Genomic DNA, 487,587 nt, shown 5'->3' with positions numbered 1-487,587 from the left:
AACCAAATAATGGATATGACGGCTGCCACTGACTCCGCCCCATTTCTAGCATCACCTCCCTACTTCCAATTTGTAGATTCTTTTGGTATTTTTCAATTTCCGCGACAGCAAGGCTAGTTAACAATAGAATCGGAATAACCTGATTTGCATAAATACGGGGGTAGGGCGGGGCCTGATACCCTCATCCTGGTGCGCAGCATCTAGACTTTGAACACTGCTGGGTGTGTCAGGGCGCCTTCCTTCAGCAACTTCCTTGTGGTGTGCGTATGTCCTTATCAACTCACACTGCTACTGTGGGTCGTTGCTTACGGTAGACGCTGTCTGGGCCGCTTGGATGAAGTACCCCATCACGATCAAGGCCACGAATCGCATGTGGACTTTTAGGTATTGGAAAGCCAGGGTGTGGTAAGGAAGAACGAGGTAAGGGTCTCCGATTGCCTCGTGCCTCCAAGGCACAATCTTTCATCCCATTACAGGCAGGGCACTAATACCGGGGTGACTACTGGGCATATTTACTTCACAGTGACGTCATAGTAAGTAATGTTAAACCCTCATAAGATTGCCCAGTTTAAACTGAACCTGCCAGTTTGACAATAATGCCCATATTTTAGCATGTTTCCGCACATTAGTGAAAGGAACATTTTAGTTTTATTTTACTTTTTATAAGTCACGTAAGCTTTGCACATTTTAATGTGAAATTGAGCTCAGAAATGCCGGAGAGAGAAGCTATTTTAAAAAAGAGATAAGAAACTAAGGGCCAGATGTACAACCGTTATTTGCTAGGCGGTAACCTATTGCCGACTGGCAAAATAGGGTTTGCAAATTGCTTTTAGGGAGGAATGGGCATGCCAAGGGCGTCCCTGCCTGATAGCGAATCCCAACATTCTCAAAACACTCGCAGTTTACCACCTACTTCGAATAGGTGGTAAGCCACTTGCGAATCCCCTTTGTGACTGGCATTCAAAATATTTTTTTAAGAGCAGGCAGTGATACTCTTAAAAAAGAAACAGTAATGTTTCATTTTTCTTTTTAAATGCATCCCGTTTTCCTTTAAGAAAAATGGTCTGCACTTAAAAAAAACCTGCTTTATTTGAAAAGCAGTCACAGACATGGTGGTCTGCTGACCCCAGTAGGCCACCATCCCTGGTAGTGCTAGCCATTCCTAATGGGGTTGCAAATTGCACCTGCCTCATGAATATTAATGAGGTTGGCAATTTGCGACCCTATTAGGAATCGCAAACAGTGTCTGAGACACTGTTGTTCATTCCTATTTGTGAATCGCAAATTGGGAGTCGCAAAACAATGCAATTTACATTGGTAGGGTCGTACATCTGGCCCTAAGGGGCATATTTACAGCAGAATGGAGATGCAGGGATGTGCCATATTCACAAGAATGTGGCACAACCCTGTGTTTCCCTTAACACTGCTGCTGAGTTCAGCTGCCTAGTGCCAACGCAGGTACCTTCTGCATTGGGGGGAAGATAGTTTTTGTGCAGGAAGGTCCCCCTTCTTTGCACATAAATAATCTTTAAATTCCGTTTTGTAACTTCTATGTGTGCTGCTTAATGCAGCACACATAGAAGTTGCAAAACGGCATTTAAAAAAAATGATTATTTATGTGCAGGGAGGGGGAACTTCCTGCACATAGACAAGGCACAAGGCAGCACACATGGAAAGAGCAAAAACGAGGAGAAATAAAGCATTTCTCCTCGTTTCGCCTGTTTAAGAACCGGTTTTTGGTTGTAGTGTAGTTCCTATATTCCCAATAGACTCTGCGCATTGGAATAACATAAACGATAGTTTAGACGTAGGACTGAAGTCGACTAGGTCTCTATTGAGTATGTTAGACTTAATTGTGAGTGCCAGCTAGCTCAGAGGTCACTAGAAACTTTCTCGAATAAACAAGAAGGGATTTGTTTCTGACAACCATATAACATGACAAACTTTGTTCCCCAAGAATAAGAAATATATCTTCAGAGTCGCTGAAACAATAGATAGCTATTTTACTCAGTCAATCGTGCATGCTTCGTTTCACCAGGGTTTTTGCAGAGAAATAGAGAGACGGGTGTTTTCAATAAAAAGGTTATTTATTGAGCAGTCTTCTTTCTCATGCAAGAGAAGTTAATTGCAACAATCGTAATACTTGCTATGAAGTAAAGTGCATACAGTAAAAGGAGTATTATGAAATAATACTGTAAAAGCATTTATATGGTTTTTATGCCATAAGATACTTAAAATAGATAAAATACATACAATGATAAATAATGACTAAAATACTCAACTGGTGCATCTAAAATACGCCTACCCTTGTGTACCTAACCTAAGTCTAGTACAAGGGAAGAAGTAAGTGAGGTGTAGCTTGAGTTAAATAGTTTCTGCCAAGAATCTCTCCTAGAATTCTCTAAGGGTCTAATCAGCTCCGTACCTTGGTTATAGAATGAAGGAGGTCTTGTATCTCTCTCTCAGGACTCGATCTCCCAGTAACCCGAAAGGGTAGCAGGGAAACACTGGAGCTGGATTTCCCAGCAGGAGAAAAGACAGCGTCTCTCTCAGTGCGTCAGCTGGAGGGTCGGCTTCCTTCGGCACTCGCTACAGCAGGGCGTCGGGCAAGTAGTTAGTCGATCTGCTCCACACCACCGTGTGTTTGTTAGGGCAGATGTGGGTATATTTATACCTGGAAGGTGCCGAGTTTGACGTAAGGGTGGACATAATAACGTCACTAAGTACTCGAAGTTCTTTACACGCTCCAGGAGTTCTGGGACAAATCAATACTGAAGCAGGGGGAAATCCCGTACTGCTGAAGGCTGGTTGTCTTCAAGAACTTGTTGTACTCTAGGAGCTTAGTGGAAGTAGCCATGCCGTATTTGGACTGCATTGGCTGTGCCTAAATATGGTTATGAGTCTTATGCCTATATAAGGATATGATAAGTTATACCTATATAAGGGCATGAATCGGGAAAATAACACTGGAGCCCTAGATACGTTACAACACGGTGATCGTAATTTTGGCACTGCCTCCTATTTACTCTGCCCTTGTAATTAGGGGTTTGTATCAAAATCAATGGGTGTTGCGGTGGAGCTCCCACTACAAAAGCCATTGCCCTCCCCTTTCACTTGAAATACAGCATGAAAGGTTGCCTTATTTACAAGGCAATGTTAAGCCTCGTTTAGTGGCTTAACACTGCCTTGTAAATAAGGTGAGGCCCCTACCGCCATCACAACATCACTGAAAGTGATGTTGGGGTGGTGACAGGGTTTGTAAATATGCCCCTAAGGGGCTTATTCACAAGCCTTACCTCCACCTGTGTGTCACTTTTATTTTGGGAAAAAGTGACGTAGCGGTGGCACAAGGGGCTTGTAAATAAGCCCCTTAGTATTACATCTTTAAACAGCATTTGGAGAATAAGCAATATATGTTGTGTGCAGTTTTTAACAGTCAAACTTGCTGTTAATTCATGTTTGTTTTCTGCTGTTGTTCCCTGTCCAGCTGCAAACACTACACATTTGCAGTTTATTTTGTTTCGGGTAAGGAGAGCCAAGTCTATAGCGGGTGTGAGGGGACTTCGTGCAGCTGCGTCCAAGATCATTTTGTCAAGATTATTTAGTCCAATGGAACAAAATAAGACTGCAAGTCTGAGGATACACCGTAGCGCGTTGAATTCATAGGACTGGGTGCCCTTGTGAAATAAAGTCCTCAACATGAACGAGAACTGCCGGCAAGCTCTGAGGGTAGAACCGTCAGTTACCCTGGCGAGAGACTGTCCAACAGGTGGGAAAGAAAAGCACCCAACCCATTCCTGTCAAAAGGAAGAAAGCCCATCTAGAAACCAGTTATAGCTTTTTGGCCAAGCACCTCCGCTTGGTCACGTGACTTGCTATCAGGTCCTCCAAACACCAGTGGGAGGGCAGGACATCGACAGGATGGAAGCATTCTGCATGGTCACTGCTGTACTGTAGCTTTATTAGATGCTATACCAGGCAATGCTTGCCTCGGAGCACTGGTGAGCTGGGCATTGCTACACTGGAGCCTGCTAGGCTGGGGACACTGTACTGCCTCTGTAGGTCTAGGGGCACTTTCAATCCAGGAACCATTATTGAGAAAGGCAATATGTGCACTAACTGCATTTTCACACAATTATGGATGTGCCGTATTTGCCGCATAATCCATCATAAGATGTGTAATCTGCTGATTTTAACCCCCAAAAAACCTTTCCGGTCAAACGGTTATGTTACTGAAAACGCAGTGACGTGCAACATAAGAAAAGCTTGTTGTGGCTGGTGCCGACGTCCTGAAGTGTTTCCAGACCCCTTTATGGACGTCAGCAGTTCAAAGTCTCAGAAAAAAGGTGGAAATCTACAGTTTACAGTGGTATTTAGATTGTTTTCCCTGCCACTGTGTGATATCGGCTCCTCACCCGGAGACCGTGTGATGGGAGCCTATATCATGAGTCACACTCTGGCATCGTGTACGTTGGCAGGTATGGCTGGCCGTCAGATGGAGTCAGCGATGGACATGTGCTTACCTACCACCTGTGCTGCTGATGTAAGGAGGGCGCCAAGTGGTCCATCATGGGATAGCATGGACACTTATTTTAAAGCTCCCTGCAGTGACCTCGCTCGGTCGCTCATATGACTGTGGAGCCAGAAGTTGACAGTATTATAGCTTATTCAGGGGCTGAGTTTACCAGGCACATACTTTACACATCAGGATACCCCTACGCTTAAACATTTAAGGTAGCAGTTTAGTCTCATAGCATCGAAGCACCGAATAATCCACAGCTTTCAAGCACTAATTGTTCCTGTCGTAAACCAAGCTACTGCTTAAGCTTTATATGTTCTACGTCATGTGGAGCGCAGCTTTCTTTGGCATCAGTATTGTATTGTAATTGTGTTTACATATCACTTACTATCCCTGACAAGGCTTCAAAGCGATTTTTCGGCGAGCAGCAGGCTACTCTGGAACCCAAAAGGAATTAGTGGTGAATTCGTAGGGAGATTTGAAATTGGATATTAAATTAATTTGATCGGTGGACCTGTGAGTTTGTTATTTGGATTGAAAAGGAGAGTGGAGGGATAGAAGAGGGAAGGTTTTACATTTATATAGCGCTTGCTGCCCCTGATGAGTTGTTAAGGTGCTTTTTAGCAGTTAGCACGCCAGTTCGGAACGCAAACAGGATTAGAGAGCAATTAGTGTAGGGAAATATAAACATTAATTTGATAGGTGGTATGTTAGTCTGTTAGTTGGATTGAAAGGATAGTGGAGGGATAGAAGAGGGAAGGTTTTGCATTTATATAGTGCTTGCTACTCCTGACTAGGCATTGAGGCACCCCTCGGTGGGCAGCATGCCACATGGGTACCCAAACAGGACCAGTGGTAAACTAGTATAGGAAAATATGAAATCAACTTGATGGTGGATATGTTAGTCTGCTGTTTGAATTTAAAGGACAGTGAAGGGACAGAAGGGGGAAGGACTAGAAAGAGTTATTTCTTTATTTTTTTGGAGCTCATAGCAGTAGGAGAAGGTTTGGGATGAGTAATGGGGAGGTAGAGTGAGGGAAGAGTCAGAGGGAAGGGTTTAGAAAGGCTTGTTTGGGAGCTCTGAACAGCAAAAGAGGTATGCAATGATGCAGGGAGGGGTAGAGGAGGGAAGAGTCTAAAAAGGGCTATCACAGGGATCACAGCAGCATAATGAGGCCTGAGATGAGTCAGAGAGTGGGGGCAGAGGACACATCAAGATAGGTACAGGGTGAGACATGGTAGTGCATTGAAGATGCTGAATTAGAAGTAAATTAATAAATACAAAGAAACATAAGTACAAGGATGGTATATATGTATAAGGGACAAATATAGATCTAAGTTGTATCTAATAAACTCAGACTTTCAAGTTGTGCTGTACATTAGGTAAATGTATTATTTTATTATTTTATATATATTTATATATATATATATATATATTACCTACTGGCGGTCGCCAGTAGGTATAGTTAGGATTTTTTCTCTATGGGATTTTTGAAAATTCTATGTCTAATAACTTTGGCGTTTGTGGACGGAATTGGCTGAAATGTTCAGGAAAATGGAACATTTTGTTTCTGAGCAGCCCCTGACAATTTGGGGGGGTCCTTCTTGATTTGTCCGCCGCCTTTGACACGGTGGATCATTCCATCTTGCTTTCCCGTGTCAAGGCGGCGGGCATAGGAGGATCAGCCCTCATCTGGCTCTCATCCTTTCTGAGGGACCGGACCCAGGCGGTTCATCTAGGGGAGTTTTCAGCTACCCCCTGCCAGGTCCAGTGCGGTGTTCCTCAGGGCTCTTCTCTCTCTCCTTTACTCTTCAATCTTTACATCGCTCCGCTCATCTTTTCTCTGCAGAACCTGGAGGTCTCGGTATTTAATTATGCCGATGACCTCCAGCTCATCTTTAATCTTTCTTCTACTCCCGACTCTATCTCTAATTTCCAATCTACTTTATCTTTCATCAGGGACTGGATGAACCTCAACCACCTGAAACTCAATCCCGATAAAACGGAACTTGTGGTAACGGGTGGTTGTTCCAGTCCCTGGAATTCTCTTTTCTGGCCCCCCTCTTTTGGTTCTCCTCCCACTCCGGTCTCCTCTGTTAAGACTCTCGGTATTAAGCTCAACAATCAACTCACTATGCACTCCCAGATTGGTTCTGTGGTTTCTTCTTGCTTTCTTACTCTTCGCACTATTCGCTCTATTTCCCGTTTCTTTTCCTTCCCTGCACTCAAGCTAATTATGTCCGCACTGGTCCTGTCCCGCCTGGACTACGGGAACATTCTGTATAATGGCATCCCTCAGTACAGCCTCCGTAAATTGCAATTAGTGCAAAACCAGGCTGCTCGTCTTGCCTTTGGTCTCCCTAAATTCCACCACTCTTCCCCCCTCCTGAAAACTCTTCACTGGCTCCCGGTGCGGGAGCGTGCCCTATTTAAGCTAGGCTGCATGGTGTTCCAGGCCAGGACTGGCCTGGCCCCCTCATTTATATCATCGGCCATCAAGGCTTATGTCCCTGGCAGAGACCTTCGTTCCTCGGCCCAACTTCTCCTAGAGGTGCCCCGTTACCGGAAAAAAAAACAGGGTGGCTCAAAATTTTCCATCCTTGCCCCCATGTTTTGGAATTCTCTCCCCTTTTATCTTAGGTCTCTCACTGACTACTCCGCTTTCCGTAAAGCTTTGAAGACCTTTCTATTCCCTCAGGCTCTTCCCTAGTCCATAGTTTATTCTCCAGCCCTGTCTCAGTGACTGTCCCCGCTCAGTGGGCTGTCTTCCACTTTAGCGCCAAGAAACCGTCCAGGTGTATGTTGCGCTCAATAAATACTTTAAACTTAAACTTAAACTTAAACTTAAACTTCATCAAGGGGGGGCTGAGAAAAAAGGGGGGTCCCAAAACGCGTTTTTCCCATGTTAATTTCCATAGGGCGGTTGGCCTCACTTTTAGCTCGAACGGCTGAATGGATTTGCACGAAACTTGGCAAAATTGCAGGGACTGTTAGCCCGATGTGCCTTTGCTAGGTCTCAATATATGTGCTCCAGTGGATTTTGAGTAATTTAGGTTCAAAAAAAGATATATATCTGGGCGGAGCCTAACCACACATCTGATCTGATTGGCTGTCAGCACTTCATCCAAGAAGTGTTGGCAGCCATCTTGGGACCAATATACATGATAGCACCTCATTAAAAAGCATTGTAGTTAATAGAGGGGTTTAGGACTTTAGTTACATTATAAATCATTTGTTGATGGTACCATACTCGTTTTAGGAATTGTGGTGGGTTCTAAGGTGATTTTACCATGTGAAAAAACCTTCTGCTGTGATATCATGAATATTGTTTGAAAGAAAACTAATATCTCATGATTTTCCCACAGTGGTTTGGAAGGGGATCTATAAGCTAAACTGAAAGCATATTTTCTGTAAATTCACATTATCTTTCTCATTCATGTGAAAATGAAGTCTGACATTCTCAGTAAAACATGTACATCCAACAAGGACAGAGACTGTCAGTTGATTCCTTTGTGTTCTACTGCAGCCTCCTAGAGTGTTCTAAAGAACAACTAGAGCGCTAACAGTCCTACTTATTACAAAGGTATGGCACACCTGAAGCCATCTTGATTGGAATAAAGTGGTAACTCTTAAAACATTTAATTTAAAAAGAAACAACATGAGTGGGTATATTTTGCCATAGAAAGTATGATTAGTGCCCTAGAGGCAAGATGGCGGCTGTGTAGACGGCCGGAGCAGCTCGATCGAGGAGGTGTGCCATGAGCAGTTGATAGACCCCGTAATCGCTCTACCGATCGGTTTGTAAAGGCATGATACCGATAAAATTGGTGTGAATACGAGAATATGACCCTCTGAGTACGCGGAGGAAAAGACGTGAGCTGAGGCTGAGACGAGGAAAGAAACGCTGCATGAAATTGACTTGCTGTCAGCCGCTGAAGCGGCTTCTGCTAGATGCACTGCAGGTAACGCGGAGATTGAGAGGCGGGCCGGCAGCTGGACTGCTGACGGAGGCGGAGGCAGCTGAGTTCGTGGAATCCGCCTTCAGCAGACGGGCGGTGCGGAGCATTCGGTTCAAACGGAGCCGGCAGCGGAGCAGGAAATCCCGCGCAGCAGAGCAACGTCAAGTCGATACGCAAGTGTGTTGTCAGGCGAGCCCGGCACAAAGTGAAGTGGAGGTGAAACAATACACCCTGGAGGATCCCCTGGGCTTGAGAGTGGAGGAAGATACTAACAGCGGTGGTATCTCAGGCGGTAAGGAGCAGTTTGGGTTGAAAGAAAGGAGGAGGGAAATTATGGCCCCAAAAATGAACGCCAGCGCCAAAGCGGCAGCCAGAAGGAAGGCTGCAGCCGAATTAGCAGAATCATTAATAGACCTTGAGGGCAACAAAAAGAAGAAACAAGGCTCCCCAGCTCTAAAAAAACCAATACTTCAGCAAGGGGCATGTAAATCAAACTCAGATTCCCAGGGTACAACCCCAATCTCAGATATATTTCAGAGAGTGAGTAAAAATAAAGACTCCAAGGATGTAAAGGGTGACTCAACTCAGACCCAGACGCAGACTGTACAAAGGCTTGATGTAGGGTCCCCTAGCGACACAGAAGGGGGTCTTATTGAACAACCTAACACGGCTGGAATTAAAGAGGGGGAAGAGCAGCAGGGGGAGGCCCCTGGAAACGATCGTTTGGACAATGTCTCAGTAATACCCCATGTACCAGAAGAGATCCTGGAGGATGATACCGGGAGGAGTCATGGAGGTAAAAAAGAAGCCCCGAGTGAAGCATTCTTCTCTGTATCAGAGGGCGGAGAATGGTCAGATGATGAAGAGGACAGTCTGGAACAAGAAGGTAGTGAATTAGACTCTGGCAGTGATTTGGAACAAGATGAAGGCAGCCCTCCGAATACAGCGGTAAAAACTTTACTGAGATCAAGAAAGCATAGCCAGAAGAAGGAGCAACCGCTGTTTAATACTGCCACAGATGGTTCGGGTGGGGAATCTGCTCAAATGTCCCTTCTGGAGGTTATTCATCAGGAGATTTTAGCCCATCGAGAGGAAGCAAGACAGGAGAGCCGCAAGTCTCAGGCAGCAGTCAGAAAAATACAAGGGGCAGTAAGGAAACTGACAAAGGCTTGTGTGAACTTGGGAGAACGGGTTACCAATTTGGAAGATAGAATTGTCTCTACCGAAGCTGATTCAGCGGCCGCTTCTGATAAGGTTGACATGCATGCAAAGCAGCTAACTGATATGCAATGGAAGCTTGAGTCGTTGGAAAACAGATCGCGGCAAAACAACCTACGTATTCTGGGAATCCCTGAAGGGTCTGAGGGGTCAGATATGAAAGCATTTGTCGTAAAACTTTTTGAACATGCCTTTTTGGATTTAAAAGACTGGGATTTTGACAGGGAGGTTCAGAGAGCTCATCGTACCCCTGCTAATATCCATAAAAACATGAAACAGAATGACAAGCCCAGAGCGAGCTTAAGTTTTTTGGGTAACTTCAATCTGAGGCAAGCGATTTCCGAGCGGGCGAGACCGGATAAACAAAAGGCAGTTGATGGTTACACGTTTTTTGTCCGCCCTGACTTTTGCCATATTACGGTTGAGAGACGGTGGAGATTGCGGCAGATGATTAAACCGTTTCAGGACAAGGGCATGCAGGCGTATTTGATTAACCCCGCTCAGTTGAAAATAATCAAAGATGGAAAAACATTCTATTTTTCTTCTGAGATCAAGGCAAAAGAATTTCTCATGTCATAGTAGTTTAGGAACTTTGCAAAAGGGTCAAATGGCCGAAAGTATGCTTAAAACATTGGTTTCATACATTTGTGAGTTTGTTATTGGTTATTATGGCAATTGGTGTTTGAAGTGAAACTTATAAGGTAGGGGGTCACAAAAAAAAAAAAAAAAAGAAAAATCTAAATCTAAATAAAAATAAATGTAATTAAAAAAACAAAAAGGTGGGGAAAATGGTCACAGGTTTTCCTCCTCGATCCGAGCTGTAAACCATCACGTGCACAGACCATCGGTCTGAGCGCCTCTGGGCAAGGGGGGCTGAAGTCTAGCTCCAGGTTGGAGCTGGGTAAGGGGAGGGTGAGAGTGCAGAGGGAGGGAGGGGTGGGGGAGGAGGGGGAAGGGAAGAAAACTTTGGAAAAGCACGAGATGGAAAGGATATGGTTTATGATGGATATCAGACACGTGGTGAAATGTCAATTTAGGAATTGCAAATATTGTAACAATGTCAGATATTAGGATATGTACTATTAATGCAGGGGGGTTAAATGATTGGAGGAAACGGCAGAGATTGAGTTATCTGGTAAGATCTAATAATATAGATATAGTTTGCATCCAGGAAACCCATATTCCCTGGAATAAAAGAAAGTTGTTGGAGATATCTGGGTATACCTTGATTGGATGTTCATCGCAATCATCAATGATTAGAGGGGTGGCTATTTTAGCTAAAAATAACTTGTGCGGAGTGAAGCGTAGTAAAACTGATAGCTCTGGCCGATGGGTATTAGTTGAAATGAATCTGGGCTTTACGCTTTGTACAATATACGGCCCGAATGAGGATGACCCAATGGTATATGACAAGTTAGAGGAAGAGTTGGCGAACTGGGATAACCCGATGATAGTATGCGGCGATATGAATATATCCGCAGATTGGCAACGGGGGAGTAACTATACAGGTCGGAAATGAAAAGTCAATAGGGCTGTAAACGCCTTGATCCAGTCTCATGGTTTGGTGGAGGTATGGGGGGAAAAAGTTCCTGGTGACCATGGCTATACATATTTTTCCCATCCGGCACAGAAATATTCGAAGTTAGATTACTTCTTTGTTAGTGCGGGGGAAATTGGTAAGGTTAATATCGCTAAATTACCAAGAATAATATCTGACCATAACCCCCTAATTTTGATGTATAAAGCCCCTAAGGTACAGAGGAAAACATCTAGATGGACCTTTGAAAGGAAATTATTAAATGATGAAAGGTTCGTAACACACATTAAAAATTGGGCAAAAGAGTTTTTCGACTGTAACAGATATAGTGCTTCCAGAAATGGAGTTTGGGAATCCTTTAAAGCTGCATTAAGGGGGGAGACGATCAGTTATGCAGCAAAATTAAGAAAAGAGGATAAAAGCAAGACAGAGAAACTCATCTCAGATCTAGCAGAAACAGAGAGGTGTCATATTGAGGAAATAGCCTTAGGTAAGGATAGTGGGGAGACGGTAAGCAATATGGCTCGGGTTAAGGGTGAAATCTTAAAAATAATTACACAGAAGGAGATAGCTGAATATCAAACACAAAGAGCAAGGAGATATGAGACTGGAGAACAAGCTGGTAGAGCTCTAGCGCTCCGCATCAGGCAAGAATCAAACCGTAATAGAATTAGAAAGATTAAATACAATGGGAGTGAATATACAGACCCAAAATCTATAATGGATGTTTTCCAAGACTTTTATCAAAAACTATATGATCAAGAGCCAGGGGTAGCACCATATATACAAGATCAGTCTCCGTCAACCCCAATGCTGAAAGAGGATGATAGGGCTAGTCTAGAATTGGATATAACTGCAGAGGAGATAAAAGCCGCTCTAAAAGAACTGGCAGCGGGTAAAGCGGAGGGTCCAGACGGTCTACCATTAGAGGTATACAGGGTGTTGGAAGATGAAATCCTCCCCATGTTTGAAGATCTTTTTAACGGTATAATATGGTCAGGTATTATCCCAGATACATGGAAACAGACCAATATCGTTATATTTCATAAAAAGGGCAAACCAGAAGAGAACCCAGGATCGTACCGTCCGATATCATTAATAAACACTGATGCTAAACTGTACTCTAAAGTCTGGGCAAACAGATTAGGACGGATCATTAGCCAACTCGTCTCACCATGGCAGCATGGATTTGTCCCAGGGAGAGGCACCACGGAACATACAGCAAGGGCAATTTCACTAATCGATGCAGTTAATGCTACGGGTGGAGATATGGCTATGATACTTTTAGATGCCGAGAAGGCTTTTGACCGTGTGGTCTGGGACTATATGTGGGAGGTATTGGTTAGAAGAGGCTTTGGAGAAAAATGCAGGAAAGCCATCAAAGCAATGTACATGGATCCAGTTGCTAGAATCACTACAATGGGTTTTCAATCAGATGAGGTAGTGATTAGAAGAGACACCCGTCAGGGGTGTCCATGCTCACCCATACTTTTTTCATTGTACATTGATCCGCTAATCAGGAAGATTCTTGCCTCTGAAAAAATACCCCCGGTTGTATCTCATGGTCACACCACCAAGTTATTGGCCTATGTGGACGACTTGGCAATTGTTACTACTAACCCGCAAGTGGCAATGCAGGAATTAAGCAGATTGGCTCAGGAGTTTGGGAAATGTTCCGGGTACAAATTCAATACTGAAAAAACTATAATAATCTGTTCTACCAATATCCAGAAAAGAGATCAAAGGTATGTGGACTCCGCGGTCTATTTAGGAATTAAAATTAATGCAAATGTAGGAAAAAGCTATCAAGAAAATGATGGGCCTTTATTAGCTACAATTGATAAAGAATTAAGAAGGATTGATGTACTACATTTGTCTCTGATTGGGAGGGTCAATGTGTTGAAAATGTCAATGTTCCCCAAGCTATTGTATCTATTCCCTGCCATACCGCTTCTAATTGATGAAGGTTTGATGAAAAAGATGGAGGCAGTGTTTTCACAATTTTTATGGCAATATGGCAAAGTTAGAAGATCGTTAGCCCGACTTTCTGCACCGTTAGAGGGAGGTGGGTTATCTGCTCCTAATTTACGGTTATACCATTGGGTCTGCTTAATATTACGTATGAACCATCTATTGGATTATGATGTTCCTGAAGCATTGCATGATACCCATAGAATCCCCACAATTTATGAGCTGGTAATGGGTGAAAAGGCCAGGGGGATGCTAACACGTGAAATTAATGTCTTGCATTTTAAGAGGAGTAAAAGTAAAGCGTTGCTATCTGCATGGGGGACATGGAAGGCGGTGTTGATATTTCTTAAGATTCCTAAGATTAATGGCACAATCGATCTTTGGAATTCAAGCCCATTTCTACATCTTGGACAAAATAGGAATAGTAGCTTTTGGAAGAGGTTGGGCATTAGATGTCTAGGGGACGTCATGGATAAAGATGATCTCTTAGGGTTTGAGGCCCTGCAACAAAAATTTGGTATCCCCTCGAATCACTGGCTGTTATACAAACAGATAGAACAATCAGTGAAGGCATTAAGACCTAGGGTGTCTATTCAGGAGCTAAACCCACTGGTGCATTATATAATGAATGGGGGCAAAAAGATTAAAATAGGTTATAATCATCTGTTACATGGATTGGAAGAGGATATCGGACAAGTAGAAAATGCCTGGGCTGTAAGATTAGGAGATCCCGACATTGATGTGGATTATGCTCTGGCATTAAATAGGAAAATATTAAGAGCGACCAATCTGAAGGCACAACACTATAAGATGATTTTTAATCTTTACTACACCCCATCTAAGTTGTTTCAATGGGGTAAAAGGGATACAGATAGCTGTCCAAGGTGTAACCAAGGTCCTGCAGATCTAATTCATATGTTCTACTCATGCCAGAATCTCAACCCCGTTTTGAAAGAAATGGAGAAGTTTTTATCGGGGTTGCTAGAGTGTCAAATTTCTTTATCCCCAACATCTGTTCTGAGTGGCAGGTATGAAAATCTTAAGGTTGAACAGGAAGCCGAAGCCTTTATTTTTCTATGTGTTGCTGTTTTTAGAATTCTAATCGCGGTGGCCTGGAAAGATCCGATACCTCCCACATTTCAGATGTGGCTTACAAGGTTGCTAGGGACCCATAATATTGAAGAATGTTTATATAAATTTAAGGGTAAGAAAAGGAAAGAATTTGGTAAAAAGATATGGGCTCCGCTAAGCAACTGGAGGAAAATAAGATGATTGATGAGTGTCACTATACTACTTATTATGATTTCTAATGCAAGGTCATGCAATGCTGCCAATATATATTTAAGCCTTCTGGACTCTGTTTTGCAAAGGGGCTGTGAAAGAATTACTCCTTCTATCTGTGAATATTGTTTTAATCCTTTTTGCTTAAAAATTTTGATATGTCAGTGGCACCAGCTGATATCTGTAATATGTAAATTTGTATCTGTTTTTCTTATTCTGATCCATCTCAATAAAAAAAAAGAGAAAAAAAAAAAGTATGATTAGTGCTGCAGAATGAAAAATTAGGGCACATTTTGAGTGACTTCTCAAATCCTTTTCTATTTCATTAAAACATTCTGACATGCAGTCTCCCAAAATGGCCACCAGAGACAAAAGAGCCCAAATGTAGCCCAAATATCACCCAGATGTAGCCCAAGTATAGCCCAATGACAGAATGTCCCAGAGTGTTCTAAAGAACAACTAGAGCGCTAACAGTCCTACTTATTACAAAGGTATGGCACACCTGAAGCTATCTTGATTGGAATAAAGTGGTAACTCTTAAAACATTTAATTTAAAAAGAAACAACATGAGGGGGTATATTTTGCCATAGAAAGTATGATTAGTGCTGCAGAATGAAAAATTAGGGCACATTTTGAGTGACTTCTCAAATCCTTTTCTATTTCATTAAAACATTCTGACATGCAGTCTCCCAAAATGGCCACCAGAGACAAAAGAGCCCAAATGTAGCCCAAATATCACCCAGATGTAGCCCAAGTATAGCCCAATGACAGAATGTCCCAGAGTGTTCTAAAGAACAACTAGAGCGCTAACAGTCCTACTTATTACAAAGGTATAGCACACCTGGAGCCATCGTGATGGGAATAAAGTGGTAACTCTTAAAACATTTAATTTAAAAAGGAACAAAATGAGGGGGTATATTATGCAATAGAAGGTATTATTAGTGCTGCAGAAAGAAAAATTAGGGCACATTTTGAGTGACTTTTCAAATCCTCTTCTATTTCATTAAAAAATTCTGACATGCAGTCTCCTAAAATGGCCACCAGAAACAAAAGAGCCCAAATGTAGCTCAAATATCACCCAGATGTAGCCCAAGTATAGCCCAATGACAGAATGTCCCAGAGTGTTCTAAAGAACAACTAGAGCGCTAACAGTCCTACTTATTACAAAGGTATGGCACACCTGAAGCCATCTTGATTGGAATAAAGTGGTAACTCTTAAAACATTTAATTTAAAAAGGAACACAATGAGGGGGTATATTTTGCCATATGAATTATGATTAGTGCTGCAGAAAGAAAAATTAGGGCACATTTTGAGTGACTTCTCAAACCCTCTTCAATTTCATTAAAAAATTCTGACATACAGTCTCCCAAGATGGCCACCAGAGACAAAAGAGCCTAAATGTAGCCCAAATATCACCCAGATGTACCCCAAGTATAGCCCAATGACAGAATGTCCCAGAGTGTTCTAAAGAACAACTAGAGCGCTAACAGTCTTACTTATGACAAAAGTATGGCACACCAGAAGCCATCTTGATTGGAATGAAGTGGTAAGTCTGAAAACACTAAATTTAAAAAGGAACTACATGAGGGGGTTAATTTTGCCATAGAAAGTATGATTAGTGCTTCAGAAAGAAAAATTAGGGATCATTTTGAGTGACTTCTCAAATCCTCTTCTATTTCATTAAAAAAATTCTGACATGCAGACTGAAACATGCACTTTGAATACCAGCAGCAGACGTCCCTGGTGAGCAGTAGCTTTTCTACAGTGATCTAATGTGCAACTAGAGTGCTAACATTCAGAATTTATGGCAAATGTGTGACACATCTGAATGCCTTCTTGATGGAACCAAAGTAAACAAGCATTGAAAATGCAATAGATCTCGCCCTCGTTTAAGTTAAAGCCATTCTGTTTGTAATGAGGTGGCTTTTTAGCTTTGCTTTTATTAGTGTTTTTTCAACTTTCATGTAAATAACATGCATCTGTATGCATATAAGTATATGTATGCATGCATTTATGTTTGTATTTATATAGATATACAGATGATATATGTTTATATATGTATGTATATATATATATTCACTGAAAAAAACATAGGCTATAGACCATATATAGTTAGGAATTAGCATTTACCAAACCTTGAAAATTCACTGAAAAAACCATAGGTTATAGACCATATATAGTTAGGAATTAGCATTTACAAAACCTTGAAAATTCACTGAAAAAACCATAGGATATAGACCATATATAGTTAGGAATTCGCATTTACAAAACCTTATTTTACTCACACAAAACCATTGAAATTCCATATATAGTTAGTTGCACTAACTATATATCGCGCACCCGCAATCCACTGCTGATGATGTCACATATTACATCATTCATGACATGGTCAGTGACATCACTGATGACATCACTGATGACATCTCAAATGACATCACTGATGACATCACTGATGACAACATCCAGTGACTGTATGTTTCTGTAAAGTTAAAATATGTCTTACATATTGAAGAATGAGTGGATGTATAAGTGTCTGGATGAAGGATTTAGTAGGTGCATGACTGACTGTATGAGTGAGTGATTAAATGTGTCTCACTGAGTGCATGGGTTAGTGACTAAACTGTCTTAATTTGTGCATCATTATGTCTGTTGTTCTGTAAACTGTTGCATGTGTTGATAAGTAGCTATATGAGTAACTATATGGGTTATTGATTGGTTGCCCAAGTATTTGTATGGGAGACTGAGTGTGTGTGTGGTTGGCTGGGAGGTGTATGACTCTGTGCATAGATGTGTAAGCAGTTGATTCACTAGATGTATGGTTTCAAAAGTGCATGTGGAAACAGCTGTATGGGCGGTTGACTGTGTGCATGAGTGTATTGGTGAGTGAATGGATATCTCAGTGCTACATGTCAAAGTAAGTACATATGTAAAACACAGTACATGTGAGAGTTGACATATATAAATAACTGTGCATAAGAGCCAGTGAATGTGTGAGTGGCTGTATGGATCATTGTGAACTTGTATCAGGGATTGTATAAGAGAGTAAATATGTGTTAGTATATGTTTGAATAAGTAAAGTTTGTATAACTGTATAGTTGAGGAAATGGAGGTGTGATTGATTCTTTGCATGACTGACTAGGTGTGTGAGTAACTCCATGGATGAGTGACAGTCTGTGAGTGTCTGTTTACACTGATTGTATCTAAGGTTATATTAGAGTCTGAAGAGGTTCATCGTATTATCACATGAATGATATCATCAGTGATGTGATCAGTAATGTCAAATGAGATGTCATCAGTGATGTCATCAGTGATGTCATTTGAGATGTCATCAGTGATGTCATTTGAGATGTCATCAGTGATGTCATCAGTGATGTCACTGACCATGTCATGAATGATGTAATATGTGACATCATCAGCAGTGGATTGCGGGTGCGCGATATATAGTTAGTGCAACTAACTATATATGGTATTTCAATGGTTTTGTGTGAGTAAAATAAGGTTTTGTAAATGCGAATTCCTAACTATATATGGTCTATATCCTATGGTTTTTTCAGTGAATATATATATATATATATTACCCACTGGCGGTCGCCAGTAGGTAGTTATAGTTAGGATTGTTTTCTATAGGAAATTCGCAACAATCTATTGGGGATAACTTTGGCGCCGGTTGAGGAATCTGCCTGTAAGTTTCCTCAAATTTGCCTCGCTGTGCCCCGCTCCTTCCCTGAAAGTTTGGGGGGGATTTGTAAAGCGAGGGCCGAGATAAAAGGGGGGTCCCAAAACGTGTTTTCCCCATGTTCATTTCCATAGGGCAGTTTGACTCACTTTTAGCCCGAACGGCTGAATGGATTTCCACCAAACTTGGCAAAATTGTAGGGACTGGTAGCCCGATGTCCCTTTGCTATGTCTCAAGATATGTGCTCCAGTAGATTTTGAGTAATTTAGGTTCAAAAAAATATAAATCTATAAGCAGGTCCCGGTACGCGCACCGGGGCGCGCTCCAGCGCGCTACGCGAGTTCGCGAGCGGAAAGCTGATTGGCTCTCGGGTGTCTGTCAATATTCCAAACAGTCTGGAGTGGCCGCCATCTTGTGTCTCGGTAGGATCGAGACACAAGAGGTGGCAAAAACAAAGGGGAAAATCTCAAAAAGGGGGCAGGGTAGACCCCCCTGACCCCCTAGGTTAGATGTGGGGGCCATACATTTTTTTTATTTTGTTTCGATTTGCGCGTGGTGAGCGCCCGGTACTCGCACCGGGGAGCGTACCGGGAAGCGTACCATCTGGAAAAAAGAATGACAGAGTTTTTTAAAAATGTAGCATTTTTTATAAATTGGAGGTAGTTCTAAAAAGAACTGTTTTTTTATTCTTTTTGTTGTTTTATATTTTTTTATTGTTTTTTGGAACATTTTTTACTTTTTTTGGCATTTATGAACAATTTTATATTTTTTTGTAATTTTTATGGGGACAAACAAAAAACAGGGAATTGAAAACGGCTCAACTGGAGCAAAAAAAACAGGAAAAAATTAAGGTTTGTTTTTGCACTTGTGGTTGTCTCCAGCACGGTTAATCAGTTTAATACTTTGCTCTCCATAGCAAATTGTCCTTCCGCAAAACTTGCAAACTATTTTGAAATCTCCAAACTGGGTTTGGAAGTTTGGGACCATCTCACTTGTCTCTGGACCAGATGGAGTGGGTTGCTTACTTTGGGAGGTGCTGGGAGAAGATTGGGGAGGGTTTCTGGTCAGTACTCTGAACTCTGCCGCAGCATAGTTGTTTGGGTGCCGACGTTGCATGTGGCGAATCATGGTGTTGTTGCCAAAAGAATACTTTTTGGCAGGGTTCCCCCTGGAAAGTACAGTGCCACAGATCAGACAAGTAACCTTTGGCGCATTAACTTTCTAGAGGCCCCTTGGGATTTAAAAAAAATCCCAGACAATGTGCTCCTTTGGCTTATAGGTGGTAGTATCTTCAGGCAGGTACCGCCTCTCCCCCTCCTCCTCCTCCTCCTCCCCCTCCTCTTCTTCTTCTCCACCACTGTGGTATTGTGGTGGTCCTTGTGGTGGTGGTGGTGGTTGAGATGCTCCTGCTGCTGCTGCTACTGTAGCCATTTCTCAGTACAAATAGGTACAAATAGGTCTGCAAACAGGTCTTCCTCAGTCAAAGTAAAAAGTGAGAATAAGGAAAAAAGGTGGGGGCTTTCATCATTTGGAAAACAAAACTGTCCTGAACCAATGAAAAGTGTTATTTTCAGGTCACATGACCCGGGCTTTCATCATTTGGAAACCAAAACTGTCTGGAACCAATGAAAAGTGTTATTTTCAGGTCACATGACCCGACGCGCTTATGCTACGTGCCCCGGGGCGCTTACGTAGTGCGATCGTATGCGCTCGAGTACTTCCGGGTGCGCTTACGCCGTGCGTATCACGCGCACGCGGGTACGCGATACGTCACGATGATGTTTTCGTTCGCGGCAATAGCGCTAACGGGACGCTCACCGGTACGCGCACCGGCGCGCCACAAGACTGCGCTTACCGGTGCGCTCACCGGTACGCGCACCGGGAGCGCTCCAGGGCAAAAAAATTAAAGAAAAATAAAAAACCATGAACAATATACATAAAAAAAATAGTGTGACATAAATATACAATATAGGATTCATTATAAAAAATATCACATTTCATAGCTATAGAAATTTGCTATTAAAAAACCTTTGAAATTCACTGAAAAAAACATAGGTTTGAGGCCCTATATATAGTTAGGATTTAGCATTTAAAAAACCTATGAAATTCACTGAAAAAACCATAGGTTTCACACCAGTTATAGTTAGGAATTAGCATTTAAAAAACCTATTAAATTCACTGAAAAAACCATAGGTTTCACACCAGTTATAGTTAGCTGGAAATTTTACTGACATAAAACCATTGAAATTCCCACGTTATAGTTAGTTGGACTCACTATAACTTGTGCGCCTGCGATGCACTGCTGATGACGTTACATATTACATCACTCATGACATGGTCAGTGACATCACTCATGACACACATAAAAGTTACAACAACCAATTCAATAATTCCACCATCTACATACACATCCACTCATTCACCAACAGTTCTATATAGTCACTCATACATATACTCACTCATCATATGCAGTGATACACCTATACATCCTGTTATACACCAACAGTCATCCAAAAGTTACTCTCACACATACTCACCCATGCAAGTAAACTATTGAACATCCATTTATTTGCATATACATCTAAACACACACTACCACCTTACTTCTAAGGAAACTTACACATACTTACTCTCTTAAACAATCACTTATAGAAACACATACTTATTTAAACAGGAACTCTTACAATCTCTTACTCTCACATATACTCACTTATATACATCAATATTCACATATACTAGATTAAAACATATGTAGTTACTGATAAAGACACTAGTGAGACAGTCATTCACGCAGTAACACACACATATACACACTCATCCACCCATACAGTCCTGCACATATGCTGTCTTCAAAACACATACAAAGAGAGAGTCAGTCATTCATGCATCTATGTGATAAGTAATACCCCCACCAAACCATACAAACACTCATACTGATACTAAAAAAACATCTAATAACCAATATACCTACACATGTAGCTACTCACCAACCCATGCAGCCACTTATAAACAAAGTGAAACACTAATACATATATTTAAATATTTAAAAATTACTCACTAATATATGTATTCACTAACATACACTTAATAAGCCAGTTAACCAATCAATTTTTTTTTAAAAACCATCCATTTAGACACTTATTTAAACATTTATTCTTCCATCAACTTTTACATAAACATATATAAAATATATTTATTTGTCAGAAAGACACACATTCACTGGATGGTGTCATCAGTGATGTCATGAGTGATGTCACTGACCATGTCATAAGTGATGTAATATGTGACGTCATCAGCAGTGCATTGCACGCGCAAGTTATAGTGAGTCCATCTAACTATAACGTGGGAATTTCAATGGTTTTATATCAGTAAAATTTCCAGCTAACTATAACTGGTGTGAAACCTATGTTTTTTTCAGTGAATTTCATAGGTTTTTTAAATGCTAATTCCTTTGTATATCGAGTTTCTAACCTTTTTTTTTTTTTTTACAATTTGCTGTTTTTTTTAAAGTATTCATTTTTTTTATATAATTTTTTTCTTTTGCGCTCTGGGTGCGCGCTCCGGGAAGCTTTCAGCTAAGCTCTCCGGTAAGCTTTTCCGTGAGCTCATCTGAAAGCGCACCCTGAGCGCTATTGTCGTTCGTGAAAAAAAATATGAATGAAAAGTTAATAATAATGCAAAACATTTCGTACCATACAAATAAAATTATAAAATGATTATGCATTTCTGAAAAAGTTTGATGACGTCACTTCGGCGCGCAACGTAAGTGCCCTCGGAAGCGCCTACGTTCGCGGCGCGGAAATGCACGCAAAAGCGCCTACGATCCCGCCACGTTTGCGCCCCGGAAGCGCCTACGATCGCGCTGCGTAAACGCACCGGAAGCGCCTACGATCGCGCTGCGTAAACGCACCGGAAGTGCTCCGGAGCGCGCAGCGTAAACGCGTCGGGTCATGTGACCCTAAAATAACACTTTTCATTGGTTGCTAACAGTTTTTTTTTACAATGAATGAAATCCCCACCCATTTCCTTCACTTCTTCTTTCACTTTTGTGACTGAAAGACCTGCCTTTTTGCTCTTGCATATTTCTTGGATAATCATGGCTGCCAGACCATCCAGCAGTGAAGATGAGCCTGAATTCATTGATGAAGAGCCTCCTCAGCCGAAGGTCAAAGAGCATTTCATCTGGAAATTTTTTAAGTTTCCAGCAGACCAGAAAAAGGTGAATGCACCAAAAGTGGAGTGCAGGATCTGCAAACAGGTCCTGTCACGGGGTAACCCCCCAAAAAAGTACTCTTTTGGGAACTTTACCATGATTCGCCATGTGGAGAGGAGGCACCCCCAGAATTTTGCCCGGGAAAGTGTCAGGGCTCTGGCACAAGAGGTTCCCAGAGATGGGGCCTCTACATCAACCGGAGGAGCAACTTCTTCAGGGAGAGAGCAATCGCAGGAGCAGGTGGCAAACATACAACCTGCATTTAACCATGGGGTCGTCAGATGCAGATACTGCAATCAACTCTTCACCTATGGGGAGCAAAGTGTCCTGCTCATGGTTCGAGCATTGGAGAACCATCGCTGCCCTTCCCACCCCTAATTTTTTTGTTTTCTTTTTGCTCCTGTTGAGCAGTTTCCATTCCCTGTTTATGTTCCTGTTCAGTTAAAAGAAGAAAACCAAAAGTTCTTTTCAGAACTACCTCCAATTCTCATCAAAGAGCTATATTCTTAAAAAAATGAAGAGTAAGTGAAATATAGTGCATTGATAATTGAAAGGAGAATGAGTAAGAAAGAACCGAAACGTATGAGAGGTGAAAGGAAGTGAAGTTGGAGGAATGAAAGAAGGTGAGTGTTAGAAAAGAAAGTTATGACACAGTGAATAAACTGGAGGCCTCATTTCTGAAAAGTGACGCATCGCTACGTGAAAACAGCGATGCGTCACTTTTGTGGACGCACTCCTTATGACATTCCAGATATGTCATATTTAATATATGACTAATCAATTCGCAAGGAGTTACAGATATGTCAGTATTTCTGACGTATCTGTAAACACAAAAGTAACGCATTGCTGGAGTGCGTCACAGAAGTGACGCAACTCCAGTAATGTGTCCTTTCACATGGAAAAAGCACCATGTGAAAGGTTTGCTGTGAAGCAGGCGCAAGATTTTGACGCAACAGCATCCTAAAAGTGACGCACTGCGTCATTATTACCAAGCTTTTTGCAGGGGAACACCCCCTCTGCATGCATTATACCTGACGCTACTTTTAAAAAGTGACGCATCTAGGTACATGGGTCACTTTTTAAAACTCTGCGCCACATTATATCTGCATCAGGTATAATGTATGCAGAGGGGGCAATCCCTCGCAAAAAGCTTGGTAATAACGACGTACTGAAATCTATGAGATTTCTCTGCGTCACTTTTAGGATGCTGTTGCGTCAAAATCTTGCGCCTGCCTCGCGTCACTTTCATGTTTACAGATATGTCAGAAATACTGACGTATCTGTAACTCCTTGCAACATGATTCGTCATACATTAAATATGACACATCTGGAATGTCATAAGGAGTGCGCACAGAAAAGTGACGCATCGCACCAACAGTGTTAAAAAAATGTGCCTCGTTGCACTATATTTAAAGGACGCAACAGCATCCTAAAAGTGACGCAGTGAAATCTCAAACATTTCACTGCGTCGCTATTACAAAGCTTTTTGCGGGGGAACACCCCCTCTGCATGCATTATACCTCACGCAGATATAATGTGGCGCTTGATTTTAAAAAGTGACCCATCTACCTAGATACGTCACTTTTTAAATATAACGCAACGAGGCACATTTTTTTACACCACTGGTGCGATGAGTCACTTTTCTGTGCGCACTCCTTATGACATTCCAAGTAACGCATTGCTGTAGTGCGTCACAAAAGTGACGCAACTCCAGTAATGTGTCCTTTCACATGGAAAAAGCACCATGTGAAAGGTCTTGCGTCAGTCTAACACCTGCTGTAAAGCAGGCGCAAGATTTTGACGCAACAGCATCCTAAAAGTGACGCAGTGAAATCTCAAAGATTTCACTGCGTCGCTATTACAAAGCTTTTTGCGGGAGAACACCCCCTCTGCATGCATTATACCTGACGCTATTTTTAAAAAGTGATGCATCTAGGTACATGGGTCACTTTTTAAAACTCTGCGCCACATTATATCTGCGTCAGGTATAATGTATGCAGAGGGGGCATTCCCCCGCAAAAAGCTTGGTAATAACGACGTACTGAAATCTATGAGATTTCTCTGCGTCACTTTTAGGATGCTGTTGCGTCAAAATCTTGCGCCTGCCTCGCGTCACTTTTATGTTTACAGATATGTCAGAAATACTGATGTATCTGTAACTCCTTGCAACATGATTCGTCATACATTAAATATGACACATCTGGAATGTCATAAGGAGTGCGCACAGAAAAGTGACGCATCGCACCAGCAGTGTAAAAAAATGTGCCTCGTTGCACTATATTTAAAAAGTGACGCATCTAGATAGATGCGTCACTTTTTAAATATTGCGTAACAATGCGCATTTTTTTACACCGCTGGTGCGTCACAAAAATTGACGCACAGGAGGCGCAAAACTGGCAGCGCAAGGCCTTCATAAATATGGTCCTGGATTTTCCCCGTGCTTCGCCGGTGCGCGTACCATGCGCTTCCCCCGCGCAAAACGAAAAAAAAAATTAAAAATTTAATGCCCCGCAGGACCCTATTTTAGCCCCTACATCAAACCTAGGGGGTCAGAGGGGGTCTACTCTTCCCCCTTATGGTCATTTGCCCCTTTTTTTTTCAAACCCCTTGTGTCTCGATTTTACCGAGACACAAGATGGCGGCCGCTCCAGACTGTTTAGAATGTTTACAGACACCCAACAGCCAATCAGCTTCCTGCGCGCAAGTCGCGTGTCGCGCCTGGAGCGCACTCCGGTGCGCGCACCGGAGAGCGCCTATAGATATATATATTTTTTTGAACCTAAATTACTCAAAATCCACTGCAGCACATATCTTGAGACATAGCAAAGGCACATCGGGCTACCAGTCCCTTCAATTTTGCCAAGTTTGCTGGAAATCCATTCAGCCGTTCGGGCTAAAAGTGAAATCGACCGCCCTATGGAAATTTACATGGGGAAAACGCGTTTTGGGACCCCCCTTTTATCTCGGCCCCCGCTTGACGTATCCCCCCCAAACTTTCAAGGAAAGACCGGAGCTCGACGAGGCCATTTTCAGGAAATTTTCAGGCAGATTCGTCAACCGGTGCCAAAGTTATTCCAAATAGAATTTTGAGATTTAACATTAAAAAAAATCCTAACTATAACTACCTACTGGCGACCGCCAGTAGGTAATATATATATATATATATATATATATTAAAACAGCATTTGCTCTCCTTTGGCAACAAACCAGAGCACAAAGCAGGCATCATAAAGTTCCTTTTATTCTTTAAAAACAAGTATATATATATATATATTCACAGAAAAAACCATAGGTTATAGACCATATATAGTTAGGAATTTGCATTTACAAAACCTTGAAAATTCACTGAAAAAACCATAGGTTATAGACCATATATAGTTAGGGATTTGCATTTACAAAACCTTATTTTACTCGCATAAAACCATTGAAATTCCATATATAGTTAGTTGCGCTAACTATATATCGCGCACCCGCAATCCACTGCTGATGATGTCACATATTACATCATTCATGACATGGTCAGTGACATCACTGATGACATCACTGATGACATCTCAAATGACATCACTGATGACATCACTGATGACATCTCATTTGACATTACTGATCACATCACTGATGATATCATTCATGTGATAATACGATGAACCTCTTCAGACTCTAATATAACCTTAGATACAATCAGTGTAAACAGACACTCACAGACTGTCACTCATCCATGGAGTTACTCACACACCTAGTCAGTCATGCAAAGAATCAATCACACCTCCATTTCCTCAACTATACAGTTATACAAACTTTACTTATTCAAACATATACTAACACATATTTACTCTCTTATACAATCCCTGATACAAGTTCACAATGATCCATACAGCCACTCACACATTCACTGGCTCTTATGCACAGTTATTTATATATGTCAACTCTCACATGTACTGTGTTTTACATATGTACTTACTTTGACATGTAGCACTGAGATATCCATTAACTCACCAATACACTCATGCACACAGTCAACCGCCCATACAGCTGTTTCCACATGCACTTTTGAACCCATACATCTAGTGAATCCACTGCTCACACATCTATGCACAGAGTCATACACCTCCCAGCCACCCACACACACACTCAGTCTCCCATACAAATACCTGGGCAACCAATCAATAACCCATATAGTTACTCATATAGCTACTTATCAACACATGCAGCAGTTTACAGAACAACATACATAATGATGCACAAATTAAGACAGTTTAGTCACTAACCCATGCACTCAGTGAGACACATTTAATCACTCACTCATACAGTCAGTCATGCACCTACTAAATCCTTCATCCAGAAACTTATACATCCACTCATTCTTCAATATGTAAGACATATTTTAACTTTACAGAAACATACAGTCAGTGGATGTTGTCATTAGTGATGTCATCAGTGATGTCACTGACCATGTCATGAATGATGTAATATGTGACATCATCAGCAGTGGATTGCGGGTGCGCGATATATAGTTAGCGCAACTAACTATATATGGAATTTCAATGGTTTTATGCGAGTAAAATAAGGTTTTGTAAATGCAAATCCCTAACTATATATGGTCTATAACCTATGGTTTTTTCAGTGAATTTTCAAGGTTTTGTAAATGCAAATTCCTAACTATATATGGTCTATAACCTATGGTTTTTTCTGTGAATTTCATTGGTTTTTTAAAAGCTAACATCTGTAGCTGTAAAATGTATTCTTCTTTAAATCTTAAAATATATTTTAGATGTTTATTAATAATTTTTTTTTAAATATTTTTTTTCTTCGCTTCTAGTTCGCGAACCGGGAAGCTTTCCGTTAGCTCATCTTGATGCCGCGACTTAGTCCGCGAACCGGTCAACGTTACGTTAGCGGAACTGTGACGCGTCGCGGAAGCGCGACGTATCACGTTGTCGCGTAATGCGTCTAATGACGCGCTGCGTTAGCGCTCCCGGAAGTGCTCCGGACCGCGAACCGGAAGCGATCCGGGACGCGGCGCGCACCGCGTAACGTAAGCGGAACAGGTCATGTGACTTGTTTATCAAACTTTTCATTGGTTCATTTCACTTTTGGTTTCCAAATGATGTATGACTAGGTCATGTGACCTAAAAATAACACTTTTCATTGGTTTAGAACTTTTGCTTTTCCCAAATCATGTAAACCCCTCCTTCTTTCCTCACTCTGACTTTCATCTTGGTGAGAGAAAGACCATTTACCTATAATTGAGCAATGGCTTCTGTACTTGCTGCAGCTGGTGGACCCCCACCACCACCTCAACCTCCTCATAAGAAGAGAGGACCACCAAGTCAATTTATCTCCAACAGAGAGGAGGAAGAGGAGGAAGAAGAAGAAGAGGATACAGATCAACCACAATTTATCCCGGAGTTGCCCCGTGTTTCTAAGAGAAAAACAAGTTTCATCTGGCAGTTTTTTTCCATCCCTCCAGGGGAGAAGAAGGTGAATGCGAAATATGCCACCTGCCTCATCTGTGATTACAGATTGTCTAGAGGCACAGAGAAGAAATATAGTATGGGCAACTATACTATGCATCGACATATGACCAGGTGGCATCCCTTAAACTACAGCCGGGCTGAGTTAAGGGACCTACAAGACAATCCCCCGACAACTCCTGTGGCCAGATCTACCTCAACAATGTCTTTGACAGGAAGAGAGGCACAGGAAACTGTGCCAAACATTCAACCAAATTTTAAACATATGAGGTTAACTTGTATATATTGTGGTGCAATGCTGTCGTATGGGAACATGAGCATCAACTTGATTAATATGGTGTTCGAAAACCATAAGTGCCCTAATGCACCCAAGCAGTAATTTTTTTTTTGCTCCTGTTGAGCCGTTTTCAATGCCTGTTTTTTTGTTGTTTCCCCTCCATAAAAAACACAAAAAAAACATAAAACTGTTCTAAAAATACAAAAAAATCAAAAAATGTTCAGAAAAAAAAAAATATATAAAACAACAAAAACAAAAAAAAAAAGTTCTTTTCAGAACTACCTCCCCTTTCAAATAAAATTGCTAGAATGTTTATCACTCTGGCAAGCTCTATTTCTTTTGGTTCGCTTCAAGTTCGCTGACCGGTTCGCGAACTGTAAGCGAACTAAAAAAATATTTTTTTAAAAAAAAGAAGAGTTAGTATAAGGGAAGTAAACAGAGAATAATGTAAAAAGAAAGACAGCTATAGAGAGTAAATGAGAGATAGTGTCAGTGACATCATCAGCAGTGCATTGCGGGTAAAAAGAGTAGAAAACATTTACCTTATAATTCTTGTTACCTTTTTAAAATATTTTTTCATACTTTCAATCTGTAAAACAGAGAACAAACATTTCCAAAAATATTAAAACATGTATTTAAAAATTAGAAAAGACAAGGGAAAAGGTTCAAGAACAAACAGTTTTTCAACAACTTTGACATTTACAGAAGTCTCTGCTTCTCTACGTCCCCTACACAATCCTAAATATATATATTTTAAAAAAACTGTATCTTGATGTTGATGAACTGAGGCCTATTTTGGAACATGGTGCTTTTTTTGCACTGCTAATGTCTCACAATAGTGATGCAATTGCAGCGCAAAAAAGATGTAAAGCCATCATAAAATTGTGTCTAACATTTTAAATGATTGTTTCAGGATGCAAATAAGATGTGTGCTTTCAACAGCTTTCTTTGAGGTGAGGCCTATTCATTTTTTTTTTTTTAAAACAGTACCCAGAAGTACAGCACTGTAAGGATTAAAATTGACACTTACAGAAGACTCAGTTTCTCCATATCTACTTCACATTTCTAAATGTATATCATAAGTACAAAAAGCAAAACATTAATTATACATGTTAAATGGTTTATTTTTGCTGTTCTCAGAATGTATCAAATTTCACTTAAATCAGTGACTTGAAGGTATTCATCATGTAACAGCGGGGAAAAAAAAAACACAATCAAAATGATTGTGTTTAAAAAACCCATTCAACATAAGAAATCTGAATTCAAAACTCCTTAAAATTAACTTACTTTCAATGACGTCGAAGGATGTCCTATGAACAGCGTCCACTGTGTTGTGCTATAAATATTGTCAGCCCGCCACTTTCTGAAAGAAAACCTCCAACGATTCGAAAAATATGCTACATACAAGAAAAGACTTCTCACATTCTACCACATGTTTCCACTTGGCCAAATCATGTTGCAGCTATTCACAAGTCTTGTAATTCTTCCAATCAAATCCCGTCATTTTCTATATTCGCAACTTTCAAAAAGAAAACATTTAAGATAATTTTCACAATCCTGGACTACTAATATCTTACCCTTCTTTGTCACTCATGTTCTCCTTTTCCTATGACACTGATACTGCTTACTAAGAAGCAGACTTACTTGCATCAGGTTTATATAGTCGGATTTTACAAAATAACATTACAATTAAAAGTTTTGGACCAATAATCTAGACAGCATTGCAGACTTACATTCCCTCAACTTGATGAACCTTTTCCAATTCTTCATAGGAAATCTTGAGATTCTTTCTTTAAAATTTTGGTTTTAAAAACACCAGGTAAGAATTTTTAAGGTCAAACTGCAATTTTTTTTTTAAACTTACAACGGAATCATTGCAGAATGACCAGCCGTTTCGAGACTTTAAATAAGCTGTATAATGTCCTGAAGTAGTTGAAGGACCATCGTGATAGATAATTGCTACAGTTACAAAAGTCCTTCCTGATATTGAAAGCTGAGAAGCCACAATTTTTTTTATTAAAGTTGACAATTTTGATCCATCAGGCCTACATCGTTGCATCATTAAAATGACATACTGGCCATATCTACGTATAAGTAATGTTGACATCATTTCAGATTTACATTGGCTACACTCCATGTTGTGATCAGCTGCATTTACTAGCTTATTAAAGGAGACTGATTTACTGTCTGGCAAAGTTAAATATATAAATCTTTCTGAGTCTACACTAGTAGTACTTGATACCCTACAATTCTCGCAGTCATGCTGCCATTGATAAGAAAGCCCAAACAGTTGATCTACATCTACACCCTCATCTTGCAATATATCAAGCATATACATTAAAAACTCCTGACAATCTTGCTGACTATTTTCAGAGAAGTCTGTTTGACCTGAACATTCATCTAACAGATAACGAACTTCAGACACACTTTCTACTTTTGTTCGATCAGTGCTACATTTCTCGAAAACAGAATTCAACAAACTGCATAAAATTTGTTCTGAATTCAACAGAATCTGTTCTTTTAAACTCTCTAGTGAAAAGAGAACATTAACCACTACATTTGCATAGCAGTTGACACCAGAACTGTTTTCAAATTGAAAACCAACAACATCTTCAACAGAATCCACTTTCTTTCTGCTAACAATTTTCGGTTCATTGACTTTTAGTCTTTTTGCAACAACCTCCCTACTATTACTGCTATTTCTACGTTTCCGGCCTACCACACGTTTCTCAAACAAAGGATATTGAGGTAAATGTGGCGCATACTCTCTTCTTAACCTATTGTATTCCTTAACACAATCTAGATCCGCACAAATGTTTCTGACATCACAGTCAATTAAGTACAATCCCGATAAAGTTCTAACTCGTGACAATGCCACATATGCCATACCCTCCTTGAACACAGAACTGCCAATATTCACCAATGCACAGTCTACACTTAAACCTTGCGATTTATGGATTGTCACCGCATATGCCAAGCAAACAGGAAACTGTTTACGGCGAACATATAAGTCTTTAACAAGCAAAAACCTAGCAGAACAACGACCAATTTGCTGTACTTCCTCAATGCCATCAAATTTAATTCTTAAAAATTCTATTCCATCTCTATTTCTGTATTTCTCAAAATCAACAACATTACCCATTGATCCATTTACCAGACCTCTTTCTACATGTAAATTCCTTCTCAAAATGATTCGGCAATTTAAACACACATTCAAAGTCTTTTCAAAACCCGCTGTTTTAGATATAGTCTTCTCTAATGAATCCAATTTTGATTTCAAATTGTCTGACAAAATAATTGTTGATCCCATATGCTCTAATTTGTCGATAGCTTCAAGTTTCACAATCTCTTGCTTTTCTAAATTCAACATTTTGTTGTTGAAGATGGCACATTCTGCAAGAGTTGGCATGAGACATATCCCGGATTTCTTCTCAGTAATTTTCTGAAAAATATTCTCAGGCACAATCTCTTGTTTGGGATATAAATTTGACAGTAATCGTGCATTTAAAGCTTCTTTCCCATGCTCAGTCACTTTTCCAATTCTAATATCTTGTAGAATATTCTTGTAATCTTCATCCTTTGCCTGACGCATATTTTGATGCAGTTCTGCATAATTGAAGTTTAACCATATATTGACGTTGCCAATGCTCCCTAGGCACTTCCTGGTATCTTCATGCGTGAGTATTTTGAACACAGGTTGACCTTTTACTGGTGTCAGCTGCAGAAGATCTCCGAAAACAATGATGTGTTTCCCACCAAATAACACATCATATTCAGTTTTAAGTACTTCTTGCATTCTCAAATGCACAAAGGCAAGCATGACATTGGAAACCATGCTTACTTCGTCAATGATAAGTAGTTTCATTTTCCTCAAGACTCTTGAAACTTCACAGCAAGCATCTCCAGATAACTTGTTGTATTGTAATTTGTTGTCATGCTCCACCGGCAGCATCAGTAGACGATGCAAAGTAATACCTTTAATGTTATGTGCCGCCAGTCCAGTAGGAGCGGTGACAACACAAGACAGCGATGACTCAGTCCTTTCCTGCAAATAACAAGAGATTGCTTTAATGAGGAAACTTTTTCCAGTTCCCGCTTCTCCACTCACGTACAGTCGGACAGGCTTCAACGATGTACATGAGCACTTGTTCTTCTCATGACTTAATCCGTGCTCAATTTCCTTGGTAACTTCATCATATATTTTCCTCTGCTCAACGTTGAGTTGTTTTTCCAAGTCTTCTAAGTTAACTGAATCCTCCTGAGCATGTGCCATGGCTCTTTCTACTTCATTCATAGCAGTGGCAGCTTCATTTTCGATAATAGGTCCTCCAAGTGGATCTTGACTCAATGAAACAGAACTCTGACTGTCCTGAGAACTGTCTCTGGCAATCTCGGCGGCAATCGTTGCTTCCTGCTCAATTTCCAAAGTTAGCATTTCTTGATATTTAGAAAAAGCAGGACATTCTATGGACTCCTTGGCTGCATTGAAAGAGTCTTCGTAACAGAGAAAATCTCCAAGCAGTTCCTCTTCTGCACGCCAAGGCTTGAAAAGTTGCAAAAGTGCTAAATAAAAAAACTCCTTTTTTTCTGGAGATTCACCACTCAATTTTCGATGGTTTACTAATTGGCATTTTCTTTGCTTGACCAGGCATCCCTCACTTCCAATTACAGCATACACTCCTTTCTCAATATCTTCTTTGATGTTCCTCTTGAATATATAATTTTGGAGAACCTCATATAGACAAACATTCTCAAGGTGACTGCTTCGATTTGGATAATATGTATCCAACATGTTGGTCTTCAAAATGTAGGTACTGTTTGGTTCCTTTTCTGCCAAATACTCAATTTCCCGGACAGGTTTTAGAACTCGATTTCGCGTTGCAGCAAGACCAAGACTCGCCCAAACGAGACTCCTGGATTTGGCATAGAGACTTGCTGAAGACAATCGGTCAGAACATTCGTAAGCTCCGATTTCTCGATGCGACAACATCTTCAGACTGAAACTGTACAACTTCTTACTGAGGCTCTTTTCATGGGAAATGTCCTCCCACATATCCTTCAGTTCGGTCTTTTCTTTTTTGGTGATGTAAGATGTCACATACCGAGCCACAGCCATACAGTTGTCAGCCACAAACTGTATATCCATGTTAGCATTCCACATGGACAAAATCACTGGGTTGTAGTCATTGATGTACTTGGACTCTTCGTTCCTTTTCAAATTGTATGTATTCTTGGGTGATTTTCTCGTCACATTATGTCGCAGCGAAGACATCAAACTGTTCACTCTTCCTTTAGAAATCACCGGTCGTGGAAAGTTGAAACGACATTTGGTGTAGAACTTGTCCTTGTTTCTGAATTTACGACGACAGTACTTTCCACAACGATGGCTTTGGAAACGTAGAACTTATTCTCTTAGACTTTTCTTCTCCGTTGCGTTTGGAACAGCACACGTAGAATACTGTTCGATGAAATTCATCACTAAGTCATCCGGATCTGTTCCAAATTTAGGTGCATCCTTGATCCACAACAACATATGTATATGAGGGGCACCTCTTGCTTGGTACTCCTTTCTCCAGAAGAAATCCAACACCTCTCCAAGAGGTGGATTCTTTTTATTTGTGATGAAAGACATCATAGCTTCAAATCTATGATTGAAGTACCTGCATACATTCACTGGATCCAAAGAACACAGTTCTCCAGGTGTCTTGAATTCAATGTTTTCAATATTTCCATTTGCCTCTCGTAGAAATTCAAGTAAGTCTTCCCAGCCATACTCGGCACAGCTCAGAGTGAGGAACCATGTTGGAGTTCCTAAGTTCCTCAGCATACATTTTAAATCACCATGACGACGGTACCAGTACTCATTAGTACCACGCTGACACGCCATGAGATTAATTAAGTGAGAATCCAAAATACTGTCTTGGACATTGACTTTATGCATAAAGTCACTTGCCGAGATGTTTCGCATCTGTATACCACTTTTTAAGATGTGGTTCACTGCATATGACAGTCCAGACAGATCGCTTTCAAACAGGAGATGAAACAAATAGGGAATGCATTGCCGAAACCTAGGATCTTCTGCATACAATCGTAAAGTCCGGTATTCAGACGCAGGAATTTGATGAGGTCGCTCATCATATCTTCCTCCTTGACCTGTGGGAAATAGCTGTGGGAAACACCGAGCTTCCAAACTTTCCTCCCAAACACTAATGGGACTCCCTTTGGCTTGTTTCATTTGAAACAACTCAATAGCATTCCCCATGACTTCCTTGGAATGCAAAGGATGAACACTATAATGTTCATATATTTCTTCACTTTTAGAGGTCTCTACTTTCTCAATTTGGCCAGCACACAAATCGCTATCCTCTTCATCACTTACTTCCTCTTCTGCAACATATACATTCTTATAGTACTTATTATTTTTCTTCAAATACACTGTTGCCTTTTTGACTTTCCTAACATCCACTAAATCTTGCCATATTTTCTTATTCTTTGTCGGAACCCCATTAACCAAGATAACCAGAGGTTCCTCTTCCACTTTTTCTATTCCAATTGTGTTAATGTTTTTGTTCAAATCTAGAGGCAAATAAACAACTCTTCCCTTTAATCCTCTCTGTAAATCTGCTGGAGGCAACTTCCCTGTCTTTGGCTCCATTCTTACAATAGCCTGAAAGGGATGGATACTTTGAATCAAAATAGATTCATAAGTATTTAAATCCTTCAATTCAGAAGGAATCTCAACCAATTCCAGATTATTATGAACTGCCCTAGCAGGCATCTGGTTTTGGTTTAATTTATTACAACAATAAGTACACACACGTTGATCCGATCCCAAATCAAAATAATTTTCTACTATCAAGTATGTGGCAAAATCCTTCCATTCACTATTATTTTCCCTTTCACTTTTTGCATATAAATCCACTACCTTAGTCTGATTCTTATAATAAGTGCGTCGACAACATACACAAGTGAAATTAGGCCTCTCACTTGATTTCATCTGAAACGTGGCAATTTCCTTCTGAAAATTATCTGTACTGGAAACCTGTACATTATCTTCCACATTACCCTCTACTTCAGGGTCAATTTGAACATTCTCATCTTTACTACCAAAGTAACAAAACTCAATTTCTTCACAAATATTCTTCACATCTATTTCAGAACCATGCAAAAGAGCAGCACATAATTGTTTAAGCATAATTGCTGGACTCTTAGCATAATACAACATTCTCACTAATTTTCTCACTTTATTATGATGCACTGCTAGCATCCTGAAATGATGAAAAACACTCTGGCATACTCTCCTGGAAAGACAAGCCAGTGAATGACCACGCAAACCTGTCATTTGTCTCACTCTGCAAGGATCTAAATCTTGCAACAACTTCATTTTCTGCTTCAAACTTTTCTTATTAAATGTCCGTATAAAATCAGAAAGCAAATTGATGGAAACCTGTCGCACACTGCAAATAGAACTACACTTCCAAATGTACACAGGACCCTTAGGACGTCTTCCTAAAACCTCATCACTTAGCGCCTCTTCTGTCTCTGTTGTCACAAGTTGTTCTTTTTCAACTGGACAACCATCCTTCACTTCATAAGCTCGACCACTGATGTCAACTGCATGCACCAAATCATTATCCTGAAAATAAGTCTCCTCATTAAAAAATGCCTCAGAACTTGAACTATGCATCCATTCTCCGGAAAAAAATTCACAAAAGTTAGTACGATTTACTACTCTCTTCCATCTACTTTTTGTTTTGAAATCAGAAATTACCTTGCTTAGTTTCCTAATTCTATTGATTACCAAAATAAACAACTTTCGCTTAATTTCAAAAGCATGATCAATAATTTTCTCTACATTTTTCTTCTTCTTATAAAATGCCGCTTTCTGTTGGCCTTTCTTTTTAATATTTTTCAATAAATTAACTAATATCCTATTACGGAACATTCGATTTCGAATGTCCCTAAACTGTTGTTTCCTTCTACTATCATGCACAGAGTTATCTCTTCCTCTACCAGTAACATTTGTGATGGGTCTCTCCTTTCCATTTAAATTACTTTTCTTTTTGTGAACTGAAACATTTTTTTGAGCAAAACTTTTTTTACTACAAATATTTCTTAAGAATGATTTCGTGCTCTTACCCGGACCTTTCTTGGTGTTTTGACAAGTATTTGGGGAAGAGGACTGCTGCAATAAAACATCATCCTGCTGTCTTTGACGTTTTCTAGCCTTTCTTATTCTACTTTTGGAAGGCATTTTACAAACTATGAAAGAATCTGCAGTTGAATCTGTGGAAAAATATAATATAAAATGTTATTAACCACTATTACCAAACAGTAAATAAATAACAGTCATCTAAAACTTAATGCCGTACTAATTATTTAACATAGCAAATATTTTCCACCAGCACTGCATCACAAAAATGACACTCAATGGTACAAAACAGGCATACAACACTCATAAATCACTCCCTAATATTTTAAATCATTAATTCAGGATGACGATAAGATGTAGCCTATCTAAAGATTTGTTTAGACCCAGATCTTTAGACTGGGGTGAATGTGTGTCATTGATCCACATTCAGTCCATCACCTGTTTTGTTTATTTGAGGTGAGGCCAACACATGGTTGCAGATAAGATTATCACTGAAAAAAACCAAGGTAAAAAAACATGTGAAGGCCTACCAATGAAGTAAATCATTAAATGAAAACCAATACATTTCTGGAAATATGCACTACTAGTGCTTCATAAGATGTTTTGGGTCATATTTATAAGGCATTTGAGTGTCTAGTATGCTATTTTACGTTCTTCATGGTGCAAATTTATTGTAAATACGCTCCCACCTGCGGTTGGCAAATTTAGATTTTGATTATGGGAGTTAGATAGGCATGTTAATAATTTCCCAAAAATGGTGTATAACCCCAAACAACCTTTGAAGCAAATGCTCTTAGCCATGTTATCCACCTCCCATTGGATAACATGGCTAAGAAGTGCTTGCAAATGTGAAAAAAAACGGCCGCAATGCATGAATATCGCAGAAAAATCAGCGATATTCATGCATTTTCCAGCAAATGCTCTTAGCCATGTTATCCACTTCCTATTAAATAACATGGCTAAGAACTGCTCAGGGCCCCATGAGGAACGCTTTCCATTTAAAAAGGGAAAAATAACATCAAAAACACTAAAATGCCTTCTAAATATGACCCCAAACAACCTATGAAGCTCTAACAGTACATATCCTGAAATTTAATTGATTTCAAAATTCGTTTTTAAACACAGCATATAAATCAATTGTATACCTGCATTCATGAAGAAATGACTAAAAATGTCCTTGAGACACATGATTGTGTTTTCTGGAATGCCCTAGCACCATTTTTGAGACACTATTAACATGGCTAGGTAACTCCCATAATCAAAATCTAAATTTGCCAAGCGCAAGTGGGAGCGTATTTACAAGACACTTGCCCCAAGAGGAACGCTTTCCATTTAAAAAGGTAAACATAACATCAAAGACACTAAAATGCCTTCTAAATATGGCCCCAAACAACCTATGAAGCTCTAAAAGTACATATCAAGAAATGTAATTGTTTATCACAAATGCGATTAAAAACAGCCGCAATGCATGAATATCGCTGAAAAGTCAACGATATTCATGCATTATCCAGCAAATGCTCTTAGCCATGTTATCCACCTCCCATTGGATAACATGGCTAAGAACTGCTCGCAAATGCGAAAAAAAACGGCCGCAATACATGAATATCGCAGAAAAGTCAGCGATATTCATGCATTTTCCAGCAAATGCTCTTAGCCATGTTATCCACTTCCTATTAAATAACATGGCTAAGAACTGCTCAGGGCCCCATGAGGAACGCTTTCCATTTAAAAAGCGAAAAATAACATCAAAGACACTAAAATGCCTTCTAAATATGACCCCAAACAACCTATGAAGCTCTAACAGTACATATCCTGAAATTTAATTGATTTCAAAATTCGTTTTTAAACACAGCATATAAATCAATTGTATACCTGCATTCATGAAGAAATGACTAAAAATGTCCTTGAGACACATGAAAGTGTTTTCTGGAATGCCCTAGCACCATTTTTGAGACACTATTAACATGGCTAGGTAACTCCCATAATCAAAATCTAAATTTGCCAAGCGCAAGTGGGAGCGTATTTACAAGACACTTGCCCCAAGAGGAACGCTTTCCATTTAAAAAGGTAAACATAACATCGCAGAAAAGTCAGCGATATTCATGCATTTTCCAGCAAATGCTCTTAGCCATGTTATCCACTTCCTATTAAATAACATGGCTAAGAACTGCTCAGGGCCCCATGAGGAACGCTTTCCATTTAAAAAGGGAAAAATAACATCAAAGACACTAAAATGCCTTCTAAATATGACCCCAAACAACCTATGAAGCTCTAACAGTACATATCCTGAAATTTAATTGATTTCAAAATTCGTTTTTAAACACAGCATATAAATCAATTGTATACCTGCATTCATGAAGAAATGACTAAAAATGTCCTTGAGACACATGAAAGTGTTTTCTGCAATTCCCTAGCACCATTTTTGGGACACTATTAACATGGCTAGGTAACTCCCATAATCAAAATCTAAATTTGCCAAGCACAAGTGGGAGCGTATTTACAAGACACTTGCCCCATGAGGAACACTTTACATTTTAAAAGGAAAACATAACATCTTAGACACTCAAATACCTTATAAATATGGCTCAAAACAACCTATGAAGCTCTAGCAGTACATATCCAGAAATGTAATTGATTTCTTAAATCGTTTTTAAAAGCAACATATCTGTTTCAGCTTACATAACAGACCATGGAATGGGCTCCATGTACCACAATAACTTGTGTTACTGCATGCCAGAATGTTACACCAAATATGCAGTTACAATTTCTCTATGAAACTAATTCTATTACTATATCACTAGAGACAAAACCACATTTTAAAAACACAGCTTTTTTCATCATTTTCTCCTTAAATCATACTATTCTCTATCTAAATTAAATAAATTTTTTCTCACCTTAGCAAATATTTTTTGAGTTTTGAAAACAGTCTAAGAAATACACCAAATTGTCTTCAGCAGAAGAAAAAGGATGCACTCCAAAGGCTGCAGCTATTGAAAGCACAGAAATACAGATATTCATTTCACATATCTCTCATATTAGCCAATCATACCTCTTCCCTCACTTTTTTCAAATCAAAACCCTTCCCCCCTCTGCCCTGTCTGCCTTGTTTCCATAGCAACCACCTCCTGGAAGACCTCTCATGTTTGCAAATTCACACAACAATGTTTCAATTGAACTCTGAACTGTCAGTGCACCTGCGTATCCAGTGCAATCTTTCATTAAAATGTTTCTTCCTTGACCATTCAAATTACATGTTTCAAAGAACACATCCATGCACCCTAACTTTCTGTTTTCAGAAATGGAAATGCACCAATCACTGCTAATGAATCATTAGCATTGTATATCCACAGTTTTTTTTCTTTAGAAACTCCTACTGTTTCAACTGCCCTTTCATTACCACACTTCATCTGACTGCAGAACAACCTTCTCCCACCATGTTTAAGGTCTGGATTGTTGGACATAGTTACATCCACTGGGCTCAAAGGTATGCTGAGAACAGAAATTTACCTAACCTCAATTTACAAGATGTGGAAATTAAGTGGTTGGGCCAAAGAGGATTAAAATGTCACCAATTGATACCATTGGTGAAAACCTTTATGCATTTGCCAAAACCTGACCTGTTAATTGTGCACTGTGGAGGTAATGATTTGGGCACTTTGACAGGGGTAGGTCTGGAAATGCTTTTAAAGGACACCTTTGAGCAATTAATGGCACTTTTTCCTCAAACTGCCTTGGTATATTCCAATATATGCCAAAGACAGAAATGGAGGTGGTCCAACCAATTTTGTCCACAAATTGAGAAAGCGAGGAAGCATGTAAACAAATCTGTTTCAGCTTTCATGAAAGACCATGGAATGGGCTCTCTGTACAACAATAACTTGCGTTACTACATGCAAGATATCTACAGAGGAGATGGAGTTCACTTCTCAGATGAGGGCAACAGAATTTTCATTCTGAATTTAAGACTGTGCATTGGTACCTACTTATAAGTACCTAAATGTACCATAAACCCAAAAGCTCTTCTCAGAGCTACCCTTCATCTGATCACTCACAATTATTATTTTTTTCTAACTTTTTTAATTAATTTTCCACAAAATTCGCTCCCCGGGGCGCTACCCGGTTCGCGAACCGAAAGCTAACCTCGCGGAATTTTTTAAAAAAATGTTTTTTTCCGCACATATAAACCTCCTCAGCCACCCTCAGAAAACCTAGAGGGTCAAGATAAGTCTACCATGACCCCTTCTACCCATTCTAAACATTATTTGCCCTCCATCTTGTATCTTAATGCGACCGAAACACAAAATGGTGGACTCCCGTGACGCTTAAGGTTCGCGAACCGGGCCGCTTCCCGGAAAGCGGTCCAAAAAAAAGGTGGGAAAGTAATTTACAGAAAAACGACTAGAGTCACTCTCACCAAATATAGATTAGCTCATACTACATAACAATCCCTTTCATTTTCACAAATTTGATTGAAATTCCATTTAGCCATGAAGCCTGTAGACCTCTCTAAGTACCGTGAGGTAAATTACTTCACAAAACACATCTGAAGTGTTGGAATTGACAACCAATGAAAATGTTACTTTCATTTTCTACTTTTATTACCTGACATTTGATTGGTTATATACCTGAATATATATAAAGGAAGAGAAGGAAACACAGCCATTTTGACTACTACTTGTTGTTGTATATATCATTTAGAATATCACTAATAACATCAACTTGTTTCTAAAGGTAAGTTGTTATTTTTAAAACTGAAGTATATTGTGCACTATAAGTAAATATGGTAAACTTTTTCAGATAGTTATATACTATCCCTCTGTAAGAGTTAGACATTGAGAAAGGCTTCTTTATTATAATTATGGACTGATTTAGGTTTCTGTGGTATAATTATGAATTTACTTAGGCTTCTTCACAGGCACTTTTTAATAGTACTACTTCACGCCTGAAACCATACAGTGCCCATAGATTACTTCTCTGTTATAAACTCACAAGTGCCTGTCTGAACTTAAACCCAACAGTGCCCTATCTCTACTGATATATTTATTTTTTATGCAAATTACAGCAATAAAATGGAAGGTGAGCAAAATGTTTCCTTCGAAATTGTTCTGGAGAACAACACAGAAAAAGTTATTGAGGACAATGATGACTCAGATTTCATGGATGAATCACGGGACCATGAATTAGTTCAATGTGTAGAATCTGTGGATCATTTACTTCATTATGATGACGGTCAAATGTTGGAACTTATGTTCACTGAACAAGAACACATATCAGACAGTGAAATGCTAGACGTTGTATTAAATTTTGAAAAACAATCCGAAAAATAAAATTGTATGTAATATTAAAAAATTGTTTGAGTCTTTAATCATTTTTATATGTAATTCATAAATTAGTTAAATGTTAGAAATGTTATTAAATTTTGAAACACAATCACAATAATAAATAATTGCTTAAAAAATAAAAAAATTAAAAAATAATCAACAAAACCAACAAATAATTAACATACAGTATTAGAAAAGTCTTTCATTCTTTTATCCATAAAGTTCGCTGCCCAGAACGCTTTCCGGTTTGCGAACTTGGCGCTTACCACGCAAAAAATAAAAAATATATATTTTTTTTTTTGGACCCTCCTAGGCCCTTTTAAAACCTCCACATAAAACCTAGGGGGTCAACGAGGATCTACTATGCCCCCTTATGGTAATTTCCCCCTTTGTTTTGGCCTCCTCTTGTCTCTCGATCCTACCGAGAGACAAGATGGCGGCCGCTCCGGACTGTTTAGAATGTTGACAGACACCGGAGGGCCAATCAGCTTCGCATCGCAAAGTTCCGATACGCGAAAGGTTCGCGAACCGGATCGCTGCCCGGAGCGCTGTTACAGATATATATCTTGATTTAAACGTTAATTTCTCAAAATCCACTGAAGCACATATATTGAGACCTAGCAAAGGCACATCGGGCTAACAGTCCCTACAATTTTGCCAAGTTTCGTGAAAATCCATTCAGCCGTTCGGGCTAAAAGTGAGTCCAACCGCCCTATGGAAATTAACATGGGAAAAACGCGTTTTGGGACCCCCCTTTTTTCTCGGCCCCCCTTAACGAACCCCCCCCAAATTTCCAGGAGCTGCTCAGAAACAAAATGTGCCATTTTCCTGAAAATTTCAGCCGATTCTGTCCACAAACGCCAAAGTTATTAGACATAGAATTTTCAGAAATCCCATAGGGAAAAAATCCTAACTATATATACCTACTGGCGACCGCCAGTAGGTATATATATATATATATATATATATATATATATATATATATATATATATATATATATATATATATTACCTACTGGCGATAGCCAGTAGGTATATATAGTTAGGATTTTTTTCCTATGGGATTTTTGAAAATTCTATGTCGAATAACTTTGGCGTTTGAGGACAGAATTTGCTGAAATTTTCAGGAAAATGGAACATTTTGTTTCTGAGCAGCCCCTGAAAATTTGGGGGGGTTTCGTCAAGGGGGGGCCGAGAAAAAAGGGGGGTCCCAAAACGTGTTTTTCCCATGCAATTTTCCATAGGGCGGTTGGCCTCACTTTTAGCCTGAACGCCTGAATGGATTTACACCAAACTTGGCAAAATTGTAGGGACTGGTAGCCCGATGTGCCTTTGCTATGTCTCAAGATATAGGCTCCAGTGGTTTTTACAAAAATTTACTTTGAAAAATATATATTGGGCTACTTTGGGCTATATATATGTTGGAGCCCAAATGTAGCCCAATGTAGCCCAATGTAGCCCAATGTAGCCCAAAGATGGCCACCAGAGACAAAAAAAACAAATGTAGCCCAAATATCAGCCAGATGTAGCCCAACTATAGCCCAATGACAGAATGTCCCAGAGTGTTCTAAAGAACAACTAGAGTGCTAACAGTCCTACTTATTACAAAGGTATGGCACACCTGAAGCCATCTTGATTGGAATAAAGTGGTAACTCTTAAAACATTTAATTTAAAAAGGAACAAAATGAGGGGGTTCATTTTGCCATAGAAAGTATGATTAGCGAATATATGACGAAATCCCGCATACCATCAGTCCGCAAAAAAAATCCCGCATGTACTATTAGGCCGCAAATTAAAATAACGAAAACTTTTAGAACGAATATGCCTTTAGCATACACTAAACAACTAAACTACCCTAAACCCTAAAACACTACCCCCAGCATGACCCTACACTACACAAACAGTACAACACTACCCTAAACCCTAAAACACTACCCCCAGCATGACCCTACACTACGCAAACACTACAACACTACCCAAAACCCTAAAACACTACACCCCAGCATGACCCTACACTACGCAAACACTACAACACTACCCTAAACCCTAAAACACTACCCCCAGCATGACCCTACACTACGCAAACACTTCAACACAACCCTAAACCCTAAAACACTACCCCCAGCATGACCCTACACTACGCAAACACTACAACACAACCCTAAACCCTAAAACACTACCCCCAGCATGACCCTACACTACGCAAACACTACAACACTACCCTAAACCCTAAAACACTACCCCCAGCATGACCCTACACTACGCAAACACTACAACACTACCCAAAACCCTAAAACACTACACCCCAGCATGACCCTACACTACGCAAACACTACAACACTACCCTAAACCCTAAAACACTACCCCCAGCATGACCCTACACTACGCAAACACTACAACACTACCCAAAACCCTAAAACACTACACCCCAGCATGACCCTACACTACGCAAACACTGCAACACTACCCTAAACCCTAAAACACTACCCCCAGCATGACCCTACACTACGCAAACACTACAACACTACCCTAAACCCTAAAACACTACCCCCAGCATGACCCTACACTACGCAAACACTACAACACTACCCTAAAGCCTAAAACACTACCCCCAGCATTACCCTACACTACGCAAACACTACAACACTACCCTAAACCCTAAAACACTACCCCCAGCATGACCCTACACTACGCAAACACTACAACACTACCCTAAACCCTAAAACACTACCCCCAGCATGACCCTACACTACGCAAACACTACAACACTTTCAGTTTCAAAAAAAAAAAACACTACAACACTACCCAAAACCCTAAAACACTACCCCCAGCATGACCCTACACTACGCAAACACTACAACACTACCCAAAACCCTAAAACACTACCCCCCAGCATGACCCTATACTACGCAAACACTACAACACTACCCAAAACCCTAAAACACTACCCCCAGCATGACCCTACACTACGCAAACACTACAACACTACCCAAAACCCTAAAACACTACCCCCAGCATGACCCTTCACTACGCAAACACTACAACACTACCCAAAACCCTAAAACACTACACCCCAGCATGACCCTACACTACGCAAACACTACAACACTACCCAAAACCCTAAAACACTACACCCCAGCATGACCCTACACTAGGCAAACACTACAACACTACCCAAAACCCTAAAACACTACCCCCAGCATGACCCTACACTACGCAAACACTACAACACTACCCAAAACCCTAAAATACTACACCCCAGCATGACCCTACACTACGCAAACACTACAACACTACCCAAAACCCTAAAACACTACCCCCAGCATGACCCTACACTACGCAAACACTACAACACTATCCTAAACCCTAAAGCACTAGGCCCAGCATGACCCTACACTACGCAAACACTACAACACTACCCTAAACCCTAAAACACTAGCCCCAGCATGACCCTATACTACGCAAACACTACAACACAACCCTAAACCCTAAAACACTACCCCCAGCATGACCCTACACTACGCAAACACTACAACACTACCCTAAACCCTAAAACACTACCCCCAGCATGACCCTACACTACGCAAACACTACAACACAACCCTAAACCCTAAAACACTACCCCCAGCATGACCCTACACTAAACAACATCCACAACTCTACACTACACTAACACAACACTACACTACACAACACTACACTACACTACACAATCACTAACCCACGAAAAAATTAACACAAACCCACTTACCTCTCTCGTCATTGTGGTTTTCACAACGCAAATGCATTTACCATACATGCCTTTAAAACGTAATTCTTTGTAAAGGCATGCGCGATAAATGCACATGCGTTTTGAAAAAATGCGGGATAATGGTATGCGAGGTCAATGACCTTGCGGGATAATGGTATGCAGACTGAAAGTCTGCGGGATAAAAAATGCGGGAAAATGGCTGCAAACCATGATTAGCAGCAGACTTCCCTGGTGAGCACTAGCTTTACTACAGTGATCTAATGAGCAACTAGAGTGCTAACATTCAGAATTTATGGCAAATGTGTGAAACATCTGAATGCCTTCTTGATAGAACCAAAGTAAACAAGCATTGAAAATGCAATAGATCTCACCCTCGTTTAAGTTAAAGCCATTCTGTTTGTAATGAGGTGGCTTTTTAGCTTTGCTTTTATTAGTGTTTTTAAAACTTTCATGTAAATAACATGCATATGTATGCATATATGTATATGTATGCATGCATTTATATTTATATAGATATGCAGATTATATATGTTTATATATGTATATTATCTACTGGCGATAGCCAGTGGGTATATATAGTTAGGATTTTTTCTCTATGGGATTTCCGAAAATTCTATGTCTAATAACTTTGGCGTTTGTGGACGGAATTGGCTGAAATTTTCAGGAAAATGGCACATTTCGTTTCTGAGCAGCCCCTGAAAATTTGGTGGGGTTTCGTCAAGGGGGGGGCCGAGAAACAAGGGGGGTCCCAAAACACGTTTTTCCCATTCATTTTTACATAGGGCGGTTGGACTCACTTTTAGCTCGAACGGCTGAATAGATTTACATGAAACTTGGCAAAATTGTAGATATGGTTTGCCCGACGTGCCTTTGCTATGTCTCAATATATGTGCTCCAGTGGATTTTGAGAAATTAACGTTTAAAAAAATATATATATCTGTGACAGCGCTCCGGTTAGCGCCCCGGTTTGCGTACCTGACGCATAACGGAACTTCGCGAAGCGAAGCTGATTGGCTCTCCGGTGTCTGTCAACATTCTAAACAGTCCGGAGCGGCCGCCATCTTGTCTCTCGGTACAATCGAGAGACAAGATGTGGTGAAAAACGAAGGGGGAAATGAAGTAAAGGGGGCAAGGTAGACCACTCCTGACCCCCTAGGATTGATGAGGGGGATATTAAAGTGCCCCGTGGGGCAAAAAAAAAAAAAAAATTTTTTTGCGATTTTACGCCGTAGAGGCGCGTCCCAGTACGCGAACCGGGCAGCTCACCAGGCAGCTAACCGGGCAGCTAACCGGCAGCGTAGCTGTCAACATTGTACACAGTCCGGAGCGGCCGCCATCTTGTCTCTCTGTAGGTTCGAGAGACAAGATGTGGTGAAAAAAGAAGGGGGAAATGAAGGAAAGGGGGCAAGGTAAACCCCTCCTGACCCCCTAGGATTGATGAGGGGGATATTAAAGTCCCCCGCGATTTTTCGCGGTAGAGGCGCTTCCCGGTACGCGAACCGGGCAGCTAACCGGCAGCGTAACGGGAGTCCGCCATCTTGTGTTTTTGGAGCGTCCGGTTCGCGTACCGGGTAGCGTCCCGGTAAGCGTAACAAGGGGAAAACCAAGAGAAACAGTAAAAAAAAAATTAAGGGAATAGATTTCCAGCAAACTTGACAAAATTGTAGGGACTGTTTGTTTGATGTGCCTTTGCAAGGCCTCAAGATATGTGCACGTGTGGATTTTGTCTAATTAAGGTTAAAAAAAATATATATATCTGTAAGCGTGCTCCGGCACGCTTACGTTACGGGTTTTGTTTGCGCTGCAGAGCCGATACGTCACGGTTATGCGACGCGTCATGAGGCGTCTCACGTGGCTACGTGATACGTCATGTAATAAAGAATATATTTTACAGCTATAGATATTAGCTTTTAAAAAACCAATGAAATTCACTGAAAAAACCATAGGTTATAGACCATATATAGTTAGGAATTTGCATTTACAAAACCTTGAAAATTCACTGAAAAAACCATAGGTTAGAGACCATATATAGTTAGCTGGACATTTTATTGACATAAATCCAATGAAATTCCATATATAGTTAGTTGCACTAACTATATATCGCGCACCCGCAATCCACTGCTGATGATGTCACATATTACATCATTCATGACATGGTCAGTGACATCACTGATGACATCACTGATGACTTCACTGATGACATCACTGATGACATCTCAAATGACATCACTGATGACATCATGACACACCAATACCAGTTACTACATACGCACTCACTGATTCCTACGTCTACACACACATTCACTCATTCACCCATACAATCACTCATACATACAGTCACTCATTATTACAACACTATCATATGCACTCATACACCTATGCAGAAACTCACACACTGCCACTCATCCATGGAGTTACTCACACATCTAGTCAGTCCTGTAAAGAATCAATCACACTTCCATTTCCTCATCTATACAGTTAAACACAGAACACCATACTTCAGTGACATCACTGATGACATCACTGATGACATCTCAAATAACATCACTGATGACATCTCAAATGACATCACTGATGACATCATGACACACCAATACCAGTTACTACATACGCACTCACTGATTCCTACGTCTACACACACATTCACTCATTCACCCATACAATCACTCATACATACAGTCACTCATTATTACAAGACTATCATATGCACTCATACACCTAGTCAGTCCTGTGAAGAATCAATCACACTTCGATTTCCTCATCTATACAGTTAAACACAGAACACCATACTTTTCACACATATACTAACACATACTTACTCTCTTATACAATCACTGATACAAGTACACATTGATATGCAAAGAGTCACACACCTCACAGCCAGCCACACACACACTCAGTCTTCCATACATCCACTCATTCTTCAATATGTAAAACATATTTAAACTTTACAAAAACACACATACACTAGATGATGTCATCAGTGATGTCATTTGAGATGTCATCAGTGATGTCATCAGTGATGTCATTTGAGATGTCAACAGTGATGTCATCAGTGATGTCACTGACCATGTCATGAATGATGTAATATGTGACATCATCAGCAGTGGATTGCGGGTGCGCGATATATAGTTAGTGCAACTAACTATATATGGAATTTCATTGGTTTTATGTCAATAAAATGTCCAGCTAACTATATATGGTCTCTAACCTATGGTTTTTTCAGTGAATTTTCAAGGTTTTGTAAATGCAAATTCCTAACTATATATGGTCTATAACCTATGGTTTTTTCAGTGAATTTCATACATATATATATATATATATGTATATATATATGTATATATATATATATTCACTGAAAAAACCATAGGTTTCACACCGGTTATAGTTAGGAATTAGCATTTAAAAAACCTATTAAATTCACTGAAAAAACCATAGGTTTCACACCAGTTATAGTTAGCTGGAAATTTTACTGATATAAAACCATTGAAATTCCCACGTTATAGTTAGTCGGACTCACTATAACTTGCACGTGCAATGCACTGCTGATGACATCACATATTACATCACTCATGACATGGTCAGTGACATCACTCATGACATCACTGATGACACCATCCTTGTGACACAGTGACAGACCTCCTCTCAGTGTAAAGTAACCCTTGAGACACATATTCAAAAATAGAAACTGAAATTTTTAAAAAATGGACATACCTATATCAGTTACAACAAGCAATTCTGTACTTCCACTATCTATATACACATCCACTCATTCACCAACAGTTCTATATAGTCACTCATACATATACTCACTCATCATATGAAGAGATACACCTATACATCCTGTTACACACCGACATTCATCCAAAAGTTACTCACACACATATTCACACGTGCAAATAAACTATTGAACAACCATTTATTTGAATATAGAGTTATACATACACTTCCACCTTACTTCTATTGAAAATTACACATATTTATTCTCTTAAACAATCACTTATAGAAACACATACTTATTTAAACAGGAAATCTTACAATCTCTTACTCTCACATATACTCACTTATATACATCAATATTCATATATACTAGATTAAAACATATGTAGTTACTGATAAAGACACTAGTGAGACAGTCATTCACTCACTAACAAACACATATAGACACTCATCCACCCATACAGTCCTGTACATATGCTGTCTTCAAAACACATACAAACAAAGAGTCAGTCACTCATGCATCTATGTGCTAAGTAATACCCCCACCAAACCATATAGACACTCATACTGATACTAATAAAAATATCAAATAACCCATATACATACGCATGTAGCTACTTATCAACACATGTAGCCACTTATACACAAAGTGAAACACTAATATATGTATTTAAATATTTAAACATAACTCACTAATATTTATTTTTCAGAAAGACACATATTCACTGGATGGTGTCATCAGTGATGTCATGAGTGATGTCACTGACCATGTCATGAGTGATGTAATATGTGATGTCATCAGCAGTGCATTGCACGCGCAAGTTATAGTGAGTCCGACTAACTATAACGTGGGAATTTCAATGGTTTATATCAGTAAAATTTCCAGCTAACTATAACTGGTGTGAAACCTATGGTTTTTTCAGTGAATTTAATAGGTTTTTTAAATGCTAATTCCTAACTATAACCGGTGTGAAACCTATGGTTTTTTCAGTGAATTTCATAGGTTTTTTAAATGCTAATTCCTAACTATAACTGGTGTGAAACCTATGGTTTTTTCAGTGAATTTCATAGGTTTTGTTAATGCTAATTCCTAACTATAAGTTTCACTTTATAAATAAGACTGTTAGCACTCTAGTTGTTCTTTTTAACACGCTGGTACATTCTGTCATTGGGCTACAGTTGGGCTACATCTAGTTGAAATTTGGGCTACATTTACAATTTTTGGTCTCTGGTGGCCATCTTTGGGCTACATTGGGCTACTTTGGGCTACATTTGGGCTACATTTTGGCTCTAACATATATTAAGCCCAATGTAGCACAATACATATTTTTCTAAAGTTAATTTTTTTACAAACCACTTCAGAATAGGGCTACCTGTCCCTACAATTATCCCATTTTTATTTTTTTTATTTTTCGGGGGGGGAGCTCCCGGAGCGCGCCCCGGGGAGTGCCCCGAAAAGCGTATTTCTGAAAAGCGCCCTGGGGCGCGCTCCGGGGAGCGTCCCGTGAGCGCCAATATCGCAAACGAAAACATGATCGTGACGTATCGCGTAGCCGCGACCGCGTGATACGCACGGCGTAAGCGCACCCGGAAGTACTCGAGCGAATACGATCGCACAACGTAAACTTCCGACGCGCTTACGCTGCGCGACCCGGGGCGCGCCCCCGGCCGCGCCCCGGGCGCGTAGCGTAAGCGCGTCGGGTCATGTGAGCAGAAAATAACACTTTTCATTGGTTCATAACAGTTTTAGTTTCATAATGATGAAGCCCCTGGTCTTGTGACCTGAAAATAACACTTCTCATTGGTTCAGGACAGTTTTTTTTTCTAAATGATGAAAGACCCCACCTTTTTTCCTTATTCTGACTTTGTCCTTTGACTGAGGAAGACCTGTTTGTTGCTCTCTCTACTTTTTTGCTCCAAATAATGGCTTCAGTAGTAGCATCAGCTGGTGCATCTGCCCCACCACCACCACCACAACCACCAAGAGGACCAGCTCCAAATTATATTGGTGGTCAAGAACAGGAGGAGGAGGAAGAGGAAGAGGAGGAGGGGAGAAGAAGATGGCTGCCAGAAGAAAATACACCTTACAAACCCAAACCACACATTGTATGGCAGTTTTTTTCAATCCCAGAGGGGAAAAAAAAGGTGAATGCGCCCAAGGTGACTTGCCTCATCTGCAATGATGAACTTTCACGGGGCAACCCAAACAAAAAATATTCTTTTGGTAACTATACCATGATTCGGCACATGACCAGAAAGCACCCAAACAACTACTCTCGTGCAGAGTTCAGGGAACTGGCCAGTAACCTCCCCCAGTCATCAAGGACCCCCTCCCAAAGAAACCAACCCACTTCATCAGAACCAGAAACATCCGAGGTGATGCCTTGCATTCAGCCGAGATTTGCTGATTTTAAAATCACTTGTTCTGCATGTGGCAAGCTTATCGCCTATGGCGAAAAAAGCGTTAAGCTCATCGTCCTTGCAGGTGATAATCACAAGTGCCCCAAAAAGAAGTAATTTTTTGGGTTTTTTGTTTTTTTGCTCCAGTTGAGCCAGTTTCAATTCCCTTTTTTTGTTTCTCCCCCTAAAAAAATACAAAAAAAATATAAAACTGTTTTGAAAAGCCAAAAAAAGTTCAAAAAGTTCAAAAAACACAAAAAAAATATAAAACAACAAAAAGAAGAAAAAAAAAGTTCTTTTTAGAACTACCTCCAATTTCTAAATCAAAACTTCATTTTTTAAAAACTCTGTCACCTTTTTTCCTCATAGTACGCTCCCAGGGCCGCTCCCCGGTGCGCGCACCGGGCGCTTCCCCCGCGCAAAACGAAAAAAAAAAATATTTTAAATGCCCCGCGGGGCCCTTTTATAGCCCCCATATCAAACCTAGGGGGTCAGGGGGGGTCTACCCTACCCCCTTATGGTCAATTCCCCCCTTTGTTTTTGCCACCTCTTATGACTAGATTTTACCGATAGACAAGATGGCGGCCGCTCCGGACTGTTTAGAATGTTTACAGACTACTGAGAGCCAATCAGCTTTCTGCGCACAAGTCGCATGTCGCGCCCGGTGCGCTCCCCGGTGCGCGTACCGGAGCGCGGCTACAGATATATATATTTTTTTGATCCTAAATTTCTCAAAATCCACTGAAGCACATATCTTGAGACATAGCAAAGGCACATCGGGCTACCAGTCCCTACAATTTTGCCAAGTTTGGTGGAAATCCATTCAGCCGTTCGGGCTAAAAGTGAAATCGACCGCCCTATGGAAATTAACATGGGGAAAACGCATTTTGGGACCCCCCTTTTATCTTGCCCCCCGCTTGACGTATCCCCCCCAAACTTTCAGGGAAGGACCGGAACGCCGCGAGGCCATTTTCAGGAAATTTTCAGGCAGATTCGTCAACCGGCGCCAAAGTTATTCCAAATAGAATTTTGAGATTTAACATTGAAAAAAATCCTAACTATAACTACCTACTGGCGACCGCCAGTAGGTAATATATATATATATATATCAAAAGCAATACTCCAACCACTTCCACCAAAGCCTCGGCGGCGAAGAAGGAGAAGCGAACCACTTCTTTGTAGGCAAGATGTTATTTATTCAACCTTATCAACAGCAGCAATCGACAGATGACGCGTTTCGGGCTCGGAAGCCCTTGATCACACATATATGAACAACCACCGTCTCCTCTGCGCAATCGTCCTCCCACGACAACGCCTTGTGGAAACAGACACGGAGGACCAGGTAATCAGGATGCTGCTTTTTTTATTCAGCTGTCTCCATAACGTTTCGGCACAAAGCCTTGATCACATGACAGTGCAACAACATTTGCAGTGGATATTTAAAGTGCACAGTGCTACCTCATGATTGGGCCATCGTTATCATGAATACAGAAGAAAGACTTCACATTGGTTCCTAAACTTGTTAGTTACCGGAATTCATGCAAGATATATTTATATGTATTTGAACTTTACATTCATATAAAATCATGCTTAAAACACTATTTATAATTTAAGAACATATAACAGGTTAAATCCTGATATAGTTTTTAACATTTAGAATATACTCAATAGTGGGTTAAATCCCATTACAAATTAATTTTGATATACGATGACCTTTATCCCTTCAACTAATATGAAACAAAATGTGTAAATGTGCTATAAAGTGCATTACCGTGTTGTTAAAATTTGTGTAACTTAATGCGATTGGTTAGGACTGAGCCTAGTTCCTTCAATCATTTGCTACATTGCCTTTTCTAGCGGCCTCTCTCTCTGCATTTGTATACTACTTACATCCTTATAGTTTACACTTGATCCTAAAACCAGTTATGCTTGATTATGTTCATTATTCAACAGAGGTGGACTATTTATTATCATCATGTATTTTATATATATTACCTACTGGCAGTTGCCAGTATGTAGATATAGTTAGGACCTATTATCCATAGGAAATCTGCAACATTTTATTGATAATAACTAACTTTGGCGCTGATTGATGAATCTGTGCGAAATGTTCCAAACTTTTAGCCAGCTCAATTCCGCTCCTTTCCTGAAAATTGGGGTGATTGGTCAAGCAGGGGCCGAGAAAAAAGGTGGGTCCCAAAACGTGTTTTCCCCATGCAGTTTTCCATAGGACCTTTAGCCACGGCTACAGCCCGAACGGCTGAACGGAATAACACCAAATTTGGCAGAGAGGTAGTCCTCAGTTCTGACTTGTGCTTTTCACTTATCTGGTGTCAATCTGTTCAGTAGTTTTTGAGAAAAGTACGGTTAAAGTCATTTATATATCTATGGGCGGGGTGGATCCGCGGATCTATCCGTGTACCCTACGCACAGCCTACAAGCACCCTACCGTGCACAAGCTGAATGCTCATTGGCTGACAACTGTCAAAATCAGGCAGTGTTGGCAGCCATCTTGTGCCTCAGTAGAACCGAGGCACAAGAAAACAAAAACAAACGCCGCAAAACACAAAAAGAGGGCAGGGTAGAAACACCCTGACCCTCTAGGCCTGCTCAGGGGGTCCAACAAGGACCCCGAGGGCCCAAACATTTTTAAAAAAATTTAAAATCACGGGATTCGCATAGGATCCCCAAATCCTAGCGATATTAAAAAAAAGGAAACGGGGTCTTCCGCAGAAAATATGTAAATTTGCCCCGGGAGGCCAACTCTCGGGGCATTATTGAAAAAAAAGTGTGGGGGGGTTCCCAATCCTCCCACACTGCCTCAGAGACCACCACCCGGGGCTCTAATTTAACATATGTGGGGGGCTCAGGGCTTTAAAATGTTAACTGGGGGGGCTCTGAGGCTCCTCCAGCCCCGGGGACCACCACCCCCTGGGGCAAGAATTAAATGTATGCAGGGGGCTCACTGGGTCCCCTCGCAGCACCTGGAACCCCTACCCCTGGGGCTTTAAACAAATGGGTGGGGGGCTCTCAGGCCCCCCCAGCCACGGGGACCACCATCCCCCAGGGCAAGAATTAAATGTATGTGCGTGCCTCACTGGGCCCCCTCGCAGCCCCGGAGACCCCCCGGGCTTTAAACAAATGGGTTGGGGGCTCTCAGGCCCCCCCAGCCCCAGGGACCACTATCCCCCGGGGCAAGAATTAAATGTATGCGGGCCCCAATGGGCCCCCTCTCTGCCCGGGGGCCCCCCGGGCTTTAAAGAAATGGGTGGGGGGCTCTCAGACCCCCAGCCGCGGGGACCACCATCCCCAAGGGCAGGAATTAAATGTATGCGGGGGCCTCTCTGGGCCCCCTTGCAGCCCCGGGGACCCCCGAATTTAAACAAATGGGTTGGGGGGCTCTCAGGCCCCCCCATCCCCGGGGACCACCACCCCCTGGGGCACGAATTAAATGTAGGCGGGGGGCTCACTGGGCCCCCTCGCAGCTCCAGGGACCCCCACCCCCTGGGCTTTAAACAAATGGGTGGGGGGGCTCTCAGGCCCCCCAGCCCCAGGGACCACCATGGCCCGGGACAAGAATTAAATGTATGGGGGGTCTCACTGGGCCCCCTCCCAGCTCCAGGGACCCCCACCCCGGGGCTTTAAACAAATGGGTTGGGGGCTCTATGGCCCCCCTCACAGCCCCGGGGACCCCCACCCCAGGGCTTTAAACAAATGAGTGGGGGGCTCTCAGGCCCCACAGCCCCGGGGACCACCAGCCCCTGGGGCTTAAGAAAATTGGGTGGGGAGGTTCTGAGGCCCCCCAGCCCCGGGGACCGCCACCCCCCAGGGCTTCTGAAAAATGTGGGAGGGGGGCCGCACGGCCCCCCTCCTGGAGCCTTGTTCAGGCCCTGGGGACAGCCACCCTCAGAGCCGGTTCCTGCAGTGTCTCGGGGTGCCCACACCCTGGATACTGCTGTTTGCAATGGCATGGCGGGAACCTTGCATCTCCCACCCTGCCATTGAAACTGCTTTGCTTCATTAGAGCAAGAGCAGGGACACCTGCTCTCGCTTCAATGAAGCAAAGCAAATTGCTTTTCCATATGGGGAGCAGCATGTTAGCTGCTCCCCATATGGAAAAGCAATACCGGCTCCCGCAGGAGGCGGGTAGCCGGCGAGACCGTGGGGGGATTAGAGACCCCCATGGTCCCCAATGAAGAGGGCCAGCCCCCGGGGATTGGGTCCCCGGGGCTAGTAGTGGCCCAGGAGGGGGGCCTCGTAGTCCCCCTCCAAAAAAATAAAATAAATACATTTTTTTTTAAAAGAAACAGCCCGTGGGATGGGATCTCTGGGCCAGAACTGGCTATAGGAGGGGGTCAAGTCAGCCCCCCTCAAAAATATATATATTTTTTAAAAAGGGCAATGATCCTGGGGATAGGGTCCCCAGGGCAAATTATGGCCTCGGGAGGGGGGCCACGCGGCCCCCTTCCTGATTTTTTTTTTTATTAAAAATTGGGGGCAGGCCCTGGGGGATGGGGTCCCCAGGGCCAATAAATTAGAAAAAGAAGGGGGGCTACAAAGCACCCCTTCTTTAAAAAATACAGGATCGGGCCAGAGGTCACACCCCCTACAAGCATCACTCAGCAAATGCACCCCTGGCGCGTTTGCAGAGGGACAACAAATCCCCTTTGAATACTGGGGGTCCCTGGGGGTCAACTAGCCCCAGTTATAGTTAGCTGGACATTTCACTCATACAAAATCATTGAAATTCCTCCGATATTGTTAGTTGCACTCACTATATATCGCTCGCCCGCAATCCACTGCTGATGATGTCACATATTACATCATTCATGACATGGTCTGTGACATCACTGATGACATCTCAAATGACATCACTGATGACATCATCCACGTGACAATCAAATACACCTCATCATACACTAGTATAACCTTTATCACTCAATGTAAAATACGTCATGAATGATGTAATATGTGACATCATCAGCAGTGGACTGCGGGCGTGTGAGTTATAGTTAGAACAACATGGAGGAATTTCAATGGTTTTGTACGAGTGAAATGCCCAACTAACTAAAACACCCCTAAAACCTATGTTTTTTTCAGTGAATTATTAAGGTTTTTTAAATGCTAATTCCTAACTATAACATGTCTGAAACCTATGGTTTTTTCAGTGAATTTCGAAGGTTTTTTAAATGCTAATTCCTAACTATAACATGTCTGAAACCTATGTTGTTTTCAGTGAATTTCAAAGCTTTTGTAAATGACAATTTTTAAATGTACTAATTCTTATATTTATTATTTTTATACTGATTTACTACATTTTTTAAAACTATTTATTTTAAGATATTTTATTTTTTAAATTACATTATAATTACATTATACATTACATTACAAAATATACTTTCTCAGAATAAATTACTTTTGTTTAAATACTTTGCAAATAGGCAACAGAGTTTTAAGTACAGTTGTTACAGTTGTTGCAATGGGCAACACAATTTCAAACACAATGCAACTTTGAGCTGAATGGGAATTTCTAGTTAAATGCAATTAGTTACTTTATGGATTACTTTTCTAACTACAGGACTGGATCCTAGATTCAGTCCTGAGACATCTCCTGTAAACAGTTGAGTAAAAGTGTTTTGGTTACAGTAGTGATTTTTAAGGAATATTATTGTATTTTAAAAGTTGACACTTAGAAACGTTTTCACATAGAATCACCAATGTTATCCTATGGGAGGAAATTCACTTAGCAAGTAAGTAGTGTTATCCTTATTTTTTCTTACTCAGTCATGGACCCTGGATCCAGCTCTGGTGCATCTCCTGTAAACAGTTGAAAGAATGCGTTTATGTCATACAGGCGATTTTTTTAGGAATATTTGTAGTTTGTGAAAATAGAAAATTAGAAACTTTTCTGATGAAAACCAGACAATGGATTCCTATCGAAGGAAATACCAGTTACTGGTAAGTATGGTTAGAATTACTTTTCAGGTTCAGTGCTGGGCTAAAAGATGCAGCACTGGGTTCTCTCCTGATAATAGATGAGTAAATTGTAATTTGTTGTTCGGATGATTCTAGGTGAATATTTAAAAGTTGCAAAACTCCACACTTAGAAGAATTTCCAAGTGAATCCAGTCAATGTTAGCCTAGGGAAGAAAATTCAAGTTTCTGGTAAGTTTGGTTAGAATTACTTTTCAGGATCAGTACTGGGCTCAAAGATGCTGCATTGAGGCCTCTCCTGATAACATGTGTGTAAATCGGAATTCATAGTACATCCAGTAAGCGCCACAGAGTTGTGTAGCAGAAAGATGTAAAAAGAGCACAGCCTGCACCACCTCTCTGCAACGTAATGCAGTGGCACTTCCTGGAAGCACCTGGTGGGCTACTTAGCCCCCATGGTCCCTCAGGTTTGAAGTGAAATTATTTCCCCAACTTAAAACGTGCAACACACGGCGTGTTTGCACACATCATGTCAGGCCCTCCCTTCTCTTCACCACTGTGTAAACACACCCTGCCACCATTCTAAGTTGAGAGATTAAGTCCCTCTCAATCCTAAGGGTCCCTAGGGTCAAACTAGCCCACTAGGTACCTCCAGTAAGCGCCACAGAGCTGTGTTGCAGCGAGTTGTACAAAGGGGCGTGGCCTCTGAACACCTGTCTGCAACGCAGCTCCCGGGTGCATAATGGAGATACCTGTTGGGCTATTTGGCCCTCAGGGACCCTCAGTATTGAAAGAGAAATAATTTCCCAATTTAAAACGCGCCACAGGGTGCGTTTGCAGAGTGTGTTTGTGAAGGGGCGGGGCCTAGGGACGATCGGTTGTGTGGACCCCCTTGCTTTTACTTTTTTTGGGCCCTGGGGACCCCATTTCCCAGGGCCTGACCCTCAAATATACATTTTAACAAATTTTTTAAGGGAAGGGGGCTGCGTGGCCCCCCTCCCGTGGCCAATTTTGGGCCCCAGGGGCCCCATCCCCCGGGGCATGGCCAATTAATTTAATATTTTGATGGAGGGGGCTGCGTAGCCCAGCTCCTCAGGCCGCTTCAAGGCTCGGGGACCCCATCCCCCAGGCTCGGCATTGCTTTTTTTTAAATAAAACATTTTTGTGAATGGGGTAGGGGGGCCATGTGGCCCCCCTCCCGGGCCACTGGTAGCCCTGGGGAGCCCATCCCCCTGGGCTGGCCCTCACCGTTGGGGACCGTGGGGCGGGGTCCTCAATCTCCCCACCGTCCCGCCGGCTCCCCGCCTCCTGTGGGAGCCGACATTGCTTTTCCACATGGGGGTCAGCTAAAATGCTGCTCCCCATATGGAAAAGCAATCTGCTTTGCTTCATTGAAGCGAGAGCAGGTTTTCCTACTCTCTCTTCAATGATGCAAAGCAGTTTGCAATGGCAGGGTGGGAGCCGTGAGGCTCCCGCCCTGCTATTGCAAACAGCAGTGTCCCGGGGGTGGGCACCCTGAGAAACTGCAGGAGCAGACCCTGGGGTGGCGGGCCCAGCGCGCATCCTCCAATGTTTTTAAAATTTCTTGGGGCCTTGGGGGTCCTTGTGGGCCCCCCTGAGCAGGCCTAGGGGTCAGGGTGTTTCTACCCTGCCCCCTTTTTGCGTTCTGCGATGTTAATAGGTTTCTTGTGCCTCGGTTCTAGCGAGACACAAGATGGCTGCCAACACTTCCTGATTTGGAGTGTTGACAGCCAATTAAAAAACAGCTCGTGCACGGCAGGGTGTGCTTAGGCTCTGCTTAGGGTACGCAGACCCTCCGAGACCATAGATATATATATGCTTTTATCTGTTATTTTCGCAGGAACTACTGAACAGATTTAAACCATTTAAGCAAAAGGCATGAGTCTGAACTAAGAACTACCTCTTTGCCAAATTTGGTGTAATTCCGATCAGCAGATCGGACTGTAGCTGCGGCTAAACGTCCTAAGTGAAATTGCATGGGGAAAATGCATTTTGGGACCCCCTTTTTTCTTGGCCCCCGCTTGACGAATCACCATGAAGCTTCTAGAATAGGAGCGGACCAGAGCTGGCCAAAAGTTCTGAAAATTTTGCGAAGATTGGTCAACAGGCACCAAAAATATTCTAAATAGAATGTTGCGGCTTTCCTATGGATAGGTCCTAACTATAACTACCTACTGGCGACTGCAGTAGGTAATATATATAGATATATAAATCATCCATGAGCAAGCCTGCTGGGTCAGGCGAAACACGTTGGAAAGCGGCAATAAAGGATTTATATTGCACCACATTGCGTCGTCTCCTCTTCAGATTGAGTGTGGAGGTGGAGTTTTATATATATACATTATAATCTGGTGAACAAGGCGACAGGGTCGCCGAAACGCGTCCGGATCGTGGCACTCCTGCTGCACATGAAAAAATAAAATAAAAAAGACACTGCTGCACTCGTTACCTGATTTTCGTGTCCGTTCTTCTGGCACTCTTTGGAGCGTTGCTGTATATATATATATATATATGCATTCACGTCGGTTCGATTGAATCCGGGAATTGCAGCGCTCACCATGGGTGCAGCTCCCTGTGGCGGAACCAAGCCGCTTTCGACATTAAACCACAATCCTTCTCACGAAAGAAAACGGGGCGCACACCAATAGATTTCACAACATGCGTGATTTAATCTTGAACCATGTCAAATACACAGAATGAAAAGCGAATGATCTACGTTTTTCGGTGTCCCTGACACGATCGTAACCAAGGTGTCAGGGACGCCGAAACACGTAGATCACTCGCTTTTCATCTTGTGTATTTGAAATGGTCCAAGATTAAATCACGCATGCTGTTGAATCTATTGGTGTGCACCCTGTTTTCTTTTGTGAGAAGGATTGTCGTTTAATATATATATATATATATATATATATATATATATATATATATATATATATATATATATATATATATATATATATATATATATATACGAACAAATCCCTTTCCAGCGGGAAGGGGAATGAGGAAGCACTCACGGATACAAAGTTTCCCAAAGTTATTTTATTCTTCTTTCCGTTGTCAAAACACTCCAACCTATACACAAACCAACGCGTTTCGCAACAGCAGTTGCTTGATCACGGTATATATATATATTTATACAACCAGGTATGCCATTAAGTGACCAAGGAAAGCACACACGAAAGATGTCCAAGCAAAGTGCTTTATTGGTGCAGACCCACTGCACTGACAGATGCGTTTCGCCTACTGGCTTTTTCAATGTCACTTGTTTTGTGCTAACACGGAAGCATTTAAAGTTTCAATACATCATATGTTGTTTGTGGACATAAAAGACGGAATTATGCTACATTGCTAGTAAATCCATGGTGGCCATCTTTAAATGTCCTATATACAGTTTGTGCTATCCCTGTGTGATAAGAAAGTGCAATCGTGCAAAGTTTAAAAACACATTTTACAATTCATTCATTGTATGGACAATTAAAGAGGGGAAACACTATTTAAGAATTTCATATATAGGAATGTATAAAATGAATACAAAATATACACCATATATACCCACAAGCCCATGTTATCAACTGATATGGTTGCTCTGGAACCTTGATAAGTTCATATTTATTATACAAAACTATTTACATAACTTATGTATAAACCCCAATTTGTTTTGTTTGTTAAGCCCTGAATGGGCATAGAGCAGCTTGTTAGAGGGAATGCAGCGTAGTGTGACACACAGGTATTATAGTGCTTATTACTACCTCTATCTACCTATGTTACTAGATGAGTCACTATAGGTGTACCAAAACTCCTCGTCATTGTTTAACCCTATTGGGGCATTGGTTTGGAGGTCAATAATGTATGTTGATTCCAAGATCCGTAGCCTCCGCACCCTATCTCCCTCTCTTTCTGTTTTACCAACTTGATCTATACAATGGTATCTTAGTAAATCACGGTTGCTCTGATGAAATTTTTTAAAGTGACGAGCAACCGGGTAAATGGGGCCCTTATTAGTAATAGCACGCATGTGCTCGAGGATGCGTTTTCTTGTAGGGTGTATTGTGCTCCCAATATAACGTTTGGAGCAAGGGCAGATTAAGCAATAGACTGTGAATTCCGAGTTACAGTTAAGGAACTGCCTGATCTTACAAGTAGGTCTCAGATCACCTGGTCTGCCTTGAAAAGTTGTATCTTTCTCATTGAATTTACAGGCCTTACAATGTTTAGAGGGGAAAAAACCTGCAATGCCTATACAGTTTTTAACCCTGGGGGCAGAGTCATAATGACTATGAATTAGGTGATCCCCCACTGATGGACTATGTTTGTAAGTGACTTGTGGGCAAGTTGTTAGACTATTTTTGAGGATATTGTCAGTTTGTAAGATGTGCCAGTTTATTTTAAAGATCTGCACAATCGGGCTTGATTTCTTATTAAAACTGGTAATCACCCTCACTAGGCCACTGTGTGTTGGTTTAGTTTGATCTTTAGCCACTAAAAGATCTTTTCTATTGATCTTTTTCACTTTGGTTACTGCCTGCATAAGGATAGTGTTGGTATATCATCTCTCTTTAAATCTTTGTAAAGCCTGATCCTTAGCCTGCTTGAAGTCTTGAGTATTTGAGCAATTGCGTTTAAGGCGCAAGAGCTCTCCAAAGGGTATGTTTTTAATAAGACATCTGGGATGATGGCTTCCAGCGTGCAGGACAGTATTGCCCGAAGTTAGCTTTCTGAACAGTCTACTCGATAGTATATCATTATCGATATATACCTCCAGATCCAAATAGGTCACAGAGGTATCACTGATTTGTTGTTGTTTAGCGAGGCAACAAAGTCCTCAGCCGAAGAGTGGCTGCCACGCCAGATCACAAAGAGGTTGTCTATGTATCTTGTCCACAAAATTATTTTGTCAGTCCAACATTTGTTAGGCTCCCCCCAGGCCACGTGCTTCTCCCACCAACCCACAAAAAGATTTGCATAAATGGGGGCTAAGTAGGTGCCTATGGCGGTGCCATGCAGTTTCCGATACTGTTGACCTGCAAATGTGAAGATGTTATTATTAAGGCAGCAAGTGATCGTGTGCAAAAGCATTTCATTGTGATTCAAGAATTTCAGCGGTCTTTTGTTTAAAAACCATTTGGCAGCTATTATACCATCTTTGTGGTTTATATAGGTATATAGGCTGGTAATATCCAGGGTGATAAGCATATCTTGTTCCCAAATAACACCCTCGATTATTCTCAGAAAATCCTGGGTGTCCCTGATGTATGAGGCCAGATCCCTGACCAGTGGTGCCAAGAAGGAGTCGATGTATGTGGATGTGTTCTCAAGGAGACTATCAATCGATGCCACAATTGGTCTACCTGGGGGGTTGATCAAGTCTTTGTGTAGTTTAGGAAGATGATAAAACGTCGGTAATGTTGGTGTTTTGCAATACAAAAATAGATATTCATCTTGGCCTATTAGGCCATCGTTTTTCCAATGCTGTAATAGATCATGGTACACATTGATACATTCAAGGTAGTCCTTTCTTTGTATGGGCACATATCACTCCCCTTCATTCAGCTGTCTCATTGCTTCTTTATAATACTGTTCTTTATTGAAGATGACCATATTACCCCCTTTGTCTGAGGCTTTGATCTCAATGGTCTGATCGTCTTCCAAGGATTTCATCGTCTCCCATTGCTTTCTAGAGATGTTAAACTGACGATTTCTGAAATCCTTTTGGTTAGCCAATTTTTTGAGATCAAGAATGACTGAACACATCTATAGCATTGAACGGTGTATTTGGGACTACTCATGATTTTTTTTTTTAAATTACTTAGCCCTCTTGCTTGATTAACACCCACAACTTCCAGAAATTCATCCAGGTTACTTACTTCGCTCAGAATGGATGTGGAATTTAAAGTATGTAAAGTCATTAGCGCCTCAAGGTCATCTCCTGTCAGGAATTCTGATTCTCCTTCAAACGCACCATATTCATTCGGAGACCTCTCAGTTTGTGGATGGAGTAACAAAATGTTCTGTAGTTTTAATTTTCTGATATATCTAAAGAGGTCAATCCGAGTCCGTGCATAATTATAACCTGATGTTGGGCAAAAGGTAGGACCAAGTTGTAATATTTTGATTTGGTCATGTGTGAGTGTCTTATTTGATAGATTAACCACTGTGATCTCTTTTACTTAATCTATCATTTGCCTTTCTTCCCCCTGCTGCGTGTCACTCTCGGCGTTGGTGTGTCGTCTCCTTCTTTTCTTACCCCTCCTGGTTTTGCATTTCTTGTATTTCTTATTTGCGTTTGTTGAGGGGGATGAGTTCTTGGTGTGGGTCTTTGACGTGTTTCCCTTATCAGTTAATATTCCTGAAAATAGGGAGATTCCATGTTGACATTTGCTTCTTACGGATTGGTGATTTGTTCACCCTCAGCGGTTTCCACCTCTGATTCTGAGGTGTCTTTGTTGCCACTCATGGTCGCCCCTTGTTGCTTCATCTTTCTCCTTGGTGCATCTAATTTCCGGGCAAAGGTTAAAATGCAGCCTGTGTCATAATCTTGTTCGTCCCTGAGAATTTCATTTGTTTGTGCTTTCGTTTGATGGCTTCATTATCTCTAAAACGCTTCATCATCCCATTTTTTAGTTCCTTACTCTGTTTCGTTTTCTTTATTGATCAGATCTTCCAGCTTTTTAATTTCTGTTAGCAGTTTATCACGGACACTCCAGGCGTATTTTATTAAAATCCTCACTATTTCTTTTGCTGACTCGTTAGTGTATTCTGTCCAGTCCTTGAGGAGTTCGGGGTCTGGGTTTTCTTAGGACAGGACGGTAAATATTCGCAAGCCTCTGGGAATTCTGTTGCAGTCAATGTATCTCTGTAAGGAGGTGGCTTCCCACTACTTATGTAACTCTCTCTCATGGGCTTTCTCTAATGTTTGGAACAAAATTGCAAGATTGCTAGCAGAGGGGCCCATGACTGCATCATTTTTCGACTGGAGTTTTTTTCTCTGGATCCCGATTTGAAAATATAAACTGCCGCTTCTTCCCTCTCACTTAGACTTGAAATTCTCGAGCCTCAATGCACAGTTCTGTTAGCTATCACGGGGGTCATTACTCGTTTCTCAGGACTGAGGTTCGAAAAGTTATTAATGGTATACGGAAGGATCAACACCGGCAGCGACTGCATCGGTTCCTGAGTTGTGAGCTCTGGTCCACGTTGCGTTGTCGTCATTGGTGTGGAACCTCTGGTCCTCCCCAACAACTCCGGTTACTTCTTTGTCTTTGTTGCATGCCCAAAACTGTTAAACTGTTAAAAAAAAAAAATATATATATATATATATATATATATATATTCACTGAAAAAAAACATAGGTTTCAGGCACGTTATAGTTAGAAATTAGCATTTAAAAAACCTTATAAAATGACTGAATAAACCATAGGTTTTAGGGAAAGTTATAGTTAGTTTGACATTTCACTCGTACAAAACCATAGAAATTCCTCCGCTATAGTTAGTTCTGCTAACTATAACTTGCGTGCCCGCAATACACTGCTGATGATGTCACATATTACATCATTCATGACATGGTCAGTGAAATCACAGATGACATCTCAAATTACATCACTGATGACATCATCCAGTAAATGTGGTTTTGTTTGAAATTTAAATATGTATTATATTTATACCAATCTGTATTTAACGATTGAGTGGATATATAACTGTCTGGATTGAGGATTTAGTAGCTGTGTGACTGTCAGTTTAAGTGAGTAATTACAAGTGTCTCACTAAATACATGGGTTAGTAACTAAACTATGTGAATGTGTGCATCACTGTCTCTGTTGTTGTATAACCTACTGCAATAGTTTGTCACTAACTACATGAGTTTGTATATTAGTTATTGATTAGTTGGCTGAGTATTTGTATGGGAGACTGAGTGTGTGTGTGGTTTGGTGGGGGGTGTAACTATGCATAGATGTGTGAGTGGTTGATTGACTAGGTGTATGGGTTTAAGAGTGCATGTGGAAACAGGTGTTTGAGTGACTGAGTGTGTTAACTTCTGTGTTGGTGAGCGAACATATGTCTCAGTGGTACATCTCCAACAAAGTACAAAAATAAAAGGCATTGTATGTGAGAGTTGGTGAACATAAATAAGTATACGTAAGAGTCAGTGATTGTGAAAGATAATGTATGGATGAGTGTATAATTGTAATAGCGATTTTTTAACATAGTAACTATGAGTTACTATTTGTATGAATAAATGAGGTGTTGTGTGTATAACTGTGTAGGTGTGTAAATGTAAGTGTGATTGATTCTTTTCATGAGTGAGTAGGATGACTGCATAACCAACAAGGATGACTGCTGATGTGTCAATGTCTATGTAGGTGTATGAGTGCATTTGATAGTGTTCTATTGATCAGTGACTGCATGTAGAGGTGATTCTGTGGGTGAATGGGTAGTTGTGTGTGTAAACTTGGGAATCAGTGAGTGGGTATGTAGTAACTGGTATTGGTGTGTCAATGGTTTCAAATATGGTAGTCTGTATTTTACAGTGAGTGATCAAAGGTTATACTAGTGTGTGATGAGGTGTATCAGATTGTCACGTGGATAATGTCATCAGTGATGTCATTTGAGATGTCATCAGTGATGTCACTGACCATGCCATGAAGGATGTAATATGTGACATCATCAGCAGTGCATTGCAGACGTGCGAGTTATAGTTAGCAGAGCTAACTATAACGGAGGAATTTCTAGGGTTTTGTACAAGTGAAATGTTCAACTAGCTATAACTTTCCCTAAAACCTATAGTTTTTTCAGTGAATTGTTAAGGTTTTTTATATGCTAATTTCTAACTATAACGTGCCTGAAACCTATGGTTATTTCAGTGAGTTTCAAAGGTTTTTTAAATGCTAATTTCTAACTATCCCTACAGAGGTTGGACAGGTGAAGAAAGAAGAATAAATGCTCAGAAAGAAGCAAAAGAAATGCAGAAAGAAGCAACAGAAGTGCCAAGAATCTGAATCAAGAATTCTCTTTAAGGTTTGAATCAGCTCCGTACCTTGGTTATAGAATGAAGAAGGTCTTGTATCTCGATCTCAGGACTCGATCTCCCAGTAGCCTGCAAGGGTGACTGGAAACACCGGAGCTGGATTTCTCGGCATGAGAAAAGGCAGCTTCTTTCCCGGTGTGTCAAAGGGAGGGACGTCTTCCTTCGGCTCTCGCATCAGCTGGGCTTCGGATAAGTAGATAGCTACTCTGCTCCACACCACCGTGTGTTGCTTAAGGCAAGTGTTGGTAAATTAATACCTGGAAGGTGCCGTGTTTGACGTAAGGTTGGACATAAGACGTCAATAAAAGATGTCCAAAAGAACGGGCCATTCTTTTAGTGCTCGCAGGAGTTCTATGACAAATCAAAACAAAGGCATGGGGAATTCCCAGGTTGCTGGAGGTTTGGTATGTTGAAAGAACTCGTTGTGCTCTCTAGGAGTCAAAGGAAGTAGCCTTGCCGTATTTGGGCTGCATGGGCTATGACTAAATATGGGTATGACTCTTATGCCTTTATAAGGGCATGGGTTATTATAACCACATAAGGGCATAAATCTGGAACATTTAATTAGGGTCCTAGATAAATTCACAACAGCAGCACACACAGCTCAAGTGCACAAGGGCAATCCACACTGATGGACAGCACAAGAACATCACACATAAACCAATGTGGCCGTGTCCAGAGTGGAACAGCACTCTTGGCCCAAAAACTGCACTACAAGCCACAGCCTCACAAATGAAGGGATGGGGAGGCACATACAAATGTAAACAAAGGGGACAGCTGACATCAAAATCAACGGACTTGCATGTCAGTAGTAGTCATGTGAGGTGTGTACCATACACAAATAGAGGGAATGCAAACCCACAATGGCTAGGCACAAGTGGCACACATAGGAGATGGCATCACAATACACATCATGCCATACAGGAGGAGAAAAGGTACCATGTGCCTGCAGTGCAAGAGAAAGTCACACACAATGTCAGTGAGGAGCAGCAGGGCCACACAGTCCACACAAACACATACAACACACATTGATGATCAAACACAACACTGATGTGCAAGTCACACACTTTGCACACTCATAAGTGACCAACACAAAAAGGAGGAGTCACACAGAACTGCATGGACACACCAACACACTGTATAGTGCATAAGAGACAACTCACACAAGTGCATACGTTATGTTATGTTAAATGTATTTTTTAAGCGCACAGCTGCCCCAGCGAAGGGGCGTCCTGGCGCTATATCAGAAAAAGAACATAACAAGCAAGCAAAGTAGGAAGCTAATAGGGCAGTGGGAAAAGATAAGTTTTCATAGCTTTCCTAAAAGCAAAAAGGTTTTCTAGAGAGCGAATGTGGACTGGAAGTGCATTCCACAGTTTGGCGGCTAGCACCATAAACGATCGACCACCCAATCTGCATTTACGAAATCGGGGAACAGATGCCAGACTTTGGCCAGCATACAATCATTTACACAGGGCAGGACAATCCAAAAAACAGGCACACAACTCCTGGCTGACACACATATGGCTATCACAATCCAGGGGCACACACACACATCCACACCCACTACAAAGTCACACCCTTCACACTGCATACCTCCTTACCACCCAAGAGCACACATCTCATGTAGACCAGGGGACCAGGACTAAGGGCCAACACAGGATGACAATACACATACACAGCTGGGCACATACACAGGAATAACACACATACATCATGACAGTGCCCAGCCTGCATGCAAACCTGTGCACAGCCTCACACCTTTGCTGGCAGTGTACCCCATCCTGACATGGCAACAACGTAGGCAACAATAGGAAACCACTACAAATAGAGATGCATGACAGGTATAAGAGCTAACACAGAAAACACAAGTATCAGTGTCTGAATGGACTGAAGACCTCGGTTTAAAAATGTGATGCGGCCAAAGAGCTTGGCAATGTTGAAATGACACATAGAGCATGGGGCACAGACATCCAAATGCACACACAAAAAGAACTTTAATCAGCAGGGACACTGACAAAAACACAACAGGAGTAACTGTCTTTATTCACACATTGCACAGATGTGACATTAGAACAACTGTACACAAGAACAATGTACAAAATGCTTATCAAATGCAAGATATCCTGCACAAGAAAACTACAAGCAGGAAGGCCAGTGTCCATGGCACAGGGGAGACTCCAACACAGCAGAGGAACAGGGCCAGCGTCCAGGGCAGGTGGCACAGCAAGTACATGAGAGGCTGCACAGGTGAGACTAAAAACTCAGCAGGGCAACAGGGGAGACTCCAACACAGCAGAGCAACAGGGCCAGTGTCCATGGCACACTTGAGAGTACAACACAGCAGAGCAACAGGGCCAGTGTCCATGGCACAGGTGAGACTCCAACACAGCAGAGCAACAGGGCCACTATCCATGGCACAGGGGTGACTCTAACACAGCAGAGCAACAGGGCCAGTGTCCAGGGCAGGTGGCACAGCAAGTGCATGAGAGGCTGCACAGGTGAGACTAAAACACAGCAGAGCAACAGGGCCAGTGTCCATGGCACAATTGAGAGTACAACACAGCAGAGCATCAGGGACAGTGTCCATGGCACAGGTGAGACTCCAACACAGCAGAACAACTGGGCCAGTGTCCATGGCACAGGGGAGACTCCAACACAGCAGATCAACTGGGCCAGTGTCCATGGCACAGTTGAGAATACAACACAGCAGAGCAACAGGGCCAGTGTCCAAGGCACCGTTGAGAGTACAACACAGCAGAGAAACAGGGTCAGTGTCCATGGCACAGGGGAGACTCCAACACAGCAGAGCAACATGGCCAGTGTCCATGGCACAGGGGAGACTCTAATACAGCAGAGAAACAGGGCCAGTGTCCAGGGCAGGTGGCACAGCAAGTACATGAGAGGCTGCACAGGTGAGACTAAAAACACAGCAGAGCAACAGGGCCAGTGGGCATGGCACAGGGGAGACTCAAACACAGCAGATCAACAGGGCGAGTGTCCATGGCACAGTTGAGAGTACAACACAGCAGAGTAACAGGGCCAGTGTCCATGGCACAGGTGAGAGTACAACGCAGCAGAGCAACAGGGCCAGTGTCCATGGCACAGGGGAGACTCCAACACAGCAGAGCAACAGGGCCAGTGTCCATGGCACAGGAGAGACTCTAACATAGCAGAGCAACAGGGCCAGTGTCCATGGCACTGGGGAGACTCCAACACAGCACAGCAAAAGGGGCAGTGTCTAAGGCACAGTTGAGAGTACAACACAGCAGAGAAACAGGGTCAGTGTCCATGGCACAGGGGAGACTCCAACACAGCTGAGCAACAGGGCCAGTGGGCATGGCAAAGTGCAGAGTTAGGACATGAGAAGCTGCACAGGCAAGGGGAGAGCAGCAGTGAATGACAAGGCCAGTGGCCAGGGAGAAGTGCAGAGTCAGGAAATGAGAATCTGCACAGTGAGTGTGTTTGACTGTAACCTTCCATGGCCAGCAACACACCCGGGTGGCAGACAATGGTCAGGACTAGCACACCTGTATGAGAGACAGGTGTATGAGGGGGACTGCTACTCACATTTGGCTGTCAGGTTGATTCGGAGCTTGCTGTGTGCCGGGGTCAGCATGAACACTTGACTGGGGAGACAGAGAAGTCGGTGATGTACGGCTATCAGTTATTTAGAAAGCTGGAGGGCTGTTTGGACCAGGTGGTATAGTGGCACGTGGAGGTGAAGTCATGCAGACCTCTGACACAGTGGGAGAGGTTGGAGGGGTGCCTTTCCACTTTTTGGGAATATGAAATGGCTTCCCTGTCTTGGGGGTTAATGAGAACTGGTGATGACACAAGAGGTACACGCACCAGCTTTCCCGCATCAGGTTCAGACACTGGCACTCCCTCTGGTGATGTGCTGGATCCTGCGGAACGCTTTGTCTGGCTACGCCTCTGGATCACCTTCCCTTGATTGCCAGGTGTCCCACCTACAGTGTCCTCCTTTGCCTCTTTGCCAGGGGTGGCCCCTACAGTGCCCTCCTTTGCCTGTTTGCCAGCGGTGGCCACTACAGTGCCCTTCTTTGCCAGTTTGCGAGGGGTCCAACCTACAGTGCATTCCTTTGCCAATTTCCCTGGGGTGCCCCTACAGTGCCCTCCTCCACCTGCTTCACTGGGCTTGGAATTGGAGTTGATGTGGTGGGTGGATGTAGGCCTGTGCCCTTCCTAGGTTTACCCTTGCTATAAAACACCTCAGTGGGCACAGACACTGCACGCCTAGCTCTGCGTGAAGTTTTAGGGACAGGAGAGTCCTTTACTGGTGAGGCCTCAGAGATTTGTGAGGCTGATGTCAGCCTCATTGCTTTTTCGGCCTTGGTCTTCCCTGAAGGGCTCTTGTCTTTACATTCTGGGCTGGCTCTGCTCTTCTCTGGGGATGGTATCTGTGGGTGGGACCGCTTGGGTTGTGTCTGCTTTGTGCTCCTTGTGCTGTATCGTGTCTGTGACGCATGCGAACCGTGGTCACTGTCCTCTGATATGGCCACTGACTGGGGGTGGGGGAGCAGGAATGGGAGCATGTGCTTGTTGAAGGGCAGACATTACTGCGGATGACAATGCTTGGACTGTATGGTGGAGCCCACCCACGTCAGAGTGTATGCCCTCCTCGTAGGCAACCACCTACCCTAATTTCTTGTCATGGTCGCTGAAGGCATTGAGCAGGGCGGTCTGGCCCACACACAGACTCAGCACTGAGTGCTGCAGAGGGGACAGGTGCAGGGTCAGCGGTGCAAGGTGTGAATGTGACTCGTCTCCTCTTACTGACACGGACATGGCCAGCACTAGAGGAAGTGGATCAGAGGCTGAGCACTGGCCGTTGAGTGGTAGATGATGTAGCAGACTTCCCATCCCCTGTGCCTGACAACATGTATGCATCACGACTCGCATCAGATGATGTAGTACTCTGTGTCTCAGCCACGGATTCCTCCTGCATACTCCTGTCCCCTTTAGATGCGCTGGTGAGCTCTGTGTCACTGGCCTCCGGTGCAGCTGTAGTGCTACTCTCGCCACTACTGGTTTCCGGCTCCCATTCCTCCGTGCCCACTGGCAATTCTGCATATGAGAGATATGCAGGGTTGTATAAATTATATCATCAGGACAAAGCAAAACAAACAATTCATACAGGGATGCCCAAATCAACATGCTGACCACCACACCCTGCATAAACATTGCAGCAACACACTACATATACCACAACAGTGTCTGCAACACTGAATAGCTGCCATGACAGAGCCATGTTGAGGCCACACAGCACTACACCTTGCCTGTGGATGAAGTGTGCCACACACAACTTGCCATGCCCACACCTATCATGTTCCAACACTCATTGCCACTGACAGGCCTTCAGGGAACCTGATGGGAGAACACACACACCTATTAGGAAATGACAGTCCACATTGTCAAGTAGGCCATACCAAGTACCATGTGGTACTCTGGGGCACCTTGTTGTCAGACGTTTGACCCTCAACAATCATGGTGCATGCAAAGTAGTAATACATGAACTCACACTCAGATGGTGGACCCTTCTGTTCACCCCCTAATAGGTTTCCCACACCATCCCAATAAAGAATGACCATGTGGATCCAAACACACCTGGCTATGATAAATCACAGCAGGGATGATCAGCCTTGTAAGGGCTGTTTGGCACAATGCCTGACACTAGCACACATCCCTGCAGCCACTCACATGACACATCACAGCACCACCCCATGAACTTCACAAGGCTCACCGCTGCCACAGGCTCTGTACACATGCATCCGCTCCCAGGCAAAGTCACCCTCCCCAAATACTCACCCCTGCCTTGCTGGCGATGCTCCTTCAGACGTTCATCCAACTCTGGATTAGTCACTGACAATATGCGGACCATCAGTGGTGTTAAGTTTCGCCGTGCCAGACGCCCAGTGCGCGGTTGCAGCCCCAAGGTCATCTCGGCCACATTCTTTGCCAGCTGGCTGATGTCGTCCCACCTCTTGTGGCAATGGGTGCGTCATCTGTTGGATACCCCCAGGGCTCGTACCTTTGCCGCAATGGCCCTCCACATGGCCTTATGCTGGTATACCTTGAGCTGCAGGTATGGGAGAAAAGTAGAGTAAATGACCAGTTACTCAGTGTCATGTACCAACATCTATCACACCTGTAGTAATACACAGACTCAGGACCAATTGTAATCCCCCTAATTCCCAAACTGGGGGACACCTCACAAGGGCACTCTGCATGGCCAAAATTGATATCATAGCATGCATACATAAGGGCATAGAGGCTACATGCTAATCACACACGCATGCAGGATGACTGCACTGAACCTCCTCAGTGGGTCGCACACATCACCAGTCCCATGCATGTCTGACACCCCCCCTGCCCAACAACACCCTCAATGTTAACTTACCACTACATTGGGGCCACCATACAGTTTCGGGTACTGTGCCAGCACCTTGTCCACTAGCACCTCCAGCTCCTCACTTGTGAATGGACTGGCACAGATCTTCTCAGTTCTTGCCATCCCTGTGGACATGTAACACTTGTGGTTGAAGTGAGTGGTGAGGAGTCCCAGGCAGCAGGCACTTCAGGCAGCAGCATAAGAAGGTCCCAGGCAGCAGCAGGAGAGGGTCCCAGTCAGCAGGCACTTCAGGCAGCAGCAGGAGAGGGTCCCAGGCAGCAGGCACTTCAGGCAGCAGCAGGAGAGGGTGCCAGGCAGCAGCAGGAGAGGGTACCAGGCAGCAGGCACTTTAGGCAGCAGCATGAGAGGGTCCCAGGCAGCAGGCACTTCAGACAGCAGCAGGAGAGGGTCCCAGGCAGCAGGCACTTCAGGCAGCAGCAGGAGAGGGTCCCAGGCAGCAGCAGGAGAGAGTCCCAGGCAGCAGGCACTTCAGGCAGCAGCATGAGGGGGTCCCAGGCAGCAGGCACTTCAGGCAGCAGCAGGAGAGGGTCCCAGGCAGCAGGCGCTTCAGGCAGCAGCAGGAGAGGGTCCCAGACAGCAGACTCTGTGAGTAGTGGAAATGTGGGGCTCACTCCTACAGATTTATAGCCCCCTGGGCTCGTTTTGTGAGGTGCAAAGCTGCAGTAATTGGTTGGGCAGGACTGCCTCATTCAAAAGCATCCAAGACCGGCTCCGTGGTGGGGAGCACGCCTTCCGGGATTTTCAAACCTGCATCATGCCACCGCAAACATCGCTCCCATTGGCTGTAGGCAATACTCCATGGCTGTGATGCACCTCAAGGGCCCGGGGTGCGCTACCGTGATGGAGCATCGTTCAAAAGCATCCAATGACCGGCTCTGCGGTGGCGGAACACGCCTTCTGCGATTTTCAAGCCTGCATCATGCCACCGCAAACATCGCTCCCATTGGCTGTAGGCAATGCTCTATGGCAGTGATGTACCGCAGTGGCCCGGGGTGCGCTACCGCGATGGTGAATCGTTCAAAAGCATCCAACGACTGGCTCCGCGGTGGCGGAGCACGCCTTCCGTGATTTTCAAACCTGCATTAAGCATGGGCGAATTTTGCGAATCTGGCGTTCGCAAATTTGCATATTTGCGAACTCGCAATCCGCGAAATCCACGAATTCTCGCGAATTTGCGGATTTTTTTGTGTTCGCAAAGGTTTCTGCCAGTTTGCGAGGGTTTTGTACCAGTTCGCAATTGCGAACTTACTTGTCGGCTCGCAACGGTCGCGACTATGTTGTTTCTACTTCTGGTTCATCATCACAGGTTCACAGCACCCTCTGTTTCACCACTGCCACCCTCTGTTTCACTTTCACCCATGCCACCCTCTGGTACATCAATGCCACCCTCTGGTTCATCACTGTAGATTATGGGGGGGAAAAGCAAGCACACCTGCCCTGCTTCAACTGACATGAATTAATTTGGGGTTGATTTATTAATGTGTCACTGTTTTAAAATTCCAGTCTGGCACCTGCTTCCTTATCTGTAATTTGCTTTCTGTTGCAGTGCAATTTTTTTTCCCAGGACCTTTGTGGCCTACTTGTAGCTATTCTATGAGCCTGCTGTGAGGGTCAGAGCAGGGTCATTGAATAGTTGGAAGTAGGCAACTGAACTCTGGAGGGGCCCGTCAGGAAGCACTACAGGGAATGGTTACTAATGATGAGTTTGAAGTTTTGCACCTGCTGAGCGCTTTCAGTTTTGCAAAACTCGTTTTTCTGCAGTTTCGCGGGATTCGCGGGGCGCGAACTTGCACGAGATCAAATTCGGAAGCCGCAAATTTGTGCTAATATGCGATTTGTTTTTTGCGGCATGTTAGTTCGCAAGGATTTGTGCGTTTTAGCGAGCCGCTTGTAGCGCAATGGCGCAAAGTTACCCTGACAGTCGTTCACGGGCGCGGCCATCTTGTTTGCATGACGTATTTCCGTTTCCGGGCGCGATGTGTAATCTCGCAAAGTGTGCGGCTCGCCAGTACAATTTTGCGTGTGATCGTGAGGAAAATCTTGCGTGAACTTACCCACGCGGTCGTGAACGGGCGCGGCCATCTTGTTTCTCATTCATTGCTATGGTTCTGGGCATGCTTTCTGTATCCTCTCTAAATCTCTGCCATCCTTTGCTTGTTTGAAGTTTTTGTTGATCTATTTTACTTATTATCTATCCCTCTATTTTTCTAGCTCTATATTTTGTGTTTACTGCTACTTTTGGTTAATTTTAAACTACTTTTTTAAACTCTTTTCTTTTCTTCTTCCCTATTCTATTTCTTCTTTATTATTTAGCTTCCTTTCTGCCCAGACCATGGTAAAGGGAGCCGGGAAGCATCCTGAGAAGGGGAAGGGTCCCGCACCCCGTGCCCGGTTCCCGTGCGGGCGTTTGAGGGGGGAGACAGTCACAGCCCGGGAGATCTTTAGCGCGGAGGAGGTGGCCGCACTAGTCTTTTATGTTCAGCACCGCCTCCCCAGGACCATCATGGCAGGCGGCAGGATCGCTAGCGGGTACGGGATCCGGGAGCACCGGAAGCAGTGGGATAAGGTGTGCCGGGCCATGTACCAACACTCTCGGGTCCGGCGCACCTACAACCAGGCCACCCACCGTTGGTCGGATCTCCTGGACCGGGAACGCGATCTGCTCAACCTGCTCGGCCTTGAGATCCCCGGGCTTGGTGAGTAGTAGTAGCTATTTCTTTACTACTCTGTTTTCTCCTGCTCTGTGTGTTATTATCTTGCAAATTTTTGTTTTTTACCAAGAGTAATAATGCTGCTGATTACATTGTAGGTAAATTATATTTCAAAATCTTCTGTGCATTCCAGGTGCACTGCTCTCCTTCTCAGTAGCGCTGCTACTATTCTTATTTGTTTTCGATTTTGTGTTCATTTCATTGGCCTGTGAAATTATGCATGAGTGTAGTTTAAAGAACTGCGTAAGGCTAGACAGTAAGGGTCAGATTTTTAATTACCGGCGCATCCCTGCAAAGTAGCAGGGATACGCCAGTAATTGTGCGCCACGCCACCACCACCCATGGTGCGCCGTATTTACAATGCGGCGCACCATGGCCCCAAAACGTCACCGAAGCGTTACGCTTCTGTGCCGTAAAGGCGGCGCATTGCTGGAGTTGCGTCGCAACGATGGCGCAGCTCCAGCAATGCTCTGGGGTGCCCTATCTCCCCAATGCTGCATCAAGCCGTACGTCTGCTTCAAGCAGGCGCAGGGTTTGAGTCACGCATCATTGTCCTCAAAGTGACTGATTGAAATCTTGTAGATTTCCCTCAGCCACTTTTAGGATGTGTTCCTGCGCAGGAACGCCCTCCCTTGCGCCGGAACGCCCCCTGATGGCGCAGGGCTTTACAACGTGATGCACCTAACATATGCGTCACGTTGTTAATATACGCCGCACCATGGCGCCTCTTTTGTTCATCCGCTGCGTCACAAAAGTCACGCAACAATGGAGCAAAAGAGCTGCAAGGGTCTTCTAAATCAGCCCCTACAGACTCAAGTCCAGTCCTTCCTTTGTACACCTGGCAATAAGAAGAAATAGTGGTGGTGGATTGATAGTTTGAGTATTTTAATGACTGGTTAATGTAGTAGGAAACTTTTTAGTGTTGTCGCTGATCTGCAATCACGATGGACTTTGTCTGTCACTTCGCGTGCTGCGGACTGCTGCCTGCCAGTCCTAGGCGAAACTTTTTAGTAGTTTGTTTAGTGAGTTACATAAGAACTTTCCAAGTCGACGGTCCGCAAATCAAGCAATACTAATAACGTAGTAGACCACATGAGATAGGTCAATATATCCAGTGGAATAATTGTCTATTTGCTATTTCGCCAAAATATTTTGTTATTGTTCTTTTGAAATGTTTGATTTGGTTGACAAATATCATCCATGTTTTTTGGTCTTTCTTTCTTTCATGTTGTACATCAGCTCCCCGCAGGGGCAAGAGGGCATTGGAGGAGGCTGCTGCTGCTGCTGAACAGGATCGGTCAGTCGAGGGCTCCTTTGCTGGCCCAGGTAAGATTTAATTTTAATATAGAGTACCTATTTTTTCCTAGCGTTCCTCATTCGATTTTTTCTAAATCGTCTTTGATCTTCTTGTAGACTGTATCTAAATTCTTATCCTGCCTGGACTATAACTCCCTGTGGTATTACTAGATTATTCTTATTAGTCTGTCTGTGTAGCTAACTACAATTGCACATTTGGCAATTCCATTGGACTCCCATTCTAGTCAGCAATAGCTCTATGCACTGAGTGCAGTCCTCTGGGATTGTCCATAATGTCTTTTCAAGTCTTCTAAATGTTTATGCTTTGACAATTGCCAACAATAAAAAGGTGAATGACCACCAAGAAAGAATAAGATACTACTTTACTCTTGGTTTGTATAGGAGGACAATCCATTCTACTACTGTTGCAGGGACAAATCTGCACAAACAGAACTATGGACACTAAATAGTGCATTGTTTATCAATTATAATAGGCGCAGGTAGACTTTCCACATACCTCAATGATATCAGACTTTGAAGAACCCCCAGTCTCCTTACTGACTAGATAGTGTGGCAGAGTCATTTAGCTCCCAAATTCATCAATGATTGATCCCCAATGATGATTATCCAACGCAGGGCAAGAGTACGGAGTCAGAATCCAGAATTGTCAGAGGCACGGACTCATGCTTGCAAATTGAAAAACCTTTTGCTCATTCACTCATGACCAAAAACCACAGAGTCTATTTAAGTTTTAAAGCTTTATTAAAAGTAAAAATATTTTTTAAAATCAAGCTTGCCATAAAACAGAAACGGTTGATTAAAAATGGAAAAGTGCTAATAGTGATTTATTTCACACATTTATTGTGGGCGAGCCGAGCCCTCACCTGGTTTGAACTTTAATTTTTCTTTTTGGTGCTGAATCGTTGGTCCCTTTGTCCTAGTGGTGATGATGACGATTTCTTCTTAGAAGTGAAGCTTCTGTCTGTTATGAGAAAAATGATGCGTGTTAAAAAGCAAGCATTCATCAGTTGTGCCAAAAAGTGCAGCAAGACAAGACCCTTCACTGGAAAATTTTACTTTAGAGTAGACAGTCACAAATTATTAGATTGGTTTCTGTATTCACATTTCTTCATTCCTAGGCAAAATTCTAGTGAGTGGTGTATGTCTATGAAATCTAACATTCTTAAATGTACTTTGTAGGTGGAACATCTGGTGCTGGGCCCAACGCGGAGGTGGAGGAGGAATGCTCTGGGGAGGAGGCGGTGCAAGTGCCGGACCAAACTGCTGTGCGGGTTGCCACGGTAGTGGCTGGCAGTGGTAAGCTCTTATATTCCTTACTTATTGAGATGCAGACTGCATAGTGTGCTCCCCACGAGAAAACATAAGGTTTGTCCAGATGAGAGACATGAAGAAGAATGATTGACATTTAGGGGCCTATTAAGATGGCGGACGGACCTGAGTCTGTCTGCCACCATAGAGTAGGAGGGACCGTCCGCAGGGGCAGCGGCGGTCCCTCCGTGGTAATTAGGATGTGACTGCCACCCTGGCGGTCATATCCTGTATTTTTATCATTGGGGCAGGTGCTGCTTGACGCAGCACCTGCCGCAATGATAAAAATGTAAGTTGTGCATTTGCATGCACAAAGGGGCAGGCACCGCACGGTGCCTGCCGCTTTGTGCAGGCAAATGCAGGGGGGTACCATAGGTACCCCCCATGTGCACCCCCTACCCCTCCTTCACCTCTGGGGGCCCGCAACAGGCCCCCAAACAAAAATCTGTATGCCTTTGCACGTCGTAAATGCCGCCGTGTAAAGGCATGTTCCTCCAGACATCCTAATATGGCTGGCGGTGTCTGACAGACACCGCCAGCCATGTTAGTGCTTTTCTGCCGCGGACGGAAGGCGACCGCGGTAGAAAAGCTGCGGAGTGAAAAACGATCCCCCAGCCATCCTAATCTGGCGGGGGGGTCTTTTTCAGTCCGCTGCGGATTTCCCGCATCCTCTGGGCCGGCGGTGGATTCCGCCGGCCCGGAGGATGCGGGAAATCCGCAATCCTAATCTGCCACATAGTTTGAATGGATGGATGCCTGGATCATGGTACTATCTGACTCTTAGATAGCATATGTGTATCTAGAGAGAGTAGACGGTCTCTGGATGAACTAAGTGTTACTTTGAAGAGCATGTAACACCGCACCCGCACGTCCGTCCCAGTGTAGGAAAGGCAAGGAAAAGAAGTTGTAATTTTGTCAGAATACTACCATTAATAGTAGCAGTAGTTTGTATTGCAAGCACAGCATATATCCGGCTATTACGATGGCCACTCACTACCTCTGTTAATAGGTTTAGTAGAACTCGGTCATTCATGTGTGGATGTATCACTGTTCACTCAATAAAAAGCAAAGCACCTAAAGTCATCCCATTTGTAAGTAAATACATACCATGTGCAGTGATAGATAATCAGATTATTTATCTTCTTCATTGTCCTTTTCTAGTATTCATTGGCACTGTAGGGTGAAAGTTAAATTAATTAAGCAGTAGCCCTTGTAACAGAGTATTCTCAGTGCCACCCGTAATAGAAAAGTAAGAGCATCACCACCTGCATGTACTGGACTGATACAGTAACGCAAGTCTGTCTCACTTATCATGGCGGGCGTCTGTTTTCCTCAGGTGCAAGTTGACTGCGCTAGCATTATGCCGGCTTGCAGAAGTTAATGTACCAATTTTGCTAAACAAGAGAGAAGAAGAAGAATAAGACTGGTGTACTGTCATAGTCGACTCTAATGGAGTGAGTCCATAGTGCTCGTAGAATTGATTCCTTAATCTCCCACTAATGTTAAAGCAAGGGTGAAGAAGTGGGAGGTTAGATAGATACTGGCCACACTTGTTATATACTGCACTTGCAAGTTGCTAGTTCTACTGTGACACAACTTTCTGCTGAATCATTTTTTGTTAATCTTAAAGAGCATTGGTTACAGACTATGTCTTTCTTTCTTCATATAGATGCTCCTTCCAAACCAACCCGGAAGGAGCTGGCTAGACGGGCCCGGCAACGGAGGCTGGAGGCCACTGTCGCTGAATATCGGCGGCTGGTGGCCCAGGAGGAGGGGGACACGCAGTCTACCACAACATCTACCGGGACAGCTGCATCCTCCTCCGCGCTCCCTGGGTCACCCAGATGGCGCAGGTCTCCAGCAGTATGGAGCCGGGGTACCGCAGCCACCCGCCACCGTCGAGCAAAGCAATCAGCTGCCCCCCACAGCAGTTGCAAGAAACGTATGCACCGCCTTTCCCTGAGGGTTTCCTACCTCGAGCAGGAGCTGCTGAACACCAAAACCCTGCTCGAGACCCTCCGCAAGGAGCATTCCGACCTGGCCCAGAAATTCAACAGCAGCAGCCAGCAGTAGGAGGAGACTGTCCCTTGCCCCTTTTTTAAAGACTTCTGGGGGGTGGGAATTGGGAGTTTGGTTTTTTCACTTTTTTGGACTTTTCACGGACATTCGTTGGGGTTAGGGAGTGGGGGTGGGTTGGGTCTTGTGGGAGAATATTTTTGTCAGGGATATAAATATACTTTAAACTTTATCTTAGCATACCTGTTTTTATTACTGCTTTTGAGGCTGGTGCGTGGGGGTTTAACAGTAACTTTGTTTTGGTGACACTTAAGTGGCATCTTGATTCAAGTTGTGTAATTAATTGCCCAAATGTTTTCAAAACTAAGTGCCTCTCACAGAGTAAGTGAATTCAATAGTCCTAGGACTTTACTAGTACTAGCGTCAGTCTCTCGTCTCTCCTAATACTCCATTATACTTCCTCCCCCCAAACGCTTATCTTACCTGTAATTTGTGTTTGGAAATAGGGCTAGGCACAGGACTGGCTGCACGTCAAATGGTGATATGCCAATCCTGGGCGGACGAAATGTCATCATTGCGTTGGTACTAGTGGTGTTACACAGTGGCAGTTGCAGCATCTGAAAAAAAAGAAAATGAAACCTTGTTTGTCCTTACCGTAGCATTAGAACGGTACAATAGAGAATATAGCAGGTGACAGTACACTAGAACAGTGCCACAATGTAGCCTAACAAATGGTAAAGTATTGAAAGTATAACTAGTACTTGCGTTGAATTTCTTTGACATTGGCTACTACTACAAGAAATAGTACTGAAGCTGAGTAAGTCTAGAATATATCCTCGGATTCCTTCACCAGCCTGTTGCTATGACCTTATACTCCCCAGCAAGTGTGTGGAATTATTGCTGTCATTTAGTCACACATCAATCAAAACCACGCAGCCCGGGGGAAGAGGGTTAGGGTTTGTAAATTGGATGGGAATGGGGGATTTTGGGAACGTTTTTTTGAGAGAAGAAAAAAAGCACAGCATGGACAAACAATAATTGAAGATAAAGAAATCTTTGGGTACAAAGCTAACTATAAATCTTTTAAGTGACATAAAGGAAGTGCATGCAGTATTGCATGCATTGTTACTGAAAAGTAAGTAGTACTTTCGACAACCGTGAATGACAGAATGCGACAGTACAGGGCTGCAGCGTTTTCACTTGCCTATCTCTGCACTCAGAGAAACACTTCTTACATTAAATTAGGTTTAAAAAATAGCCGAAGTAAAACCTATAGTATGGCTGTAGGGATCAATTTAGAAGCAGAGAGAGATCCAAGAAATGCAGAGTCACACTCATAGAAGTTCACAGCAATACCATTACTTAAAAAATAATTTGAAAAGAATGGATACTGTATCTGTATGTTGTTGTAGTTGTCCTGTTGAATTTGGTAAGTAAGTTGCACGCATCAAACCATTCCTCTTATTAGCGGCACTCCTCCATTCCAGCTGACGCTTCGTCCATCAATGTTGGTGACCAGAAGACACCCTGTCCACTGCCTGCCTGGCGGATGCTGAATTGCGGCTCGCTAATGTGAAGCCTGACTTCATCCTTTTTTTCCCATTGCACAGACTGAAACCCGGCTTGTAATTATTGATGGAATAACAGGAAGCGATTTTAGAACACCACTGACAAATAAATATAAGGTATGTATGCTGTGTAGTGCAAAAAGTCACACTTTGAGTTTCCTAATAGACAGTACAATATTTTTGAAAGTGCGTACTCTGTCTGAGTCTCCTTTTGAAGGATAAATAAGTATGGGCAAATTAATTTAGCGGATCTTTCCCCTCAAGCTAGGTGTACTGTAAACTGTGTTTTAGAACAAAATTAGACCTTCCCAGCAGTGCTCCCACCCAGACCCTTATTAAAGCCAGTCGCAAAAATGTAGAAGACCCCCAATCAGATCTCAAAAAACGAGGCCTCGTAGAAAACTGGTGACAAAACGTACTTTGAAAGTAAAAGTAGGCCCAAATCCCCCCTTACCCACCGTGGATTGTATTCAAACCACTTGCAAGCAAGCATAAGTATCCATACCCAGCATCGCTCCAAGACTCGCAAACCCCCCCACAAACAGCCCCCCAAAGAAACACATGCAATACAAATACTGCTAACCCTAACGAGCCCTAAGTTAAGAATAGTGGCAAACGGTTTCTTTAACTATGCCAAATCCCCCCTTTCCCACCATGGATTTTCTTCAAATCACTTGCAACCAAAATTACACATTCCCACGAGTGCTCTAAGACCCCAGAACTCAGTTGCAAAAATCTAGAACACCTCGAAACACATGCAATCCTGCTGCTAGGGCTAACCCTAACGAACCCTAAGTTACAAAAAGTGCCAAAAGGCTTTTCCGCATGGATTTTCTCCAAGCCAGTTTTATCCGGTATTAGACATTCCCAGCAATGCCCCAAGACCTCCAACCCACCCGCAAAAAAGCACAACTCCCCCAAACAGCCAAAAAGGAAAATCTCATACATATAATATTTATCGGCCTTCGGTCCAAACGCGCTGTGCAGCTAGGTCATAACTCCCGTTTTCCACCACGGATTTCCTGAACAGCAAATGCAATCAAAATTAGACTGTCCCAGCAGTGCTCCCAGACCCCAAAACCCACCCACAAACACCCGGAATCCCCCAAAGAGCACCTCAAAGACAAGCAAGTTAGCAAAAACGCAAAAATATTTTTGCCTCCGATTTGGTCCAAACCACTTTTATCCGGTATAAGAGCTTCCCACCAATGCTCCAGAGCCGTCAACCCAGGGGAAAACAAGTAGAAGACCCCCAAACAGCCAAAAAGCAAAAGTACAAAAATGGGGTCTTAGTCATTTTCATGGCAATTTCCAAAATCACTCCGCGCCCGCTCTGCAGCTAGGCCCTAACTCCCCTCTGCCACCATGGATTTGCTTCAAACCTCTTGCAATCAAAAGTATCAATAGCCAGCAGTGCTCCCAGACCCCGAAACCCACCCACAGACACCAGGAAGCCCCCCAAACAGGCCCACAAAAACGCTACATTGAGCGAAATGTCAGAAATAGCAAAAACTTTTTCCTCATGGATTTTGTCCAAACCACTTCTATCCGGTATAAGCCCTTCCCAGCAATGCCCCAAGACCCGCTAACCCACCTGCAAAAAAGCACAACACCCCGAATCAGCCAAAAAGGAAAATCTCATACTTACAATATTTATCGGCCTTCGGTCCAAACGCACTGTGCAGCTAGGTCATAACTCCCGTTTTCCACCATGGATTTCCTGAAAAGCAAATGCAATCAAAATTAGACTGTCCCAGCAGTGCTCCCAGACCCCGAAACCCACCCACAAACACCAGGATGCCCCCCAAACAGGCCCCTGAAAACATGATAGTCAGCAAAAAGTCAAAAACGTTTTCAGGTCTGATTTGGTCAAAACCAGTTTTATCCGGTATTAGACCTTCCCAGCAATGCCCCAAGACCCGCCAACTCACCCGCAAAGAAGTAGAACACCCCCACAAGTGCAGAGTCTTTCTTCATTGGGTGTAATCCAGCCCTCTGCTTTGAGGGAAATAGAAGTCTGGAGGAGGAGGATAGAGGAGCATGTTCTTGTGAACTTGTGAACCTGAGGGATGCAGACTGCAGCACCTTCAAATCAATAAGCAAATAAGTGAAGACAGTTCTGCTGATGGGCTTGTTTTTGTGATTAGGTGATTACAGTTTTAATTATATTAACTGTGCAAAACAAAGAAAGACAGACACACAGGAATAAAAGTGAATAAGGACAAAAAAGAAAGCTATTGAATCATTGGCTCATTTTCAGGGCTCTGTGTCAGGGAATAAGAGTTCGTCCTCAAACTCTGCGAATTCAGGCAGGAGTAGGTCAGTGTCACCTAACAGAGAAGAAATTCCCTCATCTAAGTTGCTGTCCTCCTCGTCTTCTTCCGGCGTGTATTCTCGTACTTTGTAATCTGGTGGCATGAGGTGCTAATTCATCTTGATCATTGTTAACCTCTCCACATTTTTGGGCGAGAGGCGGGTCCGTTTGCAAGTTACAATGCCACCAGCAGCACTGAAAACACATTCAGAAGACACGCTTGCAAGTGGTCAAGACAAGTAGTTTATAGCCAGGTTGGAGATCTGTGCCCACAATTCTTTTTTCCCATGCCAATACGCCAATGGGTCAGCAATAACATAGACCTCTGTTGAGTCATTCAGATAGTCCTGCACCATCGACTAAAGGTTCTCCAAGGTTCCTCCACTTTGCTTACTTTTTGCTGGGACCTTTTGAGAACCAAACCCAAGCAGAGTTAGCCAATCCTCTTCTTCACCCAAAGTTACTGTTGTGTCTGGTGCAGATGATCCAGTTGCCGGTGTCTTTAACGGCTGAGAGGTCACTTGTGCCACAGCCACAGGTGCAGAAGTGGATTCTTTTGACTGGGGATGGCCTGCTGATGCTGATGTACTGCCTTTTCCTTCAATTTGCTGCCGTTCTCTTTCAAACCTCATGGCTGACAAGGCTAGCCAACGTTTGTACTTTGTAACATCTTCATCACCAAAAGGAAAGAATGCTCTGCCTGCCAGCGCCTTTTTGTAGTGTGGATCCAGAATAGTAGCACAAATGTAATGCTGTTCTGAGTGGATCATTTTAAGACGTTCATCGCCAAGTAGGCGCTGTAAGAATTTCTCCGCCAAAACAAAAGCGGCTTGCTTTTCTTTATCTTTTTGAAACATAGAACACACCGCCTTCAGTTGGTGCTCCAGCATGCGCAACAATGGGATAGCTTTTCCCAAATTACAGTCCTCCCTGCTGACTGCACGCGTGAAGACCTCAAAAGGACAAAGCATGTCTGTCAGGCTTTTAACTAGCTTCCATTGCCTCGCATCTAGCCTCAGGTCCTTCTGAGCTGTACCCAGTGTTAAGAAATACTGATTGAGTACAGTATACTGCTCATACAGACGCTCAAGCATGTAGAAGGTTGAGTTCCAACGTGTTGGCACCGCCTGGATGAGTGCTTTCACTGGCATTCGACGTTCATGTAGCAGGCCCCTCAGATGCTTCCGGGCCTTAAAAGAATGGCTGAAATGATTGCACATTCTTCGGCAGGAAGCCATTAACTCGCATGCTGGACTGTCTTCTTCACTCAAGAATTTTTTAACAACCAGGTTTATACAGTGCGCCAAACACGGCACTCTGAAATAGTTACCCAGCTCCATGGCCTTAACTACATTGGCGCCATTATCCATGGAAACATAACCAATCTGGCGTTTTTTGAGGACAGCCAGTGAAAGACCTTTGTGTTAAACTCATTCAAAAGTTTTCTGCTGTATGGCGTTTCTCCAAGCCAAACATGGCTAGTGTTGCATGTTTCCGAGCAGCTTTAAAAACTTGGTTCGGGTCAACACCTGCGTTTAGCTTTGCTTTAACCCCTGAAAAAGAGACCCAGTGTGCAGTGATGCACATGTAATCAGCGCCTGCGGCACTGGTCCACATGTCTGTTGTCAGATGTATAGTGTGAACAGCACTCTTCTGCAAAGCTGCCCCAATCACCTCCAGCACATCTTTATGTAGTGCTGGAACCGCAACTCTGGCAAAGTAGAACCGGCTAGGAACCTTCCATTTAGGGCAGACCGCTGCCACTAATTCTAGAAAACCAACCCCTTCTACAAAAGAAAAAGGGAGAAGGTCCAGAGCTAGCATTTTAGCCAGCTTTGTGTTATACAGACGCGTGAGTGGGTGGTTGCGTTCATATGGCGCGTATGAAAACAACATGGTTCTAATGTTGGCCTGGACCATGATTTTACGGAATGATGATGATGACTTCTTCCACCCAGTTACGCTCGCTGATGAAATTTTTCGCATTGGTGTCTCACTCTCTCCCACACTCCTAGTGTGGCTCACAGGGGGTGTGCTGACAGGGGTACTGGGTGTAAGTGAAGTGTTTGACACTTCTTCCTCCTCGTCATCATCAGATGAAACATCAACGTTTTCTTGACTTGCAATTCGGGCTTCCTTGATCTCCTTTAGGTGCGCAAACCATTGGACAGCGTGCTGTCTCTTAAGATGACCTCTCTGGCCTCCGGTCCCATAGTTGGTACCAAACTTACCACGACTAACTGCAAACTTACAAATGCTACAAATGGCTATGTTTTCCTTTTTTGGGCAAACACTAAAGAAGTCCCAAACTGCGGACTTGAAATGTCTGTGGGGGCCAGAGGAGGAGATACTGGTGGTGGTCATACTGCTAATGCCAGATGAAGTGGAGGATGTGTATTGCCGAACTTTACTACGTTGTGCACTTTCACCACCACTAATTGAGGTCGAGGTGGATGGAGGTCCCTTCTGGTGAGGAAGAAATATGGAAGCGGTAGGTGGTGGTGTACTAGTTAACTCCAATGATTATGCTGTTGCCATTGCCTCCTCGTCAACAACATCATCACGCTCAGCAGCTTTTCAGGCTAGGGTCAAAATGTCTGTTTACTGCCTGCCCGCTGAGCCTGGAGTGACGTGTATGATGACTGCGTCGTCGTCATGAGAGTCTTCATCAGTAGGAGTATACGCCACTTCTTGTTGAGCGTCATCATCACACTCCATAAGTACGAGACTTTCGGGGACCTTCCTTTTACGCTTAGCTAACTTTGTCAGATCATGGTGTGCCTCACTCTCAGACGGCAGTGCTGGTGGTTCCCAATTTTGATCCATATCATCAGAAGGAGGTGGGCTTGAAGAAGATGTAAACACCACTCTTGATCTTTCCTTGCTAGGGATGTGGAAGACAATGAATGATCATCAGGAGGAGTGGCTTCCTCAAATGATACCTCGGCTTGATTGTCGATTTCCTGATGTGCCCCTACTTAGGGAAGAACAACTATTGTGGGCACTTGTGACCCTCCATGCACCTCTGCTTGCGCATCTCCTTGCGCTGCCTCTCCTTCCACATGTACTTGGGCTTGTACTTGCACATGTGGTTGTTGTTGCGGCTGTGGTTGTTCAACACTCGTCAGATGAGTTACAACAACCTGTGTTGACATTGCTGCTACTTTCTTGCGATGAGCCTACATCACTGGTCGATGGTGAGTGAACAACTAGACTAAGTGCCTCTGCAGCACTCAAGGGCTTGGACTTGAGTTGGCGTGGTGGTGGTTGCACTGAGCCCAATGGTGCGGGGGTGCTGCTCCCAGCTTGGTCCCCAGCAGATCCCGCTGCTGCTGCAGGCGTACTTTTTTTTTACTCCCAAAAAATGTGGCGGGCGGCACACCAGTCTCCTTGGTAACTTGCTTCTTCTGCTCCTTACTGGCAACTTTCTTGCTAGAGGAGCTACAGGGAACTTTTTTTGGGGCCATCTTCTTCAGAGGTCAGAACAGCAGGCCGCAGTTGCACGAGTTGCAGAGTTGTCTGTGGCCATATGCGACGTCGCGTGACGTTATGCTGCACACACACCGCTGCAGGACTTCTTCCTGGCACTGGTGGTTCTCTTGAGTCTTGTGCACCTAAAAGCAATGGAAGACAGAGAAACATCAGTTCAGTTATACACCCAAAAACTCGAAAACCACATAAAAATCAGCACAATCCCATGCCATCCAAGCCCTCCATGATGTTTAAATTCAAGACACCCGACAGAAAGACTAGGCCCATGCACCACTCACTACCCCTGGGCCTAATGTATGAAAGCTAGGCACAATGGGTGCAGTTCTGAGAACACTGCCTGCAATCAAAATGGCCCCTTGCCTCCCAGCACATGCCCAGGGCCTGCCTGTACCAGCACTCAAAATGGCCCCCACCCACATGGCCTGTCCCCATGAACACCCCAAAAAATCGAAAAACACAGAAAAATCAGCACAATCCCATGCCATCCATGCCCTACAAGATGTTTAAATTCAAGACACCCCACAGAAAGACCAGGCCCATGCACCACTCACTACCCCTGGCCAAAAGGCCCCAACAACAGCCCAAAAAATAGAAAAACACAGAAAAATCAGCACAATCCCATGCCATCCATGCCCTTCATGATGTTTAAATTCAAGACACCCCACAGAAAGACTAGGCCCATGCACCACTCACTACCCCTGGTCAAAAGGCCCCAACAACAGCCCAAAAATCGAAAAACACTGAAAAATCAGCACAATCCCATGCCATCCATGCCCTCCATGATGTTTAAATTCAAGACACCCCACAGAAAGACTAGGCCCATGCACCACTCACTACCCCTGGGCCTAATGTATGAAAGCTAGGCAAAATGGGTGCAGGCCTGAGAACACTGCCTGCATTCAAAATGGCCCCTTGCCTCCCAGCAAATGCCCAGGGCCTGCCTGTACCAGCACTCAAAAGGGCCCCCACCCACATGGCCTGTCCCCATGAACACCCCCAAAAATCGAAAAACACAGAAAAATCAGCACAATCCCATGCCATCCATGCCCTCCATGATGTTTAAATTAAAGACACCCTACAGAAAGACTAGGCCCATGCACCACTCACTACCCCTGGTCAAAAGGGCCCAACAACAGCCCAAAAAAATCGAAAAACACTGAAAAATCAGCACAATCCCATGCCATCCACGCCCTCCATGATGTTTAAATTCAAGACACCCCACAGAAAGACTAGGCCCATGCACCACTCACTACCCCTGGTCAAAAGGCCCCAACAACAGCCCAAAAAATCAAAAAACATAGAAAAATCAGCACAATCCCATGCCATCCATGCCCTCCATGATGTTTAAATTCAAGACACCCCACAGAAAGACTAGGCCCATGCACCACTCACTACCCCTGGTCAAAATGCCCCAACAACAGCCCAAAAATCGAAAATTCCAAAATTGTAGTTGCAGCAACTATAATGCCCCAAACAAACTAACTTGTGAAATTTCTAATCCAAAAGTGATCCAGAGAAAGTCAAAAAGGCCTCAAATCCAAATATCCAGCAGCATCCATGAAAAGTAATCCTTCCAGGTCAAGATCCGAATGAAAGTGACCAGCACATGAAGAAAGCACTGAGAGGAGCCTGCTGGACAGGAACAGGAAGTTGGAGACTGTGGGGCACTTCCTTCCTCCCCCCCCCCCCAAAATGGACGCCTTGCAAAAAAAAGTGCAGGCAAATGTCAACCTGAGGAGTTATTCTGATAAAAATCATCATTTCCAGAAGGTTTATGCTGCTTGCTGGTGGATTTCTTGTGCAGAATTGCAAATTCTGCATTTCACGAGTGCGAGATTGTTGCTGCCCGCCGCATCTACGTGTACGCAATTGCGAACTCTCGCGGTGCGTGCTGTGCAAGGTGGCAAGCCGCGATTACATAATCGTGGTCGCCAAACTCCTGCGGGATCCCGCAGCAAGATCCAAAATGGCGCAGCACTCACAAAATATCAAGAAAAACAACTCGGCAAACGCTGAATGACGGTAAGTGAACGCCGCACGCCGCAATATTGTATCACCAAGAAAAAAAATCCGCTGCGTGCGAATTTGCGGATTATCGGTAAATTCGCAATCTGCGAACTCTTGCGAATTTACCGAAAATCCGCAAATTCGCACACAGCGTGCAAATTTGCGGATTTTCGGTAAATTCGCAAGAGTTCGCGGATTGCGAATTTACCGAAAATCCGCAAAATCTGCGAGCGGAACGGATTTTCCGCCCATGCTTAACCTGCATCATACCACCGCAAACATCGCTCCCATTGGCTGTAGGCAATGCTACATGGCGGTGTCGCACCGCAGGGGCCAGGTGGTAGCAACCGCTATTTCTGTGGCGCAGCATGCCCCCCGCATTTGTGTAGGGGGTGTTGGTTGTGTCACACTGCCGTGGACAGGCGGTAATAACAGCCATTTGTGAGGTGCAGCATGCCCACCGCCAGCAACCCATGCCAATGTCTACCGCACTTGTGTAGGGGGTGATGCTTGTGTCACCGCGCCGTCGACAGGCGGTAGTTACTGCAAATTTGGTCACATTCAATGCCAAATTCCATTGTGAACTCTGCATCAGTACACAGCAGTAACATGTTTAATGGCACATCATTGTGCACACAATGCCATTAATTGATTTAAGTGCAAAAACAACAGTTGATGGACAGAATGCAGAACAATGTCATACATTCAACCCAGTACAGAGATCTGGGCCTAAATCCAACGATGGATTTAGGCCCAGATCTCTGTACTGGGGTGAATGTATGACATTGTTCTGCATTTTGTACATCAACTGTGGTTTTGCATTTGTCACCCAGAGTGGAATGGGTATGCTCAGACGTGAGTCCTATGCTCTCCACACCATTGGAGTCAAGCTATCCTGGCTGAAAACAGCTGATTGCCAGAAACCGGTCCTAGGATGCTTGATTCTGGTCCAGGAAAGACATGGATTGGCCGTTCGGGCTGGACTGTTCCCATGAGGCACAGGGTCAAGGCTGATTTGCATATGGCCATGTCTGAACTGGGGTGGTTTGGAGTGCAAAAAACGATGGATTTAGGCCAAGATCTCTGTACTGGGGTGAATGTATGACATTGTTCTGCATTCTGTACATCAACTGTGGTTTTGCATTTGTCACCCCGAGTGGGATGGGTATGCTCAGACGTGAGTCCCATGCTCTCCACACCACTGGAGTCAAGCTATCCTGGCTGAAGACGGCTGATAGCCAGAAACCGGTCCTAGGATGCTTGATTCCGGTCCAGGAAAGACATGGCTTGGCAGTTCGGGATGGACTGTTCCCATGAGGCACAGGGTCAAGGCTGATTTGCATATGGCCATGTCTGAATTGGGGTGGTGTGGAGTGCAAAAAAACGATGGATTTAGGCCCAGATCTCTGTACTGGGGTGAATGTATGACATTGTTCTACATTCTGTGGTTTTGCATTAATTGATTTAATGCACAGGTGGCCGCACGGTATGTGTGACGCACATTGGTCTGTTGTCCCTGCAATGTCACTGATGTATTTGATGGTTGATGATGCCTGACAGTGTTAGGCTGTTGTCAATGATGTGTGACAAATCGATGTGTCGTGGGTCAGTGCTGACCTTGGCAAGGCTTGTCTCACTGTATGGTGTTCTTTCATACTTGTGCTACCATATCAGCCCATGCACACAAGTTTACTATCTACTGTGATCATTGGGCTCTTGATGTGTGCCAGCTTCACATGATGCATTTAGGTGTGACAGGTACGGCAGATGTGTGTGAGGCATTCATGGTCATCTTACACACTTTTGTTGACGGTATGGTATGAGGCGTGCACATGTAGAATGTGGTGTTCAGAAACTGTGCATTTCCATTTACATTCAGTTTTTTTTTGCAGGACCTGTGTATTGTAAATGAATTGGTGTGTCCTCTGTGTGTCTCAAATTTAAACACATGTGACCTTGTGTGCCACGCATCTCTCATGGAATTTTAAGGTTTTGCGTGACATGCTTAACGGTATGTGCTGGGTTCACCTCATGATGGTTGTCATTGACATGTGTCCATGTACATCTCAACTAGGAGGAGGCCAAATCTCATACGTCACCTGACAGTGCTGGAGGATATGGAGGATATAGCACTTACTGATTAGCCAGTAGAAAGTACTCCTGTAACGCATTCATCAGCCCAAAAATATTTGTGAGCTTTGTCGAGGCTGGGCAGGTATGCTTTCTCCCCATATCTACCGTCGAAAATTAGCTGTGATGCTGGATGGAGGCCTTTGCATCCTTGACTTTCACGAGCGCAATCCCCGTGCAGTTCCTGTGACTAGGAGATTATTTCTCCTCATCTGCTGCTCTGATCGGGCTCTGACCTTTTATACACACAAGAGGCATGTGAACTCACATAGAAGTCCCGCCCGTTTGGCCCCGCCCACACACTAGCGGTGTGCACCGTCTTCCCGCTTTTTACCCACTATGATGGACAGCTCATTCAAGGGACCCGTGCGCCCTTCGGCGCGATGGAATAGTAACACACACATGGTCACTGGTGACAACTCTTCTGGCCCTTTCGCAGCTGCAGTGTTGGAAAAGCACTATACATTTACCCAACGAGCTAGCACTTACTGTTAACCAGTAGAAACAGTAATTTGTGCAAATCCGCGTGTTTGTGGATTTTTCGCGAACTCGCAGATTTTTTGGGCAATTTCGTGCGAATTTGCAGACCGCAAATACGCATAATTCGCCTATACTTAATAGCGATCATCCAAAAGTTCCGCCTCCACAGAGCGACCATGAAGACCCTTTGTGATCTGTTGGAGCCTCACCTGCAGCCTCGTCGTCACTACCCAACAGCCTTCACACCCACATACAAAGTGATGGCAGCCCTCCACTTTTTTGTAACTGGTTCCTTCTAGGAGACCGTGGCTGGCACTGCAGGGATGTCGCAACCCATGTTCAGCATGGTGCTGAGGGATGTTCGTGCAGCCATGATGAGATATAAGGACCAATACATACATTTCCCCAGGGGAGCAGAATTGCCCGGTGTGAAGGATGACTTATATACCCTTGGGCACATCCCCCATGTTGTTGGTGCCATCGATTGCACCCATGTCGGTCTGGTGCCACCACAGGCCACTGAGCACATTTTTAGGAATCGCAAACATTATCATTCAATAAATGTGCAGGTGGTGTGCCTTGCTGACATGACCATTTCACATGTGTGTGCAAGATTCCCCAGCTCAGCCCATTGTACGACTTGTACATTGTATGTTGTGGTTGTTGTTGTTGTGAAAGGCTATGGGCGGATGGTACAGACAGACACATGTTGAGTCACCTGTGTGTAGGAAAGGTGGCATTGACATTGCATATGTGGACGTATGCAGGACTCTATTGGTTGACACCTGCTGCACATTGTCTTGTATGCCTGTAGACTCATGTGTATGTTTTGTGTAGTGTTATGTCTGTGATGCCACAATGTCACCAGTGACTGTTGTTCTGTTGTGTCTCCCTAGGTGCTTCAAAATAATCCAGCCCTACATACTGTAAATCATTTGGACACATCATGGACATTTTCTAAACTGTAAATATTACAGCACAAAATCTGGTGCCTCAGGTATTTTATTTGCAAAGTGGACATGTGAGGGGTGCGAGAATATTTACATGAAGGTGGTGAAGGAACAGTAGGTTGACAGTCATGATAGATGAGATGCAAGAGTAGACACGACAGATGAGATGCAAGAGTAGACACGACATGGATGTGGTGACCCAGTCCAACAGACATGTGCCATTGCCAAGGCAGTGTGGGGAAGGACAGTCCAAACAGTCAATGCAGTGAGGAAGAGGGTTGCCATCAGGTCTGGTTCTGTGACTGGCGTGTGGCTGGTGCTTTGCCTCCGGAGACTCCCAGGCTCTTCTTTGGACACCCCCATGATCTTTTTTGGCGGCGGGGGCCTGCTGAATGGCCAGAGGTGTCTGAGGACTCACCCCTCTCTGTTGGCGCAGGGGAGGATGGTGCACTGTCATCCTACAGCACAACAGAAGAGGGCGGAGGTATTGGTTGTGATTCAGGCCTGTCCCTCAGCAACGCCACTTGCTGGGCCATGAGGTCCACCATTTGACCAATGCGTGTGTCGATGGACCTCATCAGCAGGATGAGCTCATGTAATAGATCGTCCGACTGGCCACTTTGTCCCTGGACCTGTTCATATGCACTGATGAATCTGGTGAAGTGGTCCAGTGATGGTGTGCCAACCTCCTGAGGTCTGGTGGGGACCCTGGCCCTCCCACCTGCTCTGCTGCCACGGACATGTTGCCTCACCACAGTGGGTCCTCGCACACTCTCCCTGCCCTCCACAGTTGGTGGTGTGTCCTGGTCGTCCCCTGGGACTGGGAGGGTGCTGGTGGTGGCCGAGGTGGCAGCTGTGGAGGCACAGGCCGTGACTGCAGGGGTCTGTGTAGCAGACGTGGTGGTGGGGAGAATGGGGTCCTGGGACCGGTTGGGCCTTGCCACACCAGATGGACCGGCCCGGAGCTCATCGTCCAAACTGTCCTGGGAGTCAACATCCGAGAGTCCATGTACCGGGGTGGAGACTGGCTCTGCTGGTGGTTGTTGTCCTCAGCAGCAAGATCTTCATCACCTGTGGATTAGATGGGGAATGGTCAGGGTTGTGCAATGTGCAAGTATTCTGTTAGCTGCATCTCATCTGCTGTCTGTACACTACACAATTGAGACAACTTTAGTAGTATTGTTAAATGCAATACTGGCTGTTATTACATCAAATAATCATACATGTCCTGTATCGATGCATTGCATGCAATTGATGCCGTGTGTAGTTTTGCAGGTCCCACAACCACAAACAGTCAGACCTGTGACAATGGCTACCTACCTGTTAGGTGAGGGTGAACAGTGCAATGGCTGACACATGCTCCTGGGTGGGGGAGGCATCCATGCTGCTGGAATGTGGAACAGGGGGCATGGTGGGAGTTGTAGTGCAGGCCTCCCACCCCCAAACAATCCTCCAATACAAGATGGCTACCTACCTGATAGGTGAGGGTGAACAATGCAATGGCTGGCACATGCTCCTGGGTGGGGGAGGCCTCCATGATGCCTAGGTGTGGGACAGGGGGCATGGTAGGCGTGATAGTGCAGGCCTCCCTCCCCCAAACAGGCCTCCTAGTGAAGATGGCTACCTACCTGTTAGGTGAGGGTGAACAGTGCAATGGCTGACACATGCTCCTGGGTGGGGAAGGCCTCCATGCTGCTGGAGTGTGGAACAGTGGACATGGTGGGATCGTGATACAGGCCTCCCACCCCAAACAGTCCTCCAATACAAGATGGCTGCCTGCCTGTTAGGTGAGGGCGAACAGTGCAATGGCTGACACATGCTCCTGGGTGGCGGAGGCCTCCATGCTGTTCAGCTGTGTTACAGGGGACATGGTGGGAGTGATAGTGCAGGCCTTCCTCCCCCGACAAGGCCTCCCAGTGAACATGGCTACCTACCTGCTAGGTGAGGCCGAACAGTACAATGGCTGACACATGCTCCTGGGTGGGGGAGGCATCCATGCTGCTGGAGTGTGGAACAGGGGGCATGGTGGGAGTCCTAGTGCAGGCCTCCCACCCCTAAACAAGCCTCCCAGTGAAGATGGCTGCCTACCTGTTAGGTGAGAGTGAACAGTGCAATGGTGTTTAGGTTGCGCAAGGAAGTACTTATTAGTGTGTTGGTTGCCATTTGTTTGTACTTACCAGCCTCCGTTCCCCCGGCTACTCCTGTGAGACTCTCAGGATGCAGTATGGCAAGCACCTTCTCCTTCCATGGTGTGAATGTTTTCTGTGGGATGGGAGGGCCACTGCCAGTCCGGTTCGCCAGCTCCCAGTTCTTGCTCCTCTTCTCCTTTACAACCCTCTTGAGATCATGCCACCGCTTCATGATTTCCTTCTTGGATCGCGGGATGGTCCCTACTGCATTGACCCTTTGGACTATCCTTTCCCACATTTGTGTCCTTGTGGCTAATGGTGTCTGTTGGACCAGGCTACCAAACACTCTCACTATCTCATTGACCATTGTCATGTGCTTATCTAGGTTCCTGATCGATACTGTGACCTTATGCCCCTATTCGGCTATAAAGCCCTTTATTCCCTATATTGGCATAACCGTTCAAGTACGATTTTCTGTAAAGTCATCTCTGGCCTCACACGAGCAGAGCCACAGAGCCACATTCCAGCATGACTCTCTGCTACTTCCTTTGCGACCAATTAGTGCAATGACAGAGCAGCAGTCACTATCTGATATTCCTAGATAACACTCCGAGTTCTTCAACAAGATAAAAACTTAGCAAACCTGGAAATCCCCGCTTGCTATGTTTTGATTAGTAATAGAACTCTAATGAGCAACTGATAGCTGCCACTTCCTAGTGACATCTTTTATTGACGTCTTATGTCCAGCAAACTTGCGTCAAACCCGGCACCTGTCAGGTATAAATATTACCAACGTTGCCTTAAGCAAGGAGCGAAGCTAGCTGCTGTTGAGCGAGAGCTACTGTTGCTGATGCCAGCTGCCTGCATGACCAGTGTTGGTAAAAACTAGCACTCTGTCGCTGCAGCCTGCTATCCTGTGGTGGTGAAGCTACTGATTACCATTATCGCCGCTACAGCGCGAACTGTGGTTCAGTACGCTTGAGGAGCCGTACAGCCGTCCTCTGCGAAGACATCCAGCCCAGCTGCCCGCGGACGCTGTCACCCCTCCTTCCTCCCGACGCGCTGAGAGAAGCCGCTGCCTTTCTCGTGCAGAGAAATCCAGTCCCGGCGCTTCCAGTTTACCCTCGCAGGTGACTGGGATATCGAGAGAGACCCCTGAAGGAGATACCAATCCTCCATCATTCTATTCAGAGGTATGGTGTTGACTAAACCCTTAGAAGAGAATTCTTGAAACAAACCTTGGCAAAACCAACTTAACTTAAGCTACTTACTTACTCCCCCTTCTCACGTGTTAGGCCTAGGTCAGGCACACTGGGGTAGGCTTAGTTAGAAGCACCAGTTGAGTATGTTAGCCTAATGTATATATGACTGTATATATGTTTTATTACTTTTAAACCATTGTATGGCTAAGAAACCATATCAATGCTTTTACAGTTCTATTTCGCAATTCTTATCTTACTGTACGTACTTTTTATAATAACAGTTATTGCAATTGTGGCAATACATTTCTCTTGTACGAGAAGAAAGACTGTTCAATAAATGTTACCCTTTATTGATACACGCCCGTCTCTCTATTCTCTACATACTGTGAAAGTAAACTGCACCAGACTGACTGAGTGAAATCTATGTCTATTGTTTCACACGACCCTAGAGATCGACTCTTGATCTGAGGAGCAAAGTTGTCATGTTGCACGGTTGTTGGAAAACTGAATCCCTTCTTGTCTGTGCCAGGGAAGCTGATCACTTCCTATGCAGAGAAGAAAGTTTCCAGTGACCTCTGAGCTAGTTGGTAACACAACCCAATTAAGTTTAGCATAGTCAGTGGAGGCCTGGAATATAGCCAGTTCCACGTCGATACTACTGTTTATGTTATTCCAATGCGCAGGGCCTAGTGGGAAACTAGGAACTACACTACATGGCGCCCAACGTTTGGTAAGGCGATAAACTAACGTAAGACTTGTAGAGTAACTCAGTCGTGCATATTTCACACCCCTTTCACCCGTAAATACTCCAATAGACGTCTGGAGTGGGTGAAAGGTTAAAATCCGCCCGACCTTAGTAGGAAGAGATTCCTATGTAAAGCTCCGGTTTATTCAACGTTGAAGGATACAGTGTTCCAAAATATTGTGCATCTAATCTTTGTCTCCTTGGAGACCTACTCTGCAAAAACTGCATTTATAAAATGTCAGTACAAAACAACGGCACCACTGGGGCCGCAGTAGATGCGACTCAGCAAGGTCCCGAAGACACAGACCCGGATGCTATTATCATCCCGGTCCAGTTAAGAAGATCTATAACTTTAAAACTTATAGAAAACGGACTACCACCTCAAGGTGGTACAGTAATTTTTGTGATAGAGGCTCACGAGTATCGGCAGACAGAGGTATTCTATTCATGGATAAACTTTCCAGCGGTAAACGCTATAACACAAGAGTTTCACTATTACAAAATAGAGGAACCTCCGGGAGAGTACGCTCCTTTCGAGGAGATTGAAATCCCACTTAAATTTCAAGAGCACCTGCTCTGGTTTAATGGCGCCCTAAAACACAATGATCACATTACCAGGCTCGGTCCACTAGGTAGACCAGGAGCCACGTGGCCGGTTCTAGCCAGCTACACACCACATCCTGACATTGCAAAAATGTCTAAGGAAGAGCTGTTAGGACAGCTAAACACATTAATAAAAATACATAGGCAATTAGTCCAATATGTAATACGGACTGCAACAGTCCAGCCAGCTGTTAATTCACACCAGCTGACCCCTCATCAGGGGAACACAAATAAAATTACACCACAGAACATACAGTCATGTCTTGGTAAAACACCCATAAAACGGGAACAAATTCCTTTCTGGTTAGCCCAGAAAATCACTCAAATAGAGGCAGTATTTCCTGATACTACCCCTATTGAGAAACACAGAATCTTGACCATCTGCCTTCCTATGGGAATCGCACCACACATAGAGGACTGCGACACTTGGGGTACAGTCTTTGCTTCCATTTACACAAAAACACACGGTGTTCCGTCTATGGCGGTAATACCAGACGTGCTAAAACAGATTCAAAATGAATTCGGTCCAGAGCCAGCTTTAAATCTAGGTATGAAATTACTGAAAGACTTCAAGCAGGTCACGGCTATATTATTAGCCAATGTAAAGGGAGAAGCAGCATCTGTGGCGATTCGCCAGAAGTTGAGGGAAACAGATATAAAAGATCCTGTTGAGCTTGCAAAAATCATAGAAAAATGCTATGAAGAATTAGGTAGAGACAGCTTGGGTGGAAAACCAGTTAAGCCCCAACTGCTCGAAAATCCAGAAAAATTATTTATTAAAAATAATTTAAACACTCCTAAAAAGAGCTGGGATGGAAATAAACAATCCACTCCCAAGGAAAAAGTTTTCCAGTCCAGAGGAAAGACTCCTCGACGGAGGGAAAGAACTCCGACTCGAGAACGCCAGTCTCCCCAACGGGAGCCCTCTGAGAAAAGATATAACCTTAGAAATAGGGATAATATAAAAAAACCTGATAGATATCAAAGTATTGATACACGTCCCTCTCGATCTCTTCCACAGAATTCGGAAAGAAGAGGACGGTCAGACCCAGGAGAGCACACCAAGTCCAAAGACAAGGAACCTGCTCAAAATAAGAAATCTCAATTTCCTAAAAAGAAGGTAGCCAGTATTAGAGTAATCAACCATGCCGAGAATACTGAGGACACAGTTGAAAAACGGGGAGTGGGCATTGACAATGTTGGACAGTGCAGCAGAAATCAGTATAGCGCGCAAGAACTTGATGAGTCATCTGGAGACAGTGGACACGAATGAATACATTCAGGTTGAAACTGCCGACGCCAGACTTAGCGAGCCCCATAAAATATACAAAATAACATTGCGTATGGAGGGTGATAAGACTAGGAAAATTAAGGGTCTATTTTGGGATAAGCTCTCAAAAGGCTATGATATTCTGTTAGCTGAAAAAGATTGGCCCCCGGAGTTTGTCAGGGAGTGCCCTCGTGGCGAAGAGGTGATTATGCCTGCCTTCTCGAATCACATTCCGATTCATAAAAAATATACATATGCAAGGAAATGGGCAGTAGCCCAGGCACCTGCATTATACAAAAATCATGTAGGATGGGATGAGGATTCTCCGCCTCACAAAATCCAATTAAAAAGTGAACCAACTGCCCAACGGCAGTATCCCATAAAGCAAGAAGCTAAAAAACAGGTCAGGGAGATCTTAGATCAACTTGAGTACCAGGGGGTGATTGAAACATGCACCTCTCAAATGAACAATCCTTTGTTTCCTGTCTCCAAGCCAGACAATTCATATCGTCTAGTTTTGGACTACAGACATCTTAATACATGTTGCAAAACTTTTGCAGTACAAAACTCGCATAGTGCAGCCCTAATGAATAATATAGTTAGGAAAAAATATAAAACGACATTAGACATTTCTAATGGTTTCTTTTGTCAAAACATTGCACCAGAAAGCAGATACTTGACCGCTTTCTCCGCATTTGGGTCTTAGAAAAAATTCTGTCGACTCCCACAGGGGTTCAAGAACAGCCCAGGACTATTCTCAGCTAGGGTAACAGAGTTACTACAAATCTATGATGATGAAGCATTATCTTACGTAGATGATATTTATCTCACAGACGACGACTTGGATACTCACTTGAAAAGAGTGAACACCATCATACTTGGGTTCGCAGCAGAGGGTTACAAATTCAACTTTAAAAAGTCCCGAATTGCCCATCTGACAGTACTGTTTTTAGGGTACGAATTATCAAGTGAAGGGAAAAGCCTAGCGGACAACTTCTTAGAGAAGTGCGCTGTACTCCAAGCTCCAAAAACTCTGAAGAATTTACAATCAATACTAGGTTTTCTGAATTTCGGAAGAACTTACATCCTAAATTACGCAGAGAGGGTTAAACCTCTCTACGAACTAATTAAACCTGATTTAAAACAAATCAATTGGACTCAAAAACACACAGAAATTTTGAGATCACTGCAAACAGACATGTTAGCAAAAACAAAATTAGATACACGTGACAACACACGTGATCTTGTAATCCGAGTCATCCCAGGAAGATGCGGATTCACATACCTAACCTCTAATGAGGGAGAAAAGGTACCAATAGCTTACAAATCACATTTGTACACAAAGGCTGAAATAAAATTCAGTTCAACGGAGAAAATTCTAACTGCGGTTCAGACTGCTGTAGCGAAAGAAAGGCCCCTAGCACAAGGTAAACGAATAATTATCGTAACTCCTATACCGGCTTTAGAAGCGGTAACTAAAGCAAGCATTCCTAATGCTAAAGCTTTGCATCCGAGATGGATTCAGTGGGTTAATTCTCTTGCTGCAACAGACGTAGTTTACGAATTTGATCCTAACTTAAAAACACAGGAATTTTTACAATATGAATATGAATGTCCTCTGCCAATTGAAATCCTGCCTCTCGAAGAGTACGGAAGTATTATATATACTGACGGATCAGCACAACCCGCAGTTGGGGGTAAGCAAGCTTACAGTGCTGCGTGCGCGATTGTTAAAGGTCGCTGGCACAAAGGAAAATTTAGACCATTGGTCACTAAAACACAATCTCTAGGAGATTGCTCGGCTCAACGAGCTGAATTAGTAGCATTTAAGATGGCGCTAGAAAATACTGATCGCGAATTCCCCACACTAATAGTGTGCGATTCTTTTTATTGCGTACAATCTTATAATGAATACTTGCAGAATTGGGTGGAAAATGGTTTCAAAGATGCAAAAGGTGGCACAATAAAGCATAAAATGCTTTGGGAACAGGTAGTTCTTTTACAAAAAGAACTACAAAAGACTCACGTGATACATACACTGAGTCATCAACGTGATGGCGTTCACGTTGCAGGGAATTCATTGGCTGATGAAGCCGCGAAGGCAGCTGTGCAAACGGCTTCCGTAGCCGCGATAACTCGGTCACAAACAAAAATAGACAGCGATGTTCTACAAGCTGTCAGTGCGTCAGTAAAAAATGATAAGAAAACACTCCCAAAAGGCTTTCCGATAAAGTACTTGTACTTAACGGATACAAATAATGTTCCTTTTGCTCGAATCCCTGGAGTGGGGGATAGAGTAATTCCAAACAGGGAACACAGACTAGGACTGATCAAAGCGGCACACGAAGGGCTTGCTTCTGCACACGCTGGCATTTCCGCAACAATATCACTATTAAAACAGAGATATTGGTGGCCTCGCTTGAGAATACAAACTAAAAAGTATGTATTAGAATGCGACATATGCCAAAGGATAAAAGTATCAACAGTGAAACGACCAGCGCAGACACCCCTTCTCATCTCGGATAAACCATTTGCATGCGTTTACCTGGACCACTGTGGTCCCCTACAAAGGGACGGTAACTATAGATATATCATGGTAGCAGTGGATTCCTGTACGAGGTTCATATGGATGTGGCCCCAGCGCTCGGCTGACGCTAGAACGGTTATAAAAGATTTGCGAGTCTTTATCGGCACATACGCAATTACCACGTTCCATTCTGACCAGGGTCCTGCTTTCAGCTCTCGAGCCTATAGGGAGGCCATGGCCAGCATGGGAATTGGGTTGCGGTATTCTTGTCCGTCGCACCCCGAAGGGAATAGTGTGGTAGAAAGAAAAAACCGGGATATAAAGCAATCTATAACAGCGAAGGTATTAGGTTCAGGCGCTGGGTGGGTCAAACATTTAATAAGTGTCCAGACTAGTCTTAACAACATGCCAAGAAATTCTCTAAAAGGTTTCAGCCCATACGAACTATTGTTCGGAATAAGAATGAACGTTCAGGACCTCGATAGTCAGATGTCAGTGGTACAAAAAGAAACAAAGCAGTTTGAAGTAAAAGACCGTTTGGCTGTTTTACAGGAACTGAATGAAACAAGAAAATCATTAAGCAACATAAAGTTAAAGCAACAGCCAAATACCACTGACGAGGCACCACCCGCAACAGCCCCAGCAAGGCCTGCCTGGATTCCAAAGATTGGGGATCTAGTCAGAGAAAAGATCGCGGTGAAGAAGGAATTTGGGCCTTCTTACAGAAAAGCAGTACCTGTCTTGGCAGTCACCGGAACAAGATCAGTTGTGCTACCGCCCCTTGCTGGTAAAAAGGAGAACAGAGTCGTGTCTATCGATCTGGTAAAACCACAAGCATGTGGCCTATAATCAACAGTAGGCCCAGTGGACTCCCAAGAAACAACAGAATACCCAAACTTGCAACAATCCAAGAGGTTCAAACTGAAAGACTCATCACATTTGATCAGCCTGCAGTGCACAATGAAGGACTATGCAATAATGCCATGGAACTCGTGCCTCTTGAAACACAAATTGAAACAGTTCGTCAAGAAACAACACCAGTCTACAATAATGTGGCATCAGAAAGTGCTACCGAGAGACAGATTGAAAAAACAATCCCCTCAATTGACAGAACTGCCTCTGGTTATTTCATCAACTTCGACAACTTCTCTGAAGATTTAAACGACCCCGAAGTGATGCCAGAAACAAAAAAGTATTCTAAAGAAAATACAACAGGACTCCTTCAACAAATCAAAGAACTATATCTGGATTCACCGTTGATTGAGCATTGGATTATCTCAGGGGTATTCATACTCCTACTATGCCTAATTTTAGTTTTAATTTTAGGGAAGTTCATTACAATTGAATGGACACAGCAAGTCAGAACATCAACCTAGTCCTGAAACCACACAGATCATCCCACGTGAAGAAAAGAGAACTGTCAACAGTAAATGTCACAGCAATTCCAATACCTGGTGGGGTAGTATGGGAGAAAACAGACTATGAGATCTATGGTCCGGTCGAAATCCTGAAGTATCCTCATCAACTAAAGGTTTCCTTAAGTGACTTTGTTACACCAAGTACATTCTCTGATGATTGGGACTTTAACAGTATTAATGACATGATGTCTGATTTAGTAATGTCAGCTAGATTCACAGATCATGATTATTTACAAGGTTCATCTAGTTATGAGCAGTTATTCTGTTATACCCACTATGGTGATCATTACTTGCATAAATCTGCACAGCCTAGAAATGTTTTTATGTATAATCAATGGGAACATTGTTCTACACCACCTAAAAGCAGTTCTAAAGCATTTTTTGAGAAATTCAAATACTTCTCAGGGTTTAACACAAGTGATGCAGAAACGAATGAAAACAATGCTGACAAATTCTAAATTGATATATTCAGAAGCATTTTATGACAAAATGATGACATTTGGTTTTGATTATTGGAAAAATAATATTGAAACGAAAACAATTTGGGGTACAAAAGATTGGCAGGTGCAAGGCTTAGAAGCACTGTTTAGAACCTGCATGATACCAGAACAAATGTTATTTTTAAATGACACTGTACACCAAACATCTTGTCTTGGCCTAGCTAAGATCAAAGACCTTAAAACACCGTCTATACCAAAGCCAATAGCTGAGAATGCAACTGCAGATAATGAGTTAGACGTGTCACACATTTTACATTTCAACAGAACACATCCTGATTGGAAAAAATGGTTAATCTGGCCTACAGACACAAATAGCTGTCAAGATAGGTTCCTGAATAAAACACAGGGGTTAAAAATGACCAGATTAGACCCTAGATATTCCCAGAGACAACATCCAGGAATAATAACGACATACAGTGTAGGGAAACTCTGCCTAGAATGGCTAACTACATCCACACTGGCTGAAATTAAGCAACACTTGTCTTTATAAAAAGATGGTGCTGATTTGCGCGATTTCATTCTTGGACCACGCAAACAGCGTCAAAAGCGTTTCATAGCGACCAGCATCTATGCTTCATACAATGAGGCTTGGAAAGTAAAGCAAATTGAAACTGCTGAAAAGATACGAGAAATTGATCGTATTAATTTGGAGAAAACACTTTCTGTGGTAGACAATGGGTTAATGACTCTGTCTTCCAGAATATATTCTTTGGACAATATTGTATCATCTGCCTTTGATGTGATAGACAGAGATTTGCTAATGTTACAACATGGCCAATCTCAATTACGCTCTATTATAGAACTAGGCTGGACGCTGCAAAATCTTCGTTCAGGCTATGTGCCTTGGCGTTTGATAAACACAACGTCATTATTTTCCATTTTTAACCTTACTGATAAACAGATCAGTTTGGCACAGAAAGGAGCAGACTATACAATCTTGAGCATCGAGAAACTCGAGCGATTACCATTGACAATGTCAGAGAGTCCTGTCATTGAATGGATAATACACGGGATTATCACAATTCCGATAACAACTTTCCGATTTCATAAATGCCTTGAATACATACCTGCTGGCCAGTATGAACAATTGGGTAAGGGATATATAAAATCCGAATGGAAATTACCATACACTCATTCTTGCTATAGTGACAGCGACAAAAATGTATTTCTTAGTGGTGACAACTGTAAACACTCACTAAGCGGTATACTTTTGTGTCAGGGTATTAATTTACACGGAGCATGTGATGGAAATTCAAACAACCTTTCATGCCACCAGCTAGTCACACCTGCAACTCAGATAGAGCCCTTCTTTATGCAACTCGCAAACGGGAGTTACATTCTAAGAACGGATCACAGGTGCTGTGGCCTCGCGCCCGGACTAAGTTATCTAGTAGAAGTTACGTCCATGGTCAAATGCTGTATGCAAGCATTGTTCCCGAGCGGGCCTCCAGACATAGTGACTCCCATCTGGCCTCGTCTGAATCTCTATTCTATACGAATTGATACATTAAGCAAAATGAAATCTGTGCTTTTACAGACAACAGTGCCTATAACGTCATCCAAAGAGACGTATGATCTTCTAGTCGCAAGGACGGCTACTGAAGTCCATGACCTTTTATCAACAAATTGCCCCGTGCATTTCGTACAAATGCTCGACCAACTCCTTAACATGTCTAGTGCTACAAGCATCCCAGGCATATTTAAGACAGTCTTTACGGGACTGCTAACACCCTTCCAGGCAATTTTGGGAATCTTTCCTAATTTTGTGCACTCCATCTTTGGTGGTATTCCACTATTTTTGGGACTCATCGCAGGGATTCTATTTTTGATCCTCCTGCTTCGTTATGGCAAGCCTCGGCTCAGACATAGCTCCCATGGGAATGAAAGAGACAATCCTAGCAATGCGCTACAGGGACAGGATAACTAACGTCCTCGGATTGGCCAGGCTGAGAGATCTAAACATGACCTGGTTCCTTTCATTCAGACCGATATGGCAAAATTGCATTTTACCTGTGCTACGGTGTATGCTTTGCGGCGATGAATGCGTGTTGGACATCTGTCTTTCACTTCCATCAGCAGTACCAATGGACGTCGATACTTTGCTAAGTCCAATAACGGCTCACGCATTGTGTTGTCCCCAGCGGCTACCAATCCTGATGACGGCATTTGTGGAGACTCCTGTACTACAGCCAAGTGGTAACAGTGGAACGAGTGACAAAAGCAACATCATCCAGGTACAACGTTCTGTGAGCAGGGCTGGTCCTGTCTTCGATGACAGCAATCATTCTCACACCTGCCAAGTTACAGCGCTATCTAATTTGGTTGAACTATCACCTGATTTTGTAGACCAATTCTTTGCGAGCCTGTCTGATACGATGTTCTCACCCATAGAGAAACAATAACTTTTGAAAAGCTTTCCGACACACAGCGTTCCTATGAACTCTGGATTCGGCCTTCAGTTTTGATCAACAAAAACTGCCAGGAGCTTTGGTGAACTGATTTTTCTTTGAATTGGACAATTTTTAAAATATTGACCTTTTTTCTTTTTGGCACGAACAATTCTTTGCTTAACGTAAAAACTATTCTTAGAGAACAGAAGCTTCACACTTCTATTTCTAAACACTTCTAGAGACATAACAACATAACACCAGCCTCTAGCACACATGTTATTACAATGCATTTTTATGTGATGATTTATCTCGCATTTCTTCTGTCAGAGATACTTCATGTGTAATTCTTTTTGCATAATCGTTCATTGATTTCATATGCAATACCTTTTGAATGATTACTATGCTTTAAAACTACGTACAGTACCTAAATTCCATGTATTACAAGTACGCCTATTTCGAATGCATTTATGTATTTTGGGGTGGGCTATGTTACACAATGTTACACATGCATCTAATTGCTTAGTTTAGTAATTTTGATGGACATGAATTCGTGGAGTGGGTGTCATGTGCTTATCTAGGTTCCTGATCGAAACTGTGACCTTATGCCCCTATTCGGCTATAAAGCCCTTTATTCCCTATATTGGCATAACCGTTCAAGTACGATTTTCTGTAAAGTCATCTCTGGCCTCACACGAGCAGAGCCACAGAGCCACATTCCAGCATGACTCTCTGCTACTTCCTTTGCGACCAATTAGTGCAATGACAGAGCAGCAGTCACTATCTGATATTCCTAGATAACACTCCGAGTTCTTCAACAAGATAAAAACTTAGCAAACCTGGAAATCCCCGCTTGCTATGTTTTGATTAGTAATAGAACTCTAATGAGCAACTGATAGCTGCCACTTCCTAGTGACATCTTTTATTGACGTCTTATGTCCAGCAAACTTGCGTCAAACCCGGCACCTGTCAGGTATAAATATTACCAACGTTGCCTTAAGCAAGGAGCGAAGCTAGCTGCTGTTGAGCGAGAGCTACTGTTGCTGATGCCAGCTGCCTGCATGACCAGTGTTGGTAAAAACTAGCACTCTGTCGCTGCAGCCTGCTATCCTGTGGTGGTGAAGCTACTGATTACCATTATCGCCGCTACAGCGCGAACTGTGGTTCAGTATGCTTGAGGAGCCGTACAGCCGTCCTCTGCGAAGACATCCAGCCCAGCTGCCCGCGGACGCTGTCACCCCTCCTTCCTCCCGACGCGCTGAGAGAAGCCGCTGCCTTTCTCGTGCAGAGAAATCCAGTCCCGGCGCTTCCAGTTTACCCTCGCAGGTGACTGGGATATCGAGAGAGACCCCTGAAGGAGATACCAATCCTCCATCATTCTATTCAGAGGTATGGTGTTGACTAAACCCTTAGAAGAGAATTCTTGAAACAAACCTTGGCAAAACCAACTTAACTTAAGCTACTTACTTACTCCCCCTTCTCACGTGTTAGGCCTAGGTCAGGCACACTGGGGTAGGCTTAGTTAGAAGCACCAGTTGAGTATGTTAGCCTAATGTATATATGACTGTATATATGTTTTATTACTTTTAAACCATTGTATGGCTAAGAAACCATATCAATGCTTTTACAGTTCTATTTCGCAATTCTTATCTTACTGTACGTACTTTTTATAATAACAGTTATTGCAATTGTGGCAATACATTTCTCTTGTACGAGAAGAAAGACTGTTCAATAAATGTTACCCTTTATTGATACACGCCCGTCTCTCTATTCTCTACATACTGTGAAAGTAAACTGCACCAGACTGACTGAGTGAAATCTATGTCTATTGTTTCACACGACCCTAGAGATCGACTCTTGATCTGAGGAGCAAAGTTGTCATGTTGCACGGTTGTTGGAAAACTGAATCCCTTCTTGTCTGTGCCAGGGAAGCTGATCACTTCCTATGCAGAGAAGAAAGTTTCCAGTGACCTCTGAGCTAGTTGGTAACACAACCCAATTAAGTTTAGCATAGTCAGTGGAGGCCTGGAATATAGCCAGTTCCACGTCGATACTACTGTTTATGTTATTCCAATGCGCAGGGCCTAGTGGGAAACTAGGAACTACACTACACCATGACTGTCAACTCACCCTCTGTGAATTTTGGCATTTTCTGTGCTGCCATGGTGGTTGGTGTTTTCAGTGTTTGTGGGTGCAGGGGTCTGTGTGTGGTATGAGGTGTGTTGTGTGCTTGAGGATTGTTGGTGCTGGTGAGATGGTGGTAGTGATGGTGGTGGTGTTGGTGTTGGTGGTGTGTGTGTTGTGTTGTGTTATTTTGCCTCTCCTGTCAGATGTGGTGTTTGCCCTTCTCTTCTGGAGTGTTGCAAAGGATTGTGGTCAGTAAAGGGGCTGTTTTTATACTCAGCTGTGTGGGTGTGTCCAAATGGGCTTTTGCTGTGAGGTGTATTTTGGGTGTTGTCCTGGGAATTCTATTTTATGTTTTTGCATTTTGCTTTATCATTGGTATGTGTTTTGTGTATTTGTGGGGCATGGCTACTTTGATTTGTGCTCAGTTAGGCATTGTTGTGGCTTTTTGGCTTCGTCTGCCATGTTTTTCATGTACCGTCCGCTGTGGTGGCTGTGCTGCAGCTCTACCGCTGGCTCTCCCATTCACTGTAGTGTGCGCCCGCTGCGGTCAGAAACAGCGGTACGTACCGCGGGACCAACGGGTAAATCTTAATTTCCCGTGCGGTGTCTCCACTTGGCTTGCGGCGGGGTGTAGCTTTTCCGCTACGTTTCCGACCGCGATACATAAGGGGGTGGTGATGGAGGGAGCATCTGAACCAATCAAACACTCACACCCAGTCATCAGATCTGGGTTTAATCGATCAGCGTTCTTTAGCCCACTCTGCCACCCCAGTTCAGACATGGCCGTATGCAAATCAGTCTGACCCTGTGCCTCATGGGAACAGTCCAGTCCAAACTGCCAAGCCATGCCTTCCCTGGACCGGAAACAAGCTTCCTAGGACCGGTTTCTAGCATTCCAGCCGTCTTCAGCCAGGTTTGCTTGAATCCAGTGGTAAAGTGAGCAAGGGACTCATGTCTGAGCATACCCTGCCAACTTATGGCAAACAAAGCGGTACAAAAGGGGGTGGTGATGGACGGAGCATCTGAACCAATCAAACACTCACACCCAGTCATCAGTTCTGGGTTTAATCCATCACCGTTCTATAGCCCACTCTGCCATCCCAGTTCAGACATGGCCATATGCAAATCAGTCTGACCCTGTGCCTCATGGGAACAGTACAGCCCAAACTGCCAAGCCATGCCTTCCCTGGACCGGAAACAAGCTTCCTAGGACCGGTTTCTGGCATTCCAGCCGTCTTCAGCCATGCTTGCTTGAATCCAGTGGCAAAGTGAGAAAGGAACTCACGTCTGATCATTACCTGCCAACTTATGGGGAACAAAGCGGTACAAAAGGATGTGGTGATGGACGGAGCATCTGAACCAATCAAAAACTCACACCCAGTCATCAGATCTGGGTTTAATCTATCACCGTTCTTTAGCCCACTGTGCCATCCCAGTTCAGACATGGCCATATGCAAATCAGTCTGACCCTGTGCCTCATGGGAACAGTCCAGCCCGAACTGCCAAGCCATGCCTTCCCAGGACCGGAAACAAGCTTCCTTGGACTGGTTTCTGGCATTCCAGCCGTCTTCAGCCAGGCTTGCTTGAATCCAGTGGCAAAGTGAGCAAGGGACTCAGTCTGAGCATACCCTGCCAACGTTTGGTGAACAAATCGGTCGGTTTTAGGACATCACTGCTCGTGTCGGGTGGTTTTTGTTAGCCGGCTACTGCCGTGGTCGGTCGTTTTTGGTGGTTGATCCTAATTTGACCGCCGGGTTATCCGGGGTCCCGGCGGATGGTTGTTTTCCGCCTCCATGGAGGTCAGGGTGATCTTCCGCCCGCTATCCTAATTGGGCCCTAAGCGTTGGAGTACCCCTGTGATTACCATGACCTCCTCTGTAAGGCCCTAGTACATAATAAGGCAGGAGGATTAAAACTACCTCTTAAAATGTGCGACGTTTACTGGAGGTAAGTGGTGGGCTAGTTGGCCCCCAGGGACCCTCAGGACTGAAGAGGAATTGATTCCCCATCCTAAATCACTCCACAGGGTGTGTTTGCACACATGTCACCTCAGGCCCAGCCCCCTCCCTTCACCACTGTGCAATCGCACCCCATGGCACATTTTACTGTTGGGGGATAAAGTCCCCTTGAATCCTGAGGGTCTCTGGGGTTCAACTAGCTCACCAGGTACCTCCAGTAAGCACCAGAGAGCTGCGTTGCAGGAAGGTGTAAAAAGAGGCGTGGCCTCTGCACACCACTCTGCAACTCAGTGACCTGGCGCATACTGAAGGTACCTGGTGGGCTAATTGGCCCCCCGGGACCCTCAGTATTCAAGGGAAATTAATTCCCCAACTTACAACTCACCAGGGGGTGCGTTTGCACAGTGGTGAAGGAAGGGGGTGGGGCCTGAAGTGACATGTCTGCAAACACGCTGTGTGGCGCGTTATAAGTTGAGGAATTAATTCCTCTTCAATCCTGAGGGTCCCTGGGGGCCAACTAGCCCACCAGGTACCTCCAGTATGTGCCAGGGAGCTGCGATACAGAGAGGTGTTCAGAGGCCATGGCCCTTTTTTCACCTCTCTGCAACGCAGTTCTGTGGCGCTAACTGGAGGTACCTGGTGGGCTAGTTGGTCCCCAGGGACCCTCAGGATGTCACCTCAGGCCCGCCCCCTCCCTTCACCACTGTGCAAACGTGCCCGTGGCACGTTTTAAGTTGGGAATTAAGTCCCCTTGAATCCTGTGGGTCCCTGGGGTCCAACTAGCCCACCAGGTACCTCCAGTAAGCGTCACAGATCTGCATTGCGGAGAGGTGTAAAAGAGGGCGTGGCCTGGACCACCTCTCTGCAACGCAGCCCTGTGTTGCTTACTGGAGGTACCTGGTGGGCTAGTTGGCCCCCTGGGACCCCAGTATTGAAGGGGAATTAATTCCCCAATTTAAAATGAGCCACAGGGCGCGTTTGCAGAGTGTTTCTGGGAAGGGTGCGGGCCTCTGGCACAATCGCGATCTTTTTTTGTTAGAAGGGGGCTGTGTGGCCCCCTTTCTTTCCCCTTTTTTTGGGCCCTGGGGACCACATCCCCCAGGGCCTGATCCCTTTTCAAAAAATAAAAAATAAATGAACGAGAAGGGGGCCGCGTGGGCCCCCCTCCCATGACCAATTCCGGCCCCAGGGAACCCCTCCCCCAGGGCATGGCCAAACATTGTTTTTGTGTAGGAAGGAGGGCTGCATGGCTCCCCTCTTAAGGCCTTTATTGGCCCCGGGAACCCCATCCCCCAGGGCCCACCTTTAATTTTTATTTATTTAAGGGGAAGGGGGGGCTGCATGGAATCCCCTCCTGGGCCAATTCTGGCCCCGGGACCCCATCCCACGGGACCTGGCCATCCTTTTTCTTTTTTTTGGAGAGGGGGATACATGGCGACCCTCCTCAGGCTCTCTCTTCCAATATCCAAACCAGTGTTTGCTATGACAGGGTGGGAGCCGCGAGGCTCCCGCCTTGTCATAGCAAACAGCAGTGTACCGAGGTGGGCACCCCGGGACACTGCAGGAACCAGCTCAGGGGTGGCAGTCCCCAGGGCCATCACAGGCTCTAGGAGGGGGGCTGCGTGGCCACTCTCCCAAAGTGTACACAGCCCTGGGGAGGTGGTGGTCCCCGGAACTCGGGGGTCCTTAACAGACCCCAAATTTACATATTAGTGACCCGGTCGTGTGGGGGGGCTCTAGCCCCCCCACATAGGTATTTTTATTTTAAAGAAACCCCAGGGTGGCGGTCTCCAGGGCAGTGGGGCAGCCATGTGACCCCGCACAATAATTAATTAAAGCCCCAGGAGGTTGCGGTCCCCAGGGCTTGGGGGGGTTTCAAAAGCCCACATACATTAAAAAAAGATGCCCCACCGGGAGGCAGTCCCCGGGGCTGTGCGGGGGCTGTGAGCCCCCACAAATATTTTTTACATGCCCCCAGGACTTGCCCCACCCGGGAGTTAATTAATAATGAAGCGCTTCACTTTTTTATTTTTGTGGCTGTATCGGCGGATCCTACGCGCATATCGCAATGTATTTATTTTTTTAATGCTTTTTTTGGCCCTTGGGGTCCTAGTGGGAGCCTTAAGCAGGTCTAGGGGGTCAGGGTGTTTCTACCCTGCCCCCTTATCTTGTTTTACGCATTTGTTTCCCTGGTTTCTTGTGCCTTGGTTCTACAGAGGCACAAGATGGCTGGCAACACTTCCTGGTTTGAAGTGTTGACAGCCAATTAGCATGCAGCTCGGGATCGGCAGGGTGCGTGGATCCTCTGTGCCTCTATATATCGATATTTTGATTTTTTGATTTTTTCAGCAACTACTGAATGGATTTACACCATTTAAGAAAAGGAGTTCTTTCTGAGGCAAGGGCTACCTATATGCCAAATTTGGTGTAACTCCGTTCAGCAGTTCGAGCTGTAGCCGTGTTTAAAGTTTGCTATGGGAAATGCATTTTTTTACCTCTTTTTTTTTTAATTTCTCAAGAACTATTAAACCGGTTTACACCATTTAACAAAAATAGTTCTTTCTGAAGCAAGGGCTATCTTTTTGCCAAATTTGGTGTAATTCCGTTCAGCAGTTTAGGCTGTAGAAGTGTCAAAAGTTTCAGATGGGAATTAATATGGAGAAAATACATTTTGGGACCCCCCTTTTTTCTTGGCCCCCCCTTTTGAATCACCCCGAAAGATTCGTCAACTGGCGCCAAAGTTGTTGGGAAAAGAAAAAACGCTTTTTTGAATAGAAACAAGGTCCTAACTATATATATATATATATAACTTCATAGCCATACGCGTTTCAGACATCTTGTGTCCTTGATCACTGGCTGCAGACTAAGAAACGGCAGCCATGTGGAACAGCTGTGGATATGCACCAAATCCAGCCCCAGTAGTCGTGTGCCATATAGCCTTCTGGTACTTGCGGTTCCCACAATTACAACACAGTGGGTGCTGCCATGTCTCGCTGCTCAAAACAGTCTCAAAACCCCAGTGGGTGGAATACAAAAGGGAAAGGCGGCTCATTTTTCCATTTACGTCCCGCAAAATTGGCCTCTCCGTCCTCATCGGCGTCCTGCTCTTTACGTCGCAGCAGGGCCGCTTATTTGATGCTGCGGGGTGTCCTCGTAACCAGGCAGGCCGCTAATATAAATCAAAATATGCCCTGCATAGAAGACACCCACACAGGAGAGTTATTCGCCTTCATTTAATGGGATGACAAAGTTCTCTGTTCCCATCTTCATTCCATAGCCATACGCGTGTCAGACATCTTGTGTCCTTGATCACTTGCTGCAGACTAAGAAACGGCAGCCATGTGGAACAGCTGTGGATATGCACCAAGTCCCGCCCCAGTGGGCGTGTACCAGATAGCCTTCTGGTACTTGCGGTTCCCACAATTACAACACAGTGGGTGCTGCCGTGTCTCGCTGCTCAAAACAATCTCAAAACCCCAGTGGGTGGATTAAAAAAGGGAAAGGCTGCTGACTTTACCGTTCATGTCCCGCAAAATTGGCCTCTCCGTCCTTCTCTGCGTGCTGCTCTTTACGTCGCAGCAGGGCCAATTATTTGATGCAGCGGGGTGTCCTCGGGACCAGCAGGCTGCTAATATAAATCCAAACATACCCTGCATAGAAGACACCCACACAGGAGAGTTATTCACCTTCATTTAATGGGATGACAAAGTTCACAGTTCCCATCTTCACTCCATAGCCATACGCCTTTCAGACATCTTGTATCCTTGATCACCGGCTGCAGACTAAGAATCGGCAGCCATGTGGAACAGCTGCAGATAATGCACCAAATCCCGCCCCAGTGGGCGTGTGCCAGATAGCCTTCTGGTATTTGCGGTTCCCACAATTACAACACAGTGGGTAGTGCCGTGTCTTGCTGCTCAAAACAGTCTCAAAACCTCTGTGAGTGGATTAAAAAAGGGAAAGGCTGCTCACTTTGCCGTTCACATCCCGAAAAATTGGCCTCTCCATCCTTCTCGGCGTCCTGCTCTTTATGTCGCCGCAGGGCCGCTTATTTGATGCAGCGGGGTGTCCTTGTGACCAGGCAGGCGGCTAATATAAATCCAAATATGCCCTTTAAAGAAGACACCCACACAGGAGAGTTATTCGCCTTCATTTAATGGGATGAAAAAGTTCACAGTTCCCATCTTCACTCCATAGCCATATGCGTTTCAGACATCTTGGCTCCATTATGATGTCGGGCGGATCGCCACCGCCATGGTGGCGGTGGCGATCCGCCCGACAGAAATGCCCGCCACCCTTTTCCCCCCGCCACATTACAATGGCGGGGGGGACCGCAGCGGAGGCAAACACAGCCCGCCACTTTTCCGCCCTGGTCGCCTTGCGGCCGGGGCGGAAAAGGGTTCATATGGTGGCGGTGTCTATCAGACACCGCCAGCCATATTAGCATGCGTGTGTATAGGTGCCTTTCCGCGGCGGCGATCCCGCCATGGAAAGGCATGCGGTCATTGCTATTGGGGGCCCCTGCGGGCCCCTATGGTGAAGGCCGAGGTGGGGGTGCACAGGGGGGGTACCTATGGTACCCCCCTTCATTTGCATATACAAAGCGGCAGGCACCGTGCGGTGCCTGTCGCTTTGTATATGCAAATGCAAAAATGCATTTTTAGCATTGTGGCGGGCGGTGCAGAGTGCACCGCCCGCCACAATGCTAAAAATGAAGGATGTGCCTGCCACTGTGGCGGGCACATCCTAATTCCCCCAACGGGACCCCCGCCCTTATGGCGGGTGGTCCAGAATACCGATAGGGTGGCGGGCGGACAAAGTCCGCCCGTCATCCTAATGGGGCCCCTTGTGTCCTTGATCACTGGCTGCAGACTAAGAAATGGCAGTCATGTGGATCAGCTGTGAATATGCACCAAATCCCGCCCCTGTGGGCGTGTGCCAGATAGCCTTCTGGTACTTGCGGTTCCCACAATTACAACACAGTGGGTGCTGCCGTGTCTCGCTGCACAAAACAGTCTCAAAACCCCAGTGGGTGGATTAAAAAAGGCAAAGGCTGCTCACTTTGCCATTCACGTCCCGCAAAATTGGCCTCACCGTCCTTCTCGGCTTCCCCCTTCTTTTCCTAATATTTTGGCCCTGGGGACCCCATCCCCCAGTGCCTGACCCCTTTTTCATTTTTTCTTGATTAAAAATTTGGAAGGGGGCCTTGTGACCCCCTCCCAAAGCCATAATTGCCCATTTAAAAAAAAAATCTTATTAGAGGGGGGCTGCGTGCCCCCCTCCTCAGGCCATTTATGGCCCCGGGGACCTCATCCCACCGGGCAGGCCTATTTTATTTTTTATTGTAATTGGAGAGGAGGGCCTCGTGGCCCCCCTCCTGGGCCCCTAATAACCCTGGGGACCCCATTCCCCGGGGCTGGCCCTCTCCGTTGGGGACTGTGGGGGTCCCCAATCCCCCCATGGTCTCGCCGGCTGCAGCTGCCCCGCTCTATCTCCTGGCGGTATCGTTGTGTGAACTAGCATTTTCAGCTGTATTTGCATATTTGTCTGACCCTCGCAGCCTAGAAGCGCTTTGCTCGCGCAGCGCCGCATTTCTCTATTTAATTAATTAATTGCTAGCGCGACCTTGCTGAGGCTGGCTGAATTGACTGATTTTGCTACATTGAGGCTTGTGTATTTACTAGCAATTGTCCTGCACACTCGGCGCTGTAGTGTATTTGCTGCCCCTGGCTCCATTAGCCTTTGACCCTCCATTTTGTTGCTTGTTTTCCCCTGGTCCGCCCTCCTCCCGCCACCGCCTCCCAGCTGCTGCCCCTCCCACGCTCCGCCCCCTCCAACATCCATTTATGGCCAATGTCCCCACGCGCTACGTACACCCCGAAGGTGCGCCAAAGGTAAGCCTGTCTACGCCCGTCCGCGCCTGGACCGCGCCCAGTGCCAGACCCCCTGCCCCTCGCGCCGCCCAGCCCTCCCGCATTACCTACGATGCCGCCACCCTCCTAGCCCTTAACCCCGGTCGCGCCCCCAACTGCGTCCAAGCTGCCCCTGGACACACCCATGGACCTTTCTCCTGCTACTCCTGCAAATTCATCGGCACCGACAACATCTCCGCTACGACCACAACACAGATTCCCGACCCCAACCACCTACAGTGCATCCTTCTCAACACTCGATCGGTCCACAGACACGCCATTGACCTATGGAATCTACTAGACACCATCTCTCCAGACGTCGCCTTCCTAACAGAAACTTGGATGAACGCTTCCTCCGCCCCAGACATCACCATTGCCATCCCTGAAGACTATAAGATCACTCGCAAGGACCGTACCAGCCACACAGGAGGAGGGATCGCTATCGTCCATAAGAAATCAATCCGCATCTCAACCAGCTCTGACGCCAACCTCGCTAACTCTGAACACCTTCACTTCCAGATCCACATCGACCCCAAGACCACACTCAGAGGCACCCTCCTCTACAGACCACCAGGACCCCGCGCAAAATTCAGTGAAGACATCACAGACTTCATCACCCCACACGCGCTCCCCTCCAAAGACTACATCCTTCTGGGAGACCTCAACTTTCACCTTGAAAAGAACAACGACCGCAACACCGCCACCCTCTTAGACAACCTCGCCAACCTCGGACTTAAACAACTGGTCACTTCCCCCACCCACATCGCAGGTCACACACTCGACCCCATCTTCACCTCCAGCAATCATGTCTCCTTCAGCCACACTACGGATCTCCTCTGGACTGACCACAGCTGCGTTCACTTCACCTACAACAAACCAAAACCCACCAACCACCTCCAACCTACTCTCCAAAGAAACTGGAACAAAATCACCACGGACCAGATCTCCGCATCGCTCCTTCTAAACACCCCAGCCCACTCTTCTAACGCAAACGAAGCCGCCGCCAACCTCACCCTATGGTTATCCAAGTTTTCTCACAGGGGAAACCCAATAAACCCTTGTAGGCTTGGGCAATTAATATTTCAAAACATGAAGTGCTACAAGGGACTTGTTTTAAATATGTTGACTCTTAGTTGGTAAGTGGTTTATCGAAATCCACCTATTTGTATCCTCAGGATATCCAATTCATTTTAAAAAACAACATTAAATGCAAGGAAGGGCAAATTAAGAAAAAGAGCTAGAGAAGGTGGATTTGTTCAAAAAACTTAACTTAGAAAAAATGAAAAGGGATGCAGACATAAATCAATTTAAGCAAAACGGTTATGAACTAAGAAAGACAATTAATTTCTCTATAATTCAAAACCAAAATATCAACTCCAAATGATCCAGACAAACAACCCAGATTAACTTAAATTAATTATTATTGCTACAAACCGAAGCTGACCGTACGATGCTACCGGAGTTGTTAAGAATATAAAACCAGTACATTAGCTGACCTGGACTATTCCATTAACGTCTGCCCAGTGATAAGATTTTTTCGACAGACCGCCTGAGCAATTTTAACGCGGCCCCTATCAATAATAATTTCTCTGGGAGTTGCTCAAAGCATTGAAACAAAACATCGTCCTGATGATGGTCTTTCTGATGAATACAATCGAGACCGAAACGTCGACATTTAATTATCATCTCCTTTAAGGCTGTCATCTGACACCACCTCACAACCACATTTGATTGTTAATCTGGGTTGTTTGTCTGGATCATTTGGAGTTGATATTTTGGTTTTGAATTATAGAGAAATTAATTGTCTTTCTTAGTTCATAACCGTTTTGCTTAAATTGATTTATGTCTGCATCCCTTTTCATTTTTTCTAAGTAAAGTTTTTTGAACAAATCCACCTTCTCTAGCTCTTTTTCTTAATTTGCCCTTCCTTGCATTTAATGTTGTTTTTTAAAATGAATTGGATATCCTGAGGATACAAATAGGTGGATTTCGATAAACCACTTACCAACTAAGAGTCAACATATTTAAAACAAGTCCTATGGTTATCCAACACCGCCGACACCTTAGCACCACTGAAAAAACGTCAAAGCAAACCTTGCAGCAAAAAGGCCTCATGGTTCAACGATGATCTTAAGAAGTCCAAGAAACTCTGCCGCTCCCTTGAAAAGGCCTGGAAAAAAGACCCAACCACTAGCACCAAGGACGCCTTCAAAAACGCCACCCGCACTCACCACCAACTAATCCGTAAGGCCAAGAAAACAGCATTCAAGGATCGACTTGACAACAACGCCCACAACAGCAAGGAACTTTTCAACATCGTTAAGGAATTTTCCAATCCCTCGGCCAACTCCAACGACATCACCCCCTCTCAAGCCCTCTGCGACTCCCTAGCCTCATTCTTCCACAACAAGATTGCAGACATCCACAACAGCTTCGACAACCAACCCGGAAAACAACCCACCCTACCATTTGCTGAACATTCTCCCCCCGTGAACACCCTTAACGACTGGAACCCAATCTCCACTGAGGACACAATCCGCCTGATGAATTCCATCCACTCAGGAGCCCCCACAGACCCATGTCCTCACCACATCTTCAACAAAGCAGACTCCGTCATAGCACCGCACCTCCGAGACGTCATCAACTGCTCCTTCAACTCCGCCACCTTCCCGGAAGACTGGAAACACGCTGAACTCACCGCCCTTCTGAAAAAACTCACAGCGGACCCCACCGAACTCAAAAATTACCGCCCCATCTCGCTCCTTCCATTCCCGGTCAAAGTCATCGAGAAAGCTGTCAACAACCAGCTCGCCGCCTTCCTCGAAGCCAACAAATCCCTCGACTCCTCACAATCTGGCTTCCGAGCAAAACACAGCACTGAGACCACCCTCATCGCAGCAACAGACGACATTCGAACTCTACTGGACAATGGAGACACAGTCGCCCTCATCCTCCTCGACCTCTCTGCAGCATTCGACACAGTCTGCCACAGCACCCTTTTACAACGCCTCAATAACATCGGAATCCAAGGAAAAGCACTTGAATGAATCACCTCGTTCCTCACCGGAAGAACCCAGAGAGTCCGCCTCCCACCATTCAAGTCAGAGGCCACTGAAGTCATCTGCGGCGTACCACAAGGATCTTCACTCAGCCCCACCCTTTTCAACGTATACATGAGCCCCCTCGCGGCCATCGCCCGCCAACACAACCTCAACATCATCTCTTACGCGGATGACACTCAACTAATCCTTTCTCTCACCAATGACCCCAGCACCGCCAAAACTAACCTACACGAAGGAATGAAAGAAGTTGCCGAATGGATGAAACAAAGCCGTCTGAAACTGAACTCAGACAAAACAGAAGTCCTCATCTTAGGTACATCCCCCTCTGCATGGGACGACTCCTGGTGGCCGGAAGCCCTCGGAAAAGCACCCATCCCGACAGACCACGCACGGAACCTAGGCATCATCCTGGATTCTTCACTCTCAATGAACAGACAAGTCAGCGCCGTATCCTCTTCCTGCTTCAACATTCTTCGCATGCTCAGAAAAACATTTCGCTGGATCCCCACCGAAACAAGGAAAACAGTCACCCATGCTCTGGTCACGAGCCGACTGGACTACGGAAACACCCTCTACGCAGGCACTACCGCCAAACTCCAGAAAAAACTCCAACGAATCCAAAACGCCTCAGCCAGGATCATATTAGACATCCCACGCAACGAACACATCTCTGGTCACCTTAAAGACCTCCACTGGCTACCCGTCAATAAGAGGATCACTTTCCGACTGCTAACCCACGCACACAAATCACTCTACGACATCGGACCAGAATGCCTCAACTCACGACTGTCCTTCTACACCCCCTCCCGCCAACTACGCTCTTCCAGCCAAGCCCTCGCCACTGTACCTCGCATCAACAAGACCACCATGGGAGGCAGATCCTTCTCATACCTGGCTGCTAAAACATGGAACTCACTCCCCGCTTACCTTCGCCTTACCCAGAACCACCTAGCATTCAGAAAGCAACTTAAAACGTGGATATTTGACAAGTAATCCTCCTCCCCTTTCTAAGCGCCTTGAGACCCTCTGGGTATGTAGTGCGCTATATAAATTCTCTGACTTCTCTGACTTCTCTGACTTCCACATGGGGAGAAGCTAAGATGCAGCTCCCCGTGTGGAAAAGCAATCAGCTCCTGCCCTGTCATAGCAAACAGCAGTGTCCCGGGGTGGGCACCCCTGGACACTGCAGGAGCCGGCCCTGGAGGGTGGCAGTCCCCACTGCCATAACAGGGCTCCAGGAGGGGGGCCGCGCCGCCCCCTCCCAACATTCCTAAAGCCCTGGGGAGGTGGGGGTCCCTGGGGCATTTTAATATTTAGAGCCCTGGGGAGGTGGCGGTCCCCGGGGCGTGTGGGATGGCTGGAGCCCCCCACACAGGTTTAGAAAAAAAAATACAACACAAGCCCTGGGGGGGGCTATCCCTAGGGCTTTGGGGGGCCTTTGAGCCCACCCACACATATATTTTTGAAGCCTTGGGGGGGTGGCAGTCCCTGGGGCTCTGAGCCCACCGCAATTAATTTCAGGAGCAGGACATTTCAGTTCTACCTCCTCTTCATCTCTAAGCGGTCCCCAGGGCTCTGGGGGGCATTTGAGCCCCCCCACCCATGTATTTTTGTAGCCCCGGGGGTGGTGGTCCCCGGGGCAGGGGGGCCCCACTGGGCTCCACATTACAGTTAACATATTGCCCCTGGGACTTGGCCTACCCGTGGGCTAAATAGCAACGAATCGCAGGAGCCCGCATTTCGTTTTTTTTTCCGTGGCCAGATTTGCGGATCCATTGTGCATTTTGCCGATTTAAAAAAAAAATGTGGGGACCCCCTAAGCAGGCCTAGGGGGTCAGGGTGTTTCTACCCTGCCCTCTTTTTGCATTTTGCGCACTTGTTTCACTGATTTCTTGTGCCTCGGTTTTACTCGTCAATCGGCACCAAAGTTATTGGGAATAGAATGTTGCGAATTTCCTATGGAAAATAGGTCCTAACTATAACTACATACTGGCAACTGCCAGTAGGTAATATATAGATATATATATACACATAGACATACACACATACATACAAACACATATACTTATTCTATAACCCGATAGTGAAGCAGATGCCAATAGTTCTGACAATAGGGAGATTGTATTACACACACAAAAACTTTGTCCATAATGGCTGGCTGTATGGAGCACCTCTCAGGGAGGTCACTTGAAGCAGACCCCAAATTGCCTGCGCACACACAGGAAGGTGCCACTTATGAACCCCTTCAACGTTACTCCGTGAGAAAAGGGGGCAGTGGAAATGGGAAATTAAAGAACAGAAGCTTCAGGGAAGGGAGAGCAGGCAGGAACTCCAGGCGTTACCAAAAGGTGGACAACTCCTTTTTCCACAGTGGCTGAACCGTGCTGTTTGCAATTGAATGAAGGAATGAAAATCTTATAAAGCGGACGAATACCAGATTGCGTCTTGGCGCTGAGTAAATCAGAAGAGAGCATACGCGGGCTAAGTCCTAAGGGTTTCTTGGTTAAACAACAAAGTTTTAAGATTCTTCCTGAACTATTGTCCTGGGGCAGCTCCAGTTTGCATTTTATGAATGGTCACAGGAGGGTGCTTAATGCAATAGAAGCCATGAAAGGCAAATGGGGCCTGTGGCGCTGTGTCAGTGTTTTGACATGTAAGTTAGGAAATGTTCGAGGCGACTCACCCTGACGTGCTAGTAACTTCCCACCTCTTCCCACTTGGCCAACTACCTCATCATCTCGCTGGCAACCTACTACTGACCGGAAATATTTCACAAGTAAAAGTGAATAAAGCTGTGTGACATCCCAGGGAACACAGTGAGGAGACTGATATATTACATTAGTCATCAGATTAAACATCAAATGTGAGGACAGCACACTGTATTCATAAACAGAGAGAAGCAGCAACACTCACACTCTACCTTTTAACTGTTAATTACAAGTTGTCTGCCTGTCTCTATCACAACTATCTCTATCGCAACTAACCCTCAACAAATGGCACTTAGCGAGCACCCTGAAGTGGCCTTAATTCATCATATCGGATCTACAGAAATTGCAATATGTAGATGTGAAGTGGTGGGACGCTACATTGCTGCCGTCCATTATTGACCTCAAGATGTAATTTGTGCTTAGTTATAGGTAATGAATCACTGACAAAATATCAATTGACAAAATATCCAGTTCCCAAAATATCGGGACATAAATATCGATGTAAAAAATATCGACATCCTATCTTCATAATGGTAAGTTAAAATATCGAAAAAATATATAGTTGTTAAAAATATGGAAATAAAAAATATCGTTTTTTTAAATGTATAAAAAATAATGTAAAAACATGTAATAATACATATAACTTAAAAATATATTTTGTATTATTAGAAAATGTTAACAGTTATAAATAATAAATGTAATGTAAAATAAATTAAACACACATATAAAATGCATTATATATATTACTTAATAATGATTAATAAATAGTTATTTTAATAAATTATAAAATGTTAGAAATATATATAAAAAAATAAGAAATATATATATAAATATACATACACCTGTAACATAAAAATATATAAATATATACATATATTATATATTAAATTATTAAAATATTTATTATTTTGAAAACTACATTTTACACTACATTAACTGCAACAGTAGGGAAAGTGTTGGATAGAGGAGGTGAATAAATTACCATTCCCACTATAGCGAGTGCAACAGTAGCAAAAGTGTTGGATAGCGAAGGGGAATAATTTACTATTCCCACTCCAGCGAGTGTAACATTAGGGAAAGTTTTGGGTAACAGAGGGGTAAAAATGACTATTCCCAGTCCAGCGAGTGCAACAGTAAGGAAAGTGTTGGATAGCGTAGTGGAATCATTTACTATTCCCACTCCAATGAGTGCAACTGAAGGGAAAGTGTTGGATAGCGAAGGGGAAAAAAATACTATTCCTACTCCAGCGGGTGCAACACTGGGGAAAGGGTTGGATAGCGGAGACATAAAAATTACTCTTCTCACTCCAGCGAGAGCAACAGTAGGGAAAGTTTTGGGTACCGTAGGGATAAAAATTACCATTCCCACTCCAGGGATTGCAACAGTAGGGAAAGTGTTGGATATCGGAGGGGAATAATGTACTATTCCCACTCCATCAAGTGCAACAGTATAGAAAATGTTGGATAGAGGAGTGATAAAAATTACTATTCCCACTCCAGCGAGTGCAACAGGAGGGAAAGTGTTGGATAGTGTAGGGGTAAAAATTACTATTCCCACTCCAGTGAGTGCAAGAGTAGGGAAAGTGTTGGATAGCGGAGGGGAATAAATTACTATTCCCACGCCAATTAATGCAACAGTAGAGAAAGTGTTGGATAGCGGAGGGGAATAATTTACTTTTCCTACGCCAATGAGTGCAGCAGTTGTGAAAGTGTTGGATAGCGGAGGCACATAAATGACTATTCCCACTCCAGGGAGTGCAACAGTAGGGAAAGTGTTGGATAACAGAGGGGAATACTTTACTATACCCACTCCAAGAAGTGCCACAGTAGGGAAAGTGTTGGATAGCGTAGGGGAATAAATTACTATTCCTACTCCAGGGTGTGCAACAGTAGGACACATTTTGGGTAGCGGAGGGGTAAAAATTACTATTCCAACTCCAACTAAAGCAACATTAGAGAAAGTGTTGGATAGCGTAGGGGTAAAAATTACTATTCCCACTCCAGCAAGTGCAACAGTAGGGAAAGTGTTGGATAGCGAAGAGAAATAATTTACTATTCCCACTCCAGGGAATGCAACAGTAGGGAAATTGTTGGACAGCGGAGGGGATAACATTATTATTCCCACTCCAGGGAGTGCAACAGTAGGGAAAATATTGGATAGCAGAGGGGTAAAAATTACTATTCCCACTCCAGCAAGTGCAACAGTAGGGAAAGTGTTGGATAGTGGAGGGAAATAATTTACTATTCCCACATCAGCAAGTACAACAGTAGGGAAAGTGTTGGATAGAGGAGGGATACAAATTACTATTCCCACTCCAGCGAGTGCAAAAGTAGGGAAAGTGTTGGATAGCGGAGGGGAATAAATTACTATCGCCGTTTTTCCTCTGGTCGACAATTGTCACGATTGCCTTGCTGGGTGGCAATAGACAACAATATGGTGGTGGTGCCTTGCAGGCACTGCCATCCATATTACAATGGCAGTGGGGGATATGCCTTTCCATGGAGGAGACTACGCCATGGAAAGGCATGCCGAGAATCACTTTGGGTGCCTGTTGCGGGCCCCCGGGGGTTGGGGTGGTGGGGTGCTGCACTTGGGGAGTACCTATAATACCCCTCCCATTGTAATGCCCAAGCTGGCAGGCACCACGCGGTGCCTGCCACGTTGTGAATCGCAATGCAAAACATGGGTGTTTAACATTGCATACGGTGCTGCAGCCAGCCGCACCGTCCACAATGTTAAACTACCGGGATACACCCGCCAGTGTGGCAGGCACATCCTAATACAGCGGGCGGACTGGCGCACCTATGGCGGACAGTCACAGCTCCGCAGGGATTGCGGGCCGACGAAAGTCTGCCCGCCATCCTAATAGGCCCCTAAATTACTTTCCACCCTCTACCCCAATAAACACCAAAACACATACCTAAAAATATTTACACAATTTCCGTAACTAATTTTACTTTAATAAACTAATAACAACTAACAACAAATCATTCATTAATTTTTACAAACATTCTCCCCAACATTTATAACTATAAACCCCACAACTCACACATCAAAATTATTCCACAATTAGCATATTTAATATTTAAATATTTAATTAGCATTACTTAAGAAATAATCACATAATTATAAATAATTTATCTCCCACCATATTCCCCTATGAATGACACAACCAATGTTGTAAAACATGCATTAAATAACATAATTAATTAACAATTAATAAATTCATTGATAAGAATTAACAAGTGAAATAAAAACTATTAATAATGAATTAATTCACACAATAAACACTATAAAATAACATCAAATAAATATATTATTAAATGTATTTAAAAATGTATTAAAATTAAATTACTTCCCACCCTACTCTCCTGTCAACCCACAACCCAATCTTAAAAAAGTGACACAATTAACAATAATTAATCACATTATAAATAATTAATAATAAATCAATTACCACAATTAACAATACAAAATATTAAATATATACATATTAATTAACACAAAATATTAATTAATTAGTCATAATTAAATTACTTCCCACCCTACTCCCCTATCAAACCTTAACCCACTCAGGGCCGGACTGAGAACCAAAACCGGCCCTGGCAAAGTGCTCGGCCGCATCCCCCCGTCCACCCACCCACGGGGTGTTGGGGGTACTGCCAAGCTCTTTGCAAGGGCCGGTTTTCGGACGATTTTGCTGCAAAAACGCCCCCCCCCCGGGACCTAAAACCGGCCCCCACCCGTGCGGTGCACCGTGGGATTGCCCGATGCCCGCTATGGCCAGTTCGGGCCTGAACCCGCTCCTAAAAATTTACACAATTAACATAATTGCCAATTAAATAATAATAATTAACAACCAATTAATAAATAATAATAATAAGATAATTACCACAAATAACAATATAAAATAATAAATACATGAATATTAATTAATAACAAATATTGATTAATTTATTAAAATGAAATTACTTCCAACCCTATAAACCCACAACCAGCTAAGGAACTAAAATGTAATTAAAATTAAATTAATAACTTCTAAACGTTATTAATAAATGTATTATAATTAAATTACTTCCCACGCTATTCCCCTATAAACCCACAACCTGCTACAGAACTAAAATGCAAAATTTACTTAAAATTCAATTAATAACTTCTAAAAATGGTATATATATATGAAAAAATAAATGCAATACTTAGACAGAAAAATAGAACACATACATTTAAAATACATACTAAAATACATAACACTAACTACAAAAACGATTTTTTTTAACAACTATATTTTTGCTAACAATATTAATGACTTCGATTTTTTTGAATCGATATTAATGACTTTGATATTGTTAAAAACAATATTACTTAGAGTAGACTCAATATTCTGCACCACGATATTCTGACAGTCGATACTTTTGTATCCCGATATTTTGCACTCGATATTAGTGCATGTTGACAAAAAAAATTGATAATCTGATTGTTTACCATAGTTAATTTTAAAGATATTTTAAACTGCCTGTTAATGCGTTTTAAAGAGTACTTATTCTCACACTCGCTCGTATCACTCAGACTCTCGAGAAACTAATGTCTTTTAATGCTTGGGACTCACGCTCAATGAGTGAGTCTTAAGGGTAGGGGCACACCTGGACGTATCTTTTAACTACTTTAAATTGCTCATCCTGTGGCCAAGTGTGACCTATGAGATAACGGCTGAATATTGAACTGTAGAAATAGAAGTAAAATTCATGTGGTTAAATAAAAATACCAATTGGATCCAATAAATACAATTGTCAAGTTTCAAATGATCGACTGCAATCAAACTGAGTTCCCTATTTTGCAGTTAATTAACCTATGTGTCCCTTATAAGATCAGCAGAAACAGACTGTGATTGGTCAACTGGAATTTCCACTAATGCCTCTAGTTCCGTGCCAACAGAAGTCATTTTATATACAGAGCTAAGAAGAAGGGTATGCAAAGTGTGGGTCAGGGCGTGAAGTCTCCATCAATGAAGATGCCAGCCTGTGTTCAGCTGGGAGAAGGACAGGGAGGCACCAGACCCAGACAGCTGGGGGGCGGAACTCACAGCGGGTGGCGGGATCCGGAGAGGTGAAACGTGTGTGCCTAGAAGCAGACGTCTTCAAACTGGGAGGGGCCTCAAGGGATGGAAGAGGAATGCCATTCTCTGTCCCAAAAAAGCATTATGCTGATAAGAGTTCTTTATTTTAAGCAAATAGAAATGAGCAGCAGTCAGCCGCACTGTCATGGGCCATCATTGAGGTTGCCCATCCTTTAAGCAGGAAAGAGGATTCCGCCGGTATTGCGTCCGCTGCTTCTGCACAATGTTTCACTTCTCTCTCATTTTCTTTCCTATTTCAGACCTACCTTTGTGCAATTATATAACAAGCAAAAGGGGATCCGCGCAAATGTACTTTTGATTTTTCTTTTTTTTATATACTCTGCATTTACCTGCTGTCGAAAACCTGTATAACAATGATGTACTATGTATATAAAACCTATATAAATAAAATTTAAAAAAATGAAAATAAACCACTCCTCTTAAAATACCAAATTCCCATCAAATACCCCTCTCCTAATACCCCAATTCAGAAATCCCTACCCTGAGTGGCGCTGTTTTGTGCCCATGATTGTCTGTACGTTTGGAGCAGAGCTTTCACATTTCCTATTCCTATGGTTTAATGAAGGGCTACCGACATCGAGGCGCGGTCGCCGCCCGCATTCACAATGCTATTTGGATGCATCACAGTGAATGGCTTATTTAGAGTGTCATCGGCAGGAGCTTGCAGCCTGATTCATGAAGTGAAATTGCGCCCGCAATCGCTGCGAAAACGCAAATGCGGGCGCAATTTCCGTAATCGGCATTCAACAACAAAATAGCGAATTCGCTAACACATATTTGCGAAGTCGCTAAAATAATCGCAGAATCCCTGCTGCAGAGCATTAGCGATTCGGAATTAGCGACACACCACGGAATCTGCGAAAAAATAGCGAATTCGCAATAGAAAATCGCCATCGGCATTCAAGAACAATCGCAATGTGCGAAAAAGCCAAAAATCGCTATTTGCACGGCGCAAAATAAGGACAACTCAAAGCAGGTGGTAACCATGAAAGGCATAGAAAAAATTTTCAAAAAACCGTTGACCTATCACCAACAGGGCCAGGCCTGACCAATCACACATAAGGACATTCAGCAGCAGCATTAGGCTTTCCACAATGCCAGGGATGTACATGGTGGTGAGGCGGCGAAGGCTACAGCGAGCAGCACGGAGGAGACGCATGAGGCAGGCAAGGATTTACCGGCTGCGGGTCACCTTGCTGGGCCAAACCAGAGAACAGATTTATGCTAAATACAGGCTGAATGGGGAAATGATCACCTGGCTGATACAAGAACTCGACCCCATCATGCAGCACCCAACAAGGCGAAACAATTCTGTGCCCACACATGTGCAGGTATTGTGCAGCCTGCACCTCCTGGCCTCCGGCAGTTTCCAGGGCATAGTAGCCGCTGCTGGGGGGATATCCCAGCCCACCATGTCACGCTGCCTCCACACTTTTGTTGACGCCATGCTCAGCCAGCTCCACCGGTACATCACATTTCCCACGAGCCAACAGGAATTGGACCTCACTAAACTACAATTTTATAATGTTGCCCATTTTCCCCATGTCCTCGGCTGCATAGACTGTACCCACGTCGCCATCTGCCCACCAGCTGGCACGGAGTATATGTACCGCAACAGAAAGTGCTACCACTCCCTCAACATACAGATGGTCTGCAATGCCAAGAGCATCATCACTGACATTGTGGCCCAGTACCCAGGGAGTACCCATGACTCCTTCATCTTCAGGCACAGCGGACTCCACACACGACTGATCAGGGGAGAGTTTGGGGAAGGACACCTACTTGGTAAGTACACTTTGTCGACAATGTCACATTGCTATGAAGTAACTGCGCTGCACAGGCAATCAACATCTGCTCCTCTCATTCAGGTGACAGTGGCTACGCCCTACGGGAATACCTCCTGACCCCTTACCTCAACCCTGCCACACCTCAGCAACGGCGCTACAATGTTGCGCACATCCGGACAAGGAACTGTATTGAAAGGACATTTGGCCTGCTCAAGAGCAGGTTCCGTATACTGCACAAGACAGGTGGGGCCATGTATTACAGTCCTGCAGCGTGCTGCCGCATTGTGGCTGTCTGTGCTATGCTTCATAACATTGCTACCAAGCGGCGGATACCAGTTGACATCTCAGGCAGTGAATCCGAGGGGGACGACCGGCCACCAGCAAATGCGCACCATGCATGCGGGGAGAACCCAGCTGAAGGCCACAGACGTCGCAACCAAATCACAGACAACTATTTCTAGCCCACCCCCTTCCCCCACCCCACATATCACAAATGCATGCTAAATATAATGATAACACAAGGCAAATGTATGCTTCAAAATAAATGTATTTCTTTGATTCACAACAGAAAAGGGACATGGAATGAACTATTTACAAAAAAAATACAGTATTCCAGCATACTGCTTGTTATTTTGCTTGGCAGGCTTATCCTCAGCCTGTGGCTGTGTCCCTGACTCAATGTCAATGCTGCTTCCTGCGCACATTTCCCAGCCGCCTTTGCGGCTCCTCATCCTCATCCAGGCCAGATGGACCAGGCGTTGCCCTGGTGCTGCGCCTAGGTGGGGGGGCCTGCGTGGCAGAATTGCTGCTCACACTGGAGGCAGCCTCACTCCCATCGTCTCCCCCAACGACGGCCGGTACCACAGGTTGGAGCAGTGGGACCACGGCGGTGGTGAGGTGCTCCAGCACTCGGGTGACCTCTTCGCAGCACTGGACCAGCTGGTGCTGCTGGGTCATTGAGCGTCGGGAGAGCTGGGAGGTGGCATTTGCTGCCACATAATTGGAGCGACTGTAGGTTGCCATCTGGCTCACCAGATGGTGTTGGCGCCTGCGAGCAGCACTGCGCTGCTTCCCCAGCGCAGCTGTGTTGGCCTCCATAGCCACTGCCATGCGCTCAATGGCCGCCGTCATGCGGTCCACACGCTGGCCCACTCCTGCCACATTGCGGCCAATCTTCTGCAGCTGGAGCTGGATGGCTCCTTGCTGCTGCGACTGCCTCTGGTGGAGACGGAGCATTCGCCGCTCCACGGACATGCAGGCATGGAGATGCCCTTTGCCCCTCCTGCTCTTTTGCTGCTGTGCTACGGATGTGGCTGGGCCAGATCTTGGAGGACGCGCTGCAGGTGTTGTGGCAGCTGGCGTCGCAGGTGCGGCAGGCACTGTAGGCACATTGGTGGGGGGCCTGACCTTGGCTGGCGGTGGTCCTGCGGATTTAGCTGCAGGTAAGGTGGTGGGCCTGGCTGCTGGTGTTGCCGCAGCGGCAGGGGATGGTGGCAGGGTGGCGGGTAGGGATACATCCTCCTGGGCCTCCTCGACGATCACCAGCCTCTCACTGTCGCTGCTATCGTCTGCACCTGTGAGGGTAAGTGGATACTCATTAGGTGCATGTGACTGTCAGACGTGCAGATGTTACATGCATGCTGGGTGACATTCCCTGGATGGCTGTGGATATGTGCGCTTAGGCACCTTACAGGCCGCATAGTGGTACAACTACATTGTGGACATACTACGTCTCCCACTATGCCTCAGGGCATTTCCTGATGCACAACATAGGCATGATTAAGGGCCAATGAGTGAGCCTATTTGGGCAGGGACGGTCATAAGGGACAGGGTCGCAGTCGCATGCCACTTACCTTGGGTGTTGTGGGTTGGGCGGGAGGAGTCCAGGGAGATCACACCAACACACGCCTCCCTCTCCAGAGTGTCCTCAACCTGGTCCTCCAGGGGGGTGTTGGGTGGGACAGTCGGTCCACCACCTCCGGTGCCTGATGCCTCTCCGAGACGCGCCGCCACCCTCTCCTTTGCACGCCCTCGGAGATCGTACCAGCGCTTCTTGATCTCTTCGACCGACCTTGCCGCTACGCCAACTGCGTTCACGCTGGAGGCAATCCCCACCCAGATCCTCCTCTTCTCCTGCTCGGGGACCCTCCTTGAGTTTGCACCAAACAGCTGGGCGTGGTGGGCCACCACCCCTTCAATGAGGCTCTCCAACTCCGACTCGGAGAATTTCAGCTTGCGCTTTCGGCTAGCGCTGTTGCTGGGGCCGGGCAGTGGTTCTTCAGCCATGGCGGGCGCAATTTCTGCCGGGTCGGGAGTCGCTATCGGTGGTTAGGCGGCTGCTTTCCGTCGTCTCGAGTCGGATGACTGCGTCACTGTGGTGTTTGGAGGTGCGATTTGGCAGCTTCCTGGTTGTGATGTCATCACGGTGCTCGGAATGCGTAATCCCGTATTTCCGGATCCCGCGATAATGCGACACGCAATCCCGATCGCACGGGATTGCGAGTCGCTATCCCGTGCGATCGGGATTGCGTGTCGCAATCCCGATCGCTGGTGGGCGGAAATTGCGATTTTTCTGCGTTTTTTGTAGGTCGCTAACGGCATTTGCGCCCGCGTGCGAGTCGCTATTTTTTCCCATGAAAATACATGAATGCCGTTTTGCGTGTCCTCTATAGCGATTCGCTATGAATCGCTATTAGGGACACGCAAAACGGCCCGTACATGAATCAGGCTGTTGGTCTTTTTGTGCAATAACGAGAGTGAGGTGCCAGCCGGACCCTTTAAATGAGGCTGCCATGGAGGGTTTGATGCAGGGCTACAGGATGAAGGCACCAGACCCGATATAGGGTGGAGGCACTGGTGCAGCCAAACAAAGGGTGGATTTTGTCTTCATCATTGTGTATGAATGTCAGCTATTGGGGTTTCTGTGTCCCCTCCTCTTGTTTTGCAGGGATTCCTCATTGTGCATGTGAAGCGAAGCGTAGGGGGTCATGCATTCCTGTAATCAATTTGTCAGGAAGTAAAAGACAGGCAGATTGTGAATCCTCTGGGCCCCTAACACTCCAAGGCCCTGGCACCAATACATCAGCTCCACCATGAAAAGCTTGGCTGTTACCTCCCTCCTCCTCATATGGCCTGAAATAAACTGCTGCATTCGGGGTCAACACCAATGCAAATACCAACACACACCCTCTGTCCTTGTTCTTCTCTTAAGAACATCACCCCTAAACATCTGAAAGCAGGCTTTGTCTTTACACAAGAAACCACAGCTACTTCACTCTGCCAGCACATACCCTTCTCCTCTAAGCTCGACTCTGAATAATGCTAACATACTTCCTCCCCATTTATATTTGTTAACAGAGATTTATAACGCGCTGCGTTAGCAAAGCGGTGGCCTCGCAGCGCTGTCTGTTTGTTCAGTACTTTCCTGGATCATTCTTGTGCGTTTCATACCCAGATCTAACTCCGCCAACGTCTTACCCTTTACAACTTTTTTTTAAAATGAACCATAAATGACAATTAGCATGCAGCAAAAAATGGTTCTAGCTCCTCCATATCAGTAGAGGCGGACCACCCATTCATATCTTCACAGACAACACATTTGCAATTCTTAATAGCTGTGGCTCTTTGGTCGGAAACTTGTGTTCTTTTTTAATCAATCTAGTGAGACTTGTAGCGAATACTTTCATGGACATCCTGCCACACTTTTTACTACACACATTGTGACACCTGCATAATGCACCAAGAGGATGTGAATGCAAACACGTGTGTGCGCAGGCCCTGGTATGGTGTCTCAGTTTTGGTAGAGAGCTGCTGTTGGACCATTCCCCCTCACAGTATGCCCCCCTTCATCACTTCAGCCTTACCTCTTGCCAATACGCTCCTCGTCCATTCTGCACCATCCCGGTACACCAATCTCATCTGCTCCCCCTGACCCTACCTGCTACCTCCCTTTTTAGTCCACCTCTCCTCCAACCTTCTGCCCTAGTTAACTTTCCTTATGTTCCTCTTATTCCCTCCTCTCCTCTTCTCTACCCCTCCTCCCCTCGCTATGTTCCCTGATTTCTCCGCAAACCCATTTCATCTCTCTCCTTCAACACTCCTCCAGCAATGCTGTGCTTCCCCCTTTCCCCCATTGGCAACCCTTTCCCTTTCCCTCTCTCGGGCCTAGAAGAACCACTTCCTTTCTTCAACTTCCCTATCTCCTAACCCCCCTCACTCTGCCAGATGTCCATTCCCTCACTCTAAGGGCTCACCTAGCTGTCAGGACCTCTCCAACCCCTACCCTCTTTTCCCCCCAAACCTCCTTCATTCCTATGACTCCACACATTCCTCCCCTCTCCTTCTGCCCCACCGCCTCGCTCCTCCCCTTCCCCCTAATTATGTCCTTAAATCCTATCCTTCTTGCAACGCCAACAAAGACAACTCTCCTTTCACCTCTGATGCACCAACGCCCGCTCTCAACCACCACTGAATCTTATACCCCAACTCCCCTCCCATCCCCCACCACTCGCTGCCTTCCACCGCCAATTGCACCCCATCCTGTTTCCATCGAGCCACCCAACATGCCGTGCTCTGCCCTACTCTCTCTGGAAAATAAGCAAGGCCCTCTTATCACCACCATCTCCCAAATTGAAGCTACCATTTCACTTTTGAGCTCCAAGATTTCCCCTTTTTCCATACACCTCAATTCCTTTGGAAAACACCCACCTTCCCACGAGATGCACCTCGCCCCCACACCACAAAACAGCCAAGCATAATCTGTTGTCTGCAAACATCGCAAACTCACAGACGCCCTCAAACACCACCCTTCTTCCACTTTCATCTCCAAGTAACCCTACTATCAACACAATTACGACCATCTCCTCTGTCAGAACCACAAATCCACCTAAACCCTCCCGAGCCCTCTTGTATAAGTACAATATCCCTATCACCCTTCACAGCCCAAGTGCCCCATTACCAAAACAGTCTCGAAAGAGCTGTGCTGTCTACTCCACAACTGCAGATCTGCACTAAAACACAAACTTGAAATCTCCGATACCATCATCCTTCACAATATTGACATGCTCTTCCTCACGGAGACCTGGTTCAACGATACCTCTCACTCTATGTTTGATCTCCTATTAACCACAGGCTATTCTATATTTAGAAATGACAGAATTGACAACGTTGGGGGAGGTGTTGCAGTCATCTTTAGAAACTCCCTTCAACTTAAGGCTTTTCCTAACAGCTCCTTCTGCACTTTTGAATGCCTATCTCTTGAGCTTCAATTGCACCACCGCTCACCCCTCAGATTCCATGCCATTTACTGCCCGCCTTGTAGTGGCTCTTCGTTTATGGAGGAACTCACTGACTTCATCAGCGAACAATACTCGCAAAGTGACAATCAGATCTTCATGGGTGACTTCAATCTCCACTGGGGCTCGTCTCATGACTCTTCTGTGAATTTGCTGGCCACCTTCCTCTCTGCAAACGATCTTATCCAACACTGCACGGAAACAACGCACTCTAAGGGCTCAATCTTGGACCTTGTAATTTCTAAAGCAGGCATGCTTACTATCGCTACCCCTATTCATGTAGACTGGTTTGACCACCTCCTTATCCCATTCTCTCTTTACCTGTCACACTCTATAACTCTCGGCCAACCATAAGAAGGCTACCTCCTGGTTCCGTGACACTAAAAATATTGACCTCGGTACCCTCTGTGAATCAGCTTTGCTATCACTTCCAAGGCTAAACCCGAACCTAGATGGTAACGAACTCACCTCCCGATGCCTCACAGTCCTTGCAGTTGAAAGCAATAATGTCGCTCCTCTCCAAAGCAAAAAGAAAAGGCCTACTCCCTCGGATCGTGAGGTTTCCCACGACCAACAAGGACCCCCATTGAGGACCTGGGCCCCTACTTTACACGAATTGCCCGCTAATTTGATACAGCAGCAGCGGCTACCGGGAGTGTTTTATTGCGATATTGCATTAGCGTAACTATTGAGCCGATTCCGGCGTCCCCGGTGTGGGCATTCTGTATATATGTATTTGTTAGGCAATTTATTGTTGTCCTGAGGATGAACCTTGTATTATAATTGGGTTTGAAACGTCGTCGACCTTAATACACTAAATGTATAACTATCTTATGATTTACCGTTTGCATATGTGTATAGTTTGGATTGTCTGTGTATGATTTATGATATTCAGACTGCCACAATTTGCCTAAAAATTCCCCTGTTTGTTTTCCCCTGAGTGTGTTAGTTGGGCACCGGCTGGTGTCCCACTTGTATCACACCTAATTTTTCATGTATTCTATTTATTGGAAACTAAACTGTCCGGCTGGACATTTGTTATAGAACTATTTAGTCTATATTTATTTTAATTTATTGTTTTATGTCCAGGGACCATTGTCTCTGTTGATACATAACTACCCAAGGTCCCTAGCTTATTGCACCTTTGGGTTCCCTTATGTTATATATATAATAAGTTGAAATCAATAATGTCGCTCCTCTCCAAAGCAAAAAGAAAAGGCCTACTCCCTCAGCACCTTGGTTCAATAAATCCCTCTATGAAGAAAGGAAGTACCAAACATTCCTGGAGAAACAATGGAGACAAGCGCCCTCCACTGATAATTTGGCGACGCTTCGTTCAGCAAGATCCAAGTACCACAAGCACATCTTCCTTGGAAAAGCATCGCACTCCGGACCCTCCTCGACTCAGCCAAAAATAGCCCCAAAAAACTTTTCGATCTCATCAAGAATCCAAACTGCTCTCCCCCAACCTCCAAGTTGGAGGATTCTTCAAAGAAAGCAGCGGAATTCGCTATATTCTTTGATGAAAAAGTGACATCACTTGTGGATCAAGTCATTCATCCTACCCCTCCAGAGGAGCGCAAATCCTTAGCCATTTGACAGAACTTTGACCCCATCTCTGAAGATGCCCTCCTCAAATGCATCCTCGAAACAAAGCCCTCCAACCATTCTCTTGACCCCATCCCCTGTGCCATTGCCATTGACTTATAAACCCATTCTCTTTCCTATTGGACCACTCTAGTTAACTTCTCCCTCTGTCAAGGCTCCTTTCCTGTTTCCTTCAAAACTGGGCAGGTCACCCCTCTGCTTAAACACCCACTGCTGATGCGAATGACCTCAACAACTTCTGCCCCATCACTAACCTACCTTTTCCTGCGAAAATCACAGAAAGATGTGTAGTGAAACAACGCTCTCGTCATATTAAGGACAATGATCTTCTTGACAATTTCCAGTCTGGCTTCATTCAAAACTGCAGCACTGAAAAAGCGCTGCTGCAAATGATTGATGACGCGCTCTGTATACTTGATTCGAGGGAGTCTTGTCTTCTAATTCTCCTTGACCTTTCTGCAGCCTTTGACACTGTCAATCGCAACACTCTCCTTAAAGCTCTTCAACAGAGAAAGGGCATGGAGGGCACTGTGCTTAAATGGTTTGCTTCCTTCCTCTCTGATAGATCCCAAATGATCAAAATAGCGAACAGTCTTTCATCTCCTTTGGCGGTAGGTCAAGGTGTTCCTCAAGGCTCTATACTTGCATCCACATTGTTCAATCTCTATTTAGAACCATTGGGAAATCTCCTAAGTAAATCCAGGATCCACTATCATCTCTATGCGGACGACACTCAAATCTACCTTAAGGTGGCCTCCACTCATGATCTCTCCATCCTAAGCTCTACTCTCAACTCCATTCAAAACTGGATGTTAACTCTTCAACTAATTCTGAATCCCTCCAAAACTGAATTCCTCCTCCTCTCCTCCTCACTTTCTCCTCCCCCGGTTCAATCATGGATGGATCAGATGAAGCTACTTAACAATAAACCCATCATTGTCGATAGCGCAAAAACCCTTGGTGTCATACTCGACAAAAAACGTAATCTACTCTCCCACATTAATTCCATTGCAAAGTCTGCTCGATATTAACTACGCCTCCTTTGGGGGATTCGTCGATTCTTCCCGGAGCAAGACCTTAAAACCCTGGTCCAATCGCTGGTTCTCTCCACACTGGACTACTGCAATTCTCTTCTTAATGGCCTCCCCAAATCCCACCTGTCCCCCCTTAACACTGTTCTCCATCCAGCAGCTCGTTTCATATATGGGAACAAAAGAAGCGACCACATCACACCCATTTTATCCACCCTCCATTGGCTTCCTATTGAGGCAAGATCTATCTACCAGACTGCCTGTATCACCCACAAATCCTTGCACTCCTCCTCTCCTCGCTACCTGGCGAATAAACTGAAACTCTCTGGAGGCTCTGGACCTTCATGTAATGCAGAAAATGTATTACTTGAATCTCCCACTTTCAAGAAGGAAAGATCGATGGCCCAATCCTTTTCAGGCAACGCGAAGAGAATCTGGAACTCACTTCCGCCTCAGCTCCGGACCACCACCTCTTCCCAAGCCTTCAAAACTGACCTCAGTTTTCCTCCTTCAAAGACACTTCCAAATAGAATCCACGCCCTCTCATTATCTGAAGGAAGTCCTTTCATTATAGGAAATTGTGTTCTCCATGACTATAGAAGTGCCTTCCCAGTGTGTTCTTGCAATTTGAGTGTCTGCCATTTATTGCAGTATTATACTTCTACTTGTATTTTGTACTCTTTTGTAACATGCACACGTCACTTTTCCTCTTGTAATGTATCGTTTGCTACCTTTTGTATTTTGTTTGCTTTTGATACATGCACAATTGCCACCATTGCCTCATGTTACGTAACGTTTGTTCTTGTGTTTTGAGTGTCTGCCATTTATTGCAGTATTATACCTCTACTTGTACTTTGCACGCTTTTGTAACATGCACACATGTCACTTTTTCCTCTTGTAACGTATCGTTTGCTATCTCTTGTATTTGTTTGCTCTTGATAAATGCACAATTGTCACTATTGCCTCATGTAACATAACGTTTGCTTTTGTAACATGCTCACTTGTAATTTTCTCCTCATGTATCATTACTGTTCCTATTGTAAAGCACTCTGACACCTTCGGGTAAAGTCTGCCCTATATAAAAAAACGCATAAAATAAAATAAATAAAAAATAAATAAAAAGGGAACTCTCATAAACCCACCCACACCCTCAGCAGTTTGCTGCTCTGTCAACGCTCCTCCTCCAAGGACTCTCCTTCCCCCTGTGTTATCAGTTTATGGCTTAAACTGCCTGGAACTGCTGTTCATGCGTGCAGCCATTTGCCCATGCGAGACAGCTGTTCACACAGAACCGAACCCTCCAAGGTACAACCCAGCATGATTTAGAAAATACTAGGACCTCCTTCATAAAGCACGTGCACATCTGCACAGTGGAAGGACAGGCAAACCTAGTACACAAACTGAAAACAAGCATTGGCATGGCCAATAGGTCTCGCTTTTAGGACCTTATAAGTATTTGGTTATGCAGCACAATATCCTTGGTGCAACAACATCAACTGTTGCATGGTTAAACACTTATAAGGTCACAAAGGCGAGACCTATTGACTATGCCAATGCTTGTTTAAACTCTTCTAAGTGTTTAAAGAGATAATTGTTCAACGGAGAAGGCAGATTAAGTCATTTGCCCAAAATCACAAGATGTTGAGCTGACCCCGAAATGCGGACCTGGTTCCCCAGCACTAAAGTCATCGGCTTTGGCTATTATGCCACATCCTCTACTTCAATTTCGATAACAGCAAATTGTAAACATATTTTTAAAACAAATAAATACATTTAATAAATGCATGAAAGCAAGCAAAAAAAACATAAAGCAACTCCATTTTGTCTAAAGATGTTTTAGATTATCACAAAGGGTAAAATTGCCTTAAAGCTAATTGTAATGTATTCACGTTTTTTTAATCAGAAAAAGAAGGGACTATGAGCCAAGCAGTCTGGGCGAGTATGAGAAGTTTGAATAGTTACTGGAAGTGTTGGGAAAGGAGACAGCGACGGGATAATAAAGTGCAAATTAGGCTCATAGCAAAGATTGTTATCTTTACTGCAGTGGCATATGTGGAACACACAGTAAAACAGTTGCCATAAACACCAGGATCTCAAACTTCCAACAAAGACTATAACTTGCTTCGTAAACTGGCAAGCTGTGTAAAGAGCACAGTGAACGTAATGAAGCCAAGTGGAAAAAATTGTAGTTTGTCTATTCAAGTCCACAGAAGTAGGGATGAAGAAGGCCAGTAAGCGAAAAGTGCATGAAGCCACTAATCAGCAGAGGCACAGGGTGGTGTGTGACGCACATCTGGTGCTTCTTCCGTCTCCATGACCTGTTGTGATTTCACAAGTTGCAAAAGTGAGACACAATTAGAGAACTGAAAAAAAGGATAGACTCGGTAGAAGCATGTTGCGCACGCTGCACTAAAGAAAAAAATATTCAAAACATGTTTATGTGGTGGCGTTACTTGGACACCGTGGCGGTCAGGCAACGTTGCAATGGGTTTGGAATTCCAGAGCATTTGTGTGAACTGTGCATGATGTCACGTACAGGCAGAGATGTGCAGGACAGGTGAAAGCACCTCAGGTGCGGTTTTCTTCTTTATGTGCTGCATTGTGATCGGCTACTGCGAGAAGTCCAAAAGAAGACACCATTTGACTTTTTTTAGACACACACTATGAAGTTTTTTACAGAACAAATGTAGGCTGCAGGAGCATCTGTGTGCCTACCACAAGTGTTACGGTAATTAATAAATTAATCTACTGGCCACCTCTGCTTTGGAAAGAATGCGTTGGGAAATGTGATAGAAGGCTTTTTGAAGTAAAGAATGTTTTCCTGATCAGTTTCTTGTTTCCCAATCAGCTCAGTGAGCGACGACCCAATAACAAGCTTTTAGCCCGCATTGCCAGCCCTACGACCACAACGGAAACAAGCATTGGAAATGCAATAGGTCTCGCATTAGGAAAATTTGAGCGATTGGTATTGTAAATGACACTTTTTTTTATTTGTGTTGGTTTTAAAAATAGCAAAATTAATAGCTTTGTCAGTTACAATGTCAATAGTTTTAACTTTCGCAAATGTGACACCTATAGCATTTCTAATGCAATGTGTGTTGTATTTACGTGACTTAGATGTATTGATATTACAAATAACAATGGCTTATAATTTTGTAAATAATTAATACTTAAATAAAAGTTATTGTAATTTATAATGGCAATAGCTTAAACGTTTGTAAATAACTTTTGTGAAGATTATGTTCAGTGTATTTTATTGTGACGAAAATCCAAGAACATTGCATTTGCACCTACACACACACAGAGCCACACACACACATATAGATGTGGTGATGGTGGATCTGGGGGATGTGGTGGTGGTGGATGTGGTGGTGGTGATTGTAGATGTGGTGGTGATGGTGGTGGATGTGGTGGTGGTGGATGTGTTGGTGGCGGTGGTGGTGATTGTGGATGTGGAGGTGGTGGATATGGAGGTGGTGGATGTGGAAATGGTGGTGGATGTGGAGGTGGTGGATGTGGAGGTGGTGGTGGTGGATGTGGTGGTGGTGGTGAATGTGGTGGTGGTGGTGGATGTGGTGGTGGTGGTGGATGTGGTGGTGGTGGATGTGGTGGTGGTGGATGTGGTGGTGGTGGATGTGGTGGTGGATGTGGTGGTGGTGGTGGATGTGGTGGTGGATGTGGTGGTGGTGGATGTGGTGGTGGTGGATGTGGAGGTGGTGGAGGTGGTGGATGTGGATGTGGTGGTGGATGTGGTGGATGTGGTGGTGGATGTGGTGGTGGATGTGGAGGTGGTGGTGGATGTGGTGGTGGTGGATGTGGTGGTGGTGATTGTGGATGTGGTGGTGATGGTGGTGGATGTGGTGGTGGTGGATGTGTTGGTGGCGGTGGTGGTGATTGTGGATATGGAGGTGGTGGATGAAATGGTGGTGGATGTGGAGGTGGTGGATGTGGAGGTGGTGGTGGTGGATGTGGTGGTGGTGGTGGATGTGGTGGTGGTGGTGGATGTGGTGGTGGTGGATGTGGTGGTGGTGGATGTGGTGGTGGTGGATGTGGTGGTGGATGTGGTGGTGTTGGTGGATGTGGTGGTGTATGTGGTGGTGGTGGATGTGGTGGTGGATGTGGTGGTGGTGGATGTGGTGGTGGTGGATGTGGTGGTGGTGGATGTGGAGGTGGTGGAGGTGGTGGGTGTGGATGTGGTGGTGGATGCGGTGGATGTGGTGGTGGATGTGGTGGTGGATGTGGAGGTGGTGGTGGATGTGAAGGTGGTGGATGTGGAGGTGGTGGTGGATGTGGAGGTGGTGGATGTGGAGGTGGTGGTGGATGTGGAGGTGGTGGTGGATGTGGTGGATGTGGTGGTGGTGGAGGTGGTGGATGTGGTGGTGGATGTGGAGGTGGTGGATGTGTTGGTGGTGGATGTGGTGGTGGTGGATGTGGAGGTGGTGGATGTGGAGGTGGTGGATGTGGAGGTGGTGGATGTGGAGGTGGTGGATGTGGTGGTGGATGTGGTGGTGGTGGTGGATGTGGTGGTGGTGGTGGATGCGGTGGTGGTGGTGGATGTGGTGGTGGTGGTGGATGTGGTGGTGGTGGTGGATGTGGTGGTGGTGGATGTGGTGGATGTGGAGGTGGTGGATGTGGAGGATGTGGTGGTGGTGGTGGATGTGGAGGTGGTGGAGGTGGTGGATGTGGTGGTGGTGGATGTGGTGGTGGATGTGGTGGTGGTGGTGGATGTAGTGGTGGTGGTGGATGTGGTGGTGGTGGTGGTGGTGGATGTGGTGGTGGTGGTGGATGTGGTGGTTGTGGAGGTTGTGGATGTGGAGGATGTGGTGGTGGTGGTGGATGTGGAGGATGTGGTGGTGGTAGTGATGTGGAGGTGGTGGATGTGGAGGTGGTGGATGTGGATGTGGTGGTGGTGGATGTGGTGGTGGATGTGGTGGATGTGGTGGTGGTGGATGTGGTGGTGGATGTGGAGGTGGTGGATGTGGTGGTGGTGGATGTGGTGGTGGATGTGGTGGTGGTGGTGGATGTGGTGGTGGTGGATGTGGATGTGGTGGTGGTGGATGTGGTGGTGGTGGATGTAGAGGTGGTGGTGGTGGGTGTGGTGGTGGTGGATGTAAATGTGGTGGTGGATGTGGTGGTGGTGGATGTGGTGGTGGTGGATGTGGTGGTGGATGTGGGGGTGGTGGATATAGTGGTGGTGGATGTGGTGGTGGTGGTGGATGTGGTGGTGGTGGATGTGGTGGTGGATGTGGAGGTGGTGGTGGTGGATCTGGTGGTGGATGTGGTGGTGGTGGATGTGGTGGTGGTGGATGTGGTGGTGGATGTGGTGGTGGTGGTGGTGGATGTGGTGGTGGTGGATGTGGTGGTGGTGGATGTGGTGGTGGTGGTGGATGTGGAGGTGGTGGTGGATGTGGAGGTGGTGGAGGTGGTGGATGTGGATGTGGTGGTGGATGTGGTGGTGGTGGTGGTGGATGTGGTGGTGGTGGATGTGGTGGTGGATGTGGTGGTGGTGGTGGATGTGGAGGTGGTGGTGGATGTGGAGGTGGTGGAGGTGGTGGATGTGGATGTGGTGGTGGATGTGGTGGATGTGGTGGTGGATGTGGTGGTGGATGTGGAGGTGGTGGTGGATGTGGAGGTGGTGGTGGATGTGGTGGATGTGGTGGTGGAGGATGTGGAGGTGGTGGATGTGGAGGTGGTGTATATGGTGGTGGTGGATGTGGTGGTGGTGGATGTGGAGGTGGTGGATGTGGAGGTGGTGGATGTGGAGGTGGTGGATGTGGAGGTGTTGGATGTGGAGGTGGTGGATGTGGAGGTGGTGGATGTGGTGGTGGTGGATGTGGTGGTGGATGTGGTGGTGGTGGTGGATGTGGTGGTGGTGGTGGATGTGGTGGTGGTGGTGGATGTGGTGGTGGTGGTGGATGTGGTGGTGGTGGATGTGGTGGAAGTGGTGGTGGTGGATGTGGTGGTGGTGGAGGTGGTGGATGTGGAGGTGGTGGATGTGGTGGTGGTGGATGTGGAGGTGGTGGATGTGGAGGTGGTGGATGTGGATCTGGTGGTGGTGGATGTGGATGTGGTGGTGGATGTGGTGGTGGATGTGGAGGTGGTGGATGTGAAGGTGGTGGATGTGGAGGTGGTGGATGTAGAGGTGGTGGATGTAGAGGTGGTGGATGTGGAGGTGGTGGTGGATGTGGAGGTGGTGGATGTGGAGGTGGTGGTGGATGTGAAGGTGGTGGATGTGGAGGTGGTGGATATGGAGGTGGTGGTGGTGGTGGATGCGGTGGATGTGGTGGTGGTGGATGCGGTGGATGTGGTGGTGGTGGATGCGGTGGTGGTGAATGTGGTGGTGGTGTGTGTGGTGGTGGTGGATGTGGTGGTGGTGTGTGTGGTGGTGGTGGATGTGGTGGTGGTGTGAGTGGTGGTGGATGCGGTGGTGGATGAGGTGGTGGATGAGGTGGTGGTGGTGGTGGATGTGGTGGTGGTGGTGGGTGCGGTGGTGGTGGATGCGGTGGTGGATGTGGTGGATGCGGTGGTGGTGGTGGATGTGGTGGTGGATCCGGTGGTGGTGGATGTGTTGGATGTGGTGGTGGATGTGGTGGTGGTGGATGTGTTGGATGTGGTAGTGGATGTGGTGTTGGTGGGTGTGGATGGATGTGGTGGTGGATGTATGTGGTGGTGGATGTATGTGGTGGTGGATGTATGTGGTGGTGGATGTATGTGGTGGTGGATGTGGTGGTGGTGGTGGATGCGGTGGTGGTGGATGTCCCACATAGGATCAAAAGCAAGACAACCTCCATCCACCCAGTGCTTGCTCCTACTAATGTAGCTAGGCGCTTCAGAGCCCCAGAAAGGGATGGTAAGCGCTATATAAGCGTTACTTTACCGTCTGAAACGCACACAAGGATGAATAGACTATGCAAATGAAGAAACAGACCCTTTTCTTGCAAGTTTCTCAAAAGGACGTTTTCCAGATTTATGGCGCTTGAGTTAAACTGGGAGAAAGTGAAAGAGTGAGGGAGGGGGTAAAGACGGAGACGGGGGGCGAGAGGGGTCGCCCAAGAGTGAGGGAACATTGAGTGAGTGGAAAGAAGAAAGGGGGGTGAGAGCGAGCAGCCAAGTGGGGAGACCCGGAGGGCAGAGCGCGTGCAAGAATGCGGCCCCACTGGGGGGCTGCTGGGAGAGGAAGAATGGACAGGGCGGCCTGACAATAGCGCGGGGAGGGGGCAGGATGCGGGCGTGAGGGGCAGAGCGAGGGGCGTGGCGTGGCGGAGGAGACAGATGATGGTAAATCACAAACTCAGATCCATGCTGATCATAACCTCATGAGGAGACCAACGGGCTGGAGCGGAAAGACAGTCCCTCTTTATCCAAGTGGACGACACCTCTACTTTCGAAACTCCACCAAGTGACAAGAGAAACCAGGGAGTTTACATGTTGTTTGTGCTCTCTAGGACGCCGAGTAAGATTAGTCTCTTGCTTTCGAATTATGAAGACTTAGTTCAGTCTTGGTATTCAGCTCTTCTTTTACTGGATATTCTGAGTTGACGCATCCAAAACAAAGTGTAAGATCACAACTCACCCACGTGAGGCTGTAAAACACTGCTCGGGAAACTCTGACGGCTTGAGCCTCTCTTACTCAACTTTAGAAAGAACCCTGAGAGCGTCTTCCTCATAACACCAGTCTGGTTTCTAGTCACCAAAAAACCAACAAGTACCCACCAGACACAAGTTCCTATGCTCCGTCACCAACGAACAATCCACCACATATCGCATGCGATCTAACAGTGCTATTTACAGCAAGGAGGCCAAAGCAGATTAAAATACCATGAAAGGAATATCACCCACAAAAACCTTATTTAAATGATCTCAAATACCCCAGAGTCCAAGATACACACTTTACAAAAAGTATGAACAAAGTCTGACAAAAACTTGAGATAGAATCAGTCTACCCTGATATAAATCAACACCGAAATCACGGAAACCATACACGGGGGACTTTGAAATGTATGTGTGTGGCTCCAGATTGTCACAACACACATGATTGAAGTGAGAGACACCTTGGAGGAATGCTTGTAGGTGTGTGTGTAGGCGATGGGGGTGTGAAGCAGCAGGAAAAGACAGCACCAACCCTAACGAAAATGAGTCAAAAGAAACACGAGAGACGGCCTCGGCCGTTAAAGTGAAAGTACGGCCGGCGGAGGGCATTGCTGTGGGGAGGGGGGGGAGGAGAAATGCGACACGGCGGGCAGGGGAGGGGGCGGAGCGGGGAGAGCGGCATGAGGGTGTGAAGCAGCAGGGGAGGAGTGCTGCTGGCGATTGACTGGCGTTTTGATGATGTGCACGCGCATTTTAGGTCAATGCGCTTGCGCATTGACCTAAAAGCGCATGGGCACAGCATCAAATCGCCAGTCAATCGCCAGTCTAGGTAAAGCTTATTTAAGCCGCTATATATCGAGCTCCCACTCAATGCGCATGCGCATTGAGATAGGTCGCTCGACCTAAAAAAGGGGCACCGTCACGAGCGCAGCGTTGCACTCACTTCCGAGCTCGTGGTGCAGATGGGAGGTGGCTTTGCCTGCATTGGCTTGCCAGCCGTCGTTGCCAGTGGCTGGGCGCCACTTTGAGAGGGCTTGAGTTGTCGAGGGGCAGGCGCTGGAATACAACCCACAGCTGAACATGAGCCAAGGCAGGAAACAATAACGAGTGGTGCACACGTTCTCAGGAATGCAGCTGCCATCGTGCCCGCCGCTGCCCGCAAAAGTGAAATAACAAGTAGCGCGGCCGTAAAGGTAACGTTTTGGCTGCGTGCACTGAAATGCTGGTTAATTTACAAGAACACGGATAAAGCAGTGGGAGAGCAAAAAATAAGAAGCATTGCAGCCGTAAAAGTAACGTTTTGGCTACGTGCAGTGAAATAATAATACTAATAATACAGCAGCTTATAAAGCGCGACAGCTACCCCCAATGGGGCTGTCCCGGCGCTAAGGCAACAGGTAGAAAAGAGCGACGCCCAAGAAAGAAATGACAGTGTAACAGCCCAGTTATTCACCCCCAAAGGGCTAAGTCTTTAGGGCCTTTCTAAAACCGGTTTCTGACCTAGCTTGTCTCAAAGACCCTGGTAGAGCATTCCACAGTGAGGCTGTTCTAACTGTGAACGATCTCCCACCTAGGCGAGCTTTCGTGTAGCGGGAGTTGCATATCAGATTGTAGGAGTAAGATCGCAGCACACGATTTTGCTTGTAAGGGCATAGTCTATCCTTCAAATAGCCGGGACATTTTCCGTTAAGGGCCCGGTTCACCCGATTCAAGGCCTTAAATTTGATTCTTTTCTTCACCAGGACCCAGTGAAGCTTTTGGAAATGCGGAGAGACATGGTGTCAGAAAGGAATACGGCAAACCAGTCTCATAGCCGCATTTTGAATCAGCTGAAGGCGATAGATAGCATATTTGGGAAGACCCAAGTAGAGGCCATTTGCATAATCTAGCCTTGAAGTAACTGTGGCATGTACAACTGATTTTCGGCAGTCTTCTGGCAGGAAGTGTAAACATTACCTGAGGTTTTTCAATTTACTGAAACACACTGCCAAAACCTGCTGTATTTGAGCTAAGAGAGAGGGATCAGCCTCCCATCTAACCCCTAAATTTCGGATACACACAGCCGGGGTTGGTGATTGCCCCAATTCTGGAGGCCACCATAAATCTGAGTCTGGCACTGGGCCTTTGCCGAAGAACAGAACCTCTGACTTCCCAGCATTGAGCTTTAACTTATTCGAGTTCATCCATTGTGCTATATCACCCATACAGCCTTTGAAATTTTTAAAAGCATCCACCGTCTGCTCCTTGAAAGGGAAGACCAACTGGGTGTCATCAGCGTAGGAAATTGCTTTCACACCCCAGTTGGCTATCAAGGTAAACAGTGGAGCAAGGTAAAGATTAAAAAGTAGTGGACTCAATGCTGAACCCTGGGGGACCCCACACCATAGCTGTTTAGGCTTAGAAACATACAGATGAAGAGCCTCTCTCTGTGTGCGGCCACTTAGGTAAAATGTCAGCCAGGACAGCACTTTCTCTCCGCAGCCCGCCTCTTGCAATCTTAGTCCTAGAATGGAGTGGTCGACAGTATCGAAAGCCGCAGACAGATCCAGGAGCACCACTAGTGCTGATGCTCCTGAATCCAGTGACCATCTAACTGATTCAGCTACTTCAAGGAGAGCCATCTCCGTACTGAATCCCGCCCGGAAACCAGACTGTGAAGCACCCCTTTGCTCGATAAAGGTGGTCAGTTGGCGCTGGACCAGCTTCTCCAGCATTTTACCCGGGGCGGGAAGCAAGGAGATGGGCCTAAGATTATTAAGGTCTCCTGGATCACCATTTGGTTTCTTTCTCAGAGGGAGAAGAGTTGCATGTTTCAATTTATCCGGCAAAATCCCTGTATCTAGAGAGGTGTTCCATAAATGAAGTAGCCCATCTAACAGGGAATCAGATAGCATTGTTCAAAGTTTAGGGCTACAAGGATCATCAGGGGCACCTGGACGGCATTTTTGAATTCCGCCTAAAGCATCCTTGGATGAGATCGGTGCAAAGTTCATCAGTCGAGGAGCCTCACTCACAATCAAGGACTTATCCTCCTTCTTTGTCACCACAGGCGCCGAGAAGGAGTCATAGACCTTTAAAATTTTATTATCAAAATAGCTGGCGATTTTATCACACGTAGCTAGGGACGGTAACACTTCGGTTTCTATCGCCTTAGGTTTAAAAAACGATTGAACCACTTTAAAAATCTCTTTACTGGAATGATCGGCCTTCTGGATGTGTGACACAATATAATTTCGTCTGGCTATTTTTAAGGCCTTATATGTAGGTCTTTTAAGGCTTTTTTGTAGAGTTCCTTAGGTATAGTACAATAGTTCAGCCTCCCTTTGCGTTCCAGCTTTTTTGCCCCTGCTTTTTTTTCTTTGAGGAAGTTCGAAAACCAGGGTGCAGAAGGGGAGGATCTAATGGATTTCACTACTTTAGCCGGCGCGGCTGGATCCACAGCCGTAGCAATTCATTGGTGTACAGCTTCAGCATCAATATTAGGATCAGAGGATAGAAGGGGGTAATTTTTTTGGAGAATAGGGCTTAGCACTTCTACGGTCAAATTATTCCAGTTCCTTTTTAAAATAGGTTGGCCTACATTGGCCAGAGTAATTAAAAAAAGGTATCAAAAAGCGATCCGACCAAACCACCGGTCGCGGAGTCTCTATATAGATGGTGGAAAAGTTGGAGAAGACTAAGTCCAATGTGTGCCCTGCTGAGTGGGTCGGTGAGGACACCCATTGTCTGAGATTAGCACCTGCTAATGTTGAGACCATTTGAACTGCTTGAGCACACTGCAAATCATCCACGTGCAAATTAAAATCACCCAAGGCCAAAAAATTGGTATAGCCAAGGAATTTTTGAACAATAATATTTTACAGGGTTTGCACTGCAATAGCTGCGCAATCAGGAGGTTTATAAATAAGAATGCCCGCATGGGCGTTCGTGGGGTTAAGTTGTAAACAAAAATTGAGACCCTCAACACCTTGAGCATTGAAAGGGGCAGAGGACACAAGTTTCCAAGAATCTTTAAATATAATAGCCAGTCCCCCCCCCTTTTGTCACCTTCGCGATTGGCATAACACATTTTAAAACCTGGGGGGATCGCTAATTCAATTGAAGTCACTGCATCTGCATTTTATCCAAGTTTCCGTTAAAAACAGGGCATCCCAGGTAGTCTCAATTAACATTGACCAAACATCTACTTCTTGCTTGGGCAGTGATCTACAATTTATGAGGCCTGCCCTAACCTTAAGCTTACCCTCATTTGCTAGATGTGGGAATGCGGGTTAATTTACAAGAACATGGATAAGGCAGTAGGAGAGCAAAAAATAACAAGCATCACAGCCGTAAAAGGAACGCGGCCGTGCAGCCGTGAAATACTGTCTTACTGAGAACAGCAAAGCGGCCGCGCAGCCGCGAAAGTGAAGGTGATCACGATCGTGTGCTGCAAGAGCTGCGCTTAATGAGCATGACGAGGAAAGCCATATGGCGCCTCTGCTCCTAAGCATGTGCCCGCGCACATGCACGCAAGCTGTAGGCCACGTGGCAGCACTTTTAAAAGCCCTTACTAAAAGTCTTGCCAGACCAGCACATGCGCTGGGTCAGGCGAGACCTAAACACACGCAGGCAATACACTGCAAGCACTCCTCCACTACAGCAACACATAGACCTTACATCGGATCCACCTATCCCGTCCCACAATCACCTAGAAGCCTGCATTCGCCTCCCAATCATTTACCTGTGGGAAGCGCTGACTTCCCCGAAAGCTCATATGGCTACCAGTGCACAATATGGCACAGTAAAAAAAACTACCAACACCAAAGATCAAGCATTTGCAATTCAAATTGGTCTTGCATTTGTGAGACTTAGAGATATTGGAGATGTAAACGACAATGTCTTTCATCCATGTGTTTCAGATTGGAATGGCTGTGGGTGGAGTGGAGTGGAATAATGTGGGTGGATTAGAATTGTTAGTTGTGAAATTGTGTGTGGTTGAATTGTGTGGTGTGTAGTTGATTAATGTGGCATGGTGTGCAGTGGAAATATATAGATAGTAATTATGTGGTGTTGTTGAGTGTACTGGAATTATGTGGAGTTTAATTATGTGTCAAGAGTATAATTATGTGTAATGGCATTTTGTGTTGTGGAGTGGTATGTTGTGGAGTTTAATTATGTAGTGTGCTGTTGAATTTTGTGGCATGATGTGGAATGCTGTGCTGTGGTTTGGATGTATGTGGGGTGTTGCCTACTTGTGTTGTTGAGTTGAAATATGTGGTTTGTTGAATTATGTGGTGTGAAATGGAAATGTATAGAGTTGAATTGTGTGGCATTGAAGTGTGCGGCCGTGAGTGAAATTATGCTGATTGGAATTATGTGGCATGGTGTGGAGTGTATTTGTGTGGATTGTGTTACTAAGTTCAAAACTGTATGATAATATGTAAAGACTTGTCTGAATATCAAAATTAAAACATGCAGAGTCAACCCGCAGGGACATTTGTGTCAATGAATTATACGGGGCCTTGAACAATGTTGGGTCTTGCTTTGGTTGCTAATGGTCCTAGGGCTCTGCACATCTCGGCTTCTAAATGCAGTTTTGCAACGGGAATTCCACAAACCACAGCGGATGTGCAGTACTTGCTGACAAAGCCAATAGGTTTTAGCAATGTGAGATCTATTAGCTTTGTGAGTTTTAATGTGTTTCTGAAGGAAGTGGCCCATTTAGGGTCACCCGGGTCACTCACAACCACCTCTCAGGCTTCCATGTAAAATGAAGAGTCTGTCAGACAGCAGAGAATACAAACCAAGTATATGTTTTTTCAGATACACTCGAGTGGAGCCCCCTCTGCCCAGTCGCTTAGGGGTGCTGTGGAGAGGACTGACTTCAGCCATCATAGCAATGCATTATGTACATTTCAGAACCAAGGAAGACACGACCATAACAGAATTTTCCAAGCAGGTGCAGCTAACACAAAGAAGTACAGTAGGATGGGTTTAAATTCTGAGGCCAGGCACACGGTATATTTCACCCAAGGTCATTCTGGTGGGAGAAGACCTCTATCTAGTGGTAAAGGTATGCGCTAATAAGAACAGTTCATTCATTAGCAGAGTAAGGCCTAACCTTGGTGAAACTAAACTTTCCACATTCTGCTTTACCAGGAGACAATCAGAAGTCAATAACATGATTCAAAATAGCAACTAAACACAAAATAGTGCAGCAAATGCTAACTTAAGTGAAAGAACGCACAGACAAAATGGCAAAAAGATTTTAGTTTCATCAGACCCTCCTTTAGGCATTCGCTAACAAATTTATGTGGTGGGCAGAGAAAACAAAACATGCTTATAGGCAAAGAAACATCAGTGCTCGGAACAATCCATTATTTTCAGTATCAGGAAAAGAAGCTGCAAGAGATGATGTAGAACCAAAGATGTCCTCATCTATTTGCATAATTTCGTCAATCTGTTTTTGTAACAAAAAGGCTGCATTAGTATCATGAACTGGCATTTTCGGTTTGGGAGTGAGGATGGTGACACAATAGGAGCAACAAGCTGGGAGACATTGTATGCAAAGGCAACACGTGAAGAAGATACCAGCAACCACAGCTAGAATAATCTTCAAACAGGATTTTGGGGACAATGTACCGGAGGTCCCTTGCCATAGGAGTAAACCCTTGATGAAAACGTATATACTCTACCACAGTGCGAATATCAGCAGGGGTCATACCTATAGTAGAGAATTGTAAATGATAGTGCACCATACTAAACAATTGAAACCAACCTTCACAGCTATCAATATATGACAATGGCATGGACAACAAATTGTCGCTCTTACGAGTAACTGAGGGGAGCAATCCACAAACCTAACAAATAGTTGTATTGATCACATCATGGGCCTGATGCAACATTTGTATAAATACATTGTCTGTGTAAGACTTTCTATGCTCTTCTTTGTGAGGTCCAAAGTAACAAAAATGTGCTATGGGGAAGTGGTAGTAGCACCTACCAAGGAGTGCACAGTGCATTTCTCGTTCAAAAACCAAGATACTCCAGGTATTGTTGCTAGTACCATCACAGCTAATAACATGCAAATAATTTTACTCTTTTACGACCAACCATTCATTGAACACAGTGGTGCAAATGGCTGTTCCTCCTCAGCGACAGGCGGACCAAAAGGATGCATGATTAGGCAAGGACAGAAATGTAACAAAAATCATGATAAAGACAAGTGTTCCCAGTGTCCATCTGAGTATCAATGCCACAGGCTCCTATTGTTCATCAAACGTTGGCGCCCTTGAGCACCGGCGGTGGAGCTTGCTCTGTCCTGTCTGTGCTCAAGATGAATTCCCCGAAGATCAGGATAATGTACCCCCCTCCAGGTGAGCATGTGCAACTTATCCATTGTCATGAACAGTGAACCAATGGCACTTCACCCTAAACTGACTCCGTTTGTAGTACAGCAAAGTACACCCTAACTTTATCTGACTTCTCCTTTTGTGAGTTATTCCCAGGTTGGGCCGCAAATTATACCTGGCAGACCCAGGCACCGTTTGATCAAGAAACAGTGGCTCCCTTATAACTCTTATCTCCGGGGGAACCACTGCATTCAGCATGCCTTCAGTTTCCTTTTCTGTTTGGGTCCACGTCAGTTTTGCATTGCTGAAGGGAATGAACTGAGGACCCTTTTCACATTCAGCATCCCCGTCACCATCCCTCACCCATTGATCATAGGGTAAGGACAGTGGAATCCTGCGGCCGTGGGTGGTGTGCACCCAGTTCTTCTGACCAGCGACCTTTACTGCTTTGTGGGTAGCCAGGAGGACCTGCTCAGGTCCTTTTCAGCTTGGCTCCAAACTATTTTTCTGCTGAAAATCATGCACAAGGATCGAATCAGCAGGCTGGACGTCGTATCCGGGCCCCTATGGTATGTCTGGCAGAGTGTCCCGGACCTGTTGGTGAATAGAACGTAAATTGTCAGTTAACTCGCAAAGGTAATCTGTTAACAATGAATATTCAATGGCTTCTTGTCCTGATTCCATGCTTTGATTTGATCCCAGGTACCCCCCAATCTTGCAACATGATCCTGTGTGTGCACTTGTCTCCAAATATCAACCAGAACTGGCAAACCATAAAAACATTTCAATATCCGCAAGCATCCTTACTGTTGAAGAGGCTGCACCAGTCAATTCTTTATAATATTTTCCTAGTGTCAGGTACCTGAGTCTTAAGGAAAAAAACGTCACTTCTTTTCCATGAGTATAAACCCGAGTTCCTGGGAACGGGCTGCTTCAACTGGTCAGATAACAACATTGTGCTGGTCCCTAAACTCTGGTATCTCGGGTGATGTATAGGATGAACCTCCCGCATCAGAAACGGAGACACTGAGGTCGGGCTCCTCTGATGTATCCTACCCTGATAAGCAATCAGACACTACTAAAAACTTGACCAGGTCCCATGTTAGTAACATATGCATGATCTTTAATATCATATAAAATCTGTGGTGCCAGATCTCTGAAACACTGCTCCCAAAGTTAAATCATGGTAGCAGATGTGTGCCTAAGGGCATGCTGCTGTACATAAGGCTCATAATCTTTCATCACATCCCACACATCCTCCCCACTGTAAATGGGATTTCGAGCCCACTGGGCAGCCTGTTTAGCTACTACCCTCTTTTCATCATCACCATCATCAGACCACATTAACATCCATCCCCTTCATTCCTTAAACTTCATCCAGTCAGGCTTCTCAAGGCCACATACTGGTGTTCCACTACTCAGTAATGTCGGGGGATGAAAGAAAAAAGTGGGAGCAGCAACAGAAGTAACAGGCACCAACGTTGCGGCTGGCTGCATCGTAGCTGTAAGAGCTGGCGAAAGGGATGCTGAAACAATTCGTGATGCAGGGGTACGGACAGTCATTGTTGCCGCAGACGGCGAGGATAAAGAAATAACAGGAGAAGTTGTGGCCAAATCATTCTGCTCAACAGTAGCAAAAGCAGAAGTAGTGGGGGCAGAAGGAGCAGGTGGCTGACACTGTGAAGGAGTAGCTGGATAAATCCTCTGTGGGCATATGGAGGTGGGGGTCGAGTATTTAATAATTCCTTCACAAAAATATCATTTTCTCCATGGGCCACATACGATTTATCAATTTGTAATCTAAATCACCTATCTTCATGTTCAATCCCTGTCTCTTGCTTCTCTCTGTGTAACAAAAGAGTTGTACAAAGTTCCCCTGGGAAGCATCTTATAAAAGGGTCTCTCTCTCTAGGTTGACTGATGTAGCCGGTATTCAGGGAACCAGTCAGGTCCCTTGTCGGAACCAAGAAACCTCACACAACTAATAGGCTGGATGACTTGTTTCATTTAGCCCTTGTGGTGTTGTATCATCATCGGCTTCCTGCTCCTGCGTCAAGCTGGCGCTGCAATGCCTGACGGGTAACAACAAGTGTTACACTTTTGTGGAGATCTTTTGTTCCTTGCCGTGGCTTGATGATGTGTGAGGGACTTAGAAAAGAAGTGGTAGTGAGCGTAGAGTGAGTTTAAAAAGGGTTGGTTAATCCACTAAGTAACCTTTATTCATGTGGTAAGCCACCCTATTAAAAAGTGCAATGAGGGGTATGGAGAACCAAAAATAAATTAGGTTGGTCTCGGTTCAACCCTCAGGTGTGGTCAACATGTTTCATGCCCTAAGGGCAATTCTTCAGGACCTAGTAGTGCTCATAAACTAATCAGGGGCCCAGGAAAGGGCTTTAGTGTATATAGTATACAACCTGGTAGGTCTATTACTGGGGCAAGCTGGTAGTCCTGCGGTCCCGTCAGACCATTGTAAACCCTCAGTAGGACCACGCGGCTCGTTCCTGTGGGGCCTGCGCTTTGCGGTAGTTAACTTAGAGGCGCGAGGCCACTGCCGGTCAGAACCTACCCCCACATTTCGGCGTGTACTTGACACGCGGAACAGCCGGTCTTGCTTCTCTCTATCATGTGTTACAGCTTTCAGAGTCAATGTTTGCATTGTCATCTTTCACGCCTCTTTCTTTGCTTTCATTCGCCTCTGCTTAGCTTCCTTTTACCACATTCAAAGAGAATCAAACATAGACTGCCTACTTCATTTTACAAACAATTTATCCTGTAAGAAACCAATCTTTTGTTCAACAAAAGTACCCGTCAATGGCAACTGTAACTCGGCATTGCCCCTCGTATATTTGTGCCATAACGTACTAAACATAATAGGGCCAAGGCTATGCTTCACATACATATCAAAAATGTCTTCTGGAAGCGCTGGCTGACTTTTTTCCAATTGAGCATCAGTAGAACAACAATGACAGCCCAAACAAAACAATTTACTAAGGCCAGGGATTCTCAAAAGAAAACAAGTTCACTGCTTATGCCTGGAAAAGTGTTGCAAACACTCTTCACCCAAAAATTGGCCATCAGACCATACCAAATACAAACCAAATGGTACCATATTCACAGAGACCCAAAATAAACTGACCTGATATATACAGGTCAAACAAATGTATTCTCCACTGCCGACTTTTGGGACCAAACGGTCATATCCAAGGGTTTGGCCATTCAAGACTCCCGTCGGGATGACCACTGGGCGAGGCACCATCTGGCGGGACAGAAGGGGCAACCTTGATTTCAGGAACTCTCTCGTGCAGGAATTTCTGATCCGTCCGTCTGACCCGACGATAGCCTCGACCTCCCCACCCATCCGCAAGAGGGGACCGGTCACTCACCCGCAGGAGTCCCTGTTCGGCGCCAACTGAAGGAAGTGGATCATTTAGGGTCACTCGGGTCACTCACGCCCACCTCTCTGCCTTTCATACCAAATGAAGAGTTGGTCAGACAGTAGAAAGTAGAGAATACAAACCAAGTATGTTTATTCAGATACACTCAATTGGAGCCCCGTATGCCCAGTCGCTTAGGGGTGCTACAGAAAGGACTAACTTCAGCAACCATAGCAATACATTATGTACATTTCAGCCCAAGTTAGCCCCGCCCATCATTGAATTTTCCAAGCAGGTGCAGCTAACACAAAGAAGTACAGTAGGATGGGTTTCAATTCTGAGGCCAGGCACACAGTATCTTTTACCCATGGTCGTTCTGTCTATGCCTGCTGCTAGACTGGTGAGAGAATACCTCTATCTAGTGGGACATGTATGCGCTAATAAGAACAGTGCATTCATTAGCAGAGTAAGGCCTAACCTTGGAGAAATAAATCTTCCCACAGTCTGCTTTACCTGGAGACAATCAGCAGTCAATAACATGAGTTATAATGGCGACTAATCATAAAATGGTGCCGCGAATGCTAACTTACGTGAAATAATGCACAGACAAAATAGCAAAAAATATTTTTGTTTCATCATTTCAGCATTATATGGCAATAGTAAGGGATCCCCAGGCAGATGCAGCACCCACAGCTAACACACAGTTACTCCTTTGTGTAATGACGGGCATAAACACTGGTATTAGTACCACCCAATGAGGCACTTCCCTTGTGAGTGGAGGTGGGAGACAGTGCACATGCATCTAGAATAGAGGTGCATGATGGGTGGCACTGCAGGGAAGAAGTGCAGGGCTGCTATAGAGAAGAGAGTCCTGGTGCAAACTGCCAGAAAGAAGAAATGGCACAGGAAGAGGACTGCCATAGAGAAGAGTCAAAAAAACAACATGTTAGGCTAATGTTATATTTGTTGTTCTGGTAATCAAAGTACTATAAATAATCTTACTTCATTTAATTTGACATTACCATCAAGTGATCACAATATCTAAGAATGGTTTGGAAAAGCAGTGCAAGTTTTTTATGTTTGGTGTTAGTCAAGACTTCTACAGCATACATCATAGGGCAATGTGTCTGCCCATTTCAGTTGTAGCCAAGGCCTTTTTGATGTTACTAACATTTTATGTTTAATATACTTAGTAAAGGGCTTTCAGACAGACTTATTCATCCATTGGTCTGCCATTCACACTTTCTTCCAGTCTCTATAGCATACAGCAACAGGTCAACTTCAGACGTGGCCAACTTCACTCTGAGTAGGAACGTTCAGCTCTTTCCGAAAATGCACGCTCACAAAAGCTAGTTCCCCTCAGCGCTATGGATTATGTAATGGGTGCTTTGTGAGACCCAAAAATATTTTTGGTTTCAGACATTTTTTTGTACATTAGAGTTTTAAAAAAAGTACCATTGACAAATTCAAAAGGCTAGTGGCCAGCACCAAACATGCTGTGTTTACCAATGGTTATTTGATTAGCGTTGAACTATTTCTTCAGTGAACTCGACAAACAACAGTGCCCTGAGAAGGATTAATCTTTTTACCCTGCTATACGTCAGAGCTATGAAATGGTCAACGCTCTGCAACTCTGTCTATGCAAACACACACAATTAAAAATGGCTCACCAAAATTGCTGATAAGTGGAAGTAGGATTAATAGTCTAGTTGTTGGTTGTGCTTACCACTTGATTAGCACAAGAGCACTTTAAATGTACGATCTAGACAAAGGCACTCTATGATCCAGCAGAAGGCAGTGTGCCAAAACAAATAGACCATCCATTTTTCACTTGCAAAAATTGCACCTTAAAATTTGGAAATCCTAAGAATGATGAACCTGAGTAAATAAAATAATTGTAGCGTACCTGAGCCTACGTGTGCAGTGTATCCCGTCAGAGGTGGCGAGATCATGAAAGCACATATAAATATATGTGCACGATGTTGAAAGTCAAAAGCAGTTGTTTATGATACATTACAGAAAGCATGACAGTAATTTAGAATGCAGGGTGCGTGAGGACCTGGCTTGGCAGTTCGGGCTGGACTGTTCCCACAAGGACAGGGTCAAGACTGATTTGTATAAGGCTGGGTCCAAACTGGGGTGGTGTGGTGAGCAAAAGAATGATGGATTAAACCCAGATCATTGTGCCTGGGGGTGAATGTTTGCATTGTCCAGTGATCCTTCCATCAATTGTTTCTTTTGCATTTATTCAATGTAGCTTAGCTGCCAAGGTTTTAGATGGCCCGCGTGACATTTTCATAATTTCCGTGTAATTATGAGTGACATTTCAACGACTATGAGTGACACTTTCTTGTGAGCAAAATCAAGCAATGGAGATAAGCGAAACCTATAAATATCAGAAATTACACCAGCCCTGCCCAGTACCATGCATTAGAGGTTTCATAGCTACCAAGTTTTCAAATTGCTTATGTGTGACATTTCCATGGTTTCAGTGTACTTATGAGTAATACAAGAGTACCAAATAATTGACTCTTAGGGGCATATGTACAAGAACTGCAGCTAACTAACGCTAATGCTAGTTAGCAGCAGTTTTCTTAACGTGGCCTATCACCAAAAACTATTGCCCTGTTAGCAAAGTATTTACAATACGTCGCTACATGGCGATAGTTTCAGGTAGCTGCAGTGAAAACTGCCAGTAACACCAGCATGAAGACGATACAAAAAGTGACGTTAGCAGGCGAAAACGGATGAAAGGCTCATTAGCTGCAAAAAAGCTCATGTTAGTGAGTCCAACATGACTTTTTTTGCGTCCAGAGGCAAAAATATTCTATAACTCCACCTACAATGACAGATAGGAAATTAAACCAATGGCATGCAGAATGGAGTAGCCAGGGACAAATGCAGCACAGATCAGCACCTCCCCCCAAGCCCCCCAAAAGCCAGGATGACAAGCCAGAGTTCCACTGGAAAAGTAAATTCAGGGCTGCATCTATGAAAAGAGGCGCACAGTTGTGCCAAACCAGTGATGCATCACTTTTCATTGCACACTCTTTTCAACACCAACATCTTGAAAGCACGGACAGTCCCCGGGGCCCGTAGACCTCGCTGTGCCTGGGACCCGGAGTGAGATTTGGAGGTGCTCTTGAGTCGCTGGGCCGTGGCGGTAGACATTGAGGTACGGCGATCACCCTTACCTGGTGGTGACATCTGTCAGGTCACATGGAAACACGTTTCTGACCTGTGTGAGAAGAGTGTCTTCTGCCGCTTGGAGCTGTGAACGGTAGAGGCGTTTTTGCACACCATTGTAGGGAGGTCTGCATCACATACTACGATCCACCACTACCACGGGGTGCACGGAGGGGATTATCAATGGTGTGCCAAGCCTCTCTGCATCACAGGATGTAGGATGCTGTGCTGGCCGGACACTGTGGAGGGTGAGGCCCCCGAGCTGAACTAAACTTGTGTGGCGGGAGAACTGCACCTTTGCACATGAGGGGGTTCTGTTGCCACACCTGCATCAGGAGGTCCCCCAGTGGACTTTGAGGCGACTGCTGCCCCCAGGCTTGTGAAATCCCACCTGGCTGAGGCTCCTGCTGGCTGAGTAACAGATTTGGAGAGAGGGCAGCACATTGAGCCAGTGTCAATGTCCAAGTGAGGAGAAGGTGAGACGCATAGCGGAGGTGGCACGGGGCGAGTTAGACCCAGGCCTAGCACCTGTGGGTGATGCACACCATGCCTTGTGCAATCCCTGCTCTGCGGCTGACCTACATCACCAAGGGCACTGCACAAGATTGGTGGGAGACTCCACTAACTTGCTCAATTCGCTGAGAACGGACATTGGTGGCAGTGGATGCCAGGGGCACGGGTGGTTCTTGCCCAGGCCCTTGGGTATGCAGCTTGATCCGCCGTTACCCACTGTGGAACTGGGGAACACGGCATCTGGTCGCCACTGTCAGATCGGGAGAGGCAACCGGGTGGTGCTGCCTTTCCTTGCCCCCTGTTAGTTTGCTTTTGAGTGTATGGGGGACTAACCCTTAGTGGACTTCCTCTTTCCACAGCGCTGCACTGTCTGGTTACTGCTGCTGCAGTCCCTATCTGCTGCTGCTAGTTCCTCTGACACCTAGGTCAGGTGTTCGAGTAACTCCTCCACCGGCAGGCTCCTGCCTGCGCCTCATCCCTGGTGGTCCAGTAGTAGAGTGTCACTGTTTTGCATCTTGACTACCCTCCGGTCCCTCTCGTCTGCTGTTCTTGTTCATCTTTCTGCTCTTCTCTGTTGCTTTCCTACCTTTTTCTTTATTATTTATCTTTGCTGTGTTTAGCTTTGTTTTTCTTGTGCTTTTTTGCAGTTCGTTTTTCCCTATCCTCTCCCTCATTGCCTCTGCGATCACCCATGTCACCGCACCCTACAGTATCTTTTCCTGCCTCACAGCTGTCCAGCCCCTGCAGCACTAATTAATGGCAGAAGCTGTGAGGCCATGCGCAGCGGGCGTGCCACAGGTGCGCTGGATGAAACCCAAAGGCAAGCCTGTCTGTGTCCATCCGGCCCTGTACTGTGCCCAGCACCAGGGACCTACGTCTCAGACACTCCACCGCGATGACGCCAGCACCCAGCTCGCACTCAACCATTAACGCCATGCCGCTTGCCATCTAACATCACCGAAGAATACCCTTGCATCCTGCGCCTGTTAAAACTGCAAACGCACCATCTGCCACATCAGCACACCAGCGCCTCTTGCCACCCAGCCAGCCAACAGCACACCCAATTGGCTCAACTCCATCCTCCTCAATGTGTGGTCCCTCCACAAATACACCTCAGACATCTAGGACCTCCTAAACGCCACCTCTTCATTGAAACCTGGATCAACCTCTGCTCTGGAATGGACATCATCATTGCCATCCCTGATGGCTACTAAATCACTCGCAAGGACCACCCCGACCGTCCAATAGGGGGTATTGCCATCGTCTACAAAAGCACACTTCAACTGACCATGCACTCTAATGATCCAACGGTGACCATGGAACACCCCCACTTCCAGATCCGGATAAACCCCAACACCATCCTCTGCAGCACTCTCATCTACATGCCCCCGGGCTATGGACCACCATTCACCGATGCCATTTTTGGCCTCATTTCACCCCAGGCTCTCCCATTCACCGACTACATCCTACTGGGAGACCTCAAATTTTACCTGGACAACCCCAGTGACCAGACCACCACCGCCATCCTGGGGAACCTCACCAACATCAGATTCAGCCAGCTAGTCACCGCACAAACCCACATAGCCGGACACACGCTTGAGCACATCTTCTGCGCCAGCGAGAACTTCAACTACAGCCACACCACCGGATTCTCCTGGACCGACCATCATTGTATACATCACGTCTTCACCATACCCACCCTACACTATCACCATCACCATCATCGCCCCCCCACAGCTGGATCAAGACCACAAAGAACTTCAACTCCCTGAGCACCACCACTCCTTCAACGCTTACAGACGCCAACACAGCAGCGCGCATCCTCCATCGATGGATCTCCAACTGCGCCGACACCCTGGCACCCCTCAATAAAAGACCAGACAAACAATTCTCCAAGAAGGACAACTTGTTCACTCCCATCCTCCACTAGTCCAGACGCACCTGCAGACATCTTGAGAAGTGATGGAGCCACAACATCAATCAACTCCGCAATACAGTCACCCTTGATTCATGGAGCAAGGGTGCCTGCGTTGGCGCATGGCAGCCATTGTGAACCAGAGTAGGGAAAAAAGACATGGGGGCTTATTCATGAGCACCTTCGGACAGTTTCACCCCACCTGTGTGTCATTTCCTTGATGTACTTGCAGCGTGATTCTTGCACCATGTTGTGCTGTGTTTGAAAAGTGACTATCTAGGCATATGCATAACCTTGTGATGCCCTGTGCCACATTATACCTGCATCAGGTATGATGTATGTAGGGTGGGCATTCCCATGCAACAAAGCATCATAAGAGTGGCACAGTGAAATCCATCAGATTTCACTGCAACAATTGTAGGATGCCACCGAGTCAGTACCTGACCCTTGCAGGTGGTTCAGAATACTGCAGCACGTCTGGTTCTCAATGTCCATCCAAAAACCTCTTCCCTTCGTCTCCTTCACCAATTGCATTGGCTCCCAGTCCGGAAGAGGGTAAAATTTAAAATCTTCTGCACAGTGCATAAGGCCTTATTTAACATCGGCCCTTTGTACCTTGCAGAGAAAGTCACTCCTTATGTGCCCTCCAGATCCCTCTGCTCAGGAACTAAATCCCTGCTCATAATTCCCAGAGTCAGAAGAGCCAGGCTAGGTGGTAAAGCCTTCTCCCACCTGGCCCCTCTCTACTGAAATCAGCTTCCTATTGATCTGAGACTGTGTTCAGATCATCTTCAGTTCAGGAAGCACCTTAAGACTATTCTGTCCTGGTCATTCTTTTTAGCTAACCCTCCAGCCATGTCGGCAGCGCAGAGATACTCCTTCGCGGGTCGATTCAGGCGCTTTATAAATAAATCAATAAAACAGTGCCACAGGGATAGGCTGGCCCCAAGCATTGCTGGAGTTGTGTCATGCTTGTGACACAACTTCAGCAATGCGTGACTTTAGCGCTGACAGATACATCAGAATTCCAGACCTGTCTCTCCTTAATTGCTACAAACCCCCTGAAACGGAAGGTTAAGATACCAATATGATGTGTGTGCCCAGAAGATATAAAAGTAAATAAGCCATCCTAAAACATCTCAGAAACCCATTTCATTGCACTTTATTGCGCCTGCTGCTTTAAGCACATGCTGCTGAAATCAAATGAACACAGTACAGACATTTTTTATTTTTTTATTTCTTTATTATTCAGTTCATAGCAAATAACATTTGTAAATCAGACAATTAAATCATAAGTGTAGGAATATTACGCAGTTATATGTAATAGCACCAAACATAAATCACATTGAGGCATAAAAAAAAAAAGAAAAGACAGAGATAATCAAAGCAGCTACATTTCAAATCGACATCTCCATATATTGTAACAGGCTGCCAGATTTTAATCCCTAGTTGTTTCTTCCGCAAAGATTTTATGCAATACAAGCTAAATGCAAGATTAAACACATTAATGAACTTGGCACACCACATTTCATATGATGGTGCCTCTGATTGCAACCACATAGAAGCGACACATAATCGGGCCACAGCCATAGCTATAAATATAAAATATCGAAAAGGATAGCAAATCTGCCTGGGTTCAATATCCTCACCCAAACCTAATAACATAATCTCTCTAGAAATACGGACATGGACCCCGTGGTTTGCGATAGAAATTCTGAGATGCCAGCTAGGAATTGTTTTAAAACTGTACAATCACAGAATATATTTACAATATCCGCTTTCTCTGCCTGACATCTAAAACATTTCCCATTGTGTACCCCACCCCACTTAATCATCTTGACCGGAGTATGGTATAGATTAAACAAAGTTTTATAGTGTTGGGTGTCTAGAGTTTTCCCGTCAGTATCATTTACTAGCCATATCTATAGGTGATTGCACATATGAGCCGTTATTACCAAATCTATCCCTCTACTTTGCATCATGCATCTCAATGTCATCCTGCTGTGTTGCCCGTATTATGTCGTACAGTGCCCCAATATTAGCTCTTTTAGACAATGCCTTTATTAAATCATTGGTTGTTATAGACGTATATCTGCAATGTTTGTGAATAAAATCATGAATTTGCAAATATTTGAAAAAATCATACTTAGAAATTTTGTATCGTTCCACTAAATCTGAAAATGGAATGATTATCCCAGCCCTATACATATGCCCTAGACGTCGTATCCCCTTGCCCTTCCAAGTAGCCGTCTTTGTATCCCAAAACACCAGTGGAAATATTTCCATGGAGTTTAAAGGCGTATAGTAGCCAATCCGATTTATAGATACGATTTTGTGTAATTAACTTCCACGCCTTATATGCAGCAGGGGCGATTTTAAATTGAGTTCTTTTGAAATAGCTTGGTTCATAGAACTTAAGCAAGGCCTCGCTCGCCTGAGTCCCCAACAACATCTGATATATGTTAGGAGCTTCAAATGGCCTTGCTTCATCCCCAACCACCAGATACTGCACATTCTGCAGAAGACAAACTAGATAATAAAAAACAAAATTTGGCACCCCCCATCCACCACGTGCCAATGGAAGCATCATATATTTTGAAGCACGCCGATTTTTCTTCCATCCCCATATAAACCTATCTGCAATAGACTGAAGGGGGAGTACACACATTTTTAAAATATTACATTGTCTAACCATTGATAAATGGAGACATTCTACCTTTTCCAACTGACTTTTTGCTGAAGCTAGTATGTCTGCCCAGTTCACTTCAACTATCTCCTGGAGTAACATCCTTACCTTTATTCCCAAATATCTTGCTTCTGGTGTGACACGGACTTCGCCAGGACAAAGTCCCTCAGTACAAACAACCTGGGTTTTAGAGACATTTAACTTGTACCCGGCAACTTCCCCATACTGCTGAGTCTGATTCTCAATTTTCCTTAGTGCTTGCTCTGGGTCAGATGTTACTACTGCTATATCATCCACGTAAGCAAGAACGCGTACTTGATGTTGCCCCACTACCGTCGACTGCATACCATTGGTGGTCTCCAATATTTGCAACAGTGGGTTGGTGTAAATAGCAAAGAGTAAAGGCGAACAGGGGCATCCCTGCCGGGTGCCCCTAGTTATGTATACAAATGATGACCCCTTCCCTATTGTACAAATTTTAGCCCGCGGTCGTTTGTACATAGTCTGTAATGCTAGCAAAAATTGGGGACCAAACCCCATCTTTCGCATTACAGCCCACAAAAACGTCCACGATACATGGTCAAATGCTTTTTCAGCATCTAAAAAAACTAATACCTATGTGTTTTTGACATGTATTAGCATAGTCTAGGGGCGCAATTACCCTGTGCTCCTGCCAGGCAAAAAGCCATGCTGATGCCGAGATACCAACGGTGATATAACTTGTGCTAACCGAGTTGCCAGGATTTTAGAATACACCTTGCTATCAGTATTTATTAATGATATCGATCTATACGACCCCGAGAGCCTGGGAGACTTGTCCTTCTTTTTAAAAATCACTATATTGGCATTGTCCCAAGATTGTGGGGAATTCCCACACTGAGCTTCTAAAAACGTTGCCAGTATATCATCCTTAATGATTGAAAAGATTATCCAATGGACCTCCAAGGGAAGTTTATCCGGCCCTGCCGCTTTCCCTAATGCTAGTCCATCTAATGCTGTCTGTAGTTCTAGCATAGTAATAGGAGCCTCTAGCTCTTCCCGTTCGCCTAATCCTATCTCAGTTAAATCGAAATTGCGGAGGTAACGGTCTATAGTACCCTGCTCCACAAACTCTTCATTATATAATTCTTTATAATATGATTGAATTACCTACATCATGCCTTCCATAGTCTCAACTGTGCCCCCTTTACCATCCTCCAAAATTTCCATTCGCTGGGGGGCTTGTCTGCCCCGCAGTCTTTGAGCTAAACATCTGCCAGTTGCCTCCCCATATTCATATCTTTCTGCCTTATGTATTTTGAACTGGGCAGCTATTTCTTGACTCCATACCCCATTGATCCTAGCCTTACAACCAGCCATCTTAGCTTGCGCTTCTTTACTATCCATATTCGCTCTAACCACTTGTATAAGTTCACATTCAGCCTTCTTTAGCCCCTCAAGTAAACCCAGCATTTGTTCTTTCTGTTGTTTCTGCTTATCCCAAACATAACTAAGTGTTTCACTCCTTAGCCCCACTTTCAAAGAATCCCAGATCATTGGTTGGGTAGCCAATCCTCTATTACTCTCCAGAAACAATGTAGCCCAGGTTCGAATATGATTAATATATTCCTCATCACTTAGAAGTTTTTTATTAAATGTAAAGGATCGCTGCTCCCTTGACAAGCTAAAGCTGGCAAGATCCATAACCACAGGTCCATGATCCGATGAAATGAGGGGCCACACCTGTATCTTGGTAGTTCGGGCTGGACTGTTCCCATGAGGCACAGGGTCAGACTGATTTGCATATAGCCATGTCTGAACTGGGGTGGCAGAGTGGGCTAAAGAACGGTGATGGATTAAACCCAGATCTTTTGACTGGGTGTGAGTGTTTGATTGATTCAGATGCTCCGTCCATCACCACCCCCTTTTGTACCGCTTTTGGCCGCCATAAGGGTGGCAGGGTATGCTCAGACGTGAGTCCCTTGCTCACTTTGCCACTGGATTCAAGCAAGCCGGGCTGAAGACGGCTGGAATGCCAGAAACCGGTCTTCAGAAGCTTGTTTCCGGTCCAGGGAAGACATGGCTTGGCAGTTTGGGCTGGACTGTTCCCATGAGGCACAGGGTCAGCCTGATTTGCATATAGCCATGTCTGAACTGGGGTGGCAGAGTGGGCTAAAGAACGGTGATGGATTAAACCCAGATCTTTTGACTGGGTGTGAGTGTTTGATTGATTAAGATGCTCCGTCCATCACCACCCCCTTTTGTACCGCTTTTGGGTGCCCTAAGTGTGGCAGGGTATGCTCAGACGTGCGTCCCTTGCTCACTTTGCCACTGGATTCAAGCAAGCCGAGATGAAGACGGCTGGAATGCCAGAAACCGGTCCTAGGAAGCTAGTTTCCGGTCCAGGGAAGACATGGCTTGGCAGTTCGGGCTGGACTGTTCCCATGATGCACAGGGTCAGACTGATTTGCATAAAGCCATGTCTGAACTGGGGTGGCAGAGTGGGCTAAAGAACGGTGATGGATTAAACCCAGATCTTTTGACTGGGTGTGAGTTTTTGATTGATTCAGATGCTCCGTCCATCACCACCCCCCTTTGTACCACACCTGTATCTTAGCACCCACAGTCAACAAACGAGGTAAAAAATATAGTCTAGCCGAACAAACTTATTGTGTGGGGACGAAAAAAATGTATACCCAGGATCAACTTCTCCATGGTTCACTGCCATCCACCCATCGACTAATCCATGATTCTGTAACAACTGCTGCACAGCTTTAAATACTTTAGGCTTATGCCCTTTATAATTAACGAAATGAGAATCCCATGTCTGTGCTTCCCCGTGTATAATAAAATCCCCAACTAGTATCAATGGTGTCCCGCGAAGTGCCAGCTCAACATTGAAAAACTCCAGAGTCTCAGCCTCATCCAAATTTGAGACTATACTGTGCAAAGCGCAGTCTTAATGCCCCCTAGAATACACTCAGTGATAGCCCACCTCCCCAGATTATCCACCCTCTCTTTACCTGTACCAATTATATCATGACGCACCAATATCGCCAACCCCCCTATTCATTATAGATTGTCTGGAGGTTAATAGCAATTTAAAACCCAACTCAGATAATATCTTACGATTAGCCCATGGGACATGCGTCTCTTGCAGGCAGAGAATATCAGGGTTAATTAACTGCAGCTCAGCAGTAACACGTTTCCGCTTGAGGACATTGTTCAACCCACAAACATTAAATGAACATATGCGCAGCCTCCTATCTGCCATTACTATACGAATATCTCATAACCAACAATATACCCAAAAGACAGAGTCTAAAATTCCTACAACACATGCTATGAACTGAATTTTTACCCTTTAACACCTTCCCATCCAACCCTTTACCCCCCAAGTGCCCCGTCTACGCTCTCCCCCACCAATCAGCAAAACCTGCCTACCCTCCCTGACCGTGACCCTCCCCCATCAATGAGGCTTTAGTGCCAATCGCCCATGTGATGTTTGGTGAATAGCACACTTGGTACTCAACTTTACTGCATCCATTTATGTATACAGCTTAAGGACAGACAAAGAGCAAACAAGCACAAGATGACAGGAAATAATCCAAAAAGCAATCATATCGTTGCATACAAAATCCTTTGCCTATATAATTATCCTCAACCCAAAGATTGAAGATATTCTTTGGCTGCAATATCAGAGGTGAAAAAACGTATCTGTCCTTTGTTTACAATCTTTACGGAAGCTTAATGTAATAGAAACACTAGTACGCCTTTTGCTTGGAAAGGAGTGATCAGCTGCGCAGCTGCCATCTCCTTTCCACTGTAAAGTGACAGTAATCAAGTCTCACAAAGAATTGCGTCCCTTTGCCAGTTCTCTTCTTATCTGGTCTAGCCAAATCATACAGTGCCTGTCTAGCCAGGAAGTTATTCAGGGAAATCAAAATGGCCCTCGGCTGTTGCTCCACTTGCCCACTCCTTGCAGGACGTTGTCGAAACTTAAATCTGCGCGCCCGTTGTATTTCCTGCGAACAGTTCCATTCTTCCAGCTCAGAGAGCGCTTCCTTAAACAGCTCATTTACAAATTTTTGGGCATCTTGCTCCTCGAGTCCTTCTGGCACCCCTAAGATGTGCAAGTTGCTACGATGCAGGCGATTTTGTAAATCAACTAGCTTATCCTGCATATCATCTTTATTGGCTTTTATATCCGCAACAGCGTCCTTTTGAGCCACCATTTGATCCTCTAGTGATGAAATGTGGGTCTCTGCTTCCATCATCCTGTCTGTAAAATCGTTGCATGTTTCTGCCGGCTGTCTAACTGTATTTTGCAGCTTTCTACATGCGGTATGTGTTTTTAAATTCTCTGCCTGCGTTTCAAACCTATGCTCTGAGATTGATCTATAAATTGCTTCCAACTATGCGTGGCCTTGTATCTCCTCTACCGGGCCCCCGCTAACTTGATCCGACAAGTCCAAACCTTCAAACAGTTGCTCACCACTGGAGATCTCCCTGTCAGGCATTTCTTTCATTGTTAATCCGGCCATTCCTTCCTTAGTTTTCTTCCGTACAGTTTGTGCTGCTGTAGATGCACCCCCAAAAGAAAAATTCTTAGTGTGATTTTCTTCCATGTTTGTAGGGGTAGTGTCTCCAAACCCCTTCTCGTGTAATTAAAAATTTCCTTCCAAATCGGACTCTTCTGAGTGCTCTGAGAGTAAATAAAACTCACTATCCATACTGCTTGTTGGTTCGTTCCAATCATCACTGATAATGCCAATGTCATCCATCAATGCAGGTTCATTAACAGTGTCAATAATAACCTGGGGTGGTGCAGCATGTTCCAAAGATAAACAGCTCTCCTCAAGAGATAAACCAGACGGTTCACCCCCCAGCCCCTTGTCAAGAAAATCAGGTTTTGGAGAAGCTGTCAAAGAAGTCACAGCTTTTTTACCAGCAGCCGCTTGAAAAATCTGCGATATCTCGGGTGTCCCGTGTACAAAACTCGTGGCCTGTGAGCCGCTATCCAGATGCTCACTGCCAAGCATTTCTTTGGAGCTTTTTGCTGCAAGTGCTGCATGTGTGCCTACCGCAGCCTCCCCAGTAGCTCTTGTTTCCCCACATCGAGCAACATTAGGTGCCATATCAGACCTCCAATAGTGTCCCAAAGTACCCAAAAACAGTGTATTTAAGAGTCTCCAAATGTTATTTTTTAAAGTATAGTCAATCCAAACAGCAGAGAGTTCGTCAGGAAGTTCAGCCCCTCCAAATGAGCAAAATCCACAGAAAGTCCACATTGGTTGTATAATCAAACACACAGGGATGACAGAAAGCAGTCTTCCTTTACCTTCATACCAAAAAAAAGAAAAACAAAGTTCTTCCAGAGTCACACACACCGTGGTCTGCCTACTCGCAGCCGAGACCGACTACATTATTTGCAGGGAACTTGTCTGTAAGTAACATTGTATAGCGGACTGTACCTAAATGTTCAACCCCTCCCAGACATGCCAACCCTCCCGATTCAGGCATGAGACTACCGATTTGAAGGCTAGTCTCCCGCCTCCCGATTCCTACAAGCAACAAGCACTGGCGTTGCCAATAGGTCTCACAGTAGGAAAGTTGGAGCTATTGGTTTTGTAAATGACATTTTATATTTATATATCGTTATTGGCATTGTCAATAACAATATATAAATATAAAATGTCATTTACAAAACCAATAGCTCCAACTTTCCAAATGCGAAACCTATTGGCAACGTCAGTGCTTGTTTTCTTTGCTTAACGACCTAAAATAGCCATAAAAATAAAGTATAGCTGAAAAAGAGGAAGAAAAATGCACGTTAAAAGTGTATATGCAAGCAAGCAAAAGAAACATGGGCAGAAGTGTTAGTGAACGAGAACCCTGTACAAATTAACACCAATGTAACGTTTAAAAAGGTCTAAAACTGTATTTGCACCTTCTTATTTTCATAATGCTTGCCAGACCACTTATGTTTTTTCGTGGGTGGGAGGCAGCACGGAGGGTATTTACCATGTAAATGTTTACCGAGTGCACCAGCACTTTTTTTTTTAGTTGTTCTCGTGGTGGGGGATAAAGCATCATGAACAATGGGCTGTGGTGATAAAGCGACACAGACAACAAGGGGCTGGAGAAGACAAAGCATTGTGGACAACGAGGACTGGGAGGAGATAAAGCAACACAAACAACCAGCAAGTGTGGGTGGGGATAAATCAAAATGAACAACAAGGGAGCTGGAGGGGGGATAGAGCAACACAAACAATGGGAGTTGGGAGAGGGATAAAGCCACACAAAAAAGGAAATAGTACCCGATTCCCATCGCTTGCAGCGGAAGGACAGACACTAATCAAACTAAATCATCTAGTACTTGGCCCGTGCTCCAAACGAAAGAACAGTAAGTTTTGGTCGATTAGGAAGCTACAAATACGACTGACAAAGCCAACGATTGGTAAGCAATGGATGGGCCTTTTATTGTAAACAATACTTCTCGCAGCAAGTGAGACCTAACCTGTGTCGGAGCAGCTCTGGGAACAAGGAAACTGTGACAGGCGGCATTTACAGCGATGGTGCTCTTCCAATGCATAATGAGCAATTGTCAGACAGATGCCCCAAAGACAGGTGGCAGAGGTGATCCATCGGGCACCATGTATTTAATATGCTTGAGAGTGGCCACATTGGCATAGCTTCCCCTATTTCAGGTTGTCCAGAAATGCAGAACAAAAAGCATATATGTTAATTCAATCCTCCTTATTTTGCTCTAACCTGAGAGCAAACACCACAAGGATAAACAGAAAACCTGACACTAGACATAAGATCAAGTTCTGTGACTATACAAAAAATTCAGCAAAACATACAAAAAAAATAAATGAATGGGGTCGCTTTGAAAAAACGTTGAAAGATTTTATGAAGCAGTGTATGGCATAGTTACTAGGTGATATCAGTTCCCGAACAGTTACGAAGCATTGGCATTGCAAACAGGGATCGGTTTAATGTGCTAATGCAGACAGAGTTACCACATTCGAGCAAAATACACGCAGGAACAGAGGCGTAGACAGAGAGGGCTTTAGTTATAAAGTAGTTCATCATGCACTTCCATGCAAGCGCTTGCTACATACATCCAAACAGCCCAAAACATTAGATGCGAGACAAATACTCCACTGGGCCGAGCCAAGATGTGATTGACAACGATTTAAGCCACTAGCTGTATAAAAAGTGATCAAATAAATTGTTTTTAATAGGTTTGTTTGTCTGCTGCCTCGTCTTAACCCAGACCTAGAAAGGAAGAAGCTCGAACAGGAGAAACAAAATCTGACATCAAGAGCGGCAGGGAAACTGAAAGTACGGCCGGCCACCGGCCAGCCATGAATAATTAGGGGAGGAGAAGCCGCAGAGCACACGCTGGGAGAAGCCCTTTGATGTGCTTGCGGCCGTGAAAAAATGCAATTAGGAGGGAGGCTGATGCGCATGCTTGTTTGGTCACGTGATTCACGTGAACTTAAAGAAAACCGCACCAAAAAGCCCTTGGTTTGACGAGCATTTTGAGCACTTGAATTCTCGCTCCGCTCAATGCGCATGCGCGCATTGAAAGGTCGCGAGACCTAAAAAAACCCGATTCCTCTGGGGTTTCAGCTGACGCGGCTTGGTATTGTGTAAAGTGCCAATTCTTCCAACAAAGAGTGGCGATGCAGGGGCTCTCGAAGGGGTGAAAAACCAACAAAGCGTCATTAACATGGGAATCGTCTTTTACAGACCTGTGAAGTACTGAGGGGGGGGAAGCTGTTTCAGCCCGGGCTGCCACAGGGTGGTGGGGGGTGCATGCACTGCCAAGGCCAGTGCCCAACACTTGCATCACCCTCTCTGCCTGCCATTATGCTCCATGCTTCTGAAAGGTAAGAAATAAATCGTGCATTTACGTTTCAAATGTCCGATCCTGCAGCAGCACACTTCCAAAGCCCATACATGCCAGTAACCCGATTCAAGGCCCCAGTCTTCCAATTTTTTTTTTTAATCTCCCACTTTGCTCTCCTGAAATGTTGGCATGTATGCCCTCCAAACCAGCAAGAATTGCTCTCGCTGAGCTCCAGACCCAGTTGTGAGTCCGGCCACGAATCTGGTCGCGTACCATGGGCTCCACAGAGAGTCGCCCTGGCTGCCATTAGCAACTCCGCACAGGTTACTGCAATCCGCTGCCGCTCCTCCTCAGGCGTTGCAGCGCCTTTCTGTGTGGTCAAGCGCGCAGCAATTCCTCGCATAGACAACTTCTCGGAGAGCTGCGAGCAGTGAAAATTACCACAGATAAGAGCCCCAACACCACCGACTGAAAAAACCACTGCTCCCATCGATATTGCCGCGCGTATGACGGGAAAAACGAGGTAACCGAGAGCTCCTCACACTCACGTCCATTGTGCGGACGCCATCTTGCCTCACCACCCGTTTACTCTTCCAGTGCAGACATTTTGATGTAGCGTACAGTACAAAAATAAGTGAAATCACTAAAAGCTGGTATTTTTATGCTTTATCTGTGCATACTTCAAAGAACAAATATTAATAGAAAGCACATATAAAAGTGTTCTAGGGGTGATCCATGACTAAAACTTAAAGTAAACATATACAGAAATGGCACGTTACAAATCAATAAATTCTGTTTTGTTTTCAGTCCTGTTTAGGTAGTGGCCAGTAATACTTCTCTTGAAAAGGTATCAGCTCTAAAGTGACTTTCTGAGAGCTGCATTCCACCAGTGCCTGGGAGTGTGTCTCCAAGCTGAGAGCTTCGCCAGCTCGCTTTGTTTAGTCTAGAGCCATAATTTGTCTTGGTGCTTCAGCTAGTGAGGAAGGTAAAGGTCTATGGGTGCAATTTAACCCCTTCACTGCGGCGGCTATTCCGCCGCAGTGCTAAGGGGGCGGGGCGGACGCGCGGCGGCCGCATGCTGGTGACGGAACCGCTCCGTCACCAGCGTCGGTGGTGCTGTGCTTATGACGGAGCGGTTCTGTCATGGCCCGCCCCGCTCAATGGAAACCTCAGCGCAGGCGCGGAATTCGCGCCGCGCAGGAGCGCCGAGCGGGCCATGACGGAACCACTCCGTCATCAGCACAGCGCCACCGCAGCTGATGACAGAGCGGTTCCGTCATCAGCAGGCAAAGGGTTAAAGGTGTGTCAGAGCGCATGGAGAGCCACAGGCAGTTCTCAGGAGTTTCTCGCTTAGTCTCACAGCAGTTTTTCCTTCTTACATGGCCCCATGCAAGATATTTTGAGGGTGGGGCCAGCCTAAGCAGCCGCAGCAATGCCTTTTTAAGGGCGGCCGTCAAGCAAAAGTGGTAAAATTAAAAACATGCTGCATGGTGCCACTGACCCAAGTGATAGCACTGTGAAGACTGATGAGCACACACAGAGTGCACTATCGCTGAGGCCCCACCTAGACTAAAGGGTGTTATAAATGCGTGACCTATGCATTTTAGTGTGGTGATGCGGACCACCACACTTGTTTGCACTAGTCTAATGCCTCGTGCGTGGTACTTGGCAGGGCTGAATGTATTACATTAAAATGCACATTTATAGGGAACATTCTTCCAGGAGAAGGAAACATTTTGGCCTCTGTCTTAAACCAACAAGGGGAGACTTCGGACTCCTCAGCCAGCAATCAAGCACAGTACCAGGTGGTACTGCCTGCTATGTAAAGTAAACAGATGAAATGAGTCTAATCTGCAATTATTGCATTGCACACTCACCAAAAATAGCAGCAGGATTCCGAGCAGCGCTTTCACTCCAACCAAAGAGTGAGAATAAGCACCCATCAAATGGGAGTTAAGAGACAGACGGTGCCATGCCAGAAGAATTTTTCCTTTGATATAGGTTTATAGTTAGCCTAGTGTATTAAAGTATGACCTACATTTTAATAGCATTTTGTCTTATATTTTTATGCTGTTGTAAAAGACATCGATATTGTGAAACACTATTCAAACATAAAGTGTACAAAGCATATATTGCATCTTGACAAAAATGAAAAAAGCATGCTCCATTCTGTTTAGTGCATATTATAGGCAACTGTATATCATTAGTAATATGAACCATTCTTGGGCCAACTGCAGACATCTACACACAACCTGCATAAATGTTGAATTCCAGTAGGGGTGTCTCAAACTTTCATCTTTCTGAGATTGGTAACATGGATATCACTTAGTTAAGGACAACCCTCGTCATTTGCAGTGATTCAAAACTGGACAAGTACCAAGGCTGATTTGCATATCGCTGGTTCCTGTCTGAGGGCACCGGGTGGGCAAAAACCAATGGACTAGACTGCAGCTCTGAGTAGTTACCGGTGGCTGTGATTAACTCATGGAATCCACCCACCTCTTTTTTCTTTTCTTTGATGTGACACACAAGTGGTGCATTGGCCTTGACCTGGGTCCTATGCTGAATGTGCCATAGGACTCAAGCTGCGAACAACTGCTGAGACATTTAAAGTTCAAAACTGGTTTAGGTTTACTTGTGCTCCCAATAATAGAGTTATTGGCCTGGACTATTCCTATTTAAGCAGGACTAAGGCTGATGTACATCTTTCTCATTCCTGTCTGGGATGCCATGGTGGGCAACAAAAAACAAATAAAACAATGGACTGGAACTTGGTCCCATGTAATTACAAGTGACTTATATATTTCAAGCATTTTACCCATCACTTTTTTTCTTTCTGCAAAATCTGCAGTAGAAAAGATATGTGAAATGATGAAAAAGTTCTATGAATATTAGTGGAGTTTGCAATTGGCCTTGTTGGTAGTTTTGGAAATGCTGTGACATCCCTGCTGTTTACATGTTTGGAGGGTGGAGTGGGGTAATGTATCAAAACATATAATGTTTGTTCTCCTATATTTGATTGTAGTCCAATTATGTACCCTAAAATTCTAATGTGAAACATCTACAGTAATCAATGTTCACTGTTAAATATATTAGCGAGCTACATCATGGGGGAGGATGGAGGGGAGCGCGGGGGGGGGGGGGGGGGGTAATATTTTTACTCAAATTTGACCTGGCATAAAAAGTTTGAAAACTACTGCAATAAAATGTGTGCCCCTGTCCACATTAAAAAAAATATTCACAATCTCATGCTTTTGGAGCGGCACTGCCAAAGAGATAGCCAGGGCATTGACAAATTCTAGACCTGTGAGTCCCAGCAGCCAAAAAGCCATGCAGCCATGCAAGGACTGGTGGCACGAAATATGGTGACCATCTAGTGGCAAGCATTCCCTCCAGTAGGATGGTCAAGTTTCTGACGTGCTATCTGCTTTTGATGTAAATATCACTTGCAGCTCACCAATGATATCCCCTTTACCAGGATGAGGATGGAGACTGAATGAAGCCTAGAAATAGAGACACAGAGGGAGTGACAAAAACCAAGGGAAATTTTAATTTCAAAGTAAAGAAACTGTTAACTGCACCAGTTGCGTTAAATGAGGACACATTATTTTTGTTAGGCACGGGGTGATTAAGTGATTTGCCCAGAATCACAGGATGTTGAGCGTCGTTGCCAAGACACAAACTCAGCTCCCCAATTTTTTTTTTTTAGGTCGACCGCCCCAGCTGTTAGGCTATATCCTCTCCCCAAATATTACCTTATAATTTTAGAACGTATGGACTTCAGTTGTTGTCTCTGTCTTAAGATGTGTTGTTGCTTATTTGTATAGATGTTTTAAGCTGTCATAAGATCACCGAACAGCACAAAGGGAATGGAAAAGAGAAAACATGGACAAGGCAGAGGGAATGAGAAAGGGAGATTGAGTATGAAGCAGTTATTGACCATGATATTGGTATCCCACAGGCTAGGCAGCAGTGATTTATAATTAGAGGTAACCAGCCTTATGCATCTTAGAATAGGTAGAGAGTGAAGAAAGGGAGCTACAGTGAGATGAGGGGGAGGGAATGAGTGTCTGGGTTGACAGAGAGAAGAAACATATAGTGACAATGCTTTGTAAATCATGGTATACTATTAGATCAATTCTAAGGTAGGACCGAGTGTGCCTCTAAGGCGAGCAACTGCTCCACTGCACTGCAATATCTAAATGCTGACCTCTCATGTGCCTCCTCCTAATAGTAACATTTTACTGTGTACCCATCTCAGAATATGGGGTTTTGTAGGAATAAATGTGGCCCTGGGAGGCCAGAAAGGGCATCAAGGTTAGGGATTAGGTCTCTACAATTGTTTAGGGAGTGGGAGCGAATGAGTTAGTTTAAGAAGAGGAGCAGTGCTCCTTGGTAATGTTTACCTAAACTGTTTTCTTACATGTTCTGACTTAGCACACATCAAAACTGTTAGAAGCCAGCCCACTATTGTTCTATAAATACATTTGTATGTTTCTACTGAACATTACCTCAACTGCAAAACGTCATATTTCATGATCCTTTTACCCCACACAAGGATTCCAATTAAACATAGGCACCACACCATCTATACAACTTGTTAATTTACACAAATGAAAGATTTTAAGTTGTAGCATTTTTTCTCCATGAACTGTTGATGCATATTTCTTTATAGTATTTTTATTCAAAACTCTCCTGATTTCAATGACTAAAATAGAAAAGTGGAAGTGACATGAAACACTATTTCACCTCAAATGGCAACTCACGGGTGACCCCTTATCCCAGCTTGAGTTCCACAACAGACTCTCACTGACTCTTCAGGGGAAACATCCTTTACAACGTAACTGGTACAACGCGGTACCATTACAACGCAGCTTTAATAACGAAAGTCGTTACAACGACTTTCGCTGGAGGGCGCTCTAGAATAGGGGATAGTTTAATTTACTATCCAACACCTTCCCTACTATCCACGGGGACTGGTGTTGGAATAGTAAATTAAACTATTCACTATCAGCGCACCCCAACGCAAGTCGTTGTAACGACTTGCGTTGTTAAAACTGCGTTGTAAAGGGACGCGTTGTAACAGTACGCGTTGTACCGTCATACATCCCTCTTCAGAGTCTAGCTGAAAGAAATGGAGTGTGAACCAAAGAACTTTTGAACTAGGGTTATTTTCTGACCCTTCCATTGTATTAATGGACCCAAAACCAGCAGCTGGCAGGACAGTGCCATGCTAGGAAATGGCCTAACAGCTTACCTGGTGATATCCTAGTTAACCCCTTCGCTGCTAGGCCTTTCCCCCCTGTGCTAAGCCTTTTTATGGCTATTTGGGGTAGTTCGCACTTAGGCCCCTGTAAAATTTTGACCACATAAGTTATCCATGCAATATTTGCTTCCTTTTCTTCCAACATCATCTTGGGGATTCTAGAGGTACTCGGGGTTTGTGGATTCCCCTGGAGGGGACCGAGAAATTAGCCAAAATACAGCTGATTTTTATTTATTTTTTAAATGGGAAAAAAGGACTACAGTTGAAAGCGTCTGGGTATTTCCCTGCAATTGGTATCAACAAAGGGGCTGTGGTGCTGAAATCACCATCTTATCAGCTTTCAGGGACAAGCAGACTTTTGTCAGAAAACCAAAATGTTTTACACAGTTTTGGCATTTTTCTAGGACATAGCCTATTTTTGCTATTTTTTGTGCTTTCAACCTCCTTCCAGTTAATGGTAGGAATTGGTATGAAAGTAATAATGGATCCTAAATTCAGGAAGGGGTCATTTGTGTAGGCCCTTCAAGGTTTCTTTATAGGAAATAACAGTTGAATATAGGAAAAATTAAATTGAAAATTAGTTGAAAAAAACAGCCATTTGTGTCAACGTTTTCACCTGTAACTTCTTCTAATTATGACAGCTGTTTGAAGCAATATACTGTTACATCCGCTGGGCCTGTCTGGTTGTGGGGAGATATAGGACTTGTAGATTCACCAAGACCCTGACAAACCCAGAGACCATAACTGAGCAGGGTCTTTCAAAGGTTTTTTTATTATGTACCGGGTATATAGCAATTCATTTGGGAAAATATATACATGGGAAATTCAGTATGAAAGACACCTACGTATTTCTAAAATTGGAACAAAATATAGAGTTTAGAAACAGTGGATATGTGCAGATTTCCAAAATCGGGAGTACCCATACTAGCTGGAGATATATAGGTCATTTTTCAAAATGACTTCTTTTTTACACATTGTCTTTCATTTAGAAGGCAGAAATGCATTGAAAGTCAATAAGTACTAACAGTTGCTCTACAATTCTGTGTAGCCTAAGTCTTCCGATAAAAATGGTACCTCACTTGTGTCTGTAGGCCTAGTGCCCACACAGGAAACGGCTCAAAACGCAACGTGGACACACTTTATTTTTACCGTGAAAACGGACTGTTATTTTGCAAAGTGCCTAGCTGTAGTTTTTTAACCCTAGCTCTGCCGGCATATAGGGAAACCTAGTAAACCTATGCATTTGATAAAACTAGACACCCAGGGGAGTCCAGGATGGGGTGACTTGGCTGGTTCTCACCAGGTTCTGTTACCCAGAATCCCTTGCAAACCTAAACATTTGTCAAAATATACACATTTTCCTCACATTTCTGTGGTGGAAAGTTCTGGAATCTGCTTGGATCCACAAAATTCCACCTACTTCATATACCCCAAAGTCTTCCAAGAAAAATTATACTTTACTTGTGTGGGTAGGCCTAGTGCCCATGACAGAAACTGGCCCAAAGCGCAACGTGGACACACCACATTTTCACTGTGAAAATGGACCCTATTTTTGCAAAGTTCCCAGCTGTAGTTTGTGAACCCTAGCTCTGATGGCACCTATGGAAACCTAGCACCCCTATACATTTTTGAAACCTAGACAACCAGGAAAATCCAGGATGGCGTGACTTGACTGGCTCTCCCCAGGTTCTGTTACCCCAAATCCCTTGCAAACGAAAAACTTGTAAGAAAAACAAATTTTCCTCACATTTCTGTGGTGGAAAGTTCTGGAATCTGCGTGGATCCACAAAAAACTACCCACATGCGTTCCCCAAAGTCTTCTGAGAAAAACAGTATTGCACTCGTGTGGGTAGGCCTAGTGCCCGTGACAGGAAACGCCCCTAAGCGCAACACGGACACACCACATTTTCACAGTGAAAACTGACCCTTTTTTTGCAAAGTGCCTAGCTGTAGATTTTGAACCCTAGCTCTGCCGGCACCTAGGGAAACCTAGCAAACCTATACATTTTTTAAAACTAGACACCCAGGGGAATCCAGGATTGGGAGACTTGACTGGCTCTCACCAGGTTCTGTTACCCAGAATCCCTTGCAAACCTAAACATTTGTCAAAAAATACACATTTTCCTCAAATTTCTGTGGTGGAAAGTTTTGGAATCTGCATGGATCCACAAAATTCCACCTACCTCTTGTTCCCCAAAATCTTCCGATACAAATGGCGCCTCACTTGTGTGGGTAGGCCTAGTGCCAGCAACAGGAAACGGCCCAAAGTGCAACGTGAACACACCACATTTTCACAGTGAAAACTGACCCTTATTTTGCAAAATGCCTAGCTGTAGTTTTTGAACTCTAGCTCTGCTGGCACCTAGGGAAACCTAGCAAATGTATACATTTTTGAAAACAAGACACCCAGGGGAATCCAGGAATGGGTGACTTGACTGCCTCTCACCAGGTTCTGTTACTCAGAATCCCTTGCTTACCTACAATTTGCCCAAAACAAACAAATTTTCCTCACATTTCTGTGATGGAAAGTTCTGGAATCTGCATGGATCCACCAAATTCCACCCACTCCGCATTCCGCAAAGTCTTTCAAGAAAATTAGTACCTCACTTGTGTGGGTAGGCATAGTGCCAGCAACAGGAAACAGCCCAAAACGCAACATGGACACACCACATTTTCACAATGAAAACTGACTCTTTTTTTGCCAAGTTCCTAGCTGTAGATTTTGAACCTTAGCTCTGCTGTCACCTAGAGAAACCTAGCAAACCTATACATTTTTTAAAACTAGACACCCAGTGGAATCCAGGATAGAGTGACTTGACTGGCTGTTGACAAGTTCTGTTACCGAGAATCCCTGGCAAACCTCAAAATGCGTAAAAAAAAAAAAATCCTCACATTTCTGTGGTGACAAGTTCTGGGATCTGCGTGGATCCACAAAATTCTACCCACCCCACGTTCCCTAAAGTCTTCAGAGAAAAATGGTACCTCATTTGCCTGAGCGGGCCAAGTACCCGCTACAGACAAGGGCTCAAAACATATAGAGGCAACATAAAAATTACCTATCGCAAACCAACCTGATTTTGCAAAGGGGGTCCCATGAGTTTTTGGCCCCGGGCTCGGTGGCCATTTAGGGAAACCTACCAAATCCATACATTTCTGAAAACTAGACACCCTGAGGAATCCATAAAGGTATGGCTTGTGTGGTTCCCCCAACATTCTCCTACCCAGAATCCCCTGCAAACCTCACATGTAGTGGAAGAAATCACTATAATCTCAGATTTCTGAGTGGGAAAGTTGTGGAATCTGCGTGGATCCACACATTTCCTCCCACCCAATGTTTCCCCAGGTCTCCTGATTAAAATGGTACCTCACTTGCTTCGGTGGGTCAAAGACCCACGACAGGCAAGGGCCGAAAACCTAGTGAGGTGACATCAAAATTACCTAACACAAACCAACCTGGTTTTGCAAGAGGGTCCCATGAGTTTTTGGCCCGGGCTCGTTGGCAATCTAGGGAAACCTATCAAACCCACACATTTCTGGAAACTAGACACCGGGGGAAGTCAAGCGAGATATGGCTTGCATGGGTCCCCCAACGATCTCCTACCCAGAATCCCCTGCAAACCTCAAATTTAGCTGAAAAAAATCACTTTTTTCTCAAATTTCTTTGTGGGAAAGTTCTGGAATCTGCGTGGATCCACACATTTTCTCCCACCTAGCGTTCCTCCTAGCCTCCCAATAAAAATTGTACCTCACTTGTATGGGAAGGCATAGTGGCTGCAACAGGAAATGGCCCAAATTGTATTGTGGAGGCTTCAAAATTACCTATCACAAACCAACCTGGTTTTAGGGGTGTCCCATGAGTTTTTGGCCCCGGGCTCGGTGGCCATCTAGGGAAACCTACCAAAACCACCCATTTCTGGAAACTAGACACCCGGGGGAGTCAAGTGAGATATGGCTTGTGTGTGTCCCCCAACATTCTCCTACCCAGAATCCCCTGCAAACCTCAAATTTAGCTGATAAAAATCACTTTTTTCTCACATTTCTCTGTGGGAAAGATCTGGAATTTGTGTGGATCCACCAATTTCCTCCCACCTAGCGTTCCCCCTGGTCTCCTGATAAAAATGGTACCTTACCTGTGTGGGTAGGCATAGTGGCTGCAACAGGAAATGGCCCAAATGGTGCTGGTAGAAACTTCAAAATTACCTATAACAAAACTACCTGGTTTTAGGAATGGCATCTGGGATTTTGGCCCCAGGCTCGGCGGCCATCTTTGGAAACTACAAAACCCAAGCATTTCTGAAAACTAATCACCCGGGGGAGTCAAATGAGGTATGGCTTGTATGGCTCCCCCAACGTTTTCCTACCCAGAATGCCCTGCAAATCTCAAATTTAGCAGAAAAAAACACAATTTCCACACATTTTTGCATTGAATCACCATGCTGGCACAAATGTCCTACCCCAAAGCGTTCCCCTGAGTCTCCTGAGTAAATTGATACCTCACTTGTGTGGGTGGGGCAAGGGCCTGTGATTGGGAAGAGCCCAAAACATAGGGATTAAGGGTATAACACCGAGAATTCTAAGCGCTACATTTAAAACAAAAATGTTTTTAGCCAATTCTGCATTGGATACCCACAAAAGTGAGGCACCCTGAAACCAGCACCAGCACAAGTCGTGCAGTCCGCAAACAAGCAGGTATTGAGCTGTCAGCCGCCAGTTGAAGCCCTAACCAGGACTCCCTAAGGTACTATCAACCACAACTTCAGAGTATTCACTCTGGCCAATACCATTCTGAATTGGACAATACCCAATTCAAATACTGTTTTTAGGTCCTGAAGTAAGCCCAACGACACTTCAGGGGCACCCAAAGGGCTGAAACATATCGACCATCGAATTGGACTGCGATATGTTCAGTGGACTCATAACCAGTCAGTCGCTGCACGAATTTCACTTTTTATAAAGTCTTCAAATACAACAAATGGAATAACATTTTTATTTTTAGGTAGTATGAGGATCACTTTTTAAACATCACACCTCACTTGAGCACCTTTCCCTCACCATCGATTTCTTTTTTTTAAGTTTGAAAAGCTTTATTGATTGGATTAAAACAATGTAAAACATGAGTACAATAGCAAAGAAGAAAACAACAAAAAATAAATAAAAAATGATCGGAAACATTGCAAATGGAAAGGTAAACCCCAATAAGGGTTAAAAAATATACCAATGAGAAATGCTTTTATACCTTTTCAATTTTAGGGGGGAGGAAGAAGAACAAAAAGAAAAGAGGGATGAAGGGGGAGGGAGAGGAGAGAAGGGGGAAGAGAAGGGAGAGAGGTGCATAAGGGAAAACAATATCACATAGCAAAATTTAGGCAAAAACAGTAGCAAAAAAAAAGTAAATAACAACCATGGATGATCATGAGGAGTGTCTAGACAAAAATTCTGTTAAAGGGGACCATAATAAATCACGTTTTATCAATAGAGGAATTGACGAAGCACATGCACGGTCCAATCTATGATGGGGACAGAGTAGATTCCACCAAGTATAAGCAACATTAGTAGTATCTTTCCAATTAGCAGTGATAACTTGAAGAGAAATAGCAATAGAAAGGTCGATGAATTTGCGTATATGCTGCGGAACATTCCAAACTGGGGCTAAGCCACCCAAGAAAATGGTAACAATATCGAAAGGAACAACAGTGGACAAAACTTTGTTAAGTGTGGACCAAACCCTGGACCATAGTAATTTAACTCTAGGGCAGAGAAAAAACATGTGAAACGAATCACTAATGGAACAAGAACAAGACCAACATTTTCTGGAGTCAATTAATTTAAATTTGTACAGGTCATTAGGGGTATAATAGAGTCGATTGTAAAAAAAGTAAAAGGTCTGTGTGGTGCTGGCAGAGCGAGATACAGAGTGGATTTTAGACCAAGTAGAATCCCAGGTGAGCGGGGAAAAGGTGTGGCCGAGGTCTGATTCCCACCTAAGTTCAAGGTTGGTTTTGGGCCTATCTGTGGGAAAGGGAGATAGTAACTTGTAGATAGCCGAGGCTTTAAAAAGGATATGGAAGTTTGGTGGAGAGGTAAGTAAAGGGGGAGAAGAGAAGGAAAGGACATCCTGAAGAATAAGAGAGGATAATGTGGGGAGAAGTGTAAGAAAGGGCGAGAGATATCTAGTGGAAATACCAAAGGAGTCCTGAAGTTCCTGAAAGGTTAGTAAAGAGCCATTAGAAAAGAGATGCCTATAAGTAAGAATTCCTTTATCGATCCATTCCTTCCAGAAAAGTGCCCGATTGCGGAGTTTAGGAGATTTATTATACCAGAGTGGAGTGTTGAAATGAAGGTCAGAAGAGAAAGAACGAAAAAGAGCAAGTGTCAAAGCTTTAGAGTGTTTAAAGATAGGAGAGACAAGCTTCTGAGGTGGCTGGGTAAGATTGGTAGCAGTAAAAAACGAGAAGGGGAGAAGTTGAGCCAATTCCAAAAAGCTCCAAGCCGTGGTAGGTGGGGGAGAAGAGTCCTGGAGAAAGGGCCAAATCTGTTTGAGGGAAAAGGCAGAATGAAAGCGGGAGATATTGGGGAAGTTAACACCCCCAAGATGTTTGGGTTGTTGGAGGCGAAGTAGAGATACCCTAGCTTTACGCTTGTTCCAGAGGAATTTAGAAAAGAGGCCATTGATAGATTTAAAGAAGAAATGGGGGAGGGAGACAGGAAGCATGGAAAGACAGAAGTTAACTATAAGAAGGAGCATCATTTTGATGGTGGAAAGACGACCCCACCAGGAAAGGAAGAGAGGGGACCAACGGTCAATGAGTGAGGAGAGTTTCTTAAGGACATCAGAATGATTAAGTTTAATGGTTTCTCTAATGGTGCTAGCGTATAAGACACCAAGACATTTAATAGAGCCGTGAGTCCACTCAAAGCCTGAGCCATGAAACATGTGAGGAAGACAGTATTTGTTAAGAGGAAGGACCTCTGACTTATCGATATTTAACTTATAACCGGAGACAGAAGAGTAATCCCGTAGTAAAGAAAAAAAAGCAGGAAGGGCAACAACAGGATTTGAGATGTAAAGCAAAATATCATCTGCGTAAGCTGTGAATTTGATTTCTACATCCTTATAAATGAAACCGGAATAAGCGGGGGATTGTCGCATTTTCTCCAAAAAAGGTTCCAATGCCAAAATAAAAAGGATAGGGGATAGCAACAACCTGGTCTAGTGCCTCTGTGGAGGGGAAAATAAGAAGATTGAGAACCGTTAACCCAAATGGAAGTAGAGGGACCAGAATAGAGTAATTCAATGTATTTAAGGATAGTGGGGCTAAAACCGTGCCAACGGAGTGCACCAAACATAAAATCCCAATTAACACGATCGAATGCTTTCTCAGCGTCAAGGGTAATAGCCGCTATTGGGGTATCCATTTTGGCAGAAAGGTGCATAATATTGAGAAGGGTCCTCGAGTTACCAGTGTGGACAGACCCTTGACAAAACCGGACTGATAAATATTGACTAAGTCAGGAACAATGGAGTTGATGCGTAGAGCTAATAGTTTGGCATATATCTTACAATCGGTGTTGATGAGGGAGATGGGCCTATAGTTTTTACACAGGGAAGGATCTTTATCTTTTTTAGGGAGAAGGACAAGCATGGCTTGCGTAAAAGAGCCTTTAGATTCACCGGTAGTAAGGAAATGATTAATCAATTTGAACAAATAAGGAACCAAAACGGTTTTGAATTGGAGAAAGAATCGTACCGTAAAGCCATCTGGGCAGGGCATCTTATCTTTAGGGAGAAGAGAAAGAGCCGTCAGAATTTCTGTTTCGAAGATCGGGGCATCAAGGGAAGAGAAATCTACAAGAGGGGCAGAAGGTTTAGGGATAGAGTGAAAGAAAGAATCAATTTGTGTAGCGGAGGGAATGGACTCAGGCGTGTAAAGGGTAGAATAATATTGGACAAAACAATCAAGAATTTTAGCGTCTGAGGAATGAAGGAAGCCTTGCGAATCCTCGATCGTAACAATTTTAGATTTTTGTTTTTTGATTTTGAGATAATTCGCTAAAGCCCTACCAGCCTTATTACGACCACCATAGATTTTAGCGTTAAATTGGAGAAGCTGATTAGAAGCAGAATCCCAAGAATGTTTGTTGAATTCAATTTTCGCTTTAATAAGGGAAGACAGAGAATCAGGAGAGTTGGTGGTGAAATAAAGATGTTCGAGTTCTTTAATGCGATTAAGATAAGAGGATGCTTAATCACGCGCCTTCTTCTTTTTGCGAGCAACAAACTCAATAATGCAACCACGAGCAGCAGCCTTGAAGGCATCCCAAATAAAGTGGAAATCAGAGGAGGTATTCAAGTTGTTAGTAAAGAAATCATCCATAAAGTGTGTGAAATGACCGGTGAAGGAAGGAGTAAGTAAAAGTGAATTGTTAAAGCGCCATCGGCGGGTCTTAGGAGTAGGGGAGGGGTAGTCCATATCCAGTATAATAGGGGCATGATCGGAGATCAGGATGGAGCCTATATCAGAGTTAGTCATGAATTGGAAAGCATGGTGGGAAAGAAAAATTTAATCAATATGTCAATGGGAGGCATGCACAGGAGAAAAAATAGAAAATTCCAGAGAGTCGGGGTGAGAGACTCTCCAGGAATCTATTAGTCCTCTAGAAGAGATGGATCTGTGAAAGGATTTTGCATCATGGTAGGAACATAATGTGCATGGGATTTACGATCCAGGAAAGGGTCCATCAATTGATTACAATCCCCCCCTACAATCAAATCTTCAGAGGCAATGGAGGAAAGAAGGGAAGAAAAAACATTCCAGAAAGACTTATCAACCCCAGTGGGACCATAAACATTACAAAGGGAAAGATGAACATCATTAACAGTGCAATCTAAGAGCAACCACCTACCATTAGAATCAGCAGTTTCTTTGTGTATTTGAACAGATAGAGATTTATGAAATAAAATAACAACACCATTTTTACAATTTACAGCCGGAGAGCAGAAGACTTCCCCAACCCATTGTCTGCGTAACTTAGACAACTCATCTGCAGTAAGATGTGTCTCCTGCAAAAAGGCAATTTGGCATTGTAAACGAGCAAGATGAGACACAATACGTTGTTTCTTAATAGGGTTGCGGAGACCCTTAACATTCCAAGAAATGAGTCTGAAACCTTTCATAGGAAGAGAGTAGAGAAGGCGGAGAGAAAAAAAATGCAGCAGCTATGAAGAAATAGAGGAGAGAATATAAAGGAAGGCATATAGTAACAAGCCCAGTGAAATGAAAAGAGAGAAGAAAACAACAGCTAGGGAAATGAATGAAAGAGAGTAGGAAGAAACAATGCAATACTGCCACTTTAAGATGCAGAGGGAGAGAGGAATTGGAAAAAGAGGGAAGAGAAGAGGAGCCAAAACCATTGTACAAAATGAGAGAAAGGAATAATGACAGGGAAAGGATGAAGGAGACGGGAAAGCATGAGAAAAACCAAAAAGGAAAAGAAAGGGAAAGGAGAGGATAGTGAGGAAAAAGGAAGTGGGAGCTAAAAGCTACCCGAAAAAAGGCAGTAGGAAGAAGGATGGCAAGGGAAACCAAAACGGTTCCAGCCATACAGAACAATTAACGGAGAAAAAAGTAAATAAAGTGAGAGCGGGAGCAACAAGAAAAGACGACCGCACAAAAGGGAAAATGTCAAAAAACCCGGTCCGAGGAACATGAAAGAAGAGAGACAAGAATAAGAATAGGGAATAAAGGAAATAGAACCCAAGACCGAGCACGACAATATAAACAAATGGAGGAGACTTACTGAATAGTTAAGCAAGGACAACAGCAAATTGGAATAATGGAGATGAAGACAGGACAGTACGAGGGAGGGGCATACAACCAAAACATGGAGTGACGAACCTAGAAAACAGCGGAGACAAAAACCAATTAGATCATATGAAATAAAACAAATAAACAGCACAAGTATGGAAATAAGCGAAGTACAGAGAGGAAGACATGAGGAAATTAAGGGTCGCTTTGTTCCATGGAGTCTTCTCTGTGGGAGTGGATGAATCTGCGGAGATCTGCCGGATCCTCGAAGCTATAAGACCTTACTTTGTATGTGACCTTGAAGAAACAGGGATGAATAAGTCTGTATATAGCGTTCATGGAGCGTAGTGTCGGCCGCATATCCAGAAATTCCTTTCGATGCGTCGCAGTCTGTTTGGAGACATCCTGAGAGAAAAAAAGTTTATATCCCGACCAAAATAGTTGCTTGTGTTGCTTGGCTGAATGCAAAACAGACATGAGGTCAGAATATAGAAGAAAATAAGCAATAATGCCTCTAGGTTTTGAAGAAGAAGAGGAATTTTTTGGTCCAAGACGATGCGCTCTTTGAATATTCAGGTCCACATGTTTAGGCAAGCCGACTATTGGTAGGACTTGTGACTTGAAAAAGAGGATGATGTCGGACCCCTCTGAATTCTCCGGAACGCCGTAAATACGCAGGTTATTGCGTCTATTCCTGTTTTCCAAGTCCTTGGTCGTTTTCTTGAGGACTTGAACTTCCTTGGTGAGGATATCCACTTTAGCGACAACATCTTGAGCGTCGCTGATTTTTTGTTCAACGTTGGTGACCCTTTGATCTAGGCTGGACCACTTGTCGTCTAACCTCTGCAGGGTAGTAGTAGTATCTGCAATAAAGGGACAAATTAGACGAAGTTCCTCCATGAGGTCCTCAAGGGTAACTGGAGACGGAGAGTTAGAAGGAGACGGAGGGTCTGTCTTGAGACGCTTGCCTGTTGTTGCAGGATCCTTGCGTGAGGAAGAAGCTGCGGTGGAGGCTTTACTGCCGTGCACCTGCTGCATGGTGACTGAGGCGAGAAAGCAGCGTGAGGTAATGAGCAAAGCAGCCTACCAGGCAGTGGGGGTGAATGAAAGCCAAAGCGAACTGCAGAAGTGGAGACAGGAACACCCCCAGTAAATAACAATGCGTCTTCGTGGCAGAGAGTAGAGCGCAGATAAGAAGTAGCGAAGCACCAAGCAGGCAAGCTCTAATGTAGATATGAGGGCAGGAAACAAACTTCAAAAATAGTACCAGAATACCTCAAGACGCCTCAGAGAAAATCAAATGCCTCCTGGAACAGTGAAGTAAGACATAAGTCCATTAAGAAGTCATAAGCAGAAGAAAAGGCAGTGGAAGGATGTTTGAGGAAAAACGAAAAAATAAAAAAAACAAAATGGCGGCCGGAACCGAGGCGCCGACATTTATGCAAAATTCGGACTCAAAAGATGCATTGTCGCATTCAGGAACATACCCATGTGCTGGGGGGCAGTTCCGACATCGAAATCCACCGTTTCCGTCCAGAAACGCTGTCGAGAAGCGGGACCTCCGTGAATGAAGCGCCGCCGAAATCGCGGAGCTCAGGGAGGGGCGGCCAACTTATCCGCCGCATCGCGCGCTCTCCCTCACCATCGATTTCTGATCACTACTGTAAAAAACAGTGGTTCCCTCCAGGTGGAGGAAGCATACAAAAAGCGACCCGATGATAATGCTGTCACGTACCTAACAAAGGAGGAGAATCAAGATAAAGTGCCACAATACCTGCCTACATGAATGAGGGTTTTTTAAGTACTTCTTTAAGTACTGATGGAAAGAATACAGTGGACCCTGATTGCAGGTACAAGTGATTTATTCTCTTTTGATTTTGACTAAATAATAGTAAGCTGAATGGATCATAGCTCCTTCTAACTCCCCCCTTCCCTGATTTGAATAGATCTTAAAATCTAGCCACATCCTCCACCAGTCCAACTCTAGGAACACTTGCCTGTTCCACTACAACAAGGCTGCCTATGACAGTCTCCTGAAACTCAGCAAAAGTCATCTTTGACTCAGGACAACAATCCTTGAATACAACAAAACCATTAAAGGTTGTCAAGTGGAAAATATGGATTGTCAACTTCTCATACTGAATGTAAGCCTTACGAAGAGCAGTGTAAGGTTCCAACCTCTAATCTACTCTATTAACACCGCCCATGTGCCAATTATAGTCAAATATGCACACAGGTTTACACGCTTCAGCAACCTGACCCCAAACAGTCACAGGTGAAGTGCTTTCAACATGGATGGTAGTCAGCATGTAGACATCTCTCCGTCTAAAAACTTCAAAGCTAGAAGTTCCTCGCAACGCACTGCACTGTCCCGGCAAAAGCTTTTGACAAACAAGTTATTTTGGGAAACCTTTACGGTTAGAGCGGATTGTGCCACAAGCAACAGTGTCCACTTTTGCCAATTCCCTGAACAATCGCACACCAGTGTAGAAGTTACCTACATATAAATGGTGACTGTTAGAAGGTGGTTCTGATACTCTGGGCCACCTGGATTTTTTGCTTTTTGAGCACCTAATTGGTGAGATTTTACTGTGGGAGAGCCTCATAAGTTATGACTCACCCACAGTGAACTCAGGATGAAAGAGACTGCATGTGGGTTTTACTGGCATCCCCCTAGCTTGACTAGGCCACTGCGCAGCAGCTGGAGTAAGGGGTACGGGGCTGGTTACATGCAGACACATGTATACATGCATGTGCACATGTATACAGGCTGCGTGGGGGGGAATCCTGGTGTGCGCAGCTCAGGAGCAGCTACAAAGTGAATGGTGTAGCCGGACTTATGCAGAATTGGGTGGTGACATATATTAGGGCTTTGTACACAGGGAAGAAACATGCCAGGGAAATTCATTGTGTTTTACTGTTTTCACTTCATTATTCTCCTATAGGGGTGTTGTGGAGCCCATGGGCTAGATTAACTTTCCTAAAGTCTACAGATTCCAGACACGCACTACAGTCCACTGTAACGGGTGTGAGAAGAAATATTCTGCAGAGTCCAAACATATATTTGTACTGCTTTTGGGTCATCCAGGAATGTCATATTTCTCTTAGTCAGCCATAACCAGGGCCTGCTGGGGGCTGACCTCAGCAGGCTGGATTGATGACCTTTCTTCCAAGAGCTAAGGCCTCCTCTCCAAGGAAAGAGAAGATGGGTGGAGCAACAGCTTCATCCATCAGTAGCTGACACCTGGTGCAAGGCCCCTCTGGTGGGAAGGCTGCCTGGGGGGAAGGGGCTCTCAGAGACTATGTGGCAGGAGACCCTGGATGACGCCATTTTGAATAATCCCAGAGGCCTGGGCAGGAAGGAGGGAGCAGGGGCAGAGAAGTGATGTGTCACTGAGTGATAGGGCAAACAGAGACTTCCTGCCAGCCCCCTCCCCATCTTCTTAAAAAAACTTGCACAGGAAGAGGAGCTCTCTCTGGGGTGTGGTCTGGTGAGGCGGAGGGTGCTGGAGCCTGGCGCAATGGGCAGTTGGAATGAGGAACCCACTGACTGCTCCAGAATCCTGAACAGCACCAGGAGAAGAGTCCAGGACCAGTGCGCTGAAACAGGGGCCTTTGCGCAGCGATAAGAGGGGCCCAGGAGGAGAGCCAATCAAAAGGCTGGCACAGGGAGCCAGTGAAGCCAGCTCCCTGCAGAATCCACTCTCTGGGAGACCCAGAGGGCAAAGGGGAGTGCTCCCAGTGGCTTGGGAGTGCCACCAGGAGCAAGAGGAGGCAAAAATGGTGTAGATCGGTACTCTGGGGGCTGAGATATGCCCCCCAGAAGGTAGGCGACCTTTGACCTTCGAAAAGAACGACGACAAAGCACTTAGGGCTCCGCCGCCGTTGTTTAATGGGCCCCCGGGGTGGGTCAGGTCCCAGGGACTGCCCCCAACAACAGAAGTCAAAGAGGGGAGTGCTGTCCTGTGAAGGTGGTGCAAAGGGGGCCCAGGATCCCAACTCCAGGACCCACTGATGGCAGGGGGGTGCCGTCGCGCCCCCGCGAACATAAGTCGGGGAGCATCATTGCGCTCCCCGTGAAGGTGCCCCCGCGAGGTGCCAGGAGCCCACCTGGGCCCTCCCTAAAAATGAAGCCGGGGAACACTATCGCGCTCCCCGTGAAGATTGGCAGGGGGAAGGGGCTCAGAATCCCATCCCTCAGCCCTGAAGACCGGGAGTGCCATCGCACTCCCCGTGAAGATTCCAGGAGGCAGGGGCGCCAGAAGCCCACCCTGCCCCCTGACAAAAAAGCGAAGACGGGAGTGCCGGCGCGCTTCCCGTGAAGAGGGGGAGGGGGCCCGGGACCCCATCTCTGGGCCCCGGTGTCAGGAGAGAGGAGGGGGAGTGCCGCCGCACTCCGCCGAGGTCCGGTCGGATCTGACAGAAGCTGCATGTCTGAGACGAGAAGAGTTGTGCTGGCTACCACGGCAGCAGCGAGGGTGCTGGCCGGATGGGGAGCCAGCGGGGGCAGCCGGGGGGACTTCCTGGGCTGTCCTCCAACGTGGAGAGCCTGCGGGAGTCCCGGGTGGGACCAGAACCCCAAAAACAGGAGGAGGAGCCATGGGCCCGGGTGGGAGCTAGCCCCGACCAATCAGCAGAGCCGCCTGGGGTGGGCTCCCCGTACCACATACACTCACCAGGGGGTCCCGGTGGGACCGGTCCCTCCATCGAGGGCAGGAGAAGAGGTGAAGCCGCCGGCAGCACGATCGCGGCTCCCTCCAAAGCAGCGGGGGAACCGCTACTATAAAGTGCAAACGTTCCCATAATGCCTTGCAGGCCAGGACCGGCCTGCAATGACAAACAGCTTTTTCTTGGCTTGTGGTGGCCCCAGAAGAACGTGGTCACCACCACACATGTGCAAATGTGCTGGGGGAGCTGCTGGAGAAGTGCAGTCTCCCCCCAGCAGTAAGAGAAGTCCCTCCCTAAGTCTCATGGGGACTTGAAAAGAATAACCCCTCAAGGGCTCAGCCAGCATTTCAACACCTCGGGGGCTGGAACTTTTGTTCTACAGCTGGGGGTGCATGGAGAAATGCATTCAGGAGTGAAGAGCTGAGTTGGGGATGTCTGGGGAAGGGCATCCCCTGGAGGTGAAGAGATGTAATTGCACCAGAAATGCATTTGCTAACGATATTTCTTTTAGAGGGACTGATGGTCACATGTGTAATGTGAAGTACCTGTGTAAGGTGATGTTATAAGCAAAGTGGAGTTATGTTGTCAGACATACCTGCTAGGGTGTCTGGCTGTATATTCGTAATCCTGTGAATTAATCTGTGATGCCTTTAAGGGCTGTAATTGCAACGCATTCTAATGTCCAACCAATGTGATGAGTACTATCATTCTAAAGTGATGCTTTAACCTATTCTTGCTGCTGCACTTAGGTGAAAAACCCAGACTGTTAGCCCTTATAATGTAGAGGTGTATCCTTCATGTTCAGTAGGAAATGCTCAGTCAGGGTTGTGTGTCACCAGGGCAGGTGTACCTATTTTAAATGCTTGTTGAGATAACAGGGTGGGTCACCGCTGGGATGTTGCCAGTGCTCAGGGCCCTCCCTCCAGATTAGGTGTAAATTAACTGCATTTGGGGGCAAGATGAAGTACATACATGGGAGTGGTGGTACTAGACCCCAGCTCCCTGCGGGAGGGGTGGAGACGTTATGCCATGTCACAACGCAATCCCAACAGCTTATGTATATTTGTAAATAGGTACATAGTATTAAGTAGTGTATGTTTTTAATAAATGTACTCTTACTTTTATAAAGCAAAGTACAGACTAGACAATCAATTATTGAGTGTTATAATGGCGATTACTAGCCCACACCACCTCCCTTGCGTAAGCCTCAGACTGCTCTGTAATGCTACCCTCTGAGAGTCAGGTGCTATAATTGGGTGTTTGGCTCCCAGCGAAGGATAAATGTAATCAGGTTATTTGGGTAGGCCTCACAGGTGCTGCTTCGTTTTCCAACAGTGACCTTTGTGAAAAAGTCCTCTACCAAGTTCCCAAACAATTTTCCCAGTCACTCCAAAAGTGGACCGACAACCAGAGGGCTTAATCCTGGATTCCTTACCAGTGTACACCCTGAAGTTAGAGACATATCCAGTCCTACTGTCACGCAGCATATACAGCTTAATTCCATAGCGTGCCCTGTTACTAGGAATGTATTACCTAAAAACCAAGCAGCCCTTGAACAAGACCAAAGACTCATCCACTGCTATTTCTTTCCCTGGAGCATAGATCTCAGAAAATCGATCTACAAAGTGATCAATGACAGGCCAAATCTTAAAAAGACGGTCACAATCAGGGAGATCTTGTGGCAACGCTAAACAATTATTAATAAAAATGCAGCATCCGAATCAGAATCAAATACCTATCACGACTCATGACTGCCGGAAATATAGCCATTGCCATCAAGCGACTAGGAGACCAATATGAAGACATTGATGGCTTCCTTAGTAAGCCCATCAAAAAAGTTAAACCCAAGATCTTCTTCATCTCTTCCATATTTGTGGGAGTCCACCGGGTAGCTCTAAAGTGGGGCCTAAGGCTGGCACTGTTGTCACTCAAAAACTGTTTGGCATACAAATGAGTCTGCTCAACAATCTCTGCCAAGAATACGTCGTCCATAAACAACTGAAAAAAATAGATTGGCAAATAAATCTCTGTATTCACTCTACTCCCTGGAACACCAGTAAAGTCTGGCAATGCCGGGTGCATCATTCCTGGGGCAACCCAGAGGTCATCACTTCCAACTGTAAGCCTTGATGCACCAGGCTGCAGCCCAGATGCCTCTTGCTGCACTATCGGCACATCAACGTCCTCCTCTAAAGCAGGCACTTCATCCGCTCTAAGAGTAACTTCATCCGCACTTAGAGTAGCTTCATCATCCGATGATTCCATGTGGAGAGAAAACTCACTGCCTGAAACTTCCACTCCCTCCTTTGCCTCAGATGCAGAGTCAGTCTCTGAACCATGGTCAGTGGAAGACTCAAAACGCATACCAACAACCTGCTGAGCAGTAATCCTGCGGCTAGCCATTATCCTTACTGAGAAAGGAGGCTGCACAAACAAGTCAACAACACTGTGCAAAATAAGTAGGTAGAAAAAAATGTGTGCGGGCGTGGCCGCAGCCTAAGTGAGCTCCTGCTTCCCCGTTTAAAAATCCTGAGCTATCCGCTGCCATCCACGCCCAAAACCAGAAGAAAAGTGCAGTGTCTAATTTCCTACGCACTTGGGACACTCGACAGGAGCTGCGATCCGTGGGGTGCCTCGGGCGACCCATTCTGGAGCATCCCCATCGGAGCAGGCATGGCAGTAATGGTGGCATTCCGGTGCGGGGAGATTGCAGCTGTGGCCTTGAGACGGTGAAGAAGCCTGGCTGCTGGGCAGTGTAGGAACAACCTTGAGGTGCTCCATCCCTGGAGGACTACTGGATTCTGTGAGTGGAGCAGCCGAGTGCACCCATGCCCAACATCGAAGTTACAAATACTGGTCCGGTGGCAGAAGACAGCCAGATGACGGAGAGGGGCTGACATCCTTATGACAATTGTGAAGAACCGGTAGCTTGTTGCAAGCGCAAGTATGGGTGGGTGGCACGATTTATGTTACCCATCGGTGCCAGACATTGGAGTGGAGAGATTGCTGATCTGAACAAGACTGATGGGTTTAATATGGTGTGATATGGAAAACAATTTGCTATTTGACATTAGTGGATGGCTAAATCTAAAACCACTGTGATGTGTATATGCGGGGATTGGAGTTGACTAACCCCGTGCATTCGCAGCATTTCAGTGGGGGAGAGAGGTGCTCTGCCATGTTTGGGAGTGGGTAGTGTTTGATCCACAGGAAGGAAGGCAGGGATGTGGAGGGAACCAGAGGGTCAAGAAATTGGGGACTATTATCTGTTGTCTGTTTTATTGGTATGCACTGTAATTTACGGATCAAAATTTGTGAAGTAGCCATACTGTATACAGGACTGACACTGTTCAGTGGGCGGATACAAACTTCTTCTCTGGTTATGTTAATCTGTAATATTTGGAAATGATGTGATGCAGGGATATGGACTTGGAGGGGTGATAGAGATAGAGTGCATTCTGTATAGACCTGGAATGTCAATGGTGTTGGTGATAAGATTAAGATAGGGATAGTTCAACAGTATCTAAAGCGACATTCACCTGATGTGGTCTTATTGCAGGAAACGCATCTTGTGGGCCGGAAATCCAAGGCCCTCACTAGGTGGGGGTACACACTCCTGGTACATGTGGACTATACCACAGGTTTGAGGGGGGTGGCCATATTGGTTAAGAAGAGTACGCCTCTCATCGTTCATAAGACATGGGCTGACCCAGGGGGACGATTCGCAGGGGTAGAGGCCCAGTGGGATGGAAGAGACATCAACATACTCTCAGTGTATTTACCGCCTGCTCTGGGTATCGCGGCATTAGAGGACCTAGGAAGTAGGCTAACAGGACTCCGGGAGGGCACACTAATTATGGGGAGTATACCATGACATTAGATGACACTATAGATCGTCACCCGCCGAAGTCTAGAGCGAAATCGAACGATCTCATGGCTGATTTTACAAAGGCAATGGGGATGACAGATGTAGGTCAAGCGCTTCAACCAACAGGCAAGCTGTTCACATATTTCTCTGATGCCTACCGCAGTCTATCACACATTGATTACTTCCTTACACATTTGTCTTCTATAGGTAACTTTGCCCAGTATTAAGTTCTACCCAGGGGCATATCGGACCACTCCTCTGTCTGGATGGAATATACACACTGGGAATGACAGGCACGCACCACCATTGTTCTTAACCCTGAATGAACGGTGGCGGTGGCTGAGGAGGGGCTTTGATATCTGGGGGTCTTTGTCACATCAGATCCTACGTGTTTCTACATCTCCAATCTGGCCCCCCTCTGGATCGGTTACGAGCAGATGTGAAGCACTGGAGGACTTTGCCTCTAACACTTTTGGGGTGGGCTGCGCTATTTAAAATGCTGGCCCTCCCTCGTTTTCTCTACATACTCCAAAATTGTCCACACAGAGTCCCAGACTCATATCTTAGGGCAATCAAAATTGAAATCCGTACGCTGTTGTTGGTCGGGAAGGCCTCCAGGATAGCACAGACAAAATTGACAAAAGGCTGGTGCGAAGGAGGCATAGCACTCCCGGACCTGCAGCTTTACTACTGGGTGGCGCAGCTAGTGACAGTTAATCACTGGATGTATCACCATCCTGACGACCCAGCATATGCTCTTGATGGTTACCAAACTGATCGTTCCGGATATCTAGGGGCCCTGTACACTAGTGATAGGAAAAATAGGGGGAAATTGTTGGGATCTATTCAGCATACATTAGAAAAATGGTGCATAGTCAATGCCCGGTTGGGGTGGGCGGGAGTCTTCTCACAGGCGACACCATTGTGGTACACCCAGAAGTTGGCATGTTATGCTATCAGCCTGGTTTCGACAAATGAGACCTCATAGGTATTTCCGCTGTGAAAGACCTGGTAAAGAAGGGAGCTATACATACATTCCGTGACCTCCAGAGACAATACCATCTGGTCCAAGGAGAATTGTACAGGTATCTACAGATTAGATATGCAATACGGGCAGCTTTCCCGCCTCTCAAAGATGTACCAGACTCGTCACCACTGGAGGACCGTTTATTAGACGGGCCTCTCAGTTCAAAGGCAATATCCCTGACCTATAAGAAGTTAAGTAATAATCTACCAGATACTTTTCCGAAGCTCAGGGAGCGGTGGCAGGATGACTTAGACCCAATAAATGATGAACACTGGCAGTTTGCTCTCATGTCCCCTCGAGAAGCGGCTATCAAACTAAGATTCCGGACGATACAACTTAGGATACATCACAGGGACAGTTTTGGCATAAATAGGAGTTAGACCTGACGATCTCTATCTGAGTGGATGCGGACAACAGGCCACATTCTACAATACGTTGCGGAGCTGCCCAAAGATACGTGCCCTATGGGAGGAAGCTTCAGATCACATTCAGGGGGCCTTAAGGAAGGACATAGTATTGAAGCCACAATTGGGTCTCTTAAACATATGGGAGGCGACTGACCACACGGAAGTTGAACAGCAATTCATAACATTAGGGTACACATTGGTGAAACGAGAGCTGGCGAAAGGTTGGGGGAGCAAACCCACTGCTCGTCAGCCTGTGGGCTAAAGAAATAGATAAATGCATGCTTACAGAAAGTGAGGTTTTTAAGACACAGGGATGCCCCAAGAAATGGGATAGGAAGTGGTTGCAATGAAATAAATACAGAGGGGATCCATGTGTGTCGCCTACAGTTGAAATGGAGTTGCATAGACATGCAGAACGGGAGAGTAATGTTTAATGTGTTATGAAGATTAATGTCTGCCCAATTAAAATACTGATTATCTTAAACATGTTGTCCAATCATGTATGTATGGCTGTAATTAAAATCAATAAACAAATAAAAAAAAAAGCTGGCAGCAGTTGCAATTAAACGTCGTCACCACAAAAAAAGTGTGCCTTTTATCACAAAGATGTTTATACTCAAAAACTGTAAGATTCACTTGCAAGAAACAGCTACACTCACCAGCAGCTACTCTGCAGAGACACAGCAAAAACCAACGATATCCCACTAGAAAGAAAAAACAAAACCAATTACTCACTAGACAACAAAATACACGTCGAGCATAAATGCAAAAAGTTTATGACACTCAAAAAACAGAAGCCAAACATACTGCTATTAATACACCATTCGCATAAAAACACATTCATGCGGAGAAATGAAACCCATTTACATTGTACAAAAAAAAGTCTATTACCAAACACATGCAACTACACAAACAGCAGAACCACCAATAACGAAAACGCAACCTGGAACAGTCTAAAGAGCAAAAGCCTTGAACTAGAACAAAAAGGGAGAAATAAAGCATTACAATTGCAATTCACAAGAAATAAAACAATTAACATTAGAACACGTTATATCAATACCCAAATGGTCAATCTTCCAGATGGGCCTTCATATAGGGCTGAGAAAAATGGGAGGTGATCTCTCCCAAGGGATCGGGTGATGTTGTTTGCCAGGCCGATCAGTCCCCAGGTGGGGCAGAAAACAGCAGACAGAAATGTGCCCCCCTTGCAAAAGAAATAAATCCCTGGTGACTATGAGGGTTTTCTGCCTCCCCCTCCCACCTAGGGCAGAAAGGCCAAAAAAAGAGGCAGGTCTGTGCCCAGGAGAGGCAGAAAAAGCATTAACCAAATGTTGCCCCCTTGAAAGCAACCATGTTGCTTCCATTACACACACAATAAAATCCCTGGTGCCTAGTGGGTTTTCTGCCCTACCCGGGGGAAGAAAAACCAAAATAACGGGGCCGATCTGCCCCCGGGGGGGGGGGCAGAATACACATATGGGTTGCTTCTATTTTCATTTTGAAGAACTACCTGGTGTCTAGTGGGATTTTCTGCCCCCCCTGGGGACAGAAAGGCCCAATAAAAGGGAAGATCTGCCCCCCAGAGAGGGGGGGGCAGAATACACACCCCAAAAAAATCGGCCCCCTGGCAGCAACCCTTGCCCAAAGGGTCACTTCCATTTATTTTTTTTAAACCCCTGGCTCTAGTGGGCTTTTCTGCTTCCTCTGGGGCCAGCAACGCCAACAAATGCAGGCGATTTGTCCCCAGGGGGGGCAGAAAGGTCTTACAATAATTTTGGCTCATAAGGAAGCGACCCTTGGCCAAGGGGTCGCTTCCATTTAAATTTTAACACACTCCCTGGTGTCTAGTGGGGATTTCTGTCCCCCTGGGGCAGAAAGGCCAAACAAATAGGCCGATTTGCCCACACTTAAAAAATATATATATCCTCTGGAAGCTACCCTTGCCCAAGGGGTTGCTTCCATTTTAATTTTTTTAAACTCCATGGCTCTAGTGGGCTTTTCTGCCCCCCCTGGGGCCCAAAAGGCCAAGAAATTCGGGCGATCTGTCCCCAGGCGGGGCAGAAAAGTCTTAAAATAATTTTGCCACCTAAGGAAGCGACCCTTGTCCAAGGGATCATTTCTTTTCATTAAAAAAACATTCCTGGTGTCTAGTGGGGGCATTCCTGCTGCACGATCGCGACGCTGTGCAGATCGTGCAGCAGGAATGCCCTGCATTGAGTCATCAGGGGAGAGCAAAAACTCTTTCCTCTCCCCTGATGCCTCAATACACAACAAAGTCCCCCCCCCGCCCCATTGGAGCACAGAAAACGTAGCTCTGTCTCCGTGGACACCTGGAAGCAAATGGCTTCCATCACGTCCGGGGCTTTCTGATGACGTCGGAGCATGCTGTGCACGCTGAAGTCATGGAATTGCCAGGGGGAGGGGGTCGAGGTGGCAGCGGAAACTGGGGGCAAAAGGGCTGACCAGGGGTGGTAGCACCAGCAACTAGAAAATGGGTGGGTGCAATGATGGAGCGGTTCCGTCATGAGCACATGCCCACTGTTGCTCATGACGGAACTGCTCCGTCATAAGCACCGAAAGGCTTAAGACTAATTTGTTTGAGAGGCGCCATTGATAATCACTTTTTATGCCCACTTTCTACACTTCAGTTGCTGTTAAAGGTAAAATCTTTCAAAAGGATAAATGCATTTCAGGCAATGGTGCCAGCCAAGGGTATCAAAACAATGTATACTTGATGGGAAATGGAACTCAGGATTACCATGAGCTACTACTGAATATAGATTCATTGTTTCCTGAGTTACAGTTTCTGGGCATAAGTCATCCTTCTAAGGGATTGCAAGAAAGTGGTTGATTCTAATTTGAGGGGTTTTGAAGCAGTTTCATGATATTTCAGGTCTTATTGATCTAGTATTGATCTATTTCCATGCACTGCATCGCCTGGTTTCACTCCTGAGAAAATGTCAAATTAAGTGTCACACAATTCGTAATCTAGTGTTACTCATAATCATAAGCACACTGAATCCATGGACATGTCACACATAAGCAATATGAAATCATAGTAGCTTTGAAACCCCTAATGCCTGGTACTTGGCAGGGCTGGTGTACTTTCTGATATTTATAGATTTCCCCCGTCTTCATTCCTTTATTTTGCTCACGAGAAAGTGTCACTCATAGTCGTTGAAATGTCATTCATAATTACATTGAAATTATAAAAATGTCACACATGGCACTCTGAAACTTTGCCAGCTATGCTGTGTCCTTTTAAGTGTGGGAAGAAAGATTGCCATTCTCAGTATAAGGGAGGCTCACACTTTTACTGCACTTTTGATGATACCTGACGTGTTTCTACTGAAGCCTAAGAGATAATTTTCACTTTACATAAAAGTTAAAGTTATAGGCTTAGGCAGGACTTGATTTATAAATTACTTTTTATTGTTGACATTACCTGACTGGTAAGTCTGCCTTTTTTTTCTTAATGTGATTACACTAACTCTATTGCCACAAGCTGCCAAATTCGAATAGTTGATTTTAAAACTTTTAAACCAATGCTGGTAACTAGCTGGATGAAATGCTTTACGGCCTTTCCAGTGTGGCCTCAGCAGGGAGAGGCACACCTGTCTTGGTGGGTTTACCTGTCAAGTGAGATTCTTTGTAGGTTAAAAAAGACCTTTTAAGTCAGGGAGGTGGGTTGCCAGAGGAGCTCAGTGCGCAGTGGGTAGGATCATTGGGGTTGCTAGGCTAGGAGGATTATGCCCAGAGGGACTGGAGGGGCTGTAGGTCAGACATGCTCTTAGTTACAGAGGCAAATCTTCTTGGGAATTATGCTAATTTATGCTTACAAGGCAACGTCACTTTTTAGACCCCCGCCTTTTTTAGCAAACTTAAAGCACCGGAAAGAAGATCTTGTTCCCCTCTAGTGCTTGTTTAACGTGGGTGTGTTACTTTTGTTCTCATGGGGGCCCTTCTCTGCCTGCGTGGATGGCTACAATTAACCAGGCATGCTGTTTTCAGGCAACAGTTCAGAAGGTGAGGCAGCGCTGCAGTAGAGCCAAGGATCACGGTCCTGCCAGGTGAGGTGTGGGGGTGGGGGACCCGCAGCCACAGGACTAACAGAGGTGATGTGGACATTGCAATGTAGATGCTTACTCTGCCAGCCGCCATCTCCTGTGTGCTGGAAGTGTTCACTTTACCTCCACTTCAGGCAACATCTAAAGCGGGGCTTGATTAGTGGGCGCTGCTGTGAACTGCCCAAAAACATTCTCTCTAAAAGCTGTCTCGACAGAATGCAAGGCTTTTCTCTTGTGCCCTGAGTGGATCGGATATCTTCCTTTTTAGGTCGAGTTATTTATAACTCGGAACCTATTACTACTGAACAAAAATCTCTGAAACCAGCCGGATTTCATGCAATGCATGTTGTGCACTCAACCATGAAGCTTCCCCGGGCGCGCGCTTGGTCTCGCAAAGGCTTTAAAGCTTGAGGGCAATCTGCTTACCCGTCCCCCTGGTGTTTATGGCTTTTCTCGCTCGCTAATGCGCTTTTTTTCCCTCCCACCCTTCCTTTGATATCCGCCGTGCATGGCCTTTGCCTGTCGCCTCTCTGTCCTTCACAGCCCCTCTCTATCGTGGAATCTCAAATTCGGGACTACATCTTCAAAACAAGCCTGTATATGTTAACACTTGCAATTGGAATCCTTTCTTTCTTTCCTTTCATTCTTTCTTTCCTTCTTTTCTTTCCTTCCTTCCTTTCCATCCTTTCTTGCCTTCCTTTTCTTTCTTCCATTCCTTCCGTCCTTTCCTCCCTCCCTGTCATTCCTTTCTTTCTCTCCTTCCTTCTTCCTTCTTTCTTTTGTTCTTTCTTTCTTTCTTCCCTTCCCTTCCACATTATCACTCAGCACCACCACAGCACCATTGAGCACCACCACAGCACCACTCAGCACCACCACAGCATCACTCAGCGCTACCGCAGCATCACTCAGCGCCAATCCAGCATCACTCAGCACCACCACATCATCACTCGGCACTACCCCAGCATCACTCAGCGCTACCCCAGCAACACTCAGCACCACTACAGCACCACTCAGCACCACCAGAGCAACACTCAGCCCCACCCCAGCATCACTCAGCACCACAACAGCACCTGTCAGCACCACCACAGCATCACTCAGCACCACCACAGCATCACTCAGCGCCACCCCAGCATCAGTCAGCACCACCACAGCATCACTTAGCGCTACCCCAGCATCACTCAGCACCACCACAGCACCACAACAGCAACACTCAGCGCCGCCCCAGCATCACTAAGCGCCACCACAGCACCACTCAGCACCACCACAGCATCACTCCGCACCACCACAGGACCACTCAGCATCACCACATCATCACTCAGCGCTACTCCAGCATCACTCAGCACCACCACAGCACCACTCAGCATCACCCCATCATCACTCAGCGCTACCCCAGCATCACTCAGCACCACCATCATCCTTTCTGTGATGGAGGAACTGCGCAGGGGGGCCGATGCTAACATCTGTCAGGCCCTGGTCCTCCTGGATTTGTTGGCCGCCTTTGACACGGTCGACCACAACATCTTGGTCGACCGTGTCAAAGAGGCTGGCATCCAGGGCACCGCCCTAGACTGGGTCCGGTCTTTTCTGACCCAACGCCATCAAGCAGTCAGGCTGTCCCAGTTCTCTGCCACTCAGGCCGAATTGACCTGCGGAGTCCCAGAAGGGTTCTTCCCCATCCCCTCTTCTTTTTAATCTGTACCTTTCCCCGCTAATCCGTTCCCTTCGTCAGTTCAATGTCACCGCGTTTAATTACGCGGATGACATTCAATTAGTTTTCACCATTGACTCCACTGATGAATCCATTTCCACTTTTCAAAACACTCTTTGCTTTATCAGTAACTGGATGAGCTCAAACCACCTGAAGCTCAACCCCGACAAGACCGAGCTGGTTCTTGTCGGGGGACCCTCTAATCCCTGGCATCCTTCCTTTTGGCCTGCTAGCCTTGGCAGCCCTCCCTGTCCCGTCAACTGTGCCAAAAGCTTAGGAGTCGTCATTAGAAGTGACCTTTCTATGACGCCCCAGATAAGCGCGGTAGTATCCTCAAGCCACTTCCAACTCAGGAAAATACGCAAAATCTCTCGCCTACTTACACCTGAGGCTCTTACCTTGACCATGCTTGCGCTAGTCATGTCTAGGCTTGACTATGCCAATGCACTATATGTAGGTATTCCTGCTTATCAACTTAGGAGGCTACAGTTGATCCAACATCAGGCCGCCCGCCTGATTTTTCACCAACCTAGAGATCAACATGTCCGCTCCCTTTTAAAAAGTCTTCACTGGCTACCGATATCTGCCCGCTGCAAATTTAAGCTTGGTTGCATTATTTCCAAATCCCTAGCAGGTCACGGTCCCCTTTTCATCTCTTCCCTTCTTCACCCGCATGTCACTTCCCGCACTCTTCGGTCATCCCAGATGGCCCTGTTATCAGTTCCTAGATTCAAGAGGAAAAAACACGGTGGCCTCAGGTTCTCATTCCTCGCCCGACTTTTTGGAATTCCCTACTTCTTCCCCTAAGGTTGCCCTCTCCTTATCCCAAGTTTAGATCCTCCCTCAAAACTTTTCTCTTCACTGAGCCCTACAATTAGCTGCTGTTTCTTGTCTCTTCATCTGCTCTCTCTGTTATAGCGCCAAGGAACCTAATGGTGTTAGTTGCGCTAAAAAGTTTATTTAACATAACATAACATAACCACCACATTATCACTCAGCACCACCACATTATCACTCAGCACCACCACAACACCACTCAGCACCACCACAGCATCACTCAGCACCACCACAGCACCACTCAGCACCAACACAGCACCACTCAGCACCACCACATTATCACTCAGCACCACCACATCATCACTCAGCACCACCACATTATCACTCAGCACCACCACATTATCACTCAGCACCACTACAGCATCACTCAGCGCGACCCGATCATCACTCAGCACCACCACAGCACTGCTCAGCGCCACCCCAGCATCACTCAGCACCACCACAGCACCACACAGCATCACCACATATTCACTCAGCGCTACCCCAGCATCACTCAGGACAACCACATTATCACTCAGCACCACCACATTATCACTCAGCACCACCACAGCACCACTCAGCACCACCAAAGCATCAATCAGCACCAACACAGTACCACTCAGCACCACCAGAGCACCACTCAGCACCACCACAGCACCACTCAGAACCACCGCAGCATCACTCAGAGCCAGCCCAGCATCACTCAGCACCACCACAGCACATCTCAGCACACCACAGCACTACTCAGCACCACCACAGCATCACTCAGCACCACCACAGCACCACTCAGCACCACCACAGCATCACTCAGCACCACCACAGCATAACTCAGCACCACCACAGCATCACTCAGTGCCACCCCAGCATTACTCAGCACTAACCCCAGCATCACTCAGTACCACCTCATTATCACTCAGCATCACCACAGCACCATTCAGCACCACCACAGCATCACTCATCACTACCACATTATCACTCAGCATCACCACAGCACCACTCAGCACCACCACAGCATCACTCAGCACCACCACAGCACATCTCAGCACACCACAGCACTACTCAGCACCACCACAGCATCACTCAGCACCACCACAGCACCACTCAGCACCACCACAGCATCACTCAGCACCACCACAGCATAACTCAGCACCACCACAGCATCACTCAGTGCCACCCCAGCATTACTCAGCACCACCCCAGCATCACTCAGTACCACCTCATTATCACTCAGCATCACCACAGCACCATTCAGCACCACCACAGCATCACTCAGCACCACCACAGCATCACTCATCACTACCACATTATCACTCAGCATCACCACAGCACCACTCAGCACCACCACAGCATCACTCAGCACCCCCACAGCATCACTCAGCCCCTCCACATTATAACTCAGCATCACCACAGCACCACTCAGCACCACAACAGCATCACTCAGAACCACCACAGCATCACTCAGCACCACCACAGCAGCACTCAGCACCACCACAGCATCACTCAGCGCCACCCCAGCATCACTCAGCACCACCACAACATCACTCAACACCACCACAGCATCACTCAGCACCACCACAGCACCACTCAGCATCACAACAGCACCACTCAGCACCACCACAGCATCACTCAGCGCCACCCCAGCATCACTCAGCACCACCACAGCACCACTCAGCACCACCACAGCACCACCACAGCATCAATCAGCACCACCACAGCATCATTCAGCACCACCACAGCACCACTCAGCACCACCACAGCATCACTCAGCACCACCCCAGCATCACTCAGCACCAGCACATTGTCACTCATTATGACCACAGCACCACTCAGCACCACCACAGCATCACTCGGCACCACCACAGCACCACTAAGCACCACCACAGCATCACTCAGCACCACCCTAGCATCACTCAGCACCACCACAGCACAACTCAGCACCACAACAGCAACACTCAGCACCACCACAACATCACTCAGCGCCAACCCAGCATCACTCAGCACCATCACTGCCTCACTCAGCGCCACCCCAGCATCACTCAGTGCCACCACAGCATCACTCAGCGCTACCAAATCATCACTCAGCACCACCACAGCACCACTCAGCACCACCACAGCACCACTCATCGCCACCCCAGCATCACTCAGCGCCACCACAGCATCACTCAGCGCCACCACAGCATCACTCAACACCACTACAACATTACTCAGCACCACCACATTATCACTCAGCACCACCACAGCACCACTCAGCACCACCACAGCACCACTCAGCACTACCACAGCATCACTCAGCACCACCACAGCATCACTCAGCACCACCACATTATCACTCAGCATCACCACAGCACCACTCAGCAGCACCACAGCATTACTCAGCACCACCACAGCATCCCTCAGCACCTCCACATTATCACTCAGCATCACCACAGCACCACTCAGCACCACCACAGCATCACTCAGCACCACCACAGCATCACTCAGCACCACCACAGCATCACTCAGCACCACCACAGAATCAATCAGCACCACCACAGCACCACTCAGCACCACCACAGCATCACTCAGCAACACCAAAGCACCACTCAGCACCACAACAGCATCACTCAGCACCACCACAGCACCACTCAGAACTACCACAGCATCACTTAGCACCACCACAGCACCACTCAGCACCACCACAGCATCACTCAGCATCACCCCAGCACCACTCAGCACCACCACAGCACCACTCAGCACCACCACAGCACCACTCAGCATCACCACAGCATCACTCAGCACCACCACAGCATCACTCAGCACCACCACAGCACCACTCAGCACCACCACAGCATCGCTCAGCACCACCCCAGCATCACTCAGCACCACCACAGCAGCCCTCAGCACCACCACAGCACCACTCAGCACCACCACAGCATCACTCAGTGCCAACCCAGCATCACTCAGTACCACCACAGCATCACTCAGCGACACCCCAGCATCACTCAGCGTGACCACAGCATCACTCAGCGCCACCACAGCACCACTCAGCACCACCACAGCACCACTCAGCACCACCCCAGCATCACTCAGCACCACCACAGAATCACTCAGCACCACCACAGCATCACTCAGCACCACCACAGCATCACTCAGCACCACAACAGCATCACTCAGCGCCATCCCAGCAGCACTCAGCACCACCACAACACCACTCAGCTCCACCACAGCACCACTCAGAGCCTCCACAGCATCACTCAGCACCACCACAGCACCACTCAGCACCACCACAGCATCACTCAGCACCACCACCACAGCACCAATAAGCACCACCACAGCATCACTCAGCACTACCACAGCATCACTCAGCACCACCACAGCACCACTCAGCACCACCACAGCATCACTCAGCACCACCCCAGCATCACTCAGCACCACCACAGCAGCCCTCAGCACCACCACAGGTTATAGGTGTCACATTTGCGAAAGTTATAACTATTGGCATTGTAAATGACAGAGCTATTAATTTAGCTATTTTCAAAACCAACACATAAATAAAAAAAATTGTCATTTACAAGACCAATAGCTCAAACGTTCCTAATGCGAGACCTATTGCACTGCAAATGCTCGTTTCTTTAATCTGCGTTTTTTTTCCCTCCCCGTATGTTGTTTCTCTCTCTACCCACTGCCTCCTCACCCCCCCTCTCCAACCCCAACACACTATAGATGGCAGTGGCGAAGGAGACACTGCATTTCTGGGGAGGGGGAACAGGGACAACCTTGTAGACTTTCTAGTGACCCTATACAAAACGCCCGTTGCATGAGATCATACGCCTGTTAAACTAATACAACTACATAATGTTGAAGTGAAATTTTGAGAAAAGCCAGTCATGTAGTCACAGTTTGCAAGTATGCTTTATTGTTATTTATATTTACAAAGTGATTAGACCAAAGGCCAGATGTACAGCCCTTTTTTGAGGCCGCAAACGGGAACGCAAAAAAAGGGTAATGGCATGTGCAAATGCAATTTTGCGAGACGTTGCCCACTAGAGGAAACTGCTGATTTAGCTTATGGGGAGAGCAGTCCTCTTTAAGATGATGTCGCTACCACGAATACTCTATGTCGCACAGAACACCCCTTTTCCAATTACCGACAAGTTCTATAAAGATGTGGACAGCGAATTATGCACAGTTCTGTGGAATGGGGGGTGCGAGAATAGTATTACAAAATTACAGAAAGGAGTGTACGAGGGGAGTGTACGAGGGAGGTCTGGCCATTCCCAATCTGCAAAAGTATTACTGGGCCGCACACTTAATGGTCATAAATGACTGGGTATTCGCAGATAGGACCGACCAGGCCTACAGCGTGGATCACTGGTCAATGGGGACCGGTGGGTATCTGCGAGCGCTAAATAGTGGGGGAAAAAGGTGAAATGCCATCCCATACACAGATAAGAGTGAACATATGGAGGAAGGCCAATCGATATTTGGGCTGGGATAGTAGATTAACAGAACAAACCCCCTTATGGGACAGTGAATCAATTCAGTAAGTGGGTAGGCTGCAGGGCTTTAATAAATGGAAACTTATAGATATAGTGCATCTGGAAGAAGTGGCGGAGACAGGCCATGCTCACATTCCCCAAATTGCAGAAAGAATATTAGTTAGAGGATACCGAACACTACAGGTACCTGCAGATAAAACATGCACTGGGTAGAAACCTTAGAAGGGGGAATAGGTACCCGAATATAGTCCTCTAGAAGACAGATTACTACTGGACCCCATCCCGGAAAAAAGCATTATCGTGCAACTATAAGAATATTATTAAAACGCTCCGGACCTCCTCGTGCAGCTGAGGGAGGCAAGGGAATCCGATGTGGTCCTGCTGAAGGACGACGATTGGCTGGAGGTGGTGCAAAGCCCTAGAAGGAGCAATCGGGGCAAGGCTCAGAATGCTTCAATTCCGAATCATACACAGATCTAACTCCACCAGGGTGCTCATTTTCAAGATGGGGTGCATACTTACAGAAAATTGCCAGAGGGGGTGCAATCAGAGGGGTACCTTCTTTCATATCATTTGGGAGTGCCCGATCATGCAGCGGAACTGGCGGGGGTGACGCAAATAATGTCGGAGGTAGTGGGTCAAGAAGTATTGATGGATACCAGGTGGCATGTTGTAACATCCTTCACTCTCTGGTTTACACTGTGTGACATCATGTATTCCATCTGGTTACCACAGTTACTAGAATGTATGCTTTCAAGCTGAGTTGGTTAATACTTTGAGCTTGGATGAGATCTGGATGTGTCTCAGGGTTCTGAATTCATTTGGAATGATACTTGTGAATCTGAATTTCAGACATTAAAAAAAGGACTTGAAAAAGCGCCTAATCTTAGAAGTTTTGACCCTCAAAAGATTTCCATCCTTACTACTGATGCCAGTCTCAAGGGTCTTGGAGCTGTCCTCCAACAAGAGAATGACGGAGTCTTAGAGACCATTATGTTTGCCTCACGTGGTCTTAAGGACCCTGAGACTCGCTATTCTGTTATTAAACGGGAGGGTCTGGCTGTGTTTTGGTCTGTCAAGAAGTTCAAGAAATTCTTGTGGGGAAGCAAGTTCATAATCAAAACTGATCACAAACCTTTGTGTGAGATTTTCGCCAAAAAGGGTATTGATCTAGTATCCAGCAGAATAACTAGATGGGTGATTGCTCTTCAAGAATTTAATTTCACAATAAAATATATCCCAGGGGTGCAGAATTGTGTTGCTGACACCTTGTCAAGACTGGTTGATGTTTCACAGGACATACCTTTAGAAGATGACTATGAAGAGGATAAATATCAGGTTTGCCCTGTATCCGTTGAGGTCATTGATGAATCTGAATGGCGCTCTAAACTATCTTCTGATCCTGTTCTCTCTGACGTGATGTCTCTCTTGGAGAAGGGTTGGCATTCTAAGAAACAGGGATCTACTGAGTGTGCGAAATTCTGGGGAGTCAAGGATGAATTGGCTGTGTGTAATGATCTTTTGGTTCGTGGGACTAGATTAGTTCCTCCGTCTGAACTACGTTAGAACATCATTGACCTGGCGCATGAGTCACACTCTGGTATGACAAAAACTAAGGCAAGGGTTCGCTCATCCTACTGGTGGCCTGGCATGGATTTGCACATTGAGCGTGTCATTAGAGATTGCGTTGTCTGTAATCTTAGTGATAAATCCAAAGTTGTTAGAGTGCAACCTATGATCATTAGGGATCTTCCTGGTGCTCCGTGGAAAGAGGTCTCGTTTGATATCCTTGGTCCTATTTACACCAATGGGCAGCAAATTTTCATTTTTGTTTTAATGGATTTATTTTCTAGATGGCCTGAGATTCATTTCACTTCCAACATTGAGACCAGCTGTGTTATAAAATTCTTAGAGTCCCTATTTGCAAGGGAAGGCTTTCCTCAATCCATCCTCACCGATAATGGGGTTCAATTGGTTTCCAGGGAAATGGAGTCTTTCCTACTTAGGTGTGGGATAAATCATAAGAAATGCGCCCTTTACCACCCAGAAACCAATGGAATGGTGGAGAGATTCAACAAAGTGCTCAAAGAAACTATCTCTTGGGCTAAAGGGGCAGGTCTCAATTGGAAAGAACAAGTTTTAAAAAAAGTGGAGAATTATAGATTCACTCCTCACACTTCCACTGGTAAATCACATATGTCCTATTTAGAGGAAGGTCACCTTGTACTTTCTTAGAACCAACTTGGGTGAGGGATTTGAGTGATGAAATTGCCCATTGCTCTAAAGATAGTGATTCAAATGATGAACTCAATTGGCGTGAGAAAGAGATTTTGAACTCTTCTAACAGGAAGCTCTACTTCGATTCCAAACATCCTGTTAAAGCAACGCCTGTAAAAGTTGGTGACATGGTAGTTGTTAAGCTTCCTGGTAAAAAAATCAAATTCTCTGAGCCTATAAAGGTAATAAAAGTCTTTAAAAATGCTGTGAGAACCCTAGATCACAGAATATGGAACTTAAATAGAATTTGTGTCTTATCTGGAAATCTTCAACCTCCTGTTCTTGATATTAGGACGGATGTTGACGGTTCCCGGCTTGACACCAATCATGAGGTTCCTAAAGTGCTTCGACACTCTTCAAGGTCAATCAAGAAACCTTCTCATTTAAAAGACTATGTGTCTTAACAAAAGTATTGTTGTTTATCTCTTGTTTCATAACTTTTGTTTTTTTTTGGTTTTTGCTCTAACCTTTTCTTTTTATGGGGGGAAGATGTGTAACATCCTTCACTCTCTGGTTTACACTGTGCGACATCATGTATTCCATCTGGTTACCACAGTTACTAGAATGTATGCTTTCAAGCTGAGTTGGTTAATACTTTGAGCTTGGATGAGATCTGGATGTGTCTGCTTTTATCTCCAATAAACCTGAACTTCATCTCAACTTAATCCTGTGTCTGCTGCTTACTTCTCAAGAAACCAGGATCTTACACATGTGTTATTTATAACAGGGGAACAGACGTTGCCAAAATACCAGCGAATTTTGCTGGTGGTGGCGGCATTGGTGACCAAAAGAAATATTGGAGGGGTGTGGGGAGCAGTACAGCCACCGACAGTGAAACGTTGGAAGAGGGATATGGACTGGTGCCTAGAGTGACCAACCGTCCGTAAATTTCACGGACCGTCCGTAAATTGGACCTCACGTCCTTTGTCCGTGAGGATCCTTTTTACGGATGCCTTTTGTCCGTAATTTTTCTCCTTGCAGGGAACAGAGCTGTTCCCTGTGAGAGGCCTCTGCTCCCTGATGGGGCGCCTCGCACTCCACCTCGGAGCACAAGAGCAGCCCCACCCCCCATTGCCATTCTGTATGAGGCTGATTGCCACATACAGAATGACAATGGGCCCGTCTGAAGTGTTACTGCATGGTGAGCCTCTTCCTGCCTTGGTCTAGGGCAGCGTACTTTGTTAGATGATAGGAATGTGCAAACACGCAAATGTGGCTACAGAATCCAGTTCATTCAAAGAAGCTGGTGAAACAAGTTGAAAAGAAGAGGCTTGGGCTAGAGTGCTTTCAGTCTCATCATTTTAGAAAAGTACAGTTTAAATATTATTTTCAACAAAGCCATGGTTGCAGCATTTTTTATTTTATGCATCTAACAGCCATTGACAAAGCCAATAGTGCTGGCTTGTTGTAGGTGTAACATTACTTGTTATTTATCTGGATACAATGACAGAACAGGCAAAATACCAGTGTGGCGGCTCACTATGCTAAACACAGATTTTTAGCTTAGGTGTTTTAAGCCCCGCTCTTAATTACATCGAACACCCCCTTTTGAGAGACCCTCTTCCTTTTTTCATCCCGCTTAAAGCCTTGGAAACAACACCATGTCACAGTCACCTCACGTCCTAGCACTGTGCATCATGCATGACTCATGACTTCCACTTTTTCAGATTGCCTATGTGCAGGGGCATAGTGAACACTCCCCCACCCCATCCCTTGCTTTAGGAACTACAGGGAGGGTGATATTCTTGATGGGCCTCTTCTGTCTGGAACTTCTCAGACAAAGGCTCAGCTCATAATTAATATGAAAATGTGGGGGAGTAAGTAAGTGAAAGGATGGTTGGATGGATTGCTGAATGGATGATTGAAAGGGTGAATAGATGGATAATTAACGAAAGGATGGATAGATGAGTGAAAGGGTGGATGATCGGTAAGTGAATGGGTGGATGGATGAGTGAAAGGATGGATGAGTGATAGGGTCAATGGATGGATTCATGAATGGATGAGTAGAAGGATGGGTGGATGGATGGAAGGATGGATGGCTAAGTGAAAGGGTCAATGGAGAGAGAAAGGGAGGATGGGTGGATAGCTGAAAAGGTGAATGGGTGGAAGGATGTGTGCCTGGATGAGCAAATGAAAGGATAGCTGGATGGGTGAAAAGTTAAATGGCTGGATGGAAGAGTGGATGGATTAGTGTACGGATGGATAGGGTGAAAAGGTGGGTGAATGGATGATGGAAAGTGTGGATGGCGGAATGGATGAGTGAAATGATGTCTGGAATGATACACAATAGATAGGTTTGCAAATGTATGAATATGTTAGGATATAAATGGGATTACTTATATACTATGCGCGACCTCCTTTGATGTATCTGTAAAACTTACCTTATGTCCCGAAATTTTGTCCTGAATTTTGACCCCCTGTCCTGAATTTTTGTCCTGAATTTTGACCCTTTGTCCTGAATTTTTACACTCACTGTCCTGAATTTGTACCCATGACAGTTGGTCACCCTACTGGTGCTGCGCAGCCGAAAAAACAGTATACGAAGGCAGGGGGTGTCCCAAGAAATGGGAAAAGGTGTGGCAGCAATGAGAAGTATACAGGGGTACCTGGGAGACACCTGGAGGCACAGAGTGGGAGGGGGAGGTGGGTAGGGATGTGTCGAGAGGAGAACCTGACTGAACAGCTGAAGGGGTTATAACGTTCAAATGCTACAGGACATGTACCACCAGATTATGATGTATTAATAAAATTGACTAGCAAGATGTTGTGTATTGAAACTGACAAATGTTCAATAAAAAGAAGTAAAAAAAATATATAAAACGTTTGGAAAACATATTTAAATATTATGCAATGAATACAAATCCTCCGAAGTAAGCAGATAGTTCGGTAAATAAGCACCATATTCGGATAATTCAATTGGCCAAAATATGACTTTTCAATGTTTTTTTATTTATTCCGAAATGATCTCTTCTGTCCATCCTTCTGGCATTGAGCGCTAGGCAGTGCATTTGACAAGACCAATGCTGCTCACGGCGAGCAGGGTGGAACGGCTTGGAGCATGAGGTGTGGCTGAGCGGCTCCATACCATCTCACCTGATTTGGCAGCAGTGGGCTTAGGGCGCCACTCTTCTCCTGCTCAGCCTCCTCCACGCCCCTCCGGACCCCACCTGAGACAAAGGACCGGGCTGTCCCACTGGCTCGCTCCCCCTGCTGGCACGGGGTAGCTCGACGTGTTGTTGGTGGCTGGGTCTGGGTGCGGGGGTTGTGCCCATTACGGGGTCCCAGGCAGAGCTGGAGAGCCCGGCTAGGAGGAGAAGAGGCCACTGCATCCTGCGAGCTGTCCAGGCACTGTGTGACCACCACAGCTACTGCAAATGTTACAGAGAGATCCCAGGCTTAGCCCTGAACCCCCCATTCCCTCCCACCCCCACCCTAGCCCCCCACACAGGGCTCAGAGAGACCACACTCCCTAACCCCTGCAGAATCCTACATACAGCACTACAGCATTCTCTGGAATAGCAGGGGCTGCTGTACTGAGCAGTATAACATTATGGGGGAAAATGTGCATGCTGGACAAGTAATTTCAAATAAAAGTATTCTTGACAAAATATAATTTCTCATCCTCACCTAGTACTTGTAAACCCTTTTTTGTATTTTTACAAGTTGTGTTATTTAATCGGGTGTTCATATAAAGTACTCTAATGGCCAATGGGTCGAATTCGAGCTATATAAAAACTGAAAAAAAAGTTGCATGCAGTCGCTGGGACCTGTAACAGTCTAGCAAACGTCTAAATAAATGCATGAATTTGTTTTAGAACCATTTGTCGTGAAAATAAAACCTGCTCACATTTGGTTGACTCCTCGTCGCAATTCTCCCAAGGTCTATTTTCATTCCACCCACAACGGACATTCATGAACTTGTTCATTACTCATTGGGTATTTTATAGCGCCTATGCCTTTCACATGCTGACCACTTCAGAGCGCTGGGCAATGGATAATGCGATAGGGTGAATATTGCTAACATAAGGCTCCTTCTGGTGAGGACTCCAAAATGGCAATGTCTCCTCGGGTCCATTGAGGGCTTCGAGCATGGAAAGCAAATTGTTCCACCCTGGTGAGGTGGTTCAGACCTGTGGAGGGGGTCCTTTCTTCTGACTTTCATGTATAAAAGCAGCTTTGAAGATCAGAGTTATCAGGTCTTCCTTTAACTTGTGTTAATTTGATGACCATCTCTACACTGAGTCCCTCCTGGCTTGTATAATTTAGATGTTGGCATTTTGAGGGTTCTTTTTCCATGCCTTTTTAAAACCCGGGCTCTCTTTGGCACAGTCGGGCAGTGTACTCAGATTATGGGCTGCCTACAGGCACCTAGCAGGTGGTCAGCTTGACCGAATCCATCGGTGACTTGGGAGAAGATCAAACAAATAAGTACTTCCCAAGGCCTCCTTCCTACTCTAGAAATGAAAGTGTTCATGTAGCCAGGAGTCACTGAACCAGTTTGAATTTGCCAACATTACTTCAACAGTAATTAGAAATTAAATATGGGGTCTCTGTATTGATGTATTCGAATCATGGCTGAACGGGACTGCAAGTCTGAAAACAGCACATTTTAAAAGAAAGATGTAGGATAAAGCCTTTTTTGTATGGTCACCCCACACACTATGTGCTTCCATAAATCCACGTGTGATTGGAACCTCCTTGTTCGCTTCTTGTACCCCTGTCGGGTCCGAGGAGGTATGGACTGGCGAGGCCAAGTCCAGGGCCGGCCCAGCTGCATGGTGGAGCCCTTTGCTAGGAGATCCTTGATGTTGGCGTCTTTTTTGGGTCGGGTTGATATCATTGTATCTGTCTCTGGTGTCACTTCTCGGATGTGGTCTGTTCTATGTGCTTCTGTCCTCACCTCCAGCAGGCCAACGAGCCTCCACACCCACACTCCGGTGGGGGCACCTCCACTCAATGTTGGTTGTGAGTCTGGAGAGCACCCAGACAGATCCTGTCCACAGGGGTGACCCCCTTCCCATCCACTAGTCTTGTAATACCCAGACCAAGGCACTTAATATTCAGGAGTGAGTAGGGGGGAACTCTGCATGTGACCTGTCCCTGACGGTTCCCAATGCTGACCTCCTTTTATATGCACCTCCGAGTCATCTGGTACTCTCCCACCTCTCAGCTGTGGCAATAGAGTGCTTGTTACTTCATGCTGTATCAGACCAGGCTTGCAAAGCCCCATGCTCTGTCCCTCCAAGCTGAACTCCTAATGTGGTGGTGCATTGACCTAGGAGTCTCCTGTTTGTTTGGTGTCTCCTCTAGCTAGGTTTTCAAGCACCGCTGGCTTTGCCAGGTGCTGTCACTGGAGCCATGGCTGTCTGCAGGGGAGTCCTCCCTGTGTTCTGTGTTCTCTGATGCGGGACTGCAGCTTGGTCATCTGCCACCCCCACCTCCAACTTGCTGTCCTGCGGTGGAGTGGTCGGTCAACCCCAACGGGATCTCGCCACACTGGTATAACATGGAGGAGAGGCAAAAGGTCTGGTCTGCACTGCTCAACTGCCCCCGCACACCCGCTCTTGCCACTATGCCACTGTCTGAACGCTCGAGATCAGAGGAGAGGGTTTTAAGTGTACGGGTTCTATAGGCGCTCTAGCAAAGTGAACGTGAGTATGTATTGCTCAATAGTACTGGTACAGGCAGGGAGGGGAGACCCTCGAAAAAAACCCTCAATTAGAGCGCGATAAATACACTCTTACAACTTAAATACACAATCCTGCGCACTCAATGAGAATCACAACATCAATGTGTCAGTAAATTCAAATTAACACAATAAGAAAGTCTTGTCCAGCGTCATTTTCATTGGAGGTTCGTGTGTCTCTCCTTTTATTTGATCAGCAGATAGGATAATTTAAATACATCCAGCCGACACGTGTTTCGTTGTAGGACTGTACATAAACAGACACTACAACTCTTCAGGGCTTAATTGCTGAGATGTAAATCCAAAGGCCCAGTTCCGGTGATAATTCTAACCCGGAAGGGTAACCTTATGTTGTATGCACACGAAATCAGTCGCCACAGGTTTTCTCAAATGCACACTGTGTACTGCCAATATTCGATCCTTAGGTTCAAAATTATAACTCGAGTCCGTGTCACTCCAATGAGTAAGAACATCCAATTTGCCATAAACGTAACCACGGGTGCGTGTGTTACGTAATCCTTCGGCAGAATTGCCCTCGCGCAACTGGCTTCTCTGACCCGGAAGTGAATCGGGTCAGAGACGCCAGTTGGCCGAGAGTTATAATTTTGAACCTAAGGATTGAATATTGATTTTTCTATTTTAGCACAATGGCGATGGAGTATCCTTACTGTCAAGATACAGTTCCACACATGATTATATGCAGGCAGACCATTAGTGTAATTTTGGCAGAGACAACCCAATTAGGATTGGCACACTTAGCCATTTTTTTACTGTACAGGTACAGTAAAAAAGAAATAATTCCTCAACTCTTGCCATGGGAAGTGACTCCCATGGCGAGGGGTGCAATATCTTTTTTATTTTAAAACAAAATCACTTGTGTGATTTTCATTTTGAATGTTACAGGAAAGTGGAATATTATGTGGTATGGCTGGGTTGCCTTACCAAGTAATAATATCACAGTACCCCAAAGGTGATCCTTGGATTCACACCAATAAATCCTTAGTTCAGTCCTGGTAGAGTGGCAAAGAGCAGTCAGGCTTTACAAACATTTCAGAGTACCACTATGAATGACACGTAATTAACAAGACTCAAGAAAAATCTGACACCAATTTATAAAAATAGAAGGTATTGTTATCTTAATTTAGACATCAAAGTTCTGGCCAAGGACGAGGGTAGTTCAGTCAGTTGCAAGTCTTTTACTTCAGGGATAAAGAGTCACTCCTTTGCTTTGTGCAGGTGGGCAAAGTCCATTGGCGACATGGATATCCTCTTGGTCCTTCTTTGAAGTAAGTTGTTCAGATCTGAGGTTCTGGTGTCAGGGGTCCCTTAAATCCTAGATGTGGGGGTGTGGGAGCTAGTAGACAATTGGCAGATAGTCTGCGCAGCTAATCTGCCCCTGAGGTGATCACATCTAGTGGTGAATGTCACCTTTTCTACCCAGAACCCACTATTTCTGCCCTCCTAAAGATGACATGATTCAATTTTAGGAGTACAGACCAGGCTGCACACCCTAGGGGTGTGGCCAGCCTTCCTGGGGGTATAACTCTCCTGCATAGCTAATTATCCTTCTAGCCTGGGTACAAGCACACCTAGGGCAAGGGGAGGGATGTTTTCTCCTCAGAGGCTAGAGGAAACTGGCTCTCTATATAGTGTGCTAAAATGAAGCACACTGTGCAGAGAGTCCATTGAGGCCTAGATTGCTATACAGGGGCAAAAGTAGATAATACTAACTCTGTATTATTGGAAGTGTGTGTGAGCAGTTAGGCCTATCAGAGGGTGGTGCTAAGCATCTGTTTTACTTATAGAGGCAATAAATGAGACACACACTAAAAAATAAACCTGATACCAAATTGCAAAAATAATGCAAATTTTTATATTATTTTTCATACGAAGAACTTTGTTCACAGGTAAGTACATTTCTAAGGGTTGATCAATATTTCACTATTGTACGCAGTTATGCACAATGATTTTCTACGGGAGAAAACTCAAAAAGGCATATAAAATCTTTCAGTTGGTTCTAGGGGCTCACCTTCACAGCTTAGGGTAGCAGCAAGACAAGGTCCAATCTTCCACCAGCGGCTCATCAGGGTGGTCCCGGATTCAGCCGGGATCAGGGTGCTCAAGGCATTGGTAGCCAGTGCTCTACGAAGAAAGGGGGCCACCCAAAAACAGGTTGCACAGGGGGATTTGCAGGTAGGTCCAGGAGATCCCAAATGAGGGACCAGGACGCAAGGGCCTCAGGACCACAGGAGCACAGATGGTCCATCGGTATCCAGGCCTGGGGGGGCTGAGTGCAGAGCAGGTAGGGGCAAGCAGGTCGCAGGGACGATTTCTGGACAGCTGGTCCGATCACTAGGTCTTTAGATTTCTGATGTCCCTCAATGGGTGCTTGCTTCCTGGGCAGCTGGAGTTTGGATTGGACTCTTCATCTCAGTGCCAGTTGCAGGGGGTCTGGTACCCCAAGTATTGGTAATGGATGGCTTTGGTATGTCCTGGTGTCTTCACACTCAGTGGGGAGACATATCTGGCCCTCTGGAGCTGGTGTACCTCTTCTGGTTCAGTTGCTGTAAACGGCATCACCAGAGAGCGGCAAGTTGGTAAGCCGGACTCTGCGGGCTCAGTGCCTGCGGACTGCAGGGGAGTATTTCCACTACTGCAAAGGAGTTCTCTGGCAATTGTCAATAGCGTGGAGGTGCTCCGGGTTCTTGGTGGCCTTACAGCAGCAGGATGAGATGGCACATCATGATGGTTTGATTTTTGAGGCAGCACACAGGGTTTTGTGCCAACATTCTGTAGCAGGTACTCTGTTCTGTGGCCAGCAGTCATTTTCTTTTTAGGTCCATCGAATCTGGAGATCAGGGGTGCCACCTAAATACTAAATGTAGCGGTGGGAAAGGGAGTGACAGGTAGTAGCCAATGGGCCACCTACCTTTAGGGTGACTACACCCTCACATGACCACTTCCATTGAGAAGTGGGTGTAAGTCTGACCCTGGTTGGCTAATTCTCTCCAAGACAAGATGGAGGGATTGGAAAAGCGGGGTCCTCATCGCCTGCCCCACCTAAGGGGAGATGCTGACTGAATGTGGACACACCTCCTAATTGAACTAATTTTCCCACCAAACGTGGAGCATGACAGGGGGTTTGGAATCCTCCATTAACTGAAGATTCTTGGGTTGCATTTCAGAATGCCATTCCGGCCTGGTAGAGGTGTGAAGCACCTCTGCCCAGAGCAGGCATTGTTTCTGGCTTCCGAGAGCAAAGGCTCTCACCCCATGAGGTCAAAAACATGTCTGGTGGTGGCAGGCTGACTAAGACTAGTCAGAGAACACACCAGTGTTTGATAGGTTTTCGTGGGGCATCTTACGGTGGCCTATGTATGCATTTATTAATAATTCCCACACCAGATTAGAGGTTTGGTTCTAAACATCCCTGGTTTCAGTGAAGCCATCATGGTGCTTGGGAACCCATAATGATGGGTGTCTAGCCCACGTACTCTATATGGCTTCCCTGTGCACTTACAATATCCAAGAATCGACTTAGATATTGTGGGGTCATATCTGCTCAGGCCGATATAACAGCACATGTGATATAGTGCACCCTACCTTAGGACACAAAGACCTGCAGTAGGGGGTGGTGACTTACCTGTACCTCTTGCAGTGTCTGTGTGCACGGCACACAGGGATGTGTGACATATCAACAATTCAGTTTTCTCTGCACTAAGACAAAAATCCTACAATGGCAGTTTGCATGGTCCTACTCAGTGGTCCATAAGGTGGCACAATTTGTGGTGCAGCCCTAGTGGACCCTTGTGAGTCCCAATGTCCTAGGTACCAGGAGTACCATTTACTAGGGACTTACAGGGGTTGCCGAAGTTGTGCCAATTATGGTCAGTTTTGGGAAAGAGCACTGACACTGGAAACTTCATTAGCAGGGACCCAGTGCAATTTCATTCGAAAACACATCATGTTCCAGGCCAACGATGGGTGCTAACTGTGTCAAAAGAGACTCTTTCCTACATAATTCACCCCCCTCAAAATGTAAGAGGATGGAACTAACCTTTCCCTAGAGAGACTTCATCTTCTAATTGGAAGAACTTGGAAAGGCCATCTGCATTGGCATGGTCAGTCCCAGTTCTGCGTTCCACTGTAAATTCCAATCCATGTAGAGATATGGACCACCTTAACAGTTTGGGGTTTTCACCTTTCATTTGCATTAGCCATCTGACAGGCCTGTGATCAATTAGAACTAGGAATTGAGAACCAAACAAGCATGGTCTCAGCTTCTTCAGGGCCCAAACCACAGGAAAGACTTCCCTCTCAATGGCACTCCAACGTTGCTCTCTGGGGAGTAACCTCCTGCTAATGAAAGCAACAGGTTGGTCATGGCCATCATCATTGGTCTAGGATAGGACCGCTCCTATCCCATGTTCAGAGGCATCTGTCTGCACTGTGAACTGTTTGGTATCACCTGGAACTTTCAGAATGAGTGCTGAGCACATTGCTTCTTTCAAATGCCTTTCGACACCTCACTGTCCAGTTTACCTTCTTAGGCATATTTTTGGAGGTCCGTTCTATGAGGGTGGCCATAATTTGATTTTGATTTGATTTGATTTTAAAATGTATAAAGCGCAACGAATGCACGGAGGCGTCTTGGCGCTGAGGACTGAGAAAGTAAAGCCAGAATAGGTGAGAAACAAGTAAAAGGTCTACTCGGAATAGCCAGGTTTTTAGTGATTTTCTGAAAGAGGTAAGATTTGGTCTGTCTTTATTTGAGAATGGTAGGAGATTCCAGAGTTTTGCAGCTCTTAGCAAAAAACTCATTCCTACCCAACGTACCTGCTTAAACCTAGGTACTTGAAGCAGTTTCAGTTGGGCAGATCTGAGATTCCTGGACGGTACATAGTATTTTATCCTAGAAGTCAAGTAGACAGGTCCCCTTCGTTGGAGTGCCTTAAACGTAATACAGAGTAACTTAAATATGATTCTTTTCCGGACAGGCAGCCAGTGGAGAGCTGCTAGCCGCTGGGACACTAATTTGTGCCTGGGGATCTTCAAGATCAGTCTGGCTTCTGCATTCTGCAGGCGTTGAAGCTCACTCAGATGCTGTGTTTGAATCCCTAGGTAAAGTGCATTACCATAGTCCAGCCTGGAGAATGCAAGGGCAGTTACCTCGGTTTTCCGGGGGAATAAAAGACCAAATCTTTCTAATCAGTTCTAGTACAGCCCAGAATCATGCTGTTAGGCATTTAATCTGGCTGTCGAAAGTTAGCCAACAGTGAAAAATCATCCCTAGATTTTTGACCTTGGATACTGGTGAAGGGCATTCGCCCAACTCGGAGGGCCACCATTTCGGAGACCAGCCTAAGGGATTAGCACCCAACAGTAGAACTTCCGTTTTACTACCGTTTAATTTTAGGCAATTAGATTGCATTCAGTTGTTAACGTGGGACATACAGATGTTAAAACCTTCTGCCACCTCGTCTTCATTGTTGGTAAGTGACACTACAATTTGAGTGTCATCTGCATAGCTGATTACTGAGAACCCAAACTGTCTGATCAATGCGGCCAGAGGGGCCACCTAAACATTGAAGAGCGTGGGGCTCAAGGACGAGCCTTGCGGTACTCCACAGTGAAGATTGAAAATTTGTGAGCTTGTTCCGTCTACTTCTACTCTGAAAGATATTTCAGAGAGATAGGATGACAGTAGAGTCGCAGCGGATTTGTGGAACCCCAGCTCAGACAGCCTCAGGATTAGTAGATTGTGGTAGACGGTATCAAAGGCCGCCGATAGGTCTAATAATATCAAGGCAGCCTTCCCGCCTCCGTCCAGGGTTTGCCTGAGCTCTTCACTTGCAGTGATTAAGGCAGATTCAGTCTTGTGGCCTTCTCTGAACCCATTTTGGGAGTAGTCTAGTAGATTGTTTGTGGTGATGAAGGTAGAGAGCTGGATATTGAGTATTTTCTCCAGAACCTTAGAGAAAAAAGGAATTCTGGAGATAGGCCGATAACTATTGGGATCATCGGAGTTCAGGTGGGGCTTTTTCAGCAAGGGTAGCACTGAAGCTGATTTCCAAGCCTCAGGAAACTTCACATGAAGTATAATCCCAGAGAACAGCTCGTTCAGTTGAGCGCTGAACATCTCCGGACAGAGATGGAATATTTTAGGGGGACATGGATCTGAGGGGGCCCCTGATTTTGTTTCTTTAACATTTTGTGTAATTTGATCCCTGCTGGGTTGAGAGAAGGAAAAACTAGGAGGATTAAGGACAAAGACTGTCTTTCCCAAAGGCAGCTCATTAAGGGTATTTAAAAAGGTATCATAGACTACTTGCACCTTGTCGGCAAAGGCTTGGCCCAGAGTATTACAGAACTCTGGGTTGTCGCCTGTGGTGGCTTTGTCAGGGAGTTTGGCCAATTTTTTAACAGTTTTGAAGAGCTCTTTGCTTGAGTTATTTTTTGCCGAGATTTTGGCTGCATAGTATCTGCATTTTTCCTCCCTGATTAGCTTTTTATAAATGGCCAAAGACTGGGCATATTTTATTTTCGATTCCATATTATAATTTAGTCCCAATTGTTTTTCTGTCCTTCTACACAGCTGTGTTTGAGTCCTTAGAATTGTCTGAGAACCAAGGTTCAGACAGTTTTTTTCTTCTTGTAGAGGAAGTTATGAGAGGAGCAGCTGTGTTGTTGGTCTGAGCGATCCATTTAGTTAGATTGTGAACTGCCAAGTTGGTGTCTAGCTCCAAGTTAGGTTAATTTTCCTGAAGTAGTGTGTGAAAGTGGTCAAGGTCGATTTTTGCCCAGTTACGATAAGAATGAGTCACAGGCGGTTCGGACCCTGCTAATAGATCTAAATCCATGCACAAACCTCCCATAGTGCTCAGTCGAGCCAAGGAAGGCCCTGACTTGGGTCTGAACTTTTGGAGCTACCCAGTCCAGAATTGTTCGGATCTTGGATTGTAAGGGCAGGACTTGGCTTCCACTTACAGGGTGGCCCAAGTACACAACCAGTCTCTGCCCTATCTGACACTTGCTTACCTTGATAGTGAGGGCTGCACTTCTCAGAGCCTCAAGGACCTTTCCAAGAAAGATCAGGTGATCCTGCCAGGTGGAGCTAAAGACAGCAGTATCTTCAAGATAAGCTCCACTAAAGGATTGAAACCCAGCAAGGACTTTATTCACCAACCTTTGGAAGGTAGCAGGGGTATTCTTAAATCCAAAGGGAAAACAAGTAATGCTAATCTGGGGTTGAGAATGCTGGCTTTTTAGTTGCTCCAGGGGTCAGATCTAGGTCCCAGTACCCTGAGGTGAGATCAAAAGTACTGAGATATTTGGCTTCCTTTAACCTGCCGATCAGTTCATCAGCCCAAGGAATTGAGTATGCATCCATTTTGGTCACTGCACTGGGGCCCCTATAATCCACACAAAACCTCATCTCTTTCTTTCTGCCCTGGGTATAAGGGTTGGGGACTAAAACAACCGGGCTAGCCCAGGGGCTCTCAGATGGCTCAATGACTCCCAATTCCAGCATTTTGCTTACTTTAGCTTTGATGCTCTCCTCAACATGATCAGACTGCCTGTAGATTTTGTTTTTGACAGGCAGGCTATCCCCTGTGTTCAAATCATGTGTATATCAGTTAGTCTGACCTTGGGTCAAGGAGAAGAGCTCAGCAAACTAATTCCGACTTTCCTGAAATCCTGCTGTTAAGCAGTGAGAGTGTCTGACAAGACCACTACATTAACTGACCCGGCTTTAGGGTTCTTTGAGAGTAGGTCAGGGAGAGGTTCACTATATGTTTCCTGATCTTCATCTGTGACCATCAGCATATCCCTTTCGTGCTATGATTTAAGGCAGTGTACATGGATGACTGTCTTGGGTTTCCTGCAAGTGCCAGGGTCAACCAGATAAGTGACCTCCCCTTTTCTCTCAAGGGTAGGGTAGGGCCCAGTCCATTTGTCCGGGAGGGCCCTAGGAGCCACAGGCTCCAAAACCTATACCTCTTCCCTGGCTAGAACTCCACTATGTCAGCCTTTTGATCATACCGGAGCTTCTGGAGCCCTTGGCTGGCCTCAGGTTTTTTTTTGCCTTTTCCATGTACTCAGCCATTCTGCAATGAAGGGCAAGCACTTAGTCCACAATATCTTGTTTAGGATCTTTGAGAGGTTTCTCCCATCCTTCCTTCCTTCACAAGAGACAATGGTCCCCTTACAGGATGACCACAGAGAATTTCAAAGGGAGAACATCCAACTCCCTTCTGTTGTACCTATTGGTAGCCAAAAGGCAGGCATGGCAGTAAGACATTCCATCTCCTTCTGAGTTTTTTAGGGAGTCCACCAATCATACCTATCAATGTTGTGTTGAACCTTTCAACAAGTCCATTGGTCTGTAGATGATAAAGAGTAGTGAACCTGTAGGTCACTCCACACTCAGCCCACATGTGTCTTAGGTAAGCAGACATACCTTTTGTATCTCTGTCTCATACCACCTCCTTAGGAATCCCCCACACTGGTGAAGATACAAAGGAGAACCATCACCTCTGCAGGGGCAGTGGTTGATCAATGGTGAATAGCCTCAGGATACCTGGTAGATGATCCTCTACTACCAGTATAAAGGTTTCCTGATGTGGTTTGAGGATCAAGGGGGGCAACAATGTCAATCTATACCCCTCCAAAGTTAACCTCAACCACTGGGAGTGGAATTATGGGGGCCTTCAGGTGGCCACTGGTCTTACCACTGCCTTGATGGGAGGCACAGGAACTACAAAACTCCTTCACCTTCAGGGACACACCTGACCAGTGGAAGTGGTTCACCAACCTACTCCATGTTTTGGTCTGGCCAAGATGCCCAGATAGGGAGATGTCATGGGCCAATTTCAGGAGAAACTCTATAAACTGCTGAGACGGACACTTTCCTAGTGGCACCACATTTGGTGCCTCTGGCCTCAGTGTAAAGTAGTCCCTCCTCTCAATAGGTCATGTGAGAGCCACTGACATCTCCCTTTTCCTGATCAGCAGCCTGCTGTCTCAGGCCTTCAAGAGTGGTACAGGTTCTCTGCCCTTAGCACAGATCTTTCAGAGAGGGACCCCCTTAACCCAAGAGCTGTGCTGTGTAAGGCCTAAACTCCTTGGGCTCAGTTTCCTCTGGGGCTGACAGGTCTTCTCCCTGAGGAAAGAGGACCTGGTTTGGGGTTTGTTGGAAGGCTGGTTTCCCAGTCTGCTTTCTTTTTCTCTTGGAAGGATGGGCAATAATTTCAGGCTCCAACTTTTCTTTTTCACCCTTGGTTCTACTCTGTGCTCTTGCTTTTTCACACACCCACTCATGTATACCCAGCATGGCTTCATGTTTCTTTTTCTACCTCAGCCGATGCTGAGGACTCCAAATCATTGCCAAGCAGACACTGTACAGGAATTACAGAAGATACCACCACACTTTTGTGACCAGTAACTCCTCCCTATTCTAAGGACACAAACGCCATAGGATGTACCATAGCCCAATTATTAGCATTGGGAACTGTATAGATCTCTCCAGGCATGTACTGATTTGAGGACACCTGGATACTGGCACCAGTATCTCTCAGAGCTTCAACTCCAACCCCATTAAAATGTGGCTGTTGTCTGTAGTTTTCCAGATTACTGGGCCAGACACCAGGGTAGCTATATTTACACCACCCTCTGTGACTAGAGTTGCCCCAGTGAGCTCCTTGACATGGTCAGGGCCCACCTGTGATCCCATCTGGAGACTTACCACTGAATGTACTGTAGGTACACTAGAGGAATTCTTTTTGTTTTTACAACTGAGGGCTCCAGTTCGATGTCCAAGAGCATGAAAGCCATGGCCCCAAGCCCTTTTTGGATCCCAGTTCTTACCCTGGTACCCAACCTTAGACTATGAAGAGGTACAGGCCCACCTTCCTGAACAGTTGTGGGACCTTTAGAAGACTCTTCGTTTTTATCTTTTTGGTCAACATCTTTCCCCTGGGGGAGGGGTCTTTTTGGCCTCTTCTTTTTTGGTCACCCCCACCTTTGGACGTTTTGGTCACACTTATTTTGACCCAGTGGTCTGCCTTCTTCCCCAACTTAAGAGGAGAAAGTGGACCTATATCTACCAGGAACTGATGTAATTTCTCTTGATAACATTTGCTCAAATGAAGCTCTCTTATGATTACATTGTAAAGCCCATCATAGTCATGCACATTGTTACCTTTCAGCCTACCAGCTACTGTCTTAACTGAAAAGTATTCAAAATCAACCGAGGACAGACTCTGGGATTTTCAAGTCTCCCTAAATTTGTTTCTATATTCTTCAGTGGTGAGACCAAAGCATTTAACCACGGTACACTTCATGAGGTCATTAGACTCAACATCCGTATCATTAAATGTCAGGAATGTTGTGTGGCGTTGTAGACTCCGAGTGAATTTTCCCGATTCATGCCTTTATATAGGTACAATTCACATTGCCCTAATATAGGCATAGAAATCAAGCCCTCATTTAGACGTAAGCCATGCAGACCAAATACAGGCATGCCTACTTCCACCCGTACCAAACGTCACAACGATTTCTTGGAAAAACACTTAAGCAGTCAGGGAACTTCCCTTGCTTGAATATTGATTTATCCAAGAACTCATGCATTTTGCAAAGAACGACTATTCCCTAGGCGTTCTTTCCTGATGTTATTATGCCTGACTTTACGTCACACTATGGCATTCTTAGACACCTTCAAGGTATAAATATACCTTCACTTGCTCTAGCAAGACATGGTGGTTCGGAGCAGTACGACTATCTACTTGCCCGACGCAGCTCGCTACAGCAAGTGCCGAAGGAAGCCGACCCTCCATCTGACGCACTGATCGAGAGACTGCTCTTCTCTTGCTGAGAATCCAGCTCCAGTGTTTCCAAGTTCCCCTTGCGGGGTGTTGGGAAATCGAGTCCCAAGCCTGAGATACCAGACCTCCTTCATTCTAAACTAAGGTATGAAACGGATTAGAACCTGGAGAAATATTGGATAGATTCTTGGCAAAGAAAACTAAAACCTATGCTACACAATACTTACTTCTTTCCGCGTACTAGACTTAGGTTAGCTACATTGGGTAGGCGTATTTTAGAAACACCATTTGAGTATTCTTAGTCATTGTTATTTATGTATGTATTTATGTAAGGTTTAGGAACCATACAATGCTCTTACAGTATTGTTTTATAATATTGTTCTCGCTGTACGCATTATACTTTGCAGTCTGCATTACCATTGTAGCAGTTCAGTTTTCTTGCATAAGAAAGAAGACTGTTCAAAAAACCTTTTATTGAAAATGCCTGTCTCTCTATTTCTCTGCAACTCTGTAGAAACTGAGCATGCGCGAGTGACTGAGTGAAATACTTATCTATTGTTTCCGCGACTCTAGAGATACATTTCTTATCCTTGGGAAACAAAGTTGTCATGCTTATGCGGTTGTCAGAAACGAATCCCTTCTTGTGAATTCGAGAAACTTTCTAGTCACCTCTGAGCTAACTGGCACTCACTATTACGTTTAAGATATTCAATAGAGACCTAGTCGACCTCAGTCCTACGTCTAATCTATAGGATATGTTATTCCTATGGGAATATAGGAACTACACTACATGAGCCTATCCCAGCATTTACCCGAGAACAGTTACCACAAGAAAGAGCCCCAATGTTTCTTGGCTACCTTTCTACTGATACAAGCGCTCTCGAAAGCAGTAAACCACTTGGTGATATCATCACCATCTGTATATTTCAGGACAATCCCTTTGGGGATTTTAGGGTTAAAGATTTCCTCCCTTTCCCTAGTTATACAATTAATGCCAGCAGAGATGGGCCCTAGGCCCAACTCTTTTCTCTATTTCTCCATGTCCAAGAGTTGAGCTACGGTAACTGCCCTCCTGACCAATCTTTCTAGAGCAAGATTCTTATCTGAGGGAGCTTCATCTTCTGAGATAGGGGTCTCTACCACCTCCTCAGCAGCATCCTGTTTGATCTTATGGGACTCATTTTCATCTACTAAAGGATCTCACTATTACTTTGACAACAGCCATCTAAGCTTTGCAATGATAGCATGAGCATCAGTTTTAATACCATTACCCTTTCCAGAGAGCCCTTAACATGGAGTAGGACATCTCCATGTAAGGTGTTAGGTCGAGCTCCTGAGCCTGCCCCAGTGGGGTATCCATTCTTGCACTAAAGTTGGGACTTTTTTGGAAAGTTAAAAAACCTTAATACTCTGTTGTCCTAACTAAAGTAAGATTTTAAGTTGTAACAACTGGTTACAGGGACTTAACCAAGGCCCTAGCAGCTAATTTTAGAATTTTGAAAAAATTAGACCAATCGAAAAATGCAACTAGCTAAAGGCAATTATTGGATTTATTTGTGTGGTCACTTATTGATGGAGTGGTATCCCCAAATGCCGAGTCATAGACCCCACAGATGATCTACCAATGTAGGAGGCTGGCACACTATACAGTGTGCTAAAATGCAGCACACTGTGCAGAGTCCAGTGAGACCCAGATTGGTAAACAGATGCAAGAGTAGATAATACTAACGCTCTATTTGTGGTTGTGTGGGCGAGCAGTTAGGCTTATCAGAGGGTAGTGCTAAGCATTTCTTGCACTCACAGAGGCAATAGATGTGACACACAGTCATGCTTAGACCCGAGACCAATTTGCAAAAATAATACTTATTTGAATATAATTTTTCAAGCCAATAACTTCGCTCACAGGTAAGTACTTATGGGAGAAAATTTTAAAAGGCATATAGAATTGTACAGTCTGCTCTAGGGTTCACCATCATAGCCTCAGAACTACAGGCAAAAAACACAGTTGATCGACAGAATGCAGAACAATGTCTTACATTCACCCTAGTACAAAGATCTGGGCCTAAATCCATCGTTTTTTTTGCACTCCACACCACCCTAGGTCAGACAATGGCTATATGCAAATCAGCCTTGACCCTGTGCCTCATGGGTACAGTCCAGCCCGAACTACCAAGCCATGTCTTTCCTAGACCGGAATCAATCATCCAAGGACCGGTTTCTGGCTATCAGCCTTCTTCAGCCTGGATAGCTTGACTCCAGTGATGTGGAGAGCCTGGGACTCACGTCTGAGCATACCCAGCCCACTGGGGGTGAAAATTGCAAAAAACACAGTTGATGGACAGAATGCAGAACAATGTCTTACATTCACCCCAGTACACAGATCTGGGCCTAAATCCATTGTTTATTTTGCACTCCACACCACCCTAGGTCAGACAATGGCTATATGCAAATCAGCCTTGACCCTGTGCCTCATGGGAACAGTCCAGCCCGAACTACCAAGCCATGTCTTTCCTAGACCGGAATCAAGCATCCAAGGACCGGTTTCTGGCTATCAGCCTTCTTCAGCCTGGATAGCTTGACTCCAGTGATGTGGAGAGCCTGGGACTCACGTCTGAGCATACCCAGCCCACTCGGGGTGAAAATTGCAAAAAACACAGTTGATGGACAGAATGCAGAACAATGTCTTACATTCACCCCAGTACAAAGATCTGGGTCTAAATCCATCGTTTCTTGCACTCCACACCACCCTAGGTCAGATAATGGCTATATGCAAATCAGCCTTGACCCTGTTCCTCATGGTAACAGTCCAGCCCGAACTACCAATCCATGTCTTTCATAGACTGGAATCAAGCATCCAAGGACCGTTTTCTGGCTATAAGCCTTCTTCAGCCTGGATAGCTTGACTCCAGTGATGTGGAGAGCCTGGGACTCACGTCTGAGCATACCCAGCCCACGGGGTGAAAATTGCAAAAAACACAGTTGATGGACAGATCTTTGTACTGGGGTGAATGTAACACATTGTTCTGTATTCTGTCCATCAACTGTGTTTTTTTCAGAACTACAGGAGCAGAGCTGGTTCAACGATGGCCAGGTAGGCAGGGTGAAGAGCAGATAGGTCAGTCGGGCTCTGTGCATCAAGATGGTCTTCAGGGTCAGGGGCAAGCAGGTTGCAGGGATGATTTCCAGGCATAAGGAGTGGGTCTCAAGGGTTCTGATGTCCCTTGATGGGTGCTTGCTTCCTGGGCATTTGGAGTCTGGATTAGACTCTTCATATTGGTGTTGGATGCGGGGGGTCCGGTACCCCAGGTATTGGTATATCACACCTCCAGTAGTTCCTGGTGTCTTCACACTCAGTGGGGAGATAGATCTGACCCTCTGGAGCTGGTGCACCTCTTCTGGTTTGGTTGCTGTGTTGTTCGTCACTAGGGAGCGGCAAGTCGGTAAGCCGTACTCTGTGGGTTTGGTGCCTGTGGATTGCATGGGAGTACTTTCTCTTCTCAGGGGGAGTTCTCTGGCAATTGTCGAAGGGCTGGTGGTGCTCTGGGTTCTTGGAGGCCTCACAGCAGCAGAGGAGACAGCATACCATGATGATTGAGTCCTTGAGCTAGCAGGCCGGGTTTCAAGCCAAACGTTTGTAGCAGGCAATCTGGTCTTGGGTCAGCAGCTCTTCTTTGTCCATTTTCTTTTTACCCCATCAATCCTAGAGTTCAGGGTCCTGGGGTGCCACCTAAATACTAACTTTAGGGGCTTTAAAGTGAGTAACAGGTAGTAGCCAATGGGCTACCTACCTCTAGGGTGACTATAACCTTGTATGACTACTTCCGTTGGGTAGTGGGCATAACCCTGACCAGGGTTAGCTAATTCTCTTCAAGACTAGATGGAGGAATTGGAAAAGTGGGATCCGCATCGCCTGCCCCACCTTAGCGATGATGCTGGCTAAATGTGCACACACCTCCTAATCTAACTATTTTTTCTGCCACCCTCTCATCAAAGGTGGAGTAGGATAGGGGGTTGCCATCCTCCCCTAACTGGAGATACCTGTATTGCATTTCAAATGAAGACTTCTGAAGCTTCCTGCCTTGGAATGCCATTCAAGCCTAGAACAGGTGTGAAGCACTTTAGCTCAGAACAGGCATTGTTCCCGGTCTCTGAGACCAAAGGCTGTCACCCCAAGAGGTCAGAAACATGTCTAGTGACAGCAGGCTGGCAAAGACGAGTTAGAGACTACATCAGTATTTGGTAGGTTTTCATTGGGCATCTATAAGGCGCCCTCTGTGTGCATGTATGAATAAATCCAACACCAGCATCAGGGGGAATTTATTAAGATGAGATGGTTCGTACCAAACGTTCGTGGGTACGGTGAAGCCATAATGGTGCTTGATAATCCGTAATGATGGGTGTCAAGCTCATGTACTTTATATGGCTTCCCCACACATTTAAAATATCCAAAAATGGACTTAGATATTGTAGGGTCATATCTACTAAGGAAGATAATGATCACACATGAAATAGTGCACCCTACGTTAGGGCAGTAAGTCCTGCAGTAGGGGTGGCATACCTATATCTCATGACACACAGGGATGTCTGCCATGTTGACTCAAGTTTTCTCTGCACCAAGACTGGCAGTTTGCATGGTTTTGGTGAGGGGTCGCTAGGGTGGTACAATTTGTGCTGTAGCCCTAGTAAATGAATGAATGAATTAATATATAATTTATAAAGTGCTAAACTTAGCCCAAGGGCGTCATGGCGCTAGTATGGAACTAGTGGCAGACAAGCCGGCATGCTTATCCTAAGATCTGCGTAAAAATCCAGGTTTTCAAGGCTTTACGGCAGAGCAAATGTGACACCTGACCCGAAAGCTCTTTCGGAAGGGAGTTCCACAGCTTGGCAGCAACAGCCAAAAAGGCTCTACCTCCCCATCTAGCCTTGTTAAATCTAGGTACCATTAACAGATTCTTATCTCCAGAGCGAAGCTGTCTAGTAGGAAGATAGCGATGAGGTATTGCCTTGATACCCTCAGCAAAAACAAAGGGATGATGGACGGAGTGTTGAACATTGCAAGCACTCACCTCCAGTCAACTGATCTGGGTTTAATCCATCATCATTCTTTAGCTCACTCCACCACCCCAGTTCAGACTTGGCCATGTGCAAATCAGTCTGACCCTGTGCCTCATGGGAACATTCCAGCCAGAACTACAGAGCCATGTCTTCCCTGGACCATAAACAAGCATCCTGGGACCAGTTTCTGGCTAATCAGCCGTCATCAGCCAGGCTAGCTTAAATCCAGTGGAAAAGTGAGCAAGGGACCCACGTCTGGGCATACCCTGACAACTTAGGGCGAAGCTGTCAAGTAGGAAGATAGCGATGAGGTATTGCCTCAGCAAAAACAAAGGGGATGATGGACAGAGTGTTGAACATTGCAAGCACTCACCCCCAGTCAACTGATCTGGGTTTAATCCATCATCATTCTGTAGCTCCGCCACCCCAGTTCAGACATGGTCATATGCAAATCAGACTGACCCTGTGCCTCATGGGAACAGTCCAGCCTAAACTGCCAACCATGTCTTTCCTGGAGCGGAAACAAGCATCAAGGGACCGGTTTCTGGCTAATCAGCCATCATTAACCAGGCTAGCTTGAATCCAGTACTAAAGTGAGCAACGGACCAACGTCTGGGCATACCCTGACAACTTAGAGCGAACAAAGCAAACCAAAGGGGATGATGGACGGAGTGTTGAACATTGCAAGCACTCACCCCAGGTCAACTGATCTGGGTTTAATCCATCATCATTCTTTAGCTCACTCCACCACCCCAGTTCAGACATGGCCATATGCAAATCAGTCTGACCCTGTGCCTCATGGGAACAGTCCAGCCTGAACTGCCAAGCCATGACTTCCCTGGACCGGAAACAAGCATCATAAGACCGGTTTCTGGCAAATCAGTAGTCATCAGCCAGGCAAGCTTAAATCCAGTGGCAAAGTGAGCAAGAGACCAACGTCTGGGCATACCCTGCCAACTTAGGGCGAACAAAGCAAAACCAAAGGGGATGATGGACCAGTGCTTTCCATGCCACTGGAGACAAGCTATCCTGGCTGATGAAGGTTGAAAGCATGAAACCGGTCCTAGATTCTTGGTTCCAGTCCAGGGAGGACATGGCCTGGCAGTTCGGGCTGGACTGTTTCCTTTGGGCGCAGGGTCAAGACTGATTTGCATATGGCTGGGTCCAAACTGGAATGGCATGGTGAGCAAAAAAACAATGGATTTAGGCCCAGATCTCTGTACTGGGGTGAATGTATGACATTGTTCTTCATTCTGTCCATCAATTGTTCTTTTTGGATTTGTCACCCTGAGTGGGACGGATATGCCTAGACGCGGGTCCTGTGCTCTCCATGCTACTGGAGTCAAGCTATCCTGTTGTGTTTCGATTTAGATTCCGTATGCAGTTCCTGATTCATGCCCTTATATAGGTATAATTCACATATCCCATATTTAGGCATAGAAATCCAGTCCTTATTTAGGCATAGCCCATGCTACCCAAATACAGGCATGGATACTTAGATCCGTTCATCTACGTCACAACTAGTTCTTGGAAAACCAGACTCTTAAGCTTTAGGGACTTCCCCTTGTCTGGATATTGATTTCTTCAAGAACTCATTTATTATGCATGAGCAACTATTCCTTAGGGGTTCATTCATGATGTTCACATGCCCAACTTTTATCTCAATACTGGCATTCCTAAATTGTGGTAAATTTAAATTACCTATACTTAATTTATGCGGTAAAATTCAATAAGAATAACTCAGTCAAAAATAAGAGGCAGAATCCGTGGTATTTGAGGTTTTAAAAGGGGTTTTATTCCTTAAAAAGGAATTGGTTCGAACCTGGCAATCGGATTCCATCACCACGAAGGTTCGGGAATGGATAGACAATACTTTATTGACAGGACATCATATATATAGTCAATGCATTACAATAAAGACATATGCAGGAGGCGTAACAGCTGAGAGGAGAGATAAGAATACACATACGTAATGAAAAAGGCGTTACAATAGGCGTGCATGAGGGCATGTACCAGAAACGTCATTATGAGGTGTCACAGGTGGGTGGATCCATAGGAGAATCCTGCAGTGTCAGCAGAAATACATGGCAGAGATGCGCGTGCAGCAGCATGACGTATGATTGACGTGGAACTGGAGAGTGAAGGGGACTTGACATTTAGCCCTACATGAGGAGACAGAAGTCTGGGGTGTCAGAACAACCTAATCCCAAATCATATCTGATATCTTGTGTTTTAGGAACTGTATTATCTAGAAGGAAAGGTCTCTCGGGCAGAGGCTATTCTATACTGACTGCTAGTGCGTGCATATGCGACTACGTGTCTACATGAGAAGTGAGGGGCCATGGGCCTACCATGGTAACGGAAGCTATGAATTACTTGCATGGAGACAGTGAGGCCGGGCCCTTTGCTCTGCAGCTGGGAAGGATGTTGTTGTATACTACTAGACAGGAATGTATTTTCGAGGAGCGGAGCAGATAACTTGAAGGTTGAATACAGTCTTGGCAGGCAAGGCAGGCCGAGCCAGGCACAGCTCGCCGCGCAGGGAGTAAGTCAAGGGTCAGGAAGCGGCAGATTGCAGCCTCCAGAGACGGAAGGCAGAAAAAGTTCGATGGCAGAAATCAGGGCCTAACTCGCCAGAGCTAGAAATACATAAGAGTGCACCATGTAAAGACGTTGGCAAGGCACACTTAGGAACGGAATATCAGACCCATTCATGGTGGATCTGAAAGAGGACATGTTAACGTTGGACGCAAATGTATTTGCGTCTTCATAGCTGGAAGTGGAGGGAACATACATGTACTTGAAGCACGTACATGGAGCCGGTGGGGTCTACGATAGGGGACACAACTGACCATAAAAATTCATATTACCTCATTCCCTCCTTGTCCCCTACGGACCCTTCATGATATATCAATCCTCATTAATCTATCAATCTGTTCATGTAACATCATTTGCTCTTCTTTCTTCTTATGGCGTTTTGAATGAGAACTTGAATGGGGAATACATGATGTGGCGCACAATCCGCAAATCGCTGGCCCACATTGCAGACATAGGCAGCAACTGAATACTATGAGAAGGCCAATACCTAGGAAGGATAGGATTTTCCATCCCCAGGCTGACAACGTGGTCCAGAACCAACCGGACCAAGTCCAGGTACCAGGATTCTGGTATATCAGACTTGCAATCTTGTGAAGACGAGTAATGGCTCTATATACTGATGGCGCGTTTTCTGGAATGAAAACACAGCAGCTCGACCAGATGACCTTACAGGCTCCGCCCCTGTCGGCCAGGATGACGTCAAGGACGAGACGATTTTGAAGAACAACAATCCGCATAGCAGACTGCTCCTCTGTTAAGTTACCTAGGGCAGAAGTAGTTTCATTCACTACTGCTTCGAGGGTTCTGGTTAATTTTTGTATCAGTTTGCTATTAAAGACAGCACCTAAGTAGGGAAAGAAACCTTTATTGAAGTCTGTATATTGTTCCCATGCCGTTTCAGTGTAGTCGACAATCGGGAGATCTCTCTGTGGTCTATTGTGTACTAGATGGATGTTCCTATGATAATCAGGAGGGGCTAGGAAAACAGGTGGCAGAAGGAATGCAATGTAACAGGTGCCATCCCAATCTAGAGGTAGACGTATATATGCGGTATGACCACAAACGAAGTAGGAATGACGTGAAGCTTTAAACGCAGACTTGCCCTTATCACTGAATTCGATCACAGTAGTACATTTACTATGACCCAGATGTACTGAACCATTCTTTCTTACACATAATTCACCTTTGACTGGTAATACTGACATGGCTGGCAAGACTGGTTCGGATTCGGATTCAACATTCAGAATCATGAGGTTAAGTGTGAAGTTACCTAATCCATATACTTCATTTTCTAGATCAGTTCCTGTTCTTTTTGGTAAACCCTCCTTGTCAGGATAACATACTTTATGTAGAACTGTGTTCAGGTTTCCCCATACCCAGTTGCCCTGGTAAACTACGGAATTGGAATCTAGTGAGTTCATTAATCTAAACCATGCACCACACGAACCATTGTGTGTAAACGGGTACGGGAAGAGGGGCAGAACTCCCTTGTATTTCTGATAAGGAGGGAGTCGGCCACATATCCAACACTTTGTAGCGTTGCTGATCTGATGGGAATGATGTAACATACTAATGAATGTGTTGTTGCGCAGCGCAAGTCTGTAAGACAATTCATGCGGGGGTAATTCACTAAAAGAGTGCTCGGCAGTAACATTGAAGGGAGAATGTGCATGCTTGAAAATAGGGTAGTAGATGTGTAGCAATATACTTGCAGCAATAATCAAGAGACTTAGAAAAAACATAATCAATAGTGTCACTATACAGTGACTACGAAGTGATTTACAATATGCACGTTTCTTGAGCTGTTTCTGTCTATCTCTCTCTCTATTGGGGTCTAGGGGATACATGTCAGAAACTAATTTAACCGATTCACCTAGGGGAGGACTTAAACAATTAAACTGTCTGACTTGCTAGACCTCAATTTAAGTCTGTAATTCTGGGAGGAAGTTTTCTCGACAAGGGGGAGTTTTGAGTCAGTCTGTGGAGGAGGGCAGGGCTGAGAGTTCAAATCGGAAGGCAGTCCGTGAAATTTCTTGATGTGGCTCGAGTGCAGCCACCCCTTGCGGCCCTCAATCTTCACTGCTGTCCTTGTAGTCAGAAGCACTAATTTCGGTGTTTGCCAGCGGGGCTCCAGCGGGCTCCTCCTGTCGAAATTTCTTACAAACACATAATCCCCAGGAACAACTTCATGGGGCTTCACCTCGGTGTTGTCGGGAAAGGCTGCAGCTACCTGTGAACGACAAGATTGTAGTGCAGACATCAAGGAGGCAAGGTAATCTGTCAGCATATTACAGTCAACATCAGTGATTTTATGAGGTATAGGCGTCCCCCACATATTCGGTGGCCTACCAAAGACCACCTCATACGGGGATAACCCTGTTCTGGAGTGTGCGACCATTCTTAAGTAAAACAGTGCAACTGGCAAAGCTACTATCCAGTCGACTCCTTTCTCTCTACAGATCTTGGCAAGGCGGATTTTCAGAGTCTGATTATGACGCTCCACAAGGCCTGCTGCCTCAGGATGTCGGACACAATGGAACTTCCATTGGTAGCCGAGCAGGAGAGATACCTGTTTCATTAACTCGGACGAGAATGGCTGACCGTTATCGGAGTATACAACACGGGGCAGACCGTATCTGGGGAAAAATTCACGAACCAACTGCTTGGCAGTGGTCGGAGCAGTGTAAACTGAGACTGGATATGCTTCTGTCCAATGGGAGAGTGCACATACAACTACGAGGGCATATTTGAATCCTCGACAACGTTCCATCTGAATATAATCCATCTGGAGGACTTCAAAAGGGTGATCGGGAGGATGAAATCCACCTTGCTCTACGGGAATGCTTTTACCTGGGTTGAACTGACAACAGATCATGCAAGTACGCACTTTCTGTTTGGCTGCGGCTCGTAAGTGTTTATTGAACCAAATGTTTTGAATACTGTCTAACATGGCTTTTTCTCCTAAATGTGCAGGACTATGTACTGTGTTAATGATTACTTGGACCATAGAGTCAGGGAGAAACCATGTAGATTTTCCCTTCGTCAACCATCCTTGATCTGTCTGGATCCCTCCTAGTTCAGTCCATTTCTTGATTTCGTCTGGTGTAGCATGTGTCTGTATATCAATTACGTCTAGGGCGGGATCCCTAACTGTCATGCAATGTGTCGGTGTCGGAACTATTGTCTTTGTCAAGTCAGTTGCACGAGTCTGATTCTGAGCTGTTTGCTTAGCTGTTCGGTCTGCCAGGTCGTTACCCTGGGAAATGATATCGGTGACTTTTGTATGTGCCTTGCACTTCATGATCGATATAGCAGTAGGTAGATGTATTGCGTCTAACAAAGTTTGAATAAGGGGACCGTGTTGAATGTTGGCACCGTGAGAAGTCAAATAACCTCTCTCTCGCCATAATACACCGAAGTCGTGTACAACTCCGAATGCATACCGTGAATCTGTGTATATGTTAACTCTCTTATGTTTGGCTTGAATACAGGCTTGTGTCAGAGCGATGAGCTCTGCTGCTTGAGCTGACAGGGTATCGATACAATTTGTTTCTATAACTTCGGTGTCTGTCGTGACTGCGTAGGCGGCCACTAACTCTCCTGTACTTGTTCTCATGCATGAACCATCCACATAAAGTGTCAGGTCTGGATCTGGTAATGGAGTGTCTGTCAAGTCTTGTCTGGGTTTCGTCGTAATAGTAATGACTTCAATACAATCATGTGCCAATGGGTCTGTTCCACTTAATGGCAAAAGTGTAGCAGGGTTTAATGTACTACAGCGTCTGATCTCTATGTGCGGCTGAAACAGTGTCAATTCATAACCTGTCAGTCGTGCTATGGTCAAGTGCTGGGTCTGTGTACGGTTTAAAAGGACTTCCACGGAGTGTGGAACTTGCACTGTCAATTGATGTCCTAACACTATAGAATCACTTTGTCTGATTGCTAGAGCTGTCGCTGCAACTGATTTCAAGCACGCAGGCAGAGCCTGGGCTACTGGATCTAATGTGCTAGAAAAGTAAGCACACGGTTTGTGTGAACCTGCTTGTTCCTGAGTGAGTACTGACAAGGCAGTACCTTCGCGTTCTGTGACAAAAAGTGTAAAAGGCTTACTGTAACATGGTGTTGCTAAAACTGGTGCTTGGCATAAGGCTTTCTTTAAGTCTTCAAAAGCTTGTATATGTTCCTGAGTCCAAGGGAGGACAGTCGATGTCGCTGCCTCCTGTGTTGTCAACTGAATGAGTGGTTTTGCTAGAAATGCGTACTGAGGAATCCATTGTCTGCAGTAAGAAGTGAGGCCTATAAAGGCCCGCACCTCCTTTTGTGTCTTGGGTAGTGACATGTTTACAATTAACTGGATGCCGTCAGGTGTGAGCTGTCTCCCCCCTTTGGACAGCAAGTGCCCAAGGTACACAACTTGCTGAACACAGAATTGCAGCTTCGAAGGGGACACCTTGTGCCCCTTGTCGGCCAGGAAATGCAAAACCGTCAGTGATGCTCGTTCACATTCAGGTTCGCTTCGGGCGGTGATCAGTAGATCATCGACATACTGAAGCAGGGCAGTGTTTTCAGGCATGTGTATACTGTCTAGTTGTCTTTTCAGTGCTTGACTATAGATGCTGGGGCTTTCTGTGAATCCTTGAGGTGCGCATGCAAATTTGAAGCTTCGTCCATTTAAACAGAATCCGAAAAGGTATTGGCTTTCCGGGTCTATTGGGACACTAAAGAAGGCGTTCTTCAGGTCAATTACAGTAAAGAACGCTGCTTCGGAATCAATGGCAGTCAATAGAGACGAGATATCTGGAACCACGGGGTATTGTGGCACAATGCATTTATTCAATTCGCGCAGATCGATAACTAATCGATAAACAGGAGGTGCATTTGGATCAGTACGTTTAAGAATTGGAATGATGGGGGAATTACATATATTGGAGTCGGTTTCTACAACCACTCCTTGTGCAATAAGCTCGTCAATGATTTTCAGTAAAGCCGCTACAGCATCCGGAGGTAACTTGTATTGTCGGATTCGTGGCAAGACTACTCCTGGTCTGAGTGTGACTCGATATGGTGTAATGTGCATACAACCTACATCAGTGGGACCTTGTGCCCATAAATGTGCAGGGACATTCTGTAACCGGTGATCCATATCTCTCAATACATAGTGACCTTTAAAGTCACATAAAAACAACCGTACTCCTTCCGGAGAACAGCATATTACAGCTCCTAGAGCTTTCAGTGTCTTTATACCTAACAAGTTTTCTGGACATGATTTTGTTAACAATAAATCTGTAGTCCGTGTCAATGGGCCAACTGCAAGAGGAAGGGGTTGTGATACTTCGTTAATAATAGGCTTTCCTGAAAATCCAAGGGAAACATTCTGTGAGCCTGAGAGGGGTGCCCCTGGAACTTCATCATGGCTTATCGTTGTCCTGCTTGCCCCTGTATCTATCAAAAACTTTCTGTCTTTCCCTAATACTTGGCTATGTACATAAGGACCTTCTTGATCTACAGGAACCTCAATAAGAGGCAAGCCAACTTCCCTCTCTAGGCTGTTTCATGTGTATCGCTGATAATCGGGATAATCATTCTGTGCATACTGGTACATCTGTTGTGTTGTGTTTTGTGTTACGGCAATAGGCTGTGGCTGTGGTACCGCTACGGTCTGTACTGTCTGTTGTGAAGCTTGTATAGGCTGGATATTCTGAGGTACTTGTTGTTGGACCTGATCCTGTCTAGGTGGACGCGGTCTCTCTTTAGTTTTACCTGTAGCTATATTGTGTTTCGAAACTGCGCAATCGTTTATATAGTGACCTGGCTGTTTACAATAGTTACATATCCCTTTAACAGGAACTGCTGAATTATTGGACTGTGTCGTACCCTTTTTCTGACCGTCAGCTGGAACTGACTGAGCAACCAACATTCTCATTTTTGTGTCTTTCATACGTTTTTGTTCGTGATCATGTTCTTCTCTAATTCTATTCTGGTGGTACTGTAACATTTGTAACATTTGTGAAGGGGTATTAGCTTGCCAAGTGCTCTCAACTTTCAATACTCTGTTCTTAACCTGAGGCAGGGAATTCTCGACTAATTTCGTTACAAAAAGATGTGGATATGAATCGCTACTTGCTTTCAAGCCACTATTTATACCAAAACATTTTTCAAATCGGGAATAAAAATCACTAGTGTCTTCATCGGGTTTTTGTTTGCAGGCTGAGATTGCACCCCAGTCTTCCTTTTTAGTTGACAATAATCGTGGCAATACTTGCACTAACAATCCTGGTAAGGCTTTAGTTTTGTCCCCAAGCCCTAGGCCTGGAGTTCTAGTATTTTCTTCGTTTTCTAATGCAGCCCAATCAATCTTTTGCTCTCCCACCTCCCATTCTTTTTCTTTGAGTTTCTCGTAAATTCCGGCAGGCAATAATACCTTTAATATTTTCATAATGTCAGGATAGGTATAATCACCCATGAGTAACATGTCTTTTATTTCACGGTGAAAACCTGCTGGATCCTTGTCATGGCTGGGCACTAATTTTTTCATTTCCAATAGTTCTATTTTAGTTATGGGCGTGTACACAAACACGCGTCTAAAGGTGTTATCATCATTTTTAACTGGGTGTACTTCTCGTAAGGGATTCTGTCTGTCTATGTAATACATTTTTCTTTCCATGGAGGGAGCTGGATCAAGCTGTGGACACAGGAAGGCACTATATCGGTGCCGATGTTCTAGAATTATTTTAATTAGATCGGTACCTAGGCCCCTCCATTTATACATGATCAGTTCTATTAATATATCAGACAGGGGACCAGGATCGGAGTGTTGGCTTTTATACAATATAAGGAGGTGTTGTATCATATACATACCAGCTAAACGCTGTTCGTCTGGTGAAAGATTTAAAAACGTGTGTGCTAGCGCGTCATCACTATATTTATCCGAACTGCCAGCCCATTGTACTGCTGACCTGGCTAATTCTTGTTCATCCATAGAATCGAGTACATGGTACCCCATTTGTTCTCGAAGTATTTTATCAGTAGCCTGAAACAAGTGTTCAGGCGTCTTTGGATTCGACATGGCAGCTTGAAAGAGTCTCTTACTTTCTGGACGTACCGGACGCATTGAATTATTAAAGGGTCTTCCCTTACCTACATAAGCTATCGTTTCTCTAGCTGGTAATTGTAATTGTCCTGTTGTCGTTTCTTGTTGTTCCTCCTCCTCTGAGGATTCAGTCTTATCTGCATCTCTTTCTCTTTCAGGTTGTTCTCTTTCATGTATCTCTTCTACTACTTTTCGGATCCTTCGGTACATGTTTTCTATACTACTCTGTTTATCATGTTTTCCGTCTGCTATATTCTGACCCCATTTGTTAAGTGCTTTCATTTCTTCCTGGTCTGCACCAGGCCTATCTCTATTTCTTATCAAGCAGTTTATAAAGAAACGTAACAATAGTTTTTGAGTATCAACTTTCTGGTATGCCATGGCCTCGCCAATACTTTCAGGACCTTGCCCTGTTTGGACAAAGTGATATATTTTGTCTAGATGATCAGTCATTCTTGGTAATATCATTAAATAGTTCGCAACTCGTCGTAGACGTACTGATGATAGCATCATTCTGTCGTCCTTACCGGGTACTGGATCATATCTACAGTCTGTAAGAGGCTCATTAAGTATGTCGTAATTCGCTGTTTGAGGTGTACGTTGGTGCTCTAAATCCCTATAAGTCAATCGGTGTACTTGTGGTGGGGTTTGAAAACCTCCTGTTGTACCTCCTGAGGTGCCAGGTCCAAAAGGATTTGTTGGGTGTAAAGTAGGGAGAATAGGTGCAGGAAGGAGTGGGGGAACAGGCGGAATAATATGTCGTTGCGGAGGTGGGGTTAAGTTATCTCGGGGTGCAGTGCCGTCAGCAGGTGGTGTGCGTGGCGGCGGAACATTAACATATTCGGGAGCTACATCGTCCAAATAGGAAGAAAGAAAAATGTCCTTTGCGGTGTTGTTGTGTAATTTTGTCGGGAGTAATGGAGGTGGCAGATCTTTTGGTACTTCCGGGGTGGCCTTAGGTAAACCCTCGGCCAGTAGAGGATACATACCATTCATAAGAGTGTTTCGTTGTCTGTCTACTTGTTCTGTCTTTACTCGTATACCTTCCTCAACTAATACGTTTTCTCGGGCTTTGTCTGAATCCTCTCTACTTTTCTCTTCTTTTCTGAGCGCTTTCTCTGTGCGTCTATGCGATTCTTTACGCCATAATTCAATGGCATCTTTCTGTGACTGTCTGGCTTTCTTTTTCCATAGTGCTTCTTCTACTCTCATGATGCAATCAGCATCCCATGTCCCAGCAGCGGGCCATCTCTGATTCTCTGCTAAATCTTTGGTGTAATCCACCCATAAATCGAGATATAATACAGCATCTAGGCCGTGCTTATGGTACATAAAGTACCCTGGAGTGTCCCTCGGTGGAATAGGAACAGCTTCCTCGAGTATCCCTTTTCTAGTTTTTATCTGTCTTAATTTAGAAAACAGCGGCATGTTTCAGCCGTTTTATTTAATACTTGATACTTACTCGGGCTTGAACACAGAACACAATTAATACAGTAACCACAATAATGTAAATCGAACAATCACTCATACCACGACATTAAAACACATTAAAAAATTTCAAAACGGATAATAATAATCAGAATATAACTAGCTAACTGCATGATACTGGATGTACTGCTAAACAGTACATATACACAGCTAAAACAGTGCAGACCAGATATACTGCTGAACAGTACAGATACACCGCTAAAACAGTGCAGACCGGGTCTGTGTACCCAAACCCGTCTTGACCGGCACAAATTAATGTGCACGTCTAGATGCGTCCCCAGCAACGGTACTCACCGGGAAGCACGGAAACGGAAGGCCTCGGAAACTCTGGACTGGACTGGACCGGACTGGACTCGACTCGTGACGTAGATACTTCGGAACTTCGGGACCCGGTGGGCCTCCGTATACCTCGGATCTTGCTCTCTCAGCTAGGCTCTGGTCGGGATCCTCCGCACTCCTCACCGCCTCGTCTGGGTGTCGATCGCAGCCTCAGTCACCTCCGTTGGCCTGAGGGAGATACAGGAAATCCTGCGGGTACACGTTAGTGTCCGTCACGGCTGTGGCAGGGGACCGGGCCTGCAACGCACCGCCGGCGCGTAAGGTGGGGGAGGGGTCCCTATTCGGGCGCCAATTATGTGGTAAATTTAAATTACCTATACTTAATTTATGCGGTAAAATTCAATAAGAATAACTCAGTCAAAAATAAGAGGCAGAATCCGTGGTATTTGAGGTTTTAAAAGGGGTTTTATTCCTTAAAAAGGAATTGGTTCGAACCTGGCAATCGGATTCCGTCACCACGAAGGTTCGGGAATGGATAGACAATACTTTATTGACAGGACATCATATATATAGTCAATGCATTACAATAAAGACATATGCAGGAGGCGTAACAGCTGAGAGGAGAGATAAGAATACACATACGTAATGAAAAAGGCGTTACAATAGGCGTGCATGAGGGCATGTACCAGAAACGTCATTATGAGGTGTCACAGGTGGGTGGATCCATAGGAGAATCCTGCAGTGTCAGCAAAAATACATGGCAGAGATGCGCGCGCAGCAGCATGACGTATGATTGACGTGGAACTGGAGAGTGAAGGGGACTTGACATTTAGCCCTACATGAGGAGACAGAAGTCTGGGGTGTCAGAACAACCTAATCCCAAATCATATCTGATATCTTGTGTTTTAGGAACTGTATTATCTAGAAGGAAAGGTCTCTCGGGCAGAGGCTATTCTATACTGACTGCTAGTGCGTGCATATGCGACTACGTGTCTACATGAGAAGTGAGGGGCCATGGGCCTACCATGGTAACGGAAGCTATGAATTACTTGCATGGAGACAGTGAGGCCGGGCCCTTTGCTCTGCAGCTGGGAAGGATGTTGTCGTATACTACTAGACAGGAATGTATTTTCGAGGAGCGGAGCAGATAACTTGAAGGTTGAATACAGTCTTGGCAGGCAAGGCAGGCCGAGCCAGGCACAGCTCGCCGCGCAGGGAGTAAGTCAAGGGTCAGGAAGCGGCAGATTGCAGCCTCCAGAGACGGAAGGCAGAAAAAGTTCTATGGCAGAAATCAGGGCCTAACTCGCCAGAGCTAGAAATACATAAGAGTGCACCATGTAAAGACGTTGGCAAGGCACACTTAGGAACGGAATATCAGACCCATTCATGGTGGATCTGAAAGAGGACATGTTAACGTTGGACGCAAATGTATTTGCGTCTTCATAGCTGGAAGTGGAGGGAACATACATGTACTTGAAGCACGTACATGGAGCCGGTGGGGTCTACGATAGGGGACACAACTGACCATAAAAATTCATATTACCTCAAAATAACTTCAAGGTATAAATATACACTCACTTGCTATGGCAAAGCACGGTGTGGTTCGGTGCAGTTCGACTACCTACTTGCATGACACAGCTCGCCACAGCAAGTACCGAAGGAAGCCAACTCCCCAGCTGATGGACTGACCAGAAGCTGCCATCCTCCTGCCGAGAATCTAGCTCCAGTGTTTCTGACTCCCCTTGAGGGGTGTTGGGAAATCGAGTCCCGGGAAAGAGATACCAAACTCTCTCATTCTAAGGTATGGAGCTGATTAGAACCTAGAGAAACCTTAGGCAATTCTTGGAAAAACTAAACTATGGCTAAGACAGCACCTACTTCTTCTCTCATACTAGACCTAGGTTAGGTACACTGGGGTAGGCTTATTTTAGAAGCACCAGTTGAGTATTTTCGCCTGTGTTATTTATGTATGGAGAAGTGTGGCTCACGGTGTAGAGCAGGCAGACCCAGAAGCTGAGGTCAGACCCGGGACCAGGGTTCAATTCCCGACGCGGCAGGGTCTTGAGCTCAAATGTCCACGGACTCGATAATTCTCACTTCGGTGCCTGCTCTAATCATGGGTTCTCACTCTGCAACTCTGGGCATTAAGCTTGCTTAATCTCCACAACGGCCCCCCTGCGGCGGGATGCCTGGCTTTCACCTTGGGGATGCTCTATAGGGGCAATCTCACAGGGAAAAGCCAGGACGGGTTCCCAAGGCAAGCGCCGGGAAACCTCCGGGTAGCTGTGCGCTCAATAAATGCAATAATAATAATAATAATGTATGTATTTTTATATATCTCTTTTTTTTTTTTTTTTTTTTTTTTTTTTTTTAATCCTCATTTGCCTGGCCACCTCTTATTTAGCCTCCAACTGCCAACCACTCTTTCCAGGTGCAGAGTTTCCTCTGCATCTTGTATTGTGTTAGGTGGAATTTGGCAATAGATGGCCCGAAGAGTATCGTGGAAAAAGACTCCAAACTTGAAGTTCTATTCAGTTGAACTAGCCATTCTGAGCCGACTGGGGGAAGGCCTAGTTCTTGGAGTTTCAAGGCATAATCATAGGACCGGGGAAAAAAAAAAAAAAAAACCCCGGTTATTGTCTCCAACGAACCAGAACGTCCCAAAAGATACGACTACGCTCACCGCCTGATCTCTTCATGTCAGTTTTAGAGGTTGCGTAGAGAGACGACAGCCAGCTTGCATGGGATGGTGCTGAATTTTCAATCCAAACCTTACATATCTCTCTTCTTGCAAACAGTATGGCGAAGAACAGAAATGTCCTAGCGTGGCCCTTTATATTGTTGTCCCATCCAAATATAATCAAGGAAAGTGTGATGGAGATCGAAGTATTAAGGATGGAGTCTAGAGTTGCTTTAACTTCATTCCAAAATTGTAATATGTTGGGGCATTCTTTAAACATGTGGACGTCTGAGGCTGCGATATGGCCACATTTATTGCATTTCTTCCCTGGGATAAATTTAGAAAGTTTTAGCGGAGTAAAATATGCACGGTGAATTGTAAAAAAGTGATTGCGTCTTAGCCATGCAGGTTTGACACACTTATATAATAGGGTACAGGAATTCTGCCAGGTTTCGATGCTCTGGGCCCCCAGATCTGAGCCCCATAGTTGTTCCGGGAGGATGAAATCTCCATCTATCTCTTCTAGCAGGCACCAGTACCATTTCGAGACCTCTTTACCCCCTGCAAGTTGCGCTACCAATTTCTCTTCGGTGGAACTATGCTTCCCTAAAGGAGGCCCAGATCTATTTGTTGCCTTAGCCCACCTATCTAATTGTAAATACTTAAACCTCGAGAGCTCTATCCCCCGCTGCTCCCGCAAAACCTCCCAGGGCCTCAGAGAATCACCTGTCAACACATCGCCCCATGTTAGTATCCCTCCTACTCTCAACGGAATAGTAAGCCGATCATCCCAGCAGGAAGGGAGCCCTGGGGAATCCCAAATGGGCGCAAGGTTGGAGTAGTATGACAAGCCCAGGTTCCTCCTTATATGTGACCATAGCTTCGCTTGGGACATAAGAGTTTTTAATTTAACTTTCTTGAAGTATTTCTGTTCTCCAAACTTGAACATGTAGCCGTTAGTTGGTAAGCCAGCACCAATCAGCATTGCCATAAACATGAGGCCTATTGATGTATTGGATGGCACTTTTAAGAGCATTCTCGAATGGGAAAGTTGGAATGCCCACGCATAATATTGTAAATCTGGTAGGGATAGGCCCCCCTTTTCCCTCCTATCTATATCTCATAGCAACAGACAATGCTATTACAGTATTATTTTATATTACTGTTCACGCTGTACGCATTATACTTCGCATCCCGTCTAACAATTGTAGCAGTTCACCTCTCTTGCATGAGAAAGAAGACTGTTCAATAAACCCTTTTATTGAAACGCCCGTCTCTCTATTTCTGTGCAAACTCTATAGAAACGGAGCATGCACGATTGACTGAATGAAATAGTTATCTATTGATATTATTCCGACTCTAAGGAAATCAAAGTTGTCATGTTTATGCGGTTGTCAGAGACTAATCCCTTCTTGTTTATTCAAGAAAGTTTCTAGTGACCTCTGAGTTAGCTGGCACACACAATTAAGTTTAATGTACTGGATAGAGACATACTGACCTCAGTCCTATGTCAAATCTATGGTGTATATTATTCCAATGCGCAGAGCCTTTTAGGGATATAGGAACTACACTACATGGCGCCCAACGGTTTTGTAAGGCACTAGTCTAACGCTAAATACTGAAGTAACTTAGTCGTGCTTTTCCCAGAGACCCCCTACTCATAATACTCCAACAGATGTCGGGAGTAGGTAAGGTATAAATATCCGCCATAGCTGAGTAGGACGAAAAATCCTATGTATTAGCTTTTTGGTTTGTTCAACGTTGAAGGATACAGTGTTCCAAAATATTGTGCGCCTTATCTTTGTTTCCTTGAAGCTTGCTCTGCAAACTTTCATTGAAATGGCTGACGAAGATACCGCCTCGACAGCAGTTACAGGCGGAGACGCCATGCCAGTTTTTAACTTAACAGGTTTCAATGGAACCGATGAGAATGCAGTAATCATTCCTCCAAATGGAAGGAAAGCCATCATTATAAAACTTATAAAACATGGCCTATCATCCGGAGGTGGTAGAGCAGTTTTTGTGATAGAGGCACATGAATATCACCAGACAGAGGTATTCTATTAATGGATAGTATTCCCAGAATCAAATCCAGTAACACATTTGTTTCATTTCTACAAAGAAGATGAACCACCGGATGAATACATTCCTTTCGAGGATATTGAAATTCCACTCACATACCAGGACAGTGAGCTCTGGTTTAAAGGCACCCTAAAACATTTAAATCATATTACCAGGCTCGATCCACTAGGTAGACCAGGAGCAACATGGCCGGTTTTAGCTGGCTATACATCACATCCTGACATGGAAGAAATATCAGACATGGAGTTACTAGCTCAACTCAAAGAGTTAATCAGAATCTACAGACAATTGGTTCAATATGTCCTGCAGACTCTTACAGTCCAACCTCCAATAGTTATTCCACAACAAACCTCTCGCCAGGGGAATACACAAAAAATTACACCACAGACTTTACACACAGTCATGGGTAAAACTTGAACACATTTTATTCTTGGTAGCTCAAAAAATTGCTCAAATCGAAGCAGTATTTCCTAATACTAGCCCTTATCAAAAACACAGAATTTTAGCAATCTGTTTACCAATGGTGATCACACCACATCTGGAGTACTGCACCACTTGGGGTACAGTCTTCGCTGCTATCTACACTAAAACACATGGTGTTCAGTCTATGGCGGTAATACCAGACGTCCTGAAGCACATTCAAAATGAATACAGGGCAGAGCTGCTCTAAATTTAGGTATGAAATTACTGGACATTTTTAACCAGGTCTCATCAATAATATTATCTAATATTAAAGGAGAACAGTCTGGGTGGGAAACCAGTGAAGCCACAACTGTCTGAAAGTCCTGGAAAGGTCTTTACTAAAAACACTCCTACCTCTTCTAAAAAGAAGTGGGAAAATAGCAAACAAACTTCCAAAGAGAAGCGTTCTCATTCCCGAGGTAGGTCTCCTCAAAAGGAGCCCTCTGAAAGGAGGTACAACCTCAGGAACCTCAGGAATAGGGATAATTTGAGAAAATCTCAGAAAATCTGATAGATATCAAGATAGTGATACACATTCCTCTCGTACCTTTCAGACTTCATCACAGAAATCCGAAAGAAGAGGACGGTCAGAAAACAAAGAAGAATGCGTAAAGTCCAAAGACGATCAACACGTTCAGAAAAGTGAACCAAAAACTCAATTCACCAAAAAGAAGGTAGCAGGTCTAAAAATCAGACATGCCGAGGATCTTGAGGACACAACTCAAGAACGGAGAATGGACTCAGACAATGTTGGACAGCGCAGCAGAAGTAACAGTAGCTCGCCAGAACCTGAAGGGACTTCTGGAGACAGTGGACTTAAATGAGGACATTCAAGTTGAAACTGCAGATACCAGGGTTAGTTCTCCACATAGGTTATATGAAATAACACTCCAGATGGAGTGAGACATATCAAGTAAAGTGAAAGCAATCTTTTGGGAGCGACTTTCTAACGGTTACGATATACTTCTCGCTGAACAAGACTGGCCACCAGAATTTGTCAGGGAGTGCCCACATGGCAAAGACATCATTATGCCAGCCTTCTCTAACCATATTCCAGTTCATTTAAAATATGCTTATGCCAGGAAATGGGCAGTTGCCCAAGCCCCAGCATTATACAAGAATCATGTAGGATGGGATGAGGAATCACCTCACCATAAAATCCAGCTGAAAAATCAAGCAACAGCACAAAGGCAGTACCCAGTTAGGCAAGAAGCTTAAAAAAAGGTCACGGAGATCTTAGATCAACTTGAATACCAAGGGGTGATTGAAACATGCACCTCTTCAATGAACAATCCTTTGATTCCTGTCTCCAAACCAGACAATAAATATTGTCTAGTATTGGATTACAGACATCTGAACTCTTGTTGCAAAACATTTGCAGTGCAAAATGCACACAGTACAGCATTAATGAATAACATTGTGCGTAAGAAATATAAAACCAAAACCACATTAGATATTTGTAAAGGTTTCTTTTATCAAAATATTGCACCTGAAAGTAGGTATTTGACCGCTTTCTCAATAATGGGGACACAACGTCACTTCTGACGTCTCCCTAAGGATTCAAGAATAGTCCTGGGTTATTCTCAGCAAGAGAAACAGAGTTACTACAAACATATGATGATGAGGCATTGTCCTATGTCGATGATATCTACATTACAGACGGTGACCTGGATAGGCACTTGAACAGGGTGAACACCATTATACTTGGCTTCGCCTCTGAGGGGTATAAATTCAATTTTAAGAAATCGAGAATTGACCATCTCAAAGTCCTTTTTCTAGGATATGAACTTTCAAGTGAAGGCGTAAAAGCCTGGCAGCCAACTTTTTAGAAAAGTGTGCGCTACTCCAACCTCCAAAAACGCTGAAAAACTTACAGTCAATTCTAGGTTTCCTAAATTTCAGAAGAACTTACAGTCTGAAGTACGCAGGAAGGGTGAAACCTCTCTACAAATTAATCAAACCTGATTTTAACACAATAAATTGGACACAAAAACTCACAGAAATTTTGCATTCACTCCAAACAGACATGTTAGCAACAAAACATTTGCAAACATGCGTAAATGTACGCAACTTAGTGATCTGAATCATTCCGGGCCAATGCGGTTTCACCTATTTAACTTTTAATGAAGGTACAACAGTACCAATCGCATACAAATCACATTTGTATACACAAGCAGAAATGAAATTCACTTCAACAGAAAAAATTCTGACAGCTGTTCAAACCGCTAAAGCAAGAGAAAGAGCTCTAGCACAGAGGAAATGCATTATGGTTGTAACTCTCGTACCTGCCTTAGAGGCAGTGACAAAAGCAAGCATTCCAAATGCTAAAGCTTTACATCCGAGATGGATACAATGGGTTAATTCTCTTACTGCAACTGATGTTGAATTTGTTTTTGATCCATATTTAAAAACACAAGCAATCCTGCAATACGAAAAAGAATGTCCTCTGCCTACTGAAATTCTGCCTCTAGACCAGTATGAATTCATAATTTATACTGGCGAATCAGCTCAACCCGCTACGGTGGGTAAACAGGCTTATAGTGCAGCATGTGCGACTGTTAAAAGTCATATGCGCAATGGCATATTCAGACCATTGGTTACAAAAATGCAATCGCTAGGAGATTGTACAGCTCAGCGAGCTGAACTACAAGCATTCAAAATGGCACTTGAAAATACGGATCGCAAATTCCCCACACTCATAGTGGGCGATTCTTTCTATTGTGTTCGATCATATAATGAATATTTAAAGAATTGGCTTAAAAATAGTTTCAAAGATGCAAAAGGTGGCACAATTAAGCATAAAACGTTTTTGGAACAAGTAGTTCAGTTACGAGAAGGACTACAAAACACTCATGTGATACACATGCTGAGTCATCAACGTGATGACGTTCACATTGAAGGGAATTCATTGGCTGATGAAGCCACGAAGGGGGCTGTGCAATCGGCTTCTGTAGCTGCAATCACTCATTCGAAAACGAAAATAGACAGTGAAATAATGCTGGCTGTCAATGCTACAAGCAAAGGCAGTGGTAGTATGTTACCTAAAAGGTTCCCACTCAAATACTCATATATAACTGATACAAACAATGTTCCATTTGCTCGAATCCCTGGAGTTTGGGATAGGGTGATTCCAAACATGGAACATAGATTCGGACTATTCCTAGCAGCACATGAAGGGCTTGCCTCTGCACATGCAGGTGTATCCGCCACAGTATCATTATTAAAACAACAATACTGGTGGCTCGGCATGAGGAAACAGACCAGAAACTCCATCTTGGACTGTGAAATATGCCAAAAGTTTGAATGATTACTGGACGCTATTAATCTCATGCTACTAGTGCTGAAGAATTATTTTTACCGCATTCGTTCCAACTATTTGATTCTAAAGGAAGACATTCCTCATTAATAATCCTCATATACTCTAGCCCTGATGATGTCCCTGTGAGGACGAAACGCGTAGGCTGTAAGATTATACATGTGATCATCAATTGAAGTGGCTGTATTTGAAACATCTATGATTTTGAAACATCTTTGAACAATCACAAGTGAAGTGAAAAAGAACAAATAAAAATTGAGAAGAAGAAGTAAAGCCTGCTTTACAGAGTTTTCTTTATATGAACTTTGTCTACAAAGGACTTTTTTGAAAATATGTTTTTTTTAATATGTGATACTCCTTGGTTTTGTGTATATACAAAACCATTAGCTTGTGTTTACCTGGACCACTGCAGTCCCTTACAAAGAGATGGTAACTATAAATATATCATGGTCGCAGTGGACTCGTGTTCAAGGTTCCTTTGGATGTGGCCTCAGCGCTTGGCTGACGCTTGAACTGTTATAAAAGATTTGCGAGTCTTTATCAGCACATACGCAATTGGCACGCTACATTCTGACCAGGGTCCTGCGTTTAGCTCTTGAGCTTAAAAAGAAGCCATGGCCAGTTTGGGTGTTGCATTGCGGTACTCTTCTCCATTCCATCCTGAGGGAAATTCGGTTGTGGAAAAAAAAGGGACATAAAGCAGTCTATAACAGCTAGGGTATTAGGTTTGGGTGACGGGTGGGTTAAACATCTAATAAGTGTCCAACGTAGTCTTAACAACTTGCCAAGAAGTTCTCTAGGTCCACTTCACTTCATATTAGGTCCTCTTTGGGACAGAAAAGTTGGTCTCAGAACTTGATTGTCACACATCAATGGTGGAACAAAAGAAATTTGATATCATAGATCGTTTGGCTGTTTTACAGGACTTAAATGAACTAAGAACGAAACAAAGCAAAGTGTTCCTGAAGCCAACCACCAGTGGAGAAAAATCAACCATCCCAGCAAGGCCTGTCTGGATCCCAAAGCTTGGTGATCTAGTCAGAGAAAAGATCGCAGACAAGAGGGAATTTGGGCCTACTTACAGACAGCCAGTACTTGTCCTAGCAATCCACGGATCAAGAACAGTTTTGCTGCCGCCCCTTGATGGTAAAAAGGAGAACAGGTTTGCGCCTATCGACCTAATAAAACCACACTATGTGGCCAATACTAAGCAGTAGGCCAAGTGGACTCCGGCCAAGTAGCAGACACACTCCTCTTGCTACAATCCAAGAAGTTCAAACTGAGAGACTCATCACCATTGAAGAGTCTGCAGTGAGAAAAGAAGGACTAAGCAATCAATCAATCAATCAATCAATCAATCAAGACATTTATAGAGCGCACTACTTACCCGGAGGGTCTCAAGGTGCTTGGGGAAGGGGGGGGGGGGTGCTGCTACTGCTCGAACAGCCAGGTCTTGAGCTTCTTTCTGAAGGAGAGGTGGTCTTGGGTCAGGCGCAGGTCGGGAGGGAGGGAGTTCCAGGTCTTGGCGGCCAGGTAGGAGAAGGACCTTCCTCCTGTAGTCGTTCTTCGGATGCGGGAGACGGCGGCGAGGGCATGGCTGGCTGATCGGAGGTGGCGTTTGGGAGCGTAGAAGTTGATGCGTTGTTGAGGTAGCTCGGGCCTTGATCGTGTAGGGCTTTGTGTGCATGGGTGAGGAGATGGAAGGTGATTCTTTTGTTGACGGGGAGCCAATGCAGGTGTCTCAGATGTCCGGAGATGTGGCTGTGTCGTGGGATGTCGAGGATGAGTCTGGCTGAGGTGTTCTGGATCCGCTGGAGTCTCTTCTGGAGCTTGGCGGTGGTTCCGGCATAGAGGGCGTTGCCGTAGTCCAGTCGGCTGGTGACGAGGGCCTGGGTGACCGTCTTCCTGGTCTCGGTGGGGATCCACCGGAAGATCTTCCGTAGCATGCGCCACCTTCCCAGCTCTCCGGGAAGGTGGCGGTGTCGAAGGAGGTGCTGATGATGTCCCGCAGGTGGGGTGCGATGACAGCGTTGGCCTTGTTGAAGATGTGGTGAGGGCAGGGGTCGGTCGGAGATCCGGAGTGGATGGAGTTCATCATGCGGATGGTGTCTTCGGTGCTGATCGGAGTCCAGGCGCGGAGGGTGGTGGTGGGGGGCGTTGGTGCGGTCGTGGCGTGCGTCGGTTGAGTGCTGAAGCTGTTGTGTATGTCCGCAATCTTGTTGTGGAAGTAGGAGGCGAGGGAGTTGCAGAGGTCTTGCGATGGGGTGATGTTGTTGTTTCCGGCGTTGGGGTTGGAGAGCTCTTTCACGATGTTGAAGAGTTCCTTGCAGTTGTGTGCGTTATTGTCCAGCCGGTCCTTGAATGCAGTTTTCTTGGTGGCGCGGATCAGTTGGTGGGGCTTCCGGGTGGCAAGCTTGAAGGTGGTCATGTTGTCCGGTGTTGGTTCCCTTCTCCAGACTTTCTCGAGGGCTCGGCAGTTCTTCTTGGAGCTCTTGAGTTCGTAGGTGAACCATGGGGCTTTCTTACTGCCGCGTCTGCTGGGCGGGGTCCTCAGTGGGGCGAGTTCGTCCGCGCAGTTGCTGATCCACTTTGTGAGGTTGTCGGCGGCCTGGCTGGGGTTCGCTGAGCTGGCGGGAGGGTGCTGGCTCAGGGAAGCGGCGAGCTGGTCGGCTGTGATCTTGTTCCAGCTTCTTCGAGCAACCTGTTGCTGGTGGTGGTGGGTCGTCGTTCTTCTGAAGGTGAAGTGGACGCAGCTGTGGTCCGTCCAGTGGAGTCCTGTGGCGTGGCTGAAGGCGATGTCTTTGCTCGATGAGAAGACTATGGAACTCGTTCCTCTTGAAAGCCAAATAACAGTTTGTCATGAAACACCTGTCTACAATGAAGTAACAAGTGATGAAGTGGTTCCAGCGATTTCAACGAATTCAGATGCTATTCCAACCATTGACAGAACTGCCTCTGGCTATTTCATTAACTTTGATACGTCTTCTGAGGATCCCAGCATACCTGAAATGACGCCAGCAGAAAGAACTTTCAAAGAACAAGCACCTAACTTTGTTCATCACTTGGAAAAGACTTATCTGGTTTCACCATTGATTGAACTTTGGATTGTGTTGGGAATTTTTTTTCTTCTACATTGGTTAGCTCTAGTAATAACTCTGGGTATGCTGATGAATGGAAGATATGTCAAAATGGACACAGCAAGTATGAACACCAACTCACTCCTCAAACCACACAAATAATCTCATTGTGAACAAAAAGACTTGTCAGCAGTGAACATCATAGCCATTCCTATACCTGATGGTATGGCATGGGACAAAACAGAATATGACCCACCAGTTCAAGATTTCATTCAGTGACTTTGTTGCATCTAGTACCTTTTCTGATGATTAGGACTTCGAGACTGTTAATACTATGATGTCAGATCTAGAAATGTCTGCAGTATTCACAAATAATAAATATTTAGAAGGTTCTTCAGACTATGAACAAATGTATTGTTATAACCATTATAGTCATAATTTCTTGCAAAAATCTGCAAGTCCTTGAAATGTATTTATGTATAACCAATGGGAACATTGTCCTACGCCACCAAAGGGTAGCTCAACATTTTTTACAAATAAGTTTTCATACTTTTCACGGTTCAATGTATCCAATCCAGAAACATTTTTTTTTAAGAATGTAAACAAAACAGGACTGAAGAGTATGTTAACAAACACCAAACAGATTTATCGGCAGCCTGTTTTGCCCAACTGTCTAGACTAGGTTTCGACTTTTGGAAAGACAACATTGAGACAAAAACTGTCTGGGGTACAAAAGATCGGCAAGTGCAGGGGGTAGAAGCTATGTTTAGAGCCTGTATCATCCCTGAGCAAATTATGTTTTTGAATGACACTGTTCAACAGACGTCTTGCCTTGGGTTAGCCAAGAACAAAGACATGAACAACCCGTCCATACCTACACCTACACCTGAGGGTGATAACACTTCAGAGGAGGAGGTCGATGTACATACTATTTTGCTTCACAACAGAACAGATCCAGATTAGAAAAAAAATGTTAATCTGGCTAACAGACACAAACAACTGTCAAGATAGATTCCTGAACAAAACACACAGATTTAAAATCAATAGGCCAGACCCAAGATATGTTCAAAGACAGCATCCTGGAATAGTAACAACATACAGTGTAGGGATGCGCTGCCTTGATTGGCTACAAAGATGTACATTTAAGGATGTAAAGCAACACTTATCTTTACTTAAAGATGGCGCACATCTTAGGGAATTCTTGCTAGGACCAAGAAAACTGCGTCAAAAACGTTTTATATATGCTGCATATAAAGAAATATGGAAGATTACACAAGCAGAGACTGCAGAACTAATACGAGAAATTGATCGTATTAATTTAGAGAAATCTCTCTCTGTAGTTGACAATGGGTTAACTACTCTGTCGTCCAGGATATATTCATTGGACAGCATAGTATCTTCTGCCATAGACTTCATGGAACAGGACTTAGTCATGTTGCAACATGGTCAATCACAACTACCCTCTATCATGCTATTAGGCTGGATGTTACAAAACCTTTGTTCAGGCTATGTGCCTTGGCATTTAATCAATACCACGTCACTGTTTTCAGAATTCAATCTCACTGATAAACAGATCGAATTGGCACAAAGGGGAGCAGACTATACGGTGCTGAGCATTGAAAAACTGGAAAGATTGCCATTTATGGTAGCAGAAAAAAACAGCTACTGAATGGATAATACATGGAACAATCACTCTGCCTGTAACAATGTTTCAATTTCAGTATTGGCTAAAACACATACCAGCAGGCACATTTTAAAGGTTGGATAAATACATCAAGACATCCTGGGATTTACCATACACACACAGATGTTGGAGTTGGGGACGTGAAGTGTTTCTTAGCGGTACAAACTGTAAAAACGCACTAAGTGGTTCTCTCCTTTGTCAGGATAATCATTTACACGGGGCCTGTGATGGTTCCTCTAACAACTTATCCTGTAACCTGCAAGGTTCGCCAGCTGCAGTGATTGATCCAATTTTTGGACAACTTTCGAATGGGAGTTACCTTATGTTGAATGATCATAGCTGCTATGGCATGTTGCCAGAGATACCATATCTAGTAACTGGGTCATCCAGTGTCACTTGCTGTATGCAAGTATTGTTTCCACAAACCAAGACAGTCAGGGAGTCGCCTCTATGGCCTTCACTGAACATCTCTTCTATATGAATTGATACTCTAAGCAAAATGAAAACCATTCTTTTGCAAAAGACTGTGCCACTGACCTCGCCAAAGAGACCTATGATCTACAAGTCGCAAGGACTTCTGCCAAGATATATTGCCCTTTTGAATACAAACTGCCCTATACATTTCTCAGAAATGTTAAGTCGTATCTTAAACATGCCTGATACGAGCAGTATTGTACATCAATTTAAGAACGTGCGTTCTGGACTGTTAGCACCTTTTCAAGCAGTCCAAACTTCGTGGACTCTGTGTTTGGCGGACTGCCCCTCATTTTAGGACTCGTTGGTAGTTTGGTTTGCCCTGTTCCCATCATGCACTGGGACAGGAACAGACTAATTTGCATGTAGTCAGGTTCTGAGCTGGGATGGTGCAGTGAGCTAAAAAACGGTGATGGATCAAGCCCTGATCTTTGGACTGGGTAAGAGTGGTCTGCTTAATTCAGACACTCTGTTCATCACCACCCCTTTTTCTGAATCATTAATGTGTACAGCAGCAATGCAATTTTATGCTTACAACTAGTTTTGATACATTATTTACAATGTGTTTGAAACATGCTTTTAGCACTTTGTGTTTAGATACATTTTAGAGATGTTATCATGTTTAGAAATTTAGTAATGTCGTTCATACGAAAGTGGAGTGCGTGTTGTTTTTCGATTTAGATTCCGTATGTATTTCCTGATTCATGCCCTTATATAGGTATAATTCACATTGCCCTTATATAGGCATAGATATACAGTCCTTATTTAGGCATAGCCCATGCTACCCAAATACGGGCATGGCTACTTACATCCGTTCATCTACGTCACTACGACTTCTTGGAAAACCAGACTCTTAAGCTTTAGGGACTTCCCCTTGCTTGGATATTGATTTCTCCAAGAACTCATTTATTATGCATGAACATCTATTCCTTAGGGGTTCATTCATTACGTTCATATGCCCTACTTTTACGTCAATACTGGCATTCCTAAACCCCTTCAAGGTAAAAATATACACTCACTTTCTATGGCAAAGCACGGTGTGGTTCAGTGCAGTTCGACTACCTACTTGCACGACGCAGCTCGCCACAGCAAGTACCAAAGGAAGCCAACTCCCCAGCAGATGCACTGACCAGAAGCTGTCATCCTCCTGCCGAGAATACAGCTCCAGTGTTTCTGACTCCCCTTGCGAGGTGTTAGGAAATTGAATCCCGGGAAAGAGATACCAACTTCTCTCATTCTAAGGTATGGAGCTGATTAGAACCCAGAGAAACCTTTGGCAATTCTTAGCAAAACTAAACTATAGCTAAGACAGCACCTACTTCTTTCCTCGTACTAGACCTAGGTTAGGTATACTGGGGTAAGTGTATTTTAGAAGCACCAGTTGAGTATTTTAGCCTGTGTTATTTATGTATGTATTTTTATATATGTCATAGCAACAGACAATGCTATTACAGTTTTATTTTATATTACTGTTCACGCTGTACACATTATATTTCACATTCTGTCTAACGATTGCAGCAGTTCACCTCTCTTGTATGAGAAAGAAGACTGTTCAATAAACCCTTTTATTGAAATGCCCGTCTCTTTATTTCTGTGCAAACTCTGTAGAAGCAAAGCATGCATGATTGACTGAGTGAAATAGTTATCTATTGTTTCCACAACTCTGAAGATATTGTTCCGACTCTATGGGAAACAAAGTTGTCATGTTTATGCGGTTGCAAGAGACTTATCCCTTCTTGTTTATTCGAGAAAGTTTCTAGTGACCTCTGAGTTAGCTGGCACACACAATTAAGTTTAATATACTCGAAAGAGACATACATACCTTAGTCCTATGTCAAATCTATAGTGTATATTATTCCAATGCGCAGTGCCTATTAGGGATATTGGAACTACACTACAATCCTGGCTGATGAAGGCTGAAAGCCCGAAACCGGTCCAAGAATGCTTGTTTCCAGTCCAGGGAGGACCTGGCAGTTCAGGCTGGACTGTTTCCTTTGGGCGCAGGGTCAAGACTGATTTGCATATGGTTGGGTCCAAATGGAATGGCATGGTGATCAAAAAAATGATGGATTGAGGCCCAGATCTCTGTACTGGGGTAAATGTATGACATTGTTCTGCATTCTGTCCCTCAATTGTTCTTTTTGCATTTTTCACCCGAGTGGGAAAGGTATGCCCAGACGTGGGTCCCTTGCTCTCCATGCCACTGGAGTCAAGCTATCCTGGCTGATGAAGGCTGAAAGCCCAAACCGATCCTAGGATACTTGTTTCCAGTCCAGGGAGGACCTGGTCTGGCAGTTCGGGCAGGACTGTTTCCTTTCAGGTCAGGGTCAAGACTGATTTGCATATTGCTGGGCCCAAACTGGAGTGGCATGGTGAGCAAAAAAACAATGGATTGTTCTTTTTGCATTTGATACCCTTAGGGCCTGCGTCATAAAAGGCATTAGGAGTTAAGCAGGGCGTCTTGAAGAGGATCCTATGGTCCAAAGGAAGCCAGTGTAACATACTGAGAGAGGCCAAAACTGAGTGAAATTTTGGAAGATTCATCACCAGTCTGGCCGCAGCATTTTGCACCAGCTACAAACATTGCACCTGACCTTTATTGGTGCCCAAATACAGGGCATTACAATAGTCCAGCCTGGACAAAATCAGGGCAATGACAGCCTGTTTGTGTGAGTCAAATGAAAGAAAATGGGAGATTTTTTGGAGGATTCTAATAATCCCAGGTGGACACTGTCATATTGAACTGCTTGCTCAAGGAAAGTGAAGTGCCCACTAAAATCCCTAGGTTTTTCCCATGGGATACCGGGCAGATGCCAAGTGAGTCCGGCCACCAGTCGCTGGACCAAATGTCCAGCTGGCTGCCGAAAATCAAGACCTCGGTCTTCTCCCCATTCAGTTTCAAGAATTGGCCGTCATCCAAGAGGATACTGCCTGCATACAATCCCTGAAGTTATGGGCAGAGTCTTTGATATTCTGAGTGAAGGACACCATGATTTGGGTGTCGTCTGCATAGGAAAACACCTCCAACCCAAAGGATCTCACAACTTTAACAAGCAGGGCCACATAAATATTAAAAAAGTGTAGGGCTCAGAGAAGAGCCCTGAGGAACCCCACAATTTGCCAAATTTCACAGTCTGAACCCAGTTACTGAGGAAGGAGGCAAGAAGACCAAGAGCAGAGCCCTCGATCCCTATCAACCAGTCTCCAAGGAGAAAAGGTATCAAAAGCTGTGGTTAGGTCAAGTAGGACTAGCAATGTTGTGTGCCTTAAGTCCACTTGAGTACGGATGTTGTTAAATACAACAGTTAAGGCAGTTTCCTTACTGTGATGGCTTCTAAAGCCATGTTGTGCACTATCAAGAAGTTGGTGCTCCTTCAGATAGGCACTAAGATCGGAATTTAGATGGGTTTCCAAGATTTTAGCTGGAACAAGAAGCAATGAGATTGGGCAGTAGTTTTTCAGTTCTGAGGGGGCCAAGGAAGGCTTTTTTAAAGGTGGCTGTACCACTGCAGTCTTCCACAAGGTGGGGTACTGTCCCTCTTTGATAGCTACATTTAATGCCACAGTCTGGTGAGGAACAATGGCTTCACAAACAATTTTAAGCACCTTAAGGGTGCAGGGATCCAGTGGAGAACCAGATTAAATCCTTCTAGAAACCGATCAGTAGCATTAGGCGATAAACGATAAAAAGTGAGTAGCCTGGAGGAATCGTCAAAAACCACCACTTAAGGGAGATAGACTGAGCAGTTAGCCCTGCATTGGAGGCTTCAAGCAAGGAGTAAATGTCCATAATTTTGGTAAGAAAGAAGTCGGATATTTTATCACAGAGCTCCTGAGAGAACTGTGAAGGGTGACTGGGGGAGAAGTAAGAGAGTTAATGATATTAAAAAGATCCCTAGAGGATTTTATTGACTCTGTGATCTGATTGAGTAATATAGCCCCTTTCCTTCCATAATGGCCGCTTTATAATTGTTCAGACACTGTGCAATTCTCTACCTGACGGCGCTAAATCGATACGCCACTATCTTTCCTGTCTGCGGCATGCCTGTCTCATCTTTCTGATTCTCTCAGAAAACCAGGGAGCAGAGGTCTTTCTTCTAGCTGAATAATGCTTACACACTGGCGCCAGGGTGTTTATTGCTACTAACAGTTGTTACGATAGTTCGGCTGCTGCCAGATTCGCATCCTGGTGCCCAGAGGGCTGAAAGCTATGCAAGAAGTTGGCGAGTGCCTCCTTGCTAATGAGACTACGGTTTCTCCTTTCCCCCAATTACTATTTTCAGAAATACCACTTCATGGTGTCAAACTGCGTAAGTCAAAAGGGATGGCAAAATGATCAGACCAGGCGAGGGGAATGGGTACTCCCACCATGATTCGTCATTGGAAAAAATACCATCTAGGATATGCCCCGCCAAATGGGTCTTTACATTGTGTGCGTTTCTAGAAGGCTGCTAAAGTTCTGGCTGAAAGCAGCCCTGGAGCCCGGTTATCAATAGCATAGGACATCAGAAAAACATTCTGTTGGATGTAAGTTAATAGAGAAGTAAAGGACTTGGTAAAGATCCGAGGGAGCGGTCAAGGGCTGAGTGCGGCAAACCAAAGTCTTTCTAAGGAGAATGCCCAACTCCCCCACCCCACCTGCCTACCCTATCCAGCCTGACAAGGCTGTAGCTGGACGGAATTGCATCCACAAGGTCAGGACCTGAAGAGTCTGTGGCCCATGTCTCAGTAATGAAGGCCCAGTCAGGCTTTCTTAACGAGACAAAGTCTCTGATGGCCAATTTTTTCTTGCAATGATGAGAAAACCATGTGCTAACTGCTCTTTAGAGAGAGACACGAATGAGTCATTGCTAAAGGGAATATTCCCAAAACTAGTCTGTGGACCCTCTTTAGTCCCAATGCCCTAGGTACCCGGGCTACCATTTACTCGGGATTTACAGGGGCTGCAGTAAGTTGTGGCAATCATGGTACCTTTTTTTAAAGTTGTCTGTATTTGCATTTCTCAAACACAACAGAAAAGAGAACATTTGCCACAAGAAGATAGCACATATCATGTCCATTCAGCAGATAGCATGCAATATATCAATGGTAAATTTGAAAATACTCTCTAAAAACAACAACAATGGAGGGTTACATGAGTATAAATCCCGGTGTTATGTGTTACCATATATGCCAGCTGGTGCATTTCGTAAGAATAGTGCTAAAGCATTTCAATCTGTGAGTTCAGGGTGTAACAGAAGATAGGAACGGAGTGGTTGCCAAATATTTTTTTGTCGGGAGGCGAGGGGTATTAATGGTATTAATGTTGCATAAACATCACTAGTGGTATAACAATACATCAGGTCTCTCAGCCATGCCTTTACAGTCGGTGTTGTTGGCCCCCCCAGTGTAAGGAAACCTGTCTTTTGGCCAGCAATAAGGCGATAGCAGTAAAGCTCAGTATTCCAGTCCCCACTAGGTGGACATATCTCAATAACGCCAACAATGAGGAGGGCGATAATTCATCAACGTCAGATGACCAAAGATCGCTTCCCAAAATGCTAGGACTGGGGGGCAGTTCCACGCCAGGTGGATGAAGTCAGCACGTGGCGCCGCACATTTCCTGCAGGTGTCAGGCCTAGTGGTATCCATTTTAACAAAAAGTGTGGGGGTGACATAAACCCTGTGTATATATATTCAAAGTGAAGGAGTTTGTGCTTGTAGTTGTTGGAGATATAGCGAGTGTGCTCACAGCAGAATATCCACATCTTGTCCGTCAATGGATATCCCAGATCCACTTCCAAAGCCACCCGCACCCTCCCCTGCCCGCACCCCGGCAAAAAGGCCCGTGTGAGTGTCTGCCATCTCACCTGGGCCCATCCCCCAGCCCAAACCAGCCGAGTCAACAAGCCCCTAAGTTTTGCAAAAAATGTAGTGGTAACCAGAATGGGAATATTTAAACATAGATAAAGCAGGCGCGGCAAAACAACCATTTTGATAATAGTTATCCTGCCAGCAATTGACAACGAAAACGTTATCCAGCGGTCGATTTGTATGGATAAGAGGTCCACGGCAGGGCTGTAATTAATACGAATAACTTCAGATGCCTTGCAATGCCGTAGGATACTGAGATATCTAGAGGGCTCATCACACCAGCGTAGCAGGAAGTCAAGTGTGAAAGGCAATTTAGCATCAGTCAATAGGATATCCTCTGATTTATCCCAGTTAATGACAAGCCCGGAGAAAGGTCCAAAGCGGACCACCTCTCTTATTATTGGGGAGAGGTCAACAAGCGGGTCACGGACGAATAGCAGAATGCCGTCTGCATAAAACAAGACCAGAACGGGACCCTGGTGAAATCTAATTCTCCGCTGGAGATGGCGTTCCTGCAAGTGCCTCACCAGCGGGTCCATGGCAATTATAAATATAAGAGGCGTGAGGGAGCATCCCTGCCTGGTACCCCGCAACAGGGGAAACTGTTGTGTGAGCTCTCCATTGAGGTGGAGGCGCCACAGGATGGGTGTACAGATGGCGGAGTAGGGCACTAATGTTGCTAGGAAAGCCCAGTTTTTTGAGTTTTGCATACAAAAAAGGCCACTCCAAGGAGTCAAAAGCCTTTTCGTCTTCCAATAATATCGACGCAGCCGGAGGTTCTGGGTTAATCTGGTAAAGGACTGCAAATATTGTGCGCAAATTAACTGTGGTCAACCTTGGGGACAAATCCCGTCTGAAGTGGGGAGATAATATGAGTGATTAGGAGCAATATACATGTCGCAAGCACCTTTGCCAAGATTTTGTAATCTTTGTTTAGTAGAAATAGGGGCCTATAGTAGGAGGCACACCTATCAGGCGGCCTGCCTGATTTGAGCAGCAAAGAAACAATCGCTTCACGTATAGTGGGATGGAGTGTACCCACCTCTAGATCTTCAGCATAAACTTTCAGGAGATGGGGAACCTGCACGGTTTTGTAAGTCTTATAGAATACACCTGCAAGTCTGTCTGTACCAGGGTGCTGGTTCCATCAAGGTCATCTATGGTCATCTATGGCCTGGGATATTTCATTGATGCCAATAGGTGAGGCTAGGAATTGCTGGTTACCACCCTCAATCCATACCATAAAGACCTCCTCCAAGTAGTCGGAGAGGGTATGGTCGACAGGTGGGGAGCTTGTTGCGTAGAGCCGGGCGTAGTAAGAGAGAAAAGTAGTGTGTGTGTCATCACCTTGAGTGACCTGGGTGCCATCATCTAATTGCAATTGAGTGATGTATGCAGCATGTGGCCGGTGACTAAGCAAGCTAGCCAGTGTCCGCCCCATCTCTCTCCCTCTCCATAAACCCGGGCACGCATTTACTTCCCCATATAGGCTGTCTCACGAGTGGTATGCTCCTGGATCTCTTCCAGGAGTTTCACACGCTGATGCAGTAGAGGCGGAAAGCCCTCCACCGAGGGGGCCTGTGCATCAAGTTCCCGCAGTGACCTCTCAGTGACATTTAGGTGTCGACGTGTAGTGCGTAGAACTCCCGCCTGTTTGGTTATACAGATGACTCGAATGTACAATTTGAAAGCTTCCCATAGAGTAGCATACTGTGACACTGAGCCCATATTAATCTTGAAGTATTCCATAATCGTCTCCCGCACTTCGCTCTCAAACACCTAATAGAGCAGCGCATCTGCTGGGAACTGCCATAATCTGTGTGGACACACAATACTGGGCAGAACAGGTGTTAATGTAGCTGGTCAGTGGTCAGACAGTGTACGGGGTAAATAATCTGTCTCCTGGAAGTTTATCAAAAGGTCCGGAGTTAAATACCAGTGGTCTATAAGAAATCATTTACCGTGCGGCGCAGAATAAAAGGAGAACGCCGTATAGGTCGGTGCTGGTGCCGTCTGGCATCAGTCAGCAGGTGCTGATGCAGTAGATGCTGAAGTTCGTCCATATAGTGCTGTTTAGTAATGCGGCCCTTTGCCAGTGGTGTTGGTGGAAGGCTGTACGGTCAGATTGAAGTCACCCCCAATATGATAGAGTCAATGGGAATGCCAGAGATATAGAAAGAGAGACCTGTTAAAAACCCGGTTGCATCAATATTAGGGGCGTATATATTGAATATGAGTATTTGCTTCGCATCTGGAGTAGTGTGGCTCACTGGTTAGAGGCGGCAGACCCAGAAGCAGAGGTCGGCCCGGGACCAGGGTTCAATTCCCGACGCGGCAGGGTGTTGGGCCAATGTCAGCGGGCTCGATAAATCTCGCCTTCGGTGCCACTCTAACCATGGGTTACACTCAGCAACTCTGGGCAATAGCTTGCTTAATCTCCACAAACAGCCCCATCAACGCCGGGGATGCCTGGTTTCACCTTGGGGGTGCCCAAAAGGGACCATCTCACAGGGAAAGCCAGGACGGGTTCCCCAGCGTTATACAGCGCCAGGAAACCTGTGGGTAGCAGTGCGATTTACAAGCTCAAAAATTAATTAATTAATTAATTAATCTAGGCATCCCGCCACTAGTAAATATCTTCCCTCAGGATCTTTAATTACCATGTTGGCCTGGAAAGACAGTGTTTTGTGGATCAGAATGCACACACCACTGGAGTCGGTGCTGTAACTGGCGAAGAATCTGTTGGTGCCCCAGTGCTGCATAGCGATTGTTGGAGAGCGGTGCAGAGTGAGTCTGCTGCAATAGAGCTATATATGTCGTGTGCTGGGGTAGATAGACCAAGACTAACTTCCCCTTCCGAAGGATTCCATAAACCCCTAGCATTCTATGTCATGCAGGGCACTTCCATTACCCCGCCCCTCCTCTTAACCCTGTCCCAGGAGCTGTGTTATCAAACCTGCAAACATGTCAATACATATAGAATAAAGCAGCTTGCAATTGCGTAACATGATATCCTGCATTTTCAAGTCAAACTTTAAACCATAGTATAACATTCTGTCAACAAAATCTCCTGAGCACGGATGTATGACGTTACAACGCATAATTTTACATCGCATTCCATTACAACGCAATTTTTACAACGCAGGATCCATTACAATGCATGCCTTTACAACGCATGTCATTACATAGCAGATGCTATTACAACGCATGCCATTACAACGTAAGTATAGGTAAGTATATCTTTTAAAAAAAAATGTAATTAAGTTAATTTAATTAATTTATTTTAATTAATTTTAATTAAATAATTTTAAAATTGTAATTAATTTAATTTAATAAATTTAATTCTAATAATTTAATTTAATTAAATTAAAAATTGTAATAATTTAATATAATGAATCTAATTTAATTAATTTAATTTAATTAATTTTAAAATTGTAATGAATTTATTTTAATTAATTAAATTTAATTAATTTAATTTAATTAAATTTAAAATTGTAATTAATATAATTTAATTAATTTAATTTAATTTAATGAATTTAATTTAATTAATTTTAAAATTGTAATTACTTTATTTTAATTAATTAAATTAATTTAAAAATTGTAAATAATATAATTTAATTAATTTAATTTAATTTAATTAATTAAATTAATTTAATTTATTTAAAGTCGTTTTTTTTAAAAAAACTGAACCCTAAAAATACCCCTGTACCCCAAAACCCAAACCCAGCCCTGAAACCTAAAAATACCCCTGTACCCCAAAACTCAAACCCAGCCCTAAAACCTAAAAATACCCCTGTACCCCAAAACCCAAACCCAGCCCTAACACCTAAAAATACACCTGTACCCCAAAACCCAAACCCAGCCCTGAAACCTAAAAATACCCCTGTACCCCAAAACCCAAACACAGCCCTAAAACCTAAAAATACCCCTGTACCCCAAAACCCAAACCCAGCCCTGAAACCTAAAAATACCCCTGTAACCCAAACCCCAAACCTAGCCCTAAAACCTAAAAATACCCCTGTACCCCAAAACCCAAACCCAGCCCTAAAACCTAAAAATACCCCTGTACCCCAAAACCCAAACCCAGCCCTAAAACCTAAAAATACCCCTGTACCCCAAAACCCAAACCCAGCCCTGAAACCTAAAAATACCCCTGTACCCCAAAACCCAAACCCAGCCCTAAAACCTAAAAATGCCCCTGTACCCCAAAACCCAAACCCAGCCCTAAACCCAAAAATACCCCTGTACCCCGAAACCCAAACCCAAACCCAGCCCTAAAACCTAAAAATACCCCTGTACCCCAAAACCCAAACCCAGCCCTGAAACCTAAAAATACCCAAACACCCCAAAACATATACCTCAGTACCCCAAATATATACTCCTAAACTCATACTTATTTTTAAAATTACTTAAATTAAAATATTTAATTTAAAATTAAATAAAACATAAATTAATATATTTATTTATAATTAATATTAATTACATTAAATAAATAATATTTAAAAAAAATAAAAAAAATATATATACTTACGTTGTAATGGCATGCGTTGTAATAGCATCTGCTATGTAATGTCATGCGTTGTAAAGGCATGCGATGTAATGGATCCAGCGTTGTAAAAGTTGCGTTGTAATAGAAGTGCGTTGTAAATGTTGCGATGTAACGGTTGTTTCCCCCTGAGCACGATAGGGTACGCAAATGAAGTATGCCCAATTCCTCTTGGTTCCAGTTCAGTTTCTTTTATCAAGATTTCTTCAACATCACAGTTTCTCATCGTCACATTCAGATGTCACAACATTCTTCATATAGCCAACACGTGTTTTGTCAGAAATGATGTTCTTGCATCACTGATTTCTTAAGGGCTCTCAGATAAAATATCACCCGGAACTGAGCATGGAGTACTCTCCGATCGACAGGTTGAATAGTACATAATCTGGCGCTTACATTTTTGTGGAAGAAGGCGGAAAGGATTTGAAAAAATATCATTCCAACGTTTGAACATTAATATTTTATCTGAGAGCCCTGATGAAGTCAGTTTAGGACTGGATGTTTTCAGTCCGCATGTGTTGGCAATAGTGGCAGCCTTCTTCCTTGAAGCACCGAAATAGAGACCTTTTTCATTTACAGTGAAGGAATAATTAATGAGTTTGTGCAAGTGGCCCTGCTACTTTCTGATTCAATTCAATTCTTTTATAGTTAACATTCCCCCACATCGGATAACTCCACACCATGTATCCTGTGAATTCCCATACCCCACAGTTAACAACGTAGGAGATCTCCTAGGGGGAGCGGGCCACTTAATATAACACAAATATTGCAATTATTATACTGCAATTTGAGAATAGTAGGGAGAAAAATGACATTAATAAAGGATATTCCACCCTATCGACTTGTCTTAAACCAGAGAAACGCAGACATGCTAGGGACTCAACATCGGGGTGTACATACTTGGTCGGTAACACCAAACAGCCAGCACAAGCGGGAAGAGACAAATAAAAGTTATTTCCCAGAGGGAAGAGTTGTGTTCAATTTGCACTGCTTCCAGAAATGAGTAGCGTCCGCAGGAGTGTCACAAATATGGGAATGTTCCCTCTTTCCCCCTGCCTCCATGTCTGAGGAGGCCTACCTTAGGAGTGCTTATAGATATTATAGGCTATGTAGGTGACTGTGCCACACATGGGGAGGGCACAGTCGAGGTTGAGCAGTTTACACTGTTCCTGAAGTCTGCAATGGCAAGCCTGCTGTCAGTAGTTTGCATGGGTCACCCAGGGTGGCAAAAAATCATTCTGCAGTCCTGGGGACCCCATTACCACCAACGCCCTGGATACCCCTGGTACCATATACTAGGGACTTAGGAAGGGGGTAAAGCTTTTGCCAATTTGGACTACCAAATTGAACATAATAGTTTTAGGAGAGAGCACAGGCACTGGGGTATTGCCAGCAGAATTCAGTGCTCTATCAGAGTCATAACCATCAGCATTTGGAGCAAAAAGTGGTTGAGGTGACAATGCAAAAAAGGGGACTTTCCTACAAAAATCAAAAAAGAAAACTGTTTTCTACAAGGGTACCTCATACGGACAGAGCCCTGCATCAAAGAGTGAAATGCATTGACAGGAACTGCCTATTCTTCATAAATTACCACCAGATTGGCATTAAATTATTATTATGGTGGTTGTGACCTTCTCCAGGGCGATGGAGGAATTTGCTACATCAACCTGGCAGAACAAAGACCAGACTGCCAATTGGTAAATCGGCCCTTAGAACTAAGAAAAAGCACAGTGAGGGAAAGTCTTCTTTGCCAGTTAATTTTACAGGACTTTTGTTCAATGGTCTTGACATTATGCTTAGAACATGCTTGATTAAACCACCATCTTTGTGCAACCCACAAGTTTTGGAAACCCAGGGTAATATTTGAAGCATTTTCAGCACTCTACACCGAATCATCATGCTCAAAGTTTGTTTATTGAACACTGTCTCTCCTCCCTCAGAAAAAAACCTTTTTTTTACACAGTTTCCTGCAACACACGCATTTTTGTTGCGCCGCTTCGCCTTTATCATGAAGCAGCGCCTGCTTTGTCTTATTTACCAAGCCACAATAACACATTGCCTTCAAGCCCATGTGGGCATAATGCCTTACTTCAATAAGGGCTATATTGGAGGAGATACTGTCTAACTGGTCATTGAATTAAGGCATTATGCCCACATGGACTTGAAGGCAATGTGTTATTGTGGCTTGGTAAATAAGACAAAGCGGGCGAACTAATAATAAAAAAAACTGGTAAAGTGCATAGGAATCCGCATCACAGCAGTATGTAAACATTATACAAGGAGAAATAAGACTTAAATATGATAGGATAACTTAGTACATGACCATCTTACTTGGCATGCTATCGTTCAGTAAATGAGCTTTTACAACCAGTTAATGTCTTATTAGTACGCATCCTGATGATAGTATTACATTTTTAGGTCATATCCTTTCCTGACTATTGCCACAGCAAGAAGGAAACGGCTCAGACTAAATACTATAGTCTGTGACGTGTCCCCCTTAAACACTCTTTCCCCTTGTTTGATTTTTCGGAACCCAAGAAGGAGGCAAATAGGTTTGATCCACTTTTTTTCTAGCTAGCAGGTATGCAGGACAAAGAAATAAAACATGGGCCTCATCCTCCCTAACACCCATATCACACAGTTCGCACATATCAGTTTTAGTGTTGGCTATAGACCCCTTGTTACACACCCACTTTGATGTTCGAGATTTAATTTGTAGAATGCCATAGCGATATTTTAAATAGAATGATTTAGCCCTTGCGGGCAAAATTTCGTCCATGAAACATTAAAATTTACTTTTGATTTTTACATCAAAAAATGTAAGGGTCAATTTACCAATTTTAGGATTTTGTAAAGTGCAACTATGGATACATTCCCAATACCTTTTCTTCAAAAGTTTCTTTGAAAGGTGGGTGAGGGAATCAGGATCTGTCCAGAAGCTATATAGGCCCAGTTTTAAAAACCAACTTTTAATGTGAACTAACCAGGCCAACTGAGTGGCATTCTTTATTTGTATTATTTCCTTTAATGCTTCTCTGTAGTCCACTAGCTCGTCAGTAGCCCATAGGCGAACCCAGTATAGCAGGGGACGTAGGGAGGCATATTCATCAGAACGGCGTATATTCAAATCCCAAAATAAGGGAATTAAAGGGGTACAACCTGGAACAGCTAGGAGTTGTCTAAAAAAACTATTTTCATGTACAGAAAAGGCATCACTTCCTACATGGCCCCACAGTTCTGCACCGTATAGAGTGGCCGATTGAGCTTTATACTTAAATAGCTCAATTGCTGGCGAGACTGCTCTAACAGAGCTATTCTTGTATTTCCTAAGTATGGTAGCTTGGTTTTGTATTAGTAATAGCCTAGATTTATCTAGCTGTGGTTTCCAGTTCATTTTAGTGTCGAGGGTAATACCCAGATATTTAAAATTTTGAACTTTTTCAATCTTTTCATTATTTACATTAAAATCTTTGTTAAAACCTTTGTGAGGACTAATCGCCATAACCTTTGTTTTTGAAGAGTTGAAATCAAGGCTTTTATCCGAACAATAAGACCAAAATTTATTCAGCCAGTTCTGCGAACCTTTAGGGGTCGGTGAGATTAAAATCGTGTCATCCGCAAATAACAGTGCCGGAACGGCTTGACCACACAACTTGGGAGAGTCATGCTCGCAGCCCAAGAGGGTGTCTGGGATGTCATTTACAAAAAGAGAGAAGAGTGTTGGTGCCATAACACAACCTTGCCTAACACCTCTCCTTATATCTATTCTCTCTGTTAAATCTCCATTGATCCCCACCTCACTCTTGCATAGTTTCCCTCATGCAGCCTAATCAATTGGTAAAGGATGTCCGCGGGGACACCCATGTCCCTTAGGGCTCCCCATAGTTTCCCCCTCGGGACCAGATCAAAGGCCGCCCTGAGATCCACAAAAGCAACATATAAGTGAGAATTTCTTATATTAATGCATTTCCAAATTAAACATAAGAATCTAAAAACCTGATCCACCGTGCTTATTCTAACTCTAAAACCTGCCTGGTATTTTGTAAAAAAAAGAATTTTCCTCGATCCACACATTCAATTTGCTTAAAAGTTGACGGGCAAAAATTTTTGGGAGCACATCTATCAGACTAATAGGTCTGTAGTGTGATGGATTGCATCTGTCTCCCTTCTTAAAAATAGTTACAATTTCTGCGCCCCGCCATGTCTCCGGAATAGTAGCTCCTCTTAGGATCTCGTTACTGAGTAAATTATTGTACGGGGCCCACAGGAGGTTCTCATGTTTCCAGAGATTGCCAGGTATTCTGTCTGGACCCGGGGCTTTACCCTGTTTGACTGCGTTGATAGCAAATATAGTGTCAGCCAAACTAAATTTTAGGGATGCGTCACGGGTGTCTAATTCTATGCTTCCTCGTATCCACTCTTCCTCACTTCCACCACATGAATACAATGTTGAGAAGTGTTTTATCAGACACTTTCCTCAAGGAACCTATCCCTCGATTTGGTTCCTTCTTTAGTGCCCCCTGCAATAAACTTCCAGAACAATGATTGGTCTCGCGATTTGCATGCTAAAAGCAAATCCGACCCTACTTTCTCGTCCCAGCCCTTTTTTGCTAGTTGAATGTTTTTTTTGTAAAGCTTTCTTTTATCCCTGGTAATGTTTATTTGTTTCCCTTTAACAGCTTTTATTTACTCTTATTTAGCCTGGCGACAGGCTCTGTTGTACCATGGTCCTTGCTTCGGGCAGTTATTTCGCCCGGGTTGTGCTTTTTTTATTCCTTTGGAGAGGATCTCACTAAGCTGCAGCGTCAGATTCCCATGCACTTCTATTACGGAAGGGGCCTCAATATTGGTAGCAACTAGGGGTGACATTAGTGTTACATAGAGATTGTACATTTTCTTGATGGTGCCCACATTGCCCATAACGGCAGGCCATTTTAAGGATCTGCGGTTATTGGACACTAGGGGGTCATCAGATAGGTTGTGATCACGCGAGGTCTGCTCCGTAGGGGACAGAAGTAATGAGCCATGCACAATCAGGACGAGGGGAAGGTGGTCACTTTCAATACGATTATCCACCTTCAAGTCCAGAAGCATTGGCCATAGGCGCTTAGAGACCAATATATAGTCTAGGTGGCTGACATAGCAGCCTCTCTTAAAGGTGGGTTTGCTTGGGCAATCTGTTGGTAAGCGCCCATTACAGGCGCGTAAACCGTGTTCAATTGTCATTTTTAGCAGTTGGAGGGCACCTTTTGTGCAAGCTATAGTATTGCTTGCATCGATAGAGGGGATATTATTAACATTTTCTTCTTCCCCGTAAATATCTTCCAGACCCATGACTGGTTCGAACTTCCTATTGAAGTCTCCACCTATGATAAACACAGTTTTATGGTCTAAACTAGAAATAACACTATCCAACTGGGTTATTGCTTCTGATTCTTTATGTGACGTTTGTGGTCTGTTATAGATGTTAATAATACAGACTACTCGTCCTTTATAGTTTTGGGATTTTATTACCAGGATATCAAGGCTGCTGAAATCTATTTGTTTAAAAACAATGTCCAATGTGATTTTTACCCAAATTATCAAACCACCAGATGGTCTGCCTTTATTTGTGTTTAAAGCCGGTATGTAAAATGACCTGTATCCTACTTTGAAATAATGATCTACTCCCATGTTTCCTGGAATAGAAAAAGGTCCCCATTATTGATGTAGTCATTCCATACTGGGTCAGGCAATTTTTTTCTTATTCCAGCAATATTCCAGGAAATTATTTTAGCTTCTGTTATATCCTTACTACACGATTGTTTATGGTTCGTATCTGTGTCCCCTTCCGTTATCGGTGGTAACGGGTTAGTAAATCCCGGCTTATTCATCGAAACTGGGTGACCACCCTGATTGATTACGTTCCTTGTAATAGGACTAATCTCATTTCCCAGAATAAGGTTATCTGTTGAGGCTCTTGTTTCCTTTCCATTAGTTATTCCCAGTCAGTCAACCTCTTCTAACTCATATAGTTCTGTAAAGCGATTGTTTATAGCTATCGGAGGATAGGTGCAAGGACCTCCTAGTATCTCTACATGAGCCATAGTTTGTTGGTATCCAAATGGTCGCATGGCCTTTGAACTATAAAAATATGTGAGGTTTTTTATCTGGATAGAGCCCCTGTCCATGAAATGGTGACCATTGCAGATTAGTCTTACTACATTGCTATCCCTAAAGTTAACAATGATTGTGTTGCCCTGTATATCTTTAGGTCTTCTTCCTATCCAGTTAACCCTCCTTGTAAACAGTACTTTTCCATTCAGGTGTCTAGGAATCGGCCTGTACTTATTTAACCAGAATATCACTTTGTTTTTTAATTCTTGGTACGGTTCTGGTTTCCCACTTTTTAATTCTGGCACACCAGTGAGCACAATTACATAAGGTAGTGACTCTGGCGGTAGGTCAACCGTAATCAAAGGAGCTATTGGATTGCTGTCATAATTTTCATTATGTTTTTGTGTTCTAAAGGAGCAACATTCTCCTGTGTGCTTTTGCCTATGCTAATTGTTGGGCATTGTGTAGTCTTACCAGGGGCTTTTTTATTCTGTTTATTGATATTGGGAACCTTCTGGGATTCTACTTCTACCTGTTTAGTGGTAACTGCACCTGCCTGTTTAGTGGTGACTGCACCAGTTATAATGTCTTTGGTAGTAACAGGATCCTTAGGAGGGGGGGGCATATTTACCATTTTCCCTCTAATTTCATGTTTTATCAGTTTTATTAATGAGGTAAAATTGTCTAGGGTTAGTTGTTCGAATCTCTCCAGTTTATCATTTACCAGTTTTATCCTTTCAAGGAGGGGGAGGATCAGAGACTTTACAATATGCTCAATTTGTGCCACTGACCCTCCTACCTCCTCTACACTGGCAAGTGGAAAAGATCCTGGACAGTCACCCCAAGTAATAGGGATAGGTCCCCCTTCAGCACAATTTGGCCCCGCCGGAAACCCACCTGTGCATGACCTTGATTCGAATTTTGCAGGATCCGCCGTTTTCAATACTCTCAGTTTCCGCCCTTTCTCTACAATTTCTGTCTTTTTCCTTTTTATATTCCCTCCTGTATTTGCTCGAGGTTGGGGACGTCTATTAGTCACTTCAAATAATGGAGCGACACCATTAGAAGGTGTCTCCTGTCCTAGAGCTAAGTCAATGTTGCTTAGGAGGCTAGCTTCCTCATTAGTTAGCCTACAAGGTGGCCTAAATGGCGCATCAGAGGAATTTTCCTGCATTAAAGGTCCCAAGAGAGAATTATCTAATAGAGAGGAAGAATCTGCAACTAAAAATTCAGGCTGCAGAATTGGTGTTTGTGAAAGCCTATTGGCCCTGGAGAGCAATACAGGGGGTGAGTCTTGTTGTGGCGAAGTAGTATTATTGCTCTCCACCCTTGGTAAATCAACATAAGAGTCCAAAAGTACGGAGTCAATAGAGTTTGCCTGTGTTACAGTAGTATTAGTATGTAATAGGGGCAGACAATATTTGGGGGGAGCGAGAGACGTCTCTCAGTACTTTCGATAGCAGTAACAACTACACCAATAGTTTCCTGTCAATAGCAGGCAGACTTGGTAATGGTGTAGTGGTACACTTTTTCTGTCTGGTATTGAACCGTGCAGCCACAGGGGTATTTTTACCCATTATTCAGAAGCCAGGATCAATATAAGTGAAAAGTACCTTGAATTTAGACTAAGTATCCGAATTGAGCAGTTCGGCAGAACCAAGAGGGATAGCCCGGCCCAGCCTGGACAGCCCCGGACGGCCACAGACGGCCCGCCCTTTGCCCGGGCTTCACCCAGCGCCGCCCGCACACGTCCCGCGACGCGGACGAAGTCAGGACTTTTCAAGCGCCTCCCGGCGCAGGCTCAAGGTAGGCGGCGTCAGCCACAAAGGCTCTTGGGGGCTGTAGTCCCCGCCTCCCTGCGGCCGCGACGCAGGATGGAGTAGCGTCACTGGCGGCGGGGGGGACCTGGGCTGATGGCAGGAGCCCGCAGCAAGCAAGCAGAGGGGCCACAAAGAACCTGGGCGTGTGGCAGGAGCCCGTGACAGCAGGTAAGCAAAGGCGTCGCAATGAGCTGGGCGTGTGTCAGGAGCCCGAGGCACACCAAGAGTGAGCAGTCGTGTAGTGCAGAGAGTTCCATCAATATTTCTTCAACATCACAGTTTCTCATCTTCAGTTGTCACATTCAGATGTCACCACATTCTTCAAATAGCCAACACGCGTTTCGTCAGAAATTATGTTCTTGCATCACTGATTTCATCAGGGCTCTCAGATAAAATATCACCCAGAACTGAGCATGGAGTACTCTCTGATCGACAGGTTGAATAGTACATAATCTGGCGCTTACGTTTTTGTGGAAGAAGGCGGAAAGGATTTGAAAAAATTTCATTCCAAAGTTTAAACGTTGATATTTTATCTAAGAGCCCTGATGAAGTCAGTTTAGGACTAGATGTTTTCAGTCCGCATGTGTTGGCAATAGTGGCAGCCTTCTTCCTTGAAGCACCGAAATAGAGACCTTTTTCATTTACAGTGAAGGAATAATTAATGAGTTTGTACAAGTGGCCCTGCTACTTTCTGATTCAATGCAATTCTTTTATAGTTAACATTCCCCCCACATCGGATAACCCCCCAACATGTATCCAGTGAATCCCCATACCCCACAATTAACAACATAGGAGATCTCCTAGGGGGAGCAGGCCACTTAATATAACACTAATTTTGCAATTATCATACTGCAATTTGAGAATAGCTGAAAAATGACATTCATAAAGGATATTCCACTCCATCAACTTGTCTTAAACCAGAGAAACGCAGACATGCTAGGGACTCAACACAGGGGTGTACATAATTGGTCGGTAACACCAAACAGCCAGCACAAGCGGGAAGAGGTAAATAAAAGTTATTTCCCAGAGGGAAGAGTTGTGTTCAATTTGCACTGCTTCCAGAAATGAGTAGTGTCCGCAGGAGTGTCACAAATATGGGCATGTTCCCTCTTTCCCCCTGCCTCCATGTCTGAGAAGGCCTACCTTAGGAGTGCTTATAGATATTATTGGCTGTGTAGGTGACTGTGCCACACATGGTGAGGGCACAGTCGAGGTTGAGCAGTTTACACTGTTCCTGCAGTCTGCAATAGCAAGCCTGCTGTCAGTAGTTTGCATGGGTCATCTAGGGTGGCAACAATCATGCTGCAGTCCTGGGGACCCCATTACCACCAATGCCCTGGATACCCCTGGTACCATATACTAGGGACTTAGGAAGGGGGTAAAGCTTTTGTCAATTTGGACTACCAAATTGAACATAATAGTTTTAGGAGAGCACAGGCACTGGGGTATTGCCAGCAGAATTCAATGCTCTATCAGAGTCATAACCATCAGCGTTTGGAGCAAAAAGTGGTTGAGGTGACAATGCAAAAAGGGGCACTTTCATACAAAAATAAAAAAAGAAAACTGTTTTGCACAAGGGTACCTCATACGGACAGAGCCCTGCATCAAAGTGTGAAATGCATGGACAGGAACTGCCTATTCTTCATGAATTACCACCAGATTGGCATTAAATTATTATTATGGTGATTGTGACCTTCTCCAGGGCGATGGAGGAATTTGCTACATCAACCTGGCAGAACAAAGACCAGACTGCCCACATGGGCTTGAAGGCAATGTGCTATTGTGACTTGGTAAATAAGACAAAACGGGCGCTGCTTCATGATAAAGTCGAAGCAGCGCAACAAAAATGCATGCGTTGCAGGAAACTGCAAAAAACAGGTTCCATGCTGCTTAATAATTCAATGGAATTATGATTACAAAAAAGTGATTTCAAGGTTTTCAATATAACTTTAATGAACGAATTTATTGCACTGTGAGGTGATACCCCAAAAAACTACGAGTCTGTCTACACTGTTAATGTGTTTGTAGTTTTCACGTGGCACGCACTGTGATGTGTTTAAAATGGCTGCTCTTGACTTTTGTAAACTATCGGTGAGCAAGGCTGCAAAGACAGCTGAAACGCTTTCGAGTCAGGCCGGTGGGAGGAGCAAGTACTCATGAAGAACTACACCGCAGAAATGTCCGAAAATATGGCACATTATAGTTTCTATGTCGACGACATTTTTGCCATATGGAGAGGCAGTGAGGAGAGCGCAATAGAATTTGCTGAACATCTGAATGAAAACAGCTTGAATTTAAAATTCACATGCTCCACCAGTAGAAGCAGGATCAATTTCTTAGATTTAGAACTATTTGTGTTGGATGGCAAGATTCAATCTAAGACATACCGCAAACCAACATCAGGTAACACGATCCTCCATGCCTCCAGTTTTCACCCTGTAAGCTTGATTAACAGTATCCCATATGCAGAGTGCTTGAGAATGCGACGCAACTGCAGCACCGGAGAAACATATGAAGAGTCTAAGGCTAACCTATTTAGCAGATTGACCAGCAGAGGGTATACCAAGCAAACGCTAGAAACAGCAGCGGGCAAGAGTGACACTAAAAATAGGAAAGATCTACTGTTCAAACATGCACCCAATGCACCAATGTCCAAACAAAGTACGAACACCCCACGCTTGATCACAGGGTACAATGCCTATCATAAACAAGTAAGAAAGATTATCTATAGGCACTGGCCAATAGTACGAAATGACCCAGTGATAGGCAGTAAGTGTAACAAAGTCCCTCAAATTGCTTTCAGAAAGGCAAAAAGCGTGAAAGAGGAAATTTTTGTAAATACTCCTTGAAGAAGAAAAAACTACCATGGCTAAAAAGTAGCAATGGTTTTTTTAAGTGCATAAAGTGCAAAGCGTGCCAATATGGCCTCAACATGACCAAACTAGATGTGCCTCACAGGAAACAGCCACTGGAAATTCGTGAAAATTACTCATGTAAGACGGACTATGCAGTCTACGTCTTGCAATGTAGCTGTAAAAAACAATACGTGGGCAGTACCATCCACCCTGCCCATGTGCGGGTGCTACAACATCTTAGAGCAATTAGTAACGATGACCCCACGTATCTGGTGGCTAGACACATAAACAAAGTCCATGGAGGGGATGCCGACAATATAAGATACTTTGTCGTGGATCATGTGAAGAGGAGCATAAGAGGGGGGAATAGATTACTTGCCCTACGGAGACTGGAATCCCGCTACATCATCCTCTTAAACACAAAGGCCCCCCATGGCCTTAACGCGGATGAAGCACTTAATGTACATTTGTAAGAAGAAAAAAAATATATATCATTGTCAGTCAGTTGCCCATACGGACCCGAGCCCACATCCTTCGAAACAGTTGGATACATTAGCCTAAACACTGAGTTGCAAACATAGGCTTTTAAATCAATTTACACATATAATACACACAATGAGCAATTAGGTGGTAGTCGCACTTATAATTTAGTTTATGAAGTATATATGGTGGACTCTGTTATCTATGTTAATAGCAATGATGTATGACAACCATGTCATGAGTGATGTAATATGTGATGTCATCAGCAGTGCATTACACGCGCAAGTTATAGTGAGTCCAACTAACTATAACGTGGAATTTCAATGGTTTTATGTCAGTAAAATTTCCAGCTAACTATAACTGGTGTGAAACCTATGTTTTTTTCAGTGAATTTAATAGGTTTTTTAAATGCTAATTCCTAACTATAACTGGTGTGAAACCTATGGTTTTTTCAGTGAATATATATATATATTCAATGAAAAAACCATTGGTTAAAGAACATATATAGTTAGAAATTTGCATTTACAAAACCTTATTTTACTCGCATAAAACCATTGAAATTCCATATATAGTTAGATGCGCTAACTATATATCGCGCACCCGCAATCCACTGCTGATGATGTCACATATTACATCATTCATGACATGGTTAGTGACATCACTGATGACATCACTGATGACATCTCAAATGACATCACTGATGACATCACTGAAGACAACATCCAGTGACTGTATGTTTCTGTAAAGTTAAAATATGTCTTACATATTGAAGAATGAGTGGATGTGTAAGTGTCTGGATGAAGGATTTAGTAGGTGCATGACTGACTGTATGAGTGAGTGATTAAATGTGTCTCACTGAGTGCATGGGTTAGTGACTAAACTGTCTTAATTTGTGCATCATTATATCTGTTGTTCTGTAAACTGTTGCATGTGTTGATAAGTAGCTATATGAATAACTATATGGGTTATTGATTGGTTGCCCAAGTATTTGTATGGGAAACTGAGTGTGTGTGTATGGGTGGCTGGGAGGTGTATGACTCTCTGCATAGATGTGTGAGCAGTTGATTCACTAGATGTATGGTTTCAAAAGTACATGTGGAAACAGCTGTATGGGCGGTTGACTGTGTGCATGAGTGTATTGGTGAGTGAATGGATATCTCAGTGCTACATGTCAAAGTAAGTACATATGTAAAACACAGTACATGTGAGAGTTGACATATATAAATAACTGTGCATAAGAGCCAGTGAATGTGTGAGTGGTTGTATGGATCATTGTGAACATGTATCAGGGATTGTATAAGAGAGTAAAGTAAATATGTGTTAGTATATGTTTGAATAAGTAAGGTGTGTATAACTGTGTAGTTGAGAAAATAGAGGTGTGATTGATTTTTTGCATAACTGACTAGGTGTGTGAGTAACTCCATGGATGAGTGTCAGTCTGTGACTGTCTGTTTACACTGATTGTATCTAAGGTTATATTAGAGTCTGAAGAGGTTCATGGTATTATCCCATGAATGATATCATCAGTGATGTGATCAGTCATGTGAAATGAGATGTTATCAGTGATTTTATCAGTGATGTCATTTGAGATGTCATCAGTGATGTCATCAGTGATGTCACTAACCATGTCATGAATGATGTAATATGTGACATCATCAGCAGTGGATTGCGGGTGCGCGATATATAGGTAGCGCATCTAACTATATATGGAATTTCAATGGTTTTATGCGAGTAAAATAAGGTTTTGTAAATGCAAATTTCTAACTATATATGTTCTTTAACCAATGGTTTTTTCATTGAATTTTAAAGGTTTTGTAAATGCAAATTCCTAACTATATATGGTCTATAACCTATGGTTTTTTCATTGAATTTCAATGGTTTTTTAAAAGCTAATATCTGTAGCTGTAAAATGTATTCTCCTTTAAATCTTGAAATATATTTTTCATGTACTTTAGACAATTTTTTTAAAACAATTTTTTTTGTTTCGCTCCCAGTCCGCGAACCGGTCTGCTTCCCGTTAGCTCAATTTAAAGCCGCGGCTTAGTACGCGAACCGGTAAACGTTCCTTTAGCGTAACTGTTACGTTCGCATGACGTTTTGCGTTATCGCGTAATACGTCATTGTACGCGCCAAGTTAGCGGACCCGGAAGTGGACCGGAAAGCGGAGCAAAGCGCGAAACGTAAATACAACAGGTCATGTGACTCGATAATAACACTTTTCATTGGTTCATTTCACTTTTGGTTTCCTAATGATGTAATACTTGGTCATGTGATGTAAAATTAACACTTTTCATTGGTTTAGAATTTTTCCTTCTCCCAAATGATGAAAACCCCTCCTTCTTTCCTCACTCTGACTTTCATCTTGGTGAGAGAAAGACCCCTTTTGATTCTTCAGCAATGGCTTCAATGGTTGCTTCAGCCAGTGTGCCCCCACCACCTCCTCCACCTCCTCATGGGAAGAAAAGACCACATACTTCACTAATTATAGAAGAGGAAGAAAATCAAGAAGAGGAGGAAGAAGAAGAAATTCCTGAGTTTTTGCCAGAAGAGCCCAGGAGATATAACAGGAAAGAAAATTACATCTGGCAATTTTTTAAATTTCCAGCTGACCAAAAAAAAGTCAATGCCAGATACGTCTTTTGCCGCATTTGCGGCGATCGTCTTTCCAGGGGTACTGACAAAAAGTACAGCTATGGGAATTATACAATGCACAGGCACATGGGTCGGTGGCACCCTAACAATTACAGCAATGCCCAGCTTCGCGACCAACAACAAAATCCCCCAGAAATGTCGAGAAGATCCGTTGTTCAGGAGGTATCGGGACCGGAGGCGAGGGAGGTGATCCCGAACATCCAAATCAACATGGGGGAAGTGAAGCAAGTCTGTGTGTGGTGCAACCAGACACTTTGCTACCGCGAAAGTAGCATTACCCTTATAATGAGAGCCATCAACAATCATGTGTGCCCAAAACGACCCAAGAAATAAATTCTTCTTTTTTTCGTTGCTCCTGTTGAGCCCTTTTCACTGAATCATTTTTGTTTCCCCCCTACCCCCCAAAAAATAAAAAAAATACAAAATGTTCAGAAAAAAACAAAAAAATATAAAAAATGTTCAAAAAATAAAAAAAATAAAATAAAACAACAAAAACAAAAAAAAAGTTCTTTTCAGAACTACCTCCCCATTATTAAAAAAAATTGGTAGAATTCTTTGAACTCTGCCAAGCTCTATTTCTATTAGTTCGCTCCCAGTTCGCACTCCGGTACGCGAACCAGGAGCGAACCAAAAAAAAATTTTTTAAAAAAAGAACAGTAAGTATAAGGAAAGGAAACAGACAGTTATGTTACAAAAAAGACAGCTATAGGGAGTAAAGAAAAGATACTGTTACCCGCAATTCACTTCTGATCATGTCATATATTACATAATTTTTGACATGGTCAGTGACATCATCAGCAGTGGATTGCGAGTAACAGTTTTTTTTGTTCACTTCCTATAGCTGTCTTTCTTGTAACATAAATGTCTTTTCCTATCCTTATACTTACTGTTCTTGTTTTAAACATTTTTGGAGATCATTCAGAAACAGTAACATTAATAGAGACAGAATTAGTGAATAATAATGACGAAGTATGAGAAGAGAGGGAGTGAGAAAAATACTGGAAGGAGTAGAAAAATTAAGTAATAGAGAAAGGAATGAGAGAAGTAGCAAACACAGGAAAGTAAAGATTAAAGAAATGAAGCAGTAGAACTAATAGATGTTAAATGTGATAGATTAAATGATTGATTGAGGGTGACGATAAGGTGTGTCCTCTCTAAAAGTTTGTTTAAGGTGAACCGTACTCTGGGTTGCATATCAAATTTATGCTTGTTGAAGAATACAGAGGAGATAATAGAGGTGAAGACCTACCATTGTAGTAAAACATGCCCACTTATTACATCATTCATAACATAGTCAGTGACATCATCAGCAGTGGAATGCGGGTTATAAAAGTAGAAAACATTTACCTTATAATTCTTGATAACTTTTAAAGAAAATTTTTCATATATTCAATCTGTAAATGAGAGAACAAACATTTCCAAAAATATTAAATCATGTATTTAAAAATTAGAAAAAAGAAGGGAAAAGGTTCAAGAAGAAACAGTTTTTAAACAACTTTGACACTTACAGAAACCTCTACTTCTCTACGACCCGTACACAATCCTAAAGATATTTATTTTAAACAAACAGTATCTTCATGCTGATGAAATGAGGCCTATTTTGAAACATGATGCTTCTTTTGCATTGCTTATGTCTCACAATAGTGATGCAATAACAGCGCAAAAGAGATGTAAAACCATCATAAAATTGTGTCTAACATTTTAAATGATTGTTTCAGGATGCAAATAAGATGTGTGCTTTCAAGAGCTTTCTTAGAGGTGAGGCCTATTTCTTTTTTTTCAAAAAAAAACAGTACCCAGAAGTACAGCACTGTAAGCATTAGAATTGACACTTACAGAAGACTCACTTTTTCCATATCTACCTCACATTTCTAAATGTATATCATAAGTACAAAAAGCAGAACATTAATTATACATGTTAAATGGTTTATTTTTGCTGTTCTCAGAATGTATCAAATTTCACTTAAATCAGTGATTTGAAGGTATTCATCATGTAACAGCGGGGAAAAAAAACACAATCAAAATGATTGTGTTTAAAAAACCCATACAACATAAGAATTCTGAATTCAAAACTCCTTAAAATTAACTTACTTTCAATAACGTCAAAGGATCTCCTATGAACAGCATCCACTCTGTTGTGCTATAAATATTTTCAGCCCGGCACTTTCTGAAAGAAAACCTCCATCATTTCGAAAAATATGTTACATACAAAAAAAGACTTCTCACATTCTATCACATGTTTCCACTAGGCCAAATCATGTTGCAGCGATTCGCAAATCTTGTAATTCTTCAAATCAAATCCCGTCATTTTCTATTTTCGCATCTTTCAAAAAGAAAACATTTGAGAATATTTTCACAATCCTGGACTACTAATATCTTACTCTTCTTTGTCACTCATGTTCTCCTTTTCCTATGACACTGATACTGCTTACTATGAAGCAGACTTACTTGCATCAGGTTTATATAGTTGGATTTTAAAATTGACATTATAATTAAAAGTTTTGGACCAATAATCTAGACAGCATTGCAGACTTACATTCCCTCTACTTGATGAACAATTTCCAATTCCTCACAGGAAATCCCAAAAAACTTTCTTTAAAATTTTGGTTTTAAAAACACCAGGTAAGAATTTTTAAGGTCAAACGGCAATTTTTTTTGGAAAGTTACAACAGAATCATTGCAGAATGACCAGCCGTTTCGAGACTTTAAGTAAGCTGTATAATGTCCTGATGTTGTTGAAGGACCATCGTGATAGATAATTGCTACAGTTACAAAAGTCCTCCCTGATATTGACAGCTGAGAAGCCACAACATTTTTTATTAAAGTTGACAATTTTGTTCCATCAGGCTTACATCGTTGGATCATTAAAATGACATACTGGCCATATCTACGTATAAATAATGTTGACATCATATCACATTTACATTGGCTACACTCCATGTTGTGATCCGCTGCATTTACTAGCTTATTAAAGGACACTGATTTACTGTCTGGCAAAGTTAAACATATAAATCTTTCTGAGTCTACACTAGTAGTACTTGATACCATACAGTTCTCGCAGTCATGCTGCCATTGATAAGAAAGCCCAAACAGGTGATCTACATCTACACCCTCATCTTGCAATATATCAAGCATATACATTAAAAACTCCTGACAATCTTGCTGATTATTTTCAGAGAAGTCTGTTTGACCTGAACATTCATCTAACAGATAACGAACTTCAGACACACTTTCTACTTTTGTTCGATCAGTGCTACATTTCTCGAAAACAGAATTCAACAAACAGCATAAAATTTGTTCTGAATTCAACAGAATCTGTTCTTTTAAACTCTCTAGTGAAAAGAGAACATTAACCACTACATTTGCATAGCAGTTGACACCAGAACTGTTTTCAAATTGAAAACCGACAACATCTTCAACAGAATCCACTTTCTTTCTGCTAACAATTTTCGGTTCATTGACTTTTGGTCTTTTTGCTACAACCTCCCTACTATTACTGATATTTCTACGTTTCCGGCCTACCACACGTTTCTCAAACAAAGGATATTGAGGCAAATGTGGCGCATACTCTCTTCTTAACCTATTGTATTCCTTAACACAATCTAGATCCGCACAAATGTTTGTGACATCACAGTCAATCAAGTACAATTCCGATAAAGTTCTAACTCGTGACAATGCCACATATGCCATACCCTCCTTGAACACAGAACTGCCAATATTCACCAATGCACTGTCTACACTTAAACCTTGCGATTTATGGATTGTCACCGCATATGCCAAGCAAACAGGAAACTGTTTACGGCGAACATATAAGTCTTTAACAAGCAAAAACCTAGCAGAACAACGACCAATTTGCTGTACTTCGTCAATGCCATCAAATTTAATTCTTAAAAATTCTATTCCATCTCTATTTCTGTATTTCTCAAAATCAACAACATTACCCATTGATCCATTTACCAGACCTCTTTCTACATGTAAATTCCTTCTCAAAATGATTCGGCAATTTAAACACACATTCAAAGTCTTTTCAAAACCCGCTGTTTTAGATATAGTCTTCTCTAATGAATCCAATTTTGATTTCAAATTCTCTGACAAAATAATTGTTGATCCCATATGCTCTAATTTGTCGATAGCTTCAAGTTTCACAATCTCTTGCTTTTCTAAATTCAACATTTTGTTGTTGAAGATGGCACATTCTGCAAGAGTTGGCATCAAACATATCCCGGATTTCTTCTCAGTAATTTTCTTAAAAATATTCTCAGGCACAATCTCTTGTTTGGGATATAAATTGGACAGTAATCGTGCATTTAAAGCTTCTTTCCCATGCTCGGTCACTTTTCCAATTCTAATATCTTGTAGAATATTCTTGTAATCTTCATCCTTTGCTTGACGCATATTTTCATGCAGTTCAGCATAATTGAAGTTTAACCATATATTGACGTTGCCAATGCTCCCTAGGCACTTCCTGGTATCTTCATGCGTGAGTATTTTGAACACAGGTTGACCTTTTACTGGTGTCAGCTGCAGAAGATCTCCGAAAACAATGATGTGTTTGCCACCAAATAACACATCATATTCAGTTTTAAGTACTTCTTGCATTCTCAAATGCACAAAGGCAAGCATGACATTGGAAACCATGCTTACTTCGTCAATGATAAGTAGTTTCATTTTCCTCAAGACTCTTGAAACTTCACAGCAAGCATCCCCAGATAACTTGTTGTATTGTAATTTGTTGTCATGCTCCACCGGCAGCATCAGTAGACGATGCAAAGTAATACCTTTAATGTTATGTGCTGCCAGTCCAGTAGGAGCGGTGACAACACAAGACAGCGATGACTCAGTCCTTTCCTGCAAATAACAAGAGATTGCTTTAATGAGGAAACTTTTTCCAGTTCCCGCTTCTCCACTCACGTACAGTCGGACAGGCTTCAACGATGTACATGAGCACTCGTTCTTCTCATGACTTAATCCGTGCTCAATTTCCTTGGTAACTTCATCATATATTTTCCTCTGCTCAACGTTGAGTTGTTTTTCCAAGTCTTCTAAGTTAACTGAATCCTCCTGAGCATGTGCCATGGCTCTTTCTACTTCATTCATAGCAGTGGCAGCTTCATTTTCGATAATAGGTCCTCCAAGTGGATCTTGACTCAATGAAACAGAACTCTGACTGTCCTGAGAACTGTCTCTGGCAATCTCGGCTGCAATCGTTGCTTCCTGCTCAATTTCCAAAGTTAGCATTTCTTGATATTTAGAAAAAGCAGGACATTCTATGGACTCCTTGGCTGCATTGAAAGAGTCTTCGTAACAGAGGAAATCTCCAAGCAGTTCCTCTTCTGCACGCCAAGGCTTGAAAAGTTGCAAAAGTGCTAAATAGAAAAACTCCTTTTTTTCTGGAGATTCACCACTCAATTTTCGATGGTTTACTAATTGGCATTTTCTTTGCTTGACCAGGCATCCCTCACTTCCAATTACAGCATACACTCCTTTCTCAATATCTTCTTTGATGTTCCTCTTGAATATATAATTTTGGAGAACCTCATATAGACAAACATTCTCAAGGTGACTGCTTCGATTTGGATAATATGTATCCAACATGTTGGTCTTCAAAATGTCGGTACTGTTTGGTTCCTTTTCTGCCAAATACTCAATTTCCCGGACAGGTTTTAGAACTCGATTTCGCGTTGCAGCAAGACCAAGACTCGCCCAAACGAGACTCCTGGATTTGGCATAGAGACTTGCTGAAGACAATCGATCAGAACATTCGTAAGCTCCGATTTCTCAATGCGACAACATCTTCAGACTGAAACTGTACAACTTCTTGCTGAGGCTCTTTTCATGGGAAATGTCCTCCCACATATCCTTCAGTTCGGTCTTTTCTTTTTTGGTGATGTAAGATGTCACATACCGAGCCACAGCCATACAGTTGTCAGCCACAAACTGTATATCCATGTTAGCATTCCACATGGACAAAATCACTGGGTTGTAGTCATTGATGTACTTGGACTCTTCGTTCCTTTTCAAATTGTATGTATTCTTGGGTGATTTCCTCGTCACATTATGTCGCAGCGAAGACATCAAACTGTTCACTCTTCCTTTAGAAATCACCGGTCGTGGAAAGTTGAAACGACATTTGGTGTAGAACTTGTCCTTGTTTCTGAATTTACGACGACAGTACTTTCCACAACGATGGCTTTGGAAACCTAGAACTTGTTCTCTTAGGCTTTTCTTCTCCGTTGCGTTTGGAACAGCACACGTAGAATACTGTTCTATGAAATTCATCACTAAGTCATCCGGATCTGTTCCAAATTTAGGTGCATCCTTGATCCACAACAACATATGTATATGAGGGGCACCTCTTGCTTGGTACTCCTTTCTCCAGAAGAAATCCAACACCTCTCCAAGAGGTGGATTCTTTTTATTTGTGATGAAAGACATCATAGCTTCAAATCTATGATTGAAGTACCTGCATACATTCACTGGATCCAAAGAACACAGTTCTCCAGGTGTCTTGAATTCAATGTTTTCAATATTTCCATTTGCCTCTCGTAGAAATTCAAGTAAGTCTTCCCAGCCATACTCGGCACAGCTCAGAGTGAGGAACCATGTTGGAGTTCCTAAGTTCCTCAGCATACATTTTAAATCACCATGACGACGGTACCAGTACTCATTAGTACCACGCTGACACGCCATGAGATTAATTAAGTGAGAATCCAAAATACTGTCTTGGACATTGACTTTATGCATAAAGTCACTTGCCGAGATGTTTCGCATCTGTATACCACTTTTTAAAATGTGGTTCACTGCATATGACAGTCCTGACAGATCGCTTTCAAACAAGAGATGAAACAAATAGGGAATGCATTGACGAAACCTAGGATCTTCTGCATACAATCGTAAAGTCCGGTATTCAGACGCAGGAATTTGATGAGGTCGCTCATCATATCTTCCTCCTTGACCTGTGGGAAATAGCTGTGGGAAACACCGAGCTTCCAAACTTTCCTCCCAAACACTAATGGGACTCCCTTTGGCTTGTTTCATTTGAAACAACTCAATTGCATTCGCCATGACTTCCTTGGAATGCAAAGGATGAACACTATAATGTTCATATATTTCTTCACTATTAGACACCTCTACTTTCTCAATTTGGCCAGCACACAAAACGCTATCCTCTTCATCACTTACTTCCTCTTCTGCAACATATACATTCTTATAGTACTTATTATTTTTCTTCAAATACAAAGTTGCATTTTTCACTTTCCTAACATCCACTAAATCTTGCCATATTTTCTTATTCTTTGTCGGAACCCCATTAACCAAGATAACCAGAGGTTCCTCTTCCACTTTCTCAACTCCAATTGTGTTAATGTTTTTGTTCAAATCTAGAGGCAAATAAACAACTCTTCCCTTTAATCCTCTCTGTAAATCTGCTGGAGGCAACTTCCCTGTCTTTGGCTCCATTCTTACAATAGCCTGAAAGGGATGGATACTTTGAATCAAAATAGATTCATAAGTATTTAAATCCTTCAATTCTGAAGGAATATCAACCAATTCCAGATTATTATGAACCGCTCTAGCAGGCATCTGGTTTTGATTTAATTTATTACAACAATAAGTACACACACGTTGGTCCACTCCCAAATCAAAACAATTTTCTACCATCAAGTATGTGGCAAAATCCTTCCATTCACTATTATTTTCCCTTTCACTTTTTGCATATAAATCCACTAACTTAGTCTGATTCTTATAATAAGTGCGTCGACAACATACACAAGTGAAATTAGGCCTCTCACTTGATTTCATCTGAAACGTGGCAATTTCCTTCTGAAAATAATCTGTACTGGAAACCTGTACATTATCTTCAACATTACCCTCTACTTCAGGGTCAATTTGAACATTCTCATCTTTACTACCAAAGTAACAAAACTCAATTTCTTCACAAATATTCTTCACATCTATTTCAGAACCATGCAAAAGAGCAGCACATAATTGTTTAAGCATAATTGCTGGACTCTTAGCATAATACAACATTCTCACTAATTTTCTCACTTTATTATGATGCACTGCTAGCATCCTGAAATGATGAAAAACACTCTGGCATACTCTCCTGGAAAGACAAGCCAGTGAATGACCACGCAAACCTGTCATTTGTCTCACTCTGCAAGGATCTAAATCTTGCAACAACTTCATTTTCTGCTTCAAACTTTTCTTATTAAATGTCCGTATAAAATCACAAAGCAAATTGATGGAAACCTGTCGCACACTGCAAATAGAACTACACTTCCAAATGTACACAGGACCCTTAGGACGTCTTCCTAAAACCTCATCACTTAGCGCCTCTTCTGTCTCTGTTGTTACAAGTTGTTCTTTTTCAACTGGACAACCATCCTTCACTTCATAAGCTCGACCACTGGTGTCAACCGCAAACACCAAATCATTATCCTGAAAATAACTCTCCTCATTAAAAAATGCCTCACAACTTGAACTATGCATCCATTCTCCGGAACAAACTTCACAAAAGTTAGTACGATTTACTACTCTCTTCCATCTACTTTTTGTTTTGAAATCAGAAATTACCTTGCTTAGTTTCCTAATTCTATTGATTACCAAAATAAACAACTTTCGCTTAATTTCAAAAGCATGATCAATAATTTTCTCTACATTTTTCTTCTTCTTATAAAATGGCGCTTTCTGTTGGCCTTTTTTTTAAATATTTTTCAATAAATTAACTATTATCCTGTTACGGAACATTCGATTTCGAATATCCCTAAACTGTTGTTTCCTTCTACTATCATGCACAGAGTTATCTCTTCCTCTACCAGTAACATTTGTGATGGGTCTCTCCTTTCCATTTAAATTGCTTTTCTTTTTGTGGACTGAAACATTTTTAGAATAAATACTTTTTTTACTAAACAAATTTCTTAAGAATGATTTCGTGCTCTTACCCGGACCTTTCTTGGTGTTTTGACAAGTATTTGGGGAAGAGGACTGCTGCAATAAAACATCATCCTGCTGTCTTTGACGTTTTCTAGCCTTTCTAATTCTATTTTTTGTAGGCATTTTCCAAACTATGAAAGAATCTGCAGTTGAATCTGTGGAAAAATATAATAAAAAATGTTATTAACCACTATTACCAAACAGTAAATGAATAACAGTCATCTAAAACTTAATGCCCTACTAATTATTTAACATAGCAAATGTTTTCCACCAGCACTGCATCACAAAAATGACACTCAATGGTACAAAACAGGCATAGAACAATCATAAATCACTCCCTAATATTTTAAATGATTAATTCAGGATGTCGATAAAATGTAGCCTATCTAAAGGTTTGTTTAGGCCCAGATCTTTAGACTGGGGTGAATGTGTGTCATTGATCCACATTCAGTCCATCACCTGTTTTGTTTATTTGAGGTGAGGCCAACACATGGTTGCAGATAAGATTTTCACTGAAAAAAACCAAGGTAAAAAAACATGTGAAGGCCTACCAATGAAGTAAATCATTAAATGAAAACCAATACATTTCTGGAAATATGCACTGCTAGTGCTTCATAAGTTGTTTTGGGTCATATTTATAAGGCATTTCAGTGTCTATTATGCTATTTTACGTTCTTCATGGTGCAAATTTCTTGTAAATACGCTCCCACCTGCGGTTGGCAAATTTAGATTTTGATTATAGGAGTTACATAGGCATGTTAATAATTTCCCAAAAATGGTGTATGACCCCAAACAACCTTTGAAGCAAATGCTCTTAGCCATGTTATCCACCTCCCATTGGATAACATGGCTAAGAACTGCTCGCAAATGCGAAAAAAAACGGCCGCAATGCATGAATATCGCTGAAAAGTCAGCGATATTCATGCATTTTCCAGCAAATGCTCTTAGCCATGTTATCCACTTCCTATTAAATAACATGGCTAAGAACTGCTCAAGGCCCCATGAGGAACGCTTTCCATTTAAAAAGGTAAACATAACATCAAAGACACTAAAATGCCTTCTAAATATGACCCCAAACAACCTATGAAGCTCTAACAGTACATATCAAGAAATGTAATTGTTTATCGCAAATGCGATTAAAAACGGCCGCAATGCATGAATATCGCTGAAAAGTCCGCGATATTCATGCATTTTCCAGCAAATGCTCTTAGCCATGTTATCCACTTCCTATTAAATAACATGGCTAAGAACTGCTCAGGGCCCCATGAGGAACGCTTTCCATTTAAAAAGGTAAACATAACATCAAAGACACTAAAATGCCTTCTAAATATGACCCCAAACAACCTATGAAGCTCTAACAGTACATATCCAGAAATTTAATTGATTTCAAAATTCGTTTTTAAACACAGCATATAAATCAATTGTATACCTGCATTCATGAAGAAATGACTAACAATGTCCTTGAGACACATGAAAGTGTTTTCTGGAATACCCTAGCACCATTTTTGGGACACTATTAACATGGCTAGGTAACTCCCATAATCAAAATCTAAATTTGCCAAGCGCAAGTGGGAGCGTATTTACAAGACACTTGCCCCATGAGGAACGCTTTCCATTTAAAAAGGTAAACATAACATCAAAGACACTAAAATGCCTTCTAAATATGACCCCAAACAACCTATGAAGCTCTAACAGTACATATCAAGAAATGTAATTGTTTATCGCAAATGCGATTAAAAACGGCCGCAATGCATGAATATCGCTGAAAAGTCAACGATATTCATGCATTATCCAGCAAATGCTCTTAGCCATGTTATCCACCTCCCATTGGATAACATGGCTAAGAACTGCTCGCAAATGCGAAAAAAAACGGCCGCAATGCATGAATATCGCTGAAAAGTCAGCGATATTCATGAATTTTCCAGCAAATGCTCTTAGCCATGTTATCCACTTCCCATTAAATAACATGGCTAAGAACTGCTCAGGGCCCCATGAGGAACGCTTTCCATTTAAAAAGGTAAACATAACATCAAAGACACTAAAATGCCTTCTAAATATGACCCCAAACAACCTATGAAGCTCTAACAGTACATATCCAGAAATTTAATTGATTTCAAAATTCGTTTTTAAACACAGCATATAAATCAATTGTATACCTGCATTCATGAAGAAATGACTAAAAATGTCCTTGAGACACATGAAAGTGTTTTCTGGAATACCATAGCACCATTTTTGGGACACTATTAACATGGCTAGGTAACTCCCATAATCAAAATCTAAATTTGCCAAGCACAAGTGGGAGCGTATTTACAAGACACTTGCCCCATGAGGAACGCTTTCCATTTAAAAAGGTAAACATAACATCAAAGACACTAAAATGCCTTCTAAATATGACCCCAAACAACCTATGAAGCTCTAACAGTACATATCAAGAAATGTAATTGTTTATCGCAAATGCAATTAAAAACGGCCGCAATGCATGAATATCGCTGAAAAGTCAACGATATTCATGCATTATCCAGCAAATGCTCTTAGCCATGTTATCCACCTCCCATTGGATAACATGGCTAAGAACTGCTCGCAAATGCGAAAAAAAACGGCCGCAATGCATGAATATCGCTGAAAAGTCAGCGATATTCATGCATTTTCCAGCAAATGCTCTTAGCCATGTTATCCACTTCCCATTAAATAACATGGCTAAGAACTGCTCAGGGCCCCATGAGGAACGCTTTCCATTTAAAAAGGTAAACATAACATCAAAGACACTAAAATGCCTTCTAAATATGACCCCAAACAAACTATGAAGCTCTAACAGTACATATCCAGAAATGTAATTGATTTCAAAATTCGTTTTTAAACACAGCATATAAATCAATTGTATACCTGCATTCATGAAGAAATGACTAAAAATGTCCTTGAGACACATGAAAGTGTTTTCTGGAATGCCCTAGCACCATTTTTGGGACACTATTAACATGACTAGGTAACTCCCATAATCAAAATCTAAATTTGCCAAGCGCAAGTGGGAGCGTATTTACAAGACACTTGCCCCATGAGGAACGCTTTCCATTTAAAAAGGTAAACATAACATCAAAGACACTAAAATGCCTTCTAAATATGACCCCAAACAACCTATGAAGCTCTAACAGTACATATCAAGAAATGTAATTGATTTGAAAATTCGTTTTTAAACACAGCATATAAATCAATTGTATACCTGCATTCAAGAGGAAAGGACTGAAAATGTCCTAGAGACACAGAAAAGCGTTTTCTTGAATGCCCTACCACCATTGTTTGGACATTATTAACATGGCTATGTAACTCCCATAATCAAAATCTAAATTTGCAAAGCACAAGTGGGAGCGTATTTACAAGACACTTGCCCCATGAGGAACACTTTCCATTTTAAAAGGAAAAGATAACATCAAAGACACTCAAATGCCTTATAAATATGGCCCAAAACAACCTATAAAGCTCTAGCAGTACATATCCAGAAATGTAATTGATTTCTAAAATCGTTTTTAAAAACAACATATCTGTTTCAGCTTACATAACAGACCATGGAATGGGCTCCATGTACCACAATAACTTGTGTTACTGCATGCCAGAATGCTACACCGAATATGCAATTACAATTTCTCAAAGACACTAATTCTATTAGTATATCACTAGAGACAAAACAACATTTTAAAAACACAGCTTTCTTCATCATTTTCGCCTTAAATCATACTATTCTCTATCTAAATTAAATAAATCTTTTCTCACCTTAGCAAATATTTTTTGAGTTTTGAAAACAGTCTCAGAAATACACCGAATTGTCTTCAGCAGAAGAAAAAGGATGCACTCCAAAGGCTGCAGCTATTGAAAGCACAGAAATACAGATATTCATTTCACATATCTCTCATATTAGCCAATCATAACTCTTCCCTCACTTTTTTCAAATCAAAACCCTTCCCCCCTCTGCCCTCTCTGCCTTTTTTCCATAGCAACCACCTCCTGGAAGACCTCTCATGTTTACAAATTCACACAACAATGTTTCAATTGAACTCTGAACTCTCAGTGCACCTGCGTATCCAGTGCAATCTTTCATTAAATGTTTCTTCCTTGACCATTCAAATTACATGTTTCAAAGAACACATCCATGCACCCTAACTTTCTGTTTTCAGAAATGGAAATGCACCAATCACTGCTAATGATTCATTAGCATTGCAAATCCACACTTTTTTTTCTTTAGAAACTCCTACTGTTTCAACTGCCCTTTCATTACCACACTTCATCTGACTGCAGAACAACCTTCTCCCACCATGTTTAAGGTCTGGATTGTTGGACATAGTTACATCCACTGGGCTCAAAGGTATGCTGAGAACAGAAATTTACCTAACCTCAATTTACAAGATGTGGAAATTAAGTGGTTGGGCCAAAGAGGATTAAAATGTCACCAATTGATACCATTGGTGAAAACCTTTATGCATTTGCCAAAACCTGACCTGTTAATAGTGCACTGTGGAGGTAATGATTTGGGCACTTTGACAGGGGTAGGTCTGGAAATGCTTTTAAAGGACACCTTTGAGCAATTAATGGCACTTTTTCCTCAAACTGCCTTGGTATATTCCAATATATGCCAAAGACAGAAATGGAGGTGGTCCAACCAATTTTCTCCACAAATTGAGAAAGCGAGGAAGCATGTAAACAAATCTGTTTCAGCTTTCATGAGAGACCATGGAATGGGCTCTCTGTACAACAATAACTTGCGTTACTACATGCAAGATATCTACAGAGGAGATGGAGTTCACTTCTCAGATGAGGGCAACAGAATTTTCATTCTGAATTTAAGACTGTGCATTGGTACCTACTTATAAGTACCTAAATGTACCATAAACCCAAAAGCTCTTCTCAGAGCTACCCTTCATCTGATCACACACTTTTATTATTTTTTTTCTAACTTTTTTTCTGTAATTTTCAACAAACTACGCTCAAAGAGCGCTATCCGGTACGCGAACTGGAAGCTAACCGCGCAAAATTTTAAAAAAAAGTTTTTTCTTCGCACATATAGTCCTCCTCAGCCACCCTCAGAAAACGTAGGGGGGCAAAATACTTGTACCATGCCCCCTTCTACCCATTCAGAACATTATTTACCCTCCATTTTATACCTTGATTCGACCGAAACACAAAATGGTGGACTCCCGTTACGCTCCTAGTTCGCGGACCGGACCGCTTCCCGGGAAGCGGTCCAAAAAAAAGGTGGGAAAGTAATTTACAGAAAAACGACTAGAGACACTCTCACCAAATATAAATTAGCTCATACTACATAACAATCCCTTTCATTCTCACAAATTTGATTGAAATTTCATTTAGCCATTTAGCCTGTAGACCTCTCCAAGTACCATGAGGTAAATTACTTCACAAAACACATCTGAACTGTTGGAATTGACAACCAATGAAAATGTTACTTTCATTTTCTACTTTTATTACCTGACATTTGATTGGTTATATACCTGTATATATATAAAGGAAGAGAAGGAAACACAGCCATTTTGACTACTACTTCTTGTTGTACCTCACATTTCAATAGCTTCAAAAAACTTCAACTTCTTTGTGAAGGTAAGTTATAATTTTTAAAAATGAAATATATTGTGCACTATAACTTAATATAGTAGACTTTTTCTGCTAGATATACACTATCCCTCTGTAGTAGTAATGTATTTAGATAGACTTCTCTGTTATAGTTATGAATGGAGTAAGGCTTGTCTTGGTTAAATCACATACACTTTTTTATAGTCCTATTTCCACTCTGATACTATACACTGCCAAAAGATAAATTCACTGATAAAAACTGCCTATCTAAAATTAATCCCAACAGTGCCCTATCTCTACTAATATATATTTTTTTAATCCAAATTTCAGGCAAAATGGAAGGCGAGCAGCAAGTTTCTTTTGAGATGGACCTGCAAGAGAGCAGCCAGGAATTGATTGAACAAATTGACATGGAATTTATGGATGAAAGCTTGGATAATGAACTGCTGCAATGTGTCCAAGCAGTAGATGCCCTCCTTGCAAATGAGGACATTTTACAACCTCACAGATTGCAAAGAATATTTCAAGAAAATAATGACATTTCAGACACTGAAATGTTAGAAAGTTTAATAAATTATGAAAAACAATCAAAATAAAAAAAAACTTTAAAAAAAAGAAAACAAAAAAAAACAACAAAAACAACAAACAATTAACATACAGTATTTGAAAAGTGTATCATTCTATTATCCTTATAGTACGCTGCCTAGAACGCTTTCCGGTTCGCGTACTAGGCGCTAACCACGCAAAAAAAAAAGAAAAAAAAAATTTTTGACCCTCCTGGGCCCTTTTAAAACCTCCACATAAAACCTAGGGGGTCAATGAGGATCTACTATGCCCCCTTATGGTAATTTCCCCTTTGTTTTGGCCTCCTCTTGTCTCTCGATCCTACCGAGAGACAAGATGGCGGCTGCACCGGACTGTTTAGAATGTTGACAGACACCGAAGAGCCAATCAGCTTTCCGTGCGCAAAGTTCCGTAACGCGAAAAGTACGCGAACCGGATCGCTGCCCGGAGCGCTGTTACAGATATATATCTTGATTTAAACGTTAATTTCTCAAAATCCACTGAAGCACATATATTGAGACCTAGCAAAGGCACATCGGGCTAACAGTCCCTACAATTTTGCCAAGTTTCGTGGAAATCCATTCAGCCGTTTGGGCTAAAAGTGAGTCCAACCGCCCTATGGAAATTAACATGGGAAAAACACGTTTTGGGATCCCCCTTTTTTCTCGGCCCCCCCTTGACGACCCCCCCCCAAATTTTCAGGGGCTGCTCAGAAACAAAATGTGCCATTTTCCTGAAAATTTCAGCCAATTCCGTCCACAAACACCAAAGTTATTAGACATAGAATTTTCAGAAATCCCATAGGGAAAAAATCCTAACTATATATACCTACTGGCGACCGCCAGTAGGTAATAGGTAATATATATATATATATATATATATATATATATATATATATATATATATATATATATATATTACCTACTGGCGGTCGCCAGTAGGTATATATAGTTAGGATTTTTTCCCTATGGGATTTCTGAAAATTCTATGCCTAATAACTTTTGCGTTTGTGGACGGAATTGGCTGAAATTTTCAGGAAAATGGCACATTTTGTTTCTGAGCAGCCCTTGAAAATTTGGGGGGGTTTTGTGGAGGGGGGGCCGAGAAAAAAGGGGGGTCCCAAAACGCGTTTTTCCCATGTTAATTTCCATAGGGCGGTTGGACTCACTTTTAGCCCGAACGGCTGAATGGATTTTCACGAAACTTGGCAAAATTGTAGGGACTGTTAGCCCGATGTGCCTTTGCTAGGTCTCAATATATGTGCTTCAGTGGATTTTGAGAAATTAACGTTTAAATCAAGATATATATCTGTAACAGCGCTCCGGGCAGCGATCCGGTTAGCGAACCTTTCGCGTATCGGAACTTTGCGATGCGAAGCTGATTGGCCCTCCGGTGTCTGTCAACATTCTAAACAGTCCGGAGCGGCCGCCATCTTGTCTCTCGGTAGGATCGAGAGACAAGAGGAGGCCAAAACAAAGGGGGAAATTACCATAAGGGGGCATAGTAGATCCTCGTTGACCCCCTAGGTTTTATGTGGAGGTTTTAAAAGGGCCTAGGAGGGTCCAAAAAAAAAAATTTTTTTTTGCGTGGTAAGCGCCAAGTTCGCGAACCGGATAGCTTTCTGGGCAGCGAACTTTATGGATAAAAGAATGAAAGACTTTTCTAATTCTGTATGTTAATTGTTTGTTGTTTTTCTTGTTTTTTTTTGTTTTCTTTTTTTTTAAAGTGTTTTTTTTATTTTGATTCTTTTTCATAATTTATTAAACTTTCTAACATTTCAGTGTCTGAAATGTCATTATTTTCTTGAAATATTGTTTGCAATCTGTGAGGTTGCAAAATGTCCTCATTTGCAAGGAGGAGATCTACTGCTTGGACACATTGCAGCAGTTCATTATCCAAGCTTTCATCCATAAATTCGATGTCAATTGGTTCTATTAATTCCTGGCTGCTCTCTTCCAGGTCCATCTCAAATGAAACTTGCTGCTCGCCTTCCATTTTGCCTGAAATTTGGATTAAAAAAATATATATTAGTAGAGATAGGGCACTGTTGGGATTAATTTTAGATAGGCAGTTTTTATCAGTGAATTTATCTTTTGGCAGTGTATAGTATGAGAGTGGAAATAGGACTATAAAAAAGTGTATGTGATTTAACCAACACAAGCCTTACTCCATTGATAACTATAACAGAGAAGTCTATCTAAATACATTACTACTACAGAGGGATAGTGTATATCTAGCAGAAAAAGTCTACTATATTAAGTCATAGTGCACAATATATTAAATTATAACTTACCTTCACAAAGAAGTTGAAGTTTTTTGAAGCTATTGAAATTGGAGGTACAACAAGAAGTAGTAGTCAAAATGGCTGTGTTTCCTTCTCTCCCTTTATATATATACAGGTATATAACCAATTAAATGTCAGGTAATAAAAGTAGAAAATGAAAGTAACATTTTCATTGGTTGTCAATTCCAACAATTCAGATGTGTTTTGTGAAGTAATTTACCTCACGGTACTTGGAGAGGTCTACAGGCTAAATGGCTAAATGGAATTTCAATGAAATTTGTGAGAATGGAAGGGAATGTTATGTAGTATGAGCTAATCTATATTTGGTGAGAGTGTCTCTAGTCGTTTTTCTGTAAATTACTTTCCCGCCTTTTTTTAGGACCGCTTTCCGGGAAGCTGCCCGGTTAGCGAACCTTAAGCGTCACGGGAGTCCACCATTTTGTGTTTCGTTCGCATTAAGATACAAGATGGAGGGCAAATAATGTTTAGAATGGGTAGAAGGGGTCATGGTAGACTTATCTTGACCCTCTAGGTTTTCTGAGGGTGGCTGAGGAGGCTTATATGTGCGGAAAAAAAAACTTTTTTTTAAAAAATTCCGCGAGGTTAGCTTTCGGTTAGCGAACCGGGTAGCGCTCCGGGGAGCGAATTTTGTGGAAAATTAGTGAAAAAAGTTAGAGAAAAATAATAATTGTGAGTGATCAGATGTAGGGTAGCTCTGAGAAGAGCTTTTGGGTTTATGGTACATTTAGGTACTTATAAGTAGGTACCAATGCACAGTCTTAAATTCAGAATGAAAATTCTGTTGCCCTCATCTGAGAAGTGAACTCCATCTCCTCTGTAGATATCTTGCATGTAGTAACGCAAGTTATTGTTGTAAAGAGAGCCCATTCCATGGTCTCTCATGTAAGCTGAAACAGATTTGTTTACATGCTTCCTCGCTTTCTCAATTTGTGGACAAAATTGGTTGGACCACCTCCATTTCTGTCTTTGGCATATATTGGAATATACCAAGGCAGTTTGAGGAAAAAGTGCCATTAATTGCTCCAAGGTGTCCTTTAAAAGCATTTCCAGACCTACCCCTGTCAAAGTGCCCAAATCATTACCTCCACAGTGCACTATTAACAGGTCAGGTTTTGGCAAATGCATAAAGGTTTTCACCAATGGTATCAATTGGTGACATTTTAATCCTCTTTGGCCCAACCAGTTAATTTCCACATCTTGTAAATTGAGGTTGTGTAAATTTCTGCTCTCAGCATACCTTTGAGCCCAGTGGATGTAACTATGTCCAACAATCCAGACGTTAAACATGGTGGAAGAAGGTTGTTCTGCAGTCAGATGAAGTGTGGTAATGAAAGGGCAGTTGAAACAGTAGGAGTTTCTAAAGAAAAAAAACTGTGGATTTACAATGCTAATGATTCATTAGCAGTGATTGGTGCATTTCCATTTCTGAAAACAGAAAGTTAGGGTGCATGGATGTGTTCTTTGAAAGATGTAATTTGAATGGTCAAGGAAGAAACAATTAATGAAAGATTGCACTGGATACGCAGGTGCACTGAGAGTTCAGAGTTCAATTGAAACATTGTTGTGTGAATTTGCAAACATCAGAGGTCTTCCAGGAGGTGGTTGCTATGGAAACAAGGCAGACAGGGCAGAGGGGGGAAGGGTTTTGATTTGAAAAAAGTGAGGGAAGAGGTATGATTGGCTAATATGAGAGATATGTGAAAAGAATATCTGTATTTCTGTGCTTTCAATAGCTGCAGCCTTTGGAGTGCATCCTTTTTCTTCTGCTGAAGACAATTTGGTGTATTTCTGAGACTGTTTTCAAAACTCAAACAATATTTGCTAAGGTGAGAAAAGATTTATTTAATTTAGATAGAGAATAGTATGATTTAAGGAGAAAATGATGAAGAAAGCTGTGTTTTTAAAATGTGGTTTTGTCTCTAGTGATATAGTAATAGAATTAGTTTCATAGAGAAATTATAATTGCATATTTGGTGTAACATTCTGGCATGCTGTAACACAAGATATTGTAATACATGGAGGCCATTTCATGGTCTGTTATGTAAGCTGAAACAGATATGTTGCTTTTAAAAACGATTTCAGAAATCAATTACATTTCTGGATATTTACTGCTAGAGCTTCATAGGTTGTTTTGGGCCATATTTATAAGGTATTTGAGTGTCTAAGATGTTATGTTCGCCTTTTAAAATGTAAAGTGTTCCTCATGGGGCAAGTGTCTTGTAAATACGCTCCCACTTGTGCTTGGCAAATTTAGATTTTGATTATGGGAGTTACCTAGCCATGTTAATAGTGTCCCAAAAATGGTGCTAGGGCATTCCAGAAAACACTTTCATGTGTCTCAAGGACATTTTTAGTTATTTCTTCATGAATGCAGATATACAATTGATTTATATGCTGTGTTTAAAAACGAATTTTGAAATAAATTAAATTTCAGGATATGTACTGTTAGAGCTTCATAGGTTGTTTGGGGTCATATTTAGAAGGCATTTTAGTGTCTTTGATGTTATTTTTCCCTTTTTAAATGGAAAGCGTTCCTCATGGGGCCCTGAGCAGTTCTTAGCCATGTTATTTCATAGGAAGTGGATAACATGGCTAAGAGCATTTGCTGGAAAATGCATGAATATCGCTGATTTTTCTGCTATATTCATGGATTGTGGCCGTTTTTTTTCACATTGCTTCATAGGTTGTTTGGGTTCATATTTAGAAGGCATTTTAGTGTCTTTGATGTTATTTTTCCCTTTTTAAATGGAAAGCGTTCCTCATGGGGCCCTGAGCAGTTCTTAGCCATGTTATTTAATAGGAAGTGGATAACATGGCTAAGAGCATTTGCTGGAAAATGCATGAATATCGCTGACTTTTCTGCGATGTTATTTTTCCCTTTTTAAATGGAAAGTGTTCCTCATGGGGCAAGTGTTTTGTAAATACGCTCCCACTTGTGCTTGGCAAATTTAGATTTTGATTATGGGAGTTACGTAGCCATGTTAATAGTGTCCCAAAAATGGTGCTAGGGCATTCCAGAAAACACTTTCATGTGTCTCAAGGACATTTTTAGTTATTTCTTCATGAATGCAGATATACAATTGATTTATATGCTGTGTTTAAAAACGAATTTTGAAATGAATTAAATTTCAGGATATGTACTGTTAGAGCTTCATAGGTTGTTTGGGGTCATATTTAGAAGGCATTTTAGTGTCTTTGATGTTATTTTTCCCTTTTTAAATGGAAAGCGTTCCTCATGGGGCCCTGAGCAGTTCTTAGCCATGTTATTTCATAGGAAGTGGATAACATGGCTAAGAGCATTTGCTGGAAAATGCATGAATATCGCTGATTTTTCTGCTATATTCATGGATTGTGGCCGTTTTTTTTCACATTGCTTCATAGGTTGTTTGGGTTCATATTTAGAAGGCATTTTAGTGTCTTTGATGTTATTTTTCCCTTGTTAAATGGAAAGCGTTCCTCATGGGGCCCTGAGCAGTTCTTAGCCATGTTATTTAATAGGAAGTGGATAACATGGCTAAGAGCATTTGCTGGAAAATGCATGAATATCGCTGACTTTTCTGCGATGTTATTTTTCCCTTTTTAAATGGAAAGTGTTCCTCATGGGGCAAGTGTCTTGTAAATACGCTCCCACTTGTGCTTGGCAAATTTAGATTTTGATTATGGGAGTTACGTAGCCATGTTAATAGTGTCCCAAAAATGGTGCTAGGGCATTCCAGAAAACACAATCATGTGTCTCAAGGACATTTTTAGTCATTTCTTCATGAATGCAGGTATACAATTGATTTATATGCTGTGTTTAAAAACGAATTTTGAAATCAATTAAATTTCAGGATATGTACTGTTAGAGCTTCATAGGTTGTTTGGGGTCATATTTAGAAGGCATTTTAGTGTCTTTGATGTTATTTTTCCCTTTTTAAATGGAAAGCGTTCCTCATGGTGCCCTGAGCAGTTCTTAGCCATGTTATTTAATAGGAAGTGGATAACATGGCTAAGAGCATTTGCTGGAAAATGCATGAATATCGCTGATTTTTCTGCGATATTCATGCATTGCAGGCCTTTTTTTATCACATTTGCAAGCACTTCTTAGCCATGTTATCCAATGGGAGGTGGATAACATGGCTAAGAGCATTTGCTACAAAGGTTGTTTGGGGTTATATACCATTTTTGGGAAATTATTAACATGCCTATCTAACTCCCATAATCAAAATCTAAATTTGCCAACCGCAGGTGGGAGCGTATTTACAATAAATTTGCACCATGAAGAATGTAAAATAGCATACTAGATACTCAAATAACTTATAAATATGACCCAAAACATCTTATGAAGCACTAGTAGTGCATATTTCCAGAAATGTATTGGTTTTCATTTGATGATTTACTTCATTGGTAGGCCTTCACATGTTTTTTTACCTTGGTTTTTTTTCAGTGAAAATCTTATCTGCAACCATGTGTTGGCCTCACCTCAAATAAACAAAACAGGTGATGGACTGAATGTGGATCAATGACACACATTCACCCCAGTCAAAAGATCTGGGCCTAAACAAACCTTTAGATAGGCTACATCTTATCGTCATCCTGAATTAATGATTTTAAATATTAGGGAGTGATTTATGAGTGTTGTATTCCTGTTTTGTACCATTGAGTGTCATTTTTGTGATGCAGTGCTGGTGGAAAATATTTGCTATGTTAAATAATTAGTACGGCATTAAGTTTTAGATGACTGTTATTTATTTACTGTTTGGTAATAGTGGTTAATAACATTTTATATTATATTTTTTCACAGATTCAACTGCAGATTCTTTCATAGTTTGGAAAATGCCTTCCAGAAGTCGAATACGAAAGGCTAGAAAACGTCAAAGACAGCAGGATGATGTTTTATTGCAGCAGTCCTCTTCCCCAAATACTTATCAAAACACCAAGAAAGGTCCGGGTAAGAGCACGAAATCATTCTTAAGAAATATTTGTAGTAAAAAAAATTTTGCTCAAAAAAATGTGTCTGTTTCCAACAAGAAAAGTAATTTAAATGGAAAGGAGAGACCCATCACAAATGTTACTGGTAGAGGAAGAGATAACTCTGTGCATGATAGTAGAAGGAAACAACAGTTTAGGGACATTCGACAACGAATGTTCCGTAATAGGATATTAGTTAATTTATTGAAAAATATTAAAAAGAAAGGCCAACAGAAAGCGGCATTTTATAGGAAGAAGAAAAATGTAGAGAAAATTATTGATCATGCTTTTGAAATCAAGCGAAAGTTGTTTATTTTGGTAATCAATAGAATTAGGAAACTAAGCAAGGTAATTTCTGATTTCAAAACAAAAAGTAGATGGAAGAGAGTAGTAAATCGTACTAACTTTTGTGAAGTTTTTTCTGGAGAATGGATGCATAGTTCAAGTTCTGAGGCATTTTTTAATGAGGAGACTTATTTTCAGGATAATGATTTGGTGCATGCAGTTGACATCAGTGGTCGAGCTTATGAAGTGAAGGATGGTTGTCCAGTTGAAAAAGAACAACTTGTGACAACAGAGACAGAAGAGGCGCTAAGTGATGAGGTTTTAGGAAGACGTCCTAAGGGTCCTGTGTACATTTGGAAGTGTAGTTCTATTTGCAGTGTGCGACAGGTTTCCATCAATTTGCTTTGTGATTTTATACGGACATTTAATAAGAAAAGTTTGAAGCAGAAAATGAAGTTGTTGCAAGATTTAGATCCTTGCAGAGTGAGACAAATGACAGGTTTGCGTGGTCATTCACTGGCTTGTCTTTCCAGGAGAGTATGCCAGAGTGTTTTTCATCATTTCAGGATGCTAGCAGTGCATCATAATAAAGTGAGAAAATTAGTGAGAATGTTGTATTATGCTAAGAGTCCAGCAATTATGCTTAAACAGTTATGTGCTGCTCTTTTGCATGGTTCTGAAATAGATGTGAAGAATATTTGTGAAGAAATTGAGTTTTGTTACTTTGGTAGTAAAGATGAGAATGTTCAAATTGACCCTGAAGTAGAGGGTAATGTGGAAGATAATGTACAGGTTTCCAGTACAGATAATTTTCAGAAGGAAATTGCCACGTTTCAGATGAAATCAAGTGAGAGGCCTAATTTCACTTGTGTATGTTGTCGACGCACTTATTATAAGAATCAGACTAAGGTAGTGGATTTATATGCAAAAAGTGAAAGGGAAAATAATAGTGAATGGAAGGATTTAGCCACATACTTGATGGTAGAAAATTATTTTGATTTGGGATCGGATCAACGTGTGTGTACTTATTGTTGTAATAAATTAAACCAAAACCAGATGCCTGCTAGGGCAGTTCATAATAATCTGGAATTGGTTGAGATTCCTTCTGAATTGAAGGATTTAAATACTTATGAATCTATTTTGATTCAAAGTATCCATCCCTTTCAGGCTATTGTAAGAATGGAGCCAAAGACAGGGAAGTTGCCTCCAGCAGATTTACAGAGAGGATTAAAGGGAAGAGTTGTTTATTTGCCTCTAGATTTGAACAAAAACATTAACACAATTGGAATAGAAAAAGTGGAAGAGGAACCTCTGGTTATCTTGGTTAATGGGGTTCCGACAAAGAATAAGAAAATATGGCAAGATTTAGTGGATGTTAGGAAAGTCAAAAAGGCAACAGTGTATTTGAAGAAAAATAATAAGTACTATAAGAATGTATATGTTGCAGAAGAGGAAGTAAGTGATGAAGAGGATAGCGATTTGTGTGCTGGCCAAATTGAGAAAGTAGAGGCCTCTAAAAGTGAAGAAATATATGAACATTATAGTGTTCATCCTTTGCATTCCAAGGAAGTCATGGGGAATGCTATTGAGTTGTTTCAAATGAAACAAGCCAAAGGGAGTCCCATTAGTGTTTGGGAGGAAAGTTTGGAAGCTCAGTGTTTCCCACAGCTATTTCCCACAGGTCAAGGAGGAAGATATGATGAGCGACCTCGTGAAATTCCTGCGTCTGAATACCGGACTTTACGATTGTATGCAGAAGATCCTAGGTTTCGGCAATGTATTCCCTATTTGTTTCATCTCCTGTTTGAAAGCGATCTGTCTGGACTTTCATATGCAGTGAACCACATCTTAAAAAGTGGTATACAGATGCGAAACATCTCGGCAAGTGACTTTATGCATAAAGTCAATGTCCAAGACAGTATTTTGGATTCTCACTTAATTAATCTCATGGCGTGTCAGCGTGGTACTAATGAGTACTGGTACCGTCGTCATGGTGATTTAAAATGTATGCTGAGGAACTTAGGAACTCCGACATGGTTCCTCACTCTGAGCTGTGCTGAGTATGGCTGGGATGACTTACTTGAATTTCTACGAGAGGCAAATGGAAATATTGAAAACATTGAATTCAAGACACCTGGAGAACTGTGTTCTTTGGATCCTGTGAATGTATGCAGGTACTTCAATCATAGATTTGAAGCTATGATGTCTTTCATCACAAATAAAAAGAATCCACCTCTTGGAGAGGTGTTGGATTTCTTCTGGAGAAAGGAGTATCAAGCAAGAGGTGCCCCTCATATACATATGTTGCTGTGGATCAAGGATGCACCTAAATTTGGAACAGATCCGGATGACTTAGTGATGAATTTCATCGAACAGTATTCTACGTGTGCTGTTCCAAACGCAACGGAGAAGAAAAGTCTAAGAGAACAAGTTCTACGTTTCCAAAGCCATCGTTGTGGAAAGTACTGTCGTCGTAAATTCAGAAACAAGGACAAGTTCTACACCAAATGTCGTTTCAACTTTCCACGACCGGTGATTTCTAAAGGAAGAGTGAACAGTTTGATGTCTTCGCTGCGACATAATGTGACGAGGAAATCACCCAAGAATACATACAATTTGAAAAGGAATGAAGAGTCCAAGTACATCAATGACTACAACCCAGTGATTTTGTCCATGTGGAATGCCAACATGGATATACAGTTTGTGGCTGACAACTGTATGGCTGTGGCTCGGTATGTGACATCTTACATCACCAAAAAAGAAAAGACCGAACTGAAGGATATGTGGGAGGACATTTCCCATGAAAAGAGCCTCAGCAAGAAGTTGTACAGTTTCAGTCTGAAGATGTTGTCGCATCGAGAAATCGGAGCTTACGAATGTTCTGATCGATTGTCTTCAGCAAGTCTCTATGCCAAATCCAGGAGTCTCGTTTGGGCGAGTCTTGGTCTTGCTGCAACGCGAAATCGAGTTCTAAAACCTGTTCGGGAAATTGAGTATTTGGCAGAAAAGGAACCAAACAGTACCGACATTTTGAAGACCAACATGTTGGATACATATTATCCAAATCGAAGCAGTCACCTTGAGAATGTTTGTCTATATGAGGTTCTCCAAAATTATATATTCAAGAGGAACATCAAAGAAGATATTGAGAAAGGAGTGTATGCTGTAATTGGAAGTGAAGGATGCCTGGTCAAGCAAAGAAAATGCCAATTAGTAAACCATCGAAAATTAAGTGGCGAATCTCCAGAAAAAAAGGAGTTTTTCTATTTAGCACTTTTGCAACTTTTCAAGCCTTGGCGTGCAGAAGAGGAACTGCTTGGAGATTTCCTCTGTTACGAAGACTCTTTCAATGCAGCCAAGGAGTCCATAGAATGTCCTGCTTTTTCTAAATATCAAGAAATGCTAACTTTGGAAATTGAGCAGGAAGCAACGATTGCAGCCGAGATTGCCAGAGACAGTTCTCAGGACAGTCAGAGTTCTGTTTCATTGAGTCAAGATCCACTTGGAGGACCTATTATCGAAAATGAAGCTGCCACTGCTATGAATGAAGTAGAAAGAGCCATGGCACATGCTCAGGAGGATTCAGTTAACTTACAAGACTTGGAAAAACAACTCAACGTTGAGCAGAGGAAAATATATGATGAAGTTACCAAGGAAATTGAGCACGGATTAAGTCATGAGAAGAAAGAGTGCTCGTGTACGTCGTTGAAGCCTGTCCGTCTGTACGTGAGTGGAGAAGCGGGAACTGGAAAAAGTTTCCTCATTAAAGCAATCTCTTGTTATTTGCAGGAAAGGACTGAGTCATCGCTGTCTTGTGTTGTGACCGCTCCTACTGGACTGGCAGCACATAATATTAAAGGTATTACTTTGCATCGTCTATTGATGCTGCCGGTGGAGCATGACAACAAATTACAATACAACAAGTTATCTGGAGATGCTTGCTGTGAAGTTTCAAGAGTCTTGAGGAAAATGAAACTACTTATCATTGACGAAGTAAGCATGGTTTCCAATGTCATGCTTGCCTTTGTGCATTTGAGAATGCAAGAAGTACTTAAAACTGAATATGATGTCTTATTTGGTGGGAAACACATTATTGTTTTCGGAGATCTTCTACAGCTGACACCAGTAAAAGGTCAACCTGTGTTCAAAATACTCACGCATGAAGATACCAGGAAGTGCCTAGGGAGCATTGGCAACGTCAATATATGGTTAAACTTCAATTATGCAGAACTGCATCAAAATATGCGTCAGGCAAAGGATGAAGATTACAAGAATATTCTACAAGATATTAGAATTGGAAAAGTGACCGAGCATGGGAAAGAAGCTTTAAATGCACGGTTACTGTCAAATTTGTATCCCAAACAAGAGATTGTGCCTGAGAATATTTTTCAGAAAATTACTGAGAAGAAATCCGGGATATGTCTCATGCCAACTCTTGCAGAATGTGCCATCTTCAACAACAAAATGTTGAATTTAGAAAAGCAAGACATTGTGAAACTGGAAGCTATCGACAAATTAGAGCATATGGGATCAACAATTATTTTGTCAGATAATTTGAAATCAAAATTGGATTCATTAGAGAAGACTATATCTAAGACAGCGGGTTTTGAAAAGACTCTGAATGTGTGTTTAAATTGCCGAATCATTTTGAGACGGAATTTACATGTAGAAAGAGGTCTGGTAAATGGATCAATGGGTAATGTTGTTGATTTTGAGAAATACAGAAATAGAGATGGAATGGAATTTTTAAGAATTAAATTTGATGGCATTGAGGAAGTACAGCAAATTGGTCGTTGTTCTGCTAGGTTTTTGCTTGTTAAAGACTTATATGTTCGCCGTAAACAGTTTCCTGTTTGCTTAGCATATGCGGTGACAATCCATAAATCGCAAGGTTTAAGTGTAGACTGTGCATTGGTGAATATTGGCAGTTCAGTGTTCAAGGAGGGTATGGCATATGTGGCATTGTCACGAGTTAGAACTTTATCGGGATTGTACTTGATTGACTGTGATGTCACAAACATTTGTGCGGATCTAGATTGTGTTAAGGAATACAATAGGTTAAGAAGAGAGTATGCGCCACATTTGCCTCAATATCCTTTGTTTGAGAAACGTGTGGTAGGCCGGAAACGTAGAAATAGCAGTAATAGTAGGGAGGTTGTTGCAAAAAGACTAAAAGTGAATGAACCGAAAGTTGTTAGCAGAAAGAAAGTGGATACTGTTGAAGAGATTGTTGGTTTTCAATTTGAAAACAGTTCTGGTGTCAACTGCTATGCAAATGTCGTTGTTAATGTTCTCTTTTCACTAGAGAGTTTAAAAGAACAGATTGTGTTCAATTCAGAACAAAGTTTATGCTGCTTGTTGAATTCTGTGTTAGAGAAATGTAGCACTGATCGTACAAAAGTAGAAAGTGTGTCTGAAGTTCGTTATCTGTTCGATGAATGTTCAGGTCAAACAGACTTCTCTGAAAATAATCAGCAAGATTGTCAGGAGTTTTTAATGTATATGCTTGATATATTGCAAGAAGAGGGTGTAGATGTAGATCACCTGTTTGGGCTTTCTTATCAATGGCAGCATGACTGCGAGAACTGTATGGTATCAAGTACTACTAGTGTAGACTCAGAAAGATTTATATATTTAACTTTGCCAGACAGTAAATCAGTGTCCTTTAATAAGCTAGTAAAAGCAGCGGATCACAACATGGAGTGTAGCCAATGTAAATGTGATATGATGTCAACATTATTTATACGTAGATATGGCCAGTATGTCATTTTAATGATGCAACGATGTAGGCCTGATGGATCAAAATTGTCAACTTTAATAAAACATTTTGTGGCTTCTCAGCTGTCAATATCAGGGAGGACTTTTGTTACTGTAGCAATTATCTATCACGATGGTCCATCAACAACATCAGGACATTATACAGCTTACTTAAAGTCTGGAAACGGCTGGTCATTCTGTAATGATTCTGTTGTAACTTTCAAAAAAAAATTGCCGTTTGACCTTAAAAATTCTTACCTGGTGTTTTTAAAACCAAAATTTTAAGTAGAGGGAATGTAAGTCTGCAATGCTGTCTCGATTAAAAATCCAACTATATAAACCTGATGGAAGTAAGTCTGCTTCATAGTAAGCAGTATCAGTGTCATAGGAAAAGGAGAACATGAGTGACAAAGAAGAGTAAGATATTAGTAGTCCAGGATTGTGAAAATAATCTCAAATATTTTATTTTTGAAAGTTGCGAAAATAGAAAATGTCGGGATTTGATTGGAAGAATTACAAGACTTGCGAATCGCGGCAACATGATTTGGCCTAGTGGAAACATGTGATATAATGAGAGAAGTTTTTTTTCTATGTAACATATTTCACGTATCGATGGAGGTTTTCTTTCAGAAAGTGGCGGGCTGAAAATATTTAAAGCACAACAGAGTGGATGCTGTTTATAGGAGATCGTTTGACGTCATTGAAAGTAAGTTAATTTTAAGAAGTTTTGAAAACAGATTTCTTAGGTTGTATGGGTTTTTTAAACACAGTCATTTTGATTGTGTTTTTTTTTCCCTGCTGTTACATGATGAATACCTTCAAGTCACTGATTTAAGTGAAATTTGATACATTCTGAGAACAGCAAAAATAAACCATTTAACATGTATAATTAATGTTATGCTTTTTGTCCTTATGATATACATTTAGAAATGTGTGGTACATATGGGTAAGCTGAGTTCTGTAAATATCAATTTTAATGCTTAGAGTGCTGTACTTCTGGGTAGTGTTTTTTTTTTTATAAAAAAAAGAGGCCTCACCTCAAAGAAAGCTCTTGAAAGCACACATCTTATTTGCATCCTAAAACAATCATTTACAATGTTAGACACAATTTTATTATGGCTTTACATCTTTTTTGCGCTGCTATTGCATCACTATTGTGAGACATTAGCAGTGCAAGAAAAACATCATGTTCCAAAATAGGCCTCAGTTCAGCAACATCAAGATACAGTTTCTTTTGAATATATATGTTTAGGATTGTGTAGGTGACGTAGAGAAGCAGAGACTTCTGTAAATGTGAAAGTTGTTGAAAAACTGTTTGTTTTTGAACCTTTTCCCTTGTCTTTTCTAATTTTTAAATACATGTTTTAATATTTTTTTAAATGTTTGTTCTTTGTTTTACAGATTGAAAGTATGAAAAAATATTTAAAAAAGGTAACAAGAATTATAAGGTAAATGTTTTCCACTCTTTTTACCCGCAATGCACTGCTGATGATGTCATTGACACTATCTCTCATTTACTCTCTCTAGCTGTCTTTCTTTTTACATTATTCTCTGATTACTTCCCTTATACTAACTCTTCTTTTTTTTAAAAAAATATTTTTTTAGTTCGCTTAAAGTTCGCGAACCGGTCAGCGAACTTGAAGCGAACCAAAAGAAATAGAGCTTGCCAGAGTGATAAACATTCTAGCAATTTTGTTTGAAAGGGGAGGTAGTTCTGAAAAGAACTGTTTTTTTTTGTTTTTGTTGTTTTATATTTTTTTTTTATTTTTTGAACATTTTTTGATTTTTTTGTATTTTTAGAACTGTTTTATGTTTTTTTTGTTTTTTTTATGGTGGGGAGACAACAAAAAACAGGCTTTCAAAACGGCTCAACTGGAGCAAAAAAAAGAAAATTACTTTTTGGGTGCATTAGGGCATTTATGATTTTCATATGCAATGTTCATGAGGTTGACACTCATGTTGCCATATGATAGCATTTCACCACAGTAAACACAAGATAACTTTATGTGCTGGAAGTTAGGTTGGATGTTGGGCACAGTCTCTTGTGCCTCTCTTCCCGACAAAGACAATGTGGATGTAGATCTTGCCACAGGAGTTGCCGTCGGATTGTCTACAAGATCCCTTAATTCAGCCCGGCTGTAGTTATTGGGATGCCACCTGCTCATGTGACGGTGCATTGTATAGTTCCCCATACTGTACTTCTTTTCTGTGCCTCTCGACAATCTGTAGTCACAGATGAGGCAGGTGGCATATTTTGCATTGACTTTCTTTGTTCCAGGAGGGATGGTGAAAAACTGCCAGATAAAACTGGATTTTCGTTTAGAAACCCGGGGCAACTCATCAAGAAATTGTTGTTCCTCTCTCTCCTCTTCTTCTTCTTCCTCATCTTCCTCCTCTCTGTTAGTCAGAATTTGACTAGGTGGTCCTCTCTTCTTATGAGGAGGTGGAGGTGGTGGTGGGGGTGCACCAGCTGCAGCAAGAATGGAAGCCATTGTGGATCTTCAAATAAATGGTCTTTCTCTCACCAAGATGAAAGTCAGAGTGAGGAAATAAGGAGGGGTTTACATGATTTGGGGAAAACAAAAGTTCTGAGCCAATGAAAAGTGTTATTTTTAGGTCACATGACCTAGTCATACATCATTTGGAAACCAAAAGTGAAATGAACCAATGAGAAGTTTGATAAACAAGTCACATGACCTGTTCCGCTTACGTTACGCGGCGCGCGCCGCGTCCCAGATCGCTTCCGGTTCGCGGTCCGGAGCACTTCCGGGAGCGCTAACGCGACGCGTCATTAGACGCATTACGCGATAACGTGATATGTCGCGCTTCCGCGACGCGTCACTGTTCCGCTAACGTAACGTTGACCGGTTCGCGAACTAGATCGCGGCATCAAGATGAGCTAACGGAAAGCTTCCCGGTTCGCGAACTAGAAGCGAAGAAAAAAATATTTTAAAAAAATTATCAATAAATATCTATATATATTTTGGGATTTAAAGAATAATACATTTTACAGCTACAGATGTTAGCTTTTAAAAAACCAATGAAATTCACTGAAAAAACCATAGGTTATAGACCATATATAGTTAGAAATTTGCATTTAAAAAACCATTGAAATTCAATGAAAAAACCATAGGTTATAGACCATATATAGTTAGGGATTTGCATTTACAAAACCTTATTTTACTCGCACAAAACCATTGAAATTCCATATATAGTTAGTTGCACTAACTATATATCGCGCACCCGCAATCCACTGCTGATGATGTCACATATTACATCATTCATGACATGGTCAGTGACATCACTGATGACATCACTGATGACATCTCAAATGACATCACTGATGACATCTCAAATGACATCACTGATGACATCACTGATGACATCTCATTTGACATTACTGATCACATCACTGATGATATCATTCATGTGATAATACGATGAACCTCTTCAGACTCTAATATAACCTTAGATACAATCAGTGTAAACAGACACTCACAGACTGTCACTCATCCATGGAGTTACTCACACACCTAGTCAGTCATGCAAAGAATCAATCACACCTCCATTTCCTCAACTATACAGTTATACAAACTTTACTTATTCAAACATATACTAACACATATTTACTCTCTTATACAATCCCTGATACAAGTTCACAATGATCCATACAGCCACTCACACATTCACTGGCTCTTATGCACAGTTATTTATATATGTCAACTCACCCATGTACTGTGTTTTACATATGTACTTACTTTGACATGTAGCACTGAGATATCCATTCACTCACCAATACACTCATGCACACAGTCAACCGCCCATACAGCTGTTTCCACATGCACTTTTGAAACCATACATCTAGTGAATCAACTGCTCACACATCTATGCACAGAGTCATACACCTCCCAGCCACCCACACACACACTCAGTCTCCCATACAAATACTTGGGCAATCAATCAATAACCCATATAGTTACTCATATATCTACTTATCAACACATGCAACAGTTTACAGAACAACAGACATAATGATGCACAAATTAAGACAGTTTAGTCACTAACCCATGCACTCAGTGAGACACATTTAATCACTCACTCATACAGTCAGTCATGCACCTACTAAATCCTTCATCCAGACACTTATACATCCACTCATTCTTCAATATGAAAGACATATTTTAACTTTACAGAAACATACAGTCACTGGATGTTGTCATCAGTGATGTCATCAGTGATGTCATTTGAGATGTCATCAGTGATGTCATCAGTGATGTCACTGACCATGTCATGAATGATGTAATATGTGACATCATCAGCAGTGGATTGCGGGTGCGCGATATATAGTTAGTGCAACTAACTATATATGGAATTTCAATGGTTTTGTGCGAGTAAAATAAGGTTTTGTAAATGCAAATCCCTAACTATATATGGTCTATAACCTATGGTTTTTTCATTGATATATATATATATATATATATATATATATATATATATATATACATATATATACATATATATACATACATATATATATATATATATATATATATATATATATATATATATATATATATATATATATATATATATATATATATATATATATATATATATTCTGCAAAAGCTCGCCTCCGTCTCTACACGAGAACAGCAGCCACACACCAGCAAAGACGAGGTAGACCCAGTTTTCGTGCTTTTTTCTTTTATTTAGCTTAAGAGTGCAACCATGTCAGCCACATATATATATATATATATTTGATGGTATATATTAACTCGCCTTATGGTTGCAATTAGAAGACCAGTATGCCATAGAATCTAAAACCTGCATTTAAGCAGTTAGTATCATTGTGTTTTCTATTGTTGTAAATTAACCTGGGAAAGACGTATATCCATTTGGTAGTCTTTTCTTCATGTCTATCAATCATGTGACCTGCAGCCCATTCAGTGTAGGGGGGTGTGTACATTTGATGTTTAAAAAAACGTATAAAACTACAACGGTCGCAATATTTGCTGAATGTGATCAAGGGCTCCTGAAGCCCGAAACGCGTCGTTGCAGGCTGAAGAAGAAACGCAAATAAAATCTATATCTTGCCTGACTTGCTGTGGTGGTTTGAGTTCCTTCCTCGCCGCACGCCGGAAGTGGTGGGAATTGTTTGGTGCATATATATATATATATATATATATATATATATATATATATATATATGAGAAAAGGAATTCCTCCGCAACTTGCTCTGCGCTCGCAGACACCGCCTCCACGCCAGCAAAGAAAGAGGACCGGACCAACAAAGTCAGCAAGGTGGAATTTATTTGAACAGAACCAGCGACGCGTTTCGGGCGGAAAGCCCTTGATCACGCTACAACATGTTTCAAATCGTTATGCTTTTTTTATATCGGTGTATGCAGTGATATTGACACCGCCCCCTGGAGGCGTCCACCATAATCACGTGATATTAAATAAACAGTGAAAAGATACTCATCGCTGATACAATGTTGCTCTAGGTTGCTAGTATACAAAAGAAAGGGTTCTGACAGGTTAAATCCAGGAATTGATTCATTACTTAAAATAATTTTTCAGATGTGAATACATCGAAACACCTTTTCTCATGGTTAAATACAAATGACATGTATATCAATTTTGTGCAAATATGCAAATTGTAGTATATAGCAGCGATCATATTAAAGTGCATATATATAAAAAAGTGCATAAGTGATGAAGATATAGTAAAGTGCAAAGGTTACGGGAACATGGCATACTCCAATTGGAATAGTAATATACTCTGTATAAAAATTAGTATGATTAAATTCATTAGAATAATCCTATTCTATTGTGAGTTCTTTCAAAGGGTTCCATGTCAGGGGAGAAAAAAAGTTATCGCTCAAGAAGCTAAAAATGACAATATGTAAAAATAAGATCATATTTCATATATATACACTCTTTGCGCCAACTTACACATCTAACCAAACATGACAGAAAAAATAAGCCTAATTGAAATAAAAAGCACATACAAATGACAAGACTAAAGATCAGAGACCCAAAGGGCCCCCCCAAAAAAAGGGGAAAAGGGTTAATAATATGTATCACCCAACTAGTCACTATGTACACACCCATCCCAAAAGCCCATATATACAAATTGAACTTCCTGCGCATCTCCATATGTATATACCCTTGTTACATGTTAAATATTAAACCTCAATTCAATGTATTTACAAATGTACAAACATTCCTGTATATTGAGAAGCCTGTACACTAAATAATATACCATTGAAATGATATCATGGAACTCTAACATTACAATCAAGGAATAGGATTGTATAAATATAGTAAAATTGCAGGGTATCACATTTACAGAATAAAGTGCATGGAGTATGTCACCATGAGTGAGTATAATGTAAAACTTCACTAGTTGTAAAAACAGATCATGGGACAGGAGATGTGAGGACCACAGGGTACTTCTAATAGGGAACCTAACTAGAAGTACGTGTATAATACGGAGAAAAACAGCTGAATGCAATCAAAATAAGTCTGGTAATTCACAAGAAGTGATGCATTTCCTCAATGTTGTTAAGCCCGTTGGGCCAACGACTATCGAGTTCCAATATGAACCTAGACTCCAGTTTCCTTAATTCTGCCTCACGGTCACCCCCTCTTCTCAAGCTGGGTACAGCCCCAATTACAAAGTAACTAAGGCAGTTTAAATCTTTGTTATGTACCCGCTTGAAATGCCGGGCGACCGGGTAAGTAGGGTCACTGTGCAGGATAGCCCGTAGATGCTGTAGTATTCTGGCGTGCACCTGGAGCTTGGTACTGCCAACATACCTAAGCCCACAGGTGCACGCCAGGACATACACAGCATAGTCTGTTTTGCAATTATAGTTGCCATTGATGGTCTTGGCAACTGTGATGAACGGGGTATCATAATGTGTAGTGGTGACTCCAAATTTACAGGCCCTACAACTGGAGCATTTAAAGGAACCTCTGGAAGGGCGTAACCATGGCACTTTAGTTTTCAGCTCAGGGGCTGCTCTGTCCAAATAGTTCCCCGTAGTTTTAGCCCGTCTAAAAGTTATGGTAGGGGTAGAGGGTAACCTGGTGTTTAAAATATGGTCACTCATTATAATCGGCCAGTGTTTATTGAGAATTGACCTGATTTTTCTCTCTTCCCTACAGAAAGTTGTGATAAGACGTGGGCACTCGGGTTGGGGTTCCACCCCCAAAGAAGGTTCTATTGTAGGGGCAGAAGCAGAAAAGAGGCTCTCCCTAGACCTAGAAAGGGACTTAGTTAGTGCAGCGTTCAATATTTGCTCGGAATATCCCCTAGCTCTTAATCTGTTTAAAAGTTCTTCCAAGCAGGTATTGAAATCAGAGGGGGAGCTGCAGATCCTCTTTAACCTGAGAATTTCCCCATAGGGGATTCCAGAAATAGTGTGCCTAGGATGCATACTGGTTGCATGCAGAGTAGCATTGCCTGCAGTCTGTTTTCTATGGAGGGTAGTATTAAGAATTCCATCAGAGACATATACCTCCACATCCAAAAATTGGATGCGATTCTTGTGTATATGAGCAGTGAAATTGAGGTTAAGTGAGTTGTCATTAATGTCATCAAGAAATGACAATGCTTCCTCTCTGCTGCCCTTCCAGATGATGAAGACATCATCGATGTACCTCAAGTAGCATTTGACGTGGCCCTCCATCCAAGTTTTATGGCGAACTCTGAGGACCTGCTCCTCCCACCAGCCAACGTGCAAGCACGCATAGCTGGGAGAGAAGCAGGCCCCCATCGCCACGCCTCTCAGTTGTTTATATATTTCTTTGCCGAAGGAAAAGAAGTTATTATAAAGGCACCATTCTATAAGGCCTACAATTACCTTATTGTGCTCATAAAATTGGATGGGTCTACTAGCGAGGTAATGCTGAACAGCAAATAAGCCTTTTACATGATCTATGCTGGTGTACAGCGATTCAACATCAAGCTATATAAGCCACATGTCATTCTCCCATACAATTGTAGATATTTTAGTCAAAAAATCACTGGTGTCACGAGTGAAACTGGGGAGTTGTTTGACAAAGTCCTGAAGGAAAAAGTCTACATATTCCCCTACTTTTTCCCCTGCACTGCCAATGGCGGATACGATTGGCCTGCCCGGTATTGGTTGAACGGCCTTGTGTACCTTCGGAATGAGATAGAGAGAAGGCAAGATAGGAAAATTCACGTACATATATTTGAATTCTTCAGGAGATATTAAGCCTTCTCTCTTCCATTGGCTGAGAAATTTATGTAGCTTGGATGTTGCCTTTTCATATTCCAAGTGTGTACTTTTCGCATAACAGATAGGGTCTTCAAGTTGCCGCTTGGCTTCCATGATGTAATCTTTCTTAGGCCAGATCACCAGATTGCCCCCCTTATCTGATTTTTTGATCACTATATCTGGATTGTTGTCCAGTTTCTTCATCAGTTTGTCATAGGCAATTTTGGTATATGTCTCCTTTTTGCGACGTTTGTTATTGGTCGTGGTATATAGTGTCTTAATGTCATTTGTGACACAATCGTGAAAAATGTCTATCGCATCTTTGGGCATTAAAGGTACGAATTTCGATTTGTTGTGGAAGGGACTCAAACCTGCTCCTTTAGGAGGAATGGGAACTTGTCTTAGTCGATTTTGGGTGGAATCTATGGAGTCTAAATCCACACTGTTGTTGGAGTTGAGTAGATCATTGGCATCAAGGAAGACATGTGTATCAGATGCCAGTAAGGACAATGGTTCACCAGATTCATTTACTCTTGTGTCGTCATTCTGAGCCTCAAGGTCTTTGGCTGATTGCAAGGCAAAATGTTTTTTTAATTTTAATTTCCTGATAAAGCAAAAGAGGTCAACCCTGGTCATGGTGTAGTTAAAATGTTGTATGGGTGAATAGTTCAATCCCAATGCGAGCAATTGTTCTTCAGCTTTATTCAGAACAACATCAGAGAGAATGATGATTGTATTGTCACTTATCGTCGTTTCCCCCATGTTTTTTTCTTTTTCTTTTGTTGTGGTTGTTCCCCGGCGTTGCTTCCTTCTGCGCCGTCGCTCCTTCCTGCGTTTATTCCTCCTTTGTTTGTTTGTGGATTGTGTTGCCACGATCTCAAGGTTTGGAGTCTCTCCTCCACCACAAAATCCATTTCCTGCTGGAGATTTAATGTTTCCAGTCAAATTGAGTTTAAATCATTGCCAGTAGAGCCAGACGATAAAGATTCCATACTCGAAGCACTTGTGACTGATGAATCCGATTGTTGTGCCATTGTATTTGCATCAGTGGTGCCTGATGCTGTCGAGCCAGAGCTGGTGGTTGCCATATCATTGTTGGATTTGGATGCAGAGGCATTTTTCTTTTTCGTGTATGCCTGTCTTTTAGCTGTGTTATACTTTCTAGAAAATGTAAATATCCTGCCGAGGCGATAGTCATCTGCATCGCGGGTAAACTTTGATGCTTTACGAGTTTTAATCTTTTCTTCATGTTTTTGTAATTGCTCGTTCATATTATCCGTGAGTTTTTTAGTTTCAGTGGCATTCTGACAAGCCTTGATTTCCAATTCTAGTGCTTTAATCCGTTCCAACAATTTCGCCCGGTCACTAGCAGCGTATTTTATTAAGATGCAAACTAAATTCATGGATGCGGCCAAGTTACTCTCCCCCCATTCCTGTAACATGGCTGGGTCCGGGTTGTCAAAACTGGGGGCCAATAAAATCCTTAATCCTCGTGGTACCCGGCCCACTTCTTCGTATTTGCTGAGGGATTTGTGCTCCCACCATTTTGTGCACTCAGCCTTGCGCAATTTCACTAGCTCTTTAAACAATTGTTTGAGATCTTTTACTTGTGAATTGCCATTTTCACTTTGTGTCTGTGCTGCGTTTCGACTGGCAGATGTGTCTGTAGCATCAAAAAGTGACAAAGCAGCCTCTTCCCGCTGTTTGTCAATTTCATTTTTGTCCATGTTGTTAATGGTTCTGCTGAATGTATAGTCAATAGTAACGAGCACGCGTAAGGCTCGTCTCTCTACGGCTGCTCAATTACCTCGTCACCGGACGGCATTGCATTTGAAACGCACTCACCGTTGGTTTAGGGCAGGAACTGCTCTGCGTCCCACGTCCTCCGACGCGAATCCTCGGGGCTGCTCAAAACCGCCAAAACCAGAGCGGCCGGGTTTCAGTACGTCCGGGGACAGCTGCTGTGATTCCCATACGAGAGCCAAAAGACGTGATTTGAGACAGCTGTCAACAGTCGACGAGGGGGTCCGTTACGGAAGCAAATCAACTTCCGTCAATGTATGAGAAAAGGAATTCCTCCGCAACTTGCTCTGCGCTCGCAGACACCGCCTCCACGCCAGCAAAGAAAGAGGACCGGACCAACAAAGTCAGCAAGGTGGAATTTATTTGAACAGAACCAGCGACGCGTTTCGGGCGGAAAGCCCTTGATCACGCTACAACATGTTTCAAATCGTTATGCTTTTTTTATATCGGTGTATGCAGTGATATTGACACCGCCCCCTGGAGGCGTCCACCATAATCACGTGATATTAAATAAACAGTGAAAAGATACTCATCGCTGATACAATGTTGCTCTAGGTTGCTAGTATACAAAAGATAAATATATATATAAAACGGTATAATCTCTCCAGGAAAAGATCAGAGGCCACACAGGGGGTTCAGAGCAGGACACAGGTTTATTTCATGAGTCCCAGCGGCGGCGTGTATATATGTATATATATATATATATATATATATATATATATACTCCAACAGTGACTGACTACTTCTGCCAGTCGGGCCGGTGCGAGGATCGGGCGTTGGAACCCGTTATACGTATTTGAAAAATCTTCGTATCATGCTTAGTCAACAAAGAAAAACTGGAACTCCAAGATTGTGATCTAGTAATTATTATTTTTTAATCAACTACAACGGTTTCAACCACAAGGACTTTTTCGAAGCCAGTTTGCACATACAACAAACCACTATTTTAAAGTGTTGACAATAAGTGACATAGAAGACAGACACCACATTTCCATTTGATGCTAGGCATAAAAAACAGACTCACTGTCCAACCTGTTGTAACTTTCACAGGGTGAGCATTTTGTTTAAATTGACCATCATTTTTAGCATTCCAACATTGAGTAACATGATTAATAGGTACTCACGTCCATCATGTCTACATAAAAATTTGAAACCTTTTGAATATTACTGATATTTTACTATATCAATTTAAAATGAAACAGCAATTCATAAAGTAATTACTACGAGCCTGTATATGATACCACATTGCGGGGTATAAGCAGTACGAGACCGTCTTCACTGCTTGGTATCATAATAATTAAAGATTCCAGCCAAGTGGCCTTTTTATCAACCACCAGCTCCCCACAGCCCGGTACCAATAGAACATATGTCTAATAATATAAAAAAAAGTAATGCAAAGTACATTTAAAATAAAGGAATGATATTTACAAGAAAGATAGAATGCTATCCTTCGTGACTCGTGGATACCATGCACATAATTTAAACCACCAACACCCTTAAATCAACCCTACACTTATGAATATCACATTTACTAGCTACCAGATTCCTGGTTCACTAGGGCACCTGTGAAGGTCTTCCAAAAGTGAACATTACACCTCGGATGGGAGCCCCCACCGAGGTCCAATATATCAAAGGGGAATCAAAATCACAAAAGGAGCCGTATACCAATTAATCAAGGGAATCAACTGCTCCTCTTCCAATGTGAACAAACACTTCCTCATCCTTGTTTATCCCCACAGGAGACATGCTGCCAAGAAGGAGAATGTAACTCAACTCCAGCACTCTCAGTTGTTTCTCCTTGTCTCCCCCTCTTGGGCTGGCTTCCACTCTGTCAATTCCAAAGAAAGAAAAAACATTACGATTTTTGATTGCTCTTTTATGCTCAAGTATCCTTAAGCATCTGAGCATTTGAGATGTCATCAGTGATGTCACTGACCATATCATGAGTGATGTAATATGTGACATCATCAGCAGTGCATTGCGGAAGTGCAAGTTATAGTTAGCTAAACTAAATATAACCGTGGAATTTTTCTGATTTTGTACGAGTGAAATGTCCAACTAACTATAACATCCCTGAAACCTATGTTTTTTTCAGTGAATTTCTAAGGTTTTTTAGATGCTAATTTCTAACTATAACATAGTAGTCGCATTTGCAGGGTGGTGCAGAAAGGGGACTGGGCCTCTGACCATCATTCAGGAATTCCGCTGTGTTGGACTCACAGGAGTTACCAGGAGGTCTACTCGGCCCTCAAAGTCCCTCAGGAGTAAAGTGGACTTCATCCCCCAACCTGTAGTGTGCCAGGAGGCACTTTTGCAGGATGGTGAAGAAAGGGGGGCATGGCCTCCGAAGACTTGTTAGCAATACCACTGTGTGGGACTTACTTGAGGTAACAGGAGGGGTAGTTGGCCCCCAATGACAACATTGAGGGCCAACTACCCCTCCTATTTCCTCCATCAAGTCCCACACAACAGCTTTGCTAAGTTCTTAAAGCAGGCCACACCCCTTTTGCCCACCAGTCTGCAAATGTGCTCCCTGGAGCTCTTTTGGATGGGGATTAAAGTCCCCTTCGCTGCTGGGGGTCGTTAGAGCCAACTAGCCTACCTGACACCTCCAGTAAGCCCCAGATAGTGGGATTGCTGAAAGGTGGACACAAGCCACGCCCCCTATCCCCACCACTCTGCAAATACACCTCCTAGCATGCTCTTGGCTGGGGGATGAAATCCCCTTGCCTCCTGAGGGTCCTTGGGACGAACTAGCCCTCCTGTGATCTCTAGTATGCCCCACACTGCTGGATTGCTGAGAGTGGTCGAGGCTACACCCCTTTTTACACCACTCTGCAAACGCACCTCCTGGCACCCTGCTGCTCAGTGGATGTAGTCCACCTTAGTCTTGAGGTCCTCTGTACATCATAGGACCTCATCGCCCCACCAGCAGTGCACCACAAGGCACATTTACAGAGTGTTGTAAATAGGGACGTGGCCTCAGACCACCTCTCAACAATCACACTGTGTGGGGCGTACTGGAATACCTGTTGGGCTATTGGCCCCTAAGGACCCTTAAGGATCTAGGAGACTTAATCCCCCAACCCAAAACGTGCCAGGAGTTGCATTTGCATTGTGCTCCAGGGAGGGGGCGGGATCTGTGGTGAGATGCAGACTTTTCTTTCCGTTTTTTGGGGCTAGAAGGGGGGCTGTGTAGCCCCCTTCTCTCAATATTTTCAGGGCCCTGGGGACCCCATCCCCTAGGGCCTGCCACATTTTATTTTTTTTAAACTGGAACGTTTCAAAGGAGGGGGACCCCATCCCCCGGGTCATTACCTCGTAATTTTTTTATTTTTTTTATTACTACGGGAAAGGGTATTGCAACATTATAATTTCATCAATCCAATACACATCATTAATTTTTATGATATTATTGGCAAAATGAATTGAGTTTCCGAGCTTAGTACTCAGTATTTACTAGATATAGTATCCTGTAGTCTTTCACCGAGCAGTGGTGCCTTGGTATTTTTGAGATAATAAGTGTCTTAAAAAGTACATTATATTGTTGCAGGATACTATATCATGAGATAATAGAAGTATGCCTCTAAGGACAAATTCTCCTCCATTGAAAATAACAATAACAGTTACTTTCCTTTCTGTAAATAGTGTATTGTTAAATGTAACACATTACATGTCCCAGAATGCCACATTGAGGCCAGCTGGGTATTAATAGTGCAATAAAGAAAGGACTCACTAACCATGAGCAAAGCTGTGAGAGGGCTGAAACGTGTTGGTTGAGTTGTGCCAATAAACTCATTTGAATAATCTTACTCCAGAGTGCCTGGTCCTTTGTGTCCAAAATCAAATTAGGGGCCAGGATCCGGCCTCTATGCTGAGCACCCTCTGTGAGAGCGCACTGATCAAAGGGATCATATTGTGGATATATGCAAGTAACCAGTGGCGCCCGAGGAAACGCGCTCGGATTGACCGAGAAAGAAACTCATTTGACAAGGTTGAGCGCCGCTGGACGGGGTCAGAGGATGCCGCCCGTACGGGAATCTCCCCAGAGGTGAATTGCATTTGTCGAAGGCAGCAAGCAACTCCAAGCGGCCATTGCATGTTTGAGACGGAGGGTACCGGGCACCTACACAATGCTGCCGGTCTTTCTCAAACAAGCGGCCAGGAGTGAAGAGAAATTTGCGAACTGTGGTAAATTTGTTTGGTTAACATCACAGCAGCACTAACTCACAGTGAGAATCACTGTGTTGTTAAAATGGAGTCTCGTAAAGGGAAACGAATAACAACAGCGGCAACGTTGTTTCAGGCGAGCACAGAGACAGAGGACATTCATTTAAGGGAAACGAGCAATGGTAACGTGGCAGACTTTATGATAAAACAGCAGTTCAACCAAATGGAAAAACTGTATAAAAAGGAAATAAATAAAAGCTGGGAAATATTAGCTCTGGAAAACTACATTGAAGTCAAACGAATTCCAAGGGGACTACACATTTTCACCATGCCTACTCACCCAGACACGAAAACTGAATTATTAAAGGAATGGGCAGATAACAATGCACAATGCTCTTTGAACCTGATGCGCATATTAATAAAACATGCAAAGATTGATGTGATAGAGATAACCAAGCAATTGGAAGAAATGTAAGCAAAAGTACAAAGCCACACTGACCAGGAAGCAATAGCAAAATTACAAAAGGAGATGGATGCAAGGTTAGAGAAATATGAGATCGAAATTCAGGAACGCAAGAAAAGCAAATTCAAGAGAGACGAACAGGATACAAACATGGCAGAATATTGACCTTTGCAAAGCGCTTTGACACACTGAAAAAGAATTATCCATTGCAAATGTCTAACACAACCCAAACAGCAAGAGCGCAAGTGAATCTGATTTAAGTGAACCATAGATGGCAAGTGGGGCAGGAGGCATCCCAAAAGCCAATTTATTTTAGAAGAAATGCGCCTAATGCATATGAACCAAACCATGGCATGAGGAAGGGGCGTGGCAGAAATATAAACAAAGGCCGAGGAAGAGGGGAAATTGTCTCACAAGTACCAGAAAAACTAGAAGGGCAAAATGCAAAAAGGCACTATCCAATGCACAGTCACAAATAGATAACAATCTACATGTGAATCTTTCAAAGCATATACTATCATTGGACGAAAAGACAGCATTGAACAAAGGGTTATCTTTCTGCCCAGAGAGTCACTTCAATTACACAGAAGTAAGAATTGACTAATACAAATATGTTTGCAAACTAAAATTGGCTAAGATACATGGGAATAAAAGAAAAAAAAAACCTCTTGAATTGCAAGGACAAATTCAAAAAGCTAGCACTGACCCAATGATCAGCATTGACCAAGCACAAGATCTGAAAAACATGTGTGACCTACTGTACAATTTAAAAGAGGATGAAATGTTGGAAGAACAAGTCCTTAAACATCTTGAAATTTAAACAAACCAAAGAGTGGGGAGCAGACTAACTGCCCTGTGTTACCTCCTGGAAACAGAATTGATCAATTCAGTGAGGCAATAATAGAGGAGCAACAAAAAATAACAAATACCAGAAATGAAAATCAAAAAGAGAATCTAAGTAAAAAGGAACAGGAAGCAATTGGAAAACTAATGGGAAACAAGGAGCTCATAATTAAACCCGCCGATAAAGGGGGAAACATTGTGCTCATGGATACAAAGGATTACCTGCAAGAGGCATTTAGACAACTAGAGGACACCACAAACTATTGCAAAATGCCAAACAATCCAATCAACAAAATGATAATGGAATTAAATACTAATCCAAAAAAATGGCACAATGAGAATTTTATCAATGATGATGAGCTGAGTTTTCTGACAAAAGATTTCCCAGTTATCCCGACGTTATACTTCTTGCCGAAGATTCACAAGATGCTCCACCACCCACCAGGAAGGCCAATCGTATCCTCATGTGACTCCCTTTATGAGAACCCTCTGTGAGTATGTAGACCAATTTTTGGCACCAATTGCTCAGAGCAGGAGCTCTTACACCAGAGATACAGGTGACTTTTTAAGGCTACTCGCAGGCATCACATGGAACAGTCAACTCCTGTTGAAAACAATAGATGTGGTATCGCTATACACGTCGATCCGACATGAGATAGGCATAAATGCAAGCAGATATTTTCTACGACAAAGAAAAATATCAGAGATGAAACATACCCAAATGCTACTCACCATGATCGAACTGTGTCTCACCAACAATATCTTTTACTTCAATAAAGAACTTTTCAAACAACACTGTGGTACTGCCATGGGCATTTCTTTCTCTCCAAACTATGCCAACATTACAATGGGGTGGTAGGAGAAATTGGTGGCATGGGTTGTGGAGAATCAAGAAGACCTAGACAAAATAATACTATGGGTCTGTTTCATAGACGACTTATTTCTAATATGGAATGGGAAAGAACAAGATTTTCAAAGATATTTTCAAAAACTGAATAGCAACCAAATTGGTCTGTCTTTTACATGCAATACAAACAGACTGAAGATTACCTTTCTTGACACCCTAATATATATAAAGGATGACGAGATACACTCTACACTCTACAGAAAAGAAACAGCTACCAACAGCATATTACATGGGACAAGCTTCCACCCAAAATCATTAATTGACAAAATGCCATGTGGAGAATTCATGTGAATGAAGCGGAACTGTTCCAAACCAGAGGATGCTGAAGTAAAAATCAAAGAAACCATGGAAAGATTAAAAGTAAGAGGATACAAAGAATCAACACTGAATAAAGCAAGAGAAAATTTGAATCGTGAGAGGACACATTAATACCACAGAAAAAAACTGAAAAATGTGAAGAACAACAAGTGCCACTTTTGTAAATGTAAATGTAGGTGTACTTATATAGCGCAACCTGTCACCCAAAGGGCATCCTGGCGCTTGCTTAGGGAACCCGTCCTGGTATTCCCCTGTGAGAGGCCCCGGCAGGGTCCACAAGGTGAAAGCCTGGCATCCCGCCGCGAGGGGCCGTTGTGGAGATTAAGCAAGCTATTGCCCAGAGTTGCAGAGTGAGACCCCGTGAGTCGAGTAGGCACCGGAGCGAGAATTATCTAGGCCGTGGAATTTTGAGCCCGAGACCCACTGAGGCGGGGAATCGAACCCTGGTCCGTGGTCGATCCAAGCATCCAGGTCTGCCGCCTCTAACCACTGAGCCACACTTCTCCACTTCTCTTTTCATAACTACATATAGTAAAGAAAGTGGAAAGATCATGGGAAAGATCAAAAAATGTTGGCATTTAATTGAAAAAGATCCTGACATAGCACAACTTATTGGACCAAAACCAACTGTGACCTACAGAAAAACAAAATCTCTAAAGGACATGCTAGTAAAAAGCCATTTCAAACAGCGATTAGACACCAACTGGCTAATGGAACAATAAAATGGCTTTACAAAATGCAATTCATGCAAGGCATGTTAGATTGGCAAAAACTAAAAAAACATTGTAGAATCTAATGGAAACACGATTATCCTAAACCAAAAAAATCACGTGCACCTCACAATATGTGATATATATCGTTGAATGCAATTGTGGCAGCAAAAACGGCAGCACGATCTGCACCTTGCGGAAGCGCATTCTGGAGCACATCAGAGCAGTTAAAAACAAAGATCTTTCATATGCTACTGCCAAACATATGATATTATTCCAAAAAGGAGAGTGGAGAGCAATGTGCTAATATGGCATCAAGGCAATCATGTTGGTTGAACGTGGTGGGAATAAAAAAACTACGTCAGATCGAATAACATCATATTGTCAGACTTAATACAAAGACCCCGAGGGGGATGATCAACGACAAAGAGCTTTATACACATTTGGAATTAACATTAAATAAAATACATAGAACTTTACTGTAATTATCTCCAAAATGCTATATCCAGTCAAAAAACTCAGTATAATAAGTGTCTTAAAAAGTAAAGTTAATGCCAAGTACTAAACTCGGAAACTCAATTCATTTTGCCAATAATATCATAAAAATGAATGATGTGTATTGGGTTGATGAAATTATAATGTCGCAGGATACTATATCTTGAAGTAATAGAGGCCTGGCTGACCTGTTGGTGCGTGAGGAGAACTGCTGACCTGATTGCTGCTTTTCCGTGCAGCGCCTCGCGGAACCCGCTTCGCGGGTCCCGCTTCGAGGGGCGTGCTGACCTGGACCTTTGGACCCCCGAAGTTGTTTCTTGCCAAAGCGGAGCCTGCAGTGGGTGTTGAGCGTGTGGGCAGGGCTGCGAGCTGCGGGACCGGGACTACCTCTCCCAGGAGTCCCCGCCAGCCCTAATTACAAGCATCTGGGCCGCTCTCCCTGCCTGCCCCGCCCCCACCATCGAACTTAAAACCCTTGAGTCTCTGGTATACTTTGGGACGCCTGGCTGACCTGTTGGTGCGTGAGGAGAACTGCTGACCTGATTGCTGCTTTTCCGTGCAGCGCCTTGCGGAACCCGCTTCGCGGGTCCCGCTTCGAGGGGTGTGCTGACCTGGACCTTTGGACCCCCGAAGTTGTTTCTTGCCAAAGCGGAGCCTGCAGTGGGTGTTGAGCGTGTGGGCAGGGCTGCGAGCTGCGGGACCGGGACTACCTCTACCAGGAGTCCTCGCCATCCCTAATTACAAGCATCTGGGCCGCTCTCCCTGCCTGCCCCGCCCCCACCATCGAACTTAAAACCCTTGAGTCTCTGGTATACTTTGGGACGCCTGGCTGACCTGTTGGTGCGTGAGGAGAACTGCTGACCTGATTGCTGCTTTTCCGTGCAGCGCCTCGCGGAACCCGCTTCGCGGGTCCCGCTTCGAGGGGCGTGCTGACCTGGACCTTTGGACCCCCGAAGTTGTTTCTTGCCAAAGCAGAGCCTGCAGTGGGTGTTGAGCGTGTGGGCAGGGCTGCGATTTGGGGCACCGGGACTACCTCTCCCAGGAGTCCCCGCCAGCCCTAATTACAAGCATCTGGGCCGCTCTCCCTGCCTGCCCCGCCCCCACCATCGAACTTAAAACCCTTGAGTCTCTGGTATACTTTGGGACGCCTGGCTGACCTGTTGGTGCGTGAGGAGAACTTCTGACCTGATTGCTGCTTTTCCGTGCAGCGCCTCGCGGAACCCGCTTCGCGGGTCTCGCTTCGAGGGGCGTGCTGACCTGGACCTTTGGACCCCCGAAGTTGTTTCTTGCCAAAGCGGAGCCTGCAGTGGGTGTTGAGCGTGTGGGCAGGGCTGCGAGCTGCGGGACCGGGACTACCTCTCCCAGGAGTCCCCGCCAGCCCTAATTACAAGCATCTGGGCCGCTCTCCCTGTCTGCCCCGCCCCCACCATCGAACTTAAAACCCTTGAGTCTCTGGTATACTTTGGGACGCCTGGCTGACCTGTTGGTGCGTGAGGAGAACTGCTGACCTGATTGCTGCTTTTCCGTGCAGCGCCTCGCGGAACCCGCTTCGCGGGTCCCGCTTCGAGGGGCGTGCTGACCTGGACCTTTGGACCCCCGAAGTTGTTTCTTGCCAAAGCGGAGCTGCAGTGGGTGTTGAGCGTGTGGGCAGGGCTGCGAGCTGCGGGACCGGGACTACCTCTCCCAGGAGTCCCCGCCAGCCCTAATTACAAGCATCTGGGCCGCTCTCCCTGCCTGCCCCGCCCCCACCAACGAGAGCCTCTATTTTATCATCTGTTAATCCCGCTGCGCAGGAGCGCACGCGGGAGCGTCCCGGGAGAAGCCCGGGACAAGGGCGGGCCCTCTAAGGCCCTCGTAGGCCAGAGGAGGCCGGGCTGGGCCACCTCCCTAACATCTGCTGCCCAGTGGCCCTGACCTGCTATACGTCGGATATGATGACAGAGGAGGATACCCCTGGAAAAAAAGGTAGATTACGCAATGGGTCATTGGAGAACTATTTTCAGAAGAAGAGTGAGGGTGAAAAGGACTCTATTTTAGCAGAGCGTAGGGCAGAGCGCCGTCGCTCTGTCGAGAGCATGAAGCATAGACCCCTCACGGATAGCTCCTTGCTTGTTATGACCCGGGAAGGAGGTTCTGTAGACTTGAGTGAGGACAATGCTAGTCTAGAAGGCGTTCCACTATTGTTTCGTGATTTTGTATCCACACCTTGTCTGCCTGTAGATAATATTACAATAGTTTCTCCTACCCCTAGTCCCAGCCGCATTATGGCTACATCTAAACCTAGGAAACAGAAACTTAAGCCTCTACTCGCGGCTCAGATTCACCGCCCACCACCTAGTAAAAAAAGGAGAAAACATAGGGAGGCTCCAGGTAAAGCAAAAACCCCACACACTGAGTTTGGTAAAAGGGCAAAAACCCCCATTTCAATTGAGATTACCCCAGCAGAGGTTCGGGATTCTACACCAGCAGTAGCACCATCATTGATTTGTAGTTTACCTGAAGTAGCCATACAGGTGGTGGCTTCTGACAGTAATATTAGAGATACAGCAGCTGATACTATACCTCCCCCCACATTGATAGGAAACTTGGAGTTTTTGTTGAGATCTCTCCTTGTACCAATCAATGAGTCTATCAAAAAGGTGGAAATCAGACTCACCATATTGGAAGCAGCCATAACTAGTATGGCTACTCTGTCAAAAACCCAGGGGAGTGGGGTGGTGCATCCTACACCCCCGATAAGGCCCCCCCCTACCTCTGTCCAAAAGAACCCACCTGCCCTAGCTCAGTCGGCCAAGCAAACTATTCAGCCCCAGGGTAGAGCTGACCTTCCCTTCGAAAACCCACAGCCTCCAAAACATGTAAAGACACCAGTTGTTGAATCGGGTGGCGCCTCAAATAAATCTATTCCTAAGGTCCCGGCAAGCAACAACCAGGATGCACAAGGGGAAATTAGTAATAATAGAATACCACGCAAAAAGGTGCCACAAGTGGAGATTCCCCCTGAAGCAGTGCCCTTTGTGGTGGTCCTAACAGGGGTCCCTCAGCTAGCAGGAAATAAGAAGGAGGGATATGTTGACCTTAAGAATAAAATTATTCATTGGTTAAGGACATATAGGCCGTTAGCGCCCAATATAGATGGAGATATAGTCCATGTTAGACGGATTAACTGGCTGGGGAGTAGAACTAAAAATATGGAGGGGGATCTAGTGGTGGTCAATTTTAGAGACCCTCGGGCTGTTGATTATATCCTAAATTGGCCACCAGGAAACGGGGGAACTTGCATCATCCCTCGGGCCCAAACATACTTCTATCCTAGGCCAGAGGATACCCCATTTAAATATCCAAATAAACCTCATTCTTATAGACCACCCCTTACTTTGCCCTACAATAACAATTATACCCATTTTGGCCAACACTTTTCCTTGGTACCTGAACAGTTCTCTGCCTGGTCTACTGTCCCTTATAGACACACGATGAACCATGGCACCAGGATGAATCATTTGAGGCCTTTTACCCAACTGGACACTTACAATCGGTTTTCCCAGCTTTCTGGGCTGGAAGATTGCGATTGAAGTTCAGCGCCTGGGGGGAGGCAAGTGAACTTCTGGGTGGGGGGGCCCCAACAAGACCCTGTGGTAGCATAGGTACAGGGGAAGGTAGTTCTTTTCCAGCTCAAACTGTTAGTATTAATAACATTACAGAGGTTCCTTCCTCTGTCGGGCCTATGACTAGCATGGTTGGTTGCTCCGTAACACCTATTCCCCCGGCACAGGAGGGGGGGAGATGTAAGACCAGGGTGGATAAGGAGGGTGTGAATGGGGGGGGGTCTACCATAGTGTCTAATGGACGGCGGGTAATACATTTCCTTTCTTGGAATATTGCGGGGCTAAAAAGGAAGTTAGATATTCCAGAGTGGCATACGTTCATTGAGAGGTTCGATGTTTGCCTATTCAGGAAACTTGGAGCCTATCACCATTACACAAATCAGGGTATACAACCCATTTTGTGTCAGCAGTAAGTAAGGGAAAGGGTAGACCAGCGGGTGGTCTCATGGTCTGGATTAAAGTAGAATTGGATTGGGTGGTCACACGCCACAATTTGGAGTGTAATGATATACTCCATCTCTCCTCTAGAGGAAAGTTAGAGGGTAGTAGGTTTGACATTTTCAATGTCTATGCTAGAGGGGCACCTGGGGATTCTGCCTCTCTGACTTTAACAGCCCTGGACTCCGCCTTAGCTAATTGCCCTTCATCAGCAAAAATTATTGTGGGGGGGGTGATTTTAATTGTACGTTTGAACCCCTCCTCGGAGATGACCCCTTGGGTATTGAAGAGGAGGATTCAAAATGGTCCATCCCAAGTCTATCCTTGCCCCCTATTAGGAGGTGGTCGGCTAGGGCAATTCAAATCAATACATTGACCAGGGTTCATAAGTTAAGAGCCCTCAATGGCAGGACTATATCCGACCAGGCAGGGGCATTGACCTTTAATAGGCTTACTGGGCCGTCCCGAATTGACTATATCCTAATGGATATTAGTTTTTGGGCAGAGCTTATTGACATGGAAGTCCTCCCAAGCCAGGATAGCGATCACAATCCCTTGTGCTGCAAGTTTTATTGGGGCACCCTTAAAGATAGGAGGATGAATGTCACCTTAAAAACATCTAAAGAGATTATCCCCTATAATAACAACCGTAGATTAAAATGGGATAAGGCTAAACTCAAGGAGGAAGATCTAGGGGCGATAAAATTATTGGTTGAGGGCTTGTCTTCTGATCTGGAAGATTGGGTGGGTGAAAATCAGACCAGCAGGGTCCCATACCCCTCCCTTGACTCAGCCTATAAAGCTACAATTGATCATGTTGGCAATTTTTTTATCTCGAAAGGGAAAAGCAATAGGGATACTGTTAATCCCCCCTCTTCTAATAAACCTTGGTATACAGTCCTGTGTAAGGGCAAAAGGAAAAATCTGACAAAAGCCCTGATTTCTGGGGATCCTTTGCTGGTTAGAGCGGCCAGGAAGGAATACCTAAACGTATTATTATTGGCCAAGCGTGAGTGGGAGGAACAGCATTGGCAGGACTTATCCAATGCTGTAAGTAGTAGGAACCCGAACCTTTTTTGGGACCTGATCAATAGAACTAGCTAGGCAGAGGAAATCGCAACCATTGGCTGCACATATAACCAGCCATCAATGGTTTGATCATTTCTCATCCCTTTATGGTGGTAATGAGGAAACAACCAGCCCTGGGGCAGATAGTTTGAGGGATGGAGATTTCTCTGGGGTGGACGACTCTCCATTTACGACCATAGAAGTAGTGATGGCAATCAGGCACCTAACCCCAAAGAAAGCAGCTGGACAGGACGGGATCCCTGGAGACCTGTTGATAGCGGAGCCACAGGCTTGGGCTAAATTAATCGCCACAATAATGAATTTGATCACCAGGGGTCACCAGGTGCCAGACTCTTGGAAAGGGGCAGAGGTAGTAACCGTGTTCAAGAAGGGGGTAAGAGACGACCCTGCGAACTACAGACCTATTAGTCTGATAGACATAATTCAGAAAGTGGTCGGCAGGGTCATCATCTCAAGAGTAGGAGATTGGATGGAGGAGGCCAGTAGTCTCTCTCACCTACAGGCGGGGTTCAGAAGAAAGGTAGGCACGATGGACCAGGTCTTTCGCTTTTTTGTTATCTATTGGAAGGCAGTTGCCATCAAGAAAGGCAGTTTATATATGGCCTTCATAGATCTCAAGACGGCATTTGACCTGGTCCCCCGGGCAAAATTATGGGAGATTCTAGGAGAGATGGGTTTCCCAAGTGGTCTCCTGAACCTTATCGTAAAGCTCCACAAAGGGAATTACGCGAGGGTTAGATGGGGATCCCAGGGACAATTGACAGAGAGGATCCCTGTGCGGAGAGGAGTACGCCAGGGATGTGTTATGGCTCCGACCCTCTTCTCCCTATTCGTGAATGGAGTGGTGGACCATCTGAAGGGGGAGGAGACTGATGCCCCATCCCTTGCGGGGGAAAGAATCCCCACTTTACTCTTCGCCGACGACACCATATTAATCTCCAAATCCCCAGTGGGTCTACAAAAACTCTTGAACCGGTTTAGCTCCTTCTGTACCGCCCGAGGCTTAACCATCAATACCTCAAAAACCAAATTGATGGCACTCTCCCCCTCTAAAAGATTCAAAAATAACTTCCTGCTTAATGGTGTTCCTTTGGAGCTGGTTGAGTCTTTTGACTACCTTGGTGTCCGGATAAACAGCCGAATGACCTGGAAGGATCACCTGGCCAAAATGTTACTCAGTCATCAAAGAGTATCGGGGGTGATTCTGAGGGAAATCCGTGAATCATGTAGTAAACCTGTCTCCCCGGCCATGGCCATATACGAGGGTCAGATTCTCCCAGCTGCATTATATGGCTCTGAACTTTGGGGGTTCGAAAATGTATCAGATCTATCGACAGCGGAAAATAATTTTCTAAGGAAGGTGGTGGCTCTTCCTGCTTCCACCCCACTAATTCCCCTGAGATTAAATCTGGGCAGAAGAGCATTAAAGGACTTGGTAAGGCTACGCCCGTTGCTCTTTTGGACCCGTTTAAGAAGAACGGAAGAGCTTGCAAAATATGCTGAGGGGCTGGACGATCTTCTTCTACTGGACACGGGGAAAAAAATTGGATGGTTGAATAAATTGAAAGACCTGGTTCTTAAGTTAGGGCTAAGAGATGCTTGGGAGTCACAATCGCCGCCACCAAAGGATGTGATCAAAAAGTTATACTGGGACTGGGTTCAGAGTAATGTGTTGAGGGCCACGGAAGGGGGCTCACTCACGGACCAATTTTTGTTATTTAAATGTGTGAGGAAATTGGAGCCCTTCCTCGACCTGATAACTAAACCCTTTGATCGCGCACTATACCTAAAATTGCGATATGGGACGCTTCCAGTGCATGACTTTACGGTGAGGTGGTCAAAGTCTGGTGCCCCCCTGCGTTCATGCCCTGGCTGTGTAGCACCAACAGAGTCTGTGGCCCATCTATTTTTTGCCTGCCCAGCTTACAAAGGGGCGCGTAAATTTTGGCTGAAACCTGTCTGCAGGGAACTGGGGTTGAGGTGCCATAGTCAGGCTCTTCGTGTACTCTCTACGGACTCTTCATCTTCCTTTATGATTTGTGGGGTAGCAAAGTTCTTGGGAAGTGCATGGATGACGCGATCCCGCTTACTGAAATTGCAGTCGGGGGGCCCAACGGTCTGATGCCATATCTGCTGGTAGCATATTAGTGATTGTGTTGCACCTTATTCTTTTACTTGTATTTTAAATATTTTATTGTGTATTGGAAATTTATTTTATATGTATTCTTTTATGGTGATCAAGTTGCCGAATAAAGATATTCAAGCAAGTAATAGAAGTATGCTTCTGAGGACAAATTGTACTCCATTGAAAATAACAATAACAGTTACTTTCCTTTCTGTAAATAGTGTGTTGTTAAATGTAACGCACTACATGTCCCAGAATGCCACATTGAGGGAAGCTGGGTATAAATAGTGCAATAAAGAAAGGACTCAGTAACCGTGAGCAAAGCTGACACTAATATGCGGGTTTCACACAAATGTTACGTTCAACTCCAGTGGGTGCGGACCAATATTATCCGAGCTCTTCTCAATGCTCCAAACTCTAAAGAGTAATGCTCGAGTGTTTACAAGAGATGGACATCATAGACCATGTGTTTTGGGCAGTGAACCCATCGATACAGGTGATTATTGGTCAACACAGAAGGCACACTAGTTCTAAAACACTATCTATAACTTCAATTTCAACAAAATGGAAATGTGAGTGACGCTTACCTGAAAAAGGACTCTGCTTCTACCCTAAAAACTGAATTTTATGCCATGTGAAGAATCTTTAGTAAAAAAGTTCCAGATCGCTTCCAAGGTAAACATCAGGCTAACCATTGGCTGATTTCTGCATTGTCATTGACAGATCATGTTTCTGAAATTGACCACTAAGATTGCTCGCTTTACTTTGCAGGTAATTGAACATGGCTTCAGCGACGAGAAATACATTACACGGGTTGCTGGCGATCACTATCGTATTTATGCTGGCTTTTTTCTGGCACCGGAATGTAAAAGAGGTATGGAATCTTTATGCATTTAGGAAAGTGCCATGTTCGTGGGTACTTGAATATTGCTCTATTGTCCGCTCTGTTTCAATGGGCACTGGCAGGGTCGGACTGGCATTTAGTGCAATCAAGTGAGCTGATTTGACAGATCAGCGTGTGCCGGTTTTTACTGTTGATGTCACTGATATTACCATTTATTTTAGGTGTCTTCTTCACTAATGGGGGTCACTATTATTTTGGTGCCCAGGCCTATTTTTTGCCCCAGTCTGACTCTGGACACTAGTGCACCAGATAGGGTCTTCACAATATAATTAAATTTTTATATTATTATGATTTGGAGCTTCGATGAGTTCCACATAAAAACACATATCCAATTTATCAAATCAATCAAGACTTAAAAAATTACAAAGCAGCAAAAATTTTGTTTTCATAAAATGATACAAAATTCATAATTGCGTGTTAATTGCAGAGAGGTGCAATATGAGCATGAGATCAATATCAGAGTCTTTTCAAATACAAAGCGAGCAAGGGCTGGACAAGGCAAGTTTTACCATTAGATCAATCGACGACTTTGACTGTGTGTTTGCGAGGATGCTAAAAATAATATATTTGTAATAATACAATTGTTTCAACAAGCATTTAGGATTGTAGTACAAAGGGATTAAAAGATTCTAAGGTTCAGTGTTCATTACGCAGTAACTAGCAGCCTAAAGGGTACCAAAAAAGTGTAAGTGCTCGAACATAATAACAGATACCAAAATCTGATAGTCTTGGCTGATAGTCAATTGTACATGACAGTTATCGTAGCAGCATGCAAGGAGATAAAAGTGTAAGCGCACAACTATAGTACCAATTTAAAAAACATTTACAATGTGACCATAACGTAATACATTTGAAAAATATCATACCAATAACTCTTTAACAGTTACAACCTCCTAATAAAAACAACCCCAAAATACTACTTGTAAAAATGTATTACATTTTTCTCTGAAGGGAACCTATGCCTCCTACTGCGGCTAAGGGGGCAACCTGTTCCTTCTCTAAAATATTTTTTAAAATTGTTCATAATTTTAAAAAAACAGACTGCTACAGAGGGGAGTGGGGAGGGGGGGAAAACAATTTCGGGCCTGCTCAGCTGTGGCAATATTATACTTTAGGAAAAAAGGATCTTAGTTATCTATGTTGTGAAGGTAGTAGGAGGGGACAGACAAATAGACGTGATTTAAGTTCTGCACACATGTACCACATAGGTGAGAGTCTTTCCAGCCATAGAGTGGAAAGTAGCCCGAATTTGAGCCGAATCGCCGCTATGGGTGCTGCGCGATTCAGATTAAACATTTGGTGCAAAGTACTCCCCTCTACATTCTCAAAATTATCCCACTGCTGTTCGTCTAATGTTTTGCAGGCATAACTCAACGATGGGGGAATTTTATTTTTATAAACTGATAAAACATTTACAAAGTGTCTTTTTCCGCAATTCTTATAAAGTCTATTAATTGCGGAAGCTTGAGAGATTGCCTTACCTCCGCATTGGTCAATGTGATCACTACTGGAGCACTTACCTGTGAAAATTCTGCCAAGGTATAGGTAAAACTTCACCACGGCAAGTTTATAATTCCGAAAGAACCAGTGATTATTTTGCCTGACTCAGTATCCCCGATATCTAATGATCATCATTTTACTTTTTGTAATATTTATTTTTAAGAAGTAATCATCTGAATAACTTGCTAACTCAGTAAGTCGCCTTTCGAGTCCAACTGGAGTTAGGTCTTACAAAATGGCGTCGTCCGCATATAGCAGGCAGCAAAACTTCCTAGTTCCTAGTTTTGGAGGGTCACCTTTGCAAAGCCCTACGAGGTCTTCACAATACCTCTGTAGAGTGATGAAATTATATACTTTTGAGAAGCATGGTTGGCATAACAAAATAAACACTACATGCGAGTATCCCATAACACACCAATCATACACCACCTCTTGAACCATTGCTATTGATTGATTTTCAGTCTGGATTTGAAGCTTGCCACCGTTAATGGGTGATAAAAATTGTTCTGGTTAGATAACTGAATTGTCTCTCTCTTTCGCTCTCTCTCTCTCGGATAAAGATTATGTTCAAGACAAAACTGTGCTTTTCATTTGACAGAGAGATATTTCCTATTGAGGAATGACTATTTTTTCAGACCCAAATTTTGTTTTACATTGAGATTCTCTTCATAGAACGAACTCTTATTTGACCATTTTAATCTTTGGCACATGCAGTCAATGGCAGAATTAGGGAGACGAGCAGGGATGGAGGAGCGAGTAAAGTTGGGGAAAGTATTGAAGTGTTCATACACATTAGGATGTTTAAGGACAGAAATTTCCTTGAAGTGACAGGGGCTCTATGAATGCACTAGATATGTGTTGACACACATGTATGCAAATTAATAAAGTAAAAAAAATATTAGTCTTATATAATAAGGCTGCCAACTCAGCACTTTTTTATCCATTTCAGTTTTCCAACCTTAGTGAAAAGCTTCACTTTTGCCGAAGTCATGTTGAAGAAACCACCCATGCTGCTGGCCAAAAGCCACCCTCTGAACTTCAGTTAAAAATCAATGAAATCTTCCAGAAAATTGAGCAGTCCCTACCCAACGCCACAGTCGACAGCAATTGGAAAACTTCTACCAGTGGAAGAAACAGCAAAGGCACCATAGTTAACCGCAAAGACAAGTATTGCGTAGGCGAGGTTCTGACGGTTCAGTATGACATGTTCGACCACTTGGGAAACAGGAAGACCTATGGAGGAGACTTCCTCAGGCCAAGAATATTTTCACCTGAACTCAATGCTGGCGCCAGTGGAAGAATTGAAGATTTTCACAATGGTACCTACCATATCCATTTTACCCTATTCTGGGAGGGCAATGTAAAGGTTTCGACTCACCTGTTTCATCCCAGTGAGGGTGTTGCTGCTCTGTGGCGGTCGAGGCATTCAAGTCTAGGGGTACTTGCCTACCAGGGTCGTTTTCAAAATGTAAATACGAATACTGAAGCCATCACTGAATGTGGATTTAAGCTCAAGACTGACAGTGAGGTGTGTGAGTACATCGATGAACGAGACGAAGAGGCCTTCTACTGCATCAAACCTCCAAACCTGCCCTGTGGCTCCTTGAATGACATGAGGTCGGTTGACTTACACAGCTCTTACCTCACTGCTGAGGAGCGGCACCTTTTTGAAAGGTAACCATTCTGAGCTCTGTTAAACAATACTTCTAGTGTTAGGATAATTGTCACTTTTGTTTATTTTGACAGTTTTTTGCTCAGAGGCATCTATAACCACCACTTAAATATTAGCATAGAGGTTAGACATAGACTAGTGAAAGGACCGATTTTGTGATTGCAATTGCATTTAAATATCGCGTACTACCTCTGATGAGGCATTGTAGCTCTTTTGTGCGAGTAGCACAGTACTCCGGAACCCAAAAAGGATTAGTGGTGAAATTGTTTATTGAAATAGAAATTAATTTGAACAGTGGACATGCCAGTCTGTTAGTTGGATTGAAAAGGATAGTGAAAGGAATAGAAGGTGGGAAGGGTCTAGAAAGTGTTTATTTGGAGATCATAGCAGCAGGAGGAGTTTTGGGATGAGTAAAGAAGAGATGGAAGGAAAAGAGTCTCTAGAAGTGGATTAGGGAGAAAGATGAGGTATCGGATGATTCCAGGAGTGATACATGAGAGAAGGGTTTAGAATGGCTTATTTGGGAGATCTGAATAGTAAAAGAGCATCAAGATGATGAAAGAAGCAGTAGGGGAGGGAAGAGTCTAGAAAGGGCTATTTTTTCGGATCATAATAGTAGAAAGGGGTTTGAGACGGGTCAAAGTGGAGGTAGAGGATGTATTAAAAGAGGCATAGGGTGAGATACAGGTTAGTGCATTAAAGATGCTGAATAGGAGTAGAGTGATAAATACAAAGATACATAAGTACATGAAAGGTGCAAATGTAAAAGAAAGGTAACATATCGAGATTTAAGTTGTATTTAATATGCTTAGATTGTCAAGTGTTGCTGTACTTTAAGCTAATGTATCTGTTTTTTTCCTTTTAATAATTCAATAGTGTAGGTAAAAAAATTACTACTTTTTGCAGCGACCTATATACAAGTTAAACATAGAATAATATAACCATAGGTAATGTGTACATTTGTTAAGTAGACCTAATGAACATCTATAAATTCATAAACAAGTTTATTATACACATTTATATAAAGGAATGCACATATCTAGATACATACATATAATCCAAATAAATGTTTATATACACAGGGACATGCTCTGAATTTATGTTTGAGTATGGTAGTTATGTGGGGAAGAGCTAACTCCTGAGTAGTATTCTGAAGATTAGATAGTTATCCGTAGATCTTATGTTTGGGGGTAAAGAGTTCCATAGTTTGGCTGCTTGAACAGAGAAGGATGTGCCACTTATGTTTTTTTCTTGCAAGGTGGGATTTTGAGGCAAGGTGCCAATCTAGTACGGAGGTTCCTTCGTTGAATGTATCTGGTGATTTTATTCCTGATGCAGAGGGTTGGATTGGTAAGGCGGGCACTGGGGTAATGGCCAAGGGGCCGGTATCCATGTTCCAGCTGTGGGCTGCTTTTTTGGGCCTAGGAGGCCAATTTGGGCGGTGTCTGTGTTGTTCGGATGCCGCCAGCAGCCCAGTAGGTGCCTGAGTGGCCTTTCTGGCGGCAGATGGGCGTCCATTACCTCCCTTTTATCAATGGGCAGAGGTGTCACTCCCTTTCTCCTGCTGGTCCAGCCAATTAAGGTATGCAGATTGAGCGGGGGAAGGGGGCCTTAGCAGAAGTGACCTCACTTGTTTTCAGGTGTGTTTCATCAGTGTAAACTAATCTGTACATTTGTTTTTTATTTAAGTAAAATTAAGAAAGCATGTCTTTGTCGGAGACTCCCCCCCTTCTTTTTATAAAACTTCACAGAAGCAGTGTTTTGCGGAAAAGCAATATGCAAATATGGGCCACTTTTTCTAAGCGTGCCTGAGCCGGTTTTTAATCCCAATCCAACTCTGTGAAACATAGCTAGTCAAACAGGTTATTCATGACTTGGAGTATGATCGAAAAATCTATGAATGAGATAGATTTTTTGGTTTAAATCATATTTATTAAATTTCAGAAAATAAAACTCAGAACAAGTCGGGCAAAGTAAGTCTCGGGGAACATACCCCTCCTCTGACCCTCACCCCCTCACCCCCAGGGTCGTCAATGTGCAGCCGGTAAGGGAGAATGTGTCCATGCAGGTGGGTACGGGTTTGGTGCTGAATGACATTACCCCAAACAACCCCAACTGAACAATCCCCCACCCCAATCCTCCCCCTCCCCCCCTTGCCCTGGGTCCCCCCTCCGGTGTTGTCCCTGTTCTGATAGTCATTGTTCCAGCCTCTGAATCTGAAAGCTCTAGGTGGATGTGTCAGAGGTTCTACGGACTTCATCAGCTAGTCGAAGAACCCTGAGGTATTTTGGGCAGGTGAGCTCATTAACTTAATTGGATAGGAGATCTACTAGGGGCTGCCAAGTATCGAGGAACGTGTCCTGTTTTTGGGTGAGGGAGGCTTTTATCCATTCCATGCCCATCGTGTACCAGAGCCTGTGGAGCTACCCAGTGTGTGTGGGTTTTCACGTGGAGCCCCATAACGACAAGACATGTTGCGTCGCCGCCCCCATTGCCAGCCCCATTTGTTTTCCCCTTAGTGATTTGAGTGGGAAGGTGATTTTGTTGGGAAGTCCCAGTAGTGTGTAGACCAGGAAATGCGGAATTTCTGTATCAAAGTATTTATCTATGTCCCGAAGTACCTGCTCCCAAAATTCCTGCACCTCTACGCATTCCCATAGTATGTGGGTTAGAGTACCTATTTGTCCGCATCCCCTCCAGCACAATGGGTCGCGGCGCGGGTTACTTTGGTGAAGCCGTGCTGGTGTTAGGTGCCAATAGTATGCTATCTTGACTGCTGATTCCTTACTAGCCACATTCCTAGCAGAGTGATGGGCCCTGTAATATATGTCTTGCCACTCCTTATCAGTAAGGGATTCTCCCAGTTCTCGCTCCCATCTTTTCTGACTCGCGGAGCGCGAAGTGGGGTGCGGCGGGCATAGCATTTTGTATAGTTCCGATATCGCTTGTTTATCTGTCTTCTTGGTGTGGAGCCATTTTTCAAATGAAGTAAGGTGCCTACTGACCTGCGGTAATGTGTCTCTGTTCGTGAGCCAGTGCCGGATCTGAAAGTATTGGAAGTGCGGAATCCGTGGTAGTGCGTAGGTCTCCTGTAGGGTTTGCAGAGGCATAAAGTCTTCCAGATCGAAAAGGTGACCGGCCAACCTACAGTCCGATGACCTCCAATGAGGGAAAGATCCGGGGACCATACCTGGCTCAAAGGCAGGGTTGTCGAACAGAGGTGTCATCGGCAATGGATAAGTAGTGAGGCCCCTAGTGACTGCCACCTTGTCCCACACCTGCAAAATTGTGCGTGTGATAGGCGATTTCTTCATGTATGCGGTCAGTCCTGGCGCCTTAGGAATGGGACCCGCCATAGCGACATTTGGGCCATTGCGCGGTCTTGGAACAGCCAACTCTTTTCAGATTCGGGTCGGTGCCATTCCAAAAGATATCGGAGCTGTGATGCCTGAAAATACCTAAGGAGGTCTGGGACTCCCAAGCCGCCAACCGATGTGGCGTGTCCGGCGAGACCTCTGCGTAGCCGTGGTCGCTTACTGGCCCAGACGAACTGTCAGATGGCATCTTCCAGCTATTTGAGCAGACCTATTGGGGGTGTGACTGGCAAGGTCTGGAATAAATACAGGACTCTGGCCAATAGAGACATTTTTATCGCTGCTATTCGCCCCAGCCAAGAGAGCGAGTGTTGGCGCCATCTTGCTAGGTCACCCAGAAGTTGATTAAGGAGAGCTGAATAGTTCTGTTCCACCGTTTGCGCCGTACTTGGCGTTAGTGATATGCCCAAGTAGGGCACCGTCATGCAGGAGGAGAGCCCCCCTAGTCGCTGGGGTAGTCTGCTAGTCACACGAGCATTACGCCCGAGCGGTAGTATCAGAGACTTTCCGATGTTCATTTTAAAACCTGATACTTTCCCGAACGCTTCCATTTCTGTTAAGAACGCTGGGATCGACTTAATGGGGTCCTCCACCACTGCGAGGATATCATCAGCGTAGAGACTTATGGTCTGTGGTTCCCCACCAAATTTGACGCCGGCAATCGCTGGATTGTCTCTGACCCTTTGTGTGAACGGTTCGATGTAGAGAGCAAACAACAGTGGGGAGAGTGGGCACCCCTGTCTTGTCCCTCTTTGGATGTCAAATGGTTTGGAGCACACCCCGTTAACTCAAATAACCGCTTGTGGGGCAGCGTAACAACTGGCGACCCAGGTGCGAAAACGTTCTCCCACCCCAAAGCGCACTAGGGTGATGTCCCGATACCCCCAATCGACCCTGTCAAATGCCTTTTCCGCGTCGACCGATAAGAGGGCTGCGTCCAAATCATTAAAGTGGGCCTTTTCAATGACGTGAAGCAGGCATTTCGTGTTGTCCGCACATTGCCTATTTGGGCTAAAGCCTGCTTGATCAGGTTCAATGACGTCTGGCAGGCAAGGACCCAGCCTCGCCGCTAATATGCCTGTGAATAGCTCAAGGTCCAGATTGAGCAGTAAGATGGGTCTATAGGCTGCACATTGGATCTTGTCTTTTCCCGGTTTCGGCAGGACAATTACGTCTGCCTCCAGCATGTCACGTAGAATAGAGCCCGGGCCCTGGAAAGAATTGAACAGTCTAGCTAGTATCGGGGCTACCAGAGGGCAAAAGGTTTTATAGAAGCCCGCCGAGAAGTCGTCTGGGCCTGACGCTTTGAGCAGCGCAAGGAGTGCTATCGCCGTGATCACTTCGTCCGTTCTTATCGGTGCATCAAGAGTACGTGCGTTGGCCTCGTTGAGGGCCGTGACCGCTGTCGTTTGAAGATATGAGTCCGCTCCCCCTTTATCTAGGCCTGGCTCCGCCGCGTATAGCAAAGCGTAAAACGCCCGAAACGTTTCAGCGATCTGCTCATCCCCTTGCAACTCACGCCCGTTGCTATCCTGGATGGACGTGATCTTTGACGCAGGACCTTGGCTTTAAGTCTGCTGGCTAGCAGGCGACCCGTTCTATCACCGCCCACGTAGTAAGTGTGGCGAAGGCGTAGTGTCACATATTCTGCTCGGTCCAGGTCAAGGCTCGCTAGTTGGACCCTGGCTGCTATGAGCTTGCGCCAGATCCTGGGGGCCCCTGTTCTACTGTGGACCCACTCGAGCTCAAGCACTTGGTCGGCCAACGTCTGTCTTTTATCCCGGCGTTCCCGGGCTTCAGCTGCTGCTACCGCGATTAATTCACCGCGCACCACCGCCTTCAATGCCCCCCACAGTGCCGTCAGTGAAATGTCTGCTGTGTCGTTTACCGTTAGATAGTCAGTGATGCACTTGTTGAATTGTTGTGTGACCCCCTTATGGTGCAAAAGAGATTCTTTGAGGCGCCATCTACCTTTCTGTGTCTCGGTTCTGGGGACTTGTATGTGTAGTGTGAGTGCGTCGTGATCGGAGAGCGCTGCAGGGACAACTTCAATGTCTGTGACTAGAGACACCACTTCTGAAGACCCCAGGAAATGGTCTATGCGGGCGTATGTGTGATGTACGTGCGAGTAGAAGGTATATCCTGGGGCGTCAGGGAGGGTCATCCTCCAAAGGTCTACAAACCCTCTACTCGCCAACCATTGTTCCCTTTCCTTGGAGATCGCCCCGTAGAACCTTTCCCTGTTGGAGTCCATCACGAGATTAGTGTCATCCCCCACCAACGTGGAATTTATGTTGTGGGTTAGAGTGTCTGCCAGGGCCCCCGTAAGAAAGGATTCTTGTTCAGTGTTGGGTGCATATAGCGACCCGATCACTGTTGACCACCCTCCCAGTTGGATTTTATAAGCTAGGAGCCTCCCTTTTATGTCTGCGACTTTGTCCCCCACCAGGCCCTTGAAATGGCGCGCAAACAGAATGGCCACTCCAGCTTTTTTTTCTGTGGTGGAGGAATAGTGTTTAATTGGAAAAGCCCTGGATCGCATACGATGCCAGTCTTTGGGTAGGAGATGCGTTTCTTGTAGTAGGCATATCTCTGCCCTAGAGTTTTCCAGGAAGGATAAGACGGCCCTGCGTTTGATGGGGTTGTTAACATTGAGGGAGATGACCTGCAATGTGGAGTCAGTCGTGTGAGTACTGTGGGTAAATCTCTCTTCACTGCGGTGCATCTCTGGCCGTACAACCATTCTTTTTTTTTTTTTTTAAACCTTTATTACAATAAGGAGAATACAGTTGCAGACCTACAACCACAGGGACCGGCTGTCAGCAATGAAAACCAAAGTTGCATTGTTACACAGCTCATCAGCCGACAACCCGAGGGCCCGGCAGCAATTGCGCACAACATTTTAGAAGATCCTGTGGCAGTAGGGAGGATAAATTAAAGGTTTCACATTTTATATTTTATAAGGAAACAAGAAACACAAACAGAAAAACTAGCGAGGCAATGAAACTATACGGTAAGTGTCCGTCTCCGGGGGGCGGGGGGGCAATCCCATCTGTAAGGACATATGCGATAGAAGGATCTAAGATCTCGGGAGGGGGGGCGGGAGTGGGCAAGCACATCATAAACAGTATTATGTAGCATTCAAGGAATGTAGGGTCACGGGGACAAAGGTATGTCAGGGACTTCCACAAAAGGGGGGGGTGCAAATCTCTCCACGATATGAGTTCCATTGGTGCCATATCCTCCCCCACTTCTAGGGCCTACCCCGAGCCACATACACAGTTTTTTCCCTGAACATGCACCAGTCCATGTTTTTTTTCCAGGCTGATACCAGAGGTGCTCTCTGAGAACCCCATAGTTGGGCTATGTCCCTTTTTGCTACCATATTGCCGAGGGTAGCCCATTGAGTCTGAGCCACATTGTAGTCATTCGGCTCCCATACATTCAACAAACAGCGTCAGGCCTCCGGCAACAATGAAACACCCGTTACCTCTTCCATAACAGCATGCACACGGTTCCAAAATACCACAACATCTGGACACTCTCATATAATATGAATAAAAGTAGCAAGCATACCGCACCCATGCCTGCACAACCCGTCAACAGAATAACCCATTCGCAACAGGCATGGACCCGTGACATAGACTCGATGTAGAATCTTTAGTTGCACCAGCCGGAGACGCGCCGGAATCGCGACCTCCTTAGGGGAAGATATCGCAGCCTGCCAATCTTCATCGTCCAACTCCAGTCCATCGCCGGTCCAAGCACCCCCAAGCTGTACAAGTAGGTCTGATCGATCGTTGATAAGTTTTTTATAGATGAGGGAAATGGTGCTATCGGGGACGTGTCCGTCAAGCACTCTGTCTTCGAGAGGAGAGGACTCTGGGATAACGGTTCCGACTGGAAAGACCGACCCAAGCGCATGGTGGATCTGCATGTAATGAAAGTGCTCCATATCACTTAATGCGTATTCCAGTTTGAGTTCGTCAAAAGTCTTGATCCTGTTCTTAACCCAGAGATCCCCGACCCTGCTAATACCGATAAGATCCCACTTTTCAAATCTTTTCGTCGTCCAGAGATTGCCCAGTCTCTCTGCTGCGTAAAGCGGGGTAGCTCTAGTCAATCTGTCCGACCACCCCGTAGCAGCGGTTGCACTACCCCACACCCGTACCGCAACCCCGGTGGGCCCAGTCAAATTCTTCCTAGCTGATCTGGAGTAAAGCGCCCTATTGTAGTTACCTCCCGGCATCTGCCACTTATCCATTTCAAATGCGGGATTTGGGACGGGGCCGTAATTGCGTGGTTAATTGCACTTAATTCGGATGCCCAATAGTATCGTTTGATGTCAGGCAACGCTATGCCTCCATCATACCAGGGCAGAGTCAGCTTCGCCAATGTAATGCGAGGTCGCCCGCCCCATATGAGCTTCCTCTGGAGGCTCTCAATCTCGCGGAAGTAACTGGCAGGTACAAGATCAAGCGTGTTTTGGATGGAATACAGGAATCGGGGAAGAGACATCATCTTGAAGAGAGCTGCCCTTCCCACTGGAGATAGCGGCAGGCCACACCATGCCGTCACTTCCGATTTAAGCCGGAGGAGCGGAGGAAGCAAATTCCTCTCATCGTACAACCATTCTTGCGTTGCCTAAGGTACACCACACGGGAGCCACCCCTCCCCCCCAACCCAGATCAACCCCCCCTGGCCCCTCCTTTCCCCCAGCCCACCCTCAGAACCCCCCAACAACAACCCCCCTTTCCAAACACCCAAACAGTGAAAAGTCAATGTCCCAGTCGTGCCAGTCCATCGCAGGGCTGTGGTAACGTTACCTGGTGGAGCGGATCCAAATGACGGCCTATATAGCCCTCGCCCGACCCCGTGCGTGCAGTGTAGATAAGGTGAGCCGTCCCCCCATTTAGGAACTTATTCAGTGGGCAACGTTTCTTTGGCCACCTCACGAATGGCTGTGGCCCTCTCCTGTGAGATGACTTGGGGTTCGGGCTTCGATTGTAGCTTGGGCGTTCGCCTGCGCCCGACTTTCTGTCATCCTCCTGTAGCTTGCCCCTGCAACTGTTGCATGGATGTCTGGTCCTCCGGATGCTCTATGGCCAGTCGTGCACAAGTGTCTTGCAGTGATCGCATTTGTTGCAAGGCCCCTTTCAATTTAAAAATCAACCTGAATGGGTGACCCCAGGAGTATGGGATCTCCTCCTTTCGTAAAAAGTCTGTAGCTGCCTTGAAAGATTTCCGCTTCTGTAGTGTGATGGCCGAGAGGTCTTGGTACAGGGCTATAGGGCAGTTATGGAATTGGAGAGGTTGTTTCCATCTCGCTTCCTTAAGGATCCTTTCCTTAAGTGGGAAGTCCGGCAAAAAAGCCAAGATGTCTGGAGGAGGGGCAGGCGAACGTCTAGGGAGTCCCACTCGGTGTGCTCTGTGGATCCTAACTTCAAAGTCTGTTGGTTCCCCCAGGACGTCGCGGAAGAGAGCTTGTAAATAGCCGGTGATGTCCATCCCCTCTTCCTTCAAAGGGACCCCCGGACCCGTATATTGTTTCGGCGGGACCGATTTTCCAAGTCCTCCGCATGTGCTTGCAAGTCTAGCTGTTGGTCCTTCAGACATATGACCTCCTGTTGCAATTGTTCTATCTCCTCGCTCCTGACTTGGTCCGTCTCTTCTATGGCCACCACTCACTCTCCAAGGCCGTCCACCTCCCGTCTGATCTCCCTGACCTCTCCCGCCACTTCGGGTTACAACGTTTTTAAGTCGTCCCTGAGCGAATTGAATAGTGATTCCAGGAAGGACTTAGTGATTGTCACTTCTGCTCCTGATGGACTAGGCTGCGGTTTCATGGTCTCGGGCGAGGGCAGCCCTTTTTCGTTTCTTTCTGGCCCTTTGCTAGCATCTCCGGGAGCGTGCGGTCCCCCTTCTTTCGTTTGCCCGCCATGTTGCCCATCGTCCTGGCACTGGCCCTCCTCAGCCTCCTCAATGAGCCTGTCCTCTGCGTCTAGGACTGCTGTGTGGGTTGGTGGTGAGTCGTATTGTCTTCTCTGGCTGTAGGGCGCCTATTGGACCCGTGTCGGGCGTATGCTTGGGGTCAATGGCTCTGCCCGGTGCCGCCGCTGTTGAGGCCACCATGTGATGTGACGAGAAGTACATAAAATGTATGTTCACGGAGACTGCTTCGAATTGTATCTGTGGATCGCTCCTTTGATACAGTTTTTCGTCATAAGATAACATGGCAAACAAAAGGTTACAACCCGGTTCCCACAGTAAATTTCATAGGGGGTCGCTTTCATGTATTCAGGGCCCGGAACATAATTACAGTAGCATTTGTCGGTTCCCAACTGTAAGAGTACATCTTCCCACCATTAGTACATTCCGTTCGGCTGTAAACGAATCAAGGAAGAGTCAGAAACAGGTGCAGAGAAAGACGAGGATAGCAGACAAATCCAAAAGAGTGTAAAGGGGTGGTATCAGGAAACACAATTGCAGGGATCAAAAGGAGACGTGCCTAATGAATGCACAACTGAGACAATAGGCCGGCACGGCAAGATGAGCCTTGAGCGGGGCCATCTGCCTTACAGTGTCATCCCCCTCATCATAAAGACACCCTCAAAGGAACACGTGTCTTCCGCAAGAGTTTGGGAATCCCAGGGTCACGAAGCGGACAGTGTCCGTTCGCTGGCTACTTGAGGGCAAGAAACAAAATGGATGCCGCATCTAAAATGGAACCCGTGGGTTCAGATGAAGAAACCCACGAAACAAACGAACGGTTTAGGCTAGCACAGCGAAAACGCGTACACCCACTAAACTCGTCATTTGCGGTTCATAGATACCAGACTCGGTCATATTCGGACGAGCCGAAAACACCACTTACAATTGTCACGGAACCTCAGACCTGCGGCGCCCAGTTGGGAGATGGTGCCGCGGCCTCAGGACTAGGTACCCGCTCCATTGAGACTTGGGCGACAAACAGGCCCCACCGACAAGAAACCATATCACCCGGGCTCGTCAGGCGTGAAGAGTCTGCAGAGCGACGCCATCTTGGATTTGGATTGGATTTGTCTGCTATCCTCGTCTTTCTCTGCACCTGTTTCTGACTCTTCCTTGATTCGTTTACAGCCGAACGGAATGTACTAATGGTGGGAAGATGAACTCTTACAGTTGGGAACTGACAAATGCTACTGTAATTATGTTCCGGGCCCTGAATACATGAAAGCGACCCCCTATGAAATTTACTGTGGGAACCGGGTTGTAACCTTTTGTTTGCCATGTTATCTTATGACGAAAAACTGTATAAAAGGAGCGATCCACAGATACAATTCGAAGCAGTCTCCGTGAACATACATGTTATGTACTTCTCGTGACTTCTGTGTTCCCTGCAGTAAATAAACCTCGAATCTTTGACGCCGAAGGAAGTGTCCCGTGTCTCTGTCATTTGTACGCCGGAACAGGTAACCCACGAAGGTTTCAGGTGTTATCCCTGGCACCGCTGGGTCTTAGAAAAACCCAGTCCTTCAGTTGGCGCCCAACGTGGGGCTGCATCAGCGGTACCGGTCCAAAGCCCGACGATCGTGAGGAACTGCAAACTCGGAGGCCTTAAGACAGGGACCAGCGGTGATAGACCCCGCAGTGGCGGCTCCCCGCTGCTCTTGATCGTCTTAGACGTGGGCCCCCCTCGTCTGCACTCTTGGGCCATCCCGGCCCTGTGATTCAAGATGGCGTCGCTCTGCAGACTCTTCACGCCTGACGAGCCCGGGTGATATGGTTTCTTGTCGGTGGGGCCTGTTTGTCGCCCAAGTCTCAATGGAGCGGGTACCTAGTCCTGAGGCCCCGGCACCATCTCCCAACTGGGCGCCGCAGGTCTGAGGTTCCGTGACAATTGTAAGTGGTGTTTTCGGCTCGTCCGAATATGACCGAGTCTGGTATCTATGAACCGCAAATGACGAGTTTAGTGGGTGTACGCGTTTTCGCTGTGCTAGCCTAAACCGTTCGTTTGTTTCGTGGGTTTCTTCATCTGAACCCACGGGTTCCATTTTAGATGCGGCATCCATTTTGTTTCTTGCCCTCAAGTAGCCAGCGAACGGACACTGTCCGCTTCGTGACCCTGGGATTCCCAAACTCTTGCGGAAGACACGTGTTCCTTTGAGGGTGTCTTTATGATGAGGGGGATGACACTGTAAGGCAGATGGCCCCGCTCAAGGCTCATCTTGCCGTGCCGGCCTATTGTCTCAGTTGTGCATTCATTAGGCACGTCTCCTTTTGATCCCTGCAATCGTGTTTCCTGATACCACCCCTTTACACTCTTTTGGATTTGTCTGCTATCCTCGTCTTTCTCTGCACCTGTTTCTGACTCTTCCTTGATTCGTTTACAGCCGAACGGAATGTACTAATGGTGGGAAGATGTACTCTTACAGTTGGGAACCGACAAATGCTACTGTAATTATGTTCCGGGCCCTGAATACATGAAAGCGACCCCCTATGAAATTTACTGTGGGAACCGGGTTGTAACCTTTTGTTTGCCATGTTATCTTATGACGAAAAACTGTATAAAAGGAGCGATCCACAGATACAATTCGAAGCAGTCTCCGTGAACATACATGTTATGTACTTCTCGTGACTTCTGTGTTCCCTGCAGTAAATAAACCTCGAATCTTTGACGCCGAAGGAAGTGTCCCGTGTCTCTGTCATTTGTACGCCGGAACAGGTAACCCACGAAGGTTTCAGGTGTTATCCCTGGCACCGCTGGGTCTTAGAAAAACCCAGTCCTTCAGTTGGCGCCCAACGTGGGGCTGCATCAGCGGTACCGGTCCAAAGCCCGACGATCGTGAGGAACTTCGTATGAAATCTCCGAGGGAAGGTGCACCCCGCTTCATCGATCCTGTTGTCGAAACAAGTGGCCCGAAGACTTTTCCCGCGAAGATCCCCGCCTCCTGACGGCTGTGACGGACTGCTGCCCTGACTGTAGACCTGTTTTGGCGCCTGGCGTAGACCTTGGTATAAGCGAGACGATAGACGGGCCTTCCTGGTGACGCCACTGATCTTTCAGTTAAGTATTTGTGGGTCGCTCCCACAGTCCTTAGTTGTTGTGGGTGCTTAGTTGTTGCATGGTTCCATTGCATTTGTGGTTCTTTGTATTTTGCTCTTAGTTGTTCTATTTGACGTCTGCAGTCGCCAAAAACCGAGGGTTTTTGCACTTTTGCTGGGACATTGTAATCCAATAACCCTTGACGTTTGTGAAACTCGGTTAGTGTGCACGATGCCTGGCCGTAGTACTTTGTTCAGTTGCTTTAGAGGTTGTGGTACGGATTCCCGATTGGAGGACTCGTGTCCGATACCTCCAGTTGGAACTCCAATTTATGAATTATATAGTCGACATGGTATGGGTCCTATCACATTTAATGATTATTGGGTTCGTTACACTAAGAATGACGGTGTCCTTAGTTGGCCACCTCATGGTAGTTTTGAGACCCCGATTTTAGATAATCTGGAAGCAAAATTGTTTCAAAAGAAAGCAAGGCCGGCCATGTTTGATTCCTTTCGGTTATGGCGTAAAGAAGCCAAGCAGAAAGAAATCAAGCAGCTTAAACGTAATAAGAGAGAAGTTATCGTGACGACGATGAGAAATGCAGAGCAGTTTCAGCGAGACAAAGAAGAGAAGGAAAAGGAAGTTTTTGATAGATTACAACGTATGACAGTGGATAAGTGTTATCCCGCTCTACCATCGAGTACTGATAAGAAGGGAGAGGAAGCAGTAGAGGACCCTTTGTTGTCTTATCTACTGAAGTCGCCACCTCCATATGCACAGGATACCACAGCGCCTGTGGTTCCTCCTGTTCCTCAACCTGTTGTTCCGGCAGCTGTTAATCAGCCTGCCGCTGGTCCTGTTCTTGCGAATCCTTTTGTCCCTATCCCTTTACCTGCTCCTGTTCCTACTGCTCCACCGTCCATACCTTCTCAAACTATTGTTCCCGCTACTTCTGCTCTTGTGGCTACTCCTACTGCTCCTGCTCCTCCTGTCTTTGGTCCTCCTGTTGTTACCCCTTTACTTCTCTCTTCTTCTCCGTCTGGTCTGTTCGGCGACGTATTCCTAATATTGTTGCTAACTTTTACTCTCCTCTTGGACCGATTCTTGGGTCTGCTGATTCTGATGCTCCCCAAAGACGAAGTCAGCTTCCGGGTGGTAGGGAACGTGATACATTAATCAATATGGCGTGTAATTGGATTAGGTATCCTCTTAAGAATCCTCCGCGTGTAGTTGTTGACACTTTCTCTCAATTTAATGAGCCAACACAGAGATTTGTGTTTGAAGAAATGTGCAATTTCTTACGTGATGAAATATCAGTTGATGCGGCAGATGATGTATTGGCTGCTCTAACTGAACTTCAGCTTCAGTTTTCGAGTGGTATGATCGTGGGTAGCAACGTTATTAGTGCTGTTGAGCATCTACTATCTTTTCGTCCCGCTGTAATGCCTCGTGCATTGTTTAAAGACGAACATGAGGAATGGATGTCGACGCCTGGTCAGTATCCCATGCGTGAAGTTCCACCAGTGTGGATGCCAGGTGATGCGCAGGCCAATCCTATTATTCTACCGCATTTCCAGAGAGTGTGGATACACCTCCCATTGAAACGATCGGAGGTTTTGCAGGTTAAGCAAACCTTGCCTGACCCTCGCAAAAATCCAGCAGGGTACTATAAAGAGTTGTCTCAGTTAGTGGATGCTACGATAATGAATCTTGCCGACATCGACATGTTGTTCGGCAATGTTGTACCGCAACCGGTATGGGCGAAAATACGTCACGAAGATCATGTAGCTGAATTAGGTGGTGATTGGGCTGCGCTTACAGCGGCTGACGTACGACAAGTTGGTGGGGCTAAGCCTGAACAGCTCATTACTGATCTTCCCCAGAGAATAATTACACTTATGAAGACGCTTATGCCAGCAATGAAAGTTAATTGGGATAAACTGTCTGCTTGTAAGCAAAAGAGGGATGAGAGTGTCTCTGATTTCTTTACGAGATTTGAGGAGGCATTCATCGATCATAGTGGTCAAGATATGGTCACTGAGGGAGGCCAGAGATTGTTCGTGGATAAATTCGTATCGAATTTGTTGCCTGAGCTTAGCAATAAATTGAAAAATTCAGAGAGTGCGTGGGCTGTTTCTACTTCTGCCCAGATATTGGCCACGGCTCAATACTATGAAAATAGAGAGAAAGAGGAAACTGATCGTGCAGATAAAAAGACGAAAGAGCTCAAAACGAAAGTTTTGTTGCAACAAGCATATCCTCCGCGCTCGAATCAGAATGATTCTCAGCAGCGGAATAGATCGCAATCACAGCCCGCTAGGTCGCAATCGCGAAATGATTCCTCCACACCAAGATCTATGCTTGGATACAATCAATGCGCCTACTGTAGAGGTGAGGGTCATTTGAAATTTGATTGTCCGGTTTTGCGCGATCGAAATAGTGGCAATTCGTCTAGAGGAGGTCGTAGTGGTCCTCAACAGGCTTCACGAGGTAGAGGTCGTGGTGTTGCTCAGAATCAAAACGAGCGTTCTAATAATTCCACTGATTCCAATAATTGTTTTGATCAGCGTGGATCATCATCAGGTAGATCCGCACAGTACAATGTGGACGATTATTACGTCGATCAGGGTACTGACGACGGTAATTACTAGGATAGCCATAGACAAGGAGAGGGAGTAGTATCAGTTCGGGTTAATCAGAGAGGGCCTTACGTCGCAGTTGCCACCTCGGGCGTAGTTGAGCCTTTTCTGTTGGACACTGGTGCAGCGAAAAGTTCCATCATGCATTCGAAACTCCCTGGCGCACCTTTGTCTGGCTTAACAAATGTTTCCGTTGGATTCTCCGGCGCCCCTGTTAGCAATCCGGTTTCTTGCCCTTTGCCCCTTACAATTGGGCCTCGTGAGCTGAAAGCTCCTTTGATTTTGACAACTGGTTGTGGTGAGAATCTTTTGGGCCTGGATTTGCTGAAACGTTTGTATGCGACTTTGTATTGTTCTCCTGCGGGAGTAAAGCTTACATTGGGTGAGAGAGTAATCTCTCCTATGTACTTGTCCATCGATAAACTCCCACCGGAATTGAGTTCTCTTCCTGTTTCTTTGTGGGCAACAGGTCCCAATGACGTGGGCCTGCTTGACATCTCCCCTTACGTTGTTCAATTGAAATCGAATGTGCGATTACCCCGTATTCCCCAGTATCGTATCTCTCTTGATGGTGAGCGAGCGTTGTTAGCGATCATCTATGACTTGATCGAGAAAGATGTTATCAAGGAGACTCAGGGAAATGTGTGTAATAGCCCTGTGCTACCCATTCTGAAACGCACTGATCCATCTAAGCCTCCTGTTTATCGTTTTGTCATTGATTTACGGGAAGTGAACAAAATTGTGATTCCTCAGTTCCCTGTGGTGCCTGACATTACGGCTTTACTGACTCTGATTCCAGCATCTGCGTCCTGGTTCTCAGTGATCGATTTGAAGAATGCTTTCTTTAGCATTCCGATTGCTGAGGAGAGCAGGGACATTTTCGGTTTCTCGTTAGGTGGCCGCAGCTTTAGGTTTAAACGTGCTCCTCAGGGCTATTGTGAGAGTCCATCGATATATAGCCAAGCCCGGAAGAGTCAACTTGACGCCTTTGTGTTACCGGCTAGTGCGGCTTTGATCCAATATGTCCATGACTTATTGGTGGCTGCGGACACACGAGACATTTGTAAAACTGCTACGGTGTCTTTGTTGCAACATCTCTGTGCCTTGCATCACAAGGTGTCACCTTCTAAACTGCAATATTGTTGTCAAGAAGTAACCTATTTAGGTCACTTATTGTCAAAGGAGGGAAGAAGGTTGACCCCAGAGAGAATTGCAGCGATCGCTCGGATGACTGTGCCAACAACTCAGAGAGATGTGCGTGCCTTTCTAGGTATCACGTCATACTGCAGGCAATGGATCCCAAATTTTTCATTGCTAGCGAAACCATTGGTAGCTCTCACGTGCAAGGATGTTCCAACTCCTTTGCCATGGACGGAAGAGTGTCAGAAAAGTTTTTCTGAACTGCGTGATGCATTGTGTTCGGCCCCTATGTTAGGTACTCCTGACTACAGTAAGCCGTTTACACTATACGTTCACGAGAGGGAAGGTTGTGCGTTGAGTGTTTTGACGCAACAATTTGGCGGTAAGCAGCGTCCATGTGCATATTTTTCCTCGACCTTGGACCCGGTAGCCAGAGCATTGCCGAGTTGTCTAAGAGCAACAGCGGCAGCTGCGGTGTCCATCCGACAATCTGCAGGATTGGTCATGGATAATATGCTTACGGTGATGGTTCCGCATGCAGTTGACACTCTTTTGAATCGTACGAAAACCCAACACTTGACGAGCGCAAGGTTGTCTGGTTATGAGTTGACGCTTTTGGCAAGTCACGTTCAAATAAAGCGCTGCAATGTCCTAAACCCGGCGACTTTGTTGCCAATTAATATGGAATCAGATGAGGTACCACCACATGACTGTTATTTGCGAACTGAGGAAGAAACGAAGGGTCGTGTTGACCTAAAAAACACTCCATTGGAAGAACCCAATGGTACTTTGTATGTGGATGGTTCGTGTTTTAAGTTGCCGAATGGTGATGTGACGACTGCGTATGCTGTGGTAACGTTGAGTACGGTTGTGGGAACTGAAAGATTGAATCAGAACTCTGCACAGGCGGCAGAGCTAATTGCCTTAACTAGAGCGTGTGTTTTGTCAAAAGGAAAGAGGGCGAATGTGTTTACCGACAGCCAGTATGCTTTTGGCGTCGCCCATAGTTTTGGACGATTGTGGAGAGAAAGAGGTTTTATGACGTCGCATGGTACGAAGATCCAGCATGGACAGCTTGTGAATGATCTTTTAGATGCACTTACATTGCCCAAGCAGGTGGCGATTATTAAATGTAGTGCACACCGTAAGGTGACAGATGATGTTGGTCGTGGCAACGCGTTTGCTGATGAGATTGCTAAGGAGACTGCGCGAAACCTTACTGCTAGAATGTATGTGACGAGTTCGGTAAGGTGGCCTGCAGAAACTGGTATGTGTGAGGATACTATTGAAGGTGTGAAAGCGATTCAGAATGAAGCCACTGAGACTGAAAAGACCAAGTGGAAAGAGACCACAGGAAAGTTGGATGCGAATGGCTGTTGGATTGATTTGTCTGAGAATAAAAGGTGGATGTTGCCGGATGCATATGTGCTAGCCGTTGTGACTATGGCTCACGGCTTGTCACATATTAGTGCGAAAGGTATTTGCAAGTTGTTGTCCCCCGTATGGAAGAATGATGGTATCGCTAAGTGTGCTGAGAGATTGGTCAAGAATTGCATGACATGTATGATGTACAATCCTGGCAAGTGAACTCCAACACCCCCTGGCCACTTTGCTCCTCCTACATGTCCCTTTGAGGTAATTCTGTTGGACTTCATCCATATGGAGGGATGTAATAACCTAAAATACGTTTTAGTTGTGGTTTGCGCATTCTCCCGATGGATCGAAGCTTACCCTCTCAAAGATAATACTGCCCTGTCCACAGCGAAAGTCCTACTGAAGGAATACTTTCCTCTGTATGGAATGCCACGGATTGTATGGTCTGATATTGGAAGTGAGTTTGTGGGGAGTGTGATGAAGAGTGTGTGTAAAGGCCTTGGAATTACACAAAAATTCCATAGCGCCAACCATCCCCAGTCAGCAGGTTTGGTTGAGGGGTACAATGGTACTCTAAAACTAAAACTCGCAAAGATTCAGGCTACAACTGGTCTCTCGTGGCCCGACGCTTTGCCCCTGGCTCTTCTGTCAACTAGGGCGACTGTACACTCTCGAGTAGGGCTCAGCCCATATGAGATTGTGTTCCGCCGTCCTGCAAATATTTGGGGGGTTCCTAGACCCAGTGCATTCACCGATCTTGAATATCCAATGCTGATTGATTACCTTCATGATCTGACTGCTAAACTGAGGTTAATTCATCAACAGGTCTTTGAAGCATTGCCGGCGCAGACGGAGGGTCCAGGCCACTAGCTCCAACCCGGAGACTGGGTGGTTACGAGGAACTTTGGCCGAAAACAAAATCTTGAGCCGAGGTTCATCGGGCCCTTTCAGGTGCTCCTTGCCACGAGAACTGCTGTTCGTCTGGAGGGCCGCAAACATTGGGTGCATGCCACCCACACCAAAAAGGTACCAATACCTTTACCAGCGGACTCGTGGGTGAGGACAGGCATCGCCTCATCTGAAACAGAGGCTTTGCCGAATTTTGTGCCCTTCAGTGACGCTCAGCCTGTGGGAGATACTTCAGTGCAGCCGGACAATACTGTTGAACCTTTGTCATTGGAGAATTCAAGATCTGAACTATTGTCTGACCGACAGGACTCTGTTTCATCAATTGTTTGAAGAGTAGACTCGTCCTGGAAGAAGCAGATATTTTCTTTGTTCCAATACTAGAGACTAATAAAATGATTTTTGCCTTTTTTTCCTTTTGAAATCCACGGTAACCCCATTATCACTCTGAACATTTTTTTAATAACTGTGGTTTCTGTTTGAATTCTGAGTTCTTTTCCACACATGTGTGTTTGTTTCCACAGCTAGGAGATTTTGTATATATTGTTTAATTAAAAGAACCTTACATCCGGGTGGACCGTAGGGCCGTGCGGGTACTTCCTTCTGGTTAGTAGGTCCTGACACTAGGTCGGAGGCCGTCGATTCCTAGGAACTCCTGGGGATTGACTATTGCTACACAGAACGAAGTGCGTCAAGAACGTTGCGGACGGTTTTAGAGGATGGCTTTCTCAAAGCTGTCGGAAGTGGAGAAGACTCTAGCACAAAGATTCGAATTACATAGGATTGCACGTACTAAATGCTTTATGTTTCAGGTATTCTTACTGTTCCTAACTGTTTCCTCGTTACTGGTGGGTGGAGTGTATTATGCGATACAGTCACTATTGCCTTCTGTTTCACCTACCCTTTTTTCTGAACCTAAACCTACTTCCACTGTTTCTCCTCATTCCTTCCATATCTTACCCCAACACGAGCAGGTTAGATGTGCAGAATTTATGAACAATTCCTTCATTCAGCTGCTTCATCAGCATCAGTTGGTGATGAACACTACCAACTGTTGGGTGTGTGGGTTAATGCCACATACCACGGATAGGGGAATTCCGTACTTGGTCCTTCCTTACAGTTCCCAGGGTTCAGCTCGAGCATTCCAAACAATGTTTCGTAGTGCACTAGATTCCTACCCCCATCGAGAGCCACGCACTGCAGATCATGGTCCTGGCCCGTACCACAAGCCTTTGGCAAGAGCGATTGCCGATTTAGATAGGGATATCTTTGACGCATCGCTTATCCCAGAGGAAGAGGTGCGAGCATACAGAGATCTGAGTGAGGCTGAGTATAGCATGTCAGTGGGTGATCGGCAGCTTAAAAGCTCGTCTCCGATCTGGATCGTACCCCATCTCGGTAATTTCTGTCTGAAAGGCCTAGGCCGAAGCCCGCGAGCTCAGCTTGGGAGGAGTGCCTGTACCGAAACGTATGTTTTGCCGACGGCCTCTTCCCCTGTTCTTTTGACTGCCAAGGGTACATACTTTGTCTGTTACGACCGCACATATACATGGTTGCCTCGTGACTTCTCAGGCACATGTTATATTGCGAATTTGTTGCCGCCGACCTTTACTGTTGGGTCGGATTATCACAAGACCAGAGTTGTGAGAGGCGTGATTAGCGAAGAGAACACTGCCGGTCAAGAAGTAGGAGACTTCTTTAAGGGTTTCTTGCCGTTTTGGGGACCTATGATCAATAGTAGGAACCTGAGACAGTTAACTCGAGTGGTGGAATCGACTGCTAATATCACTGCGAGCGCCCTTGGCAACATTACAGCAGAGCTTCAGGCGGACAGGCTTATGACATTACAAAATCGTATGGTTTTAGACGTTGTCCTTGCAGATAGAGGTGGAGTATGTAAGGTGATCCATTCGAGTTGTTGCATTTTCATTCCTGACAACGCTCCAACTGTCTATCAAGCCATCTCGAAGTTGCATAAGATCTCCGAGTCCATACACGTGGACGTAGGGGATTGGACGCAACTAGGGTGGTTTTGGGGCCTGATGTCGACGTGGGGTTGGAAGATTCTGATGATCATTGGGGTTGTTGTAGCATTTCTATTCACATGCTGTCTTTGTGTACAGTGTGGTCCTGCCTTATTTGGCCTCTGTGCTACGACGTGTATAAGACGGCCACCTGTTACCAAGGAAGCACTGATGGATAGAATAATGTTGCAGCAACATCTGGATGGTCTGATGAATATCGAGATCGATATCGATGACGACTAGTGCTTGCCTACATGAGGGCAAAAGGAGCGTCTGAGGTTCCGTGACAATTGTAAGTGGTGTTTTCGGCTCGTCCGAATATGACCGAGTCTGGTATCTATGAACCGCAAATGACGAGTTTAGTGGGTGTACGCGTTTTCGCTGTGCTAGCCTAAACCGTTCGTTTGTTTCGTGGGTTTCTTCATCTGAACCCACGGGTTCCATTTTAGATGCGGCATCCATTTTGTTTCTTGCCCTCAAGTAGCCAGCGAACGGACACTGTCCGCTTCGTGACCCTGGGATTCCCAAACTCTTGCGGAAAACACGTGTTCCTTTGAGGGTGTCTTTATGATGAGGGGGATGACACTGTAAGGCAGATGGCCCCGCTCGAGGCTCATCTTGCCGTGCCGGTCTATTGTCTCAGTTGTGCATTCATTAGGCACGTCTCCTTTTGATCCCTGCAATCGTGTTTCCTGATACCACCCCTTTACACTCTTTTGGATTTGTCTGCTATCCTCGTCTTTCTCTGCACCTGTTTCTGACTCTTCCTTGATTCGTTTACAGCCGAACGGAATGTACTAATGGTGGGAAGATGTACTCTTACAGTTGGGAACCGACAAATGCTACTGTAATTATGTTCCGGGCCCTGAATACATGAAAGCGACCCCCTATGAAATTTACTGTGGGAACCGGGTTGTAACCTTTTGTTTGCCATGTTATCTTATGACGAAAAACTGTATAAAAGGAGCGATCCACAGATACAATTCGAAGCAGTCTCCGTGAACATACATGTTATGTACTTCTCGTGACTTCTGTGTTCCCTGCAGTAAATAAACCTTGAATCTTTGACGCCGAAGGAAGTGTCCCGTGTCTCTGTCATTTGTACGCCGGAACAGGTAACCCACGAAGGTTTCAGGTGTTATCCCTGGCACGGCTGGGTCTTAGAAAAACCCAGTCCTTCAGGTCTAGTGCTCAGCGCACTCCCGTCGCTGACCCAAAATGGCGCTGGTGGCTGTAAGTGGGGTCGCCTCCTTCCCGCTGCTGCACCCGCGACTCCTCACCTCCTCAATGACGGCAGGTCGGTGTCCGGTTGTTCTTGCACGCTGATGGCAAGTCCTCGTGGCGTCTATCTGGCTCCCGCTGGTGAGGTGCGGCCGTCGCTTCGAGGCCGGGGGGAGGGGAGGGCTAGAGGTTCTCAGACCGCTGCGGCTGTGTCTCTGCCGCCTCGCCTCTCACGTTCTAGGGCCCCCGACTCCCCCAGGCACCTATGGGCTGTCGGGTGAGCCCGGGTGTCCCCGATCTGCTGCGTCTGTCTCCCGGCCGGGGCCTCCCAGTGGCCGCCTCGATATCCCTGCCAGCGAGCTGGGTCGTCTCTCAGCTTTCGGAAGCTCATGAGCTGATGTCGCTGTGTCTCTGAGCCTCCGTGGATCTCCCGGTCGCCAAAAGTTACCCTTTGGGGGGGACACTGTGCTTTCTATCGGCTATAGGGGGCGACGGTACCGGGATCTCACGGGACCTGCGACCGTCTACGCCGCCATCTTGGCCACGCCCCAATGAGATTGATTTTTAAAACAAAGATTTAATTGCAGGACTTTTGAGAAATCTTGTAAAATATGAATTCCCACAGGTGATGTTTAAAGATTTCTTCTTATATTTAATTGGTAGTCATCAGTTCCTCTCAATAAAGTACTGAAAATTAGTCTTACAATTCATAATGGCACTGAAGTTGGTCATATCATGAAGGTCTTCACAGTTTTTACGATATCCAGGTGCTGTCAATGACAGAGGTTACCAAGTTTTTGATTCTTGCAATTTCACTCAATAGATGTTTTGTTTTCTCCAAATATGTATTCATAGGTCCAATATTGGCGTGGAAATACCCAAGAACTTCGAATTTGTAGTTGTTCAGGAATGTAATGGTAAGTGTAAATGGTTTCTGATCTTGATTCTTTGAATGGAAGTTTCTTGCTGGTTATTTAAAATTGTAAGAAAGAGGAGCAACCTTTTCAGCTTCTGTTAACAGCTTTTAGACATGTTTACAAAGTTAAAGTCAATAATGTATTGTTTTTTGTAAAAGATAAGCTTAACTTCATTCCAAGTTGTATCTCTTAGATAATTGAGCTATTTATCAACTAATACATTTAATATAGTGAACTTATAGTGGGAGACGACGCAAAGTTCTTCAGATTTATACTGGCTGTAATTATAAAGGATGTACAAGAAGAAGGGCTTTTCTAGAGTTTGGTGTACTGGCTGCCAAACAGCTGCGGTTGAAGCCCCAGCCCTAGCCATCACTCAAAATCTAGTACTGGCTGCTGGGTGAGCGGCTCCAGCCAACCATGGTGGCAGCCACTTTGTGGAAAGAAAACTAGTCAATAATAAAGTTAGTAGGTCTCGTTTTTGTGACCTATTGGTTTTATCAATGTTTTTGCTGATGCTGTGCAACATCCTTAAAAGCCACAGGCTTTTTATCGATGTCATATAGCATCAGGTGAAAAAAAGGTGTGATGATTCGGCCAAGTCATTCCCTAGGCGCATGCCTGCATGATGATATAGACGCAGGCTTAGTTAATAATGTGAGCACATTGTATATTTAACAAACCAAGATGGCTGATACCATGTTGATCAATAAATACAAAATAAATCATTTTAATAGTGCAAATTGGCTTTGTTGTACTAGAGAGCGGCCTAGCAGCAAATGGCAGCTATCATGCCATAAAAAATCTTTTAAAATAAAATGAATTAAAAAAATGTAAATGAACCATGAGGGATTTGGGAAGCAAGGGAGGACCATGTGGAGGAAAGCCACTGGAATTGGGTAAGGCCAAGGGAGCTATGGCGGTGCTTGAGGCTGGGCAGGAAAAGGCCCAAAATAATATTTAGAAAGCAAGGGAGGAGTCGGGAAAGTAGTGGACGAGCTTGGGAGGAGGGATGAGGGAGCAACAGGGAGCACATGGGTTGGCAAAGTAGGTCTTTGGGAGGGAAGCTGCACTTAAGAGAGAGAGAGAGAACACCCATGCACTATCATGGGGTGCTGAAAGTGAAATAAAATTATCAGCCCCCTAAGTGTAAGCAATGAAAGGATACACATGAGTAATCAAAAGGATGGTAACGAGGTTATGCTCCTGGTTAGGGACAAATGCAAGAAGACTAAAGTGATCAATCGAATAAGAAATAAGAAAATGTGAAACAATAAAGCCAATCAACAGTAAGTAATTGATGGACTTTAAGCCTATTGTAGGCTTTTGGTATGGTCAACAAGAGGCTTTTTTCTAGTGAGAGACATAAAAACAGTGCTAACTGTTCCCATTGTCATAGTGGCATGGAGGCTTGGTTAATATTTCTGTATTCTTACAGGTCAGTCCCGAAAGTGGGATCTGTTCTCACAAAACGGAAAGATAATTTCCTATATCTCCTGGAAGTTTTCTCCCACTGAGGAAAACTTTTCCAATTTTCCTGCTCAGGATTGCCAGAGAGTCAGAGAGGAATACATCTGGCAGACTTGTTGGAAAGGCCACACCCCTGATGACAGTGTTCACTACATGCCTGTGGGAAAACAGGTTTTCAATTCAAAATTTTCAGATTTTTTAAAATATTTTATTTCAAAAGGGAGCAAGCTTGTATCCTAAGAAACTTGCTGATATCTCCCACCCAATTTCACGAATGATCACATGCGTCCCTTTAAAGTTCTACTATGTAGACCTATTATGCAATACTGTGGCAAAATAATGCCTAACTCACTAAGACCATGTTTATTAAGTTCTCACGCAGCGCAGTGTTTCAGTTGTGAATGCTGTTAATGCATGAGAAGGAGCGAGCAGGAGAGCGTCAAATACATTGAAATGTGACTCTCTCCTCCCATCTCCCGAGCGCGGGGTTGAAATCAGCTGCCTTGCACTGTTGCGCCATGGTGCAAGGGTGTCTCTGTGAGTCTAGCATAGGTTTTCTACTGGAAGGGTACCCTTACAGTACAAAATACCCTGCCTTTGTATGTGTGCTGTACAGTGCAGCACATGTTTAAAGTCAGAAAAGGAAGGAGAAATGAAAGCATTACCCCTTCCTTGTGCCTACTTTAAAAGGGCGCAGTTTTCTGATGCCAATTCGTCTACAATGTTTATTAGAACATTGGAATGTTGGGAGCTCCATTGAAAACAATGGAGTGCTCTGGGCTTATAATGGCTGGTATAAGCCTGGAGCTCCAACATTCCAATGTTTCTTTGTTCCCAGCTCTGGCTGTGAACAAAGGCTTCAGGGAACCTGAGGGGATTCCAATCCCCTCACGCTCCCAAAAGGCTTTGTTTTTTATGTTTGAACATTCTGTCCTCTGGTGACAGAATGTTCTAATAGCCTTATAGCCCTTCGTAGATGGGCTATACCGCTATTAAAGTCCCTCTCCCTTATTAAAGGCCCTCGCCTTCGGCTCGGGGCCTTTAACGCTGGAGAGGACCTTTAATAGCCGGTATAGCCCTCTACGGTGGGCTATAAGGCTATATTGGTAAAGTCAACATGTATGGGTTTAATGTGTTAACACAGGGAGCATTAGCACATTGAAGCGACAGTCATAGGAGGGATTCCGCAGAAGCAAAAAACCACAGCCAATAGCTGTAAATAAGTCCCTCTAGCAGGTCGGTGCAAACACCTGAGTGGAAGGGAAATGATACAGCCAAACAGTCAATGGTATTCAGTCAGAGATAAAGTCTCCAGTGGACTGAGCCAACACATTATTGACAAAGTCTCAAGCCAAAGTCTGAACCAGGCTGATCAAAGAAAGACAGTGACTGGAGTGGCAGATCAAAAATCTACTCCCTGTATGCTGTTAGCAATAGGTCTGTTTCACAGCTGTGCTGTCAAAACCCAGACCTAAATATACTCCTGTGTTTTCTGGAACTTAGTACCTTGAGGATTCTGGAAACAAGGCTCACCTCCTAAGGAGGTCACATGGTAACAGCCTTTTATCTGTTTTTACAGTTTGGTAGACTAACAGGCCAAGTGGAATTCTTGTGACTCAAAGTAATTCTGCTGAGATTTAGGATCCAATTTACAATATCATATCTCATACATTGGCCTCTCAAAACCTGGGAAGAACCACACTTAAAAACACAAAAGGTGATGGCAGGAATGCTTGCTGATAGTCCGACCACTGGCAATCACTCAGATAGCATTTTAAACCATCATTCTTTTGCCCGAAATGCCACCTCAGATTAGACTCCATCAAATTTACATCAGACCCAGCCATTCTCCAATAGGAGCAGTCAAGCATGAACTGCCAAGCCATGTTCTCTCTGATCATGAACAAAAGTAAACAAAAACTGGTTTCGGCCTCGTTGGGAATCTTCGGTCCAGTGCAGTTTTGAATCCTGTGGCACAGTCAGCACTGGACCCATGGCTGCGCATACCATTGGCCATGCTGGGCATTACATCAAACGAGGATGAAAGGGATACTTGCAAATAGTATAACCACTGGAACTCGCCAGGGTAGCATTGCAAAACATTCCTCTTTTGTCCACCATTGCACCTCGGATTAGACCGAGTAACTGTTCGACATTATTATCACAACCATTTACAAATCTGGGTATGGTTTCAGAGAAACTTACTTTGTCTGGAATTCAAGAATTCTGATAATAATCCAACATCTTTAATACAGCTCAAGCATAATTTTGTTTAGATGTGACGAGAGCCTGTCAATTATATTGTGTTTGCATTGCAGTACTTCCAAAATCCATTATGAAAAAAACAAATGCCTTACATTCTTAGATCTAAACATGCTTTCAACAAACCTGACCACCTAAAGAAACTCCAGTCACTGGGGGATTGTTGGAACAGCAGAATGTCCATTGGATGGCTCTGAAGCACATGAACTCCAACATTGAATTCACCATAGCAAGCTACTGCTACTTCAACACCACACATGATCATCAAGAATGTAGTTTTTTTAGGTTTAAAGCCAGAGTGGGGCTCTCCGATCTAGTGCGCCTTCTATACTGAGCGTGATAACCATCAGCTTGCAGGGCTATAGACGATTGGTAGTGGTGATAGCTATAGTTTATCATGACAAAACAGGCCTGTGCTAAGAGTCTACTTTTAAAGTTGTCTACTATTCCTCTGCAACTGAGTACTTTACACATCCATGTGGGACATGTATTTTGTATGTGTTTATTGTTTTGTGCATATAGGATGCACATATGGACCATGTGCCACCCTGCCTTCTTGCTGACACTCCATGCCAAAGACATTTGCTTCGTCAGTACAGTGGAAAGAGAAAAAGAGCAGTACTGCCTAGAAGCACTCTTGAGCCTGGAACACAAAACTATTGTCTTCCACTTTCCTATAAAGATTGAGCAGAGACTTCCTACCAGGGTGTTGAGATTTCTCTACCAGAATCCACCATTTACACAGCAGAGGGAACTAAGAAACTCTAATGCTTCAAGGTAGGTGTATTCACTGCCAACTCCCCATGCTTGATTCAGGAACAGAACTTGCGAATGTTTGAAGCCTGGCAGGAGAAGAAGCTGCCTTGGATCCTGTCTTGAAGGAAGGATCTGACTAACCACTGAGGATAGGGCGTGGATGTGCACTTGCATGAAGAAGATGCTGCCTGAGGACAATGAATGTGCTGAGGAGGTGGTGAGGTGCTATGGGCAGTGTTGACTTGGTTGGACCTGCACCACTCACAATGATGGGTGAGGTCCAGGAAAGCTGAGTGTGCCTTTAGTGAGTGCTGTTCCATGGAGGTATCAGAGAGTGCGAGGTCTTCCTGAAGGTTTAGAAAGTGCTGTGAGAGTCAAACTACTACTGACACCTAGAAGTGTGAAACACTCCTTATCTTGCAATCACAGTCAGCAGTTGCACTGGACAGTGCTAAGGAGAAGGTCGTCAGACCTTGTCTAACTCACCTATGGTCTGTTCTCATGTTTGCATGTTGGGCTTGTGTCTGGGCACAAGAAATAAATCAAGGAGCAAGACTCAACTGAATAAGAGCTGCTTGACCCACACAGCCAAATGAGTGTAAGCCATCTCCTCTGCCACAGACGGCATCAATGGCCAGCCAGGCCAGGGAGAATATCAGGCATTTGACCTGGCACACTCTGCATGGCCATGCTAGATTTTTTCCTTTCTCTGCTGAACCAATTTTTGTTGGCTAATACGACTCTGTGTATTTTACTTCTGCTAACCAATGGGAAAAACTTGTGCTCTCTCCCATAATCATGGTAAAATTGGCAAACACCTAATTGGTACATTTGATTTACTTATGAGTCCTTAGTGATTGGTACTACGTGTACCCAGGGCCTATAAATTAAATACTACTAGTGGGCTGCAGCACCCGTTGGGCCGCCCACTAAAGTAGCATTGTAAAGAATGTCTCATGCATCCCATTGCAGCCTCTAATGCAGTTTAAACTGTAATTTCTACCTGGCAAAATCAACCTTTTACTAAGCATAAACATTCCTTTTTAATATTTGTTAGTCACTCCTAAGGTAGGCCCTAAAGGTTCATAGGGCAGGGAGATTGGTGTTTAAAAAGTAGGACATGTGTACTTAACGTTTATATGTCCTGGCAGGGAAAAACTCCTCAAGTAGTTTTCCACTGCTGTAAGGCTGTCTCTGCCATAAACTAACAGTGGGTTACCTTATTACACTTAATTAGTGATAACTTCAGTTTTTGAAAAATAGAGAAATGCTTCTTCCACTCAGATGAATTGTAGTTGAAATTATTCCTCATCGATTAAATCGGATTGTAAGCTACTAATCTGAAAATGCCACATTTAGAATTTTTTTTATACCGCAGGGCAACCCAATCTTCCCCAACAGACCTGGGTATGGTTAGGACGGTCCTGTACGGAGTACTGATTGAATGACCCAGTCCAAAGTTGCTGTGCCGTTATTTACCCATTTGTTAAGGAATGTTGGCACTATGTGGGCAATATATGCTTTGAAGACAAGTGTCTGCAGGATTGATTCATTTCCAACACTGAGTCCTGCTGATGGTCTCGTGGTATTTTGTGGCCACCTGGGACCGAAACGTCAACACATTATCCTCTTTAACATTATTAATCACATTTAAGCATTTTCGACCAAGTTAAAAGATCAGGATTTAAATAATGCGACTGTGGATTTATCTTTCTACTTTGTTAAGAGGATGGTGCCCTTCATAATATCCCTGAAATACATGCATACAATTCATTTTTGAGGTATTTTGTGGCTGCACCAGTGTGGATATATTAATATACTGCTGTGTATAATCTATATACAATGTTTTTTCACCACCTGTGTGTTCAAAATGTATGTTTAAAAATTGATGCAGTCATATAACAAAAGAATGGTATATTTTCTGAAAAACAATACGCTTGTGTTTGTTAATACATGAGCGACTGATTGATGGGATATAATCGGATCATTGTTATGACCAGTCTAACTATTGAAATGATGTGTAAATAATGCCTCCGGAACATTTTTCATATGTTACCTTTAGAAAGTTGGCATTTTTCTGTCTAACCAAAATGAGCCTTTCTGCCAGGGTCATGTTGCTTGGAAATGAATTTACCTTTAAAAAAGGAAAAGACAAGAGACGTTTTGCAAAACAGGAACAAGTTGGTTTAATTAAACGCAGCGGCCAGGAGAGCAGCAACAGAGCCGTGTCTGAAGGCTATTTCAATGTACAGAAGTTTTGGCTGGCATTATATACAGTTTTTACAATAAACAGATTACACATTCTTGTAGAGCACCAAAATCTGGGCCTAGTCATGAAACATAAATGTAACCATCCGATAAGGGGGTACAGGTGGCTCTCGGCTTTGTGGAGTCCTAATGTGGGCAAGTGTGTAAGTGTCCGGATGTCGGTATTGGGAGTGTGTGATCACTGCGTGTAGTGTGTATGCTGTGTTCTGATTAGCTGAGTGTTCCTAACTAAGTGTGGGATCTCACTTTGTGGTATTTTGGGAATGTGCACATTTGGCCAAACATGATTTATTGGGGCCAATCTCCTTGAACCTATTGTGGTGTAGCTGCCTATCTGTGGGATCCATTTGGGTTTTCCCTGTTCGCATGTTTGTCTTTGGGCTGAGTGTAACCCCTACCTGTGACCTATCAATGGGTAGGCTTGGGTTTGGGTCTCAGGGCCTGTCTGACCACATATCTCTGACTCAGAGTTGATGGGGGGGGTCATCTCAAGTGGATTCAACAGCAATGATACAAGTTCGTTATTATGTGTACATATAGAATGGCGGTCACTGATATTGCATTTACAGACGTTCTCATTATTATGTGTACATTTGTTGTGGCATACATCGACATCATATTTACTGGTAGTGACATTATTATGTTGTTAGACCTGACATCATTGGCTTGAGTCTCTCCTCCATTTTTTCTGTTTGCCTCCGCTGTTTACGATGTTTTTGCTGGTATATCGCTTTGGGCACTGTGCCACTGCTGATCAGTGCCACAGTGCAAGTGCTCCCTATGTAAAATTGCTGTGTTGATTGAATTCCATGTTTGGCTTATTTGGTTTACTGTCAGTCCCTAGTCTAGTGCACCAGGAGTGCCAGGGCTTGTAAATACAAATGCCGCTCGTGGGCTTGCAGCACATGTTGTGCCACCCACAAGAGCGGCCTAGTAAAAGTATGTCTGAAGGTCTGCCATTGCTAGACCTACGTGCAGTCTGGTACTGTCACGCTGACTGCGCAAGTACACCTACTTGCCAGTCCCTAAAAACCTTCCTTAACTTCATGTTAGTCACCCCTATGGTAGGCCCACGGGCAGGGTGCATTGTAAGGATAAGGTAGGACAAGCCTGACCAAGTTGGCATGTCCTAATAGTGAATTACAGCCATATTCGTTTTTCACTATTGTGAGGTAACCTGCTCTCCATTAGTTAGAATGGGCTGCCGGGGTTATTAATGTTATAATCCTAGCTGGCCCGGGGAGCATGGTGCAATGTCGAGTTTGGTATCCCTGAACTCGGGGTTTAATAACACATCTGTTTGTGTGGATGGTTTTTGGACTCTGGGTTTGAAAATAGCACTTTTAGAAAGTGGCTATTTTCTTGTCTAACTATTTCTGGTTTCTGCTGGTTTGGTGTGTGTGTGACAGGAGCTGGGTGGCTCCAGAGGTCTGAATGAATCAGTGTGGGATGAGTGGGACATTTGCATTGAGAGTAGGGGAGAGTAGTTCCTGATAGCCTGTCCTGCCTGATACAATGCTGGCTCCACCTCCTGCCAGGCGACTGATGGCTCTGTGCCTGCCATGGACGATCCTGCCCCACCTCCTACCAGAAGGCCGATAGCTCTGCTCCTGCCAGTGACAATGCCTGCTCCACCTCCTGCTGGGCGTCTGAGGACCCAGCCCTGCTCAGTGAATAGGCCAGGTGCCTCTGCCTGGCTACACCTGCAACAGACCCAGGATGTTGGGAAATTCCCCCTGCATTGACAAAGGGATCAAAGCCAAAAAGGGGTATAAGAGAAGGACCCCTGAACCAAGAATTTAGATCACTTCTGACAAGGAAACCTGAACCAAGGACAAGAAGCCTGCTGATCCAAGGACTCGCCTACCCCTTCTGCCAGTGTGCTGTTTGCTGAGGGGAATCCTGCAGTGCTTCTTTATTTTTGCCAAGGAACCAGGAGAGAGGAACTGAGTGTGTACTCTCAAGCTTTGCTAAAGAAAATCTCCAAGGGCTGGAAGAGTGCCAGCCTCCTGTTGAAGTCACAGGGCTAAAGGACTTCATCTGCTAAAAGTGCTTGTTGCTGGAACTTGAGAATCCAGCACCTCTGAAAGAAACCAGCAATCTTGACGCCGACGGACGTCGACGAATCCAGCTCGACATTGTGACTAACGGCTCCAGTGTCCCGCTTCCTCGACGCCGGCCGCCGTGCCCGATCGATGCCAGCAGCAACGCCAGTGAATAGTGAGTTCGGCTCCAGCTCCAAGTGACCTCGTGTCTGCACCGCTGCTGATCGTATCGACTTCGTGCCCTCTCGACGCCGTGAGCGCTGCTCACTCTTGCAACGCCATCAACAACATCGACGACGACGCCGTATCCTGCTTCACCTCGTGAGCGCTGCTCCTGCCTGACATCTGTCGACGCCGCTGCAGGTCGCCCAGACTCCGAGGCCGGATCGACGCCGGAGACGCGACGCCGGACATCTCGATGCCGCTGATCATCGTGTGCTTCGCTTGTCCAAGGTACTGTGTTGTGGGCGTCTGTGCGACTCGGGGCTCGACGTAGCGCTCCTCGGGGTTGACGCCGAACCCTTTGGATTAACTTTGCCTCGACGTCGTGTGACTCCCGTGTGGGTTACATTGTTGCCAAGAACTGTGTTTTAAAGAAGAAGAGTTGCTTTTGATACTAAAGACTTTGTGCTAAGAAGAAACTACCCTTGAACTATTATTTTTCCTTCCAAGAGTGTTTATTAAGATTGTGGTATATTTTTGTCGTTATTTGGTCTTGTGCTAAGCCTTATATAAAAATCCTTATTTTTATAATACTACTGTGTCGTGTCCATTTGTAGTGTATTCACTTTATTACTGTATATGGTCATAAATGCTTAACACACAGCCTCTGAGATAAGCCTGTCTGCTCTGCCAAGCTTCCAAGGGGGTGAGCAGGGGTTATCAAAGGGTGTCATCCTCTTGCCCTGAATCGAAAAGATGTGTCCCTATTTGTCAGAAGTACATACCTCTGCCAACTAGAGACAGCCGGTTCTAACATTGGACGCAGCGGTGAGGATTTGAACCTTGCATTCATGACCCATGTGCAGTGATTAGTGTGCGCTACATAGTGAAAGCAGACCATAGCGCAGCCACAATCTAATTTGGAAGGATTCTATTTTTGTTCTCCGCTTTTCTGAAGCTTGATTTTTTTTTTTTTTTAACACTGCCAGTTTTGACCATGAGTGATGCCGGAAGCACCACCCCTGTTGTTGTTGTGGGGGAATTTGATAGAGCAAAGATAAACGACTACAAATTGAAGGAGCTGAAATCCTTTTGCAAGAAGTTTAAAGTTCCTACTACAGGCATCTCAAGAAAGGAGGAATATCTGAAAGCATTGGAAGCCTGGTTAGAGGCCACAGATCCCACTGATCCGGTGGTGGTACCGCCAGTGGAAGGGGATGAGGAGGTACCAGTGAATGGGCCTGTGTCCTCTCCCAGTAGCAGTGTTTCCTCCAAAGGTCTTTCTCCTGAAGAAAGAGAATAAAGGGAGAAGGAGCGTGCATACAACATGGAGATGGCAAAACTTAAGATAAATGGGCAGTTGGAGTTAGAAAATGCAAGAGGTAGGAGAGAAGATGATTTGGAGATCAAAAGGTTGGAGTTTGAAAGAGAAAAGTTAGCTTTGGAGCGTGACACAAGGTTGAGGGAGCTAGAGCTTAAAGCTAAAGAGTTAGACTTGAATCCCTCTGGTGGCAGCATCCCATCTGTGCCTGCAGAAAGTAGATTTTATTTTCCTAAAGATGTGATAAAAGATTATCATAGGTATGAAGATATTGGCCAATGGTTTAAAGCATATGAGTTAGCATTGTTGGCCCACCGGGTCCCTGAGAAGGATTGGGGAGCGGGGTTGTGGGGTCGCTTTGTGAATGAGGGAAGAGATACCCTGTTAGACATGCCTGTGGAGGATAGGATGTCTTATGCTCATATGAAAGATGCTTTAATGTTGAGGTATGGCCTAACCCCAGAAAAGTACAGACAAGCCTTTAGAGAATGTGAGAAATTGCCTGGTACGACGTGGGTTGAATATGTGTCATTTTTTTGCAGAGCCATGGATGGTTGGGCAAAGGGCAGCAAAGTGGAAAGTTATGAAGCTCTTTATGATTTGTTTGCTTGGGAGCATTTGTCTAATAACTGTTTTCCAGAGCTGCGCCAGCACCTTATTGATAGCAAGCTATCTAACCCTAGAAAACCTGCTGAGGAGGCGGACCGCTGGGTCAGTACCAGGGTCCACAAGGGTCCAGTGGGAGACTCAGCCAAAGGTGGGCAGGGTCCCCAGCAGAAGAGTGGGGGGGACAAGGGTAAACAGAAGGAGTCCCAGAAAGGGCCCCAAAGTAATCCCCAAGGGAACCAAGGGAAAGGTTCCCAGCCTCCCCCTGTGAAGAAGCCAGGGGCCCGACAGGTAAACCTGTTCATAGGGGCCCAATGACCTGCTATGTTTGTAAGCAGGTAGGACATCGTTTTTTTGATCCCCAGTGTCCCATGAGGGACTCTAGTGCACCACCATGTGCACCCCCCCATCAGTTGGCGAGTGTAGCCCTGGGAGGGGAGGAGATGGTTGCCAGTGGTGGGAGGGGTCCCGCAGAGATGTCACTGGTCTCGCTAGGAGACATGGAAATGGTCCCTCCACCCCCTCTGCCTAGTAACACTAATAAATATAGGCAGTGGGTGACCATTAATGGCCATAGAGTGGAAGCTCTCAGAGACACCGGAGAGAGTGTGACAGCTGTCAAGTGTCACTTGGTGTCCAGAGAGCAGGTGGTTCCCCACGCATTCTACCCCGTGATAGCTGCTGACAACTCCACAGAAAGAGTGTGAGGTAGCTCAAGTTTCCTTTGAATGGGGGTGGAGTTTCAGGTACTCTTCAGGTTGCTGTGAGGCCCGCCATGCCTGTCGATTGTCTCCTGGGGAATGATTTAGAAGACTCCCCTTGGGCTAAGGTGAAGAGGGAGACACATCTGAAAATGTTGGGTGTGCCAGAGTGGGTGTGTGCCACCACTCGATCCATGACAGCAAGTAAGGGTGTTTATGGGGTCCCGGAGCCTGAAAATATGGCCCAGGACCCAGCTGTGAAGAGAAGAGGCAGGAGGCGCGGGAAACCGGCCCCCGTAGTTCCCGTGGTCCAGGAGGAGGTAGACCCTGAGGGGGATGCCCTGGAGCCCACAGGGGAACAAGTTGCTGAACTGGGAGACCTGCCCGAGCAGACCCATTGGCAGCAGGATGGTGGTCCCTCCAGGGAAGAATTTGTTGCAGAACAGAAAGTGTGCCCTTCTCTTGTGGGTATGAGGCAGCAGGCCTCAGCCCAAACCTCAGGTGATCAGTCAGGGTCACATCTTGTTTACTGGGAGAACGACCTCCTGTATAGCGAGCCTAAGGCTGCTGAGCATGGGTCAGCCCGTGTGCTGGTGGTACCCCAGCGCTTCAGAGCCTTCCTACTGGGTTTGGCTCATGACGTTCCGTTAGCTGGACATCTGGGGCAGGACAAGACCTATGACAGGCTTGTCACCCATTTCTATTGGCCTCAGATGAGAAGGGATGTAGACATCCATTGTGAAACCTGTCACACTTGCCAGGCAAGTGGGAAAAGCGGAAGGAAGCAGAAGGCTCCCCTCCAACCTTTTCCGGTTGTCAGTACCCCCTTTGACCGGGTGGAGATTGACATTGTTGGGCCCGCGGACGCCAAGACAGCCCTGGGCAACAGGTTCATCCTGGTCTTGGTGGACCATGCCACACGGTACCCGGAATCCATCCCTCTCAGGACAGTGACGGCCCCCGTGGTGACGGGCACTGATGGGTGTTTTCTCCCGCATGGGGTTCCCCAGAGAGGTGGTGTCAGACCGGGGCACCAACTTCATTTCCAATTATATGAAGTCTCTGTGGAAGGAGTGTGGGGTAACCTACAAGCTCACCACTCCTTACCACCCTCAAGGTAATGGGCTGGTTGAGAGATTCAACCGGACCCTGAAAGGCATGATCATGGGTCTTGAAGAATCAATGAGGCGTAAATGGGACGTCCTCTTACCATGCCTGCTGTTTGCATACCGAGAGGTGCCGCAGAAGTCTCTAGGGTTCGGCCCCTTTGAGCTTTTGTATGGTCACCCGGTAAGAGGACCTTTGAGTCTGGTTAAAGAAGCCTGGGAACAATCTCCCAGGACACCTCCCCAGGATGTATACAGTTACATGCTGGCCTTTAGGAACCAGACTCGGCGCTTCAGAGATCTTGCTCAGGCAAATCTGGAGGCCAGCCAGGAAGAGATGAAGCGGTGGTACGACCGGAATGCCACTCTGGTCGAACTTCAGCCTGGTCAAGAAGTTTGGGTCATGTCCCCTGTGGAACCTTGTGCGCTCAAGGACAGGTGGACTGGACCGTTTAAGGTTGTGAAGAAGAAGAGCGATGTCACCTACTTGGTGGACTTGAAATCTCCCAGGAACCCCTTGAGGGTCCTGCATGTCAACCGTTTGAAGCTCCACTTCGAAAGGTCCGAAGTGGGCATGCTCCTAGCTACAGATGCTGGAATGGAGGAGAGTGAGCCTCTTCCTGACCTCCTGTATGCAAAAGAGCAAGATGGGTCAGTGGATGGTGTTGTCCTCTCTGACACACTGACCCTTGAGCAGCAGCAAGATTGTCGCCACCTGTTGGGGCAATTTCCTGATCTGTTCTCCTTGATTCCCGGTGTCACTCACTGGTGTGTCCATGACGTGGACACCGGGGACAGCACTCCTGTCAAGCACAAGGCTCACAGGGTGACTGACAAGGTCAGAGCATACATTAAGGAGGAGGTCTCCAAAATGTTTGCCTTAGGGGTGGTTGAGTCCTCTAGCAGTCCTTGGGCCAGCCCATTGGTCTTGGTCCCAAAGGCTGCAGCGCCTGGTGCTTCACCAGAACTTCGGTTCTGTGTGGATTACCGAGGACTCAATTCAGTCACCAAGACTGACGCGCACCCCATCCCCAGAGCTGATGAGCTCATAGATCGGTTGGGGGCTGCACGGTACCTTAGCACGTTTGATCTAATGTCTGGGTACTGGCAGATCGCCTTAACTTATGGGGCAAAAGAGAGGTCAGCATTCTCCACACCAGATGGGCTCTACCAGTTCCGGGTGATGCCCTTCGGGAGAAAGGATGCCCCTGCCACCTTCCAGAGGTTGGTCAACCAGGTCTTGGCTGGACTGGAGGATTTCAGTACCGCCTACCTGGACGACATCGCAGTGTTCAGCGCCAGCTGGGAGGAACACTTGCGCCACCTCCTGGAAGTGTTGTTGGCCCTGCGCAGAGCAGGCCTCACAATCAAAGCCAGTAAGTGCCAGATTGGGCAGGGTTCTGTGGTGTACTTGGGGCACCAAGAAGGGAGCGGCAAGGTGGCCCCCCTGCAACCCAAGATTGACACCATCCTGGCTTGGGCGCCGCCCAAAACCCAAACTCAGGTGAGAGCCTTCTAAGGTCTCACGGGTTACTACAGGAGGTTTGTCAAGGATTATGGTAACATTGTGCACCCCTTGACTTCGCTGACTTCCAGGAAGCAGCCACGAAATGTGATCTGGACTGACGCCTGTCAAACGGCCTTTGACACCCTGAAAACTGCAATGTGCACAACACCTATACTCCAGGCACCCGACTTTTCTAAAGAATTTATTGTCCAGACGGACGCTTCAGAGCATGGCGTGGGGGCTGTTCTAGCTCAGGTGAATGAAGAGGGCCGAGACTTGCCTGTAGCCTTCATCAGCAGGAGGTTACTTCCCAGGGAACAGAAGTGGAGTGCGATAGAACGAGAAGCATTTGCTGTGGTCTGGGCGCTGAAGAAGCTGAGACCCTACCTGTTTGGGACTCACTTCCGGGTTCAGACAGACCACAGGCCCCTCAGATGGCTGATGCAGATGAGAGGTGAGAATCCAAAACTGTTGAGGTGGTCCATTTCCCTACAGGGGATGGACTTCACAGTGGAACACCGCCCAGGTACAGATCACGCCAATGCTGATGGTCTGTCCAGATTTTTCCGCCAAAGTGATGAGGACTCCCTAGGTCAAGGGTAGTTCTCCCCACATTTCAGCTGGAGGGGACACGTGTTAGACCTGACATCATCGGCTTGAGTCTCTCCTCCATTTTTTCTGTTTGCCTCCGCTGTTTAAGATGTTTTTGCTGGTATATCGCTTTGGGCACTGTGCCACTGCTGATCAGTGCCACAGTGCAAGTGCTCCCTATGTAAAATTGCTGTGTTGATTGAATTCCATGTTTGGCTTATTTGGTTTACTGTCAGTCCCTAGTCTAGTGCACCAGGAGTGCCAGGGCTTGTAAATACAAATGCTGCTCGTGGGCTTGCAGCACATGTTGTGCCACCCACAAGAGCGGCCTAGTAAAAGTATGTCTGAAGGTCTACCATTGCTAGACTTATGTGCAGTCTGGTACTGTCACGCTGACTGCGCAAGTACACCTACTTGCCAGTCCCTAAAAACCTTCCCTTAACTTCATGTTAGCCACCCCTATGGTAGGCCCACGGGCAGGGTGCATTGTAAGGATAAGGTAGGACAAGCCTGACCAAGTTGGCACGTCCTAATAGTGAATTACAGCCATATTCGTTTTTCACTATTGTGAGGTAACCTGCTCTCCAGTAGTTAGAATGGGCTGCCGGGGTTATTAATGTTATAATCCTAGCTGGCCCGGGGAGCATGGTGCAATGTCGAGTTTGGTATCCCTGAACTCGGGGTTTAATAACGCATCCGTTTGTGTGGATGGTTTTTGGACTCTGGGTTTGAAAATAGCACTTTTAGAAAGTGGCTATTTTCTTGTCTAACTATTTCTGGTTTCTGTTGGTTTGGTGTGTGTGTGACAGGAGCTGGGTGGCTCCAGAGGTATGAATGAATCAGTGTGGGATGAGTGGGACATTAGCATTGAGAGTAGGGGGAGAGTAGTTCCTGATAGCCTGCCCTGCCTGATACAATGCTGGCTCCACCTCCTGCCAGGCGACTGATGGCTCTGTGCCTGCCATGGACGATCCTGGCCCCACCTCCTACCCGGAGGTCGATAGCTCTGCTCCTGCCAGTGACAATGCTAGCTCCACCTCCTGCTGGGCGTCTGAGGACCCAGCCCTGCTCAGTGAATAGGCCAGGTGCCTCTGCCTGGCTACACCCACAACAGACCCAGGATGTTGGGAAATTCCCCCTGCATGGACAAAGGGATCAAAGCCAAAAAGGGGTATAAGAGAAGGACCCGTGAACCAAGAATTTAGATCACTTCTGACAAGGAAACCTGAACCAAGGACAAAAAGCCTGCTGATCCAAGGACTTGCTTACCCCTTCTGCCAGTGTGCTGTGTGCTGGGGGGAATCCTGCAGTGCTTCTTTATTTTTGCCAAGGAACCAGGAGAGAGGAACTGAGTGTGTACTCTCAAGCTTTGCTAAAGAAAATCTCCAAGGGCTGGAAGAGTGCCAGCCTCCTGTTGAAGTCACAGGGCTAAAGGACTTCATCTGCTAAAAGTGCTTGTTGCTGGAACTTGAGAATCCAGCACCTCTGAAAGAAACCAGCAATCTCGACGCTGACAGACGTCGCCGAATCCAGCTCGACATCGTGAGTAACAGCTCCAGTGTCCCGCTTCCTCGACGCCGGCCGCCGGGCCCGATCGACGCCAGCAGCAACGCCAGTGAGTAGTGAGTTTGGCTCCAGCTCCAAGTGACCGCACCGCTGCTGATCGTATTGACTTCGTGCCCTCTCGACGCCGTGAGCGCTGCTCACTCATGCAACGCCATCAACGACATCGACGACGACGCCGTATCCTGCTTCACCTCGTGAGCGTTGCTCCTGCCTGACATCTGTCGATGCCGCAGCAGGTCGCCCAGACTCCGAGGCCGGATCGACGCCGGAGACGCGACGCCGGACATCTCGACGCCGCTGATCATCGTGTGCTTCGCTTTTCCAAGGTACTGTGTTGTAGGGGTCTGTGCGACTCCGGGCTCGACGTAGCGCTCCTCGTGGTCGACGCCGAACCCTTTGGATTAACTTTGCCTAGACGTCGTGTGACTCCTGTGTGGGTTACATTGTTGCCAAGAACTGTGTTTTAAAGAAGAAGAGTTGCTTTTGATACTAAAGACTTTGTGCTAAGAAGAAACTACCCTTGAACTATTATTTTTCCTTCCGAAAGTATTTATTAAGATTGTGGTATATTTTTGTCATTATTTGGTCTTGTGCTAAGCCTTATATAAAAATCCTTATTTTTATAATACTACTGTGTCGTATCCATTTGTAGTGTATTCACTTTATTACTGTATATGGTCATAAATGCTTAACACATAGCCTCTGAGATAACCCTGTCTGTTCTGCCAAGCTACCAAGGGGGTGAGCAGGGGTTATCAAAGGGTGTGATCCTCTTGCCCTGACTAGAAAAGGTGTGTCCCTATTTGTCAGAAGTACATACCTCTGCCAACTAGAGACAGCCGGTTCTAACATATGTGTACATATATTACGGTGTACATTGACATCGTATTCACCGATTTTAACAGTCACATGACTGTGGAAGGCTTTACTGTGGGATTTTTTTTATTTTCCCTTCAGACATAGGGACAAAAGGGCCTTGTGTGTGAGGCAAGGTGTTTCTCTCCTGAGTAGTATATCCTGAAGGGTTGTACTCAGCATACACAAACCTTCAACAAAGGGTCCTAGGAAAATCTCTAAAGACCAGGTAGTGTTCAATCCCCAATCTACCACTGAAAAACAACGCAAAAACCTACCGGTCTACACACTGTGAGATATAGTATAACAGAGACACTTAAACATCTAGGCAGTAAAGAAAAGCCAGCATGCATTAAGTAGAAAAGAATACATACCATCAGCCCACATACGTGGCTCCACTTCGTCATCTGGGGTTAGTTGTTGGTTCCACCATTTGTTCCACCAACCAAAAAATGATGTCAAAACTGTGCTTGTTTCGTACCCCAGTGATCGGTACAGCCACTTGCCAGTCTTGATCAGTGGTGCTGAAGGTTTTGCAGTGCCAAAAAAGGGAAAATGATAAAGTGCAAATGTTAAAATTGGCTTTTAGGATATTTCCAGAAACTTTAATAAACAATATCCTAGTGTCAAATCTAAAAATAGAGCGCCAACAGTTTGAAAAAATAACTGTCATAAGCGGTGAAATGGCAGGTCTACATGTTTCAGCCACCAGGCTTTCGTCAGGACCAATATAAACAATGCTTCTGCAAAAATGTGAAAATATAAAGTAATCAAATCAAATGGTAGGTGCGATACAGCCTACCATATCCTTTAGCTACCATTAGGTAAGCGAACCGTACAGGAACTCTGGATTCATTCCTACAAAATAAAAACAAAAATATGAATAGTTGAGTTCATAACAGCTCTTTACTGACCCAGAACATCCAGGGACATCGTTACTCGAAATCTCTCTCATATTTATGCAATGGCAATATTGTCCAGATAATTACTCATATGTAAACTACTGCGATCATCATCATAAAGTAGACGTACTCACCCAGCTTTATGTGGGAGTACTCCTCACCTCTCCAGGCGACTGCTCAGGGAATGAGGCCCGCTCTAAAAATGAGTAAACAAAACAGATCACACAAGAAATGACTATCTCTGTGGATCAACTCCCGTGTTCATCATAAGCCTTGTTGCATTCACAAATCTCACTCCTTAACCAACAGCCCTCCGCAGGGTTGCTCTGTCCTAGATGTATTTAGCAACTCATATTTATAAAGGCTCTTGTCGTTTAAAGTCTCTCCCATCTTCACCGGCCAAACAAAGGTCCTTACTTGTATTCCTTCCCATAACTGCCGGTAATAGGCATGTAAGTAAATGTTAACAAAAACATCTATCAGAAAGACAATGTCAGAAGCCTTTAACAGAAGAGCTCCATCACAAAACCACATCACGTAATACCTCCTTTCATCTTACATAGGGATTCGATGGTCTAGGGCAGCGAAAAGGCACGACAATAATCAATTGTGTTTCAATGCCTTATACCGAGCCCAAATAAGTCCAGTGTAAACCGTTAGCAGATGCCGTCTTAAGTGCAATCGGAAGTGGCTGAAGGTGAACCGGACCCAGTATGCAGTATGGTTAGTGCCCAGCAGGTCCTCTATCTAAACAATAGAACGCAAATCTTACAAAAATAGGGGAGTACAACGACATGCTGATCCCTATCTGTCCGTCGGTACCTTGGGTATTGCTGAGCCGAGGGGGAGGTAGCCCGATGGCTCAGGATGTCATGAATAAATAGTTCCTGCCACGTGTCCCCATTGGTGCGGGGTTTGTTCTGGGATTTGAAATTGGAACCGCAAGGGCTTTTGGTTAAGGAGTGAGATTTGTGAATGCCACAAGGCTTATGATGAACACAGCAACCCTTGCTCCCTCTTGTACCTAGCACGAAGAAATGGGCCACAAGGGTTAATTGTTTGAGCTAAAAGCAATGCAACCAGCTACAAGAGGCTTTTGATGCAACTGCCCAGCGGACCAGTGGCAGGTCAACCTGATCTGGATCGTGCTGTTGCCCTCTGCCTGCTGTACAAAAGGGGGTGGTGATGGATGGAGCATCTGAATCAATCAAACACTCACACCCAGTCAAAAGATCTGGGTTTAATCCATCACCGTTCTTTAGCCCACTCTGCCACCCCAGCTCAGACATGGCTATATGCAAACCAGTCTGACCCTGTGCCTCATGGGAACAGTCTCTAATAAAAGAGAGAGGGACCCTCAACCAAAGGGATGGGGTACCAACTGTTGACTTTGTCAAAAAAGAAATTCCCTTTGGTCACACTTATCAACACAACATAAATGGACAACTGACAATGCAGACAAACTAAAGAGCAGTGCATAAAAACCCAAATTCTGAAACAACAAATAAATTACCAAATGTACACGTTTATTAAAATATCATTTAAAACAAAATAAAAATAATTTAGTGAATTCGAGGGAAAACAGACAATAAAAGGAACATACAATCTTCACAGTTTGTCATATACGTTCCTACAATCTCAAAAGGAGGGAGGAATTCATAAGGTTATATTCAGTAACAATCAGAATAGTCCTTAGCTAGTCAAATGAATTCTCTCCCCCAATCCTCAACGCGTTTCGACGGGCAGGTAGCAGTGCAGCCGTCTTCCTCAGGAGAGTTATTAGCTGTAATCCCCAGAAATACTTTAAAATCGGCGAAGGAAAACAGATAGATTCTGCTTGGTCTAAAACGGGCAAATTTTCCTTTAATTCCCGAGCCGAGTCTGTATATGGGAAGTAAAATCTCGAGCTATTATATGCACACCGTAATACGAGAGTATGGATTAGACCATCTCATACATAAAAGATTCTTAAAAACCAATGTTTTTGGCGCCGGCTAATCAAAGATGTGGGACTGCATACGTCATCCCCAGGGCTCACAATCACTTATATATTATCTCGTGTGCACGCGGTAGTTCCGATGTTAAAATAAAAACATCCATCAATGGAAACAATAAGATAGGATAATCTTTTCCTCCAAGTTTTAAAAGTTATGGGGCTGCTTACGTCTTCCCATTAAGTGGTGGCTGCTCCCCTTGTCATAGAGTCCGGTAAGCTTTCCGCGTGCTTTCACCATCCTTCTCTTTTTTGACAAAGTCCTCATGGGAACAGTCCAGCCCGAACTGCCAAGCCATGTCTTCCCTGGACCGGAAACAAGCTTCCGAGGACCGGTTTCTGGCATTCCAGCCATCTTCAGCCCGGCTTGCTTGAATCCAGTGGCAAAGTGAGCAAGGGACTCACGTCTGAGCATACCCTTCCACACTTATGGCTGCCAAAAGTGGTACAAAAGGAGGTGGTGATGGACGAAGCATCTGAATCAATCAAACAGTCACACCCAGTCAAAAGATCTGGGTTTAAACCATCACCGTTCTTTAGCCCACTCTGCCACCCCAGTTCAGACATGGCTATATGGAAACCAGTCTGACCCTGTGCCTCATGGGAACAGTCCAGCCCGAAGTGCCAAGCCATGTCTTCCCTGGACCGGAAACAAGCTTCCGAGGACCGGGTTCTGGCATTCCAGCCGTCTTCAGCCCGGCTTGCTTGAATCCAGTGGCAAAGTGAGCAAGGGACTCACGTCTGAGCATACCCTGCCACACTTATGGCGGCCAAAAGCGGTACAAAAGGGGATGGTGATGGACGGAGCATCTGAATCAATCAAACACTCACACCCAGTCAAAAGATCTGGGTTTAAACCATCACCGTTCAGTGGCAGGTCAACCTGATCTGGATCGTGCTGTTGCCCTCTGCCTGACACCCTGTTAGTCTCTAAGTAATTCCTCTAAGATCCTGGGGGCATTAGAAGTGTACTCCTGTTGTCTTGGGGACCTATAGGACTATGGGCAAGATTTATATTTCAGCAAATGGCCCATTTCTCTGCCAGGACAATGGCATAAATTACACCATCGCCCTGGAGGAGATGCTGCCCCCGAATTTAGAAATGATTGCTCAGCTGGCGGTCATTTCAAAAGCATTGGCATGAGCCACCATTACTGCAGTTCTTGTCAATGCTTTTCTCTTTAATTTTAAAAAAGAAAATCTTGAAGTGGGATTTTCTTTTGAAAATAAAAAGATAATTAATGACCCCCTGGCCATGTGTGTCATCACCCATGGCGTGGGGGGCATATTTGTTTTTTATTGTCCCTTACTGCCAGAGTTTGTCTGACAGTGGGAGGCAGTAAAAAACACAACTAAATGTCTACCCATCCTAATTTGGTGGACGGACATATAGACAATTCTCTCACAGACTTTACTTCTTCTGAGAAGTTTGACCACGGCAGAGACAGAATAATCTCCACCGTTGTTAAACTTAAGTTCAGCCCGGATTTAAATCAGGTGGTGGACCACATGTTGGCAGGGAGGGAACACTGTCACCATTGCGACGGAGTTCCCTCTCCCCAACATGTAATTTAGGCCCTAAATCAGAAGGTAAAATCTTTGATTATGATGAGCTATGGTGGTGTATACGAGCCACACCACATTGCAATCAGCCTCAAATTGCACCTAAATCTGGGTCCATCAAAACTAATGACTATCATTGGCACTTTGTACTTATTGGCACTATTACTACTTAAAACCTTATAATCTCATATCTCTGGTTCCCCCATTCGTTTTTTGTCATTTTATTTATTAGATTTTACTTTATTTTAACTAATTTGGTTTTTCAATGTTCTTGGTTTGAAATTTGAGTTTATTGTTGTTTTGGTACTGCATAAATACTTTACATTGTGCCCTAAGTTAAGTCGGTATGCTCTGTTTCACAGCTACTAGGAGGCTGAGCTCAGGTAAATTTAGTGACTTTGAAGGGGTCACCCTGACAAGAGCTGTGATTAATCCTTAAAGTGGGTAGTCACCCACCCAAAATATAATCCAATTTCATACAGCCCTAATTTACTTATTATTTTGCGATAGTTTATTGAATTCTAAGCCTCTAACATCACAACACCTCCCTAAGTAAACCTTGGACTGTTTAATTTCACTATGTGCTAATTAGAAGTACATTGTGCTCAGTGTAGGGTCCAATAGTAATGTTAAGACCCACAACACCAGTGGTAAAAGTCTCTAATTGACACACTCTCAGCCCAGTAGACCCTGATTGTCCTAAGACCGTTCCCGTAGTTATAACAACATACCTTCTTCTTGCTTGAAGTTATCCATTTGCTGTGTACCAGGACTATCCCCTGATATTGTTCCAGTTAGGAAAGGGTGTGCCAGAAGTAAATTGTATTCCTTAATGGTGTGTGTAAAGCTGTTAAAAAAATCATTACATTCTGGTATTTCCCACTTTTAAAATAGAAACTTAAACCAAAAACAAGATAAAAATGCACCAAATAATTTGAACGTTGTTTGTGTTCACTGTGAGAGGCCCATTCATAAACTGCATTTTGTAATACATTTAATATTAGGACTATGATAGTACTATTAAAGTACAACAAAATGCTATTCAAGAAACCTACAAGTGTAAATCTCCACCTCCACCACTCCTATGCTTAGTAGTTACTGTGAGAAGGGAGTAAGGGGAGTGGGTGAAAAATGCAAAATAGATGGGGTTTAAGGAAGGACGTACTCTTTTGTGGGTGGATAAATGTTCCTTCCTAGTCCCCACCTATTTAGTAGTAATTACACCCCACTTTTCAAACCTGGGATATTTGACTATGGGGTAGCTCTCCAGTAGGATTTTTCTTAACTGTTGAGACAACTGCCATCTCAATATGCTATTCCTCTCTTTTGGAAGGGTACACCTGACAGCCGGAGACCACTGACCCAACATATTGTTTTACAGATTAGAAAAACACTGCCATCCAACATCTTTATTGTGGAATGAAAGGAATGTGTCTGCATTGGTGGTTTAGACAAAGATCTCTTGCACCCTATTTATAACCTAAGAATTTTTTGTCTGTAATTTATATTTCCAGCAACCAGCATCTTGACTTCACCTCTTTGCTGGATAGAGGAGCAGCGAGATGGGCCAGTAGTTCTTTAGTTTGGCTGGGTTGGTGGAGGGTTTTTTCAGGAGGGACCTCCCTTTAGTTTGTTTCCAGTCCCCAGGCAAGAAGGCAGTGGTGATTAAGATATTCAGGTGGAGAAGTGTGGCTCAATGATTAGAGCGGCAGACCCTGATGCAGAGGTCTAGCCCGGGACCAGGGTTCAATTCCCCGCCTCGGTGGGTCTTGGGCTCAAAAAATTCCAGGGACCTGATAATTCTCGCCTTGGTGCCTATTCCAATCATGGAATCCCACTCTGCAACTCTGGGCAATAGCTTGCTTAATCTCCACAACAGCCCCCACAGCGCTAAGGATGCCTGGCCTCCACCTTGGGAGTGCCCAGGAGTGGATGCCTCACAGGGAAAGCCAGGATGGTTTCCACAGTGGTATTCATACCAGCGCCTTGAGACCCTTGCGGGTGAGTAGTGCGCTATACAAGTATCAATTTACATTTACAGGACCTTGCTGAGCTCTTCGCCAATTGTCCTGTTTCTGAGGTTTAAGACATGGTGGGGACAGGGATCCACTAGTGTTCCAAGTTCACAGAGTTCATGATGGAGATGTTTTTTGCGGTGAGGAGATCCATGTGGGTGAGCAGGTGTTCAGGGTTTGTGTTCGTGGGTGAGAGCTGATTGATGCTCTCAGTGGTGGAGGGTTGGCATTCTAAGTTTTCGTAGATGGCTGAGATCTTGTCATTGAAGAAGTCGGCAAGGTTGTTGTACAATTCCTAGGAGGGTGTGATGTCGTTCTTGGTGTCTGCAGGATTGAAAAACTCCTTTACAATGTTGAAGATTTCTTTGCTGTGGTTTATGATGACTCAATGTGATCTGCCAGGGTGTTCTTTTTTAGCTTCTTTCAGAAGGCAGTGGTACTGGCTAAGAACGGTCTTGAAGGCGATGCAGTCTTCCTTCTTTTTGCTGATGCGCCATTTCCTTTCCAGTTGCTGGCAGTAGCTGTTGGTAATGTGTAGTTCTTCAGATAACAAGCTTACTCTTTTAATTGGTCTTTTGGTCTTGGCTGTCTTGGTGTGAGTGATGTTATTGGGTCATTCTGTTATCCAGCTACAGTGACTCAACACACTCCAGAGGCCTCCCTGTAACTGACCTTACTGACCTTACTGTAACTGGCCTCTGCCTCGACTTGCAACTAGACCTGCAAATTGGCCCTGCCTGGGTCTGCAACTGGACCTGCCTGAGTGCCTTTAAGTTGAGCCTGACTGCTTTTGTACCAAGCTACCAGAGGATTAAGCAAAGGTTAATTTAGTGACATTTTGTGGTTCACCCTGGCATATAATGGGGTTGTTGCTTGACTACACATTTGTTACAGTGGACAAGAATGTTACTGGGAGATTGCAGTTAGGAATCAATATAGAATTTGATTAAACAGTAGTATGTACTTGGGAGTTGTTGGTATTATTGGAAATTGAGCTTGAGAATCAGGGAGAACAGCAGATCTAGACTGTGGACCATGAGCGGCTTCTTACACCAACTGGTTGAAGTTAAAGGAATCCATGTCTTCAGTAATATTTTAGCTATAAATATCAAATGATACACTTTCAGGTCTCCTACAGTGAGGGTTCTGTGAAAGATGGTAAGAACAAGGATGTCAGAATGGAACAAAGCAAGACGTGTGTTGGGAGGGTGGTAGATGAGGGCCAATACCAGGGAGATACTATGGATCATTAACACTTTGGAAAGGAGATGTTTGAATAAATTACAACATAGGTCCTGATGTTGCTTGGGTAATAATTCCAGTAAACAAGAGTAGCACGCCTTCTCTATTCCGCATCTATATTTTTAAACAAGATGTGATTGAAGAAATCTTGTGCTGAAGCTTTGTTGAACACTCTCTTTCTGATGGAAAGGGCTTGGAATCAATTTTCATAGATGAGGTCAAAAATGTTTTAGGCACTTTAGAGGGCAGACCACCCATTACTGAGGACATATTAATGGGCACTGGCATGGTAATGGAGAGTAGGGAAATTTCAGCCCAAAGGATGTGGTGGTGGTCAGTGGAGCAAGGAACATGGGACTTTAAGGGCGAGAACAAAGTGAGTGTGGCAATATCAAATGGGGCAGGCAGATCCAGAGGAGAGGATCGGACATCTGTAATAGCTTTAAGCTTGGGGAAGCTCCTATTCAGGAGACAGAGGTTGAGCCTATTTGCCTAGATCATTATATTCCCATTATTCTAGAAATGTATGGTTATATAGCACTCATAAGCATCATGAGAGACTGAGCTTTAGGCCACAGTGGATCACTGTTTTTGAGGAGGAATAACAGCTTTGACTGAAAGTTGGCTCATATGCTGGAAGGTCTATGGTATAAAACAAATTAGGTAAGTTTTTGTATCTACTTTTACTGGAATAAAGTTGCTATTTACAGTCAAAGTCTCTGGATAGGCGATGAGCATGTTAGTTCATTTTTTTCTTGCTTAAGCATGCTGAAGGATTAGAGAGTATTATATAACTCAATAATCCATTTATGGTGTGATGAGCACTTACTGGATTGTGCAAGGCTTTGATGAAGCTGAGAAATGTGATCATGACGTTTTTTGGTTGAACTAGCTGCTTGCTGTGGACAGTGGGTGGCAGTCAGGATTCGTATAGGTGAATCAATATAGAGTAAGGAAAATGAGAACTCAATTGTCAGCATCCCCTGTTTTGTGAGGTGGGTACTGTGATAAACACAGCCATTGGTGGGAGGGAAACTTGAGATCAGTCTCAACCTCTGGTAGTGAGATAAGCGAGGAGGCAGGTAATGGTGCTTGCTGTAATTACAGCCTTTGAAAAGCAGTATGGGTAAGTATGGTGGAGGGTGTTCTGTGTGAGGTTTTCTAAGGCCATGATATGCCACCCTATTAATGAAAATGGGAGTGAGCCTGGGGTTAAGCAGAGTTTCAACAAGTCATCTCTGTGAAAGATTTTGCTTTAATGGAATCGTGCTTAATTTGGGAAAGAATAAGTACCAGCGCCCAAAACTCTGCTCAAAAGAACGGGACCAGTACAATTACATGTCGGCGGATGGAATACCAAGGCTGGTAACCGTAAAACCACCTCATGCCTCTTTAATCTACCACCAGACACTCCCTGCCTCTTTTTCTCACTCATGCAGGTTCTTGCTTTCTCTCTTTGCAATAGTTTGTAGTCTCTCTTCATCAGTCTTTCCGATCTGTTTAACATTCATCCCTTGCTCTCAGTAAATAAATGATGTTGGAAAAGAAGTGCCTGTCCCAAAAAATAAGTGCAATTTGGCTGCTCAAATCAGAGGCATGTTGCTTGTAGTGTGGCTGGTATCTAAGGGCCCGATGTAGGTCGGTCGGTAACGGCCGAAAATCGGTACTTTCGGCCGTTACCGACCGGTATGCAAGGATTGGCATGTAGGGGCACAATTTTACAGAATCGGTAAATTTACCGATTCGGTAAATTTACCGATTCTGTAAAATACCGAATCGGTATTTTTACCGATTCGGTAAATCTCAGATGTAGGTGGGACTCTTCTGAGTCCCAAAGGCCCTACAAAATCTGTATTTTACCACACAATCCTATTGTGTGGTAAAATACCGAATTCAGGTGTGCATGCACATGTGTGCATGCACACCTAGCCATGTGACAGACAGACATGCCCTTAGGGCATGTCTGTGTGCCACATGGCGCACATGCCTATTTGTGGGGTGCCAGAGGGTGTCAAGTGACACCCCCTGCACCCTTGCAAAATTCGGTATTTACCGATTCTGTAAATATAGAATCGGTATTTCCCATTGATTCCTATGGGCTTAAAAGCCCATAGGAATCAATGGGAATTACCGATTCTGTATTTACAGAATCAGTAAATACCGATTGTTACAGAATCGGTATTTGCACATCTGGAAATACCTACATCTCCACCCTTTAGATTTACCGATTTTTAATTACCGAATCGGTAAAATTCGGTAATTAAAAATCGGTAGATCTACTTTACCTACATCTGGCCCTAAGTGATTTGGGGCATGACAACTGGGTGGGAGGGGGTTTTCTATTCTTTGATAAAGTATTCCAAGGGGAGTTCCTTGTCAGAGCTCATTACCCATCTGCCATCTTCCAAAATCAATAGAAAGTATTAGGCTGTCAGTTTATGTATTTGGAATAAATTAAATCAATGTCAAGTTTCCTGTTGACTCAGTCTGTCATTACCTCCTAGTCCTGCTTCTAGAGGGGGCCTGGCCTGGCAGTTTAGCATGGGCTGTTTTTATAAGGAGCATGGTAAGTACTGATTCCCATAAGGGAGACCTCTGCCAAAAGTTGCATATTGATCATAAAATATAATGACACTACAACTGGTTCTGTCGGTTGAAACAATGTCTTTACAATTTCATCAATAAGTGTACATAAATAAAACGGAAACACACATGGATGAAGTCAATCAAAGTTGGTATATTGTAATCTTTTTCCTTTTTTGTTTTTCCATTTGTTTTTTTTTACAAAATTGTATGGCTGTCATGAAAAATTATTCATAGCGTAAACTACCGTCCGGTTGGATTCTTGCTCCCCAAACAGTCTGAGGTTTGCCATACTGAAGCTTTGATCTACGGATCAGATTCCAGCTGGAGCAACGTGACTCATTACCATCTTTGCTCCCCTAAAGAATCCAACCCGAGGGTGGATTACACTTCCTTATATTCCAATAAGGACTCCAAGTGGTACCCCACACCACTTCTACTGATAGACTGTCTTTCTTGGGTCCTGAAGAGGACCCGCTGCCACTTTGTTGCAATCACGCCCTATCCTGGGTCAAAACGTCGACATACCCCAACAATCCATATCATACGTTCTCCATCCCACACAAAATAACACAATCCATAGGAGGCTTATTGGAGATTTATATGTCTAGGGACGGATGTCCATTGATCTGAACATTTTATGTACCATTTTGTATAGCACTGTACGTTCACTCAAAACACCTTGTCACTTTTCGATCACTTATTTACTTATAAGTCACCCTTGGACCTTCATCAACTATGCATCATTTTTCATGACAGCCATTCAATTTTTATTTTAAAAAAACTGTAAAAACAAAAAAGGAAAAAGATTACAACATACCAACTTTGATTGACTTTATCCATGTGTGTTTCTGTTTTATTTCTGTACACTTAGGGGCCGATTACGATCTTGGTCGGAAGGGCACCGAATCGGGTTTGACATTAGCTCCTAGTAGATCCGATTTGGAGGCTGAATTTCCGTCCGAGTCGTACATGGGTCCGGACGTCGAAGTACAATGCGAACAAGTGCAAAATCTCCGTCTGAAGCGTTTCCGGTTCCGAAACGCTCTGTATGACTCGCTCACAAGCAAACCGTGGCGCGCAATGGAGACATTTCACGACCGAGCTAGTACGATGCTCAATTTGGACAGCCGGATCGAGTCGGAGTGTCTGGCTCACAATAGCTCCCGAGGTTGGACTTTGGGGGTCCGCGTCAGACCCCTGTTACCCGCAGCCTTAAGACTTGGACACATGGGGAGACCCATGGGTCTCCCCAACACAGGCATGTACGGTGCAGATGGCACAGACGCATACCCACTGTAGGGGGCGCAATTTTCCGTGACGTACCCATTCAGTCAATGGGAGCCCATGTACGCGTCGTACGACCGGCTGCCATTGACTTCTATGGGAGTCCGACCGAACCGAGTCCGAGAGCATACAGCCGCATCGTACTCGCTCGGTCGGGCTGTAGGAGTCCGGGGTCGGGCTGCAGGAGTCCGGATCAGTCAGTAAACACCCCGGATCCGGCTCGGTCGGAGTGCTTTCCGACCCAGATCGAAATCGGCCCCTTATTGATGTAATTGTAAAGACAATTTTCCACCCGACAAAACCAGTTGTAGAATAATTTTTAAAGTAGCATATTGGGCCAGAAAAGGATGGATTCTAATGATATCCAGAGCTATTGTCATTGGTTTAAATCAGTGGTTCTTAAACCTTCACCTTTTGTGGACCCCCACTGAATCATTACTGGAACCTAGAGACACCCACTGAGTCATTACTGAAAGCTGGGGATCCCAGCCTAAGCATTTTAAATGATTTAAACTTTAAATAATATACAATACACACATATACAGAAGCAAACATTTATCATACACATAAACAAATGATTACATGTATTATTTAATGAAGAAGCAAATATAAAAACAACAACATTTTAATAGGAAGTTTGGAGCTTATCAAAATCCACTTGAGGCCACTCATCATACATACTATGCTCTTTTTAATGCACATTCTGTCCGAAAATGAATTTCATTTTTTGAATAACAAACATCCTCGTCTTGCAACATTATATACTTTGCCTAAGATACATAAGAACATGACCCAGCCTCCTGGTCGCCCCATAGTATCTGGCTGCGGCTCCATACTGGAACCTTTGGGCAAGTATATTGACTTTTTCATTAAACCACTTGCCGAATCCACCTCGTCCTACCTTCGAGATACAATGCACGCTATCAACATAGTTGAAAACATTCCATACGATCCGACGAAGCAAAGGTTAGTCACGTGTGATGTAGTTTCCCTCTATACTTGCATTCCTCAACAAGAGGCACTTACTGTGATAGCCAGATGTCTCCAAAAACGTCCTGCACCTGCCCAAGTCCCTTCGGGGTTCATTGTGGCTCTGCTCAAAATAGCCATGACTCGTAATTTCTTTCTGTTTGATAACAAGTTTTACCTGCAAACATCAGGTGTAGCTATGGGCGCTCCATTTGGCCCAGATGTAGCTATACTATATATGGCAGCGTTTGAAGAGGATAGTGTTCGTAACCAACTCAACCCATTCAGAGAGCATATTGACCTCTGGATGAGGTATATAGATGACATTTTAATGATCTGGAATGGCACCCATGACCAATTGAATGATTTCTTCACCTGGTTAAACCAACAATCCCAGCATGTCAAGTTCACGATTGAATCAGACAGTATCACCATCGATTTCTTAGATGTAACCATTTACCATCACTCTGGAAGACAATGTACAAAATTATACCGTAAACCATCTGAGAGAAACTCCCTATTGGCTTATAATAGCCATCATCCTCGAGCTCTCCGTGACAATCTGCCCTTAGGGCAATTTTTGAGGATACGAAGAAATTGTTCAGACAAAGACGACTATTTCTCGGAATCTCAGGTTCTCTCCAATCGCCTGCTTGAACGAGGTTACCCAAGACGTTTGATAAAAAAAGCACGCAAACGTGCATGGTTCTATCCACGCGAGGAACTTCTAACTCCTAAAGACAGAACCAATTGTGATGAGAGTCGTATTGTCTGTGTCACAACCTACAATACGAAAAGCAATAACATCAAGAGGATTATTAACAAGCACTGGCATCTGGTATCGGATGAGATCAAACAATCAGAGACACCTCTTCATGCTTTTAAGAAGGCCAAAAGTATTAAAGACTATGTTGTGTGCTCCTTCCTATCGCCTGACAACCAACCCACCATCAACACCTTGTGGAATCTCCCACCAGTCACTGGCCATTTCCGCTGTGGCCGCTGCAAGGCCTGTGATATGACTATTCAGACTAAAGAATTTGTACATCTTCATTTAACTGTCAAACTAAAATCCTTTAGTAATTGCAATTACAACAACCTCATCTATGCCATCATATGCCCATGTCAAAAGATCTATATTGGGCAGACTCAGCAAAAAATCAAAGCACGTATCCTACAGCATATGAGCCATATTCGATGTGATGTCTCTGGCGCACCTCTTGTGGAACACTTTAAGCTGCATGCCCACCCACCTGAAAGTCTACAATGGCTGGTTATGGAGAAAACCATGTTAGGACCACGAGGTGGCAACATTTCTGATATTCTGAACACTCGAGAACTGAAATGGATATACTTTTTCAACTCCATTGAAACCGGCCTCAATGAACAGGACAGTTCCTTCTCCCAACTGGCCACACTACCATGATTGATCCCTCCTTTAACACTCAGATCTACTACCTTTATCAATCAATCACCATGGTATCCATTCATGTAGGGTTCCCCTTTTCCAGTAATTCCGAGTACCAACCGGTTACAATTGCAGACTGATTTTAGCATGTTACACCTATACTCAGTTATGATAGGTACGCTACCACTCAGTCATTTACCTCTTTCTAATTGATGTGTACCATTGAATTAGTGAGTTGAATTTTGAATTGACCCTCATATGGGCCTGGCTTAAAAATTAAAAAATTGTTGACTGATCTTGTCATGTTGGCTTTACCATCGTGTGCGAGAGGTACGCCATCCTTCACATTTTTCTTTTATATTGATGTATACTACATGGCCAGTAACTGTGATTATTGTAATTATCATCTCATGGGCCTTACCCTCATGTTGACGAGGTACGCCCTGCAATAACAATTTATTTGCTTTTAATTCAAATTTGCTCCTTAGTATGACGCTGTGAATATTTGCATGTAATTTGACATATTACCACCACATTGAACAATTGTCTTGTCCGTATTCCAGTCCATTACGTTGTAAATCTCTTATCATCAAACCCCTTCGTGACCCATAGTCTCTCTTCAGCCTTCATGATTCTGACGGTCACCATGTGACCTGTTTCCATGGTTATTTCACTAAACCAGGAAATGCCGCGCTGATCGGCTGTCCGCGTACGGAGCTCTGTGAACCAACGCTACCGAGTGAGTACGATCCCCCGCCCGCTCTGTCCTCTGCCATATATAATCCGCTCATTGAACGGATGCCTTACGATCCAAATGCTTTGTCTCCCTAGCTCTGCTGTGGATTAACTCCCCGCGCAATTTGTTTTACTGAATACTGATTACTGGCATAATGCCGTCTTTCGGTAAGCCTCCCGTTTTACTTTCACGATGTATTTTGTCACCACTACCTAAGCCTTTTACTAATTGATACCACCAATTACTTTAGATGCTGACTCAGACCTTCCTATGTTCTAAGTACCTACAAGACCACATTGCAAACTACGGACCATGTGGTATGTCCGTAATTTATCCAATATTGTACAATACTTTGTCTTCACGTTTATCGAATGTTAGCCACTTTAAAACTAATATTTAGGTTTTTTGTGACCTTCGCGGCCATCCTTATGTTTCTTCATTTTGTCACTCGAGTGTATACCTTATCAGGTGAGTGTTTATCCGCCCTGTACTCCGCCAGTTTCCTACACAGGCACCCAGACCTTGGTAATAATGTGCCAATTTAATTCTATGCTAATGAATTTCATCTAATTTTTCGGATTTATATTCTTATTTAACAGGTTTTTTTTTATAATGTTGATTCACTTGCACGCAAGTCTTTTAAGAATGTTGATTTACTTGCACGCTCATATTTTCCTATGTGATAAATAGAGGTTGAAGCCATACCCCTCTAATCTAAGTTAATTATACCCGTTTACTAGGTCCCCTGCCCCTTCCTTGGTCCTGATGAAGACCTCGCAGCAAGGTTAAATCTTCCTGCAGTCTCAGAGGGTCGAAACGTCGACGGCTTTTTCAATTTCGGCAACCACACATGCGAAAATTTGCATTTACATTGTACTATGTGTTGTATGCCTGTTCATACATAATGTTGCCATAAGGTTGTGGCACCTACTGCTATGTGATTCATAGCATGAAAAATATTTTGAACTGTTGATTTTACTGTCACGCTATCCCACCACTCCCCTACCTCCTCACGATCACTTCCTTCTCCTTCCTGGGGCACTGTATGACCATGAATACAGTTGACTATTTGTTTTGCTACGTGTATTAATTACACTTGATCCCATATTGAATAAAACTCTGTGGATCAAAATAATTGCTTTAGATCAATTCTTGTGAAGTGTATTATATGTCTCCCACTTTCATTGGGACCCCTTCCTCTTAACACTTTTTAATGCACAAGCACTGTACCCATGAATCAATCTGTGGATCCTAACTTAATTCTTAGCCTCCAATTTCAGATTCCTTCACATTTACAGAACTTTTTTAAATTTTCGATTGCACGTTTTGCTTCTCCATTGATACACAATTTAACTGTTATTGTTATTTAATTTTATAGGCAGTCATGGACTCCCCTGAGTAGGCTTCACAGACTCTCAGCGGTCTCAGGACCACAGGTTAACAACCACTGGTTCAGCCTATTTGAAATAATTCTTCTGATCACCTTTAGTGTGTATGATGTAATGCTCAAAATGACCAAGGGCATGCCACAATGGGGTTTCCTTGCTCACAGTGCCTCAGCATTCAATCTATACGTCACTCACCAGGCCAAATAGGGCTGAAACCAGTTGACACATGCTTGTGTTCCCTTCTGGAGGATGGATTGCCTGGCAATTATGGATCGGCTGTTCCCATACTAGCAGGACCAGTACTTATTGGCATAAGGCATGTCTTAGTCTAGAGTGGAGGGTATGCTCAGTAGGCTGCTTGCATTGGTTCCCACATGGTGGGGAGGGTGTCCCCGGTTCCTGCGGCTAAGTCACTGGTATTTCCTTAACATAATGTGGCTTCTCCAACCTATCCAGGGAGTGAGCGAATAAGGGAGGGATGTTCTGGTGTCCTTGGCTCCGTGGAGCTCTTCTTTGTGCAACTCCATTTTGTGAGTCTCAGTCTGTGGGGTGGGGGTATTGTAGTGTAGTTCCTAGTTTCCCACTAGGCCCTGCGCATTGGAATAACATAAACAGTAGTATCGATGTGGAACTGCAGATATTCCAGGCCTCCACTGACTATGCTAAACTTAATTGGGTTGTGTTACCAACTAGCTCAGAGGTCACTGGAAACTTTCTTCTCTGCATAGGAAGTGATCAGCTTCCTTGGCACAGACAAGAAGGGATTCAGTTTTCCAACAACCGTGCAACATGACAACTTTGCTCCTCAGATCAAGAGTCAATCTCTAGGGTCGTGTGAAACAATAGACATGTATTTCACCCAGTCAGTCTAGTGCAGTTTACTTTCACGAGATGTAGAGAATAGAGAGACGGGCGTTTGTCAATAAAGGGTTAACAATTAGTGCACAGTCTTTCTTCTCGTACAAGAGAAATGTATTACCACAATTGCAAAGCTTGTTATGATAAAAAGTACGTACAGTAAGATAAGTATTGCGAAATAATACTGTAAAATCATTGATATGGTTTCTTAGCCATACAATGGTTAAAAGTAATAAAACATATATACAGTCATATATACATTAGGCTAAAATACTCAACTGATGCTTCTAACTAAGCCTACCCCAGTGTGCCTGACCTAAGCCTAACACGTGAAAGGGGAGTAAGTAAGTAGCTTTAAGTTAAGTTGGTTTTGCCAAGGTTTGTTTCAAGAATTCTCATTTAAGGGTTTAGTCAGCACCATACCTCTGAATAGAATGATGGAGGATTGGTATATCCTTCAGGGGAAGCTCGATATCCCTGTCACCCGCGAGGGTAAACCGGAAGCGCCGGAGCTGGATTTCTCTGCACGAGAAAGGCAGCGGGTCTCTTCAGCGCGTCGAGAGGAGGAGGTGGGGGACAGCGTCCGCGGGCAGCTGGATCTGCTGGGCTCTTCGCAGAGGGACGTCTGTTCGGCTCCTAAGCCTACTGCACCATCGTTCGCGCTTTAGCAGCGATAATGGTATCAGTAGCTTCACCACCACAGGGACAGCAGGCTGTAGCGACAGAGTGCTACAGTGCTCGGCAACAGCAGCGGTATGCACAACAGGGTGCACAACAGCTCTTGACCACAATTGCTTAAGGCAACGTTGGTAGTATTTATACCTGACAGGTGCCGGGTTTGACGCAAGTTTGCTGGACATAAGACGTCAATTAAAGATATCACTAGGAAGTGATAGCTATCAGTTGCTCATTAGAGTTCTATTACTAATCAAAACATAGCAAGGGGGATTTCCCAGTTTGTTGAGTTTTTATCTTGTTGAAGAACTCGGAGTGTTAATCTAGGAATATCAGATAGTGACTTCTGCTCTGTCATTGTACTAATTGGTCGCAAAGGAAGTGGCAGAGAGAGATATCCTTGAACGTGGCTCTGTTCGTGTGAGGTCAGAGATGACTTTCTGAATATCGCACTTGAACGGTTATGCCAATATAGGGAATAAAATGGATTTATAGCCGAATAGGGGCATAAGGTCACAGTATCGATCAGGACCCTAGATAAACACGCAACACCCACTCCACGGGTTAATGTCCATCAAAATTACTAAAACTAAAGCAATTAGATGTATGTGTAACATTGCCCACCCCAAAATACATAAATGCATTCGAAATAGGCGTACTTGTAATACATGAATTTTAGGTGCTGTACGTTATTTAAAGCATAGAAATCATTCAAAAAGTATTGCATATGAAATCAATGAACGATTATGCATAAAAATTACACATGAAGTATCTCTGACAGAAGAAGGGCGAGATAAATCATCACATATAAATGCATTTGCAAAATGTGTGCTAGAGGCTAGTGTAAGTTGTTATGTCTCTAGGTGTGTGTAAAAAATAGAGGTATGAACTTCTGTTCTTTAACACCTTCGCTGCTAGGTGTTTTCCCCTCCTGTGCTGAAGAATGCAGGATGCCAGTGTTTCATGACGAGCTCAGCTCGTCATCAGCACAGCTCAACCTTGCATCATGACGAGCTGAGCTCGTCATGAGCATGGAAAGGGTTAAGAATAGATTTTACCTCAAGCAAAGATTTGTTCGTGCCAAAAAAAGTCAATATTTGAAAAATATCCAATCCAAAGAGAATTAATGCTTGAACGGGGAAACAGAGTTCCAACGCTGCTAGCAGTCTTTGTTGACTAGAAGTGAAGGCCGAATTCAGAGTTTCATGGGAACGCTGTGTGTCGGAAAGCTTCTCAAAGTTATTGTTTCTGTATAGGTGGGAACATCATATCAGACAAGCTCGCAAAGAATTGGTCTACAAATTCAGGTGACAGTTCAACCAAATTTGATATCGCTGTAACTTGGCAGGTGTGAGAATGATTGCTGTCTTCGTAGTCAGGAGCAGCAATGCTCACAGAGGGTTGTACCTGGATGATGTTGCTTTTGTCACTTGCTCCACTGTTACCACTTGGTTGTAGCACAGGAGTCTCCACAAATGCCGTCATCAGGATTGGTAGCCGCTGGGGACAACACAATGCGTGAGCCGTTATTGGACTGAGCAAAGTATCGACGTCCATTGGTACTGCTGATGGAAGTGAAAGACAGATGTCCAACACGCATTCATCGCCGCAAAGCATACATCGTAGCACAGGTAAAATGCAATTTTGCCATACAGGTCTGAATGATCTCTCAGCCTGGCCAATCCGAGGACGTTAGTTATCCTGTCCCGGTAGCGCATTGCTAGGATTGTCTCTTCCATTCCCATGGGAGCTATGTCTGAGCTGAGGCTTGCCATAACGAAGTAGGAGGGTCAAGAATAAAATCCCTGCTACAAGTCCCAAAAATAATGGTATGCCGCCAAAAACAGAGTGCACAAAATTAGGAACGATTCCCAAAATTGCTTGAAAAGGCGTTAGCAGTCCCGTAAAGACTGTCTTGAATATGCCTGGGATGCTTGTGGCACTAGACATGTTAAGGAGTTGGCTTAGCATTTGCACGAAATGCACGGGGCAATTTGTTGATAAAAGGTCATGAACTTCAGTAGCTGTCCTTGCAACTAGAAGATCATACGTCTCTTTTGATGACGTTATAGGCACTGTTGTCTGTAAAAGTACAGATTTAACTTTGCTTAAAGTATCAATTCGTATAGAATAGAGATTCAGACGAGGCCAGATGGGAGTCACTGAGTCTGCAGCCCCACTCGGAAACAATGCTTGCATACAGCATTTGACCATGGATGTTACTTCTACTAGATAACTTTTCCCTGGCACGAGGCCACAACATCTGTGATCCGTTCTAAGAATGTAACTCCCGTTCGAAAGTTGCATAAAGAAGGGCTCTATCTGAGTTGCAGGTGTGACTAGCTGGTGGCATGAAAGGTTGTTAGAATTTCCATCACATGCTCCGTGTAAATTAATACCCTGACACAAAAGTATACCGCTTATTGAATGTTTACAGTTATTACCACTAAGAAATACATTTTTTTCGCTGTCACTATAGCAAGAATGAGTGTATGGTAATTTCCATTCAGATTTTACATATCCTTTACCCAATTGTTCATACTGGCCAGCAGGTATGTACTCAAGGCACTTTTTAAATCGGAAAGTTGTTATCGGAATTGTGATAATTCCGTGTATTATCCATTCAATGACAGGACTCTCTGACATTGTCAATGGTAATCTCTCGAGTTTTTCGATGCTCAGGATTGTATAGTCTGCTCCTTTCTGTGCCAAACTGATCTGTTTATCAGTAAGGTTAAAACTGGAAAATAATGACGTTGTGTTGATTAAACGCCAAGGCACATAGCCTGAACGAAGATTTTGCAGCGTCCAGCCTAATTCTATAATAGAGCGTAATTGAGACTGGCCATGTTGTAACATAAGCAAATCTCTGTCTATCACATCAAAGGCAGAGGATACAATATTGTCCAACGAATATATTCTGGAAGACAGAGTCATTAACCCATTGTCTACTACAGAAAGTGATTTTTCCAAATTAATACGATCAATTTCTCGTATTTTTTCAGCAGTTTCAATTTGCTTTACTTTCCAAGCCTTGTTGTAAGCAGCATATATACTGGTCGCTATGAAACGCTTTTGACGCTGTTTGCGTGGTCCAAGAATGAAATCGCGCAAATCAGCACCTTCTTTTAGTAAAGATAAGTGTTGCTTAATTTCAGCCAGTGTGGATGTTGTTAGCCATTCGAGGCAGAGTTTCCCTACACTGTATGTTGTTATAATCCCTGGATGTTGTCTCTGGGAATATCTCGAGTCTAATCTGGTCATTTTCAAACCCTGTGTTTTATTCAGGAATCTATCTTGACAGCTATTTGTGTCTGTAGGCCAGATTAACCACTTTTTCCAATCAGGATGTGTTCTGTTCAAATTTAAAATTTGTGTTACGTCTAACTCAATATCTGCAGTTGCATTTTCAGGTATTGGCTTTGGTATAGACGGTGATTTAAGGTCTTTATCCTTAGCTAGGCAAAGACAAGATGTTTGGTGTATTGTGTCATTTAAAAACAACATTTGTTCTGGTATCATGCAGGTTCTAAACAGTGCTTCAATGCCTTGCACCTGCCAATCTTTTGTACCCCAGATTGTTTTCGTTTCAATATTATTTTTCCAATAATCAAAACCAAATGTAATCATTTTGTCATAAAATGCTTCTGAATATATCAATTTAGAATTTGTCAGCATTGTTTTCATTCCTGTTTTATCTAACAGTTTGTAATAAAACGTTTCTGCATTACTGGTGTTAAACCCTGAGAAGTATTTGAATTTCTCAAAAAATGCTTTAGAACTGCTTTTAGGTGGTGTAGAACAATGTTCCCATTGATTATACATAAAAACATTTCTAGGCTGTGCAGATTTATGCAAGTAATGATCCCCATAGTGGGTGTAACAGAATAACTGCTCATAACTAGATGAACCTTGTAAATAATCATGATCTGTGAATCTAGCTGACATTACTAAATCAGACATCATGTCATTAATACTGTTAAAGTCCCAATCATCAGAGAATGTACTTGGTGTCACAAAGTCACTTAAGGAAACCTTTAGTTGATGAGGATACTTCAGGATTTCGACCGGACCATAGATCTCATAGTCTGTTTTCTCCCATACAACCCCACCAGGTATTGGAATTGCTGTGACATTTACTGTTGACAGTTCTCTTTTCTTCACGTGAGATGATCTGTGTGGTTTCAGGACTAGGTTGATGTTCTGACTTGCTGTGTCCATTGTAATATATTTTCCCTCAATGAATCTTCCCAAACACAGTACCATGATGAGCCAAAGCAGGAGGAAAAATACACCTAGACCGAACCAGAACTCTAGCCAAGGGGAAACAAGGTAGATTTTCTTCAATTGATGAAAGAGTTCCGTTGCTTTTTCTTTAAAAGTCTTTTTTGTTTCTGGCATCACTTCGGGGTCGTTTAAATCTTCAGAGAAGTTGTCGAAGTTGATGAAATAACCAGAGGCAGTTCTGTCAATTGATGGGATTGTTCTTTCAATCTGTCTCTCGGTAGCACTTTCTGATGCCACATCATTGTAGACTGATGTTGTTTCTTGACGAACTGTTTCAATCTGTGTTTCAAGAGGCACGAGTTCCATGGCATTATTACATAGTCCTTCATTGTGCACTGCAGGCTGATCGAATGTGATTAGTCTTTCAGTTTGAACCTCTTGGATTGTTGCAAGTTTGGGTATTCTGTTGTTTCTTGGGAGTCCACTGGGCCTACTGTTGATTATAGGCCACATGCTTGTGGTTTTACCAGATCGATAGACACGACTCTGTTCTCCTTTTTACCAGCAAGGGGCGGTAGCACAACTGATCTTGTTCCGGTGACTGCTAAGACAGGTACTGCTTTTCTGTAAGAAGGCCCAAATTCCTTCTTAACCGCGATCTTTTCTCTGACTAGATCCCCAATCTTTGGAATCCCGACAGTCCTTGCTGGGGCTGTTGCTGGTGGTGCCTCGTCAGTGGTAGGTGGCTGTTGCTTTAACTTTGTGTTGCTTAAGGATTTTCTTGTTTCGTTCAGTTCCTGTAAAACAGCCAAACGATCCTTTACATCAAAGTGCGTTGTTTCTTCTTGTACCACTGACATCTGACTATCGAGGTCCTGAACTCGCATTCTAATTCCGAACAATAGTTCGTATGGGCTGAAACCTTTTAGAGAATTTCTTGGCATGTTGTTAAGACTAGTCTGGACACTTATTAAATGTTTGACCCACCCAGCGCCTGAACCTAATACCTTCGCTGTTATAGATTGCTTTATGTCACGGTTTTTTCTTCCTACCACACTGTTCCCTTCCGGGGTATGACGGACAAGAATACCGCAACCCAATTCCCATGCTGGCCATGGCCTCCTTATAGGCTCGAGAGCTGAAAGCAGGACACTGGTCAGAATGGAACGTGGTAATTGCGTATGTGCCGATAAAGACTCGCAAATCTTTTATAACCGTTCTAGCGTCAGCCGAGCGCTGGAGGCCTCATTTTTTAAGTGTGTTTAGCCTTAACTGATTAATAGGACGCAGGTTGGGGTGCAGGCAGCGTTACGCTGTTTCTGATCGGTAACCCGTAGCATGGTTCACTACTGCGATCCCTATTGCAGTTTTCACAGTTGTTTGCATATATTTGGTGTCCTACACTCATTCCCGGCCACCAGTATACTGATTGTAATTCAGTCAGAGAAACCTTAATTGTTTGGTGTCTCAGACCCAAACCCATATGTGCGTCTGCTATTAAAAATATTCTCCTGTCCGTGTTTGGAATTACTCTGTCCCCCACTCCAGGGATTCGAGCAAAAGGAACGGAGTTTGCATCGATTATGTATGCATAATTGAGTGGATAGTTCACGGGTAGTGCTGCACAGTCGCCTTTTACGGTCGTTTTTACTGCCAGCATGGTTTCCCCGTCTATGTATTTATCTGTACGCTTTTTTGTGGCTACGGAAGCCGGTTTAGTTGCTTCCGCGGTGGCTGTATTAGCCAATGAATTCCCTGCAACGTGAACCCCATCACGTTGAAGACTCTGTGCGTGAATCACGTGAGTCTTTTGTAGTTCTTTACTTAAAAGAGCTACCTCGTTCCAGAGCAATTTATGCTTTATTGTGGCACCTGTGTCATCTTTGTAGTCGTTTTCAATCCAACTCTGCAGTTTGTTATTGTAAGAGTTGACGCAAAAATGAGAATCGCACACGATAAGTGTCGGAAATTCACGTTCTGCATTTTCAAGCGCCATCTTTAAACATCTAATTTCAGTTCTCTGAACCGAACAGTACTTTACTGATTCGGTTTTTGTTACTTTCGGTCTGATTTTACCGCACAGCCAACAACATTTAATGAATGCACATGCTGTATCGTAGGATTTTCTCTCTACGTTGAAATGCTGTACAGAGCTATCTGTATAGATTATACAGGCATATTGTGGGAGAGGCAGAATTTCGATTGGCAGAGGATATTCTTCTTCATATTCTAAATTATTCAGTTCTTCAAATTGTGGGGCGAAATAGTATTTCACGTCCTCCGCTCCTAGAGAATCTATGCACTGTATCCATTTCGGATCCAGATACTGTAGGCAGGTTTACTGGGCTGAATAGCGCTTCGAAGGCGGATTCCGCTGTGAGGATGTTAATCCTTTTGCCGCGTGCTAGTTCTCGTTCATTTGCTAATGCGATTTGCACTGCGTTCACAGTTCTTTCTGTGTGACTGAATGTTTTTTCTGCTTGTGTGTACAAGTGAGATTTAATTGAAATTGGTACCTTTTCTCCCTCATTAGAGGTTAGGTATGTGAATCCGCATCTTCCTGGGATGACTCGGATTACAAGATCACGTGTGTTGTCACGTGTATCTAATTTTGTTTTTGCTAACATGTCTGTTTGCAGTGATCTCAAAATTTCTGTGTGTTTTTGAGTCCAATTTATTTGTTTAAAATCAGGTTTAATTAGTTCGTAGAGAGGTTTAACCCTCTCTGCGTAATTTAGAATGTAAGTTCTTCCGAAATTCAGAAAACCTAGAATGGATTGTAAATTCTTCAGCGTTTTTGGAGCTTGGAGTACAGCGCACTTCTCTAAGAAGTTGTCCGCTAGGCTTTTCCCTTCACTTGATAATTCGTACCCTAAAAACAGTACTGTCAGATGGGCAATTCGGGACTTTTTAAAGTTGAATTTGTAACCCTCTGCTGCGAACCCAAGTATGATGGTGTTCACTCTTTTCAAGTGAGTATCCAAGTCGTCATCTGTGAGATAGATATCATCTACGTAAGATAATGCCTCATCATCATAGATTTGTAGTAACTCTGTTACCCTAGCTGAGAATAGTCCTGGGCTGTTCTTGAACCCCTGTGGGAGTCGACAGAATTTTTTCTGCGACCCAAATGCGGAGAAAGCGGTCAAATATCTGCTTTCTGGTGCAATGTTTTGACAAAAGAAACCATTAGATATGTCTAATGTCGTTTTATATTTTTTCCTAACTATATTATTCATTAGGGCTGCACTATGCGAGTTTTGTACTGCAAAAGTTTTACAACATGTATTAAGATGTCTGTAGTCCAAAACTAGACGATATGAATTGTCTGGCTTGGAGACAGGAAACAAAGGATTGTTCATTTGAGAGGTGCATGTTTCAATCACCCCCTGGTACACAAGTTGATCTAAGATCTCCCTGACCTGTTTTTTAGCTTCTTGCTTTATGGGATACTGCCGTTGGGCAGTTGGTTCACTTTTTAATTGGATTTTGTGAGGAGGAGAATCCTCATCCCATCCTACATGATTTTTATACAAAGCCGGAGCCTGGGCTACTGCCCATTTCCTTGCATATGTATATTTTTTGTGAATCGGAATGTGATTCGAGAAGGCAGGCATAATCACTTCTTCGCCACGAGGGCACTCCCTGACAAACTCTGGGGGCCAATCTTTTTCAGCTAACAGAATATCATAGCCTTTTGAGAGCTTATCCCAAAATAGACCCTTAATTTTCCTAGTCTTATCACCCTCCATACGCAATGTTATTTCGTATATTTTATGGGGCTCGCTAAGTCTGGTGTCGGCAGTTTCAACCTGAATGTATTCATTCGTGTCCACTGTCTCCAGATGACTCATCAAGATCTTGCGCGCTATACTGATTTCTGCTGCACTGTCCAACATTGTCAATGCCCACTCCCCGTTTTTCAACTGTGTCCTCAGTATTCTCGGCATGGTTGATTACTCTAATACTGGCTACCTTCTTTTTCTGAAATTGAGATTTCTTATTTTGAGCAGGTTCCTTGTCTTTGGACTTGGTGTGCTCTCCTGGGTCTGACCGTCCTCTTCTTTCCGAATTCTGTGGAGAAGATCGAGAGGGACGTGTATCAATACTTTGATATCTATCAGGTTTTTTCAGATTATCCCTAGTTCTAAGGTTATATCTTTTCTCAGAGGGCTCCCTCTAGGGAGACTGGCGTTCTCGAGTCGGAGTTCTTTCCCTCCGTCGAGGAGACCTTCCTCTGGACTGGAAAACTTTTTCCTTGGGAGTGGATTGTTTATTTCCATCCCAGCTCTTTTTAGGAGTGTTTAAATTATTTTTAATAAATAATTTTTCCGGAATTTCGAGCAGTTGGGGTTTTACTGTTTTCCCACCCAAGCTGTCTCTACCTAATTCTTCATAGCATTTTTCTATGATTTTTGCAAGTTCAACAGGATCTTTTATATCTGTTTCCCTCACCTTCTGGCGAATCGCCACAGATGCTGCTTCTCCTTTTATGTTGGCTAATAATATAGCCGAGACCTGCTTGAAGTCTTTCAGTAATTTCATACCTAGATTTAAAGCGGGCTCTGGACCGAATTCATTTTGAATCTGTTTTAGCACTTCTGGTATAACCGCCATAGACGGAACACCGTGTGTTTTTGTATAAATGGAAGCAAAGACTGTACCCCAAGTGTCACAGTCCTCCACGTGTGGTGCGATTCCCATAGGAAGGCAGATGGTCAAGATTCTGTGTTTCTCAATAGGGGTAGTATCAGGAAATACTGCCTCTATTTGAGTGATTTTCTGTGCTAACCAGAAAGGAATTTGTTCCCGTTTTACGGGTGTTTTACCAAGACATGACTGTATGTTCTGTGGTGTTATTTTATTTGTGTTCCCCTGGTGAGGGGTCAGCTGGTGTGAATTAACAGCTGGCTGGACTGTTGCAGTCCGCATTACATATTGGACTAATTGCCTATGTATTTTTATTAGTGTTTTGAGCTGTGCTAACAGCTCTTCCTTAGACATTCTTGCAATGTCAGGATGTGGTGTGTAGCTGGCTAGAACCGGCCACGTTGCTCCTGGTCTACCTAGAGGACCGAGCCTAGTTATGTGATCATTGTGTTTTAGGGCGCCATTAAACCAGAGCAGGTGCTCTTGAAATTTAAGTGGAATTTCAATCTCCTCGAAAGGAGCGTACTCTTCCGGAGGTTCCTCTATTTTATAATAGTGAAACTCTTTTGTTCTAGCGTTTGCCGCTGGAAAGTTTATCCATGAATAGAATACCTCTGTCTGCCGATACTCGTGAGCCTCTATCACGAAAATTACTGTACCACCTTGAGGTGTCAGTCCGTTCTCTATAAGTTTTAAAGTTATAGATTTTCTTAAGTGGACCGGGATGATTATTGCATCCGGGTCTGCCTGTTCGGGACCTTGCTGAGTCGCATCTACTGCGGCCCCAGAGGTTCCGTTGTTTTCAACCGACATTTGTTAAAATGCAAGGTTTGCAGAGTAGGTCTCCAAGGAGACAAAGATTAGGTGCACAATATTTTGGAACACTGTATCCTTCAACGTTGAATAAACCAGAGCTTTACATAGGAATCTCTTCCTACTAAGGTCGGGCGGATTTTAACCTTTTACCCACTCCAGACGTCTATTGGAGTATTTACGGGAGAAAAGGGGTCTGTGTGAAATATGCACGACTGAGTTACTCTACTGTCTTGCGTTAGTTTATCGCCTTACCAAACGTTTGGGCGCCATGCAGTGTAGTTCCTAGTTTCCCACTACGCCCTGCGCATTGGAATAACATAAACAGTAGTATCGACGTGGAACTGCAGATATTCCAGGCCTCCACTGACTATGCTAAACTTAATTGGGTTGTGTTACCAACTAGCTCAGAGGTCACTGGAAACTTTCTTCTCTGCATAGGAAGTGATCAGCTTCCTTGGCACAGACAAGAAGGGATTCAGTTTTCCAACAACCGTGCAACATGACAACTTTGCTCCTCAGATCAAGAGTCAATCTCTAGGGTCGTGTGAAACAATAGACATGTATTTCACTCAGTCAGTCTAGTGCAGTTTACTTTCACGAGATGTAGAGAATAGAGAGACGGGCGTTTGTCAATAAAGGGTTAACATTTATTGCACAGTCTTTCTTCTCGTACAAGAGAAATGTATTACCACAATTGCAAAGCTTGTTATGATAAAAAGTACGTACAGTAAGATAAGTATTGCGAAATAATACTGTAAAATCATTGATATGGTTTCTTAGCCATACAATGGTTAAAAGTAATAAAACATATATACAGTCATATATACATTAGGCTAAAATACTCAACTGATGCTTCTAAATAAGCCTACCCCAGTGTGCCTGACCTAAGCCTAACACGTGAAAGGGGAGTAAGTAAGTAGCTTTAGGTTAAGTTGGTTTTGCAAAGGTTTGTTTCAAGAATTCTCATTTAAGGGTTTAGTCAGCACCATACCTCTGAATAGAATGATGGAGGATTGGTATCTCCTTCAGGGGAAGCTCGATATCCCTGTCACCCGCGAGGGTAAACCGGAAGCGCCGGAGCTGGATTTCTCTGCACGAGAAAGGCAGCGGGTCTCTTCAGCGCGTCGAGAGGAGGAGGCGGGGGACAGCGTCCGCGGGCAGCTGGATCTGCTGGGCTCTTCGCAGAGGGACGTCTGTTCGGCTCCTAAGCCTACTGCTTCGCGCTTTAGCAGCAATAATGGTATCAGTAGCTTCACCACCACAGGGACAGCAGGCTGTAGCGACAGAGTGCTACAGTGCTCGGCAACAGCAGCGATATGCACAACAGGGTGCACAACAGCTCTTGACCACAATTGCTTAAGGCAACGTTGGTAGTATTTATACCTGACAGGTGCCGGGTTTGACGCAAGTTTGCTGGACATAAGACGTCAATTAAAGATATCACTAGGAAGTGATAGCTATCAGTTGCTCATTAGAGTTCTATTACTAATCAAAACATAGCAAGGGGGATTTCCCAGTTTGCTGAGTTTTTATCTTGTTGAAGAACTCGGAGTGTTAATCTAGGAATATCAGATAGTGACTTCTGCTCTGTCATTGTACTAATTGGTCGCAAAGGAAGTGGCAGAGAGAGATATCCTTGAACGTGGCTCTGTTCGTGTGAGGTCAGAGATGACTTTCTGAATATCGCACTTGAACGGTTATGCCAATATAGGGAATAAAATGGATTTATAGCCGAATAGGGGCATAAGGTCACAGTATCGATCAGGACCCTAGATAAACACGCAACAGTATCTGTGTTCCAGTTAGGCAGACCACGCTGGGCTTGGTGCTGGCCAGCCTATCCATCTGTCATCCTCTGAATCACTTTATTTTGCTTAGCACGGTCACCAGCATCCACATATTAGGCCCCCCCACTGCAGCGCTTTCTTCAGTAGGTGCCTGCTATCTCTGCTATGCTGTGGTGTGCCTCCTCCTGGGCCATAGCGCATGGTCCCTTGGGGTGTGATTCCCTCGTCTGCCTTGCATACCTGCAAGACCCTTCTACCTCTGTAGCATCAGTAGCCATCCATCTGCCCTGTCCGCAGCATCCATCTTCTTCCTCTGCAGCTGCAAAAGTGAGCATTGCCTTTACCTAGTGGTGTTTAGTGCTCAAGGTAGGAATTCAGCTCATCCCGCTTGCTGCCGCACAGGATTCCGTCTCCCCTACCCATCAGGGTTGTCTGAAGATGTCCATGTATGCCAGTGCTAAGATAGGTGGTCCTGGCAACGCTTGAGGGTTGTAGCAGGCCAGGTTCATTCCATAAGTTACATCTTGCTCTCAGCCGGCATCGGCATCCTCAACTGTCTGCCATTCACTCTGTTTTTATCAGCATCCCCTCCATGCCTGCCCGAACTCTGCTGCCAGGTATTCTACCGGCATCTCCTCCAGTTTTCATGATAAATGGGGATCAGCAGGTGACGCTGCAGCGACTACAGGTGTGCGGCCATCTTGTTGCATGGTCAGCTGCACCCCTCCTCTTTAGAAGGTCCTAAATGTGTATACAGCTCAATAGATATTGCCAAAGGTTGTGGGGAAGTACAAATATAGGCGAGTTAGTTGGCTGAAGTAAAATGTCCCAAATGCTGATTAATGCCAAGAAAATACAAAACAAGTGAAATATAAGTTGCAAAGTGAGTCTTTGAGGTCTTGAAGATGAGTTCAGAATATTGTATGAATATGTGCAACGAAAACTGAGATGAACAATCACCGCCTTGGTTGTCACCTATAATGGTTTCAAAGAAAGCTAATTGGAAGATCATTGTTAGAAATGGGTGTCTCTCTTTGGCAATGGTTTGCACTTTTGTCCAAGTGGGGACCCTTCTTTCTAGTTAGAGTAAGGGGGATACCCTTCCAAAATAACCCCTGCTCACCTCCTTGGGAGCTTGGCACAAGCAGACAGGCTTATCTCAGAGGCAGTGCGTAAAGCATTTGTGAACACATAGAGTAATGCAATGAAAACACTACAAATGAACACCACATCAGTAAAGAAAAATAAGTAATCTTTATCTAAACCAAACAAGACCAAAACGACAAAAATCCACAATACAGTAATTGAAATGTAATACGTTAAAGGCAAAAGCAGTTCTGCCCATATTAAGCTATAAATGCAACACTTTCAACACAATGTACCTTGGATGCATAAAAATCATAAACAAAAACAGCTGCTGGGAAGGTGATACATCGGTTCTTTAGGCCCAGGGAAGGTTATGCGTCACTTCCTTACTCCAGGGGAGGTGATGCGTTGGTTCTTTACTGCCAGGGAGGTATTGCGTTGGTTTCTTACTGAAGGGTAGGTGATGTGTTGGTTTCTTACTGCACCCCGACATTCTTGTAGACTTGGCACACTGATGCGATACGTTGGGATCAGGGATGCGTTGGTCCTCGATGCGGTGGCGGCGCCAACTGTGCTGCTTTGGTCTCACCAGCCGCAGTCCCATGGTGCGTTGGTTCTTGCAGCCATACTGCAGGGCCTGCATCAGAATCGGTGTGCTGATCTCGGATTTTGGAGATCGGTGCACTGGATTTGGCGTGCAGCGATTTCTCCAGCTGCGGTAAGGTGCTGCATTGCTTTCTTCAGCGGCACAGCGGTCATGTGTCAGAAACTAGAGCAGATGCGTCGCGCTTCTCTTCGTTGAGTCTCTTTTCCAGCTCCCAACAGCAGAAACAACCTCCAGAGGCCCAACACAGCAACAGACACCTCTTGGCAGGTCAGAATTCCCAGCAAGGAAGCTCAGGGCAGCTGGTGGTGAAGTCTTTGTGTTCCTGAGACTTCAGAACAGGAGGCAAGCTATATATCAATTCCTTCTAGCTCTTCTTCAAGCAGGGTACACAGCACACATCAAAGTCTTTGTCCTCTCCTTGGCAGAAACAGCCACTGCAGGCCGACCACAGAACACATACAGCAAAAGAGCAGTACTTCCCCTCCAACTTTCCTTCTTCTCCTTGGCAGAGGTTCCTCTTGAGTCCAGAAGTATTCTAAAGTTCTTGAGTCTAAGCCCCAATATTTATACTGCATTTCTCTTTGTTCTATTGTGGCAGAAAGGCTCTGTGCTCAGTCAAAACCAGTTTTGTCCCCTCTTGTCCAGCTTCTCTGCAGGAGGCAGACCAGACTCATTCAGGTGCAAGTAAATCTCCTCCTCCTGCTCTAAATGCAGCTTAGGTCTATTCAGCCCAGCCTTGACTCCTCCAAGAAAGGCAGGACACACCTCATCCCTGAGGGGCTGGCTACAAATAATGCACATCCCCAGCCCCTGTCACCCCAAAGACAGTCAGACCACAAACCAGCAAAGGCACACAGGATGGCTAAGCAAGAAAATACATGTCAATGACTACCCCCTCCCAGGTTGGTAAACACCATTCCCCCAACAAGGGATGGGACCATATCATCCCAACCCTTTCCAGGCGCCATTCCCTCCTATGGTGGGCTGGAACCCACACTTTGTTCCATACCCACAATTTAACCATCAGGGATACCCGCATCCTTTTCAGGACAGAGGCAGGCGGGGCAGGGGGAGGCAGAAGGGCAACACCCAAGTTAATTGGGAACAGCCGGAGGGAGTTGGGGATGTCACCAGAAAGACAGCAGGGGACCAAAGACCAGGCTCCAGCAGCGCGAAACCCTAGTTGTTAATTTATCTTCCCATAACCTCACTACAGCAGAAACAGAGGTCCTGGAGAAAGGGTTTGGTTTTATACCTACCCCCCGGTTAGACCGCTTTAAACTCCACTGTGAGTTGAGTCAATTTTTCAGAAAACTCAGATTGAGGAACTTTTTTGAATCTACAGAGAAAGATCAAGTAGAAGGGATTAAAAGTGATACTGAATTTAAACTAAAATCAACCTTCACACCTCCTCCACACACAGTCACACCAGAAATCATGGCCTTTGAGCAGGCCGTGTTCAAGGAAGTGGAGCAATTGCAGGTACCCACACCATTTAGGAACTTGACCGCAGATGAATTCCAGGCCATCCAATCTTTGAAAAGGAACAAAGATATAATTATAAAAAGTGCGGACAAAGGGGGTGGTGTGGTGATCCAAAATAAGATAGATTATGACACTGAGTGTCAGCGTCTACTGAGCAACGCCAACAACTATGTCCCTTTAATTATTGATCTGACGAGTGACCTGAAAGACGAAATCTGCGAACTTGTGTCAACGGCAGAAAGAGACGGCTTGATCACAAAAAAAGAGGCGGATTTCCTGACAACATCAGAGGGAAGGGTTCCGTATCTTTACATACTGCCAAAAACCCACAAGAATGTGTTACCTCCCCCCGGGAGACCTATCGTCTCGGGGTTAGGTTAACTTCTTGAGCCCCTCTCAAAATATTGTGACTTTTTTCTGAGACCCATTATTCAGTCTACAAGCACTTATTTAAAAGACACCAAAAGTCTCCTTTCCTTGCTTAGGACTATCACCTTACCTGAAGACCCTTGCTTTCTTGTCACAATGGACATCGAGAGCTTATGCACCTCCATTTCGCAGGATGAGACCATCAAGGTGGTGAAGGAAGCTCTGGACAGAGCTCCTTGGGACTTTAATACAACCCGCGCCTTTGTAGTAGACTGTGCCACTCTTGCCTTGAAATGTAACTATTTTGAACATAAAGGAAAGATGTACCTCCAAGCAACAGGAACATCGATAGGCAGCACCTTTGCCCCTTCGGTGGCGGGTCTTTACGTGTTCAATTTTGAGTCCAACTACATACTGAGTCCAACTAACCCTTATGGAACAAATATCATCTTATGGCAACGCTATATAGATGACGTGCTCAAGATTTGGAAAGGTGATGAGACTCTATTATTTAATTTCTTCACCTGGGTCAACACGTGTGATAACCATCTAAGATTCACACATGAGCATGCACTGGACAAAATCACCTTTTTGGATGTCAGCATTAGTAGGAAGGGCAATCAGCTTGAGACTAAGACCTTTTACAAGCCGACTGCAAAAAATAACTTTTTGCATTTCACTAGCTACCACCCTCGGGCCCTGCGGGAGAATCTCCCATATGGGCAGTATCTGAGGATACGCCGGAATTACAGCAATCTCTCTGATTACAAACAGCAGGCGAACAACCTGACTACTAAGCTAACTAACAGAGGGTACCCCAAGGGTATAATAGACAAGAGTCAAAAGAGGGCCAGAAATCAACAAAGGGATGTATTGTTGGACGACCATCCCAAAACAGGAAGTGAGGAGATTCCCTTGACATGTGTGACGACGTTTAACTTATTGTCAAATGCAGTAAGTAAATGCATTACAAAAAACTGGAAAATCATCACCAGTAACAAGAAAAACTGGAAGAAGCCCCTTTTTTCGTATAAAAGAGCCACCAGTCTAAAAGACTCTCTAGTCCACACACGACCCAGGGAAGTGACAACAGACAACCGTGTACCAAGTGTTTTAAATGCTTGGGGTTTACCACCAGTTACAGGACATTTCCCGTGCTGGAATTGCAATGTTTGCCACCTCACTTCCAACACGAAATTCTTGGATTTGACTGATGGTACACGATGGGAATAACGCAGTCACACAAATTGTAATACCACCAATGTTGTGTATCTGATAACCTGCAGATGTAGTCTACAGTATATAGGGATGACATCTAGACGCATTAAAACCAGGATATGTGAACATCGTAGTAACATACATTGTAAAAGAGCAACAACCAAGTTGACAGCACATTTTTTGCAACTGAACCACACACCGAATGACTTGCAGTGGACGGTATTGGAGCATCTGGAAACCGGTTCGGAACCACGTTGTTTGAGAAGGAACAACGCTGGGTTTATTGGCTCGGCACAAACAAAACCGGATTGAATGATGACTAAGCATGGGCGAATTTTGTGAATCTGGCGTTCGCGAATTTGGCGAATTTGCGAACTTGCAATCCGCGAATTCTCGCGAATTTGCGGACTTTTTTTTGTGTGTTCGCAAGGTTTTTTGCCAGTTCGCGAGGGTTTTGTACCAGTTCGCAATTGCGAACTTACATGTTGGCTCGCAACGGTCGCGATTATGTTGTTTCTACATCTGGTTCATCATCACAGGTTCCCAGCACCATCTGTTTCACCCCTGCCACCCTCTGTTTCACCCATGCCACCCTCTGGTACATCAATGCCACCCTCTGGTTCATTATCACTGTAGATTATGGGGGGGGAAAGCAAGCACACCTGCCCTGCTTCAACTGACATGAATTAATTTGGGGTTGATTTATTAATGTGTCACTGTTTTAAAATTCCAGTCTGGCACCTGCTTCCTTATCTGGAATTTGCTTTCTGTTGTAGTGCAATTTTTTTTCCAGGACCTTTGTGGCCTACTTGTAGCTATTCTATGAGCCTGCTGTGAGGGTCAGAGCAGGGTCATACAATTGTTGCAACTGAACTGGGAATTTGCAGATTTTTTTTTTGTGTTCACAAGGATTTCTGCCAGTTTGCGCGGGTTTTGTACCAGTTCGCAATTGCGAACTTACATGTCGCCTCGCAACGGTCGCGATTATGTTGTTTCTACGTCTGGTTCATCATCACAGGTTCCCAGCACCCTCTGTTTCACCCCTGCCACCCTCTGTTTCACCCATGCCACCCTCTGTTTCACCCATGCCACCCTCTGGTACATCAATGCCACCCTCTGGTTCATCATCACTGTAGATTATGGGGGGGGGGAAAAGCAAGCACACCTGCCCTGCTTCAACTGACATGAATTAATTTGGGGTTGATTTATTAATGTGTCACTGTTTTAAAATTCCAGTCTGGCACCTGCTTCCTTATCTGTAATTTGCTTTCTGTTGCAGTGCAATTTTTTTTCCAGGACCTTTGTGGCCTACTTGTAGCTATTCTATGAGCCTGCTGTGAGGGTCAGAGCAGGGTCATACAATTGTTGCAACTAGCAACTGAACTCTGGAGGGGCCCCAGTCAGAAGCACTACAGGGAATGGTTACTAATGATGAGTTTGAACTTTTGCACCTGCTGAATGCTTTCACTTTTGCAAAACTCGTTTTCTGCAGAACAGCATTACAGCAACTGTAATGCCCCAAACAAGCTTACTTGTGAAAGTTGATTTCTAATCCAAAAGTGATCCAAAGAAAGTCAAAAGGCCTCAAATCCAAAAAGTGCAGGCAAATGTCAACCTGAGGAGTTATTCTGATAAAAATCATCATTTTCAGAAGGTCTATGCTGCTTGCTAGTGGATTTCTTGTGCAGAATTGCAATTTTTGTAATTTCGCGAGTGCGAGATTGTTGCTGCCCGCCGCACCTACATGTTCGCAATTGCCAACTTATACCGCACGCCGCAAAATTGTATCACCAAGAAAAAAAAAATCCGCTGCGTGCGAATTTGCTGATTTTCGGTAAATACGCGAGCGTTCGCGGATTGCGAATTTACCGAAAATCCGCAAAATCCGAGAGCGTAACGGATTTTCCGCCCATGCTTAATGATGGCATACCATGGGGCAGTGTTTTAAGATGGCAATCCAGTACTAAGCTAGGAATACAGACTTTGCGAGCTTCTGTATTTTGGTCCACCATTGCCTAGCTTAACACACCCAGGTTTATGCATTGCAACATGCTCTGATAACCAGGTTTCCTGCTGTTGCCCACTTCTTAACAGCACCACACCAGATTTATTGACGTGGGGACACCAGTTTTTGTTAATGCCAGGCCCTTACTATTTATGGATATCCTTTTATCAGGGTCCCTTAGTGCGACTAGCGCTTTCAAAAAACTTGTCTGCACATTGACTACATTTACACACCGTACTGGTAACTTTTGATAGGGTTGCTAATATATAACAGTCACCGATCACTTGTGGGTGTGTTTCCCGATGTCTCACGCGTTATGCGTGTGATATTGAGGGCGCGCCTCGAGTTTGGGATCGTATAATGATCATTTGACTGTAATAAGAAATGTGGGCTTTCTAAATTCTTATGTACCTATGGACTAGCATTACAAAAAAAAATTCTGATAAGATATCACCATTCCGGTTACACCGGGAACCGAAACCAAACCTTGGGCCTTTTTTAGTAACTGTCACTTTAAGGCATACGACCAAGCGGCAGTTACGTAGCGTTACGTCATCCACATGACCGGCCCCAGCGTATCACTGTAAAATAAAATATAATGCCTCTCCCAGCCCAATTCCTACATTTCCGGGAGACAGCAGCCAAGAGAGCAGGTATACCGCGGGGAGTCGCGAGTGCTTAAGTAAGTCTTTTATCCATTAAACTAGCCACCAACAGTACGGGCGCTCACTTACTATCCGAGGGCTCATTGCATCCTTTTTTCCTCTTCAGAGAGACACCGCGTGAAGTGAACCCGCGCTGTCCTCACCGAAGGGGCGAGTTTATTTCACCGACTAAGTGAGTTATTTTGCTATTTGTGATCATTGCGACATTGCCACTAACTTCCGTGTTAAGGGGGTTTATCCTGGTTCTCCCAATGTCTGATTCAGGCATATTACCACGCTCGACGAAAATCTACAGATATTCTGTTTGTTCTATTTAAATGGCAATGATGAGCTAAGTAAATAATGCTCGCATTTAACCATACCTAATTGATGAGAAGTAGCTTGAATAGTAGCGTTTGAGGTAAATTTCTCCATGATGGTCAGATTTCTAACTCTGCCTATGGTGTTGTACCCAATAATCATGGGAAGCACCCTATACTAGCTGGATGGCCCCCCTCTGTTAGTCATTGTAAAGGGAGCAATAATTTCGATATCTCCTGATATTGTGTAAATTTTATAGCCATGCACTAAGAAATAACGCATTTGACCTTACTACTTGTAATTGTATGTCAATGTGTGTTATCGTTTGTCCTCTTTCTCTCCACATGTTTTTTGTATATTCCTGCATATTGCAGTGAATAACTACGGATACTGACCATGAAACCATCAAATAAGATGTTTTTTCACACGTAGAGCCTCACGGGAGGGTGCGCCTTAGCGCGCGTACACCACCAGAGGACTTTTCTGATAGGTCCTGACGAATGCTGAGCAAATTGCATTAAAACCAGCAGAAACATGTTGACCATTTTTTATATTTAGGACTCAGGTTCCCTAGTACAGAACCTTGGTAGTCCGTCCACTTTGTTTTTTATCCAATGCTAGGTTGGCCATTATTAAAGACTTTTGTAAAGGCTACAATCTCGCATTTTTTAATTCTGCACACATAGTTATAATCACATTCTAATTTGGGCACTGTTGCACTCACCACATCCTGCTCCGCTGTAATCAGGCGTTTTAGCGTGCTGGGGGGGTATTCGGCCACCCCAGTGGGGACCCAATGATGAAGCATGTCACCTGCTAGTGGTGAGTGAGGGTCCTTCATAAAAAAGAAAGATTTTTCCTTCCCTCCTGCGAAATACTTGGGATATTAGTTCCCTTGGGAGGTGTCCTCCTCAAAGGGGGTTTTTGGTTCCTCAAGGGGAGATAGAGATAAAGTACTTCATGCTTGTGCATGTGGGTGTGCGTATGACGTTTTGTGCAAACATTTATATGTACAGTATTGAGATACAAAAAAAGACACCACAATATAAATTCTTTTGAGCACATTTTGTTTAATTAGCTTTTCACTTAGTCACTCCTCTGTTGTTGTTTATAAGCAAGAAAATACCCACTCTTAAAAGTGGTATTTTTAAACACACAATATAAAAATATTCTTTACTAAAAGATGCATTGTTATATTCTGAGTTCAGGCATACTAAACTCCACCTTTCCATCTTGTCCAAATGGAAGTTATACTTATACGATGTTATAAATAAACTCCCAATCTTTCCTATGGGACAGACGGCTTTCAACATTGAAAAACAAAATACACTATAGTTTACTATCGTGACATGTCACACACATCAGGGCATGTTCTACCTTTCACAAACACTGCATCTTGCCCACAGGGGTACCCTGGGCCTACCTTAGGGGTGACTCGCATGTAAGAAAAGGGAAGGTTAGGGCCTGGCAAAGTGTTGCACTTGTCAGGTCGACATGGCAGTGCCAGACTGCACACAGCCACTGCCGTGGCAGGTCTGAAAACCTTTTTAAAGACTGATCGTATGGGTGGTACAATCAGTGCTGCAGGCCCATTAGCAGCATTTTACATATAGGCCATGGGCACATAGTGCACTGTACTGGGGACTTAGTAGTAAATCAAATAGGGCAATCATAGAAACCCCAATCCATTAGAACAATGTACACAGAGAGCATATACACTTTAGCACTGATCAGCAGGGGTAAAGTGCCCAGAGTCCTAAAAACCAGCCAAAACAGGGTCAAAAACAGGAGTCCAAATAGCAAAACGCCTGGGGATAAACACGCTGAAAAAGCCAGATTTAACAATTATGGACATTGTGTCTTGCACATTCAATACAAATGGTGAATTAACAGGCATACCAGAAAATACATCAATGGATGTCCAATATATTTTACCATTTGGGGATGTATGATAGATTACCGACAGGTGACCTTGAAAGAGAAACCTGGAGATACTACAGTTTTCATAGTATTTGAGGGTGCCTTTAGATTGCTGAGAATAATATTCAGTCTTGCTTTCTTATCTTCAGTGTTCCACAGATTAACAAATTATATTTGAGAATCTGAATGCTGTGACTGCATCATGGTTCCTGTGCTGACACTGGAGGAGCAGGACAGAATTCTGAAACGATGGTTACCAAAGTAAATGGAAAAAGTAGTTATAAGGGACAAGTTCATTTTTCAGAAGAGAAAGGGAAATTTATGGGTGCTGTGGGTTTTAGTTTGCTATTTTCAACTGTGTTTTTATTACTCATCTTCTGGTCAGTTATGTTTTATTTCCATTTACCTCCTATTCCGGTTGCTGTGCAGCGCCTCTGCATTCCATGTGTAAACACGAACAATTTCCCAACAGGTATCATGCAAAGCCAATTTCAACAATGTATGCAGTTTGCATTACAAGAATAAGGAACAAGGAGTCATTAATGTTTTTGAAAAAAGGCGGTATTATTCACCAATGGAAACAGAAAGAGGTCTTTCACATGGCAATGCAGTTTGAACAGCACTATACAGAACAGATCATGTGACAACCCAGTGGCACTTGGTGCGTAGTGATATATACAATAAGTGGTGGTGAAGGTGCAAGTGCTAAAGTGAACAGCGTGATCGGCGCATAAACACAAGTTATATATCAGTAATGGCTCCACAAGGTCAAGTTGTAGTCACTTAAAACAAGATTACATTGATTTTGAAAAAATGGGAGCACAAAATGTAATATGCGTCATTGATGAATAAGATCAGTAGGTGGGGCGTGCGGCGCCTGAAAGGATCAGGGCGGCAGAGGGCGATAAGGGTTCCTCTGATTTAGGCGTGCTCGCAATGAATGCTAGAGCTTTAGATCTAAATCAGAGGAACCCTTTACGCCCTCCGCCGCCCTGATCCTTTCAGGCGCCGCACGCCCCACCTGCTGATCTGATTCATCCTACGATCAGCTATCTACTCATTGAGCGACCGCTCGGACTTCGGCCACCCACGCGCCTCCGCTCGGGTGACACCCACTGAATCCATCGACAACCCTGTCCTGATGACGATCCCGACTAAAGGGGATCGAAACACCGTCGACTCCACAGCATAACTCAATGACGCATATTACATTTTGTGCTCCCATCCAAATCAATGTAATCTTGTTTTAAGTGACTACAACTTGACCTTGTGGAGCCATTACTGATATATAACTTGTGTTTATGCGCCGATCACGCTGTTCACTTTAGCACTTGCACCTTCACCACCACTTATTGTATATATCACTACGCACCAAGTGCCACTGGGTTGTCACATGATCTGTTCTGTACAGTGCTGTTCAAACTGTATTGCCATGTGGACGACCTCTTTCTGTTTCCATTGGTGAATAATACTTCCTTTTTTCAAAAACTTTAATGACTCCTTGTTCCTTATTCTTGTAATGCAAACTGCATACATTGTTGAAATTGCCTTTGCATGATAACTGTTGGGAAATTGTTCTTGTTTACACGATACACCCATCCCAACGTGGTTTATGGGTCCCCTCCTGTTGTTCTTATACATCTGCATTCCATGTGTCATCCATGGCAACACAATGGTCTATCTTGTCCAACTGCACCTTTGGCAGTTGGATTTGAGCTGTGTCTTGGGCTGGTGGTCTGTATCTGTGCTCCTGAATAAAACTATTAAAGAACTGCTGAACATCACCTGGACGTTTTAACACTAGCGACGAGTTGTGCCTGTGAGGGGACAGGCATCTCTAGACCATCAGCTTCCCCATCGGACCCATTTGTGAACTCTTGTTTATGGGAAGGATCAACATGAACATGACAAACAATTGTGGGAGGTTTTCCCGCGATTCCAGGATGCTGGTCTTGTTATCAAGAAAGAAAAATGCAAATTTCAGGTGTCATCTGTGAAATATATTTGGTCACATGATTTCTGGGGACGGGATCAGTACCAAATTAGATCTTTTTGAGAGCATTGTAAAGGCACCAGTACCTGTAAACAGAGACCAAGTTCGATCCTTCCTGATGTTAGCTGAATTCTGCTCTAAGTTTGTTCCCAATTTTGCTTGTGTGTCTTCTCCGTTGAGGCTATTGCTCAAGAAGAGTGCCAGATATACATGGTCTGATGATTGTACTCTTGCTTTCAACACTTTCAAGAATGTCATTGGTCGCATCCCTACTTTGGGACATTTTGATGCTTGCAAGAAAACTGTGCTGTCCACTGATGCATGCATGCTTGGGTTGGGTGCGGTCCTCTCACAGGTTGTGGATGGTGAATCCATGATTATTGCTTTTGCTTCCTGTTCTCTCAGGGGTGCGGAAGAGCGATATTCTGTGATTGAATGAGAAACCTTAGTGGTTTTCTGGACTATTCACCATTTCAAATTTTATCTCTGTGGTTGTCCGGTCTGATCATTGTCCTTCGTGTCAAATTTTTACTTGCAGGGAGTTCGATAATCTTTCTCCAAGAATCAAGCGTTGGATGGAAGGTTTGACTGAGTTCAATTTCACAGTTGAGTTTGTGCCTGGCCCGAAGAAAGCTGTTGCCGATTGCCTGTCTAGGATGCCCTTGGATCAGTCTGGTGTGGAAATTGAGAATTCCCTTGTGGTGTTGGGTGCATGAATCAGCTGTTAATTTGGAGGAGTGGTCTTAGGCTTCTCAAAGTGACAAGGAATTGGGAATGGTTAAGGAGTATACTGTGAAGGGTTGGCCAGCAGACAAGGATGTGCCGGAGTCTTTGAAATTTTTCTCAATGTCAAGGATGGCTTATGTGTAATTGATGAGAAGTTATTGAGAGGTAATCGGGTGATACTTCCCTGTGATCTGAGGTGCAAACTCATTAACTTGGCCCATGAAGGACATCTGGGGAGGAACCTAACTAAAGCTACGGTTTGTGAATGGTATTCGTGGCCAATCATGGATCTGCAGATTGAAGATGTAGTGAAGGACTGTTGGGAGTGTGCCAATAGTTACAAGAGCAAGAAGACACGCACTGCACCTCTGTCACCTGCGCAGATTCCCGCAGAGCCTTGGTCAAAGTTGGGATTAGACATTGCTGGTCCCTTTGAACTTTTTGCTCATGATGAGCGTTGTGTTTTGCTGTTGGTGGATTACGCTTCTAAGTGGGCAGTCACCAAATGTGTGCCTACTGTCAACAACAGAGCTGTAATTGAGTTTCTTTCTGAGGATATCTCAAGGGGAGGCATTCCTAAGCATCTCATCACGGATAATGGAGTTTGATTTCTTTCACATGAGATGAGTTTGTTTCTTAAGGAGTTGTCAATTACTCATTTCAAGACGGCTTTGTATTCACCACAAGCCAATGGTTTGGCTGAAAGCATGAATAAATTGGTGAAGAGTTGTGCTCAGAGGGCTTTGCAGACTAGGTCCTCTCTTAAGAGGATGCTCAGAGAAACGTGGTGGGCTCACCGCAATACACCCAACTGTTTGACCTCTGTTTCCCCCTTTTCTATCTTGAGAGGTAGGAAACCTCATGATAAGTTGAATTCTGCATGGTTGAGACTGTGTATGGATGATGTAAGGAGGGATAAACAGTTTGTGTCCAAATGGAGACTCTACCAAGAAAGTATAAGAACAGGTTTGACCAAAATAATTCTGCTCTTGGCAAGGTTTGGTGTGTTGGTGATGAAGTATTGATTAGGAATCCAGGTCTTTTGAAGAAAGGTTGTTCAAGGTTTATGGGGCCTTTTGTTATCAAGGAAGTGAGGAAGAATGTTGTTGTGTTGAACTCTGGTGAGGTGTGGAGCATGTCCAGGTTGGTCAAGTGGAGTGGTGGTTCCAAGATGTCTGAACATGGTCATGATCATTTCGATGTTCCTGAGCGGTCGGATCCTTGTGATGTTCCTGTTTCTAGTATTCCTGATTTGGGGAGCTCCAGGAGGTTGAGATTCATACCGATTTGGCATCAAGACTATGAGATGTCCTGAAATGTAAGTGACCAATTTGGCATCTGGTTCTCAATTGTTTCTGCATCTTCACGATGAATCTCAGAACGTTTTCTTTTGATCATTTTGTGTGGGGGGAAGATGTGCTGTGGGTTTTAGTCTGCTATATTCAGCTGTGTTTTTATTACTCATCTTCTGGTCAGTTGTGTAGCTAATTATGTTTTATTTCCATTACCTCATATCCCTGTTGTCGGGCAGCACCTCTGCATTCCATATGTCATCCATGACAACCCAATGGTCTATTTTGTCCAGCTGCACCTTTGGCAGTTGGATTTGAGCTGTTTCTTGGGCTGGTGGTCTGTATCTGTCTTATGGACTTTTTAACAATGTGTTGTAACTTGCCCTTTAACAGAAATATTCTCTTGTAAGAATGCTAACCATATCAGCATTGGAACGCATTGACCTCAGGAGTTGAGAGTCAGCTGTAGCGCCCGACTGCTGGCATGGATTCTCCGGTGGGTGTTCATTAAACCTATCTTGAAGTTTCATGGAGTTTCTTCATTTCATTTCTGGCGACGACGATTAAAGGGGGCTGATTTTAACTGTCCCAAAGACTGTGAAATTGCTTTCAAGATTGTCAAAGGCGAGATTGCTAGCATGCCTACCCTGGGCCATTTTGACATATGAAGAAAAAAACCATCCTCACCACTGATGCACTTTTACGGGGATTGGGTGCTGTTCTGTCCCAAATGGTTGATGGTAATTAGAAGGTCATTTGTTTTGCCTCGTGCTCACTGAAGGGAGCTGAAGAACACTGTTCAGTGATTAAACGCGAGGCGTTGGCTTGCACTTTGGCCTTCAACCATTTCAGGTTTTACTTGTGGAGCTTAACTTTCTTAATTCGCACTGACCATAAGCCCTTAGTTCACATGTTTGCATGCAGGAATGTGGAGAGCACTACTCCCAGAATTAAAAGGTGAATTGAGGGACACTGGGAATATAACTTTACAATTGAATATTTGCCCGGTCTTAGGAAAGTCCCAGCAGATTTTCTTTCCAGAAAGTTAGTCGCAAAAAACGTACCCTTCTCTCCCGACCGTGCTGTGTCGTGTGTAAAGGAATGTGCTCTCAATAAACAGGAATGGGCATCTGGTGTTCCTTGTGATGATGCCATGGGACCACTAATGGAACTTGTTTTTAATGCTTGGCCTGCTCTTTCTGATGTTCCCAGTATTGTCAAACCTTATTGGAATGTTTGTGAGGAGCTAAACATTATCGATGGTGAGCTTTTCAGAGGGAATAGATTACTTCCGACACACTCTCTCAGGGAAAAAATTATTAACTTAGCACACGCAGGTCATCTGGGGGCGGAGCTTGACCACGGCAAGAGTCAGGGAGTCCTACTGGTGGCCAGAAGTTGATAAGCAGGTCGAGGAGGCTGCCAGGGATTGCACCATTTGTGCTGCCAATGACAAGTTCAGGAAGGTCAACACTTCACCGCTTTCACCTGTGGCTTTTCCTGAATGACCCTGGTCCAAACTAGCCATCGACATTGTTGGTCCTTTTGAGGTGTTGGCCCCCACAGAAAGGTTTGTGGTTGTCCTGGGTGACTACACTGCTAAATGGATATCTGCATGCTGTGTGAGCTCTGTTGTTAGCAAAAAAATGATTGCATTTTTGAAGGATGTTTTCGATCTCTGAAGGGATACCTGACGTTTTGATCTCCGACAATGGTGTGCAATTTACTTCTCAAGAGATGAGTGATTTCCTGAAAGATCTTTCCATCACCCACCATTGTACAGCTCTCTACTCGCCACAGGCTAATGGCTTAGTAGAGAGCATGATCCAGCTCGTGAAAGTGTGGGCCCAGAGTGCTGTCGACACTGGTTTCCGCCTAAAGGGAGTCATTAGGGAAAAAATATTGGCACACAGGAACACTCCCAACATTATCACTGGTTGCTCTCCCTTCAGGAAACTTAGGGGCAGGGTTGCTGGTTCCAAACTTAATCCTGTGTGTTTGAGTATCAAAGACAGGAATAACACTGTAGATGATTGGAGAGTCAGGAAGTATCAGGATGATTACAAACAAAGGTTTGATGCCAAAATGGGTGAGCGCAAGTGTGACTGGAAGGAGGGCTATCCATTTTTTGTAAAAAAGGCTGTGTGGTCTCCCAAAGGTGAATCCAAGTTTTTGGGTCCCAAACACATCATCAAAGTTATGAAAAACGTTGTTATGCTCACTGGTGGTGATATTTGGAGTATGTCCCGCCTTTCTAAATGTGGGACTGGGGATGATGGTGTGGGTTTTCAAACCCAGGTCAGACAACCCCACAGTGGTGTTAGACATTCCCAGGGTGTTCGTTCTGATCTTTCTGGATGCTCTGTTAGACCCAAGGCTGCCTACACACCTTCTAGATGATGTTCTACAATGGTTTGTTCTTTTTTATGTGCTGTTCCCTCTGCCTCCAACCTGCCCTCACGTCTTTGTTTCTTCTATTCCTTTTTTCCCTTTGTTTTATAAAGGGAAGATGTGTTGTAACTTGCCCTTTCACAGAAATATTCTCTTTGTAAGAATGCTAACCATGTCAGCATTGGAACGCATTGATCTCAGTAGTTGAGAGTCAGCTGTTGCGTCCGACTGCTGGTATGGATTATCCGGTGGGTGTACATTGAACCTATCTTGAAGTTTCATGGAGTTTCTTCATTTCATTACAATGGGTCATGCAATTTCTCATGATGGTGAAAAGCCAACATCGACTTTTACAATAACTGAAGATGTGTGAGTATTTTGTGAAGTTCATTGAGAATATTGTTTAGAAGTTGCAGCTTTTAAAAGGAATACTAAATGAAGAGGAGCAAAATCAGCAGAAGGGAAAAGTCAAAATTTGATTTAGAGTTTAACCTGAAAATTCACACTGCACCTAATTACTTGGTGTACCAAGTTGTTGGTGTCGGTCAGGCGGACACCTGAGTAGAAAACATCCCAGTTGTTTCAAGCTGCACACAGACAGTTCCATATATTGTAAAGTGAAAAATTAGATATAATAACCATGTAACACTGTTTCTTTTTTTGTTTTCTGTTCCCAAGGAAATATCAGTAAACCGACTGAAAAATGCAAGACAGGAATGGTGTCTCCTTACCCTAGCGGATATTTCTTACAAAACATATGGCATCCCGTTTTCTGCAATATGGTGTCCTACAAAACAGGTGAAGATTATCTGAACTGCTTGCAAAGAAAGCGTCTTTATCTGATCGGAGACTCCACCTTACGTCAGTACATAATGTACTTCACAGAGCAAAACAAACGTATGTTTTTCTTCACTTAAATTCTGAATTTCTCATTATGCCTAATTCTTAGTGCCAGCCTATGCAAGACGCTTTGTGCCTTGGAATAAATCGAACTAAAATGTAAGCTAATGGGTATAGCCAGATTTACACATTTTTTAAGTTTATCATATATTACATTGTTTATCCAACCTCACTTTTCAAATTAAGTAGTATCAGTAATTAAATGTGTACCTTCAATTGTACTTAAAATACTGTACTCATACTTTACAGTACTAGTGAGTGCCAACAAAAACGAGGCAATTGTTTTAGAACCTGTGTATTTGATTGCATACCACGCATCAGGCATTAGACTAACGCATTTGTTATGTTATGTTATGTTAGTATGAATTTTTAGAGCGCACGTTCACCCTGGGGTTTCTTGGCGCTGTGTACCGCTGGGGAACACGTCCTGGCTTTCCCTGTAAGATGGTCCCTATTGGGCATCCCCAGGGTGAAGCCAGGCATCCCCGGCAGTGAGGGGGCCATTGTGGAGATTAAGCAAGCTATTGCCCAGAGTTGCAGTGTGGGACCTATGGTTAGAGAGGCACTGAGGCGAGATTTATCGAGCCCGCTGACATTGGTTCCGTACCCTGCCGCGTCAGGAATTGAACCCTGGTCCCGGGCCGACCTCTGCTTCTGGGTCTACCGCCTCTAACTGGTGAGCCACACTTCTCCACTTTCAAAGTGGGTAGTCCATATCACCTCACTGAAATGTATTTTCACGCATTTATAGCGCCCCGGCTGTCTGCCTGAGCGATGCTGTTTAGGTAGTCCCACAGGCTGAGGCTTATTTAATACTATGAAACGCAATCCCATGACGTGCAGGTGTGTGGCATGGTAGAGCAGGGGAAAGCAGCTCGGGTGCTACATGATTGGATTGAAGCAGACGGAGCCGGTAAGAAATTGCAGCACTGTTTCTTTAACTTTTAATTTTTTATTAGTGTTATTTCACTAGCCATATTTCATGGTTTTACAAATGTGTGCACTGCCCCTCCCCTTGTAAAACCATGGCCGGACTTCCGAGGAGCCCCAAGATGGTCCACGGATGTCAGTCATGTGTCCTTGTCATGGGCGATGTTAATAAACGATCTGGAGGTTTGGGCTACATGGACAAGTGGGGGCATCACAATGTGCAAATCAAACGGACTCGAATAAAAATGTAAGCGGACTCCATGTATATTAACAGCGTGGCAAGATGAGTCCCCCATTCCCACCCCAAGCTATAATGGGTCTTTCCTTCACTCCGTGGGTGACCCTGCCCAGGATGCTCCCCTCCTTCAATACCACACAGAGCCAGCATTTATCACTTGGGAGACTCCCCAATATGACGGACAGATACAGCACTGCTGGCCTTTAACCTCTTCCATGCTCATGAAGAGCTCAGCTCGTCATGAGGCCCGGTTGAGCTGCACTCATGATGAGCGGAGCTCGTCATGACCGTTTGAACGTTCGCACGCGGGATAATTACCCTGCTGTGCTGAACGTTCGAAAATGGGTGTGGTTTTGACGAGCTTCGCTCGTCATGAGTGCAGCTGCACTGTGCCTCATGACTAGCCGAGCTCGTCACAAGCACAGCAGGGCCGCATGCGGCCCCCTCCCCCCGCATGAGGGGGGGGAAACACCCAGCAGCGAAGGGGTTAAATATCAAGCCCAATGCAAGGCAATGTATTATGTCAAAATGCTAATATGAGTGCAGTGCACACTGTCACACACAAGCCCTATGAGCACCAAAGCACTGAACACTTTAATCGCTGTGTGAGGCACTTCTGTGCTGCATACTCATAGACTCTACATATACAGGGGCCGATTCACGGAACTAACTTACGACAAAATCCTAAACTTACTACTTTTGGTATTCGCAGAAGGTGTTTACTAGTCTTAAGTTAGGATTTTGTCTTAAGTTAAGATTTTGTCTTACCCCTCCATGCTCATGACGGCCTGGAACCAACGTTTCCCTACCCAGAATTCTCTGCAAACCTCAAATTTAGCTAAAAAAAATCAAAATTACCTATATCAAACCAACCTGGATTTGCAATGGGGGGGTCACCTGGATTTTTGGCCCCGGGCTCGGCGGCCATCTGAGAAATCTACCAAATCAACACATTTCTGAAAACTAGACACTTGAGGGAGTCCAGCAAGGTATGGCTTGCAAGGGTCCCCTCATGTTTTCCTACCCAGAATCCCCTGCAAACCTCAAATTTACCTGAAAAAAATCACTTTTTACTCAAATTTCTGTGTGGGAAAGTTAATATTCTACTACCCAGTGTTCCCCCAGGTCTCCCAATGAAAATGGTACCTCACTCGCGTGCGTGGGTCAAGTACCTGTGACAGGCAAGAGCCCAAAATGTATTGAGGAGACATCAAAATGACCTATCACAAAACAACCTGGATTTGCAAGGGGAGTCACCTGGGTTTTTAGACCCGAGCTCGGCGGTCATCTTCGGAAACCTACCAAGCCCACACATTTCTGAAAACTAGACACTCAGGGGAGTCCAGAAAGGTATGGCTTGCGTGGGTCCCCATACGTTTTCCTACCCCGAATCCCCTGCAAACCCAAAATTAGCTGAAAAAAAATTTCTCAAATTTCTGTGTGAGAAAGTTCTGGAATCTACGTGGATCAACATATTTCCTACCATTCAGTCTTTGCCTAGGTCTCCTGATAAAATTGGTACCTCACTCGCATGGGTGGGTCAAGTACCCGTGATAGCCAAGGGCTTAAAACGTATTGAGGAGACATCAAAATTACCACAAAACAACCTGGATTTGCAAAAGGTGTCACCTGGGGTTTTGGCCCCGGGCTCGGAGGCCATCTTGGGAAAATTCCAAACCCACACATTTCTGAAAATAAGACACCCGGGGAAGTCCAGCGAGGTATGGCTTGCATGGGTCCCCCAACATTTTCCTACCCAGAATCCCCTGCAAACATCAAATTTAGCTGATAAAAATCACTTTTGTCTCAAATTTCTGTGTAGGAAAGTTCTGGAATCTGCGTTGATCCACAAATTTTCTTCCACCCAGCGTTCCCCCAGGTCTCCCGATAAAAATGGTAGCTTACTTGTGTGGGTAGGCAAAGTGGCTGAAACAGGAAATGGCCCAAATCGTATTGTGGAGACTTCAAAATTTCCCATAACAAAACGACCTGGTTTTGGGGAGGCATCTGGTTTTTTGGCCCCGGCTGGCCGCCATCTAGGAAAACCTACCGAACCCACATATTTTTGAAAACTAGACACCCTGGGGAATCCAGAGAGGTACGGCTTGCATGGATCCCCCGACGTTTCCCTACCCAGAATCCCCTGAATACCTCAAATTTAGCTGACAAAAAACATCTTTTTCACATATTTTTGCGTGGAATCACCGTGCTGACACAAATGTCCTACCACCCAGCCCTCCCTTGTTTTCCCGAGTAAAATTATACCTCACTTGTGTGGGTGTCCAGAGCAGAACTGGCTAAAAAAGTATTTTTAAAAAATGTAGCGGTTAGAATTCTCGGTTCTATACTCTAAATCCCTATGTTTTGGGCTGTTCCTCGTCACAGGCCATTGGCCCACCCACACAAGTGAGGTATCCTAGGTATCCCAGGCGGCTAGGCGAGTGGCTAGGTCCCAGCCTCGTGTCAGTTCTCAAGCCACTTTTTGTTGAGATTTTTTCTAATTCCGAAGTTTCAGATTTTGGCTGGAGGAGCACCTTTAGCACCACTTCCAAGGTTGAATGACTTATTAAGCACCACTTGGGGAGGTCAGGACGTACTCCTGGAAGAGGCCAGGTGCAGGGTTCATGGTCCCTGGAACTTGGAACTTAGTAATTCCCCGTAGCTAATCCTGGGATCAAGCAGCAAGGCAGACCTCAAGCTGCAGGGCAGTCCTCTGAGGTTACAAGGCACGTTTCAAGCAGCAGTGCGGTCCTCTGGTAGCAGCAGGGCAGTCCTTTAAAGTAGAAGGCAGTCCTTCTGGGGCCCTTTACAGGTCCAGGAGTGTGCTAAAGAGTGGGTCTGAGGGTCCATACCTGGTGCCAGCCTATGAAGTGGTAGAAGGTTCAAGACTACCCTCATATCTAGTTCTGGACATTTCCTTCCTTCTCCCTCTCAGGCTCCAAGTGGTCTAGGGAGACATAGGCTGGTGTCAAGTTCATTGTGAGTATGCTGGAGGCAGTTCTTTGAAATGTAAGTGGGCAAGAAACAGCTCCATCCCACACATCCCCTTTGTCTCACTGTCTAGGAGGAATAAACAAAGGCCAAATTCCACTTATTTACAGGCATGTGGCACAGTCACAGACTGCAGGCACTAAATGTTGAGAAAAAGAAAAGGTCAACTTGCTAATAATGGCAGTTCCAGAATTGTGACTTAAAATCCAAATTTACTATTGAAGAGGATTCTAAATTGTGATTCTGCTGAGACCAAACATGATGTTTCTCCATGTTCCCAATCACAAGTTAGCCCTGAGGGTCCAATATTTATTCATACTTCAAGAAAAGGACACTGTTTTTGTTTGAAGTGAGGGCATTCATTTTGTGAACGAAATATGCGCTCTCACAGCACTCGTGTGCGCTTTTTATGTTCACAGATTGCAGTAATTCATTTGTGCAATTCTGGGGAGCACGTGATCTTGTGACACGTTGCCCTTTGATGACAGGTGGTTGCTGGTATGCAGCGTATTGGCAGCCATCAGGTAAAACATTCCACATGTCCTTTGTGGTGTGTTTAGTGTGTGTATTGTTGTTCAAAATCCCAGTAGTTATACCTTGTTCACACCTATCATCTTTCCGCTGTGATGTTTGCGTGTGTTGTTTTAATTGTTTATTACAGACCATATGAAGACTGAGAAAACAGAAATTTGAATTAACAAAACCCCACCTTTGCCCTAATGAATTTGCTGAAACAACAGCAATGAAACATGTCGGCATCATTCAAGCATGGTACATTTTGAACCATTTTTAATTGGGACCACCCACAGCAACAGAATAAAGTCAATACAGCTAGCAAGTGGTTCCCATTTTTAATAGCATTGGCCTTTCCCTTCCACGTTGGCCACTGCATGGGTTCTAGGTGCACTCACCGATATTTGGTCACTTTTAGGAGATATAAGAGGTGTTAATTAGATTATTCATTTTACACAGCACTTTTTGATAGTTTGTATTTACACATTCACTATCCTTTGGATGCTCTTTTCTGTTGTTTCTCTGTTTGGTTTGTCACGACAAAGAGAGAGCGACCAACGATGAGAAGTGGGTAAACTGACAATGCCAGGTCAGGAACCCCCTCGGGTGTTACTACCGTGAGGCGCTCTCTTTTGGCTTTCACACGTTTTTGTCTTCACACGTTCTTTCCCATGGGTGAGAATGAGATAAGACCTTAGTATATGTTTACACGACGGCCTGTGGATTAGTGTTAAGGATACACTTCCTTTGAGTAAGAGTATGACCTTTTGTGCAACTCTACTCCAGGTCTGCCTGATTTGTTGGTGTCTGTTGGAGGAGGTATTTTGTGTTGAATACTGACTGAGTGGGGGGCCACCTCCTCCTTCCTAGTACCTTCCCCCTTGAGCTCCTTTTGTTGTTCATAGTGGTCCAATATTTATACCTGGTGCCAGCCTTTGACGTGGGGGAAAGTATTAGACTAACCCCATGCCTGGTTATGGAAACTTCCTTCTTTTTCCCTCCCAGGCTTTTGATGACAAAAGGCTGGTGTGAAATTCCTTCGGGAGTTTGCAAGAGACAGGCAATTCAAATGTAAGTGGGGCAGGGAACAGCTCAGCCCCTCTTATCTGGGTAGGTTGACCCTCTCCCAGCTACACCCAGGTCCTGTTGCTTGATATACATTCCTGATGGGGGAGTAATTAACAGGCCCGGCAGCTAGAAACTCCTAGAAGGCTTTAGGAAATGTAGAGCAGGAAAAAGACAACTTTCAAAAATATTGCATTTTTGAAATTGTAATCTAAAGTCCGACTTTACCATTACTGAGGATTTTAAAGTACAATCCATTTGAGTCCAAACATGATATCTTTATCTGCTCCCAATCAAAAGTTAGCACTTATTAAATGTAATACCTAATGATATCCCATTGCAGAGGTATGGTTCACAGTAGTGAAAAACGACTTTGGGAGTGTTTTACTACCAGGAGATGTAACCCGTAAAAACACATGTTCTGCCATTTAAATACAATGCACCCTGCCCTATGTGCTGTTTAGGACCTACTGTAGGGGTGACTCATATGTATTAAAGAGGAAGGTTTAGGCCTCACAAAAGTTTTATTTTGTTAGATCATTTGCAGATTAAAACTGCACACTGGTAGCAATGGCAGACCTCAAACATGTTCGAGAGGGCTACTTAAGTGATTGGCACAAAGCAGTCGGCAGAACCACTATTAGCAATTACTTTACAGGCCCAAGGTACATGTAGTACCACTGTACAATGAATTTACAAGTAAATGAAATGTGTCAATTGGGTGTGAGCCACTTTTACCATGTTTAAAGGGGAAAGCACAAACACTTTAGCACTGGTTAGCAGTGGTAAAGTGCACAGAGTCTTAATTCCCAAAAAATCCAAATACCAGGAGGGAAGAAGGCAAAAACCTTGGGGGAAGACCACATCAAAGGTTGTTAGATCTAACAGGGTTACTACACATTGGAAAGTTAATTGAATGGTTACATTTAGTTTTCTATTGCCTATATACATTGTATACAGAAAGTAGTCTTTCTTTGCAGTACTGGTAAATCCAATGGCTCCGATTTTATGTGCTAAATGGCATTTGCACATGCGGTGCAAGAAAACAGCATTTGTGCATGCCTGTAATTGCATGCCTTGGCTTTGACAATGCTTGTTGTGTCTGTGTAATACTAAGTTGCCATGGATCCTCATAGAGAGGTGTCTGGGTATGAGAACCACCTCCCTTCTTAGAACTATGACCAGAAAGCCATTCCAGGGAAAAGTCTGTGAAGCTAGCTTTGCCTGTGATCGGCTGCTACTGGTAGTTTCGAAGAAAGCACAGTACCTGTTTGAAGCCGGACAGTAGTTCAGCTTTGCCCTAGAATTTACTTTAATGTATACTGGATGCTTTGGTGCCCTGATGCTCTTCAGGGTGGAACTCTGTGCTGTTGTTCTCCTTCCAGTCAACAAGGGGATGTGTAGTAAAATGAAGGACTCTTTCCATCCTGGGGAAAGCTGTCTAGTGTAACAGAAGAGCCAAAGTCAATTCATTTCTGACTGCTCAAGCACCTTTAGAGGCCTCTGACAAGTGAAAAAGGCATATCAACCTTAGAGACAGAAGTCTGGTAGAACAAATTTGAGATTTAAGCAACCAGGCAAGGCATGTTTTGTGAGGTTTAGATGGGTCACCTCCGCCCATTCAGGTCAGCCTATTGTTTGCTTCTGGGAGTAGGTTTACATCTCCTTGGTGCCCATTTAAATGCTAATTAGTGGCTAGCAGAGGTTAGAGAATAAAATGCAGATTTAGATTCCGGGACTTTAGACGGACAAAGGTAACTTTCTAAAAGTTACTGTTCTGTAATATTAAATAAAGAAGACTCCACCATTGAATTGGAATATTATTAACTATTAAAATTAGTTGTTGAATTATTTTTCTAGCTAGTCATATTCCTGAAATACAGTACTGATATTTAATATTTGTTTACCATTGGAAGCCAGTCTTGCCTCACTGAAAATATCTCAGTGAAAATATCTTTGACGGGCTAGTCACTGTGAAGACATGTTTAATATTAAACATTTACACACCCTTCCTTTAAATACCAAGTATCCTGTCTTATGGGCAATAAAGCCTACTTAAGAGGTATAGGAAGCTTGATCTCTATACAACGTACTAAAAAGAAGCACACTGTGCAGAGTCCTGAGAATCCCCAAACGGTAGACAGAGCTAAAAGTAGATATTTCTAATGCTCTTTTCATGGTAATGGGGGCTCTCTGAGGGTTTAATGACACCCAACTCCAGCATCTTGCTTACATCGTCTTTGAATCATTCCTTGACATGATCAGACTGCCCCGCCTGTATATTTTATTTTTGACAGGTAGGCTGTCACCAGTGTCCACATCATGTGTACATCAGTTAGTCTGTCCAGGGGTCAAGAAATAAGGGGGAAAATCCTACCCAGGTGTGTGCCACCTCTCTGTAAGCAAAAAGCAGGCAAGGTAGCAAGACATCCCATCTCCTTCTGGGTTTTTCAGGGAATCCACTAATCATTAAATATGGTAACAAAGCCATTCATCTGTCTATAGTTTGGTGTAGCGAACCTATAGATCACTACACACTCATCCCACATGTGTTTCAAGTATGCGGACATTACGTTTTTACCTCTGTCTATCACTACCTCCTTAGGAGAGCCAACCGTAGTAGAAATTCCAAGGAGGGCCTTGGCCCACTGTAGGTGCAGTGATATTCCTTAGGAGAAGTGCCTCAGCGTACCTGGTGGCATGATCCACTACTACCAAGATGAATTTGTTCCCTGGTGCTGGTAGAGGGTCAAGGGGACAAAGAATGTCAATCCATACCCTTTCAAAGGGTACCTCGACCACTGGAAGTGGAATTAAGGGACCTTCAGGTGGCTACCTGTCTTGCCACTAACCTGACAGGTGCACAGGAGTTGCAAAAATCCTTCACCTTCTGAGATATTCCTGGCCAGTGGAAATAGTTGACTAACTGACTCCAGGTTTTTGCCTGGGCACAATGCCAAATTAATGGAATGTCATGGGCAAATGTTAGGAGAAGCTCTAAACTGCTGAGGCACTACCAATCTCCAAGTGGCAGCAGGTTTGGGGTCTCTGACACTTCCCTTTTTCTGATCAGCAGCTTGCTGTCACAGGCTTTCAAGAATGGGACAGGTTCTCTACCCCTGGTACAGATCTTCCCAAGAGGCCCCCTGGTCCTAAAAGCTCTGCTGTGTAAGGCCCATGCTGATAAGGCTCAGTTGCCTCTGGGGCTGACAAGTCTTCTCCCTGAGAAGAGGAGACTTGGTTTGGTGTCTGCTTTGAAACTGTTTTCCCAGACATCCTGCTCTTTCTCTTGGAAGGTTTGTCAAGCATTTCAGGCTCCAACACTTCTTTTTCACCGTGGGTTTTGCTTTGTGCAGTTGTTTGCATACATACTCATTCAAGTATTCCCAGTATTGCTGCATGAGTTTTCTTTTCTACCTCAGCCCATGCTGAGTACACAAAATCGTTTCAGAGCAGACACTGTACAGGGATAGCAGAAGACACCACTACCCTTTTGAGGCCACTAACCCCTACCCAATCTAAGGTCAACAAGGCCATTGGATGTTCCGTAGCCTGACTGTCAATGTTGAGGACAATATAGGTCTACCCTAGGAGATCTTGATCTGGGGAGACCAGTGGACCAACCACTATGGGTATACTAGTACCAGTGACCCTCAGGCCTTCCACCCTAATCTCATTAATAGTTGGCTCTTTTCTGTGTCACTTAAGGTTACTGGGCCAGACAGCCAGAGTAGCTAAATCCACCCCTCCCTTTGAGACTAGAGTTGCCTCAGTGAACAATTTGACCTGGTCACGGCACACTTGTGAGCCCATCTGGAGACTCTCAGCGCCATTTGCTGCAGGTGGACTAGAGGCATTCTATTTGTTGTTAAAGCTAGGGTCTCCAGTTCGGTGTCCAGTTGTCTTCCATTCAAAATACCAACCCTTCCTGGGATCTCAGTTTTTACCCTGGTACCCTCCGTTGGGCTGTGATAAGTTTCTAGGCCCACCCTCCTGAGCAGGCTGTTGTGTGCCTGCAGAATACTCATTTTTGTTTTTGTCTTTTGGTTACCAACTTTCCCTCAAGGGGGCTTTTTTTTTGTTTAAGAAATTTTTAATAAGGTTTTTTCAAATACAAAACAAAAGCCATAATAACACGTAGGTAACCTAAGTAAAATAATCAATTAGGCATATAAAATAAGATACATTTGTAAGGAGAAGAGATAAAAGAGAAAGGAGAGCAAGAAAGAGAAAGAAAGAAGAAAAGGAAAGAGGAAGAAAGAAAGAAAAGAGAGGAAGAATCAATGCTATAGGATAATATTATAGAAAAGAAAGAAAAAGAGTTAACGTAAAGGAGGGTGAGAAGAAAGGTAAGTAGTGAAGGGAAGCCAAAGGAGATCAGATCTGATTTTTTGAGAAACAGTAGCAATCCTGTGTTCATCACAAATAAAATTCCACCAAGTAAATAACAATAATTTGGAATTATCTTTCCAGGATGATAAAATTACCTTAAAAGCTAAAGCAATAAAAAGATCAAACAGTCTTGAAACAGAGGATACAATATTTACATCAGGTGATAAAGATCCTAAAAAAACATGCAGTAATGATAAAGTAGCATTGAAGTTAAATATTGACATGCAAACATTCCAAACTGAATCCCAAAAAGATAAAACAGAAGAACATTCATATAGTTGATGTTTTAACGTGCCCGTTTCACTAGAACATGACCAACAAAGTGGAGAGGAGGTTGGTGAAAACTTACATATACTAACAGGAGTAATAATAGCTCTATGATAAATAAAATACAAAGACTGAGTTATATGTGCAGCAGCAGAAACTTTGAACAACTTTGACCACAGTTTCTCCCAAGCTATAACAGGTAGAGAAACGGACAGATCATTTTCCCATGCAACCTCCATAGTAGACTTAGAACGATCAGTAACATTAGTTAACAATAATTTATATACAAGGGCGGCTTTAGGTCTGTGAGTTGAAAATAAAGGATATAGAGGAGTAGAAGGAGTTAAAGATGGTGAGTCAGGTGGGAGTGAAAAAGTAGCTAAATGCGATTGTATGGAGTGAACAATGATGTTGTATTCATTGAAAAAGGAATCGGGTAAGTGATAGCGTATTTGTAGTTCATGAAAGGGGATAATAGAAAACTTGTGGAGAAATTGATGAACAAAAGTGATGTCCTTTTCCTTCTAATATTTATAGTAGAAAGATTTGCCTTTATATTTGACAAATTTATTATACCATACAATAGAGGATAAAAAACATTGAAGAGGAGTCAAATCCTTAGAAAATGTATTATAAAGTTTGGGAGTATTTTAAAACAGGTTTTTTGCACAAAAAGGTACAATTTGACATAAAAAAAATTATGTTGAAAAGAAAAATCCTTTAATAATGAACGTTCAAAAAGGATCTAACTGGGGACAGGAATATCCAAAAAATCATAATGAAAAAGATTGTTTATTCCAAAAAGCTGAGTGATAAGCTTTAAAGTCAGGAAAGCGAACTCCACCTTCATTTTTAGGTCGAATACGTTTTTTTAGAGCAATACGTAGGTGTTTATTATTCCACAAGAATTTTATACAAATAGAGTTTATTCGAGAGAAATATACTCTAGGGATTTTAATAGGAAGCATAGACACTGTATACAACATTTGAGGAGCAATCATCATTTTAATAGCATCCAATCTACCACACCATGAAAGATATAAGGGAGACCATATGAGGAGGAGGGTTTGAAGTTTCTTCAGTAATGCGTTAAATGTGAATTTAAGAGTATCAGTTACGGTTGACGAAAACCAAATGCCAAGATATTTAATTTTGGAGGTACACCAAGCAAAGTTAGTATCATTAAACATAAATTGGTAGCAAATAGAATTCAAAGGTAGAACTTCTGTTTTTGATAAATTGAGTTTATAACCAGAAATAGAGGAGTAGAGTCGAACCTCACTCATAAAATGTGGAAGGGAGTCAACTGGATTGGACATATAAATTAGAATATCATCTGCATAAGCAGATATTTTAGTTTCAACAGAGTTAAGTTTAAAGCCAGTAATCTGAAAGTTAGTCCGAATACGTTCTAAAAATGGTTCAAGGCATAGGATAAATAATAAAGGAGAAAGAGGGCATTCCTGCCTTGTGCCTCTAGATAAGGAAAAACATTTAGAGAAATGGTTATTAACAAAAATACTGGCTCGAGGGCAAGAATACAAAAGTTTAATATAAGAAATAAAAGAGGGTCCAAATCCAAACCATTGGAGAGTTTGAAACATGAATTGCCAATTAATACGGTCAAATGCTTTTTCAGCATCAGAAGATAGAGCTGCCAAGGGGGCCTTTCTTTTTTTGCCATGGGAAATGACAGAAGCTAATCTACCTTTCACAAATCCAACTTGGTCAGTGTTAATCAAAAGAGGAATGATGCTATCAAGGCGGGACGCAAGAATCTTGGCAAAGATTTTACAATCATAACTAATTAATGATATAGGACGATAATTTTTACACTATGAATGGTCCTTGTCAGGTTTAGGAATTATGACAATTAAGGCATCCATAAAAGACCCAGACGCTCTAGCATCAGCAATAAAGGAATTAAAACGTTGTAATAGTTTGGGGGCAAAAATTGAGTTAAAGGTAGAATACAATTCTACAGGTAACCCATCAGGGCCTGGTGCCTTCGATTTTTTCAACAATTGGATGACATTGATTACTTCCTGAAGAGTAATATCCTTCTCTAATGCGTCAAATTCATCAGGAAGAGAAGGTGGTGAGGGAGACATGAGAAAAAGGAGTCTAAACTTTGATTGGAGGGGAATGTGTCATCAGAGTAAAGAGATTGATAATATTCATGAAAGACCTCAGCAATATCTTCGTCTGATGGGGCCAGTTTTTTAGTAGACTCGTTGAGTATAGGGCCAATAGTTTTACATTCAGACTTACCTTTTAAGTAATTTGCTAACATCTTGCCCGCTTTATTTTGACCCCCATGATACTTAGATTTGATCTTAAGCAGAATGTGACATGCTTCAATGGTTGCTAATTTATTAAGTTCATTTTTTTCTGCAATTAAATCATGTAGGGCATTAGGAGACTTACAGGAAAAATATTTATGCTTTAATCCTTTGATTTTTTTGTAGTTGATCCTCATATTTATTTCTTGTGGCCTTCTTTTTTTTGATACATAAGAAATAGTAAAGGCACGAAGAGCAGCTTTAAAAGCATCCCAGTTATTAGGGACAGAAGTATCCAATGGGTTATTGAAATTAAAGAATTCATTAATACAAGTTGTGACGTCTTTGATAAAAACTGTATCAGATAATAAGAAAGTATTACATTTCCATCCATTGCTAAATTTGGAGGAAGTAAGTGTAAGGTCTAAAACAGCATAAACAGGTGCATGATCTGAAATAAAAATGGATCAAATTTCAAATTTTTGAATAGAGGGAAGTATGGACTTACTAACCAAAATGTAATCAATCCTAGAACGAGTGTGATACATATTAGAGAAAAAAGTGTATTCAAGCAGATCAGAGTTACAAGTTTTCCAAACATCAAATAATGGACAAGAGGCAATGGCCGATTGAAAAGATTTATGAGATTTATCAGGTTGAAATTTACACTTGGACAGTCTATCAGAAAAACAGTCTAACCATTGGTTGAAGTCACTAGCAACAATAATATTAGTGCAATCAATTGAGGAGAGAAGAAATTTAATATCATTCCAAAATTTGGGATCTGGCCTAACAGGACCATAGATATTTAACAAAACTAATGTTTTGTTTTGTACCACAATCTTAGCCATTACCCATCGACCATCATCATCATTTTGAGTGGATACAATTTGAACTGATAAAGCTTTATGAAACAATATAGCAACACCCCCTTTTTTTGTTGGATGCAGGAGAAAAAACAACTTGGCCCACCCATTGTCTTTTCAACTTTAGCAACTCCACATATGAAAAATGAGTTTCTTGAAGAAAAGCAATTTGAGAATTAAGTTTAGATACATGTGGCAGTATCTTTTGCGTTTTAACTGGATTCCCAAGACCCCGGACGTTCCACGTGACAAAGTTACACATAATGGAGGATTGGGAGGATGGAGAACATGCAGAGCAAATACACTTCAAGGATATGACTACAAAAAAGAACATACCATACAAAAAAATTACATGAAGACAATCCAAAAAAAAGATCCACAATACTAAAATACATTAACCCTACGTCAATAACAAAGAACACTAAAGAATAAATATAAATACAAAGAAACAAAAAGTATACGATCAAAGAGAAAGCAGAAGAAGAAAAAGGAGAAAAGGAAAGGGATAGAGCAAGAAGATAAAGAGGAACAAACAGATCAAAGCAAATCAGCCAGATCTGTGAAAAAGGAAGAAGACAATGAAGAGGAGGCATATTGGCGCGAGGCAAGGCGGGTCTCGAAAAGAAAAACAAGATATAGAAGAAGGAGGACCATAATTAAGGCATCATACAAAAAGATAGAAGGGAGTATAATGCAAAAAAATTAGAACAAATTAGTGTAGAGAGCAGATTGAGGAGAAACATAGAGAAAGAAATGAGACAGGAAAAACAGTAGATATCAAAGAAATGGAAGTAATACAAAACAAATAAGGTTAAAGAGGCATTCCTAAAGAGCAACAGAAGAAAAACACAAGAGAAAAGTCAGGTTGTCGTATCCATTCCAGTGGAAGAGAAGTTACGGAGAAAAAGTTTGAGTTTTTCAGGATCATCAAAGGAACGTGAGCGTCCATCATGTGTAATTTTGCAAAGACATAGATAGAAGTGAGGGGGAAGATGGCGGCCGGCTAGGACGCCAGTTCGGGAGCTCCGTGGTGACTGCCCCAGCGAAATACCAGATATGACATCGCAATTTACAAGATAGATTCCTTTTTCTTCTCGCCTCCGTTTATTACTCTCTCCTTTAAAAAATCACTATATCGGAACTTCTAAAAATTATTACATCGGAATCACTGACCTCTGACTTTGACTCTGCTGATAGCATAATAGCCTCCGTCACGCACACATGCTACCGCCCACTTAAACAGGATTGTTTGCGGAGCCTTACGGAGCTGGAATCGCGTGCCCGCCGTGCTCGGTGCTTCATGCTTCGTGTCCGCCTATGCAGAGGAGGCAGGGGTGTGTTGTTTTGCCGTATGCTGGATTGCGGAGCACCGCACAGGAGGCTTGCAGGGCTTGTCGGAGAGCCACCAGCAGAGTTCCCTTCCTGGTCCGGGGCAGCAAGGGCAGCAAGGGAAGCGTCAAAACTCTACCGGCAGGGTGTGGAGTTGACGGAGTCACTAGAGGTCAATTGAAAACGCTGCTTGGTGAGAAAACCGGAGCAAGGGTGAGTGACGCCTTGCAGAATGTGGGAGTGGAAGGAGTTGCATGCCCACTGAAAAATGTCGTATTAGAAAGCACCTCATTTATCGCTTCAACGAAGGAGACAGAAGGAATTATAGCGTTAACCTCTGTGTTTAGAGGAAAAGGAGGAAAAGGAGAAAGAGGCTCAATCTCACAGGGAGCGAGGCAGTTCGTGGAACACCCCAGAGTTCAGCAGCGGACGAAAAAATTTGATATCACTGGGGGTGTAAGAAGCGAGGATGGGGTGACAAAGCCCTAAAGGGGGGGTTGAAAATAACATAGAACAAGTTCAGGTGCTGGGATTGAGAGCAGAGGTAGAGGTAAACTGTGCTGAGGCAAGCAGTGCTACAACAAGTGAGTGTAGAGGGGCAGTAGCATCTGTGCAAGCAGAGGAGGCACGTACTGAGGAAGCAAGAATAAGCGTAGCCCAGGAAAAAGGCAGATCAAGCTACTGCCTGAGAAACAGGCAATTCCTCAAGTATACCACTCCTGCGGCGTCTAAGCAATCTGTCGCCCCTCGAAGCACTAAAAGGAAGTCTAAAAAACAAACCAAGTTAACCCTAATAACTACTACATCAAGAGGAAAAACCCAAAAGAAACAGGGAACTTCCCCTCCGAGTAACCCCATCCCTCAGATCCTTCTTAAACCCCTTCGCTGCTCATGACGAGCTCAGCTCGTCATGCAGTACACTGGCTGTGTGCTCATGACGAGCTCAGCTCGTCATGAACCATGGGTTATAACAATTTCCAGCACAGGAGAGGAATCGGCTTAGCAGTCATGTGGTTAAAGTCCAGGAGCAAAGCCAGGTGCCTTCTTCCAAGGGGGAACAAGTATTAAAAGCTAACGCTTATTCATCAGTATCCACATCATCCTCAGCGATAGCTGGGTCTCCTGTAAGTAACCCTGTACCTGGCCTCTCTGTCTCATATAATTCCCTATCTGTCCCTACTATAAGAGAAGGATACAACATGGAACCTACTCAAAGTAACCTTACGGTCACTGCACTGCAAGTGCAAGTGCAAGCAGATTTAACCTCTGATGGAACAGCTATCTCACAATCTCCACCTCCAGTAAATCAATCGAACCTACACCCTAATGACAACAGGTCCTTGGGGGATCAATCTCAAAAGTCGGCGCCTGGTTTAAACTCAACGGACCTGTTCCTTGAAAAAATGCTGGAGGAAATGAGGGCAATATTGCCGTATCAGAGAAAAATCAAAGCAAAATCCCGGAAGTATGTGAAGCCCTAGATACTAAGATCATTGCTCTGAATGATCGGGTTACCGAAGTGGAATCAGTAGTTGAGGGACTTTCTAAAATAGTGGAAAGAAACGAAAAAGACATAAGGGTTCTAACAGAGAATGGTAGGCGTACTAATGAAAAACTGGAATCTTTAGAGAACCAGGCTAGAAAAAACAATCTAAGAATACTGAATGTCCCAGAAGGGAAAGAAGGGACAGATGTCAAGAAATTTATAGTAAGACTACTCGAGGAACACTTTCCGTGGACACGAGATATAGGACTAGATGAAGACATCCAAAGAGCACACCGAGATCCCTTTGGTAGGAATAAAGAAAGAAAGAACCCAAGGAAAATCTTAATAAACTTTAAAACGTATACTATCAAAGAGAGAATCTTGAGTGAGGCTTTAAAAAACAGTCCACGTAGTAAAGAGGATTGGGCCTTTAGGATTCAGTCAGATATCTCCAAATCCACCCAGGACAGACAATGGGAATTAGGACAATACATGCATGAATTAAAAAGCCTAGGGGCCACGGTACAAATGGAGTTCCCTGCTGCACTCAGAATTATGTGGCGAAATAAAATGTACAACATAAGTAGGTATGGGCGAATTGTGCGAATCTCGCGTTCGCGGATTTTGCGGATTTGCGAACTCGCAATCCGCAAAATCCGCGAATTCTCGCAAATTTGCGGATTTTTTTTTTTTTATGTTCGCACGGGTTTCTGCAAGTTCGCGAGGGTTTTGTACAATTTCGCAAATTGCGAAATTGTACAAAACGTGTGCGAACTTGCAGCAACCCGTGCGAACACAATTATCTGAAGAGAAAGAAGCTACTGGTCACAGGAACAGCACTGGGATTGCGCTCATGAAAGTCAAGGATGCAAAGGCCTCTACCCAGCATCACAGCTGATTTTCCACAGTAGATTTGGGAAGAGGCACACCTGTCCCGCCTCGAAGACGCTCATGATTGTTTTTGGGCTAATGAATGAGTCACTGATTTTGAGCATCAACTAGTTCGAGTGACCATGCAAAGGCCGCCCTCTACCCAGCATCACAGCTGATTTTCCACTGTAGATTTGGGAAGAGGCACACCTGTCCAGCCTCGAAGACGCTCATGATTGTTTTTGGGCTAATGAATGAGTCACTGAATTTGAGCATCAACTAGTTCGAGCGACCATGTGTGTGTTACTATGCAATCGCCCCGAAGGGCGCAGGGGTCCCTTGAGTGAGCTGTCCATCATAGTGGGTGAATGGCGGGAAGACGGTGCAAACCGCGAGTGTGTGGGCTGGGCCAAACGGGCAGGGCTACCATGTGAGTTCACACATGCTTCTAGTGTGTAGAAAAGGTCAGAGAAAGATCAGTTCAGCAGATGAAGAGAAATAAGCTCCTGGTCACAGAAACAGCACGGGTATTGCGCTAGTGAAAGTCACGGATGCAAAAGCCTCTATCCAGCATCACAGCTGATTTTCCACGGTAGATTTGTGAAGAAGGCACACCTGCCTCGACGACGCTCACGATTGTTTTTGGGCTGATGAATGAGTCACAGGAAGGGCATGGTAAATATTTTAGGATGGCGCCGGCAAGCTGCCAGCGCCATCCTAAAATACTTACTAAATTAGCTTCAACAGGAAGCTCTAATAGATCAAATCGAGCACCTGCTCGATTTTATCTATTAGAGCTTCCTGTTGAAGCTAACTTAGTAACTATTTTAGGATGGCGCTGGCAGCTTGCCGGCGCCATCCTAAAATAGTTACAACAGGCCAGGCTTCAACTTTTGCCCCCGGAAAAATCCGCCGCTCGCGGATTTGCGAATTCTCGGTAAATTCGCGGGAGTTCGCAGATCGCGAATTTACCGAAAATTCGCAAAATCCGCGAGCAGAACGGATTTTCCGCTCATACTTAAACATAAGGGAGCCAGTCGAAGTCGCCCATTTCCTGGAACAAATGAAGGATCAAGTGAGAACTCAGTCTGGGTCGTGCACCTGATCTCCAATTCTACAAGGAGAGAAGTGAATCAAAACTAGTCACAAGAAGTTAAGAGATTAAGAGGTTAATCACTAACTCAAAGGAGGAAAAAACGCAAGCTTATGGAAAAAAATAAAAGGGGACACTAGTTGTAAAAAGTGGGCAGTCACGGAGCTCAAAATGGGCCTATAATACAGCCTAAAAAGGAAAGAAGGGAGGCTTCCCCAGGGAGGAACACAAAAACATGCACAGGGGTGGGGAGCAGGTTAGGGGAAAAAATGAAAAAATATCCTCAGAATGCAGAACAGAAAAAAAAGGAGATATCAAGAGCCTGTCAAGCAGAGTTAAGGGAAAGTTTGGAAAATCAGCAAGTAAGAGAAAGAGGAAATGATGGGAAGAAACGTTAATATACTATCATGGAATGTAAATGGGCTCAGATTACCAAGTAGAAGGCGAAAAATTTTGGAGTATTTGAGGGTGGCAGATTGCGAGATCATAATCTTACAAGAAACACACTTGTTACAGAAGGAATGGGAAGAAATCATAAAAAATTGCCATGGGTGGATTTCTACATTTGCACAAATCAGGAATGCGTTCTAAAGGGAATAGCTATACTCTTTAAAAAATCTGTAAAAGCTAAAATTGAGAACATTGAACTAGATAAAAAAGGTAGATGGGCAATCACCAGGGTAAGAATTTATAAAACCCCATATACTATAGAGGGTTATTACGGGCCCAATTCAGATGACCTCACCCCGCTACAAATCTTGTACACTCAAGTATTATGTTCTATATCCCCTGTGGTTCTAGGGGGGGATTTTAATCTGATTCCAGACCCAAGGTAGATCGCCTGCCTCCCATGAAACAAGTAAATCTCCCTAAAATGAGGGATTGGCTGGGAATTTATAAAAGAGATCTGGGTTTGGTGGATATCTGGGAGGAGAAAGGGGACAAAAAACACCCCTTTACCTTCAAAAATAAAAGACTGGGCCTACAATCCAGAATTGATTTCTTCTTGACAGATAAAATATTAGTGGATAAAATACACAAGGTCGAGCATTTGCCAGCCCTGTTGTCGGACCACTCTGCCGTCCTACTAAAAACTCATCTGGGAAAGGAACAATCAGTAGTGAGATGGACTGTGGATCTTACTATTTTTAATGATTCCCAAAACATTGATAAACTTAAAATAGATTTGGTGGAGTACTTCGAGAATAATAAAGAGGGAGCATCTCCGCAAGTCACATGGGATGCATACAAGGCTGTAATTAGGGGGAAAATACTTAGGGCCTCATTACGATTGCGGTGAATCCGCATACTCCGGGCCGGCGGAAGCCACCGCCGGCCCAGAGTATGCTGATTCACCACAGCGGACACACAAATGACCCCCAGCCCGATTAGGATGGCTGGGGGGTCATTTTTACATCCGCCGCTATTCCGCCGCGGTCGCCTTCCGACCGTGACGGAAAAGCTCTAACATGGCTGGCGGTGTCTATCAGACACCGCCAGCCATATTAGGATGGTGTGACAGACATGCTTTTCCGCCGTGGAAAAGCATACAGACTTTCACTTCGGGGGCTTGTTGTGGGCCCCCTGGGTGAGGGGGGGTGTACATGGGGGGTACCTATGGTACCCCCCTGCATTTGCGTGCACAAAGCAGCAGGCACTGCGCGGTGCCTGCCGCTTTGTGCATGCAAATGCGATGCACCCGCCGCAATGTCAAAGATAGAGGATGTGACCGCCAGGGTGGCGGTCACATCCTAATCTGCACGGAGGGAACACCGCTGCACCTGCGAACGATCCCTCCTACTCTGGGGTGGCGGACGGACGCAGGTCCGTCCGCCATCTCGTCCGTCCGCCATCCTAATGAGGGCCTAAGTTTGGTTGCATACAAAACAAAAACATCAAATCAAGAAATAGGAATTCTGGAAACTAACATCAAAAACCTGGAGTTATTAATAGAAGCTGAGGCGGATTCTGAAAAAAAAAGGAAGTTGGATGTAGACAGGGGGATTTAAGAGGAAATGTTAACAAGAGTACTAGAGAGCAAGGTAAGAGAGAGATGGGAAGCAAGCAAGTTAGCTCATTATGAGTATGGGGAGGGGTGCAGCAAGCTGCTGGCATGGAAAACAAAGACAGAGCCAGTAGAAATAAGATACTTAATATCCAACCGCAAGATGGCTCAGACCTATGCTCAGAAGAAGCGGTAATAATGAAAGAATTTGTAGACTTTTTCTCTTCTCTGTATACTGAAGATATTGCTCCACTAAGTGAGGATTTAGACGAGTACCTGGAAAATCTGGAACTCCCAGAGTTAGCAAGTTTGGAAAAAGAGGAGCTGAACGCCTTAATTACCAAAGAGGAGGTAGAAGAAGCGTTGAAAGGCCTGAAGAGCGGTAAAGCAGCAGGGCCGGACGCTCTACCTAATGAACTAAATATCAAACTCAGTGAGGTCCTGGCTCTCCCACTTACAAACTTGTTAAATAAAATCTACTTAGAGAAGGGAAGACTTCCTGACTCGTGGAATGACGCCACGATAAGCATTGTGTTAAAACCCGGTAAAAATCCTGCAAAATGTGAATCTTACCACCGCATAAGCCTACTTAATTGTGATTATAAGATTTTCACACAAATTCTAGCAAAAAGGCTTGGGAAAATTGCAGGAAAATTGATAAAAGAAGACCAGAAAGGGTTTGTAAGTGGCAGGCAACTGCAAGATCTAACACAGGAGCTTATTGGGTCAATAGACATAGCGATAAGCGAAATAAATCCCTTGACTATAATAATACTGGACGCAGCCAAAGCGTTTGATAGAGTGAATTGGGCATTCCTGAATGTAACTCTAAAAAAATGTAACCTGAGAGAAAACTTACAGGGAGCGATTAAAGAACTGTATCGAGCACTAAAAGCCAAGGTCCTAATAAACGGGAATTTAACAGAGAATATATCTATGTATAGAGGGACTCAACAGGGGTGTCCCTTATCTCCCCTTCTTTTTAATTTATATATCGAGCCGCTGGCAAACAGGCTCAGATCTCACCCCGAAATAACTCAGTTTAAATATCAAGGATGGGAAAAAAAAATTGCTTTGTATGCAGATGATCTTTACGGACAACTATGTAGGATCCATCAAAGCGATTGCAGACACCTTAAAAAATGTTGGGAGGGTATCAGGTTATCAAACCAATCATCGAAAACGGAGATTATGAGTTGGAATACCCAGGTAAATAGTACCTATACCAGGGAGAAAATCAAATATTTAGGAATAGATCTGATCAAAAACCTAGACATGATAACCAAGACAAACCTGGATAGGATAACAGCGGAAGTGAGAAAGCTGCTATAGTAAGTATGGATCTTGTTATTTTTGGGGTCAGCAGGCAAGAGGGGGCAACACCCTTAACAAAAAAGGAAGAGAATCTCTTGTTCATGTTGATTTTACTTACACGTAGGGAACTTTGTATTAAGTGGATAAGACCAGTTCCCCCCAAACACGTGGAATGGGTGGCCTCTATAAATAGAATAAACAAGTGGGACAGGAAAGGGAAACTCAGCAGGAAGTATAACCATTGGGAGATTTGGGAAGATTCCCAGTTCGTAAGTTAAAAACTGGAGACTTAGAACACAATCATGCTATGGCCCATATAATTCCAATGATTATGCAATGGCAGTAAATTTACAAGCAAAATGCTTGTATGAGTGGCCAGGGTGGTCAGCTCCCCCAGTTCGAGTAAAAGTTATTGAAAGTGTCAAGGACCTAAGGGGACCCTACTCTGAAAACACGCATAGTGAGACTCCCCAAATCCAGGGGTTGTGAAGGTTCAGAAAGCAGAGAAGCGGGTCCCTGATAACTCTAAATACACTCTATTGCAGAATGAGGAATTAAAAAATAAAAAAAGACATGGATGGAGAATCCTGTATTGAATATTAAGATGTCTCATCTGAGGACGCAGGGCAAGGAATTCCTTACGACGAGCATTAGTTGCATTGGAGATGTCTTGCAAGATGTAGATTTTATGACCAGACCAAATGAGATGGCGTTTGAGTTTGGCAGCTTTCAAGATAGACATTAGTTCAGTAAACTCGCAAAAGAGCATGATAATGACTTGAGGTTTCGTAGGATTGTTGGTAAGGCGTCCCAAACGATGAGCTCTTTGTATATTGAGGAGAGTAGAGGAAGATGGAAGACCTAGAAGCTCAGGAAGTAATTTCTGAAGAAACAGTACCATATTTGATCCTTCAACATTTTCCGGAAGGCCATAAAGGCGTAGGTTGTTTCTACGATTTCTATTTTCCAGGTCCTCTGTGTGTAGTGTCAGTTTATGAATTTCCTGTTCAAGTAATGGAATCTTTGTAGAGATATCTTGGATGTCGCTAACACGCTGTTCCAATTCAGATACTTTGCCTTCCATGAAGATCTATCTTTCCTCTATTTGTGCTAGTTTTTTGTTTATTACATACATAAACAGTTGGAGACCTCAAACTTCATCCAAAATCGAATCCAGAACTGGGTTCAGATAGGAATGACTTGGAGAAGGCGGGTCGTTTTTGTGTCTCTTTGGTTTCGTGCCCGTGACAGAGGGCCTGGCAGAGTGAGAGTCATTAGCCATTGTGACGAGGGAAAAGGGAGACACCAAAGAAAGAAAAAAAAAGCTTGGTATGAACCTCGAACGTCCAAAAGGAATGGAGTGGGAAGAAAGTACTCCAATAGATAGAAGATCAAAAATACATCAATACAGCTCTTCAGAGAAAACACCAATGGTATCTGCACTTGATAAAAGTGCAGTACAGACAATGTGGCATAAAATATATAGTTGAAGTATAGGTACTGCAGGACTAGGAGAGTGATAGTGGCATATCAAATAAAGGAATAAGGAAACATGAGCTCAGCGGCCAAAAGAGGCGGCCGCCCACATTTCCAATAGGGTAAATAATGCCATAAAAAACATGAGTAGGCTAGAGGTATTGAAAGGTAAAGTCAGTGCATAACTAAATCGTTGCACAAGACCAGCATGGTAATTGCAGCACTCCGTGTGGTAACATAAGCCTTCCCCACAATTGAAAGCAAAAAAATGTCCAAAGAATAATGCCACTAAAGAACAGCTTGTTCATGAAACTCCATGTATATATTGCTGGTAACTGAGAGTCCCTGAAAGGCAGCAGTAAATAAAAAGTAGCTGGCAGATGAAGAGAAGAAGGCACGGCAACCGAAAATGGCGGTTGCCCGCACCTCAGCTGATTACTGCCACTCAGGAACAACTTGCCCATGAATATCCATGAATATGCAGCCGATATTTAAAAGACTTGAAAGGGGCAGTGTTGATTAAAAGATTACCGGGCTTTATGAGGAGACGTGGGCGCAGCGACCTAAAATGGTGTCCGCCCGCGTCTCAGCTGAGGGAGAAATCGGCAAAGTCCGCAGCGTAGGACCCGAGACATAGGCGAGGTCCAAATGCTGTCTGGAGACTCACCGCATACTCTGGAGATGATGTTTGGCACTCCGGTAGGGAAAAACGGCACAGAAGTGGCTCCAAAGTAGGAAAGAGTTCCGCCGAATCACGGAGCTGAAGCCGGATCTGCCATTATGCCTCAGCGTCCAAGCAACGCCCCCCCTTAGAGGGGCTTTTTGTCCACTTTATTTTGGTCACCCCCACAAGTGGTAGTTTTAGTCACCCTTGTTTTGACCCAGTGGTTTGCCTTCTTCCCCAACTCTAGAGGAAAAAATTGGACCTAGGTCTACCAGATGCTGATGTAACTTCTCATTGTAACAGTTACTCAAAAGATGCTCCTTCGTAATTAAATTGTAAAGCCCTTCCAAGTCATTCACCTGTTAACCAACCACCTAGTGTTTTCATTGAAAAGTCAAGAAATTCTACCCATGACCGACTCTGGGTTTTACGAGTCTCCCTGAATGTTATTCTATACTCTTCAGTGGTGAGTGTAAAGCCCTCAATCAGGGTACCCTTCATCAGATCATAAGATTCAGCATCTTTTTCAGGCAATGTCTATGCCTGCATTTCCCTGAGAATAGTTCTCACAAGAGAGGAGATCAATGTTTTCTAGCTACTTTACCTCCTATACAGGCCCTCTCAAATGCAGTGCACCATTTTGTGATATCATCACCATCGGAATATTTAGGGACAATTCCTTTGGGGAGTTTGGAATCATAAAAATCTTCACTCTCCCTATCTTTTTGTATGCTGCCACCAGAGATAGGTCCTAGGCTCACCTCTTCCCTTTGTCTTTTTATTTCCAGGAGATGAGCTTCTAAATTAAATCTCCTGGTCATTCTTTCCAACATGGGCTCCTCATCTTGAGGGTCTCAGCTGTATCTGAGGTGACTGACTCATGTCCATCCTCAGTATTATCTTTATTGACATTATCATCAACCTCAGACTGGGCTACCAGATCTGGGTGATCTTTCCCAAACTGAGTTATCAGTTTTTAAAGATATTCCTTTTTTGGATTTTGCCTGTTCTGATATCATAGCCTTTACGGAGGGCCCTGTTTCTAGCATGGCTCAGGTCAATGTAAGGGGTCGTCGAGCTCCTGATCCTGGCTACTGGTTTCAGGCATTATTTTTCTAAAGTTGGGACCTTTTTATGTAGTTGAAAAAATAACTAGACACTAAATCTTTTGTCCTAACTAAGATACAGATTTTTAAGCTTCTAAACAGTTTTTAGGGACTTAACTAAGGCCATAGCAGTTAATTTTAGAAATTTGGTAAAAATTGATCAATGAAAAATTTGACTGGTTAAAAACAATTTTTGGATTTGCTCATGTGGTCAAATATTTACAAAGTGGTTCCAGCAAAAGCAAACTCTTCTATCCCGCCTCTGAGCCACCAAATGTAGGAAGCTGGCTCTCTATATAGTGTGCTAAAAAGAAGTACACTGTGCAGAGTCCAGATAATCCCCAAATGACACACAGAGTTAAAATCTGATAATTCTAATGCTCTTTTTGTGGTAGTGTGGGCGAGTAGTTGGGCTCATCAGAGTGTATGCTAAGCATTTGTTGTACTCACAGAGGCAATAAATGAGACACACACAAAAGAATATATCCGAGACCAATTTATAAAACTACAGTTGATATTTATGTTTTTTGTAAGACCAAGAATGCAGATCTAAGGTAAGTACTTTTGGAGTTACGGTTTTTATAAGTTCGGAAAAGATATCACTTTTGTGCGCAATTACGCACCATAGTAATCAATAGGGAAAAAGTGGAAAAATCAGTTGCAGCTCCTCCATGGGGGCGTTTGGGCACCGCCCCCCTGCTTTCTCGCTGTGCGAAAAGGCAGAAACAAATGGTAGTTATCGCCATATAACTACCATTTGTTTCTGCCTTCTCGCACGGCGTGAAAGCAGAACTTCCTGGTTTAGAGTGGGCGGTGTTACTGGAGGGCAGGGGGGAGTGGCTTGCCCACTGTTGTTAATACTGACTGTTTGGGCAGCCTAATGCCGCCCAAACAGACAGTATTAAACAGTGAAAAAGCCATTCCCCCAAGAGACTCCCCCCTGCCCTGGAGTAACACCACCCACTCACTCTCCCTGTTCTCTCTGTATGCTGCAGCAGCAGCATACAGAGAGAAAATGACGTAGGTGGGGGCAGCCGGCCGCACCAATGAAGAACGCAACGGTGGAGGGGAGGGAGGCTGCCTGCCGCGCCGCCTTCCTGATGACGTGCTGCAGAACTTGAAAACCAGGACGGTGGGAGTCGGGACAGAGTCTCCGGACGGTAAGTTTACTTTATTTTATTTTATATATTTTTGTTTCCAAACCCCTCCCCCCTCATCCCCTCAGGTCGTCGGTATAGCATGTTTGTGACATGATGATTTTTCTGCCTAAATGTATCTTGCCAAGTGTAATGTGTTTTTTCCTTAAAACTATTCGGAAGAAGCAATGTAACTTTGCAGCGTATGTGTACGGACGGTTAGTATAGATGTATATTCTGTCAGCATATATTTAATTTGGTTAAGGATGCAAATGCACCAGTATGGAAAGTTGTGCATATTTATTCAGTCTGTGTTGAACACTGGACTCCGTCTTCGAACACGTGTGAATATGTCCATTTGACGTTCGTTAAATTCACACAATAGTGCGCATAGGCAAAAAGATCAGATTGCGGACATTGTACTCAGTACATCAATAGACTCGGACAATGGATGCGCATATTTTATACTATTTTACTTTGAAGTAGTATTTATTGTGATGCACGTTTAAAAAAAATCATGTTCAGTTCAATTCTTCATATTGGGGTTAGATTTTCAGGTTAGTGCCAGAAACTGTGTATGTCTGTCCGGATTCGTAATGTTCACACACACTCACACATGTGCCTGTGGGTGTCAGAGGGCACAGACTTTCTATATGTTGAACAATGTTGTAGCTGGGCTGCAACCCAAATACTGGAAGCGTGTTATTATTATGCAATTTATATAACAAAACGTTCAGTGAATGCTGCTTTCGAACCGAGGGCATTGCGGGTCACAACATTCAAGTAAGACTTGCGCAGTATTCAGAGCTGTGTGTTTACTTTCCGCTTACATAGTTATGATTTAGCAAACATCGGCAGTGCAGGCGTGGGTGACCCCTGGCTGGGGAGACAGACCCCGAATGAATGCTTCTGCCACTGTAGTTACCATGTTGTGTTTGCCTGCTACAGCTGAAAGCACCTTTCCTTTAAGGGGCATATGAAAGGAGGTTCATTGCAAAAGCCTAAATTCAAGCCAGAACAGGGGATTAAGGCTACTTTGCCCGCACTGGTGACAAAATCCCTATGAAGTACGTGTGTGTAGGTGCAGGAGGTCTGGGACACAATCCCCTAGATCCCAATAATGGAAAACTAGAAACTTGTTTTACAAATCAAATTACACAAGGTGACCCCGCACACTTCAACAGTGAATGAAATGAAATGAAATGAAATGAAATGAAATGAAAAAAGATTTGTAAAGCGCATGGCTGCCCTTGAGCGTCCCAGCGCTGAAACAAAACACAGGACCACCACCCAAACACAACAGAAGCAAAGCCTAACGGGGGAAGAGATAAGTTTTCAATGCCTTGCGGAAACGCACTAGATTGGGTTCTTTCCGCAGGGCCGTCGGCAGAGCATTCCATAGTTGGCCTGCATTAATAGAGAACCGGCGACCGCCGGACTTCACCTTTTTGGCTCTGGGTATCACCACAAAGTTACCATCATCCGAGCGAAGGGCTCGCGTAGGTTTGTAAGGGCGCACCAGGTCTCTAAGGATTGGAGGGCCTAATCCTTGCAAAGCTTTGAACACGATGCAAAGGGATTTAAATTTTATGCGAGCTCGGATTGGAAGCCAATGCAAGGCCTTGAGAGCAGGCTTAGCTGATGATCTTTTGGCGGTACCAGTGAGCATTCTTGCAGCCGCATTCTGAGCTCTTTGGAGCACATTCAGGGTGGATTCTGGTGAGCCAAGGAATAAGGCATTGCTATAATCCAGCCTTGACATGACTAATCCTTGAACCAGAAGTTTCCGGGAGTTTTCCGGGAGTAGCGGGAGGATCTTCCGTACTGACCTGAGCAGTCCATAGCAGGTCCCTGCCACTCGTTTAGCTTGAGTGGTCATTGACAGTTCAGGTTCAAGCCAAACCCCCAAACTTTTTATTGCTTCTTTGGGAACTGGGGGGGCACCTAGACTGTCCGGCCACATGGATTTGGGGAGGTTGAACATAGATTGCCAAGAAGCATCAGCTCCGTTTTCGTCCCATTTAGTTTGAGCCGGGACTCCGACATCCATGACATGATGTTAACAAGACATGATGCAAACTTTTCCCCTTGGCTTTCCGAGAGGGACAGCGAGACGATCAATTGAGTGTCGTCTGCGTAGGTTGCGATTTTCACCCCGAAGGGTGAAACCACCTCCTCCAGTGGGGCCATGTAGATGTTAAAAAGCGTAGGGCTCAGTGAGGAGCCCTGCGGTACTCCACACTGAAGGGGGGTAGGCAGAGATCGAAGATTGCCTTCGTAGACCTGGTAAGTCCGGCCACTCAAGTACGACGCGAGCCATTTGAGGGCCGACCCTCTCACTCCAATCTTCCCCAAACGGTTGATCAGGATATTATGATCAACCGTATCAAATGCAGCGCTTAGATCCAGGAGGACCACTGCAGCGGATCCTCCCGAATCCAAGATGCATCTGCCTTCCTCCACCATTGAAATCAAGGCCGAATCGGTTCCCTGGCCAGGCCGAAAGCCCGTCTGAGTGCGACCCAGTAGATCATTAGATTCCAGGAAATGCGAAAGGTGGCGGTTGGCAAACTTCTCGGCAATCTTATTCAGCCCGGGCAGAAGCGAGATGGGACGGTAATTCGCCAAATCGGCCGGATCAAGGCCTGGCTTTTTCAGAAGGGCCTTGACAATGGCTTGCTTCCAGCTAGGTGGGACAATGCCGTGGGTGAATGAGGCATTCAGCAGGTCGATAGCTGGGCCTGCAATGATGTTCGTAAATTGCTTGAGGATCCGAATGGGCATGGGGTCCGAAGGGGAGCCGCTCTTCAGGGCTGAAAGCTCCTCACAAAAAGCCTCCTTTGAGATGGAGGGGAAGCTATCAAACACCTTTTCAGCCTCTGGGACTGCTTTGTCTACCCTACCTGTACTCAGAGGAAGGCTGGCTAAGATGTTCTGTATTTTGACATCAAAAAACTGGGCCAGTTGATTACATTTGTCAGAATTTACCTCATGGGTTACCGGGGGAGTAGGGACAGTGAGAAGCTCTTTAAGGATCTGATAAGTTTCTCTAGAAGAGTTACCTGCCATTCTGATTCTTTCCTCGAAATGGGCGGCTTTGGTCAGATTGCAAGCCACCTTGTATGCTCTCATGGCTTCACGATAGTTATCTTTTTTGGTGGTCGCCCAGTTCTTCCGCCATTCTCGCTCCAGCTTTTTACATTTCTTTCTCATACATCCCAGTTCAGGGGTGTACCAGGAGGACTTGGGGCGGCTCCTTTTATTGGAGATGGCTTTGAGAGGTAGTTCAATATCTAATGCTTGGCGGAGCCAGTCATGGAAAGCAACATCGGCTACCAGGGGATCGCATCCAGATGGGGGGACTGATTGTTCAAGAATAAGGGAGAGATTCTCAGTTGATAGTCGTGACCAAATTCTCTTAAAAGTGCGAGGTGCCCTAGGACCGGGGGGAGGAGGAGGGTCCCTCATAAAGTTCAATTCAAACGGCACCAGGAAGTGATCCGACCAGGGCATAGGGAGAGGAGGGCTCGTCTGAAGATGAGAGATATTGGAGAACACACAGTCTAACAAGTGTCCCTTCACATGTGTAGGTTCCTGATTGTGGAGCCTAAGGTTGGCTGTCATAAGTTCCGATCTCAGGTCAGATGCTATTTTATCCTCCTGTAGGTCAAAATGAAGATTCAGATCCCCCAGAAGAATGAAATTGGGAGAGGATGCGGCTAAGACGGGAACATGGTCCAGAATGGAGGAGGAAAACTGTTTTATTGTCCCCGGGGGGCGGTAAACCAAAATGCCCGAAAGGGAATGATTCGGCGATGACTGGATCCGAAAATAACAGCTTTCTGCATCTTGGATTGGCCCTTTATCTATTCTGCAAGACAGCTTCTCCCTGTGAATTATAGCTAAGCCGCCTCCCTTTCCCAATGGTCTATGGAGGGACTGAATGAGATAGCCAGAAGGAAGGACACTGACTACATCAGAATCAGAGTCAGCTGACGTCCATGTTTCAGTAAGAAACAGGATGTCTAAGTTAGTGTCTTCAATCAAATGTAGGTGAGTAATACAATATCAATAACATTATACATATAGTTGCATTGACTTTCCAATCGTTCTCCCAAGAATTCCAAAGTCAGATTTCTTCAGTAAACAGATTCTTTATTCACAAATGATCCTTAAAACCAATAGCCAACGTGTTTCGTTCGTGACCGGACTTCTTCAGGGCTACATTAAAAAATACAAAAATATAAACATATTTACATATGAATAGAAGTAATCTATTCAAGATAATCCATACAAATGTTTACTCACATGGGTAAAAACAAAGAGAAAAGCAGACATTTTATGAGAAACATTAGTCAGAATTAGACATCGGTGTTATGCACCTTTTCCAGGGAGAACACATTGAGAGAAAAAAGATATGTATATGGTACAAAGTATTTACAGCTAACAAAAACACAAGGGAACAATACAGTTCTTTAACCCTTTTGATAGATAAATGTATACAAAGATAAATTCAAAATGCAGTTTTTCTAATCCTTTAAAAATATCTAGTCAAATTTTATCCAAGGATAAGAGCACAAACATTGCGATATAATTCAATGGTTTATAAACATTAAATACCTTATTTAGAATTCTCTGTATAACACAGCTTCACAATGGTCTTCAAATTTGAGGTACGAATATTCTGTAAGCGGATAATATGTTTTCTGCTTACAACCCTTTTCTCTATCAAAAGGGTTAAAGAACTGTATTGTTCCCTTGTGTTTTTGTTAGCTGTAAATACTTTTTACCATGATTGTCATATACATATCTTTTTACTCTCAATGTGTTCTCCCTGGAAAAGGTGCATAACACCGATGTCTAATTCTGACTAATGTTTATCATAAAATATCTGGTTTTCTCTTTGTTTTTACCCATGTGAGTAAAAATTTGTATGGATTATCTTGAATAGATTACTTCTATTCATATGTAAATATGTTTATATTTTTTTATTTTTTAATGTAGCCCTGAAGAAGTCCGGTCACGGACGAAACGCGTTGGCTATTGGTTTTAAGGATCATTTGTGAATAAAGAATCTGTTTACTGAAGAAATCTGACTTTGGAATTCTTGGGAGAACGATTAGATAGTCAATGCAACTATATGTATAATGTTATTGATATTGCATTACTCACTGTTGAAGTGTGCGGGGTCAAATTGTGTCATTGCAAAAGCCTGTTAGGTGGTAGGGTGCAACACTATCTTCTTCCTACACACTGCATGTGCCTCTTGGTACAGAACTGTACTCAGCCCTGCAGTGGCGTCAAAATGCAATTTACCGTGAAGAGATAGCTGCTGAATCTTCAGATTGCTTATGTGCAATATATTCATAGTTTCCTTTCCACAGTACTTGCGTCAATTCATACAAGTGGCTCACTGCAGTAACTGTCTAACATATTTAAGGCAGTAAGATATGGGGCAGGTTTTGATGTGTTTAAATATTTCACCACTGCACTTTCACAATTGCTTTATAAACCTTTCTTTCTCAAATTTGACTTTAAAATGTAAACTGGTTTCTTGAAAGTTTTCTCCCCAAAAACGAAACAACACTTATTCCGGACCTTTACGTCCTACCACTTTCAAATGTCACCAGCCGCCACTGGGAAAAATGCATATAAAATCAGGTAATGCTTTCACCTTGTTAAAGGTTGTTGTCGGGACCAGGTCAAAAGTTCCAGCAGGAGCAGTTCAGGAGGGTCCCTGATTGGGCTGGACCAGAGTGCTGAAGGTCTTGGAAATTGGTGCTCAAAGACAAGGGGGGGGGGGCACTTGAAAATGCACTGCACAGATGGACTTACAGGTAACTCGGGTTGGTCTCCTTGGATGGAGAAGGTCACAAGGGCCTGTGGACCATGGGAGCAGAGCTGGTCGGACGGTATTGGGGCCAGTGGGGCTGGGTGCAGAGCAAACAGGTCAGCCGGGCGTCTTGCACCTTTAGGTGTTCATGGACAGGAGCAGGTAACTTGGAGAGGCAATCTTGGGTCAGCTGTACCACTCAGGAAGTGGGTGTTAGGTGTATCAACACCCCTCAATGGGTGCTTGCTTCTGAGGTTTTGGGTTTCCAGAGTGGACTATTCTTCTTGGTTTTTACCATTGGGGGTCCAGTACTCCGGTTATTGGTACACTGTGGCACCAGTAGGTCCTGGTGCATCCAAACTTGGTGGAGAGGCAAATCGGCCCTCAAAGCTGTTGCATCTCTTCTTGCTTCATTTCTGCATCAAGGTTGTTGGAGAGAAGCAAGCCAATAAACCAAACTTCACAGGATTGGTGTCTGTGGTGTTCAGGGGTGTGATAACTTCACTCCAAGGCTGTTTCTCAGTGACTACTCGAAGGTTATAGGTGTTCCTAGGTTCTTGGAGTACTTGCAGGTTCAGGACAACACATCAGGCAGTGGTTGTCGACTCCTTGGAGCAGCTGGCAGGTTCTGGGGCCTTTTTTCTGCAGTAGAGCTTCAGTTCTCGCGCAGCGGGTCTTCTTTTTTCTGGTTTTCTTTGGTTTGATGAATCTGAGGTTCAGGTCACAGGGAGCCAACTAAATACTGAATTTAGGGGCATTACAAAGGATATAAGCAATGGGCTATCTACCTTTAGAGTGTCTAAACCATTTAGCGACCAGTTTTTGAGGTATTACTCTAGCCCTGATTGAAGGTGTTCTTCCCATCATTAGATGGTGGAATTTCAGGAGAGGGGTTCACCTCACCTGTCCCACCCTAGGTGTGGTGGAGGCTAAGGGGGGGGGGGTACCCTTCTCATCATCTAATCTTCCCACCTCTCCTCCAGCCAAAAGTGGAGAAGTAAATGGGACCTGGCCTCCCCACTATCTAGGGGTCTGGGGTTGGATATCAAAGGTGGCATGGCCTTTAAAGCTTCACACCTGGGAAGGTCATCCTGTCCTGGAGGAGGTGTTACACAATCCCTCCCAGAGCAGGTTTTGTTTCTATCCTCTCACCCCATAGGGTCAGAAACATGGCTGGTGGTGGCAGGTTGGTGGAAACTGGCTAGAGACCCCACTAGTGTTTGGGTCAGTTTCAGGGGGACCCTCTTAAATGGTCTCCTGTGTGAATGTATTATTACATCCAACACTGGCATCAGTGAGGATTTATTAAGACAAGATGTTTGACACCAAACATCTTAGAAATCAGTGAAGCCATCATGGAGTTGGGAAAATCGTGTCGACAAGTTTTCAGCCCGTAAACTCTTTATGGCTTCGCTATACACTTATTGCAAAAAACACAGTGGATGGACAGAATGCAGAACAATGTCTTACATTCACCTCAGTACAAAGATCTGGGCCTAAATCCATCGTTTTTTTGCACTCCACACCACCCTAGGTCAGACACTCACTATATGCAAATCAGCCTTGACCCTGTGCCTCATGGGAACAGTCCAGCCCAAACTACCAAGCCATGTCTTTCCTAGACCGGAATCAAGCATCCAAGGACCGGTTTCTGGCTATCAGCCTTCTTCAGCCTGGATAGCTTGACTCCAGTGATGTGGAGAGCCTGGGACTCATGTCTTAGCATACCCAGCCCACTCGGGGTGAAAATTGCAAAAAACACAGTTGATGGACAGAATGCAGAACAAGTGTTACATTCACCCCAGTCATAGTTCTCTATACACTTATAACATCATCCAATGGACTGGACATTGTAGGGACATATCTGCTTACGCTGATATGCCCACATATAGGATATAGTGCACCCTGCTTTAGGGCTAAAGGCATGCAATAGGGGTGACTTACCTTATCTTATGCAGTGCATGGAAGGCATGGAACACAGGGTTGTGTGCCATGTCGACTCTTCGGATCTTTCTACACCAAGACCCAAAGCCTGCAATGGCAGAGTGCATAGCCTTTGTGATGGGGCCCTGGGGTGGCACAAGCAGTGCTGCAGCCCCAGAGAACCCTCTAGAGTAAACATGTCCTAAGTACCAAGGGTACCACTTCCTAGGGACTTATAGGGGTAGCTGAAGTAGTGCCCATCATGGTGTAGTGTTTTGGGAAAGAGGTTTGGCACTGGGAACCTGGTTAGCAGGGACCCAGTGGACTTACAGTTGGAAATCACATCAGGCATTGGGCAAAAATGGGGGCTAATCATGCAAAAAGAGACACTTTCCTACAAGAGTGACATGTATATTTTAAAGGAAGGTTAAGGCCTGTCACAAAAGGTTACTTTGACGGGTCAAATGTGCAGTTAAAACTGCATAGCTAGGCTAATGCAGTCATGTACAATGGGTGCTGCAGTCTACCAGTGACATTTAACTTACAGGACCTGGGCACACATTATTACCATATACCAGGAACTGTTAGGTAAGTTAAAGATGCCAATTAGGTGTCCATTAATTTTATCATGATGAATGAAGGCACACAGTATTACTCAATGGGCACACCCAGTAACGTGCAGAACCTGGGTACAAATACAGGAAACAAACAACGGTTCTGCCACAACACACTTTTCAAAGCAAAGTAACTTCAAAGTTTTTACCTCCTTCTACGTTGGGATGTCAGTAAATGTTATACATATCTGTCTAAACACATACTCAAAGCAGTTAGCAAAAATGAATTGTGTTACTCTGAAGTATTTTTTAGGCAAACAATTTCTTGTATCAACACAAAAAACAGTTCAAACACACATTGTTATTTAGTGCAAAACTGAAACACAGTGAGATAAAGTGTATGATGTACATAGATCACAACCAATTTATTGGATAAAGAGAGAACTATACATATGAACAACACTTATATTTAAACACAGAGTAAAAATATGTAATTATTCTCATAATGGCCTAGAATTATTCATAATCAATTTGTAATTGTCAGAATGGAATTTAGTGCTTCTAATTATGTTTCGACGTTTCGCCCCCTGTGTATCTATGCTATATATAAGCATCAACTGCGGGTCTTCTTCGGGACAAAACAAGATAGATTGTGTGCAGCCTGCATAAAAGGAAGAGATTTGGTTAGATCTCATGTGTTTAGGCTAAGAAAATAAGGATATGGTGAGATCTATCGGTTATGCTCACCTTGTAGATACGGATCCAAACGGAAGCTAGTAAGTGAACACTTTATTTGAATCTTCCTGGAGCTCCTATTTTGCTTGTGGATCAATGGCAGTCTTAAATGAATGGGCACCTCTAAACAAATGCTTGAACCCCTATCAATTAGGAAGAATGTGGTAGAAAAGATTGAATTTTCAGAATGAATTAATTCCACTGACCTCTGGCATCATTCGCTCAGTGCCATGGAATACGAGTTGGGCAGGGGCAGGTCGCTTCCCCACTGCATGACCGAATCCTGTCCGTTAGAGTAAAAGATACTCTCAGAAGGCCCATGAGTTTATCTGAAAAGAAATGCCCTATTTAATAAAGTGATTGGGGTTTGCATCAATTATCAATACCTGTAAAGATTGAATTAGGTACTGACCTTCAGTTGGCTGTGGGATCATCAGTCAATCAATTAGGGCATGCCTGTGCCAGAACTTTCATTAAATTATATCATGCGAGTCCCGGTGGTGTTATTCCCGTGGGCTCTGTGTGTGGAAAGGGCAAGGTTTAAGTGAAGGATTCTCTTTATCAATAAAGGTTGTTACAAAATGACACAAAGAGAGATCTCTTGCAGTCTGAAAATACCTTAAAACGGCTTGCTGTCCACATAACCGTAAGTGCGTCCTCTCCTGTGAAGGATCGCTAAGAACTGAGCTCATTTATAAGAAATGACGCATATTAGCGTCCTCGTTGGCGGCTGACACGTTAGGAATGTGAATTCCTACGTGCTTAGTCAGAGCAAACTCGGATAAGGGTTCTGCTTGAAATTCCTATTGGAAATGTGTTTGCAGACTGAGTGAAAAGTTCCGTTTGTGTGAAAGAAAGAGAAGAGTGATCGTCTCTTCGTAATTTTTCATGGGTTACCGGAACACTGTGCACTGCGTGTTAATGTGTCCTCTTAACAATGCTACCTGTGTGTCCTGATTGTGTAGCATTGTTGTATTGGATATTCCTAAATTCTCATTAGAACATTACATAGAATAGTAAAACCATGTGCACAAAGTGCAGTATACCTGAGCGAAGTTCAATAAATGATGTATATACAGAGTGACATATAATTATATTTATCTCTTCATCACTGTAAGCCATTGTTAGTTGTATATCTTGAGATTTGTCATTGAGCCAAACACAAAATTCCTCTAAGGTAATCGAGTTACATGTCCATGTCAGGAGGACTTCATCGATATACCTCTTCTATAGAGTAATCTTCTCTAAGAAAGGATTATCTGAATTGTAGATGTATTTGTCCTCATAGCGAGCCATATACAGATTCACTATGTTCGGGTCAAACCCAGCCCCCATGGCTACTCCCTTGGTTTGATAGTAGAACTCCTTTTGACTTAATTACTACTTCTTGATTCTGTCCAAGTGATTTCAAGTTCAACTTCTTGTCTTCACAGATGTTATGTTTGATATATTTCTTTTTGTTGTACAATTTCAGTACTTCACGCATTACCACTAGTTCAAATGCAAGAATTTTGTTGGACATCATATGCGTGGGTGGTGAAAATGTTGAAGGTGTACGCAGCGTTGTTGCGGGGTATTTACTTGCATGGGTCGTATTGGGATTTTTGTGAAAGTAGAGCTTTAGCCTTATCTTTATGAAAAAATGTCACAGCTCTATTTTGGTGTTGAAGCTGTTAGAGGGGGGCATGGGTACATAGCTCAAACCTTTGGCTAGGACTGACAATTCATTGGTGGATAGACTATAATCTGACAGATTGATCACTGGGTTGGTTCACAGTGTATTCACTGTCTCTGTTCTCACTATCTGATCAGTATCTTGTATTTCAATTGCTATAGTAGAGTTAGTAGTTTCTCCTCCTATTGACTGGCCAGTGCCTCGTATTTCAGTTTGTTTAGCAGAGCTCTATGTTTCTATTCACATTGCCTGGTCTATTACTGAATTCCGATTCCAATTCTCTATGGTGGGAACATTAGCAGGCTCCTGACTATTTACCAATGGTAAGTTTGTCTTCTTGTTTGTATCTCTCCATGTGTCTGAGGATAAAACTTCACACCTCTCCTGTTTCTGGTCCTCTGTTGTTCCACCCCCTGTTCTGACCTCTGTCCTCTGACCAACCCTGTTGTGGTCCTCTCCCTCTGTGTGTAGTCCATCTGCTGTCTCTAAAAAAGGACCTGGTGTTATCTCAGAGTAGTTGGGACCCTGGTTACTTGGACCTGGGTGGGGTTGTTGTCTGTTTGGGTTAGAACCAGTGTGTTCGTAGTCACTGTCAGGGCCACTGGAGTAAGATGACTCAGAGAAGGTTTTGTGTTTACGACCACCTTGTCTTCCTCTATTTACAAATTGACCCTGGTTGTACTGTTCATAGTACTCGTCAGATATATAGGGATATGTGATTTTTTTTCATAAGTTCGTATATCTTTGGCAAGTTTGTATAACTTTCTATTTAGCGTAACAGTGTTAAACTCTACAATGGTCTTATCTAATCTGTCTAAGGCTTCCCTTGCATTTGTCAGTGCTCTGTCGTCTGTGATCTCCTTCCTAAGTTCTTCTATTTCTTTAGTCAACTTTTTAATGTATTACAATGCCGTCTCTACTCCAAGCACCATCCAGTGCCTGGAGCAGTTGTTGGCAACGAAACTGAAGTTTTCACAAAATTTGGGAAGATCAATAAAGATGGCTGGCTCGTTTTTAACTTCTAATCCCACAGGGATAATATTTGCCGGTAGGTATTTGGTCAAGAAGTGACCATGCAATCTGGTCCTAATCAGTTTTTTTCCAACTTCTCTAGTTTGTTCAATTTGTCGTTTAATGAGGTGTCAAAGGATGTGGCAGCTACTCCTAGAAAGGACTTCAAAGTTTTTGTCCCCTTCTACGTTGGGATATCAGTAAATGTTATACATATATGTCTAAACACATACTCGAAGTAGTTAGCACAAATGAATTGTGTTACTCTGTAATTTCTGTAAATCTCTTCCTTTCATGCAGCCTACACACAATCTATCTTGTTTTGTCCCGAAGAAGACCTGCGGTTGATGCTTATATATAGCACAGATACACAGGGGTCGAAACATCGACGCATAATTAGAAGCACTAAATTCCATGCTGACCATTATAAATCGATTATGAATAATTCTAGGTCATTATGAGAATAACTACATATTTTACTCTATGTTTGAATGGCAATGTTGTTTATATGTACAGTTCTCTCTTTATCCAATGAATTGGTTGTGATCCATGTACATCATAAACTTTATCTCACTGTGTCTCACTTTTGCACTAGATAGCAATGTGTCTATGAGCTGTGTTTTGTGTTGATCCAAGAAATCTTTTGCCTAAAATAAATTACAGAGTAACACAATTCATTTGTGCCAACTACTTCGAGTATGTGTTTAGACAGATATGTATAACATTTACTGGTATCCCAACGTAGAAGAGGATAAAAACTTTGAAGTTACTTTGCTTTGAAAAGTGTGTTGTGGCAGAACAGCTGTTTGTTTCCTGGAATGAAGGAACACAACACAGTAAAAATTGGGTTTAGCAAAAAGGCAACAAGATACATTCATGGTGAGCCTGCAGAAAGGACAGATGCTCAACAAAATCCTTCTTTGCTGAAAGTAAAGACACAAATGTAATGCAAACACTTTCCCTCAGCCATCTGCTACCTGCTACAGTAGTGGTAAAGTAATTAATGACAAACAGACTGCCTCTTATTGCAGGTTTTATTTAGAATCATAGGTTCCATGTTTTTATTCGCTGGCTCAATGAGTAAGTGTGGAGTGAGTGAAGGTTATTCCTTAATAGAAGTGTATGATAGAAAAGTTGCAATGGGAGGCCCCCTTTTAAAATTCTTTCTTTTCAAAACTGTGTGACTTTGATAAAGGATTGTGTTGTCACTGTGGGATACGTTGCTGAGAGCGCATGGATTTCCTGGCCCTACGCCCAACCAGAGTCAGATGTATAGTGTAGCCCATTGGGGTCTCACTAGACCAAATACTGCATATATTTGTTACTGCTGATCTTAGTTTCTTATGGCTCTGAAGATAGATTAGAAAGGTAAATTTGATACAAGACCTTGTGTAAATCTTCAGCTCAGCTGAGAGTTGCCTTTTTAGCAGAGTGGCATGATCGCTATTTAGATCTGAAAGTAGCTGTGTGGTCTGGCTTCTTTAGGGGACTCAAATTCTTCCTGCATTCAGAACAGTGGTCTACCTGACCTTGTGTCTCTGAATCCTAGTGTGGCAATAGGTTTTAATAGGGGCTTTTATGGTTAAACATATTTATTTACATAATAAAATAATTCAGCTATTTTTGCTTGCCATTGTAACATATGTAATATATGTGCAAACTGAAAAATGTGGTTTTTGGAAAATAACATTTTTCACAAACCCTCTGTATGTAGGGAAAGCTGAAAGGTTTTGATTCCTTAAAATCTAAAACACACAACCAAACAACTTAAAAGCATATGCTTGAGAAAGTATTACATGCATTGTGTTTTGATAATGCAAATTTATTTCATGAATAACCTTCTGATGTTTGTTACATTCTGCATTTTTCTTCTCAGTAATGACCTACTTCGACCACCATGAATCCGGTTGGTCTTCCTGGCAGAAGACACTCCTAGCCTTCCACATGGACAAGGACATTATGGTATCATACAAAAGGCATGGATTTCCACTCGAAAGCTTTAGGTTCTATTTTTTTAAAGAAGACAAATATACCAGTCGACAAATTGATGAAATAGGCGGAGGTCGCAACACCATCTTCGCCATCACGATGGGTCAGCACTTCCGACAATTCCCTCTCCAGCTGTACATCCGCCGAGCACTCAACATACGCAAGGCCATCGAGCGACTGCTGACCCGGAGCCCTGACACCAAAGTCATCATAAAGACAGAGAACACCAGGGACACCAACAAAGCGGTGGAAAAATTTAGTGAATTTCATGGCTATTGTCAATATCTGGTGTCGAGAGAGGTTTTTAAGAACATGGATGTTGGTTTTGTGGATGCATTGGACATGACCTGTGCCCTGGCCACTGAGAATATTCACCCACCGACGCACGTACTTGAGAACATTATGAGCCTGACTTTCAATTATGCCTGCTAGTGATAATCAAACAAGTGGCTGTACCAAGAAACGTGTACTTTTGAATGTGTACATGACATACAAGTGAGATGTAGAATGCTTATGTCACGAGAACAAGACATGTCACCTTCTTGCTTAGCCTTAAAACCTTTTTTCCATCTTTCTTGTTCTTTTCACCCCAACTCCATTGGCCCCAAACACCACGCAGGAAATACACTGAGAGCTGGATATTGCCTGTTAGCACAGCACAAGCCTTAAGTACTTCAGAACAATTGACAATTCATAAAACCCTGCTGAATTTGGTTCTGATAAGGAATTATTGGAAACAATTACTTAAAAGCATTTCCTAACAGCTAGGTCATTTTGCTAGCTTCTACCAATCGGGGTACAGATGCAACACAGGCACACGTGGCACAAATGCTACATTTATTGTTTTTATACAAGTTCATGGCTGCATATGAGCTGAAAAAACAGAGAGAGGCTTCTGTCTATAGGTGGCCATGATGTACTTTGAATGATTCTAGGAGAAGCTTGATGATATTGTCAACTCAATTCCCAGTTCAGATCATGGGGGTCCCCAACTCTCCAGGGCCCCTCAGTAATGTCTGTGAGATATGGGAGACTCCAAGGGGAGGGAAGGGAGTATTTGCATTCTGCCTATCATTTTGCTCCACACCACTGTTTTCGTCTCACAAGATAAATACAGTGGATCTTTGGCTCTTCTCATCTGTCTGTGCAAAGGTCTGTTGAAGCTTCTTTATTTGCTTGGGGACTATAACATTTTGAGCAGAACTGAATATAATAACAATAAATGTGCAAAGTATAGTAACTGACAGATGAGATGGATAACATAAGTATGTTCATTATGCACTGCAAATGTGCCTGGGGAGCAAGGTGGCGCTGTACAAGTCGGGGTGTAGGGAGACGAGACAAAATTGTGCACAAGAAATAGGGATCTTAAATGTCAAGCTTATATACTATCGTATTTCACATATATGTGTTACAGGCACATGAAAATTAAGTGATTTGTCTAGAATCACAGGATTTTTGCACCAAGCATCAATGTTAGGATTCAAACCCTGGTCCAGAGACATTGGACCACACCTGCTCCCAACAAGGACCAAAATAAACAATTGATACACTGGCAAAGATGACAGTTGTGTGGTAAAATTGACCATGAAGACAGACAATACAATTCACTACCTAACCATAAAGACACACTGATTTCCATATTAACAAGTGATGAAAATGTGTGGGGAGGTCTTCGGTTTTTATCCTCGAGCATGCTGAGATGACTTCAGGACTGATTTACAGTCGACAATTGTGAGGCTGGCACAAGCAGCTGGTGGAAGTGAATTTCAATGTAGAGGTCCTAGAAGGCAAAAAGGATTTGAACCTGGATGCCTCAAAGGGCTTTCTGGGTGAAACTAGTAGATTTGATTAGTCCTGGACAGAACTTAAGGAATCTTACTCAGTGGAATTCTGCGAAGTTGCAAAAGGAAGTCATGGAGATCCCGAGGAATTTTGTGAATGGGCCAAAAATGCATGTTAATCTCCTTGCACTGTAATTTAATGCAGGCAGACTATTATATAAGTATAAGACTTAGTTTCCATAGGAAAAACCTTTTTTTGGCTTGCTTATCACTTTGGTGTCGTTTGACAAATCTTTACGAAACTGTCTGAAAAAAGTGTCATCCTGATTCTAGTTGTGCATGGAAAGTTTTGAGGTAATCTGTCAAGGGGGGGGGGGGGGGCAAAAAAAAGGCGAGGTAAAAAAAAAGTGTGTTTCTCGTGTTAATTCGCATAGGGATTTTGAACAGCCTGAACTTCAAAAGGGAATTAAACAAAATTTGACAGAAAGATAGCTCTTGGACCAGAAAGAGCCCTTATTTTTTAATTGTTGTAAATCTGTTCAGTAGTTTTTGAGATATTCAAGGAAAAATACATTTATATAGTTGGGCGAAGCCTGAGTACAGATCTCATGATGAGACATGATTGGCTATCAGCATTTCAACCAGATAGTTCTGGAAGTCATCTTGGGACCAATATACATGATAGCAGCCCATTTAAATGCATTGTAGTGAAATGGCATGTTTGAAGGTCACAAAAAGGAGAACATATAAGGGTGATAACAGATTTTAGTTACAATATAAATCATTTGTTGATAGTACCATACTAATTTTAGGGATTGTGGTGTGTTCTAAGGTGATTTCCCCCTTTGAGAAAGACTTCTGCTGGGATTTCATTAATCAAGCTTGAGAGATTACTGTTTTCTCATGATATTTCTATAGAGGTTGTGGAAGATTCTCCAGACGCTGAATTGATAGCATAGTTTCTGTAAATTCCCACCAGCTTTCTCGGGCATATGAAAATGAAGTCTGACATTCTCAGTAAAACATGTACTTTCAACAGCAGCAGCCTATCAGTTGATTCCCTTGTGTTCTACTGCAGCTTATCGGAGTATTCTAAAGCACAACTAGAGGGCTAACAGTCTTACTTATGACAAAAGCATGGCACACCTGAAGCCATCTTGTTTGAATGAAACTGGCAAAAACTTAAAACATGTAATTTAGAAAGGAACAGAATGAGGGGTTTCACATTGTCATAGAAATATTGTTAGTGCCAAAGAAAGAGAAATTGGGACACATTTTAAGTGAGTTCTCACATATCTTCCTCTTCTATTTCATTAATACATTCTAACAATGCAGAGTGAGACATGCACTTTCAACACCAGCAGCAGACTGCCTGTTAACTCCCTGGTGATCAGCAGCTTTACTGCAGTGTTCTAATCAGCAACTATAGTGCTAGCATTCTGAATTTATGAAAAAAGTGTAGCACGTCTAAACGTCATCTTGATGGAATCAAAGTTGAAAACTGAAAGCATTTTTTACTGAGAAAACAGCAGTAAATGAGGAAATCACGGAGCTTTATAACAAATAAGTCTCCCAAGATGGCCACCAGAGAAAAAAGAGTTCAAATATATCACAAATATCACCAAAATGTAGCCCAAGTATTGCCCAATGACAGAAGTGTGCAAAACACTTGGGTTTCATTACGATGTCTATGGGAAAGACTCAAAATGGCATTCGGTTCGACCGAATCAATGTCAGAAGGAACCCACGTTTCCGGCCGACTCGGAAACATATCCAACTGACCGATTATGATGGTTCTGACTGCGTTTCTGACAGATGTATTATGATGTTGGATTCAGACGGCCTTTCCGAGTCGGTTGTACCGACACGAATCGTCTGTCGGAAACCGACTTGGGTCACCCGTAACAGGCCTCCCTTCACCCGGAAGGCTCCGATTTGGGCCAGTGGGGGTAACCATGGGCCCCCTCTTCCGAACCATGTATGGTGTGGCAGGCACCTTGAGGTGCCCGACACAGGGTGCAAGGTTTTCCGCAACCACCCCTTTCTTCAATGGGAGCCTCTGTTGTCGGTCGGAACACAGGCTCCAATTGAAGTCAATGGGAGACCGATTGAATGGTAGTCGGAAGCATCATAAACGGTCGGTTGGACTCCCTGAATTCGAGTTGGTCGGGAATCCTGATGCTGAGTCAGTCGAACTGCTTTCCGATCGACATTGTAATGAGGCGTTTAATTTGTTCGTTTTTAATCAGTTGTATGTAGGGGAAACTTGACCCAAAGGTATTGGAGTGCTTTAAATGAGCATCAGTTACATTACGACACATTCATTTTGGTTTAGGATGTCAAGCTGCCGCCAAAACTCATACTCGTTCCCCAGTTGTAAAGTCTGCAGCTCTGACTGTAACGCCACATCCTCTTCCCTAAGTGTAACATGTAATCAAGTGATTAACTGGATTAAAAAAAACATAAAGATGGCAACTAATTAAAAAGTGCTTTGTCGGTATTTGAGAACTCAGAAAATATGTCCTCATTTTAATTTTTTAGAGCACTAACCAAAATTTCTATGGGAGTAGACCCTCTAATTTTTAAAATTTCTAACGGAAATCCTTTAGGTATTATAGTTTTGATTAAATTGAGATGATGTCAGGCGTGCCACACATTTGTAATAAACATAGAATGTTAGAATTCTAGTTGTTCATTAGAACACTATTGGGATGCAGGGGTCAGGGGCATGGACTTGGATAATGGACGGCTGGGAGAAGGATGCAGAGCACAAGTAAACCACGCTGAGCATGCGGGAGGGGCAGTGGCAGCACAACGAACTATTAAAGGCAGTGGCATCAAACCAACCATGCAGGACAGGCAAAAGAGGCAATATAACAGACCACTGAGGACAGAAGGAAGAGGCATCCCTACTTAAGCATTGCCTCCTTGTTCCCAATCTAAATCTGTAGGATGAGAACTTCTTTTAACCTTGTGAGCTAACTCATCCTTGGCCCATTCAAGATTGTTATCTTTATTGTTAGATTTAACAACTAATCCCCTATTTCTATCCTTGATGTATAATTTTCTTTTCCATGTCTGTTAATATGCATGTTAGATAATGTTTATGTGCGTAAGCAGTATCTACTGTTACTGTTGGTGCAAAATACTTTTCCATTCTCTCTAGTTGATTATAGTAATCATGTTTGTTCAAATGTTTATAGACTGGTAATTTTGGGAGTATCATATCATCATTTGAGAAGTAGTACTCATAATGACCCTTTTCATAAACATGCTAAGAAGTAAACTACAACAAATGCCATATGTCGAGGGTAGGTTATCGTAGCGAGTCAACCAAAGCAGGCAATTTCATACACACATAACAGTCTCTCACTTCCATAGTATCAACATACTCATGCAGCAGCTTAGCATAAACATTCAGCATGTAATCACCTTTAGATAAATCTACATGTAGAAAGTGACTGGTTTGCTCTATCAAGCCTTTGGCAGATCCTAGTGTACCCTCTTTTCAAGTGACAGTGGTGGGTGAGGATGTCCCTTGTACCCCCACTCCATGTACCTCACTTTGGCATGCCCTCAAAATGGACTACGTAATGACTCTTACAATGAGTGTACCTATCATATATTGTTTCTACGGTTCCAGTCTCCAGAGTCAAGTTCAAGTTCAAAGACCTTATTCGGTTTACAAAATAGAAAACCATAAAAGACTACAGATCTAATAAAATAACAGGGCATATCCAAATCCTATACATATTAAACGACAATCCCATTGTATACATAATAAGATATATAAACGCTCTATATAAAAATTATTAAAAAACACACTAATATTACAGAATGAGTGGGCCATCCAGTTAATAAAAGAAGATACCAGCCTTACAGAAGAATTAATTAACCGGTTGAATAGGTCACATCGCCTCAACACTGAATTACAGAAAAGAAACAGCCATCAATTAAAAATTAATTTTCCATACATTTTCTATATTTCAATTAACATTTCAAAAATCCAACCACAAATGGGATGCATTCAGGCTTTAACATTTGTAGAAAATAAAGGGCTGGGCGCACTTTAGAAAAATGTAATTTTTTTAAAAAGTGATTTTAAAAAGAACCTCCGGGTAGCATCATAGAAACAACAGAAAAACATGAAGTGCAGCAGGTCCTGTGTAGACACTCCGTCGCAGCCACAGGGTGCTAGAACTTGTCCTCTATGGCACCCCAGAGGGACACCAAGTAAAAAATGGAAATAATCCATTCTAAACCTGGTCAATAGGAACCGCTGGTGGTTCGAAAGGGGCATTAAAAGATAAGGCTCAGTACCCGGAATAGTGTTTAGCATTACGAATTTCCGGACGCTAGTTTTTGATAGTTCTACCCTATCTCTGTTTGCTTTTTTGAGCAAGATAAAAGATTCCTTTACAAACACCACGTCTTCTGCAGTTATAAAACCAGGTCTTAAAAACAGGTCTGGGCACCCCAGATCACCAAAACAACACTTTATATATTTTAGCCATGGGCTTTCAAGCATATGGTCCAGTCTCATTACTTCTTTCAGTAGCTCATGATTAAGGATTAAGTCTTTATTCAGCCAACAATTGAGCCAGAAGAGCAATGGACGTATAGCCAGAGTTTCAGAAATAAATGCAGTCCCAGTGTCTTCATGTACTATTAGGTTAGCGGTACCTTTGAGAACCCCCAGCGGTCTCCAGAGTCCATGTTCAAAGTAACTCCGATTCTAGCTTGTGAGAGGATCAACGCACAGTCTCTTATTCTCTCCTTTTATTCACAGGCAACAGAGTCTTTGAGCAACTTTCCTTGAAACCTTAGAAAGTTCTTTTCAACAATCTCTTGTACAATATTTAAACTGCTTGGAAGTCTTCACTAGCCCTCTTTCTCCTTCTATAAGAAACTCACTATTATTATTCTTCTTCCCCTTGGGCCTAGGTAATCTTCTTTCAAGCAATATATTTACAGTTCAAAAAGTTTGATTTACATCCGTTATGAGATCAGGGCCAATCTCCTCAATGACTCTCTGTAACAGTTCAGCTCTCAATGATGCAATCTCTTAAGGAGACTGTGGAGCTCCGAGGCTTGGTAATTTGATGTCTTCCAGAATCAGAGTCCATAAGCCACTCAGCCTCGGTGAGAAAGGCATTGTCAGTGACAGAAGTGCATTTGCCTTGATTCCAGAAACTCTCTGCAAGATCTCGACAATCAGTATTGAAATCTCAGACTTCGCTCTCCCTACCATTTGTAACCAGATAAGTATACTTGGGAGAGGAATATCTCCGACACGTCGCTCAAGCTCTCCTAGACCTCCTAGCACTTTCTATGGCTTGCTAAGGTTCACTCAGATCAGACTCTGAAGATTCACTTAGTCGGTGCAAGTTCTCTTTTGGATGCAAGTCTCAGGTTTCTCCTCATCTGTCTCACAGGCAAAACTCACCCACAGCATTTTTTTTATTTTTTAAATCTATATTATTCACATGCTCAGTATTCAGCAATTCACTTGTTACATTGCAGCATAGTACTAGTTACATGTCTTCTTTTTTTACAAATGTTATAATAAACATTCATTTAGACATACAACATCAGTTCCATCCCACCTATCCCTATTACATGTGTAGATCATCACCTACCTCGGTATGCACGCCAGGGTGCCCATATTTTCTCCCATTTCTTCAGGCACCCCCTGCTCTGATAGACTGTATGTTCTGCCTGCTGACACCAATCAAGGTCTGCGATTTACTGTGACACCCCTGGTGGGGCCTCCGCCCACCAGTGTTTAGCCCCTAATCCTAACAATTTTTCTGTGTAGCTGGGCCACAACTGTTCATTTGATATAAGCAGTTACAACCATCTGGGGTATAATAAAACCTCTGATCCGTTCACTTCTGTCATAATGCTCCCCACATTTTGCCAATATGTTTGTAACACTGGGCAATACCACAATTTGTGAAAAAAGGAGCCCACTTTTCCGAACCGCCTCTGGCACTGATCATTCTCTGCATGTCCCATATGGTGTATAGCCGTGCGGGAGTAGTACACCCTATGCAGAGTTTTTAATTGGATGAGTCAGAATTAAGCATGGATTGCTACCTCTTGTGGTCCCTGTATCACCTCCATTCATTCCTCCTCATCTATCTGCCCTAGATCATCCTCCCATTGAACTTTCAGTGTCACCAGAGGGTTATTATTGAGTTTTCTATGTATACAAGATATGGCTTTATTGGTCACTGGATCTATCAGCAGCCTGTCTTTCAATGGGGATGACTGTGGCAGGGCGGTCCCCTCCTGTATATGGGCTTTTAGGGCGTGTCCCAGCTAGAGATATCTCAACCGCTCTCCCTGTCTTAGTTCGTAATCTTTGTGCAAGTCTGCAAATGTTATGCAGGCTCTACCTCTCCACACGACCCCCAGTCTTTCTAAGCCCAGCAACCTCCATTTGTGGAAGCTCTGTAGGCTGCCTAACCCTTCCAGTTGCTTGCTTTACCAAAGTGGTGTCATCTACGTTAGTTCCCTTTTCCACCCTAGGTACTTAAGGGCCATGTTCCATGCCTTTATAACTGCACATGACCCTTTGTCATACCAGTCTCTTCTGCTGAGTCAGACTTTATTCTACTTGTAACATTACCGCCTCCCTCAGAGTCTATACCAGTGTCTTGTGTAGCGTGACCCCCTTAGATGGATCTGGTGTGTATCCAGCCGCTTCAGGAACATCCACAGCACGGCTTGTCCTCTCCAGTGACCTCTCCGTCACTGCTGAAAATACTAGTTATGTTATGTTATGTTATGTTTTTATAGGTCTTCTATAGCGCGCAGCTACTCCAAAGGAGTGTCCCGGCGCTTTGTGCCCCAGACCTAAAAAAAGAGGGACAGACAGAACATAACATGAAAGGATAAAAAGACAGAACCAAAGATGGAACTAAGAGACTCTAGCGAGTAAAGAGCCAGGTCTTTAAACTCTTCCTGAAAGCGAGTAAGTTTGATGTGGAGCACAAAGACAGAGGTAGAGAGTTCCACAACTGAAGGACCAGCAACCTAAAAGACCGTCCTCCGATGCGGGCTTTCTTTATACGGGGGACTACTGCAAGTATAAGCGACTCCGATCTTAAAGATCGTGCCGGGAGGTTGAAAGCAAGCCTTTTTTGTAAGTATTGGGCTCCCTTGGCGTGCAAAGCTTTGTGAGCCAGTGTCATGGCCTTGAATATTATCCGCTTCCAGATGGGGAGCCAATGTAGAGTTTGCAGTAGATTTGAAGCACTCGCTCATCGATGCAGGCCGAAAATGGCTTGTGCGGCCGCATTCTGAGCCACCTGCATGCGCTGTAGGAGGTATTCCGGAAGACCAAGATATAGGATATTAGCATAATCCAGTCTGGATCCGATGAGGGCCTGAACAATTATTCTCCTATGATCCTCAGATAGCAGCGGAAAGAACTTTCGGAGCATCCTGAGGATACCGAAACATGTTCCAGTGAGGGTCAGCACCTGGGATTTGAGCGTAAGCCAGTTGTCTATTTTAATTCCCAGGTTCTTGGCTGACTCAGAAGAATGAGCTGGAGGGAACATGTTGGCAGGCCACCATCCTTGCCAGTCTGGTTCCGATGGACATCCAAAGAAAAGTATCTCGGATTTATCTGAGTTGCACTTGAGGCTGATCAGTTTGAACCAGTTAAAAACAGCCCCAAGGCACTTGCGGATACTTTCGCCATCGAATTCTTCGCCTTTCCGGCAGGTGAAGAGGAGCTGGGTGGCGTCTGCATAGGAAACGAGCTGGGCCCCATAGGACTCCACCAATGTCGCCAGGGGGGTCATAAAGATGTTAAATAGAGTTGGGCTCAATACTGAGCCCTGAGGAACTCCGACTCCCAAAGGTGACATTTCGGCAGAACCAGGGGAGGCCCGGACCGTTTGTCGACGGTTGGCTAGAAAGGAACGAAACCAACTGAGCACCGTCCCCCTCAGACCAATTTCATGCAGTCTTATGAGGAGATCCTCATGGGGGACGGTGTCGAAAGCCGCCGACAGGTCTAGCATAACTAACATCACCCTGCCTCCGACATCCAGCGACTCCTTAACAATCTCTGAAACCTCCAAAAGCGCTGTTTCTGTACTTAGATTAGGTCGGAAACCAGATTGAGATGCATGCAGCAACTCGTTGGACTCAAAAAAATTGGAGAGCACACCATGAACATGTTTCTCCAAGATTTTAGTGAGTGCCGGGAGGAGCGAGATGGGCCTATAATTGCCAGGGACTTCTGGGGCAAGGCTTGGCTTTTTAAGAAGAGGGATGACCATGGCCTGTTTCCACGAGTGTGGTAGGGCCCCCTGACTCAAAGAAAGATTCAGGATAGGATTGGCTAGAGGGTTTACAATGTCTGCCATTCTTGCAAAAAATTTGGCGGGGCAGGGATCACGTGGCGATCCAGATTTAAGGTTCATCATCAGTGCTAATGATGAAGATACCGTAAGAGGCGGAAAGACCGCCAGCACAGGGCTAAAGTGGGCGAATGGGCTATCTCCTCCGGCAAGGTCGGGGGATCGACTATCGACCTCGGGGAGAAAGAATCCTGGTTCTGCCTAATTTTGGTGGTAAAGAAATTGGCTATAGTATCAGCCCAGGTCTCAGCTGGAGCTTCCTGTGCTGAGTTAGATCGTAGGGTAGTAAATTCCCTAACGATCGAGAAAATCTCCTTACAGGAGTTTGCTGCTTCCTCGATTCTTTTAGCGAAGTAGCATTTTTTTTCCTGAAGGACTAGTTTATGGTGGGTTTTAATCATAGATCTATAAGTCAGTTTTGCCTCGGCATCATACTGAGCTCTCCATGTCCGTTCGGCGATTTTACATTGTCTACGGGAGTGGGCCAACCCCGCAGTGAACCAAGGTGCGGAAACCCGTTTGGTGATGGTTCGGGGGGGCTGTGCAGGGGCAAGCTCATTCAGTCTTGCTAGGAGCCAGGTCTGCAGGGTTTCAAGGTCATTGTCCAGGTCGCCGGTATAGGACACGGGATGGTTCGAAAGGGCCTGGGCTGACAGGTCCGGGGTCACCCGATGGTATGCCCTAAAAGCACATCCCTGCTGTCTCATAGTGGTGGCTGCTGATTTCTCAGTGCCTAGTATTAGAAAATGAGCTAGTCAATGGTCAGATCATAATACCGGCAACAATGCAGTAACCTCAACCGGTTGGGTGGAAAAGACCTGGTCTAAAGTGTGACCTTTGTCGTGGGTCGAGCCAGAAAGATAGGGAAGCAAGCCCAGGGAGGACGTAACATCAAGCATCTTAATAGTATCCGGATCATAACAATCTTCCATATGGAAGTTGAAGTCTCCGGCCAGTACGCACCGCTCGGTTCTCTGGACTAGTGTGGACATGACTTGCTGGAGATCCTCAAAGAAGGACCCCGCAGGCCCCGGAGGTCTATGTACCAGGAGCCCCTTAACAGATTGTTAGGGTGACAGGGATAGGGAGAAGGCAAGGGATTCGGCGCCCGTGATGGTCTCCGTATGAATGACAGAGCACGTAAGTGTTTTTTTCACCACGAGAGCCACTCCTCCCCCTCTACCCTTATCTCTATCTTGTCTAAAGATGTTGTACTCCGGGGGAATGGCAACAGCAATGTCAGGATGGGAAGACTCGTTGAGCCATGTCTCGGTAAGCATCAGACAGGCAGGTTTATCAGTGGTCAAGAGATCAAAGATCTCCTGAGCATGTCTGTGCATTGACCTGGTGTTAAGGAGTAAACAAAGGGGTTTAATGTTTCGCTCCTTCGTGTGAGATGTGGGAGGGTGTACACTAGTAAGATGCCAATTACAACCTGGGCATTTATGCTTACCCCTATGGCGACCAGGAAAAACTGTGTAACAGGACTCCGCAACTTTGTTCATGGAGTGGAGCACCTGAGATGAATAGGATAGCATGGTGATATGGGGAAAAGGAGAGTAGGGATGAGGAGAGCCTGCCACACCGTACGCCTCCGTGCGCCTCCGGGACGCTGACGGCACAGACGGGTAGGACTCTGGCGTGACTCCGGCGCAGGTCCGGCGCGTCCGCAGTACGCGTCCGCTATGCGGAGGGAGAGGGGAGCTTTTTATAGCGCTACTAGAGCGCGAGGGCGGCGAGTCCTACCCCCAAGATGGCGGCCAAAATCAGATCCCAGCCCTCGGCGTCAATACTCGGCCGAGGGCGGTCTGAATACCCAGGCAAGGGGAAGGGAGCAAACGAAGCGCCAAAGAGCACTGGGAAGTCTCTATCAAACACAGCAAACGCTTATTAATCAAGCGCGAAGCGCGAGCCTAAACTGCACAAAGATAAAATGACTATAGAAGCAAGTCACAACACACAGGTAAAATGTGCAAGAAAAGAGAGGAGACCTCCCGGCTTCCGCCTCAGGAGGGAAAAGGTTGTAGCAGGTGTTAATCCCTAAGCAAACGCTCAGATTTTCTTTTATAGCGCTACTAGAGCGCGAGGGCGGCGAGTCCTACCCCCAAGATGGCGGCCAAAATCAGATCCCAGCCCTCGGCGTCAATACTTGGCCGAGGGCTGTCTGAATACCCAGGCAAGGGGAAGGAAGCAAACAAAGCGCCAAAGAGCACTGGGAAGTCTCTATCAAACACAGCAAACGCTTATTAATCAAGCACGAAGCGCGAGCCTAAACTGCACAAAGATAAAATTACTATAGAAGCAAGTCACAACACACAGGTAAAATGTGCAAGAAAAGAGAGGAGACCTCCCAGCTTCCGCCTCAGGAGGGAAAAGGTTGTAGCAGGGAGAGGAGCTGTTTCATCAGAGGGACCAGTGACTCATTGGGTATGGGAGGTATGAACGCAAATTGGTATTCCGCTACACTTCCCAGCAGTGCTTGTCACCACTATTACCTGATATGGCCCACGCCACTGAGAGTCAAGATAATTCTTCCTCATGTGCTTTCTGCTGAGCACCCAATCACATGGGCTCAGGTCGTGGCCGAAATCTTTTACAGTCTGTGTAGTCTCTGCTTCAACCTGATGAGAGACAGAATGAACCACATCAGTCAATCCTTTACAGTAGTCAAGAATCAAGTCATCTGTGGCATCACTTTTCCCATCGGTATCTCATGTGGCGCCAACCGAGTTCTCCTGTCAGGAATACTGCACAAACTCATTAGTACCAAAGGCAAGACATCAGTCCACTTCAGAGAAGCCTAAGCACACTGCCAGTCTCACCTTTAAGGTTCTGTTGGTCTATTCCACCTTGCCTAATGCCTCCAACCTGTAACTACAATGCAGTCTTTGATGCACACTCAAGGCAGTACACAACAACTTTATGACTTATGACGTCATGAAAGTGTGTTCCTCTATCTGATTCCACTGTAGATGGAAATCCAAATCTAGGAATGAGCTTCCTCAACAATAACTTCACTACTTTGAAACCATCACACCTGCTAGCTGGGTAAGCTTCAATACTTTGAGAAAAGAGGCACACAACCACCAGAATGTATCTCAACCCATTACACACAGGAATCTCAACAAAATCCATTTGGATACGGCTGTAGGGACCTCCCGACCTACCAATGTGACTGAAGGCAACACACACTGCTTCTGCAATCACATGAAATCTTGGATTGAACCAAGTCTGCCTGAACAATCTCACCATTGCATCCCTTCCTATATGAGCTGCTCTGTGAATTGGCCTTGCCATCGGGTGCAACAGACAATCTGGCAATACTGCCCTGCCATCAACTGACACCAATATGTAATTTTCCCCTTTCTCACAACCTGCACTGATCCTTCTCACTTCTATGTAGCTTCCATCTGTAAACATGTGACTTCATCCCATGTGTCTGCAACAGCTAGCATCATGCTGAGTTCGGTCTTCTCTGTACTGTCGCTAGTATATTCCCCATTGAAAACACATGAATGCACAGCACTGAAACTAGCAACTTTGTCTGCGTACTTATTCCCTGTAGTAACAAAGTCATCTCCCCTTCCGTGGGCTGTGCACTTAACAACAACCACTTCTCCTGGTAATTGCAAAGCATCCAGCAATTGTCTCACATACTCCCCATTTTAATTGAAGAACCTGATGACGTTAGGAACCCTCTCTGCGACCATAGCTGGCCAAAGTCATGAACCACACCAAAACTGTACTGGCTATCTGTATAGATAGTGACTCAGATCTCTTCAGAAACTCAGCATAAAAAGGTCAAAGCAATGATTTCAGCCACTTTTGCAGCGTGTACTCCCTGTAAAAAAGAAGCTTCCACCACTCCAGAGATGGTACAGACAGCAAATGCTGCTCTCAAATTACCGTCATTGTCTCTTAAGCATGAACCATTAACAAAAAGGACTTGATCAGGATCAAGCAATGGCTCATAGACAATGTCAGGTCTCCGCTTAGTGCAAAGCTCAATGACATCCAAGCAGTCATGGTCTTCACATTCTTCCCCATCAGCATTTGAAACAGGTAACAAGGTAGCAGGATTTAACACAGAACAATTCTTCAGGGTAATGTTCTTTGCAGCGAACAACACCTGTTCGTACCTTGTCAACCTGTTATTTGTGAAATGTTGTTTTTTGCTTATCATTATCGGGAGCTCAACTGGATGTGGTATACCATATACCATAAGTGGATGACCCATCACAATGCTCTCACATCGTTCAATACTGACACCTGGCAAGACTCAGGGCAATACTGAAGTATGTTGTTGAGAAATAGGCCACCAGTCAATGGGCAACCCCATGTGTATGGGTGAGTACAGAAAGAGCGCACCCCTATCGGGCATCACAGAGCAATGAAAATGCTTTGTTGTGGTCAGGCATTCCTAAAGCTCGAGTGAGACACAGGCACTCTCTCAACTCCAGGAAAGCAAGCAGACAGTCATTATCCCAAGGTACCGGATCATACACACCCTAGTGGGTCAGCATCTGTAAAGGCTTTGCCATCAAGTAGAAATTAGGAATCTATTGTCGGAATCCATTCCAAACAAAAATCCTGACTGTTTTCTGAGTACTAGGCGGATGAATTTTCATGATCGCCTCCAAGCGTTCTGGTTACACCTTCCTCTTACCTTTTCTCAATTTGATGACCCAAATATTATTCCTCATTTAGACAGTACTGAAGGTTACTCGGAGACACCTTATGGCCAGTGTCAGCCATATGGTTCAGTAATGCGATAGTAATATCCTTGCAAGACTCCCGTGTTTCAGACGCAATGCGTAGGTCATCTATGTACCGGACTAACATTGAGTTTCGGGACAGACTCAAGATCTCAAGGTTCTTCTACAAGACCTGATTAAATATGGATGGACTTTTGGTATACCCTTGAGGGAATCAAGAACATGTTAAGACACGATTCTCCAGACGGAAAACAAATAAAAATTGGCTCACCTCGTGCAATGGGTTAGAGAAAAAAGCTTCACAAGGAATCTGGAATAGGATCACAGAAGGATTTGGTACCAAGGGACAACATGGAATCACTATGTTATTGACCTTTCTAAGGTCCTGAACAATGCCATGATAGGTGAATTTCACAGACTTCCCATGATCTCCTTCAAGATGCCCTGCATATTCATGGACTCAATTACAGGTGTAATTCCTGGCACAGTTTCTGGTGTCAAATTGTACTGTGGTGTTCTCGGAAAATATGCATTAGTCTTAACCTGTATGCGAACTGGCTCAACTCCTTGAATCAGTCCATTTTCCTCCCCAGAGAAGTCCCATACCACTGGAGAGATGGTGTCTCTCAAATCCAGCGGCATGTCCTCCACTGTCAATAGAGGAAACATGGCTATTTAATGATTCTGGTTGCCAAATTGAAAGCAATGTCCTCATAATTAGTCTGCCATTCAGTTCCCTTCGGTGTACAATAGATGGTACAATTCAATTTGCACAAAAGGTCATGCCCTAGCAAACAAACTGGACTTGAATCACACACCAAAAACTGAAAGTGATCCTGAAAGGTTCCGATTCTCACCAAAACCTCTTCTGTCAAAGGGTTTGTCACCCTCTTGTTAGAAACTCTTGTAGCTTGGATTGATTTTACGAGAGGGGCAGGTTTTAGAGTACTGCACATCTCACTGTAGTATAGGTAGCATCAGGTATCAATCAAGAATGTAATAGTATGACCATCTATGTCTGCTTCTACATATGGACCACTCTGGTCTACATCTAAGACTGCACCAAGTGTAAAATCTTCCTCCCCCTCATGCAACGTCATAAGGATGGGTCCTGCTCAAAGCTATCCAGAGGTTCCATTAAGGGCATCCAATGATACGTTCTCTTGCCCTTTTAGATCCTTGGAGATTGGGGCACTTGCATTAATTGGTTCTGAGTCCCGCCAACATTTAGCGATCTTGGCCTGGTCAATGTCGGCAACTCATTTACTCCATCTGCCACCTGCATGAGATCTCCTTTCTGCACTTGATATGCAGGATTAAGAAGACACATGCACTGTTAACGCTTGATCTTGTGAGCAAAATGACAGGCAGTTCATGGTCACAACATCTATCCCTGTCTTAGGATCTATGGGGACACCTCTTCCTCTTCCCTTTCCCGTCGACCCAGCGACTGATGGCACTTGGATACCTCCTGCAACATTCCCTTGACATGAGCTACAGTACCCACTATTGCATGCACCTGCTCTCCATTCTGTGCATTTCGCATTTGAACAAGCATCACTTTCTCCTTCATCCTCCTGGGCTTAGCATCCACCTCATCACTGCAGTACCTGGCGTACCATAAGATTTTATCTACGGATTTGTTTTTGTAGCAGATTAAGTGCTGTTGGATCATGAGGTTAATCTCTAGCTCAGTCCAGTCACAAACTTGGATACAAATTGTCCCATATCTTTAGGGTCTAGTGTTTAACCCACTGTATTGCTTAAAGGCTTGTAACACCCTCTCATAGCAAGCATGTACTGATTCTTTAGGTTCGTGGGTCGTCCGATCTATCTTAACCCAATCAATGTCTTGACGGTCTGTTTTGGAACGCAACCATGTGATCACCTGACCGCACTTCTTTATAACCAAAGGTGAAGGACCATAAGTTACTGGATCCCCCTCTGGCTTAGGAGCAGACCAATCAATAGCTATTTTACAAGCAGACCATAGATCTGAACCACAATTTCAAACAAGGTATTTAAATAAATCCACAACACTTTTGAGATTTAAAAAAAAACAATCAGCTTGCTTATACTACTCCATAGTTTTCTCCCTCAGCCAGGGCTAATCATTTGTGAATGCATCTATGTCCCCTCTATTCCAAGGAACAGGCACTTACCTTCCGCTAGGCACATCCTGTAACAGATATGCCTCTACTCCCTGTGTTCCCCCTCCTGGAGGGGGTGTCTCTCCTATTTTTTTTTCTCACACTGTTCTTCTTTGACTATCTATCTTCCCACTTATCCAGCATACTCCAAGCCCTTATTCCTATGACTAACTCCCGGATTTGCATTTTCAATCCTGTTTCTCTCTTTTCCTCCATCTCCTGGTCACTGCAGTTAAGCCTATGAGTCCCCTGTAAAATGTTTGTTGAAGACAGGTCTACTCCCTACCACTGAGCTAACTCTGACAACTTCTCATGTGCTCGTATTGCTCTACAGGTTACATCTTTCACTACAAACACTATGTCATTTGGCTCATAGGTCTCTATTCTATCCAAATGCAAGTTTCCACTTATGATCTCGTCTACCTCAGCCTTTAAACTCACCACATACAGCAGTTTCGCCTTCACCGTAGCCTTGATGGTACCCTGACTTAACGTACTACTCGGACTCTCCTTGTTGTTATCATGGTCTCCAGGATTCCAAGCATTAAATAACAAAATCTTCCTCCACAAGAATATACTATTGTGGGTAATTAATCAACACTATATATATTTTTTGAGTTGTCCCGCAGAATAAGGAGCATTACAAAACATTTTAAGATTCACATTTTATTAGTGTCAAAAATTGATACGGTAATCAAATAAATATACATTTAAAAATTGTTTTACTTTCTCAAACAATGCACTATACATAAACAGAGGTCCATGGTAGTAGCAAGAGGCTAAATATACAACACTACATCTACAGCACTGATATTAAATGGATAACAAAAATTCAAACATAAAAAAGAGAGAACACACAATACAATAATACAATGAAGTGACAATATACCAGAAAAGACTAAACTTTAAAACGCCTATGCGAGTTTCGGAACATACAATCATATACACAGTTCCTTCTTCAGGGCGAGAGTATGTGAGCCAGTGTATGGGGGGGTCATCTGAATTCAATAGGAGCAACAACCAAATATGTGGTGTAGCAGGCTCACATAACGTGAATCTGCGGGAACAACAAGGCAGATGTAAGCACTATAGGACTGTAAGATAATCAAACAACAATAAAACAACGCGGATTGAGCTTGAAAGGAAAATGCATATAGACCAATAACCATGCATTAAGACAAGAATACCAGATTTGGAGCATAAGAGGTGCCTTCACCAAAGTCAAGAGAACAAGGTATAGATAGATTTGCCAATCACCCACTGTGTAAAGTATAAAAAATGCAGAGAAAATGAAGGTAAATGTGGTAAATAAATATGTACAATGGCGACACCTACTAGGAGAATAAAAATGCGGCATGGATTTCCCGGGGTCCACGGGTGCTAAATGGTATGTATCAAGGCTCTACAGGAATCTAAAGGGGGGGCATACATACAGAAGGTAATAATCAATGAGGCTACAAGGGTGAACAGCTAACGAGAGAGCAGAGAATGAGGGTAAACATAAGAGTAAAAATAAAGAGTAACCAAGATGAAAAGCTGTTGCGAAGTAGGCAAAATGGTCCTAGTAGTCCACTGGAATAAATGAGCTGGAGGATATCGGGCCCCTATCAGTATGTTGGACGACGGCTGAGGAGACAAACAATGCAAACCACAGCAGGGCTAGAGGTCCTGCTAGTGAGTAACCAGTATAATACACCAAACAGTTTGCTTTACCAAAAAGTTTGCATACCTACCATATAGGGGAGTAGTAAACATATTGTGGTGGGTTTTACAGCGCAAGTGGGTAAATCAAGGACCCAGGATAAGGGCGGCGAGGGAACAGGTCACAGTCTTGGTCTGGAAAGATAAAAGCCTATTAGGACGAGATATGCTAGGGAGCCCTCCACACAGAAAGAGTTACCCGATGGGTGCCCTAGGACTTACATCAATGAAGGGGTACGTAGACCTCTAAGTAATAAGCGTGTCCCAATGGCATCTTTTGAGCTCAGGGGCAGGTACACCATACCAGGATTCGGGAATAGGGGCACTAGATTCCATAAACACTATAGAAGGACAATTCCCACTCATGCTCCCTATCCTTCCCAATCCAGTCCCTCCAGCCTGTACGGGCTGTCTCTGACTAAGGCTTCCGACTAATTTTGGGTCATGCACAGAACCAATGTTAACTGGTACTGTAAGAGCTTCCAGCAACCGTGAAGCAGTGTTAACCCCATCCTGTTCCCTGCCTCCCAAGGCAGACACTTTTGTCCCCCTTACTCCCACTGATATCCTTCCCACGACCCCCGAATCAGGGCCCACCTGAGTTGTTACACTTTCCACATTCCTGACACTTTCTGAGTCTCACCCCCATTCCCTGTCTGCGGACTGTAAAGAGGAGGACGCTCAAATAACAACCCATCCAATAAGATGTCTTCATTATCACTACTGTGGCTCCCATTTGTCTTTTTACTCCTGTCCTGGGATCCTCCCACTCCTACCAACACTGGGTACAACCTTTCTTGCTCAATAGTATCTACTATATATCTCTTAAGCTGTGCGTGCCACTGTGCATCCTGATGTGCCCTCACAGGTTTCCTCATTCTCCCTTGGTATTTCTCCCTCTGCTTAGCATGAACTGCATGCATCCGTACATCTAATGCTTCAAACTATGTTGGTCTAGGCAAAGGTTGCAGTGCAAACATCACTCCTCTTCATTGATGCAGTATATCCAACTGAAATGAGCCAATGCGTGGAAAAGACAATCCACCCTCCTTTTCAGTTATCTTATGCCAAATCTGGAGCCAAATTATAGTATTGAGTCCAACTTATTTCGCCATATAATGTGCTGGAGTATCCTTGGATGGTGCCTCTTCACCCACTTGAGTAACAACCCCCTCATTACCCCATAAAATATCTTGCAACCACCTGAAATATTGCATAATTTCAAATTGCAATTTTATTGTTCACCAAATTACAATGAAACAGTCTTTTTCAGCCACAACTTCCTAATGACCACCAACCAATTCCAGCACAACCCACCTTTTGCAGTGCGACACTTCTCTGACGTCACTTTCACTCCTCACAGCTGCTCACCCTCCTTCACAATCTCTCTGTGCACATTTACTCACACAGTCATCTTAAGTCTGTAATTGTCTGCCATCTTCAGAATTCAGTCACTCAAGAACACTCACACACGGTGACCCTTGACCAGCATGGATCACCCGAATCTGTATAGTTCACCTCTATACACAAGGTTCACTAGACGATTCCCATGCATCCGATTGACAATAAGTTCTGTCGCCTAGTTGGAATTGCCGATGATGTCTCATGACATCTCCTCAATTTTTCAATCAGACAATCACAATCTTGGTGTCTCCTACACCATTTTATCTATCCCGAGATCTTAGGCAACTTCGGGACCTGCAACTCAAATCTCAATCCATCGATCACGTCCGGCTGAAAACCACATTCACTTGACTCTCACACCCCAACTCTGCTAGATATTAAACAATCGAAGCATTCCCACAATCTAACACACAGCATGCACCCTGTTAATACTCACTCCTCCATCCGCTGCTGATCTCGCCGCACCATCAAACTCCGTTGAGCTGTGTCAGATTTAATCGCATTCCAGTCACGATCATTGGGCTCTTTTCGGGGGTGTTAGGGTTCTAGGTTAAACTTATTCTAGACTATTTATGGATTCTCCCCTTACTTCATGTGAACCATCCTACACTGTTACCACTGAAAGACCTGGGCCCATAAGTTCTAGACCTGTTTTACAGTCACAATTCAATTGTTCTTTTTCGCAGCATGTAAGTGCTAATGGTTAGTTGATTTATTACAAAGCCAAAAATAATTGAACATAAAAACACCTCAATATGAGGGTGTACAAATACATAGGAATTATCATGAACCCAAATCTGCGTATCCACTTTAGACGATGCAACATGAGCAATACAAGTAGTTCAAGTCAAGAAGTAGGATACAAAATATCAGGAAACATGAGCCCAAGTTCCCTTGCATCGAGGGTTGGTGGGTGAAAAGCAATAAATCTATCTCTACTCTAGCACTAAGATGACATCCGTATTTAACCATTTTTAGATGAAGGGGTAAATGGTTTCAGTGCGTCCAGTCTTCTTAAGAAGTCCTTCCACGTTCAATGGGTCATGTAGCATAGAGCTACAGAGCTTGCTCCAAGATGTTCTCTCTCTGAATGCAAAAGAAGAAGTGGGGACTATCCCAAACTTCAACTACAAGTTATTTGAAGGTAGCATTCCCAGGGTACAGTGCAAGAGTCATGCCATTCTGCTCTGAATACAGTTCTAGAGGTAATTTTCCATTGGACAATGGTGCACTTTTATTGATACAATTTATCCTTGGTTCCCAGGTCTTCTCCTGTGTGAAAAACAACCTTCCTTTATCGACTCAAGCCTCATGATTGTAACTTCTCTCCTTGCCTGACTACTAAAAACAAATACATTATTCTAGCTAACTGGAGTGCTTATTTCACCTGCAACACAAAATATGAGAAAGAACAAATACCACAGCACCCATGATATTCAACTGTTAATTCTAAAGCAAGAGTTTCCAGGGAACTGCATTTTAGGCCTACGAGGTTCAGCTAACATAAGAAACTTCATATAAGCTTTACAAATTCACACAGCATTAATGCAGTTTCAACTAATGCATTTAACTACGCGTGAAATGACATGATTGAAAAGCACATTTAATTCATGATTAGGTGTCAATTGCACAACACAAATTCTTCACATTATTGTTTTCTGCTAATTACATACACTTTTTACGTTGATTCACCATGCTAAATTTTAATGGCCTAAAACACGTCACGTTTTCAGGTTAATACATTTCACAATTCTAACACTTTACATGAATACAACAAAGTATTATATGCAGGTGAGGTCTATACATGATTATAATGCACTCCAACAAATAAAATGTGATTTCCTCTGTATCACATACATGCCATCAGACCCAATTCAGGCAGGAGAATCTTGATGCTTTTAAGACCAAAAGGGCTTTATTTTGTCTATACCTTGCCTAAAACCTCCTCTTTTTCAATGTATGGTAATGGAGAAAATCAATACCCCAGGTATTTTTTATTTCTTTTTTTCAAAACCTCCCTCTTACCAACTTCAAAATGTTGGCAAGTATGGTAAATTAGATCATGGAGGGCAGGAGGAATGGGGTAGGGAAACAGACTTGGACAACAGAGGGCAGGAGAGAGATGTGCAAGTACACCAAACTGACCTTACGGGGCAGCCGTCAGGGGTTGCACAGCACAATACACCACACAGGGCACGAGGGATGGCAGTGCAGCTCAACGGACCATGGAAAGCAATAGAGAGGGGACAAGGCCATTCACATGGACAACAGAGAGCAGCAAGCTGACCATAACTGACAGGCAAGAGGGACAGTTGCAACATAATGGACAATGAAGGGCAGAAGCAAAGTGTACAGGGGCACAACAACTGACATTGACAATGCAGAAGGGAGGGGAAAGTGGGCTGCACATCAAAAATGGAGGGCAGGGGACAAAGGGGCAGTGCAAGTGCAGCAAGCTGACAATGTGAAGCACACAGAATGGACACTGGAAGCACTACACACATTGGAGGGCAACAGTGAGACTATAATGGCATACACACAAGCAATGGAGGGAAGGTGGGAGGGGCCAAGCAAGCAAGCTGATCACATAGGGCAGGTGAAATGGGCTGTGGCATTACAGACGCCATGCATGGCAAGCATGAGAGTTAGTGACAGCACAACGGCCATGGTGAGAAATTTGGAGAGGGCTAGGGCATGCACAACGGACCAAGGTGGACAGAATGGGCTGGATACAGACAGGAGAGGGTAGGGGGAGAGCCTTCACACAGACCATGAAGGGCAGGCAAGTTATTTGTAGGTAGCATTCCCAGGGTACAGTGCAAGAGTCATGCCATTATGCTCTGAATACAGTTCTAGAGGTAATTTTCCATTGGACAATGGTGCACTTTTATTGATACAATTTATCCTTGGTTCCCAGGCCTTCTCCTGTGTGAAAAACAACCTTCCTTTATCGACTCAAGCCTCATAATTGAACTTCTCTCCTTGCCTGACTACTAAAAACAAATACATTATTCTAGCTAACTGGAGTGCTTATTTCACCTGCAACACAAAATATGAGAAAGAACAAATACCACAGCACCCATGATATTCAACTGTTAATTCCAAAGCAAGAGTTTCCAGGGAACTGCATTTTAGGCCTACGAGGTTCAGCTAACATAAGAAACTTCATATAAGCTTTACAAATTCACACAGCATTAATGCAGTTTCAACTAATGCATTTAACTACGCGTGAAATGACATGATTGAAAAGCACATTTAATTCATGATTAGGTGTCAATTGCACAACACAAATTTTTCACATTATTGTTTTCTGCTAATTACATACACTTTTTATGTTGATTCACCATGCTAAATTTCAATGGCCTAAAACACGTCACGTTTTCAGGTTAATACATTTCGCAATTCTAACACTTTACATGAATACAACAAAGTATTATATGCAGGTGAGGTCTATACATGATTATAATGCACTCCTACAAATAAAATGTGATTTCCTCTGTATCACATACATGCCATCAGACCCAATTCAGGCAGGAGACTCTTGATGCTTTTAAGACCAAAAGGGCTTTATTTTGTCTATACCTTGCCTAAAACCTCCTCTTTTTCAATGTATGGTAATGGAGAAAATCAATACCCCAGGTATTTTT

At 44.0% G+C, this 487,587-nt stretch overlaps 1 protein-coding gene across 1 annotated transcript; it reads left to right on the top strand.

The window, feature by feature from the left end:
• The first annotated feature begins 229 nt into the window (after window positions 1–229).
• On the top strand, window positions 230–465,365 carry LOC147732729 (NXPE family member 4-like). The gene is made up of 6 exons (XM_086957281.1): window positions 230–420; window positions 334,866–334,968; window positions 337,448–338,172; window positions 360,729–360,790; window positions 423,841–424,059; window positions 463,693–465,365. The coding sequence occupies exons 2-6, from the start codon at window positions 334,876–334,878 to the stop codon at window positions 464,235–464,237; spliced, it is 1,644 nt and encodes a 547-aa protein (XP_086813407.1). The 5' UTR covers window positions 230–420; window positions 334,866–334,875; the 3' UTR covers window positions 464,238–465,365.
• The last annotated feature ends 22,222 nt before the right edge of the window (window positions 465,366–487,587 follow it).

Source organism: Lissotriton vulgaris, chromosome 2_1 (assembly GCF_964263255.1).
Source record: "Lissotriton vulgaris chromosome 2_1, aLisVul1.2, whole genome shotgun sequence".
Lineage (NCBI taxonomy): Eukaryota > Metazoa > Chordata > Amphibia > Caudata > Salamandridae > Lissotriton > Lissotriton vulgaris.
This window is presented reverse-complemented; position numbering and strand designations above follow the sequence as displayed.

What these genes read in the sequence shown, in the direction of transcription:
- LOC147732729 (XM_086957281.1), top strand. Translation starts at nt 334,876, where the DNA reads ATGGCTTCAGCGACGAGAAATACATTACACGGGTTGCTGGCGATCACT. An exon ending in GAGCGGCACCTTTTTGAAAG is followed by an intron (nt 338,173 to 360,728) that starts GTAACCATTCTG and finishes ATGTATTCATAG; the next exon opens with GTCCAATATTGGCGTGGAAA. An exon ending in AGTTGTTCAGGAATGTAATG is followed by an intron (nt 360,791 to 423,840) that starts GTAAGTGTAAAT and finishes TCTGTTCCCAAG; the next exon opens with GAAATATCAGTAAACCGACT.